At 35.8% G+C, this 490,812-nt stretch overlaps 12 protein-coding genes and 2 long non-coding RNA genes across 27 annotated transcripts; 8 read left to right on the top strand and 6 right to left on the bottom strand.

Annotated features, from left to right (window-relative positions):
* The first annotated feature begins 6,877 nt into the window (after window positions 1–6,877).
* Window positions 6,878–21,308, top strand: LOC148652634 (myosin heavy chain, fast skeletal muscle). Its single transcript, XM_088599583.1, has 41 exons — window positions 6,878–6,933; window positions 7,318–7,366; window positions 8,254–8,469; window positions 8,595–8,738; window positions 8,851–9,007; window positions 9,123–9,150; window positions 9,243–9,357; window positions 9,450–9,542; window positions 9,635–9,698; window positions 9,864–9,962; window positions 10,051–10,154; window positions 10,238–10,376; window positions 10,565–10,683; window positions 10,787–10,936; window positions 11,220–11,390; window positions 11,488–11,794; window positions 11,904–11,971; window positions 12,145–12,232; window positions 12,346–12,463; window positions 12,943–13,066; window positions 13,767–13,903; window positions 14,674–14,929; window positions 15,209–15,451; window positions 15,557–15,733; window positions 15,814–15,959; window positions 16,048–16,138; window positions 16,229–16,618; window positions 16,728–16,854; window positions 16,956–17,074; window positions 17,507–17,703; window positions 17,794–17,977; window positions 18,105–18,270; window positions 18,500–18,624; window positions 18,735–19,043; window positions 19,127–19,330; window positions 19,416–19,541; window positions 19,713–19,883; window positions 19,968–20,072; window positions 20,184–20,279; window positions 20,857–20,991; window positions 21,179–21,308. The coding sequence occupies exons 3-41, from the start codon at window positions 8,266–8,268 to the stop codon at window positions 21,197–21,199; spliced, it is 5,817 nt and encodes a 1,938-aa protein (XP_088455709.1). The 5' UTR covers window positions 6,878–6,933; window positions 7,318–7,366; window positions 8,254–8,265; the 3' UTR covers window positions 21,200–21,308.
* A 7,907-nt stretch (window positions 21,309–29,215) lies between these two features.
* LOC148652629 (uncharacterized) lies at window positions 29,216–112,639 on the bottom strand. Of its 2 annotated transcripts, none has more exons than XR_015925385.1 (6): window positions 112,479–112,639; window positions 112,309–112,356; window positions 79,210–79,257; window positions 48,917–48,975; window positions 48,402–48,506; window positions 29,216–29,257 (listed from the first exon to the last, which is right to left on the bottom strand). It is a non-coding gene; the product is annotated as an uncharacterized LOC148652629 (long non-coding RNA). The 2 variants fall into 2 exon arrangements; XR_015925384.1 differs by lacking the exon at window positions 29,216–29,257 and adding an exon at window positions 37,926–38,056.
* On the top strand, window positions 32,684–74,689 carry LOC148652632 (myosin heavy chain, fast skeletal muscle-like). 3 transcript variants are annotated; one of them, XM_088599584.1, is made up of 41 exons: window positions 57,789–57,830; window positions 58,180–58,223; window positions 59,021–59,236; window positions 59,326–59,469; window positions 59,561–59,717; window positions 59,829–59,856; window positions 59,940–60,051; window positions 60,137–60,229; window positions 60,326–60,389; window positions 60,489–60,587; window positions 60,693–60,796; window positions 60,895–61,033; window positions 61,523–61,641; window positions 61,745–61,894; window positions 62,215–62,385; window positions 62,510–62,816; window positions 62,935–63,005; window positions 63,276–63,363; window positions 63,481–63,598; window positions 63,728–63,851; window positions 64,608–64,744; window positions 65,222–65,477; window positions 65,621–65,863; window positions 65,951–66,127; window positions 66,208–66,353; window positions 66,445–66,535; window positions 66,651–67,040; window positions 67,136–67,262; window positions 67,350–67,468; window positions 68,361–68,557; window positions 68,639–68,822; window positions 68,950–69,115; window positions 69,235–69,359; window positions 69,819–70,127; window positions 70,220–70,423; window positions 70,512–70,637; window positions 71,516–71,686; window positions 71,768–71,872; window positions 71,961–72,056; window positions 72,151–72,285; window positions 74,576–74,689. In XM_088599584.1, the coding sequence occupies exons 3-41, from the start codon at window positions 59,033–59,035 to the stop codon at window positions 74,591–74,593; spliced, it is 5,814 nt and encodes a 1,937-aa protein (XP_088455710.1). In that variant the 5' UTR covers window positions 57,789–57,830; window positions 58,180–58,223; window positions 59,021–59,032; the 3' UTR covers window positions 74,594–74,689. The 3 variants fall into 3 exon arrangements, with proteins under 3 accessions (XP_088455711.1, XP_088455712.1, XP_088455710.1); XM_088599585.1 differs by lacking the exons at window positions 57,789–57,830; window positions 58,180–58,223; window positions 59,021–59,236 and adding an exon at window positions 32,684–32,901; XM_088599586.1 differs by lacking the exons at window positions 57,789–57,830; window positions 58,180–58,223; window positions 59,021–59,236; window positions 59,326–59,469; window positions 59,561–59,717 and adding exons at window positions 32,684–32,901; window positions 32,990–33,133; window positions 33,219–33,375.
* On the top strand, window positions 37,331–46,655 carry LOC148652633 (myosin heavy chain, fast skeletal muscle-like). Its single transcript, XM_088599589.1, has 22 exons — window positions 37,331–37,454; window positions 37,737–37,873; window positions 39,244–39,499; window positions 39,930–40,172; window positions 40,293–40,469; window positions 40,550–40,695; window positions 40,788–40,878; window positions 40,960–41,349; window positions 41,438–41,564; window positions 41,656–41,774; window positions 41,962–42,158; window positions 42,249–42,432; window positions 42,560–42,725; window positions 42,992–43,116; window positions 43,675–43,983; window positions 44,076–44,279; window positions 44,470–44,595; window positions 44,713–44,883; window positions 44,965–45,069; window positions 45,164–45,259; window positions 45,351–45,485; window positions 46,516–46,655. The coding sequence occupies exons 2-22, from the start codon at window positions 37,776–37,778 to the stop codon at window positions 46,534–46,536; spliced, it is 3,486 nt and encodes a 1,161-aa protein (XP_088455715.1). The 5' UTR covers window positions 37,331–37,454; window positions 37,737–37,775; the 3' UTR covers window positions 46,537–46,655.
* On the top strand, window positions 77,556–78,484 carry LOC148652631 (myosin heavy chain, skeletal muscle-like). Its single transcript, XM_088599590.1, has 4 exons — window positions 77,556–77,709; window positions 77,781–77,984; window positions 78,136–78,192; window positions 78,336–78,484. The coding sequence occupies exons 1-4, from the start codon at window positions 77,629–77,631 to the stop codon at window positions 78,354–78,356; spliced, it is 363 nt and encodes a 120-aa protein (XP_088455716.1). The 5' UTR covers window positions 77,556–77,628; the 3' UTR covers window positions 78,357–78,484.
* On the top strand, window positions 88,703–107,098 carry LOC148652630 (myosin heavy chain, fast skeletal muscle-like). Its single transcript, XM_088599587.1, has 41 exons — window positions 88,703–88,757; window positions 89,104–89,147; window positions 90,507–90,730; window positions 90,819–90,962; window positions 91,064–91,220; window positions 91,326–91,353; window positions 91,440–91,548; window positions 91,634–91,726; window positions 91,822–91,885; window positions 91,985–92,083; window positions 92,191–92,294; window positions 92,383–92,521; window positions 93,094–93,212; window positions 93,316–93,465; window positions 94,047–94,217; window positions 94,342–94,648; window positions 94,768–94,838; window positions 95,116–95,203; window positions 95,321–95,438; window positions 95,568–95,691; window positions 96,461–96,597; window positions 97,113–97,368; window positions 97,512–97,754; window positions 97,842–98,018; window positions 98,099–98,244; window positions 98,336–98,426; window positions 98,533–98,922; window positions 99,018–99,144; window positions 99,232–99,350; window positions 100,225–100,421; window positions 100,503–100,686; window positions 100,814–100,979; window positions 101,099–101,223; window positions 101,686–101,994; window positions 102,087–102,290; window positions 102,379–102,504; window positions 103,832–104,002; window positions 104,084–104,188; window positions 104,281–104,376; window positions 104,467–104,601; window positions 106,985–107,098. The coding sequence occupies exons 3-41, from the start codon at window positions 90,527–90,529 to the stop codon at window positions 107,000–107,002; spliced, it is 5,811 nt and encodes a 1,936-aa protein (XP_088455713.1). The 5' UTR covers window positions 88,703–88,757; window positions 89,104–89,147; window positions 90,507–90,526; the 3' UTR covers window positions 107,003–107,098.
* A 3,977-nt stretch (window positions 112,640–116,616) lies between the features above and the next one.
* LOC148652628 (myosin heavy chain, fast skeletal muscle-like) lies at window positions 116,617–132,291 on the top strand. The gene is made up of 41 exons (XM_088599581.1): window positions 116,617–116,690; window positions 116,996–117,039; window positions 117,748–117,963; window positions 118,052–118,195; window positions 118,297–118,453; window positions 118,559–118,586; window positions 118,670–118,778; window positions 118,863–118,955; window positions 119,051–119,114; window positions 119,214–119,312; window positions 119,401–119,504; window positions 119,591–119,729; window positions 120,307–120,425; window positions 120,529–120,678; window positions 121,260–121,430; window positions 121,555–121,861; window positions 121,981–122,051; window positions 122,329–122,416; window positions 122,534–122,651; window positions 122,781–122,904; window positions 123,655–123,791; window positions 124,308–124,563; window positions 124,733–124,975; window positions 125,060–125,236; window positions 125,317–125,462; window positions 125,554–125,644; window positions 125,762–126,151; window positions 126,247–126,373; window positions 126,461–126,579; window positions 127,417–127,613; window positions 127,695–127,878; window positions 128,006–128,171; window positions 128,291–128,415; window positions 128,836–129,144; window positions 129,237–129,440; window positions 129,529–129,654; window positions 130,497–130,667; window positions 130,749–130,853; window positions 130,953–131,048; window positions 131,157–131,291; window positions 132,177–132,291. The coding sequence occupies exons 3-41, from the start codon at window positions 117,760–117,762 to the stop codon at window positions 132,192–132,194; spliced, it is 5,811 nt and encodes a 1,936-aa protein (XP_088455707.1). The 5' UTR covers window positions 116,617–116,690; window positions 116,996–117,039; window positions 117,748–117,759; the 3' UTR covers window positions 132,195–132,291.
* A 16,771-nt stretch (window positions 132,292–149,062) lies between these two features.
* LOC148652627 (myosin-4-like) lies at window positions 149,063–166,744 on the bottom strand. The gene is made up of 40 exons (XM_088599579.1): window positions 166,598–166,744; window positions 165,414–165,632; window positions 165,168–165,311; window positions 164,898–165,054; window positions 164,693–164,720; window positions 164,491–164,602; window positions 164,305–164,397; window positions 163,623–163,686; window positions 163,439–163,537; window positions 163,222–163,325; window positions 162,987–163,125; window positions 161,873–161,991; window positions 161,573–161,722; window positions 161,300–161,470; window positions 160,318–160,621; window positions 160,147–160,214; window positions 159,976–160,063; window positions 159,764–159,881; window positions 158,360–158,483; window positions 158,135–158,271; window positions 157,628–157,883; window positions 157,271–157,513; window positions 157,011–157,187; window positions 156,659–156,804; window positions 156,388–156,478; window positions 155,915–156,304; window positions 155,696–155,822; window positions 155,448–155,566; window positions 155,166–155,362; window positions 154,890–155,073; window positions 154,582–154,747; window positions 154,118–154,242; window positions 153,534–153,842; window positions 151,981–152,184; window positions 151,273–151,398; window positions 151,015–151,185; window positions 150,775–150,879; window positions 150,589–150,684; window positions 150,326–150,460; window positions 149,063–149,185 (listed from the first exon to the last, which is right to left on the bottom strand). Exons 2-40 carry the CDS (start codon window positions 165,615–165,617, stop codon window positions 149,171–149,173), a joined length of 5,805 nt encoding a protein of 1,934 aa, XP_088455705.1. The 5' UTR covers window positions 165,618–165,632; window positions 166,598–166,744; the 3' UTR covers window positions 149,063–149,170.
* Window positions 166,745–173,354: 6,610 nt separating this feature from the next.
* gas7b (growth arrest-specific 7b) lies at window positions 173,355–295,261 on the top strand. 3 transcript variants are annotated; one of them, XM_088599576.1, is made up of 14 exons: window positions 173,355–173,992; window positions 226,559–226,679; window positions 245,330–245,407; window positions 248,882–248,967; window positions 250,623–250,676; window positions 266,009–266,098; window positions 267,129–267,244; window positions 268,700–268,774; window positions 273,326–273,404; window positions 274,901–275,029; window positions 278,571–278,694; window positions 286,340–286,419; window positions 289,223–289,321; window positions 291,164–295,261. In XM_088599576.1, exons 1-14 carry the CDS (start codon window positions 173,813–173,815, stop codon window positions 291,275–291,277), a joined length of 1,425 nt encoding a protein of 474 aa, XP_088455702.1. In that variant the 5' UTR covers window positions 173,355–173,812; the 3' UTR covers window positions 291,278–295,261. The 3 variants fall into 3 exon arrangements, with proteins under 3 accessions (XP_088455702.1, XP_088455704.1, XP_088455703.1); XM_088599578.1 differs by lacking the exon at window positions 173,355–173,992 and adding an exon at window positions 174,365–174,433; XM_088599577.1 differs by lacking the exon at window positions 173,355–173,992 and adding an exon at window positions 199,223–199,359.
* Window positions 295,262–296,405: 1,144 nt separating this feature from the next.
* On the bottom strand, window positions 296,406–382,482 carry LOC148652625 (putative uncharacterized protein MYH16). Of its 7 annotated transcripts, XM_088599567.1 has the most exons (25): window positions 382,293–382,482; window positions 371,943–372,107; window positions 360,134–360,361; window positions 349,270–349,374; window positions 347,531–347,584; window positions 344,122–344,208; window positions 339,776–339,921; window positions 337,613–337,703; window positions 330,718–330,774; window positions 323,038–323,124; window positions 322,143–322,388; window positions 320,719–320,836; window positions 318,430–318,557; window positions 316,745–316,941; window positions 316,241–316,373; window positions 314,017–314,233; window positions 313,223–313,359; window positions 311,437–311,540; window positions 308,233–308,425; window positions 306,231–306,434; window positions 305,355–305,480; window positions 304,203–304,373; window positions 302,319–302,519; window positions 299,701–299,847; window positions 296,406–299,026 (listed from the first exon to the last, which is right to left on the bottom strand). In XM_088599567.1, exons 1-25 carry the CDS (start codon window positions 382,374–382,376, stop codon window positions 298,880–298,882), a joined length of 3,573 nt encoding a protein of 1,190 aa, XP_088455693.1. In that variant the 5' UTR covers window positions 382,377–382,482; the 3' UTR covers window positions 296,406–298,879. The 7 variants fall into 7 exon arrangements, with proteins under 7 accessions (XP_088455693.1, XP_088455694.1, XP_088455699.1 ...); XM_088599568.1 differs by lacking the exon at window positions 347,531–347,584; XM_088599573.1 differs by lacking the exon at window positions 371,943–372,107 and having other exon boundaries at window positions 382,293–382,481.
* LOC148652624 (uncharacterized) lies at window positions 296,406–398,850 on the bottom strand. Its single transcript, XR_015925383.1, has 2 exons — window positions 396,867–398,850; window positions 296,406–297,009 (listed from the first exon to the last, which is right to left on the bottom strand). It is a non-coding gene; the product is annotated as an uncharacterized LOC148652624 (long non-coding RNA).
* Window positions 398,851–399,630: 780 nt separating this feature from the next.
* On the bottom strand, window positions 399,631–407,805 carry pts (6-pyruvoyltetrahydropterin synthase). Its single transcript, XM_088599575.1, has 6 exons — window positions 407,413–407,805; window positions 404,202–404,281; window positions 402,679–402,701; window positions 401,912–401,968; window positions 400,678–400,748; window positions 399,631–400,580 (listed from the first exon to the last, which is right to left on the bottom strand). Exons 1-6 carry the CDS (start codon window positions 407,505–407,507, stop codon window positions 400,457–400,459), a joined length of 450 nt encoding a protein of 149 aa, XP_088455701.1. The 5' UTR covers window positions 407,508–407,805; the 3' UTR covers window positions 399,631–400,456.
* A 3,793-nt stretch (window positions 407,806–411,598) lies between these two features.
* Window positions 411,599–414,946, top strand: LOC148652622 (recoverin-like). The gene is made up of 3 exons (XM_088599565.1): window positions 411,599–412,071; window positions 412,937–413,048; window positions 413,762–414,946. Exons 1-3 carry the CDS (start codon window positions 411,691–411,693, stop codon window positions 413,875–413,877), a joined length of 609 nt encoding a protein of 202 aa, XP_088455691.1. The 5' UTR covers window positions 411,599–411,690; the 3' UTR covers window positions 413,878–414,946.
* Window positions 414,947–416,602: 1,656 nt separating this feature from the next.
* On the bottom strand, window positions 416,603–433,555 carry glp2r (glucagon-like peptide 2 receptor). 3 transcript variants are annotated; one of them, XM_088599564.1, is made up of 14 exons: window positions 433,177–433,548; window positions 428,217–428,316; window positions 427,743–427,847; window positions 426,243–426,367; window positions 423,960–424,066; window positions 422,862–423,018; window positions 422,459–422,618; window positions 421,279–421,339; window positions 420,745–420,814; window positions 420,116–420,204; window positions 419,005–419,137; window positions 418,403–418,444; window positions 417,470–417,608; window positions 416,604–416,720 (listed from the first exon to the last, which is right to left on the bottom strand). In XM_088599564.1, exons 1-14 carry the CDS (start codon window positions 433,276–433,278, stop codon window positions 416,656–416,658), a joined length of 1,455 nt encoding a protein of 484 aa, XP_088455690.1. In that variant the 5' UTR covers window positions 433,279–433,548; the 3' UTR covers window positions 416,604–416,655. The 3 variants fall into 3 exon arrangements, with proteins under 3 accessions (XP_088455689.1, XP_088455687.1, XP_088455690.1); XM_088599563.1 differs by having other exon boundaries at window positions 416,603–417,608; window positions 433,419–433,555; XM_088599561.1 differs by having other exon boundaries at window positions 416,603–417,608.
* Window positions 433,556–490,812: the final 57,257 nt, after the last annotated feature.

Below are 490,812 nucleotides of genomic sequence, written 5' to 3'. Positions count from 1 at the left end.
TGAGAATAAAATATAACATTAATTATGTGTATGACACGAACAGAAACAACTCTAACAGTTAAACACTAAAACTAACATAAAAATATACTACCATGTTAAATCCAAATTACTACATTTCTGACAAATCATGCACTAAGTGAACTGTGTGGAAAACACTGCAACTTACTGTAACTGCAGAAAGCCATTACAAGTGCTCTGGTGTTGAATATAAATATGAAGGCTCTTCCTGCCAACACAGCAAATTCCTTAGTTATGTCTGGAATTACCACTGCAGCATAAGGCACCACTCAAAATTTTCTTTTTTGGTATGTGTTACACTCGTGATACCTGTTGCTAAAAATTGTAAGGAATTTGTCACCTTAAACAATTCCAGTTGGTTCAAACAACACATCTGGTTTGGTCATTTTCATTTGATACTGTAAAACCAGCAGAGAAATGGTGCAGTTCCACTGGTACATTCTGCTATAGAACATGCATTTGTAGACCGGACAACTACTGTACAGTATTTACTGTAATTTTCACAGATGTAAAGGGCTGTTACCATTAATAATAATCATATTCAAAACTGATGAAGGCTCCACAGCCGAAACGTTGTTTCCTTTCTTTTCTTTTCAGCATGGAATAAACCCGCTGCCTGTTCCATATTCAACAGATGGCAACAGAAAAAATGGCCTTGTAAAGCCCTCATATACCTCCAAAAAGGGAAACACTTATTAATTATTAATTATTGGCAAGATTCAAGATATAAATAGAAAAAAATATATGATTTAGTACTTAAGTGACAAACTTCTTTATTCCTTCAATTTACTGTTGGGTTTCCCGAAATACCGCTGCACATCATAAAACAGGGCAAAACATGTTCAAATATACTACACCTAGTTACCACAATAATTCATAGACATTTCACATATCTTTTTGTAATACCTGCATAGTAATGTTTTCAGAAAGATCATTTTTAAACTTGTCTATGTTGAGAATTATCACTTAGCCCCGTCAATGTTTTTGCAGCCTTGATTATTGTAACACTGAATGTAGCCTGGTGTCTTATTTCTTAAACAGGAAAGTTGCTCCAGTGTCATAAGTGCACTGACATATATATTCTATACAATTCCTTACATTGGAGAAAGTATTGCATAAACTCAGCAGATCCACTTACTGGTTTCATATAGCACAGAATTCTTCCTTTCCTTTTTTGACAGTCTGAGCCCTCTGAAATTTTTCCTGTTGCATCTGTTTGACACTACATTCGTGCATGGATATAAGACATGGGATACCGATGCTACATGAGTCTTTCACTTAGAGAAAACATGACACAGACTCAGCAGAACTGTTACCAGCTTTCATATAGCACAGTGCTCTTCTTTTCCTTTTCAACTCAATCATTCCTTCATTTGTTTCTGATGCACCCTTTCTTTTTTCCTGTCTTGTCCAACTTTCACAATTTTCTTATTCACATACTGTAGGTCAGATCTATCAATATGTGGATTCAATAGCTGTGAGCAGAAATATGTTTTCTTCATACTGTATATGTCAAAGCGATCTCTGGGATCATTTTAAGGGCAAAAAGTATTCCATATCTGGAAAGTAAAATTAAATACACATTAAAGAGTGCAAATAAGATTCTATACTGTATATGTTATAAGATATCTATTTTGTATATTGTGAAAGAAATCAAATTATGTTAATTTAATTTTTCAAATAGACAGACACTGAACTGTCATACTTTCTGCTCCTGGTTTGCAGTGAAGACAGTAAGAGATGCACTGTTAATCCACTTCCACAGTTGGTTCAATTCCTTCTGTTAGGCATCTTAAATCAAGTCATGAACAACTAAGACAGGTGAGATGAGTTCAAAGTTTACAGTGACAGCATTCCAACATATTCTTTATGTAGTCTTATGTCTGTGCCATAGCTGGTTGAAGAAAGATTTCAAAATATAAACTTTAATTTTCACCTTTCAAAACATTGGCTTCTAAACAGATTCTGCCCTGAGGCCTTAGTTTGATAAAATAAACATTAACTTCCCTGACTGTGGTAGTGCAAACATTTGGAGAGTAGGTATATTTGGAGAGTTTAACTGATTCAATCCATCTGAAATACACAAATGATACCAATGCGTGTAACCGTTATATATAGTAATAAATGGTGATGTTACCATAAAGCACTGTTATATAATCACAAAAATGTTGTTTGTATTATTAGCTATATCATCATACAGTACTTATTACAGTTTCCCTGAAGCCTCTAATAAGTTTACTAACAACACATTTTAATGTGTCCTTGGGTTTAGAATATTTGTAATTTTAAAGACAACAGATTATGATTCTTCAGAATTCCTTCTGAAACGATTTTGGGGATTGACAGCACTCTGTCCCCTTATAGTTTTTGTACATATTTCAGACATACAACTTTAGCAATTACAGCAACACACAGTGATTTATTATTGTTGTAATCTCATTCGTTGCTCTTTAAATTGTCCAGTTTTATCTAGAGATCTCACATGTATTTTTGTCTTACGAATTGTGCCTAACGGCTGATAGGCAGAGTTACCCTATTTAAAGTTAATATTTATAGTAATGATATTAAGCAAATACTAAGTTATTATGAGATTATGCTCAGCAACCTCTGTCCACAAATAAAATACTTGTCCACATTTAAATCTTTATTCTAAGACACAAGCTTTTAGAATCAAGGGTGTTGCATTTGTCTAAACAATCCCTTTGATAGTTTAACCTGATGTAGTGTGGTAAGAAATATGTAAATCCTTAAAATCTTACCATAATTTAACTTGCACATGCACAGGTCCACAATTTTGTGCACTGTGTCAAAGGCAAGAGAATTATTAACTTAGAAAAATATGACAAATACTCAGCAGATGTGCTGACAGGGATCATATAGCACCACCATCCTTCCTTTCCTTTTTTGACAGTTAGGGGCTCCCAGTCCCTCCTTCCTGTATTTTTATCATACACTTTTCTAGGCCTTGCATTTGAGACTCGTGCTCATTCTCTGTCCCTTCATTTGCATATTATTTAACATACAGTAACTTTACATTAGATTTACGTTAAATAAATTAATGCCTGGTCCTAAAAGGCTGCCAATCACTAAAAGCAAGAATGAAAAAAATATCTGGAAATATTTTTCAAATTTAATTGTAGATTAATTCTAAAATGTAAGATTAAATTCTACCATATGATGGGTATTGTAAGCATACCTACTTGCTAGACCAGTGTAAATCCTGGTCTGTGTGACTAACTGTACTGCATGAAAAGATAAAGTATTGCAATTGGGTTAAAGAAGGGTATTACTGTGGGACAAATGAATAATTAACCCCATATCATCACAAATGTAAATGTAATGATTTTTAGTGAATAGAAATTAAACACTTTAATTTTAAAATCTAAAATCATGGGCAAGATAAATGGCTGCTGCAATACTTAAATTAATAATCATAATCAATTTCTTACTAATAATGGATTATGGTATATGTTGCAATATGTATCATTTTAGGGCAACTACATGGTAATTATATAATGTTTTATGAAGTAGTATAACTAAAAGTACAATGTGTCTGCATACAGTACAACTGATATACAGTACAGTTTATATCTTAAGAGTGTGAGTGCCGCAAAAATCACCTCATTAAGTCATTAAGTGAGAGTGTTGATTTGGCATGGGAGATGAGAAAATGTGAAGATCTGAAGTACTGAAAATAAAGAAAGAAAAGCACACTGCTTATTCTACTGCATGGGAAATTTCAGGACAGACAATCACTAGGAGTCCAATGTTCATTGACAAGATGCGATTAGGTGAACATGCTAGTAAAGGAGTCAAGTTCTCTGTAGTCGTGAACCAAGGTCTGAATGGTGTCAGAGTGGTCTAGGTTTGACAGATTCTTCAGCAGTGCCTAGTTGCTACAAAATTTCAGTTGTAGTGACTGATGGTAACATTGATGGTAACATGACTGCACAGTGTTGACAAACAAAAGAATGGATGTTCTAGATAGACAGAAAAGTGGTTGTCCAAACAACGCCACGATGGATGAGATAGTGTTAGGGCCTGATGGTATGATTAGGGAAAACAACAACAACGTGCTTAATTGTAACTGAATTGTAAAATCAATTCCCTGGTTGCCATACACAAACTTGTCTGTGGGCAGTTGCTGCCCGGGTTCTAAATCAGTTCACTCATCAGTTCTGACTGGATGGGACCATCTTATCAGTATTTACCAGTGCCTTGTAAAAGGGGTGCACACTCCCAACCATACCTGTACCATAAGTGTATGCAGTTTTACATGTGGAAAGTGTTGGTCCTTGCACCTTACAACCCCTTGAACTTGACACTGCTTGATCTCTACCATGTTGGGTTTGCTTCCATAGCTTTGGTATTAGTCACACTTGCAACCATTTAAAAATACATTCCTGTGCGATCTATACAGAAGTAGTGTGGAACAGTAAGTTAAGGTTCTGGGCTGGAAAGTTCTGGATTTAATGCCTGGGCGTAAGGCTGCTCTTGTACCCTTACAAAAAACAGATTCAAATTGCTCAAGTAAATGATGTATGATGTAATCAGATAATTTTCTGGTCATTGTACATGCATGTCATTCATTTATTCCAAAATCAAATTGTAATGGTGAATTTATTCTTAATTGATTTCCTTGACAACTATATATTAGTTGACAATTATACTGAAATTGGTACATATAAAATAATGCGACTTTTTAAGAACTCTTGTATATTAATAAAATTCATTCCTTTATACACAATCCATTTTCTAACCACTTCATCTAATTCAGGCTAACAGGGCAGCAGAAGCCTATCCCAGGATGCATCTATCCATTGAAGGGTACACACAGACCCAAAGCCAGCTAACCTTCCAGTATATCTTTGTGGAAGGAAACTGGAGCACCCAGCAATAAAAACCACAAACACAGGAAGAACATTCTGTGCAAACTCCACACAGATAGCACCCCAGGTCCAGAATTAAAACCCAGAGCCCCAATGCTGCAAGACAGAAAAGCTAAACACTGTGCACCATGTTGCCCATGTGATAAGGCTTCTGATTTTACTTTTTTATGCTTTAGTTTTCCGTTTAATACAACATTATTAAATAAAGACAGAGATACTGTGTGTTTATTTACTTTAAATAATGTATGTGTCAAGTAATATAATCAGCACAAAAAGTGAAATACTGATAAGTGAAATATAGTTCTTAGTGTCTCCAATAAATGCATTAATCTATTTCACTTTTACTTTTGTGGATTCCCTATTTGTTTCAGCAAAAGCCATGAGACTAATTTTTCCAGGTCTAAATTCTATATTAATCGTACATTAATTCACATAATGTGTATATTATTCTCCAATGCACTGTGCATTCACTAATGTAGGAGAAAACATGAAGCACAGTCTTGGGGGATCAGCTGACAGGTTCAAGAGTGCTCAGCAGTTCCTCGTGTCCTTTTCTGACAGAGCTGACCAGATGACTGTCTCCCAGCCCCCTTACTCGTATTTTTTACCACATACCTTACTGTACATTACACTGAGACTGAATTCTATTTGTGGTTTCCAGTCAGAAATTATTTCAGCAATATATTTTGCACATTTACAAACTGAAATAGTAAATTAGAGGGCTGTTGAATTCAATTTCAGCAAGGACATTTTTTTCTTCACCACTGTAAAACACATTTTCAGTACATTTTAAATAAAATACCTTAATTATAGTTTTTTCATAAAGCACAAATAATGACCTCCTTCTCCACCAGGAGAGGAATAAAACAAGTTAAGTTTAGAAAAAGAAGAAAAGTTCCCTATCCATCACTGCAGGCACTTTGTCCCTATTAAATATATATATATAACATAAAAGAAAGTTACATGCATTAGAATTTTATCAGTCATAAAATCATTTATAAATCAATTATAATTAATATCGACTTATACTAAAAATATTTTAGGACTAGTGTTTCCAATAATGTTTTTACCAGTTTTGGTAGTCAACAATATCATTAAATCTAAATTATGTATCATATAAAATTATAATTAGTAATAAGAACTTTTAATTTCTAAAATCAGTGATTTATTTTGCAGCAAAACTAGGTATACTCAAAATGTGTATGTTTCCATACAATGGCAGATACTAATAATACCAATCTTAAGGTAGTCTAATAGCTCATTTAAATAATAATAATAATAATAATAATAATAATAATAATAATAATAATAATTATTATTATCATTATTATAACAGCCCTTAAAAACAGTTCTTCTAGGCTGTCCTCCAGTGATGGATCAAGGGTTACAATTTACAATAATATTAATTAGATTTAAGTCTACATGGTTCCAAGCTACATTTTTCAAATCTACGGTAACAAACTTTTGGTCACATCTGTTATTATATATATATATTATACAGAAATTGTGTAGAGAACAAATTATATTTTTCTTCAAAATAAAGTGTGCACAATTTTCAGTGTACAACTATACTGTTTTCCTTTTCCTTTCCTTGCATAATGTTAGTAACTTCTAATTAAAGTTTAATTAAATACATGGAATTATTGTAGTCTGAATGTAGTAATTTATTAATTTGATTTTGATAGTTTTTCATTTCTCATTTTCTGGGCAATTAAATATCTAAAGAAATTCTGACTACATTTTGTGACTACAAGTTGCTTCAGTATTTTAAGCACAAAATCGCACATGGAATGCTTGCTTTACCTGAACTATAAAAGAGGAGATTTCAATATTACCACATGAAAAACTAACACCACTATTTACATGCTGAATAGAAAATGATAATGTGGCTGTATTGGGAACTGATCAGCACTACATGACCAAATATAGCAGGGCCCCTTTTGCTGGGCTGGCAAAACGATCTCAATAAAAGCAGCTCCAAGACACCTCCCTCAGCACTGAGAAGCCTGCCAAGTTCCAACTAGTGGTAAGCTGCTACTTAAGTTTTTTTTTTATTTTGTTATTGGATCAGTTAATTTAGAACTGATTGTTCAATATTAACCATACCCAGAAAACTCACATTTAAATTTTTAAACTAGTACAAACAAAAGTTCAGTTCCTATAAATAAATGGACACTTCTCCCTACAAACCACAACACATCAAAATAAGTTTTAAATTATTAAGGTTTCCACAAAACAAATCACCTGATAATTGCTTCATAATGGGTTGTAATATTTTATGTCAAAATGACCACATTTCTTGAGATTTAATGCTATCAATATAAATATTGAATGAAGAATAGTCCAACTATAGGCCAACAGTCCAGAAATATTCAGTTTAAAAAAAAAACAATATATGTTTGCTTTGCAGTGCTGCGGAGTATTCAATATTCAGCTTCCTGGGGTTGGTGTTAAAAAAGGTAAGAAATCAGCAGTAAGTATGTGAATGAATAAGAAAGTGCTATAAGAGCACACACAAGTCAAATTTTGACGTGTAAAATATTAGTCAAAAGTAACATCTGAGCTCCCAGATGTCCAGTAACACTGGGATCATTCTTTAGTCTTTTAGTTTTGTTCTGATGAGAAAGAATAAATGTATTCAGTTGTCCAGGTTCTATTGTGCTACTTACTGTTACAACATCTTGTATAGTTAAGCTCTGCCTCTGTTAATTATTATATTGAATTTGCACATTACAGTTTGTCAGACTGTTTCCAAAAGAAGTTAATCACTTTTCTTGCAGAACCAAGGGGTTTGTACACCCACTTTTCAGAATTTAAGAAAATTAGATTTCTGAAATTGCAGTAAACTGTGTGAATAATGTACCAAAACAACTTTATGGAAAATGTATTACCTTTGTAGGTAGTAAGCAAGCTGAATCTGATACTAAGAATGTAATAACAGAAGACTGTTAAAGAAGGTCTTCTGAGGAATATTTCTTTTTTCTACAGTTTATAATTTTCAAAGACACTCATACACTTAGTGTTCATTTGAACTGGGAGATTGAAAGGCATCAATAGCTTATTTAAAAATGTATTTTGTAACTTTGGAAATCTGGTTAAAAAGTAAAAGCAGCAAAGATATTGGTAGTGCTCTTATGAAGCTTTATCCTTTTTTAGAAGATTAAAGTAACAATGGTCATAGGAAACTACTGGCCATTCTTTAAAAGTGTGCAGGAATAAATACTTATGTTGTTTTCAAAAGGTTATAAAGCAGAATCTTGTCACTCGGAAGTAAACAAGACAGTTTTAGTCATGGAGTACTTGACAAAGAGAAGAATGTTGTATGAATCAATCTGTATCATTACAGTAAGCCGCCACCATGAGTACCGACGCGGAGATGGCTGTATTTGGCCCAGCTGCCATTTACCTAAGGAAGCCTGAGAAGGAGAGAATTGAGGCCCAAAACAAACCTTTTGATGCCAAAACTGCTTGCTTCGTTGTCGATACCAAGGACCTGTACGTCAAAGGTGTTATCCAGAGCAAGGAAGGGGGCAAAGCCACCGTCAAAAATGAGGCTGGGCAAGTAAGTACTGTAGCATCCTGCAAAAGCAAACAGTTATTTTTATAATTATTATATATATGCATTTTATTATAAATATATGTATTTTGTTTTACCTAGAGTGGTCTATTTGTTATTTAATTTTTCAGACTGTAACAGTGAAGGAAGATGAAGTGTTCCCCATGAATCCTCCCAAGTTCGATAAAATTGAGGACATGGCGATGATGACCCACCTGAACGAGCCCTCTGTGCTGTATAACCTCAAAGAGCGTTACGCAGCCTGGATGATTTACGTAAGTGATTCATTGAAGCCTAGAAAGTTGTACTTTTAAGGAAAGAACAAGTAACAACAATTACAATGTGACCCTTCTATTAGTAAACCGTTTTTACTCATTTCAATTTCAGACCTACTCTGGGCTGTTTTGTGCGACTGTGAACCCCTACAAGTGGCTCCCAGTGTACAATGCAGAGGTTGTGGCAGCCTACAGAGGCAAAAAGCGTATGGAGGCTCCGCCACACATCTTCTCTGTCTCTGATAACGCCTATCAGAACATGCTCACTGGTGAGTGAATCTATGCCAAATACAAAGTAAAAATGTGTAATTTAGACAGCAATACCATGAAATATATCTAATTAAAAGCTACATATTTACTAATACTCTCATATCATATCAACAGATCGTGAGAACCAGTCTGTACTGATTACGTGAGTATGAATCCTGTGTTTGACTTTGATTTTCACAATCTTAAAAAATATCAAACACAAAGTTTCAAACTTATTTCTTATTTTACCCTTAGTGGAGAATCCGGTGCTGGAAAGACTGTGAACACGAAACGTGTCATCCAGTACTTTGCTACAATTGCAGCAATTGGGGACAAGAAGAAAGAGGCTCCAGCCGCTGGCAAAATGCAGGTTAGAAAATATTGTATTTTTTACAAGCTCCATATGAATCAGTTTGAATCATTCTGAATCAGTTTCATTGATGATTTACATGTCTCCTATAGGGAACCCTGGAAGATCAAATCATTTCAGCCAACCCTCTGCTGGAGGCTTTTGGAAATGCCAAGACAGTGAGGAATGACAACTCCTCTCGCTTTGTGAGTTCAAAACTCAATTTTCTCCCAAGCAGAACACATTTTTAAAAATGTTGTCATTTGAGTGTAATTCTGAATATGTTGATTCTTAACAGGGTAAATTCATCAGAATTCACTTTGGAACTTCAGGAAAACTGTCTTCAGCTGATATTGAGACTTGTGAGTGGTTTTTCATGTTTACACACTTCTGGAGTTTTCCCTCACATGCGGTTATTGTGACCTGTAGTTATATTCTATTTTTGCACCTCTTTAATTTTGCATGCTTTTTAATTTTTGTGGATAATATAATGAAAGTTGACCTGCAATAAAAAAACCTTTTCACAGATTTGCTGGAGAAGTCCAGAGTAACATTCCAGTTGTCAGATGAAAGGAGCTACCATATCTTTTACCAGATCATGACCAACCACAAACCAGAGCTTATTGGTAAGACAGCAATTGTATTTCATTAATTTAAAAGGCTCATGTATGTGTGCACATTGGGTTATTAAATCCTTCATTTGTTTCATTCCAGAAATGCTCCTTATCACCACCAACCCCTACGACTTCCCCATGATCAGCCAGGGTCAGATCACTGTGGCCAGCATCGATGACAAGGAGGAGCTGGTTGCCACAGATGTACGTTCTCTTAATTAACTGAATTATCTTAAGTATGTATTTATTTTCCTTGTGACTAATAAGACCTATCTCTAATCACACAGACAGCCATTGATGTCCTGGGCTTCACTCCTGAGGAGAAAGCTGGCATCTACAAGCTGACTGGTGCTGTGATGCACTATGGTAACATGAAGTTCAAGCAGAAGCAACGTGAGGAGCAGGCCGAGCCTGATGGCACTGAGGGTAAATTTAATTTTTAATTTTCTTCCTTGCCTTATGCACAAATCCATAGGTAAGATATAATCCTTTAAAATGTTGACAAGTCACATGTTTAAAGGATTACCACCAGTTATTTGTATTCCTCAAGTAACATACCAAATATCTATTATTCATTTTATGAATATTACTTAAATTGCCCTTCTTTTTATCAGTGGCTGACAAGGTGGCTTACCTTTTGGGCTTGAACTCAGCTGACCTGCTCAAAGCCCTCTGCTATCCCAGAGTGAAAGTCGGGAATGAATTTGTCACCAAGGGGCAGACTGTTCCACAGGTAATACATTTAGCCATCTTCTGCCAAAGATAAATATTATGAATCATGTTTTTTATTATATATTCATAACATATTGATTTTTTACAACTGATTCCTTTACCAGGTCAACAATTCAGTTGGTGCTCTGGCTAAGTCTGTCTATGAGAAGATGTTCTTGTGGATGGTTATCCGCATTAACCAGATGTTGGACACTAAGCAGCCAAGACAGTTCTTCATTGGTGTCCTGGATATTGCAGGATTTGAGATCTTTGACGTGAGTAATACTTCCTAATGCATATTGTTGTACTTAAAAAAACAATCATATATTTATGTGAATGCTTCCATCTACACTTTATTGTAGCTTTTCTTTACAGATTTTTTAAGAACAGTTATCTAAATCTTGCAAATTCATGTTTAGCACCATTTAGCTACAAAAGATGAAATTGCAAATCTATATATGATATATACTAATAATTGATCAATACTTCTTGGATACAGTACTTACCATGTATGTATGACACCTGATGTTTTAAGCACTGTTGTATTTATCCGCACAGTTTAACAGCTTGGAACAGCTGTGCATCAACTTCACCAATGAGAAGCTGCAACAGTTCTTCAACCACCACATGTTTGTACTGGAACAAGAAGAGTACAAGAAAGAGGGAATTGACTGGGAGTTCATTGACTTCGGCATGGACTTGGCTGCCTGCATTGAGCTCATTGAGAAGGTTGGTAAACTACCTGGTCTTTTGAAGAAATGCAAGGTTAGTTCTACACCAAATTCTCAATTCAGGGCCCTCAAACTCTTCACTTTTTATCTAACAGCCAATGGGCATCTTCTCCATCCTTGAAGAGGAGTGCATGTTCCCCAAGGCCTCAGACACCTCCTTCAAGAACAAGCTCTACGACCAGCATCTTGGCAAGACCAACTGCTTCCAGAAGCCCAAACCTGCCAAAGGCAAGGCTGAGGCCCACTTCTCCCTGGTGCACTACGCAGGCACAGTGGACTACAACGTCAGTGGCTGGCTGGACAAGAACAAGGACCCCCTGAATGAGTCTGTTGTGCAGCTGTACCAGAAATCCTCCGTCAAACTGCTGGCTTTGCTCTATGCCAGCTTTTCCTCTGCAGAAGGTGGTATGATTTTATTTTAAAAACATTATTTTTCTTAAAAACAACTTTTAAAGGGGCAGAATTGTATTTCTATGAAATCTAATCTTTTTAACATGTACTTTTTCTAAAGAGTCTGGTGGAAAGAAGGGAGGCAAGAAGAAGGGTGGTTCCTTCCAGACAGTGTCTGCTCTCTTCAGGGTAAGGTATTTTTAAGGAAACATATACTTTAAGTATTTGATGATGCATGAATATGATACATGATATGATACAGTTAAAACAGGAGTTTCCCTTAAATTTTGGAAAATGTCTATTTTTAATTCTTCTTAAAAGATATTGCACTCCTTTAAATTCTACTAATTATCACTGTGCAGGAGAACTTGGGCAAGCTGATGACCAACTTAAGAAGCACCCATCCTCACTTTGTGCGTTGCCTGATTCCAAATGAATCTAAGACACCAGGTACTGTGAATGTATACTTTCAAATAAATACCAGTATTTGAGTAACTTGATGTTTTTCAATCTATCTTTTAAACTAAGAGTTAGTTGCAGTTACTAATTCATTTTCATTTTAGGTCTTATGGAGAACTTCCTGGTTATCCACCAGCTGAGGTGTAACGGTGTGCTGGAAGGTATCAGAATTTGCAGAAAGGGATTCCCAAGCAGAATCCTGTATGGAGACTTCAAGCAAAGGTATCTTAAATCAAATCTCAGAGGTTCAAACATAGGAACAATAATGCTGCAATGTACCAATGAACTCCAGTCAAGTGCATTTCTGTGTAACTAAGTCTACTCTTATTTCAAGTTCTCTTTGCATAATTTTACCTTTCGTGCAGCACAATGGAAACAACACTGAAAGAATCACTATCATGAAAAATGCACCAGTAGCAACAAAGTGCTCCCTGCCAATGTGAAGTTCAAATTACCTTTTATTCCTTAATTAAAAAAAATAAATAAAAATTGACCTTCTGACAAGTGAAATTAAAATGCAATCCCTATCAAAGCACATGCCTAAAATTTAGATTTATCTAAATATATAAAACTTATGTTTTAAGAAGGTACATACATGTAACTTCCAGTTAAGACAGCTGAACAGAATTTTGCTGAAAATATATACATCTCTGTCTAGTATATACACATTCACAATAATTCAAATATTTGTTTTCTTTCAGATACAAAGTATTGAATGCCAGTGCAATCCCAGAGGGGCAATTCATTGACAGCAAGAAAGCCTGTGAAAAGCTCTTAGGATCAATTGACATCGACCATACCCAATATAAATTTGGGCATACCAAGGTAGGCTTTCAACAATGCAAATAACACAAGGAGAAGGAACCAAAGAAGGTACCTACAGTAGACAGTGAAATCAGAGCCTCAAAGCTACATATGTGATTCATGTAAGAAATATAAAACGAGGAGACAGAACATATATTTACTGTACATGTATTTTCAATAGATGCTAAGTTCAATATAGGTTTACAAATAGCAGGAACCTAGTCTGACACAAGGCAGGACATTAGTCCCTACATGGGACACTAGTACATCACAGTTTACACAGAAACACATGCCCACACATGCATACTGGGACTCCAATTAACCCAAGAAACTAGAGCACTCACAGCCAGAACCAAACCCAGGAACTCAGATCTGTGAAACAACAAAGACATCACCTTGCAACCTTCATATACCTATATAAGTAACTAATAATTTTATATAGTATTGGTATCCTTCTCACACAGATGTAACCAAATATCTCATATACTGTACACTAGCTCCAAAGCCAAATCATTGGGTACTGTCATACTGTATTAAAATAAGTGGCTTTGTTACTGAGCATAATTGCATTTGTGTTGAAAGTTAGAATTCATAAAACAGACAATGTGTTTCAATATAGTGGGTCTCCTTGGGATTATATCTTTGAGAAACATATTACAATACATATTGTGTTTATTTTATTGATGTCCTACCCACCACACAATTTCCTCTTCAACTACAGGTATTCTTCAAAGCCGGTCTGCTGGGTACCCTTGAGGAGATGAGAGATGAAAAACTGGCTACCCTCATCACATGTACTCAGGCTCTCTGCCGTGGCTACCTCATGAGAAAAGAATTTGTGAAGATGATGGAAAGGAGGTAATAATTAGCCACATAAAAGGCATTAATGGGTTCAAAATTGAGAAATCTATATTGAAAAATAATAATCATAGTTAACAGACTTATTTAATATAAGGAACAAGTAATAGGTTTATTCCATGCTGAAAAGAGAAGAAAGAAAACACAACGTTTCAGCCATGGATCCTTCTTCAGGTGTGAAGCAGCTACCCACTTTATTTAATATAATCTGTGATAGGAGCTTTACCAAATTCTAGCCTGCTCATTAGATTCAGAAGCTGAGAAAAGTATGGTGACTGAGGACACAGCTGAAAGACATGCCATTCTTTGGATGAGATGTTTGTAGGTATAGGAGTATTAGCCCTTGAATCTTGGCCAAATTATATTCTGAATTTTCACAATCTGCACTTCCTATAAATTCAACTGACAAAATACTTCTTACTTACTTCTCCACTGATATGGTGTGTGGTGAGGAAGCATATCAGCAGCTGCACTACACTTCAGTGATGGATGAAATGGACTATTTTCAACAGTATCATAATGCTGGATCGAAATTTGGCCTATCAAATTTGATCTATAGGAAAATATGAAATTCCAGAGCAAATGTGAAATATGAAATTCCAGAGAGGTATGGAATGTACTTCAGAGAAGAATAATTAGTAGTTGTTTCGCAATGCACTACACTTAATGAGATAGTACAAATCATCCATACTCTTCATCTTTTTCTGACATATCTGGCAGATGTAAAAAACCATTGTGGGTTTTATGAAATTCTCTTTTCTTTTGTACAGAGAGTCCATTTACAGCATCCAATACAACATCCGCTCATTCATGAATGTGAAACACTGGCCATGGATGAAGCTGTACTTCAAGATCAAGCCTCTTCTGAAGAGTGCAGAGGCTGAGAAGGAGATGGCCAACATGAAGGAAGAGTTTGCCAAGTGCAAGGAAGACCTGGCAAAGGCAGAAGCCAAGAAAAAGGAGCTTGAGGAGAAAATGGTTTCTCTGATGCAGGAGAAGAATGACCTGCAGTTACAAGTGCAGTCTGTAAGCACTACCTTTCCATTTTATAATATTAAATCTTATTGTGCAGCTATTCCTAAAAAAAAACACTTATTTTATATTTTACATGTACATCTTGTGAATATAATTTGAGATTTTGTAACTAAATTCAATTCATTATAAACAGGAAATTGAGAGTCTCTCAGATGGTGAAGAAAGGTGTGAGGGGCTGATCAAAATTAATTGATCATATAAAATAATAATAATTTTCCTATCCTGATTCTCTCCAGCTCAGTTGTTACCAACTATACAATCTCTTTCCAGGAATCTGAAAGTCTCTCTGATGCTGAAGAAAGGTGTGAAGGACTCATCAAAAATAAAATACAACTTGAGGCCAAAGTGAAAGAGATATCAGAGAGACTGGAGGATGAAGAGGAAATGAATGCTGAACTGACAGCCAAGAAGAGGAAACTGGAGGATGAGTGCTCTGAGCTCAAGAAAGACATTGATGACTTAGAACTCACCTTGGCCAAAGTGGAGAAGGAGAAACATGCCACAGAAAATAAGGTTTGCTTTCAAACTGTCTAGAATATCTTACTACTCATAAAAAAGTCAGCATAATGGTATGCTAAAACATTTAACTCCCCCCCACTGTTTTACACCTAAAACTAGGTTAAAAACCTGACAGAAGAGATGGCCAGTCAGGATGAAAGCGTTGCTAAGCTAACCAAGGAGAAGAAAGCTCTCCAAGAGGCTCATCAACAGACCCTTGATGATCTGCAAGCAGAGGAAGACAAAGTCAACACTCTGTCTAAAGCCAAGACAAAGCTTGAACAGCAAGTGGATGATGTAAGTGACACATCCCAATAAAAACTATCCATATATTCAGACAGCTTGAGCTAAATTTAATAGTTTGTCAAATATTCTAGCTTGAAGGTTCACTGGAACAAGAAAAGAAACTCCGGATGGACCTGGAGAGAGCCAAGAGGAAGCTGGAGGGTGATCTGAAACTCTCTCAAGAAACTGTCATGGATCTGGAGAATGACAAGCAGCAATCAGAGGAGAAGATCAAGAAGTAAGACTTTGTCAAAGTATATTAAATTTTAAATTTGAAGATGCTTTTAATATACAAACTTACTGGAAATATCCTTTGTACTTCACAGGAAGGACTTTGAAATAAGCCAGTTCCTCAGCAAGATTGAGGATGAACAAGCTCTGGGTGCCCAACTGCAGAAGAAGATTAAGGAGCTCCAGGTACTACAAAATATGATTAATTTGAGATAATCTGATCTGTTTAATCTCAATTTCAATCTGGACTTGTTCATATTATTCCATATTCCATAGGCTCGTATTGAAGAGCTTGAAGAGGAAATTGAAGCTGAACGTGCTGCTCGGGCCAAGGTTGAGAAGCAGAGGTCTGACCTCTCCAGGGAACTTGAGGAGATCAGTGAAAGACTTGAAGAAGCTGGAGGAGCAACTTCTGCCCAGATTGAGATGAACAAGAAACGTGAAGCTGAGTTCCAAAAGCTCCGCCGTGACCTTGAAGAGGCCACTCTGCAGCATGAAGCCACTGCAGCAGCTCTCCGCAAGAAGCAGGCTGACAGTGTGGCAGAATTAGGGGAGCAGATTGACAACCTGCAGAGAGTCAAACAGAAGCTGGAGAAGGAGAAGAGCGAGTACAAAATGGAAATTGATGACCTCTCCAGCAACATGGAGTCTGTTGCTAAGGCTAAGGTAAATATTGTTGCCAAATAAATATGGCAATATGGCAATAACAAAAATTGTAAATAAACAATTTTGTTTATTTCTTTAATATGAGATGTAATCTTCTTCTCCTTGAAAGGCTAATCTGGAGAAGATGTGCCGTACTCTTGAGGACCAACTCAGTGAATTGAAGAGCAAGACTGATGAGAACCTGCGCCAAATTAATGACCTCTCTGCTCAGAAGGCACGTCTGCAGACTGAGAATGGTATGGGTTTGTATTTTACTTCAATCAAGAGGAGAACTATGATGAAACTAAAGCTTATCAAAAGCAGTGATTAACTTCAAACACAACTCTTTAAAATACAGGTGAATTTGGTCGCCAGCTGGAAGAGAAAGAGTCTTTGATCTCCCAGCTCACAAGAGGCAAGCAGGCTTTCACTCAGCAAATCGAAGAGCTGAAGAGGCAGTTGGAGGAAGAAATTAAAGTAATTTCATTGATATTTTTCAGAATTGTACTTCTTCTCATACAGAATACATTTAAAATGAAATGGTTAATGATTTTAAATATTTACAGTTAAAAACCTATTCCATTTTTTTTCCATTTATAAAACTATATCATGATCCTTCAATTAAAGTTTTAAATATTTGTCTAAACTGCAGTGGTGGCATACAGAAAAGTATGATCAACATAACATAAATTTGAGCTTTGTGCTGTTAAAATAATCTATGAGGAAATACTCTCTATAGCATTTATTTTGCTCACAAGAAATTACGCTAAATTTAATTCAGTTAATAGCTGTGCTAAAATCACATTTGAAATAAAACTGGACTGTTAGAAGTATCAGACATATATAACAGAATAAAATAAAACAAATGGTTGAGGACTATTTCTTTTCTCTTTACAATACCCTTTAAAGGCCAAGAACGCCCTGGCTCATGGTCTCCAGTCCGCCCGCCATGACTGCGACCTGCTCCGGGAGCAATTTGAGGAGGAGCAGGAGGCCAAGGCTGAGCTGCAGCGCTCAATGTCCAAGGCCAACAGTGAAGTGGCTCAGTGGAGGACAAAATACGAGACTGACGCCATCCAGCGCACTGAGGAGCTTGAGGAGGCCAAGTAACTGCATTATTTCTACTGTTAAACTGAGTGCTTTCCTGTGAGATCTAAAATGATTGAACTAATTCTACCAATCATCACTTTCCATAGGAAAAAGCTTGCCCAGCGGCTCCAAGATGCTGAGGAACAAATTGAGGCTGTGAACTCCAAGTGTGGCTCTCTGGAAAAGACCAAGCAGAGACTTCAGGGTGAAGTGGAGGACCTCATGATTGATGTGGAGAGAGCAAATGCTCAGGCTGCTAACCTTGACAAGAAGCAGAGAAACTTTGACAAGGTGAAGAAGCAATTCATGTAGAAGTGCAAAAAACAGTTCAATAAGTTTAAAATAAGACACCTCAATCCTCATGAGTAAGTGTCTGATATACTACTCTAGTTCATATTTCCGCAATTCTTTTATTCAGGTACTGGCAGAATGGAAGCAGAAGTTTGAGGAAGGCCAGGCTGAGCTGGAAGCTGCTCAGAAAGAGGCTCGCTCTCTCAGCACTGAGGTCTTCAAGATGAAGAACTCCTATGAAGAGGCTCTGGACCATCTTGAGACCCTCAAACGAGAAAACAAGAACTTGCAGCGTAAGTACCAGCAACCAGCTTTATTTGTGGCAAATAAAATTTTGAAGATTTCATTTGTGAGATTTGATCTGGACTACAGTTATGATGTTTCAAATATAGGATCTTCACAAGAGCTACATCTTCATGATATATTACAGAAATAACAGTCAGCATACTTGTCAAAAATTATATTCGAAAGACATTGTCTACATATGCACAGAATGGAACAAGGTTATTGTCTTTATTATAGAGGAGATCTCAGACCTCACTGAACAGATTGGTGAGAGTGGGAAGAGCATTCATGAGCTGGAGAAGGCAAAGAAACAGGTGGAGACAGAGAAGACTGAAATTCAAACTGCACTGGAGGAAGCCGAGGTAGAGAATATTTTCTTTTTGGAAAATCTCTTTGATAGTAATTTTGCAAACATTTTACACATCATATTTATGAATTAGAGCTGATTTCTAATTAAAATTTTAATCTGCAGGCCTCCCTGGAACATGAGGAGTCCAAGATCCTTCGTGTCCAGTTGGAACTGAGCCAAATTAAGTCTGAAGTGGACAGAAAGATTGCTGAGAAGGACGAGGAAATTGATCAACTAAAGAGAAATAACCAGAGAATTGTGGACACCATGCAGAGCACTCTTGATTCAGAGGTTAGGAGCAGAAATGATGCCTTGAGAATTAAGAAGAAGATGGAGGGAGATCTCAATGAGATGGAAATTCAGCTGAGCCACGCCAACCGCCAGGCTGCTGAAGCCCAGAAACAACTGAGGAATGTCCAAGGACAACTCAAGGTATGGAGTTGCTATCAAGTAGCAGTGTCAATTACAAAGGTGATATTCAAGGTACACCATATTAAAATACATATTTTAATCAGGATGCCCAGCTGCACCTGGATGATGCCATTAGAGGACACGAGGACATGAAGGAACAGGTTGCCATTGTAGAACGCAGGAGCAACCTGATGCAGGCTGAGCTGGAGGAAATGAGGGCTGCCCTGGAACAGACTGAGAGAGGCCGCAAAGTGGCAGAGCAGGAACTGGTTGATGCCAGTGAGCGTGTCCAACTCCTGCACTCCCAGGTTGACAGAACATTCTTAAACTTGATCAACTCTCTAAAGTGAGATTTCTTTCAAATTTGAACTAAAACCCTTTAAAATTTTCCAGAACACCAGCTTGATCAACACCAAGAAGAAGCTGGAGAGTGATATCGCTCAGCTGCAAAGTGAAGTTGATGACACCATCCAGGAAGCAAGAAATGCTGAAGAGAAGGCCAAGAAAGCTATCACCGATGTAAGCAATGCTGCATCACATTATTTTTATGTGCTTTTAAATTTGGAAAAATTCACTGTATTTTGATTTATCATAAAAATTTAGGCTGAAAGAAGATAAAGGTGATTTCTAAATGTTTCTTAACACTACTAATTTGATCAATTAAATCAGCATATTCCTCTATAATTCTAGGCTGCCATGATGGCAGAGGAGCTGAAGAAGGAGCAGGACACCAGCGCTCACCTGGAGAGAATGAAGAAGAACCTGGAGGTCACAGTGAAGGACCTGCAGCACCGTCTGGATGAGGCTGAGCAGCTAGCAATGAAGGGTGGGAAGAAACAGCTCCAGAAGTTGGAAACCAGGGTAAGTGCACAAACATAGCAACCCCAGTCAAACAACTGAAAACTGAATACTAAGAATTATTGTATAACTTCCAATATTTTCTAGGTCCGCGATCTGGAGAATGAGCTGGAGGCAGAACAAAGACGTGGAGTCGAAGCCATTAAAGGTGTCCGCAAATATGAGAGACGAGTAAAGGAGCTCACTTACCAGGTACTGTTTGTAATTTTATTAATTCATATAATTTAAGCTACCAGGTCATTAATTTTAAGAAATACTTTATATTAATGTATGATTTATATTATTATTTATCACCCTTGCTAGGCTGAGGAGGACAAGAAGAATGTGAACAGACTCCAGGATCTGGTGGACAAACTTCAACTGAAAGTGAAGGCTTACAAGAGGCAGGCTGAGGAAGCTGTAAGTTAATCATTAATTCTGAAATAGTCATAGCATTTACCACTAAGTACAATTGGGGTTGCGATAAGTTAAATATCAGTATATTAAAATTATAACATGTTGCACTTGCTTTCACTTACAGTAGCACTTAGACTTAGCTTGGTTTACTCAAACAGATTTCTTTTCTTTGTCCAGAATTCTAAAGAATAACATAGTCCTTGTTAGCAATATTTTTACCAAACAATAACTACAATCTTGGCCTTTCAAACCAGTAAAAACTGATCTAGTTGGCTGTTTTTGCTAAGTTGCTATGTCCAAAATCCCTCATTGGATCCTGTCCTGTTTTGACATTATTCAACTGAGGCCTTCTACTGCTCAGAATTATGGTGCCTAGATGGGGATTGCGAATATAACAATCCCCTTAGTGCTCTAGGAAATACAGTACCTTAGTGCATGGTACTTCCATCTAAAGATTACTAGTTTCATATGGTGGTAGTACTGACGGTGAGGGGAGTGGAACAAAACATTTTGGATCTGGTTCCCAAAAAGCACTGGAATAATATCAGATGTCAATTTGCCAATTTGCTTTTTCTTACAGGAGGAACAGGCTAATTCTCACCTTGCCAAGTTCAGGAAGGTGCAGCATGAACTGGAAGAATCTGAGGAGCGTGCTGACATCGCTGAATCCCAGGTCAACAAGCTGAGAGCCAAGAGCCGTGATATGGGCTCTAAGGTACTGTATACTGAATCTTAATATTTTCAGATTGCTTTCAATTATCAGCTTTGTAGCACAGACTCAATTAAATTTGATGCATGATTCTTTGGCTGCATTTTTATTGAAACAGAATTTAAACCTACTGTATGTCTTTATCTTTACTGTAATTAACCACTACTATTTTGTTTTGTCTTTATAACAATAGGGCAAAGATTCCGAGGAGTAGAACCATCACAGCGATTTCTTCCTCGTCTGAAACTCATAAAATATGAATTTCAGTTTGTAACAACTCTTTTGTGTCTGTTTTTGTGAATAAATATGCAGATTATCTAGTACTTCTTATCTGTGCTTTTCTTCTCAATCACACTCTTCTTCTCTTTTCAATCACACACTGAGAGTGACCAAAATCTTACATGCAAAATGATTTTCTCTTAAAAACTACTAGTGTTTAAAAAGTTGTTTTATTATAAAACAAGAAACACACAACACTAGACTTTATGGTCACTAATATGTAGTGGCATGTACTTACAGTACCTATAGTACTGTATCTACTAACTCTGGGGCCAATGCACAACATAACATTGTGTTGCTGAGGGATACAAAATATGAGGGTACTCTTCAGTTAGTACTCTCATTTTAATCACATCTAAATCTTTCCAGCTCCCCGAAAATCATATAAATAAAACATGCATAAGCTCTGCTGTACTGTAAATAAGTTACAAAATAAAAACTGACAGCACACATGCTGTGATTGACATCCCATCATGTTCCATTTCAAATTTACTTCCACACTCCACTCTACAGGTCTTAGATCTCTACTTACTGTATCTGTGATCCTGCAAAACCACTGGGCCTTTTTGTCTTTTTGAATCTGGAAAGTTACTCAATGTAACAAAATTAGTACTCTTTTCAGGTCAGGTAAATACACTATTTAAAGCAATCAATAAGTCCATCAGCAATCTGAACATTGGATCAATGTTAAGTTGTTTAGAATGCACTCCTTAGTTTTCATCTAAGGCAATAGCTTACTAATGGAAACAGAGTTCAATATTTAATATCCATACACCTAACTGTTAAGTTGTGTCATGCAACTAGCCACTGACTTGAAATAAATAAATTCTTGCAGATTACTTGTTCCTAAATGTTTCTGTTTAAAACTACATTGCCAAAGCAGTGAAGTACTGCACCTCAGAAAATCTTTAATATGTATGAGAGTATTAAGAAAATACAAAGCCCTTGTCTGAATGCAAAGGACAACAAAAACTTGAGATGGGCGTGCATCACCAGATGCACCACATTAGATTGCTTACATATTAACTAGAAAGTCACAATGGTAAATACAACTTTCTACTAATCATTGAAAAGGCTTTGAAATGTAGTTTTTGTCAAGATTTAAGCAGCAAATATCATATATCAGGCAACGCACACCTTACCGAGTTGTACATATTACTTAGAAAATGAAGCATCTGGTTACCACCACCAGTTAGCAAACTCTGAATCAGAGGAACTGCCACCAATGGTGTCTCCTCTCCGTTTATTTGTTTCTTTACATTTACAACATTTAGAAGAAGAAAATATAAACAGTTAATCAAACATATTTCAGTTGGAAATACTATAAATTTATAGAACAGACAACACACACACCCTCATACACTGTACACTTTTCCTAGTAAAACAGTCATACTTTGTAGCCAGCAAACACCTTCATCGCTAAAAGGAATGCTCAAATCTACAGTATTGTTGAAAATCCACAGATCTTTTTTGTTCCTTTCTTTCTTAGTAAAGGAAACTGATACTCAGATTTCATATCATTGCTTATTTGGCATAGGGCAATTATTGGCAGTCCAGAAAGCATGCTCAGAGTCTGCGAGCGGCAGGGATGGTATCTCGGCAGAGGCAGAGAGAGCAGCACACATTACACATAGAAAAAAGGGAAGGGATCCTGTGAGGGACACACCATGTTCTGCAAAGCAGAGGGTTAACATGGTGGCTCATGGTATTCACATCCTATCCATCTATATAATTGTTTTCAGACTCTATTGGCTACAGCACAAGAAATTCGATTTAAGAAATAAGCTATCCACCAGGAGAAGGACTGTAGCTTGGTGTCTGCAAAATGAGCTGCATGTTGACAGACAGATAACAGGTGAAATTCTGTGAGCCTGAGCCATGGGCTGTTTTATTTACTGTTTAATGCCATTTTTCCCTTGACACACCTGACAAAAGTGATGTCAAAAACAAAAGGCGACATGTGTGGAAATATCATGGAGAATGCTTTGGAGACCTTTATATTGTTCAAGCCAACCTATGATGAAAATAGGATAATGGAAGGAGTAATTTTCTATAATGGTTTTGGACGGAAAGGAAAAATGATTTAGGTACAGGTTGAGAGCAACCTCACTGCTCAGCAACGCATTGGTGAAGTCCTTGATTAACAAAATTTTCATTTGTCTTTTATAAATCTTTATTTTCCAAAAATTCAAAACAAGCTTGTACAGTATAAAGACTCGGACTCTAAATTTCAGAATTAAATCAATTTCTTGCACACTCGTTGAAACCATATTTATGTTATTATAAAAAATGTATTGCTCTTTCAGGTGTCAGCAGATAATTCACTAATGTTGCAAGCATCTTATCATCATCTCATTTTTTTTCCTTCAATACATAATTTAAGAAAGGATTTTCTATATTGCTATATTAAAATGTTGTATTGTTGGTACTGATACTTAATCATTCATACAGTAAAAAAAAAAACTTACAAAAGCTTTTGTAAAACAGAACTGAGAATCCATAAATCTACATACAGTATTATATCTAGGTGTATCAGGCAAAACATGCTCACAATTCCCTTTTAATAATTCAAAATTATGTTTCTCTGTAAGCCTGAGTTCTTCAAACATGCAACAGCACCAATGTAATAAAAACAGGGTATAATACATGGTTTATTTTTTTTTAGAATTTAAACTGTCAGAATGCTTTTGATAAAGATCCTTATCAATGAATTCTCAAATTTAGGCATTCTAGACTATGCACATTTGTTAACTGAGACCTGGTTTACAGACAGAAAATAGAATAAACGCAGATAAAGGGTTAATGCTCATATTGGTATGATGTATTTTGTGGTTAAAAGAGGGACCAAATTCATTCCCGAATGCAAAAGAAAGACATTGAGAGATTAAAAGAACATTACAAGACACTGGATTTCAACAACGAAATCTAAACCAGGGGACAGAAGTGGTTAAATTGCATTTAATACTAAGAACTAAAGGCCGTTTTTTATAAGAAGAATTGTATCAACCCATATTGATGAAGCTGATAACCTGGCTTGTGTCAAGAAATGGCTGGGTAAGATCCTCAATCCTAGCAACCAATCAGTATAGGCTGAATATCCTGCTCTCAATTACGCCTTCTTATGTTCTTTTCTGCAGTTTCACACATGCCCTTAAATTAATATCTGCTGTATCACACAAGTTCATTTCTTAATTGAATGTGCTACCATTTTTTGCATTGTTATACATTGAAAAGTCATGGGAAATCATGCGCCCTCACCTCAGCACTGCCTCACAGCCACACAAAACGCCATCACAAAAGATAACAGTATGTTGGCAAATCAAAAGTATCACATAAAAATAATAAATTAAATATAAATTTAAATACCGCTTTAAAACACTAAAACACTTGTACAAAACGATAGTCATTGCTATCGTTAACCTAGATATCAATCATTTGTATGTCAAATTTCCTAAATTGCTAGCATTAGAGATCACGTAACGCTCATCCCTGTTTAACTTTACGTTGCTTTATAATGTAAAAAGAGTCCCTCTTTGAGGGGTGCTTCGTGTTACTCTAACAGCCATGCGTGTTGACACAAACATTTTCTGAAGATAACATTATATTTCAAAGCGAACTCACGTCCGCTCATGAGACGGAGGAAGTGGTAGTTTTCTCCGCTCGAATCGTTACTCTTCTATAAAAATCTGACTCGGGTACTCAAAATCAAACTGCATTACAAATCCACACTTTACCGGTAATCCAACAGCAATTCAGCTCTCCACGCGATCCGATTAATAGCACCAGGAAAATAAGTAGTATTTTAAACTCATTTGCAGAACTATATGACTATTTTAAGTTTATAATTTTAAGGTATAAGTTTTAAGTTATACCATCATAAAAAAATCCTTCGTAGGATTTACTGCACATTATTTTCGTTTATGTTCCTACAGATAATTTAAACCTACAGTGCGAGAAAACGGAAATCCATATCTTGCCAGCAGAGGGCAGCGTTCACAAACAACTGATTATACAGTGAGTTTCTGGAGATCTTGCCTTTTTAGAATGTCTTAGCAACGTTGGGTAAATGAGAATTATTCACCCAGATATCGCAATTTTAATGTAATCACTACGGAAGAACTTAAGTGTCATGGCTCAAAGCATGTTGTTAATCTAAAAAAATAACACGCTATCACCTTGAGGTACGCGAACTGGTAATAATAAAAAGAACAACCTAATAAAATAATTATTAATATTACCTGAAGATATTCGAACGTCTCCGACACTTGAATTTTGAATACATCCTGGTATGCATCTTCCATCCAATGAACTGTATACTTTTACCTTTTAGTCGAAACGAAGGCAAAGAAAGAACTATTTCAATAAACTGATCATATCTCATTTATAGCTTTTTGTTAATTAAAATCTATTAGTTTGTTAAATATTACGCAGTACATAACATAATGCGGTACGAAGAGCAGCTTACGAGGGAAATGGAGTGCATTTGTGAACATCCGAGTACTAGTTCCATAAAATCGAAATGTGTCGTGCGCAACATTGGCAGAATATTTGGCTATATTTGGGATAATCGCAAATGTGATAAAAGGTATCACTTGTCGTATTTTATGCGGTTTAAAGTATTATTTATGGATGTCCTTACATATTCTTAAGATTTTGTCACCACTCCAGAACTAGGCTGTTATCCAATGAATACTGCATACAGTATGTACGATATTTGCTGAATGACAAACGTATATTGGTATCCCACGGTCAGTTCCAAGTCATTAAAAGCATGCGGCAGCAATTAATAGGCTTAAAAGTTTTCACTTGATACTATTAAACTTCTGTAACTGGGTGAAGGCTCTGAAGGCAGTATCTAATCTTAACATAAAACGTATTTGCCTTCCGAATGAACAGGTTACCAATTCTTAAACAAGATTTACAATCGTTATTATTGCAATTTTGAAGAGCAATATGATACCTGACCCATCAAATTTACAAATCAAATCTCATCAATTAGTTTCAATAAACACAGACTGTTCACATTTAATCAAAGTTAAAGTTAGAATCAACTGATAGTTTAAAATATTAGGGTAAACTTCTGGGAAAAGATCTTTTCCAGATAAAGAAGAAAAAAACTGTGAAAAGAACAGAATAATAATAAGAATCCAAGACTTTTTCACAAAATTGTTTACAACTTAAAAGTAATATTATGAGATACAGTAGTATTGATTATGCTCCAAGTCTTATGATTAGGCAGCCTTTCTCTCAGAACAAAACGGAAAAAAAATCATTAAAAATAAATATCATAGAATTACAAGAAAACAGAAAAAAAGACAGCAGATGAAATATAAAACAAATGAAGTCCCAGAAATTGAGCAGTTTTTTTTTTCCTTGGCTAGGAGCTAACCAGCTTGTGCATCAAATGAATGGGACAATTTGGCCAATGAACTGGTGACAAATTGCAGCAGGGTATTAATTTGCTCTTGGTTTCCAGTGTTCTGCACATCATAAAAAAGACCTAAGATAAGACTTTACAAATATTCTGACACAGTACACATTGTTACTGTAGGTGTTCCTAGCAGAGAAATTCTATGCTTCATGGATGTTCTGCAACAAGCGTGAGAGTAAAAGTGTTCGAAACAACAGGTTGTAGTCATTCAAATTTTGTTTGTGGCATAAAAAATCATTTTATTTTCAGACTTAAGCTCTTGCTACTATAAAACCTACAAAAAGATATAAACACTATTTTAGTAGTAATCACTGAAATTGCAATCGCTCCTACAACACATCAAATTATCTTTAAATATTAGAGTTTACTAATATTTAAAATACTAATGGTGTATGGAATTCAGTTGCAATCTGAGGTTTGTTGTGGGAATGAAAAGTGCTGGGATTCTTCTTTGTGTGCCTCAAATTAACATGCATTGTCTGTCACTCAGTGTATTCCTGGGAGTTCCGTCAATATATTTTTCTTTCTTAAGCATCATGTAAAAAGTACTTTTCTTTGAGTTACATGCTTACTGGCTAATGTAATCTAAGTATGGTAATAAAAGTTATCATGAATCTGTCAGAAATCCAATATAAGTTTAGTGCCAGACTGTGTGCCAGCTGCTCTGGGTGACAGTTTTATATTATTACCATTTGGTCAGTTAGAAGTCATAAAAGCATGTCAGGAGACATGGCTGGCTCAGGATGATTTATTTCAGCTTATGACAGCAAATATCTGCGGATTACTTGATCTGACACCCATAAAATACACACTTGCCTTTATTCTGAGGTACAGACAAAACAAAGGACAGAACTTACAGTTTGCCATACAAAGTTACTATGCATAATTAACATTTTTCTACGTCATGAATACAGTAGATCTGGACATATATTAATTGACACCATTGGTACTGTATATAATGCTCAATTTCATCATTAAGTTTCAGTTCAGTTTATTGTTATAGTGCAATGAAATGCTTATTTGTGTCTATGTTCCAATACAAAGACATTAAGGAAACACCAAAAACATGAACACGGAACAGCAGCAGCGACGAGTTAAATAACATACAACTTAAAGAAATAAAAATAAGTGTGGGCCAGTGGTGCATGTAGAGTTCAGTAATCTGACAGCTTGTGGGGAGAAACTATCTCTGAATATGGAAGTTTGTACCTTTTTGCTCCTATAACGCTTACCAGAGGGAAGGGAAGAGAAAAATGAGAAACCAGGATTACGGGTATCCTGAGTGATACTTCCAGCCTTCCTAAAACAGCGAGTTGTAAAAATGTCTGAAATAGAGGGGAGCTGTACTCCAGTGACCTGATCACCCTCTGTAACACCTTTCAGTCACACAACGAGCTGTTGCCACGCTGTAATACCACATGTGAGCACACCCTCAATACTGTATCTGTAGAATGCGGTCAGTACAGTTGAAGTTATTATGACATCAACTGTCAAATGAACTGAAGGACAGTTTATTATTATCTATTTCAAAATATTGTGGGACAAATACATTACATCAATCAATGAGAAATTAATGTGAATTTAGTCTGTTTCTAGTAATCTCTATTTTTTCAATAATGTGACACCCATGAATCAACACAGAATAGGTGCTAGTATCTATGACTGTACACCTAAAGAAAGTATTGATTAGGTGCCAGATCTGGAGAATGCCAAGAATGATCATTGACACTGAACAATGTAATTGTGCATAACTGCAACCATTCTTTCTGTTAATGAAAGATCTTACTGTTGGGAAAGGGTTCCCATAATACAAACTTCAGTGCTGCAGATAGACGTATTGCGTTTTACACAGCACTATGTGTAAAAGGTGTAGTATGATGTAGTACAATAGCTGTAAACTATTTTCAAGTCTGTAAAGCCTTCAGTGGTAAACTGTTGCAAGTTATACCTAGTAAAGTTGGCTGATTGATTGAAAAACTCCCATTATTCCAATTACCCTCTGAAAAATGGGTTTTGCCAAGGAGTAAATTATAGGGTGGTAATATTGTAACCACCTGATTACATGGTCATGCATCAGGGCTGTCATACTGTACCTCACAAAATAATCATTACTAACCTTGAGAATATTAAAAAATGCAGGAGCACAGGACTATAGGGCTTCCAAACAAAACCTTTCACACCTAAGTTATTTTCCTGAGAGTTCTGGTATTTGTATAGAATCACAAATAAAAACAGTCACACAGAGAGCTGTGTGATTATGCACTACATTCCTTTCCTCTGTTCACGTATATCCTTGCTGCCTTTCAGTTTTTGTGAATCAACATCAGTCCTATCCCCAGGCAGTATGCTTCTTAAAGTGTTTAGATGCAATACAATGAATTTAGGAAACAGGGCATTGTATACAGTATGTACAGTATATTGCATATATGAAGAAAAGCAGGATTGTATACACTTTTTAAATTGTAAAATACTGTTTTCGAAATAGGAAAATATTATTTAGCAGCTCAAAAAAAAAAACTCACCTTCCAGAAGAAAATCACAGACAGGAAAATGAGCCAGGTCCTGTGAATTAGAAAAAAGAAGACTGAAAATGGGGAAAGATAATAATTAAGATAAAAATCATTATCACAGATGAAAAAAACATGTAAGTCCATTTAACATAGATTAACATTATTTTTTAAATTTATTTTAAAAAGATTACTTAAAATTCAGCTTAATGCAAAATGCCAGATACTTGCTGATAACAGGAAATCGTACCACTACTGCACTGCTAAACATGAAAGGACGCTTAAGCTTTGCTGAAAGAAACTTGCAGCACAGAGTGGAAAGGATGGACAAGCTCACTGACACAGTTTTAGAAAAGGAGGAAGAAAGCCTAGTCTATCATCGCAGTAGAACACTTTGCTATATTTGGCTTTGTCATTTGCTATAGCATTTTTATAAGATATCAATTAACATTTTCTTTCTGGTCTAGTCAGTGCAATTTGTGCATGTGGTCAAATATTGTGAAGACTTTGTCATGCATCCAGGATTACATCAGTGACATGCAATGTCTCCACTTGACTTTAAAGTAAATGCCACGCTCATATTGGTCACCCCTTGTCATTCCAGTTGCAAAAACAAGCTGGTGCATAATTAATCTGGCACATACTTTTAATATGATACCAGCAAATAAGCTGTTGGTACAGCAGAGCTGAACCACAGCTCTTTATATAAAAATGATTTGTTCACTAAGTGTTAACTGAAAAACATTTATGAAAGAATCAGGGCAATGTAAAGCATTAATTGTACAGTATATCTGAATTGTATATCTGAATATTTGCAATTGTAATATCTGAATTCAAAAGTAAGAGACCAAGTAGTGTTAAGGAGCAATACGTGAATAAACTTAAATAGCCCACATTCCTTTTGTTAAATATGTTTTTGAGAAATAGGATAATTAGCAGGTCTCAGCCTCAGCCAAAAAGCAAGACATCAGCCTGGCTCTTTCCCAGAAGCAAACTGCATCTCAGACATTGTCAAAATAAAATTTACAAATTTCTTTGCATTTTTTCAAATAGTGATGATTCAGTTCTAAGTCTGTTAATTATGTACTTCAATTGCTACTTTTATTTGCTAAATTGGAAATGGAAACCACCATGTCAGCTAAATTGATCCCATGCTTCATGGCTGGCAAGGTTTATGATAATGCATATCATTGACATTTATGGGCTCCCCCACAGCAGCCAAAACAGGATCCATCTCCAATGTCAGCACATCACATACTATGCATGCTGTGCACTGATCTTAAATGCTGGCTGTGGATTAAAGCTTATTTGAAAGAGGAAAGGAAACTGATATTAAACATCACATAACAAATTAAAATACTACATCTAATTCTTTTTTCAGTACAAAGAGAAATATTGTGCTCAGAATATTATCATTATTTGCATTCAATATATGCAATATTTGAATATTCTTAACCTATTGCTCCACATTATTTTCTTTTTAACTAATAATAAAACACAGTTTTATTTATTTAAAACATAAATGTTTTTAACACATGTATAGTCAATTTTCATACTATTCATGAGTCCTTTGTATGAATAAATCCATATCCATTATTAATGAGGTATTAAAATTAATTCTAGATAAAATTAACAAATCAGCTTTTCTTCTCTCTTTACTCTCCGTAATGAGATGTGACTTTTGGAATTTAAAATCTGACACCATTTTCTAATACCTTGTAAAGTCTCTCTGTAGGTATTTTGGGTTTACAAGCAGTTGTAAATTAGCTTGACAGGACTGTCTGTTCTGATGCAGTTCAAAGGATGATGATACTAACTTTGCTTATTCCTGCATTTTAGCAATATGACTATTAAGACAAATAAATTCATTAGAAGCTCACATTGGGGCTGTTACTTATTTTCTTTTCCAAATTGAAAATGTGAGATGTATTTAATATACTTAGTGTACGTTTTTATTTTCAAACAAAAACTTGTTTTAAAGCACAAATTCACTCTTGTAAAATGTACAGGCAGGACTATCCAAGTGAAAGATATTCATTATGTTAAAACAATGTAAAGCTTTGAAACTGTCATCAGATATTTCAGTCCCAAGCATTTATTTATGAACTATAGGGGACACCTACAGACAAACCTCTTTAATACATGTGATGCAGCACCATAGTTTAGTGTCCATATTTTACACTGTCCCTGGAAAGTTTTACAAGAAACGATTATCACAAAATTCAAATAAACAAGAGCTCTTCTGAGATGATGAGTAAATTTTTAATCTAAATTCAAAGTATAAGCATCTAGATGTGCTGTGAGAAAATTGAAAGAATAAAAAGTTTATTTCATGTAACCCAGCAATATTATAAATGGAATATATTATACAAGTCTCTTGAAAAATCTGATCCAAATTTACAGTACATGCTAGATAGAAATGGACAATGCATATCTGACAAGAGTACAGAATTTCATGACCAAATACAGTGAGCACGCTTGCTTGAGTGACAGAATGAGCTCAATAAAAGGAGAGTCAGTGAGGCTCTCCCATCAGTGGGAAGCCTGTCACAATCCAACTAGTGGTAAGCTACTGTGGTTGTTTTTGTATTTACACATGGAATACATTTACAGTAATAGAAACAAAGAAAGAAAAATGAAAGCAGTTCTATCCACAACTGTGAACAAAGGTTCACACACCTTTCAGATTGGTTTTATACAGTAGCTTTCGAATGACACTGTTTTCCACAATTCATTCAACCACACAAAGGGGGTTTTCGATCAAATTTATTTTCTCTTACTTCTGACAGTTTAGCATTATTAGTGCTTGTCGTCCATACAGAGATTGACATTTAAAAATGAATTAAAAGAAGGGATAATTCAAAAGTTTTCTTTTTTCCAGTGCTGCGGAGTATTAAACCTTTTCCCTGTGCTGACTAGAAAGAGAGGTAAGGAATCTGTGTTTTTGTTTTTGTTTAGCAGAAAGCTAACTTTAGCACAGACAGCAGGAAATTAAGTAGACCAACATACAAAACAATCATTTAAAAAAAATGTAATTGTAAGAGGGATGTCCAGTCCTGATCCTAGCTTGAAGTGCTAAGTGAAACTGTTGAACTGGTTAAATCAGGCCAATAATGAGCTGATTTACTGTAAGTAGTTAAGAGCTTAGCTGGAATTAAAATGTACACAATTATGATTGGACAATATTACATTGCAGCTCTGATATCTTCACACAGTTCACACTGTCCACTAAAGAGTTTGCATACAGTATTATGAAATATTTTATAGGACTTTTTTAGTAGAGCAAAAAACAAAATGTAGGCAAATACTATCTTAACGTTATCACATAGGATGCAAGAACTCTAGATAATTTTAATAATCCTAAATCCATTGTTTTCTCCATTTGAAACGGACGAAAGACTGAATTTCAAGAAAATATTGCAACTGATAATTAAGAAATGACTTGCTGCATCAACATGCTAATTGTGCTTTTTTAACACAGAATAAACTGCCACCATGAGTACCGATGCAGAGATGGCGGTATTTGGCCCAGCTGCCATATACCTCCGGAAGCCAGAGAAGGAGAGAATTGAGGCACAAAACAAACCCTTTGATGCCAAAACCGCAGTTTTTGTGTCTGAACCCAAGGAGCTGTACCTCAAAGGCATCCTCCAGAGTAAGGAAGGGGGCAAAGCTACCGTCAAAACTGAGGGTGGGCAAGTAAGTAACACCTAGCAAGAGTAATGGAAATCTCAAGGTTTTTACTTAATCTACTGTATTAATTATGAATGAACATCTGACTTTTCAGACATTAACAGTTAAGGAGGATGAAGTCTTCCCAATGAACCCTCCCAAGTTCGATAAAATTGAGGACATGGCCATGATGACTCACCTCAATGAAGCCTCTGTGCTGTATAACCTCAAAGAGCGTTATGCAGCATGGATGATTTACGTAAGTGTTTGAATAAGACTCAAAGCATTCTACATTAATTAATAATGATTTATATGTGGTTTAATGTTGACTCCCACTATTTCAGACCTACTCTGGGCTGTTCTGTGTGACTGTGAACCCCTACAAGTGGCTCCCAGTGTACAACCCTGAGGTGGTGGCAGCCTACAGAGGCAAAAAGCGCATGGAGGCTCCGCCACACATCTTCTCTGTCTCTGATAACGCCTATCAGAACATGCTCACAGGTACATAAGTACTTAAATCTTGCAGTTATTAAAATACAGTAGGTTTACTTGTTAAACAGTTTTTTCAAACTTTATAACAAATTTAAATAATACTTTTTTACAGATAGGGAAAACCAGTCTATCCTCATCACGTAAGTAATGCATTCTATCACATTTTAGAAAAATATTGCATCTTCTTATTTTCTTTTCTTTTAAATAAACCTCTATTTATCCTCAGTGGAGAATCTGGTGCTGGAAAGACTGTGAACACGAAACGTGTCATCCAGTACTTTGCCACAATCGCAGCAATTGGGGAAAAGAAGAAAGAGCAAACCTCTGGCAAAATGCAGGTTAGACAACACTGCTAATGGATCAGGAACAGCTAAAGAGATCTTAACTGTAACCCACTGAGTGATGATGCCATGTCCTTTGCAGGGAACTCTGGAGGATCAAATCATTTCAGCCAACCCTCTGCTGGAGGCTTTTGGAAATGCCAAGACAGTGAGGAATGACAACTCCTCTCGCTTTGTGAGTTAGTCTTCTATTAGTCTCACACAGTACCAGTTCATTTGTCAAATATTTTAGTTTTCTAATATGTATTATTTGCATAATCAATAGGGTAAATTCATCAGAATTCATTTTGGAACCTCAGGAAAACTGGCTTCTGCTGACATTGAGACTTGTGAGTTATTTTAATTCTCAGTAGTTCACAAACATTTAGCTTACTCCCATATCTCTTCAGAATTGTAAAATATATATTTTTACTTCTATTATTTCACAGATTTGCTGGAGAAGTCCAGAGTAACATTCCAGTTGTCAGATGAAAGGAGCTACCACATCTTTTACCAGATAATGACCAACCACAAACCAGAGCTCATAGGTGGGTGAAAACTGACTTTTCCAGTGATCACTTCAATATAACATTAGTTAGTGCACTGTATTTAGACTGTTTTTGTTTCTTTTTTCTCTTACAGAAATGCTCCTTATCACCACCAACCCCTATGACTTCCCTATGATCAGCATGGGTCAGATCAGTGTGGCCAGCATTGATGACAAGGAGGAGCTGGTTGCTACAGATGTAAGTTGCATTGATTAAGTAATAATGTGTTCACTGTTATATATGTGTTGAGAAATATATATTTTCTAACGTGGAACATGTGCAATTATTCAGACTGCTATTGATATCCTGGGGTTCACTCCAGAAGAAAAAAATGGTATCTACAAGCTGACAGGAGCTGTGATGCACCATGGCAATTTGAAGTTTAAGCAGAAACAGCGAGAGGAGCAGGCCGAGCCTGATGGCACTGAGGGTAAGCTGTGCATGCTTTTTAAATGCTGTATATCTCTCTCAATACACTGAAAAATACACACATATACTGTTAATAAAATATTTCCTTTAAAGTTTGAATAAAGTTACCAATTATCTTATTATGTAAAAAGTAATCTCACATATAAGAAATGGTAAATATTAATAAAAATATTTTTTGCATTTCTTTAACCAATTTGAAGCCGGTACTAAACCTCAGTTCTACAGCAGCCACTATTAACTACATGTCTCAGAGAATGAGCTGGGTAGTCCTTGTGCTTGTCTTTGTTGTTAATCACGGACAAAAGAAAACTTAATGAACATAGCTTTCCTTGATTACTCCTAGGACAAATGTCCTACCTAAAACAATGCATGAAGCATCTGACACCATGCATGAATTATTTTGTATTTTACTAGATTATATTATCAAATTTCATTCTGAAGTACTATTTTTGCATTTTACTGTGGATTCTTAAACACATTCTTCAACAGAACTTTCACACTTCTGTCTTCATTCTCTGACAAGGACTTGATGTGCATGGTAGATAAGGTTTTGTGGAAAACATGTGGTTGTGCTTCTACCAAAAGAACCCATTACAAATACCAGTTACCTTGTTTTTTTATTTCAGTGGCAGACAAAATTGCTTATCTCATGGGCCTGAACTCAGCAGACCTGCTCAAAGCCCTGTGCTACCCAAGAGTAAAAGTGGGGAATGAGTTTGTGACCAAGGGGCAGACTGTTCAGCAGGTATTGTATTTAGACTTTTACTTATTGAAATATTGGTGTTTTGAAATATTAATTTCAATTTGTTTTTAAATGCATATTTAGTACAATTTATTTTTCAATATTTCAATTATTTATCATATGATTTTTTTACAATTAATTCCTTTACTAGGTCAACAATGCAGTTGGTGCTCTGGCTAAGTCTGTGTATGAGAAGATGTTCTTGTGGATGGTTATCCGCATTAACCAGATGTTGGACACTAAACAGCCAAGACAGTTCTTCATTGGTGTCCTGGATATTGCAGGATTTGAGATCTTTGATGTAAGTAATATTTTCTAATGCATACTGTTTTACTTAAAAAATAGCATTTGAAATGTTGAAATCTAATATTCAGCACCATTACTGACAACAAAAGATGGAATTGCAGATCTTAACTCATTAAACATTATATAAATTTACATACTATTAACTTATCAATACTTCTTGGATACAGTACATACAGTACCATGTATGTATGACACCTGATGTTTTAAGCACTGTTGTATTTATCTGCACAGTTTAACAGCTTGGAACAGCTGTGCATCAACTTCACCAATGAGAAGCTGCAACAGTTCTTCAATCACCACATGTTTGTACTGGAACAAGAAGAGTACAAGAAAGAGGGAATTGAGTGGGAGTTCATTGACTTTGGTATGGACTTGGCTGCCTGCATTGAGCTCATTGAGAAGGTTTGTATGATTATTGATGCAATTCAAGATGATACTGAGTTTTGCCATCTATATTATCCATATTTGATCATATGGACTAAGTTTTGTTATCCATATCATCTGATATAATTTGTCTGAACAGCCAATGGGAATCTTCTCCATCCTTGAAGAGGAGTGCATGTTCCCCAAGGCCTCAGACACAACCTTCAAGAACAAGCTCTATGACCAGCATCTTGGCAAGACCAACTGCTTCCAGAAGCCCAAACCTGCCAAAGGCAAGGCTGAGGCCCACTTCTCCCTAGTGCACTACGCAGGCACAGTGGACTACAACGTCAGTGGCTGGCTGGACAAGAACAAGGACCCCCTGAATGAGTCTGTTGTGCAGCTGTACCAGAAATCCTCCGTCAAACTGCTGGCTTTACTCTATGCCAGCTTTTCCTCCACAGAAGCTGGTATGATTTTATTTTAAAATTTGTTTTTCTTAAAAACATTTACAACTTTTAAAGGGGCAGAATTGTATTTCAAGAACTTTCTATGAAATCTAATCTTTTAAACATGTACTTTCTAAAGAGTCTGGTGGAAAGAAGGGAGGCAAGAAGAAGGGTGGTTCTTTCCAGACTGTGTCTGCTCTCTTCAGGGTAAGGTATTTTTAAGCAAACATTCTTGAATGAATTTTAAAACAGCAGTTCCCTTCAATAAAAATACACATTCTTTTTAATTCAGAGGTAATGTCTTTAAACATACTGCACTTCTTATGATATCTACAATCAAACAATTTATGTGTTATTGCAAGTATCTTTCTATTACTCTACAGGAGAACTTGGGCAAGCTGATGACCAACCTACGAAGCACCCATCCTCACTTTGTGCGATGCCTGATTCCAAATGAATCTAAGACACCAGGTACTGTGAATGTGCTTTCAAATGAATACCACTAGAGTATTTAAGTAACATGTTGCTTTTCAACACGTTTTTTAAACTAAGGGTCAGTTAATATTTCATTTTTTTAGGTCTTATGGAGAACTTCCTGGTTATCCACCAGCTGAGGTGTAATGGTGTACTGGAAGGTATCAGAATTTGTAGGAAAGGATTCCCAAGTAGAATCCTGTATGGAGACTTCAAGCAAAGGTACCATAAAGTTTTAAACTCATGTCATACAGTATGTGGATATATGCATGTAAACATTCAAGCATGTTAGTAAATGTCATGTTATTTTAATTTTGTCTAACTTTCTGAAAGATACAAAGTTCTGAATGCCAGTGCCATCCCAGAGGGTCAGTTCATTGACAGCAAGAAGGCTTCGGAGAAGCTCTTGGGATAAATTGATGTCGACCACACTCAATATAAATTTGGGCACACTAAGGTAGGGTTAAAACAGCACAAATAGAAGGAAATTAGTCCATAGTACCTATTCACTTGTTCATCATGCCACAGCTAATACTACAACAAAAAAATGAGATGTACAGAGAATGAAGAAAAAAGAGATGGAAAATTACTTATTAATTTGAACATTGACAGTACATAATTGAGAAATGAGAAATATGACAAAAAATTATTCAGTTTCAGTAATTTTTGAATTTTGTAATGGTGGAATTTGTTATTTAGTCTGATCACCAATTGGATCTTTTGTTTCCCTTGTCTCCAGGTATTCTTCAAAGCTGGTCTGCTGGGTACTCTTGAGGAGATGAGAGATGAGAAACTAGCTGCCCTCATCACTTGTACTCAGGCTCTGTGCCGTGGGTACCTCATGAGAAAGGAATTTGTGAAGATGATGGAAAGGAGGTAAGATTTCAATAACAATTACCACCATAAAAACCTTAATTAACTGCTTACACTTACATAGCACTTTTCTGGACACTCCACTCAAAGCACTTTACAGGTCCCCTCCACCACCAGCAATGTGCAGCATCCACCTGGATGATGTGACGGCAGCCAGATTGCACCAGAACGCTCACCACACATCAGCTATTAGAGGGGAGGAGAACAGTGTAATGAAGCCAATTCATAGATGGGGATTATTAGGAGGTCATGATTGGTAAGGGCCAATGGGAAACTTGCCCAGGATGCTGGGATTACACCCCTACTCTTTTTGAGAAACGCCCTGGGATTTTTAATGACCACAGAGAGTCAGGACCTCGTTTTATATCTCATCCAAAGGACAGCGCCTTTTTTACAGTATATTTTCCCCATCACTATACTGGGCCATTAGGTCCCACACAGGCTGCAGGGTGAGCACCCCCTGTTGGCCCCACTAACACCCTTTCCCGCAGGAGCTTTAGGTTTTTTCTAGGAGGTCTCCCATCCAGGTCCTGACACCTGCTTAGCTTCAATGTGTTGCCAGTTGTGAGTTGCAGGGTGATATGGCTGCTGGCCATAAAATATAATTAAGAGATTATAAATATCCAAAACTATACAGAAAAATTGTAAATAGCAGGCTCATTTTTATATAAAGATTGATGGCACTACTTTAAACTTTGAACTATTTCCTAGCCTTGTCTAGTCAAATCTCAAAAGCTAAGGAAGCTTTGTGATCAGAGATCTATAAAAAAGTTGTGCTTCTGCTGAAAGTTGTGTTGATTGATGACAAATTGGTACTAAATCCTAGGAACACAATTTCCAAATCAATACACTATTGTGCTCATTGAGCAGAATATTGTAGGATGTACCAATCATTAGATGAGACGGAGGTCCGGAATAATTGGTCTATAAAGAACTCCTGTTTTTTTTAGGTTTAGAAGTATGAACACCAGTGTCTTCACCTAATTCTCCTCTGGTTTTGTACAATGTAAACTTAATAAAACTGGCGAAGTAATTTGGACTTCTTCACCTGCTGTGTGGTGGGAAGGCTGTTGCACAACAGCAGCTGCAGTACATTTCAGTAGTGGATGAAAAGTGTTCTCAAATCAAATCAAATCAAATGTTACTTTTGGCTTATAAACTTTTATCTGTAGAACAAAATGAAATTCCAGAGCAAATTCCAGACAGCAGCATCAGTAACTAAGCAATACGCAATGTTAAAAGATTATTTCAAATTTAATAATTTCAAACGAATCCAGTTCAGATTGCACTACTACAATGTCACCCACCTCCTCTGACAACTTAGATCTGAAGAACCATTGTGGATTTTATTAAATGTAATTTTATTCATACAGAGAGTCAATTTACACCATCCAGTACAACATCCGCTCATTCATGAATGTGAAACACTGGCCATGGATGAAGCTGTACTTCAAGATCAAGCCTCTTCTGAAGAGTGCAGAGGCTGAGAAGGAGATGGCCAACATGAAGGAAGAGTTTGCCAAGTGCAAGGAAGACCTGGCAAAGGCAGAAGCCAAGAGAAAGGAGCTTGAGGAGAAAATGGTTTCTCTGCTGCAGGAGAAGAATGACCTGCAGTTACAAGTGCAGTCTGTAAGCACTACCTTTCCATTCTGAAATACTAAATAATAGTACTGTATTTAGCTATTGCTGAAAAATATGTAATTTTATTTAACAAGTATATTTATAAACTTTGATTTTTACCTTCTTAATGAAATAAGGAGGAATTTACACATGAACAAGTAATAGGTTTATTCCATGCTGAAAAGAGAAGGAAGAAAACACAAAGCCTTCTTCAGGTGTGAGAAAGACAGGGCACTAAGCAAAGGTAATGTAGCATTGGAGAACAAAAGATGGGAGAGAGGAGGGGCAGCAGGCGGGAGCAGGGTACCGACAGAGTGGCCAATCAGGTAGTGTGAAGTCAGTATAGGTGAAGAGAGGTGTGAAATGAAACCTACAATGAATAGAGAGAATATACATATGTACTGAAAGTAAATATTAAGATTCAAATAAATATCAACAGGAAATGGAGGGTCTCTCAGATGCTGAAGAAAGGTGTGAGGGGCTGATCAAAAACAAAATCCAGCTTGAGGCCAAAGTGAAAGAGATATCAGAGAGACTGGAGGATGAAGAGGAAATGAATGCTGAACTGACAGCCAAGAAGAGGAAACTGGAGGATGAGTGCTCTGAGCTCAAGAAAGATATTGATGACTTAGAGCTCACCTTGGCCAAAGTGGAGAAGGAGAAACATGCCACTGAAAATAAGGTTTGCTTTCAAACTGTCTAAAATTTCTAACTACTAATAATGGTTAGATGGTATGGTATGGTAGCATAATGGTATGATAAAACATTTAACTCCTCTCTTCTGTTTTTCACCTAAAACTAGGTTAAAAACCTGACAGAAGAGATGGCCAGTCAGGATGAAAGCATTGCCAAGCTAACCAAGGAGAAGAAAGCCCTCCAAGAGGCTCATCAACAGACCCTTGATGATCTGCAAGCAGAGGAAGACAAAGTCAACACTCTGTCTAAAGCCAAGACAAAGCTTGAACAGCAAGTTGATGATGTAAGTGACACATCCTAATACAAACTGTCCATATATTCAGACAGCTTGAACTAAATTTAATAGTTTGTCAAATATTCTAGCTTGAAGGTTCACTGGAACAAGAAAAGAAACTCCGGATGGACCTGGAGAGAGCCAAGAGGAAGATGGAGGGTGATCTGAAACTCTCTCAAGAAACCGTCATGGATCTGGAAAATGACAAGCAGCAATCAGAGGAGAAGATTAAGAAGTAAGACTTTGTCAAAGTATATTAAAGATATTTTAAATTTGAAGATGCTTTTAATATACAAACGTACTGGAAATATCCTTTGTACTTCACAGGAAGGACTTTGAAATAAGCCAGTTCCTCAGCAAGATTGAGGATGAACAAGCTCTGGGTGCCCAACTGCAGAAGAAGATTAAGGAGCTCCAGGTACTAAGATAATCTGATCTGTTTGTACTGCTTAATGTCAACTTCACCCTGGACATTTTCATATTATTCCATATTCCATAGGCTCGTATTGAGGAGCTTGAAGAGGAAATTGAGGCTGAACGTGCTGCTCGGGCCAAGGTTGAGAAGCAGAGGTCTGATCTCTCCAGGGAACTTGAGGAGATCAGTGAAAGACTTGAAGAAGCTGGAGGAGCAACTTCTGCCCAGATTGAGATGAACAAGAAACGTGAAGCTGAGTTCCAGAAGCTCCGCCGTGACCTTGAAGAGGCCACTCTGCAGCATGAAGCCACCGCAGCAGCTCTCCGCAAGAAGCAGGCGGACAGTGTGGCAGAATTAGGGGAGCAGATTGACAACCTGCAGAGAGTCAAACAGAAGCTGGAGAAGGAGAAGAGCGAGTACAAAATGGAAATCGATGACCTTTCCAGCAACATGGAAGTAGTAGCCAAGGCTAAGGTAAATGTAAATTTCTACCACATATGCAAACTATATGTAAAGATTATTACTGTTTTAACTACAAGGAATGAATTTTATTTTACAACAGGCTAATCTGGAGAAGATGTGCCGTACCCTGGAGGACCAACTGAGTGAACTGAAGACAAAGAGTGATGAAAATCTACGTCAGATTAATGACATTAGCGCACAAAAAGCAAGACTTCAGACAGAAAATGGTATGCCTTATTCTGTATGTAATAATGATTCAATCTTTTTGTTTTTGCTACATGAATAATTAAAAGTTCAGTTTGTTTTGTTTTTCTAAAGGTGAGTTTGTTCGTCAGTTGGAAGAGAAAGAAGCTCTGGTTTCCCAGCTCACAAGAGGTAAACAGGCCTTCACTCAGCAAACTGAGGAGATGAAGAGGCAGCTGGAGGAAGAAATAAAAGTAAGTAGCCATATTTCAAATATAATGCAAAAATGAAAAGTCAGATGTATTTGTTCAGCTGTATTTATTACTAACTATTGTACATTAACAAGGACACAAACACAATGCAAGTTAGTGTCTGAAACGAACAAAAGTAATCGCCACATCATGAAAGCATATGATTTTAATTGTTCTACATCTTTTCAAGGCTAAGAATGCCCTGGCTCATGGTCTCCAGTCTGCCCGCCATGACTGCGACCTGCTCCGGGAGCAATTTGAGGAGGAGCAGGAGGCCAAGGCTGAGCTGCAGCGCTCAATGTCCAAGGCCAACAGTGAAGTGGCTCAGTGGAGGACAAAATACGAGACTGACGCCATCCAGCGCACTGAGGAGCTTGAGGAGGCCAAGTAACTGCATTATTTCTACTGTTAAACTGAGTGCTTTCCTGTGAGATCTAAAATAATTGAACAAATTCTAAAAATCATCACTTTCCACAGGAAAAAGCTTGCCCAGCGGCTCCAAGATGCTGAGGAACAAATTGAGGCTGTGAACTCCAAGTGTGGCTCTCTGGAAAAGACCAAGCAGAGACTTCAGGGTGAAGTGGAGGACCTCATGATTGATGTGGAGAGAGCAAATGCTCAGGCTGCTAACCTTGACAAGAAGCAGAGAAACTTTGACAAGGTGAAGAAGCAATTCATATAGAAGTGCAAAAAACAGTTCAATAAGTTTAAAATAAGACACCTCAATCCTCATGAGTAAGTGTCTGATATACTACTGTAGTTCATATTTCTGCAATTCTTTTTTTCAGGTTCTGGCAGAATGGAAGCAGAAGTTTGAGGAAGGCCAGGCTGAGCTGGAAGCTGCACAGAAAGAAGCTCGCTCTCTCAGCACTGAGGTCTTCAAGATGAAGAACTCCTATGAAGAGGCTCTGGACCATCTTGAGACCCTCAAACGGGAGAACAAGAACTTGCAGCGTAAGTACAAAAATGGAAGAACCTATTGGTATTAAACATATTTAAACATAACCTTTCAGTATATATTATTTTTAAGATATGAAACAATTAGTGTATTGTAAATGTGAATTTCAATGTATATTTTATAATTTGTGTCTTTCAGGTAAGTGACCACCTGTATTTAATCTGTTTTCTGTTACTTTTTACAACTATTTCTGACCATTCTTTTTTTTACAATTCAGTGTCGACATTTGTGTTATAGTGCTTTCCATTTGCCTTTATTACAGAGGAGATCTCAGACCTCACTGAACAGATTGGTGAGACTGGAAAGACCATTCATGAACTGGAAAAAGCAAAGAAACAGGTGGAAACAGAAAAGACTGAAATTCAAACTGCACTGGAAGAAGCTGAGGTAATACATCTAATGGATTTAATAGATTTAAGTATAAATGACATCTACAGGTGTTTCAGACGTCAATGTTTTTATATTGAAGTTTTAAAATGTGCACATCGCCTTAAAACTTGTCTTCCATTCTTTCAATAAAAAGGACTTTCCCAATGTCACAAAAAAAACAAATCAAGGTAATAGATTATTATGGCTAAAAATGAGAAACTTTTGTCAATTTATGTCAATTGATCAAAAGATGAAAAACAAAACAATTTTGAGCATAAAGCCAGAATTACTTTACAATCTACCATTTTTATTTACAGGGGTTTGGATTGTGTACACAAAAATGCATGTATTTTCATAAATTATATTTTGAAAAAAACTTCTTCATAAAAACTGTTTAACATTAATTACCCATAATGAAGCAGACCAAGTATACACATGTTTTACTGAACAGGCTTGTAACCAGAAACTTCTCAATTCTTTGTGTTTAGAGACATAGACTATTTGTGTTTTAAAACTGAATTGCCTTCCAAGATGTCTACATACAAATTCAAAAATTGTTAATTCTTTAAATAACAGGCATCACTGGAGCATGAGGAGTCAAAGATCCTTCGTGTCCAACTGGAATTGAACCAAATCAAGTCTGAAGTGGACAGAAAGATTGCTGAGAAGGATGAGGAAATTGAGCAAATGAAGAGAAACAACCAGAGGATTGTGGACACCATGCAGAGTTCTCTTGATGCAGAGATTAGGAGCAGAAATGATGCCCTAAGAATTAAGAAGAAAATGGAAGGAGATCTCAACGAGATGGAAATTCAGCTGAGCCATTCCAATCGCCAGGCTGCTGAAGCCCAGAAACAACTAAGGAATGTCCAAGGACAACTCAAGGTACTGAAGATTTAACCCTAAACCATAAACATTCATGCTCTTTTATTTTTAAGGATCATTTGATGGTTATGCTGGCGTTTTGCTTTTATCAGGATGCCCAGCTGCACCTGGATGATGCCCTTAGAGGACAGGAGGACATGAAGGAACAGGTTGCCATGGTGGAGCGCAGGAACAACCTGATGCAGGCTGAGATTGAGGAACTGAGGGTTGCCCTGGAACAGACTGAGAGAGGCCGCAAAGTGGCTGAGCAGGAACTGATTGATGCCAGTGAGCGTGTCCAACTCCTGCACTCCCAGGTGACAAAATTAAAAGTTCTTTATCAAACGTTAATCTTTAATTTCATAATAATGACTATTTTTTATAACAATTATTTTTAATTATTTAAATAAAGCTCTTAAACCAATACACAAAATAATATTTTAACTGACAGTGAAGGTGGTATTTGGACTATATTGACGCTTACTAGAAATAATCTAATTGTCTCAGAATACCAGCTTGATCAACACCAAGAAGAAGCTTGAGAGTGACATTGCTCAGCTCCAAGGTGAAGTTGATGATACCATCCAGGAAGCAAGAAATGCAGAAGAAAAGGCCAAGAAAGCTATCACCGATGTGAGTTATACAAAGTATTGCTATTTCCAGCTGAATTTTAATATTTTTTTCTTGCTTACAAAACTGGATAACCATAAGAGATTACATACTTAAAAGTACACTTCTGGTACATTTCAGGCTGCTATGATGGCAGAGGAGCTGAAGAAGGAGCAGGACACCAGCGCTCACCTGGAGAGAATGAAGAAGAACCTGGAGGTCACAGTGAAGGACCTGCAGCACCGTCTGGATGAAGCTGAGCAGCTGGCAATGAAGGGTGGAAAGAAACAGCTCCAGAAGCTGGAGGCCAGGGTAATCTGGGTGGGATGAACAGGGTCCATTTTATACAAACACAGAGAAAAGACTTGTTTTCACATTTGATTGGATTTGTAGGTGCGTGAGCTGGAAAATGAACTTGAAGCTGAACAAAGACGTGGAGCTGAGGCCATTAAAGGCGTCCGAAAATATGAGAGAAGAGTCAAGGAGCTCACCTACCAGGTAACATACTGATATACTGGATCTTCTTTAACATAAAGGTACATATCAGTACAGTAAGTCACTTTTGAAAATTATGATGTTTTCTTCTCTACAGTCTGAAGAGGACAAGAAGAATGTGAACCGACTCCAGGATCTGGTCGACAAGCTGCAATTGAAAGTGAAGGCTTATAAGAGACAGGCTGAGGAAGCTGTAAGCCATGGTTTTTACAATCTTTGATTACTTACTTTCCTACATCACTGATTACAACATTATATTTCAAATACATCTTTTTCAATTTCAGGAGGAACAGGCCAACTCCCATCTCTCCAAGTTCAGGAAGGTGCAGCATGAGCTGGAAGAAGCTGAGGAACGTGCTGATATTGCTGAGGGCCAGGTTAACAAGCTGAGAGCCAGGAGCCGTGACATGGGCTCCAAGGTAAATTGAAATTCTTGGTGTATCTGAAAGATCTGTTATTAAGAGTTGATTTAGGGTATGTCTGAATTTCATAGAACTTCAGAACAAGTTTTACATTAAAAGGTATTTATTGCTCGAGAGCCTGAATGCTTAAAAAGAAAACAAAGGATGTTTGTATCTTCTGAAGTCTTGATAGAGGGATGAATGACTTCAAAATCATATATATTATTTTGAAGTATACAGTTTAGATGTACTTTCCAGTATTTAGTGTGCATTTTGTGAAAATTCTAGAATGAGTGTAAAAAAGTGTGACCTCTATAAAAAGGGTGTGTTTTCTATAGAATTGTGAAAAATCAGCAGCTCAGCACACATTATACTGTATGGCCTCATTGACATTTGTTTCCCTCCCACACGTAGAGTTGTTTCCTATACTGAAGACACTGTTCTTCTTTTAACAACTGTGAAACACAAACCCTAAAATACTATCATCAGTTTTCATCCCTAATTCATTTTTTCCTCTAAAACCATCCACTCTTGTAGCAGCAAAGAAGAGCTTAAAGGTGTTTACTTTTTCATACTGAAAGCCAATTGGCCAAATAACAAAAAGTCAACACTTTTTTCGTCCTAACTGATAACTGATAAAACGATCAAATAAAGTCCACAGCCACCCAAGCATCTACAGGGTTTGGAGTTGGAGCCATAAATAACTTAAAAAAAACTGATCTTGGCAATGTTTAGCCATGCTCAACTCCTTTTCCACACACAATTGGTAGAGATTGCACCAATTGAAGACTTTAGACCTGTTCATATGGTGTGCAGTCTGAGCAGTGGTCTTTGTTAGTCAAAACACCATGATTTCTTTCAACCAATGACAACTGATCACACTGTTCTAAAGTTTGTCAAATGTGTTTTTAAGAAAACCATACATCCAATTGAGCTTCCATACCTTTTTTTGGAACTGTTTGTCATTAAAATGTATCTGATTTTCTAGCTCAGTGAAACATTTATTGTTAAACAAGTATTAACATTTAATTCTGTTTACTTTCAACAGGGTAAAGAAGCAGCTGAATGAAGATGAAAGAGCTCTTCTGATTCAGAAATTCATAAAATATGAATTTATATGTGTAGTACTGTATCTACTGTGTTAAACACATCTTTGAAATAAAATAGCTCAGCTGTATCTCTACCAAACCTTACGACTGTTGTGTTATTAACTTAAAAGAGAATTTCCACTATGTCTACTATGATGAATGTCACTGACTCAATGCTTTTAGTGTTCAGTTCTGACAATTAAGTCAAATCATAAGTGATATGGAAGTTGAATGTGAAGCAGACTTCACACAGTGATTGTTACAAGACTGAGATTCTGATTTTAACTGACTGCTTTCATAGAATAGGAAAGAGGTCTTTCTCAGTACCAACTGTTATGAAATAAAGCCTTGCAGTCTAGTGTTCCTGGTCCTTCTCAATCAGTTCACTGTGCTTTATTCAGTCTTTGCATATAAACATTAGTAATCTTGGTTCTAAATAGTTACAATAGTTGTTTGTAATGCCACTTGTCTATACCATAAATTCTAAACTGTTTCAGCAATGAATCCCCTATCTGATGGTGTGTCCAAGTACTCTTTTAGGGTTTTGTGTGCTAACAGAAATAGCAAACCTGAAGATGGAAAGAGGGGGGAAGAGAGAGAATATTCCTGTAAGGAATTCCCAATGAAGAGATACTGTATGTGGATCCTGTGCAGACGCAGGTGTAGGTAGGTGTCGAGGCAGGGAAACAATCCAGAACATCAGGCGAGACCGTGGTCAAAACGGAGGAAGGTGGTTCAAAAAAGAGAGTACAAAGAGAGGCAAACAACCCGAATCGAAAGGCAAGGTCCAAGATCGAGAGGCAAAAGGGGAGTCCAGTATCCAGAAAAAAAAATGCGAAGTACCGCATAAACGCATAAACGCATAAACGCATAAACGCATAAACGCATAAACGCATAAACGCATAAACGCATAAACGCATAAACGCATAAACGCCAGATAAAGCTCTCAAAGAGTAGACTCAATTCCTAGCAACAAGAAGCGGGTTTGAATGGCTTAAGTACTGCTGCCTGCCGCACGGAAGGGCGTCTGGTGCCGAGTTAACACGTGCGGCGGCGCTTGTAATTACCGCCCCGCTGCTGGCTCTGGTTAGCTCTCTAGTGGGCTGGTCTGGGCAGGTTAGCGGTCGTGACAATTCCTTGATGTACTGCTGCAGCGACACAGTCTTTTTCCAGAACTCTTTTTTCAGCCCACTCTGAGCCCACCTCACACCTACTCCCATCATCCAATCTGTATGGTTACTAGTAATAAAACGCACTCATGAAAATACAATTCAAATAAACTAAAGTGAACTAAAAATCCATAACTAAAATAATAATAATGCACAATATACTGTACAGTAAATTGTAATCTGATGCATACCAAGAAACAAAATTTGATTCCAAAATTTTTGTAACACTAGAGTCTCACGAGGTTGGTACAGTATTATTCTAATTATCAGTGCAAAAAATGCAGTATACACCTGATGTCTTTTATCAATGCCTATCTACAGTAAATACTATGGAAGGGTAAAGATTTGCTCAATCAGAGGAATTAAGCCCAACTCAGCACACTGACCAAGCAAATGGGGATAGCTTGGAACCCTTATACTATATTACTAGTGGAATAGTCTATCAAATAATCCACCACCATTTTCATTTTAATTCCCCCCCAAATTCAGCCTTAACTTGCTGAAACAAGCGGAATGTGAAAGATGCCCAACTCAGGAAGACCTGTAAGTGCTGAAAAAAAGCAATGAATTCTTACAACTGTGCCTGTAAGACAATGACACCTTTAAATACTCAAGTCCCACATTCCAGAAAATTACAATTATATTATTAGTGAAACATTTACACCGGGTGAACTTACAAAGTCTATCCTGGTCCTAGAAGAGTCCTAGGAGCCCCCTGCTGGCAGATTCAGTAACAGTGTGCACTTGAGTCCACTTCCACAGGAGTGATCCACCACTTAGACCTTTATATCAAACAAATAAGGGACAAATTCATACTCTGTGGACAAATTCATTGTACTTTTAGATTGGCATGAAAAAAACAAAACACATGTAACCAAAACATTTTGCCACTTACAAACATAACTTAGCTATGAACAGGGATAAACCAGATAAGGATATGACATCAAACAGAAGGACCAAATAAGTGACTAAGTTAATCCTGTCAATATGTGATTATCAAATAAATTTGCACTTTGCAGTTCATTTGAAATGAACCAAGTTAGGCTTTGTTTAACCAAATCATTTCACTGCAAATTAATTAAATGGTACTCTCCCATTTTAACTGTGAATAATATTGTGCATCTTTTTAGCACCATTTTACATCTTTGGCCATACAGTAAAATTCCACGTTGAAGTGTTTTTAAATCCTTACCTAACAAGATGTAAATGCACCAGAAAATGCCAAGAGAGTGGTACCAGACGTCGTATCACCTGGAAAAAAAAAGACGAGTTAATACACTTGTAGGGCTCCAAAGAATGTCCTATAACAGTGAAATACAGTAAAATAATCCATTTCATTTACTGCTTTCCTGCTTTTACAATAAAGTGTGTTGCTTAATATGAAGAAGATAGTATTAAGAATTCTTATGAAACATTTCAGTGCTAATGCAAAAAAAAAAAATGAAGTACAGACTCTCAGAAAGGTTGGTAAGAGTCCCTGTTACAGCTTTTATAGAGGACTATGGACACATCCTTGGTCATCCTGGCAGGATTATCTACTATTTTTGGAATCTTTGATTGCAATAGTAGATATTCCACAGTATCAAGTAACATTTACTTTCTAACATAGCAAATGATTTACACACATTGGGAAATTATATTGTCAGATGTCCAGAATCAGATACATTAACACATGTGAATGGCATACTTATTTTTTGCTTCCCATAAGAAGTTCCAAGTTCCAAACCATAAAAAACACTTCAGTAAAAGGTATCTACAGTACGACATGCACTTGATCCTGGCAAACTGTTGATGCTGCATAGTTGAACCATAGCCCTCGATATAAAAATGATTTGTTGACTATGTGTTAACTGAAACACATTACACAGCTATGAAAGGTATGGTAGCAAAGTAATTTTACTCCAAATCCAAAGGCAATACTCAGAATCCAAATGCTAGGGCTTAAAGAAATACTGTTCCAATTATTTTTAAGAGGAAACACTTACTTTAAACTGGAATATTCCATTTTCCTACATTAAAATTGATGAACTGTAAAAATAAAGTCCAAAAGGCAGCTCATATTTGTTTGAAGACTTCATAATTGTACATGAAGTCTTGCTATTAGGCTTTAACAATTAACAACTATAAACAGTAAATGTTAAGGTATTGTTACTTTTAAGTGGATCGTTAATCATTTAAACCTTGTTTTCAGCACACAGCTTTCTTTTTCACTTTTGTACACTGAGGTTCAAAACTCTATTTTCAGCTGCAACTAAAATAAAAAAAAACATATTTTTCCTTTGGAATGAACTTTTTTAAACCTGCGATTTCAAAACTCTCAGTCTTGTCAAATTCATCCTATATACATCTTTGTTACTGATGAATTGCTTTTGGACACACACAGAACCACATTCCACAGTGAAGAAGTTAATATTGCTCAATCAAAAATGGGCAAGACTGCAAAACGGTTTCCTAGAAGCAGACTGCATTATTATTAACATCAGTAAGTTACTAAGTTACATTAAGTTACTATTTAATAGCCTTCAGAAAGTGTCTTGCAGTCTGATAAATGGTTTGAAAGAAAATTTTAGAGATTATATTTTAGCGTGTTTTGGACAAAAATGAAATTATTTGAAATTATTATTTTGAGGAAGACATAACATTATGTTTCTGAAATGAGTATAAACTCTGTGTAACCATCAAAATATCCTCTTAAGCCAAAAATGAAAAGAAACTAAATTCTACATATGTACTGTAGTAATGGTAGATGGTGTTGGCAGTGTTCTAAGCTAAGATATTGGTTCCCAGTTACTGGCTCTCAAGTGCACTGTCTCTTCGCCAAAAGGCCTGTACCACCTGGCAAGGTGACAACACATTCCTTTCTATTAGTGCACGCAGGATTCCAGCAGCTGGTGATCTCACACCAATACTCAGTCTCCAATTCTCCTATGATCTGCTACTGTACATACAGTATATAGGATGTGTCCACACAGGTCTATGCATTATAATACATGTACTGCACACCCAGAAAAAATTAGACAACACCCTTAATACTTTATATATAATATAATTAAGGATCGGGGATCATTTATTTCATTACATAGACTTCCAATGGTGACTCCTGCTGAAACACATCACACTACTGATTCTCCTAGATGTTCAGAAATATACAGGACAATTCAGTCAACAACAGTTATTAAATATGAGATTTTGGTAGTGTAGAACAGCATCTGACATTACTGAAGCCAGAACTTCCAAGAAGTGCTCGATGGGTTGTATATCTTCAGTATCCGTTAACAGATATCAAACCCAAAAGCATCTGAATCCGAAAGCAGGCGTTTCAAATCCTGGTCCCAGAGGACCACACCCACCTGCTGGTTTTTATTCCAGATGAGTTTAATTGCTTAATTGAAAACTCAGGTTTTCAATATTCTAAACTAACAATTTAAAATATTCACAGGTTTATTTCCGATCAAATTTTAACTTTGCTGTTGAAAAGCAATACTTAAAAACTATTAACAAGTCAAATAAGGGTTCAATGGGGTATCTGAGTGCTCAGCTGGATCAAGAAACAGCAGTTGTATGGGTTACTAGGAAAAAGGATCCTCTATCCTAAAGCACTGATTATCACAGAATGATCTTATAACATCAGAAAATACACTGACCATGAGTCATCATAAAGAATATCCTGGATAGTTCATCAGCACATCACAGGCTTCCAGGATTCAATACTCAGTAAAACAAGCAGGATCTGATCCAGGGTCATTACACCTTGATTGTGATTGGCATTGCTCACGTGACAGTGCACAATTGGCTGAGTGCCACTGAGGATAAAGTACAGTACAATTAGCTGTTATGGATTCTCTTAGTTTAAGCAATACAGTGTTTCCTGCAACGTCCAGGCCACTTACACGTGCAATGCAATCAGTGAGGGATGCAGCTCACCTCCAATTAATGCTGAACCTCAATGACAGGGCTGTGTTGCTTGTGAAGAGTAAACAGAGGAGTGCCTCAAGGTTGGGCAGATTGGAGAAGCCTGCCTTCACTTCCTAATTCTCCCTGAGACAAGAAGTGACAAACATGCATTTGGCTATCCCTAAAATTGAATATAAAAATAATTCTAAATTTAAAAAGATACATTTAGAATGCCACATTTTTATGAACCAAAACATCTAGACAAATCATTTTACTTAATGTATTTAGAGATCATCATTAGTTAATCACACAGCAGCTACAGAATTCCCTATATTTACAGACACCAGTGAGATGATGAATTGTCTATTACTGTCCTTTTGCATTATACTGCTGCAAAATTCACTGGAACTAAATCTGTGTTTTATTTTGTTTATATGTGTTTTAATATCAAATGACTTTTTAACTTTAATGCACCAGTAATCTATATCAGAAATTTAGACTTAGCAGCTGACACATCTTAATTACACCAGGAACAATGGAATATTTATGAGTCACAATGAAGTTTCTAAACACTGTGTGATAAAGAATCAGTACACTGAACATTAAACCCAACAGGTGTAAACTTAGAAAACTGAAAATCTACAGAATCGAGAATAGAAGTCCATAATGTATTTTTATGAAGAAAAGACTGGATTCAACTCTGTTGAGTAGGAAGCATTATAATTTTAAAAAGGATTCTTCTGTACCTGAGACACACTATTCCCACTATCTTCTATATCCAAAAAGTGTTATGATATTCTTTGATTACCCAGTTAATCAGATATAAAAAAAACACTAAGAGCCTTGCAATAATTTCAAAAAGGTACTCAGATCACCAGAATGTTTTATACTTTTCTATCATGTAATGCACACTCTCAGATAATACTGTATATTTCAATAGTCCCATGCTGAAAATATATGTATTACAGTATTTGTTTTTGCTATATACTTCAGTGACAAATAAGTTACTTTATGCTGCATTGATTTATCATTTTATTTAGAATAAATTATAAACCACAGGCATCATCTGATTCTTTTGGGAAGAAAGATTTATGGCAATATGAGTGACATTAAGTACTTCCATTGCAACACCTAAAAGAGAATCCATCTCCATTTTCAGTCTGTCATATGCTTAACCTACAGTTTAAGAAGGGTTTTCTTTGAGACAATCTGTCTGTAACACAGTAAAATGAATGCCACAAAATTATAAGGAAAAAAAATATAATTTTAAGGACAAACTTTCTAAGATGTATAAGAAGAAGAGTCTGATACTCTTAATGTGTTTATTTGTGTGACCTTGATAAGAAAACGTTGAAATTTCTATAAATTATAACACCTTTTTAGTGCTTTGTAAGATTTTAATCAGTAATGAATCTTGTACAGTACGTGGTGTTTATTCATTTCTGTTAACCAAATAAATTAATATATTTCTTATGTACTATACTTTCAGATTGAATGACATAGTTTTTAAAAATAAATTCATTTGTTTGCCAGAAAGATACTATATAAGTGTAAGGATTTATTATTTTTAACAAAAAAGGTGCTGATTGAAAGCTAATCTTCGTTTGTTAGCTTTGTGCCCTGATCCCCTGCACAGCTGAGGGGCTGTAACAAACAAGTCAGCATTAGGAATTGAAAGCATTAGGATGTGAAATGCAAAGGTTAAAGAACTGAGCGGGAGGATATTCTGTATTCTTTGTACATTTTACTGTAAAATGACTTATATAGTAACTCTTTTTAATGTATTTCAAAATACTGTTGTGTTGTTTGAGGAGATTGGCAAAACATTTTGGACAATTAATAAATGCACCTTTACAGTACTACAGCAAAATTACATTAAATAGTTATCAAATTGTAAAGGGCTTACCTTTTATGATTAACATGAAGGAAAACGCAATGGCTAAATTCCCTTAATCTGTAACAAAAGACAAGAATAGCTCATAAACTGTTGGTATCTGAGTATTCTTATTAAACTGAAAAACTGCATGAAATCATTTAGTAATGAAGACTGTTGTTTGAATACAACATACTACAGTATTAAATTTCAAATCGGACATCTAAGGGCTGTTGAAAACAACCTGTTGCATCAACAGACAGGGTTGGACAAACTCCCTATCACAGCTTTTATATGGGCACAATAGACACATACTGTAATTGGTCATCATGGCACAATTTTCTATTTTTGGAAACTTCACTTGCACATGGCAAATTTAATTTGCACACATTACCAAATAAATTATACTGTCATCTACAGTATATGAATCAGATCCATCAACCCATGTGACTTTCACTATGAATGACATATGTATTTTTGAAACCCCTGATAAGTTCCAAGTACTAGCTCATGAAAAACGTCTTCTGTAAAATGTATCTACCAGATGGATTTGATTCTGGCAAACAAACTGTTGGCAAACAAACTGTTGATGCAGCAGAGCTGAACCAGAGCCCATGATATAAAAATGATCTCTTGAATATGTGTTAACCGACACACATTTTAGAAAGTATGAAAGATATGGTTACTTCTTGTTTTACTCATATCTGAGATGACATGGATGCCCTTAAAGAAATATTGTACCACTTAGGCTCAACAGAGAGCCCGTAAAATGAAAACTGTTGCAATACATCATTAAATATGCCAAAATATTTGAAAATGAAAATGAAATCCATTAGTGCTTTAAATTAGAATATATTGAAAAACTTTCTCTGTCCAATTGTTCATGAAGTTCTATCAAAACAACTTTAAACATTAAATATAAAACAACACTCTAGCTTTTTTGAAGAAATTATATACAAATGTTTTCCTGTGATTTTTCTCAGCTTTATTACGCACAGTCCACAAAAAGTGGAAAATATCTGTATACTGAATTGCTGTTCACATTCACAGATGCAAAATATTTTAAGCAATGAAGAAGTTAATTTTGTTCAGTCTAAGATGGGAAAGTCTACAAAACAGATTTACTGTACTTTCCCAGAGCTAGACTGTATCATCTTCACCATCCTTAAGTTACAGATGATTTATATCCTTAAAAAAGGATCTGATAGAAAGTTTAAAATAAGATGCAAGAATTTAAATGGCATGCTGATATTGCCTTGAACCAAAAGAACACTACAAAATTAAAATTGTCAGAAGTGTTATAACACCACATCCAGGAAGCTGTTTGTCAAATTACATTTTATTTCTCACTGACAAATTGATTAAAGCATGTATAAGAATATCTAAATATAAAGCATTGAGGATTAAATGGATTATTTTTTCAAAATTGTTGGAATAGAACCAATTAGAACCAATTAAAAGGCTCTCATTTTGAAATTGATCAATTCAATTATAGTAAGATAGATATTTCTATCTTCTCAGTCCTATAAAATATCCTTGGGTAATGTAAAAAATATGACACACATTGCAAAACATCAAGTGTACTCGTAAGAAAGACTCTACAAAAAGGAAATGAGAAAAATGATATCTTTACAGTTTCATCTCTAATTACTTATTAGACGTGATTTGGTGCAAGAAAGATGTAATGGAGACCTGCACATGAGATAAGTAGTACGGCGATTCTGACTTTTTGGAATAAGAAATTGACAGTGTTGCTCTTTAACACTCTAAATTAAAAATAAGTCTTACAACATGCATTACAACATGCAGCTTATTTCATTCTCAAAGAATAATAAATCATTGTCTACCTGTTTGTACAAGAAACATACCTACAGTAACTGCAGGTGAAAAATGGTGACACATTAATTTTTGCCCACTTTTGTGGTATTACTAAATGGCTTTTCTTAGCAATAGGTACAGTACCACATAAAATTAAAACAGAATATACATTACAACTGCTTTGTTTTTAGTGCAGGCTAAAGAAAGAATTCTGTAGCACCTCCAGATGCCCCTTACTGGCTATGTAGTTTGAACTCACATGAAGGGGCAGAGGAACCGGGACTGTATGTATCGGTTTGTTATCATCAAAGAACTGATTTGATGAACTGATTAAAACCAGTTCAACCAGTAATGGCATTAGTTTGAGCACAATTACAGCTCTATGGTCTATAGACGTCATTGTTTGGAACCTGGGCCATGTCACTAGCATTGCAACCACAGTACAGTGGGGAATATTCCAGGGTACATTTAGCTTTCCTGTAAACAGTGTCTGCCTTGACTTGAAAATAAAGTGAACAAAACTAACTCACCTATGAGACATTGTGGAGCTCACAATGTGTCACAACGTGATGATTCTGACAGTTACATGCATTGGAGCAAAAGAGAGCTGCCTGATTATGTACTGGAAAATGATGACATTAAACTTTATTAGATATAGTACCTTTAATAACATATTATTTGTAGGTACTTTGCACTAAAACAATCAAAACACTACATAAATACAATAAAATGAATTTAAAGAAATTCTTCAAAGAGATTAAAGCATATTAGGTCTGAACATATAAATTCTGGCACATTTAATATTATTGTTAATAATCTTTATTGTATACCACACTTTTAATAACTCAGTATTGAAATAACTAGAGCTTTCACAAATTATTAGCCTACAGAAATGATCATCAGTAGGTATTTTGCAATAAATCAAGAGTATACAAATACTGTACAGTAAACAGAATTAAATGCCAGAATACAAAGGTGAGTTCTAAAACTGTTAGGATAGGAATTTGGAGATTCTTGGATCCTTGTTCTGGGAAAATAAAGTAAGCCAATACGCAATTTATATGTACAGGTACAGTAGATGTATAGTTAACAGGTCACTGATGTAGTGAGGGGCCAACCCATTTCATCCCTTAAATATACTGTATGTAGCAGTATTTGATTTAATTGTGAAATCTACACGAAACATGGGCAAGATACATCAGGAAACAATGTTTTGCAATATTCATACTGGAAAAAGACACAGGCAAGGGGCAGGAATTTTGCATCAAATTAAGAGAGATGTGAATGGATACAAGCATCTCACAGAAAACAAACAAAAGACACTTTCACAGCCTTAGGAATATAAACTTCAAATGAAGATCAAAGTTGACATCAAGAATTCTGACGTGAGTGCTTTGATTGATTGCAGGATCATCAATGCTCAAACAAGTTTCGCACATTTGCGGTGTTGGTAAGTAATATTAATTCACACAGCTTCAGTCTTTTTAGAGTTCATATTTTCAAATGTTGCTTCAAATGTTGTTAAAATATTTTAAATCCAATTTGTAACATTATCAAACATCATGAGCTGCATAGTAATTAAAGCTGGTGTGTTACTGTACCTACTGTATGAAGACTCTTTTCCAATGGTTACAAAGATATTAAATATAAGAAGCAAAGAAATGAAGCTTGTGGGGTACCAGATGGGAAAGGGGAGAGGAACTTGAAAAGGAGGAAAAATGCTCTATTGGAAAAATATAATTTACACAAAATGTATATCAAAACAATGACATTGCAATAATACCAAAAGAAATAGTGAGGTGCAACAGGATAAGAATCATTAAAAGACTATCAACAATCTACCCCAATCTAGTGACCTTATTCCTACTACACTGAATTTTAAAATAGGTTTAACACCAAAACAAGACATGAAAGTTTATTAGAGAAAGATTTCTCGTTAACCATTAAAGACATTAAAATAACAGAATAAGTATTCATTTCATTTTCTTTAAAATGACAAATATAATCATTTTAAAACTGTCAATAAAAGCAATTAATGCAAAAATACATAAAAAGCAGGTCTTCTAACAAAACAAGAATACATCCATCCTAAAGAAGTCTTTTTAAGAAAAGCAGTAACAATTCAGTCTGCTTACACCAGAAAATGGAATAGGACACACCTTGCTGTAGAAAATAGGGTTTTATGTAAATAAATTCATGTGGCTATGCAGCAAAATGCACAACTTGTTGAATGCAGAGGAAAACCAAATGATATATAAAAGAACTCTTGGAATACACATTTTGCAAGGCCTGGGTGTGTTGCAACATTTATATACTGGACTATCATTATTACCACTTGAAAAACATGATCCAAATTTAAATGATGGGTACAAACGATAATGCATTCCTGATGAGAGGCTGGATCACAGTTACATGACCAAATACAGCAGAACCTTTTGCTGGTCTGGCAAAATGATCTCAATAAAAGCAGCTCCTGTGCACCACCCTGAGCACTGAGAAGCCTGTGACGTTCCAACCAGTGGTAAGCTGCTTTAGTTTCTACATTATTGGCAATGAATGAATAGTACATTACTGGATATGAAACTACTGTATATTTAAAAAAAAATACATAACCAGATGTTTTCAGAAAATACCTCTGAAAATCCCTTACAAATAATAAATGCTAATCATAAACACAAACATTTTAATCACTTTTATTACAGACATTTTCAAGTTCAAGACAACTTTCTCATACAGTACCTCTGTCCTTTACTATGATAAACATAAGGCCATGGATGGCAGACTCTAGATGAAGATAATTTTTATAGAAGATTCAAAAATAGTAATAAACACAAGGACAATGAAATGTTTATTTTGATTTTATTTTGCAGTGCGGAGTACTAAAACCATCTTCCTCTGCTTGCTGTCAAACAAGGTAAGAGAGCAGGTTAATAAAAAAAGATTGTTAAGGTCACTTTTCATTGCATTACAAGGTAACTACACTTACAGTATTACACTGTGTTACACTTACAGCATGTGTTAGTTTCTTTTTATCTTTAAATATCATATCAGTGTCACATAAAGTTATTCTCAGGCTAAATTTGAGTGCTTTCTAAAAATAAATGAATGCATTATTGTGAAGGGCCACATGTAGTTTCACTTACCTATGTTAGCAAAACTTTACAAAGTGCTCTTGCTTAGATTCTCAGTACGTGCTCCTCCAGATGTTCCACTCCAGAACTACCTCAGCAAATTGAAGGAAGACCAAGATTCATACTGATCTTTTTATAGTTGTTCTGCAGCAGCAGTGATGGTGAATGTGGCTCTTGAGCATACAGTATATTCAGAACAAACTGGTCATATACAACATTTGATGATAATCAAAAATGATGTATCATCTCCTTTTTACTTTAATTTTAGAAGTATAAAACATTTTATGTACACTGTAATTTATGTCTGCTGATTGTAAAACTTTATAGCAAATAATCAGGAACAAAAGTAATATATTCAAAAACTTCACATTTCTTGAGTAGTAAGATCAGTCAGCTCTTTCAAAAGGGAAAAATGAAAAAATGAACACTGGTAAAGAAACGGAAACTATTTTATTTAAAATGACAACAGTTCAGAAGTGAGCTTCAAAATGAGGTCAATCAGGAGCTATCCTATGAATCTTACAGCTCCTAAAAGGAATCTAAAAACGTAATTCCTGCACCTTCTTGTTTTGTACCACAGTAAGCCACCACCATGAGTTCCGACGCGGAGATGTCGGTATTTGGCCCAGCCGCCATATACCTCCGGAAGCCAGAGAAGGAGAGAATTGAGGCACAAAACAGACCCTTTGATGCCAAAACCGCAGTTTTTGTGTCTGAACCCAAGGAGCTGTACCTCAAAGGTGTCCTCCAGAGTAAGGAAGGGGGCAAAGCCACCGTCAAAACTGAGGGTGGGCAGGTAGGTAGCATTTACTAAGAGCAAAGGAAATTTCAAGGTTTTTGGCTTCATCTACTGCATTAGTTATGAATAAAATTCTGATTTTTCAGACTTTAACAGTTAAGGATGATGAAGTCTTCCCCATGAATCCTCCCAAATTCGATAAAATGGAGGACATGGCCATGATGACTCACCTCAATGAAGCCTCTGTGCTGTATAACCTCAAAGAGCGTTACGCAGCATGGATGATTTATGTAAGTGTTTCAATTTCTACTAACTAAAAAAAATAATTAAGATATATAAATATGAATTTCAATATATTATTATTCAATATTATTCTTCCAGACCTACTCTGGGCTGTTCTGTGTGACTGTGAACCCCTACAAGTGGCTCCCAGTGTACAACCCTGAAGTGGTGGCAGCCTACAGAGGCAAAAAGCGCATGGAGGCTCCGCCACACATCTTCTCTGTCTCTGATAACGCCTATCAGAACATGCTCACTGGTACATAAATACCTATGTCTTACAGTTATCTATATAGATTTACAGTACTTGTTAAAACACTTTATTCAAACATTATGATCCAATTAATCAATGAAAATATTTTCTTTCTAGATAGGGAAAACCAGTCCATCCTCATCACGTAAGTATTTCTATAATATTTTTAAAAATATGGCTTTACTTTTCCATTACTTCTATTTTAAATAAACCTCTATTTCTCCTCAGTGGAGAATCTGGTGCTGGAAAGACTGTGAACACGAAACGTGTCATCCAGTACTTTGCCACAATTGCAGCAATTGGGGAAAAGAAGAAAGAGCAAACCCCTGGCAAAATGCAGGTTAGACAGCACTGCTAATGGATCATGAACTGCTGAAGAGATCTTTGCTGTAACAAACTGAGTGATGATCCCATGTACTTTGCAGGGAACTCTGGAGGATCAAATCATTTCAGCCAACCCTCTGCTGGAGGCTTTTGGAAATGCCAAGACAGTGAGGAATGACAACTCCTCTCGCTTTGTGAGTTAGTCTTCTATTAGTCTCACACAGTACCAGTTCATTTTGTCAAATATTTTACTGTAGTTTTCTAATATGTATTATTTGTATAATCAATAGGGTAAATTCATCAGAATTCATTTTGGAACTACAGGAAAACTGGCCTCTGCTGACATTGAGACTTGTGAGTTATTTTAATTCTCAGCAGTTCACAAACATTTAGCTTACTCCCATATCTCTTCAGAATTGTAAAATATATATTTTTACTTCTATTATTTCACAGATTTGCTGGAGAAGTCCAGAGTTACATTCCAGTTGTCAGATGAAAGGAGCTACCACATCTTTTACCAGATAATGACCAACCACAAACCAGAGCTCATAGGTTGGTGAAAACTGACAATTGTAATACTTTTCCAGTGATCACTTCAATATAACATTAGTTAGTGCACTGTATTTAGACTGTTTTTGTTTCTTTTTTCTCTTACAGAAATGCTCCTTATCACCACCAACCCCTATGACTTCCCCATGATCAGCATGGGTCAGATCACTGTGGCCAGCATTGATGACAAGGAGGAGCTGGTTGCCACAGATGTAAGTTCAAAGTACAGTATATGAACAATAAGATTCTGGATGTACAGTAGCATTTATTTCTATTTCGAAATAGAAAATGTTTACACTTAAACATACAGACTGCCATTGATGTCCTGGGGTTCAGTCCTGAGGAGAAAGTTGGCATCTACAAGCTGACAGGGGCTGTGATGCACCATGGCAACATGAAGTTCAAGCAGAAGCAACGAGAGGAGCAGGCCGAGCCTGATGGCACTGAGGGTAAAATGTATACTTATTCTACCCCCTCCATTCTTAAAGCTCCAGTCAGACAAAATTAAATTATACTATAAAAGAAATGAATAAATATGCTCATTTAATAATTGAATCCTTTATTAATTAGTCAGAAGTACTGTATAGTCAAAAAGTCTTAGACTTTATATGATCTCTTATTTTTGTATTATATTAAAACAATATTAATCTCTTGGGTACAACTCTCATTATCTCATGTCATCTTAAGCAGCAGCCAGTACATAGTCAGTCCAGGTTTTTTGTGTCTCCTCTTTTGTCTGGTCACGTGGATTGAGTGTAACACCCTGGTCATTTTACATAGTCTCCACGCTATACAATTCATTGTGTATTCTACAACGAGGCATGTTCTGCTGTAAAATAGAGATAACAGAATAATAATGGATAACAGAAGTCTGTGATTTGAGTAGAACTATTTTTTTATATGCTGTGACTATAATGAATGCATTTTTTGGTTTTCAGTGGCTGACAAAGTTGCTTATCTTATGGGCTTGAACTCGGCAGACCTGCTCAAAGCCCTGTGCTACCCCAGAGTGAAAGTGGGAAATGAGTTTGTGACTAAGGGACAGACTGTACAGCAGGTATGATGTTTACTTCTAAACACATTGTCAGATTGATTTTCAAGAAATGAAAGTTGTTCTTTATCTAATAAGATAATGTGTTGATTTGTGAATCCTTTATTAGGTCAACAATTCAGTTGGTGCCCTGGCTAAGTCTATCTATGAGAAGATGTTCTTGTGGATGGTTGTCCGCATTAACCAGATGTTGGACACTAAGCAGGCGAGACAGTTCTTCATTGGTGTCCTGGATATTGCAGGATTTGAAATCTTTGATGTAAGTAATGATTTCAGTATTGTGTATAATACAGTATGGGTTTATGCATGCATATTTTCAAGACCCCAGTACTCTCAGTGTCTCTTATTTTCTAATTTGAGCTATACTGCAAATTTATTTTCCCTTTGCATCCTGGGATTATTTTGTCATTGTTGATCATTAAGACACTGCTCTTATAGAACAACTGACATGCTTAGTGGCTTTCATGATTTTAAATCTATATTAAACTGAATAAAATGTTGTGCATAACCCTTTCTGTTCCAGGCATTCACAATCCAGCTTACTTTATTTTACACACTTTGTATTTCCCTTTCCTACAGTTTAACAGCTTGGAACAGCTCTGCATCAACTTCACCAATGAGAAGCTGCAACAGTTCTTTAATCACCACATGTTCGTACTGGAACAAGAAGAGTACAAGAAAGAGGGAATTGACTGGGAGTTCATTGACTTTGGTATGGACTTGGCTGCCTGCATTGAGCTCATTGAGAAGGTTTGTATGATTATTGATGCAATTCATTCAGATGATACTGATTTTTGCAATCTATATTATCCATATTTGATCATACGGACTGAGTTTTGTTATCCATATCATCTGAAATAATTTGTCTGAACAGCCAATGGGAATCTTCTCCATCCTTGAAGAGGAGTGCATGTTCCCCAAGGCCTCAGACACAACCTTCAAGAACAAGCTCTACGACCAGCATCTGGGCAAGTGCAACTGCTTCCAGAAGCCCAAACCTGCCAAAGGCAAGGCTGAGGCCCACTTCTCCCTGGTGCACTACGCAGGCACAGTGGACTACAACATCAGTGGCTGGCTGGACAAGAACAAGGACCCCCTGAATGAGTCTGTTGTGCAGCTGTACCAGAAATCCTCCATGAAACTGCTGGCCTTGCTGTATGCCAGCTTTTCCTCTGGTGACGGTTGAGTATTAGTTTTTATTATTTTTACTAAATACTGTACTGATTTTGTAGTTTTGGTTCCTTAAAAATTAATTTATTTTTGGAGCCTGAACATTTTTCTTTTCTATTATTTTTACAGATTCTGGTGGTGGAAAGAAGGGAGGCAAGAAGAAGGGTGGTTCTTTCCAGACTGTGTCTGCTCTCTTCAGGGTAGGTTATAATTCTTCCAGTAAAAAAAAATTGAATCAAATAACATCGAATTAGGTTTCAACTTTAAAAATTGACTTTTTGAAAGCTTTCTCTTCTTTAAAAAATAAGTACATTTAATATCCTCTAGGGAATGCATGTTTTTATTTACATAAACATTACATTAAGATTAAATTATCAGCAGAGAGATTAAAACATCTTCATTTCTCCTTCAGAAGCTCTTTATACACAGTAAGTGCGATAATATATGATCAATCACTTTAAACTCTACAGGAGAACTTGGGCAAGCTGATGTCCAACTTGAGGAGCACCCATCCTCACTTTGTGCGCTGCCTTATTCCCAATGAATCAAAGACTCCAGGTAATGAGCACAGAATGTTTAGATCATTTTAAATTTACATCAAGATATGGTGGTATTTTCTTTATTCAAAAGATGTAGCATCTGTTTAAAAACAACTATATCTCATTCTTTCTTTAGGTCTTATGGAGAACTTCCTGGTTATCCACCAGCTGAGGTGTAATGGTGTGCTGGAAGGTATCAGAATTTGTAGAAAAGGATTCCCAAGCAGAATTCTGTATGGAGACTTCAAGCAAAGGTACCGTAAAAATTAAAGCATAATTAACTTAGAAATGTTTACATTTAATTCTTAGAGATTAATGGATACACAAATACCTAGGAAGGAAGAAGAATTTCAACACTATTCTTTTCTCTACGTTTCTGAAAGATACAAAGTTCTGAATGCCAGCGCCATCCCAGAGGGTCAGTTCATTGACAGCAAGAAAGCTTCAGAGAAGCTACTGGGATCAATTGATGTTGACCACACTCAGTATAAATTTGGGCACACCAAGGTAGGACTTCAGCAGTATAAATAATGAAAGGAAATAACACTAACGTGCATAATAAGCCTGAAATGTTTTGTCAAAGTTGACAAGTATTTTAATACAAAGCAAAAACGTTACAATTGTACATTTGGTATATATAGTACATATGGTAAGAACAATACTTGACTGTTTTCACTCTGTCACATAGCCCACATTTGCTACATGTTTATGCTTGAATACATAGATGTATAAAGTCTAAAGAAATAAAAATTGGAAATCAAAGTCAATAAGGCTAACACCAACACACACCTGGGCTATAACAGTTAGGGGGCTCCAACAATTCATGCAGGGCTTGTGATTTATGGGGGACTCACATCATGTAAAGAAATATATAATTAAAATTACTGTGTATATATTTAATTGAGATAAAACTTCTCAAACAAGTCTCTTACAGGTATTGAATAAAAGTCATTTACCTTCTGATATCAAGTTAAAATTTCTATTTAAATCTACCTGCAGTACAAGCACTGTTTGTGTTTATCACAGTTGCCTTTTCAGATTTGGGCTCCTACAAATTGTAGTCATACTGTATGTAAAGAGAACTAAAAATAATTATAGAATATCAGTAAGACTTCTACCCTACCAACACAAATCTTACCTATAATAATTAGGGAGTTCCAACAAATCATGCAGGGCTTGAGAAATATCCTAATAAAATGTATGCTGTATTTACAGCATATTTTATAGATTACAAAATGCTTAAATCTTTCCCCTCAATTTCAGGTATTCTTCAAAGCTGGCCTGCTGGGTACCCTGGAGGAGATGAGAGATGAAAAACTGGCTGCCCTCATCACCATCACTCAGGCTTTGTGCCGTGGCTTCGTCATGAGAGTGGAGTTCAAAAAGATGATGGAAAGAAGGTAAGAAACTTGGGCTGAGAAACATTAGAACAGTTTTCCATCCTGGACAGGCTTTAGGAGCAGCAGCCCTTGTAAGGAATAGTTTTCTGGCAATAGATGAAAGAATTCTTTAGGGTGCCACTTAATGGCAAATTAAGTTTAACAAGCTTTTAACTTCAATTAACGTAACTTCAATTAAAATAACCTATGAACAGAAAAAAACTTCTGATATAAATATTGAAGGTGGTGTGTAAGTGATGAGTTAATTTATCAAACATATTTCTTGCAGGTGTTAAATTATTATTTAACCACGGGAGATGTTTTAATTTCAACTGAAAAAGCCAAATCTGACATACATTCAAAGAAAAAAGCAATAGAAACAGTCAAAATTATTAGTTTATACTACCAATCTTCCAAAACAGTTGACATTCATCTGACTTCTTGGTATATTCTGTATTGAATCACAATACACAACAAATATTTATTTTTTTCATACAGAGAGTCGATTTACAGCATCCAATACAACATCCGCTCATTCATGAATGTGAAACACTGGCCATGGATGAAGCTGTACTTCAAGATCAAGCCTCTCCTGAAGAGTGCAGAGGCTGAGAAGGAGATGGCCAACATGAAGGAAGAGTTTATCAAGTGCAAGGAAGATCTGGCAAAGGCAGAAGCCAAGAGAAAGGAGCTTGAGGAGAAAATGGTTTCTCTGCTGCAGGAGAAGAATGACCTGCAGTTACAAGTGCAGTCTGTAAGCACTACCTGTCTATTCTGCAATATTAAATTATAACATACAGCTGCAGCATTGCTGAAAACATGATCTTTGTATCTAACAAGTACAACTCTGAAATGTAATTTTAGATTTAGTAACTAAAATCAATTATTTATCAACAGGAAATGGAGAGTCTCTCAGATGCTGAAGAAAGGTGTGAGGGGCTGATCAAAAACAAGATCCAGCTTGAGGCCAAAGTGAAAGAGATAACAGAGAGACTGGAGGATGAAGAGGAAAGTAATGCTGAGCTGACAGCCAAGAAGAGGAAACTGGAGGATGAGTGCTCTGAGCTGAAGAAAGACATTGATGACTTAGAGCTCACCTTGGCCAAAGTGGAGAAGGAGAAACACGCCACAGAAAATAAGGTTTGCTTCTAAAACGTCCAAAATAACTAACTAGTCATTAAAAAGCCAGTATAAAGATATGCTTAAAGATTTATTGAATACTTCCAGGTTAAAAACCTGACTGAAGAGATGGCCACTCAGGATGAAAGCATTGCCAAACTAACCAAGGAGAAGAAAGCCCTCCAAGAGGCTCATCAACAGACCCTTGATGATCTGCAGGCAGAGGAGGACAAAGTCAACACTCTGACTAAAGCCAAGACAAAGCTTGAACAGCAAGTGGATGATGTAAGTGACACATCCAAACACATACTTTTTGTATTTTCAGACAGCCTGAACTAAACATAATAATGTGTCAAATATTCTAGCTTGAAGGTTCACTGGAGCAAGAAAAGAAACTCCGAATGGACCTGGAGAGAGCCAAGAGAAAGCTGGAAGGTGATCTGAAACTCTCTCAAGAATCTGTCATGGATCTGGAAAATGACAAGCAACAGTCAGACGAGAAGATCAAGAAGTAAGATTGTATTAAATATATAAATATATATGTCATTTGAAAATGCTGTAACAATTACTATAATAATGTGAATATTTTTTCTCCTTCACAGGAAGGAGTTTGAAATAAGCCAGTTCCTCAGCAAGATTGAAGATGAACAAGCACTGGGGGCCCAGCTGCAGAAGAAGATTAAGGAGCTACAGGTATTTCAGGGACAAACCTAACTTAATTTGGGTTAACTGTATTTCTATTATTTTCTATAATCGCCTACATATTATATACTTTCATTTTCTACAAATCATTTCTACAATCATCTAGGCTCGTATTGAAGAGCTTGAAGAGGAAATTGAGGCTGAACGTGCTGCTCGGGCCAAGGTTGAGAAGCAGAGGGCTGACCTCTCCAGGGAACTTGAGGAGATCAGTGAAAGACTTGAAGAAGCTGGAGGAGCAACTTCTGCCCAGATTGAGATGAACAAGAAACGTGAAGCTGAGTTCCAGAAGCTCCGCCGTGACCTTGAAGAGGCCACTCTGCAGCATGAAGCCACAGCGGCAGCTCTCCGCAAGAAGCAGGCTGACAGTGTGGCAGAATTAGGGGAGCAGATTGACAACCTGCAGAGAGTCAAACAGAAGCTGGAGAAGGAGAAGAGCGAGTACAAAATGGAAATTGATGACCTCTCCAGCAACATGGAATCAGTTTCCAAGTCAAAGGTAAAATCAAATCTGACCCTTATTGATGTAATCATATTACATACATTTTTGTTTTTACTACAGTATACTGTAAGATGTTATTATCTGAATGACAGGCTAATCTGGAGAAGATGTGTCGTACCCTAGAGGACCAACTCAGTGAACTGAAGACTAAGAGTGATGAAAACGTCCGCCAGGTCAATGACATTAGCGCACAAAAAGCAAGGCTTCAGACAGAAAATGGTAAAATATAAATTAGTGTTACTTATTTTGGCTATTTTCATAAACAGAACAATGAAAGTTTCATTTACTATTGTTTTTTTCCCTAAGGTGAACTTGCTCGTCAGCTAGAAGAGAAAGAAGCTCTGGTTTCCCAGCTCACTAGAGGCAAACAGGCCTTCACTCAGCAAACTGAGGAGCTGAAGAGGCAGCTGGAGGAGGAAGTGAAAGTAAGTTGTGTTTATAATATACAGTATGTGAATCATACTCTACTGTGAGATTCGTTGCTCCTGTTAATTTCTATTTTAGAAAGGTATCACACTAGTCCTACTCCAGATATAAGAAAAATACATTGTTTGCTCAAGCTTGAAATAGTTGATGTAATGTGTTGCTGCTATAGGTAGTAATGCAGTCACACTTTTATATGAAGAGCAGGGAGATAACATGGGCAAGCAGTCAAGCAGCTGCATGAGCACATAGCAAACTGTTAACAGACAGCAGCATGGATAGCCTGGCACAGCAAGATGAGCACAGGCAAGTGTGGTAAAGAAAATGGTAAGAAAAATTCATGCTAATTTTGCTTTTTCATTAACAGAAGAATTATCGATATTTATTCAGAACAATGCTCATTCATTCAATGTATGTTTGTTAAGAACAAAGCCCTATGTAGAACAGATGCTGAAAAACTGCAACAATACACAAAATTTAACAGAACATTTATTATATTTTCCAATTAAACGGTTTAAAAATCAGCAAATGTAAAGACAGAAAGAATGAGATGGAAGTTAAAGAATGCAAAATATGAACAAGCATACTGCAGCTTAAAACTAGAGTATGGAGCAGCTCTGGATAAAAAGACTGAAAACAAAGACTTGTAACTTGACTTGACTTGACTTGAAAACAATGATTTGTATATTAGAATGAAGAATAAATTATGAATCCAAAAAATGTGATGAGGAAATACAGTGTCAGATTCTCCAGGTTTAATTATAATCATCATCTGAATCAAATAGGTATGTAGCTGAAACAATTACAGAGATTAAAATAAAGTGAAATTAAAGTAGCTGACAGTAATCCCTTTCTTTTGGAAGTATATTTTTAGCCAATATATTCCCTTTTTAGGCCAAGAACGCCCTGGCTCATGGTCTCCAGTCCGCCCGCCATGACTGTGACCTGCTCCGGGAGCAATATGAGGAGGAGCAGGAGGCCAAGGCAGAGCTGCAGCGCTCAATGTCCAAGGCCAACAGTGAAGTGGCTCAGTGGAGGACAAAATACGAGACTGACGCCATCCAGCGCACTGAGGAGCTTGAGGAGGCCAAGTAACTACATTATTTCTACTGTTAAATTGAAAGTTTTTCTTAAATGATTGAATCAATTCAAACAATCTGCACTTTTCTCAGGAAAAAGCTTGCCCAGCGCCTCCAAGATGCTGAGGAACAAATTGAGGCTGTGAACTCCAAGTGTGCCTCTCTGGAAAAGACCAAGCAGAGACTTCAGGGTGAAGTGGAGGACCTCATGATTGACGTGGAGAGAGCAAATGCTCAGGCTGCTAACCTTGACAAGAAGCAGAGAAACTTTGACAAGGTGAAGAAGCAATTCACATAGAAATGCAAAAAACAGTTCAATTACTTTAAAATAAGACACCTCAATCCTCATGTGTAAATGTCTGATATACTACTGTAGTTCATATTTCCGCAATTCTTTTTTTCAGGTTCTGGCAGAATGGAAGCAGAAGTTTGAGGAAGGCCAGGCTGAGCTGGAAGCTGCACAGAAAGAAGCTCGCTCTCTCAGCACTGAGCTCTTCAAGATGAAGAACTCCTATGAAGAGGCTCTGGATCATCTTGAGACCCTTAAACGGGAGAACAAGAACTTGCAGCGTAAGTACAAAAAGAGAAAAATGTTGAGTTTATAAGGCTATGGAACTATAAGATTAAAAGATTAAACATGTTACTCTCCTTAGAATATTTACATTCTGCGTAATATATCTTCCAAATAGAGGAGATCTCAGATCTCTCTGAACAGATTGGTGAGACTGGAAAGACCATTCATGAGTTGGAAAAAGCAAAGAAACAGGCCGAGACAGAGAAGTCTGAAATTCAAACCGCGCTGGAGGAAGCTGAGGTACTAAACACAAAACAAAAATTGGTGGATATTTTAAAAACTTTTCTTAAGTAAGGTTCTTAGATTGTCAGTGTATTTTTAGAATGTAAGAAATACATTATTTCACAAATGCTAATTTGATATTCCTGGTCTGTTTTTCCAAGTTCTATTTAAAAAAAAATACAATATAAAAGGTGTGCTATTTACTTCAATATGTATTACCTGATATTATTGTACTTCATTGTCTTTTGGGTAAACATCAACATTTTCTGTCTTCATTATGTAGCATTTAATTTCATATTTATTTCGTATAAGTGCTAAATTAATACATAGAAGAAAACATTTCATAGGTTGTCAAAGCACAGCAGACCAGGAAATCTGAGCTATAGCTCTTTGCTTCCTCCTACATTATCAGATTTAATTATTTCACTATTCTTTGTCCAGAAGAATAGGAATTTACAAATGTTATCTTTACATCAGGCATCACTGGAGCATGAAGAGTCAAAGATCCTTCGTGTGCAGCTGGAATTGACTCAAATCAAGTCTGAAGTGGACAGAAAGATTGCAGAAAAGGATGAGGAAATGGAGCAAATGAAGAGAAACAACCAGAGGATTGTGGACACTATGCAGAGTTCTCTTGATTCAGAGATTAGGAGCAGAAATGATGCCCTAAGAATTAAGAAAAAGATGGAAGGAGATCTCAATGAGATGGAAATTCAGCTGAGCCATTCCAACCGCCAGGCTGCTGAAGCCCAGAAACAACTGAGGAATGTCCAAGGACAACTCAAGGTACTGAAGATTTTACCCTAAACCATAAACATTCATGCTCTTTTATTTTTAAGGATCATTTGATGGTCATGATGGCGTTTTGCTTTTATCAGGATGCCCAGCTGCACCTGGATGATGCCCTTAGAGGACAGGAGGACATGAAGGAACAGGTTGCCATGGTGGAGCGCAGGAACAACCTGATGCAGGCTGAGATTGAGGAACTGAGGGCTGGCCTGGAACAGACTGAGAGAGGCCGCAAAGTGGCTGAGCAGGAACTGCTTGATGCCAGCGAGCGTGTGCAGCTGCTGCACTCCCAGGTTAACAAAAACCTCACATTTCTTACAAATTATTAAACTATCATCTTTCTTTTCATAATTCTGTAAGCTAAAAATGTTGTAATTTCAGAATACTAGCTTGATCAACACAAAGAAGAAGCTTGAGAGTGACATTGCTCAGCTCCAAGGTGAAGTTGATGACACCATCCAGGAAGCAAGAAATGCCGAAGAGAAGGCCAAGAAAGCTATCACTGATGTGAGTCACCCTGAGCATTTCAAGCTACCTTTGACTATATACTGTATACTGTATGTTTGGCTGGTGAACATGATAGCCCACAAAAAGTATCATGATTTATTTTTTTAAGATGCACCTTTAGTGAAAACACATGAAGTATGAGTAAAATGAAAATATTACATTATATGTACATTAAAATAATAAAACAACCACACCATTAGACTTTGTCTACTGATCTTTAAACAAGGGAACCGGCTTCCAAACAGGTGAAGCCAATAACCTCATGAAAATGAAATGCAAATAATTCCTTTTCTTTCTTGTTCTGGGCCACTGTGGGCCATCCCAGTTTTGACACTACCTCCTCTGTTACATGCTCCGTGATTAAAATTAGTATATTCTATTTCAATACATTTTTTTATTGCTGCAGTGAAATATTCATTATGATCATTTTCTTTCCATACCATGACATTTTTCACAGCTTTAACCTTTCCAACTAAAATATGTAACTTGTCATTTGTTTTCTACTTTGTGCTAAAAGAAGTTTATCATCATCAAGTTTAAATATGTTAGTTAATTTAGTGCATTGTGGGATCCATCTGGTATTGTTTCTTGATGTCTTTGCTATAAATGACACTGTTTGGAACCTTAGCGAAGTCTGCTAATTAATTCAGGACTTAAAAAGCTGAGGAAGAAATTTGTCCTCGTGTACATGAAATGGTAATTTTCAAGTTGCGTAAAAATCAATTAAATATTTTTTTCTTATCAGCAAAACCAGATTTGACCAGACTTTAAGCAGAAATGAAGTCAGAGCCCAACACCACTATTCACCCAAGAAAAGATGATTCTTGTAAAAAAATAACATATCTAAAGTCCTTGCTATTGATGTTAATAAATTTCAGGCTGCCATGATGGCAGAGGAGCTGAAGAAGGAGCAGGACACCAGCTCTCACCTGGAGAGAATGAAGAAGAACCTGGAGGTCACAGTGAAGGACCTGCAGCACCGTCTGGATGAGGCTGAGCAGCTGGCAATGAAGGGTGGAAAGAAACAGCTCCAGAAGCTGGAGGCCAGGGTAATCTGGGTGGGATGAACATGGTCCATTTTATACAATCACGGAGAAAAGACTTGTTTTCACATTTGATTGGATTTGTAGGTGCGTGAGCTGGAAAATGAACTTGAAGCTGAACAAAGACGTGGAGCTGAGGCCATTAAAGGCGTCCGAAAATATGAGAGAAGAGTCAAGGAGCTCACCTACCAGGTAACATACTGATATACTGGATCTTCTTTAACATAAAGGTACATATCAGTACAGTAATTCACTTTTGAAAATGTTTTTTTCTCTACAGTCAGAAGAGGACAAGAAGAATGTGAACCGACTCCAGGATCTGGTTGACAAGCTGCAATTGAAAGTGAAGGCTTACAAGAGACAGGCTGAAGAAGCTGTAAGCCATGGTTTTAACAAGCTTTGATTATTTACTTTCCTATGTCACAAATTAAAACATTACAGTATATATAAAAACATTTTTGCCATTTCAGGAGGAACAAGCCAATGCTCATCTCTCCAAGTTCAGGAAGGCTCAGCATGAGCTGGAGGAATCTGAGGAACGTGCTGATATTGCCGAGTCCCAGGTCAACAAGCTTAGAGCCAAGAGCCGTGATATGGGCTCTAAGGTAAGATGAAAATACAGGTGGTTTTTATTATTTAAATTTTAAAGATTTTTGCTATTCATTAAAATAGGAAGACAGCATGGTATCACAACGTTATAATTGGTTAGCTGCCTCACAGTGCTGGGGTACAGTGTTCCATTCCTGAAGTATTACCTGCATGGAGTTTGAATGTTCTCCCCATGTTTGCATGGGTTACCTCCAGGTGCTCTGGTATACTCCTACATTCCAAAGACATACTGATAGGTTAATTGGTTTCTGGGAAAACTGGCACTGGAGTGAGTGTGTGTGTGTGTGTTTGTTTCTGTGTGACTGCCCTGTGATGCAATGGCATCCTGTTCATCCTGCCTTGTGCCTGTTGCTTGCCAGGATAGGCTCCGGCTCCACCAAGACCTTGTATTGGATAAAGCGGTCAGAAAATAGATAAATAGATGGATAGACAAAATATGGATAGCTGCAGGTGCATAGCACTTTAAAATATGCTCTTCACATTTAAGAACTAATAAAAAAGCCACAATATTTTAAATGACAAATTAAATAAAACAGTCACAGTGAAGAACTTCAATGATTTGAGCACATTTAATGTGATGATTAATCCTCACATACAAAATAAACATCTAATTAAAGCTTCCCTTTTAAAATACAGTATTTAGTGCTCCAGGGTCTAAGCTGTAAAACAAAAATATCCTTTAAATCATATGTTACTTATTTCTGTAGACATTCTGAAATAGTTTCAAGAAAAGTGCATTCAAAATGTTAGATTTTAAGACTATATCCGTCTAAAAATGGGACAATGAAAAAAATATCTAAAATCTGAAAAAGGTACTGTATGTCCCATTTTTTGTGTGATTAATTGGTCTTACATACTGTATCCTCGAGTTTTAGTTCCAGTTTTAGGTCATTAATGGACTGATCAGATCACAGTGGATTTTAAACAAATTTATCTAGAAATCGATTGGTTATGATGTTTTTATTACTTTCCATGGCTGTGGCAGTTGCTACAGAACATAGTAAAATGCATAAGCTCAGCAACTGTGCTCTAATTTGTGTCCATGCAGCTGCATTCAATTTTGCTTTAAAGAGTTTCTAGTATAAAGCATTTTAAAATCTGTGCCTGTTTAGTAAAAGACAGTAGGAGACCTTTGTAAAAAAGTAATGTCTTGTAGTATTAAACCATATTTTGCTTATGATATCATTAATAATGCATGACAGTTTGAAACCTGCAGATACTTTTTTAAAGATTGTTTGTTGTTCAAGGGTTTAAAAATGACCATTTTAGAAGACAAAAGTCACACTGAAAATGAAATGAGATCTTTCTCTTAAGTCTGAGTGAGTTCTAAATGATTCTTCTCTGTACCAGATATTCTCAAGGGCATACAGTATCAGATAATAATAGAGCAAAACCATTTCAAAGGGACACTGACAACTGCATGAACTACAAATAATTAAAACTGTGTAAATAAAAATAATACAGTATATATATATATTCCTCTAATTTTAACAATAGGCTATATACTGTATAGAGACAGAAGAAGGCTCCACGGCCGAAACGTTGTGTTCTCTTTCTTCTTTTTTTCAGCATGGAATAAACCTATTACTTGTTCCTTATATACTGTATATGTGTTTGTACTTGGCTATTGGCTACTCAACACATTCTCATTTGTAAACAATATGCCCCAGGTGTGGTGGGAGCTTGGGAGCTACAAAAGTATGAGGCAGAAGGAGGTTTGTTCTGCAGAAGAATATGATTATGCACATATAGAAAAAGAAAACTGCACATTTCACACCTCTAAATCTAAGAGGTCATGGCTCTCTCTCACAGAAAAGTGGATTGCTCTATCCAGGTAATGGGAGAATAGCTGCCCCAGGTGAAGGAGTTTAAGTGCCACAAGGTCTTTTTCAAGCATAGGGGCAGAGAGGATTGTAAGAATGACCAGTCGATTGGTGCAGCTGCTGCAGTAATGCGGTTGCTGTATGAACCTTAGTGGTTAAGCGGGAGCTGGGTTTTCGAACGAAGCTCTCTGTTTTCTCTGTTTTTCAAATTAACATCCCTTTCCTCACCTATGGTCACGAGCTTTGGGTAGTGACAGAAAGAGTGAGTCTATGAGTCCAAATGAGGTTTCTCCGTATAGCTGCTGGGCTTAATCTCATGGTAAGGAGCCTGGCAATTTGGGAGGACTCTGGAGTATCCGCTGCTCCACCAGAGAGAGAGGAGCCTCTTGAACTTGTGTTTACTTTGTCTCTTTTTCAACCTTTACTATGAGTTAATTACTTTAATTCTGTTTGCTTTTAACAGAGTAAAGAAGCTGAATGAAGAAGAGGCCTTGTACTTAAGAAATTCATACAATATGAGTTTCAACATGAAATATTCTGGTAAAAGTGTTTTGTGAATAAAATATTTTAGCTTCAACTTCACGTTTTGTGTTTTCTAGAATACTTATACAAATATGTAAGAAAGCCTTTAACACCTTTGAAATAAAAATGAGTATGTTTCATATGGTTAAAAGAAATAAAATGCCCACTCTCTCTAAAATTATATTTCAAAGAAAGGTGTTTTCAGCACTGAAACATGGCACGCTTGAGAATAATCAGATAAATAATCAATTTGAATTGTTTTGGTCTGCAGATACTATCACAATCCTGCCACAGGCTCTTTAACCTGAGAATCTCAGGAAGGTTTTCCTTTGACACCACTTTTCCTAAATTGACATTTAAATAAAATGTGAACCACTACAGGACTATCTCTTTTTTCTGCTGGGATATTTCTATATCAGCAAACTGAAGAACTACTGTACTTCCAGTAAGATCAATTTATTATATTTACCAAATGCATAATTAATTTTAAGGTCTAAAATGAAGAAATGTTAGCAAACAAATTAACAGATCCAGCCATTCCAAATGTGCGAGGGATAATGCCTTAATTCGCAGTGCATGGGCTGCAGGGTACCACAACTAACTGCAGGTTTTTTAAAATATGGTGCAATAGTTTGTAAAGCCGCCTAGGTGGAGCAGTGAAAGCTTAACGTGGCATGTGAAGCATTTGAGCTGTTGCCAGAATATGTCTGGTTTAGAATCCCGGTCAATGCTGAGGGACAATCATTTTCATATTACAAAATGTAAGTTGTACTGTACTGTATACTGTTTACACTTTTAATAATTTTAAACTGTGTATTACAGCATGTATAAACTGATTAAAAAGTAGGTATATTTTGTAATACAAGATTGCACAGTTGGACAAAAGAATACAACAGAAATCCACCTTCTTCATAAATATTTTATGCATCAAAGTCTTTAACTTGGTAACTTACAATGGGCTATGGTTTTGATGTGCTTGTTCTAACATTATAAAGTTTATGTACTGTACTTAATACAAAGTTAGAACGTGTTATCCTTTTCTTAGAATAAGTAGTAAGAACACCACTTGCTGTTATTGTAAAAAAAGTAATATTGATTTAATACCACTTGATAGATATAGTAACATGGAATAGTGTTACTAAGCAGCTTAAATATCACAAGTGGATGTTTTCAAAACATTTAAAAAAACTTTGATTGTCCTTATAGTGGTAATGGGCAATGGACTGTAATGTAGCGCGCTGCACCCAGGCGGTTCAAAGCCCGATCAGAGAATTAGTTTCGGTTTGTTGCTTACATAGCTAAATACATAAAAATAGTCCACTATTACAGCTTATTGTGAACGCAATGTGTCTCTTTCAGGTTTACATCCGAATTGGGAAAATCTATATTTTGTCTTAATCCAAAATTTAGCAGCCAGTAATCAGCCAACAATTACAGTTTAAAGTTTTACATTTAATTTTGTACTGTACAGTACTGTAGTCTGGGAGACTGTTGCAAAACTGGCTCTGGTGTGAGTGTGTAAATCTGGATTAATTATTATACGCGATAGTTTCTTCATTAAGGATTTCTTCACGGAATACTTTAAGTTAAAGAAAGGAGGGAAGAATGGTTATTTTCACAATTGCCAGTAACCGGAAAACAGCTTAACAATATGCTGATACCGTACCATAACAGTGAAGACAAGACAGATAGGTCACACCTTTGAGATAGAGAGTGACTCTCTCTGTTGTTTACTAATGTACACGACACGAAATATTTTAGACCAAAGGCCTCACTTATTAAATTCCGAGATCCTGACAGATTTGACTTTGTATTCCCCTTGTTGAGCTGAAATGGAATAAGAAATAATACAGTAAATGTATTGGAATGTGCTCTGTTTTATTAATAGACACCCGACTCAAACCTGTGTCGTACAGTCCTGCTGTTTAGTGGTACCAGACATTTTTGGGACATCACAGTTCTGTACAGATTACAGAAAAGTGAATGCTGAAACTCCACCGGACATCATATGTACTGTTTAACCATAAGCAAGGACTGATGCGCTGTTCCCTTTTGGGAGGGTTATTCCCTGGAAATTAGACACAAGAAGGGCGATGTCGGATAATGTTGTGTGGCTCTAGGGGAATTTTTCTGTAAACTGAAGAGTTATAGAGATACAGTGTGTATCATCTCTTTTTACACTTGTACAGTAAGACCGTTCCAATGTTAATGCGATACAGAAGATATTAGTTATAATATTAATAATGAATGACCATGGACGGACTGTAAACTGCAGAGATACACAGAAGACAGGTCGAATCTTTTCTTCTCAGGTTGGAATTTAACCTATAGAGCGATCCTTTTGACTATATTTTCTTTGTAGCATGATGTGTAAAATAGTTGGTTATTATAGCTCGTTGCCAACACGATGTGCCTCACTCCGCATTTAGAACATTGACAGTATATTTTGTCTTTACACAAATTTCAGCAACGAGAAATTTAAGATCTTGAACAAGCCCCCAAATTTACTATATCCCCACTATAGGTACGACAAGGTGAAGTGGGAAGCTGATTTTTTCAACATTTTCTCAAGAAAATCAAAAATAAGAAACAATGGTAAGTCCCTGCCTAACTTAGACATTGCATGACTTTAAAAGCTTAAACCTGAACACAAATCCAAAACCTTTTAAAACAGAAGCTGTTAGCTGTACTTCACACCTGCATGCCAAGATCACAGCGTGTCCAGCTGTTTGGATTACACTATGAATCCCTGAGGTATACCATCCAAGGCATCACTGGAGCATAAGGAGTCAAAGATCCTTCGTGTCCAACCGGAATCGAACCAAATTAAGTCTGAAGTGGCAGAAAGATTGCTGAGAAGGATGAGGAAATTGAACAAATGAAGAGAAACAAAAAAGGATTGTGGATTCAATGTAGAGCACTCTTAATGCAGAGGTTAGGAGCAGAAATGATGCCCTGAGAATTAAGAAGAAGACGGAAGGAGATCTCAATGAGATGGAAATTCAGCTGAGCCATGCCAACCGCCAGGTTGCTGAAGCCCAGAAACCACAGAGGAACGTCCAAGGACAACTGAAGGTATAGAGTTGCTATCAGCCATCAGAGTCAATTGTGAATTAGCACAATATTCAAAAACACATTTTATTCAGGATGCTCACCTACACCTGGATGATGCCCTTAGAGGACAGGAGGACATGAAGGAACAGGTTGCCATGGTGGAGCGCAGGAACAACCTGATGCAGGCTGAGATTGAGGAACTGAGGGTTGCCCTGGAACAGACTGAGAGAGGCCGCAAAGTGGCTGAGCAGGAACTGCTTGATGCCAGCGAGTGTGTGCAGCTGCTGCACACCCAGGTGACAAAAGTTAAACATTCTAACAAACAGTAAAATCTGATCTTTAATTTCATATTACTAATTTTAATTTATAAATATAAATGTTAGACTGACAGAGAAGGTGGTATTTGGACTATATTGACGCTTACTACAAATATTCTCATCGTCTCAGAATACCAGCTTGATCAACACCAAGAAGAAGCTTGAAAGTGACATTACCAGCTCCAAGGTGAAGTTGATCACTGATTGAGTAATGGAAAATATTGTTGTTTCCTGATACATTTTAATCTTTTTTTCTTGCTTATATTAAAGAGCTGGATAACCAACTAAAAATTATGTACTTAAAAGTACTACATTTCTGTTACATTTCAGGCTGCCATGATGACAGGGTAGCTGAAGAAGGAGCAGGACACCAGCGCTCACCTGGAGAGAAAGAACCGTGAAGAAGGCTCCACGGCCAAAACACTGTATTTTCTTTCTTCTTTTTTTCAGCATGGAATAAAACTATTACTTGTTCCTATTGCCTGAAATGACTTTTATCCCTAACCAGAGCTTTTTATATTATGATAATACAGTATGCATGTGAACTTCAATTAGTAATTAATTTATTATTTGTGTTCAGGATTCTACTTGCTCCTCTCTTCTAATCCCCATGTAAAATAGCAGTAAAATAAGTTAATGAATATTCAAAACTATACTGTGAACATTAAAATTATATTTAAACACATAAATAAAAATATTCTCAGTAACAATGTCAGATGTTAATGAACAAAATCCAATGCAATAACAGAACAGAACTTGTTTATATTTGTTAGTGACAACACTGTTTTTCTTACTTTGGTTTCTCTTTTAAAATAAGAAAGTAAATAGTCAAGAAGGTAAACATGCTATATCTTTAACACTTTCTGCATATTAAACCACAAAATTCAAATTCACTCTAGGAGAATGAAAATATCCTCAGCCATTAAACTCGGTTTGCCACCCTTGCAAATATCACATAAAAATATACTTTTATTTCGAATTACAGCTTTTTCAATTCATTTACATTTCTTTTCTCATGTGGGATTCTTCTAATATTTTCCCTGCATATTCATTAAACCCACCTCAACTTCCATTCCCAGAGAACGTTTTCTCAGATATGTAGGTCAAAACTGATTGGTAAAACATTTTGGACAATTAATAAATGCACCTTTACAGTACTACAGCAAAATTACATGAAATAGTTATCAAATTGTAAAGGGCTTACCTTTTATGATTAACATGAAGGAAAACGCAACTGCCAAATTCCCTTCATCTGGAACAAAAGACAAGAATAGCTCATATAGGTATCTGAATATTCCTATTTAACTGAAATACTGCATGAAATCATTTAGTAATGAAGACTGTTGTTTGAATACAACATACTTACTACAGTACTACATTTCAAATCGGACATCTAAGGGCTGTTGAAAACAACTTGTTGCATCAACAGACTCTCAGAAGGGTTGGACAAACTCCCTATCACAGCTTTTATATGGCCACATTAGACACATAATTGGTCATCATGGCACAATTTTCTATTTTTGGAAACTTCACTTGCACATGGCAAATTTAATTTGCTCACATTACCAAATAAATTATACTGTCATCTACAGTATATGAATCAGATCCATCAACCCATGTGACTTTCATTATGAATGACACATGTATTTTTGAAACCCCCGATAAGTTCCAAGTTCTAGCTCATGAAAAAATTATTCTGGGAAATGTATCTACCAGATGGATTTGAGTGTGGCAAACAAACTGTTGGCAAACAAACTGTTGATGCAGCAGAGCTGAACCAGAGCACTTGATATAAAACTGATCTCTTGAATATGTGTTAACCGACACACATTTTAGAAAGTATGAAAGATATGGTTACTTCTTATTTTACTCATATCTGAGATGACATGGATGCCCTTAAAGAAATATTGTACCACTTAGGCTTAACAGAGAGCCCGTAAAATGAAAACATTTGCAATACATAATTAAATTTGCCAAAATATATTAAAATGAAAATGAAATCCATTAGTGCTTCAATTTAGAATATGTTGAAAAACTTTCTCTCTGTCCAATGGTTCATGAAGTTCTATCAAAACAACTTTAAACATTAAATATAAAACAACACTCTAGCTTTTTTGAAGAAATTATATACAAATGTCTTCCTGTGATTTTTCTCAGCTTTATTACACACAATCCACAAAAAGTGGAAAATATCTGTCTGCTGAATTGCTGTTCACATTCACAGATGCAAAAGACTTTAAGCAATGAAAAAGTTAATTTTGCTCAAAGATGGGAAAGCATACAAAACAGATATACTTTCCCAGAGCCAGACTGTATCATCTTCACCATCCTTAAGTTACAGATATGATTTATATCCTTAAAAGGGGATCTGATAAATAGTTAAAATAAAATGCAAGGATTTAAATGACATGCTGATATTGCCTTGAACCAAAAGAACACTACAAAATTAAAATGGACAGAAGTGTTACAACACCACATCCTGGAAGCTGTTTGACAAATTACATTTTATTTCTTACTGACAAATTGATTAAAGCATGTATAAGAATGTCTAAATATAAATAATTGTATTTAAATTGATTATTTAATAAAAAATGCTGGAATAGAACCAATTAAAAGGCTCTCATTTTGAAATTTATCAATTAAAGTATAGTAAGATAGATAATTCTGTCTTCTCAGTCCTATAAAATATTATTTGGTTATGTCAAAAATGCAACACACATTGCAAAACATCAAGTGTACTCATAAGAAAGAGTCTTCAAAAGAGGTGACTTGGGGCAAGAAAGATAAATGGAGACCTACACTTTCTTGATGAGATAAGTAGTACGAACATTCTGACTTTTTGGAATAAAGAATTGACAGTGTTGCTCTTTAACACTGTAAATTAAAAAAAAGTCTTAGAACATGCAGTTTCTTTCATTCTCAAAGACTAATAAATCAGTCTACCTATTTGTACAAGCAACATACCTACAGTAACTGCTGGTGAAAAACTGTGACACATGGTTTTTGTCGTATTACTAAATGGCTGTTCTTAGCAATTGGTACAGTACCACATAAAATTAAAACAGAATATACATTTCAACTGCTTTGTTTTTAGTGCAGGTTAAAGAAAGAATTCTGTAGCACCTCCAGATGCCCCTTGCTGGCTATGTATTTTGAACTCACACGAAGGGGCAGAGAAACTGGGACTGTATGTATCGGTTTGGTTATCATCAAAGAACTGATTAAAAATAGGGATGAGCAGGTTCTTGAGTGGTTCAACCAGTAATAGCATTCGTTTGAGCACAATTACAGCTCTATAGACGTCATTGTTTGGAACCTGGGCAATGTCACTAGCATTGCAACCACGGTACAGTGGGGAATATTCCAGGGTACATTTAGCTTTCCTGTAAACAGTAACTTCCTTGACTTGACTAAAGTGAACAAAACTAACTCACCTATGAGACATTGTGGAGCTCACAATGTGTCAAATGATAGATGATTCTGACAGTTACACGCATTGGAGGAAAACAGAGCTGCCTAATTATGTACTGTAAAATGATGACATTAAACTTATTAGATATAGTACCTTTAATAACATATTATTTGTAGGTACTTTGCACTAAAACAATCAAAACACTACATAAATACAATAAAGAGAATTAAAAGAGAATAAAAGTGAATTTAAAGAAATTCTTCAAAGAGAGCAAAGCATATTAGGTGTGAACATTTAAATTCCGGCACATTTAATTTTATTATTAATAATCTTTATTGTATACCACACTTTTAATAACTCAGTATTGAAGTAACTAGAGCTTTCACAAATTATTAGCCTACAGAAATGATCATCAGTAGGTATTTTGCAATATATCAAGAGTATACAAATACTGTACAGTAAACAGAATTAAATGCCAGAATACAAAAGTGAGTTTTAAAACTCTGTTAGGATAGGAATTGGGAGATTCTTCGATCCTTGTTCTGGGAACATAAAGTAGGCCAATGCGCAATTTATATTTACAGGTAGTATAATGAATAGTTAACAGGTCAACCCATGTGAGTGAGGAGCCAACCCATTTTATCCCTTAAATACATTGTATGTACAGTAGCAGTATTTTATTTAATTGTGAACTCAACATGAAACATGATGTGACTGTCGCAGTTCCGCGCCCTCTGCCACCACGTTCCGTCCCGCAGCACCTGGGGCACGAACCCGGGTCTCCGGCGTAACACAACAGTCACCGTATCCAAACTAGCTCCGCTACAATGGACAAGGATTGTAAAATAGGTATGTCTTTATATATATATTTTATATTATATATATATATGCTCTTAATTTCAGTTAGGATCTGAGCAGATTAGTTCTGAACATTGTAAGATGACCAGAGGAAGGGTCATCCAGGACAGGTATTTCAGGAACGATCTGCTCACTATACTTGACTTAGACCTGACCAAGATGGCCGCTAAGAGAAACCAGCTGACCCACAGATGGAAAGGGCTCAGTCCGAAAAACAACGAGACACAGGTGTGTCTCATCAGGAAACAAAATATATATGCCCTGGAAACAGTGAACCGGCACGGAAGCCAGTAGGTGAATGCGTTTTGGAGGAGATAGTGGAATTTGGTTGGTGTTGGTACAGATTTAAGGATAACCGATTTACGGAAGAAATAAAGGATTACGGTTTACGGTTTGTGATTTGGATACGGAGCGGATTTGTGGAACTTTACGGACTTTGGAATTCGGACTGAATAAGGATGGAGAAAATGGATTGCGGACTGGCTTGGAAGATGGACGAACTGGAGAAACGGAGAAAAACTCCACGAAAATAAAAGAAGAGAGTGTGGTGTGAGTACTTTTGTCTCTATTACATAAACCTTTCCTCTGGAGGCACCACAATTGGTAGAGGATGCAGGCAACCCGCTGATCGGGACTAAGAATTGTGGAAATAAAAGTTGATTTTTTTTTCTCTCCTTCTCTCTCGGTTTGTGTGTGAACTCTCGCTAAGGAAAATAGAACAATTGATACAACGATTATCCACAGCCACCCTAACCCAGTTCCAGGCTTTAAAAGGACAACAAGAAGCTATACAGGCACAGCAGGAGGCTAATAAAATTCAAACTGAGATGAATCAACGAATTATAGAAGAGCAGAATTTGGTGAGAGAGGAATTGCAAAGATTAGGAGAGGAAATTAGACAGTCCTCAGTAACAGGGAGAGAACCCAGTAAGATAGAAGAAATTGGGCTTCAAAAGATGACAGAGCTCGATGATGTGGAAGCATACTTAACAATTTTTGAAAGAACAGCTGCCAGGAATGCATGGCCCAGAGAGCAATGATTAGCACCTTATTTAATTGGGGAAGCCCAAAAGGCTTATTATGATTTAAAAAAAGAGGATGCTGAGAACTATGAAACTCTAAAAAAGGAGATCTTGGCGAGATTAGGGGTAACAACGGCGATACCAGGAGTCCGGTTTCAACTGGAAGTATCAAATGGACAAGCCCACTAGATCTCAGATGTTTGACCTGGTACATCTGGCGAAGAAATGGCTTCAGCCAGAAGAACTAAACTCGGGGCAAGTGGTAGAAAGAGTAGGATTGGATCACTTTGTGAGGAGTCTGCCTGTTCACTTGAAAAGAAAAGTAAGTGATGGGGATCCCCAGACCAGGCGGTTGATTTAGTGGACCGACAACATGCCACTGAAGCCTTGATTAAGGAAGAAAGAGGGGAATTTCGAAAAGAGGAGAGGAGAAACCCCCAGAGTTCGGGGAATGGAATGAAGTTTCAGTCACTAAAGTACAGGTACTATCGAGGTCCACCACAATTTAAGACATATTTTCAGGAAAGATCGATGGCCCCGACCATGGAAAGAGTCCCATAGATGCTTTAAGTGTCATGAAGAGGGACATCTGGCCAGTAATTGTCCAAACTTGTGTGAACCTATGCTAGTGGACACCAGAGAGGAAGCAAAGTGCCACTACCTCGCGGCAAGCGTCCGTCCTGTGAGGATCCCCACATTGCTAAAATCAGGATAGGGGAAAAGCCTGTCGAGGCCCTGTTAGACTCTGGAAGTATGGTGACCCTGGTGACCTCTACACCACTACCTGAAGGAACCAAGTTTAGGCAAGCGGAGGGGATACCTATTACGTGCATTCATGGGGAAACTAAGGTGTATCCATCTGTGAAAGTTTCCATTTCTACAGAACTGGGAATGTATAGTTTGACTGTAGGGGTGGTTGAACAATTGCCTTACCCTGTGGTGTTGGGACGTGACTGTCCCCACTTTCTCCAAATTTTGAATGCTGTCCAGTTGGCTAGGGAAAGTCCACTCCCCTGTCTGGGAGATTCGGACGATAACAGAGATTCCCCTGGAGAGGCGGACCAACCGGAAGAAGGCTTTGAACTTGGAGATGAGTTCCTAAATATGGATTTACTGGACTGGGAGCCCCCAGAACATCGAGGTAGGCTTGGGACGGCCCAGTTGGAAGATGGGAATTTAAGACATGCATAGGGACATGTGAGAAAAATTGAGGGAAAGTTGTGTAATAATAATAGTACCCTGAGTTACCCTTTTTTATGGTTAAAGACAATCTCCTCTATCAGGTGCAGAAGAGGGAATAAGAAGAAGTGGAGCAACTCCTCATTTCCTGAGCCTACCAGTCGAAACTCCTTAGCTTGGCCCATAGCCACCTCTTGGGAGGACACCTGGGCGTGAAGAAAACAGCTGAGAGACTACATTCTCAATTTTCCTGGCCCGGAATATACAAGGCCATAGAGAGATATTGTCGGGAATGCCCAGAGTGTCAGAAAACTCCCCCACAACCTCATTATACAATAAAAACCCTCTGATTCCCCTCCCAATTATAGACACTCCTTTTGAACGGATTGTGATGGACTGAGTGGGACCCCTGATTAAAACTACAAAGGGACATCAGTATATACTGGTAATAGTGGACCATGTCACGAGGTACCCCGAAGCCATTCCTCTGAGAGCAGCTACCGCCAAAAACATAGCTTCAAAGCTAGTGCAAATTTTCTCTAGAGTGGGAATCCCTAAGGAGATCTTAACCGATCAAAGGACTCCTTTTATGGCAAAAGTCATGCAAGACCTAAGTAAGCTTTTGGGTATTCATAAAATCAGAACCTCGGTATATCACCCTGCAAACAGATGGACTAGTGGAGCGCTTTAATAAGACCCTGAAAAGCATGCTGAGGCCATGCAAAAGGACGGCAAAAATTGGGATCAATTGCTCCCTTATCTAATGTTTGCTATTCGAAAAGTACCACAGGCCTTGACTGGGTTCTCTCCATTTGAGTAATTATACGCTCGGAGACCACGGGGCTTGTTAGACCTGGTCAAAGAGTCCTGGGAGCATCAACTTTCACCGTTACAGACTGTCATTGAACATGTGGAACAAATGAGGAAAAGGATAAACATTGTTGTTCCCATTGTGAAGGAAAATCTGGAGAAGGCCCAGGCGCAACAAAGGCAGATTTATAATAGGGGAGCTATTGTGCGAGAATTTCAGCCAGGGGACAAAGTATTGCTATTAGTCCCGAACCCGGAATGTAAATTCCTGGCCTCCTGGCAGGGGCCTTATGAGGTGGTGGAAAAAGTGGGTCAGGTCACTTATAAAGTTAAGCAACCTGACAAACGACGACAGCATCAGATCTACCATGTGAATTTACTAAAGAGATGGCATGGTGCAGAAGTTCTGCTCACCCACTTCTCCCCTGACCCTTTGGAAGAAGGAACTGGTGCCGTCGCCGTGGGGGACCTGGCTCTGGCGCAGAAGCAAGAATTACAAGAGTTCCTATCGCAAAACAAAGATGTTTTTTCCCGAAGACCTGGTCAAACTCACCTCATTCAACATAAGATTATCACGGAACCAGGAAAAAGGGTAAGACTGCCTCCCTTTCGAGTACCTGAAGCCAAAAGGAAATGAATTAAGGAAGAGGTAGAAAAAATGTTAAGAATGGGGATAATAGAAGAATCCCATAGCGTGTGGGCTAGTCCCATAGTACTGATACCCAAGCCAGATGGAACTATTAGGTTCTGTAATTTCAAAAGGTTAATTGAGATCTTGCTGTTTGATGCATACCCTATGCCTCGTATAGATGAGCTAATCGAGCGATTAGGTAATGCTCAATATATCAGTACACTAGACCTTACGAAGGGATATTGGCAAGTACTCCTAGCCGAAGAAGCTAAAGCCAAGACCGCGTTTGCCACCCCGGAGGGGCTATACCAGTATCGGGTCCTTCCATTTGGTTTACACTGAGCTCCTGCTATGTTTCAGAGATTAATGGACCGAATACTCAGACCTCATTGAGATTTTGCGGCTGCCTACTTAGATGATGTCGTAATTCATAGCACGACTTGGGAACAACACCTACAACACTTGGGAGCAGTAACGGGAGCTTTGTGAGAAGCAGGATTAACAGCTAATCAAAGCAAATGTTGTCTAGGGACCCAGGAAGCCAATTATCTCGGCTATACGATTGGGAGGGGAATGATCGTGCCACAAGAACAGAAGATGCAGTTAATTAGAAACTGGCCTAAACCTTCTACAAAGAAGCAAATACGAACGTTTTTGGGATTGGCAAATTACTATCGTCGCTTCATTTCAGGATTTGCCTCCATTGCCACCCCATTGCACGACTTAACAAAGTAGAGTTGCCCTGAAAAAATAAGATGGACAGAAAGGGAAGAGAGGGCCTTTCAAGAACTAAAAAAGACTTTATCATCTCAACCGGTCTTACAGGTACCTAATTTTAACAACACATTAATGGTACAAACTGATGCGTCTGACACTGGGATTGGAGCCATACTGCCATAAGAAGTTGAAGGATTGGAGCACCCCATTTTGTATATTAGCCGTAAATTAAGCCCTGCGGAAAAGCATTATTCCACAACAGAAAAAGAATGTCTTGCAATAAAGTGGGCCCTGGATTATTTAAAATATTATTTATTGGGAAGACGATTTATCTTGTATACTGACCATTTGCCACTTTACCTGGTTGTTAAGGAACATGTACCAAAATGATCGAATTACGCGATGGGACCTAAGTCTCCAGAGGTTTCAGTTCCAAACGGTTTATAGACCTGGAAAGAAACAAGGTAATGTCGATGCCCTCTCGTGAATGCATTGTTTTTTTTCCAGACAGCCCGGGGACGGGGCTGATCTCAGGGGGAGGGTATGTAAGATGACCAGAGGAAGGGTCATCCAGGACAGGTATTTCAGGAATGATCTGCTTACTATACTTGACTTAGACCTGACCAAGATGGCCGCTAAGAGAAATCAGCTGACCTGCAGATGGAAAGGGCTCAGTCCGAAAAACAATGAGACACAGGTGTGTCTCATCAGGAAACAAAATATATATGCCCTGGAAACAGTGAACCGGCGCGGAAGCCAGTAGGTGAATGCGTTTTGGAGGAGATAGTGGAATTCGGTTCAAGTTGGTACAGATTTAAGGATAACCGATTTACGGAAGAAATAAAGGATTACGGTTTACGGTTTGTGATTTGGATACGATACGATACAGATTTGTGGAACTTTACGGACTTTGGAACTCGGACTGAATAAGGATAGAGAGAATGGATTGCGGACTGGCTTGGAAAACGGACGAACTGGAGAAACGGAGAAAAACTCCACGAAAATAAAAGAGAGTGTGGTGTGAGTACTTTTGTCTCTATTACATAAACCTTTCCTCTGGAGGCACCACAATTGGTAGAGGATGCAGGCAACCCGCTGATCGGAACTAAGAATTGTGAAAATAAAAAGTTGATTTTTTTCTCTCCTTCTATCTCGGTTTGTGTGTGAACTCTCGTTAAGGAAAATGGTGTGTTAATTAAAGCTGGTGTGTCACTGTAGTCTATTCCAATGGTAACAAAGATATTAAATAGAAGAGGCAAAGAAATGAAGCTTGTGGGGTACCAGATGGGAAGGAGGGGAGGATCCTGGAAAGGTGGAAAAATGCTCAATTGGAAAAATATAATTTACACAAAATGTATATCACAACAATGACATAATACCAATGCAATAATACCAAAAGAAATAGTGAGGTGCAACAGGATAAGAATCATTAAAAGACTATCAGAAAAGTGTCAACAATCTACCCCAATCTAGTGACCTTCATACTAGGTTTAACACCACAACAAGACATGAAAGTTTTTCAGAGAAAGATTTCTTGTTAACCATTAAAGACATTAAAATAACAGAATAAGTAATTCATTTTTCTTAAAAATGACATTTCTTATTTTAAAACTGTCAATAAAAGCAATTAAAGCAAAAAATAAAAAGCAGGTCTTCTAACAAAACAAGAATACATCCATCCTAAAAAAGTATTTTTAAGAAAAGCAGTAACAATTCAGTCTGCTTACACCAGAAAATGGAATAGGACACACCTTGCTGTAGAAAATAGGGTTTAATGTAAATAAAAGTAAATAAATTCATTAGGCTATACAGCAAAATGCACAACTTGTTGAGTGCAGAGGACAACCAAATGCAATATAAAACAACCCTTGGAATAAACATTTTGCAAGGCCTGGGTGTGTTACAACATTTATATACTGGACTATCATTATTACCACTTGAAAAACATGATCCAAATTTAAATGATGGGTACAAACGATTATGGATACCTGATGAGAGGCTGGATCACAGTTACATGACCAAATACAGCAGAACCTTTTGCTGGTCTGGCAAAATGATCTCAATAAAAGCAGCTCCAGTGCACCACCCTGAGCACTGAGAAGCCTGTGACGTTCCAACGAGTGGTAAGCTGCTTCAGTTTCTACATTATTGGCAATGAATGAACAGTACATTAATGGATGAGAAACTACTGTATATTTTAAAAAAATACATAACCAGATGTTTTCAGAAAATATCTTTGAATATCCCTTACACTTAATAAATGTTAAATCATAAACACAAACATTTTAAACACCTTTATTATAGACATTTTAAAGGCCAAGACAACTTTCTCATACTTCTGTTCTTTACTATGATGAACATAAGGCCATGGATGGCAGAGTCTAGATGAAGAGAATTTTTATAAAAAATTCAAAAATAGTAACAAACACAAGGACAATAAAATGTTTATTTTGATTTATTTTTTTGCAGTGCAGAGTACTAAAGTCATTTTCCTGTGCTTGCTGTCAAACAAGGTAAGAGAGCAGGTTAATACAAAAAAGATTGTTAAGGTCACTTTTCATTGCATTACAAGGTAACTACACACATTACACTGTATTACACTTACAGCATGTGTTAATTTCTTTTTATCTTTATATATCATATCAGTGTCACATGAAGTTATTCTCAGGCTAAATTTGAGTGATTTCTAAAAATAAATGAATGCATTATTGTGAAGGGCCAAATGTAAAGTAGTACTTACCTATGTTATCAAAACTTTACAAAGTGCTCTGGCTTACACTCACAGTATGTCCTCCTCCAGATGTTCCACTCCAGAACTACCTCAGCAAATTCAAGGAAGACCGAGATTCATACTGATCTTTTTATAGTTGTTCTGCAGCAGCAGTGATGGTGAATGTGGCTCTTGAGCATATATTCAGAACAAACTGGTCATATACAACATTTGATGATAGTCAAACATGATGTATTATTTCCTTTTTACTTTAATTTTAAGAGTATAAAACATTTTATGTACACTGAAATTTATATACTGTATGCTGATTGTATTAATTTTTAGCAAATAATCAGGAACAAAAGTAATACATTCAAAACTTCACATTTATGGGGTAGTAAAATTAGTCAGCTCTTTCAAAAGGGAAAAATGAACAATGAGTTAAATGAAATGAATGAGCAAAGAAACAGAAGCTATTTTAATTAAAAATGACAACAGCTGAGAAGTGAGGGTGAAAAAGAATATTAATACTCAGATGGGTAGCTTGCCTTAGGCTTGTTTAGTGAGGGTCTTGAGCAATATAGTTCAGACAATGCTACTGTATGTAATCAGTTGTGACCAGCATTCACTTAACAGCATTACCAAGGTTAATTGAGATCGCAATCCCTGCATAACACATACAGTATACTTTATATGCTCATCTTATTGTGCAGCTGTGACCCAGTGGCTGGGTACTGTAGGTGGTTGTGAGTTTGACCAAAAAAGAAGCATCACTCCTTCAAGCAATAGCAGCTTGTCAGTTGGTGGAGAATAAGAAATGGGTGATAGATACAGTAGCTAAATATGTTTGGAGAAAGAAATTGTTTTTTTAAAAAGGGAAAATCAAAGAAGACTCTTGGTATATTCTTCACAATGTAAAAGACAATGAACATATTTACATGTTATAAAAATATTTTATCCTAATAACACAGTACTTTACAGAATATATAGAGAGATTCATTGAAATAAACCACAGCATCTATTGCAGTTTCAATACCTATCAGTATATAAATCACAATCCAGTCTGTGATTCTTCAAAATGAGGTCAATCAGATGCTATCCTATGAATCTTACAGCTCCTACAAGGAATCTAAAAACTTAATTCCTGCACCTTCTTGTTTTGTACCACAGTAAGCCGCCACCATGAGTACCGACGCGGAGATGGCTGTATTTGGCCCAGCCGCCATATACCTCCGGAAGCCAGAGAGGGAGAGAATTGAGGCACAAAACAGACCCTTTGATGCCAAAACAGCAGTTTTTGTGTCTGAACCCAAGGAGCTGTACCTCAAAGGTGTCCTCCAGAGTAAGGAAGGGGGCAAAGCCACCGTCAAAACTGAGAGTGGGCAGGTAGGTAGCATTTGCTAAGAGTAAAGGAAATTTCAAGGTTTTTACTTCATCTACTGCATTAATTATGAATAAACTTCTGATTTTTCAGACTTTAACAGTAAAGGAGGATGAAATCTTTCCCATGAATCCTCCCAAGTTTGATAAAATGGAGGACATGGCCATGATGACTCACCTCAATGAAGCCTCTGTGCTGTATAACCTCAAAGAGCGTTACGCAGCATGGATGATTTATGTAAGTGTTTCACTGAAGCCAAGACAAACCAATTCAATTTCAATTGACTAAAAAAAAATCATTAAGACTTAATTTCAAATACATGAATATCATTCTTCCAGACCTACTCTGGGCTGTTCTGTGCTACAGTGAACCCCTACAAGTGGCTCCCAGTGTACAACCCTGAGGTGGTGGCAGCCTATAGAGGCAAAAAGCGCATGGAGGCTCCGCCACACATCTTCTCTGTCTCTGATAATGCCTATCAGAACATGCTCACAGGTACGTAAATACCTATGTCTTACAGTTATCTATATAGATTTACTTGTTGAAACACTTTATTCAACTTAATGATCCAATTAATCAATGAAAATATTTTCTTTCCAGATAGGGAAAACCAGTCCATTCTCATCACGTAAGTATTTCTATAATATTTTTAAAAATATGGCATATGGCATTTTCCATTACTTCTGTTTTAAATAAACCTCTATTTATCCTCAGTGGAGAATCTGGTGCTGGAAAGACTGTGAACACGAAACGTGTCATCCAGTACTTTGCCACAATCGCAGCTATTGGGGACAAGAAGAAAGAGCAAACTGGCAAAATGCAGGTTAGACAGCACTGCTAATGGATCATGAACAGCTGAAGAGATCTTGTCTGTAACCTACTGAGTGATGATCCCATGTACTTTGCAGGGAACTCTGGAGGATCAAATCATTTCAGCCAACCCTCTGCTGGAGGCTTTTGGAAATGCCAAGACAGTGAGGAATGACAACTCCTCTCGCTTTGTGAGTTAGTCTTCTATTAGTCTCACACAGTACCAGTTAATTTGTCAAATATTTTACTGTAGTTTTCTAATATGTATTATTTGCATAATCAATAGGGTAAATTCATCAGAATTCATTTTGGAACCTCAGGAAAACTGGCTTCTGCTGACATTGAGACTTGTGAGTTATTTTAATTCTCAGTAGTTCACAAACATGTAGCTTACTCCCATATCTCTTCAGAATTGTAAAATATATATTTTTACTTCTATTATTTCACAGATTTGCTGGAGAAGTCCAGAGTAACATTCCAGTTGTCAGATGAAAGGAGCTACCACATCTTTTACCAGATAATGACCAACCACAAACCAGAGCTCATAGGTGGGTGAAAACTGACAATTGTAATACTTTTCCAGTGATCACTTCAATATAACATTAGTTAGTGCACTGTATTTAGACTATGTTTTTGTTTCTTTTTTCTCTTACAGAAATGCTCCTTATCACCACCAACCCCTATGACTTCCCCATGATCAGCATGGGTCAGATCACTGTGGCCAGCATTGATGACAAGGAGGAGCTGGTTGCCACAGATGTAAGTTCAAACTATATGAACAATAAGATTCTGGATGTAGCATTTATTTGTATTTCAAAATGGAACATGTTTACACTTAATCATACAGACTGCCATTGACATTCTGGGGTTCAGTCCTGAGGAGAAAGTTGGCATCTACAAGCTGACAGGAGCTGTAATGCACCATGGCAACATGAAGTTCAAGCAGAAGCAACGAGAGGAGCAGGCCGAGCCTGATGGCACTGAGGGTAAAATGTATACTATTCTACCCCCTCCATTCTTAATGCTCCAGTCAGACAAACTTAAATTATACTATAAAAGAAATGAATAAATATGCTCATTTAATAATTGAATCCTTAATTAATTAGATGTACTGTATAGTCAAATAGTCTTAGATTTTATATGATCTCTTATTCTTGTGTTATATTAAAGGTGTGTGGTGCAGTAAAGCAAATGATGTGAGGTGATAAACTGGTTGACATCAAACAATTTTAAACTCTTTGGTACACCTCTCGTTGCAATAAGTGCTAATACAAAGGGTAGAAGTCATCTTAAGCAGCAGCTAGTATACAGTAAATCCAGATTTAACTTAAACATTTTTTGTGTCCCCTGTGTTGCCTGGTCATGTGGATTGAGTGTAACACCCTGGTCATTTTACGTAGTTTCCATGCTATACAATTCATTGTGTATTCTAAAACGAGGCATGTACTGCTGTAAAATAGAGATAACAGAATAATAATGGATAACAGAAGTCTGTGTTTTGAGTATAACTATCTTTTTATATGCTGTGACTATAATGAATGCATTTTTTGATATTCAGTTGCTGACAAAGTTGGTTATCTTACGGGCTTGAACTCGGCAGACCTGCTCAAAGCCCTGTGCTACCCCAGAGTGAAAGTGGGAAATGAGTTTGTGACTAAGGGACAGACTGTTCAGCAGGTATGATGTTTACTTCTAAACACATTGTCAGATTGATTTTCAAGAAATGAAAGTTGTTCTTTATCTAATAAGATAATGTGTTGATTTGTGAATCCTTTATTAGGTCAACAATTCAGTTGGTGCCCTGGCTAAGTCTATCTATGAGAAGATGTTCTTGTGGATGGTTGTCCGCATTAACCAGATGTTGGACACTAAGCAGGCAAGACAGTTCTTCATTGGTGTCCTGGATATTGCAGGGTTCGAAATCTTTAATGTAAGTTATGATTTCAATATAGTGTATAATATGTGTTTATGCATGCATTTGTGCAAGCTGAAAGGGAAGACTAGAGATAAGAATACAAAGAGAGACAGAGGATTTAAAAGCAAGGAAATACATTTCTTTAAAGAAAATCCACACTGTCAGCTTCAACAATTTGTGTATGGTATTTTTTCAAGACCCCAGGTACTCTCTGTGTCTCTTATTTTCTTGTTTGTGTTTTACTGCAAATTTAATTTCCCTTTGCATTCTGAAATTATTTTGTCATTGTTGATCATTAAGACACTGCATATAGAACAACTGATATGCCTAGTGGCTTTCATGATTTTAAATATAAATTAAACTGAATAAAATGTTGTGCATAACCCTTTCTGTTCCAGGCATTCACAATCCAGCTTTCTTAATGGAACTTTGTAAGATATTCTTTTCAGACCAGAAATCTGTCTGGCTGCTCTCCTTTATACTGTTTCTGTATGGAAGAAATACATTTGAAATAAATGAAGATAAATACACTATTCCTATTGTAATACTTGTAATACTATATTTTAAACACTTTTTTGTATTTCCCTTTCCTACAGTTTAACAGCTTGGAACAGCTCTGCATCAACTTCACCAATGAGAAGCTGCAACAGTTCTTCAATCACCACATGTTTGTACTGGAACAAGAAGAGTACAAGAAAGAGGGAATTGACTGGGAGTTCATTGACTTCGGTATGGACTTGGCTGCCTGCATTGAGCTCATTGAGAAGGTTTGTATGATTATTGATGCAATTCATTCAGATGATACTGATTTTTGCAATCTATATTATCCATATTTGATCATACGGACTGAGTTTTGTTATCCATATCATCTGAAATAATTTGTCTGAACAGCCAATGGGAATCTTCTCCATCCTTGAAGAGGAGTGCATGTTCCCCAAGGCCTCAGACACAACCTTCAAGAACAAGCTCTATGACCAGCATCTGGGCAAGTCCAACTGCTTCCAGAAGCCCAAACCTGCCAAAGGCAAGGCTGAGGCCCACTTCTCCCTGGTGCACTACGCAGGCACAGTGGACTACAACATCAGTGGCTGGCTGGACAAGAACAAGGACCCCCTGAATGAGTCTGTTGTGCAGCTGTACCAGAAATCCTCCATGAAACTGCTGGCCTTGCTGTATGCCAGCTTTTCCGCTGGTGACGGTTGAGTATTAGTTTTTATTATTTTTGCTAAATACTGTACTGATTTTGTAGTTTTGGTTCCTTAAAAATAATTTTTTTTTTGGGAGCCTGATCATTTTTCTTTTCTATTATTTTTACAGACGCTGGTGGTGGAAAGAAGGGAGGCAAGAAGAAGGGTGGTTCTTTCCAGACTGTGTCTGCTCTCTTCAGGGTAGGTTATAATTGTTCCAGAAAAACAAATTTGGCTCAAATTACATATATTTAGGTTTCAACTTTAAAAATGGACTTTTTGAAAGCTTTCTCCTCTTTAAAAAATAACTACATTTAATATCCTCTAGGGAATGCATGTTTTTATTTACATAAACATTAAATTAAGATTAATTAAGATCAGCAGAGAGATTAAAACATCTTCATTTCTCCTTCAGAAGCTCTTAATATACAGTAAATGCTAAAGTATATAATCAAACAGTGCACTTTAAACTCCACAGGAGAACCTGGCCAAGCTCATGTCCACCTTGAGGAGCACCCATCCTCACTTTGTGCGCTGCCTTATTCCCAATGAATCAAAGACTCCAGGTAATGAGCACAGAATGTTTAGATCATTTTAAATTTACATCAAGATATGGTGGTATTTTCTTTATTCAAAAGATGTAGCATCTGTTTAAAAACAACTATATCTCATTCTTTCTTTAGGTCTTATGGAGAACTTCCTGGTTATCCACCAGCTGAGGTGTAATGGTGTGCTGGAAGGTATCAGAATTTGTAGAAAAGGATTCCCAAGCAGAATTCTGTATGGAGACTTCAAGCAAAGGTACCGTAAAAATTAAAGCATAATTAACTTAGAAATGTTTACATTTAATTCTTAGAGATTAATGGATACACAAATACCTAAGAAGGAAGAAGAATTTCAACACTATTCTTTTCTCTACGTTTCTGAAAGATACAAAGTTCTGAATGCCAGCGCCATCCCAGAGGGTCAGTTCATTGACAGCAAGAAAGCTTCAGAGAAGCTCTTGGGATCAATTGATATTGACCACACTCAGTATAAATTTGGGCACACCAAGGTAGGACTTCAGCAGTATAAATAATGAAAGGAAATAACACTAACGTGCAAAATAAGCCTGAAATGTTTTGTCAAAGTTGACAAATATTTTAATACGAAGCAATTGCACATTTGTTACATACAGTACATATGGTAAGAACAATACTTGACTGTTTTCACTCTGGCACATAGCCACATTTGCTACATGTTTATGCTTGAATAAATAGATGTATAAAGTTAAATAAATAAAAATGAGAAAATCAAAGTCAATAAGGCTAACACCAACACACACCTGGGCTATAACAGTTAGGGGGCTCCAACAACTCATGCAGCGATTGAGATTTATGGGTGACTCACATCATGTACAGAAATATTCTAATTAAAAGTACTGTGTATATATTTCATTGAGATAAAAGTTCTTAAACAAGTCTCATATGGGTATTGAATAAGAGTCATTTGCCCTCTGATATCAAGTTAAAATTTCTATTTAAATCTACCTGCAGTACAAGCACTGTTTGTGTTGATCACTGTTGCCTTTTCGGATTTGCGCTCCTACAAATTGTAATCTTACAATTACTCTTGCCATATGTAAAGAGAACTAAAAATCATTAAAGAATGTCAGTAAGACTTCTACCCTACCAACACTACCAGTACCAACACAAATCTTGCCTATAATTAGGGACTTCCAACAAATCATGTAGGGCTTGAGAAATATCCTAATAAAATGTATACTGTATTTACAGCATATTTTATAGATAACAAAATGCTTAAATCTTTCCCCTCAATTTCAGGTATTCTTCAAAGCTGGCCTGCTGGGTACCCTGGAGGAGATGAGAGATGAGAAACTGGCTGCCCTCATCACCATCACTCAGGCTTTGTGCCGTGGCTTCGTCATGAGAGTGGAGTTCAAAAAGATGATGGAAAGAAGGTAAGAACAAAAATGGAATGAGAATGAGAAACTTGGGCTGAGAAACATTAGAAGAGTTTTCCATCCTGGACAGCCTTCAAGAGCAGCAGCCCTTGTAAGGAACAGTTTTCTGACAATAGATGAAAGAATTCTGAAAAGTGCCACTTAATGGCAAATTAAGTTTAACAAGCTTTTAACTTCAATTAACGTAACTACTCATAAAGTACTGTAACTTATGACCTGATAAAAACATTAAAGGTGGTGTTTAAGCGATGAGTTAATTTATCAAACATGTTTCTTGCAGGTGTTAAATGATTATTTAATCACAGGAGATGTTTTAATTTCAACTGAAAAACCCATATCTGACATACATTCAAAGAAAAGGGCAATAGAAACAGTCAGAACTATTATCCGCCAAAACAGTTTAAATTCATCTGAGTTCTTGGTATATTCCGTATTGTATCACAAAACAAATACAACATTGAAAAAGAAGTTCAACATTGAAAAACATAACAAATATTCATTTTTTCATACAGAGAGTCCATTTACAGTATCCAGTACAACATCCGCTCATTCATGAATGTGAAACACTGGCCATGGATGAAGCTGTACTTCAAGATCAAGCCTCTTCTGAAGAGTGCCGAGGCTGAGAAGGAAATGGCCAATATAAAGGATGAGTTTATCAAGTGCAAGGAAGACCTGACAAAGGCAGAAGCCAAGAGAAAGGAGCTTGAGGAGAAAATGGTTTCTCTTCTGCAGGAGAAGAATGACCTTTTTTTACAAGTGCAGTCTGTAAGCACTACCAGTCTATTCTGCAATATTCAATTATAACATACAGCTGCAGCATTGCTGAAAACATGATTTTTGTATCTAACAAGTACAACTCTGAAATGTAATTTTAGATTTAGTAACTAAAATCAATTATTTATCAACAGGAAATGGAGAGTCTCTCAGATGCTGAAGAAAGGTGTGAGGGGCTGATCAAAAACAAGATCCAGCTTGAGGCCAAAGTGAAAGAGATAACAGAGAGACTGGAGGATGAAGAGGAAAGTAATGCTGAGCTGACAGCCAAGAAGAGGAAACTGGAGGATGAGTGCTCTGAGCTGAAGAAAGACATTGATGACTTAGAGCTCACCTTGGCCAAAGTGGAGAAGGAGAAACACGCCACAGAAAATAAGGTTTGCTTCTAAAACGTCCAAAATAACTAACTAGTCATTAAAAAGCCAGTATAAAGATATGCTTAAAGATTTATTGAATACTTCAAGGTTAAAAACCTGACTGAAGAGATGGCCACTCAGGATGAAAGCATTGCCAAGCTAACCAAGGAGAAGAAAGCCCTCCAAGAGGCTCATCAACAGACCCTTGATGATCTGCAGGCAGAGGAGGACAAAGTCAACACTCTGACTAAAGCCAAGACAAAGCTTGAACAGCAAGTGGATGATGTAAGTGACACATCCAAACACATACTTCTTGTATTTTCAGACAGCCTGAACTAAAAGTAATAATGTGTCAAATATTCTAGCTTGAAGGTTCACTGGAGCAAGAAAAGAAACTCCGAATGGACCTGGAGAGAGCCAAGAGAAAGCTGGAAGGTGATCTGAAACTCTCTCAAGAATCTGTCATGGATCTGGAAAATGAAAAGCAACAGTCAGACGAGAAGATCAAGAAGTAAGATTGTATTAAATATATAAATATATATGTCATTTGAAAATGCTGTAACAATTACTATAATAATGTGAATATTTTTTCTCCTTCACAGGAAGGACTTTGAAATAAGCCAGTTCCTCAGCAAGATTGAAGATGAACAAGCACTGGGGGCCCAGCTGCAGAAGAAGATTAAGGAGCTACAGGTATTTCAGGGACAAACCTAATACTTATTTTGGGTTAACTGTATTTCTATTATTTTCTATAATCGCCTACATATTATATACTTTCATAATTTCTACAATCATCTAGGCTCGTATTGAAGAGCTTGAAGAGGAAATTGAGGCTGAACGTGCTGCTCGGGCCAAGGTTGAGAAGCAGAGGGCTGACCTCTCCAGGGAACTTGAGGAGATCAGTGAAAGACTTGAAGAAGCTGGAGGAGCAACTTCTGCCCAGATTGAGATGAACAAGAAACGTGAAGCTGAGTTCCAGAAGCTCCGCCGTGACCTTGAAGAGGCCACTCTGCAGCATGAAGCCACAGCGGCAGCTCTCCGCAAGAAGCAGGCTGACAGTGTGGCAGAATTAGGGGAGCAGATTGACAACCTGCAGAGAGTCAAACAGAAGCTGGAGAAGGAGAAGAGCGAGTACAAAATGGAAATTGATGACCTCTCCAGCAACATGGAATCAGTTTCCAAGTCAAAGGTAAAATCAAATCTGACCCTTATTGATGTAATCATATTACACACATTTTTGTTTTTACTACAGTATACTGTAAGATGTTATTATCTGAATGACAGGCTAATCTGGAGAAGATGTGCCGTACCCTGGAGGACCAACTCAGTGAACTGAAGACTAAGAGTGATGAAAACGTCCGCCAGGTCAATGACATTAGCACACAAAAAGCAAGGCTTCAGACAGAAAATGGTAAAATATTATTTAGTGTTACTAATTTTGGCTATTTTCATAAACAGAACAATGAAAGTTTCATTTACTATTGTTTTGTTCCCTAAGGTGAACTTGCTCGTCAGCTAGACGAGAAAGAAGCTCTGGTTTCCCAGCTCACTAGAGGCAAACTGGCCTTCACTCAGCAAACTGAGGAGCTGAAGAGGCAGCTGGAGGAGGAAGTGAAAGTAAGTTGTGTTTATAATATACAGTATGAGATTCTTTGCTCCTGTTAATTTCTATTTTAGGAAGGTATCACAGTAGTCCTACTCCAGATATAAGAAAAATACATTGTTGGCTCCAGTTTGAAATAGTTGATGTAATGTGTTGCTGCTATAGGTAGTAATGCAGCCACACTTTTATATGAAGAGCAGGGAGATAACATGGGCAAGCAGTCAAGCAGCTGCATGAGCACATAGCAAACTGTTAACAGACAGCAGCAGGGACAGCCTGGCACAGCAAGACAAGCACGCCTGTGTAGTAAAGGAAGTGTAGTAAAGGAAATGATTAGAACAATTCTTACTAATTTTGCTTTTTCATTAACAGAAGAATTAACTATATTTATTCAGAACAATGCTCATTCATTCAATGTATGTTTGTTTAGAATGATGCCCTATGTAGAACAGGTGCTGAAAAACTGCAACAATACACAAAATGTAACAGAGCATTTATTATGTTTTCCAATGAAACGGTTTAAAAATCAATAAATGTAAAGATGGAAAGAATGAGAAGGATGTTAAAGGATGCAAAATATGAACAAGGATACTGCAGCTACAAACTACAGTATGGAGCAGCTCTGAATTAAAAGTCTGGAATCAAAGACAGCTTTTTTTCTAAAATAGGACAATGATTTGTATATTAGAATGAAGAATAAATTATGTATCCAAAAAATGTGATGAGGAAATACAGTATCAGATTCTCCAAGTTTAATTATAATCATCATCTGAATCAAGGTATGTAGATGAAACAATTACACATTTGTAAATACAGTGAAATTAAAGTAGCTGACAGTAATCCCTTTCTTTTGGAAGTATATTTTTAGCCAATATATTCCCTTTTTAGGCCAAGAATGCTCTGGCTCATGGTCTCCAGTCCGCTCGCCATGACTGCGACCTGCTCCGGGAGCAATTTGAGGAGGAGCAGGAGGCCAAGGCAGAGCTGCAGCGCTCAATGTCCAAGGCCAACAGTGAAGTGGCTCAGTGGAGGACAAAATACGAGACTGACGCCATCCAGCGCACTGAGGAGCTTGAGGAGGCCAAGTAACTACATTATTTCTACTGTTAAATTGAAAGTTTTTCTTAAATGATTGAATCAATTCAAACAATCTGCACTTTTCTCAGGAAAAAGCTTGCCCAGCGCCTCCAAGATGCTGAGGAACAAATTGAGGCTGTGAACTCCAAGTGTGCCTCTCTGGAAAAGACCAAGCAGAGACTTCAGGGTGAAGTGGAGGACCTCATGATTGACGTGGAGAGAGCAAATGCCCAGGCTGCTAACCTTGACAAGAAGCAGAGAAACTTTGACAAGGTGAAGAAGCAATTCATATAGAAATGCAAAAAACAGTTCAATTACTTTAAAATAAGACACCTCAATCCTCATGTGTAAATGTCTGATATACTACTGTAGTTCATATTTCTGCAATTCTTTTTTTCAGGTTCTGGCAGAATGGAAGCAGAAGTTTGAGGAAGGCCAGGCTGAGCTGGAAGCTGCACAGAAAGAAGCTCGCTCTCTCAGCACTGAGCTCTTCAAGATGAAGAACTCCTATGAAGAGGCTCTGGATCATCTTGAGACCCTTAAACGGGAGAACAAGAACTTGCAGCGTAAGTACAAAAAGAGAAAAATGTTGAGTTTATAAGGCTATGCAACTATAAGATTAAAAGATTAAACATGTTACTCTCCTTAGAATATTTACATTCTGCGTAATATATCTTCCAAATAGAGGAGATCTCAGATCTCTCTGAACAGATTGGTGAGACTGGAAAGACCATACATGAGTTGGAAAAAGCAAAGAAACAGGCCGAGACAGAGAAGTCTGAAATTCAAACCGCGCTGGAGGAAGCTGAGGTACTAAACACAAAACATTAAAAAAATTGGTGGATATTTAAAAAAACTTTTCTTAAGTAAGGTTCTTAGATTGTCAGTGTATTTTTAGAATGTAAGAAATACATTATTTAAAATGCTAATTTGATATTCCTGGTCTGTTTTTCCAAGTTCTATTTAAAAAAAATACAATATAAAAGGTGTGCTATTTACTTCAATATGTATTACCTGATATTATTGTACTTCATTGTCTTTTGGGTATACATCAACATTTTCTGTCTTCATTATGTAGCATTTAATTTCATATTTATTTCGTATAAGTGCTAAATTAATACATAGAAGAAAACATTTCATAGGTTGTCAAAGCACAGCAGACCAGGAAATCTGAGCTATAGCTCTTTGCTTCCTCCTACATTATCAGATTTAATTATTTCACTATTCTTTGTCCAGAAGAATAGGAATTTACAAATGTTATCTTTACATCAGGCATCACTGGAGCATGAAGAGTCAAAGATCCTTCGTGTGCAGCTGGAATTGACTCAAATCAAGTCTGAAGTGGACAGAAAGATTGCAGAAAAGGATGAGGAAATGGAGCAAATGAAGAGAAACAACCAGAGGATTGTGGACACCATGCAGAGTGCTCTTGATTCAGAGATTAGGAGCAGAAATGATGCCCTAAGAATTAAGAAAAAGATGGAAGGAGATCTCAATGAGATGGAAATTCAGCTGAGCCATTCCAATCGCCAGGCTGCTGAAGCCCAGAAACAACTAAGGAATGTCCAAGGACAACTCAAGGTACTGAAGATTTTACCCTAAACCATAAACATTCATGCTCTTTTATTTTTAAGGATCATTTGATGGTCATGATGGCGTTTTGCTTTTATCAGGATGCCCAGCTGCACCTGGATGATGCCCTTAGAGGACAGGAGGACATGAAGGAACAGGTTGCCATGGTGGAGCGCAGGAACAGCCTGATGCAGGCTGAGATTGAGGAACTGAGGGCTGGCCTGGAACAGACTGAGAGAGGCCGCAAAGTGGCTGAGCAGGAACTGCTTGATGTCAGCGAGCGTGTGCAGCTGCTGCACTCCCAGGTTAATAAAAACCTCATATTTCTTACAAGTTATTAAACTTTCATCTTTCTTTTCATATTTCTGTAAGTTAAAAATGTTGTCATTTCAGAATACTAGCTTGATCAACACAAAGAAGAAGCTTGAGAGTGACATTGTTCAGCTCCAAGGTGAAGTTGATGACACCATCCAGGAAGCAAGAAATGCCGAAGAGAAGGCCAAGAAAGCTATCACTGATGTGAGTCACCCTCAGCATTTCAAGCGTCATCTGACTATATACTGTATACTGTATACTGTATATTTGGCTGGTGGATATGATAGACCACAAAAAGTATAATGATCTATTTGTTTATAAGATGCACTTTAGTGAAAACACATAAAGTCTAAGTAAAAAGAAAATATTACATGTACATTAAAATAAAAGAACTGCAGATACTGAAAGAACTGCTTTTTTATAAACAGAGTGGATACAAATCAGTAATTAATACACTGTTGATTATGTACTTATGACAAATCCCACTTCTTTGGAAGTGCGTTTTTTTTTTTGTGTGCAGATTAGGTGAATGTCAGAAAAACCCTGATGTAAATATAACCTTCTCAGCTCAAATTTGACCCTCCCTTTGCATGCCTGTCTCCTTTGCCATCTTAAGTAAGTGGAAAGTACCTCACCCCAGTCATCCCTGTTTGGTCAGACCCACTCTTATACCTTCATTACTATACCGGTGGGCAAACACTACGACAACCGAGGCTGCAACTTCTTGCAAACCTTCCCCTGTACTCACTAACCTCTTATGAAAAGCTTGTCTTCCTCTTGAGGTCTCTTCATATTTCTAAACGAACTATTAAACCAGGAACCTTCTGCTAATAACAAAGCATTTCACCATTAGACCATCTATCTACTGACCTTTAAACAGGGGAACCGGCTTCCAAACAGGTGAAACCAATAACCTCATGAAAATGAAATGAAGATAATTCCTTTTATTTCTTGTCCTGGGGTATCTGTTCACTGCCCCCATGTGGACCATCCCAGTTTTGACACTGCCTGGGATACATGCTCCGTGATTAAAACTAGTATATTCTACTTCAATACATTTTTTTTATTCCAGCAGTGAAATATTCATTATGATGATTTTTTTACCATACAGTTGTGACATTTTTCACAGCTTTAAACTTTCCAACTAAAATATCTAACTTATCATTTGTTTTCTCGTTTGTGCTAAAATATCTTTATCATCATCAAGTTTAAATATATTAGCTAATTTAGTGCATTGTGGGATCCATCTGGTATTGTTTCTTGATGTCTTTGCTAAAAAATTACACTATTTGGAACCTTAGCGAGGTCTAATTAATTCAGGACTTAAAAGGGTCAGGTAGAAATCTTTCCTCATGTATAAGAAATAGTCATTTTCAAGTTGCGTAAAAATCAATTAAATATTTTTTGCTTTCAGCAAAACCAGACTTGACCAGACTTTAACCAGACTTGAAGTCAGAGCCCAACCCCACTATTCACTCAAGAAAAGAAGAACATATCTAAAGTCCTTGTCATTGATGTTAATACATTTCAGGCTGCCATGATGGCAGAGGAGCTGAAGAAGGAGCAGGACACCAGCTCTCACCTGGAGAGAATGAAGAAGAACATGGAGGTCACAGTGAAGGACCTGCAGCACCGTCTGGATGAGGCTGAGCAGTTGGCAATGAAGGGTGGAAAGAAACAGCTTCAGAAGCTGGAGGCCAGGGTAATCTGGGTGGGATGAACAGGGTCCATTTTATACAAATACAGAGAACAGACTTGTTTTCACATTTGATTGGATTTGTAGGTGCATGAGCTGGAAAATGAACTTGAAGCTGAACAAAGGCGTGGAGCTGAGGCCATTAAAGGCGTTCGAAAATATGAGAGAAGAGTCAAGGAGCTCACCTACCAGGTAACATACCGATATACTGGATCTTCTTTAACATAAAGGTACATATCAGTACAGTAATTCACTTTTGAAAATGATTGTTTTCATCTCTACAGTCAGAAGAGGACAGGAAGAATGTGAACCGACTCCAGGATCTGGTCGACAAGCTGCAACTGAAAGTGAAGGCTTACAAGAGACAGGCTGAGGAAGCTGTAAGACATGGTCTTAACAAGCTTTGATTAGTTGCTTTCCTATGTCACAAATTAGAACATTATATATAAAAACTTTTTTTGCCATTTCAGGAGGAGCAAGCCAATGCTCATCTCTCCAAGTTCAGGAAGGCTCAGCATGAGCTGGAAGAAGCTGATGAACGTGCCGATATTGCCGAGTCCCAGGTCAACAAGCTGAGAGCCAAGAGCCGTGATATGAGCTCCAAGGTAAACTGAAATTAATCGTGGATTTCATTCTTTACATTTTAAAGATTTCTGCTATTCCTTAAAATGTAAGACAGCATGGTATCACAATGGTTAGCATTGCTGCCTCACAGTGCTGGGGCACTGAGTTCAATTCCTGGAGTACTACCTGTGTGGAGTTTAAATGTTCTCCCCATGTTTGCATGGGTTACCTCCAGGTGCTCTGGTTTACTCCTACATTCCAAAGATATACTGATAGGTTAATTGGCTTCTGGGAAAACTAGATCTGGCTTGAGTGTGTGTGTGTTTGTGTCTGTGTGACTGCCCACTGATGCAATGGCATCTTGTCCATCCTGCCTTGTGCCTGTTGCTTGCCAAGATAGGCTCCGGCTCCCCCAAGACCCTGTATTGGATAAAGCGGTCAGAAAATAGATAAATAGATTGATGGACAAAATATGGATAGCTGCATAGAACTTTAAAATATGCTCTTCACATTTCAGAACTAATAACACAGCCACGATATTTTAAATTACAAATTAAATAAAACAGTAAAGAACTTAAATGATTTGATGTGATTAATCATCATCATTATTCATCATTAATCATTAATCAATTTAATGTGATGATTAATCCTCACACACAAAATAAACATCTAATAAAAGCTAAATTTTTTAAATATTTAGTGCTCCAGAGTCTAAACTGTAAATCAAAATATCCTTTAAATCATATTTAGCTTATTTCTTTAGACATTCTGAAATAGTTCCAAAAGGTGCTTTCAAAATGTTATATTTTACGACTAAATCTGTCTAAAAGTTTGACAAAGAAAATGTATGCTGTGACATACTGTATGTGGTAAAAAGATGTCCCTGAAAAGGTGGTGAATCTGAAAAAAAAAATGTTTTTTTTGCTCCGTTTTTTTGCTTTCACATGATTTACTGGTCCTACATACTGAACAGTATTCTCAAGTTTTAGTTCCAGTTTTAGGTCATTAATGGAATGATCAGATCACAGTGGATTTTAAACAAATTTATCCAGAAATCAATTGGTTATCATGTTTTTTTTTTACTTTCCATGTCTGTGGCAGCTGCTACACAACATAGTAAAACGTAAAAGCTCAGCAACTGTGCTCTAGTTTGTATCCATGCAGCTACATTAAATTTAGCTATTAAGAGTTTCTAGTATAAAACTTTTAAAAATCTGTGCCTGTTGAGTAAGAGACAGTAGGAGACCTTTGTAAAAAAGTAATGTATTTTAGTATTAATCCATATTTTGCTTATGATATCATTAATAATGCATGACAGTTTGAAACCTGCAGACACTTTAACTTTTTTTTAGGATTGATTGTTGTTCAGGGTTTTAAAATAACCTTTTTAGAAGACAAAAGTTTTAAATGATTCTTCTCTGTACCAAATATTTTCAAGGACATTCCAAGGACTTGCAGATTACTTTTTTTATGGATTGTTTGTTGTTCAAGGTTTTAAAAATAACCGTTTTAGAAGACAAAAGTCACACTGAAAATGAAATGAGATCTGAGTGAGTTCTAAATGATTCTTCTCTGTACCAAATATTTTCAAGAGCATACAGTATCAGATAATAATAGAGCAAAACCATTTCAAAGGAACACTGGTAAGTGAATGGACTACAAATAATTAAAACTCTGGCTAAATAAAATAATACAGTATATATATATTCCTCTAATTTTAACAATAGGCTATATACTGTATATGTGTTTGTACTTGGCTATTGGCTACTCAACACATTCTCATTTGTAAACAATATGCCTCAGGTGTGGTGGGAGCTGGGGAGCTACAAAAGTATGAGGCAGAAGGAGGTTTGTTCTGCAGAAGAATATGATTATGCACATATAGAAAAAGAAAACTGCACATTTTGCACCTCTAAATCTGAGAGGTCATGGCTCTCTCTCACAGAAGAGAGGATTGTTCTCTCCAGGTCATGGGAGAGTAGCTGCCCCAGGTGAAGGAGTGCCTGAAGGTCTTTTTCAAGCATAGGGGCAGAGAAGATTGTGAGAATGACCAGTCGATTGGTGCAGCTGCTGCAGTAATGCGGTTGCTGTATGAACCCTAGTGGTTAAGCGGGAGCTGAGTTTTCGGACAAAGCTCTCTGTTTTCTCTGTTTTCTGGATCTACGTCCCTATCCTCACCTACTGTATGGTCATGAGCTTTGGGTAGTGACAGAAAGAGTGAGTCTATGGGTCCAAGCAGAAATTAGGTTTCTCCGTATAGCTGCTGGGCTTAATCTCATGGTAAGGAGCCTGGCAATTTAAGAGGACTCTGGAGTATCCACTGCTCCACCAGAGAGAGAGGAGCCTCTTGAACTTGTGTTTACTTTGTCTCGTTTTTTACCTTTACTATGAGTTAATTACTATAATTCTGTTTGCTTTTAACAGAGTAAAGAAGCTGAATGAAGAAGAGGCCTTGTACTTAAGAAATTCATACAATATGAGTTTCAACATGAAATATTCTGGTAAAAGTGTTTTGTGAATAAAATACTTTTGCTTCAACTTCACGTTTTGTGTTTTCTAGAATACTTATACAAATATCTAAAAAAGCCTTTAACAACTTTGAAATAAAAATGAATATGTTTCATATGGTTAAAAGAAATAAAATGCCTACTCTCTAAATTTATATTTCAAAGAAAGGTGTTTTCAGCACTGAAACATGGTACGCTTGAGAATAAGCAGATAAATAATCACTTTAATCAATTTGGTCTGCAGATACTATCAGAATCCTGCCACATCCTCTTTAACCTGAGAATCTCAGGAAGGTTTTCCTTTGACACCACTTGTCCTAAATTGACATTTAAATAAAATGTGAACCATTACAGGAATATCCCTTATTTTCTGCTGGGATATTCCTATATTAGCAAACTGAAGAACTACTTTACTTCCAGTAAGATCAATTTATTATATTTCCCCAATGCATCATTAATTTTAAGGTCTAAAATGAAGAAAAGTTAGCAAACAAATTTACAGATCCAGCCATTAAAAATGAGCGAGCGGCATAGTACTGCAGGTTTTTTTTGATAGGGTGCAATAATTTGTATTATTGCACCAGGTGGAGCAGTGAAAGCTTAACGTGGCATGTGAAGTATTTGGGCTGTTTCCAGAAAATGCCTGGTTTAGAATCCCGGTCAATGCTGAGGGACAATCATTTTCCGATTACAGAATTTAAATTGTACTGTATACTGTTTACATTTTTAATAATTTTAAACTGTGTACAGCAATTCAAAAGTAGGTATATTTTGTAAAAGCAAGATTGCTCAGTTGGACAAAAGTACACAACAGTATTCCACCTTCTTCATAAATATTTTATGCATCAAAGTCTTTAACTTGGTAACTTACAGTGGGTTTTAGATTTAATGTGCTTGTTCTAACATTATAAAGTTGATGTACTGTACTTAATACAAAGTTATAACGTTTTATCCTTTTCTTAGAACACGTAGTAAGAACATCACTTGCTGTTATTGTAAAAAAAAGTTGTACTGATTTAATACCACTTGATAGTTATAGTAACATGGAATCATGTAACTAAGCAGCTTAAATATCACAAGTGGATGTTTGGAAACATTTTGACATTCGTTTTTTAAAAAATAAAATGTTATTGTCCTTATAGTGGTAATGGACAATGGACTATAATGTAGGCTGATCAGAGAATTACTTTCGGTTTGTTACTTACTGTACATAGCCGAATACATAAAAATAGTTCATTATCACAGCTTATTGTGAATGCAGTGTGTTCAGCAGCCAGTAATCAGCCAACAATTTAACTTAAAACTTTAAACCGTATCTTGTACTGTACAGTATTGCGCAGTCCAAACACTTACTGGGAGATTGGTTCTGACGAAACTGGCTCTGGTGTGAATGTGTGTATCTGGATGAATTATTATACGCGATGGTTTCATGATTAAGGATTTCTTAACAGAATTCTTTAAGTTAAAGAAAGGAGGGAAGAATGGTTATTTTTACAATTGCCAGTAACTGGAGAACAGCTTATCAATATGCTGATACTGTACCATAACAGTGAAGACAAGGCAGACAGGTTACACTTTAAGAGAGCTAGTGACTCTCTCTGTTATGTACACCGACGCCAAATATTTTAGACCAAAGCACTCGCTTATGAGATCCTGGGAGGTCACGGTTCTGTACAGATTACAGAAAAGTGAACGTTGAAACTCCACCGGACATCGTATGTACTGTTTAACCATAAGCAAGGACTGATGCAACAGTGCAGTTGTAAGAAGGTTATTCCCTGGAAAATAGACACAAGAAGGACAATGTTGGACAATGCTGTGTGGCTCTGGGGGAATTTTTCTGTAAACTGAAGAGTTACAGTACAGAGGAGACACATTGTGTATCACCTCTTTTTACACTTGTACAGTAAGAACATTCCAATGTCAATTCGATACGGAAGATATTATTAATAATATTAATAATGAATGACCATGGACAAACTGTAAACTGAAGAGTTACACAGAAGACATGTCGAGTCTTGTCTTCTCAGCTTGGAATTTAACCTTTAGAGCGATTCATTTGGCTATATTTTCTACATAGCGTGATGTGTAAAATAATTTGCTATTATAGTTTGTTTCGAATGCGATGTGCCTCACTCAGATTCACATCCACATTAATAACATCTATATTTTGTCTTTATACAAATTTCAGCAACGAGAAATTTAAGATCTTAAACAAGCCCCCAGATATACTATAGTTACGACAAGGTGAAGTGGGAAGCTGATTTTTTAAACATTTTTTCAAGAAAATCAAAAATAAGAAATAATGGTATGTCCCTACCTAACTTAGACATTAATGATTTTAAAAGCTTAAACTTGAACACAAATCCAAAACGTTTTAAAACAGAAGCTGTAACTCTACTTCACACCTACATGTCAAGATCACAGTGTGTCCAGCAGCTCGTTTGTTTGGATTACACTATGAATCCCTGAGGCATACCATCCAAGGTTTCGAAATAAAAAAAAAATCAAACCTTTGTGATGCGTCACGCACTGAATTCATTGTGCCAACTGGCCGCTAGGCAGCTTGAACTACAGCTGAAAAGGGCAGGCAAAATGTTTCTAAGTAATCACGAGTGAATGAGTCATAGTGATGCAGATGTTTACAAAGAAAGTGGATTACAGTAATACTTTGAGCTATATAAATATATTTAGGTCCTTAAATTAATATCATTATTACTGTATACTGTATATTTATTTAGATACGGGATTCCATATTATATTCCCTATTAAGAGGGAGTATGTTTTTTTACTGCGATTACAAGCGCAAATATTCTTAGAAAAGGTTAAAACATTATAGCTTTTTATAAAGTATATAAACTTAAAATAGTCAGAACGAGCACGTGAAAACTTTCCCAAAATAACCACAGTACAGTAAGTGACCGAGTAAGAGACTTTGATGCATAAAATGTTTATGAAGAAAGTGGAATACTGTTGTGTATTTTTTATTTAATCTATCACTACCAGCCATATAGTGTGTATAATATATTCATATTCCTAAATTATATAGTTTATGACATTCAGAGACATTATGCTCCCCTTATTTTTATCCTCAGCTGCCAAAATTTCCCTTTATTTGTAAAATTCCATATACATATTCCATATTAAGCAGATTTAAACATGCACAGTAAAGAGATTAAATTATGCAATTGTTTCACTAACAACTAATGTCGTAGATCATTTCCTGCGGTACATGGTTTTACTGCGCATTTTGAATGGCTACATCTGTAGCATATTTAGGAAAACATGCCAAGCTCACGCTCATTGGAAATTATCTCCATGAAATTTAATCCTTTCTGCATAATGATCAGCAATTCACAATTAATTATTAAATTAAGTAGCACATGATTTTCTTAGTGAATAAACATGAAGCTTATTTTGTTAATATAATTTGTGTTATTCAACATACTGTAAACATACCGAGAAAGAGCATATTTTTGAAAGTAAGACAACACTATGTATGCACCATGACATCTAATATACTGTATGACCAACCTAACTTCTAAATGTAAAATTATGGAAAGTCACCTCTGTTGTATATACAACATCTTGTTACTGTTTTTATTTTTTGGTTAGCATGACTTATTGAAACTTCATCATTTAAAAGTCTATCATAACTCTCTCTCTATATATACTGTAAGTCTATTCAACAAAGTAGCTTATTCGATCAACTAATTTTGATCCCTAATTGCTGATTTCAAAATAATGAGAATATTCATAGGGACTTTAATTAGTAATTAATTTATATCTGTGTTCAATCAAGATTATCCTCGCTTTCATCTGCACAGTAGTAAAATGGGTTAAGGAGAATTCCAAACTATATTGTGGAAAATAAAGCTGTCCTTAAAACACAATTAAAATAGTCTCAATAATAACATCAGATGTTATTGAGAAAAACACCATTGTAGTAACAGAGCAATATTTTCTTATATTTATTAATGTGAAAACAAGTCTTTTTTAATTTGGTATCTCATTTAACTTTAGAAGATTAAAATGTCAAGAAGGTAAACATGTGTTGTCCTTAACCTGTTCTGAGTGTTCAACCACATTCAAATTCACTACATACAGTATGGAAATAAGGACGTTTCCTCATCAGGGAAACTAGAGAAGCCACCCTTGCAAATTTCATATAAAAGTATGCCTTTTTATGGAATCATAACATTTTTCAATTCCTTTTCATTTTTCTTATTTGGGCTTCTTCCAATGTTTTCCCTATGGTTTCATTACATTTTGTTAAATTCAGTCCATTCTCTATTCCCAGAGAAGGTTTGCTCAGATACAGCACATGGGTTAAAAACATGGCTGCCCAAACGGGTAAGTGGCAAACCGACCTGCCACCCACCAACTAAGTGTGTAACAGCAGAAGGAATGTGAATCCTGTAGTGTTACTTTACCAGTGCAATGGTCTACCAAGTGACTCAATCTGTCACCACTTCATTCTAAATCTAATTTTCCCTGAAAATACAAAAGAATTTAAAACAGTAAGCTAACCTTCAGATAAAACAAGCAACATTCATAACAATTTATATATATATGTAAATATACATTTACATCTTCAAATCATAAATAGAAACCTCATTTCTTCACATAAAAGTCCCACATAAAAATAAATAGAAAACAGGGATGAACCAAATACAGCTGTGATTTTATACATAGAAAAGATTTATGTATGTCAGAAAGAACACATGAGCCTTATAAAGATTATTTAAAAGGGCTTAATCAAAATACACTTGGTAGTCTGTTTCCTTTAAAAATGCACACTAGGTAATTTTAATGGAGTTTCAAGAGATTCTGAAATTATTCAAGTAGGGAGCTATCAGCATGCGTAGACTGCAAAGGAATAGGTAAAGGTGTATTCCAGGCTGAAAGACACAGCGTTTTGGATATGGAGCCTTCTTCAGGTGTAAAGAAGCCTCCACAGCCCGAAGAAGCCAGAAGGAGGTTCTGCAGCCAAAATGTTGTGTCTCTTTGCTTTTACTTTCAGCATGAAATAAACATTTACCTTTGCATTCTGAAATTACATTTTGTACAACTAAAGCATTTTACTATAAATTCACTGCATAGTGATCTCTCTTTATGTTTTCCAAAATCCTGTTGTGTTGCTCGAGGAGATTGTCTAAATATATTCCAGACAATTAATTAATCTATGCAACTTTTGGTAATACAGTAAAATTACATTAAATAGTGTAATAAATGCCGTACCTTTTATGATGAACATGAAGGAAAACGCAACTGCCAAATTCCTGTCATCTGGAACAAAAGACAAGAATAGTTTATACTGTATAGGAATCTGAATATTCCTATTAAACTTAAAACTCATGCATTAAGTAGAATTATTTATTAACGAAGATTTTTGTTCGAATACAACATACTTTACTGATGCTACAGTACTAAGATTCTAATCGGAGATCCAAGGACTGTTTAAAAGAACCTGTTGCATCAACAGACTCCCAGAAGGGTTGGACAAACTCCCTGTCACAGCTTTTATATGGGCACATTAGACACATAATTGGTCATCATGGCAAAATTTCTATTTTTGTAAGCTTCACTTGCACATGGCAAATTTAATTTCCTTTTATTACCAAATAGATTATATTGTCAGAAGAGCAGAATCAGATCCATCAACCCATGTGACTTTCACCATGAATGTCATATTTATTTTTGAAACCCTTGATAAGTTCCAAGTTCTAGCTCATAAAACATTCTTCTGGAAAATTTATCTTCCAGATGGATTTGATACTGGCCAACAAATTGTTGATGCAGCAGAGTTGAACCACAGCCCTTGATATAAAAATGATCTCTTGACTATGTGTTAGCTGAAACACATTTACAAAAGTATGAAAGGTATGGTTACTTCTTATTTTACTCATACAGTATATCTGAGATGATATGGATGACCCTTAAAGAAATATTGTACCACTGAAGCTTAACATAGAGCACGTAAAATGAAAAACTGTGTTACAATACATAAATACATTTGCCAAACTATTTGAAAATGAAAATTAAATCCTTTACTGCTTCAAATTAGAATATGTTGAAAAACTTTCTCTCTGTCCAATGGTTCATGAAGTTCTATCAAAACAACTTTAAACTTGAAATATAAAACAACACTGTTTTTGAAGAAATTATACCTAATGTTTTCCCATTATTTTTAACAGGTTTATTACTGTATATGTAATCCATAAGAAATGGATTCTGAATTGTTGTGCACATTCACAGATGCAAAAGACTTTAGGCAGTGAAGACGTTAGCTTTGCTAAGTCTAAGAAAGCATACAAAACAGACAGACTTTCAGAAGGGTCGACTATATCATCTTCACCATCATTAACTTACAGATATGATTTATATCCTTAAAAAAGAGTGATAAATGGCTTAAAATAAGATGTGAGGATTTAAATGGCATTTTGATATTGCCTTAAACCAAAAGAGTTCTACAAAATTAAAATGGACAGAAGTGTTAAACTACCACATCTTAACTTCTATTTTATTTCTCACTGAAACATTGAATTAAACATGTAGAGGCAAATCTAAAACTAAAACATTATGGATTAAATTCATTTAAAACTGTTAAAAATTATTTAATGATTTAAATACATTACAAAATGCTGATATTTTGAGACAGATCAAATCAATAATACTAAAGTACACAATTTTGTAATCTCAAACCTTTAAAATATCTTTGGGTTATGTCAAGAACGCACCACACATTGCAAAATATCCAGTATACAAATAAGAAAAACTCTTAAAAAAGAAAAAAGGAAATCAGAAATTTGATATCTTTAAAGTTTCTCCTAATAACATAATGTATTACAGGTGCCAACATGATACAATGAAGATTTGAAGTAACAACATTGTAACTTTTTGGAATATTGACAGTATAATTACTCTGTAACACTCTCAATTATTAAAAGCCAGTACTATAATAATAATTAATAATAATAATTTCTTACACTTATATAACGCTTTTCTGGACACTCTACTCAAAGCACTTTACAGGTAATGGGGACTCTCCACCACCACCAATGTGTAGCATCCACCTGGATGATGTGACAGCAGCCATAGTGTGCCAGAACGCTCACCATTTACAGTACCAGATATCAGTGGGAAGGAGAGCAAAGTGATGAAGCCAATTTATAGATGGGGATTATTAGGAGGCCATGATTGGTAAAGGCCAATGGGAAATTTGGCCAGGGCGCCAGGGTTATACACCTACTCTTTTCTAGAAACGCCCTGGGATTTTTAATGACCACAGAGTCAGGACCTGGGTTTTACATCTCATCCGACGGACGGAAGGTAGGTTCTTGCATGCACAAAGACTAAGAGCTAATATCCACCTGTTTCTAAAGAAACATACCTAGCTACTGGTGACACAATCTTTTTTGTCCACATTTTTGTAAGCAAGATAAAACAGAATTAAAACAGTATATACAGTACAACCACTTTCTTTTTAGTGCATGTTAAAGAATTCTTAAGCACATTCAGATTCCCCTTGTTGACTGTGTATTTTGACCTCACATTGAGACACAGAGGAACCAGGACAAGTTCTATTTAATCAATTTGGTTATCATCAAATACCTGATTAAAAACAGGGATGATTAGGTTCTTGAGTGGTTCAATCAGTTAAAGAATTTGAGCACAAGTTGAAATCTGCAGTCTAGACTTCACTATTTGGAATCTGGGCAATGTCACTTACATGGAAAACAGGTTACAGTGGGGGAAACTCCAGGGTACTCTTGGCTTTCCTGCAAACAGTGAATTATTTGATGCAGAGGGCTGCTGCCCTTCCAAAGACTTAAGTGAAAAAAACTAACTCTCCTGTGAGGTGCAGTGGAGCTCACAATGTGTCAAATGATGGACAATATTATTATTAAACTTTTATAACACTTTTCATAACATATCATTTGTAGGCACTTTGCAATAAAACAGCCAACAAAAGACATTGTTTGTGCAAATACAGTAAACAGAATTAAAATAGAAAGGAAAAGAAAAAAGTGAATTTTAAGAAAGTCTAGAAGGAGACCAGAGCATATTAGGTCTGAACATTTCAATTTCTGCACATATAATTTTATTATAAATAAACCCTATTGTAAACCTTTAATAACTCCTTATTGAACTTACTAGAGCTTTCACACATTCTTAGCCTTTGAAAATGATCATCTTTAGGCACTTTGAAATAATGCAATCAACAAGAAAGCCAAGTGTATATATATATTATACAAGTAATAGGTTTATTCCATGCTGAAAAAAAGAAGAAAGAAAACACAACATTTTGGCCATGGAGCCTTCTTCAGGTGTGAGAAAGACAGGGCAGTAGGCAAAGGTAATGTAGCGGGAGAACAAAGGCTGGGAGAGAGGAGGAGTGAGAGGCGGGAGCAGGGGACAGAAAGAGAGGCCAAACAAGAGGTGTGAGGTCAGAATAGGTGTAGAGAGGTGTGAAATGAAACCTGAAATGGAGAAAATTTAGAAGAAAAGTAGTCTGTTGTTAAGAGAAGGAGGAAGGTGTGATCCTAGCTTTAGGATAATTTTGGTTTCTGATGTACAGTATGAGTTCGGAGAACACAGACGGAGAGATTAGAGTGGTCATGGCCATCAGAGGTGAAATGGGAATCTGTAACATCATCAAACACGATGATCTGCATAGAAATGAAAGCTGATGCGTTACCTATGAAGAATCTGTCCCAATAGTAACACAGATATTAGATAAAAGGAGCAAAGAAATGAGGCTTGTGGGGTACAAGGTGAGACCACATTTGGAAAGGAGGAAAAATGTTCAATTGGAAAACAAAAATATTTATAATTTACACAAAATATATATTTATAGCAGGACAAGAATTGTTAAAAGACTATCAAAAACTATTAACAATCTTTGGTAGATCATTATTAACCCCAATCTGTTGATATTATTCATATTATTTTTGATCTTTTCCATACTGATATTTAAAAAAGGTTTAACACCACCAGAAGAGTTTATTAGATATACTCTTCTTGTTAACCATTAAAACACTAAAATAACAGGAAAATAAGAATCTACTTTTTACAATTCTCAAATAGTTACAATGATAACAACAATAATTACAATTACAATTTGAATTCTGTCATAATTATAGCAATTAAAGCTACAGTAAATGAATATATATGCAGACAGGTCTTCTAACAAAACAAAAGTCTTTTTAAGAAATGTATTAAAAATCAGTCTGCTAACACAAGAAAATGGAATAGGAGACACCTTGTTGTATAAAATAAGGTTTATTGGAAATAAGGTGTTCATTAGACTGCTGCAGAACGCAAAACTTGTTGAACATTGAGGACTACCAAATGCAATAAAAAATAACCCTTGGATGACACATTTCGCAAGGCCTGGCAGTGTTACAACATTAATGTACTATCATTATTACCACTTGAAAAACATGATCCAAATTTAAATGATGGGTAAAAATGATGATCTATATCTGATGAGAGGCTTGATCACAGTTACATGACCAAATACAGCAGAACCTTTTGCTGGTCTGGCAAAATGATCTCAATAAAAGCAGCTCCAGTGCACCACCCTGAGCACTGAGAAGCCTGTGACGTTCCAACCAGTGGTAAGCTGCTTCAGTTTCTACATTATTGGCAATAAATGCACATTACTGGATGCAAAACATTTCAGAAAATACCCTTGAAAATCCCTCACATTTAATAAATGTTATTCATAACACAAACACATTTAAAATGTAACATTTAAAATAGACATTTCCAAGAAAAAAATAACTTTCTCTCACTTTGGTTCTTTACTACATTGTATGATCAACATGAGGCCATGAATGCTAGTATCCCAGATGAAGAGAACTTTTATGGAGATTCAAACATAGTAACTGATGTAAGGACAAGGAAATATTTTTTTTTGCAGTGCGGAGTACTAAATCCATCTTCCTGTGCTTGCTGTCGAACAAGGTAAAAGAGCATGCACGTTAATAAAAAACAGATTGTTAAGAACAGTTTTCACTGTATTGCAAGGAAATGTTATGACTTATGTGTTAGCTTGCGTTTTTTATCTTTATATTTCATGTCAGCATTGCATGCATTATTCTTAGGCTAAATTTTATTGATTTCTAAAAAAACTAATGCCTTTTTGTCAAGGAACAAATTTCAAGTTAATACTTAACTGTCATAAAGCTTAAAGTCTCTAGAAAGAAATCAAGTTTTTTTCTAAAGTGTTCTGGTCTGCACTCTCTCAAAGTCTGCTTCTCTAGAAGTTCCACTCCAGTACATTCAAAGCAGACCGAGATTCACAGTGATAATCATTTCACTGTTAGTTCACAGGAGGAGTGATGCTCTTACTCACATATTCAGAAAAATAAAATAGAAAAAATGATAGCCAAAAAGGACGTTAAATGCCTTCTTGCTTGTATTTAAATAGTATTAAACATTTATAAATACACTGTAATTTATGTTCTGAGTGGCTGCATCTGTATAGAGAAATGCATTAAAGTAAACTCCAGTATTTATTGCAGTTTTAAAGCCTTCTGGGATATAAATCACAATCCAATCTATTATTCTTCAAGATCTAAGTCAATTAATAAGCTATCCTGTAAATCTTAAAGCTTCTTAGATATAAGAAATATAAATATAATTAATGTACCTTCCTGTTCGGTTTGACAGTAAGCCGCCACCATGAGTACCGATGCGGAGATGGCTGCATTTGGCCCAGCCGCCATATACCTCCGGAAGCCAGAGAGGGAGAGAATTGAGGCACAAAACAGACCCTTTGATGCCAAAACAGCAGTTTTTGTGTCTGAACCCAAGGAGCTGTACCTCAAAGGTGTCCTCCAGAGTAAGGAAGGGGGCAAAGCCACCGTCAAAACTGAGAGTGGGCAGGTAGGTAGCATTTGCTAAGAGTAAAGGAAATTTCAAGGTTTTTACTTCATCTACTGCATTAATTATGAATAAACTTCTGATTTTTCAGACTTTAACAGTAAAGGAGGATGAAATCTTTCCCATGAATCCTCCCAAGTTTGATAAAATGGAGGACATGGCCATGATGACTCACCTCAATGAAGCCTCTGTGCTGTATAACCTCAAAGAGCGTTACGCAGCATGGATGATTTATGTAAGTGTTTCACTGAAGCCAAGACAAACCAATTCAATTTCAATTGACTAAAAAAAAATCATTAAGACTTAATTTCAAATACATGAATATCATTCTTCCAGACCTACTCTGGGCTGTTCTGTGCTACAGTGAACCCCTACAAGTGGCTCCCAGTGTACAACCCTGAGGTGGTGGCAGCCTATAGAGGCAAAAAGCGCATGGAGGCTCCGCCACACATCTTCTCTGTCTCTGATAATGCCTATCAGAACATGCTCACAGGTACGTAAATACTTATGTCTTACAGTTATCTATATAGATTTACTTGTTAAAACACTTTATTCAACTTTATGATCCAGTTAATCAATGAAAATATTTTCTTTCTAGATAGGGAAAACCAGTCCATCCTCATCACGTAAGTATTTCTATCATATTTTTTAAAATATGGCATTACTTTTTCATTATTTCTATTTTAAATAAACCTCTATTTATCCTCAGTGGAGAATCCGGTGCTGGAAAGACTGTGAACACGAAACGTGTCATCCAGTACTTTGCTACAATCGCAGCTATTGGGGACAAGAAGAAAGAGCAAACTAGCAAAATGCAGGTTAGACAGCACTGCTAATGGATCAAAACAGCTGAAGAGATCTTGGCTGTAACACATTGAGTGATGATCCCATGTACTTTGCAGGGAACTCTGGAGGATCAAATCATTTCAGCCAACCCTCTGCTGGAGGCTTTTGGAAATGCCAAGACAGTGAGGAATGACAACTCCTCTCGCTTTGTGAGTTAGTCTTCTATTAGTCTCACACAGTACCAGTTAATTTGTCAAATGTTTTACTGTAGTTTTCTAATATGTAATATTTGCATAATCAATAGGGTAAATTCATCAGAATTCATTTTGGAACCTCAGGAAAACTGGCTTCTGCTGACATTGAGACTTGTGAGTTATTTTAATTCTCAGTAGTTCACAAACATGTAGCTTACTCCCATATCTCTTCAGAATTTTAAAATATATATTTTTACTTCTATTATTTCACAGATTTGCTGGAGAAGTCCAGAGTAACATTCCAGTTGTCAGATGAAAGGAGCTACCACATCTTTTACCAGATCATGAGCAACCACAAACCAGAGCTTATTGGTGGGTGAAAGTTGATAATTCATATCACTTTGACTTTTCCTTAAAAACTATAGTTTGTGGCATATTTATTTCCTTTTTCCCCGCACAGAAATGCTCCTTATCACCACCAACCCCTATGACTTCCCCATGATCAGCATGGGCCAGATCACTGTGGCCAGCATTGATGACAAGGAGGAGCTGGTTGCCACAGATGTAAGTTCAAACTATATGAACAATAAGATTCTGGATGTAACATTTATTTGTATTTCAAAATGGAATGTTTACACTTAATCATACAGACTGCCATTGACATTCTGGGGTTCACTGCTGAGGAGAAAGTTGGCATCTACAAGCTGACAGGAGCTGTGATGCACCATGGCAACATGAAGTTCAAGCAGAAGCAACGAGAGGAGCAGGCCGAGCCTGATGGCACTGAGGGTAAAATGTATACTTATTTTACCCCCTCCATTCTTAATGCTCCAGTCAGACAAACTTAAATTATACTATAAAAGAAATGAATAAATATGCTCATTTAATAATTGAATCCTTAATTAATTAGTCAGATGTACTGTATAGTCAAATAGTCTTAGATTTTATATGATCTCTTATTCTTGTGTTATATTAAAGGTGTGTGGTGCAGTAAAGCAAATGATGTGAGGTGATAAACTGGTTGACATCAAACAATTTTAAACTCTTTGGTACACCTCTCGTTGCAAAAAGTGCTAATACAAAGGCTAGAAGTCATCTTAAGCAGCAGCTAGTATACAGTAAATCCAGATTTAACTTAAACATTTTTTGTGTCCCCTCTGTTGCCTGGTCATGTGGATTGAGTGTAACACCCTGGTCATTTTACGTAGTTTCCATGCTATACAATTCATTGTGTATTCTAAAACAAGGCATGTACTGCTGTAAAATAGAGATAACAGAATAATAATGGATAACAGAAGTCTGTGTTTTGAGTATAACTATATTTTTATATGCTGTGACTATAATGAATGCATTTTTTGATATTCAGTTGCTGACAAAGTTGGTTATCTTACGGGCTTGAACTCGGCAGACCTGCTCAAAGCCCTGTGCTACCCCAGAGTGAAAGTGGGAAATGAGTTTGTGACTAAGGGACAGACTGTTCAGCAGGTATGATGTTTACTTCTAAACACATTGTCAGATTGATTTTCAAGAAATGAAAGTTGTTCTTTATCTAATAAGATAATGTGTTGATTTGTGAATCCTTTATTAGGTCAACAATTCAGTTGGTGCCCTGGCTAAGTCTATCTATGAGAAGATGTTCTTGTGGATGGTTGTCCGCATTAACCAGATGTTGGACACTAAGCAGGCAAGACAGTTCTTCATTGGTGTCCTGGATATTGCAGGGTTCGAAATCTTTAATGTAAGTTATGATTTCAATATAGTGTATAATATGTGTTTATGCATGCATTTGTGCAAGCTGAAAGGGAAGACTAGAGATAAGAATACAAAGAGAGACAGAGGATTTAAAAGCAAGGAAATACATTTCTTTAAAGAAAATCCACACTGTCAGCTTCAACAATTTGTGTATGGTATTTTTTCAAGACCCCAGGTACTCTCTGTGTCTCTTATTTTCTTGTTTGTGTTTTACTGCAAATTTAATTTCCCTTTGCATTCTGAAATTATTTTGTCATTGTTGATCATTAAGACACTGCATATAGAACAACTGATATGCCTAGCGGCTTTCATGATTTTAAATATAAATTAAACTGAATAAAATGTTGTGCATAACCCTTTCTGTTCCAGGCATTCACAATCCAGCTTTCTTAATGGAACTTTGTAAGATATTCTTTTTAGACCAGAAATCTGTCTGGCTGCTCTCCTTTATACTGTTTCTGTATGGAAGAAATACATTTGAAATAAATGAAGATAAATACACTATTCCTATTGTAATACTTGTAATACTATATTTTAAACACTTTTTTGTATTTCCCTTTCCTACAGTTTAACAGCTTGGAACAGCTCTGCATCAACTTCACCAATGAGAAGCTGCAACAGTTCTTCAATCACCACATGTTTGTACTGGAACAAGAAGAGTACAAGAAAGAGGGAATTGAGTGGGAGTTCATTGACTTCGGTATGGACTTGGCTGCCTGCATTGAGCTCATTGAGAAGGTTTGTATGATTATTGATGCAATTCATTCAGATGATACTGATTTTTGCAATCTATATTATCCATATTTGATCATACGGACTGAGTTTTGTTATCCATATCATCTGAAATAATTTGTCTGAACAGCCAATGGGAATCTTCTCCATCCTTGAAGAGGAGTGCATGTTCCCCAAGGCCTCAGACACAACCTTCAAGAACAAGCTCTATGACCAGCATCTGGGCAAGTCCAACTGCTTCCAGAAGCCCAAACCTGCCAAAGGCAAGGCTGAGGCCCACTTCTCCCTGGTGCACTACGCAGGCACAGTGGACTACAACATCAGTGGCTGGCTGGACAAGAACAAGGACCCCCTGAATGAGTCTGTTGTGCAGCTGTACCAGAAATCCTCCATGAAACTGCTGGCCTTGCTGTATGCCAGCTTTTCCGCTGGTGACGGTTGAGTATTAGTTTTTATTATTTTTGCTAAATACTGTACTGATTTTGTAGTTTTGGTTCCTTAAAAATAATTTTTTTTTTGGGAGCCTGATCATTTTTCTTTTCTATTATTTTTACAGACGCTGGTGGTGGAAAGAAGGGAGGCAAGAAGAAGGGTGGTTCTTTCCAGACTGTGTCTGCTCTCTTCAGGGTAGGTTATAATTGTTCCAGAAAAACAAATTTGGCTCAAATTACATATAATTAGGTTTCAACTTTAAAAATGGACTTTTTGAAAGCTTTCTCCTCTTTAAAAAATAACTACATTTAATATCCTCTAGGGAATGCATGTTTTTATTTACATAAACATTAAATTAAGATTAATTAAGATCAGCAGAGAGATTAAAACATCTTCATTTCTCCTTCAGAAGCTCTTAATATACAGTAAATGCTAAAGTATATAATCAAACAGTGCACTTTAAACTCCACAGGAGAACCTGGCCAAGCTCATGTCCACCTTGAGGAGCACCCATCCTCACTTTGTGCGCTGCCTTATTCCCAATGAATCAAAGACTCCAGGTAATGAGCACAGAATGTTTAGATCATTTTAAATTTACATCAAGATATGGTGGTATTTTCTTTATTCAAAAGATGTAGCATCTGTTTAAAAACAACTATATCTCATTCTTTCTTTAGGTCTTATGGAGAACTTCCTGGTTATCCACCAGCTGAGGTGTAATGGTGTGCTTGAAGGTATCAGAATTTGTAGAAAAGGATTCCCAAGCAGAATTCTGTATGGAGACTTCAAGCAAAGGTACCGTAAAAATTAAAGCATAATTAACTTAGAAATGTTTACATTTAATTCTTAGAGATTAATGGATACACAAATACCTAGGAAGGAAGAAGAATTTCAACACTATTCTTTTCTCTACGTTTCTGAAAGATACAAAGTTCTGAATGCCAGCGCCATCCCAGAGGGTCAGTTCATTGACAGCAAGAAAGCTTCAGAGAAGCTACTGGGATCAATTGATGTTGACCACACTCAGTATAAATTTGGGCACACCAAGGTAGGACTTCAGCAGTATAAATAATGAAAGGAAATAACACTAACGTGCATAATAAGCCTGAAATGTTTTGTCAAAGTTGACAAGTATTTTAATACGAAGCAATTGCACATTTGTTACATACAGTACATATGGTAAGAACAATACTGTTTTCACTCTGGCACATAGCCACATTTGCTACATGTTTATGCTTGAATAAATAGATGTATAAAGTTTAAATAAATAAAAATGAGAAAATCAAAGTCAATAAGGCTAACACCAACACACACCTGGGCTATAACAGTAAGGGGGCTCCAACAACTCATGCAGCGATTGAGATTTATGGGTGACTCACATCAGGTACAGAAATATTCTAATTAAAAGTACTGTGTATATATTTCATTGAGATAAAAGTTCTTAAACAAGTCTCATATGGGTATTGAATAAAAGTCATTTGCCCTCTGATATCAAGTTAAAATTTCTATTTAAATCTACCTGCAGTACAAGCACTGTTTGTGTTGATCACTGTTGCCTTTTCGGATTTGGGCTCCTACAAATTGTAATCTTACAATTACTCTTGCCATATGTAAAGAGAACTAAAAATCATTAAAGAATGTCAGTAAGACTTCTACCCTACCAACACAAATCTTGCCTATAATTAGGGACTTCCAACAAATCATGTAGGGCTTGAGAAATATCCTAATAAAATGTATACTGTATTTACAGCATATTTTATAGATAACAAAATGCTTAAATCTTTCCCCTCAATTTCAGGTATTCTTCAAAGCTGGCCTGCTGGGTACCCTGGAGGAGATGAGAGATGAGAAACTGGCTGCCCTCATCACCATCACTCAGGCTTTGTGCCGTGGCTTCGTCATGAGAGTGGAGTTCAAAAAGATGATGGAAAGAAGGTAAGAACAAAAATGGAATGAGAATGAGAAACTTGGGCTGAGAAACATTAGAAGAGTTTTCCATCCTGGACAGCCTTCAAGAGCAGCAGCCCTTGTAAGGAACAGTTTTCTGACAATAGATGAAAGAATTCTGAAAAGTGCCACTTAATGGCAAATTAAGTTTAACAAGCTTTTAACTTCAATTAACGTAACTACTCATAAAGTACTGTAACTTATGACCTGATAAAAACATTAAAGGTGGTGTTTAAGCGATGAGTTAATTTATCAAACATGTTTCTTGCAGGTGTTAAATGATTATTTAATCACAGGAGATGTTTTAATTTCAACTGAAAAACCCATATCTGACATACATTCAAAGAAAAGGGCAATAGAAACAGTCAGAACTATTATCTGCCAAAACAGTTTACATTCATCTGAGTTCTTGGTATATTCCTTATTGTATCACAAAACAAATACAACATTGAAAGAGAAGTTCAACATTGAAAAACATAACAAATATTCATTTTTTTCATACAGAGAGTCCATTTATAGTATCCAGTACAACATCCGCTCATTCATGAATGTGAAACACTGGCCATGGATGAAGCTGTACTTCAAGATCAAGCCTCTTCTGAAGAGTGCCGAGGCTGAGAAGGAAATGGCCAATATAAAGGAAGAGTTTATCAAGTGCAAGGAAGACCTGACAAAGGCAGAAGCCAAGAGAAAGGAGCTTGAGGAGAAAATGGTTTCTCTTCTGCAGGAGAAGAATGACCTTTTTTTACAAGTGCAGTCTGTAAGCACTACCTGTCTATTCTGCAATATTAAATTATATATATTATATATATTCTGCAATATTAACATACAGCTGCAGCATTGCTGAAAACATGATTTTTGTATCTAACAAGTACAACTCTGAAATGTAATTTTAGATTTAGTAACTAAAATCAATTATTTATCAACAGGAAATGGAGAGTCTCTCAGATGCTGAAGAAAGGTGTGAGGGGCTGATCAAAAACAAGATCCAGCTTGAGGCCAAAGTGAAAGAGATAACAGAGAGACTGGAGGATGAAGAGGAAAGTAATGCTGAGCTGACAGCCAAGAAGAGGAAACTGGAGGATGAGTGCTCTGAGCTGAAGAAAGACATTGATGACTTAGAGCTCACCTTGGCCAAAGTGGAGAAGGAGAAACACGCCACAGAAAATAAGGTTTGCTTCTAAAATGTCCAAAATAACTAACTAGTCATTGAAAATGTATAATGATATGCTTAAAGATTTATTGAATACTTCCAGGTTAAAAACCTGACTGAAGAGATGGCCACTCAGGATGAAAGCATTGCCAAGCTAACCAAGGAGAAGAAAGCCCTCCAAGAGGCTCATCAACAGACCCTTGATGATCTACAGGCAGAGGAGGACAAAGTCAACACTCTGACTAAAGCCAAGACAAAGCTTGAACAGCAAGTGGATGATGTAAGTGACACATCCAAACACATACTTCTTGTATTTTCAGACAGCCTGAACTAAAAGTAATAATGTGTCAAATATTCTAGCTTGAAGGTTCACTGGAGCAAGAAAAGAAACTCCGAATGGACCTGGAGAGAGCCAAGAGAAAGCTGGAAGGTGATCTGAAACTCTCTCAAGAATCTGTCATGGATCTGGAAAATGAAAAGCAACAGTCAGACGAGAAGATCAAGAAGTAAGATTGTATTCAATATATAAATATATATGTCATTTGAAAATGCTGTAACAATTACTATAATACTGTGAATATTTTTTCTCCTTCACAGGAAGGACTTTGAAATAAGCCAGTTCCTCAGCAAGATTGAAGATGAACAAGCACTGGAGGCCCAGCTGCAGAAGAAGATTAAGGAACTACAGGTATTTCAGGGACAAACCTAATACTTATTTTGGGTTAACTGTATTTCTATTATTTTCTATAATCGCCTACATATTATATACTTTCATTTTCTACAAATCATTTCTACAATCATCTAGGCTCGTATTGAAGAGCTTGAAGAGGAAATTGAGGCTGAACGTGCTGCTCGGGCCAAGGTTGAGAAGCAGAGGGCTGACCTCTCCAGGGAACTTGAGGAGATCAGTGAAAGACTTGAAGAAGCTGGAGGAGCAACTTCTGCCCAGATTGAGATGAACAAGAAACGTGAAGCTGAGTTCCAGAAGCTCCGCCGTGACCTTGAAGAGGCCACTCTGCAGCATGAAGCCACAGCGGCAGCTCTCCGCAAGAAGCAGGCTGACAGTGTGGCAGAATTAGGGGAGCAGATTGACAACCTGCAGAGAGTCAAACAGAAGCTGGAGAAGGAGAAGAGCGAGTACAAAATGGAAATTGATGACCTCTCCAGCAACATGGAATCAGTTTCCAAGTCAAAGGTAAAATCAAATCTGACCCTTATTGATGTAATCATATTACACAAATTTTTGTTTATACTACAGTATACTGTAAGATGTTATTATCTGAATGACAGACTAATCTGGAGAAGATGTGCCGTACCCTGGAGGACCAACTCAGTGAACTGAAGACTAAGAGTGATGAAAACGTCCGCCAGGTCAATGACATTAGCACACAAAAAGCAAGGCTTCAGACAGAAAATGGTAAAATATTATTTAGTGTTACTAATTTTGGCTATTTTCATAAACAGAACAATGAAAGTTTCATTTACTATTGTTTTGTTCCCTAAGGTGAACTTGCTCGTCAGCTAGACGAAAAAGAAGCTCTGGTTTCCCAGCTCACTAGAAGCAAACTGGCCTTCACTCAGCAAACTGAGGAGCTGAAGAGGCAGCTGGAGGAGGAAGTGAAAGTAAGTTGTGTTTATAATATACAGTATGAGATTCTTTGCTCCTGTTAATTTCTATTTTAGGAAGGTATCACAGTAGTCCTACTCCAGATATAAGAAAAATACATTGTTGGCTCCAGTTTGAAATAGCTGATGTAATGTGTTGCTGCTATAGGTAGTAATGCAGCCACACTTTTATATGAAGAGCAGGGAGATAACATGGGCAAGCAGTCAAGCAGCTGCATGAGCACATAGCAAACTGTTGACAGACAGCAGCAGGGACAGCCTGGCACAGCAAGACAAGCACAGGCAAGTGTAGTAAAGGAAATGATTAGAACAATTCTTACTAATTTTGCTTTTTCATTAACAGAAGAATTAACTATAATGTATGTTTGTTTAGAATGATGCCCTATGTAGAACAGGTGCTGAAAAACTGCAACAATACACAAAATGTAACAGAGCATTTATTATTTTTTCCAATGAAACGGTTTAAAAATCAATAAATGTAAAGATGGAAAGAATGAGAAGGATGTTAAAGGATGCAAAATATGAACAAGCATACTGCAGCTACAAACTACAGTATGGAGCAGCTCTGGATTAAAAGTCTGGAATCAAAGACAGTTTTTTTTCTAAAATAGGACAATGATTTGTATATTAGAATGAAGAATAAATTATGAATCCAAAAAATGTGATGAGGAAATACAGTATCAGATTCTCCAAGTTTAATTATAATCATCATCTGAATCAAGTAGGTATGTAGATGAAACAATTACACATTTGTAAATACAGTGAAATTAAAGTAGCTGACAGTAATCCCTTTCTTTTGGAAGTATATTTTTAGCCAATATATTCCCTTTTTAGGCCAAGAATGCTCTGGCTCATGGTCTCCAGTCCGCTCGCCATGACTGCGACCTGCTCCGGGAGCAATATGAGGAGGAGCAGGAGGCCAAGGCAGAGCTGCAGCGCTCAATGTCCAAGGCCAACAGTGAAGTGGCTCAGTGGAGGACAAAATACGAGACTGACGCCATCCAGCGCACTGAGGAGCTTGAGGAGGCCAAGTAACTACATTATTTCTTCTGTTAAATTGAAAGTTTTTCTTAAATGATTGAATCAATTCAAACAATCTGCACTTTTCTCAGGAAAAAGCTTGCCCAGCGCCTCCAAGATGCTGAGGAACAAATTGAGGCTGTGAACTCCAAGTGTGCCTCTCTGGAAAAGACCAAGCAGAGACTTCAGGGTGAAGTGGAGGACCTCATGATTGACGTGGAGAGAGCAAATGCCCAGGCTGCTAACCTTGACAAGAAGCAGAGAAACTTTGACAAGGTGAAGAAGCAATTCACATAGAAATGCAAAAAACAGTTCAATTACTTTAAAATAAGACACCTCAATCCTCATGTGTAAATGTCTGATATACTACTGTAGTTCATATTTCCGCAATTCTTTTTTTCAGGTTCTGGCAGAATGGAAGCAGAAGTTTGAGGAAGGCCAGGCTGAGCTGGAAGCTGCACAGAAAGAAGCTCGCTCTCTCAGCACTGAGCTCTTCAAGATGAAGAACTCCTATGAAGAGGCTCTGGATCATCTTGAGACCCTTAAACGGGAGAACAAGAACTTGCAGCGTAAGTACAAAAAGAGAAAAATGTTGAGTTTATAAGGCTATGCAACTATAAGATTAAAAGATTAAACATGTTACTCTCCTTAGAATATTTACATTCTGCGTAATATATCTTCCAAATAGAGGAGATCTCAGATCTCTCTGAACAGATTGGTGAGACTGGAAAGACCATTCATGAGTTGGAAAAAGCAAAGAAACAGGCCGAGACAGAGAAGTCTGAAATTCAAACCGCGCTGGAGGAAGCTGAGGTACTAAACACAAAACAAAAACAGTTGGTGGATATTTTAAAAACTTTTCTTAAGTAAAGTTCTTAGATTGTCAGTGTATTTTTAGAATGTAAGAAATACATTATTTAAAATGCTAATTTGATATTCCTGGTCTGTTTTTCCACGTTCTATTTTAAAAAAATATTATTGTACTTCATTGTCTTTTGGGTATACATCAACATTTTCTGTCTACAATATGTAGTATTTAATTTCATATTCATTTTGTATAAGTGGTACATTAATACATGGAAGAAAACATTACATAGACTGTCAAAGCACAGCAGACAAGGAAAATAAATCTGAGCTATAGCTCTTTGCTTCTCCCCACATTATCAGATTTAATTTCATTCACTATTTTTTGTCCAAAAGAATAGGAATTTACAAATTTTATTATTACATCAGGCATCACTGGAGCATGAAGAGTCAAAGATCCTTCGTGTGCAGCTGGAATTGACTCAAATCAAGTCTGAAGTGGACAGAAAGATTGCAGAAAAGGATGAGGAAATGGAGCAAATGAAGAGAAACAACCAGAGGATTGTGGACACCATGCAGAGTGCTCTTGATTCAGAGATTAGGAGCAGAAATGATGCCCTAAGAATTAAGAAAAAGATGGAAGGAGATCTCAATGAGATGGAAATTCAGCTGAGCCATTCCAACCGCCAGGCTGCTGAAGCCCAGAAACAACTAAGGAATGTCCAAGGACAACTCAAGGTACTGAAAATTTTACCCTAAACCATAAATATTCATGCTTTTTTATTTTTAAGGATCATTTGATGGTCATGATGGCGTTTTGCTTTTATCAGGATGCCCAGCTGCACCTGGATGATGCCCTTAGAACACAGGAGGACATGAAGGAACAGGTTGCCATGGTGGAGCGCAGGAACAGCCTGATGCAGGCTGAGATTGAGGAACTGAGGGTTTCCCTGGAACAGACTGAGAGAGGCCGCAAAGTGGCTGAGCAGGAACTGCTTGATGTCAGCGAGCGTGTGCAGCTGCTGCACTCCCAGGTTAATAAAAACCTCATATTTCTTACAAGTTATTAAACTTTCATCTTTCTTTTCATATTTCTGTAAGTTAAAAATGTTGTCATTTCAGAATACTAGCTTGATCAACACAAAGAAGAAGCTTGAGAGTGACATTGTTCAGCTCCAAGGTGAAGTTGATGACACCATCCAGGAAGCAAGAAATGCAGAAGAGAAGGCCAAGAAAGCTATCACTGATGTGAGTTACCCTCATGATTTAAATTCCCATTTAATTATATTAGGCTTATACAGTATTTGGTTCAGGGAGTATAATAACCCTCAGAAAGTATGATATTTTTTTAGGAAATGCATCTACAAAGTGTTAGTTTACATAAAGTTCAGGTAGAAAGAAAGGTAAGATTACAAGCAAGTATAATAAAATCATAAAATTACAAAGAGACAGGCATACAAACAACATAAAGCACTTTTGTGGAACACAAATGGTTCAGAAAAACAAATTAAATTCTAAAATAATAGCAATTATTTATTAGAAGTGTAGACAAAAATTAATAATTCAGATACCCTGTTGGCATGCGCTATATGTTCAAGCGAGTACTGTATGTTTATTCCATTCAGCTGCAAGTTTTTAAATTCGTGCTATGAAATTCTTTAAGCTTATTCCATGTTATTATGAAGTTGCTCAGAGTTCCATTACAATCTAAACGAAACAACCTTCCCCATTAATAATTAATAATTACAATTTATTTGTTCTCTAGTCTGTGCTAAAATGTTTATGCTCAAGCCGAAATCTATAAACTAATTTAGCACATATGCTCAGTCTGTGTGATCCATCTGTTGTTTCTTGATGTCTTTGCTAAAAGTGATACCATTTTGGAAACTTAGCTCTGCTTATTTCTTCAGGACTTAAAAAGCCCAGGTAGAAATCTTTCCTCATGTACATTATTTTTGCTTAATAGATTTCTTTTTTAACCAGACATGAAGTCAGAGCCCAACACCACTATTCACCCCAAAAAAGAAGATTCTTGTAACAAAGAACATACAGTACATACAGTCCTTGTCTTTGATGTTAATAACTTCCAGGCTGCCATGATGGCGGAGGAGCTGAAGAAGGAGCAGGACACCAGCTCTCACCTGGAGAGAATGAAGAAGAACCTGGAGGTCACAGTGAAGGACCTGCAGCACCGTCTGGATGAGGCTGAGCAGCTGGCAATGAAGGGTGGAAAGAAACAGCTCCAGAAGCTGGAGGCCAGGGTAATCTGGGTGGGATGAACACGGTCCATTTTATACAAATACAGAGAAAAGACTTGTCTTCACATTTGATTGGATTTGTAGGTACGTGAGCTGGAAAACGAACTTGAAGCTGAACAAAGGCGTGGAACTGAGGCCATTAAAGGTGTCCGAAAGTATGAGAGAAGAGTCAAGGAGCTCACGTACCAGGTAAAATACTGATTGCTTACCATAATCTCCTCTAATGAAAAAAATATACATTTGTGCTGTAATTCAGTTTTGAAAATCATTGTGTTTTCTTCTCTACAGTCTGAAGAGGACAGGAAGAATGTGAACCGACTCCAGGATCTGGTCGACAAACTGCAACTGAAAGTGAAGGCTTACAAGAGACAGGCTGAGGAAGCTGTAAGCCATGGTTTTAACAAGCTTTTAGTAGTTACTTTCCTACGTCACAATTACACGTAAATTACGTAAATTACAACACTATATATAAAAACATTTTTGCCATTTCAGGAGGAACAAGCCAATGCTCATCTCTCCAAGTTCAGGAAGGCTCAGCACGAGCTGGAAGAAGCTGACGAACGTGCTGATATTGCCGAGTCCCAGGTCAACAAGCTGAGAGCCAAGAGTCGTGATTTGAGCTCCAAGGTAAGATTAAGAAATATATGATTAAGATAAAAGTGGAAACATATTATCAGTCTTCTTGTAGAGCCGTAGAGAAGAGAAACTTCAATATTTTAAGCAATTAACTACAGTAGTTATAAGTTATTAGTAGAATGTGAAAATTCAAACAATTCCTTTGGCATCTGGCAGAATCAAACAAAAATTATTTTTCTGGACTTCACACAAATGGCTTTGCCAAAGTTTTTTCAGTCTAAACTATAGTATTGTAGGCCCTCATCAGGCAGTGATGGGGCACTGAGCAATGAGGCTGGAGATGTCAGCCTAAGCAAAGTATGATGGGATAGATGGGAACCTGTCTGGGATAGTGGGGAGATATCAGGGTCATTAACTCCTGGGACTTGGGGTGAAGGACAGGGGTTTATGTACAGTACACATTGTGCATGTGTGACTATTCCATGTTTCCTGGCCTGAATTAGTCAGGACCCTGTACCTTCATTTTGTGTTATAGTAACTTTACTTTTATTGGCTAGGGAGAGCAGTACTTTTAAAGATAGCTGTCCTACAGTATATCTTTCTGATCAATAAAAGACCAATCCCATTACCACTTGTCTGCATGATTATTGCCCATGTTACACTGGTGTCACGAGTGGGCATTACAACCTTTCCTTCCCTCCCAAGCACCAGGAGTTAATGTCCCTGATATCTCCCTGCTATTCTGGATAGGTTCCCATCTAACCCATCATACACTGCTGAGGCTGACATCTCCAGCTTTATTGCTCAATGCCCCATCACTGCCTAAAGAGGGTGTTACAGTATACAATAGACTAATGTAAAAGTACAGGCAAAGTGAAAATGTTTAAATTATGCCAGGTTAATTTATGTTATTAAATCTAGGCTATTTATTTACAGGTTAAGGAGGCAGAGTAAAGAAGACAAGGTGATTTCTCAACAAAGAAATTCATACAATATGAATTTCACGATTTTCTGTTAGTAATATTTGATTAATAAAAATATTCTCCAGCAAGGATTCCAAGTGTTTCTTTTATACAATACAATACAATTCGATACAAAATAAAAATGTATACCACAAAAAATTATACATATCTACACAAAATAATACAAGATCAACACATTATCAGATACTTAAGAAAGAAATATAATACCTGTAATTTTAAGAGTTTAGTTTTACATCCATTTTATACATTAGGAGAAATTTGTACAATAGCAGATATTCCTGCAAAACATTCATGATTATAATTTAAGAGCTCAGTTTTGGGATAAATATGATTATTTCAGAGTATCACTATATTTTTAAAGTTATGTGCATTGACGTTTGCACATCCATAAAAAAAGACACAAATGTCAAAGCCCTACATAAGGTGAATAAAGGTATTTATAGACACAGAACTGCTCTTACAGGGTATAAAAAGCTGCTTACAGCTTTTCTGACTTTTCATGTCAAACTCTTAGTAAATGTGGTAAAAATGCTACATGTTACAGATGGTTACAGATGATAGTAGAAGAAAATAACACCTTATTTCTTGTACACTATTTGGTATCTAATTTCAGTTGTTGGCTTTTAAAAAAGAAAACAGCCATTTTGTAGACATATTCTAATTAGAACCTAACTGACATATTAGATGCCCAGCTGTCATGCTTTAAATTCAAAGTTAGAGCACTGCACTCAGTCACCCACATCTTGATTAAGTTCCTCTTAATGTAATGTAATGTAATGTAATGTAATGTAAGTCCATGTCCATGTTCAATTGTTTGCAGAACACAAACATTTACCTTTAAAGCTGAACTGTGCACTGAAAACCCCAAATTACTCACTAATTAAAATAATAGATTCAAAGGATTGTGGGAGTCTAGAACATGCCACCCAACCATAGTGTTGAAGTGGATACCCTGGCTTCTTTCAATAAACTGTTGGAGGAGATTGAGATCTTGGATCAATTAGATAACCAAACAGGTGAGACAGACTGAATACCTCCATTCACCTGTAACATTTACATTCTTGAATTTTAGTTCTACATTGAACCACTAAACTACCAAATGCAGACACATTCAAAATTCATTTTTTTATTTTTAGAAAACCTTCATCAAATAACCATTAGCAAATATTGTGCATAATTTATGAAGTGTTCAGCTGAAGATTTTGAGATTCTTACCAGGTAGGAGAATCCAACCTTTTTTTCATGCAAATAATGACTAATCAAAAGAAGTTGGGCTCACAGATGCTGATTACAAGACACAGATTACAAGAATGTCTTGTAAAACTCTTAATATGGATAAATGAAATGGAATCTAAAAATATTAAAGACATGAAGATTTTAATTATGTAATTTAGCAATGAAACAATAAAAATCCTTTTTTATTCAGTTTTTAATAAACAGTATTTCTGAAAGCTTTGTATAAACAAAGTCTTTTTTTGCATCATGAACCTCTGATTTTTTTTTGTACAATTGGGAATAAGACTTTTTTGTCCAAAGATGTCACTGAGACAAAATACCTAAATTGCAGCAATACTTGTTCAATACACAATGTGTACTATCATATTCCAGAGTGTTTCAAGGAAATTGTTATGGGAAGGACCTGGACAGACTCTGGGAACACTAGGTAGAATTTGAAGTTGTCTAGAAGGAGGTTGGAAGCACACCCGAAGAAGGCTCCACAGCCGAAATGTGTTTCTTTTCTTCACTTGTTCCCTTGCAGCCCACGCATGCTGATGCAGCTACCTACTTGAACTAGAAGCAGGTTGGTGGAGGAACAGGCAAACATACATGATCAAAAAGGATTTTGTGGTGCTTTACTCTGGTTAATTAACTTGTAGGTAAACCATTAAACCCTTCAAGAGCTATATAACACAACATAAAAGACAAAGACTGAAGAAGGAAAGAAACAGAAGGAAGAGAGAGAACCAGAGCCGACAGACAGTATGAACACCATCACTCTCCTCTTCCTCTAAGCTTGTACCATGCAAGAGGACATTGTTCTGATCAGTCTTGGAGACCAGATTCCGGCTAAGTAATTTAAACCTTGTTTTTGAGAGCTTCCTGTCCTGTTTATTTTAGGAAATTCTGATTTCCTTTATTGTAGAATCCTTAGACGATAAATGTGTTCTCTTTATTGTGGCGATGCATCTTTAGAATACGGAGAAGAAGTTGCATTCACTTTTGTACATTGTGGGAAGAGAGATTTAGTGCTGAGTCATATCCTTCCTTTTATATACTGTAGGTCACAGGGTTTTGATCTCTTTCTCTTTTTGGTCTGTTTACAGTAGGTGTTGCATAGGGTTTCAGGTTACAGGGTTAGCATTCTGTCTTTCTGGGTCTGTAAAACACAGATCTCCGAGATGCATAAACATACAGATGATTTATCATTTAACGTTATGTGTTACTGTATGTAGTTGTGTTAGTGTTTTGTTAATAAATATTTTTTTTTTCTGTCTATCAAGTTTTGACTCGGATCTTATTACTCTTTTACCAATGCTGTTCCAGAGAATATAAAGAACTCACATGCCATTTTTTACATGCCTCAAATTGTTACTTACTGCTTAGTATAAATTCATGAGGCTGTCGAGAAAGGCCGAGATGTAAGTAGTTGGACAGTTGCATGCTGATACGATGGGGCGTCCAGGGGTGTCCGGTTTGTGGATTTTGGGGAGGAGATAAAATTGAGATACCTGCGGATGTTCAATGATAAGCCGGTTCGCTTCCTGGGGTAGCTCCTTACTGCTGATAAGAAGGGAGATGGTGGATACCACTTCCTTTCGGTAGTCAGTGGTAGGGTCCTGTTGGAGAGGGAGGTAAGCAGAAGTGTCAGTTAGTTGTCTAGAGGCTTCAACGATATATAGGTCCTTATGCCACACCACAACAGCACCTCCTTTATCCACTGGTTTGATGACAATATCATCTCTGTTTTTGGAGAGACTGGAGCACCTGAAGTTCTCCTTGGGTGAGGTTGGATCTATGTTTACTGGGTATAGAGAGTGTTTTGGGAGCTTGATTTATGCATTGGTTAATGAAATAATCAACTGGTGGAAAACGGCCAGTGGGGGAGTCCAACAGCTCTGTTTAGGATTAATATTGTTAATGACATCAATAACCAAATTGTTGTCGGCTGCCTGTGAAGAGGAATCATCAGCAAAATTTGCTCTAAGATGGATCCTGCGGTAAAAGATGGTAAAGGTCAATGTTAGTCTGGGGGATGTCCAGCTTCCTGGGAACTGGTACAAAACTGAGGCCTTTGCTGAGGAGGGATCGCTCATCCTGTGAAAGGAAAAGGTCAGAAAGTATAGTGACAACAAGGTTAGGATTGGTGAAGGTGTTAGGGGTGTTGATGGTTTTCTTCTGTAGAAGATGACTGAGTTTTTTATCCTTCTCTGTTGTGAGAAACTGGTTGAGTTTGGAGTTGAGAGATCTAATGAGGTTAGTTATAAAAGGAAGATGATGTGGAGGTGTCAGCCTCTTTGATGTTGTTGTCAGAAAGTGGTAGAAAGCATTAGTTTCCTAGAAAATTGTTTTAGAAGTCTCTGAGTGTTACTCAGGGTCAAAAGAAAAGGTATTAAATTTCAGGTGAAATCCTTTAGGAATGATATTATGTTGATGACATCTGTAAAGGAATAAAAGGTGGTTAGAAAGCCTGGTCTTGGAACAGATAGCTGTGAAGAGACGGAATGCTGGTTTAGTAAGAGAAGGGGGCAAGTGGCCCAGGGAGGAAGAGAAGGTATGACGAAGAGATCTAGAAAAAGATTTGGAGGAAGGCAAAGTGAACCTATTACTTGTTCCAATATTAAGCATTGCTCAACAATATTAAAGTTTTAGTGTTTAGGGATTTGAAATCAGAGGTTTGGATTTTGACAAATAGTCTCAACTGGATTTTGCTCTCATAATTTAGTTCAATTTAAGCCATTTAATGGAGTTGTTAAGACAGGTGTCTAGGGGTAAAGGGGTGTAACATTTAGGATGGGTTTGGGTGCAGGTGGGTTTCTGGTGAGGGACTTAAAGAAGGCAGTGTGACAACAAGTTTGGTGCAAAAGTGATTTTAGAGAGACGAAGCTGAAGCAAAACGAAAGCAAAGCGAAACTGAAGCGGAGTCGAGCAGAACTGAAGTAGAGAGAAAGGCCCTTTCATTCTGATAGCCTACAACTTAAATACTGAAAAAGTTGAGTTCTGATTGGTCAAGAGTTGATTGAAAAAGATGTCACAATGGCAAAGATGGTGTAGTAGTGATGGACCAATGGGGGGTAGCTGAATAGGGGAAGTGAAAAAAACAAAAACACGGACACACACATTGATGTAACAGGAGTAAATTTTAATTTACTGTTGAGTTGATTATATGCCTTTAGAACTTACTCTGCTGAATTAATTAGATTAGTTTATTAGTATGTCTAAACTGTGAAAATAAGTCATCTATGAAGTTAAAAGTATGGTACTAGTGATTTCCACTCTAAACAAATTTTAAATTTACAGTAATACACAAATCTCCTTTTGGATGAACACCAATAGTACTGTATGTCACTGTATTTCTGTGGCAGTATCAGAATATAGTTAAACACTAGATCACCATAATAATTCAACATGCGGCATCTACAGTATATTTAAACATGTGATGTGAGTTAATTCAGGTTCTCAAATGATGTTGAAAGTAAACATTAAAATAATGATAATCTAAAATATTGATAATCTAAGATGCATTAGATCTCTTTAGACAAATAGGATGTTGGATATGTGTGTGCACATTTTTTAAAAGTAAATTGTTAATTGTTAAGTTCGGTCAAATTGTTTTGTTAACTTTGTAGACATTATTCTGATTTACAAAACTTTTTGTGTTTTGTAAACTATTTAGTGTAAAACATTTTAGAATAGAAATGTGGAAAAACAAAAACATTGTAAAGTTTAAAGAGCTAAATAACTATCACAAAGTGCTCTGACAACATTCAAAAAGTTTAGTCTTTGGTCGTTTGGATGTAAATACTTTGCTTCATTCAAAAATAAACTGTGATAAAATTATTAGAAAGATGCTTGTTTTTTTTCTCATCCTGAGTTTTTCAAAGCTTTATACTGTATCTCTGCCTTATCTTGCCTTACGTAAGCAAGAGCTCTCAGGTACAATACGTGAATCAAGCTTCGGATTCTGAGCACTGTCCCAAAGGCTAATTTTTTTACCACTATCTTTAGAGTTTCGATGAATAGGTTTTCCAATTTTAGTGCAGGTGTACAGAGTATTGCAGTACAAATGTACTGAAATGTCAGTATGTCATCACATGAACCATGCTATGAAAAATCAGCATAAGTTAAATGAAATAAAAAACTGCAACCAATAGTTTCATCACAGTGATATCCTGTAATAGTACTGAGGATGGTTATAAGATAATGTAGAATAAAACAGTATGATGCATGTAAAAGTCTGTTTTAGTTTTCATTGTACTATACAGTATATACATGTAATATGTTTAGCTTTCTGTTATGAATAAAAAATGTTTATTTAATTCTGTCCAGTTTATCCTGGAATAAAGGGTAAAATGAGTCAGCATAAGCTGTTATTTTTAATTCATTACTAATAACTTTGTTTAAACATCTTTGAAAATACAAAAATAGTTAAGACCACATAAAAAACCTCACCTTTCAATGACAAAAATCAGGAATGTCTGGCTGCCAAAGTCTTCATAAACTAGAAAAAAGAAGATAGAATGCTATGAGCATTTAAAAAGAACCTTCATTTTATAAGAAAATATTTTTAATAATGAATTCTCATGCTCTGAGACATTTTTAAAATAATAATCTTACTATTAAGGAAATTCTCTTAAAAATAATTTAAAAACTAGGACATTTTACCAAGAGAACAGTCTTAAGGCTTAGGGGGAACACTCTTGTGCTGCTAGGAGAAGCACAGAGTACCAGCAGGCACTCGGAAGGATGACAAACTCACCATCACAGATTTTAAAAGGCTTTGGAAACACCTTCCAGAAGAATCAATTCCTATATTAGGACTTGTAGCTTGCTACACTTGTTTGTATAATTCAAGATTCAAAAATTCAAGATTTCTTTATTTACCATATACAAGTGTATTGGAATGCTTACTCATTCAGCTGTACCCAGTAATATTAGAGAAAATAAATAGGCACAAATGACAAACAAACATTATAATACAGCCAAGACAGGACATAGTGTAGACAGTGCAGTACCTTAAAGTGCAGGTACTAATATGTACAGGTGCTAATTTGAGCTGTTTAAGATGCGGATTGCTTGGGGGAAGTAACTGTGTTTGAATCTATTTGTCAGTGTTCTGATACTGCGATACCTCCTACCAGAACCCAGGGGTGAAAACAGGTCGTGGCCAGGGTGAATTGGGTCTCGAAGTATAGCTCGAGCCCGGTTATGGCAGAGGTCGAGATATACTGTACAGTATCAGGTTGATGGAGGATAGCTCGGTCCCAGTGATTTTCTGCACGGACCTCACAACCCGCTGTATGGCTTTTCTGTCCTGTAATGTGGCTCCACCATAACACACCGTAATACCACCGGTCATGACACTCTCAATCGTATTATGGTAAAAATTGGTGAGTGTTGTTTTGCTCATCCCCCACTTCCTTAACTGTTCCTTAAAGTGAAGGCGCTGGTGGGCTTTAGTGAGGATGGCAGTAGTGTTCTCTGACCAGCTCAGCCTCTCAGTGATCTGGAGGCCGAGGAACCTGAAGATGCTGATACTTTCAACTGGAGCTCTGTGAATGATGGGTGTGGGATGTCCACCTCCGGAAGTCCACTATAATCTCTTTTGTTTTGCCGATGTTAAGTGTGAGGTTGGTGTTGTGGCACCACTCCACTAGCTCTACTACTTCGTTTCAGTAGGCAGTTTCATCATTGTTGTTAATTAGACCGATTACTGTGGTGTCATAAGCAAACTTGATGATGCGGTTGCTGTTTAATCTAGCCATACTGTCATGTTTAAATAGAGAATAAAGCCATGGGCTCAGGCAGCAGCCGTGGGGGGCCACTGTGTTGAGGATCAGAGGGGATGAGGCTTTGTTTCCAATCATCACCACTCGGGGTCTGCCTGTCAGGAAGTTCAGGACCCAGTTGCAGATGGAGTTGCTGAGGCCCAGACCCCTGAGTTTGACCACTAGCCTGCCTGGCACAATTGTGTTGAAAGCTAAGCTGAAGTCAATAAATAACATCCTGGCATACTGTAGGTGTTCCTCTTGTCCAGGTGCTCAAGAGTGGTGTGAAGGGCCAGTGAGACAGCATCGTCCACTGACCTATTATTCCTATAAGCAAACTGCAGGGGATCCAGGGAGTCTGGGAACAATACTGTTGAAGTGTCCCATCACCAGTTTCGCCATGCAGTTCATGACTACTGAGGTGAGTGCCACCAGGCGGTTGTCATTCAGACATGACACCCTGGTTGCTTTAGGCAGTGGCACAATAGTAGTCCTCTTGAAGCACAGTGGGACAGTAGAAAGGGATAGTGACATGTTAAATATTACAGTGAAGACAGGGGCCAGTTGTGCTCTGCATGCCTTTAAAACACAGGAGGGGATGCCATCAGGGCTATGGTGTCAATTAGTATGCACTGTCTTAGCAAATAAAATTTGTGCAGTTGTGAAATAAATATTATAATGATTTTGTCACTAATCCAGAGCAGGATCACTATCAAGCTATGAAACTTTTACCAAGAGTGCCAAATATATTAGATCATTTTCAACTAATAAAAAACAAGGTGCTGAAAAATAAATCCAGATCATACACTTGATACAGGTGAATAAAATGTTGATGCAGCATAGCTGAATACCAGCACTTCATGCATGCTCTCAGCATTATTTGAAGCAAATTTAAAAAAAGGAATGGTTTTGATGAATGAATGTTAATGAATGTTTTCACAGTTTCTCAGTATACTTGCATACTATTACACAGTACAATGTCTATAATTGTCTATAGCAGCGTTCTTAACCCTGGGGGTGTGAGACATGCCATAAAAAGTACATCGTTGACAAGATAGTTTAAGCGCAGGCAAAAAGTACAACTACTTTTTATTCACCTGACCTAGGTATTTTAAGGTAAACTAAGAAAGTGTGTATTTTTTCATGTATTCTTAGTTTCAAGGTAAAATTAAAATACAGTAAATAAATTATTCTCTCTCTTTCATTCTATGGTTATGACATACTGTATCTTAGGTTTAAAGTACTGCAACACTTCAAAGATTTTTGAGCAGGGGTGCGAGAACATATTTTGAGAACCAAAGGTGTGCAGACTGCAGTGAAGGTTAAGAACCATTGGTCTACAGAAATACATGTTACATGAAATATTCATTGCAATGCTTTAAACTTTGTGAGGACTGGACTTCATAGACATGAAGACAGCAAGGTAACATTTTGTCCGTGGCAAATCTCGGAGGTGTAGGCATGAAGTGATTTACAATGGAGGTGCACTATGCAAACTATACATGAGAATGTTCATGAGATAAGTTCCGTACAGGAGGTGCTTAGACTTGAGCTTAGTACATAAGAAAACAAAAGCAGTTATACAGAAAGAGGTGGCCATCCATATTATGCAATTTCTTTGATTTCTTAAAACTAATTTCGCTTTAGTTCACTTCCAGTAGCTTTCTGAATGTTTAATGACTAATCAGCAGTACTAAATTTCCCTTTTCTGTAGTAAGAGCATGGTTTTGTTGTGAGCCACGTATTTTATTCAAATTCATGATAATATAAACTGTCAAATTGTAAATAAATTGTAAAAGAATAAAACTTTATTTTTGACCTGTGTTATTTTTTGTGTTAATTGTATTTATAGATATTCATGGTAATAGCACTGTTAAGTGTTTTGTTGGCTCATCACAGCTGAGAGCTGTTGACCATGTTTTCCAAAGCATTTCTTTACATATTCAAATTTATCATTGATCTGTTACTTTCATACAATAAATGAATGCTTTTGTATAAATTAACATTGCTGCTTTAATTAATTAGGGATATACTGAAATGGCTTCTATTCTTGGTCAATTTGACATTTAAAACCCACATCAGCTAAATTATTGCCCTGTTTTGGCAAGGTATAAGAAAATTAATCACTGACATTTATGGGCTCCTCCACAGCAGCCAAAACAGGATCCATCTCCAGTGTCAGTGTATCACATGAATACCACATAGTGATCTTATTTTAAATGCTGGATCTGCAGTATCTACAGAGGCAAAAAGCATGTAGAGGCTCTGATAACGCCTATCAGAACATGCTCATTGGTACGTAAGTACTTAAATCTTGCAGCATACAGTAGGTATTCACATTTATGAATCCTATCGCATCACAATATTGTACTATTGATATTATACAATTTAGTCTGTCATGCATACATGTAATAATTGAGTTTTTTCCTCTTTTTTCCCCATTCCAAATCCCACTGAGTTAACATGGTTAAAAAAGCAGTAATCCAGTGATAATCACACTTAGGCTTTGCAATACACTAATATGAAAATAATCTAGGTTTTTTTATGTCTATGATGAGAATTTTACTGTCATAAAATTGGTCTCAATTGAAAGCAAACATTATTGGTACTTGTTGCATTGACACTGAGATAAAGGAGCTTCACAATTATTGATTCAATAGGCAAAGCTTCAATAGGGACTTGGTATTTTGTAATTTTTTTAATTTTGCATTGAGGGTCCTTATAGAAAAACTAGCATAGTACAATATGTATGCGAAGTCAAAACATTACTGCTGTGACATTTACATTTTCACCACCCGTATTGGATGAAAGGAGAAAATCCTTTAAGGCCTGCACTCAGGGAAAAGTCCAGTGTGAAAAAGGAGAACGTGTTAATGGCAAATCTTTAACAGGGTTTCCTTAAACGAAATAAATTATTTTATGCTTGTTTAAATTACAGTAGGTGCAACAGCGTTTACTTAAACATCAGCATACAGTTAGGTTTAATATTTATTTCATTATGTTTACATGGACAAAAGCTAGGAGGACAAAAGCCAGGAAGGTTCCGAGGAGGCAACGTACCAAAATGGGAGGCAAAGTTGTAGTCGAGGACGTGAGGGAAGAGTCGAAATACCGGGAGAGTAGTAATCTTTAGGTAAAAAGGCTGGGAACGTACAAGTACGGAGCTCAGGGAGGAAACCTCAATAGTGAGCGAGGAAAGGAAGACAAGTGAGGGTTTAAGTACTGATGAGTTAATTGGTGCGTTGACGTTTAGGAAGAGTAGAGTTCGTGGAAATGTGGGAGCACTTGCATGCCTGCGCGCAATTCGTGACAGTACAGCTACGCCGTAGCTAGAGGAGGAGAACGAAAGCGATGGAAGTCCACAATGAGGGCCTTGTCAAGGATGTCTTTTGCGGAGACCCAGGATCTCTCTTCAGGTCCATATCCCTCCCAACCGACCAGATATTGCCGTGAACCCCTATGCCAGCGAGAGTCTAGGAGCTTGTTGACAGTAAAGGTAGTGGATCCAACGATAGAGCTGGGTCGGGGTGGGCGAGGTTGTGGTCTGGAGAGGGGTGACCTGTGGTAGGGTTTGAGAAGAGAGACGTGAAATGTAGGGTGGATCCAAAGAGTGGGGGGGAGATCGAGGCAGTAAGTGACCGGAGTAATTTGAGAAATGACCCTGAAGTGAAATGGCCAATAAATCGGGGACCCAGCTTGCAAGAGTCTGGGAAAAGGTCTTCTGTGCCAATCCACAAAGGTCTTATAGCAGTAAGAAGCTTTCAGGAGGAGTGAAGGCTGGTAACCAATGGAGCAGAAGAAGGGAGACATTCCAGTGGCAGAGGAGTACAGGGAGTTTTGAGCATATTCAGCCCATGGGAGTAGTGAGGTCCAGTCATCCTGGGTGGCTGAGATGTATGCCTGTAAGTACATGAGAAGATCCTGGTTCAGCCTTTCGGTCTGGCCGTTGGCTTTGGGATGGTAGGCAGAGGTGAGTGAGACAGTAGTGCCCAGGGCTCGGCAAAAGGCCTTCCAGAAGCGGGACATGAATTGCGGGCCTCTGTTGAAAACGATGTCCTCAGGAATGCCGTGGAGCCGAAAGACCTGCTGGACAAACAGATTGGCCATTTCCTGAGCAAAAGGCAAGGAGAGACGGGGAACAAAATGGGCAGATTTAGAAAATCTGTCGACAATGACCATGATCACGGTGTTGCCCTGGCTCCTGGGAAGGTCTGTGAGAAAGTCCACAGAGATGTGAGACCATGGCTGTCTGGGTACCGGGAGGGGTTGGTGGGGGCCGACCTTCTGATGACGGGGTGTCTTGATCCGGGCGCAGGTGGGGCAAGCCCGAATGTACTCCGAGACATCCGCTCTGAGGGAGAGCCACCAGCAGTCACCAGAGATGAATTCCCATACGTCTGATGCCAGGATGGCCCGCGAAGTGGGAGTCATGTCCCCATAATAGGACAAAAGAGTGGACCCGATCAGTAACAAAGAGTTTGTCCATAGGGCACGTGGGGGGTACGGGGCGGTCCTTGAGTGCATGTCAGACGATGTGCTCAATGTCAGACCGGACAGCAGCGATGATCCAGTGAGAGGGAATGATGGGTTCAGGGGAATGCTCGAGCTCCTGTGGGTCATGGAGACGGGAGAGGGCGTCGGCCTTTACATTCTTTGAACCGGGGGTGTAGGTGATGAAGAAGCTAAAACGGGCAAAAAACAGAGACCTCCTGGCCTAGCATGGATTTAATCTCTGCCGAAAAGAGTCCCCTTGAGAAGAAGGCACAGGGGCGGAGGGTACTCCTGTCCCCATGACGCTGGGAAAGAACAGCCCCATTTTTCCAGCTTGGCATAGAGTCTATTACTGATGAGGCAAGTTAGAAACTCCCTGACATGTATGACGTGTTCCTGTGGGCTACTTGAATAAAATAAAATGTCATCCAAATAGATGAGTGCGTATTTGTGTATAACGTCCCGGAAAATGTCATTCATGTAATTCTGAAAGATAGCCGGGGTGTTAGCAAGACTAAAGGGCTTAACCTGATATTCATAATGGCCGTGAGTGCTGATAAAAGCCGTCTTCCATTCATCCCACTCGCGAATGGGGATGAGGTTGTAAGCGCCGTGAAGGTCGAGTTTGGAAAAAATTGTTGCGCACCGGAGGGACTCCAAAGCCGCAGGAATGAGCAGCAGAGGGGTAGTGATTTCATTGAGACCGCGGCAATCAAAGCACAGTCTTAAAGAGCCATCCTTCTTGGTTACAAAAAAAATTGGCGCAGGCAGGTGAGGACGAAGGACAAATGAAGCCAGATTTTAAGGGAGTCCTGGATGTACATTTCCAAAGCTTTGGATTCATCTAACAAGAGGGGATAAATACGTCCTCTAGGTGGCAAAACACCAGGGAGTAAATCAATGGCGCAATCGTAAGGACAATGAGAGGGGAGAGAAAGGGCTCTACATTTACTAAAAGCAATGTGAAGGTCGTCGTAAGGGAGGGGAATAGTGGAGGAGGTGACGTGAGAGATCTGAGCAAGAGAAGGTTTCATGGGGAGCTGACAACAGTGGGTTAGGCAGTGGGATCCCCAGGCTGTGAGTTCACTCTGGGTCCAGGAAATGTGGGGATTGTGTAACTGTAACCAGGGGAAACTGAGTATGAGTAGGAGTGACGGAGACTGGAGGAGGAAAGGCTCAATCACTTCCAGGTGAGTGGCTCCAATGTGAAGAGAGAGGAGGATCGTCTGCCATTCTACCAATCCTGGGGAGAGGGAGGAGTCGTCGATGGACTGGATGTGGATGGGAGGGGAGACAAGCAGCAAGGGAATCTTCAGAGAGGTGGCGAGTCCGGAGTCTAGAGGTTGAAGATAGAGGCTGTTGTGCCTTCTGTCATCAGCATATTTGTAGATGGAGTTGGAACTGTGCCTGTCCACAGAATCATGTGTAAACAAGAGAAAACAGTAGGGGGCTTAGCACACAGACCAAGGGGCACCCAAGATAGTTTATTTAATTTAATATCTGTGTTTAAGTCAATGATTCCTGATCCAATTTCCACAAGCATTTGTCGATCATAAATAATTGCTGAAAAGACAAGAGTGGATGCAAAATGCCCACAAAATGAAACAAAGATGTACAGATGAGGAGCAACATACAAACACGTCGCCACTCTCCGGTGGCATGTTAAAACTTAGTGCAGGTTTATTCAGTGAAGGTGATGAGTTAAGAGTAGAGACCCTTCCATGTTGTTAGCAACACTATAAACTGCCAGCTATTCTTTTTCCCAAAACATTTAATCACTTTTTTTCTGTGTTTGAAGAGCAAAAACTATTTAAAAACAATTTCCTTAAGGTATCTGGTATGATTAATCTGAGGTAGGTTTTGTTAACAAATGTTTAATACAATACTGCTCAAGTAGACTAGCATAACATGAAAAAACCACTGATGCTCATTATATCCAGAAGTTTACTTTACACACGAATCATTACGGAATGTATCCATCCATTATCTAAGAGCAACTTACTCCTGGTGACTGGTGAAGCACAAAATCAATCCTTGAAGCATAGGGCTACACCCTAGATGGGACACCAGTCTATACAGGGCATCCGCAAAAAAAATAGAATTTAGAGACACTAAGTAACCTATCAGCGAAGATGTCTTTGTCTTCAACTTTAACACCTGGGGAAAACCCACATGATAGGAGAATGTGCAAACTCCACACAGAAGGTGTTCTGCCCAGACCTGAGCCCTGGACCCGGGAACTGTGAGGCAGGAGTGAGGCTGTCATGATTGTAAGCCCCTCCTCTTAAGGACGCTCCATCCCATTCTTGTTTATCTCTGATTTTCTGCACCTGATCCCGGTTCCAGCCCCCTTCCTTCAAAAGCCAGACACTCCTACCAATCTAGGCTCAGCTTTGGAAGATGGACGCCCGGAAGCCCGCCTACCAGCGAGTCCAGGAGGGGCTCGACAGCAAAGGCTTTGCAACGGCATCCTGACCATCTGGGTCTGGGGCTAGGAGTGCCTGGCCCCATTACCCTTTTTTATTCCTCTGACCCTTCGTCGGATCCCGCTCCGGCTTTTAACTTTGTCTTGTCTCCATCATGGATGGACCACCCAGCTCTGGACATTTGCATTCCCATGGATTTTCTTATGGACTACCTTCGGACTTGTTTGCCTTGGCCATGCACCCCCCCCCCCCCCGAGCACCAGCGCACCTTGGACACGCCCCCCTGTTATTCTTCCAGCTGCAATCCTAGTCTTTTTCCCCGTGTTTGTCTCGCTCCCCTCAGGATTCTGCTGTCTGCATAGGGTCCTAAAAAACGCTTCATGACAGCAGACACACCACTGTACTACCCTTTCTCAACACAATTATTTAATTTTTTACACCTTAGTTTCAGTTAAGTTTCCATACATTTATTTTCTATTTTTGTCTTATAACATCTGTCCCATTCTATTTCTTCAGGTGGTGTAGCATTATTAATATGAAAAACAGCGTCCGATTTTGTTCTTAACACATGCATCTACTCCATTTAATAAATTCATATAAATGCAAAACATGATCTTTTGCTCAAATAGATTAGCATAATACATAAAAGTTAAATGTTTTACTTAACCAGGCCTGCAGGTATTATTAGTCATGAATTATTTTATAAGCTGAGTCTTTTGAAATAAGAGTACAGATTATTATTTTAAGGTAACAGTATATATATAAACAGGTATGCATACTTATATAATTACTAATTGTGAAATTGAAAATTAAATATTGTATTTTCAGCTTCTTTATCCATAATATTACACCTTTGTCATTTTAAACTTCAATCTGTACACTATTTGCTGTTCTTTTACTTTTTTTTCTTAAAAGATCATTCTATTTAATCTTTTTTGTATGTTCATACAACATTTCATGCCAATTCTAATCTTATCTTCATATACTTCTTAAAAAGAGAAAAACAGGAGAATAGTAAAGAGTAACATTTATGAGATAAAAATCACTTTTCTTATATACTTTGTTTTGCTGGTTGAGTTCATTGGAAAGAACGTAACCTGCATCACTTGTTTAGTTTCTCTTATATTAAAACATTTGTCTTGTGTGTGAGTTAAAGTGTTTGTAATTCGAAACTGAAAAATAATGTTTGTACAGCATGTGGTTGAACAGTGTCCTCCTATGGTCAAAGTAAGAACTGTTGTAGCATTTAGTATTTACAATAAATCTTGTTCTTTTCTTGATATTAGATACCATACTGATTTCTAATTGTAGGGTTTTATTTTGCCTGAGTAGTTTAGTGAAATAAATCCTTCATTCAACCAATAAATTGCATGGTTGGAGCCTTTGCAATATTTTTTTCTACTCAAAGTTTGGAGTAGGAAAGCAATAGTTAAAAGGCAAATGTAATTAAGGAGTTCAGAATAAACTTTTTGGGGTTCAATCACTCAATTGAGTGCTCAAGTGGAAGAAAATCAGGTGTTTATTTCTTGGGTAGTTAAATCACAAGATTTGTATTTTCATTAAATTATGGATCACCATTCCCTACAAAAATAATGGATAGTTTGGAATTTTCATCACATAATTTTTCTACAGCCAAGTTATACAGTATACAGTATGAACAATCAAGATGGCCCATGACTTAAAACTCAGTCAGTGTTTTTAACACATGTAAGACAGAGTTCCCATTACTTAATAATAATTTCTTATTATTGGGTAATTGTCTTTTCTACTTCTGACAAATGTCAAAGACCACATGTTACATCCCAGTGTGTGTTCTGTGTGTGTTTTTTCTATGTCCACACTGCTGACCCTTGATTGTTCTCCCTTCCCCATTGGCCCACCATTACACCACACTTTCAGTATGACATCATCATCAATTAGCTCTCAGCCAATCAGAACACATCTTATTCAGCATATAACATAGAGGTTTTCAGCAAGGAGAGGCTTTTTGTTTGACTTTGGTCCCGTTTGGTTTTGGTTATTGCTTTGCTTTGTTTCACTTCGCTTTTGGTTATTGCTTTGGCTTCGTTTTGTTTTGTTTTCTTTGTGTGTGTGTGTATTTTTGTATAGCTTCGGCTTTGTTGTTTTGTTGGTTTTCTGTTAGTTTCTTTGTACTTTTGTTGTTTGTGTGTTTATCCTTGTTTTGCCATTACCTTGCCCTAATGTGTTACATGTTCAACTGTTGTGTTCTTTTGTACCCTGCTCCTGTTGATTACTCTTGTTTTCCCTTATTTGTATTCCTGGTTCACTTGTGTTTTTGTGTGAGCTTTTGTATATAAGGTTAGTTTAGGTTGTTGGGTTGATTTTGATTTTGTATTAGAACACTAGTTTAGTACGGGTGAGTGCCATTTGTCTTGTATGGTTTTGGGTAGTCAGTGGAGGTTAGCTAGGGTGTTGAAGACACCGAAGACCATGTGTTTCGGGTTTTCTTTTGTAGTCAGATTAGCTTTCCCTCACTGTCCTAGCCAGCTCCATTTTGTTTATTTTCTTTTCTTTGGCACCACTCTAGTTCCTTACCCTTGTTATCACGCTTCCTAGTCCATCACCAAAACCCACCTGCTTCCAAAAGAATTCTTAAATGTTACACCCCTTCACCCCTAGACACTTGGGGTCGTAACACCACATGAAAATATTAGACTTCTATCCAGATCATACACAGTGTTATGTGAACTGCTGTTGGTTCCACAAACATCTGGAATTGTATTTGGGGACTTTTTTAATTTTATGGTAATGCAGTATATATAGACTGTAAATATATTTTTATGTATTACTGGTATCTACAGTATTACCATTGTTAGACATTCAAGAATTACAAGTTGGTCAGAATAGACTTAACTTTTCAATGTTTATAGTGATAATTATATATACATAAAAATAAATTACATAGCTCCCAAAAAGTCATTAAGAGTTCTTTATTTATTCCAATCAGTTTGTATATGAAAAAACAACACAAAGAAATTCACATTTTGTGGATTTCAGCAATAAATAGCAATAAATGCCACTTCTTAGTCTTCCTTTCCCTGTAAAAACAGAAAAAAAGAAAGATGTTTTAATTTTTTTTCATCTATGCATCAATGGGAAATCGAATCAATATTTAAGGTATAGGTCTTTACCTAACTAATGTACTGAATATGTGACCCACTCTTCCAATTCTGACTTTATATAGCCATCATTAGTTAAATGATTAAATATGACAAATGCTGGGTATAACTTATTTGAAGCTATTTCAGTACTTTAGAGCCAGTTACTAAAAGTGTCCTATTGTGAGTAACTACATAACTTACAAAAAGACACATAATAAAGGTCTAACAACAATACATATAATACAAATACTTGAGAGCATAAAGTGTCTCATGTTGAATAAAAGTAAGTGGACAGCACACTGAACAGAAATGGATACTAAATCTTTGTAAGAAAAGGGCTAAGAATCCACAGGAAGTAGATTTAAAAAATCCTAAAATTAAGATTTATTTTCCTAATTTTATTATCTTCATATTTTGTTGTTAAATTGTCTCCTTTACAGAGATATGCAGTTTATGAATTTAAGAATTATTTAAATATTAAGAATTATTACATATTTTTCCACATTCCCAAATCTCCTTTAAGCAGCAAAGATGGACAAAGGAAATGCATGCTTTCTTATTAAATGTGGACTCGTAGAGCCACATGTAATTTATTTTCACATAGACAGTTCCATGGTGCCGTACAGGAGAGATAGCACTGATCATAGGGGTGATGTGGCTGCCACTGATAGCACTGAATTCTGATTGGAAGAGTGATACAACTCTTGCTCACAGCACTGATATATTATAGGCTCACAGACAAGTCACAGAGGCTGCCATTGTGTGTCAAGCTAAAGATATCTTTAGTGACTCAATCCTACAACATCCCCATGGTTGGTCATCCAGCTATGTGCTGGTGTTTTGAGGAATCTCTTTTATACAGTATTCAACCTTTGGCAAACAATCACATGCAATCTGGACTATATAATGGAATTTTCATTCTAAACAATTGCTTTTCCTGGTTCAGTTACTCAGAAGCCCCCATCTGTGCATTTTTAATAGTCCTCTAATTAAGCAAACCATGGAAGAAATGTTTGCAGTTATGCACCAGTGAACAGCATATCTTCTGCGAGATGGTGTCTGTAATGCAGAATTTACCTTGGCACCAATATCTCGGCTCTTGGCTCTCAGCTTGTTGACCTGGGACTCGGCAATGTCAGCACGCTCCTCAGCTTCTTCCAGCTCATGCTGCACCTTTCTGAACTTGGAGAGATGGGAGTTCGCTTGTTCCTCCTACAAAGGACATTCATTCATTGAAAGAAATTCCAAGAAAGCAATGTTCAAAATCAAATATTTTCTCAAATTACCTATGTTTTTTTATTAGACCAGTTAAGTCAATATAAAATATAATTATTACTCACAGCCTCCTCAGCCTGCCTCTTATAAGCCTTGACCTTAAGCTGGAGCTTGTCAACAAGATCCTGCAGTCTTGCAACAGTCTTCTTATCTTCTTCACACTGTGTGGAAGATTAGCCAGTTATTAACAGCAGACCTGTTTTTTTGTTTTGTTTTGTTTTTGTGTTTTGTGATGTACTGATATGCTGTACCTGGTACGTCAGCTCCTTGACTCTTCGCTCGTACTTGCGCACACCCTTAATGGCATCTGCTCCATGTTTCTGTTCTGCTTCAAGCTCATTCTCCAGCTCTCGCACCTGAAGAACAAAGATGGATTTTGACGTTGCAGATTAGAAGACAACATTTTTACATTTTTGATTTTGTTCTTGATTTTTTTTAATTGTGATATTCTTTTTTACAGGGCACAAAATTCTATTTAATGTCAAACTCACCCTGGTTTCCAGCTTCTGGAGCTGTTTCTTTCCACCCTTCATTGCCAGCTGCTCAGCCTCATCCAGACGGTGCTGCAGGTCCTTCACTGTGACCTCCAGGTTCTTCTTCATTCTCTCCAGGTGAGCGCTGGTGTCCTGCTCCTTCTTCAGCTCCTCTGCCATCATGGCAGCCTGTAATGCAAACACATCAGTTCTTTATCTGTGAACGTCATTAGTGTAACGATTGTACAAAAGAAACATTATGCTTTTAGAACATACATCAGTTATGGCCTTCTTGGCTTTCTCCTCAGCATTTCTGGCCTCCTGGATTGCATCTTCAATCTCTCCCTGGCACTGTGTGAGATCACTCTCCAGCTTCTTTTTGCTGTTTATCAGACTAGTGTTCTGGAACAAGAAAATAAATAAGCTTTAATCATGATTAAGTAGTTAAAAATTATAGCCATAGCTGTAAAATGTTCATGTTTTTAAAATAAGTTTCATCCCGTTTCTTAACATTAATGTTGTTTTCTCAACCAAAAACATTGATTTGCTTTGTTAATTAGATGCTTTGAAAATGTGAACAGACAGAAATTATAATACAGAATAATAATTTATTTAATTCTCAAATGACACTTGTGAAAGGAGTGAAAATGGACCATTTAAATCCTGAATTCTTTTTTAATTGAATTCTTATTCTTACAGAAATTCTTACAGAAAATATATTATTTCATTATCAGTATGGTACATCCCATTGTGTCTTTTATGGCACAATGTGAATTCTCAAAAATTTCTTACACTAACAAAATATCTTTAAAAATTAGAGAGAGCATTTTCTGCTTCCCCAAAACGTTGCGTGTAGTATGTACAGTTGTAAGGATTTATGCAAAACCTTCTTTTGAATTAACTCATTTTGTGAATTTTGTCATATGTATTGTTTTATAATTTTTTTGCTTATGTTTCTTTCATGTTAAATCTCATTTATAGTACCTGAGAGTGCAGCAGCTGCACACGTTCACTGGAGTCTAGGAGTTCCTGCTCAGCCACTTTGCGGCCTCTCTCAGTCTGTTCCAGGGCAGCCCTCATTTCCTCAATCTCAGCCTGCATCAGGTTGTTCCTGCGCTCCACCATGGCAACCTGTTCCTTCATGTCCTCATGTCCTCTAAGGGCATCATCCAGGTGCAGCTGGGCATCCTATTGAATTAGAATACAAAGGTTGTTTCAATAGTGTAGACATTATTGAAGACTCCCTTAGTTAAAACAGCACTAACTGTCACGCCCAACATCCCTCCCTAGAGGGTGCTCCACTACTCCCGTTAATGTTCCTGTGATTGTTAAGCTCCCCAGGTGTACCTTCTTAGGTGTATTATTTAAAGACTAGCCCCTCCAGTCCTCGGGGCTCATCAGTAGGGTAAGGATGTCGCAAGGCCCGCCTGGCACCAGGAAACCATACGTCCGTCTCCTGAGGGCATAGGCCTCATCCCCGACACTTCCCGAGCCCCGGTTCTGGTGGATCTCGCCCGGTCACCCTTGGACCTCCATGTTTTGTCTGTTTCTGTGTTCCCCCTTCCCGGGGATTTTAACCTTGTCGCGTCCCACGATCGATTACTCGCTGATGGACTGTGCCCTGACCTGCCTTTGGACCTGTTTGGATTTGGATGCTCCCCCTCTCGCTGTCTCACGGACTGTCACTATTATTTTGTGCACTATTAAACCCCTGTATGTTTCCTTTTACCACGCCTCCTGTTTTCTCCAGCTCTTCCCGCATCGCATAGGGTCTACTACAAGACCTGACACGGATCCCAGCTTTAAAATGCTTGTACAGTATAGGACTTACCAACTGGGGCAGATCTAAAATTTTTATTATATGTCAGTTTATTTCAAGGTTTATGAACAGCAAGCCCCTAAACATTAATTTTTAAGGTACTAAATATGTACATTTATATACAAGCTTTCCCCCTCATGAATAATAATACATTAATAATGTTGCTACTGTAGTTACTGTTTTGGTTGTGCTACATACTTCCTTGTCCTGTGTAGATGCCAACTCTTTGATAGATACATTTCTACCTTCCAGTGCACAGTTCCACTCTATTGCTACATCTGAATTTTGAGATGCAGTGCAATCACATAAACTCCAAAAATATATATATTTTTATTTATGCTACTTTATTTTTAAAAGTTTGTAGAGGAGCCTCTATAGGTCTTTTAAATGGTTTATGAAAAAAATTCAAGTGGCCTCAGTTGTCCTAATTTGTAATCATTTTAATGTAACTTCCTCGTTTTATAAATACTATTCAGTACATATGCACCTTCTCTCCCTAGTATTAATCTTTTGAATCCCTTCTACACCCCTTCTCCACCTGTGCAGTTACTGCTTGGTCAGTTCTCATTCTGCATGATGTCCTAGCCTCTTTGTCCTTTTGGTCTTCAGCCAGGCAGGATAAGCCAAATTTACTATAGCTAAAACACTTAATAAACATTTTCAATTAACTTAATTATTGGGTGTTGCCATCCTAGTAAAATTGGTATTGTTTTCCAACCTTAAGCTGTGCTTGAATGTTCCTCAGTTGTTTCTGTGATTCGCTGGCCTGGCGGTTGGCATGGCTTAGCTGGATTTCCATTTCATTGAGATCTCCCTCCATCTTCTTCTTCATTCTCAAGGCATCATTCCGGCTCCTGACCTCAGCATCTAAAGTGCTTTGAAGAGTATCAATAACTCTCTGGTTGTTCCTCTTCAGCTGCTCAATCTCCTCATCTTTCTCTGCGATCTTCCTGTCAATTTCAGATTTCACCTGGTTGAGCTCTAACTGCACACGGAGGATTTTGCCTTCTTCATGTTCAAGAGATGCCTGGAATATAAATTGCAGATCTCCTTTAAACAAGTCACAGCCATAATTCATCTATTTTCACCCACTACATAAGCAGAGACTGGTTTAATAGTCATTTTGTGATTCTAAGATTTTATGATACTTTTACAAACTTTTTGTTTCCTGTAATAGCATTGTTTCAGTTTTTATTGCCTAAACTCAAGACCACATTTATTTTGTTCTTAGCTAAAGCCACATATTGTAAGGCTTCGTAAATACTATTCATATTATTAGAAATGAACAGTGATGAACAGTACCTCAGCTTCCTCCAGGGCACTCTGAATCTCTCCCCTTTCCTGTTCTGCTTGTTTCCTGGCCTTCTCTAGCTCATGGATGCTCTTACCATTCTCCCCAAGTTGCTCAGTCAGATCTGTAATCTCCTCTGAAAAAGAAATAAAGATATTGTGCATGCAAACATTTAATATCTTGTATTCCACCAAACAAGAAAATACTTTCATCACAAGATCAACTGCAATTGAGATATTTCAAGAAACATGCAATGGGACAAGGGTTAAAATATTCCGGAACATTTAAGAAGATACATCATGTTCTGTTCAAGCTGCTCCTTCTGCTCTAAGAGGCTCACAAAGAGGTTTGTTTGAAACTGATGAGTCATATATTAATATGTTAACATGTGACTGTAGAGGCATGAAAAAGTGAAAAAGAATCATAAAAGAAGGTCAAATATCAAAGCCTTTAATTGCACCCTTATCAAACTTACGTTGCAGGTTCTTGTTTTCACGTTTCAGAGTTTCAAGATGCTCCAGTGATTCTTCATAAGCATTCTTCATCTTGAAATTCTCAGTGCCCATGGAGCGAACCTCCTTCAAAGCAGATTCCAGTTCAGCTTGGGTTTCTTCATACTTCTGCTTCCATTCTGCCAAGATCTTAGAAAACAAGCAAAATTTGTTTTGTCATTTACATCTTAGTCTGTATCTTATAAACATCTAACAGTAATGTGAAAATTGTTATTAGTAATCTTTTGACACATCAATACTATATAATTAGCACAAATCATTCAACAGCTACCTTATCAAAGTTTCTCTGCTTCTTATCCAGTATTGCAGCAGCAGCATTTGCTTTCTCGACATCCATCATCAGATCCTCAACTTCACCCTGGAGCCTTTGCTTGGTCTTCTCAAGTGAAGAGCACTTGGAATTTGTAGCCTCAATAGCCTCCTCTGCTTCCTGTAAGCGTTGGGCCAGCTTTTTCCTAAAAAAAGCCAAGTGCACAGTTTTAAAGTACTGAAAGAATGTTTGTCTAGCTTCTTGTTGATGACAGGATAAGTGTTGGGGCTTGCTTACTTGGCCTCCTCAAGCTCCTCAGTGCGCTGGATGGCATCAGTCTCATATTTTGTCCTCCACTGAGCCACTTCACTGTTGGCCTTGGACATTGAGCGCTGCAGCTCAGCCTTGGCCTCCTGTTCCTCTTCAAACTGTTCTCTCAGGAGGTCACAGTCATGTCGAGATGACTGCAAAGCATGGGCTAAAGCATTTTTAGCCTGTTGTGAGACACAAAGAGAGTTTGTGTTTGTAAACTACTTTCTAAGTGAATTAGTCAAGCACTCACTTGGAAAGAACATATACCTTTGTATCCTCTTCGTTTTGCCGCTTAAGCTCTTCAATTTGCTGAGAGAAGGCTTGCTTCACTCTAGTCATCTGAGATACCAAAGATTCCCTTTCCTCCAACTGCCGATATAGTTCACCTGTTTTAATGATAAAGAGCAAATAAACTCTGAATACATCCTTTTTTGTATTTTACAGCAAAACTATAAAATTTGTTTTTGATAATTAATATAATTGATATGTATTAATGAAAAATGTGCCAGGTTTACCATTTTCTGTCTGGAGGCGTGATTTCTGAGCGGTAAGATCACTGATCAGTCTGTGGTTTTCATCTTCTTTGACCTTGACTTCCAGGAGCTGATCCTCCAAAGAGTGGCACAACTTTTCAAGATTGGCCTACACAACAGGTGGAAATGCAGAAGTAAATGACAAACTACAGTACAGAGAAGCATACAATTAAAAACAATTTGAAAGAAAATATGACCCACTTTGGATTTGGAAACTGCCTCCATGTTACTTGAAAGATCATCCACTTCCATTTTCAGCTCACTCTTCTCCTTTTCAAGCTTCTGTTTGACTCGCTGCAGGTTGTCAATCTGCTCCCCAAGATCTGCTACTGTGTCAGCATGTTTCTTGCGCAGAGCTGCTGCTGTGGCTTCATGCTGCAGAGTGGCCTCTTCAAGGTCACGGCGGAGCTTCTGGAGCTCAGCTTCACGTTTCTTGTTCATCTCAATCTGGGCAGAAGTTGCTCCTCCAGCTTCTTCAAGTCTTTCACTGATGTCCTCTAGTTCCCTGGAGAGATCAGCCCTCTGCTTCTCAACTTTGGCCCGAGCAGCACGTTCAGCCTCAATTTCTTCTTCAAGTTCTTCAATACGAGCCTAACAATATGAAATTAAAGGTAAGTCCCAGGTCACATCCCATTCATTAGAAAAAAAAATAAAACGTCAGAATTACAGCTTGCCTGTAACTCCTTAATTTTCTTCTGCAGTTGAGACCCAAGAACTTGTTCATCTTCAATTCTTCCTTGCAGCTGTGTAACTTCAAAGTCTTTCCTGTTATAGAAGGAATTAAAATAGAAGAATGTTTTGGAATATACCTTAAGCAATTGTCCTTTATGATTTGCAAACAGTGAGCATTTGTTAAGTTCCTAACACCACCAAAGATTAAATAAGTTTTCTTTATTAGATACAATATTGTTCAGCTATTATGTGCAATATCAAAAAACCACATACTTCTTCAGTTTCTCTTCCATCTGCTGCTTTTCATTTTCCAGGTCCATAATCGATTCTTGAGCCAGCTTCAGATCACCCTCCAACTTTCTCTTGGCTCTCTCAAGGTCAAGGCGAATTTTCTTCTCTTGTTCTAGTGAACCTTCGAGCTAAAATTAAACATTAATAGGTTGAATAAACTCAATTCTTTTCAAAACATTTTGCATGAGAGGACAAAATAGCTTTGGAAGACAACCAACAAATAAAATGGATAACAAACACATTTTGTTTAAACAGTTATTATTTTAATTTAAATATTTTAGATACTTGAGATCCAATACATCCTACTTAAAGAATCAAGTATATTTAAACTCACATCATCCACTTGCTGCTCCAGCTTTGTCTTCGCTTTATTCAAAGTATTGACTTTGTCTTCCTCCACTTGCAGATCATCAAGTGTCTGCTGGTGGGCCTCCTGAAGAGCCTTCTTCTCCTTGGATAGCTTAGAGATGTTCTCATCAAGTGAACCCATCTCTTCAGTGAGGTTTTTCACCTGTGTATTGAAATGGGTTTAATTGAAACAATCCTTCTTGTTACTAATAAGCAGGTAATTTACTTAAAAAGTATGATATTCACCTTGTTTTCAGTTGCATGCTTCTCCTTCTCCACTTTGGCCAAGGTGAGCTCTAAGTCATCAATGTCTTTCTTGAGCTCAGAGCACTCATCCTCCAGTTTCCTCTTCTTGGCTGTCATCTCAGCATTCATTTCCTCTTCATCCTCCAGTCTTTCCGTTATCTCTTTCAGTTTGGCCTCAAGCTGTATTTTGCTCTTAATGAGGCCTTCACACCTTTCTTCAGCATCTGTCAAGTTGTCTGCTTCCTTTAGGTAAAAGTAGAATTTAGATTAATATTGAATCTAATTGCATAAGAATTTGAAAAAAAAACAAAATAAATAACGAGTATTTTATTATACTAATATTATTTTATAACATACTGCTTGAACTTGAATAAACAAGTCATTCTTCTCTTGAATAATGGAAACCATTTTCTCTTCAAGCTCCTTTCTTCTGGCTTCTGATTTGGCCAGGTCTTCCTTGCACTTGGCAAACTCTTCCTTCATGTTGGCCATCTCCTTCTCAGCCTCTGCGCTCATCAGAAGAGGTTTGATCTTGAAGTACAACTTCATCCATGGCCAGTGTTTCACATTCATGAATGAGCGGATGTTATATTGGATGGTAAACAGAGACTCCCTGTTGTTTTAGAAGAATAGTAAAAGATAGTTACAGTACCAAATCAAGTGTTTCTAAACAGATAATGGTCCCTTATTAATATAACCTAAACTCTTCTCTATAAATGTCCCAACTGATAGTTATCAGTTTCTATAGAGAAATGAGTTAAACTATAGCACTAATCTACAGTTAATCTATAATCTATAGAGCACCGAGTTAGGTCATCTACATACTATTTTGGTAAGTGGTGATCTCTTTTTCAGACTTCTCACCTTCTCTCCATCATTTTCTTGAACTCATTTCTCATCAGATTTCCCCGGCAAACAGACTGAATGCAAGTTACAAGCTGAGCCAAACGTTCATCTCTCATTTCCTCAAGAATACCAAGAAGACCAGCTTTGAAGAACACCTGAAAAGCAAAAATATCCAAAATAATCCATGGATGAAGTGTTCAGATCTATTTTCTCTTGAAAGTGTATAAAGAACCAAGCACTTACTTTAGTATGTCCAAACTTGTACTGAGTGTGATCAATATCAATGGAACCCAGCAGCTTCTCAGATGCCTTCTTGTTGTCCATGAACTGACCTTCAGGCACAGCACTTGCATTTAGGACCCTGTATCTGAAACAGGATGTGGATAAGATGTTAAGTTTAGATTTTATTAATGCTCCACTTTGTTATTTATTTGGTAGAATATGTATATTTTAATTGTGTGATAAAATAAGAATGAAATTAAACTCACTGACTATATCATACAAGAGTAAAAATGGAAGGAGAGGTAATGCTTCCAAATTGTAACAAAAGCAATTAAAAACAACCCCCAGAAGAATGTTATTAATTTAATTCTGGTATAAGTCAATCATAATATTTCTAATATTATATATTATTTTAAAATTTCCAAATTCAGGACAAAAAGTTTAACACCTGAAGAAGGTTTTACTGCCAAAACACTGTCATTCTTTACTTATTCCTAAATCAATCATATTAGCCTTAAAAACTTCTGTTACATTAGCTGTTAAAAGTACAAAATATTAAAATCAACAACAACCAATAACTATTCAAAAATCAATTTGAATTTGATTCAAAACAATTTAATGATTTTAATATTCCTTGATGGCTTTTGAAGTTTTTTTAACATGATCTGTAGACTTTTAACTGTTTTACACATTTACACTCACAAATGTCACAAATGACACAAATGTCACTGGCAATGTTTTTTTCCTTGATCAAGGAGACTATTTGTGCTTGGAAAAGTGTGAGGCTTGCCCTAAATCAGTCTCTAAGTGTCTATGCAGACTATAATTAGTTAACAGGTGGACCTTCAGACCCTCAGGGCAGACCCTTACAAAGGTCAGTGACGTTCTGTTCCTTGGCATTTTATGCTCTATAAATGAGTTTTCTAAATTCAGGACAAAAAGTTAGTGAGCTGATTGGTCAATAAAAATATGTATTTCATTTTCATATAGTTAAATGTCTGCAGTAAATATGAATCAGAAGAGTAAAGTTTGTATCAATTTGCTACAATAACCTGAAATAAGCAAGGAAATAAATACACCAATAGGTCATCTGATGAATGAGGAGAATGCTCTACAGTAAAGATGGGGACCTCGAGTAATGAAAGATAACTATACAAGATATAGTATTAAATATACTTTTCTTCAGGCCCTGTAATTAATGTGATATTTTGTTTATCAACTTAAATGGAGCCATTTATATCTCTGAAAGAGACATAGCATGAAAGAAATGCAATGGTGTCTACTTTATACAGTATATGTATATTTCTTGAACCCTGCTTAGGCCTCCACTAAACTTAAAATATTGTTATTTAAACATTACTTATGTCAGCAAAGTGATTTCTGTTTAAGAACATTGAAGAAAATCAAATTTTGTTAAATATATACCTTTGTTTGAAGTCTCCATATTGGATTCTGCTTGGGAATCCCTTCCTGCAAATTCTGATTCCTTCCAGCACACCGTTACACCTCAACTGGTGTACTACAAGGTGGTTCTCCATAGCACCTGTATGTGGAGAGCTCAATATATGAGTAATTGTTCCAGTTTAGATGTTATCAATGAAATATATTATGCGTCTTTCTGCGATAAATATTTTCACCTGGTGTTTTAGTTTCATTAGGAATCAAACAGCGCACAAAGTGAGGATGAGTTGTTTTCAAGTTAGACATCAGCTTGTTAAGATTTTCCTGCAGCAAGAAGTGAAAAAGAATGAGTTTTAGGCACATTGAGTAATTTAATATCAAGAGTATGATTCTTGTCAGTATCTTACCCTGAAAAGTGCAGACACTGTCTGAAATGATGATCCCTTCTTCTTTCCTCCCTTTTTAGCACCAGCATCTAATAGACAGAAAGTTTAAGTACTTAAAGATTCTCAACACTGGTTAAATTTATTTATTTACAGGTTTTCAAAATAAATAAAATGAAGAGATAGTTTATTTACCATCACCAGCATAGCTGGAGTACAGGAAAGATAGGAGTTTCAAAGAGGATTTCTGGTACAGCTGCACAACAGACTCATTCAGGGGGTCCTTGTTCTTCTCAAGCCAGCCACTGATGTTGTAGTCCACTGTGCCTGCGTAATGCCCCAGGGAGAAGTGGGCCTCAGCCTTGCCTTTGACATGCTTGGGTTTCAGGAAAGAGGCAGATTTTCCAAGATGCTGGTCGTAGAGCTTGTTCTTGAAGGAGGTGTCTGTAGACTTGGGGAACATGCACTCCTCTTCAAGGATGGAGAAAATGCCCATTGGCTGGGTAAAATCAATGTAAATAAAGAAATTAATTGTAGAGAAACAAACTGAAAATGTGTATCAGTAAATGAGCCTACTGTAGGTCAGTTTGTCAAGAATTGTCTGCTTGCCTGAGTCATGTATGCATAACCATCTGTTTTATTTTTTTATTTGAAACACTTTCAATAGTCTGATTTAAGATGGCAGATAAATTGTAACGCTGTTACAATTTCATGCTAAGCATAAACTATCATTCATAACAAAAATAATTTCTCTAAGTAATACAAATCTGTTAAAAGCAATAACTTTCAGAAATGTCAAAAAGGTCTGTGTCTTTATGCACTAATATTAATATACCTTTGTAGTAAGCTAAAAGAGATAGTAAACTTTTCGTAACCCAGAAAGCACTCATGTACTAATAAAAATCTATAGTTTGACCACAAATTTTTAAACGAATACTCTGTGAACTTTTCATTATACATTTGTTTGCTAAAGCCATTCACATCATGTTCCTGCCCACAAAGACATGCACAGATCATAACTTGCACAGATGTATTAAATGTGTAAATTCTGGTTTATGCATAATTCCAATTTTAACTAAAGAATATTAAATGTTACAGTGCATAAGAGATCTAACATTTGCACATGTTCTGCATAAATATTGCATGTCCAAAAGACAAAAGACACAGTGTTGCATACCTTTTCAATGAGCTCAATGCAGGCAGCCAAGTCCATGCCAAAGTCAATGAACTCCCAATCAATTCCCTCTTTCTTGTACTCTTCTTGTTCCAGTACAAACATGTGATGGTTGAAAAACTGTTGCAACTTCTCATTGGTAAAGTTGATGCACAGCTGTTCCAATGTATTGAACTAGAAAAGAGAAAAGAATTGAAACATGAATAACCATATTATAAAACTAGACTATGGCCAACATTAACTTATAACATATATTAAAAAGACTTCTAAACCTACATCAAAGATCTCAAAGCCAGCAATATCCAGAACTCCAATGAACTGCTGCCTGGCCTGTTTAGTGTCCAGCTGCTGGTTTATACGGATCACCATCCACAAGAACATCTTCTCATAGACAGACTTGCCCAGAGCACCAACGGAGTTATACACCTGACATAGATATGGGTGAAACATTAGTTAGTTAAGAATAATAACACACTTCACAAAAACAGCAAGACTGGAAATTGTAATATACTGGTTAAGTTGATCATGTTCTCTACATCTCACCTATACTTTAAACAACAAAAAGACATAATTTACCTGTTGGACACTCTGTCCCTTAGTGACATACTCATTCCCAACCTTCACTCTGGGGTAGCACAAACACTTGAGAAATTCAGATGAGTTCAGGCCCATCAGGTAAGCTGCTTTATCAGCCACTGTAAACCAAAAAAGACAATACCTAATAATTAGTGAAAAAAATGTTTCAATCCTAACTATTTTTTCCACAAAAAGCATGAAACATATCATATAATCAGTCAGAAAAAAAGTGGCCATTGATTTTTACATTTAGATCTCAGCCTGTCTGAGTTACAGTTACCCATAACTACAGTACAGTATGTTCTAGCTCTGAATAATGACCCTGTGCTTAGCCTGTTTTATATTGATTAAATCATTTTTTATTTTATATTTGTTGTAATTACTGGTTTCATAGAACAAATCCTAAGTATCATAAAATGGAGGCAATAATGCTGTTAAAAGAGTTTAAAGCTTTTCTAGCTTACATAGAGTATACGTAGGTATTTATAGTTTTTAAACTTTTCCTTTCCAATTAATTTACATTTAAATTTAAAAACAAATTGTATTTGCTTTTACATTTGCATCTCTTATTTATTCTTTTGTTCAGCACTTTAAGGTGATTATTTTCGTAAAATGTGTTATACTGCATAAAGACAAAGATTTATATAGTGATTAGTAATGAAGGTACTGTACCTACACTATAGTTTCCATATATACTTGAAATATCAAATTAGTACAACACGTGAAGCTCATTTTTCTATTCTGTTTAGGATTTATTCCGAAATATATACTGTCCAATACCGTGGTCAGGAAACTCTCAGCTTCCCAACCCAATTCAACTGATTGCATTCAGTAATAAGCAGTCTTGTCTAGCAAATACAGGAGTCTAACACCAGTACACAACTGTAATATTCCTTTTAAAAGGAATATCCATAGTTAACTGCAGTGTACTTTATAAATCAAACAAAGTTCTTATTGCAGCATTAAAGTCAACAAATCAAAACAAAACAAAAAGAATTTGCTCTGAATTCAAAATTTGGGGAATAAAATTATTCAAACATTGATGTAAATGGTGTAAAAGCTTTAACTTTGTGGTCTTGTAACATGTTGGCATTTGTTTTAAGATGCTGTTTACCCTCAGTGCCATCAGGCTCAGCCTGCTCCTCACGCTGCTTCTGCTTGAACCTCAGGTTACCATAGTGCATCACAGCGCCAGTGAGCTTGTAGATACCATTTTTCTCATCAGCACTGAAACCAAGAATGTCAATGGCTTCCTGCATAGATACACAGAATAATATCATCGTAAGGGACTATTACCAAGAAACCAATACCTGAGACATGCTGTGATATCTGATTGCCATTCTACTTACATCGGTGGCCATCAGCTCTGCTGCATCATCAATACTCTTCACAGCAACTTCACCCTGGCTGATGTAGGTAAAGTCATAAGGGTTGGAACTGATAAGAAGCATTTCTGGGAAAGAAAGCAGAAATGCATTTTTTAAAGGCTGCCCTTTAAAATTGAATGCCCTTTGTTAAAATAATCTTACCAAAAGGCTAAATAAAATATTTAAGTTGGATACTCACCAATGAGTTCCGGTTTTTTGTTGCATGTCAGTTGGTAGAAAATGTGGTAGTTTCTTTCAGACGACAGTTGAAATGTAACTCTTGACTTTTCCAGCAAATCTGTAGTACATGAATTGTGTATTTAAAATTTACAGAGACAAGTCTGAGTCTAAATGCTTTCTTTGTCATAGGCTCCTGTACTTACATGTTTCAATATCAGCGGAAGACAGTTTGCCTGATGCTGCAAAGTGAATTCTGATGAATTTGCCCTGTTAGTCAAAATAAGATTAAAACACTTTAGTACCTGGCTATGCTTCTGTTAGAGCCCAAAGCAAACCTGACAACCACAAACTTTATTATTTGGCAGGTACTCTATGTGTAGTTGTCTTTTTAAACTCATCTATTTCAGTTCTAATTAAATATTTTACATGATTTAAAAAAAAACAATATTTTTCCTTGCTTCCAATGCCATTGGTGTAGCCCAGTAGGACACCCCTAGTAATAAATGAATGTATAAATAAGGGGAGTGGTGATACTCTTCACTTTATCATTGATGTTTTATTATTTATTACTTTTTATTAAACCAAATAGAAAATTGACAAGTATACTTGCCCATATTTATATATATATAAAGGAACAATACTTTAATATAGTACAATCTAAAATAAATACACATTTTCAGTGACAAAATGATTCCTTTAGTACACCTTGGTATTCTTATAGTCCAGTAAAGCACAGAGTGAGACATGTTGAGATATTAAAACACCACTGCAAAACTATGGTAAAAGCCATAGCAATCACAATGTAGTACTTTTTCAAGGAAAATGTTTATAAGGGACATTATAAGGGACCATATTAAATAAATTATGAGCTGGCACAAAACTTACGAAACGTGAGGAGTTGTCATTTCTCACTGTCTTGGCATTACCAAAGGCTTCTAACAGAGGGTTGGCCTGGATGATTTGATCTTCCAGAGTTCCCTGTAGGGGATAAAACCATTAATGAATGATTGAAGCACTACCAGCTGAAAATCATATTCGTAAAGCTAATAAAATGGTGTGTAAAAGTCTAACCTTCATCTTGCTAGTGTATTCGGCCTTCTTCTTGTCTCCAGATGTTGCAATGCTGGCAAAGTACTGGATGACACGTTTCGTGTTCACAGTCTTTCCAGCACCAGATTCTCCACTGGCAAAACAAGACAGTCCAAGTTAATTATAAGCACAATTTATTTATTGGCTTAAACAATACAGAAAAGTTTATTTAAAATATACTTACGTGATTAAAATAGACTGGTTTTCACGGTCTGCGTTTAGAAAAAAAAAACAGTTTAAACATGTTAAAAAGATAGTTTCCTACAATGACAACTAAAGGTATTTACAAGGTTCATTTTTTTATAAACACTGGGTTGTACATAGAACAATGTTTATTTCAGTCCAGTTGCGGGTTTAGAGTTCATGAGACTTCAAACTTCTGTTCTTACCAGTCAGCATAAACTGGTAGGCGTTGTCAGACAGGGCGAAAATGTGTGGAGGCACCTCCATGCGCTTCTTGCCTCTATACGCAGCAACAACCTCGGGATTGTACACAGGCAGCCACTTATACGGGTTGACAGTGACGCAGAAAAGACCAGAGTACGTCTGCAAAGAATGAACAGGTATCATTAATCAGCGTTTTAGGTTCTATATACTGTACTTATAATTGCTAAAACAATACTAACACATCTATTTAAATGTGATATGTAAAAACATACGTAAATCATCCAGGCTGCGTAACGCTCTTTGAGGTTATACAGCACACAAGGCTCGTTCAGGTGGGTCATCATTGCCATGTCCTCAATTTTATCGAATTTGGGAGGGTTCAGTGGGTAAACCTGGTTATCCTTCACGGTCACTGTCTGAATATTGAAATAAATAAGAGGATGAGAATGTGAATGACAAGAGATTTCAAATATAATTGACAGGGATTTATGACTGATCACATACTGCATTAAACTTACTCTGTTATCCTCAGTTTTGACAGTGACTTTGCCACCCTCCTTACTCTGGATGACGCCCTTAACGTAGAGCTCCTTGTCATCGTCCACAAAGCAGGCAGTTCTGGCGTCAAAGGCCCGACTCTGTGCTTCCAATCTTTCCTTCTCCGACTTGCGCAGGTACTTGGCAGCTTCGCCAAAAATAGACATCTCCGAGTCGCCACTCATGATGGTGATTTGCTGCTATTCGTAACATACAAATTAAGCTGGTTTTATTATTTTTCTCTATGACAATAATATGTGATACAAAATGTCCTATACAGGGACATTACCTCGACAGTTTTCAGCCTCTGTTCAATATGTTATACAGTACATGTACAAAGAAAACATACTGTAGATACCTGTACTGTAATAATTAACAATTACAAATAGTAAAGTAATCTTGAGCTCAAATAAAGATAATTTTTGTTGTATCACAGATCAAGTACACTAACTTCACCTTCACCACAGTCAAAGCATTTTATAGATATGCTGGACTTTTGAATGCTGTTTACAATCAAGCTACTGTACAGCGCAGTCACTGTTCCTGTAAAAACCTGCTAGACTGGGGTTCAGGAGACCACTGTGCTAAAGCTTGGAGGCAGTGCTTCAAGTCGACCACACTGATCATAATACTCTATACTAATAGACGTTAGAAAGCATGTACATCCTTCGATTTATGTCTAAAGAACTAAAATCATGTATCAAAATTCAGCTTTTAAAAAAAAACATTAAAATATGTGATACGCTATTGTTGAAGAGTAACATACTGTATGGCGAATAAACTAAAAGCCTTACTGTAACTGCGTGCTCGCATCAAAGCACAGTTTAAAAAGACAGCGAAAACGAACGTGTAAGAAAACCGTACTAGTAAGAGGAAGCCCACAGGATAAGACACTACTTGCTCTTAAAGCTAAAGCAATTAATGAAAATATTGGTTTCGCTTATTACGCACAGTTTCTGACTGATGTCTCTTCGCACCTGGATTGCAAAAGTGCGCATTTGTTCTTAAAGGAAGAAGGACTGACAGTACTTTCCTTCTAATTTCTGTATATTGCTCATCCCTCGCACAGCTCAACCCAAACGCCGAAAACGCCATTTGTTTTATCACCTAGCTTGCAGAGACTGCTATTAATGTCTCTTTCTATAAGAATTTGAAAACAACTTACCTTGTAATATTCCGAAGTAAAATGAAAAACTTATGCCTTCCAAGGCGATAACCTAGTGTAAGAACAAAAATAAAACAAACAAATGCTTTTTAGTTTTTCCTGACGTGCAATACAGTAACTTTAAAGCTAGATAGCTAGATGGACTTACCGAGAGTTGTAAGATGACAAGGAGAATTGCGACTCTGACCTCTTTTTATACAGGGCCCTTTCTGTTGCCATCTTTACGTTACCCTATATATGGTCATCTTTTAAGTTAGGAGGAACCTGTTTAAAGAAATCTTTTTCAACTCCAAGGAAAGATTATTTTTAGAAACACCAAGGACTGTTGTGGGTGTGAGACTTTTCACGTAATTAATGAAAGTGTTAGAGAATACCCAAGTAAACAGGCAAAATGAGATCAAAGTATACATTTTTATTTCTAACGCAAATACATTCAAATAACATTTTTAAATTGATCTTATTCGTAATATATATTCAATTGAAATATTTAGCAAATATTTTAGCCATTCTTTATTCAAATATTGTACCAATAAAGTATTTAAAGTTCTTGGTGTTGCTGTTTATTTTGCTACTGTATGTTGTTGTAATAATCATTATTCTTAGTAGTGTTATTATTATTGAATCGATATTTATATTTCAGGTCAAGTGTCCATTGAATGTGCTCTAAAAGCTGAAAAACTGGATTCATAACTAAATAGCTTTAATTGTATAAATAGTAACTGAAAATTGTTCTCCCTTATTGTTCAAAATGCTTTTAATGCGATTCAGGGGTCTGCTCATCTGATCTAACTGCAAAGTAAGAGACATATAATGTAATCATGGGTTATTTTCTAGCTTTTTCTGGATTATGCACATTGTTCTTCCATTCAGTACATGCTGGTCTCCTGATATTGTACTTATTAAAACAAAACAGGATATTTCCAAAAGCGCTACACAGGGTGCCAGCAGATGGAGACACTGATTGGATTGTAAAACATTGAAGATTTAAAAGGGTAGAGTGGCAATATGTGAGGCAGGGTTGGAGATAAAAACCTAGAGTGCTTATAAATGTTTTGTCAGATAATATTTAATTTGGCTGATGTCTTTATTCTAGTTGACTAATAAAAGACACTGAACTGTAAAAAAGGGGTATGAGGAGGTTTTGATTTTGAGTGAGTTCCTTCAATTTGGTTTATACTGTTTAGGGCAAAGTCAAAAGTTGACCATTTGCAGACTCTGAGTGGGAAAAGAATGGACAGGTGGCCTGAGAGGACTTCTGTATTGAGAAGGCGTTGTGGTAATATGATCACTGAATGGTTATTTTCAGCATTAGCTGTCTATACAAATGACAGTGAGTTAATTTTTTAAACACTCGGCCATGAGAAGAGGATGCAATCTTTCATGAAGAACGTTGGCAGTAATGGTATTGATTTAGAACATCATCACTGTTGTCTGACTAGAGGAAAATTGGTAGCAGAAATTACTTTCCTTGTGTTTACTGGAAGGGAAAGAAAATTATGTTTTGTAGCTATTTTGAAGTTCTCAGAAGTTGAAGGATAAAAAACATCAGTAACAAAGTGTAATAACAGGTGATTCAGACCTTTGTTTTATTATTATGGTCTCAGTTGTGAAACGCAGTTTGACTAATAACAACCAGGCATGTCATTATCGTTAGTTCTGCCCTCTTATAACCTGTCATACACTTTGGTGGTGGTGGAATTTAGTGATCCGAACAGCACTTGGCCCTTTCTTATTCTATTTATAATGTTCTTCGGCAGATTAGACTGAGCACTACAAAAACACTGGGATAAAGCTTCACTAGTATTTATTTGGTAGAATATGTATATTTTAATTGTGCGATAAAATAAGAAAAAAATTAAACTCACTGAGTACAGTATATCATACAAGATTAAAAACTGGAAAGAGAGGAAATGCTTTCAAACTGTAACATAAGCAATTAAAAACAACCCCCAGAGAATAGCATTAATTTAATTCTGATATAAATCAGTCATATTAGACTTAAAGACATCAGTTACATTAACCATTACATGTACAATATGTTAACCTAAGTATTTTTTGCAAAGAAGATAATGTAAATCAATTTCATGATTTTCATATTGTGTAATGGCATTTAATGTGATCTGTAGACTTTAAGTAGTTATCAGAAATAGATTTACACTCACAGATGTCACTGGCAATGTTTTTTTTTCTCGCTCAAGGAGATTACTTGTGCTTGGAAAAGTGTAAGGCGTGCCCTAAGTCAGTATGAAGACTATAATTAGTTAACAGGTGGACCTTCAGATTTTCAGGGCAGACCCTTTCAAAGGTCAGTGACCTTCTGTTCCTAGGCATTTTATGCACTATAAATGAGTTTTCTAAATTCAGGACAAAAAGTTAGTGAAGAAGAACTGCTCTGTCAATAAAAATAAATACTTTTGTATAGTTAAATGGCTGCTGAAAATATGAATCAAGCAGAGTAAAGTTTGTATTCATTTACTACATGAAACTGAAATAATCAAGGAAATAAATACACTAATGGGTGGTCTGAAGAATGAGGATTGAGGAAGATACTCTCTACAGGAAAGATGGGACCTCAAGTCATCATAGTACTAAATATACTTTATAGGCCCTGTAATTAAAGCAATATTTTGTTTATCAACTTAAGTGGAGCCATTTATATCTTTGAAGTAATAAACACAATAGTGCAATAGATTCAATAGACAGTATATCTCTTTTTCCTGAAGGTCTTAAAATATTGTTATTTAGGTATTAGTAATTTATTGGCCAAACTCTTTTCTGTTTTTTTTTTTTCAGTTAGCCTTGAATACTGTGTTATGCACTCAGGTTTGTTGCATTATTTTGTTGCAGTTTTAGTACAGTGCTGTGAAGGCAGGAAAGAAATATAAAAACAATAAAAGCACAACATTGTATTCCATTGGAGATGAAAGAAGACTTCATCTTGAGGCCTTTTTACTGAAGTTCACTGTGCCAACACTTAAGTTGGCAAAATAAATTAACGAGAGTCAGAGAGTAAGTACAGACAAGAGGTTCTTCCTTAGAGACAAGCACTGCTGTATGGTGGTGGCTGGAGAGGAGGATCTCAGTGAGAGAAAACAAGGAGGGGAGCCAGAAAAAGGAGTTATATTACTGTTTATCTGGCGGCTGGAGGAAGTCCCAAAGGGAAAATATTACATTGGCTGCCAGGGACATAGTATTTAATCTAGAGTGTAAAACCATGATAGTTTCTAAAGAAGGTGAGATCAACTCCAGAACGTCCTGCTGCCTCTCAGCTCTCAGTCCTGGGTTTGATTGCAGAATGGGGTGGAGCTCCCTCTGTGTTTGCATGGGCTCTGGTTTCCTCTCACCTTCTAAAGACATACTGGCTTTAAGTGGTGTTTCTATATTATCCTGCATGAGTCGTGTGTGTAGCCAGCGACTACTGTACTGTCCATGTACTGTCTGTGTAGTCCAGTCTTTCTACCTAAGCTTTGTGTTGCCATGATCCTCAACAGGATTGAACAGCTTTCTGATACAGGATTTATTCATCTAAGCTAGTACGTTGAGAAGCATACAGCTGCTGGTTCCAGTTTCCTTTGCTTTTGCAAACTTTGCATGAATTTATATATACTGTATGTTTTCATTATACATGAGTTCTGCAATATTTACATACATTTTGAAAGGGTTAATGGGAATTCTTGCTGTAGATTTCCTGTAACATATACTGTAGGATGGCACTAGTGTCAAAGGGAAATGTTTTATCTTTGTTTTTTTCTTTGTGCAAAACATCAGTTTTTCCTACAGGATACAGGAAATCTTTAATGAAGGGATGTTTCAACACAGCTGGAAAATAAGCTGGCATGTCATATATTTATTAGACTTGCCAGTGCAGTCTCAGACGTGTTTTACCTTATTTAAAAACAAAACAAAAATGAAACCTGGATTTTGAGACATTAAACTTCCATTAATTTTTCTTCAAATTACTTTTGTGAAGAAGTATAAATCCTGTTTTTCATGAATGTGGTTTCACAGATGTACAGCATTAAAAAAATTATCTGGCATTTTCTATATACACCACTAGGTGGCAACTGTGTTACAGAACACCAGCTTTTACTGTTGGCTCTAAATTTAAAGTGTTCAGTTTGTACAATATTTTTTTCTCATTGAAATTCTGAAGTTATTTTTTCCTTCAAAATACATAAAATATCTTACATAACACATTGAAACTTTAAGCAGCAGGAACTGTATTTTAAATACACTAGTGTACTTCTTAAATAGTCATATCTAATAAAATTCTTAAAAATCAGATTCATTAACACAATTAATTCTTTACATGGTCAAAAACCCTAGAATGTTACAATAATCACTATCATGTTTCCTCTAACGTGCATATTTTAACAGTAACATTTAAAATGAGCTCTGTAAATCTTACATCCCTTTGGTAAGCACATTAACAAACTCTCCAGCTGATTTATGACTAGTGCATATGACATGAAAATAGTTAAGTGTTTGATCCATTCAGTAAAACCTTCCATTCCCTAGTTTTAAACCATGCATTAAGTATCACACATTAATCATGACCCTGCTCAGTAATAGAAAGAGTTTTATTTAATTTTAAGAATGCTCCAACTTCTGTTCTTTATTACAAATATCTGTAATGAAGGTGGAGTACCCCTAGAAGGCTTGTTTAAATTTTGTCTCTAAAAATAAAATTCTGAAATTAGATTAATAAAAAGCCAAAACCTAAACGTTATTGAATCATCTAAAAAATGTCCTTGTATTCTTTTGATTTTCAACTAGATTTTTCAGAGGACCTGGGTTTGGGGAGTTGTTTTATATTTGTAAATAAACAACTAATGCAACAAAAATGTAACATGAATGGATCTGTCAATAATAAAAATATAAATAAAAATATTTGCGAAAACAATGGAAAAGCAGGAGCCCATTAAATTTGAAATTTTAATGTAAATGAATAATGTCTTAAAGCAGAATATTTCAGTGTCTTAATTGGTTCTATCAAATAATGTTGACTTTCCTACTTCAGTAAAACATATACCAATGTCTCTGATGTTTTAACATGGGTCATTAGGCCTTTCAAGAGATACGGGGAACACTTTTTCATCTGCTGTAGCAAACCAAAGAGCATCTCCAAAGAGAGGTCATAGTGTGATGCACTAACTGTCCACTTGTCACCCTCCATTTGGATCACATGTAACTTGAACCCTCTTAAATTGTCCCCGTTTAATTTTGTGAACCCTAAATTAACAAGAAATGAATTCACAGGTTGGTTACTGATGAGCTGAGTTACTGTAAACTGGAATGAGGCCAGCAGTGGCCAGCAAAACAGTACTGAAAGTGCTGTTCTTCCTGTTTTATACCAGTGCATTAGATTCTGGCCTACAACAGTCTGGAAGCATGTCAAATTTGTAGATGATAAACAAATATATGAAATTGTAAATACTGTTTCAGTTGCACAAACAATATAAAATAATCTGTATAGATCTAGAAGGACATTTACAAAAATAAATGTACAGTAATGCATTTAAGGTGGATTTGATTTATTAAAGCAGAATGCTAACCACTGTGCCATAACCATACCGCCCAGAACATGATTCAGGTATTAAAATTATTGGAGGATATTGACCAGATATTGGTCAGTCCAGGAGACATCTTCATGTGGTACAAGGGTTCTGCCTTTTCAAGATGGACACAGGAGAAGTTTCCTCCCCAGAGAGTTCTGGGAGTCTAGAATATGGTCCCTACCTACTTTGCTCAGTCTGATTACTTGGTATCATTTAAGAAACACCCAAAAGTTTTGGATCTTTAAGATGTGACCTGCCCCAAACACACTAACAAACTGGCCGGACATTGTCACTAATGCAACTTTCTTGTGTTCCTTCAAAATTATTTTGAATACAATACTCATAGTTTCCTTGCAAAAACACTGTTCTGGTTATATTATTTTTTTAAAAAAAATAAGTGTCTGAATGTTCTCATGGTAATGCGTATACTGTATATGCACAATTCAAAATAAAAAAACAATTATCTGTAGGCAAATGATAATCACCTGCAATTTGAAAGCTATAATGGATTCCTAATGGAAGAGTATAGATAAATTTGTATTTTATAGTGCATTGTTCACCACACTCTCAGCACAGATTAAAACGAGGGGAAGACTGTCACACCATGAATACCAGAGGAATTGACATTTCTCACCACTATGCTGTTAACAATCGGTGCACCGTACTTTAAATGCACTGTGAAATTTTCCTGCTGTGAAAACAGTTTTCCTTGCCTCCCACTGATCCACTCACCACCCCCACTATGAGCACAGCACACGTACACTGTGGGACAGACAGACGTGACAGACATGACTGTACATACTGTAGGTTCCATGACATTTTTATTTGGGAAAAAAAAAAAATTGTACCTGGAACACTTGAGAATGACTAGCACAGCTGAATCGTTTCACATTCTCTAGATGTTTTAATTAAAAAAATGCATTTAGGCATTAAAAGTCATGTTACTACAAATCTTGATTTTTCTTGTCTGACTCTAAAAGTATGGTACCAACTGTCCCATAATAATTGAAGTGATAACTAGGATCTAACCATTCTAGAATTTATTTCGTTTACCCTTAGCCAATTATAACTAAGAGTCAGTCATACTGATAGGCGCACGTACTTTACAGGCTAATGACAAGGTACGAAACGGTGGGTGGCATCAGTTTTGTATGTACTGTAGGTATACTACAGTATATTCTGTAGTTGAAAGAAACTACTACGTTAGACATGTTTCCTGTTATACATTAAAAACTAATTGAACAACGTACTGTACATGTCTTAATCTGGGACAAATGTATTTAAAAAACACGTCTCTGAGTTAAACTGCACAGCCCTTGAAGAGTGAGATCACGCTTCCTTCCTTCAGTGAAAACTGAAGTGTAATAACAGAGTAGCAACAGCAGCAGCAGGCAGCAAAACGCTGGAGAGACGAGTGAAGTGGCTGGAAGCACCGCTGTATTGGGTTCTGGGAACTGGAGGAATCTGCTCAGCAATCTTTGGTTTGAAACGGCTTTTTCCGGCGAATCCGATCACATTCCTGAATCGAGTCCACTAAACACAAAACTGAGAAAATGAAGAATGTAATCCTGTGAGCGTGTATAAAGGAGAGGAGGAAAGAAAGAGTTAAATACGCATAGATACAGTACAGAGTCTATTTGCATGTTTTCCCTTTGCAATGTCTGGATCTTTGTGTAAAAGTTTATATGCCTTCACCGGAGATCAACATCAACAGGGATTGAGGTTCGAGGCAGGGGAGATTATTAAAGTTTTACAAGCGCTGGACGGCGGCTGGTGGGAAGGGGAAAAGGATGGAGTGAGAGGATGGTTCCCAGCAAGTTACGTCCAGATTTTAGAGGTAAGTCCACAGAAAGGTTTGTCACGACATCTTAGACATCACAGATCACCGAGCAAACCCTGTCGCATATAGTGGCCGTGCTACGTGAATAGTTTTTAATAATGGTTTCGTTCCAGTCAAAAACTGCCGACGCGTTTTTAAAACAATAATTATGTTTTCTTCCATTTCCTGAAAAAACGCAAACAATTCTAATGCTGCTCTATGAAAGTGCTTTAACTTTTTTTTCTCATTACATCAGTACAGAGAATATTTTGAGAAGTGTTTTTGTAATAGTATTTCTCATTCCCACGAAGAACAGAAGGTGGCGGAACTGAGTACCGTGGGAACTATAGTAAATGTGCTAGGAAGGCATAATACAGTAATTGCTTATTTTCTTGTAGAGAAAGACCAATTTGGGTTTAAAACGTGTACTCCATCGAGACCAGACGTTATGCTGCTACAGTACGTACTGTATCTAATGCATTTTAAATTGAATTTTAATTGGCTATAACTATAAAACATACTACAATATGATTGAAAATAATAACAAGTAATTTCTTGCGCTGGGTTTTAGCAACAAATTAAACCTTTGACATAATAAAAGTAACACTGTGTTTATCAGATGGTGTAGACAATTATGCATTTAACCTTTTTATCATTCCTACAGAACTTCGGTACAGTATGTAAGCCTGCGAACACAATTTGTCAATTTTCATCAGTTTATTTGGTCAGAAACGTCAACACCATTATACGCATAGCGATCATAGATGTTATCTTTGATTACATGTTGTGCAATTTAATATATGACAGTATTTGACTTGTAATCAACAGCAAAAATGAGCATGCAAACATTTTAGAGGGGCTTTAAACGGTGAATTCTAGTACAGTGCCAGTCTGGTTTGCATTTTCCAATGAGCACTACAGTAGTAAGAGATTTCCCTTGATGTTGCATAATCTGCTTGAGGTCTTTGGAAACTACCCCTCTGGTGTAAGACATTTTTTATTTCAGGCAGGATGGTTCCGTTTTTGGCTTTGTTACAAGCATTGAAACATTTCTTTTCGATTCACTTCGATTTCCCAGCTTGCTTTTCAGACTCAAATGATTGATCCTGCTGTAATCTCTTGCCTTGCTGTAAATTAACCAATTATTAAAAAATAACACATTATTTACTGTATGTTTCCACTGTTACAGTACGTCTTAAATAGCCCTGACACGATCCGATGGATACTGCTGAATTGTTCCTTTTTTCATTTGCAATGTTATATAAAAATATTAAAATGGTTTATTATTTTCCAGAAGATATTTATAATTTAAAATACTGGTAAGGCTGTTCTTTAAAGCTTTCTAAGCAAGTTTCAAACAAATTTACCACTTTCAGTAGATTCTTTCTGGCCATTGATTTCTACTTCCTCATTCCCAAACACCATATGACAGTTCTCTTTCATTATTTACTGATTGTGGGGAAGAATATGAAAAATAATAATAATAATAATAATTGCTTACACTTATATAGCGCTTTTCTGGACACTCCACTCAAAGCGCTTTACAGGTAATGGGGACTCCTCTCCACCACCAATGTGCAGCATCCACCTGGATGATGCGACGGCAGCCATAGTGCGCCAGAACGCTCACCACACATCAGCTATCAGTGGGGAGGAGAGCAGAGTAATGAAACCAATTCATAGATGGGGATTGTTAGGAGGCCATGATTGGTAGGGGCCAATGGGAAATTTGGCCAGGACATCGGGGTTACACCCCTACTCTTTTCGAGAAACGCCCTGGGATTTTTAATGACCACGGGACCTCGGCTTTACGTCTCATCCGACGGACAGCACCTGTTTAAGTATAGTGTCCCCGTCACTATACTGGGGCATTAGGACCCACATGGACCGCAGGGTGAGCGCCCCCTGCTGGCCCCACTAACACTTCTTCCAGCAGCAACCTTAGTTTTTCCCAGGAGGTATCCCATCCAGGTACTGACCAGGCTCACACCCGCTTAGCTTCAGTGGGTTGCCAGTTGTGAGTTGCAGGGTGATATGGCTGTACAAGCAGAAGTGCTATGACTTTAGCAGTTGTCTGCAATGAGGATAAACTCACAGGTACTGTATTTACAAGTCAGGACTGTAAAGACTGTTATTAAATTGCCAATATTCGACAACGTTATTTGACAATAACCTCTTGAATGGCTATTGTACTGTAAGTAGGTGACATAGGAAATGTTTTATTATAAAATAAATATTGCTTATTTTACTGTTCTTAACAGATGTGACATGATTATGTTCGCCCTTCCATTATAATGTAAACTTTCCAGTTACTGAGTTACCAAAGGTATCACACAACATTTCACATTCCTCTGACTTTTAAATAAAAAGTAAATTACTACATGAGAATAGTGTGCACTCTTTTGTAATTTGCAGACATCATAACAAAAAGATGCACAGAATTCTTCAACCAGAAAGAGTTATGAGCTAGTATTTAAAGCAAGCATTCCAAAACCAGTGGTGGATATGATATTTTAATATACTGTATAAAAGTAGCATGTGTTCAATTTTAGAACTGAAAAATAAAGATTGAGAATGTAGCCAACCCTCAAGCCGCAAGCCTCTCTCTCTGAAGCATTACGTTTTTTAATAAAAAACTTTGGTTTTTAGTTTTAGTTATAAAGTGTTGTAACCTGGCTTATTATTCTTATTTGAACTTTAAAAGTGAATGAGAAAATACAGTTTCCTGCTAGGCACTAAGGCAGTTTCACTAATTTGTGCCTGTTCTCTGCTTTTCATGTCCAGTGATTTCATTTTGGTAATTTAAATGAAGTAATTAAGTAATTTAATTAATGTAAATTAAGTAAATGAACTGTGTGGCACTCCCGAATAGTGCAACTGATAAAGGTTTGGTTTTATGTTGCACTGGTTCTAAGTATGGATCATGTCAGTTGCTGGCTCTGATTCCACAAGTGGCAGCTCACAATGGGCACTGCACCACTGGGCATAGGGTTGGGATTAGTTAGCTAGCCTGTCACACAATGACATTGCTGAGGTAGATGCTTCTCCTCCAGTTGATGCTGAACATTTTGTATATCAAAGCATACCTTGTGGCATATCAAAAGTTCGACTTCAGAAGCACTGCCTCTTTCCCCTGTAAGGAATCTGTAGTGTGAGCCGAGACCTACAGTAAATGACACTCCTGGGGAGCCCAAACTATGTGATAAAAATAGTTGTAAGAAATATGTTAGATTTAAAATAATTGTGTCAGAAACTAATAAAGCACCAGAGTGCTAATTTCTAAAGATAGTTCAGGTGGGTTGCTGCGCCAGCATGCGTAGGCTGCAAAGGAACAAGTAATAGGTTTATTCCATGCTGAAAACAGAAGAAAGAGAACACAAACGTTTCGGCTGTGGAGCCTTCTTCAGATGTGAGCTCACACCCGAAGAAGGCTCCACTGCCGAAACATTTGTGTTTTCTTTCTTCTCTTTTCAGCATGGAATAAACCTATTACTAATTTCTAAAGATGTCTGGAAACACTGGTTGATTTAATGTGATCTTTGTTCTCTAGCTTAGTAAATGTGAAGCAGAAAGTCAATATTATACCAGTCAATGAATCCATCCAGCTGTATAGATTTGACTGCTTCATAATGATAATTCATTTGTTGTAAATTTGTTCAGTTGGAATAAAGACCCAGTTTAATAATTCTTTATTCTTTATGCTGCAAATAAACACTATCTGTATATTTCTTTGAATTATTTTTCAGTCAGGAGAGTATTAGTAATTACAATAATGCCATTGTCATTTGTGCCCTTGTAAGAATGCTCATGTGTAAAATCACAGCTCAGATTCAAATCAAATCAACGTTTATTTATCAAATGCACAACAATACAGCGTGCAGCAGTAGTTGCTGGCAATTAAATGTCTTTTCTGCGAGCTCACAAAAATCACAAAAATCACAGAAATCACAAGAATCACAAAAACACAAAAATAACAAAATTGAGGTTATGAAAAGAAGGTTACATACTGTAATAATAGATGTAATAGAAACGGAATAAAACTCAATATGAGTAGAGCTGCTATGTGTCCATGGTGTATGCAATATACTGTATACAAGTAGTGCGGTTATGCTGAATACAGTGAAAACTGTGTGTCCATGTAGCCAGTACAGGTGATTTGCTAAAGGAGTTGCAGGTTGGCTATTTAGCAGTCTTATTGCCTGGAGGTAGAAGCTGTTCCGTAGTCTGTTGGATTCACATAGTATTGATAGATCATTAGAAACAAAAAACATGCCTTCATGCCAGGGAACCCAATCCTCAGTCATTGAGAGTCACAGGGCCCTGAGGGTTTTAGCTACATCTCCGCTATTACATCAGTTTATGAGATTTTTTTTTTTAGTTGCCATAGAAAAAAAAACAACTGCACCTGCTTCAGATTAAGAAAACAAGTCAATCATGCACATTAATTAAAACAACCATGATGGGATCATGCATGCGATCTTGTCATTGCAAAGTCTGTTATACATTCTGTTTTATCAACATAGTTTAAAATAGTTTTAATACCATAAAAATAATTTTCACTAAAACTACCTACTGTACATACAGTACAAAAGCATTAAAAGAGTCAACAGCAACAGTGTTATCTGAACATGGATGAAAGCAGTTGGCGGTACAGACTCTGGAAAATATAATTCCAAAGATTCCATTAAGTTGTTTCATTAGTAATATACCCAAAGCATTAACGATGTCTCTAAATCATTAATGTATTCCATCCAGTTGCTAAATCATCTCTGCCAATAGGATAACACATGCATAAGAGAAGTGATGGTGTGTGACTGTTGACTTCACTGGTGTTGCTGCAGATGAAACAGAAACAGTTCTCTATTTTGGAAAACCGAAAAAAAAGGAGAAGTCATTTGTCACAACTACCAGCCAGCGAAAATCATCTCACAAAATACAGTAACTAACCGGTATCAGCAGCGGGTTAATAATAACAAGCACCGCCGCACGTGTTAATCCATCAGCACACGCTCTACCATGCGGCAAGCAGCACTATTTAAACCATCCTAACCCACTTCCCGCTGCTCGGTATTGAGTCTACTCCTTGAGAGCTCTACCTTGCGTTAATTCTGTACCTCGCATTCTTCTGAATTCTGGACTTCCCTTTCACCTTTCGACTTTGGACCTTGCCTCTCGTTTTGGATTGTTTGCCACTATTAGTAGTTCCTGAATTTCGAACCACCTTTCTCCTTTTTACCACTGACTTGCCTTACATACCGGATTGTTCGCCTGCTTCGTCACCTACCTACTCCTGCGTCTGCACAGGATCTGTATACCTTTTCATTGACGATTCCTGACAGAATACCGAGCCAGCAAGATGGATCCCGCTGACACTCAAGCCTTTCGTTCTCTTTTCTATCACCATTCCCAAGCTCTCACCCAGCTTCACTCACCTGGCTTTCGCCTTCCCCCGTTTCACCGGCTCCCGCACCGATTCCTGCTAAGCCTTTTGCACAAGCACCTGCTCCGACCCCCACGGCCCCACCCACCACTCCCTCAACCTTACCATTTGTTCTCACTGAAAAGTATGACGGCAACCCTGCATGATGCAGGGGCTTTATTGCTCAATGCTCCCTGGCTTTCTAGCTGCAGCCTGAGCGTTTTTTCTACTCCTCGGGAGCAGATCAGACTCACCCTTTCCTTGCTCACAGGCAAAGCATTGGATTGGGCAGTAGTGTTGCTTGCTAGGGGAGATCCGTAGTTCTCTGACTTTCAGTTTTTTGCAGACTGTCTTCAGATGCGTTTTTCTCAAAGCAACCCGGACTTGACTCGCCTTCAGCTGTCCTTGCTTCACCAGGGCGACAGACCACTGCAAGATTATGTGGCAAAATTCCAAACCCTCGCCACAGAGTCTGCCTGGAACCATGAAGCCTTGGTTTGTCTCTTCTCTAAGGGTCTCTCGGAGGAACTGAAAGACCACCTGGTGCTCATGCTACTACACACCTGGTCTATAGAGGCGGCGATCGCTCAGGTGGTTGAATTGGACATCTGCATTTGGCTTCGGAGAGCAGAGAGACACCCATGAAGAGGACCTGTGCGTCCCGTGGGCCCTCTCCCCTTGGTGCCCACCCTGCCACATCCACCCCTGTCCTTGGAGGAAAAGGAAAGGGACTGTGTCTGTACTGCGCTGCGTCAGATCACCTTCTCTCTGCTTGTCCTTCGAGACCCCCGTATTCGTATCAAACTCTCCCACAGCCTACTGTTAGAGTCGGTAGTGCTGTTTTTTCACAATCCTCTTCTGGGCCTTTATTCCCAGCTGAGATTTCATGGGTGAATACACACCTTCCCCTTTCGGTTTTGGTTGACTCAGGGGCAGTGGGGAACTTTGTAGATGCCACTTTTGTGAAGAAGTGGGATATTCCTCTCGCTCCGGTCTCGCCCCCTGTCTGCATGCAAGCTTTGGATGGATCACCGATTGCTCCTGGACAGATTACCTGGCAGACCATTCCTCTATCCCTTACGGTCAGTGCCACACATGCGGAGAACATGTGTTCTCTCCCTCCCGGCCTTTCATTGTTGAGGTTGATGCCTCTTCCTATGGGATTGGTGCAGTCCTCTCCCAGCGCCACAAAGAGGAACACATTCCACATACCTGTGCCTTCTTTTCTAAGAAGCTCTCTCCCACTGAGGTTAATTACGACGTGGGTAATTGTGAACTCCTTGCTATCAAGCTGGCCCTCAAGGAATGGAGACACTGGCTGGAGGGGGCTCACCACCCCTTTGTCATTATCACGGACCATACGAACCTGTCCTATATTCAATCTGCCAAGCGCCTCAACTCGTGTCAGGCCCGTTGGTCACTTTTCTTTTCTCGTTTCAATTTTGTCGTCACCTATACGGCTGGCTCCAAGACTGGGAGGGCTGATGCACTCTCTCGGCTCCATGACCCCGCGGACCTGGACTACATACCTGAACCAATCATCTCATACAACGGAATTGTGGCGGTGATTCACTGCTCTATTGAGGATCAGGTCAGACGTGCCCTCAACGGAATAAGATAAGCTTTTTGTGGCAGATCACTTGCGTTCTGCCGTCCTGCAGTGGGGTCATGACTCCCGGTTTGGGGGTCATCCTGGTAGCAGACGCACTCTGATCCTCCCGACCAGGGACTATTGGCGGCCTTCTATGAGAGCCGATGTTGCAGAGTATGTCTGGGCATGCCCCATCTGTGCCAGGACTAAGACTCCAGGGGCTAGGAAAGCCAGCCTTCTTCACCCCCTTCCGATCCCACACCGCCCTTGGTCCCATATAGCCGTCGATTTCATTATGGATCTTCCTAACAGTCAAGGCCATACCGTAATCATGGTGGTCTCAGATCGATTTTCCAAAGCAGCCCATTTTGTCCCCCTTCCCACACTGCCCACAGCCCAGGAAATAGCAACACTGTGTGCAGCAGGTTTTCAGGATACATGGTCTGCCCAGGGATGTGGTCTCCGACAGGGGACCTCAATTTGTCTCTGCCTTTTGGAAGGCTTTCTGTCAAGCACTTGGGACCCATGTATCTTTGACTTCTGGATATCACCCTGAGCCCAGTGGACAGGTGGAAAGGACTAACCAAAGCCTCTTTACCTTTCTAAGAACATTCACCTCCTCTTCACAAGATGACTGGTTGTCGCTGCTTCACTGGGCAGAGTATGCCCATAACTCCCTTACCTCCTCCTCCACAGGTCTCTCTCCCTTCCTCTGTTCATTAGGATATCAACCCACTCTCATCCCCGACACCCCCCCGGATATGGCCGTGCCTTCGGTGCAACAATTTATTTAAAAGCTGCAGAGGTCCTGGAGAATCGCTAGGACAGCTCTCACCAAGTTGTCCCAGCGCCAGGCCAGATTCGCTAACCGGCATCGCAGACCAGCACCCCATTTTCGGAGAGAACAGTTAGTCTGGTTATCCACGAGGAACCTACTTCTACGCCTGCCTTCCAAGAAGCTCGATCCTAGGTTTATCGGCCCCATCCAGATTCTCTCCCAGATCACAACAGTCAGCGGAGATCATCTCACAAAGAACTAACCAGTACCAGCAGCGGGTTAATAATAACAAGTGCCACCACAATCCATCAGCACACAGTCTACCGTGCGACAAGCAGCACTATTTAAACCATCCTAACCCACTTCCCGCTGCTCAGTATTGAGTCTACTCCTTGAGAGCTCTACCTGGCGTTTATTTTGTACCTCGCATTCCTCTGAATTCTTGACTTCCCTTTTGCCTTTCGACTTTGGACCTCGCCTCTCATTTCGGCTTGTTTGCCACTATTTGTACTTCTTGAAGTTGAACCACCTTTCTCCTTTTGACAACGGACTCACCTTGCATACCAGATTGTTTGCCTGCTTTGTCATCTACCTACTCCTGCGTCTGCACAGGATCTGTATACCTTTTCATTGATGATTTCTGACACATTTGTTTTAAGTTTTTGTCAGTATGAGACAATTTTATAAAAAGTTGAGTTTAGAAGTCATCTCTTTTGGATGTGGATCACCATTCTGTCTATCTGAATGGAGTATTGGCATGGTGGTTGCAAATAGCTGTGTATAAGTAAAGGGCTTGGTTTGTTTCATGTTTGAACATCATACCTTTCACTGTCTTTGTGATCACACCTCTTTTAATCTTGCAGTGCTTGCTCCCTGCTACATAAGTGACACTAACGGTTAGTTTCTGACACTACTGTATAAGTAATCTCTAGTTAAGTACTCAGCATCTTTAATATTATAGATAATGTCTTATTCCCAGTTCAACATGGTATCTGTGAAGCAATATGAGCCGAAGACCTATGGGTTAAATGCCAAGCATGCCAATATGCTCATTTACATCTGGGGTGTTCATTGCATAAATGTGCGTAAGTGGAGCTGAACACACAGCTTGTAATTCCAATGAGTTACAGGGATTTAAATACTGTATATTGTTAGAAACCAGGAGCCAAAATTGGCTTGAGCTTCTTAGGCTTCTCATACAGAAGTTTCCTTTTCTAAAATGAATATGGACTTCTCTTACAATGCAAAATAACGTATGTAACACATCAACCGACTGTTGTTTGAAGGTGCTTTTCTAAATTCAAAAAGAAATGTTAGCCTCTCTGAAGCAAGAATATTGACTGTTACACTGTAAAGGGGAATTAAGTCAATGCTATTCCCTAGATATTTAACATATTTTCCCTGAGCTAAAATCCATTAGAAAGTGTTTTAAAAAGTATCAGTATTCACAAAAAGGAATGATGACCCTATTTACTTTACACAATAAAAGCCTTAGCCTGTCCTTGTACTAGTAAACTGACGTAGATGATAAAAAAGTGTCAGTGTGATCTAGATAGCCAACTTTGCAAGAGCCTCTTACTGAATAATGTAAATGTTTTCAATATTTAAAGAAAGAGATGGCAGATAAATGTAAATACAGGATATGTATCTGAAAATGCCCACCTGGCTGTATTCCACAAGGGTGGTGAGATTTTAAAATTCTTGCTTCCTGTTGATGAAAACTCTTTCCACGTGCCTCATGGGCACTGAGCCAGAGTGTAAACAATATCTCGTGGGCAGGATATAAAACAAGCCCATACTTCATTTTTAATGAGCTTGCTGAAATGTCACCTACAGGATTTGTAAATATTTTTGTAGATGTGTAACAGACTTGCAGGGCTCTGTAAATAAATTGCACAGCTGTCATTTAGAGTCGTCCAATAATGGAGTCGGGGGTTTTTGAGTCAAGCCATTCACACTGTTTAGTTTTGATGAAAATATGTGTTCATGTTGTTTTCTAAATATATATAATATTGTTTTGTAAGAAATCTCCACTGCTAGGACCAACTGCACTGCTGCTTCTGTGTTCACGGTGTGGGAGGAAGTTAAAATGGTTACGTTGTCTAAGATTATAAGATAGGCCTTGTGGTTGTTATAGTGTCCAGTGGGAGGTAGATACGCACTCTGTCAATCAATTTTGCATAATTAAAATCAGTTCATTTTTTTTATTTCCTGAATCTGTTACTTTTACACCTATGGACATAGAGGCATCTCCCAGATGAGAGAAGTGTAAATTCACAATGGAAAGGTTAAGACACACACGCCTAATGCTCTTAATAATGCTCTTGACCTTCTTTACAACTTTCTGTTTGTAAAGGATATTTAAGTTGATTTAATTTGCCCCAATTAGTTTGCTACTTATAGTCAACCTATTGCAATGAACGGTACTGATGTGTTGCCAAACCAGAAAGTGAGACAGTATGTTGAGACACTTTCAATAAATACTCCCTCTACTGGTATGGGGGGGGTTGGATGAGGACAGTACAGTTATTCTTCCCAAAGGTCTGCTTCTGAGCCAATAGCCACTTTTGCATATTTTGATACTTGTAGTAACTTTGCATTGCCTGGAGGAGTGATGCTGCTGCCACTGACAGAACTGCAAGGTACACATGCCTTACAAATCTGTGGGGTCTCTTTTATGCACCAAATTGGGGGTTCCTTGTCTAACTCAATTACACTCCAGATCTGGCAGCTTTTGCCACAAATTGTAATAACACTACAAAGCTTAGGAACATTCCAGCATTGCCTGGAATAGCTCTGCACAACTGTCCAGTTCACCAGAAGCTTTAGTTAATGCTTAAAATGGTATTTTCTGTTTATTAGATGTGTTATGTATTACAAACTGGGGAAGAACTACAGTATGTTTCTGTGAATACTGGTGTAATTACAATGTGGAAGTACATGTAAATAACAGTGTAGTAACCACTGCTGTATACGTCTGTGTTTACATAGCAACCATGTACAGTATTTGGTTTAATGCTTCATTTACGAGAACATAATATAGTGTTATTTTTCATTTAATGAAACAAAACACTAAGGTCCATGTGAAATGTTGTAGTGTAAAATTGCAGCGATGTAAAATTTGGCATGGACCAATTCAGTTCCTTCATTTTATGACACAGTTTACACACGTTTCAGTTTTTAGAACATTATTATATGTACTGTATTGACTCTGAAAGATTTACCTAATATGTCCACACATAATAGTACAAATAGTACAAATATCAAAGTAACGTTGTTTAATAATTGAACAACAAAATAAAGGCTACATATGACAGGAAGCCACTTGGCCTATATGGTTTGTTTGCTAGTGGCTAAGTGGTTTGAGGATTTAATCTAGCAGTTCTTGAAAAGGACATGGTATTATAGCTTTGGCAACATAGCTGAATAGCTTCTTCCAGAACCCACAATACTTTTTACAAAATACCGTATGTTTACAGATCCGTATGTCTTCTGGTTTGTCTTTCTCTGTTCATTCTGAAGATGATCTATGGCCAGAAGAAGTTGCCTACTGTATGTCAGTGACATTTTTAATGTTTAAATCAGGTTCCCCCATAGTGCTGTCTGTGTAGGAAATTCTTTAAAAGCCATAGTTGCTCTTCACTAGACTGATACCAGAGCAGCAGTAACTCTTTTGCAGGATGGTAACTAAAATTGCATGTTGTATATTAAGGAGGTCTTACCAGTGTAATGAATGATTTGAACATAATATCCCTTGATTTCAGTTCTGTGCTTTTATTATACTTTCCTTTTTTTGCTTAACCACCTAGTTTAGAAGATGTACTGTACAGTAGATTACTGTATGTGCCAGCATAAACGCTTACAGTAGTTCTTTTTCATAAGTAGCTTTTCAGGCTCAGTGTTTCGATTATATATTTTTAACTGCTGCATTGTATGCTAATCCTCATATTTTGGTGTCTTTTGCAAATTTGAAAAGTTGGCTAACTTTACTATCAACAATTATACTAGATACCATTGAATCTAATTCACTGAAATAAATTTGGAAGAACAGTGGTCCTTATGCAGATCTTTGTGGTTCACCATTATTTGCCTCACCCTAATTTCAGCATTCATTCTTTAGAATATGTAATGTAGAAACTTTAATTATTTGAAAACAGTGGTCTGACTAACATGAATAGTACGAGCTAGTGACACATACTGTACTTTTCATTTTTCCAAGAGTACAAAAAAACCTACTATTTAATGTCACTCATAAATTATATTACACAAAAAAATTACAATAAAAACACCATGAGAAAACATTTTAACTGTAGTTGAACTGCCTAGCATATGATTTTCTGTTATTTTAGAAGTGATAGCTACTTAAACTAATGCTAGTATTGTGTATTTTAATTGTATATTCCCTTATTTTCTTTGCATTAAATATTTCTCAATACAGTGGGAAAGCAACACTCTTACATCTGTTTCTGCCTGTTTGTAATTTGGTAAATTTGATTACTTCTAATCATAATCATCATCATAATAATAAAACTAAACAGGAAAAATTGCAAAGTTCTTTCAAAAGTCACATCCTTACAGTGGAGCAATATTTTGTAGTACCTACTCTGTATCTATGGAAACTATCAGATGACAGTGTCTACGTTAAGCTTTCACTGAAAACAGTTTGGGCTTGTGTTTTTTTAATGTTTGAGATGCAGTCTATGGCTTTTAAAACAAATAACTTAAAACCTCTCTTTACTTAAAAAGTGTGATTTCTCCATTACTAGGATTATTGTTAGGAGATGTGCAATTAATTACACAAAACATGTGAATTAGAGATTTTTCAGATATTTCTATTAATATGTCTATTATCTCATAATATAAATTGTAATTATCATAACATTTATGACAGAGGGTAACATTGAGATTTAATATATACAGTACAATAGGTTATGAATTGAAATATTTTAAAGACATTAGCACTCCTGAGTGCTATAGCAATCTGCTCTGAAAGCACTACAGAAATGTTGATCTGACAGATGGCACAAATGGAAACCCACCTCTTGCCCCTGGTTCCTTATTTTAATTCTTTTTTTTTGGTGTGAATCATACACATTTATAACTGTTAAAGAAAAATGAATTGAATATTTTCAAAGACAATTTACCAGAATTTGCTTGACAGCTTCTTCATGTGGAAACCTAATGTTTATAGTAAATTTATTTCACCACTCATTGCTATCCCTTATCTAAGACGTACTGCACAATGATCAGTGTTTACCAATTCATCATTCTCAAAACACACAACATTATTTTCTTTAATGAGCTTTTAGCTGTGATGGGCCACAACAATATCAAAAGGATAAACATCACATTTAGTTCCAATAGATTTAAAGTGACAGCACTAAGGAAAATTCTATTCAGTGTTCAACATTCAACATTTTCATTCCTTTCTTTCATAGTTACATTTCTTTTGTGCAGGATTTGCACTTTTTTATTCTTTCATAAAACAGGAACTGCGTTTTTTTCAATAACACAAGCCATAAGGATGTTAAGTTCTGAGAAGAGTACAGGACCATTTGTTATTTACTTTATTGTAATTTGTACTCTGTAATTTGTGCAAGGCCAGATTGCACCATACTTCACCGAATTTCATTAGCATTTTACAACACTGATGCTATTGTTTAAAATGAATCACACTGAAATGCAACAACCCAATAATCAGTTCTGCACTCACCTATTAAATATATTATATTATATTAAATATGCCAAATAGAGATTATGGAGGACCCAGGATAAGGTATATATGTGCAGATAAGGGGACTTGCAGGCTCAACACAGAAAATTATTGAGCCCAGAATCAAAGAGCTGTGTGCTAACTGCCATGCCACCAGGATATTCAAACTGGTGACTGATAATACTGTATATATATATTTAATAGAACAATCCCTGTAAGACGTACTACAAAACTGTAGTTAGCACTAATGTTATTGAGTATTAGAAGTTTACAATTATGACTGTATACAGCGTTTTAGTATTACACAACACAATTATTCACATATAACTAGTAACTTGGCTGTTTTTTCCCACCAACCAATTCTTCTGTCTTTCATGTTGTGCCTTTATAGTTTGCAGCTAGTAGCTCAAGAAAGGAAACAAAAAAGCATACACAAATACAAAAGGCCATTTACTGCAAGAACATTTTGTCTGCAAATTGAGATCCTTTCAAGAAAACTTAATCTTTCCTTTTATATTTGCAATCCAATTAGTGCAAACATTCATACAGTAGTTCACATTGGTGAGCATATACTGTACTGTAAAAAGACAGGGTATTTTTAAAATACTGTACATACAGTACTGTAGGTACACAAGTTTTACCATCCTGTGATGCATAATACAAAGATGAATCCAGATTGTATTCAGATTGGCTTTAAAACCCCTTTTATGGTTGGGCGGCTGTTAAGGAGGAAGTAAAAATGTGTATTATTGCTTTTATACACATCTCTTAGTATTATGAGTGCAGTCAACTAATAGATAATACTGTATATCACACACCTACAGTAGAAACACCTGTATCTTATGCTCATTTTTACTTTATGTGAAAGCACTACATACATATCTAATATAATATACATTATATATAATCTAATAATATAGAGATGCTGGAGGGAAGAACCCTAAATTGTGGGTCCCTATGTCTTGTTTTATTAAAAAGGTCTGAATTTCCAAGAAATGTTCTATAAAACATTCAAATTACAGTAATTTTCAGTTTCCATGACCCATGTCACTCATTCCATACCAAGTTTATAATGTTTTAAACTGGCCTAGCATCTGATATTAAGACATGTTGTTCATATGCTCATTCAGTTATTTTATGGGGGACCTACAGTATGAGTGCACTAAAACGTATGTGATAGGTTCAAATTGAAGCTACCAGAAAGTTGTTTGTATGGTGGGACAGAATAATCACCAGTGAATAGAAAACAAGTTATTAAAGTACCTATCAACAACTTCAGCAAGCATATAAAAGCATTTGCATTAATTGTTTCTTACTTGCAGATTAACTGTACAGATATTTGCTAGGAGAAAGCTAAAAGGCTGTGAAAAATCACACTTTTAATGCAAGGTGAAAAAGGAAGTGCGATATTGGAAAGGGACACTAGGCTTCATTTAAAACAGTAGAGTGAGGGCAAAGAGATTTTTCAGATCAATACATTAACATATTTTAGCTCTTTGGAGTCTTGGTTCTTAAATGTGGCTGTACCACCTTATATTTGTTCCAAATAAACTGTTCCAGTTATGCAATTGTTTCATTAAACTGTTCTAATATAGCCCTTGATAAAATTAAACATTGCTGTGTGCTAGTATTTGTTAGTGACCTAGAGATTTATGCAGCAACTTTGTATTGTTTTGCAATGAAAATGCATAATAATGCAGCTAAAGTTACAGTAAGTTGTAATTATCGTTTATGTTATGGGTTTCCATTCATGAAAATAAAATGGAAACAATTAAAAATGATTAAGGTTATCCTTCACAGCTGGGGAAAGAACAGTTTCAAATTCAGTATGTTTGGATTTTGATCTTATATTCAGACAACAAGCTAAACAAAGGCATAACGTGTCATTTTAAAATACTGCTTCTTTCAAGGACAAGAATGATTGAATATTTTAGTTACTTTTTCATGCACTACTTAACAGCTCTTATTTTCTTAAAAAGTTAATATGTTTGCATAATTTTCAGAGTACCATGAAGCAATTTTTAGGTTTCCATTGTCTGTTTATAAAAAAAAAACTTTCCTGCACAACTAACTCTTTCTTAAGAGTTGCTTTGCAGAAAAAGAGGAACTGAAAGCTGGTGTGAAAAAATATTGGAAAATCACAATGGCCGCTGTTTCTGATTACTGCACAATGTTTTATTTCACCTCTGCAAACACTTGGAATTTGCGAATAGCAGTTCTGTTCATGAAACCTAGCAAATCAGTATGTGCTGTATGCACTGATCAAATGTTCAGTCCTTCTTTTCCTCCAAGAAAGTTAAGATATGTGCAATGCCATGCTGATGAGGGAAAGATTTTGTTTTGTCCATTTTAATCCTTGTCTTCCCTTCTATATAGGCCATTGGGGATATAACTAATTGCAAATTGCAAGATTCTGGACTTTGAAAGATTCAGTCTTTTACTTGCTTATCTTATACTATGTTATTTTAGCTAGGCAGGTACATAACTGAATACAAAATTCTACATTTTCATGAGTTCTTGAACTTTCCACACAAACCACAACATGCTCATAAAGACCACTGGTCCACTTTCCCAGCTAGAATATCTTAATGAATTGAGTTATAGTCATCCTGAACAAGATTAACCAGAAACCTGATTATGCAGGTTACACTAAATACACACAGCCTTCTTTGCTGCAAGCTGCAGACAGAGCACACATGTCTAGAAATGTTTTTCTTAAGGAAAAAGATAAAACACGTTTTCTTTTAAACTTTCCTAAGAAATACAAATGTCTGCTTGTACTGACTTACTGTAGATGGCTTTGAGAAATGTGAAAATTAGCACTGGAAGTTCCAATAGAGGGTGTTTAGATGTGGTGCTGGTTTAGGCTTTTTAAGGATAACTGGAGAGAAGTGTGCTGTTTGATAATCAGTACAACATGTGCAAAAGAATGCATGTCAGTGGGTTAGCTAACCCAGTTATGGACATTTACTGTTTTTATAACCACTATACTCATGCATTGTTTCTCACTGTTAACCCATATTGTCATAATTCTTTGGTTGGAATTGTTTAATCAGATTGGATTATCCTTTTGTACTTTTGTTCTACTATGATGTGGTTTGTGGTCAAAATGCTGACAAGACAGGAGGAGCTGGTATAATATGCAAATATGTAAATATGAAAAGATGAATATGCAATCTTATGTCAGTTGCCAAACAAGCCCAACTCTTGCTAGATACTGTAGATCTGTTTTATTGCAAATGGGGTACCAGTCCTCAAACACTGATTGTAATGTGTGAAATTTGGTTTGTCACACATAAGAACATTGAATATTAACTGACAGCTGCATTGAGCCAGGACTGTTTGTTTTTTTTTCTTTGTATTTGTTTCTAAAGAGGATACAACCTGCCCTTGGAGAGTCAGTTATGCCACCCTCTTTACTTTTCACATCACATTCTGCTTTTTAGCCTTGTGGAGCTAAATCTAAAATTTAACGTATTCAATGAAGCCTGTAGCTTACTTTTGAATCATCAAACCTAAGCCCTAAATGCTGAAAAGAGAAGAAAAAGAAACACATTTTGGCTTTGGTGCCTTCTTTGGGCGTGAAAAAGGCTCCACAGCCAAAACATTGTGTTTCTTTTCTTCTCTTTTCAGCATGGAATAAACCTTTACCTGTTCCTTTGCAGTCTATGCATGCTGACGCAGCTAGTTACTTGAACTACTTAAGCTCTAAATGTATACTAAAGCACAGCACATTTTTAACAGTACTCCGATTTGATTTGAAATGTAGTCAGAAGTGCATGAGACTGCTTCTTTAAAGAAAGATACTGTAGAAAGATACAATTTACTGTGATGATTGTAATAAGAAGTCAAGAAATGATTTTTGTGGCATTCGAGTTTTAAGGGCATGACTGTACTTCTATTCCAAGAGGAGAGGAAGTGAGTGAAAGCAATTTTTTATGCACTTAGTCTTTCAAAGGAAACAAGTTGTACTAACCAGATGTTCATGGCCTTGCTCTAAAATTACTTTAATGGTGGCAGGGAGTATACAGAAATACACATTGAGGCTGATTGGAAACTGCTTGCCTAAAAGCAAAGGCAGTAACATGTAAGACGTGCACTTGTTCAACTTAGAGGTTATCATGAGAATAAGCTTGAAAGCAGTTCAGATCACTCTTCACGCAGCTGGAGGGCTTTGGAAACCACTGAGATACATAAAAGAGAAGCTAGGGAATCAAGGACTAGAAATAACTTGCAAAGATCTTTTTCCTTTTCTTTGTTGTAGTGTCATACGGAAAAGCAGTTTGTATGTTTTAAATACTGTACCTTTTTATATTTAGCACTTACTGATCTTAGTGCAATACTATTTATTTTCTTTCCCAATTTAAGTTAGTGCTACAGGTAAGAATGAGTAACGGGTCTTGGAAAAAAGAAACATTTTGTAACATGCGCTAAGACGTGCAGTCCATGTTGTGACTTCCACTAATACTCAGAGTGATCTAGCAAATTTCAGAACTGATATGATGATTAATAATAATACATCAATAATGGGTTTATTACAAGAGAAGACCATTATTGTACATGCTGCATACGGTGCAAAATTCCATTGTGTACTGAATATTTTAAAAGATAATGGTGGGTCACTACGATCTTTTAAGTTTTGGTTTAAAAAAAACGCATCATCTATAAAAAACAGTGAATAGAACTTATTACTATTAGACTAGGCTTTTTCAGCATGCAGAGAACAAATGTTTCCATCTGTAATGGCTATGGTATTGCAGAACACTATGGTCCCCAGGGCAGGCTTTGGGAAAACCAATGAAACTGAAAACTCACACAGCTGGAGTGAGAAAGCACAAGCCTTTGCATATGTAATACCGTATTACCATTTTGTCAGTTTCTGAGGGGGAATATAATAAAATAGATATATGCCCCAGTCTTTGTTCACACAGAACCCAGTTTTTCAATGTTGGTAACAGTAAACTTAATTTATTTTAAGAATGTGTCTTATACATTTCACAAACAGCTTGCATTTGTGAAGTGATTTCTCTCAATGGAATTACTCTTGAGATACTGTATTACTATTTTTCGGGTTGAGGTATATGAAAGACAATCAGTCCTGTTGTGGCTCAGTGGAGATCCCTTTAGAAACTGTTTTTGAATATGTTTATTGGAAACAAAAAGGTACTTGATGATTTTTAATCAGGTCGCTAATTTATATCGAAGACTTTGCCAGTTTCTACCATGCTCGCTTTAAAGAGAACTATCTGGTGGTACAGTAAATGTTATTGAAATTAATTATTCCCACATGAGTTTTCAGTGATGTGTCATCTCAATACACACTACCCTTTGGATGTGCATTATTGTCAGGCATAGTTACAGTATACCTACATGTACATACCACTAACATGGTATAAGCACTAAGCATGTATTTTTATGCATGGTATGTTCTAAACAACATATTCAGAGAAGATAACTATGACAGATTGAGGACATTCTTATTTGAGAATGCAGTCTTTAAAGCAAATTAATGAGAGCTATGCCTTCTGATGTTTCAGTAATATAATGTTTTATTAGCCACAATTTTTTTTTCCTTTCTAAAAATGAGAGCATCTGCATGGAGACTTCAGCTGAATGTTTTTTAGGCAAAACCTGAGAGAACTAGATTTTTTTCTGCGTACCGTAACCTGCAAAATGTGACTGCAGAAACAAGGAAGCAAAGCAGATTTACAGTAGTATAGCTCAGTCATGTTGTTTGACCTCTGACCCCCTTCAGACAGTGATGCTGACAGGAGAATAGTACCACAAACCTTTCCTGCCAATACACTTGAATATTAATGCCTGAAGTGGAGTTTTTTTTGTTCAAAACAAGGAGGGGAGATGAACTTCATGTATTATCCTGTCAGAGAAATTACACAATACTAGTAGTTATAAAATGACAGTGTGCTTGGCCATACAATGAATAATACTCTGCTGAGAACTATTAAAAAAAATATGAATTGATTAGCCTGACTTTCAAAAAACCACAAAACATATACTGTACTGTAGAGCAAGCAATTAAAATATGGGTGAATATAAGCAGATTTCTTGTACTGCAGTCACCTCAGGGGCATGTAATTGTTCAACCCTTTATTTTCAGGAGATGTTTTCACATACATGTAACTACTACAAGAGAGGACCTTCAAAACATAATTCTGGTGTCTACATTCCTGCAGTGGTCCCTTTAAGAGATTGCCAGTGCATGTGTAAAAGCTGAGTTTTGTGCTGATATACATTAGTGATGAACTGAAGGATTATATGCTTTTTATTGTTATTTCCTGCTCATACTGTAATTGATCTCATAACTAATTTCAAAGACATGATTTTTCACCTGGAGTAAAATTAGTTCTTAAGGTCTCTTTTGAAGCCTAATGCAGGTGTGTACATAATACTTCAGAAATGAATTTCTCATTTCACTCTTTATCAATTACTTGTCTTCTTATGAAGGCTGTGTTTAAATTCCGTTTGGCGTTAATAATCACTTTCCTTTGATTCTCAAGTTTTAGTATTTCCACTGCTAGTTTTATAAAAGTAAAAACAACCTGTGTCTTTTACAAGAGTTTACAAGGCTTCCTAAAATAATTCAGCAAACCCAAGAATATCAACATCTGCGTCTCCACAAGGATCTCACGTCTGAGGCCTTCTGGAGCCATGTGCTTAACTTGCTGTGTGGCAACTTCAACATTGATGACGTTTAGCATGCTGAATGGAAGTCAAAAGAAATCATAAATATTTTGTAAGTAAACAAAGCAGAAGGTCCTTGGCTTTGATCCTAAATGTATTGTAAATGTAGGCCATAGGCATTTCTGATCCACATCTGGACCAGTGATGACAGATGTGGACACTTATTTTACAAATGAAAATTTTCTTTACCATGTGACAGTTGTCACCCTCGACAGACTGTGCAATTCATAATGACTCAAACCTCATCTATAAACATGAAGGAGCCTACTTCACACATTAAAGTTAGGAGAAAACCAAGAGGTTGGAAAAATGAATCCAATTTTCATTCCTTAGTCACCTTCTAAAGTGCACTTTGGCAGGACTAAATATCAAGCATCCTGATGTACAGTATGTGCATAAATTATTTACATGTATGGTACTGTTAGCACAATTAGTATAAAACATCACTACTGCAGTAATGGAGTTGCACTGCTGTGGCAACTGAATAAGATCATAGTTTCTATTCCTTTTTCTTTGTTTTGGATGAATGTTGAAAACTTTATATACTACAAGTATCTGCGTATCCTGTTGGGTATAATAATATAAAATCACATGTATAAGAAAATTATTTTTTATTTTAAAGAATGTACAGTAGCAACAGCTCTTAAAAATGATTATGGTACTACACACTGTAAATCCCTCCACAGAGAAAATGATGTATAGTAGCAGTACTAGATACTGTATGTCAGTAAATACAGTACTAAAACAGTATAGTTTTGTTTCTTTGTTCACATTAATATCTGGACTAATAATTGACTTCATAGACCATTATTAGCTTATGTACTATATGGGAACAAGTAATAGGTTTATTCCATGCTGAAAAAAAAAGAAGAAAGAGAACACAACGTTTCGGCCGTGGAGCCTTCTTCAGGTGTGAGGTGTGTGATCACACCTGAAGAAGACTCCACGGCCGAAACGTTGTGTTTTCTTTCTTCTTTTTTTTTCAGCATGGAATAAACCTATTACTTGTTCCTTTGGAGCCTACGCATGCTGACGCAGCTACCCACCTGAACTACTTATGTACTATATAACAACGATGGTCAGAAGTAATGTATGTGCAGCATTGTGTACTGTAATGGTTTTTAGTTTCATCATTTGCATGATCATTTTCTTGAAATTTCAACCCTTTTGACTCAGTTTGGACATGTAACTGTCACGGACGTCCAAAGGGACTAACCGTGGGGAGCAGGAGAGCGGAAAAAGACCCATATGCGTAGCGGCGAGACGGGAAAAAGGCCCGGGCTCATTAGTGCAAAGAGTTCAGGAATGCCGTATAGAAACCCACCCCCTCAGGGAGCGGACGTGGGGCGCCCTGGTGCTAGGCGGGTCTCAGGACATCCGAAAGTCAATGCTGAGCGAGGACAGAGTGAAATATATCGCCCAAGGGAAAGAGAGGGACAGGAAGGACAGCAGACCGGAAACTAGGGACAGGACAGAGAAGGAGCGCCCTCTGGCTGCAGAGGGCGTGACAGTACCCCCCCCTTCATGGGCGGCTCCTGACGCCCATACAAATAAATGAGCTGCCCAGCACTGGGGGGAGGAAAAACCTCATTTAACTGAAAGGAAACCTCCGGGAGTCCACCTCCTCCGGGGTATTAACCTTTATTGGGTGGAGGAAGGGGGGGTTGAGTAGAGATCCGGAGACTAAAACAAAAAAGTACACAAGCACAAACACAACAGACAAAAACCTGGGAAAGACTAGGGAGACAAACCACAAAAACAGATAGGAACCAAAAACAGGTAGGAACCAAAAGTTCCAAGACACAGAGAGCAGGGGGGGCCAAAAAGGAGGGGAGAAACAATCAAAACAAAAGGCAAAAAACAAAGAAAAAAAACACAAAAACCCCGGGGAAAAATACTGCAGACTGGGCAATTGGCACGTACACATTCTAACGCTGATATCGGAGTGGACAACCTGAGGAAAGCCAGACCGAAGTCCGCTCACAGACACAGATGCCCGGAGTGATATCCAGCGAAAAGAATGGAGGAACGGCAAATGGGCACGTTCACATTCTAATGCTGATATCGGAGTGGACAACCTGAGAAAAGCCAGACCGAAATCTGCTCACAGACACAGATGCCCGGAGTGATATCCAGCAAAAAGAATGGAGGAACGGCAGAAAGCTTACCATTCTATCACTGATATCGGAGAGAGCAAGACCAGGAAGAGCCAGGCACGAAAACCCGCTCCAGACACAGAAGCTCGGAGTGATATCCAGTAATAAGAATAGGAAAGCCAGCTCAACATTCAATCATTGATATCGGAGTGATCTACCCGAGGAAAGCCAGGTGCAGGACCCGCTCACAGGCACGGAAGATCGGAGTGATATCCAGTGATTAGAATAGAGGAACTGAAAAAAAAAACAGCCCAGAGAACAAGAAAAAACTGCAGCAAGACAAAAAGCGCCGCTCGCGGGGTCAGTAAGTGGCTCAGCATTCTGTCACGGACGTCCAAAGGGACTAACCGTGGGGAGCAGGAGAGCGGAAAAAGACCCATATGCATAGCAGCGAGACGGGAAAAAGGCCTGGGCTCATTAGTGCAAAGAGTTCAGGAATGCCGTATAGAAACTGCAGAGGGCGTGACAGTAACTTCTTCAAAATCAGTTGTGGTTTGTCAAATAGTTAATTTTTACTTGGTTATTAAACTTAATTAATCAAACAAATAAACTAAACTACAGTACATGCAAACTTGAGGAGCAGTCATTCTCATGAAAAGGTTGTTGTTTTTTCATTCAAGGGAATGAATAGCATTTTGTAAATGGCACATTGATCATGAAACTGATTTGGTGAAATTGTTATAAGTAACAGCTAATGGAATATAAATGAATGTGCAAGGAGCAAAGTCTCTGATGAATGGCAGGGGAGTTGCAGTGGGTGATACTTAATGACACTGGATATAAAGAAAGGTCATTTCAGTCGGCACCCACTAATTGTTCAAGCCATTGTAAACAGAAACAAATGAGACTGTGTAATTTGTAAAAAAAAGTATGTATCTTTGTGTTATGCTAAAAAAATACTGTTTAAAAAATACCATTTAAGACAATGTATGCTTAAGGCAAATGTACCAACCTTTGGCGACATGACGGCAAGAGTAAGCAAATACTGTATAACAGCATTTTCAGGGGACCAGTCTTATAACTAAATGTCTTAATTTAAACATCTATTAAAAAGATGTCTTTAAGTATTTTAAAAAAAGCATTACATTTTTGATTGGCCTGAATACATCTTTCAGCTAGGCCTTTAGAATTATCCAGAGCTTTCAGAATTGCAAACCAAATGAGTTACTGTACATGCATTCTATGGATTAAATAAGATATTTTATTGGTATACACAAGACCTTTTTTGGGGTCTATGTAAGACTGTAAGCAATAATCTTTTGGAATAATTAAATAATAATTAACTGTAACAAGTAATGTTGAGGTACTCCTCACATTCTTCAAGTTCGTTTGCATGCTAAAAAGACATTTGACTTCCCTCTGAGCAGACTCCCTCTTGTGGTTTTATTTGTGTGTCAGGCTCCTGTTTGCCTGGATAGTGTTCGGTATATATGTTTTCAAGCACTGTCAAACCTTGTTTTGCTCCAAGCAAGTATTTATGTCCTCTCGAGCTGCCTGTTGGATCCTTTCAGTATGTCTGTGCATCTTCGTGTGTGCAATTTAGCGTGTGAGAGGGTCAGTGCTATACGTAATTTAAATCATCTATTAGCTTTAGGAGTTTATATTTTTTGCACTGAAGTGTTGCTTTTATTTACACTCTTAATTACACACACTTAACTGTGCATAGCATAAAAAGTGTGAGAACTAGATTATTGAGTCCCGATAATGTAGAAATACAACAATGGGATGTGTACTATATAAATGCAATATTTGTAAGTATTTTCACTTTCATATAAATTGCAATAAACATTGTTAAGCTTCATGTATTTGAATGTTACAGTATGTTTGCTATGGTAATTCAGCTGTTCCTTCAAATCAAGTGTGAGCTAAGACGAGTTAGGAGCTAGGATGCTCAAGGGCAAGGTGTTACAGTGGTCTGGCCCTCATTTTACAGAAATATGACATGATAGAAAACTTGTACATTTCAAGAACTGAACAGACAAGAATTCTCTTTCTATCACAATTAAGCTTTCAATCCTTATGTCATACACTGTAAACATTTGTTTTATGGCATTTGTTTCCCCAATGACTACAATCTGCTTCATTCTAACTACTGTATATTGTGTTATCAACACAAAATAACAAAATTATGAATTACTAAATGTTCTGTTCTTGGAAAATTTAACACAGATACATCTAAGCAGATTTTTCTGACCAAATCACAATGAATTAAAAAATAAAAAATAAAACAAGCAAACTAAAGCTATAGTACATTGGATCTACAGATTCTTTCCCAGGGAGTAATTATTTTTCAGATGAGCTGGAACCAAGCTAGAATAGCATTTCTGAAACAAGTGCAGTCTTTAGAACACTTAACAGCATGGTGCCTTGTTAAGAGAAGAACATTTGTGAAACAGTTATTTTGCCTTTTTTCCATATTCTACTGCTGGAATACACAAGCAGCCTAGATTCAGACTGGACAAAGTTCTAATTCCCCGAATTAATGAGAAAGACACGCAGCAGGGCTTGGAGACGCACAGGCTCAATGTGATTAAGAAGAGCTAAAGGGACAAGCAACACAAAACACACATTGTTGCTTTGAAAGCTTCTCTACTGACTTACAGTGTTGGTCATTGTGTGCAATATGATCTAAGAGAGCACCCTCATTCCATCTGGGAATGTGACTTCAGACCTACACATCTGTGGAAACAAAAACAGACATTTTAAAACTTCCAAATAAAGGGAGTTAGCTGCCGGAAAATGGGTTTCTTAGGGCATTTTGGAAAACAAGACCTCATCTAAAAGACCACTCTTTCATTCTTTTCATGGCCTTAGATTTGACCTTGGGTATAGGGCCTTTGGATGTAATTAGTTTCTAGAGATGTGACAAATGTTTCCTCCTTGCTGTACTTTTCACAAACCAATAGCTCTTGTCACTCCTTCAGTGCTCGCACTAGATTGCTAATGCTCTCCAACCATTCACACTTCCTCACTAAGGCATTTGGCTGCAGACAACTTCAGTTGGAATCTAGTGGTGTGACAGAATGGTAAGGAATTAATTTTAATCTAAAGGCAGCATGTTGCATTTGTTTTGTCTTTCACAATTTAAGCTCCAGATCTTTAGATAAGGGCTTTCAATACAATACTGCAGTAGTTTGTTCATTGACTAATAGTTGCCTAAAAGTATCATCCATACTGTACATGCATAGTTCTTAGTGGAACAAGCAACACAACACTTTTTGCAGAACAAGTGATACATTGAAACAATGCAATATATTGAAAGGAGTTCTTAAAATAAGATTAAGGTTTTGGAAGATAATTAAAAACTTCTGTGCAACAACTGTTGAACAAAGCTGCTGGGTTTCCTGAACCTGCATTTTTTTTAACTCAATTGTGTTTTCCTTCACACATCTTTGGAGAGACACTTATTCTACATCAGTCCTAACAAATACTGTATTGATTTGCTTGGAAGGCCAAATACTGTAGATAAAAACAGAGTATTACAGGTTTTTTAACTATTGATTTCAGCTATTGTTATTTATTGATCACTTCAGATTATTTTTTATTTTCTTATGTACTGTAAAAAGAATCCTGCTACTACTAAAATAATACACTGGCATTTCAGTTGTATTTTGGTAAAAAGGTTGTTTTATTTTATCTGTATTAGGGAGATTACTTTTGCTTAGGTCATGTAATTGCTGAGTTTCATCAGTAGATTTAATTGTAGAAGATATTTCAAATGGATATAGGCTTGAATTTAGCACAGATGGAATTTTAGTTAGGTTAGAGTAGGATAGTGGGGTAATTCATTAAACTGCAAGTCAGTCTTTCATGGCTAATTCACATTGCTTTCACATAACACAGCCAAGAGCAAGGAAGCAGGCTTACAGCCACCTCCCATTGAAAGGTCAAGGGAAGCAGAGAGTATGGGAAAAGTATGGCAACATCCAAAATCATTCTTCTGAAAACTATGCATTGTATAATTCTTCTGGTGCAATGTACTGTATATATAGTAATAATGTTCTGCTTCAGCTTAAGAATTACAAAATGGTTTTAAGGTATTTCAGCATAGAAATGAAAAGGTGATTTTTTTTTAAAGGCTGCTACATGTGAGTTGAGCAAAACACTAAATGACACATTTATTGATTATTTAAAAATATTCCTATTCTGCAATCTCCATACTTGCTACTGTATGTGGCTCTAGGCTGAGTATAAGGAGAGCTCCTATAGCACCTAAATACCTGTCCTGTGTCATACAGTTAGGCACATAGTTAATGTGAGCTTCAGTACACCTTCAAATTGAGCAGGGTTTGTATACCATAGAAAATAAATAAAAGTGGTACTGGTAGGATGAGGATTAAATGAGTACAGTACAGTAAATACGTGGAGAATGTTAGTTGTTAATGAAATTTCACTGTCTGAATCTTGGTTCTATACGGAGCTGGTGTATGTTTAACACTTGAAGCGATGCACGATAATTTTCTTGTATTTGTTCTGAATAAAACTGAAAAATGTCACTGCAACCTCAAATGACAGTGTGGTATAATAACATCAGTAAATAGTCATGAATCCTTAGACTTTAGATCTGCAGTGACCTTTGCCTGAGCCTGTGTTTGTATTTATATTTCAGGAATTAAGACAACCCTATTTAAGATGGAATGATAGAAGTGATTTTATTTGGTTTTGGCTTATCCTGTTTGGCTAAGGGAATGACAGCCTGACTGTAGTGATGAAGCCATCAGAGCTCCTCCCAATAAGTGATCTGAGCTATACTGTAAAGCTGCTGCAAGAGAGATAATGGAATGGAGTGAGCAATGCAAAGCTACTGATACTGGGACGGTGTATTAGGCACTCAAAACGTATCTTAAGTGTGAGGATGTGGGTACGAGTTTGGAGTGTCCCCACCCCTCCTGAGCTTTCACTTAAAAGCTCATTTTGAAGCCAGTTTCAGATAACAATGTCATCAGAGTAACTCTGATGCAGCATTCATGTGTTTCATTACACATGTTTACTAAAAAAAGATTACACTGTTACATACATTACAGTTACATCCATAATTTCCAGTTACATTTACATTCTAGGACATTTAAGCAAACAAAAGTTTAGTTTTCCTCAGGTCAATTACTTTTATAATGTACATTCCACAACAATGTAATGAGCAAAAAGGAATTTGAGTTTGATTTACCTTATTAATGAAAAGTAATTAGAATGGTTTGCTTTGATCTAAGAAAGAGGGAACTGAAATAAATGCTTTTGAAATAAATGCCAATGGTGGTGGCATTTATGTCGAATTAAGAATGCATAGACAACATCTGAGGATCCTTCAGGCAGCTGAAAAGTTCCTCTTTCAGTTCTTAATGATACTAAACTTCCTATAACTGTTTCGCACACTAAATGAAAACATAATTGTATAAGAATGGGGGCTTACTAAGTTTTTGTGATTGCAGCTATTATCTTTTTAGAATATGTTCTTACAAATAAATACAGTTGATGAGAGGGCCTTAGCTTTTACATTTTCTTATTCATAAACCAAGCTTTGTGAACAAAACCAAATGTTGGCAAAGAATGTGGTGGATGACTTTAATGTCAGTAAGCAATTTCATATTACAGAAACATTTTTATATACAAAGGCCTTGACCAAGGCAAAGTCTCTTTGATGATTTTCATTTCATTGTGGTCATCCTAAACAAGATAGATGTTAGGGATGTTAGATTGTACATACAATGCAAAATAACATATTTTATTTCAGTGTTTGTTATTCCTTTGAAATTGGCTGTAAACAGTTGTTAATTGAGTCTCAAAAGCAATTGCAAATGGCAAAGATCTCCTAAAAGCATTGCTTCAAAGCAAATATAAAACATAGAATTTGAATTCTTTTTTTTCCAAAGGTGTTTTGAGTACCACCAATTTCCTTCTGCTAGTCTGTTGCATTATTCATGATGGCACAAGGCTGGCTGATTTCATCAGAGTCCATAGCAATCACTAGTCTTCACATATACATGGCTCTCGTGTTGTTTGTAATGTGAATTGTGCAAAAAACCATTTGCTGAACAGTTGTTGTTTTTCTTTTACCACTGCAGTAGCCTGGATGCCTATTTTATCTCCTTTGGAAGGGTTGATGTTTCCCGACGAGTGACATATCAAAAGCCACCATTAATATCTTAGCCAATGTTTAAAATCATTCATTTTGTCTTTGAAGTGACTCTACAAAAAGATAGAAATGGGAAACCTTCCACTGAAATCGGAATAACAATGGACGGTTTTATTCTTTGTTTAAATCTGTTGATTATCAGTTATACATTTTCTGAAGGAACATTAGCTGTAGTCCTGTTCAACAAAGCTATAATTGTAGAGGAGATGATAAAAATGTACAGTATAAACCCAGTATGACAGACAAGAATATTAGATTAGATATGAGGCATTCTTGAATACAGTTTATTAATATCTCCAATACAATACAATATTTGTACTGTATACTACATTTTGTATTAAACTTGTAAAAAGGTGTTGAACAGTAATTAGTAAAGTACAATAATTTAACTGGATGTTGTTTGCTGAGTCTGACAAGATGTACTTGTTTCATTGTAGTGCTCAGCAAGGTTTAATCTATGAAATCCTGAGGAATTCCTTTCTTTTTTGATGTACAGTAGCTATAAAGTTATGAACTTAGATTTGGTAACAAACGTTGGCATGAACATACTGTATAATATGAAATACTTTCTGTTGACTGCAGCTCCAGAAATCAGTCATCCTTTTACCATTGGTATGCCACATACACTTGGGGAAACATGACTTGTTAGTTTGTAATTTTTCTTTTTTGTGCCGAGATAGTCGCATGCTAGCACACCTTTGAGTTTAGTAGATCAACATTGGCCATGATTTCTTTATTGATTATTGCTTTCTATGTCAAGTCCTCTATTATGCATTGGTCAACAGTATTTCCAGTTTACTTATTGTGCAGGCCTATTCTGTTACAGTATGGCCTATTGTTTTTTCTTATATTATTTTTTATTCTGTTACCATGTTTTTATTAATGTCACATAAAAGTATCTTTGCCTTTCTTGTGCAATTTTTTTATATCAGAAACATGCACATTTAAGCTTATTCAGGAAAGGTCTCATAAAAGTGAAGCTCTTTTTATTTATTCTTACAACTAATCATAAAGAGGACATCTAATTCTACCAGCTTCTGTAAGCTTTAAAATAATAAAATTCTGTCCTTTTATAATAAACCTGATCATGAATATCTATCTTTCTCTCAGTACAGTAGGTTCTAAATGCTACTGTATTTAGAACACAAGTACCCATTTCTGTTAATTTCTTATACTTGGTAAGAGTTTGTTCAGTTCTATCTTCCTTTTCATGTAGAAATTTCTCTTTCATTTGCATTTGCAAAAAAAGTTCAAAAACAGTTTTATGATGATAACATCACACATCACAAAACAATCACACTAATTGTGTTGTATTTCAATTCCAGACACTGCAGTGGTCATCTAACGTTTGGTTTATATAGTGTTTGTGGCACTAATATGTTTGAGGTCCTTCTACTGTTTTGTAGAGTTTATTTTTGTTAAACTAAGGTTGGGCGTAGTCTCAGCTACTCTATTTAACAATGTATAACAAAATATCCATATCTTAAAGTCTGATTTAAAAAAATAGAATTTCTCATTCAGTCAAGGGTGTACACTATTCCTTTGGAACTGTGGGTATTAAAACATGTTTTTGAAATTAATAAATTGAGCTGGGCAGCAAGGAAACTAGTCTCCTCAAAGTATTACCTGTTTGTGACAAATATAACAGATGGTCCAAAAGAAATTAAAATCAAGTGACACTGCAGACCCACTGATGATTTCAACTTCAGAGAAAATGAGAGATTTAATTCAAAATCTTTTCATAGTCAATCAACTGGATTTCATTTAGTTACATGGGAAAAGGAATACAAACGAAACTGAGTGTGAAGCCCTTAAAGCAAAACTTTATTCAAAGATTAGCTCATGTGATATTAGCTATATTTCTAATCACTATGACAAATATAAATTTTTCTGATTGTACGAAGCAGTTTGAAATGTTCTGCAGAGGAGCACAGCGAGGCCATGTCTTTCCATTTTTCTGTGTAACATGTTTGTGTTTTGGGCCCTATTGTTAACATTTACTCGTATTATTTATGAATTTATTATTCTTACCATGCAAAAAAATAGAAAAAAAATGTGCTACAAATAGAAAATTATATTGTGTTTTCTGTCAACCACAATCTGTCTCCATTGTTGATTATTAATGCTTTTTGTTGTCTTTTTTTAATAATTTAAAAATGATACAGTCAGACCAAATTTTATGCCACCAACTTTTCTGTCAGATACAGCAATTTCATTGTTTAAAACATTTTTTAAAATTGCTGTTTTTAATAGCAATTATGTTATATACGGTAAGGGACATGCAAGCAATTAGTGGTATTTACTGTTTTCTTCTGCTTTTATTATGTGAATGACATTTATTTCTTTCATCTATGGCTACAGTTTCAGTTGTGAATGTGTATTGTTTTCATTATTATGTCTTTCTATACACCAAGTTCTGTGAAGAATGCTGTTTAAGCCCCTTAAGGATGAATGCAGTAGAAAAGCTCTTTGAAGTCAGCTGTGAACAGACAGCATTTGAATGTTTTTGATGTTTGTATCTGTGTCAGATGGCTTGTGGAAAAATGCAGTGTACTACAGTATATTGCTCAGATTGAGACTGCATTCTTGACTGGTCTCGTGTAGTAAAACAGATTTAATTTTCATGGAACACTTTTTGGAAGAATTCACAAAAAACATGAACAACAGCAAAAATGGAAATGATTAAGCCATTTTTAGGCTAAACCAAAGTGACTTTGTTAGATTTAGGTATGATTAAGAGTTATAAGGATGCAATTATGTATCACAAAAAATGTCTTCATTCCTTGCATAATGTGCAATATAATTTGCTAACTCTTCTGAAACAGCTTCCAGTAGTTTTTGCAATTTCTGCTTTAGATACGTGTGTATTATATAATATTAGCATAAAAATATAAGCTTTCTTATAATTTAAATCTAAATGTTTAAAAATCATAATGTAAATTTTTATTATATTGGGTGTCTTTAGTTGCGTGAAATAGCGTGAAATATATCTATAAGAATATGCTTTGCCATTCATGTAGAACTATCATTTTAACCTACATAAGTGGACATTTAAGCCAAAAATATGCAAAGATAAATGAGTATGTTGTTCAGAACAATCTGTGGTATGTGAGACCTTTGCTTTATACAGAACATAAAATCTTGTTCTCATGCTTTCATAAAGCTTATCAGTGAGGAACTGTGAAATGTTCTTCTCAATAAATTTTGTAACACTTTTCACAGTTCATCCCAATTATTTCATCCAACTTCTGATGTACATATCAGGACATTTGTGAAGGCCACTGCATCTCTGAAAATGTTCCATCAGCCTCTTTATGTTCTAGTTGAGTTTCCAGTACTGTATGATTGGGGTTCTTGACTATATACTTAAGGTTATAGTTATGGAGAAAGTTGAATCCCTTCCTGTTGGCAGTCAGGCTATCCCTAGCCATAAAGGGTTTAGTGTTTTACCTCAGTCTGAATTGTACAGCTAGAAAAGAAATACAGGAGTTGGTTTTGTCACATTTTCCATTTTAAATTTTTATATAGGGTTTTTTTCTGTTCACGTCCTATTGTGTGTGTTCTGTATAACTGTGTTTTTGTTTCTACATGGAAATATTTTGTACTTAGCAGCTTATACCTGCACTGTGTAAGATTGTACAGGGAAGCTTACAATTTTGCAGTATAATATTTTAGTAATGGTCATAAAAGGGAAGATGTGATACTTAAAAGTTTCTCATCCACTTCTTGCTAACACATTTGGATAGGAATTTGGTAAACTGGCATTTGAGACATTTTTCACATATAGAGGGTTCTATAAACAAAGGTGTGAACATGAACTCTACCCTAAACATGAATTAATTGTGGAAGAATTTGGCGTATCTCTTTCCTCAGTATAGATTGGTAATCTACTCTATATCATGCATTGAAGTTTTAAGGAGAATGTGTGAAATGAAATAGCAGGAAATTACTGATAATGTTTTCTTGTCATTTGAACAACAGCGATGTTTCTCAACTACAAAACGAATGAAGATACTAATAAGTTACACCTTACTCACATGCCTGTATTACTGTTGAAATACACTATTTTACTAGAAAAAAATAATACATAATATGATAAATGGATGTTATATATAACAAAAGTTCAGGAGGGATGATAACAACCACGCTCAATGGTTCCCAGCCGTCAGTAATCAGCAATCACTCCCTTCATCCTTCCTCCACCAAACGCTATAAATACCAACACGATATCCCTCTCCCTCGTGTGCGACTTGCATCCCACCTCCACCCCAATTCCACCTCTGCAGCAGGTTACCCTCCATGGGGATTCTGGCCTCCTCGTCCTATGGCCAGGAGGCCGGCCCTCAGCCAAGCGGGTTAAGCCAAATATCAGCTCCATAACAGTTCATTACGCTTCGATCTTGGGCATTGTCATTCCTAGTGAAAGCCTTTATTACTTTTATTAAAGGTAGCAGTAGGGATAGTCCACAGTGTATTCTTATTTCTTATAGAGAAGCTTTAAAAAATGAATACCACTGAATTAGAAATTACTGTATAGTATAGAAAGAGTCAATGTTGTGCACACACGGCAGGGGTTAAGGTAATGAAATTTATGTTTCCAAAATAGGAAACAGACACTTCCTCAGAAAAACCTCTGCTGTGGTGATCTGAATATGCTGACAGTGTGCTTATTAATGAAAACATAGAAGCGCCTTACTTATTTTCTGTTCACAAAAATAAATGTTAACATTATGCCAAAAGTTTGAAAACAATCCCATTTAGTACATTTTACAGCCTCTTTTAGACATGCTCTTAGGTAAGGCTTGGTAGATATGTACTACAATAAAAAGGAACCTACTAAAAATGATGAAATGAGAGCTCTAGCCAACTCTTCAATCTTCAGTATGAGCAAAGTCTGTGCACATTTTACTAAGACTGTTTTTTCACTGATTTAAACTAGAGGCTTGCTTACACATTGTCAGAATAAATGTGTACAATAAATACATAGTTGAATCCATATCATACTGTTAAAAAAGGCAGACAAGCCCATCAAAGCCTGTGATAAAACATGCAAAACAATCGATTTCAAGTTGTCAAAATATGTTTTTTTCACTGTTATTAATTAAATTATGTATATTTTAAAGATGGTTATTTTATGTAGAACCTCTCATACTACATCATCTTGGAAAATTAAGATGCAGAATGCATGAACAAGATTTAACAGATGACTTTCCTTCTTAATGGATAGGTGAAATAAATCTACGGGGATTTTTAATAAAAATGTATATTTACATTCTGTCCCTCAGATGTTGGCAGTTTCAGACATATTGCTTGACCCAGGGACTCTAAGTCACAAGGTAGGCTTGGGGTTTGTGCAAGGCAGATTGGCTTCACACTTACACAGGAAACATCAGAAGTGATTCAGCAGTAGCACCAGCCAGCTGTGAAGAAAGTGATTCAGTCATGCGTGGAGATGTGTTCACAAAGGAATGTCAGAGCTAGAGGAACTTCCAGTAATCCTCCTTTCAAACTTAAGTCCTTTTGTCTACATACCATCTCCTTAATGAGCAGGGGAACAGCCCACTGAGGATGTACAGTACATTTAAATTATTCCTATAAAATCATAAAATGTAAAATACCCCTGTAATATCTTTTCACTTTAAATTTTGATCTGTTTTACATCTTAAAATGGTTAATGGTGTTTAGTACAAACCTGATCATCCACCCACATTACAGTTTGCTTCTTGTTCCCTACAATTTATTTCAAATATTTTTGAAGAAAAATAATTTCTATGTTAGATTGCAAACTCTCAAATTAAAATCTCCTTACAAGTTGTTATTGATATTACAGGTTTATTAAACATGAAGGACATTATTATCACAAATCTTATTGATAATAATATTTCCCTTTACCATGCATTTGTAAAAATATTTTATGTAAATACCTTTACTCATTAGAGAGGATCTTTTTCACCCACCACTGAAGTGCAGCACCCTCCTGGGTGCAACCGCCTGCTTGTTTTTTACACACTGTAAGAGGACAGAGGGTCACATACTGTAAGTGATTTTAGTCCACTTCATTTGTGTAAAAGAAGGATTAAAAAAAACACTGAAGGCAAGAACTAAAGAGTGAAATTAAATGTTCTGTTTGTGTTGCTCAATTGGCAGCAAGGGTGAATTTCACTGTAGAGACCCCTTAGTTTAGGCGGATGGCCTCTGACAAAGAATATTCTATATTTGAGCCATTAAGGGTGTGTGAAGTCACTGTGGTTTCAGGAGGAGGAAGCTCTCAGCAGTTTGGCAAAATCCTCTCTTATATTACTCATTCAGTGTTGAAAGTCTATAGGAAAGATTTGCTCAGTTTGAAAAAAAAACATTTGACATCATTTGCATGCACTGTGAGTCACATGTACAGCAGGTGTGAAAGTACAAGCTGTAGCAAATGACAGTAATGTCTTCAACTCCTAATGCTAATGCATCTAAGCTGCTTATAAATTCTGGTTAATATTTTCTTTTGCTGCATGCTAGATGACTGGTGCATGAGTTCGTTCTGCAAAGATTAAAAATTGAGTAAATATCCTGGTGATCTCAGGTCTGCGAAGTTGGCACTCCACCAAACATTACAGAGAATGAAACCCACCTCAATTGTTCGGGCTCTGTTTGTGCCGTTGAAAGAAGCATTTGGACTGCTTCTGTTCCTTCTATTTTGGGAGGTGTGATGTCGCTTAGCACCCCTACAGTGGCATAGGAAAATTGAACTGGTCTCATTTGTTAATGTTCTGTTAATGCTGGTTTGTACTGTTCAAAGTAGCATCAGAGCTGCTTTCATTCCAGAACTTAATGCCTGCCTTTTCAGGAAATTACATGATTATGTGTTGTTGGCCCCCTACAAATACACAAGTCATGACCCCTCCTAGATCATTCAATTGTAATCTTATAACCAATTGAAACCTAAGTGCTGGTGTTAAACATGTTTACTTTATTTCTGATGTATTACCTGGACCTCCGACTTACTGTAGACCTCTTCTTGCGAATTGTAAGTTGCTAACACAGTGAATGCTCTATTATTTTTATAACCAAAGACAGTATTGTATGGGGTTACAATTATAGGAATTATTCATACCTGATGTGGTTTATTCCTTATATACAGTAAATCCAAACTTCTATCTCATAGTAAACTGACCTAAGGAGTGTCTTGCTTTTCCCCTTTCTGTTTCTTCCATACCTTCATATTGTAACGCTATGGGGTTCACGTGGGCGCCCTCGCCGCTGCCGCATCAGGTCGGCCCCCCACTGTCGGGGACTCGAACCCAGGCCTCCGGCGTCACTCAACGGGGACCCAGTCTCTTGAGCCAAAGGGAAATCTCCCATCAGCCCAGCCGCTGCAGCCCCTGCTATTCACAAGGAAGGGCGGTGACGTCACCGCTCTGATAAGCCAACTCTCGCAAGCAATGGAGGCCGTATGCGTTACAATCTCCCAGGCTTAACTCACTGTCCTCCGCGAAGGGCTATCCCACCCCGCTACTGACACCAATGTAACGCTACGGGGTTCATGTTGGCGCCCTCGACGCTGCCATATCAGGTCAGCCCCCCACCGTCAGGGACTCAAACCCGGGCCTCCGGCGTCACTCAACAGGGACCCAGCCTCTTGAGCCAAAGGGAAATCTCCCCTTAGCCTGGTGGCTCCGGTCTCTGCTATCCACAGGGAAGGGTGGTGACGTCACCGCTCTGGTAAGCCAGCTCTCGCGAGCAATGGTGGCCGTACGCGTTACTATATGTATTATGATCTGAAATATCTCTTGGATTGACAGATTGTTCTATGATTGTTCCCTGACTAATGTACAGTAGCATGGGAGAGGTTTATAATTCAAGATGTCAGATATTTATAGACAAAATCATTTACTTGCCTTTGTTAGTTCTATACCTACAGTACATACTGTATATTCTGGAATTGTTTGGATTATATGTTTCATTATAGGACAAATAGGAGTTTGCAGTCATACAGCCAGTACAGTTTTGTGAACTGTACAGTGTAGGCTAATAAATACAGGATTCAGAAACACATTTCAAGCTTTTTTCTCAAATGGATTGTGTAGTATAATTTTATTAAAATACCTCAAGTTTGATGAGATATGTCCTCTTGTGTGTTAAAGGACTGTTTTGCAGTCAATCAATAGAGTCAGCTTTAGTCTCATTATCAACTTCAGTACCACAAATGCATCCCGTGCTTGTGTAAAACTGCACCATATGTAAAGAATATTGTATAGAGTGTATACTGTAGCACAATATTCTTAAATTCAGTCTGTGAACCTAATCTAAAAGGTACAAATATCAATACATGGTAGAACGCAGTATACAGTATAGCCCACTGAGGAGTTTTCACATTTAGTCACTCAGAGTTACCACTATGATAAAAGGTTACCTTTCTTTGTTGTATTTTTATTTTCTTAGTTATTGTAGGAGAGCTACATGCTAACGAGTCATTAAAAGCAAATGTGTTGTTCTGAAATAACTAGCCATCCCACCTCAATTAAGTCCCCACCTACTGTACGTAATACCTGCAGGAAGTTGCATATACTCTACAACAAACACCTGTTACCAGCAAGCATAATTGACATCAATGGTTTAGACAGCAATGGAAACAATTTTAGTTTCCCAGTTTATCTCCTCCACTCTGAAGCCCCGGTTATGGTGTTTGACCCCTGTCATTAGTGTAGAAACTTGGTGCAAAGCAGTGAGTATTGCATTAAACAGGAGTCATTAGCCAGGCCTTCTACATGAATATCGTGATTTGAATGTTGGCTGTCATACAGTAGTTTAAATGGGCTCCACTGTGTTCTGGAATGACCCTCAGAGAACATTAGCTTTCCAACATGCTGTTCAGTTTTTCCTTAGCTTTCCCAATCTAATGTCTCTCTGAGTAACATTTTAAAATCTGCATCCAAAAGGCTACAGTATGTGCCTAAAAATATCTCGATGCAGTAAAGAGCTATTTGCCCTGCTAAACTGCTGTCAGGTAACTGGAACTTATTTCTCTCAAGTATTATTTACATTTTAAGATAAAGCACTTTCAAACCTTAAGTGACTTGTTCAATCAGAGGAAAATGTTTAGACTGTATTACTTTCTAACAGACAGTTTCAGCTGTGGCAGACCTTCATTTTGTCTGAGGGAAAGCTCTTTTTGCCTTTTACCAATGCATAACTTCTTGTCACTGAATAAAATGTAAGTCGGGTCTACAAATTTCAAGGTTTTTAAGCAGTAGAGAAAGATTTAAGTACAGCATACTTTAAGATTTCCCCTGTCTATGGTACTCATTTTCCTCAGGCTGTTTTGTAAGACAGTAGCTGAAGGCAAGGATCTGCCATGATTCTCCCAAAATAAAGTTATTGAACCCGTAATTCTGTGAATGCTCTCTTTGGATTATGGGCATGCATACAATTTATTCAGAGAACCTGATGGTAGGCCTTCTTTTTGACAATAACACAATAAGAAATTGAAATATATTGACATGCAGTAATATGGGCTAAGCTACAGAATGCAGATGTGCATTAAACTATTATTGAACTATAAATTATTGTTCAACTGGATGTCTTGCTTGATTTTTCTTGTTAAACAGAAATTGAAGAGATTTGTATTTTAATATATACTTACATGTACAGTTTTTGTTATTGATTTATTAACACACACAAAGCCTTGGGCATAAAAAAAATCATTGGTAAACTCTTGACCTTGGTGATAGTGGCAATAACACATCTGGTTAGACTAATTATAGTCTAGCTACTATGTGTCAATGTTCTTGTCTCTTAAAAACACATATATGTGAATTGTTAGGTAGTGGTAGCTATAATGTGTTTGTACCATGCAGTAATGCTTTTTTATTTTATGGCGCAGCCCAACACGAATTAAAGACATTTGGTTTTTACATGGAGAACATACCATGTAGTTGTTATAGCATTAGTTTAAAGACTACTGGCATAGCAGTAGTGAACTCCTATGATAGGACAAACTAAGGTTTTCAGTTTGCTCATGCAATTCTTTTGAATGAAATTATCCAATGAATAGCCACTTGTTTGTCCCCTGCTGTAGAATTGACTTGAGTTGTTAGTAATGATTAGTTGTCATTTTCTGTCTTATATGCTATACTGTGCATTTTCAGATAAAGCAAACCCTAAAAAGAAAGTAAGATAGCTATTTAGCGATAGATACATAAATGTAATAATATTTTTCTGAAGACATAAGTTTAAATAACCTGTTTTTCACTATAGGCATACAGTACTTTATGGCTTGAATTTAAACCTTGATGACTGTTTAAAATGTAGAGAAGTTACATTCTATTTAAAGTTAATTGATAAATTAGCATGTGTACTTGTTATTTTGCAAATTAGACATCATACAAAAGTAATTCACTACGTAATGTACAGTAACTGTGAAAATCGAAACAATACAAAGCTATTAGTTAAGGACCCTAAGATAATCTTTGCAGAGTTCAATAACTTGATTGGCCTCTGGGAGATGAGATATTCCACTGTAGCTAGCATATACTGTACAGTATGCAGTTGTGTCCTATTGATTGCATTAATGATCTGATCCCTGTCAGGAGAAAAGGTTGTCCACTTTTTCTCAACCTAAGCATTATGTTCTTGAAGACGTGGCATTATATCTGAGCACTGTGTGGTCTTGCACGGTCCACTTCTAGGCTGAATAACACTAACAGAAAACAAATGTTACCACCAGTACTTAATCTAAAGTGTTATCCAATTTTAATTTTTAAAAATAATTTGGCAACTGCTTGCTCATTTTTGTTATAGACATTAAAGACAGATTAACATATTAAAAGAGATGTATTTGTTTTGTTTTGTGGTTTCCATCAATCTCATTCTGGAAAAATTACTCTTATGTTTTTTTTCCTTATGATTACTGATAATACCATAAGAAATTAATCATATGAGAATCTTGCCCATTTTAGCCACAGGGGCTGATTGGTTCTCAGCTAAACCTTGTACCTGGGAGATTGAATACTTTACAACTGTTTTGATGGCAAATTTAATAATGTACCATCATTTAAACCTATTTAGTGAGTTAGTGCATGAGCAATTGGACCCTGTATAGTGAGTTAGCGTGTGAGTAATTGAGACGCTTCTTTTATTTGAACTTTTTTAGCGCAGGGAACAATAGCCTGGTCATAAGGATGAGGGCATTCAGAAGCCCTGTGCTATGTGGAAAAAACATGGAGCTAATACAAGGGAAGTTATAGAACAGAAGAAATGGAGAATTATGAATGCTAGAAAAGTTTGTGTCTTCTTTATGTCCTCACTTCTTTCTGGAAGTGTATGATGGCTGAGAAGTCCTTAAAGACTGTAAAAGCAAAGTTATCCATTTTGCGTTATGTTACTGGTGTTTAGTGAAGAGGCTTTGATGAAGATGGCCAAATCCTCCACTTGCGCTGCAGAAATAACATTCCTTTTTTAGAAAGAAACATTTATTTTTTAGAAAGAACACAAAAAGATTTTTTTAACACAACGTTAACCCGTAGCTGGCATGGTTTGCATGGAGTCTTTGAACTGGTCATAGGAGCAGGGAAGTGGACACTTGCTGAAAGGCCCTTTCTAGCTGTGGAGTTGGAAGACATGATGCTTGTTTCATTTGAGCCTCATACAGTTATATACTATACTGAAGCTACAATCCTTTCTTTTCAATTAGGTGTAGTGCTTGCCATTTGAAATGATAAAAAGGTTTTCCTTTCAGAGAATTGCAAGACATTTAAGTGTTTGTGAAACTGTATTTGATCCAGTTTTCACAGTACGTATAAAGCCACTAATTTTCTAAATTTTCACCAAAAATTGTTCATGGTTCCTGAAAACATGGCTTTGTTATAATAGCCGAAAGAAACTGAAGCTCGTGTTAAAAATATTTTGAACGTATTTTGCAGACAGCTTAAACATAGATGGCAAATCAGCAGTATGTGCATCACTAGATGTGCTAGTACAGTATGCCTCAGGAGAGATAGCACAGCAGAGCTGATGGATTTGCCTGTGATTGTCTGCTCCACAGCCTGCTTCTGAAGCTGTAATGAAGGTCTATTCCTGCTGAGGAGGGAGGGGGAACATTCAGTGGAGCTTTTTATCTAGTCAGATCTTTTTATCTCGTCAGATAAAACAGAAAATACAAAGAATCCTTTTTTGTCACAGCTGAAATGAATCTGGAGTGTTTAACTTGCCCAAAGTGTAAAGCACTCATTGCTTTCAAAATGCCATTTAAGAGGACAGGTGCTTTGGACAAGAGGAGGGAAAGACCTCAAAACAAGTAGGAGAGGTCAAGGAGGAGGAAATGTAAGCATTGTGATCTTGCTAAATCAGGCTAAGCCATTACTTTAAGGATGTAGAGTCACCCCATTCACATCTCTATTCCATTTTCACTTATACTGGATTATAAGGTATACAGCAGGTGGTACACAAAGGTGTCATTTGCTTATTGGGTTCCTGTCCTGTAGAAGTATCTAATACAAAGAAGCTGAAAAAACTGAAAGGAAAGAGAGACTGAAGGTAATCACAAGCAGAAAAAAATAAATCAAAGGTCAAGATTTACCATAAAAGTTAGGAGGAGAGGAAATGTGAAGAGGTCTTTGGTGCTACTCAGGAAAAGTACACCCAGCACAAAATAACGTTTTGTAGAAGGTTGGACTAGGAAATTAAGTAAACAATGATACAATGCAATGAGGTAAAGAAAGGACAAGATACTACATTCAGGGTAGTTAAAGGGCTCACTCACTAGCTACATGCGTTTCATGATCCTGTTCTGTTGTGGCTAATCTGAACGTTATGCTTAACAATCATCGGCTCAGTTCATCCTGCTCTGCTCTTCATCCATCAAAGACCCTGTTTCCCAGATCAAATCATGAATAAGTGAATTTGCGAATGTTAAATTCACAGATGGTGAGATTTCTAAAACCCATGTTCTTTGGTTGCTCGTACCTAATTGATCTGAGGATCTCATCTAGCTTTATGTTGAAATGGGAAAAAAAAACTGAGTATCAGCTTTGCCAACATAGCTATCTTGACTTTTCATTGTATAAAAAAGTGCATTCTATTTTCAGATTTAATCGCACTTTCCTGTAATTTAAATAGTCTTGTATTAAGAGAATTTATTTAGAAGACGTACACTGACTTTTGTAATGATGAATGATGCGCTTCATACTGTAATTATCAGTATTACATACTGTTCAAGTGCAGTTCTGCTTTAGAAATATTGAAAACGTAGATAAGTAGTAACTTTTGTTGTGAAGAGGAAGTGTCATTGCAGAAATGACTTAAGAAAAGTCAAGAACAAAGCAAACATTTGGTGGACAGTGAGTCTCAGTCATTTGCTACTGTACTGTACTGTATATAGATGGCCTTTCAAAATGACATCACTAAAGGGAATATACTTTAGATGGACTTTAGAGTGTGTACCACTTCTTCAAAAACTCTTTTTTCAGTTAAAAAAGCACCACTTTGTTTACAACCTTATTTTGACAGAGTAATTTGACAGGTTATGCTTGATTTTCCGGGCAGATCGCCAGTTGTAGAGAAATGGAATGTTATTAAGGATTTTTCCACCATAAACACTCTTATTTTTTATATGTAGTAGGGGGAGGAGGGTTGGCAGGGTGTTGGATATACTGTATATTCAACTCCCATCAGTGTCAGCTATTGGGTTGAATTTTGCACTATATTTTTACAATATAATGTCTTCCACAAGAAATGTTCTAAATAAATCAACTACTGTTCAGATTTAAGCAGGCCCAAATCCTGTCAAGTTTTGTTGGAACCAATCACCTAATGTAACCCTTTTTTCAAACAGCATGATTTGTAGATTCTCTTTCCAGATTAATCACAACGAATGCAGAATGCTGTTGCAATGCCAAGCGACTATGAAGAGTGAAAACACAATGGATGTGCTGATTTTGCCTACCTTTGGCGCATCGATTAACTGATTTGTGATATGTGATGCTGTTTTGAGTTGAAGTGGACACTTACTGCTATGCTTGAAATCAGGATTAGACCATTTTAAGGAAGCTCCTCTTGCTTTTATTTTAGATGTTTTATTGTATATTTTCAAAACATAAAAACTCCTTTTGTGATTCATATTATATATCCAGAGACAGTGACTCCAAATTAAAATAAACCTTAAAACACTGGAGTGTCTCTGTATAAACAACTCAACATTTGGGCAAATTGGAAATATCTTAATGTTGAATTATTCCTATTACTGCTTCTGAACAAACATCTACAATCTAGCCACACACACAAGCACAACAACGTGTCTGTTTGTCTTAATAGATAAAGTGGAATAATCAATCAAAAAATTAAAATTAAAATTCTTCCTATTTATATCATTGTGAAAGTGAAATTCCATGCACTTTATAGTCAAATTGCAATATATTGAAAGATCCTAACTACACTGCTGTAGAATCTTCAATAGTATTTTTTACCTTAAGGTTTTAGAAATGTCTCGATCAAAGAGATGTCTGGAAGAAAGGAAAGGGAATCACAAACCATGCAATTGCCCCATTCGACCACTAGGTGCACCACAAAACGCAAGGTATTGATGACATCTGTTCTGTACTATTCCTTTATCATATACATGTATGTTGCCGTGACATAACAGGCTCAGATTACACTTTTAAATGAAATATTTTAGTAAATGATAGAGACTTTGCAGACAATTATCAAAAATCTTATTTATGCTAGTATTTGTATTATTGCTGCCTACATCTGCAGTGCTCTACAAATCAAAAGAAAAACCATAAACCAGAAATTAACTATGTACAAAAACAGCCTAACTGTAAACAAGAATCAATTAAATATAGATATCAGTAAGTAAAAGGCTGGAACCAACAAGTTAGTGATACAATGATATAGAACCAAAGAGATACCCAACATTACTCAATGTAATATTACAGTATTTGCATCCCCGAATGCATAACTTGCCAGAGTGCTTCATATTGTTTTGATCATTTTTAGTTTTTTTGCGCTGCAAGGAATACAATCCTGTTTTCTGTCCAAGTGCTGGGGTTTTACACTGTTGGGGTTTGTCTTGTAACCAGCTGTTTTAAAAGCACTCATACTTTATCCAAATGCTCAATTTCCCCCCATATTCCTTTCACATTTGTGAAGAATTAATAATGGAGTTTAGTATTATTATGGAGTTATTAAATTAAACTGTCGAAGGAATTAAAAAAATACAACCATCTGGCTATGTATATTATTAAAAAGTACATATGAGGACTTGCTGGCACAAAATGTTTAATGTTACAATTTTCATCACTTAAATATTGCACTGAAGCATGGTCTTTTCTTATAAAAACATCACAATATTTTGTAATATTGTGTAATCTACCAAATTACAAATAAATCACCGCTTGATGTACTGAACTTGAAACTGCTTTTTTTGACAATGACTATGTTCAATATGAAGGTCATTTTTTTGGTCTGTCTGTGACACTGAAATTGAAATTGTAAACTGATTTCTGAACATTTCCATATATAACATCGTTCCTTTTATCAAACCAACAAATAGTGACATTCTTATCCATTTTCTCCAAGACATTATATACTCTTAATCTTATAAAGAATGTAGAAGACCACAATATCATTGGTCAAAATATTACAGACTACCAGTCAAATAAATAGACCCTCAGTCAGAGATTATGCATAGCTGACTTGTTGAGGATAAGAAAGATGTCTGTCACTTTCCCTAACTGAAACAATCCTCAGATTGCAATCCTCTAGAAATCAAATGAAACAGTCTCTTGTACACCATTACCCTCATCAAAACCTTCAAGTGTGGTAATTTGCTGGATGAATCAGATGGAGTTGAGCTGTGTTTATTTTAAAATATTTTGTACTATGCCACGTCCTGTTCAAATGCCCTTTGTTGATGCCCCATAACAGGGGGTTCCTCTTATTTTGGCAATTAAGTAATCTTTTTGTAGCCTGCTAATCTAAGCTCTAAACCTGCTAAGCCTAGGCTCTTAAAATGCCATTCATAAGCTTGATTTCTGATTCAGCAAGATTTCTTCCTGAAAATATCCTAACAGAGGCCTAACTGACAGTTTATCTAAAAATATCTGGGAGATATGGTCAAGCTTGTATATGCAGTATATACTGTAAAGCAAGATCATTCTATTTCTTTGGGATTATAAAAAAAATACTTTTTGTTATCATATTTTATGTATTTTTCATTTATTAATCCAGAAAAAAAAGTATTTCTGTGTCATATCACATTATGGAAAAGGTCAGCTTTGCTCAATATAAATATATGAGCACCAATATGAATTGTCAAAACTTCACTTACACAATCTTTCCATTTCTACCAACTCCCATTCTCCACCCCCAGTGCGACATTAGAAAGAAAAGGTGCTATGCTCTGCTATTCTTTATAACATCTTTTCAAATTTCAGAGAATAGATGCTGAGTCTTTTAACAATGAGTCTTGCATCATAACCCGTAATTTAACAGTCTAGCATTGTTGTACAGTACACTCAGTGCAGATTAGAAATTTCCAGATGTACTTGTCATGGCTACATAAAGATACAAATGAATCAGAAAGAATTATATGAAATGAACTAAACTCTAGGGTTACTGGTCTTGAAATATTTTACCATACCATGGCTGCATTTAAGAAAATCAGTGCTTTGAATGTTCTAAAACTGATTTTATGATATATACTTTATGAAATTAATTTAGTTTGGCTAACAACATGTAAATATAAAATTAAATGGGGTTAGGTTATGTTATATTGACAGAGACTGTGAGTTCTTCCCATGTTTGCATGGGTTTACTCCAGAGTTCAAAGACATACCAGTAGGCTAACTGGCTTCTGGGAAAACTGTCCGTGGTGTGAATGTGAATGTGTGTGTGCCCTGCAATGGACTGGTGTATCTCACTGTCGTGCCCATTGCTTGCCAGGATAGGCTCCGGCTCCTCCATTCCACTGTATTGGATAAAGTGGTAAGAAAATGGATGGATGGATGTTAAGGTAAAATATACTGGGAAGCCTCATTTACAGTACTCCAAACAAGTTGGTTTCTGTTTTACAAAAATTGACTTTGTTGTTATGGAATGAGTTTGTGGAACAATGGCAATGTTAAATTCCTTTTTGAATTATGAAAGAAACTTTACTCCTTTTGTCTTGAATTGAGATGTCTATGAGGGGACTTGATGCAATTATTTAATCTCCTGGAATGTATTATACTGGCAGGTATACAAGACACAAGTAAAAAGACTTGGTTTAAGGACTGAAAATAAGGATTTTTTCCGTAGTGAATTGTGGGTGTCTGAAATAAGCTACTGTTGGTGATGCAGATCCTTGAGACCCTTCAAGAAAAGACGCACTAAATCTCAGAGAAATAAGAAATTAATAACTGGATTGTGAGGAGGGCGGCATAGCCTTTACTCATGTGCAATTCTCTTGTGTTCTTTCTTATGAAATATGTCTGTGATGTAAGAAAGCATGAACCTGAGGTGAAAATAGAGCCAAATGCTTTGATTCTGACTGCCACTAAGATCATGCTCCAAGAATCTATTATTAATTTAATTGTGCCACTATGGGTGTGAGTAATAAGTCAACAATGCATTTATAATTTTTTTTGTTTAAAATTAATTTTTTGCAAGCCATTATCTCCTTAAAATTATTTTGGAATATTTATAGTCTAGGTTCTTTAGTTATGGTATGTTAATTATTAGAAAAGTTATTTAAATAGGATATACATTTATTACAATTTTAAATATATATATACCTTTATAAAAATAAAAGTCATGTGTGACTATTAACAAGTAGTAGTTCAGGTGGGTAGCTGCATCAGCATGGGTAGGCTGCAAAGGAACAAGTAATAGGTTTATTCCATGCTGAAAAAAAGAAGAAAGAAAACACAACGTTTCGGCAGTGGAGCCTTCTTCAGGTGTCAGCACCTGAAGAAGGCTCCACAGCTGAAACGTTGTGTTTTCTTTCTTCTTTTTTTCAGCATGGAATAAACCTATTACTTGTATCTATTAACAATGTGTGTTTTCCACAGTTTCATTTCTTACAGCTCGAAAGAATTCAGGCACAATTTTCTCCAGAATTGTCAGCTCAGTTGACTCTTAAAATCCAACAGATAAGGGCAGCTGCTAAGCAAATACATAATCAAAATAATACAAACAGCATCATGGCCTGATGTTCAGTAGGTCATTTTCTCTTCCTTCACGCTATTAAAAAACCGTGATTTCCAGCAATGTTCAGACTTCAGTTCCCATAATTATATGTTATAGGATTAGTTCTGTAATTGCTTCAATCCCTGTGGCTTTTTTATTTTGGCTACATATTGTACAGTACAGTATATTGATACTAGACATTTGTAAAGGTACAAATCAAACAAACAAATCTGCAGTGGTTCTTAATCTTATTATAGATGATGTACTTAATAGTTTGTGTCAAAGAGTGGCTGTAATTCAGCTGTTTGAAATCATGGATGAGAGGGTTATTGCAGCATTCCACCTGAAAGCATTGTTTCTACTGTGGCTTTAAACCTTCCCACCTATTTGGTATGTCTGAAACATGTCTGCATAAGAACAAAAAGGTGGATGGAAAATGGAAAATGACTGTTCTGCCTCCATTGTGTGGTACGTGAGGACAGCAAAGGAAGTGGGATTGGAAACGATGCTCAAACTAATTACAGATGTTAAAAGCAAGTTGGAGTTTTTTCTTGTTTCTAGGCAATTTGTGGCTTATTCCTGCAAACAGTATGTGCTGGTCTCCTTCAGTAACACATTACAGCAATTAAAGGATTGAGAGTAATTATAACCTGAAGTCTTAACTACAATACCGTCTGTACTCAAGATAACTCATCAAATATGGGCCTTCTGAGCACAAATGAAAAGGAAGGAGGTGATGTCTGGTTTGGATTGTGTTATGGCAGATTCCTTTTTTAATCTGCCAGATAAAAGAGTTAGAGATAAGGAATTCTTCAGTCCAGTCTTTGCTCATTTTTGGGGTAGCTGTCTGCTCAGTGGCTTATGCTGTGTGTGGGTGTGTGATTAAAACCAACGAAGTATGCATTTGTTTGCTTGACACACGAGAATGTCAAAACATTTCTGACATATACTGTAGACAATTGGATGTTTCTGAACACAGTTTTTGCCTTTGTAAACTGGTATTTTTTAATCAGGTGCTTTTTTAACTTGAGCTAAGAATCAAGTATAAATGCGACTGAATTTTCATACAATGCATGGGACATGGCCTTTCTAAATATTTCACAAAAAGTTAAGATTTTCTTTTTTTCAGGACAATGGAAGTTATTTTCATAGTGCATTCTACAAACAAACACAAAACAAGTATAAACAGTTAAAGGCAAGCCTTTTATCTCAGGGGTTCCTGTTTAATTCTACTTAAGTGCACAGAGACTTTAAATGCTCCTTCATATGGATTAATCATTCTTTTCATGGCCTAATCATTAACAGTATTTCAGGATAATAATCTTTAATTCTTCTCAGATTAGAAATAAATTCACTGTCAGCTATCTTCTCTGTCTATGTAAAGAAGCATGGTACAGTATGTACAGTATAATGATACTCCTGTCATTTTCAAGTTTCTAAGGATGTGAACATGACAATATGATAAGGGTTTTGGAATGAAGTGGTGATGTTGTGGAGGTCCAGTGTGCTTGTGTGTAGCAGTCACATTCCAGGGTGTGGTCCCACCTTCAGTCCTGTCCTTCAGGGATGGGCTCTGGGTTGCTGTGACCCTTACCAGTATTAAGTGATTTTCTGTTAGTGAAAAGATGAATGTTCTAGTTATATTAACAGCAGAGAGCTGGTGAATCCTATGTTGAATTTGTCAATCTAACAGCCTCTTATTATTAAACGTTTAAGTAAAAATCTGAATGTTGAACTTCTGTACTGTTTTCTTTCTATTGATATTTGTGGTAACCTAAGCTTCTCTTGAGATAGCAGTATTCATCATTGGAGAACATTATCAGTTTTATTCATAGCATCTTCATTAACATAAATCAAATGTTAATTTCCAAAGAATAGATGTGCAAAGTGTGCACATGCATACAAAAAGTAAGGACACACGTTGTGACAAAGAAACATCAGCCTGATTGTTTTTGAGGAAGACATGATTATAAAATCAAGTGAACAAGTTCAGAAAAATACAAACTGAGTTCTATTGTCATATTTCCACATTGTTAGAGTAAGTACAAAAGTCTGTTACTATCTGACATGAGTCTTGAACTCTCTCACATTTCAAGTAAGAGAGTAAGCGATCCCTTTAATGTCATACAGTACACTAAACAAAAGGACCAGCCATTGCTCAGCTTTCACAGATATTTCCTGAAAAATAGAAAAAAAAGAAAAATATTTTGACATTCAATCTTGTAAATGTGGTTTTCTATTTACTGTTCAAACACGATTTACTATCCAGAAAAGGTCAGTAAATGTTTATGAGGTTTCTTACAGTATATCCTCTATTTTCAATCATATGTGTGATTAAGTAAGACGTACTGTACTATGTGACTATGTGATAGCTGTGATATGCAGTTTTGTAAGGGCAGTCATGGGGCTCCCAGGCCCTACAAACCAGTAAAAGCACTCACTTAGAGTGCCAGTAAGCCTCGTAGACTAGATGTCACTGGTTTGAGATGGGTCTATGTCATCAGCCAGCTATAACTAGGGTTTCCATACAGCTGTCCAAGTGCTGCCGGGTAGGGTGGCCTTACGATGTCTGGAATTTACTTGGCTTGCCTTGTAACAGCAACTCCTGGAACCTGCCAGGAACCTGTAGAAGCCTTTAGACTTGCAGAAGGTTATGTCTGTGTGAGAAACACCACTTCTCCAAACGGTAGTAACTCTCCTGTAATGCACTGAGGAGCTTGTAGTGTACAGTATGTCAGAGGAGTGCATGCACAGGTCAACATTCACCCCTTGTGGTTTGGGGGTACATTTACAAATGGAGGATTCACAAGGTGTGGGCATGAAATGAACATTATTGGCAATTCAGAATATAAGCAATTGCATATTCAGTTCAGTTGCCTACGGAGTAAACTACCCTTTAATAAGCCTGCCTGCCACCAAACACTGTATGCTCTCAATCTTATTGAAAGATCTACTTCTTTAGTTTTATGGTATATGCGCTGTAAGCTGAGACACTTGCATTAATGCAGTCATTGTTTCTTTCAAATTATAACACAATACTTCAGTTTAACACAATCTATGATAATACAACATCATAAATTGAATGGAAAACTTTGAGTAACCTATGAAAAAAAAATAAGATATCATTGTTATCATCAATTAGAGGACAGGGAAATACAATGATTTGGCTGAAAAAAATATGTAATTACCTGCAGTGGATATTTGTTCAACTTACATAAATAGTTCTGTAGACTAGCATTCTGACAATAGACGTGGATAAGAGAAGTTGCTCTGAAAATACAGTACCACACAGCTCATCAAAAAAAAATTCCCAGAACAATTCATTAAAGATCTAGGTTTTAATTATTAAACACACAAATACTGTAGTATTATGTACTTCACAAGGTATCTATTTCTTATTCTGTTTTTTATAATTATAAATGTGTTATGGTGCTGTTGGGGTGTAAATAATGACTGGTTTGTTTCCAGTGTTGAATTTTGAGATTCCTTGTGCTTTCCAGGGGATGTGGTGCATTACACAGTCTGACGTGGACAGGCGGCTATGTGGAGAGTGTTTAGTCGCAGGGAGAAAGGCAGACCTTGATCTTTCTCTGGTTCTCAATAATGCAGTGCAAGTCAGCTGCTGAAGCACTGAATTGACCTGACAGATGGGGGCTGGGAGGAGCAGGCAGCCGGGACACTGCCCTGTCTCCTCCAGCAGCAGCTGCACTTTTTCACTGATTCTGTGTGTGCAGCCGAGCCTTCGACTAAATGAGAACCGAATGTTCAGAAAAGTTAAAACTGGGCACTTCACATATCCTGACTGTACTCCGTCCCCACAATGATCCAGACTGAATCAAAAACCTTTGTGGAAGAAGAAAAACAACGAAGAAGCTAAGGCAGCATTCTGATCAAAGAGCATGTGGAAAGACCCCAAACTGCATGAGTACACTTGTCTCTTTTGGTGAATTATGAGAATGTTATTAAGTAATAACCTTAAACCACAGAGAGCATGTGAAGTTCCATACTTAAGGAAAGTGATCCCAGCTGGTAAATGCAATAAATTACATTGCGTATGAAATATCTGAAGCTGTCCTCTTAAAGAAAAATAGAAAACATTATGGGCTAGTGCCAAACGATATTTGATAAGTATAGAAATAATCATAGACATACAGTATTGGTCTTCCTCCTTCTGCTTAAACACAGATTTATAAATTAGGTTAAAAATCATAGAAACATAATTAGTGGCACAATGGTGTGGTTGTTCATGCTGCTACGTCACAGCTCTTGGGTTCAACTTCTATGAGGAATTTTCATGTTTTTTCATATGGGAGGCCTAGTTTTGCTCCAGTTTCTTTCGACTGGCAGGCTTTGTTAATTGGTGTCTCTAAATTACCCCTGTGTGCTTATTAATTAATTAATTTAATTGCTTACACTTATATTTCTGGACACTCCACTCAAAGTGCTTTACAGGTAATGGGGACTCCCCTGCTACACCACAAATGTGCAGCATCCACCTGGATGATGTAACAGCAGCCAGTAAACTCACCACACATCAGGAGAGCAGAGTAATGAAGCCAATTCATAGATGGGGATAATTAGGTAAGGGCCAATGGATAATTTGGCCAGGATGCGGGGGTTACATTCCTACTCTTTTAGAGAAGCGCCCTGGGATTTTTAATGGCCTCTGAGAGTCAGGACCTCGGTTTTACATCTCATCTGAAGGACGGTGCCTGTTTACAGTATAGTGTCCCGGTCACTATACTGGGGCATTAGGACCCACATGGACCAGAGGGTGAGCGCCCCCTGCTGGCCCCACTAACACCTCTTCCAGCAGCAACCTAAGCTTTTCCCAGGAGGTCTCCCATCCAGGTACTGACCAGGCTCACACCTGCTTAGCTTCAGTGGGTTGCCAGTTGTGAGTTGCAGAGTGATATGGCTGCTGGCATATGTGGCTTATGTGTGTATCCTACGATGGACTGGTGCACCCTACAGGGTGTAGTCCTACCTTGCACCCTAGGCTTCCAGCATAGGCTCCTAGTTAAAATTTACCTCTGTGTTTTTGGTGCATAAAATTACTGCTTTCATCTCATTTGTCAGTCTTGTGCTAACTTAATATAAAAATGTCAAACAAACATTTTCAGTTGGTGACCAATATTTACCAGATTAATAAAGTTCAAGACATTCTTTATTTAAAGAGACAGTGAAGAGGAAGATATGGTAACATGTGCAAAGCTGAAATTTACTGTACATTGAAATATCAGGACACTATCAGGAGTCAGAGCAGTTTGTGATGTACCGCTGTTCTTAAGAAATCAACATAGTTTTTAAGAAATTAACATAGAATGCTTTAATAAGAGCATTTAGTAGTGTGCTTAATAAATTAAGCTTCTTATCCTCAAGCAGCAAAGGGTACTCTTGCAATGGTTGCTTAAAAATACTGATGTTCAAAGTATCCTCTAAGATAAAGCTCAGTGGAACTTGTAATTAAATTGTAATTTAAACCTGATCACTACTGTATTGAAGTCAGCAATGGAACTCTTTCGAAACCCTGTAGTACAAAAGATTGAGCAAATGGAAACCTTAATAGTTTGATTATTCGTTTAAATTAGTTTAAATGACATCTTGAAAGTGTTTGTACACAAAGCTAACCGTTTTGGCATTTGTAACCTCTCAACACTAATTTTATTTTAGGATTTATATTTTATACTTTATATGCCCAGCTGCTCAGTAGATTTGCAGAAAAAGCTCAAATAAAACATGCCATTTCAAAAATTATTTTTCTTCTCCTCACCCAAGGTGGTAATTTCACAAACTGAGATTACCAATACTCTTAGATTTACATGCCTAGACAACCCTTAATAGTCCAGGATTAGTGATAATTAGTGTCTGTGAGATCACTGAAAGGCATACAAAGGCAAAATATTTGTCACTCTTACAACAGTATGTCTTCTTTTTTACAGAAGCCGGTGTCTGTAAATCCCATGTCTGGAGATGAGCTCAGCAGCGGCCCACTTCCTCAGGGGTGGAAGTGCTACATGTCGCCACAAGGCCGCAGGTACTATGTCAACACATTAACCAATGGTAAGTGGGTGTTACTGCAAGAGCTTCACCAACCCAACCTGTCAGTTTTGTGTTGGTGACAGAGGGAAAATGTTTACAATACTGTAAAGGCACCACTGATAAGGGCCTTGTTGATGTGTTCTGGGCCTTATCACTGCTTCTGACCTACTATATGGTGTTTTTTTCACTCTTCATATACTTATAAAGATGAAAATCACTTTCCATTGACAACAGAAGGAAGATAGCATGGCCTTTTATTATAATAATGAGCAAACACATTAACCAGGGCATTTTACCAGTGTTTAGGTCTATCTAAATAAAAGGTGGTGGAGTGTTCTATTTTTAGAGGGAAACTGCCCTAACACTGTCACTGCACAGAATATACAGAAAATTGTTCACGCTAAGAAGTAATTCTAGCAATAGGGAAGTAACCGATGTACTAAATGAATAAACTTACAGTACCATAGGTCTTTGTTAAGGTAGAAGTCAACAAAAGGCCTAAGCAGCAGAAGGACAAAGTTCTCTATTAAATAGTATTGGTGTGGAAGAAGAAATTTCGGGTAGTAGAAGCACTCAGAATTAATACATCTTCAGGGCCCGATAGTGCAGTATCTTAACAATTGCACTCAAGGAAACAAGATGATCCAGAAATCATTGACTTAATCACTCTTCCAACAGTTGTAAAAGACAGGTATATACCATTAGACTGGAGAATTGCTCATATAGTGCTCTGCCATTGAAAGGGAGACAAAACTGAACCAAGTAATTACAGACTGAAATACTGTATCTGACTATATCCATATAGAAATATATAGATACTGTATATTGTATGACTATATAATGTAATAAGTAATAAGTAATCTTATGGAGATAATAAGTAGAATGAAACTAGTATCTACATGGGAATCAGATACTAGGGATTAATCAGTATGAATTTAGAAAAAGAAAGAAGTTCTTGGATACATGCAGACCATGTGATATAGGCTGAAGAAGCAGAACCCTTTAAGTCTTGAACAGAGGTTTCTGAAGACACCTGATACAAGTAATCAAAATGCTCAAAGGCATTACCAAAGTCAACCCAGTGGACTTCTTTAGAATAAACAGTGAAATATAAACCAGAACACAAAAGTACAAGTGTATTTAAATATGAAGAGGAACTTGAAACATTGTAGGCATATGGAACAAGCTACCCAGCTGATATCCTGGTTTCTTTCAAATAACAGCAGGATGAGATCCTTGGATCAGTTAGTTACTAACTAACAGATGAGCTAGATGGCTTTGTTACACAGCTGTTAATGCAGGACACAATATTCTACTATCAGTAACAGACCCAGCTCTATGATATCACTGTCATGTGGTTGAAATAAAAAAAATATATATATCTCACATCCTGGAAACTGAAACAGATATACTGTACATAGTAATAATACATTTCCTGTACACCATATGTTTGATATATATAAATTATAAATAAGTGTATGGTATATAAATATTCACTATGTTCACAATGTATCATATGGTTTACAAAATATGGACTGCAGTGGATTTAAGAAGCTGGATTTGACTGAAGAAAGTGGATTTGACTGAAAGTATAATACTTTAATAGCCATTAAGGGGATCAAACTCCTGATCACATTAAAATACTTTTACAGGCTCAAACTATTTAGTAGCAGAAAGCATCATCAACATCCAAGATATTAAAAGCTATGAGCCAGGAATTCTGAGAGCTGGGTTTTGCATCTATTTCAACACATGACATTCCTTCTACAGTAATGGAAGGATTCACCTTAGAATAAAACCTTTCATACACAAAAAATAAATAAACACAGGAGTTGTCATACAGAGATTTTATAGGGATTTTCTGCATATTCCAGAGTATGACAGATGATTGTAATTTAATGTTATCTGTTCTATACGATTGTATGTTCTATCCAATGCAATGCATGTACAGTATGGAATATTATTGCTAAAGTAAAAAAGCACAACCATTATATGAATGATGTCATTTCATTTACATCATTTAGCATAAGCATTTTTTACTTTGAAAGCATCTGGAAATGATGATAAATGATACTTAAATAGGCACTTTTTCTTTTTAAAGCTATAAACGTTCCTTATAAGGTACTGTATTTAACAATTGTGATTGGTTGCTGAAATATTATTTACTTTTGTCATAAAGGCATTTGGTTATAACCCTCCTGATGCATTAAGTATGTTTTTCACAAAGGCATTTACTGTATCTTTTCACAACATAAGAAAAAAAACAAGTACGTTTTTCCAAATGTGAATAGTACAATGCTTTTAAAATTTATCATTTTGATTAAACACAATTTTCAGTTGATTTAATATAGAGTCTACGAGTGCCATGTGCCCTGTATAAAGATGCTTCATGTTATTTTAGCTGAATTAATTAAAAACAGATAAGGGTTTAATTTTTTTAATCTGCTTTCATTTCAAAGAGATAAGACAGCTATATACTTTTTTGTCATGTGAAGATAGGAAACATACTGATGCAGCATTTTTACAAGTTTTTACAAAAAACAGTATTTTTTATATTTTTCCCCTTCTTTCAGCCTTTTCCTAAACAATTTTTTTAATGATTAGGAATATATTTCTGGGTTCAAATTTGAACTATTCAAAGGGCTATTGTCTGTCTTGAAACAGTGAAGTGCAGATATATCACCCTGGTACTGTTGGCTCTCCACAGATTTGAAGCTCAGTACCACTATCTCCTCTTGTTCAGGCATGTGTTCAACCGTCTGTATTAGACAAATATGATTTTGTATACTTTCCATTCAATAAGCTGTCTGCTGTAATACACACTTGCAATCTGAACATGACAGATTGTGACTCTTGGATACTAGAGGCTTGTAATCTTTGTGGATTATGGAATCCAGGATAGACCAGAGATTTCTGTCCTCATAAAACAACTTTGACTTTCTCAGTATCTGATTTATTTTGGAAAAGACCATGCTAAAGGATGAATAGCATATTTTCAGCAGTTCTTCAAGTTCCAAGAGACCAGTGTAATGATATAAGACTGTATTGCTTGTAAACTGGATGACTGCAGAGGTTGAAGGGCATCAAAGGAGAGCAGACCTTTTTCATTATGCTAAGGGATTGCTTTAAAATTGCTATTTACACATAATATATAGGGCATCAAAAATGATTGAAAGTTAGGACATGAAAATGTCTACCAAGTTTTGAGTTACAATACAATAATAATGAAATATTCGAGTGATGGAGACAGATAAAGAAGAGTAGCATCTTATCATTCTACTGTAATTTAAACAGTACATGGTATCTTGGAGAATAAGTTGCACTTTGAACCTTAATTTCTCTATTCCACTATAACACAGTTTACTTTATGTAGAAAATATAAAATGAAAGAATCATCTTCTATGCTGATTATATATTTTAATTTCATTATAAATATATTTCATGAGTAGTTAATTTGTTTGTCTAGAACATTACAACTATAAACACTCAGATTAAAAAAATATAATGATACTGTAGCTTAAAAGCTAGCTCCGCAGCAAACTTTTCTAACCTTTCTGTAACCCACTGTACTTCTGGGGTCTTCTGCATAATGTGATCCATCAACCTTCCACTAAACCAATTAGTTTTTTGTCTGAGTAGGTGCTACAGCACAATCCCAATAAATCTGTATTACTAGTGTCAAAAGTAGTCCTTGCTTAATAAATGTGCAGGGAGAAAAAATATATTTTTAATAATGAGTTACACCTGTCAATGAGTCAGCTGGATTTGTCTGGTGATGGAATAGGTGCTACTGTAAAACACTTTATGTTGGCTGCTCATGTACAAAGTATTTAAATATCTTAAATAGAGCTGCTGTTAACATGTTTTTGAAGATTCTGGTCAATGTAAATTAAAGTGGGTAGCTGCGTCAGCATGCGTAGGCCGCAAAGGAACAAGTAATCAGTTTATTCCATGCTGAAAAAAAGAAAGAGAACACCCAAACTCTCACCCTTTCACCCAACCCAACTTTCTTCTCACCCAAACTAAGGTCTATTAATAGCAGTCAACACCGTTGTAATCACAGAAAGCATTAATGAGGCTTTGAGTACATTGTTGATACTCATAAAATATTGTAAAGTAACTTTAGATTGTGGTCGAGATGTCTTAAGACTTTTTGCACAGCAGTGTATATGGTTCCACTGTATTAGATGATGTAATAAAGGAATTTCCAAATGCAGACAGACACTCCACCTACATTCTAACTATATCATTGCTTTGTACTTTCTGCCATTCTTCTTTATTGGATTAAATTAAACTGTTTGCTCATAGTATGTAAAAGTAGTTATTATGAAGAGAAAAAAATACATCTTAACTCAATTTCATGAATTTCTGTCAGTCAATTTTTATTGTTTTTATCATTTAATTTATAATTTCTTATTCTCTAAAAATAAATTGTCTGGATCCTGGCTGTGTCCAATTACAGTATATTAAAGTAAGTCTGTAATGTAATGGCTCTTTTATTTATGATGAAAAACCCTGGTCTTAAATCCTCTTTTTTGCTACCCTGGTGGAAAACAAGATGCACGTGGAGTATCAATTTCTTTCTTGCATGATGTTCCTGTAGGGACACAATCAAGAACATAATAATTTAAATCTGATGCGCATATTTTATTAAGCCTGCTTCAGATTAACCTTAGTTTGCAACCTTTGATTTTTCAGACTAGTCCTCAGAGGAATTTTAACAGACCAATTGCATGTTACAAATTGATTCTCATGTATTCTTATTTATTCCAAAGTGTACTGTCACAGACTTGGTCATAGTATGACTATAGGAGAGTCACAGTGAAACAACTTTACTAAATATCATTGTTCCAGACCAAGCATACCATGAATTCAATCTGTTCTGGTAATAAAATACAGTCTACAGTACAGTGCAGAGTTTCTCATGTGCAAAGTGGAAATAAAGGCAATAGTTTTGATTGTATTTTATTTTTGGTATTATCTGGGCCTCTTGTTTGTTAGAACTGGTCTGTTGAGATTTCAAAACAAGAGCTTTTACATTAATGCTCTTTTTTGAATTTTTTGCTGATTTCAAAATTAGAAATCAAAAACTTTCTAAGTCAAAATACTCTTACTGACTTTATGCCATAGAGATGGTTCAGTTTAATAGAGATCTGTAAAAAGAAAACTTACTAATTCCAGCATCATTTTCATCCAGGAGCTGTCAATAATAACCAATATTTTAAAATATATTGCATTGTAATCCTGATATTAATGTACATGGTTGCCTGACAACCAATCTAAATGTTCCTATCTAGCACAAGGCTTGTATAAGTATAAGCAGTAATATGATTTGGGTGTGATTTTGAACTGTGGGGTGAACATGGTGAAATCACACACAAGAAACATATATAAAACAAAGTTTTAGTTAAAGAAGGCTAATCCTTTTGAATGATCTCAGACTTTGTTTCACATAGTGCTATTCACAAGACCCTGAAACTTTCACTGTTGACAAAAAATAGTCAAGAAATGAAACTCAAAGCCCAGAAGCGATGTTTATTGCAAAAGTAAGTGAAGTAGCATTTCATTATGAGCCTGTAATATATACCTTAGCACATATTGGTCACAATGGATACAGAACTATTTGGAAACATTTGCTGAGAGGTGACAATACACCAAAAAATAACTGTAATAGGTAACGGTATTGAAACGATGAGATGATCAAACCTGCAAAAAAGTGCATTTCCAGATTTGAGCTGCTTTACAATAATCGGCAGGGTTTTTTTGGAATGCAGACTGCAGAGTCATGTAGAGGTCAGTGCATGATACTGTAGCTCCAGTGATGCATGGGAGTGTCAGAATTTTAAAATAAACGTACCCTGACGGCCAGATATAAGCAGATTCTGATCGACCATTGCCTCCAAAACATGTATAGTATGGGAGGGATTCATCTTTCAACATGACAGGGACCTCTAGCATAAAACCACTGTAATGAGAACCTATTCAGAATGTAAAGAGACTGATGGAAAAATCACAAAGATGTCTTGGCCTTCACAAACTCCTGAAGTGAACTTCATCAAGACCTATTCTATTAGGTCAGTCTGTTGTTGGTCAGTCAATTACTATCAACGGGAGCTCTTACGTTCAAACCTTAATTTACATACTGTAAATCATTCAGACTTGGAAACTAATTTGCTATATAAATAATTTCCTGTTTATAAAAACTGCATTTTACCTTTCCATTTTAATTTGAAACAAATTTATTTATGTACAGTATATTGTGTAACATACAGTATATGATCAGAGACACTATAAACATGGTTATGTTTTGCACTCTTTAACTAATCTGACTCAGATGAATAACATTTTAAGCAGCTTTATTATTTGTTTCTCCTTAATAAAATAAAATAAAAGTTTTATGCTGAATAGAAGTGTTAGTATGGAGTACAGAATTGACCAATCTCATGTGGTGTCCACATTTAAGAAAAAAAGCTTTTAGAAAAGGTGGATTTTGGGGTTTGTACTTGCACCAGTATTTTAGATGAGTAATTTCTTCCAAATAGAGAAACCACTAATAGGCAGGTCAGATTGTTGTCAATGGTATCTAAATACAAACACTACAGTGTTTTAAAACTTCTGCCACGTTTCCAAAAACAAAGTCTGGCTTTTTTTACAAGTATTTCTATCCCTCAGCTAAAAAGATCTTCAAATGCTGTTGTTTTTATTTAGCACATATTTTATGTGTGTAAAAGGTCAGTTTGATAAGACTTTCTATTTATTCCGTTGCACTGTTTAATTGCCATGGTTACCAAATGTGCGTGGGTGTATACTGCCCATGTCTGGCAATATGTGAGTTTCTTTTCAGGGTTCCTGTTTATATTACACACATATGCCACTGCTATGTCTCAAACTTCCTGCTCGGGTATGACTGTGTACAGCAGTACCAGTTAAACACCTGGAGGTGCTGACAGAACAGATGCAGCAATCCCAAATGCCCAGGAAGATGAAATTTTCCTGTATCTGATACAGATGCAGATTTGAAAGTAGGAGAAATTGCTATAGCATGGACTAGTTTATTTTTCTCTTCTGTGCAAATCACTTTGTGCAGCCAGCAACCCCTTGTGGTCACCACTTTACTGCTGTGTAGTTAAAAATAAGAACAACTAAGAAATACTATTATAATACTGACACATTTTTGTAGGACTGCAAGGGGACTGAAAATGTCAAAAAAGACCTTGGCATCTGTGACTCAATATATATGTTTTTTTTGTTTTTATTGTATTGAAAAAGAGTTAAAATCCTTAGTGGATACTGTGAAATCACGTATGCTCACTTGCTTACAAAACTACAGAAATTAAGGGATTCCACATACTGTATTGTAGATTGGTTAGGCCTTTCATTTCCACTTTTGGGTTCAGAAAATGTGTGTGTAGCATGATAAAAAAGTAAAGTGACTCTTTGACAAGCCTTTTCAGAATGAATGTCAGAAATTGATTTAGGAATTATTAATTCTGAGTGCTGTTCAAGAATCCTTATGTAAAATGTATACTGTATACATCTTACCTTAAACACATGTAAAGGAAAACAAATCCGAACAATATGCAGATTTGAAAACAAGCAGCAATTGTGCTGACTTTGTTGCAGTGGTGACATGCCTTTGGAGAATAATGCAGGTCCTTATAAGCCTACTGTCTTGCTGTGTGACCAAGAAAACACTGTTGTGGCCTACAGATTCTTGATATGATGCCAAATCCTCTGGAGGAGTTTATAGCTTGTTTGAACACTGTGATCAGGCTGATGGGAATCTGTGAGTGAATGGCAACCATTTCTGATGAGGTTAATTGCTATTTGGAAATTAGTTTGTGTTTATCAACCCACAAAGGTCATGCCTCTGGAGAGTACTTGAGGTAGCATTACTTTGTGAGGAATTCATTATTACACATTGCTTTCACTCCAAGAACCTTTCAGCAAATATGAGGGAAAACTGAGGGATTCAGTGTTATGACATTGTATATATTGAAACATACATACATTATAGTACAGTATATATTTTTTTGCTGTGATTTAAATAAAATATTTGTCTTAATAGCTGTCCAGGACATGTTACAGATTAGGTGACACCTGAATCAGTTTTTATTTGGGAAAATAAATGAATGTGCCCCGCATTTATGGTAAGGGTTTACATAGCAACATAAAGCACAGTAGATTTGATTTTTTCTGTTTCACCAATCATTTTTTAACCCTACTTATAATATAGACTATGATCACATTTTGATTGCAAAAGCAAGCACATTTCTTAATTGCTGATAAAAATTATGAAATATCTAATACTCTTAAACAGAACCACAATATTTATTCCTAAAATTTAATTTAATTGTCTGTTTGTAGCTTCACAATATCTTTCTGCCTAGGAAAGTAGATTATGTTATTTAGGTAGATCTAATGCTAGCTAGAAAATCATAATTGTAAATAAATACAGTAAATATTGCTATGGTGTTTTGGTATTACAAAAACAGAAGTGAAGAACAAAACAGGGTGAAATTCAAAATCTATGTTCATATTAAAACATGCTCATTGTGATCTAGGATTGATCATTATAGTGATCATTATTTATTGCTGATTATTGTTGCTGTCATCATCTCCTTGAAAAGAAAAACTAGAAAATGTTAATACTTTCACTTTCAATATGTTTCTAATTAGGGCAAAAAAGACAAAACTGAAGCAATGATGTACTGTAGTTACCAGAATGTCTCATAAACGTAGGGTAACAACAACAACGGTAGCAGACCAAGTGGATGGAGACTAAAATCGCTACCAACCTTCCCCAGCAACGTTTAAACTTGCTCTTGTATTCTGTTCTGACCATAATTTGCGTGAAGCTTCTCTACTGGAAATGGGTTGTCTTATGTAGCAAGGCACTGAAATTTTAACTTTGAAAACTTTTACAAGCACATTATTGCCTGACTCACTGGCTTGTTTAAACTCTTAACAATGAGCAGATTGCATACTGTGTTGTCTTCATGCTGGTGTAGACAAACTCGTTAGACATAGGACTTTAACACCCTTTCTGCCTTGTGGTTTAACTTCTAAATGTGTTTATACAGTACCTCAGATAGTACAGAGATTATGCATTACTTAAGCTTTAATTTGGTAACTGTCTATCAGCATCTATTTGGAAATGGTACTGTACATCGACTACATTCTACCAAATGGTCGAAATGAGCCGAATTGCTCCCTCTTGTTTGCAAACTTTCTTATGTTCACTGAGACATAAAAACATTTTGTGCAATGTTATATCAGAAGGTATACAATTTTATCTGAATAGCACTGCATGTTTGTGTCACATCTCAGTTAGAACAACAGGCTGTAAGCAACATTTAAGCTCCTTTAATAGATAGTTGGCTAATTGGTACAAATGAGAACAGAAGGTGGTAAGCCATGGGCGAAACTGAATAAAGACAAATGCTTCATATGGTTGTTAATAAAACATGAGGTTTGTTAATCTTGAAAAGGACTTTATCCATTAATGCAGATGATATAAAGAGAACTAAATTGAAACATAGTTTTCTTTTTATGCGATGGCTACCATTTAACATGACTAAAAGCAGTTGTGTTGGACATATTAAAAAAGCACTGTCTACACACAGTTCCATAAAAGCTGCCATATTTTGCTCTATTAATGAGTTTTAAGGGGAAATTATACTTACTTCTCGTGTTGCTTAGTAACAGTCATTAATGCTTATTTGAGCTATTTAACTTGTTTCTATGCAGTCATTTGGGTATTCTGTACATCTCAATTGCGCTTACTACGATTCCAGGGAAACGTTTTTCCCAAAAGTAAATTAAAACAAAATGTATCCTAGAAAAATATAATTAAAGCAGCTTCCATTTTCTGGTTCTAGAGATCAGGGAAGCTGGTCATTATTGGGCGGGTGGCAATATCACTCAAGTTTTATAATGTTTTATAATGTTTAACCGTTAGATCAAGAACTTCTTTAAAAGCTTTTAAGTTTCAAGTGACCTTTGATGGATTTTGTATTAACCAGCGTAAGATTTTAGAGTCACCGTACAGTAGAACCCCAATATCATGCGGAACATACAGTACATATACGATATATGAGGAACAACTTTAACACTTACATGAACTGGCTTGTGTTAGAAGGGAAACTAATATTTACCTAATGCTGGAACTTTCATTTTTTATATGAATACACAAAGCTCTAAAGACACTATTTAAGTTGTATATTTCTCTTATGTTTTATTGATTCTATAAATTCACATTACTGTTTAAAAAAAATGCTATAGAATCTACAAATTAATGATTTTTTTCTTCTTTTTTCTTCCAATTGCCTGCCATTCCTTAGGTATTTCCATGCTTGCAGAAATATAATAGCTTTTGCTTCACCACTTTTAAATCTTTTTGTAATTGTCAGCTTTTCTTTGACTGCATAATATTTTCTTTTGGTGGTCATTACTGCAGTCCTTCTAACTTGATAATGAATGGTCAGATCTGAGTACACTGTAATAAAAATGCTGAAGGTATTCCTGTCCTCGCAACTTCCATTTTGTGCTGTACAGTGTCCACAGTAGTTAATAAACGTCACTTGTGCATTTCTGTTGTCTAGAAAGCTAAAACTGCTTCCACTGAACCACTGTTCAATAGAAATGTTAAAAAAACACTTAAAACTAGAGAACCCAGCAAACACATTTAGGCATTCATAACAATGGACTGTGAGACATTTTTAGGTTGTACTGTACATTGAGGACTTACTTTGGACATTATATAATTTGTTTAAAGTTTTCATTTTAGTTAAATTTAAAAAACAAGCAAAACAAGAAAATCTTTACATTTGTATCAAGCATAAAATATTTTTTTTTTACAATATGTTACCTTAGGGAATGTGGCTGCACTACAGATTGACCCTCTTTTACAGGCCTTGTCAGAGGAGGAGGCCAGGGGGTAGTGTTTAATCCCACAGAGGCCACTTTTAATCTTCCCCATCAGTACTTAAGTTTTCCCATGATCTGAAATGTCATCCCCTTGCTGCAATTAACTGCTAAAACCATTGCAATCAAATTTTTCAATCCACACAAAATACATTTCAAATGTGATGCTCTCCTGAGTTTTTTTCTTAAACTGATTTCCTGTATTTGTTTTCAGAGAACACACTTTAATCCCTAAAAAATGTATATTCTTAACTGTCCTTGAAATGTTTATCAAAATAGAAAAGTTAATTGTTTTTGCTTTAGAACATAAAGCACAGACTGTCATACAAACAGTGCAACACAAATATTTTTTTAAGTGAACACCAGTACAGTTATCTGAGGAAAGTGCAACCAGTGCGGTTCATTTAATGACAAATTTTAGAAAATGTACTGTTGGTTTTACTTGAATCAAGGTAGCTGTTTTGTTATCATTAAAACATAATGAGTTAACATAATGAACATAATTCATTATGTTATAATGATAACAAAACAGCTATTGAAAATTCAATCATATTTTATCATTATCATAAATCTTTTATCATATTTCCATAAACAGGTACTGTATATTCACTATAACTGAATAGAGAATACCCCTCTGTCTCTAGCTATTCGTGTCCTCAAGCCTGAAAGCAGAGCTGAGGAATGAGGGATCAAGCCCTAAAAGTGAAACTGACAGTCAAACCTATCCTAAATATTTGTGAGAGATTTGTGGAGACCAAAGTACCAGTTTAAAAACTCCCCTGTGAACAGACTAGCAAGGTCATAATTAAACACCATTATGTTTGTGAGGCAACAGAGCTAACTATGTCACCACTGTCCTACCTGCAGAACAACTTTGCACTCTTCAAAATGAAGCAAGATGTAATAAATTGTGTTCTCATTTCTTAAAATGGGGATCCTCGTAACATAAAGCCAGCACCAGATTAGGCGTGATCAGACCAGCCAAACAGATCTATTTCTGCTGCTATGAGATGTGAAGATTACAGTTATCCTTCAAGAACCACAAGTAAGATGCAGTTTTTAATTGTGAAAGACTTATGTCAGACCAACTCTTTATCTTTGCACAGATATGTGAGGGGGCATGGGAGTCTGCCATCCCTGTACACACATACTTTGTGGAATTGGAGAGGGCTTACGACTGTATCCCTTGGGGAATCTTGTGGGATGTGCTGCAGGAGTATGAGGTATCAGAGCTACTGATGCATGCCATCTGGTCACTGTATTTTGAGAGTGAGAGTTGTGCCCACAATCCTAGCATTAAGTTAAGCCCATTCAAGGTGGGAGTTGGACGTTGCCAAGGGAGCTTCTTGTCTCCCCTCCTGTATGTGATCGTGGTTTGCACTGTATCCAGGTTTGGGATTTGAGGGTTGCATCTCGGTTGTTTGTGGATGATGTTGTCCTCTTTGTCTCACCTGACTGTGGTCACCGGCATGCGCTGGAGAGGTTGCTGCTGGGTGTGACGCAGTCAGGATGAAATCAGCACGTCTGAATCTGAGGTCATGGTTCTCTCCCAGATAAGAGTGGACAGATTTCTTCAGGTGAGGGGGGAATAGCTGCCCCATGTAGAGGAGTTTTGTTCACAAGTGAGGGCAGAGGGGACAGTGATCTTAATGAGTAGATCGGTGCAGTAGCTGCAATAATGCTGACATTTTCTTGAACTGTAGTGGTGAAGCAGGAGCTGAGTTTTCAGATGAAGGTCTCATTTTTCCTGTGGATCTACGTCCCCATCCTTATCTATGGTCACAAGCTTTGGGTAATGACTGAAAGAATGACATTGTGGGTCGAAAGTGGAGAAAACAGTGTTTTTCCGTAGGGATGTTGGACTTACTTTCCATGACAGGGTGAGGAGCGCAACAGTCCAGGAGGACCTTGGACTGGAGTTGCTACTCCCATGGATTGAGGTGAATCTAGCACGTATTCCTCTAGTTGGCTCCTGCTTGAGGTTTACTAGGCACAACCAACTGGGAAGAGTCGGAGACCAGAGTAATTATAACTCTCGGTTGAACTGGGAACGTCTGGGTGTCCCTCAGGAGGAGCTGTAGACTGTTGCTGGGGAATCTGTTCTACTCTGCCCCACCTGTGACCACCACAAGCTTCACAAGGAGTAAAGGTTTAATTTACAGTTTTTTATTTATGTATACAGGTACATGTTTATTTCATTATATTTCACAGTGCTTTGAATGTTCTATGATGTTCTATGGAAGGTGCTGTATAAAATAAGGTTTCTGTTATAACCTATTTAATGTTGCCTAATGACAATAAACAGATCTCTGACAAAAGGCACATAGAGTAGTTTACTTTATCCATTTTCCCAAGACAATATTCCTAGGAAATTAATTATGAAGCCAGCTTTATACATAAATAAGTCTGCAAGTCCCATCTGGATCAAAACACAGTGATAGCAATGCTAAAATAAGATAGGCATTGCTAAAGCTTTAAGCTAAATCTCCAAAATCAGGAAGCCAAAAATACTTAGGGAGCCAGCCTTCCATTTTTAATTTATTATGCAAATGAAAAAAAAATCTCCAACTTAAACATTATCTAATATTTTCTGCCAATAGTGAGATTTCACACCTGCCAAGTTTTAAGAAATGAAATGCCTGTCTTAGATAAATTTAATCTTTGGAATCAGGATGAACATAATGATAAATCAGTTAAGGTAGTTTGAACTTAAACAATTCTAAGTACAAATGTCTGTTTGTTTGGTAAAGAAGACATTTATTACAATTTTTAAAATAAAGGAGTTATTGTCAGATTTCATTACGCAGTATTATCTCAAGAACATAAAATTGCATTATACTGTATGTTCTTTTTATTGCATTGTTTTATTACATATAGTACATACTGTAGACTGATATTGTTATGTATTATTAGAATCAGTGGTTGAAATCATGTCTTATACTGTAGAACTTATATAAAGGCCTTGTTATTCCATTTCACACTTTGAAACAAATACAAGGAGCTTTTTAGCTGAGAATCTCAGCTCTCCTTACATGACTCAGAAGATGGGAAACATAGGTAAATGATCCAGGGATAAAGAAAATGTGGAAAAGCCTGTAATAAAAGGATGATGATGAATTATCATTCTCGATGGGTGGCATTCACTCATTATATAGCTTGCCTTTTTATCTAAGCCTTGTGAAACATAGAAGAAATACCATTTGGAACTCTCCAGCTCGGTAAAGCAGGCTGTTCTTCAATTATACAATGCACTTGTAAAACCTCATTTAGAATTTTGTTCATAATTCTGGTTGACACATTACAAAAAATATTTCTGCTTTGTAACCAGCCCTGTAATTTCAGTTTAGAACTGAAATTTTCTGTAGAGTTCTGTAAAATTCTGTAGAATTCTACAGAATTTTACAGAACTCTGCTGAACTGTAAAGTTCTACAGTAGAACTGAAATTGCAAAGAACTGTAATTTCAGTTAAGAATTGACATTTTCCCCATCTTGAACAAAAAAGACTATGAGCAGAGTGGTACAGTATGGTCTTTTCTCTCATCTGATCAGTATAGTTTTGTGTCTGTGTAGAGTTCATGTGTACATATTGTTACAAATGGGGGGTTACAAAACTGGTGAAAATCAGGAATTGACGGAGCGGTTTTAGTCAATCAGTGAAATGATTATTCAAAACCCCAAACTTGTATGTGATTTCTAACGATATACTGAATTTTGCTTTTGTGAAATGATGGTTTAACAGTATGAAGTATTAAGGTTATCAGTTTATGCACCCAGTGTTTCTTATCCAGTTTCTGGAATGTAAAACATATATTTTTAAGAATTTCTGTAGTGTACACTAAGTTGCTATAGAATTAGACACTGATTTTTAATTCAGTATTGGATAAGCCTTCCATAATTATGTTGCATCCTTGTCACTTTTTTCTAATTCTAAATGCTTCAAAATATTTCCAAACATTTTAAACGTAATCCTTGGTGACTGAAATATAAATGTTATACAAATTGTCCTTTCATATACTGTACAGTAGATGGAACATTTTCTATTTTGCATCTACATGAAAGAACATTTTTTTACCACCACAGATATACAGTACTTACAGTCCTTCTTTCTGATTGTGCCCAATTTCTGCACTTGTTTGATTTGGTTCCAAGAATCTCTGACATTAAATACTGGAGTTTTTTTTTTACTTCAGAATGTGGCTTTTTATTGTTTAAATGGTTTCTCTGCATATTTGATAAAATTACACTCATTCTTTATATGAGCGTACCGCATTCATTGAGTCTATAGTACTACTTTTGTTTCTGAGCTGAACAAAAACTCAATGAGCAGTCTAATTTGCATATTTGCATGCTGTAAATATTTAAAAAATGGATATGTGCAGGTGCCAGTGTTTAGGATTTCATGCTGTGATTACTAGGCAGGAACAAAGATAGCCATTTGTCGGTTGCTGTTGTGAATTATTTTGTTGCATTTCAGTATAGGACAATTTATAGATCTCAGAAAACTGAGGACAAAGTATCTATGAGAAAGCCAGATGAAGATAAGGTCAAGTGAAATGCTTTGATTAAAAAAATCATATTTTCACTTGTGATAGATTGTACAGTATTTCACACCTCAGCCAAGCCCTTTTGACTTGGTACATCTTCAGTTCTTCGTTTTATCTTCATTTATGCTGAATAAAACCAAAGGGACTCTTGAGTGAGGATTAACATTGATAACAGTGACATTGAAAGTTGCTTCTGTGAAATGATAGTTTAACAGTATGAAATATTAAGGTTACCAGTTTATGCACCCAGTGTTATATTAATCCTGGAATTAATCCTGGAATGTAAAACGTATAGTCTCAGAATCTGGCAATGCTGATATTTCTAGTTACACTGACCCAGAGTACGTCAAAACCTTGAACCATTTGCCAGTGACTAATTGCAAATTCAAAAATTCATATCAACTTCGTCTTGGATAAGCCTGTGCCAATCAGGAATATGCTATCACATGGTGTATCTTAGAAAGGTTACAACTAAGGGGAGTCCTTAAGGGTCCCTCTTGAATGTATGGTTGGTAGTAACTTATTTATTTGAGAATCAATAACATAGGATTGATCCTCGCCAGGCTTTTCCCTGCTTCAAAAATATAGCTGAGTAACTCAGAATCCTTGGCCACAACATTTTGGAAGAGTGTTCCTGTTTTATTAATATACATTTTGCAGCTGTCTGATTTGAAACTCTGATCTATTGTAGGCCTTTATAAGCTTTGATATACTGTACTTTAGCTTCAGAAATCAGACTCAACAATGACTTTTCTTGCATGGATATGAGGTAAAAATTCCAAGGCAGTGGGTATTAAGGGAGTTGTGACATTAAGTTAAACTGCCACCTACACTGATCACAGGCTTTCTGTATTTCATGTGTCACAATATGTTTTGAAAACACTGTTTTTCCATGTAATTACAAATAAACAACTTTGCGCAAAACAAACATTTACTTGACCACTAATCTTGTAACTTTATATATATATAACATTACTTTATTAACCCTTTACAATTTCTTGCATTAGGAATTATCTTTTTGCATATTACCCATATTAAGTGTCATATTTGCAAAAAGCCTGGGAGACCATCATAAATTCAGAGCATTACTCTGTTACTCTGTTACATGTGAAATACTTTGCAATTTCTGAAACGTGCACTGAAAAGTATGTACAGCATAAAGAAGGTGCTATCTGAAATAGCTGAAATATAGATATACTGCTTACTTTGTGCAAATCCAGTATAGATGTACAATAGATCTTTTGAAAGTAAATGTAAATATTTCATCCTTTTATTAATGACTAAATGAGAACTCACATGAAGTGTTTATGATATGGTGAAGTGTTGAAGAAAGACGTATTAAAATAATAAAAAAAACTTGGAAAAGATTACAGCATAGCAGAAAACAAGGAACATCTGCTGCCTATTCCACTTCTCATCTGTTAGTAAAATCTCGCCAAGGATGTTCAGTCTGCTTCACTTTCATGGGAGATTCACTAGAAAAAATATGGTTATTATAGAAATAAATTCTTAATAGAAGGATGTGTTATTATTGGCATAAATATTTTAATATAAGTTTGTGTCACAAACATTTTAGTGGGAAACATTAGTCTTTAGTGAAGATTTTTTTTATCTTGCAGAAATGCCATCTTTTGTTCACAAATACAATTGGATAATTGCATTTCATTCCAGAAATCTATAAACAATGAATCAAGCTCTCTTTGGAATGTTATTTGGCATTCGGTTCCCAAGATTTTGTTCATCCATGTATAAGGAGAATGCTAAAAATGTAATAAAATATGCAAAATCGACATTTTGCATATTAATGATTTATAGGTGGTTTTCTAATTTAGAGGGCTGTTCCATGATTGACCTCATTCTAGAGTCTGTTAAAACACGAGTGTAAGCGTATTCACATTCACAAAGAAGCATGTTTTCTTGTTCTGCAAGAATTAACAATAAAGATTTATGATTTATTACACTTGAATAAAGTTTTTTAAATTCTGAAAATAATTCAAATGAATAATTCATAACAGTAGTTGATCCATCCAGCAAAACACAGTAAAAGGGATACTTGATAGAAGGAGATTTAAAACTGAAACAATTATAGCAATTTTTGTAGTAGTGTAATGAATATATGGAGTACAGTGTCCTCTAATTCACTGAGGTCTTTCAAGTAACCAATTAGATACTTTGTCAGGGTGACTTTAATTACTGTATGCAAGGTAGCTGTGATTGCCCAGTGTTATTGTTCTCAATTTAGACAGTTATTAAATACAGCTGTAAAAATAGTACAACTGTGTTATTACTATTATTATTGTTATTATGCCCCCTTTCATACCAAATGTTTTTTTTCCAGCTGCTGCTTAAGTCCTTGAATATGTTTTAAAATATCTAATTAATGTAATGATTTAAACAGCTTGCCTTTCACATCTGAATGCAATGTTCATTTCTGTCTACCATTGAAACCCCATTGTGAATAAAGGAAAGAAAAAAGAACTCAAGGGTAGCACACCAATTAACTGCCTTTCAAGGCCCTTTCCAGCTTCACAGAATACTTTCTATTCTTTTCAAAAATCAATGTCATGTAAGTGGGTGTTATACTTCTTGCAATTTAATGTAAAGGTTCAGAGCACTCCGCTTGTATGTGCATTATTTATCAGAAAAATAGTGCAAGAGACTAACCTTTCTCAGCTACTGCAGCATATTATAAAAAAAACAAGGAAAATAATAATCTCTTCATAGTAGTCTCTAAGCAAATATGCACCTTTTTGCATATTTTTTGCACTTAATATTAGACATACAATATTAAGTGCTTAGATGCTGTAAAAAATGAAACTTTAGTTTTTTCTACATTGGTCAAGCTTGGCTATCTTGGAATATTAATTGTATTGTGACAAGTTTACTCAGAGATACAGTATTGATAATGTTAATGAACAGCTTCCCCTGTACTTTATATTATCTATCTCAGACTTTGACTTTGACCTTAAAAACAAAACCAAGAGAGAGTTTTTCCTTGCAGGGCTGATTTTATTTGCTGTTTCTATATGTTTGACCTATTTTTCCTTTTTTCTTAAATCTTTTTCTGGGAGCCGGGTTCTGGTCTTCTGACAAGAGGACAGGAGCTTGGATTTAATCTTGTGTTCATCCTTCGTGCTGCTTTTCTATCATTCACATTTCAGTGGTGAGAACGTGTTTAATTGTTCTCTCTAATCTTGCAGAAACTACATGGGAACGACCATCCAGCACTCCTGGCACTCCAAAAAGCCCACTGTCACAGAAGAACTCTGTACCTGCAGGTATGACCAAGTATGGCTGTGTACTTAATCATTTTAGGCAGGTATGGCTGTGTACTTAATCATTTTATTTACTTGTTCCTCTGCTTTTTGAACTCAGAATATCTATGCCTATGGAAAAGGATTCAGTAAAAGAAAGATTCATTAAAAGAAGTTATGTTGTCAAATACCATCACTTCAACACAGCCCTCTTCCTCCGATTAACCTAGTGTGTAGATTTTTGTAAAGCAGTGGCCCCCACATTGGTACTGGAGTCCTTTCTCACTCAGAATATTTAAGCGTTATCAGGATTAATACAATTCAGTGTAATGAAATCCAGAAGATCCCTTTGCCGTTTTCCAAGGGCTTTCTTGACAGATTCTTGAGTTTATCTAAAACCATAAAAAGTACAATTCTGAGGAGGGCATTCCGTCTATCTAGCCTGTTTCATTGGTAGAGGTTTAGGAGTGCATTCAGCCATGTCTTGAAGGAAGTCAGTATCAGCAAATTAGTTGAGTATCATGTTCCTGACTCCTTAAGTAAAAATGTGGCTCCTGTTGGTTAGACTTAAATATATTTCCTTCTAGAGTTCCAGGGGAAAAAGTGTGTTGTTTTGATCATGTTTCCCTGTTACTATAACTTTTTTATTGAAGGAGAAGATTATTTTCATGTCCAGTCTCAAATCCTTGGAAACATTCCTTACTGAGGAAAAAAAGGCATTAGGAGTGTCCAAGGCATCAGCACATAGCCCATTGCAGGATAACCACTGTGACTTCACATATTCAGTGGTCTATGATGAGAATAGCTATTCTTCAGCAGTGTGACAGTGTCTCAGAGGGAGGAGATTCTTGGTGTGTCCTTCTTTGAAGGTCTCAGATGAGGGCAGATTGGTTGAACTGATAATGTTCCTGCTTCTGGGCTCTTTTCCCCCATGACAGCATAGCTGGGAATTCCACAGAGACAGTGGGATTTCCTGCTTCTAATTTTAGCCAGTTGAATACTGTTTAAAACATATATCTGTAAAGGGAGTATATTTTGTTCTGTCCTAAATCTATTTTTGTAGCTTTATAGTAGTATAAATGAAAAATCTGTGACCTCCAATGAACAAAAAATTTTAGTTTCCTGTATATGTTGGAGCTCTGTTTTGGAAGTTCTCTTTGAGATACATTTTCAGATCTTTATGAATTGATGTCCATGTAAAGACACAAAAGGTGACTCGTTGGAGTATAATGTACATTGCCATTTCTCCCTCCATGGCTACTGTGCCGTTCAGTGTACCATGATGGTAATAAATCACTGTTTCATTTTTTTCATTTCTTTGACAGTTTTTATAATCATGGACTTAACATAAAGTATATCCTTACACTGCAAACTACTGAATTTATATTTCTGCTGTTTATTTTTATCATGGAATACCTTTATGAAAAAAAGGTACCCCCACTTTTCCACTGAATTTGTCTACTTCTGACATAGAATGTCCACCAGCATTTCTTAGTATTCAAAACCAGTTATTCTCTCTTTTCAAATGAACTAGGGGTGAGATTTGGCTGGTAGACGAGAGTTATTATGATGGCTGCCAACTTGCTTTATTTGAAAAGATAATGGGATTTATCATTACCATGATATTGCTATGCATGCTACTCTCCATCCAGGATCTTGAAAAAGAAATTAGATGGTATCCCATGGGAATTCTGGCACGCAAAAAGAGGACTGCTGCAGAAATATGTTGAAGTTCTCTGTAAAGTCAGAGCAGATAGTGTTATTTATTCATTTTTACTTCATATGTCTCCAATAAAATAAAAACTGAAAATGTACTTTAGAGATCTCAGTTCTCATTTCAGCTCACAGAGAAGATGGAAGACGGTAAATATTCTTTACAGTGGGAAAAGATTAGCATCTGAAATATTTTTAATGATAAAATAATAAGGGAAGACACAGATAACACATTTTTAATAACAATAGGGGAGGAATTGCAACAGAACTAATCACTCTAGAAAATATGCAGTGTATATTATTAATATCCAAGTACTAAAACAGAAAATATTTTATTCCATTTTCCAGTGTCGTTTTGGTAAATTGGTGGTAAAGAAAACTAGTTTTCTCTAACTAAAGATTGACCAAACTGAATTTTGAAGATTTGATTTCATGTCTCCAAAAAATAACAATCAGAAAACTAATTTCTAAAGCAGAGTTCCAAACACACTGCCACTATTGTTGCTTCATTATCATCATCATTGTTAATTTTATTACTGTTAGAAGCATAGTCAGTGATGTTGGATATTTTGTAACTGTTTTAGAACAGAATGAAGCAATTCTTAAATGCACTTTCGGTAGGTTGTAGTTATAAAAAATGCGTCTTTACTGATTTCCTTGTGTTTAAATAATTGTGTTGTACATGCATTCATGAGGCAAAGGAACCTTTAAAGGTAAATTGGCAGACTCAGTGCTTCTCATTAATTTTGCTGATTTATTATGCGTCTAATTTACTAACGTATTTTTGTAATACACAATGAATACTGTATATGCAAAAATGAAAAACATTTTGGGAAGCGTTCATATGGAAATGCATACTGAATAGATGACCCTGATTACTTGGATGTTTTTAATCTTATGCTGAATATGATATAAATATTTATAACTTTTGAGATTGAAATGTGTGCCAGTGAAAACTCAACAGCTTTCATTTTCATTTTTGCCTAGGGATTTCTCCATAGGGAAATTCTTTTTAAAAGATTATAAGGCCTAAATTATCCAAATAAGCTAAGAGTTTACAGCGCTTACTTAATGCAATAATATGATGCTAAGCTTTCTAAGAGTGTGGCTATTTCGAACAGCTTTTTTCCAAGTCCAGTTCAAGAAAAATATCTTTTTCTTAACATTCCTTCAGGCCGTGTTTGAATGTAGGGCGGGGATTAGTATTGCTGCCTTGCAGTGCTGGGACTATTGGTTCAATTCTGGAACACATAAGAAATTATGCATGTAAGAAACAAAGTACTAGAAACTAGATTTAAATACTGTATATAAAGTATATGTAATAATGAGCAATAACACACTCAAGCATTAAAAATTTAGATGGCTGGAAATAACTTGTCAATGTTAGCACCACCCTCCCTAATTGAAAATGCCTTTCTCTAGTAACACATTTTTATGATGATTCTGTTGGTCTGCAACCTTTACTTATTATAACTGGTTGGTTAAGAGTTGGGATTATGGCAACACGTCTTATTCAGCCGTGCTTTAAGAATAAAAAAAACGTTTATCACATGGCACACTGGTACAGATACTAAGCATAATATTTAAGTTTTGTTTGCTCAAGCTGTGATGCCAAAGAGCATTGGTCATTACAGCAATACTACCTCTCTCTAGCTTCCCACTGAGGCTTATATGCCATTTTAGGTTTCCTATTTATACTTTTCAGCAGCTTCCATTACAGAGTGGCCATCCCAAGCCCCTGCCATTTATCTTTTCAGTGTTCTTTTCATTTTTTATCCTTTGCAGTTAATGGATACCACACAACGGGAAGTCCCATCCACCAGTTAGATCAGCCACATGTGTCATTAAGGAAAGGCAGCAGTGACCAACAGGTAGGATGATCAAAGTGCTTAATGAGGAACATTCTGCTACTATTCATGTGGCAGAGGGTTCTAGGTGCTTTGCTTCTATTTCAAAAGAGTAAACTACAATGTACTTTAATGCTGTCCTTAATACTATATACTGCTGCTTTCTGTCTACTGTATGTAATATTTTGTTGTACTTTTAGCTTCCTAAAAAACTACTGAAGTGTATTTACTGTAACTGCATCTATAAGCACAATTTGGTTCTTTCCATTTTGTTTTCTTTTTTTAAAGTTGTTTAAGTAGTTGTCTGCTATATATATATATAATGGCATGCATTCACGATAATTAATAACCTTATACAGTATATTTATACCTCATACCTTTTGTTAAGTCACTGAAATTGTCTAAAAAGTGGCAATAAAATGCAATAAAATGCAAATCTCATTTTGTTTCTCTTAAAAATCAAGCACACTATAGGAAAGATTAAAATCTGGCATCCTTTTTGTCTATCATAGTTAAAAGATATTTTAACATGATTCTGGATTATGTGGTATTAGCACTACTCTGTCATGATGGCAGTGTTTAGAAAGTTTTCATCACTGATGTTCCAATTTAAACTAAAGTGATCTCCACTGTATAAGGTCAGTTCTACTGATTATGTAGTTGACCTTTAAATAAAAAGGCATGTTGTTTTGTCTTTTTCTTCATTTCTACCATCTCTCATTTTCTCATCTACTGTTTAGTTCAGGGCCTTTACCAAGGAAAATTTCAGGGCTGTTTCTTCTTGTACTAGTATACTATGTTCCCTTGCAGAACTGCCTACCAATTACATTTAAAATGAAATGTGAGGAGCTCTGGCTTCCATTTATATAGAGAATTATATCAAAACAAGGTAAAAAGAATATTAAGTATAAGAGCAGTTTATTACAAGATTAGCATTACTGTATATTTATTTTCAAACCTTTTTCATCACTATAATTACAGTTAAATAAGTTAGTTAACTGATATAATGCTTGTAATTCAGGCAACATTTGATTCTGAATTACCATGGATCACATGCACAGCACTCCAAGCAGGCTCTAGAGTAATGTCACCATTAAAGGTGAAAGATAATAACATGCCTGGAGCTGTCCTTGGAGATAAACCCCCACCCGATTTGGGAAGCAAATCATATGATGTAACCGAGGAGCTGTTTTCAAGAGATTTGCTATCCTTTGCAAAAGCAGACAAATGCATTCTCTTCCAGTGCTCTATCTTGGTTTCAAATCATAATTAATGTAGGAGTAATCACAGGCAGTTACATACACAGAACCCTGCCTAGATTGCTTAGGTTTTCCTTTTTTTTTCCAGAGGGAAAGGAGGTGTGGTAAATGCCGTGGAGATAAATCCTTCTTGCCTAATACAGCCCATGTATTGCTTCAGTGGGCACAGTATGGATGCCTGGGGATGCAGAAGGCTTCTCTGCCACTGTCTTGCTTTTGATTACCTAAGGACATGGTGACAGCTTAACTGAAGTCAACCTTATCACACGACTACAACTGAACCTGACTGAGCTACAGAGACATTGCTGCTGAGAATAAACAACAGCAGCAGCAACAACAGCACCCATCACTCCCTACAACGTACTAAAAATGTCTGATACAGAGGGCAGCTTTGACGATGCCTCTTGTCTCTCTTCACAGAGCCCGGGGTCCATTTCGCCCACAAGGAAACAGAACAAGGAAACCACAATCACCGTGAGTACCGAAAACTAACACTCAAGCGAAAACTGCTGTGTCAAAGCATACAAGAAAACTATTAAAGTGACCAGCATGTTCTCCTGGACAAGACTGAGAATTTTTGTATCCATTTAGTTCTCATCAGGTTGATAAGATGAACATAAAACAGTAACCAGGTGAACAGGAATATGATAAATGAAGCATTGGCAGGTTGTACTGGCTTTTATACTGCTTTTATTTTTTTGTTTCACACCCTGCTTTTCAAATCAACAGTAACAGGACAGATAATTGTGAATTGTCAGTGTGTTTGGCTTTCACTTGTGCTTTTCAGCCTGCTTTGTTATGGTGCTTCTCTCCGATTCAGTAGTATGGTCTCTCAGTGAACAGATTGCAGGAAAAGACACTAGCTATTACATACTGTAACTGCATTAAATAATACAACAATGATTTTGTAATAATAATTACAAAAAATTATCAACAATGTTACAGTTTTTAACAGGGAATTAGTAAATTGTGAATATACCAATTGTTTATATGATTTAGAAACTGTGATATTAACATAACAATAAGGACCTTTGGCATGTGACATGATTTGCTTTCTTGAAATCTGTGTGCATGTTCTTGCTTCCAAGGCTCAGCTCTTAAAAGTAAGTCAGATTTTTCACTACTACTGTGAGATCAGAGACCTTGGCTAAGGTAATGAGGGAAGACATAGTATTCACAGTTTCCATGGTAACAAACCAATAGTATTGATTAATGGCTATTGAACAAAGACAAAAATCCAGAAGCTGTTCTTGGAAATTTTGTGCCAAACTGGAAAATATTATTGCAGTGATGAATATTTCAGAGAGAAAAATGAAGTTATCTCAGAGGAAAGAATATTACTAAACCAGTATTATTTCTTTGTTAGTAAAAATAGCTGCTTTAGAATGATATACAATCCAGTACAGATGATTTTAAATACCTGGGGTGCAGACATCAAAATGCAAAAGCCCTTATTTTTTCTGAATTCCTGATTTAAGCAATAGTCATATTTCATAGGTTACTAAAAGTAGGCTAAGAAGTTATGTTGTCAGTGTTTATTGGTATTGGTATTGGCTGTTTTTGCATTTTGCACTTTGTTAGATAGTCAAGGCAGGCAGTGATGTCTGATTATATTCTTTCAGTTATTTTATCTATCCCTCAATTTGGAATACTTAGTAATCAATTCATCCTTCACTTCAAAACCCATCTCCACTCTTTGTACCTTCGGGGATAAATATGCATGTATTGTATGTTTGAACCTGGACTCCAAGTATCGAGGCTTTGAGGCAACCTGAGAAGAGACACAGTACAAAATAACCAAACAGATGCCTGGCCAAAACTACAGTCACTTGTGTTTGGCAGTCCATCACATCCAACTCTGGAAGTTTACATTTGGTTTTGATCTCCTCACACCCATTTCCTGCTAGGAGTTAATCACAACTACTGTAGCACAGAGTCTTGAAAATCACTTGAAATCGCTTGAAATCGCTGGCTTCCAGGTTTAAAAACCTTATACAGTATATGCAAACCTCAAATCAAAACATAGGTGCTTTCTTAATTCACCATTCCTGATCCTCAGTTTTCTTTAACCTCCATTGTATATGTGGTGAAAGGAACACAAAGACAATTTTCAGTCAATAGAGGACATGACAGTGTTTGAATAAACTATTCTCTCATTAAAGGTAAATTGTGAACATAGATTAAATGAAGACAATGAATCAATCTTTTGAATCAGTAGAAAACTTGATACCTTTGATGATGATGTTTACAGATTCCAAAAGAGGAAGGGCATTCTCTCTTAAGAGTTTGTTAATGTTTCAGAAAAATCTGGTATCTATTCTTTTAAGAATTTCATAATTGGGCAATAGTTTATAGTACAATAAGTGGCTGTACATGTTTAATTAATGGGGATTAGGGTTGTTTATTTATATTCCACACAAAACAGTGTGACATAAAGTGCTTTTTATAATAACTCCTTATTTTCTTTTTACCTCATATGTAATCACTTTAAAAAGTGATATTTTAAAGTGTTACCAAAAATACTTATATTTGGCATATCTCTCATCTCAAATCAGGTACAGCTGAAAACATTTAATCAAGTTTGATCAGTGCCAAATTTAAAGTTAGATAAATTCGCAAATACAAAAGTACTTAAAATCTCCTTTTCAGATATGAAACCTAAGGTACACTTGTACAGGGATTCATAATTAATGAATGAATTATTATGTAGCTGGAAAGTCAACTATCTCATTCTTACTATAAACCATTACAACTCTGTTTTGCATATTCTAATAATCTTGACCAGTGAAAACATTAGGACATGCTGTCAATACTCATTTTTACAATGCTGCTCAGAACTGTGCCTTTGAGATTGCATGCAGCAAAGGTCTTATAAAGAATCTAGTGCAGTTAATAATAATGAGGCTTTTTTAATTTTTAAACAGACATCCTATTGTAAAACATTTTGGAGTGTTTGTCACCCTTGTATTTATTAGGTGCATTTTTACTTTTGATGGAAACAGCAATTACATTGCAAAACACAGAATGTTCACTATTCTTTGGAACAAATGAGCAAACAATGTGATTTATTTCTTTGTGACATAGATCATACAGTGTCTATATTCATCTCAAGTCCTCAGTCTGCAATCCAGCCTTTTAACATACATAAATTGCAATTTATAATTCATAAATGGTTTTATACCTTGAAGAAGGGCTGGTTTAATCCAATAAAGGCTTGAGGTGACCCAACTATCCTTTCTTCATAGTTCTTAATGATTATTTAAAACTACTGGATTCTAGCCAGAAGCTGATTAGCCCTGGTCTGCAGTGTTATTTATCAGAACACAGTCTAGTTAAAAGCTGTATCTTCGTCACTTTCTCTGTCTAAAGCCTAACTACTAGCAGGGAATGAGGTTAAAACACAATTATACAATATATATACTGTAAGTAAAACATAACTGGTTTTCACCTCAAAATATTTAATTTCAGTAACAGAAGTTGCCTCAGTTTTCTGTATATTGCATAAGGTTGTCTGACCTGTCAAGAATCTCTTAAAGGTAAACAGGGGTTTTCAAAGCTTTTTGCTCCAAAGCAGAATATAATTTTCTGAATTTGTGCAATTGCAAAGATGACAATCACATGTGAGATAAAAGAGGTGTGAAAAGCAAAATAGTATGTTGTTTTCTTATTGTGTGATACATATCACACCTTATTTTTATAGAGAAGAGAACAAAGTGCTTTGAGTGAGTTCCTATGTTTGAATAAATTACACTGCTCATGGAACCGGAATGTAACTAAATATAAAATAAGTAATATGACATAGTAATATAAGTAATAGAAGTAATTAGGTAGATGCATATTTTAGTAGTAATTATTAATTATAATGACTACATGTACTGTATATATATAACCCTATATATATATCCCTAACCCTAACCCTATCACTGTCATCAACAGCACATCAGTATTTTAAAGAGACAAACGATATCTTTGTTGTTAATGGTATTTGAATACTAATCTTGAATTTTTTTATTTCTCTTTTCATTTTTGTTTTAAACTTAATTGCAATATGCCCATCATATGAAAAATGTAAGACAGTTGAACTATATATCACTTAGTTGAATAAACTATAGGGATTTTTATATAGCTACTAGGAATTTATTCTGAGAAACTACAGTGTGGAGAATACTTCATTCAAGTATTCATTCATTCATAATACTGGTTATTCAATACACAATTGATGAGGCAGTGTTTTTTTTAAACAATTTTCTGATGATGATATATTCATATAAAATTATATTAATATAAAAAAGTAATATATTTTTGTACATGTATTACTATCTGTAATATTGAATTCATATACTGTATGAATCACTTCTGTAGAATTTAAATGCCAATAAATGCATTTAACATTTGACAAAACTATTCATCTTTTTAGCAAGTGTTTAGCAAAATATAAACACAATGATTGGTGTTGACTTTTTTTCAATTACAATTGTATTATATTGTATTATAACTGTCTCATTATTATCCTTTTGGTTTTGCAGTCTTTTATAAAAGAGGTACACACTCATCAGAAGGTTAAAATTTATTTTTACTGGGTTTTGTGATACAAAGAGTTGTGAAGAACATTTGGCATTGGTTATTTTACGTGAGAGTGAGCCTTGAATAAAATTCAGGTCCCTTTTCTATTCTCAAAAAATTAATTTATCAGTATGATTCGGCTATCCATATTGGTTTGTTTTTTAAGAATTAATAGAGTCTGCTAAGCTTGGAAAGAGCAAAGTATTGGTTACACTGCCTTTGTTAAGAACATAGATCATTTATCCTTCAGAAACATTTGGTAGAATTTAATATTTTGCTAGGCAAAAAATACCTCACAATAATATTTGTGTGTAAAAGTACGTACACATGAACATTTTGAAAGGAATGTGTCACATTACATGCTGGAAACCCAGCAAGCATATTTATCATACGGACAAGGTACAAATTAGATTTTGCAACAGATATAATTTGTTGCCTAGCAACCAGAGCTTGTTGCCCAATGCGTCTGCAGGTCTCCTAGCGTGACAGTCTATGGATATTACTGTAAGTGAAGAGGGCAGCACAGCACAGCTGTATTTTAGAAGAGGCAGTTTTCTAAACAAAAATAGTAGTTTCTCTCATTCATTTTCTTTTAAAAAAGTTATCAAAATTAATAATCAGAGAGATTAAATATATGAAGAGGGCATTATTTTTTTTTTAAAAGCTGAAGTTAAAGATATTGTTAAAGTAAACTGTTTATCTCTAAAGGTGAACAGAAAACATACTGTACCTGAACACAGAGATACTATGCAGTGGTAATGTTAAGGAAACAGATCACTGAATAACGCAATCCCTCTTTTCAAAGATGCAGACCTCTGTGTGACCACAACTTTGACAATGATTTTACAAAGCCTCTGTATACAAGATTATACTGTTGTTTTCCTTGTACAATAGTGAATCAGAGACCATCAAAGTAAAAGATGGACTTGTAAATTACCGTTGCATGTTTAGGGGATGAAGGTGACAATTGTACCAGTCTCTTGGCTTTAAAATCAAATGGAGTTGGTTGCACACTGACTATTGGGACACATAGGCTTCACTGACTTTGTATTGAGAGTGGTTTGCAATTGTCTAAAGATAATCTAGTGCATTGTCTCTTAAATATTTATTGTCAGGTTTGCCATATATCTTCCAGGATTAGCTCCTGAAGATTTATACCCAGCATCAATGTCTCTTTTGTGTAACCAGAGTTGACTAATGACACTCTTAAACGTCTCAGACTAGCTACAGCACATGTGTACTACAGTACTTTACACTCTTCAGTTTATCAGATTTACTACCCTTCTTCAGGGTAAGCTTAAGTGACCATTTCTTACGTTTTTATGATGATTTCCAGTGACAGAAGTGTGTTCTATTATAAATATTAGTTATATAATATTACACTGAGCAACAAAAGATAATACTTTCAGTTAAGTGTAGGTCTCTGAGCATGTTGTAAATACTGATGATTGTTTGCCATGTTCTGTACCTTCCATTAGTAATAATGCAATGAATTCAAGCATGCATTAATTATTGTGAACTGGAAATTGTGAAAGAATGTAGATTAAGTTGCCAGAATGGAGAAAACTAGAATCTAGAATTATAATTTAAAGAAGTTAACAGAGAAGTACACAAAAGTAGCTAGCCTCCACAGAGTTACTGGGTTACAGAGTTACTGCTTTTGAATGTACTGTAGCAATCAGTACTTCAATAAAACAAGACATAGTAGGACTTAAAAAGTACCATGATAATACTGAGCTGAATATTTGTTCCAATATTTTTAGGAAAAGGACCAACATTGAAATGCTGTCAGAATTACACCACATGATACAGTATCTCTAAGAAAGCAGGAATCACTTTCATTACGTCGGTCTTTTTGTTAAAAGTTACATAAACCACTGCTTTGCATGGCAGAATTGTTCCAATAATTCTGCACCTTTTTTTGTCTTCTTATTCCACAATGTTCTATAATGAGCTTCCTGTGGTTGATGTCATATCTACTGATGCTTTGCTTTCATCTTCATATACACACACAGAAAAATATTTTTTAACAATTTATACTTTAAATGTGGTTTGTGTAGCTGTTGCACTGTTTTGCCAGTTACTTATTAAGTGGTGCATAGCTCAGAAAAGGTCTCCTTCATAACCAATGTAAGAAGTACAGAACTGAATAAAAAAAATAAAATACTGTATACAGTAAATATTTCTGAATAATAAAATTAATAAAGTTAATAAAATAATTGCTAAAATATAACAAATTGACAATGAGTGTTGATCTGGTTTAATATAAAATAATTACTATAATTTTTCAAATTAAAAATGACATTTTTAAAGCACATTTATAAGGGAGAATGAAATGATAAAACATAGAGATAAAATTTCCAAGGGCCTCTAAAGTCAATACATACAGTATTCAGAAAAGCAGACAATGAATAAAGTGACTGGTTTCTTGTTTAGATATGAAAGGTTTAAATCTGCCAGCAGTAGTGAAATCTAATGACATTCCTGTACTGTACCACCTGTCTTTAGGTCTGATGTAGCATGGAACGATACTTTTGTGAAACAATCTTGCTGTTAGTGCTACCAAAATTTCCTGTCAGTTGAAAAAATTATTTCTAAAGACTATGCTTTGTGTTTTTCCGTTTTTCTGTTTTCATAAACAATCTTGCTCTTATACCTCAGTATAGTGTTTGATTTTGCTGCTGTTAGAGTTAGAAAAAATCAACTTCCAAAGAAACATCAGATGTTATCATTCTGCTAATATTCATGACGAAGAAACAACAAAGCTAAAAAATAAAATCCTATGTGACATTTTGCTGCAGTTCGTTTAGACTGTTAATCTGCAGCTCAAGGTTATACAACATCATGTTTTACGAAAACAAAAGGGAAACACGTTTGACCTAATATGCAAATTGAAAATAATTCCCAAGATCTCTTAAATCACAATTATGCTTCACACATTGTGCAAAGAAAAAAAATGAAAGCTGTATTAGTCAAAGAAGCAACATACATAAGAGAGAAGTTGGCATTGGGGTACAGTACGGTATAAGCAGATTTTTCACTCACACACAAATGAAATCTATTTCATAAAAAGGAGTTATGCCTCTGAAGAAACGCCCCCAAAATGGAAATCAACTGAGGTATCAGTGTCTGTATTGGCAGCTCAGAAAGCAATAAAACATGAGCTTTTTGTATTTCATTCATTACCTTCTGTGTATGAAGACCATTTACTATGGCTGTGAATTCTGCTATGGTCCCTACCACAAGATGTTAGGTCATAAAAGTGTACATTTCTTTGACTTAACTCATCTTTATATTTACTGTTTTTAATGGAGAACCCAATTCAGAAGATACAAACTTCAATAATGTGATCGTGATAAAGAAGGAATGTTCAACGGTAAATTTGGTTTGACAGATGACAGCTTAGTCATACCGATGAGGTAGCCAGAAGGCGCCTGAATAAACCCAATGATGTTTGCATTGACAGTGGCACTGGGGATGGTGGTGGAGTATTAGCATGACAAACGTAGAATGGTTAAAGGCTCCTAGTTGTCTAGTGATATGATGTGAGCTGATGATTTGATGGAATTGTGGTTTAATTATGAACTCTCAAAGTCAAATAAATTTCTACACTGATTGTAAGGAAGACAAATTTCTTGAAATCTTTTCTTCAGCTTAATCTAACAAAAGAAAAATCAGAATGTCCAGACCTAAATTGCATTAATGCTCTTGGTTATTTTCTTAGAACCACCTGAAACTAAGCCAAGAACCACTAATGATCCGGGGAGCACTGTCCGGAAACCTTTTACCAACAATCTAGTGCTGCAAGAATATAAATGTAATTTCCAAGCTTCCCCAAAGCATGGCATACAATTCCATGAAGCAAGCATGAATGAAGGGCAAATGATGTAACTCAAAAAGTAATAACTCTGTAATACCAAGCTTCCTTTAACCCTTCCTGCATCTAAGTGTTAAAGTACTGTACTTAATGTAAAATACAGTAAATAAAAATAAACCTAGTTACAAAATTATTTTTTTACTAATACAAATATACAGTATATTTGAAATTGGAATACAAGAAGCTCTCTATAGCATGTTGTATTCTGCTTAGTTTATTATTAAACCTTCATATACTTCATACAAGCAAGCATTACATAGAAAAACAAGTAGATAAATTTGCATTCCTGTGCATTGGCTCGATTTTTAGATGTAGTCCTGTTTGCCTTTATCAATTAGGCAGTAAATCTGTTGGCCAAATGGAAGCAGAACTATTTCCTCTCCAGCTGTGCAGGTTTTACAATATCTTACTATTTTCACAGCTTATATTTCAACTAGGCATTGGAGATTTCTTTGCATCTTTCATCTTTGTGAAATTCCATCCATCTCGGTTAGTGCTTCACACCTACTGTATATGGACTTTATGAAAGCCACATTTGGTATGCATTTTGCCAAGTGTTTTCTCTAGCCTAGCAGAGGGAGGAAACAATATTAATAATAATGACAGAAAGATTATGGTTCTCATTATTTTTTTTCTTTGTCCATTTTGCCCCCTGGAAATGAATGTCATAAGTATAAGAACTGGCACTCTCCATTATCAACAAATGGTTATTTTATAATGCATAATGTTAAACTATACAGTACTTGTTCGATGATATCTTTCTGGTTTTAGCATTGAATAATTGGTAGTTTAAAGGGAACTGCAGTAGCAGTTTCTCAGACCGAGTATTAAATCTCAGTAAAAAAATAAATGAATTGATGGTATCGCAAAATTTTACACATTAAAAATTAAGTGCAAAATCGTGAACTTTGTGAAAATGCTGTATGGTTGCCATGTTGTTGCGAGCGGATGAGAGACTGCTGGTCTCGCCATGGGCGAGAGCAAGAGTTTACGCGAATTGTGACGTAACCAGCACTTTCTGCTCTGTGCTCACTTGTCATTTCAGCTTGAATTTCAGCCATAAACCAGGCTTGTACTGAAGAAACTTCCAGAGATATTACAAAATGTCATCAATTTGTAATCATCCGGGTCATCATTCCGGGTGGAGATTGACTCTTTTTGTAGTGGGATGATAAGGATAAGCAAATAAGAAACATGGTCTCCTAACAACGTTAATTCTTTTTTGTCTTTTGGAACTCATGTAAATATTTTAAATATTTAAATAAATAATTCTCATTATAAGGCATTTGTCTGTTTAGAACATAGTGGTCATCCACAAAAAGGAGGATCAGATCAACAGAAATTCAAACTATTTCCTTTTCCATGGGATATTCAGTTAGCTATGAGATGATAATAAAAATGGGCACTGATGTTGGTCCCATCGACAAGTTTCTTGACAAGGTTCTGCTAAATGTTCAATTGAGTGAGTCCAGGTTATACAGCGGACATTTCACCCGAGAAATGTTGAATGTGATCTGCATGCTGAGTTAACAAGTAAGAAATATTTGTCAGCAAAAGTCTTAAAGGTGATATGTTTAATTCAATTCAACTGCACTCATTCTAATCAGCTGTTCAGACGACGCCATGGACAATGGAACAGCAAGTCCTCCAAAAATATAATTAAATTCCTGCTACCATTTTTCTTTTAGTTGTAATGTACCATAAAACAACCACTAAGGTGAATGATAGATTACTTTTGCAAAACTTAGAAATTAATATGAATGTATTTTAGTTGGTTGACATGTTGCTCTTTTTTTTGCAATACTTAAAGTCTCTAAAAAAAACTCACCTTGCTGTGTCAGTTTCATTAAAATATTTAAAATTAATATAGTAGCATTGCTTACAATGTAATTGGGCCGCTTTTGCGTCACTGTTTTGTTTTCGGTGCCTCATTTTGAAAGACAATGACGGCAATATTGCGCTATGCATACATTGAAACTTCGTCTGTTGTGTGACATAAATTGGACTATGTGAAGACGTTGTACACATTACTGTACGCTAGTTGGGTTCATTGTAGTTCCATCTGCACTTATCATTGCCAATTATAATTATAATCCTGCCCAAATAGTAGACTGCATTTATAATATTGTGCTGGTCACTTCATAAGGGAATGATATTATAATCATTCTAGGGCTGAAAGGAATAGCTTTTACTAGACCCAGCATTAGTCTACAGTAGGTTGTGTGTGGGGGATTCTCTGCTGTGCCCATGTTAGAGTTTTATAAAACATTGATAAAGTTCTCAAAATAATTCATTAAGTTTTTAATTTATAAGTCATGGGGGACCAGGATGACTTGACAGCTTTCTTGAATGTTACTTGTAATTTATTGAATATTCATACTGCATCATCCCTGTTCATATGCAGGCAATGGCAGATTTGTGCAATTTAAATAAAAGAGACATTTAGTTCTTCATAAAGGAGACTGATTCCAATAATACTTATATTGTTAATATCAGGATACTAAATACTTCCAGTAACTCATGTATTTGCTATCAGTAGTGCTGGGGCCTTGGTTTCAGTTCCAGACCTGGGGTAGTATCTGTGTGGAACCAAAAACACAGTTGTGAGTTGTTCTTGCCAGTGATGGACTGGTGTCATGTCCAGGGTATACCCTGCCTTGTGCCTTTTGCTTGCTGGGATAGGCTCTGGCTCCCCTGCAATCCTGAAATGGAAGAACTAGTTAAAAAAATGGATGGATGTCAGAGCTATTGTTAATACCATTTTTTTCATACAGATTTTGCCATGTATAAAATTTTTCAATTATATCAAATTAGCATTTTTAATGGGCTGGACAATTTCTTCCAGCAGGTATGTTTGTTTATAGTATGTGCAATGAAGATAATAAGATGAGGAAAACTGTAAATAGTTTTATTTACATTAAGGATTTTAAGGTACTATAAGGTAAGCAACAGCCTAGGAGTAACATTTGCAGGTCTTCCACTAAAGAATCAGAAAGGTTATTTTACTCTTGGGGTTTGAGTAATTTCCCTCACTATTTAAAAGCCATTTCCACTCTGTCCGCAAGTCTGGAAATGAAATGGCTCTGGGAGAAGCTCATAACTCACACTTGTCACTTTCAATTTGCTTCTCATCTTTGTTTCATGTCTTTTTCCCCAAACAATACTTTCCAATAGGTTTGACGATGCTTATTTTGGAAGTACTGCATCATTCTGAAGAGATAACTAGTGCTGTTAAAACAGAGGAATAAATCACCTACTGTAGGTGTCAGCCTCTGACACAAATAAAATCTAAGAAGTGTATGTTTTGGGGACTTTGCTAGGTTTCCAATCTCAGTGAAATTTAATTTTAATGTATAAAGTGTCCAAAACAGCAATTAGAAAATAAGCAATATCACCTCCTTTTTCAATTAACATGTGATGAGATATTAATTTAGAATTGAGACCTTTATTATACCATATATTTTAATGGCTAGCTATTTTGCTAGTGCGTATACAGTATCATCAGTAATGTATTTCTAAATCATAAGAAAAACAGCAAAGCCTTCTGAAGTCATTAAAACAAATTAACATGAAGTCAAATACACTCTATCTGTTATGTCTGCTTTCATATATTTTTCTGTTGATTACTAATTTGCTGATAAAAATCAATTTGCTTAATGGCTTTTGCTTTCACTATGGAATACCACCGTCTCAGTCACAATGTTTCACAAATACTTCCTCCACAGATTCTAAAACAACTGTTCTAATGATATTGATATCATTGAAATTATGGGGACAATTTATTAAAAAAAAAACTTAACTATCTGTTATATAAATGTTTGCTGGCATTTTGAACTGATTAACCTAAACCTTACCCAGTACAATGAGAACTATGTTAGAAAAGGATTGATACTGTATATAGTACTTTTGGGACTTCGAGAAACTTCTGTGGTACTCTCTAAGCAGCTTTGTGATGCATCAGATACTAAATCCGTATTTCAGTGCTTTTTCCCAGCAAACATTCCAAACTTCAGTTGCGTCATTTCCATTTAAAGTTTAAGAGGAAAGCAGACTCTAATGATTTTTTAATTGAAAGCAGATACAGTACACTTTGCAATGGCTTGTTATTATCGGGAGACAGTCTTGATGTTATTACTGAGATTTGTGTCTTCTAAAATGTCTTTAAATGCAGGAACACATGAATGAAGGATTTAGTTTTTGTGAGTGGTCATTGTCTTTTGTGATCTGGGTTGTCTCTTATTTGAGGTGACATTCTTGTTAACTATTTTCAGCAAATCTTATTCCAGAAAAGTACAAGGACAATTAAAATATAATTAAAAGATAATTACCATCATACAATCACACACCAAAGCACATTTACACTGAAGGCATATTGCAACAAGAATCCACTACCTGCCCCTCAAACATAAAATGAGGATGACGATGATAATAATCAGGCTGTTTCATAAAGCAATAAGAAATAATAAGAAATCTCTACACAATTCCTACAACATAAATGAATTTCATTGTTGGTACTGTAGGTTCTCACGTTTTAAAGGTTCTCACTCCATTCTAGATTTTGGACTTCTATTAAGTATTACATGTCTGCTCAAGAATTAAAGAGGGCAAAAGCAATAAACTCTGGTTCTTGATGGCTGTAGGATTTTCAGGTTTTCATTTCATCACCATTACATTACTGATTTAATAATCTGCTCTGTAGGGCAGATTGAATGTTTTTGTTAAATTTCTTACAGTTGATTTGAAAGAGATTCTACTGTATGTTAAAGGTAAAATATTTGAAGCACCAACACCAGAAAATGAAGATGTGTTCCAGTTAAAATCAGCCCATTAGTTAAACACATTATGCAATTAAGAGCACTGCTAGAATAAAAGACAAAATGGTATCACTACTCAAAGGAAATGTAGTTTAACACTCTTCAATTACAGTATTTGTCACACTTTGTACCTGATTTACACTGCAGCTTAAAAGCAGTATTCTTGTAGTTTTTTGTTGACAGTGTAAGAGAATTGCATATCTCTTGACTTTTGGGAAGACCACAGTTTTTCTTTGTTTGACATTTTTATGGATCCCAAAAGCTGTCTTTTAGAGTCTGGCATTTAGGAGTTGTTTTCTGAGTTCTTCTTTCTTGTGTTTGCGCAGCACAGCGCATGCACTAACAAGACACTATTGTTTCATTTTTGGTTACTCCATCCTGCAGTACAAGGGGTAATGTGACTTCTGATTTCTTGGTTGGTGTTTTTATTTTCTTTCCCCATATATACTTGCATTGGTTTTCCAATTACATATACCAATGTCTAAAAATTAAATTAGGGTACTACAAAAAAATGCATTAAAACATACAGATGGCAGTTTAACTGAGTCAACAAGACATTTCTATACAACTGGAAGCAGTTCCTCAGTCCTGTTATTTTCATAGTAGGAAAAACAAATCTCCATTAATATAATTCCAATAAAATGGGTTAACGTTTGCCTAAAATATGCAACTGCAACTAAATAAATTATAAAGATTTCAGTAATAGCACACACACTGGTGAAGAAGAGGGGAAACGGGGACATTTTTTAATTAATTTTTACATTCTCATGATAACTTCACATACCTGTTAGTTTCACTATTTCCAAGGTGGACACTACCATTGTTACTATTTCCCACTCTGCCCCATTCCCCTTCGTCAATGTGCTTTGTAAAATTCTGCTTATGTTTATTCTTTCCTGGGAAGGATATTTATTTAAGAGAAAATGTGCAATTAGTAAAAATATGAGAGGGCTCCAACATACACAAGTAAACTGGACTGTAGTGTACACCACTAGACACAAGTTGTGAAACAAATAGCATTAATGAAGAGACACACCTACCAGTGAATCAATTAGATTGTCTTCTCAGCAGGGATTAACAGTAATGTGCATGTAATAAACATGTAGTATATATATATAATAAATGTAAATAAATATAATAAACATGTACACACATAAAAGACACTAACATTTCCTAATTTTAATCACACTAAGGGGGAAGGGAGTAGGGTATTTCTCTCATTATGTTTGTTCCATGAATAGGGGATACTCCTCAATCATTTTTTCACTTTCCCTCAGATGAGGAGCATTTTTTAAAAGTCTTCTTTCATTGCTTCATCAAAAGTTTGGCAAGTGCGCAAAGAACCAAGCCAGTACCATCCATTTTATTATATTAGAAGAGTTTTATGCATTCATGCAGCATTTCAAGTCTGCTTGCACTTAAAAAACAGCAAAGTCTCCAGTCTTTTAGCCTTAACTCTGGCAAAGTTTACTTGACATTTTTCTAAGTTCTTCATTGCTCGGAAGAGAATAAAGACTTGCTGTTCTCTATACCCAATACTTTACAGGCTGTATTTTAATGTTGTGGTGGAGCACACACCACTAATGTTGTGGACAGCTTGGACGGTGATCCTATAATCTTTACATTACTGGCACTGAAGAAGATAAAAAGATGAGTAGATGACAACTGTCTATTAGCCTCATCTCTGCTCTTGTGCTTTGAGCTGGAGAGCTATGATATCTGTTTATAATTTAGTATAGTCAACATAATTTCTATAATAAGCTTGCCATAGCAATAACCTATTTGTTTTCTTTTTTAAAAACTAAAACTCTCCATTGATGGTCCTCTGAGATGCAAACTGTCATTCATGGGGGTGGTTTTTTTGGCACAAAGAGGTTGCAGATGGTGTTCATTACATAATTGCTACACATCAGCTGTAATTGAAGATGTGGAGCCCTGAGAGTTGATATTTTGTTAAGTGCTGGCTTTGAGTTGACTGTATGTGCTAGTTTAACTGTATTTGGGTGCATGAGAAAATAGAGGTTAACTGTATTTGGGTGCGTATGAAAAGCCAGCAGTCTGGCAAACAGATCTGTCTGAAAGACTCTTGGCATCATGCCTGGGTCAGCCTGAACCCTCTAGTTATGGTGGAGAGTAATTTCAAATTTGTCACAAGATGTTCAAAGTATTGTGCTTAGTTGACATGTCTTTGATTCATTCAATGCATACAGTAGTTTGTCAGTTCAATAAAGGATGTATAACCATTTTTTGCTGTAGAAGAGGATCTACTCTTGCCTGGACAAGGACAAGGTCTCCTGCAGGCCTTTACATTTCCCAGCTTCAGCTTTAAGCTGAGACTGTCAATCACACAAGCCTGTGCATTCCATCTAATGAGGAGAGTGGGCAGCACTGCTTCGCAAGTAACCTTACAGTTTAGATTCTTGCGGTCTAGGAACATAACAAGCCTCTGCCTCCATAAAAGTCAAAGATAAAACTGTTAAAGCCAAATATCCCCCATTTCCCTGTATTTCACTAAACCTTGAGTTCTTTCTCATTCTTGTGTTCCCTTGCAGATAAATTGTGTAACATTTCCACTCCCTATGACAATGCCTGAACAGCAACTGCTTAAACCGAATGAGTGGAGCTATTGCGATTACTTCTGGGTAAGAAAACACATAGGGAGACATACTGTATCTGTTTTGCTTCCATCCAGTTTGCCAGTATTGGCTTCTTAAAGATGTAAATGCCAATACTGAAAGCACATAGTCTCTGAAATTGATTGTCATGCTTCAAATTGATTATTAAAATGCTTACTATTTTCCTGAGAATTAAGGTTTTCATTATTATTTGTATTATTATTGATAATTTTGTAGTTGCTTTGGAAAGAGAAAAATTAGATATCTTAAATTACTATTTTTAATAAGATTTATTATTTTCTACCAATGGGAGAGCTTGTCATATTGAGCAACTGCCTTTAATCACCTAAAGTTTGATCGCCGGTAATGGGTTTTCTAATAAGTTTTTATATTGTTTTACAAAACATTTTCTCAGTTTCTTTTGAGCTAAAAAAACAGGCTGCCAAGGTGCTAGGACCACTTTAAACTAAAGGTCACTTTTTCTAAATACCTCAGGCCACCAATGGCTCTCCGTGTGCAGCTCTACTTTGTTCACTGTTGTTAGAAGGGCTCTGGGTGTTTTTTTTTAAATTGAGTTATCTTCTGAGAATAAGGGAATCCCTAGGAGTTATATGCCTTTAAAATAACACAACCACACTGCATAAACTTCTTTAATGAACCTACCTGGCTCCCAAAAGATAGAGACCCCACAGGGATTATGAATGCCAGGCTGTATGGGCCAACAACTTCAGCACATTATACTTTCACAATGGCAACAATAACAGACTGAGTATGGAGAACAAAACTGACAAAAAAGTCAAAAATGGTGCTTGAACTCTTCTGAATTCATTTTGTACAGCCAAATTACAGTACATGCAGCATAGAGAGCTGTATAAAAGAATCTAGTGCAATACAAATGACAGTACTGTGTAAGATGTCATTAATAAGTGAAATACTAGTGTAAAGAGCCATTTTTACAGTATTTAGAACTACCTCAACGTGGATATTTCATTAATAAATTACATTTATTGTGGTATTTTATGATATAATTCCCATATATTCTACTTTTACTCCTTAGGCTGATAAAAAGGATCCCCAGGGAAATGCATCTGTCTCTGGCTTTGAGGTTTTGCTTCAGAAACAACTAAAGGGCAAACAAATGCAGAAAGAAATGGCAGAATTCATCCGGGAAAGGTAAATGTGCAATTAGAAATGGATAATCGTGGATTTTGTACTGTGAGAAGAGAAGTGCCTGTAGCACTTAACAGATTAGAAAAAAATACAACTTACTACATCTTTCTATACTTTTCTTTCACACATGCATAGACGTTTTGCAATAAACTCTTACATCTTTGAGATATTTTTGTATTGAAAAGAACGGTTAGTCATATCCCGTGCACTTCCAGTTACTTAATGCATACATGTTGCAAAACCTAATTTACGCATTGTGTTAGTGACTGGCTATCTTAACGATTTCATTAAAATTAGTTTCCTAGTTGATTTCTCAATGCAAGCGGTCTGAACGTGCACAGGGGAAGCAGGCCGATATTGCGCAAAGCTGGAAAATAAAAATAGCCTTTCATAAAAACTCCTTAGTCAAAGAGCAACACATTTAACTCTGAAAAGTACAGTATATTACTGTTGTAACAAGCTGAATTCTGTTTTGCTTTTTGCTTTGGGTACAATTACTGAAGTTTGCTTCATACGAAGGCTTTTAGAAGCAGTTTTTACTGGAATGCTACTTACTGTAGCATGTCAGATGATTTTCTTGTAGAGAAAAATGACAATGCAAAAGAGGATTTTCAGTGCTTTATTTGCTTCATTCTCCAAATATATTTTTGTATCAAAAAGAGAAATTATATTTTTAACAAAAGTTAGAGAGGAGGTCAAATTGTAATCTCATGCTTCTGTTCTGATATAAATATATTTTTAAGTATAAATACTAGCTGGCTGCCCACAACTTTGCACACATCTTTCTAGCACCCCTCACTCCTGCCCCACTGCACCCTTGCAGCTGCCACCCTGGTTTATTACTTGTACATGAGGGGGTTTCTAACTGCAATGATCTTTGGTTAGCACTGTGATTTCCTCAGCTAGGCAAGTTAACACCAAAGTTTTGCTATCCCCTTGTATAGTGTATTTGTTGGCTTGATTTATCATTATTACAATTTGACTGAATTATTGAAAAGATGTACAGTAAGTGTATAAACTAAATACAGTAGCTAACATTACTTGTTGTTAAACTGGACTCAGTGTTATTTGTGCCTCTTGTGTATCTATTGAGCAAAACAATATTGTTAATTGTGTTTCTCTTGAGCAAACAATACCTGTATGGGTATATTTAAATAAAGATTTAAGCACATTATGGTTATTAAAATTAAATTAAATTAAATTAATTAAATTAATTAAATGAAGGTTTTTTTTTAAATTCCCATCAAAACAATAGGGTTTATGCACTGGATATAACTACACATTATTCAAATGCTGGTGGCCTTTTCATTGCATTGAAACCACATATAAGAAGTCTTAAATAAAATTGGTTCAAGCTACCTGAAAAATCCTTTATTTCTTTTTGGGTCCAAAGTCAAATTTTTATGCAACCCATTGATTGGGCTGCAGAGATTAAGTGGTATTTTCTTTTTATTACAGAATAAAAATTGAAGAGGAATATGCAAAGAATCTTTCAAAGCTTTCTCAGATTCCACTGGCTGCGCAAGAAGAGGGGTAGGTTTTTAAGAACTACATACTGTATCTAAACCTGCAAAATGAATACTTAAATCACTTTGCATTCTCAGCTTCCATGACTCTCACTTACAGGGACACTCATTATCACATAAGTGCTACAGTAGGTTTCTTGTAATTTAAAGTGTTAAAATGCTGGTTAAGAATGTATTCTTGAAATTTAAATTGAATGGCAAACTGTTGTTTGTATAAGGGTTGCAAGCAGCTAAATAACAAAAAAAAGTTCACAACTGTGTAAAAGGGTTGTCTTCTAACATTGTTCAGATGCTTACACTATAAAAAAACCTTTGTAGCTGACTTAGATACAGTAATAGATCAGAAATGTAATTAACTATTCTTAATATAGGAGATAATCATCAATGGGAATTTTTGATTCCATCTACAATTGCAATAATGATGTACTGTATGAGCTCAGTTTATATCTGGCCATGAAAACATTTGCAGCTCTGTGGGAGTAAAGTCAATTATTGTTTTATAATGCAGGCTATGATTTCATACCTAGCCTTTATGTAAGGTACCAGTTACCTGTAAAAGTGCCATACAGTATACCCATGAAAGTGCTTTGCATTGATACACATGCCTTATTAATATGCCAAAGTGAACTGGCAGTGTGTGGAAACAGGATTTTTAGAAGACCATTCCATAATGCAAAAAAAGTTGAAAAGTTATATAACTAAGTTCCGTATTAATGTTCACTTAAATACAGATTTATAATTTACAATGAAAAGTTGCCGTTTCTTCACAAACAACATGCATGGCTCAGTGCTGTTTGTGTCTGGTGAGTATCTTTCATAGATCATGCATTAGTCTTAGTTGAGTTACAGTAACTGTAAATATATACAGTATGTTGAGGACATAAAAGGTATACTGTATATTGTAAAATTTGCTGAACTTCTCTTAACACATTATCATATGTCTGTAAAAGCATTCTGTTCTCTAATTAACAATCCTCAATTGATGTAACCTTAATTCTTGTACATAAGAGAGTGGAAATATCTGTTTTGTAAATAATTTTACTTACAGTATGCAATGGGGTTCTTATATATTTGTGGTTCTCCCTTCAGTCTGTTTTTTTGGTGAGCATTATTATAGAGCTGGGCAAATAAGATGGAGACACTCTCTTCTGGGAAACTATATCCTGTGTAGTGGTTTAGTCATGTGTGCTCTATCTGTGTGTGGACTGTACTTGTTAAGGTCTGCAACTCAGCCAGCACTAAAAATGCTTGGATTGATTATTGCCTTGGAAGCCTCCTTCATGCAACACCATTGAAGCCCACAGCTACTTTTATATAAAAAAGCATAATAGTGACATAAGTCAGAACTCTTAAAACCTGGACAGAAATGTGTCTTCATTGCACTGTTCTATTTGATCTGTTATGGGAAATTTTGGTTTGATCACTGCACCTAGAGATTCTGCAAGTTTTGTTGGTTTCAGAGTTTGCTTGCTCTGCTGAATCAGAAAAGATGTATTGTTTCTTGCAGCCTCCAGATGATTCCACAAAGGTCCACCCACCCCTTCCAGAGGCATTTAAAAGAGTACAATACTTGTATTATGTAGTCATGTCAGTCCTTTTGTTACTGTATGCTGTTGATCCACCCCTGATGATTGTTTTGGTAGCTGGTACCTACTCTCATGTTCAGAATTTTGTGATTCTTCTGTATAAAAGTCATTTCTATCAAAGCTCATTTGGTACTATTTGTACCGCATAGAGTTTTTTTTTCTGCCAGTACATACGTTAGGGTACTTTTTCCTCAGAGGGGTATTTCATGTAAGTTATATTTTCCTTTTTCCTTAATTCTAGACTACTGTGCCTTGTGACATGTTTTATCTGCTATTTTATATCTTCATTATGTTTTGCAAAACAAACCCATCCTCTGATCAGATTCTTCAGGCAATATGCACAATGGCATGTATTATGTTTTTATTCCCTTGCAATCTAATAGGGTGTCAATCAGAAAAGGTTCTGATTGGGAAGCCTAGACCTGAAATTGTTTGTCTAGTGTGCCAGGGTGCCTTACCTTTTTTTCCAGGAAGGCTACAGTCCAGCAAGTTTTTTTAGTCCCTTTAAATCATTATCTGCTCCCAACCTCAAGAAAAAAATCAAGTATGAGAGTAGTTTGACATTGCAGTAAAAGGATAAAATATTTTTCAAGTTGCCGTTCCTCATACTCCATGTTTTTACAATAAATGTACATAATCCATCACATTGAGTTCAGGGAAGATTCAGAGCAACTGAATTTAGAGACAGTTTGCTTTCTGGGATCAACTTTGACCTTTTCCTGAATAACAATTACACCTACCAGTTTTTTGGTTTAATATGATGTCTACAGTACATCCCTGACCTGGTAACACTGCAGTACGGATTTAATATTTTGTGGCACAGAAAAGCCAACATCGTGTATTTAAAAAAATGGAGGGATCAATGAACAAGAGAGGAGAATATGATAACCCTTGTACTGAAAGCCCTTTAAATCCGATTTAAGAAAACAGTGGGTTCACTGACCTAATCAACAGCTGAGATGGAACAAAAACTAGAAGTTATCATTTCCAAGTCTGGAATGAGGACACTATATCAAAGCAGAGGTAACAATGAAATATCACAAACAACACGTGTAATAAATTGTTAATATGGGAGAACTCAAACCTTTTTTTTAAAACCTCGTTTTAAAACAAAATACCTACAGTACCTGTGCCATTTTTAAGAAATGCCTTTAAGGAATCTGGAGTGTGAAAACGATTTGAGGATGCTGCACATCTAAATACCTTAAAATACACGTGATAATTTGCACAAAGAAATTATATTATCAACCACATACCACTGTATTGTAATAAGAGGAGTAAAAAAACATGGTCTCTAGTGACATTTAGACTGCCAAGATGCAGAAATGTATCAGGATAGGTCATTTAAACCTCATCTCCATGGATACAGTACCAATTGCACACTCTAGCAGTTGGCCCAAATTGTTCTAGAGCTTAGGTTGATGAGAACACAGATTTATTAAAAACAAAATAAGCATTTCCATGATTCCCAGGGCTCACAGTGTTATTGTACAATGTGAGTTCCTTAATTGTAATGTGATGGGCGAGAAATACAACTTTGTTAAGCTAAAGTGCTAGTTGAGAGGAAAAAAAACACATGATATACTTGGGATGCATCTGGTGTTTTTTTAAATATTTTATGTACAATAATCAGAGATATGAATGTTATAATTTTAAGAACACAAAATTGTAGTTAATATTATTGTAATATAAATTTTGAGTATTTATATAACAAATTCAAATAACTAAAAAGATGTAAAAATAAAAAAGTGATGAATACAGATTGAGATTTGGACATCGAAGTCCAGTCATAGATTTAGCTTTTTGGGCACATACTTGAGTTTTATGGTTCCTGAAAACAAAATTTAAAGAAGAAAATTAATTTTACACTGTGCATCACTTATCTGATGAAGTTATTAATTGCTTTTAATTTGAATGCTTTGTAGTTCAATTTAGATTTTAAAATATGAAGTATCTCAATCTGAAAGATGAATATATTTAATTGAACATAAAAATCATTGCAAGACAGAATTTAACTAAATATGAGGTATGAGGGATTAATCACAGCAAGAAATTTTGAAAACATGATGAAGCTGAGTCATAAAATCAATATGTTGATATATACTGAATGCTCTGCATCAAGCCCAGGTGCTGGGATGAATTAGACTACAGAAGAATGTGTTTGATGTCTGAAAAACTACCCTTTTATTCGGAGCTCTGTCTTTTAGTTTAACCACTGTGAGCCACCCCAAAAAACTTTTCTTTATAACGCCAGGCAGGCTTTCAGATTAAATTAGTCAAATCATTGAGTTTAAATAAACATTCCACAAATACCTGCACAGATGTGTTTAAGGGATATTCCAATGTAAGACAAATGTCGCAGTTTGCCCAGACATTTGCTCTTGTGCAATACATTTTTAAAATTAAATCATAAAAAGTTAAAAGTATGCTAAAAAAACTGTGAGATTTAAATCACAAATGGGCCATCTTGTTTAGGGCATGACTTTATATAGCTTTACCCTCTCTCTACTTTCCAGAGCTCCGAATTCTTAATTTTGGAGCTCTGTCAATTTAGAAAAACAAAACCCAGTAAATTGTTCTTTTAAAAGGGAATGTAACAACAATTTTACTTGTAGTTTGTTCAAGTATAAACTGAATACAGCTTATTTGTTGAGATGACACTAATTTTACATAGATACTTCCTTAAGAAGACCATGCATAACATTCCATGTGCAGGGTTTAAACTCTTATAATGTGAATTAAAAGAAATAGCAGTCAAGTCTCTCTACTCGGTCAAATTATTATTACGTTCTTTTAACTTCCAGCTTCTCAGTTCTGACATTAATTGCATTGTCAGATTTCTTAATTTTTTGTTGAATGAAAAGAAGGTTATAATAATAATAATAATTGCTTACACTTATATAGCGCTTTTCTGGACACTGGACACTGTAATATATTTGTATTCACTGTGTAACCATTTTGTATTTCTTAAGCACCCTGGGAGAAGCATGGGCTCAGTTGAAGAAGAGCCTAGCAGATGAGGCTGAGGTCCATTTAAAGTTTTCATCTAAGGTAATCAAAAACATACTCTACTTCAAACCAGCAATGAATGTTTTTTTTTGTATTGCTATAATTTATCACATGGAAAATGAAGGAAGTGTTCAGTACATACAGTATATAGGAAATAAAGGTGGGGCAAATAGTCTCTTGACATTGCTAATTGTACTTGTTTTTATATGTAAAATAACCAATATGATTAACACAAAAAACGTGAGTAATAACTAAGATTACAAGAGACCACTTGCATATTAATATGGACAGGATGCAGCACAGTAGGTACTGTAGCACTGTAGCTTTTACAGGACCAGGGTCTTATACTGTATTGTTCACTTAAATTTTTCTGGCTGCTTTAGTTTTCTCCCAAAGACACACTGTCACCCAAATAAAACTAATGATTCTACATACAGTATAAACATCCTGATTGTTAGTATTTATATGCTCATTAAAAGAAAACTATTCAAATTCTCTTCAAGTACTTATATATTACATACATTTTAACTTCTTAACAAAAGAGTAAGCAATATACTCCAGTACTGCACTGTAATTATATACAGCAAAAAGGACAATGTCTACTATGGGAACTATTTTTCTAGCCCAAATGTCCAATTTCACCTAGATCAAATGAAAAGTTCAGTATCTTCTTCTGAGGTTTCTAAATAGTGCAGCTAATATTTAAGATATACAGGAGGCAATCCACTTTTAAGCGCATGTTACAGTAGATCAACTCTAGATTTAATTTCTTCCCTCATTCCTTGCCAACAATATTTAAAACAGAGATTACCAACAAATTCCAAAGCTGAGTATTTTACTAGTTCCTCCAATACATAAACACTCTGTTTTTCAGAAGCCTGAGATGAGGCCAAATATTTAACAGGAAATGAATTCTTCAGTTCCTTTGTTTACATAGAGGAAACAAAAAAAGGTGCTAAATCCTTGAACAGCTAGTCAGGAAACACTAGCCAGCCAATGCACAAAAGTATAGTTATTGATAGAATTACTTTTTTTACTTTGCAGCTTGTAATGCCTCTGCTGAGCCAGAAAGTCTGCCGCTAGAAATATATACTAAGGGTAAAGCACACTGGCAGTCTCACAGGACCAGACCAGAGAGCAGTGTAAAAGGCTTATATCCACAATCACCATAATGAACAGTAAATTAACTTGGCTCTTAAAAACATCTCCTAAATCTTCGCATTTCATTCAACATTTGTACTGCACAACCACCTATGTTTAGGGTGTTAATAATAATCAGGAAAATGATACTTCTGGAAAATGACATTTATGACATTATTAAAATGTGGCTTATCCCTTTTACCTTTTGTCGCTTAAATAGAACATTATGTACACTGGAAGACACTAGAGATTTGGTCTTTGCCTAACAGTGATATTACAGAAGTTAATCTAAAGCTGTCCTTTTCATTCATAATAGCTGAAGTAACTTGACAATCATTAACAGTAAAGCAAACGTTCACATTTTACAGGCTCTGATAAGTTCTATTTATGTTTTGTAGCTCCAAAGCGAAGTGGAGAAACCCCTACTTACTTTCCGAGATAACTTTAAAAAGGACATGAAGAAATTTGATCATCATATTTCTGACCTTCGAAAACAACTTGCCAACCGATATGCCGCAGTAGAAAAGGTATGTAGTTTCAAAAAGGCTCAATGAAAGCACGACAGGTTTTTTTTCCTCCACTGTGAAGGTATTCTTCTTTATTGGCACAACACTGCTATGATGAGCTACTTTGCATTATCTACACAGCCATATTATGCCTTATTCATTAGTACATACAATGCCCTCCTGAGTTGTGCTTAAAAAAATCTAAAAATGTTATTCAGTAATCTTAATTTCCTTGGAAAGAGCAAAGTCATATTTGTCATGAATAGTTAATTAAAGTATGGAAAATTCATTCACACTTAGCTGGTATTTTGTAAATCTTCCCCTGGCATTGATAATACAGTTTCCTGTAGTGTGCTATGAGATTGTGGCACTCCTGAGGGGGAATTCTCCAGGAAGAATTGCTCTAGATCCATCAGACCCTTTCAGTTCTATTCATGTACTGCCTTTCTAGAGGTCACACCACAAACGTTTGATGAGATTGAGCTCTGGAGTTTAGATGGCAAGTTGAGAACATTTGTTTTATATGCAGTTAAGCAGTTCTTTGTAAATTTGGGTGTATGCTTTGGATCTTTGTCATGCTGCAATGTCCATTTTTCATCCAAGCTTAAACTTCTTGGCAGGGGAAAGCATTCAAGCAGACAATGTCAAATTATAGTTTTGATACTTGTCTCACTATCTATGAAAGCAAGATACAATTGCATTCTCTTCAGGGCAAGGTTGTCATTATACAAAAGTAGTAGATTCAGCTTTTTGTGCATACTTTTTTATGCATTCCCCAACTTGTTGAGGTCAGTGACCTTCTACCTGCAGTCTTCAAGGTGCTCTCTGACCTAAAAATGTCTTCCATGTGGTGTCTCCTTTTATACACGAGGAAAACAGGAAACCTTGAAAGTCCTCTAAATAGTTCTGGAGACTCCATTGCATTTCCAAAGAGCAGAACATTATCATGGGTTTGTTTTTTTGTTAAATTTATTTTAATGGAATACTTAGGTGCGTATGAATGTGAAGTTGTCTGAAATTCAAATTTTTATATAATAAAAATGACCCGTCTCTGTATAGGAGCAGTATGGATACTGTGTAATACATATATATTTTTTTTTTAAAAGTAAGACAACATTTCCAAACCATAACTAATTGTGATGATGTATGTTGTTGTTCCCCATTTCAGTATTTGCAGATATTAATACATAAAGCATGGTAATGTATCTATAAAGTCATCTGTAAATGGGAAGGAAATCAAACTTATGCAGTAGTAGTAACTGTAGCAGGCAGCTGTTTTGTCTTGATTTAGTTTAACAAATAATTGTGCTGTACTATGATAAAATGAACAAGAAATCATTCACTGCATATCACAATCTTAAAACTGTGTTATGATTGGAGAGCTGTTCAAATAACTTGCCTGGCAAAGGGCTGAAATAAATGGGAAGTTGCCTGGGTTTCTTAAGAAATATGCTTAATATTCAAAAGACTATCAGTTGGAATTGCCAAAAATATATAGCTTTGTTATATATGTTTATAATAGGCAAAAATGTGCTTTTTCATAATCTCACTGATGCACTGTGAGGTTGTTACTGTTACACTTGAATGTTGCTGCTTGTTGAAATCATTATCTTGTGTCATGAGAACTCACAAATATGTTGTGAAGTGATACCATTGTTACGACCCAAGTGTCTAGGGGTAAAGGGGTGTAACATTTAGGATAATTTTTGGAAGCAGGTGGGTTCTGGTGAGCGACTAGGAAGCGTGATAACAAGGGTTGGTGCAAAAATTATGATTTTAAGTTGAATAAGTGACTGGTTCAAAACAGGACACAATAACGCACAGGGTAAGGGAACTAGAGTGGTGCCAAAGAAAAGAAAATAACAAACAAAATGGATCTGGCTAGGAAAGTGAGGGAAAGCTAACCTGACTACAAAAGAAAACCCAAAACACACGGTCTTCCGCGTCTTCAACACCCTAGCTAACCTCCACTGACTTCCCAACACCATACAAGACAAATGGCACTCACCCATACTAAACTAGTGTGACTAATACAAAATCAACTAAGTGTGTAGAATGTACCCAACAACCTAAACTAACCTTATACACAAAGGTTTACACAAAAACACAAGTGAACTAGGAATACAAATGAGAAAATGAGAGTAATAAACAGGAACAAGGTACAAAAGAACACAAAGGGTGAACATATAACACGTTAGGGCAAGGTAATGGCGAAACAAGGATAAACACAAACAAACGAACGTACAAAGAGACTAACAGAAACTAACAAACCAACAAAGCCGAAGCAAAATCTAAAGCGAAGCGATAACCAAAGCCAAGCGGGACCAAAGTCAAACGAAAGGCCTCTCCCTTCTGAAAGCCCCCATGTTTTATACTGAATAAGATGAGTTCTGATTGGCTGAGAGCTGATTGATGATGATGTCATACGGAAACAGTGGTGTAACGGTGGGCCAATGGGGGAGGGAGAACAATCAAAGTCAGCAGTTTGGAACATAACAACAAACACACATAGACCACACACTGGGACGTAACAACCATGAAAGAAATTTACTTTGTCTTACAAATATTTGCCATGAACTTGATAGTAAGCTGAATCAAGTTCAATAAGTTCTATTCCTTTTGGTGTTTCTAGAATTCCAACAATACACTACTACATTCCTGGGATTTTTTAAATATTTTCTTACCAGTAGAGTGTTGCCTAAATATTAATATTTTCTTGCCAATTGAACAGGTGCTACACATTAAAGATACTGTACATATCAACATACTGTACCTGACATTTGTCATGCCCTCTGCAGCCAGATGGCGCTCCCACTCTGTCTTGTCCCTAGTTTTCTGCCTGCTGTCCTTCCGGTCCCTCTCTTTCCCTTGGGCTATATATTTCCGGGTCTTGCACTCTGCCCTCACTCAGCATTGACGTTTGGATGTCCTGAGACCCGGCTTGCACCAGGTCGCCCCACGTCCGCTACCTGAGGGCATAAGTTTCTATACGGCACTCCTGAACTCTTTGCACTAACGAGCCCAAGCCTTTTTCTCATTCCGCCGCTACGCATATGGGTCTTTTTTCACTCTCCTGCTCTCCACAGTTAGTCCCTTTGGACGTCCGTGATAACATTTTTGTGTACTGTATAATAATTCTCAACATGATTCTGAAAAAACAGAAACCTTCTGTAATAAGGTTGCCACCAATAATTTGAAATCAAAAGAGCACTCTGAAAAACATTAACTGGTCTTTTATAGTGTCCTAAAACTGTTAACATGTTTTTTTTCTGAGAGAGACATCTCCAGTCCATTTTACAGAGAATGGGCTAGCAGTTTTAACTTAGAAAAGTACAATAACTGTATTCCTTTTGGTTTCAAAGTGTTTGAGCACTCACAAAATACTATTCTGTCTACTTGGAATACAAAAAAAAGACAAACAGATTATGGGCACAGCTAAACTTGCCAACAATACGTGAAAAGTGGATAGTTGTGAATACGGATCATGGTGCTTGATTTGGACAAAAGGGCATTCAGGCATTATATGAATTACACAACTGTTGCATTGTTGTTTTTCTGAAAGGCACGCAAAGCTCTGGCTGAGAGGCAGAAAGACCTAGAGATGAAAACACAACAGCTGGAAATAAAACTGAGCAACAAAACTGAAGAAGATATCAAGAAAGCCAGAAGGAAATCCACACAAGCAGGTACGACTTCAGGAGAAGCACATCACATGCAGTAGCACTACCCATGATGCCTCACCTTTACATCAGAGACATGTACAGTACCACTCTTTCCTCCCCTTTATATAGGAGGAAATGACTGTAAACTACCACTAGTTTCAGAAATGTGTAACTACTGTCAATTTATTTTTAAATAGACACTTGTTCCATACAAATGCCAGTATGATTATGACAAATAGAAAACAGTTCAATAGAATAGAGTAGCATATTCTATTACTTGACATATTGTAGCCCCTTTACAGTATATATGAAACAGATACAGTACCTGTGGACTAATAAACAGAATTGTGGCCATTTATCATTTCAAATAAGGAAGAACGCTTACTTTATGATCAGTAAGTACACCTTGGGTTGTCTTTTACAGCATTTTCAGAAAACATCAGACCAAAACATTTCCCCTAAATAAAAAAATATCAAGTTACAAACAGTTCATTGAAATAAGAGCTGATCTAAAGGTAAAATCAGGTTATGTTTCTAACAGCAGGTTAGTCCTTTACAGATGGGGTGGGTGAGTTATAAAAGACAGGTTTTTTAAGGTCAGTCCCTTTGAAATTTCTACAGGTATATTGAAACTTGACAGCATAAAGGTATATTAATGCTCTGTTGTAATTAGCTTTGTTGCCTTGATAAATACTGCACCCTCAAGGGTTAATCCCAGTTTTGAGTATTTTCGTAGGAGTTATGTTTTATTCTGATTTTACATCTTTTTACTTATTACAATATTTTAATTTTGTAGCACTACTATTAAATGGATGGGTAATAAATTGATTTTCTACCACTTCTAACTTGAGGTATTTCTTTTGGACCAATGCTAAACATGAAAGATTTAATAATTTAAAAAACTTTACACCAGCTGAAGTGAGATTTGAAGCTGTGATATAAAGGGACACTTAATACTTAGCTCTAACACATTGCGCAATAGTTTGGCAACAGTACTTATATGGTCTTACTAACTTATAACGGGGCCTTGTGTTGTAGTGAGGAACACAAAAAACATTAAACATTAAATATTAAATATTACCATAAGAACAAACTCAGATCAGATATTTCTGTACAAGATCTTTTTGTACATGCTAAAAAGTAAGTGAACGAAGATTTTTTTGTCATAATGTTCTTAAATTTTTAGAAAATAAGAACAGAGACTGTTCATCATTAAGAAGATCTGAGACAATGCCTCAGATCTGGACAAAAAACAGTCCTGTTTGTAACACAGGAATAGTATTCTAAATTTCAGGACTTCAGGCTGTGAGTCCACATTATTTTAACAGTCTTGAAGTTCATTGTAAGGTATGCCAGATAGATCTGAAAGAATGCTACGGAAAAGTTTTAAACAGCAAAAACAATAATGTTGGTACATTGACTTGTGAAAGAGTTAGGCAAACCAAGCTGGCTATGCATCAGTAAAAACAGTAGGTGTGTCAGCAGCATTGTGTCCAGACGATATTTCGTAACAAAATACACCTTGAGAACATATGTAATATGCTATTTTGATGCTGGAGTATTAGATTCAGTGGGTGTGGGCTACTAATATATTCCCTAGTGGATAATCTGTTGGCAGTAGTGGAGAACAGCATAATAGAAAGGCTTGTGTGATTGAGATCAGCCATTTCTTAACTCAGGAAAACTGGAAACACAAACACAAACACTATAAAAATGGGAGACTGTATTTGGGGAGTTCCAGACAGTTTATCTCATCCAGTCTGAAGACTATATGTTTTGAAAAGTATCGTTAAAGCAGTGATAAGCTAAAAATAAATTGTTGCAGGGGCAGATGTTGGTGGCATCTGTCTTAAGGATAAAACTTTCCAGACAGTTTTGCACAGCAGGGAATGATGGAGATGTTGACTGACTGAATCCTCCAAGATTCTTTTATTTTTTAGACCAAAAGGAAACACCGGTGATTTGAATAAGGGATTAAGACGGAGTTGAGAGCCAGTGTTTTGTAAGAATAATTTGAAATTATGCCAGACAGCATTAAGTTTTAATGAACCAAATCAAAGTTGTGAATGTTTTATGAGATTGTGGAGTCCAGAAAGAAGACTTAGGAAAATTGCAAATATTTAAGCAATTAATACACTTTTGACTACATGTATCGATTGTGTTTTTGTTACAGTACATACAGTACTACTCTGTATGATCATTGCAAACTGTTTTTTTATTGTAACTATGCTTCATAATTATCCTTTGTTTAAATTAAATAATAAAAAGAAAATTTAAAAGACTCCAGTCTCACAGCTCCTGGGTCATGGGTTCCTTAATAGTGCTGCCTCCTGTATGGAGTGTCCATTTTCTCCCTGTAACCACCTGAATTTTTGCCAGGTGCTCCAGTTTCCTCTTACTATCCAAGGACAGTTTATATTAATTAGTATATCTACATGTAAATAAGCCTTTGGTCTTGTGCGTCAAATATTCACTCATCATTGGCAAAGATGCAACGGAATAGGAATGATCTGCACTATCCCTGTACCCACCATTAGAGCAGGCCAGTCTTTTTTCTTCCTTTGTCACACATAATGTGAGCCAACGGGGGAATAATAAATGCTTCTCTTTTAGTCACCAGAGGTACCCTAGAGAGAATAACGTTTGTCTGTGGTAATTGAAGCCTTAAAATGCAATAGAAATGTCCACTAAATAAAAATACCTCTAAATGAGCACATATTTCACATACAGTAAGTAGGCAGTAACTAGGCTAATTATGCTATTCCAGTTTGTGGTTTGAGTTCCTAACTGTTTTTTGCACATTGATTAGTTCTCAGTCCAGTTATTTACAGTATATTGAAGGGGAATCTTCCAGCTTTCAATTTGAAAATTAATCATGTTTTGAAAAAGATGAGCATATCTAAATATACAATGCTTTTTCAATTAGATGAAAAAGTATTGCTATCAAATGTTGTTTAGTTTCCCATTTTAATAGTCCATATGCATTTTGAAGTAGAGGATTAGTTTAGGATATTGTTCAGACAACAATGAAGCTTTTAGTTATTTATGAAGTGATTTGTATCATATTTTTGGACAAAAAAAGTATATTTTCCAACTGTGTATCTTTGTGGATGAAGGCTTACTTTTCATGAAAAAGGCCAGGCAATGTGCTTGAACTCTTTTCTCCAGAGTAGATTCGTTTCTTAGCCAAATTCATTATTTAAAAGTGCAAGAGATATCTGGGAAATGAGATTCAAAGGAATTTTGGATAGCTTAACATCTTTCTCGACATCTGTTGCTAAGCAACATATTTCCATTACTCTAAACCCAATTTACATATTTACGCATATAAATTCCATATATTCTGTGTCCGATCCCCAAAACATGCCAATATTTCTTGAACTGTGTGATGGAAGACAGATGTTTATGGGTTTTAACAAAATGTGACATCAGGTAGTTCTGTCCAGTTCCACATTACACTTGCAAATCATGTGTATTCTGACATGTTATTTAAAACACATTACGGTGCTGAACATAAAAGATTTACATTCTGGAGGAGTGCATGTGCAGAATAAAAATAAGGTGCCACTACACTAGTGTACTGTGTACTAATAGAAACACAAGGACTGCATTGCCATCTGCTGGAACCTGTTAGCATTGCCCCATGTTGATGCTGTGCGTGCAGTACAGTATATTGTATATCTTAAAAAATGGTATCTGTTTCACTAGAATGATATTCAGCTACTATACAGTGCCTTGCGAAAGTATTCGGCCCCCTTGAACTTTTCAACCTTTTGCCACATTTCAGGCTTCAAACATAAAGATATAATTTTTTTATTTTATGTGAAGAATCACCAACAAGTGGGACACAATTGTGAAGTGGAACGAAATCTATTGGATTTTTGAAACTTTTTTAACTAATAAAAAAATGAAAAGTGGGGCGTGCAAAATTATTCGGCCCCTTTACTTTCAGTGCAGCAAACTCACTCCAGAAGTTCAGCGAGGATCTCTGAATGATCCAATGTTGTCCTAAATGACTGATGGTGATAAATAGAATCCACCTGTGTGTAATCAAGTCTCTGTATAAATGCACCTGCTCTGTGATAGTCTCAAGGTTCTGTTGAAAGCGCAGAGAGCATCATGAAGACCAAGGAACACACCAGGCAGGTCCGTAATACTGTTGTGGAGAAGTTTAAAGCCGGATTTGGATACAAAAAGATTTCCCAAGCTTCAAACATCCCAAGGAGCACTGTGCAAGCGATCATCTTGAAATGGAAGGAGTATCAGACCACTGCAAATCTACCAAGACCTGGCCGTCCCTCTAAACTTTCAGCTCAGACAAGGAGAAGACTGATCAGAGATGCAGCCAAGAGGCCCATGATCACTCTGGATGAACTGCAGAGAACTACAGCTGAGGTGGGAGAGTCTGTCCATAGGACAACAATCAGTCTTACACTGCACAAATCTGGCCTTTATGGAAGAGTGGCAAGAAGAAAGCCATTTCTCAAAGATATCCATAAAAAGTCTCGCCTAAAGTTTGCCACAAGCCACCTGGGAGACACCCCAAACATGTGGAAGAAGGTGCTCTGGTCAGATGAAACCAAAATCGAACTTTTTGGCCACAATGCAAAACGATATGTTTGGCGTAAAAGCAACACGGCTCATCACCCTCAACACACCATCCCCACTGTCAAACATGGTGGTGGCAGCATCATGGTTTGGGCCTGCTTTTCTTCAGCAGGGACAGGGAAGATGGTTAAAATTGAGGGGAAGATGGATGCAGCCAAATACAGGACCATTCTGGATGAAAACCTGTTGGAGTCTGCAAAAGACCTGAAACTGGGACGGAGATTTATCTTCCAACAAGACAATGATCCCAAACATACAGCAAAATCTACAAAGGAATGGTTCACAAATAAACGTATCCAGGTGTTTGAATGGCCAAGTCAAAGTCCAGACCTGAATCCAATCGAGAATCTGTGGAAAGAGCTGAAAACTGCTGTTCACAAACGCTCTCCATCCAACCTCACTGAGCTCGAGCTGTTTTGCAAGGAAGAATGGGCAAGAATTTCAGTCTCTCGATGTGCAAAACTGATAGAGACATACCCCAAGCGACTTGCAGCTGTAATCGCAGCAAAAGGTGGCTCTACAAAGTATTAACGCAAGGGGGCCGAATAATTTTGCACGCCCCACTTTTCATTTTTTTATTAGTTAAAAAAGTTTCAAAAATCCAATAGATTTCGTTCCACTTCACAATTGTGTCCCACTTGTTGGTGATTCTTCACATAAAATAAAAAATTTATATCTTTATGTTTGAAGCCTGAAATGTGGCAAAAGGTTGAAAAGTTCAAGGGGGCCGAATACTTTCCCAAGGCACTGTATGTTGTCTCTCTCAGCTCTGCCACCCTGTTGATCCAGATGATCAGTAGGGATGTCATTACAGTGTGCAGGGGGGAAACTCTGTCCTTCTTAAGGATGGCAATGTTAAGCAGCATAGCACATGTGACAACGATGTCACATGCCTTGTCTGGATTTACCCTCAGACATGTACATGAGTCATGTACATGTTGCTGATGTGACATCATGTATCATAGTTTATTTGATAAATTAGGAAAAATTTGATGATGGAAGCTACAGTATACATTATGAACACCACTAGGTAAAACCCATTGTAGCCTCATATGTTTAAAAACTTATTTTGATGGAAATGGTTGGTAACTTTATTTTGTTTTGTATAATCAATGTTCCTGTCTTTAGGCTAGAATTTTCATTTTTAAAACTTTAGATGATGTACTGATGCAGTAAATTTATTTTCTGTTAAAAAAAGCTTTGTTTGGCCTTTGGGGGTTTTAATGAGTATGTCCAGAGCACCTATTCAATTAGGAAATGCTGCAAGAAATGTTTAGATATTGGTTCATAGCTACAGGGAACAGAAGCTACAATTACAGGAAAGTGGATAGAATTATACTGTAGATGCGAATATTACCTATTTCACAAAATTCCTGTTTGGTGGTATTCACTAATGTTTGGCTGTCAAAGGTTGTAAAAGCATGCAAAAACTGTTTTAGTGCAATCACTACTTTCTATATTGCACAATACAGTCTCTTTACTGAAGCACTCTGAGTTACAGCACCAACGCAGTAAAAACTGCACTAATCACAGCAATCTCAGCCTTATGAAGGCTTAAGAGATCATGAATGTATGGTATATCCTGTCGGCTGAAACAGTATCTTTCAAACAAAAATGATCAGTGGTGATCTCTAAACATTTATTCGCTCAGCAGATACCTGAATAAAAGTAATGTCATTTTTTGCAGGGATCTGAAGGGTCTGTGAGTTGAACTCTTTACCACAAAGTCAGGCTAAGTTTAACTTAAACTGCCTGGATCAGGTTGAGAATAAAGGATATGTTGTTATAGTTACTTTACCACATACAGTACAATTCAATTTGTGAATTTGCTTTGTGAAACCCAAAATCCAGACTTTTGTCAATTTATGTTAAACGTATCCGGTTAATTCTGTAATCTTACTTTGTTAAGAAAGAATGCCACTTTTTTACATTTCATTGTATTGTCAAGTCAAGGCAAGTTCAAGTCAAGTTCAAGTTTATTGTCATTATACTCATATACAGGTATATGATATAACGAAATGCTATTTAGCTAGCTCTCGGACATAAGTAGTACAAAAAAAAACAACAACAGGCAATGTGCAAAACAGCAAAAAGGTAACAGGTTATGTGCAAAAACATGCATCAACAGAATGAAATAAAGAGGTAGAAATGATGGGGAGTGAGTTTTTGACATGTATGGTAGAGGTAGATTTTCATCGTGTGTTTGGGTTTTTGGTAAGAAAGAAAGAAGGCACTGTGAGGTTCAGATCAGATGTGAGAGGTGAGGTGAGAGTGAGATACCTGATACCTAAATAAAAGTCACATACTGTATGTCATCTTTCATGGATGGAGTTACAGTTCTTGCTCAAACAATGTGTAAATGGGGAGAGTTTGCAGTATGTGCCACCTATCAATGAAGTCTTGGCTGTTTAATTACCCATCTTTCATAACTGAACTTGATAGATGTCATTCTTGACATGTTGTTTGATGTTCTGTTTATTCCAAAATGGGCCAGTTAGTAACTTAATCTTCATCTTTATTTTTGCCTTATTACTTTAAAAAAAACACAAATTTGACCTCTTTGAGAAGAAGTTCTACATTAAAATGAGCCATGTGGGTTACAGGTAGGCACCTCTGATATAAGGAACATATAACTTCTGTTTTGTAATTATGGGAATACAAATAGTTTTGCAAACCTGAAGAGATTTCAGAGGCACCTATTCTGACCTGTTTACACTATAAATTTTTTTGGTCCATCCATTTTATTACTGCTTCTTGCAGTTCAGGGTCATGGGGGAGCCAGAGCCTATCCCAGCAGTCAATGGGCACAAGGCAGGGTACACATATACACTCATACCAGGGCCAATTTTGTCAGAAGTCGATTAGCCTACCAGTAGGTCTCTGGACTGCGGGAGGAAACCAGAGCACCTGGACGAGACCCAGCACTGGTCCCAAGATCAGGAATTGAACTCAAAGCCCCAACACTGTGAAGTTGCAATGCTAACCACTGTGCCACCGTGCTTCCTCATTTTCCTAATAATTTGAGAGTAAATTTAAATTTAACAGTATTTTTTTTTTGCAGGTGATGACCTCATGAGGTGTTTAGACCTGTATAACCAGGCCCAGTCCAAATGGTTTGAAGAGATGGTGACCTCAAGCTTGGTATGTTCTAATAAGATTGATTTTCATTTTGTTTTACTTTCTGAATTTGTAGTAAAAAAACATTCAGAGTATAATTCCAAGAATGATAAAAAAGTTATGAAGGCAAAGCAACAGCCACACCAAAGTAGTGCTTTGAATGGAATAATAAAAATCTCACATTAATTCTTAATGCAGGCCATTTAGATCCACTACAAAGTTATTACATCTGACTTCATTTTAAGTACAGTAAAGTACAAGTAAGTCTGTAAAGCACTCTGTGGTAAAATGTTGGCATTTACAGTATAGCAAATAAAAAATTGAATGAAACCGTTTATTTAGCAGGCAGATCATCCTTATTCAGATTAATCTGCAATATATTAAATGTTTATGACAAGACAATTATGTAAGTATTGTACATGTACTCCCCATGCCACAGGATAAATTCAAAATGTTACAATAAGGCTAGCACAAAATGGAAGTGAAATATAGGTGCTGCACTAGTCATAATTAGAAGTGTATAAAGTGTGGTTAGAGAACAGGGGGCTCTTTCACAAAGCAGTTAACTGAATAACTTTACTAAATGTTGACAAAAGTCTGGATTTTCGGTTTTGTGAAGCAAGATTAAGTTGTATCCGGTAAAGTAACTGTAGCAACATACTGTATGCTCTATTCTTAACCTGTTCTGGATGAAAATGGATGAAAAGAAATTGAAGAGAACATCAAATCCATTTACAGTTCACTGATCATTTTTATTTGAAAGATGCCGTTTTAACAGACATATTGAGGTTAAAAATCATCCCAAATGGTGTTTGCTGTCCACTGTACTGTACAACCCTGTTGTTACTTCTCATTTCTGTTTCAAATGTCTTAATGTATTATAATATTTGGTTGTTATTTGTAAGTATATACAACCATATTTTATAAATTTTCACTGAACACATTCTATAGAATGTAACAAGATACAGTAGATCAGGGGTGCCCAACCAGTCGATGGATCGCAAGAATGTTTGGCAAAAAATAAAAGGGCTATTTGATTATTTGCTTTTTTCGCTCGCCTAAACAATTATTCAGATCTGTGCATGCAATGTCATGCATTTTACTGTCCTGGTGTGTGTTTAACCATTGTCGAATGGGTTGTAAAATCTCTTCCCTGAGTGCTGGTTGATACTGAAAAAAAGGCTACAGGAACTCCATAAATGGAGTGCTGTGTGTGCTACCCAAGAACCTTCTCTTGGTTATTGCCGCACGAACCCCATTTTCGCTAGTGCATAGTAGTAGAGCGAAATAGACTGGTCGTGACAAATTCGCCTACAGTTTGATGAGTTTGATTGCCTATTTGATTGTTGTAGTGTTTGAGCGAAAATGATGACGCAAAGAGACCGAAAACTTACCGTTACCACGATAAGGAATGGGAGCATGATTATTTCTTAGTACTTTCGTATTAAAATCTGCAATGCTAGCGTCTACGCGAAAAAAGAGAAATACAGAACAACATTTCAAAACTGCACGCAAAACGTATGAAGTGAAATTTCCCGCTTAAAGTGAGTTACGGAAAAGAAAAGTGGACAAATTAAGATCTCAACTAGCAGCAGTCGGATTTCATGGGGCCTAATACAAGGGGGAAAGCGGTAATCATCGCATCGTTCCGCGTGAGCCACGTCATTCAGGGACCGAGAAGTAATAAAAGCGTTTGCTGAGGCTGCTGACTTGCTGTTTGGAGTTTTCAAAAACAAACGGCATGGTTCAGACAGCTGTTAATTGAAATCAAAGAGCTTCTAAAGTCGTCTAAACATGGTGAATATGCACAATTAGAGGATTTAGCATTCTTCACAGACTTGACTGAACTGCTGAATGAGCTGAATGTTGAGCTGCAGGGACTAAATTAAAATGTTACCGACATGATCAGCAGTGTCAACACGTAAAAAAAATGATAAATGTTCTCAAGTAAGCTTCTCAGTACTAATGCTCACATTAAGGTAGGATACTTTTTTCCTCAAATGTGGAACATTACTTTTTCACTGTAGCATGAGTCACTTGCTTTTATTTGCTGTCATTTAGTGATGGGTATAGTTATTATACTGATGTGCCCACAGCCTGTTCTTCCTATATCAGAGCTTCAGATTCACACTGGTAGATCGTGCTGGGCTGGCAAATGAAAAAGTAGATTACATTAAAAAAGGTTGGGCACCCCTGAGATAGATTATAGTAAAATCAAAGACTGCAAATTAATGTACTCTATAGTAGACTACTTTGTGAAGTCACAACAAATTCTCTGTAAAAGATTAAAGATTTTAACCTAATTTCACACCACTACTTTATAAAGATAACATCAGAATCAGTGAACAATTAATCTAGTATCTTGGAAATTTTGAGGAATGTATTGGACATTTTTTCTAAATAATACAATAAATTCACCAGGTTTTGGGAAAATGCAAGAGTTTGAAAGCATATTGGTATACAAATCTGAAATAAATGCATAGATAATGGATTAACTTAGATACAACCGATTCAATTTAAAATTTCACATTCACTAACACTCAGAAAAATATTTGTGGTCATTACTCACACCTTCAAAGTAATTTTACAAGCAATGGTAATGCATTTCAAATGTACTGTCAAAATTGTGCACCTTATACTTTTAAAGCTCAGTTCAAAACTCAATACACTGGTTTACTTTGAGATTGTCATTATTGTCAATTGCTAGGTTAACAATTTGTCCAGAATGAAAGAGTACAGTTTACAAAGCACAGTATGTATTAGCATACTACTATCAGTGATATCTAATTCCTTAGCCTAATAGCCTAATAATTTAATTTTTCTCTAGGAGCTGGAGAGACTGGAGGTGGAACGCATTGAGATGATACGGCAGCATCTCTGTCAATATACAACGCTACGGCATGAAACAGACATGTTCAACCAAAGCGTAAGACATCTCCTTCTATCCTTCACATTAGGCAAAAAAAAAATCCAGTCATGCAAAGTAGACATAGACCTTGTTTAGAATGCATGTTTGAGTTACTATAATTACTCTTCTTTTATGATATAATTCTTTAAAAAGAGTAAGAAGTTACTTTTCTTTTATAATATTAAATTTGGGTTTTTCCATTTTGTGAGAAAAGTTATGATTGGTGTAACATAAAATTTCACCCTGGTGGTGGAAACAAGAAAACAGCTGGAAACCTGTACAATGTCCTTTACACTTTTTAAAATGTATTACTAACAACCAAAGTTTTCAACCTGTAATTGGAAAAATCATTTATTTGGCTTATTTAAACTCTGAGAACAATAAACAATTTTTCCACACATTAACAAACATTTCTATATAATCAAACTCTTAGTAAAATTTCCATTACACTGATACAGAGTATTATTGATTTGATATTACCTTGCTTGGATTATTGTTTAGTGAAAGCACACTGTATGCCAAAGCAAATTGTTTTCAAAAATAAAAATAAGAAATTAAAGAAATACTACACATAATGAAATGGATAGAAATGTTTTCAAATTAAAACAGTGCTGTAAAGATAACATTACTGTATGCTATAAAACAAGGAAAATAACAGCCATCCAATCACAATCTACTGAAAATCTAAGCATAATAAATGTGTATACTCAGAAACCAGTATTATTCACCTGTATTTTGCTAAATTTCATGCTAAATGCTACAAATATTACAAACAGCATATCTCTTTGTTCTCAGTTACAGTATGTGACTCGTTTGAGAAAACACTCATAATCATACTAGTTCAAGTACAAGTGACACCCGAAGAAGGATCCACAGCCAAAACATTGTCTTTCTTTTCTTCTCTTTTCAGCATGGAATAAACCTTTGATAATCCCCTGTACTCCTTTATATCAGCGTTTGGTTTTTGCTCCAGCTGAGTACTTAATCACAAGCTAAATTATTTCAGATATTAATCACGTTGGTAAATTTGCTTTTAAAAGGTCAAATGAGATTTGTAATTAGTATCAACCCTCTGCCAGTTTCTGAGTGTCAGAACTGCTCTCCTTAATCAAGTGTGCTGCCTGAAATGTTACCAACTGGAGATCTGCATACTGAAAAAGGCTCATTGACTGATACTTTGTCACTGCCACCTGTGTCTGTCCATCATCAGTTGATCAACTAGTAAGAGCTGTTCAGTCCAAAGCAGTGGAAAGCAAGTTGAGGAAATGCTTTGTTCTGTATACTGATGTTGTTGGAAACAGTACCCTTGAAGCTGAGTATTGTTGATACTCATGATGAACTTAAGAAACAAATAAAAGTTTAAAAAAGCAAATGAATTAAATCAGCAGTTAACGCTAGTTAAATAGAATGAAAAGCAGAAAACAGTGTTCCTCTAGGACTAGGTTTGGGACCCACAGCTTTAGATCAAGATATCCCTGCATTTAGTTATACAATAACATGCATCCATATTTTTTTTCACAACTCGGCAGTTGAAACAGTAACAAAGACTTTCATGTAATAGCTTATTTTGAAAATAAATCCTAATAAATAACACCTTTGGTTCTCCAGTTCCTGATCAATTAAATCCATCTTTGTTCATATTTTACCTTCAATGAGTGCCTAAGTCTCTGCAAACATCCAAGAAATGTTCATACTGTATATGAAAAGGCTTATAGGGCAGCGACCCTAAAATAAATCTACTGAACTACACATTTATCTCCTTAAACCCTTCATGGGAAACATTAAGCTGAGTAAACTTTTTTCTTCACTTGCAATTTTCTAATATAGTACATCTTTGTTTTTTTTCATTGCCATTTCCAGACTGTGGAACCAGTAGACCAGCTGCTTCAGAAGGTTGACCCAGCAAAGGACAGAGAGCAGTGGGTGACAGAGCACAACACAGGCGAGATCAGACCTATTGACCTGGAGATATAGACAAGCCGCCAGAGATCACGTTATATGATGGTTTAATGACAGTTCAGTGATAGCAGGTTGAAAGATTTTGTATAAAAGTTGTGCATCGGATTGGTATAGTAATGGATACATTTATTTCCTCAAATATAATTGAAATACGGTAACCTTTTATTTAGAAAAAATACAGAATCTTTTTGTTGATCTGAACTGTTCTCTACAAAGGGGTTTTGACAGACTCACATATTCTAAATAGTTAAAATAATCATTGAAAACGCAACACAAATTCAAAACTGATTATTACTGAGTCGATAAAACAACACTTGTGGCTATAATGTAAGCATAGTGAAAATGACTAAAATTAGGGTTAAAATTATTTTATGTGATGGTATGATTCTACATGACAATGGAGTTTTATTTTAAATTTCAGGATCCATTCTAAAGGTTACAGCCTTACCAGTCTGATTTTTTTTGTATTGATGGTCAAAGAGCATTTTTTCTATAGTGCCTTTTTTAAAGAAAGAAGAACAAACAAAAGTCATTTATAAGTTAACATTACTCAGCTGCTGTTCATTTACTTTTCTTGCAGATTAATATCTGTGTGTTCACCAGTGCTGGTGAAGAAACCTTTCGCTTTGCATGCTGAGCATGTATAATATCAACATAACTTCACTGAAATGCTTTTGGCTTGGCAGATTCCAATTAGCATTCTTCATTCCAAGACTTATACGGGACTCCTGACTACACAATTCACAAGTATAGTAATTCGATTCACAGTCTGCTTTGGTGTAAACTCAATACTTTACCTAGCATTTTTGTGCACTAAAGATGTTGAACGACTTAAATTATTAATACGTAGTGCTGCTCTGAAAAGAATTGTACAAAGACGTAAGAAAAGCAACTTTATACATGTCCTAGTAATAATATTCAGTAAATGTATATATCCTTTTTGTCAACCTGTTGTTCATTAACCTATTTTGAGAATGACTCCAATAGTAAATTGTACTAATAATACCTTAACACATAAGGACAACAGAAGTAAATAATAATATGGGCTTTATTACTCTGAGAATACTTTTATTATTGTCAACATAAAGATTGCTGAGGTGTATTTGAAAATAAAGCAGAAAAGAATTTCCCAATTGCAGTAAAAAGTTGAACATGTCCTATCCTTTATGGACTTTCATTGTAAAATGGCAGTTATTTAATGTCTAGCCTCAAGCTACAAATATTGCATACTACACTAAATACAATACATTGTGAGTCATTAATACATTTCATAAAAAATACCTCTTATAGTTACAGGTCAAGACACAAGATGCATATATTTTGTGTTTTTCTGAGAGGTCTGATATATTTAATTAAACAGAGGCTTATGAGGCCTTATTGTATGCTTCAATATTCCTGGAATGAGTCTATTAGAGAAGGTTAATTATATTTTGTTAATTATCTTAAGAATATAATATGGGAATGACAAATGTTTCTCATGACATTCACAGATTCTTCCCTTAGATCTTTCAGTACTACAATAATTTTAAAACCAACTTATTTTCATTAGATACCTAACCAGAGATTACACATTAAAACTACAGTAAAACTACAATAGGTAATTTTCCAAGCTGGGTATGTTCTTGATTATAGGTCTGTATATTAGTGTGTTGGTGTTTAGTGTTTGAAATGTATGTGTTCGATAACCTAAGCAAATATTTGGTTCCTTAACAATTTGTATGAGTCTTGGTGCCTGGAAAATAAAGAAGTTAAATGGAAAACCTCAAATTGTAAAAGAGTCATCAGCCACCATGACAAAAAATGTATATATTGGAAAAGAGATTTTGTGAATGTTCTTGTTGTTTTGCAATACCTGCAGTTACCATTCTGAAATGTGTAACGTTGTGGAAAATGTGAGGTTTTAGTGGTCTTGAAAAACTAAAATATTTTTATATTGCTGTTCTGAAAGATTAACAATACATTTTAAATGTTTTAACTTGAATATTAAAATAGATATATAAACAAAATGCATAAGCAAGCCACGCAGAATTCCAATCTCTCTGTGACCTTTTTAATATCAGATACAGACATTAAGGTTAATTAGCTTAAAAAAAAGGAATCTTTTGTCTCATAAAACATGGTTATATGCACAATTTATTATTTTCCAAGCTTAGGTTTTGCTCAATTCATTTTACAATACTGGATTTTTTTTTTTAATGTTACAGTTGTATAGTATATTTTCATATGAATCATTCAGTTAAACAGTCATAGTTCTGAATGCTAGGGAGGATTTTATAATATCTAATATCTGCAATTTAACTATAGGATGAATTCAGAAAGGCATTAGGGAATCTGCAGATGGCTTTGCCAGCTTGTATGATCATTGCTACATGCTATTTTATTTACTTACAGCAGGTGTCAGTAATGTAACAAGAAAGACAGGAGCCCATTCTGGTGGAAATCATAAAAATAAAATTGCATTTTCATCTAGTACGTATACTACCTAGTAGAAAGAATAACTGGAAAATATTCATAGTGCCTGTTCTGAGACAGAAATGTAAGTTTGTATTATTTTTATTTATTGTTTTCTTACCCGAAGGTACCTTTTGAATAGTTTTATAGTTACTACATTTTGACTTTAATATGAGAAAGCCCTTGAACTTTCATTTAGTAAAAATTTGTATTTCTTGTACTTTTAGAGCTAATGATTTTAAGAGCCAAAGAAAACTATTTTACACTGTTTTAACAAAAGGTAATTTTTACACATTGCAAGACTTTTAACCATATCCAAAACTTGTACAATGAATGGATTTTGATTTTAGCAGTTTTTGTAATGGTAATTAATAATAATTAAGGCATTGACCTTGAAATGGAAACTGAACCTCCCTTTGGAATATGGGTTTTGATTATACAAGCTTTGGCTAATGTAAACCTTATTATCATTCATGTTAGCCAACTTTGGCATATTTATATATTTTTTGTATCAAACTAAAGCTCATAATAAAATATTATTTAGGTTCTAAAGGAACAAGTAATAGGTTTATTCCATGCTTAAAAGAGAAGAAAGAAAACACAACTTTTTCGCTGTGGAGCCTTCCAAAGAAGGCTCCATAGCCAAAACATTGTGTTTTCTTTCTTCTTTTTTCAGCATGGAATACATCTATTTCTTCTTCCTTTGGAGCCTATGCATGCTGACACAGCTACCCACCTGAACAACTTATTTAGGTTGTAGTGAAGAATTCGCCAGAATTCGTACAAACCTAATTTACATGCATATAAATTTCATTCCAAACAGTAATGTCGTCAGGATTCTTCACATGGTGATACTAGATTTTTCCCTTATTATGAAAGGTGTTCACATGACAAAATGTTTAGCAACCTAACTCGATTTTTAATGAATATCTTTATTAAAAAGCTTTCACTGTCTGTGAATACAATCACAATACAAGCTCCTATATGCCGTTTTAATTGTTTTTTTTTATTGTTAAAATAAATTTTAAAACAGGATTTAATTCAACATAATCTAGACATAACTGTAGGAACTGAACAATTAATTCAAAATTGTACTTGCTGAATAAGAACAGTGACCATGGCACATACTGTATACCATAACATCCATGAACATATATAATATTGAACCACAGTATCTATTTTTGTACAAAGAGTAACAGAAACTATAATTTTCTCTCAATTTTCTCTCAAGTGTCATTTTAACTGGATACCACCTCCATATTTCCTACATGTTATCATTCATTAACACTGGCACAATTTTATATGTTCACTTTTTTTTTCTCTTGGCTTGGAGAGACCCGAAATATTACAAATGTACTGTATATATGTTATTATTGTTTGATAAATTGTATTAATACTTCAATATTGTGCAAGCTGTAATATGGAAACTTGTTCTGTTTAAAGTATGTAACTAGATCATTGAAAGATTGTAAATGTTCATATAACTGCTATTAAGTGAATGTTTTTCATTAATATAAAATATATTGATTAAATACTATGTCAGAGTAATTGTGAATACATTTTTCTTTTTTATAATTTACATGAAATCTCTTTTTATATCCTTTACATGCAAAACAGATTATGTAGCAGGCACTTACTATTTTGAGGGGTGCACTTTTTTTGTTCTGCAAGGGGGCTGTTTTGTTAACCGTTCAGATCATGATAACAAAATGCAACTTGCACACAGATCTACCAAAACACATTAAATTAGAAAAGCACTGTCCCATGGCATTTTGTAATCACATTGGATCAATGAAACCTTATTTGTCAATGACTGTCCCTTGTGGTGAAGCATGATGGTCTTTTATGAACTCAAAGATGACAGATAAGCCTTGGGATCTGCACACTCTCCGGAAGGTTGAACAGGTATCTTCTCAGGAGAAATTTAATGATGTCTGAGATATAGAAAACAGAAAAAACCAAGGCAATGAGTAAGCCTCCTGAAAATATTGCCAGTAGCCATATCACCCTGCAACTCACAACTGGCAGCCTACTGAAGCTAAGCAGGTGTGAGCCTGGTCAGTACCTGGATGGGAGACCTCCTGGGAAAAACTAAAGTTGCTGCTGGAAGAGGTATTAGTGGGGCCAGCAGGGGGCACTCACCCTGCAGTCTATGGGTCCTAATGCCCCATAATAGTGACGGGGACACTATACTGTAAACAGGCGCTGTCCTTCTGATGAGATGTAAAACCGAGGTCCTGACTCTCTGTGGTCATTATAAATCCCAGGGTGTTTCCCATTGGCCCTTATCAATCATGGCCTCCTAATAATCCCTGACTTCATTACTTTGCTCTCCTCCCCACTAATAGCAGATGTGTGGTGAGTGTTCTGGCGCACTATGGCTGCCGTCGCGTCATAAAGGTGGATGCTGCACATTGGTGGTGGTGAGTCCCCATTACCTGTAAAACTCTTTGAGTGGAGTGTCCACATAGATAAGACTTTATTAATCCCGTAGGGAAATTGCATATTGTAAGAATGAACAAAAAGACTGATAGATGGAAAATAGAAAATGCAGAATGACTGTAAGATAAAAGGGGCGGTGGAGTGAGAGAGCCACCATACTAATCTATGATCATGGCAGGAAGGCTGTCAATTGCTACAGGTACAGTACCTGATAAATTCATGTAACTACAAGATATAAAAGAATATCACATTTATAATTATATAAAACAGTTTTATTAAAGAACTAAAAAAACATTTTCACAGTCCATACAATGACACATAGTATTGGATACAATTTTATGATGGTAGTGTTGGGGAAATAGTGGAGAATATATTAAATGCAGTAAACCATGAAGACACAACACAATGTGGAATGTCTCATTTCTTTAACATTTTTAAGATATGTTTTCATAAAGATTAAATATATTTCTGAAGGTTTTGAACTGATATCAGGAGTGCACTGAAAAGGGAACATACAGTACTGAGCAATGTGCAAATAATGACTATAGGGAACAGGGATAATAAAATATTATAACATTCTAAGGAACGTACCTCTAGCTAGAATTTCAAGGAAAATGCTAATATCTGACATTATGCAAGTCATTATTCAGGAAAGAAAGATAAATGCCAACCAACTTTTACTATTAAGTGTGATAATTCTGTGTATTTAAAATACGGCATTAGAATATTGAAAATATACTCAATTCTACAGTATATCCACATTTCTATTCTTGACAGAGGTTTATATTCTGAAGGACAAATATTAAACAGGGAGCTTCTTGTCTTAATTCTAAGATAAAACCCTGAAGCTGAAGCTTTTTCTAAAATCAGGGCGGGCTGAAATATAATATGTAATAATATGCAGTATTACATATTATATGTAATGTAATTTATTTTTACTCATTAAAATCTGTAGGTTTTCTAAATGTTAAGTAATATATATATATATCATTTTACTACTTGCCATACTGTCAAGACATATTCAACGATTTCTACTAAAGCCTATTTTTATACATTCAGTACCACATGGGAAACCAGAAACATAGCAAACAGTTCAGTGTGACAGTTCAATTTCACGGCACAATTGTGATTCAACAAATTATTCAATACTTGATTAAGAGGAAAATTAAATCAAGATTTCAATCTACTAGTCAATCTCAAATTCCAGAGTGCTTTCATATAGGTAAAAGCAGGAACTCTGTGTTAAAGTAAACCAAAGACTAGGCTTGCACATTGTGACTGGTACAGTAGGCACTTCAAAGTATTCATTTTTGCCTTATGTTTTAGGTTTGTACAGTATGTCAAACTTAAAGTTTTTTAATGGTAAATCTGGGCTACACTTATTTAACATACGGTAAACATATTCTATGGGTGCTATTTTTCTGTATTAAATATTCAGAATTAAATTTCGACAAAAGAAGATACTGATAATGCACTGGCTGTGGTTCATATAATTTCTGAATTTTCTCATATGTAGAATGTAGAATTTCATTTATAACTATAAATGTGTAAATTATGTTTTGACCTAACCTTATTAATACCTTTATTAAAAATAAAATTACAACTTTACAATATGCAAAAAATGCCAATGTTTCATTAAGTGTTCCATTCCATTAATTCTTATTTGCATTTTCAACATAGGGTCTGTAGCTTTAGCTGATGCCTTTGCTGTGGATCATAGTTAACACTCGATTAAGAACAATATCAGCACACAGTAGTAGCTAAACAACTAAAAAAAGTGTAAGACCCAATTTATGGCAAGAAAGTTTCTAACTTTGAGAGCTAGAACAGTGTCTCTGCAATGAATGACCAATCATAGACATTATCAATTGGCAACAGATCAGAAGAAGTATTAACAAAACAAGTTTCAAAATGTCAGTGCTAAATAAACTCAAAGATCACATGCCAAGCACAGATCCTTGGTAAACAAATTAATATCCATGTTACAGTATTTCTGTGTGGAACAGTACAATCATTACATTGTAAACTAAATAACGGTTAAGTGATGTGGTCATAATCTGTACAATCTTTTTTTAAAAGCTTCCTGCAGTACCTTTCATACAATCCATAATACATTTCTATTTGATATTTTATAGATATTTGTTGAAACTCAGTCAGGCAACTTTAAGTTTCATGTGATTAAAAATACTTGTTACCATAAAACCAAAACATATGAAACGGTTGATGTGTTTGTATTGTTACACCAAAAAACAGTGAACACGGGGAGACTAACAAAGGACAAAAAGAACAAAATAGTTGTTTAATAAAATATAAATGGAAATGTAAGGGTTTTTGGTTTCTAGTCAGATAGTTCTTATATCTTGCTACTTGGTTTGTAACAGGTTTCAGAAGACAAAGACAACACCCCACCTCTTAATTTTTCAGCACGGGGATGCAAGCAGATTAGAGCATTCTTTGGTGTGAATCTTCTGAGATGAGGGGCAACATCCTGGCTTTTAAAGTAACATTCAAAATCAAAACCCCCAAGCTGGAGGAAGGCTGGGGTATGGGAGGGAAAAGAATACAAAGCAACACATTCTGAAGTAAAAAGATTAATGTGTTTATACAGGGTCAGGAAATTAAGTTTACACTATTAATTGGGTGTTGTCTTCTCCCCTGAACTACTGCTTTTGAACTCCATTGATCATTTTAACATCCTACTGTACTTTAACAACATATCTGCCACTACTCAATCATGAGCTTTTTCAGGGAGTTGAGATAGGCAGGGATGAGTGATGCAGTGTCGTCATCATTTATGATCTTCTCTGCCCGACCCTCTGAGCCTGCTGAGCTTGGAGACCTGACAAGAGCTGTGAAAGGTGTGCTGTAACCCTATGAAGACAGATACCAAAAGGCACTTTACATTTGTAATATTGCTTAATGAAATACATTTGCTAGAAGTATCTACAGTGTTAGTACCTATTCAACTGCTGCACTTATTAAAACACATAGACCACCTTTTCTCCTCATTTTGACCTTAAGCACAAGAAACAAAAATGCTTTAGCAAATGGTTGAAGGAATGATCAGGACAGGGCAACATAGTTGAAGACATATTGATATCAGAATGCCATGGCAATATGGTCAGTGCTTCAATCATTGGAAAAATATACTGTATCTCTTTTTTATTTAATTAAGAACAGCCTCACAGCTTTTGGGTCATGTGTTTGATTCTGGGCTGGCCTTCTGTGTGTACTCACCATGGCTCTTCCTAAACTGTGGCTGCTAGGGGTATGGAATAGATTAATTTACTACAGTACCTGTCTTGTAGATCCTTAATAATGTACAGTAGAATATTAACCACAACACAAACACTGATGACTTTGTGCTGACAAAAAAGAGTGGTTACAAGATATTAAGAATTAGTAGACGTTTAATTTTTATGTATGGTTAAAAAGAAATGTCCTTGAACACATTGTGGTGTCTTTGTCTGTATTTGGTTTGGTATCATGTGAAGGTTTCTCATTCAAATTTAACTAACAAGAAAAAAAGGTAGAGATGCACATACTGAAGAGTATCCTTTGCCAAAGCTTGCCCGGTTTTTGGTCCTGATCTTTGTAAGGGCTGCCTCTGCAATATCTGCTCTCTCCTCAGCATCGTCTAGTTCGTGGACTGTCTTCCTGTACTTGGCCAAATTCATATTGGCTTGTTCCTCCTGAAAGGGGATAATAATAATAATGATGATGATGATGATGAAGAACAGGTAACTAGACCTCGCTATTAATCTGAAGAATGAATACCACCTTCATCAAACCTTATAGTATTATTGATCACAGTTTGGACCCTCATTGCAATGAAGCAAAAATCACTTGAAGTTCCCCAAATGTTCATCAGACAGCGTCAGATAAACAGCCTTTTAAGAACAGCCAGGATTTCCCTCAAGAATGCAGACTGCTAAAAATGTTATGTACCACAATAGTGGTGGTTGTTTTCTTAACAACCAACTTCTTTACTAAACCATAAAAAAACCCAAACAAAACACGTCAGAGTCTAAACAAAACAATCAAACCGGATTTATCTTTCTATATACAATGTTTTACTGTCTCCATTTCCATTTTTCGAAAGTACCATTGTTTTGAGGGCTATAAAGCTACAAGAAATGTTGGTTACTAACATTTGAATACATATTTTCAGTTTCTAAACAGAAGCTAACTAACCTTTGGTATTTTTTAAGTGAAAGATTATGCTTGCTGAAATAAAAACCAAATGTTATTCAATTCAAATGTTTAAAAATACGGTTTAATTTAAATTACTATTTTCAAAAGAATTGCAGAAAGTCCTGTGATTAAATGAGGAACTTAATGATTGACTATTCATTTTACAGCAAGCTTTGCTTTAATTTGTTATGATCAAGCAGTTAACACATGACAGGAAATAAATAATTGCATTACAAATTATATTGAAAGAGTGGCAGAGCAATCTTGAAAACATGCTAAATGTGAGTGTCTAATTATTTCCTATCCTATTTAAATAATCTAATTTGTATTTTTGTGTTTCCAATATAATTCTCTAAATACTGCAGGGAAAAAATAACATTGTGATCATTGCTGCAAGTGAAATGGATTAATATATACCAATAAAATGAAGCCTGTAGAATTTGTACAGATTCTTGTTTTTTTAATTAGGTTTTGAGTGAATGAAGTATTTACTTAGAGTAAAGGTTTATCTACACAACCTGCTGAGGTGATTTCCATTTCTTGAAACTTGACAGTACAGGTACTGTACTGTAATAACTCACTAAATGTATTTTGTTTGAAAGAGATAAGAGACTAAGTTTATTTGTAGCAAATGCATGAATTGAGAAGATTAAAATAATAGAATGGAATGATTTTTAATGCTTTCTCATTTGTTGGCTTAATGAAGGGGTTATATTATCATCCGAGGGCTAGAGGACTGAAATAAAATCTTAAATATAAGTTGTGCAAAACACAGTCCCCTTATGTTTATTGAGATTAAAGAGAATAAATCCACTGCATCGTTTGAACCATATCCTGAAAATAAACTGCAACCCTATTCAGCATTCAACAATTCAGGTGCACTGAAAATGAATTAAAAGGCTGGGAATCTCAATATTTCAATTGTATTGGGTTCATACCTATTTTAAGTGACATCAGAAACATGTTAAATGTTATTAAAACCCCTTGAACAACCATCACAACCTGTTTTACAAGTTGCCACTATTGTTAGGCTTTTCAAAATAAATAACAATAAACTTGAGAACCAAGGAGTAATTGTTCACTGTTTTGGTTCACAAAAGTACTTTCTTTGCTTGGTTTTATAGGTGTTCCATTAGAACAGCATTAATTTTATAATAAACTTAATAATTGATTAAGAGTAAATCTACTTTTTGGGATTTTATAGATATTTTAGAATATTTTAGCTTGCTTGTGAGGGAATAAACTAAAAGGTTTTTACTATACTGTACAGTAAGTGTGTATTATATCTTGTAAACTACAGTATATATCCTTTTACTTACATTTTACTAAATCCGTCTTAGGATATCTGGTCTCAAAAGATAACTTAGCCACATGATGTCATGACATAGTTCACAGGGAAATGACCGAATGACCTCTCCTGGAACAAAGGGTCAATTCAGCAGAAGGGGCTGCTTGTCACGCAAGCTGGCAGTAAAAGATATATATGTAATGGTCAGCTTTTGAGAATTACCATATATAGCCACAATGCAAGCAGAGAGTCGTGTGGGATTGTATATTGTATTGTTTGTTCCACTATATAAAGGAGCACTGTAAACGTTGATTTTTAAGTCTTGTGCCACACGATGCAAGACTTCCATATGCATATGAATAAAGACGACTTTCAACACACAAAAGATCAGCTGATGCTGTGTTTTCTGGCACTACACTTGTAATCTCCAGATTGTTTAGATACATTGTTTAAAGTATCTAAATATTAAATACATATTAAAGACAAATAGATGGGATAGAATGAAAAGTTACAATGGACAATACTACATATACTGTAATATGTCACTAAGCATACATGGGTCTCAAGATCCCCAAGATACCATAGGAGTCCATTAATTCATGGCAAAAGAGCTTGATTTTACCAAAAGTGCAAACACCATGGCAGCAAAACTCATTCTCATGCCAAAAATCAGTACAGTACCGCTTCCTCTACTTGTCTCTTGTAGGCCTTCATCTTGTTCTGGAGCCTCTCTACCAGCTCCTGCATCCTCTGCTGGTTCTTCTGGTCTTCCTCGGACTGAAACACCAGTTCCTTCAAGCGCCGCTCATTCTTGCGCAGCGTCTTCACAGTCTCAGCATGCCGCTTCTGCTCAGAGTCCAGCTCCATCTCTAACTCCTTCACCTGAAAAAGAGCAGAATGCAAGTGCCTGCACACACTGAGAAGAATACTTAAGTAGGATCCACCAGAGTGTCACATTCTTTGTGATGCACTGAAAATGGAGGGTGGAGTGGTGGTTCTGTGGCTAAAGATCGGTGCCTGTGGCTGGAAGGTTGTAGGTTCAAATCCTGAGGCCAGCAGAGGAATCCTATTCTGTTGGTCCCCTGAGCAAGGGCCTCCAGGGACACTGTATAAATAGCTGACCATGTGCTCTGACCCCAAGCTTCTCTCTCCCTGTCTCTGTGCCTGTATTTCTCATGGAGAGCAAGCTGGGGTATGTGAAAAGACTCTTATCTTAAAATTGTTTGTATTCAGATGAGTTTAATACTGAGACTGAGAAATACAAGTAAAAGTGCAGATATACAGTAGATATGTAGAGAACTAATGTACAGTGAGGCACTTTAAACTACTGCTCTCAGCTACATGTATGGCCACTTTACTAGAGATTGTGTGCAAATCAGAGAAAGTGGGTTAATCAATAAAAAAAGATTTTACCAAAGCTATGCCTAATAAAACTTAATTTCCTAACAACTATTTCCAATGTTTTCTTGGTGAAACTGGAATATCAATACACAGTACATTACACAGGAGACATAAATATTAATATTCATTTATTTGCTATTCTGCAGTATGATTTAATTAAAAGTTTGCCTTTTTATTTGTCATTGTTAGGGACAGAGATACAGTAGATGCTAACCTATCATGTGTGTACAGCACATCTTTAACTTTATGATAAAATAAATGTTAAATTTACTCATCTAAATTTTCAGAACTCATTACAGTTACAATCCACACTCTATCTTATACTTATTTTTCAAAATGTTTAATAATGTCACTACAATAAATCATTTACCTCTATGAATATATTTAACTCTGCTTTTCATGGTTTCTGATTTCAGAAATTGCTTGAGACAGTATGTAAAATGCAAAGTGACAATCATGAAATACTCCAAATACTGTTAATTAAAAATAGACATATAATTAAAACTCAATGAAAATATGAAAAATATTTTCTATTTTATCAACAACTCATTGAAAATCAATTAAACATGACTGACTTCTCACACAATATGACTATGCACCAGAGAAGGAGGTTTTTAATTTTAAAGGAATTCCATGACCATACTACTCATCCTTTTTCCTATTTATTATCATAAAACAGAACTCTATACACTGCTTCCAGTTTCTATTGAAATACTGTGGCACATACAGTAAAAGCTCAGTATCACCACAAATCCTTTCACAGTCACTGCCTTTTTCAAGGTTTGTTCAGTTATATCTTGAGCATGAACTGTGGTTATGACTTTTATCTAATACCCACAGCTGAAGAAAGTCAATGTGTTGTGGTTATCATAAAAAGCAATTCTCAGTTCATCTCACCAGTACAGGCATGAACAATAAGTATGAAACAGCACATCACCGCATTCATGTGAAGTGTTTCATAAGGGAACTGTGGTAAAAACAAGCATGCAAAATCACCACATAATGAAGTTAAGAATGCATCATGTGCTCTTCTCTTTTCACACAAGCATTCTTACTATTTAACATGATTCATATATGTTATCCTTAGCACATGATTTACAGTATGTGTGGTGAATAGAGTCTGCTATAGAAGAGTATTGCACATCAGCACATTAAAATACCTACTCTTGCTTCTAGTTTCTGTATGATTTTCTTGCCACCCTTCAGTGCCAGCTGCTCAGCCTCGTCGAGTCGGGCAGTCATGTCCTTGATCTGAGCCTCCAGGCCCTTCTTCACTCTCTCCAGGTGCAAAGTGTGTTCCTGCTCATGGCGCAACTCCTCTGCCACTCTGGCAGCCTACAATAAGAACCATTGCAATTAAAAGATTATTTTCTGCTGTTAATGGACCACAGCAAGTGATGTACTGTACAGGGCCAACTCTTTTACCCAAACTGAACTTTGGCCAGCAGAGACTAAGGTTAATTAACCTTTGACGACAATGACAAGAACACAATATGCAATTAATATATTTATAAGATGGCCATGGAAAAACATTAATTATACTAAGTAAAATCCTCCTGGACTATTCTGAGAATAATGGATGCAGGCTAAAAGGCACCTCTTTGGGGTTATCTATGTATACACAACACAATACACGCTCTTTATGCAAAGAGTTGTGTGAGTTCTACTCAGCTATATTTTTGAAGATGATACAGTACCTCGCTTCTTTCAAGAAACAGATGGATTAATAATCCTTGACCCTTGGATTAATAAAATACTGAATACCAAACAGGCTGGAAAGGCCAAATGGCTCCCTCTCATTTGCAACCATTTCTATGTTCTTAAATAATAAACAAATGATATTCATCATGATACAGTATGTTGATGAAAGTAATGATGTGTGAAACCACTCTAGGAAGGATATCACCAATCGTGAATGCTACTGTACATAACTTTCCATTTGCTTTTATTCCTAGATCATATGGGTTCTGAGATTCAAGTGTCCCTCCTTGCTTTTGAAATCTGTAAGGCTAAAAATGATCACACCTCCATAAAGAATTTGTGTTCTGATTACTTCTACAGAGGACATGCAAATATCTACCCAACAGTTTTTCAAAGGCAGAAGGAAACTCCCAAAGCATTTGAAAAGTGAACACGATAGAGTTTGTTACAGTCAAACCTATCTATTCTCTTGGATATGGAATTGATGAGATTACTTAATATTTTGCTATAGTCATCTAAACATGTCATGCTAGTTAGCTAACTGAAATCATTCATGGCCCAAACAAAAAGGCATTATGGAGGATTCATTATATTAAATCTGTAGACATACAGTACCTCACATGTGGCCTTTTTAGCTTTTTCATCTGCGGTTCTGATCTCACTGTGTAATTCTTCATGCTCTGTGGTAAACTGCTGCAGGTCAGCTTCCAGCTTTCGTTTCAGACAGGTCACTGACTGGAACTGTATTGTAGGCAAGACATACAGTATCACACATAATAGGTGTGTTTGCTTGAATAGTGTGCAGAATATTTTGCACTCTATAATATTTCACACTCTATTTAAGGATACATCTCTTCTTTAGTCTTAACAATGAGCTTTTGTGTAGTTAAGGGTCTGCCTTAACTTTTGTGTAGTTAAGGGTGTACATTATAAATAAAATGTATTCATATAAAATAACTAAAAATAGTTTACATAGGATATAGAAAAAATAAACAATAGACAGTAGATATTGTCATACTTTAACAACAGTTTTCTGCATACCTAATGCTCAGATTTTGTGTTAAATATATTCTGAACGTTTAGTTAATATGTGCTTAACAAAAACATCATCTGCAGTGTACTCATACGAAGATTAATCAAAAAGTTAAAAAAAACAAAGCTACTAAAACAAAGATGAAATTGTCTACATGCCCACCAGCTTCAGAGGGATACAAATCACACTAAAAAATGAAATTCAGCAGATTCTTGCATCTGTTAATAAAATTCATCTTCATATATCACACGTAGTATTCAGATCAGTGCTTCAGATGCTAATCTTATCAATCACTATCTTCTTTCTGCTTTGCTGACTGGAATGTGAGTTCTAATACCAAACAAAGCTGATGCTACTATAATATTTCAAAAGCACCTTTTCTTTCAACTACCTTAATGTACGTTTCATGCAGTAGATGAAGTAAGGACATTTTTTTTCCTACAGAAGCTTCCTCTCACCTGACTGTTAATTTCATTGTATTTCTCAGTCATTTCAATTAGTTCCTGCTCCAGGGTTTTGCGGGCTCGTTCTGTGGCATCCAGGCTGGTGCGGGATTCTTCAGCCTCAGTGGCAAGAAGGTTACAGCGGCGCTCCATCAGGTTGTGCTGCTCCCTAAGCTCCTCGTGATGCCTGGAGTCTTCCTCTATCTGTGCCTGCATGTCCTGAGGAGACAAAACACTTTTAAAAGTCAGTCGTGTACTATTAAAGGATGACACATTTCCAATTTTAATCCATCCATCCATTCAATTCAGGTTCTTAGGGGAACCAGAGCCTATCTTGGAAAGCAACAGGTGACACCTTGGATAGGACACCATTACATCACAGGACACACACAGAAACAAACACTCACACACTCACACCAGGGCCAGTTTTCCCAGAAGCCAATTAACCTGCCAAAATGTCTTTGGACCATGGGAGGAAACTGGAGCATCCAGAGGAAACCCATGCAAACACAATACACAATACAAACTTCACACAGACAGCAGCCCAGGTCTGGAACTGCATCCAGGTCCCCTGTGCTGCGGCAATCCTGTGAGGTAACCACTCTGCCTCGCTGCCACTGTGCCGCCCAATCATAATCAAATCTACAGTATGGAAAACCCTCCAGGGTCACTTGAAAAACCACAATGTCTTTGGTTGGAAAGATTTCATTTAGCTTTGAGGTAATATGTAGAGGTGTATGGATCAGCAACAACTGCTACTGACAATGCCAAAGAGTTCTGAAGTAGACTAATTCAGATTGTAGTCTCCATGCAAATGCCTCTTCTCCTATTGGAAACTAACAATTGATTGATTGTTTTTGTCAAATTAATACAATCAGGATTTGACAATAACCTAAGGGAACATTGAGTCCTAGTTCTGTTTCATTCTAAAATTGTACTTTATGGACTTTGAATTTAAAAAGGTTGGATTTTTTTAATAACATAAACATTTTTTTAAAATTATAACAGGATCACTAAAGATTTGATTAAATTATATTTTAGACACAGTATAGAGGACAGTTTGAATATACAGTACTGTAAGATGACCATGCTGAGCAGCACTGTCTTTACTGTACTTCACTTGAGTAATATCCCTATTAATCCAGCAGATGGCAGTCTAATGTTGTAAAAAATGTAAATAGTATAAATGCTGAAACTAAACTATGGTATGCAAAAGCCTGAGCTAGCAATTAAAATACCATGTGTTTATAGAATTCTTTACTAAATTGAATGTGGCAACCAGTGTAATGAACCACTACTGCTTCTTATTAATATATCAAAGTTGCTCCATTGTTTCTGCTTTGTCAGTGACAGATTGGTATTAAAATAAATATTTAATAACATTTACATTTAATAAGATATCTGTTATTACAAACTGTACAGCAGCTTCTGTAGCTAAAACATCTTCATTTCTAGATGCTTGATGTATGATTTTCTTCTCCAGAGCAATTGTGTTCATACCAAATTTCAGACACTAAAATTGTGTCACTTTGTGGGTGTTTCTTGATGAGCTGCCTGACAACCAATAACATAGCTAATAACATAAGCAGAATATCAGAATATTATTAACTCTGGACAGAGAAGTATTAAGTGTTTTGATGGGATGTGTTTTGGCAAACAAGAAACAAAGACCATGCTCACTTGAATGCTCCTATAATACAAATATGTTGTTAGATATGTCAGTTTTGTGTTCAATGTCCTAAACTGTGCAATAGGCTAATTAAAGACAAAGTAATCAGGACCTTGCATTAATGTCTTTTCTGAAGGATGGTACCACCTACAGAGCAGTGTCTACTATCATCATTAATGTGTAAATTCTAGTCCAGAGATCCAGCAACAAGTGAGCTCTGGCATGTGTGATAAATAAGAAAAAGTAAACAGGCAGATAGTGCTAATTAGTACACTTCGGTAATGACTTTCCTAGCAACATGCTGGGACACACCTGCTCACACATGCCCTGTACTGAATGTCAATTTACCTTTATCTGCTGCTGCATTTTCTTAGTGGTCTTCAGCAGCTCTGCATTGTTCTTGGTAACCAGGTCCAGTTGGATCTCCAGCTCATTGACATCCCCTTCCAGTTTCTTCTTCATGCGCACTGCCTCTGTGCGTCCTTTTAACTCGGTGTCTAAGCTAGCCTGCAGGGACTCCAATGCTCTTTGGTGGCTCTTTCTGAGCGGTAGAGAAGTACAACAAAGAGCCATTAGCTCCTCCAAACACTGATATACCTATTTTAGAGGGCATATTGGCGTCCATGAATGTCATGGCACGACAATGGCAGGGTAAAGACCATCAGTTACAGGAGATTATACTGTGGTTAAATAAAAGAAATGGTTGATTTATAACAATGTCTGGAATTCTTGTAAACTGTACTCAGCTCTAGACAAGGCAGCATAGGTATTGCAAAGTAATTTTCATATATTTTTTCCCAAAAGCTTCCAATGCTGAATGGGTATAGTCACAATGTGAAGTTGAAGACACACTGTAAATGTTAGGGGTACAGGATTTAAATAGTCAGGATACCTTATAATTTCCTGAACTGCTTATTACAATTTCATCATACTGCTTGGAGTAAAGCAGTACTCCAAGTAATCTATGAAATGTATTTTGGAATGAAACATCGTTTTATTTTTATATTTAAAACAACATGCAAACTTTATGTTCCCTGCTATTTTTAACCATCATAATTAGGTATTCCTTATCAATTGTAACACTGTACATACTGTAACAATGATTTGAGAAAGGGTAAGTACACAAAATAATGTACTATATGTAGTACAGTTGATTTAAAGAAAAACATGTATTTCTGATATAAAATAATTGTTTGACGTGCATTAATTCAGTTTTTTGTATATTTCAATTTTAAATATCTAAAAATCATGATAATTTAAAACAAGATAACTGCAGTCTATGATTTTTTAACACAATCATTATATTCATTTTTTATTCCACAACATTCATTCTATGTGGATTGTGTACAATTTATTTACAGAGAAAGAGAATTAAATGTTGATGATGTCGTTTTTTATATACTATATGATCGCCCTGAGCCCAAGTGCCAGTGAGTGACAGCGATCCACAAAAAAAAAACATTCCCAAATGCTATAGAATTATGAGCTCACCATAAAAGAGAACAATTTCCTTGCATTGGGAACAGCAGGCAAACAGGAAAAAAGAAGGAGCCAGTGTTAAACCAAAACTAAGCAGATAGTCAAAGACTGTGAAATGCTTTTAAAAGTATTGGCATAATTCTAATTAATAACTGAAATCAGAAGAAAGATTCAATAAATGCAACTACTTTGAATTCAGAATATTAAGCAACTTTGTTCTGAGTTCAGAACATATCAGGTCACTGTATGATAAACATACGCTCCATAACATATCTGTAATACCACAGAATTACTGTATATTCTTTAAAACCTAAATGTTACTTTTATCACTTAAGCCTTCTGAGCTAAGAATGATGCTTTCCATAAGTACCGAGATGCTTGTACTTTTTTTGCATCTGTAGATGCATACAGATCAATATGGAAAAACTGGCATTGGGCTATAATCAACATAGAGTAGAGCAAATTTGGTCTTATGTGGATTACTAGAAACAGCAAAATTCTGTATTCATTAATTTAATCCTAGATCCTGTATGCTAGGAAATTGCATGATATAATCTTAGCATGTTTTATCCCAAGGAACAATACTGCCTGAGCAATCCACAAACAACTCAAAATCCACATTTACTCACTTTTTAGAATAAATAACATGATGTACAGTACGTGCCCAATTAGTTACTTATGTAAAATGCAGATATTGCATTTTCATTGTACAGTAACTATCTATGTTTTCATTGATAACTCAGTAAACTAATGATGTGAGGGCCAGTTGTTGAGATAACCATTCTTGCCCAGCAAGGCCATGCTTTATAGATGAGTGGTGTTCTTTGGAGCAACAGGTCTCCTCTGCAGTTCCTTTTACATCCATAATTTAGCATTTCCAGCACTTAAGTAAAAGTTTATTGTGGTTTCATCTATCAATAAAATCATTCCAGAACTGTCCCAGCTCATCTTTTTACTAACAAATACATTTAAAAATATAATGGTGATAACGCCCCAGCATGGAAATACATGTTTGACTATGAAATTGGTTCACTCATTTTTATTGATGATCTATTAATGATGGATGATGATGTAGAAAATGCTTCCATACAAATGGAGCTTCTCCGTGTAGCATAACAATGAGCCAAAGCATACAGGCAATGCAATGAAGGAGTTTTTATGGGGGAAAAGTGGAAAATCTTAGATTGGCCAAGATTCCAAATTTATCCAGATGAGCAAGTATTATTCCTTCTGACACATAAAATGAAGTCAGAACTCCCCCCAAATAAGTAAGAATTCAAAGTGGCTGCAGCAGAGCGTCTCAAATGATTACACAGATTTTGGTCAGATGAATGGGTTGCTGTTATTGCCTCAAGGGGATATGCAATCAAATACTGACTTTTATGCACTGAAAATGACTTAATGTGAATGTGTGAATGTATACATGATACTGTATCACTGGGTTGAACATGCAGTATGTTTGTGTTTTATGATCAAACATATACGGTACTGTACAGTATGTGAATTTACCCCCCCAAAAAGTGCATGCTATACTGTTCTTACCATTTATATAAATCTCATGATCACAGACATAAATTGCTTCGTATGATCACAAATATAAACTGCATGATGGTTAAGCAAAGTGCCAATACTTTTGGAATGCACTGTACAGTATATGAAAATACTTTGGGCCATTCTACTGTATAAAATATTTTTTTCATCACGCTAAATTTACTATGCGTTCTTGGAAAAAACAAACTTGTATTAGTACCAAATCAACGCAATACATTTAATCTTCGTTTACAGACATTTAAATTGATATTAATAAGGATTTATGTAACAGTTTTCAACTCCACTATAAACCCATTAAAAACATATGTGAAGTACGTATGTGTTTTATATAACCTCTAATCCCTCTCCTCATCTGGAATATATATATATACAGTATATATTCTTTTAAAATGTTATGAAAGATAAATAGACAGCTACAATATAAATCTGTGGTAGATTATGCTCTTTGGCTGAACCCAGCTTTCAAACTGCATGTTTAGTTTTAGTATGTAAGTGCTATAATAAGTATAAGGAATTAACTACCTAGTTCCTTCAAACTCTTCCTCTTTTTCTTGGAGTCTCCGATCTACGTCTGCCTTTGCCTGTGTCAGTTCCAGCTGCAGACGCATTACCTTGGTTTCTTCAGCCTGAGAAATAGGATGAAGGTAAACAGTAATCCATTAGATAAATTCTGTTCATTGTCCCATTTCAGCTGCTCCTCATATAACATCTGACTGATGGTCACACGTCTAGGACAACAGTACACATCTGTCTTTAATGGTCTTGTGCTTTTCTGTAACTGACTGTAACTTTTCTGTACTTTTCTGTAACCATAAACAGCATTAGCTTAATGAAACAGCTTAATGAACAAGAGCTATTATCACATGTAAGACTTGAATATAGAACCTATAATGTGAATACTTAGATAATAAAGTGAGTTGGTGAAATAATGAATATAGATTCTGAAATGATGAGGCTGGCAGAATGGTCATAAAAATATGAATATGAGATGTAAAATGAGAAGAAATGGACTGTAACAGCCATAGTTTTACTCCAGTAGGATGTATACATACTGTAAATCCAACTGTATTTTTTAACACTAAAAATATTGTCAGTATTTAGGAAAGCCTTGTAAATGAACATGGACACAACTGCACAGACAGCAGCAACCAGCAGCTTTTCTCTGTGTTACAGTACATTGTAGTGAAAAAGTAAATGTTAAAAAATATTTCTACAGTCTTAGGTGCATGGAACTATGTCTAAGGAATTTCTGCTAGATGCTGTAGTTCTAGAAGATAGATGGTTAAAGATAGATGGTTAAAATACCTATAGAAGATAGATGGTTAACCATCTATAGAAGATAGATAAAATAGCATTCACTTGACACATTTTTTAGACAAAAAAATACTTTTGGCAATACAAGCATGCAGAACTAACACTGCCCTCCTTACAGGTTTTCTAAGATAATCAGCCTTGGGGGTACAAATAAAGTCAAGTGAAGTGAGCTCAGTATTTTTTTTTATTTAAACTGTTAGTGAAAATGCTTATCAGCATTTTCTATGCAACTGGGAAAACCTTGCATACTGTACTCTAAAAACAGATTTGAGAATCCAGTCTTAACTGCAATAAAACATCCAATTAAATGAAACTTGTAAAAAGCACTGAGCATTCAAAATCTGAAGAAAGTGAGTACAACAAGCAAAACATAAGATCAATAAATTCTTAAATGTTACCTTGAGTTTGCAGTGTTTCAAGAACAAGACAATGTGTAACAGAACTGAAAGAATATGCTAGTCCAAAACAAAGCTACCATTTACAATCTCACAATTAACACCAAAATGTGGAACTGTCCCATAGCACTTCTACTGATGTACTGTAACAGGGTTTATGTGGCATGAGTCTGCCATAGTGATGTAATTCTCTAGGACGCCCAAGAGGTTTGAATTCTCCAGCAGCAGGAGATGGGCATTTTGACATAGTGATGTTCACTGCTAATTGGAAAGGTTACCACAGTTCTTCCAAAACAAGACTAGAGAATGCTTGGGAGACAGGCGAATTAATCCCCTCTCTGGGATTTATACACACGAAGCCATACTGGTTGTATACTGTAAATGCCTTTTTCAGAACGCTTTTCCTGAATGTACTTGTGTGTGCTCTATTTTGTTATTATCTCCAAGTAAAGACTCTCATTTTAAAATTACAGGGCTCAGTATGTATTGGATAAACTTTCTAGATTCAAAGGGTTAAACTTAAACCTACTGGTACTATAGAAGGTCTCTGAATCTAAGACCCAATTGATTATTATGATATGAAATCAATGTTGCAGTACCTCCAGAGCAGCCTCAGACTCCTCCAGTGAAGCCTGCAATTCTTCTTTCTCCATTTCCAGCTTTTTTTTTGATTTTTGGAGCTCATGAACACTTTTTCCTCCCTCGCCGAGCTGATCTGTTAGATCAGCTATCTCTTCTAAAATGAACAAAACATGGTATTCAAATTTAATATATCAAAAAGTATGATGTTTTATGATTAAATTCGCAAAATAGTATGGGAGAGTTAAAAGATTATATGAAGCCACAAAACACAGATATCATTATATTGTTTTATGTTTAGATATCTGGGTGGCATGGTGGTGTAGTGGTTAGCTTTGCTATTAGAATGCTATACGCATGAAGTTTGTACTGTATGTTCTCCCTTTGTTCACATGGGTTTCCTCAGGGTGCTCTGGTTTCTTTCACACTCAGAAAGCTGTGGGATTACTGGTTTCTGGGGAAATTGGCCCTAGGTGTGTGTCTGTGTTTGTGTCTATATGGCTTGCGATGGACTAGTGTCCCATCCAGGATGTAGCCTTGCACCCGTCCCTTGTTGGCACAGGCTCCAGCTCCACTGCAGCCCTAAATTAGAAGAAATGGTCATCTACTGTATCTAATCCTGTTCCATCCAGTTTTATGAATTTTTAGGGATAGGATTATGGTACAGTATGTTTAAATAAATGAAGATAAATATCTTACCAGCATTTCCTAAAATCTACTACAAAACACGGTCTGTTGTGCGAGAATAGACCATCATGGCATGTGTTCAGTATACAACCACTTTTGGGATTCTTAGACATCTCATAAGACTCACCTTGAAAGGCTTTGTTTTCCCTTTTCAAAGCTTCTATTTGCTCAATGGCCTCCTCATGGGACGTCTTCAGTTTGAAGAGTTCTGTGGCATGTTGGCGACACTCCTTCTGACAGCTGTCCAGCTCTGCCAGGATATCCTCACATTTCTGACGCCAGTCTGACAACTGCTTCTCCAGCACACGCTGCTTCTTGTCCAGAGCTGCTGCAGTAGCATTAGCCTGAAAAGAAGAGCAAATAGATTTTTAGATATTTTTTCTATATAAAATATGAGCAACACACAAGTCTATAATAAATTTACAACTCCAGCTTTGAAACATTTAGTACTTTCGGACATGAGTTTACAATAAAAAAAAGATTAGTTCCATCAACGCCTCTGCATGTCAGGTAAGAAAAGGAAGAGACAAAAGGCATTAGTTGTAGCTTTTACAATATAGTCAGTAGTCAACAGTGCCAGAAATAACAGTCTGATAATAAAGTCTGCCGTGAAAAGTATTGTATAAAAACTTTAATCAGACCACAAGACCGTTTCATAGAATGTCTGCCTATCACAAGAATCAAAGCATTTGGTGTTTGTATTGCGTGCATAGAATATTGTTTTTTTCTGTTCAGTTTGGATATACTGTATGGTAAAAAATAAGGGGACTGGAACATTTTCTACTTTCTCACAAAGATGCAGTATTTGGCCTGTTAAACCGGATGACAGACACAGAAACTGAATATGTCCACTATCCATTATTTGTAGTAAAGTTTAATGACTATTTTTTGTAAATCAAGTCTTATTAATAACAGATCTTTTTCCGAAAAAAGAACAAATAAGAACAAAACATTTCAACACCCCACCATAAGTAATACCCTACACAGAGTCTCCCACCAAGTCCAAGCCCCCACCATCCTGTCCTCAGCACCTTGGATGCAAGCAGAGGGCTCCATGTAAAAAATATCAAGTTGGGATAGGATGAAATCATGCCAGGGAAGAGAAAGCAGGGGCTCCATACAGAGTGCCAATATCTTTTTCTTGCAGTTGGACCAGCCTACCTAGCTACCATTAGTGGAATCTTTCTCTATCATTTTTTAGAAAGAAAATGTTAGCTTTGCATTTTCTCTTGGATGTTCTGGGCACCAGAATGGATTAGTGGCGTAGTGTCATGTGACACGTAACGAAAAAAAAATCAAAACAAGTTGGTATTCATGCAGGCAACCTGCAAGAGTTACTTATTAAAGAAATTGAATTATGAGCATGTCAGAAGAACTTCAGCTTGTTATCATAGTCAGTAGAAAAATATATCCTGAGAAAAATCAAATTATCAGAGTCTGAATTATTCATGCGCTTAATGGAAGAGTCCCTCAGGGAAGTTTGTCAGTTGTGATACTGTACCTAGAGGCATGAAGGAAAAATTAAGTTTGTCTTTGTGCTATTCAAATGTGCACAAGCGATGCCTCCTAATGTTTTTTTTTTAAATATGTTAACTCCGCTCATTTTCTAATCAGTCACTGATTTCAAATATAGTGCCAATTAAAAAAACATGACAGATTGACGATATTTAGGTTTTTCTGTAAATTGATTAATCCTGTGTAATAATTTTAAAAAGCTGTGGGGAAAAAGCATATTATTGAGCAAATTGTAATTAACCCAATAGTCTCTTAAATTTTAATACACACATTCTTCTTTAATAATAATAAACAATATTTGTAATGCATCAATGCTCTAAAAAGTCCAAGTGGTGATAGAAAATTTAGAATGGGTTAGTGGGATGAAAGTAACACATGAAATATTTTATACTTCCTATAGCCAAAGTAAAAAATACAAAATATTTAATTTGATAGTTTTATAGCATTTGAATTATTTTTTATTTTGTAGACTATGATGGTGAATCTTGGTTAGGACTACCAAGTTGTGTTCTTCATTAAGGTTCTGTACATCCTGACTACATCAGTTCACCCAGCTGTATACATAGAAACCAGAATTGCTAGTAACTCTATGATGAACCATATTCTGTTGTGGGGTGTCATCTACTCTCAGCCTGTTTAACATTACAGTAATAAGGATATGATCCAGTCAGTTGAGGGACTTGGCTCAGAATGAGCTTTACTTACAGTACTCCTTTAGAAACAGTTTGCAATCAATTTTTAAAGCTAAGCATTTCTCTAGCTATTTTCAAAAGTAAAAAAAAAACATGAATCCTTAATTTTTCACTAGTTTTGTTTCCTAATGGAGCTTCTCCTACCTTTTCTAAGTCAATGCTAAGGTCCTCAACTTCCCCTTGTAATCTCTGTTTGGTCTTTTCCATGCTCGAGCATTTGGCCTGAGTGGCCTCCACTGCTTCTTCTGCCTCTTGTAACCTTGAGGATAGCTTTTTCCTGGGAAAATAAAAAAGAGAGAAATGAAAATGAAAATGGAACAAGTATTGACCTACAGTATAACACTGGAGAACAAAGTTCAGATTAACTTCATTTCACTTAAATGAGACAATGTGATCAAAAACTACATTTAATTTTGCAGGAAAATTCACTACACTTTAGTTTGGTAATTATGAATAGCAGCCACTCACATTTAATACATTGTTTCTCCATTTTCTGGTTCTTCTGATGCAATTTAGCTGGATTAGCATAAATTGAAGAAAATATATTTTTGATTTGTCAGATTTATTTTGTAATACAGTACACTACATGTTAAGTACAGTTGCATCACTTTTACTATAAAACATAGCTTTTGCTCAGCTACATCATACTTTGCATCCTCCAGTTCATCTGTGCGCTGGATGGCATCAGCTTCATAGCGTGTTCTCCAGTGGGTGACCTCACTGTTGAGCTTGGACACCAGTCTCTGGAGCTCCAGCTTGCTCTCCTGCTCTTCCTCCAGTTGCTCTTTCAGCATCTCAAAGTCATGCTTCAGGCTGGACAGACTGCTGCTGAGGGAATTTTTGGCCTGAAACAAAAATCCCATACTCGACTCCAGTTTGCACCCAAACAATGACCAGGTTTAGCCATGTTTGCACCAAAACAGATCATAATGGCTTAACCACTTTGCTACTGTTTATGTAGACAAAGAACTGCAATACTACAGATATATCTTGTAGTTAACAAAAATAAGCATTAAACAAACAATGAAGAGAAATTAAATAATCATAAATAGAAGTATGCCACAACAGAATGTATATGATGCAGAATGACTTATTAACATAGTATAAGCATGATAACAGATGCTTATACAAAGGGATGTATACAAGTATAGTTAGATTATGTCCCACAGCAATTTAGTAAACAGCATTGTATTTATGATGATATTTTCTGTTTTCTGTTTCATCAGGGATTAGGACTGATGATGAATCAGGAAAGGGAAATACATGTCTTATCTTGAACACTAACACTAACACTATCTTGAACACTAAATTGTGGTAAAGTATCAGTACATCATGTCACGGACGTCCAAAGGGACTAACCGTGGGGAGCAGGAGAGCGGAAAAAGACCCATATGCGTAGCGGCGAGACGGGAAAAAGGCCCGGGCTCATTAGTGCAAAGAGTTCAGGAATGCCATATAGAAACCTATGCCCTCAGGGAGCGGACATGGGGTGCCCTGGTGCTAGGCGGGTCTCAGGTCATCCGAACGTCAATGCTGAGCGAGGACAGAGTGCAAGACCCGGAAATATATAGCCCAAGGGAAAGAGAGGGACAGGAAGGACAGCAGACCGGAAACTAGGGACAGGACAGAGAAGGAGCGCCCTCTGGCTGCAGAGGGCGTGACAGATCATTCATTGAAATCAGAAAATCTAAAATTCAGTGAAAAGCATCTACTGTACACACATCACCCTTTTTGAATTTAAGGGAGAATCATGTCATTTATTAAGACCATCATTTTCTGCTACTTGTCAATTAAGATGAATCATTTCTAAATGATAAATTTAGATGTTTTGCTTTGTTTGAAAATAATGTTTTTAAAAAGAAACAAAATAGTGCTACCTCACCTCATGAACCCTGAGGGAGATGGACCACAGACTTAAGTAAACTAACATACTTAGACTTGTGTAGCTTGAGTACAAAAACATACTTAGACATGCACAGTAGTTGTCCCAGGTACTCTGCCAGACCCACATTTTTCCAATACATGGTGAAAAAGTATTGTTTTCAAACTGTGTTGTGAAGATTTATGAAAAGAAATATATGACCCTTAGTAAATTTCTTCCTCATTTGTGGTTTCTGCATCCACGATTTCTCATTCTTGCAGCTTGAAGGACATTATAAAAGCTTCTATCTCTGAGGCTTACTTCATAATTTGAACATTTTCCACAAGTGTTACCCTTCTCAGATCTTTTTTTTCCCAGTATTCACATTCTTCATTGTATGTCGACAGTTCAGGAAGACATCGGGAATAAGGAGAACTGAAAGTTTATACATTAGACACTGCATATACAGTACCTTGGACTCTTCTTCAAGTTGCTTCTTGAGATCTTCACACTGAGAAGCCAACAGCACCTTTGTCCTGTTGGTCTGACTCGCTCTGTTTTCTGTTTCTTCCAGCTGTCGGCTAAGATCATTGTTCTCAGCTTAAAAGAAGAATGGAGGTTTACTTAATGTGAGGTTACTACCAAATATGAATCGGAATGGTTCATCTGAAATCAAGTTATTTGCTTTAATCTAAGATATCAACCAGTATTTATGAATATTTGCCATAAACACTTATTTTTGTCAGTTTATACTGATAAAAGGATAACAGAGAGTGGTTGAAGGTCAGACATAAAATCCATCTAAAACTATGAAGCCATTTATTACTGGTTAAAGTTGTTGATACACAGAGACTATCCCAGACTCATATCCTGTCCTGGATTCATATCCCAGAATCAAACTTTCCCAAAACAAAGGGTACATAAATGAGTCAATAGCCATGATGGGATGCAATACTTATTCCATATTTCGCAATTGGTCTCTGTCAAACACGCAAGTCAACATGCAGGATGACATGTACTGTACAGTATATGGATGCCATCTTTAGTTAAGAAGGCCAAGGCAACAGGATCATACAGTACAGTATGTACAGTTCTGTATCACCAAGAGAAATTTAATACTGGATACCAATGTATCAAAAAGGATATTTTTCATAATCTGGTTCAGGTGGGTGGCTGCGTCAACATGCTTAGGCTGCAAAGGAACAAGTCATTGGTTTATTCCATGCTGAAAAGAGAAGAAAGGAAACACAACTTTTTTCCACACACCCGAAGAAGGCTCCACAGACAAAACGTATTTCCTTTCTTCTCTTTTCAGCATGGAATAAAACTATTACTTGTTCCTATTTTTCATAATGTTTTTTTCAAAGTGGTGCTAATGAAATCTGAAGAGATCTGGCACTAGTTACAGATAATTGGGCTCCAGCTGATGTCAAGAGAGCCTTTCTTATCACTCTTTAGAGGGCCTGGACAAAGGAGATTAGTTTTATAAGTGGCATGATGAGGCTGGTGAGAAGGTTAGAGTACACCATTTCTGAATTAGGAGCTAAATTGCACTTGAATGAAACACAACGGAGGACAAATGGCCAATAACCTTACATTCATCTTATGTTACTAAAAAACATAATCCTCTAAATTTTGGAAATAACTTTGCAGACATTAAAAACTTAAAACAATATGTGACTAATGTTACAGTACTTGACTCAACACTTCAAAGCAAATGCTCAGATTCTGACCATGTCTGGAAACCATTATTTAAACATCTGGACCAATGAATACTAAATGCTTTAATCTATCAATTGAAGTTCTAAACAGCATCAGCTGTAGCTACTATTACCTGCTTTTCAAAGTATGAATATGATTTCTGAATATACATTTTGTACATAACCTGGTCTATAAACATAATAAATGTAATATTAATTATAATATAAATATCTCATATTTTGTTTTTGTTATTTTTGCAATCGTTTATTTCAATGTATTTTCTTGATTATGAGGATTGTATTGCAGGGAAAGGATTTGGGACCTAGTTATAGGCCAATCCTTGTATGGAAAATAATAAGAAAAACATTTTCTTTTTATTTTTCAATTTTTCTCTTCACTGTAAGACACTGTAAATAAAGGTTTATTTATTTTAATGACTGAATCTCTTTTTATGATTTTGTTACCCCCTCAACAGTAAACCTGGTCTGTCTGTTGCTGGTAATCCTGTAAAAAACACGATACAGCTCTGGTGGCACAAAGCAACACAACATTTATGATGGCATTTCTCCAAAAGCTCAAACTTCAAATAAGAGAACTAACTGAAACAAAAAATAAGGAAGTACAGTGGCTTAACAAACTTCACAAAATGAAACGCTCAAACTCTCAGCAGTTTGTAATTTTTCCAACACATGTTCTTTAACACAAAAGGAGCTTAAACATCTTTCACCACCATCATGTGTCTTCCTCTAATAAAGCAAAGGAGCTTGTAAACATGGCTAGGGGTGAGTAATTGGGTTACTGAACATGCACGGACAACACAGCAATGGATCAGCATTCACATGCTGGTACTGTAAATCAGTCTCCCAGGAGTCTACACACATAGAACCAGCCCATCATATACATCAGACTGCTAAGGAGGTTAAAGCTTTCTGACAGTGGTATGGATTTATTATTAAATGGTCTGAAATGTCAGTGGTGTGGAATTGATACTCCATACAAAAGCATGTACTGTAGAACACCTAACAAAATATTTTTAAATGCATTTTTTTATTTTCTGTACCTATTATCCGGGATTTGGCTACATTCAGCTCTGTCAAAGCCTTCTGTAATTCCTCATTCCTAGAGCTTGCTTCTGAGAAATAATCTTCCAGTTTTCGTATTTGAATATCACACGAAGCCTAGTAAAGAAAGAAAACAGTAGTTTGATTAAATTTGCCTGATATGACTAATGCAGCATTTTATATGCCACAGTTCTCTGCTTCTCCCAGATCACTTGTTTGGAAATACAGTTTTTGTTTTTTACACAAATCCTCCATAACCTAATTTAAAGACATGCTTACTATTGACACATGCTCTATTAAAGTTCTCTGTTTTGTTAACCCAAGTGTCCTGGCAAAATTTCACTTTGGTGTTACAGAACCTGGTCAGCCTACTGTAAATCTCAGTTGTATTTCTAGTGAAAATGTACATACAGTACGTGAGAATTTAATGTAAGATATCTATAAGTATATGTACACAAGAATGTTTTAAGAATCTTTGTAACTTGTTTTTGTTAGTGGGCTTGCGAATGGAAAGGAAAAAATAATAAAAATGTAGGTGGATAGCTGCGTCAGCATGCATAGGCTGCAAAGGAACAAGTAATAGGTTTATTCCATGCTGAAAAAAAGAAGAGAGAAAACACAACATTTCTGCCGTGGAGCCTTCTTCAGGTGTGAATAAGACAAGGCAGTAAGCACAGGTAAAGTAGCAGGAGAACAAAAGCTGGGAGAGAGGAGGAGCGAGAGGCGGGAGAAGGGGGCAGAAAGAGAGGCCAATCAAGAGGTGTGAAGTCAGAATAGGTGTAGAGAGGTGTGAAATGAAACCTACAATGAATAGAGAGAATTTAGAAGAAAAGTAGTCTGTCATTAAGAGAAGGGGGAAGGTGTGATCCTAACTGCAGGATAATTTTCATTTCTGTAGTCTTTCTGATGTATGAATTTGGAAAACTGTCTTTGAGAACACAGACAGAGAGATTAGTGTGATCATGGCCGTCAGAGGTGAAATGAGAAACAATGGGCTTGGAGAGATCTTTAATCTTCAAAGCCCTAACATGTTCTCTGAAGCAGTCTCTGAGTCTCCTTCCTGTTTCTCCAATGTAGATGGCTGGGCATTGATTGCAAGAGATACAGTAAATGAGGTTGCTGGAGATACAAGATGCCATCTGGGTGATCCGGAATTGTCCTGAGGGGTCTTGAATGAGTGTGGTGTTAGATGTGTACTGTCAGGTGATACAACGAGCTCTGTTGCAAGGGAAAGTGCCTGGTGTGGATGGTTGCTGAGTTCTTCACCTTATCTGCTGCTTAGTGGGGCTTCTACCACACAATGTCTGCTAAGTGCAATTAAGGTGGGTGTTAAACTTCAAATGATTTGATTTAAAAAGAACAGAAGAAGAACAGGGCAGTCCAACACAAGAAGGACTGTAAATATCTTTAAAGAACACTTGACCTTGGCTTTCTGCATGTTTTCAACAGTGGCAGTCAGGTCTTCAATTTCCAACTTCATGTTCTGCTTGTCTTTCTCTAGCTTGGCACGGACTCTCTGCAGGCTCTCGTACTGCTCAGTCATGTCCACTACCATGTCTGCATGCTTCTTGCGCAGGGATGAGGCCATGGTTTCTGATTGCAGAGATGTCTCCTCCAGCTCCCTCCGGAGGCGCAGCAACTCAGCCTCTCGCTTCTTATTCATGTCCATCTGAAGAGGAAAGCAGTGCCCAGAAGAAGATACACTCTTACTCTTACACAGAGGACACACTCCTAGTTTACACAGTATAGAGGTTATAGATAGATAGATAAGACTTTATTGATCCCAAAGGGAAATTGAGGATGCAGTGCAGGGCAACAGCTTCTATTTCAAATTGGCTAAAAAGGGCTTTTTTAATTAACTACCCGCATAAATGTTCAGTTTCCTCAACAAATTTAACTTGTGGATACATCAAAACTAAATGGAACACAAAATGTAGGCCCTGTGGTTCTTGAGGACTGCAGATTAAGATAAAGTTCATAGTGTACCTTATTTTGACACCCGGAACCTGTTTCCTTTAGTTGTGATCTAAAATTAAGTTTATCCTTACATTACATTTTATTAATTTATATTAATTATTTTAATTGTTGTTTTAACACTTTTTATACATTGCTAATTTTGTGGAGTTCATTGATAATCAACAGAATGTCCATCACTTTGGATGAAAACATGAACTTAATAATGGTTTGAAAGGGAAGGGAGTTTCAAACAGAAACTTGCTCTTTGAAATAACACTTGTCATAGATTTTTTTCCTTCCTGCAAAAAAATTATTCACGTTTATTTGTCTGCAGTTGGTAAACGAAAGCAGCAGTACAGCACCTGGGAAGCAGTGGCTCCTCCAGCCTCCTCCAATCTGTCTGTCAGGTCATCAAGCTCCCTGGTCAGATCAGAGCGCTGTTTCTCCACCTGACAGATACATGACACTGTGACACCAAGCCCAGGAGCTGTCCCTCATCACAGACATAGAGAGTAGTGACCATAGGTTGAACTGCCAATAAATGAAAAACCTATGGCCAACATAAGAATATTCAACACATTTGTTTTGCACATGGAACTTTTTTCATGGCTTCATTAACATAGAAAAAACAATAAATACTAGGAACTTTCATGAGCAAGCCAAAAAACTGTACACTAAAAAAACATTTACAAGCAATAAAATAAAAAGCAGTAGAGTTAAGCTAGAAAGGACTGCACCTATTGAACAATATCTGAAAGAAAACAGAAACTGGTCTCTATGAATAAGCTATCATTTTTAAGCAATAAACCATCTGTAATACAGTGCTGAATCAATCATCTGTCTTCTGGGCAAATCTGTGTTTTGGGATACCAGATACCAGTAATGTCATAAACCATTGAATATTTAAGCGATTAATGCTGTAAGAAAAACAAACAAGTCATTGAACCTGTAATTACGTTGTAAAGTGAAATTGCAGTCACGTATGAAATTAAAATTCATCCAATTGCGCTCTAGCAATGTTTTGTGAATATCCTGACAAAGCATTTTACATCAAAAATAAAAATGCTTTACAAAAAACATTTATGTCAGTGGACCTGTAACAAGCCAAAGCAGTATGCAGCAGCAATCTATTGCTCTGTTGGATTTACATCAAAAGACTTGAATCTTATTTTGTTTATAACAATCAGACGCAAGCCTGACAGCATACTGAAAAGTTCTCCTAAACTGAAAAACAAAAGAAGAAAGTGAGTGTCTGGTTCTTATCAGATGTAAGCAGTGGTACATTCTCAAAGTTTCAAATACAATGTCTTACGAAAGTATTCAGACTCTTGGACTGTTTTCACATTCTGTTGCTTTAAAACTTGCGGTCATGACACATTGAAACAGCAATTAATATTCGTCATAGTATACACAACCTAATCCACACAATCAAAGCAAAAATCAAAAAGAAGAATAAATGGATAATAAATCCATCCATTCATTTTTTATCTGTTATATCCCATACAGGGCTGTAGAGAAGCTGGAGCCTATCCTGGTAAACAACAGGCACAAAGGCAGGATACACCCTGGAAAGGATGCCAGTCCATTGAAGGGCAAATCCTCACACCAGGGCCTATTTACCCAGATGTAAATTACCCTACTAGTTTGTCTTTGGATTTTGGGAGGAAACCAGAGCACCCAGAGGAAATTCAATGTACAGTAGATAATACCCCAGGAATCTTAATTAGAGCCACAGTACTACGAGGCAGCAATGTTAACCACTGCACCACTGGGTAGCCTTAATTAATACATGAGAAAAATGGAAAGGTCATGATTGGATTGCAAGCATTTAAACCTTTTGCTGTGGCAAAACTAAATTAATTTAGGTGTACAACATTAGCTTAAAGAACTATACAATTAGTTTATTGACCTCTATCTGTATGCAATAACAGTAGTTAATGTGATTTCAGAATAAACATGCCTATTTTTGTAACGTCTGTCAATAAGATAGTGGATTTCAAGCAATCTGTGGAAAGTGTCCACAAGTGCTACCCAAGCAACTTGATCGGGTTTGACCAAAAAAAGAATGGGCAAAAATTGCAGCACGGCAGTCTGCATTATTGGTGGAGACTTCCCCAAACATAGACTCAACTGCCAAAGGTGCTATCATGTAAACTTCAAATATTAAGATGAAAAATATGATGAAAAATTTGCATCATTTTGTATTATCAGAAAGACACTATAGGAAGAGTCTACAAATGTTTGTAAGGCACAAGAATACTGAATAGGTTTTCTGAAATGTGTAAAACAACTGGCAGAATACAGGTGGCAATTTTAGTTTCTCCCATGACAGGCTCAAGGATACAAAACATTTATGTACAAAGTTGTTCTTCAAGTCATGGTTTGTGTACCTGATGTTAAATATAATGTGATGCCTAGCACATTTCATCTAAACACCATTTGTATGGTGTTTATCATCATTATCTCTGAATATCAGTAACAACCCAGCAGTAATATTTAGCATTTATATCTTTTAGAAAAAAACAGTCACTTCATTAAGTCTTTATGTCTATTCCTTTTAAACATTTGCTTTTTGTGTGTCACAGAAATAGTGTGAATACCCTTCTCTAGAAAAAAAAATAGTATAAGAAAAACTTGCAAAGCACACTGCAATAACAAAAGATCTAGATCAGTCTGAAAAATTACCCTGCCCTGTGTTTTGAAGTATATCAAAAAATTATTCAAATGAAGGGTTTTAAAAACTGTGTACAAATTTTATCACTCAGAGCCAGATGTTCATTAAAAGCAGAACGGTCTATTGTTCCATGCTGGTTTAGATCCAATGCAGTTTTTGCTGTTCCCAATTCATTTTTATTGCATTTATTTCTTGTTGAGAAACAAAAAGATACTCCAAACATTGATTAATGACTAAAAACTGAACTACTATCAGTTAACAATATTAATAGAGAAATGATTAGCTCTGAACCAAAATTCACTATTGCCTTATATCTCCAAGACCATGGATGTCCCAAGTCTTCCTTTATACCAACACAAAAGTAAGTGAAGAAGACAAGCACATTTTACACAGCTAGCAAAGAGAGATAAGAGGAGCAATGTTCTAAAGAATGCAATGCCAGAGTCACTGACCTTTGTAAAAGCATGGCTTCAAGTGATAGTAGATACTGGTACAAATGCAAATAAGTGTTGACATCTGAGAATGTCCTGTGTTGTTTTTATTTGAAAGCCACTGGGGTCACCACTAAACCTTGAATTATTATCTGTGAAGCCTACAGTAGATCAGCAGTTCTCACTTAACTGTATTGCTTTTGAAATTTCAACACTAGTATTACATACTATTCCTCAGAGACAAAACACCTCTCAGATTGAAATGACAATTTCAATAATTTGTTTACACATTCAGGTAAAACATTCAAGCAAGCATTTAAAAAAAAATCAAGGTTATATTTTGGTAACATTCTGTTTTCCATCCATTCTATCCAACACACACATGAATGCACAGGCCAATTTTACAGAAGCCAAATAACCTAACACTATGTCTTTGGACTGTGGGAGGAAGCTGGAGCACCTGGGGGAAACCCACCATCATGCAGAAGTATTAATCACTGTACCATCATGCCATCCCATTCCATTTTCTTCACAATAAAAAAACACTCTGTCTGTAACATGGCAATTAGGTTATGAACAAAAATAAATAAACATTTAATGAATCAATGCTGACAGCAAGATCGTGAAAGCAATGAGAGGAAATTTGAAAACCTTTTAAAATGCTTTGGGAAGCTGATCTGGTCTTCTCAGAGTCTGAGGCTATTTGTATGAAGTACCAAACATCCTAAATAACTGTGGCTGCCTTTACTTTGAAGTTAAGATTAATCTAAGACAGTATATTCCTGATATACACCTTTCTGCTCCGCTACTCAATTCTTTATGCTTTCAGCAGATCACATATAAAAGCCAACTATCATAAGCACTTTTCCTTTAGAAAAGGATATTTTAAATTAAATGAAAAACTGTGTTTTTCTTTTTTAAAAGCTATATCTGAAATGGAAAATCTATGTTTTCTATTTTTAACAAAAGCTTCCAATTACTCTGCTTAACTAACAATAGAGGTAGAAATTATCTGGTTAGCGGCATCACTGCCTATGAATTAAATATATTATTCATATTTGATTTATAGAGTGTACTCTATAATAAGAAATTTAGTTTAACATTTCTTTAAAATAAATTTAGTTTGATCTCATGTGCAGACCTGATTTAATCAATACAAATTTGTGAGATGCTGTTAGAATGCCAGATAATTGCTGTATGTTTGTGATTATGATCAGTAAATCATGCAAAATCCTATACTTTGAAAACAACTTAAAAGGATAAGAATGGTGCTTTTTTATTATGTTCTTTGATGTTGTATGAATGAATACTAAATATGTTTTTAATTTACTGCACAAGATTGAACTCTTGTTCAGAATCCTTTAACTTATTAATAGAAAACACTAGGTGCTCTTCTTTCGTTATGACAGGTGCAGATGTTTTTGGTAAGTGGACAATTGAGATACAGTAATACTGCACTTAGGGGATGACCCCACTGATTGGCTATAACCCCAATCTCCTAGTCCATATCAATTTCCTTTTATAGACATTGAGGACATCTTTGCCAGCCCATAGTCAAGAAATATAGAAGTGACAGTTCATCTGCCCAAGGCTCATTCTCTTAAAAAATGGCTTCCAGGTTTAAACCTAACTTGTTCTACCAAGAGGATTACAATATTCCAGACCTGGTAGAATGATGAAGCAGTAGAACATTTTTTTTCCCCTTCTGTTATAAGAATGTAATCATGATGCCAACTGAGGCACTTCAGTTCTGGTGCTAACCACGGTCTAGCTCAAGTAGAGACCAGTGCAGTGAGTATGTTACACAAGTGTTGTGGCTTCCTTGAAACCTACAGCAGAGTATATAGTCTACTGCGGCAGAAGACCAAGTATTCTGGTGTAGTTGTGTTCACTGCTGTCTATAAAGTGACCCTATCTCTGCTCTGAGCAGAGCAACAGACTGTAATTCTAGCCACGTGGGTGGTGGTTTGTCAGAACCCAAGTGCAAGAGACTGGAGAGTGACAACTGAAAGGAGAAAATGAACTAATGAATTACTGGCCAGTGGGCCTTAATTAGCCCAGGCCAGTCAGTAATTGGGAAGAATGACAATTCTAGGAGAAGCTGGACCAATGACATCACTGGCAGAGAGAAAGGCTGATAAACACAGCCTGGAGGAAAAATTGAGTCTCAGGTACAGTAGGAACCCAAATAGCGAGACCCCTGAAAGAAACCAAACGGGCTTCGAAGGGCAGCCCTCGGGAGTGTCAAAGGTGCAAGTCAGCAAACTTGAGGGTCGACGCAGAGAGCAGTGAAAAGGATAAGTGTGAAAAGAAGTGCTGGCTAGAATCAGAGCCAGCTGTGTCAGGCAATGTGGAGAGCAGGCTAGGAGCTAAGGCTGGAGCACTGGGCAATGCCAAGAGCTGAGGTTGCTGTGCAGAGCGGAGGCTGGAAGCCAGGTTTCTGCCAAACATAATCCGCCGGTCACAAAACAGGGAGTCTTGAGTATGGGAGAAACCGAGTTGTGAGCTTCCCGAGAAAGGAGCTGGGCAGCTTAGAAGGGCAGACTTGAGGCCACTGAGATTTTTGGGCAGAGCGAAGGCTGGCTGTGCTTGCTGGTTGACACTAGAGCAGAGGCTGGTGCATCAGGCAATGCTGGAGCTGAAAACTGCTGTGCAGAGCAAGGGCTTGCTTGCTCTACCAGGCAATGCTAGAGCAGAGCCTGGTGCGCTGTGTGAGGCTAGAGCTGAGGGAAAAAAACTTCTGCACAGCCTATAGGTCAGAAAAAATACTAGGAGGCTTGGGTACAGAGAAACCGAATAATGAACATCCTGAAAAAAGAGAAAAAAATTATTAGGAGAAGCCAAACAACGAATGTGCTGAAATAAAGACCAAAAGGGTAGAGACAGAAGTACTGTACAAGTGAAAATCAGGGTGCCAAGAAAAAATGACGAAGTGGAATCAAAGCGGAACCTAGGGTTTATATAGAAAACCAGGAATTGAATAATAAGCTAATTAACATGGATCACGAAAAGGCGATCTAGTTAGAGTAGCAAAACCCTGGAAAACCGTGAGCTCTCGACATAATGTGATGGTTTCCCAGGTCACCTCTAGCTGGAGGACACCCTCATGACAAGCGTGTTACACATAAATGACAGAAAAGTACAACTTTCAGTATTTACAGTTTCTTACTCATAGACAGTGAATAAAATGACCACAAGATGTATTATGACATGATTTCAGAAATCTACTAAAACATTAAGTAGTGGGGTGAAGACTTCTATCTCTGTTTTCTATTTTGCCTGTAACAGTTAGTTTGGCAAATATTATGTTAGTCATTATATGACTGACTCAGTTTTCACAGCAGGACTTTGGTATAAACAGCACCTCATTTCCATAACTGAATCGACTAGAAATTAATTAAGAGTCTAATTGTACCAAATTCTTACTAAGAAATAAATTGAAAGTTCTGCTGTTTTACTACTGTACCTCTAGCTAAACAAACAAAACAGCCAAATAAAATACATTTAATTAGAATGATTAATACGTTGAGTTCAAGGAAACATAATATTAGCTACACATCAGTAATTGTGCATTATGGGATATTTATGGAAGTTTTAAAACCTAATGTTTTAAATGTATTATACCAATTAATCAATCACAGTCCCGCTTTGGGAAGTATACTGTAAGTAATATAAGTATTATCTCTTTAGACTATAATAACCACTCATCCGCAAACTAATCATTCTAAAACATTCATAATTAATTGCTTACATTAGGATACAGGGTACGGTATTTCTACAAAGGGTAGCACAGTTTTGCAGTGCTTATCAATGCTACCTCGCAGTGCTACGGCCCTGGGTTCAAATTCAGACCTGGAGAACCAGGTGGAGAACTAAAGTACATGTACAGTAGGTGGAGTTTGTATGTTCTCTCCATGTTCTTGTGGGTTTCCTCCAGGTGTTCCAGCTTCCTCTCACAGTCCAAAAACATACTGGTAGGTTAATTGGCTTCTGGGAAAATCGGCCCAAAAGTGTTAATGTGTACGTGTCTGTCTGTGTATCTGCCGTGCAATGGACTGGCGTTTTGTCCAAGGAACACTGCCCTGCGCCCATTGCTTATGGGGATAAGCTCCTGCTCCCCCGCGACACTGAATTAGAAGAGGTGGTTAGACAATGGATGGATGGCATTTCTACAACTGTGTGGGCGCATGGCAATTTTTGAGACCTTATATTAATTAATTTGCGCATCATTAGATAAATGAGTTTAAATAAATAAATTAAAGATAAATATCATCAACTAAACATAAGTTAATATACAGAAGATTATACTGAATACATCAGGAAAGTGCCAACACACTTTGTATGAATTAATTTGTATGAATTAATAACAAAATATTCCTTAATTCCTTAAAATATTAAGTGTCACTGTTATTTCATTTTTCATCAAAAGTACTGCAGGTACTAGAAAGGCAAAGAAATAAAAACCAATTCTTAAGAAATAGGAGAGAATCTAGTTGAAAACTAAAGTTAACTAGACTTAAAAAACATACATTTTTCATACACAATCTGTCATTAAAATTAACAACTATAGTAACAGAAACTGTTTTTTTTTATTTTGTAGCCCAGAAACAGAAAAGAGAAAAAAATCAGACTTTTTCAATTAAGCATGATTACACTGTCAAAAAATGAAAGAAGCCAGCTCTCTATAAAAAATGGCTTTTTATTTTTCGCTGCACTGACACAGCCTTGATTGCTGCACTACGTCTGCTTTTTTTTGCTTTGTCTCCCTTCTCTCTGAAAAAGAAGAATGTTTTTAAAAAGCGCTGGTTTCTTTCATTTTTTACTTTATGTGATCTTGAGTTTCAGAGCACACAATAAAAGGTATTTGTTTAAATTGAGGCGAACATGTTTTTCAGGAATTGTTTAAGCTGGATTATGTTGTCAATTCAATCACATACCTTTGCTCTTATGGCCTTTTCAGCGTCTAGCTCTTCCTCTAACTCCTCTATGCGCACCTAAAGAGAAAGAAAATAATTGTAGCTCAAGCTTTAGAGACTTAGCAATTTTCAGGCCCTGGACAGTGCACAATTATTTTCACAAGACCCTTTAATGTAATTTTTTACAGAATTACAGTATATGAAAACAATTTCACAGACCATTTTCCCAACATGTGCATACCTGAAGAATGTGTGCTTTACCCACCAATGGCAAATAACAAGGCCAAGTTTTGAGAAATTTAAAGATAAATGCATGACATTTATATTTCCATCTACTGTAGGGAAAAAAAAATCAGTTGACTGAAGATTTCAATGAGCTATAAACCGGCACTTGCATTTACTCTTTTTCCCCATTTGTGGGTTTGTTCACTTTTTATTCAAAAAGACAGCAATTTGGAAAAAGAATTGATCTGTATGCCATCATTAACATTTTAGCCTGAAGCTGTTTTTTTCTTCCCGACTTAAAATCTGCGGCAATCACAAAAAAGTTAACTTCAAGGAGTGGGTTGACAAATCTTCTTTATCTATTTGTGTGGTTTAATTCTGTACTTTGACATACTCTTAAATATAAAAAATATCAACAAAGAATTACACAGAGAAGAATCCCCCTTTAGCAACACCTTCAAAACACAATCAGTTGCTTCCTTGGACAATACATAATAACTATAGTATGAACGTCTTTTTACAGAGAGACAAACAGAGCACCTGTAATCTTCTTACGAATTTCATATAACAAATAATATGTTCCATATTTTTAATTAGGACCTCTATAATTAAAATGGCTACAAATACGTCTTTGCCCCTTACAACATTTATATCTGACAGCAGATATAAATTCAAAGTAATCTTTTTTACTAGGTTAGTTAACTATTCCCAAAACAGAATTTGCTGCTTGCTGATATTATTTTAGGAATATCTTCTATATCTGAATATGTGACACACTTCAATATATCTACACTGAATATGTAATTGGAATTGGTAGGTATTCTGTGCATATATATTTGATGTAGTCAATGTGATCAAAATTTGTTCCAGAAAGGTTCCTCTGTAATTACACAGCAGGCTTGGGAGCTGGATGAAGAATTAGCTGTACACTGGGAAAATATAGGGTCTTCTATAGAAGAAATGCAAAAAACAAAATATGCACTCTTACTTGAACTCACACTGTGCTTGCATTTAAAATGTAAAGTGTGAACAGAAAATGACACTCCACAATGAAGCTGACTATGGCTAAATGTTCCATTCAACAATATCCTACTGTATGTGCTAGTAACTTGGGAAATACATGTCTTAGTCTAAATGAGGAATTGGTAAAAGAGCCATGCCTTTTCCAATCTACATAAAAACATAAAAATCAAAAGAAAAAAAAAGAATTATAGAGAGTAATGATTTTAAGTATATTTAAGCCTCTGATTTCTAAAATGTGTTCTACAGTTCATCATCAAAAGCGAAATGAACTTTTTGTTGCATGTAAATGAGAAGGACAAAGTTTATGGCTTGAGGCTATCAAGTTACACTAAATACATGGTGACACTGACATTTCTAACTGTACATGCCTGGAGATGTTTGGAAATCTATTGAAAAAATATAGTTTCAAAGCTGAAACTGTGAAAAAAAATATTGTAGTGCAATAAATAGTGTTTTAACACTTTAGAGCCGATTCTACAAAAATCACTAAAAAAAACATTAGAATCTTTGAGGATGATCTCTATCTGAACCATGAAAAAACTAAAAGGTAAAGAATATGGAAGTAAAGTGTAGCAGAAACTATAGCAAACAAAGAACCTCTTCATTCAGGTAGGCAGATTTATTTCTGATCTAAGGTCTGAGGAAACAGAACAGAACCATAGGCGCTGCAAAATGAACAACAATATTGCTATCTATCGAATAAGACAGGTGCTAAGCTTTAAACATGCAGTTAATTGAAAACTAGTTTTAAAATTACTCACATGCCACTGTAAGACTTCTGCCGAAAGCACAGCCATTACTGTGCAGGAGAGCTCTGACAGCTCTTGGAACAGTCACCCCAATGAAACTGGATCTACCAGTATACAGATAGGCCAACGCCATTCTGTTCTGCTTTGAAGGGGCTTGCAAATCACAGAGAGCATCCCCACCCCCTCATACTCTCCAGCCCTGTTTCAATCTCACTAGTAAAGCAGCAGTGGTGTTTAACCAGCAATTTGTTTACCCAGCCGATAAAGTAAAACAGTATAAATGAAGTCCTTTGATTTAGGACTCCAGTTAGAATACGACAAGAAACAAGCAGCTTTCAGAATAGAACCATAGCCGTTTTTATGATGCAGAGAAAGAAACTGCAAGAGTACAGTATAAATGTGAGCTGGTAGACAATTCTATCCCTGCATATGTCATACTAACATCAATATGCCCAGTCACTACCAATGCAATCATCTTTTACTTTACCGAAAGGGGATTATAATCAGACAAGTTAAAGCTCAGTACTATCAATAAATGCTCTGTATTATTTACTGATGTAAAACATCAATATGATTTCTGAACATCAGGACAAAACCAGGGACACTGACTTTGTGCACCCTGGCACTAATGGCTATTAGAATACTTGACTGTTACAGTATATAAGATTATACAAACAATAACTGAATTGGTTGCATTAAATAAAATAACGTAATAAATACACCTTTTAGCTACACTAAAACACTCTATTAAAGAGCAATAAAGAGATGAATACAAAAACATATAACCTACAGAAGTTTTAAGTGCATATACAGTAGTACAGTCTCATAAGAATCTAAAAAAGGTTACAAAAGAAAGGAGTCATTCCACACACTGAATCTCCCTCATGTGGTTGCTAGTAGCTAATTGATCCGAGGATCTCATTCTGATGTTTCTTAAAAGAAGTCAGAATATCAGTTTTGTCAATATTGTTGGGTAACGTGTTCCAGACTCCCACAACCCTTTGTGTAATAAAGTGTCTCCTGTTCTCAGATTAAAATAAACTTCCACATAGTTTCCATATGTGTCTTCTGGGTTGAGTTGCACTGTTGTTTCTGAAGCAATCCTTAAGTTTACGCAGATCAGATCAGAACTTCTATCTGGCATGAAGACCTGGCAGAAGGATGCTGATACCATGTGACTTCCCCCAGCTACTGTTTTTGTACAGAGTTTTGTGAAGTCTTGTGTACAACTGTTACTTCTCAGCAGGGAAAGTTCAATGTCCTCTGTAATATTTAAGGTAGTGAAAAGAAAAGTCTGGTTTAAAAAGAAATGTCTGTACAAAATCTCCTTCAAATGAGGAGAGTTCTTGATATTTGAAGCAACTTGTTTATATCATGTACAGTACATGCTTTCTTTGTCTCACAGGTCATAATATTAGGAACTCTCACCAAATATGTGAAGCGTATGCAAGAATCATGATCTGTTTGAACAATAAAGACTTGATGAAGATAAAGGTATATTCAATTAGATTTTGGCCAGGCATGGTGATGGAAGGCTATTTCATGCTTCAGTTTCATGCTCAACAGGCAATCACACATGACTTGCCACTGACACTATATGGATTTCACTGGGGGTTACTTACAGTATGCTTTGGCCAGTAAGTGTAGTTTCTTTGTCTTTGTAATTCTTTGCCTAAAGAGAGTGCATTGGAGCTACTCCTCGTTTTTTGCTGTTTTATTATTTTGTACTACTGTATTTTTTGTATCTACAGAAAATCAGTTCTGTTAATGCTACAGAATATTTTCAAAATCACACTATACATGGAGGAAGTTTCACATGTAATTTAAAACCCAAGCAATGCAAATGAGCTTGGATTGTTTTGTCCCTGACAAAAACAAGATCAACCCAGCTCTTGTTATGTACTGCCCACCTGCATTTTTATCAGTGGGAGGATTACAGCCAAGTTCAAAATGGATCCAAAGAACGGGTTCATTGTGAGGCATGAAGAATGCTTTTGCTAAGCGGGAAAACTTGTACACTTTAACCAATACACATATCAGCTTTCAGTCCTCCAATCATGGTCAACTAACTAAAACAAAGAAAGGCTTTATTTCCCTAAAGAACTCCAAAATGAAGCATCTAAACTAAGATGGCATGTGCCAGACAACCCAGTACCTGATCTTTACTAAGCTATCTTCTCCTTACTCTGAAATGGTAAACAAAGATAAACCACAGGGATGAAGACTTTTTAAAATACTTTTTTAATTCTTTCACAATGTTTTTTTAATATAGTCAATAAGGAACTTAATGTGACAAACATTCTGATGATTCAAGTGATTTTATCCAGTTTTAATAGATGAAAACAATAATAACAACGATAACATCATCATCCTTAGATCATGACAACATTGTGCTTGATGTTTTTTTTACCTTTGTTTAAATGAAAGCACTTTAATTGTTTTATTTCTTCAGAAAATCCTATTGTCATGTTTCTAATTCCACCACAAATGCTCAATGCACTAATTAAAAGGTCTATTTTTTTACTATATTTTTTTATTTAACAAGATATACAGCATATTGTGTAAGTAGGAATTATTCCTACCTTTAATTTTTTTTTATTTCTCAAAATGAATGACAAATACCAGTAATATAACTAAAAATAAAAAAATAAGACTATAAAAATACATCATGTTTTCTTTATGAATAAGTGCTAAAAAAGTAATATTTAATAAAAAATCTTTACTGGAGTTTGTGTAACACCAGACAACTACTAATGTTCTGTAAGATAAATGTTTATTGCAGACTTGGAATCCATTAAGGAAGAATTTTCAATAGTCTAAGAATGTACTGGCTAGAGCTTTTCCACAAAATCAGTCAGAGAGCTTAGAGTTAAATAGGCCATGAAATTTATTTCCACCGTTATTTTTTTTAAGATGTTGCAACTTTTAAGATGAGGAAAAAAGGGGAATTGCAATTCAGCTGAAAAATGCCCTTGTTTGTTCTTAACACTTAAGCAGAAAACTGCCAATTAGAGAGAAATGCAATCATTAAATACTGTACTGAGGACTTGCCAATAGAGCACATATAATTTTAAATACTTGCACTCCAAATCAGGCTTAAATATATAATGAATATTTTCATCAAATAAGATCAATAAAAGACTGAAGTAGTTTAAACAATTGAAAACAGATACTGATTTGGACTTACTAACAGATCCAGTGCTGTAAATTTCTAAATGACCTTTTATTGTCCTGAAAACATCCCAACTCATATGACTGGGTCTGATATGGTACAGAATTTGATATGGTATTTGAGTTATGCAATTCCCCATATCAGCAAATAAACATTTTTACTTGCCCTACGCAAGCTAGGGTTTATGGCAAGATAAACATTAGGCAAAATTAGATTTTAAAATGAACATGTTGTATGTCCATTTAAGGGAGTTTATGTGCTAACATGAGTATTCAGTATCATGTCACTTTGCAGACCGACTGAACCTATTTCAATTGAAGTTTTAACTTTTTTCAACACTGCAATAATGGAAAGAATATACAGTATTTAAATATATTTTGGACACTAAGTCTATTCAGACATTATGATGCTGATTTCTGTTGGTTTATCAAATATATAAAAAACTATTATTATTTATATGACCTATTTTTTTTAACAGTTGAAAATGAGTTGCATTTTTATTTTACATTGTACTGTTTGTACATACAGTACTTGATTTCAAACAGTAAGCATGTATCTGGAAAACATACTTGCTTCACATTTTCACTATTACTAGGACTGCTTTATTAACAATGGGAATAATATTTGAACAACATTCAGGATGCTTAGACAATAGGCTTCTTAGAGAGATTGTGTTTACCCTCTATCTTTTTTCTTCTCCTACTCCTTAATATTTTTGGAGAGATCGCCTGTCATGAAAAACTGCTTAAGTAAAAGTTAGGGCTTACTAGTGATTTATGTACAGTATGTTGGCAGCTATAAATACATGTAGTTGATTTTATTGTAGTGGGCAGCAAAGGAACAAGTGAAAGGTTTATTTCATGCTGAAAAGAGAAGAAAGAAAACACAACGTTTCGGCCGTGGAGCCTTCTTCAGGTGTGAGGGTTTATTGTAGTGGTATGATTGAGATCTAATTACAGTATAATAATGATGAAAGCAAGCTCTAAAGCTTTTTATTTTTTAACTAAAGCTATAGCTTTATGTCACATTGACTGTTAAACTAGGGAACCATTTATCTATCTATCCATTTTCTAACTGCTTCTTCCAGTTCTGGAGAGTCGGGGAGCCAGTGCCAATCCCGAAAACGAACAAAGGTGCAATGCAGGGTACACCATGGGCAGGATGCCAGTCCATTACAGGGCAGACACACACAAACACAGACACACACACTTAAGGCCTAATTTTCTCAGAAGCTAATTAACCTACCAGTATATTTTTGGACTGTGAGAGGAAGCTGGAGCACCCACAAAAACATGGGGAGAGCACACAAACTCAGATACCCAGATAGCACCCCAGGTCTGGAATTGAATCCAGGACCCCAGTGGAGCGAGACATCAATTCTAACCTATGTATGCACTGTGCCAGCATGCCAACTGGGGAACCAACAAAGTAAAACTATTTGTGGGGTTCAATGATTTCATGTTGAAATATGGCTCTGTAGACACCAGACCATTTTTGTTTTATATATTCTGTGTGTTTTAGTACCATGGCACAGTGTGCAAGTGATCATCATTATTAAAACAAAAATAAAGCATGACATTTAAAAAAACAAAAGCTAAATTGTAGATGGTTTCTGTCATTTTTAACTAGCAGGAATTCTGTAATGTACAGTACACGTACAGAAGTCTGCATTACTATAGCCTGTGATGAAAGAAATATATTCAGTGTTTATTCCTTGCAGTCCACAGAAATATTCTTTCAGGCTCACCTGCAGCTCCTTATTTATCTTCTGTAGATTCACATTTAAGGCCTCCTCCTCCTCCAGCTTGTTGTTTGTGGCATTTATCTCCAAATCTTTCCTGCAGGAACACGAGAGGGAAAAGAACAAAGGTTTGTTTTTTTTCAGGCATACTTGCTTTATGAACCATGCCATTCTCTACACGGATGGTTTCTGGTGATGCAGACGGAGTCATTTTACAATCATTCAGTTTTACCATTAAAACCTTGGTTTTCTTAAAGGCAACAACAAGATATTTTAAAACCAAGATATCAGACAAACATGGGTTCCTGTAAATATGGGTATATTATAGTCAAGTATTTAATTGTGAAAAATTAAAATGTGTCATATGAAAATTCCCATGAAAAGAGGGTTTCAAACGGAAGTTACTGAATTAACTACTTACACAGTACCTTTCTCCAACCATGTAGCCTTTTTTTCAAATATTGCTTGGTTCACTGTGAAAGACTATCATATCAAACAGCTGTTTTTGCTTTGTTGTAATTGTGAGAAAAACTTAAATGATTCTCTGTCTCCCCAGTGCATACCAATAGATCTGAGCTCTTCCCCGGCTTTTTCCTATTTAAAAAGAAGTTGACATCTGCATGGCAATGATGTTCCAGATTGCCTTAGGGCTTGCTCTGATCAAAGTGAAGATAGCTCTCCACAGATATTCTTTTATTTGTCTGAACAAGAAAACTGTGAGAGCAAGCAACCTCCCCTCTCACCCTGTGTAAGGTTAATCTGTAACAGAAGTGTTTCCTTTTATTAAAGCCTGACTCCTGCCTCCACACAGCCTCACCCCCCACCCAAAAAAAAACTAATTCTTTGACTCAAATGATCTGTACATATTCTTACATGAATAGCTATTATTAAACATTCCTTGTGGAGTAATGAACCATAGAATGCCCAGTAACTGAACATCCCTCACAGCCTTAAAAAAATCTGTTAATGTGACAAGATCCAGAACACTTTGAGTGCAAGCACCTTCGCCCAGATTCTACTGAAAGAGTAACACTTTCTGGGGCCTGCTGTACACGCTTGTGAAGACTTACAGATGAACTCCAAACACAGTCAACTGTGCTACCCCTACACTTGAAGAAGTGTCAGAAAGTATTCTTACAAAGCACGCAATACTGCTCAAAGTGGAGTGCGGTGACACAGAGCATTCACACTGGTGAGATCACACTATTCACCAAATTCAATAAAGAAAAAGATGGGATAGATTAGGATTTCTTAAGCAAATAAATTAAGTTTAAATTTTAGGATTTGGGGTGGAAAATGTTAGAAAAGAGTACATCTATATTTCCATAGCTTTTGGAAATATTCTCCATATGTACTGTATTATTATTTTCAGCTTTTTTTCTTGAATGCATAGGCATGAGATATACTGTACAAAAGGTGTTGGCAACCTTGATTTGAGAATTAAGAAAATACAATTTCTGATAATCATTTTATAGTCAAGAATTTAATGTTAAATTATTGTGTCATGAAAATTCTAATGAGAATAGTTTTTAAACATACTATTGAAACAGATTTTTAATGAAAAATGTTGATCTTAGAAAGGTACTGTATAGAGTAACTTACAAATACACTACTATATAAATAAAATTTCAATATATTGTACCAACTTTATACTAATGATAAATCTTCAGTACTTCAGTATTTTGCCAACCATTCTATAATCATGGAAATGTTTTAATGAATTTAATTTTAAAACTAAAAATATTATTTTTCTAAGGGAATAAAGGGAATAGGGAATTAAAATATTCCTAAAGGACTAAAGCTTGATTTTACAGATTATGGTTTTTAAACAACCCAGTTCATGTACAGTAGATTTTGCATACAGTAGCTTCTGTATTCCTGCTTAAAGAAAATCATGAGGGACAATATACTGTACCAATTGCTCCATTACCTATACTGTAAAACACTGCCTGGAATTTAAAACTCATAAACATAACATAAAAAGAGAACAGAAGACAAGTGCAGTATGAGTCTAAGGCTGCAAAAAGCAATGTGTTTGCAAATACACAGTACATTTGTTAATGTTCTATATAGTTCAAGAAGATTATTTAAGAGTAACCAATTTAGGGTGTCAATATCAAACAGAAAATAAATTCTAAATTGGCTCATTAATGATCTTTCATGACTTACTTCTTGATTACCTCCTCCAGGTCTGTCTTAAGCTTCTCCATCTCATTCAGGTTTTCAATAGTCATCTTGCTGTCTCCTTCCAGTTTCCTTTTGGCTTTCTCCAGTTCAATTCTGTGCCTCCTTTCTTGCTCAAGGAGATACTCCAGCTTAAGGGGAGGATTTAGATGTGATTTCTTATCTGCTTCTAACAGTGAATAGCCTCTCCACTTTACTCATTGGACAAGATTGTTTATGTCTCTTATTCAAAGAGGTGGTCAGTTCTGCAATTTGCCTATACAGGATTCTGTTGAATCAGAAGATCCTACAATTTATGTCTATAACAATTCCCTTGTATCAAAATAATATAAGGTACTCTCACCAGTTTATGACCATGAATCAAGATACCCAATTTTAAAATAAGATTTTTACTAGTGATCAAGCATTGAGTCAACAGGTTTTCTGCTTCACACATTTTAACAGTGAATTTTCAGATCTGAAATTGTTAGTTTTGGCAAACATTATTTTAATTACCATGACCAGAAACATAACAATTCTCCAGCATTTCCATTGCATTTTAATTTGAGTTGGTTGACCATGATCATATAACCATTTTTGCCATTTAGACTAACTTTGTGCAATACAAAATGTATTTCAATTTTGTTTATGTAATTGGAAGAGTTTTTTTATATACTGTAATTGAAAAGAAGTCATTGCATATCTGTTCTAGCCTTGAAAGCTTCTACTGTAGCTTATAACTGACCACAGTTTGAAACAGTCTAAGACCTGTAAAAGAATGCTGCAGTAATGCATGGTCAATAATATTAAAAACATTTTTATTTAAAAAAATCTACGTTAGCTTTACGTGGGTTTAATATCAACACTGTGAAATGTACCAATTAAAATAACATTTTGGTTGAATAAATGCTTAAATTATATGACAAAATAACAAAAAAATATGGAAGCATATTTCAGTGAGTATAAATCTGTCAGAGAGCTATATCTTTTAGCAGTGCTGGAATGCAATGTATGCAATAACTGTCAGTAGTCAACATATTTAATGACTGAACATTAATGGGTACAATGTATATACAATCATCCTTGTGCAATTTATTATTGTAAGAAAATGCATTTGTAAAAAAACTTACTTTATTATACTACTGTATATACTGTACCAGAGTGGCCGTTATTTTTGAAAATCTCAAATCTCATGCTCTCACCCCCTCAATATGCAGTACAATATGACGAAATTATCCAAGTTACCAGAAAATATCATGCATGAAACTTCAAGGTAACTGAGATTTACTTACTGGTGTCTGCAACAGGGTTTGAAATGATAGTTTACTTTTTTAAATGGAAGCTGTGCCCTGAATCCTGATATACAACATGGAAAAAGAATTGCATCTGTTCCTTGTTGCAAGTTAGATGATTATTGAACTCTTGTATCATGGCCACACTGCGATTCTCAGTGTCTTTGACCCTTTAATCCCTTCTTATGGTTGATTATAAAATTGAAATCATAATAACAAAAACATTCTAAACTCACAGGCAATTAAATAAATTATTCTAGACTCAGTGACTGCCAATCACCATGTAAGGGATACAGCTAGGTAGAAAATAAATGCTGAAAATTAAAAGCTGTATTGATATCACTGTTAATGTCACTACATGGTAAAATATCAACTAGACACCTCTAAATACATTCAAAATTGATTATATTTATTTATTATTTTATTATCGAGAGCAATTCAACACAAATTAGAAAAAATGAGAGGGTGAACATTCAGACTTTCACGTTTTATTATATTTATAGGAACTACTCTATTATAAACAGTACACTGGATATTATTTATCCATTCTTCACTACTAGCAGTAAATCCTTTCTATACTACTATCTTATTGATCAACAAGAAAAATAATAAAAAATTATCCAAATATTTTTATGACCGTTTTCAAAGAAACTCAAAACACTGATTTGCATAATGGATCTCAAAAGGACCCCAAACCAGGTATGTTATGCTGTTAATAATGTTAAAGAACTAGAGCAAATATTTAGATCTCAAACTTGCTAGGCAAAATGCAACTGTTCACCCAGTCTGTGAAAGTCACTGGTCCCAGTTTTTGAAGGATCCTGTTAAGATTGCAGTATTCATAATGAATATATCAGAACAGGTATAATAAAGATAAAAATACGCATTCTGGTCTGTGACACCACAGACCACTCTCATTCCAAAAAATATACCTAATAATTACATCAGTATGGAAGACTGGAAGGTCATCTATGGCTTTTGCACAGGAGCTGTAAGAGTGATGAATAATGCTTTTGTGTCGTCTTCTGAGCAAAACAAGGTCCTAATTGGTTTCTGTAGGGTTGCAATACAGCAGAAATGTAGAATAAAGCCCTGATATGCAGAATGTTAACTATAGCCAAGGCAGATAACCAAATCCATGAAAATTAAGACAGGTCTGTTTAATTATTGGTCCTATAACACTAAAGGCATGATTCACATTAAACGGTTACTGCAGGCAGCCTCTATACCTTGTGCTCATGTCATCATATATTTTTTTTAATCTTATTAAACTCCACAGCTTTCAAAAGCCCCAGGATGCCCCTAGAAACAGTCTAATTTGTCAGTGTGATTATGACAAGCTGAAAAAAGAAAGAAGATATACTGTACTGTATATAAATGGTGAAAAGAGAAGAAAGAAAGCATAATGTTTTGGCTGTGGAGCCTTCTTCGGGTGCAAGTAGCTTCAGGTGTGAGGTGAACTACTCACACCTGAAGAAGGCTCCACAGTCGAAACGTTACGTTTTCTTTCTTCTCTTTTCAGCATGGAATAAATCTATTACAGTACTTGTGCCTTTGCAGCCTACACATGCTGACACAGCTACCCACCTGAACTATATATATGGTTGTGTGCCACAGAAGAAATAGCAACTAAATTAAATAATATGATACAATATGGACCTTTTTGTGCTTTGTAACGGTAAAGTAGTTTTTCATTGTGACCTAAAATGGACTACAGTATGTGGACCTTTCAGTTTATGTTGCTGTCATTTGTTGATTGAACCTTGCTCAGCTTTCTCATTTATTCACTTCCTTTCAACATGATGCACAACAAGTGCCTTGGAATTATTTAATCTAACCACATGAGGAAAACTTTATTTCATCTCTAATAAAATTAACAGTAGGATCTAAGACAAATACAAATATGTTTTCTGTTTCATTAGAAGCAAAAAGTGTAATTATGTAATAAAAATTCTCTGCTCAAATTCCTTTAATGGTCAAATAAAAATAAAACAGGAGAAATCTGCTTCTGTGTATAATACAATATTATTGTTAAAAAACCAATGAATTTTATACAGGCATAAAATAAGAGCTGAAGTATGCAAACTACTGTAACTAAGCAATAGCACAAAACTGTCTCATTACAGCACTTTGGAAGGACACAGTGTCACGCAAAGCCCAGCAAATGAATTTGACCTCATTGTTTATTTGCTCTAAACAGTTATGACAAAGCTTTCTTGAAAACCAAAGTTATTTTTTTAAATTTATGGAAAGTTAAATTAAAGGGATGATTTTGTAACAGAACAGAACAGAACAGAACAGATTACTACACTTACAAATCAAAAAAGTGCTTGAAATCCAAGACAACAAAAATGCATCTTTATTGTGGTAACCATGAAAAACTAGGGAAATTTTTGAATGATCATATCAAAAGTATTTTGAAGGGCTGTTGTTGTAGGACCAATAAGGTAGCCATCTCATTCTAAAGCAATATATAGACATTGCAGCTACAGTACTGCTGATGACTTCTATTCCTGCTTTATTTTTCATCATTTTATTGAGGTATTCAATCAATAAGCAGCCACATTTAACTTATTCACAAATTGATCAATACATTTTCTAACCATTTTATACAGTACATGGTCATGAGAGAGCTGAAGCCTCTCCCAGAGACCAGCAGACAAGCAAGGCAAGATACACCACGGATGGGACGCCGGTCCATCGCAGGACACACTCAGACACAAACACACACTCATGGAGAATATTCAGACTCCACACAGATAAAGCACCCCATGTCCAGAGCTGAACCAAGGGTCCCAGCGCTGTGAGGTAGCAATGCTAACCACTGTGCCAGTATGCCACCCAGCATGGTTTCAAAGAGTAGCAGTGCATACAGGAGAAAATGACAGACATGTCTTTGAGTAAATCTCATTACTGTCATGACATTATAACTTTTATTTTTTGCAATTAAATATCTCCATTCTACAGATGTCTACATTTGCCATTCTACATTCTAAAAAACAGCTGTCAAGCCAATACTGCATGACAGAAGCATACTGTAGAACACCAACTTTTACTCACATCCTCTGTTTGCACCTGCAGTTTAGCTTTTTCTTTGCTTAGCAGGTTGACTTTCTCTTCCTCTGATTGTAAGTCCTCAAAAGCCTGCTGTGAAAGCAAAGCAACACATAATTCTGTCATTAAAAAACAACAGTACAGTTATTTTGTATAGTATCATATTTTTATATGCACTTCGTGTTTGACTTACTATTATGCTTGTCCTCATTTCTGCTTCCAAAATAAAATAAAAGAAAACTTGACCCAATATATTTTGCTACTTTTGAAAAGCACTGTAAAAATCTTTTTAATGAGTCAGTAACCAGAAGGAATTAATTAAACTTTTTTACTCAATAGCATGTTCACTGACTTTCCTAATTAAGGAGTAAGATCTATCTGTATAAGAAAGATTTTTTTTGTATTTCAGAAGTTGACTCCTGGCTAAGGGGGAGCCTTGAAAGCAGTTTTCTCAAGAATAATTCCTTACAAGCACAGCTTTCTATAAAGGGTAATTACTGTGAAACAAGTAAGAAATATTTTAATCTGTTATAATACATAGTATACTGCACATATTTCCTGTGCCAAAATACAATGGGGTGAAACCCAAGAGTACATTTTATCCCTGCAGGTTATCTCTCCCACAGTCTTTTGTTTCAACAAAACCAACATTTCTGAAATGCAAGCACGTCAGTCATCCATTCAAGGAATCCAGTCCAATGACAAAATATATTAGTACAGCAGACATATCTATAACAAGACTGTATTAATTAAATGATATTAAATAGCCACACAATCTGAATTCTTTATAAAACCTGAAATAGAAATAGAATTCTTTAGAAAACCTGATTTTATATCCCACTGTTTCAGGTGTTGCTGTTATAGTCCATCATTTGGCAGATGTGTTTAAACAAGCAGATGGTGGTTTAATATCCATGACTTTAGGTGGAATTCTCCACCAAGTTAAAAGGACAGCCTTTTTAAATTGCTACTGTGAAACATCTGATCTGAATTAAGGTAGTAGGATTAAAATACTTAAGAAAAATCCATAACAGAAAGGGAAGAAATTGCTTTATTTTGTAGAACAAACATAACATCCTGTATCATAAAAGGGCACTGCTGGAATGGCCAAGGCTATTGTTGGATACGATTTATGACAAGCCTGGGGAATGCATAGCTATATGGTGAGGTTCTTTTCAAAAGTATTTTTTTTTTGTTACAGTTGTGTTGGTTATATATTGCATTGTTTTGTCATTTATAACACACAATGCTTTTAAAATCGAATGATCTTTTCAAAGGATCTAAGGGGTAATAAAAACTTTTCACTATTTTCCCTTGCTTGTCTTCTAATATTTTTACTAGCCCTTCTTCTCTAAAATCTAGAGGGAGAATACGCCTGCTGAGACAAGGTTGTAAAAATTATTCAGTTACTGTATATTAGATGGGTTTTTTAATCCTTAAGGATAAAGTATTGAAATTCAGCCTGTTTAACTCTTGTTTCCTGATTAATTTGTATAGCATTTCAAAAGGAATATCAAATCTGTTGCACCACAACATGGATCAATATATTTTTTTAAATGTTACTGATCCCATAAAACTTTAAAACTTGTCTATATTTAAAATATCACCCTCCCCAAGACATGGTTTTGGACTAGTTTCTTCATCCTTTTTTAAGAGTTAAGAGACACAATTTGATATTCTGCCAAGTAACAAACAACTCTAATGTCTTTCAGATCCCACCTTCCATCCAGATGGCTTCAATCTATAATATACTTATATCATCAAAAAGATTTACTATCCCCAAGGTGTGACCTTGACAAAGAGAAATTACCAGATATCTGAATTGAAATGTTTCACCATCTGTCACAGAGTGGTAGTGGAAGCCAACTGTATAATTACATTCAAAACTCCCAACAAAACAATAATTTCTTCTACAAATAATGCAGCAAAAAGTGCATTACGAAGGCACTTTGGAATTCCTACTATTATCACTACCAAGGGTTCAACTTGTAGTATCTTACTCAAACTAGCATATACATGTAGCCCAGTAAAAGCAGTCTGGTTATCGGAGTGGCTGTTTTTGCCAAAACTCCTGATCTCCAAGTCACATCACATACTTAGTACAGAAGATATTTTGAAATATCCACCCCGATGAACTAGAACACCAGCACCTAATGATGAAAATAATCATCTGTATACTGAACATGAGTTTACCAATCAATTGGCTGAGAAGAATACTCTATTATTGTACTTGTCTCATGACTAAAGTTTCCTGTTGTGCTGGGTAAAAGAAACCATACATTTGTTTTAGCACTTTTCAATGTGTTGTAAAAGCTCTTATTTAAATACATCCTACATACTGAAATTGAATATGTTAAAAACAGAATTGTTTCATTTGTGACTGCAAAGAATAATCTTCTGCCCAATCCTCAAGTTTGTTTCAAAGCATTTTATTACAATTCTATTCAGATACAGAATGTAAAGACACTCTACCATTACCACCCCGTTCAGAGATATCAATCATCACTCAGAACAGAGAATTAATTACTTTCCAATTGCAGAAGGAACAGTGAGCTTCTTCATGGGCTAACAGACCCTGATGCAAAATCAATCAATACCTGCAAGGGAAGTGTTTTGAGGAAGTTCTTGCCTAAAGGCATCAGGCTACCATTAAAACAGTCACAAGTAGATTATAGTCTCTTGCATACCTACTGTAAGTACAGTGTGATGAAGGATGAGAAATTGAAGAAATGACTAGTTAAATCCTATTTTCTGAACTGTACCATGTTTTTATAATCATTTATAGAATGTATTTCAACAATAAAATCCTGGTAATAATTATGCATTCTATATGGTACCAGTCGACATAGATCATTACATATAGTACACAATTCATTCAAGATTCTAAAACATTCCATCAGCTGTCTGTCCCATTGATAGAAAAAGAAAAGGCATTCCTCAGCAAGAAAAAAGAATCTATAGTATACAGTATATACAGTACTGTATATCATTTGAATTATTTTTTTTCTGCTAACTCGAAAGCTCTTGATTAAGTGAAGCATGTGGCATCTCTTGCAGGCAAAGCTACTTTAAATATCTTATCATATCTTTACAATTTAATAAAATTGTGTTGCACAAAGCAATCTGAAAGCATGTTACTTTGAGCTCAATGCTACCTTTTTCAATACAGGAAAATAGAGAATAATACGTCTACAGCACTGTGAACTGAAGCAAGACTGATATTGAAGATGTCCTTTCAACCTAGAAAATCCTCTAGGTTGAAAAGTGTATCCATATCATTCCCAGCAGCCAGCCAAGCCAATGGCATTAAAGTGCATTCATGTGTCTCAAGCACAATTTATGTGAATCACATGCGTGATTTAACTAAGCTTTTATGTGATATTTGTGAAACTCCGGTGGAGTTTAATGGTCTTACCTGAATGTTAACTTCACAATGAATTCTTTTATCAATTTCCAACATGGGACTTTCCTGATACATATATCCAGAGATATAAAGAGTACGTGTTGGTCTCCACCATTTCATAACACAACATCAGACGGAATTACAGAATTAAGAAGTACTGTAGCTAAAATAATGGATGCTTAAAAAAGTTTTGAACTTATATAATATAATAATATAACCATTTTATACATTGATTTTTTAATTATGAAAACCATTTCTGATTGCTTTTTTACTGCATTATTCTAAATAGTTTTTTTAAGTCATTGTGATGATTGGAACTTGAAAATGTGACTGTATGAATGAGATTTACATAATTTGTAATGAAGAATTACAGATGATTAAATATTAGATCAAATGTAACCCCTTAGTGAGAATTGAAAAACAAATCTGGCTTGATATTAAAGAAAATAATGCTTTTTGGAATCGATTCTACTAAACCAATATATAGTTTTTGAAGGCCAGAAAGTACTGCTGTATTAGAAAAGCAGTAGAGGATAAGCTTTGTGGCCTTTAACCAATGACATATGATACTGTATATCTAACTTCCACTTATATCATTTAAACACATTTTCAACTATTTTATTATTTTATCTTCTTTTTTATTGTAAAGTCAAAACATTTACAATAAAAAAGCTTGAGTTCATTATCATTATCAAGAAGCCTAACCGGAATCAAATGCTTCAGTTTTAATCATCCAATAAAATACTCTGGGAAACAGAAGGAGAAAACATCAAAAATATTTTTGTGAAAATTGGAATCTTATTTACAATAAGATTCTAAAGCTGGCCTCTTAAGTGCACATCAATGAAATATAGTGTATATGATTGTGGCTACATAAGTACTGTACTTTGATTAACTTTTAATAATTAGATTAAGGTACATGAAACAGATGCAAATGTAATATCAGTCAACAATAGCCTAGATTGCATTAAACATCCTGAAGCAATAATGGATTAATCTGTTGATGTGTTCTGCTAGCCTTATCATCACTGTTTGATTTATTTGTCTGAAAAAGCTAAAGTGGCACATATTCAATAAATTAAAATAAGAGGACTATAATATAAGGTTTTTTAAAGCAATAATTTAAAACAAGACAAGTGATCCAAGGAGTTGGACACTGAAAACACAATAATTCAAGTTAAGAAAACCAAAGCTTGCAAACTAGACTGCTGCCAAGATAAGTAAATAAGTGTTGTGACTACCTGCACCAACCAATTCTTTCAGGCTAAACATTGGTGATACAGGAGCAGAATACTGTACGTACAGTAGTATATCTTTTAACATACATACAGTTTCAGGCAGCCTTTATTGTCATGCAGGTTACGCAAGTATCACATACAGTATTACTGAACCAATGCTTTTGTTATGCTAATTAACACCACATTTTTTTCTGAAACAATCTTTATCACAAAATAAAATTCTAAAACACACAGTTTATAATTAGAGAAACCTATTCTCTGATTTCAATTAGACAATATGCCTTTTTAATAAAAATGTGGTTTAGCATTATTCTTTTTTGGATGGTTATTTTCTTGGGTCCGAAAACTGCACAAAGGTCTTAAGAAACAAATGGTACTCTATAATATGAAAAAACAAATTGGCCTGGAACTTTTTTGTAATGTGTGATTTGAGAGAGAATTTTGCATTTCAGACCACACACAGGTCTCTGTTCTTCCTGAACAATACATATGTTGCAAGTTGTTTTTACTAACCTGACTGAGCTCAACCAGGTGCTCTTTTTCTTTTTGCAGTTTTAGGACATTTTCATCACACTGAGACAGCTCTTCTGACAATGTCCGAACATTTATTTCTGAGGACTTGAAAGAAAAAAAAACTGTTATACTGTGTCTCAGCCTCAAACTTAAATAAACAGATCTTCATCAAAACAAACTTGCCAACAAGGGTATTTGAATAAATCTTCATTAAAGAGTACAATCTGCATTTTCCGTAGAAGCAGACATGATGTACAGTACATGATTGCCATCATGTCTACAGTACAACCTACAGGTACCTATTTTTTCATTCCTCTGGATTTCATCAAAGTTACCACAGACAAGCATGTAATTTATTTGGTAAGAATTTGTTTTATAAGCATCCATATTCAGAGCAATTTAAACATGTCTAAACACAAGAACATATTGCATCAGAATGAAAGTATTGCCTTTTCAAAAGTGCAGAGAATTTCTTGCTTAGGTTTTTGACTTGCAAATATGAAAGACAAAGTTTTATGGCATTCTTATCACTTCATTGTTTTGCATTCATGTAGCCAGGATTCCTATCAGTTTAAGAAAATAATTTCTGAGCTAAACATTTGATTACATAGCAGAATTTAATTAAGCCAAGAAATTACGGACATTCATTTCATTTTATTTCTCTGAAACGTTTGTTCAGTAGATTAGTATATTTGCTCTCTCACAGAGATATGCCATTCCACCCATTACTTGAAGATGTATTGATTCTTGTATTAATTTAATATAACTTTTTGTTTTCCTGCTTATCAGATGCTCTTATAACAATTTGTCTTTTGAAAAGAAATAATGTCATTGGCTTGTTAAAGTGTTCTTTCTACTGAAGTGCCAAACATTTTATTTTTTTTACATTTCATCACATACAATTGTATAGTTCCCTTTTTATGCTAAACATTTAAAAGACTAGGGAAGGGGGTTTAATTTGCCCCTTTTTCATTTCTAAGGTCTCTGACCTTTAAAATTCTGACTCTTTCTTTGTTCCCATAAATCCACAATACTTTTTGTTGGGGAAAAAAAAGAACATACCTAACCTAAAGGCCACACATCTAGCCTAATTACTACTAACAGTTTGACACTTCATCTGTATAGATTTATTACTCCTGCTTTGTTATGATAAAATCTCAATGTTGCCTAGAAGGTAAAAAGCTTTAAAGTAATATTACAACCTAAAGCATTTGTCTTACTAAAACATCATAAAATTCAGGTATCAAATTCAGCAATAACTTGCAATTTCTGAAGTCTAACTGAATGACCCTTTCACTATTAAACTCTATGGAACACAAATACAACTTTCCCTCTATGATCAATAATATGGTGATGAAAGTTCTTTCTGTAATGATAACTACGAAATAATTTTTGTTAATCATTAACAAAAAATTATCATTGTTAGAATTTAACAATGGAGGTAATGAGGTGGGCTGCATCTGTCTGTTTTTGATTTCACATACTGTACAACATTAAAGTTTGCTTTAGTTTATATACAGTACTGTACAGATCATAATTTGCTAGTCTAGAAGAATATATATTTCAAACAACTGAGAGAGAATAGAAGAGGAAAAAAATACAACAAACAATTACATTATGTAAAAAAGAACATAATTCAAAGCATATAGAACATAAGACAACCCTGAAAACATGATTTTGACTTATTGGGTTGGAGTGAGGACAGACGTGATGGGGAGCTGAAGAAATCTCTACATATTTGTTAGTTTATAAAAAAAATATTTATGTCACTTTAGCTTTGTTTTCTTTTTTCAAAAAGGAGTTTAAAAAGAATGGAACAAAAGAAGGCAAAAGTAGTGAATGTTCATCCTTTCAAAAAGAATATTAACCTTTGCTGTAAATGTAAAGTACTGTACAGGCTTAGACAATTAATTTGATGTCAGCAGAATACATTTAAGATTTTTAGGTGTCTGATTATAATAGTACCACACAGACAAATAAAATAAAAAAAAACATATATTAGTGTGCTTCGGGTCATATCTTTAAAAATAACTTTTTGTCAATAGGCTCATCTTTCTATTCACACTAAATATACAGTATCCTGTTATTTACAGTACGCATGGAACACTACTGTCCTATCGTTTCATTGTCTTTCATTAAGAGGGCCAACTATCATTAAATGCATTTGTAAAATACATTGTATTGACATTGTGACAGTTTATGTATGGGAATTCCTATTTACAGTTCTTTGTTTTTCTAAAGACTGGGAAAGCAGTGACAATTCAGGACAACTAAAAAATGAATCTACTAGTCATATGCTCAGCAGGATATCATGAGAACATTTAGCTCTCTAGGGGTGAAAATTACTGTTCTACAGTATTACACACAGCGTTAAACAGCAAACTACAAATGCTTTAGCCAACAAACTAGTCAAAAACGTCTTCATTCCAGTCATTTATTGTTGGGTTTTAAGGTTTCTTTGTATGTTGTATTTTTTTCTTTATTTTTTTTTCAATATAACAGTGGTTCACTAAATGAAAGAAACTGGAAAGTAAATATTTTAACTTCTATTGTCTACAGTATACCATTTTCAAAACAATTAAACAAAATATTTGAATTTTTGTAGCCTTCCAGATCCTTTAGTTTTGCCAAGGGTGGCATGACTAGTATGTTTGAAGTTACCAAATAGAACAAAAAAACTTAACAAAAGTCTAGCCAGTGTTGAAGTTATACAAATATTTGACTTATTTCTGTCACAATTAGATTGATGTTACTGTGAGAGGATGATAGATATTGACCAAAAGAACAGGTAAATACACAAATAACTAATTTCCCCTTCACTCAAAATTTGTTTTGTATTTAAAAATATGTTTCCTGTTTTTAAAAGGATTAGAGTTGAAAAACAAAAAAACTACAGAATTGCTTGAATGGAAAAAGAACTAGGATTTCACTACCTGTGCACATTTTTTCAATGTTCTTTGTGTATCCCAGGGTATTAAAGCATTTCTTTCTCAGAGCAGGTCTATACTTCATGCTAAATTCCAGCAACCTTCAATCTTAATTTCTTGTTTCAGACATCTTTTTAATTAATTTAATAATAGCTGCTACATTATGGTTGTAATTCTTTTTGTGAGCTCTGAAAGTAGTTAAACCCACCAATGTTATTATTTGAAATGAATGGTTAATGTGTAAGATGTTTGCATCAACGGATAAAGATTTTATTGTTATGCAGCATGTTACGACCCCAAGTGTCTAGGGGTATCAGGGTGTAACATTTAGGATAATTCTTTGGAAGCAGGTGGGTTTTGGTGAGGGACTAGGAAAAGTGATAACAAGGGTAAGGAACTAGAGTGGTGCCAAAGGAAAGAAAATAACAAACAAAATGGAGCTGGCTAGAAAAGTGAGGGAAAGCTAGCCTGACTGCAAAAGAAAACCCAAAACACACGGTCTTTGGCGTCTTCAACACCCTAACTAACCTCAACTGACTACCCAACACCATACTAGACAAATGGCACTCACCCGTACTAAACTAGTGTTACTAATACAAAGTCAACTAAGTGTGTAAAGTGTACCCTACAACCTAATCTAACCTTATACACAAAAGTTCACACAAAAACACAAGTGAACCAGGAATACAAATAAGGGAAAACAAGAGTAATCAACAAGAGCAGGGTAACCGGAACCGAAGCAAAGCGATAACCAAAACCAAACGGGACCGAAGTCAAATGAAAGGCCTCTCCTTGCTGAAACCCTCCATGTTATATGCTGAATAAGATGTGTTCTGATTGGCTGAGAGCTAATTGATGATGACATCAACTGAAACAGTGGTGTGATGGTGGGCCAATAGGGGAGGGAGAACAATCAAAGGTCAGCAGCGTGTACTGTACATAACAGAAAAAACACACACAGAACACACACTGGGACGTAACACAGCATCTTCAATGCAGAAATGTACAGTAGAATATCATACTTAAAAGTGATTGCTCTTGATATACATCTTTTTTTCAGGTTTTTTCAGGTCATTAAAAAGATTTAAAATGGAAAAGCTTTATCAAGTCTGCCATAAGTATCTAGTACTTCAAGACATTTTTCTTCATCATGTTGTAACAAGGCCAAGAACCTGAACAACATAAGTTAAATTGAAACAATGTGCCTTGATAACAAAGCCACGCGTTGATTATTCTTTCATTCAAGTTCTATTGATATTGATTGACTTTTACATACTGGGTGATGTAGTATTAAAATATACTGTACTGTAGGTATAAAAATCATACTTTTAAATGGTATTCCTCCTTATTCATCTTAAGTTATGAGCATAATATAAATAAACAACATATAAAGGATTTGAAAGAAGTTACACTCATATACAGCAGATCATCTAAACATTGTAAAAAGATCAAAGGACTTTATATAACTTACTGTAGAAGAATCTAAATGAGAACAACATCAGTAAAGATACAAAAATATTTATATCTCAAGATAATATGTGCCTTTTATCTTTTGTCCTTCAGTCCTACTTTCTACATAATCTATCTTGTGACATCTGCTACTGGTTTCTGCAGACACAACATAAATGGTGAAGATCACACATTTTCATGTTCACAAAGCGTTGAATCATTTCAGCTGAAGAGTACTATTTCACTAACCAATCCTCCACTTCCGTAAATTGGCATCTTCTGTTTTGTATTTCTTGGTAAATCACTTGTCACCCAGACTGCTTTCCAACTCAATCTCTCTGCATTCCCCAGGATAATTTTCTCTTCACATAACGCCCCATATGATGTGCATTGTATAATTTGCATTAAATGAATCAAAACACCCAGGGACCAGAAAAATAACCCCTATTTGAAACAAAAGGATCTCTTTGAACACCAGCTGTGCAACAGAGGTGGGAGGTTTAGGAAGTTTTATAATTATGAACTTTCTCGTTCCCAAAATATAATGGACAATGGAAGCCACAAGAGTAATTACCGCATACGAATAAGTAAGCCTATATAGTACCAAAAAACAATTTTTAACTATTAGTTTTATTGGCATTATTCTGCTCCACAATACAAACAAAACAATAATTTTTGAGCTTGCACTAGCATATGAAATGTGAATGTACAGTATACTGTATGTTGGTGAAAGGATGGTATTTGTTTCTTGTGTAGTGTACTTCAGAGACACATAATGCTTACTGTGAAACTGAAAAGCTGAACAACTGTTTCTTTCTTTGAACTTTCAGGTCCACTTCCCTGGAGACAATCAGTGTTTCCTGGAGCTGAGGCCTCTGGACAGTTACAACATGACTTTATGTTATTGGCTCTGACACAAACACTGAAACCCATGGCAACAGATGTAATTAGACAGTAAAAGCCCAATTTATTAAGACTATTGAGTTCTTTTAATAGTTAAAGTATATATCTATGTTATCAATTTGCAAACCAAATGAGTACTGTATATTTAAAGGCATTGTGACAGTAGTTAGCATTGCTGCCTTGCAGAACTGGGGCCCTAAGTTAAATTCTGGACTTGGGTTGTTATCTGCGTGGAGTTTGTAAATATATTCTCCCTACATTTGCAAGAGTTTTCTCAGGGTGTTCCTGTTTCCTCCTACAGTCCAAACACATACTGGTAGGTTAACTGGCTTCTGGGAAAATTGCCCTGGTGTGAGTATCTGTGTCTGTATGTTCCCTGCGATGGACTAGCGTCCTGTCTAGGGTATACCCTGCTTTGCACCTGTTGCTTGCTGAGATAGGATTCCCAGCAACCACGTATTGGATCAAGCAGTTAGAAAATTGATGGATTTATATTTCAAAGCAACAGTAAGCAACAGTAAGTTACAGATGAAAGTATTAATACAAAATATATTTTACAAAAACATCACAGACTCATAGTGAATAGGCCTGGAAGTTACTGTACTCTTATCTTTCATTTGACTCTGAGTGTCATGACATACATTATTTTTCCAGAAACTTCGTGATGACAGCTTGTTCTTACTTTTGAACGCTGTTGCATGGTGAAAACCGTCAAGCCTGTTCTTGACAAATGTAGATTCCGTTTATGGAAACCTTTATCAAGGTCGTACTTTCTGCAACTTTTTTTTTCAAAAAGTCTCTCTTCTTGTCATTAACGATGACCCACATGAAATCTGATATCCACTTTTGCTTTTGAAATGTCCCGCATTTCGTAGGTTTTGCTTCTGTGCTTCCTCACAAACATCAAGCTCAGATTTTAAAAGCTTTCTGTAACTATCAGAAGTTAATTTAGGTGCAGATACATGGGTCTGTGTCTTGTTTTATGGTAGGGATGTATTTCTTTGAGTCATAAATGCATCCATTTCTGATATATGTATATAACTTCTCTATAGCTTCTGCAAGGTTTGCTCATTACACACACATTTTCTGATCAAAAGTCAGTTGCTTAAGATTCACTGAATTTGTTAAACTGTTGCCTATGGACTACAGCACAGGACACATAATGTTAAGTATGTTTAATCATATCATAACTCTCAAACATAAAAAAATAAAAATGCATTCACCCCAGCTTTAACAATATGTTCAAAAATATTAGGGTGCTTGAGAACACAGCAATGATTGAGCTAGTGCCTATGGTTATCCTATAACACATTGGTGGCCCAGACACATGACACATATCTATCGTGAAGGGGACACTTTTTTCAACATACATTTTTCTTTTTTATAATACAAAAACCAGACCAGTAAGCTTCAATCCGATCATACGCCAAATGAGACTCTTGTTATCAACCTCATTTTCCTTCTCGCCGCAATACTCAAGATGATAAAAAACAATCAGAAATACACTCAACAGTAGTGAGGGAGCTGACAGAAAAAGGTGCAAAAGTAAAGACCTTGACCATTTCTCCCTTCTTTTTCCTTATTAGAAGGGGCATTCCATGTAATAAAACCAGGAGCATGTCAGAGAGCAGCCCGTGGGCTGCCAAGAACAGAGGCCTCCCTTCCCTTTCTGGCAGTATGTCAAGCAATAAACATCTTGGACTAGGTCAGATAGCAGCTAGCTGGCTGTTTTTTTTTCTTTAATAGTAGGCCAAGTAATATGCAACTTGGAGTATATCAGATAGTAGCCAGTGCTCACTTACGACCTCACCCCCACCCCCCACCCTTTATTCTTTTGCCTAAGTCCTTCAGGCAATAAAAAGGCAGCCTGGACTACATTAGACTGCAGCCAGAGAGCTATAAATAAGGAGCATGGAGGTGCATGGAAACACAATACACAAAAAGGTGCGCAGAGGCACAATATACAAAGAAGTGCAGGGAGGCACCAGCATGGACAAAATGGAGTGCACAAAAAGCAAAGAGTATTTGGAATGGGTTCACTGAGAAATGAGGTACACAAAGTCAGGGAGCTGACCATCAAAATAAATGTAAAGGTTGTGGTGGGAACTGCAGTATAATCTACCACACAACTCCCTTTATCTTTGTACTCTTAGTTATTCTCTTTCTAGGAAAAAGGGATGATGTGCACCAAGAGCATTAAAATCAACAGAGAAAAAGAAATCTCTTCAGAGGTAAAACAGAAAGAATAGGAACAAATGTATATTTTCTAACAGGGGAATAGGTCTAAAGCAACTAGACCTACAATATAATGAAACCACATTAAGGCAAGAGACAAGGACAGGAATAAAAAATGAGATGATCTTTGTTACTTAATGAATGTCAAGCAATTTCAAGAACAAGGGGAAATGGTCTTTGTAACTATAACAGAAAAACTAAAAATAAATTTAAACTAAATTTAATATGACTGGTACAGTATGTGTTGCAAACTTGCATGATGTACAGTACCATGTTAACCTATTGTTTGACTGTTATGGCTCTGCATAAAACAATGTCTCTCTCAGTAAATTGTGTATTTGGTCTATGAGAACGCCAAAACTCTTAAACTCCAAAACAAGGAATGTAGGTGGCATGGTGGTAGCTCTGTTACATCTGTCTCATCTTGCACCTAATTACCTTACTGAAACTTTTCAGTCAGACACAATGAAACAGCTCTTGTTGAGGTAGTTAATGATTTGTTGATAGCCCCCGGCTCTGGAATTCTTAATATCCGTCTTTTTTCGGATTGCAGGTCAGCTTTTGTGTGCAGGTACTTTCAAGTGCTAATACTGTGAATCATGGCATCCTGCTGAATCACGCTGAAATGATCTATGGATCACTGATGCTTTTCTTCATGGGATTGGCTCCTATTTGAATACCCAGAGCTATTGTGTGAATCTTAATGGTTTTAAAGCTTCTGTTCAGATCATTTGCCATCATGGACTTGTGTTTCACTGCTATTCTGACAGCACTCAGATTTATCTGCAGACCAAATCAGATACTATTAATGCAGTTTCTGAACAATATAGGTGTCTGACATTAAAATCTGGATAAAGACAGACTTTCTTAAGAGAAACTGTGACAAGGCACTGAAATTATGCTTGGTTGTTACAAAGCTGGTGATTTCAATATTGTTGTGACATTGCTGAAATCTAACCTTAAATGGAAGCTAAACAGTGTGGTGTTGCTTTTGATGCTGTGTTATTATTTGAAGTGAAAGTTGTGAATATAAGTAGGATATTTTTCTTTCACCTGCATAATGTTGCTTAGTAAAGGTCCTTTCTGTGCCTATCTAATGCTAAAAAAAATATTCATACCTTTATCTCATCACAGGCAGACTATGTAAAGTCTTACTGGGTAATATTCTTGGATACTAAAGAGGCTTTAGGAAGTACTGTACACAAATCTGTGGCACATTGCCAAATAAAACTACTTTCCATCACACAACTCCTGTCCTCTGTAAATTGAACTGGTTGTGAAACTCATTTACAAAGCAATGAATAGTCTAGTATAGTATAGTATAGTATAGTTCAGGTCCATATTTATCCAATTGTCCAGTTGTAGTAGTATCCATTGCTTTGAGTTAGTTGAGAAGCATTTCTAAATAAAATTGTATTATTAATACTACTATCCCATTGGCTGGAGGGTATACTGTGAAATGAAAAAGAGCCATGTTACTCCTGCAACCATGTTTAATCTGAAATAAAAGAATAACCAGCAAGCCCCTTGTATTGCTTATATTGCAGTGAAAGAGAGAGCATGGGGTGTGTCTGTCCTTTACCCTCTGAAAGCAAGGTGTGGAGACCAGTTGACCAGCTCTCTAGGGGCCTTTGGTGGCACTGGTACAACTGCTCAGACTTTTACCCATGAATGCAATAATTTCCCAATGGTAAGTGGTTACTCTTTACAGTGACATGAAACCATATTTTGACAAAACAGTATTAAGAAGTGACATAATTCAGGTAGATAACATATTGTGGATAGCAATTACACTTATAATGGTTGATTTTAGAATTCCTACTTATCATAGAGTACAAGAAATGTCCATGAATATTCCTTGTGACAACTGATGTATCTAAAGAAGAACATTCAAGAAAATCTCTAGAAGTTTGCTTTCTAATTCTAAATTTTAATATTTACTACAACTAATAAATGTACAAAGCAAAAAAAATAATTTGTTCGCATGAATGTGGCAAGTCTGGGCTTTAACTTCTGATCTTTTTGCAAGGCACCAAATATAGTTAATTGAATACAATTTTTTATATAGTATACCAGCAGTCTCAAAACAAGAGAAGAAAAACGGCAATTTTGTGTCTAAGAAATCCAGCACTGTATTTTTCATTCATTGTTTAATAAAATTGAAGTTCTGATTCCTGAGTAACCTTAGATTAGACTAGAATATATTTTATAGGAATGTCTAAACACATATCAGTTTCTCATCTCTGTGTAAAACTTTGTAGAAATTAACAGTATGTTATCTTGGTTGTTGTTAAGGTAAAATCTGTTTCCTGGATGATCTACAAAAATAAAAAATATAGGGTTCTATACAACAATAAGCAAAGGTTAGAATGTGATTTAACACCATGAACATAAAATATATGGTTACAGGCATTTAGCAATACCCTCATGATAAAAGAAGGTTAGGAAATTTACTAGAGCAATAATTCACTGGATGCATAAAATATGGTAAACTTAGCTCATTATGTTTGTGTCCTGTAACTATTTGGCAATGCATCATTTAGTCTGATACAAGTTCAAACATAACCTGGCCGTAAAGTTATTTCCTTTCATCAGGTTCCATTTACTGACTTTTGGAGATTCTCATGTTTTTTCTAGGCAATAACAATCTATTCTTACTTCACTTTGACCTGGATTCTTTATTTGTACTAAGATTGAAGTAGAAAAAATACTTTCAAACTTACCATATGAACTACTTTTTCATTGTCAGCCTTACCTTATAAATCATACACTGCAAAACCTTTTACAGCAAAATGTAAGGATGGTAGTAAATATCCTCACACTCCCTCATAATCTAATTTAGCTCACGGTTTCTCAAGGTACTATCCCCAAGAAAATCATGTATCATATCAATTATAATTCTTGTTAACATTAAAAAGCAGTTTGTAAAATGTGATTTCTTTGAAGAAATCATTGCAAGTATTACTTTCTAAACTACCTAAGGTTAAACTACCTAAACGGTGTTCTTTTCATATAATAGGTCTGATAAATTTTAAATTGCTGTTTATAATCATCTTTAAGAGCTTGATAGGAGATGCTTGTTAAGGTATTTGAACAGAAATCATAGAAACCAAATAAATCAGCAAACTAAGATTTATTAAATAAATAATTGAAAACTGTTCATAATGTCCAGTTACCTAACATCCCAGCAGTTGTTCATGGAGGCAGAGACACTTTCATGATTAATGCCACTCATTTCAAAACAAATAAAGTCACAAAATGTAACCTCAGGATATTCAAAGAGTGACAGGCAGCAGGAGTACAAAAGGGAAACAGTACTTTGAGATAATGGGGTTAAAAGATAATCTAACCTGCTTCTCTTTTTCCACGGCTATCAGAGTGGACTCCAGTTCCTCAATGTCCTTCTTCAGGCTACTGCATTCCGACTCCAGCCTTTGTTTGTGCACAGCCAGCTCAGCAGTGCAGCTCTCCTCCTCCTCCAGACGATCGTTCAGTGCAGCCACCTGGGACTCCAGCTCCCTCTTTACCTTCACCAGCTGTGTGCACCTCTGCTCCGTCTCTAGCAGGTTCTCTTGCTCCTGAGAAGATGGGGATTGGCTAGGTTGAAGGACAGAGTTGGACAACACCTCTGGATCCATCACACCTAACAGTCAAAGAGAATCTCTGTCCCAGCTCCCCACCACCCAGCTTCTAGAAACTTACTATTTTACACAAAAAACAAACAGACACACTCTTAACAGCAGAAGTTTCAAAATTGTGAACTCAGACTCGCTTGTGAAAATCAATTAAAAGCCTCAACCACAGATAGATAAAATCTTCACTTGACACTCTAATATAATAATAAATATTGCTATGCTCTCTGTTCTTTAACATAGAAATGAACTTTCTTTCTTTCTATAGAAAGGAACTAGTCTTTTGCAGGGTGTCTTAAACTTCTGCCCCTTGTCCTAACTCATTTACTGTAGATCCTGAAAGACTAACTAAATAGCATACCCAAATCGTTAAAGGGCATTCAGACGATTGTGATTATTTATTTGACAAAACTGCAGCGCATAGTTTTCCATAAATGTGCCTGTGTTGCTTTCACTAGTTTACGTTCCATTTGTCTTTCAAGTCTCTCTCTCCATCCCTCTCTTTCCATTTGCTTCTCTCACTCTCTCAATCTGGCAAACTGCCCAGAGAGAAAAAAGCCCCCCTCCCACACACACAGAATGCTTCCTCTGGTCTGTGGCAGGTACAGCCAAAAAGAAAAAGAAGTTGAATTTTAAAGCAGCAACTACAGTTGCATATTTCACAGTTGACTCAAAGCACAGAGTAAAAAAAGAATCATTCTTACATTGTCAGAAACACAATCATTTACTTGTTTTTGAAATAGAGTGAAATTGGGCTATTGAATCAGTGAACGTTTTTACCCTTTGGTAACAAAGAGAAAAATGTAGACTAATTATAGGCTACTAGTATAATCTTTTTCACCAAGGATGAAAAAGGCCCTTCACCCTGAATCTTCTCCTTTCTACATTCCTACATCTATTTTGTACCACCCTGTTTTAATCAGAAATCTGCTTACTTTGGGGGAATCAGAATATACAGTATGTTGATAATGATAATCAGGAAAATCCTAAATTATGTATATATCAGTGTGATCAGGAGAATATAAATAGATACAAAAAATTAAAAAGTTAAAATATAAATATTCATATCTAGAAAACTTCAAGGAATATGCAATACAATTTCCTTTCTAAGTGAACAATATAAAACAAGCATAAAATGCACTATTCTCTTACAACTTAATAAAATATATGATAAAGTTAGTGTTATAATGACTCATCTGACAGCCCCTTGCTCCAGGCTGTGTCCTAAAGGGTTAATCTCCTAGTTTTCCAGAAGGAGGGACCACAAATCTTTGTACAACTAGAAAGCATAGCTGGTGTTTTCAATTACAGAGTAGACCTCTCATACGTGCTTATCAAAAGTCGCTGAGGAGTTTTGCATTCCTACTTTTCTTTTTTTCCTTTTAGTGCATGTTGACAAGTGTCATGTCAAGTGAAAGAAATCACTGCATTCCAGGTGCGACTTGACAGAAAAACAAAACAAAAGAAAGGAGTGTGAGAGGCACACACATGAAAAAGAACAAAACAAACAAAATAAAAAACAGTACATACAGCTGCCAGTCGCTCCTCCAGGGTCATACTAAAGTTATCCCAATCCAGGTCTTCTGGCTCGGGATCTGCCTGGCGCCTGTCATCCTCCTCAGAACCATCTGAGAGAGACCTAGATCTTCGCAACCGCAGCAGCTGAGACATTCTCGGCATTAAGCACCTACTGTGTTTTCAAACCCAAGTGTGCAGGTCTGTGGTTGTCAGGCTGGTGAGAGTTAATTGCAGGGGGCAGGCTTGAGAGCTATTCATTCAAGCTCTGGCAGACAACGGAAGCTGTGTTGTTCGGGCGCACAAGAAGTAATTTAGAACTTTGTCCCCCGAGGCTACACCTGTCATGAAGTGTCTGTCTTTCTCTGCTTGTTCTTTACCTCTAACCTTGCTCTCTGCTTAACTCCACACCTTTTGTTCAGTTCGCTCCCCCCTCTTTCCTATCTCGGTTGGCAACAATCTTTCTCTTTCAGTCAGATCATTCAAAGCTGCAAAGAGCTTAAACAAATCAGAATGCTAAAGAGACTCAGCTCCTGCTTAAGCCTGACCTCTTACACTGCTGCAGGTCCTTGGTCTGTGCTGGTCTGTTGCCACTTCCCACAATAGTGGCTGGCGTTGAGTACAGGTATTTCTTGAACAACTGCAGATCTATCCTGTTTCCTAGTGGCTGAGTATAGGATGACTGATTATACAAAAGTTTTACTTATACATCACTGGTAACCAGAGACTCTTTTTGTATCCTACTTCTACTGTTCATACAACAATAATTTGACCCTTTTTGAATCCTACGATATGCATTCCCATAAGTTCAACTTTGTAACATTACCCCTTTGTAATTTAAAGTCTAGATCCTCATCTATAGCCACGCCTCTTTACACAGTCTAACAGCTGTTTCTCTACCACCAAAACAAATTCAAAACATTTTGCACAAAAATTCAGACTGCAACATGCAGACTTTTCTGAATGTATTACAATCAAGTATGCATTTAACTGTACATACACTTACTACATCATGGTTTTATGCTCTGTCTCCACAGCATTTAATAAACCATATTATGTACTTGTGAAGGAAAACAATCTTAATCAGTAATAAATTACACAAATCTGTATGCTAACCATTATGCCAATATAAAGCATGCCATGGGAATACATTTCAGTAATTCTACATTACATTTAAATTAATATAGCCTACTTTAGATACTTATCATGGAAATCTTTAAAAGGTAAACAGTTAAGACTGGTGTTAAAATCACATTCAGAAAGCAATTTACAATTACCTTGAGAACCAGCTCATCTGTAGGTCATAATGTTGTTGGTTTTATCACTTAAAATATAAATTAAAAAATAAGCTACCAAGGCTGCATTATTTCTAAAAAACACTGGCTATAAAATAACTTTGAAAAGCAAATAACCACAGTCCCTTCAGCTCCTTAATATTAGCAGATTCCAGAATTCCCGAAAAATTCCAGACTGAATGGCACTGAAGGACCTCTTTATTGGCTTACAAGAAAACAACACCCACATACAGTATCAGACAGATGCAAGTGGAATAATACCCTGCATTTGCAATTAAGCATTTTCAGCATGCACTTAGAATGACAGCAACTCTTGATGTAGTGCTGAGTCAACAAGTACTGCAGCATATTTTATTTTCCTCAAGATTCCTAATCTTGAAACTGAAGAAAAGGTACCCATCTTGCAAGTACAGACAGATTTGGTAGAAACTTAAGGCTCATCTTAACTGTATGAAAATCACATTGACAATCTCAACTGCTGTTTCTAAAATTTAATTTGGTTTCTTTTAAGAGATTAGCATTTAGGTTTTAATCTCAACATTTTCACATTCCACACAAGACCAACTACATGCTTTTTGTGCTGCATCTACAGTAAATGAACAGGGTTAGCTTGTTTTAAAAGAATACTCGAGAGGTCTTAGAAGGCTACAACACCACCAAAACAATCATAATACAAAGCAAATCCTAAAGGTTATGCCTACAATATACCTATTGAGGTTATTTTTATTATTATAAGCCAACAAGGTTTCAATAATGGAAAAATAATGACATTTCTGAAAGTTCCCAACCTAGGGAGTTGCTTAATACAGAAGCTGTAACATCACTTTAAATGAACAAGTTTAATTTCAGTTTAAGTCTTTGTGACTACAGCCTCACTATGCAGACTGTATAGAAACAAGATTTAACATTTACTGGCCATGGAGCTGGGCACTGCTCCCCCAAAACCAAGGCCAAGAGGACCAGGAACGCCAGGAAGCTGCTTCAAATGGGGCTCCAACGGCAGGCCTTTCCCGTGACGACTCACTGAGGCATGCATTACCTTGGCTGGCTGTCTGGCGCATAGTTTTGCTCACTGTGGGGCTTCTTTGTGGGCTGCCTCAGGTACTCAATGAAAACTAATCTCTATGCTAATGTTCTCTGTGCCACTCTGGGGACCACTTAATTTCAACTTCAGCAGCTGATGCTCCTCTCTCCCTTGCTAAAAGTAAGCAAGTGTACTGTACATTCTTCAGGTGGTGTACTGGCATTACCAAGGTAGCATCAGAGATTTGAAAAAGAAGGTATCTTTGTTAAAATCCTATTTTGTTCAATCTGAAGGACAGATTCTACTGATATACTGTAATATTTTTTCAGACTGCCAGAAGGGAGATGATTCTATTAGCTTTTAACAAATATTTCCTCCAAAATGACTACCCTTATTAGCTGCAAACAAACCCATTTAATTATTTCTGCTCCAGCACAGGGATGAACAGGCCATGTAGCTTCATCTTCATCACAGTAGGTTCACAGGATTCACAGAATGTGCACAGGATTATTCTGTTGTCACCATGCAGAACTGAATACTGTATATTTCACCTTAGTTAGCAGAGTTTTCTGCTTAATTTGGCCAGGTTGAAGATTACGTATGGCAGCCTATTTAGCCTGTCTAACAGCACATGAATAGGAAAAGGACTGATTTCAGAACTCTGGAGAAGTAATGTGAGATTATAAACTGGACTCATTGTTTTTTTTTTTATCACATACTCTCCCTGGATTTCTTTCCATAGCAGATGATCTGAACATGAAGATATTCTGGTATTCTTAAGTGTGTGTACAGTACAGTACAGTATGTACTGTAGACAGTGTTATTCTGTTCCACTTTCCTTTGTCTGTTTCCTGGGATATTCTTGCATTGTGCATTATGACACTACAGTATGGCTACAGAATAACTTGTAAAATGTTGGATTTGTGAATGTTTATTTCTTGGTGCACGACAACAGAAGCTGATGCCTTTACTTTTCAGTTTGGCAATGAAGAGTCTAGAATTGCAGGCTACTATGTCTCTCAGCTTGTTAGTTTTGAGATAATAATTGTTTTCTTAGATTTAATTTCTAACTCTAAATTTCACTGTTTTTTACATTTACGCTTACATTTCTGTCTTTTGTTTGTTACTCATATGTTTTGCATTCTGTTTGTCCATATCTTGGTCAGAGGAGGTATTCCTCTTCAATAATAAATTGAAATGACTGTACCTTACAAGAGTTTATAAAGTAACAAGCGCAAGGTTTGGACTCACTCAGCAAAGCAGGTAAAAGCTTATTTTTTACACTTTAAGAACATTCATATTTATTTACTTTAGGAGATTGTTCTGAAGTCTCCAGATATTCACAAATTTCAAAATGAACTATTTGATGTCATTGCTTATTCTTGAGCAATGAATTAAACAAAGAGGGTTGTTGTAGCTGATAGGAAGATACTGTAAATATTACTGTCAATGCTTTTAACAATGATAGTGAAGAACATTTCATTCAAGTGATGTAAATGCATAACAGTAATAATTTATGTTTGTCATCAGTTTCTACATCCCACATTTTTGATCCACAGACTTCTAGACTACATAACACTTAAACACTTAGAATACACTTAAACACTTAGAATTTCTGGATTAGGCATCAGTTCACTACACATATTCCGGGTCTTCCCTCTAACTCTAAATGCTTCCAAAACTTTGTTTAAGATTTAAATGAAAATAATCTGTAGTTAATGGGAAATATTTTCTATAAAGTATATTTTTGTTTCTCTCACTTTGCTGCAGCACATTACCTTCACAGAGGTATTTATTGCCTACAATAAATAATAGTTGTGTGCTCATTGGACTTGAGCTGAAAAAATACAAAAACAATATAGCATAGTTAAATGCTCTGATTAAAGCCTATTCTTACTATTAAACTCATAAATAAACCAGTTCGAGCTTTTTATCTTTTCCCCATGTTTGCATGGGTTTCTGACAGTTGCTCCGATTTCCTACCCCAGTCCAACAATATACTGTATTAGTAGGTTAACTGGCTTCTGGGAAAATTGGCCCAGAAAATTGGGGGTGAAAGTGTGTGTGTGTCTGTGTATGCATGTTCCCTGTAATAGACAGGCATCCTGTCCATGGAGTACTGCTGCTTTGTGCCAGTTGCTTACTGGCATAGGCTCCGGCTCCCCCATGACTCTTACTGGATAAAGCAGCTCGAGAATTGATGGATGGATAAATCTATTTGCAAAGGCTATTTCTAAGCAGAGAGAAACTGCTGTGTAATAGAACAATGCATTATGATTAGACAACTTTTTCAAAGGATTGATTTGCTTCTAATAATGTACAATGCCTCTTCCATTAACTACTGTACATCTAGTCTGTTGTCAGCAATGTTCTTGTGTGGTGCTTTCCTGCAGAGAAATAACTACCTATAAAAAATAGTACAGGCCTTTAGAAGCTTCAGTTTACAGGCAGCACAAAATTAGAATGATACATTGCTAGAAGCCAGATAGAAATCCCAAAAGCAATAGATAGTAAGATGTCAACTGCTCAGTGTGATCACCCATTTCAAGGGAAGTGAAAATCATCTGATGGCAACATATCCCACAGCTAGAAGAAATCATTTGGGGTTATAAGTATGAGTTTAGAATTTGAACCTTAACACTCACTACACTGTCTGTTTATGGGAACACTTCCTGTCACAGAATTCATGTGTAACACTTCGATAATGACAGCATTACGTTATGTACTGCAGTGTGACAAAAACTGAATGGAAGAGTATAATTCCAGAAACAAATTTTGTCTACCATATTGTAAATACATTTTTAAATGTTACATTCATTCTTTTTGTAAAACTGTTCTCAACATACTCAACAGTACCCAGAGAAGATTTATGCCAAACTTCATATTTTGTTTAAATACAAGCAACATGTCCAGTGTTTCACCACTTAAGGATAAGTGTGAAATACCACAAAGGCATTACTTCACATTCCATTTAAAAGGCTTTTGTCTTATTTGTCTTTCACAACTTCTGTCAAACACTTTTAATGAGGATTTGTCCTCTAGAAAGCCTATGCATTTTTTGTTATTTATTGATGTCTACAGTCTATGTCTACATGATAAAAAACAGACAGAATATTAATATTAATTTATTTTCAAATGAAATGGTTGTGCATGACATCTGTTCTTCACTTATTAATGCAGTCCCTGTTAAGCATGTGAAATAACATATTTGGATATTTATGAACCCAAGATTGATATGGTTGAGATATACGGTTATGTACTATATATAACTGGTTAATTAATCAAAGAACATTAAACTCTTCTTTATGCTTCTTTAACAGGGGAAGCTGCACTTAAACGTTATTACTGTAGAAACTACAATATTATCTTCTAAATAGGCAAACTAACGGATTCTTTAAAACTGTAAGGCAAGTATACCACTCTTGGAAATCTGGGTTTCTGACGGCATAATCTACACATAAATCTGTAACTCAAATCAAAACTTTGAAGGAACTAAAAAAGTGAAAAAATGTTACTGTGCATGTATTTTTCATTGTTTTCCAAATGTTGTTGGTAAAAGAATAAAACAAACACTTTTGACACAGCACTTTCAAGGTACAGTATACGTACTGTACATGTATATATACAATAAGCAGACTATTGCTCAAGGTTTATGCTAATAACATTAGTGTTAATTAACTGGGACTAAGTGTACAATATACTAATGATGTTGTTTTCTCACATTTCATTAAAACCAAATGCAAGTCTTAAATTAATTAACTAATATTTTCTACTGCTTCTCAAGCTAAATTGGTGTTTAATATATGTAGAAGATATATCACTCTTAATAACTTTTAGTTTCCAAAACAAAACTTTCATTCGTTACCATTAAGCTAGTTTTCCTGTTGCATAGGGTTAGGAAGCATTTGACTTCTCTTATCCCGGACTGCACACCAGTCCATCAAAGATACTGCAGAAACTGGAGCACCTGTTGAAATCCTGCATGAACATGGGAAGATCATTTATACTTCAAACAGACAACCCTGATCATTGGATCTATGAAGCACCGTTTAATACTTATGTCAGTCACGTACTGTTTTCTGCACAAGTGCAAACTGTTTTCATTGCACTTACATACAGTATGTGTTTACATTAATTTACTGTGGGTTTTATACAGTGCAAACAAAATATATAATCAAATACAAATAATCCAAATGATTTACCACTCTTATTCTTAACACGTCTTACGTTACTATTCAAATGAATGTTGCACACATAATTCCAAAATGTTATCATACAACATTATTTCTTTTCATATAAGGAACATTCACCTTGATTGAATGAGCATGGCTTAATTTAGGTCAGATGTTTCATTAACTGGCTAACATACAGTATAAAGAAAGCTCTTGGGTTGCTTTTATAGGAATGACATGACTCAGGAGAAAGGTTAAGTTAGGGTAAATGAAAGGTTAGCTTTTATTGAGAAGGGATCCATGAGAATATAAAATAGTGCACAGGGAGTCCTTTATATATTAGACCGTTTTGACAAAACAACACTGCTGTAATTTGTAGGCTTTTGAAAAGTCTTATTCACAGTACTCAAGAATATCTACACTGGCAGTTAATAATCTTACAGCCTTTGTGAATCACTGCCATTATTTGAAATCTGACCAAACCACTGTGAAGAAAAAATGAACCATACGTGTTACATACTGTATATGCTGACAATAACTGGACTGGATGCCAAAAATCAAAGATGTCAACATTTGTAAAAAAAGAAGTCTATTAAGACAAAAACATTCCATGACAACTGCCTTGGCTCATCTCAAAAAACATCAGGGGATACTTTTTTCCATTATTTTGAAAGCAGGCCAGCACAGAAATGAGCAGGAGTCTTGCCACAAATTCATTCTAATTAACATAAAGCACAGGTCGTATTAACAGATCCAAAAGGCTTGTTTGAATATGTTTAAATGTTTAGTAGGTGGAATAATTTTAAAAAAGTGCAGCTGAGTTTTGTTGAATACTGTATAAACTATGTAAAGAATGCATTGCTGAACAGTGAAAAAGGATAAATTATTTTCCAGCACTATGGAAAGAAATGAAAGAATGGAAAATATCACTCTCTGTAGTTGGTTTCTTTTATAATAGTGAATCAGTTTCCAAATTTATAATGCTTCATTCACTACCACAGTTTTAGAATAATAAATCAATTTTCCATTTGTCCTATTTATTCGTATAAGACAGAATAAAATCACTAAATTATGTGTGCTAAACTTAAACCCGTACTCTTAAAATGTAAACATTAATAATTGTTTTCAGAATTTAGGTCAGAATTTCTTTACCCTTACTCTTTGACTTACTGACACATCTCATATACAAATAAAGCCCTATGTGAAATGTTTATCTTTCCATAACATAACAAATTAATAGTTAACACTTGAATGTTTACAAACTATTTACAAAAGGTCTTTCTGAGTAGTCTCTAGAGGAAGGCCCAATATTATTTCAGCCCTTTTCTTCGGCTCAAAGGAGCAATCCAACACATAGTAAAGCATAAATACATGAACTCATAAGGTTGGGTACTTCACTTTTGTTTAGTTTTACTAATGCAGTGGACGGACAGACAGACAGATATGTCTTACTTATACCAGCCCTGACTGTTATACCTACAGTACTTCTAAAACATAAAACAACTGTGGTATGAGCAAGAATAAGTTGTAGAATAATAACATAATAAAAGAATAAAAGAATAACAGTAGGCAAGTCTGACAACATCAATTATATCAGGCAATACTGTACATAAGAATATTGGTCTTTCATTGAAATGTTGAATCACAATTCTAATGATTATAGTGTATATACAGTATATACTGTACATTTTCAGCCGTACTGTATAAAAAGTTTAATCGAAAGCATATAAAACACATTGCTATATACAGAAGCATCAATCTATCAATTTTCATAAAAAGTGTTCAATCTGGAACTGTCATGGTACAGTATAGAGAATTATTTCTTTTAACAGATGGCTAACCGCTTTAAGACTATAACATGAAGGTCACATTCCTTTCTGAAAGTACTATGACTTAAAAAGTAGATTTGAAGAGTGATGGTGGTGAGCATTTTACACCTGCTGACTTTAAATCTAATTTTAAATAGGGTGACCAATAATTCTTTTATTGCCAACTTTTACATCCCAAAGTAAAAATGTTGTATTGCGGTTAACTTTTGTGACCCATGGTTTGCCCTCCTTTATTCTTACTATGTGAAAGCATATAAATCAGAGTGATTTACAATAAAAAGTAATGTTTTGCTATTAATGGCTTATAACTTTGAGTGAGCAGGGTCAGAGCTCAAGAAAAAGTCACCTTTCAATTGTTTCCATTTTTGTTTGCTTCCCAATTTCTTTAAAGAAAATGTCAAAAAGATACAGTGGACTGAGTAAGATTCTGATATACTGAATAAGGATACAGTGCTGAAGCATTTGATAGTAAAGTTTAAAAAAGTATATATAGGGTAACCCATGCCACCTAAAGCAAACTGCTTTCCTGGGTCATGTTCTTAGTGTAAACATGCTGCTAATACTCAATTCACACAATAACTTTATCTAAAATTTTACTTATTTTTATTTTATTTATTTCAAAGGTTGTAACAATCCTAGGTTTATTTACATTATATACTGTAAGTAAGTAAGGTTTTGCAGACAATTAAAATGTAAATAAAGTGAAATCATTCTGAAAGAAAATGTTTCCCCTCCAAGGTTCTTAAACTGGTATTAAATTCAGCACGATATTCTTGAGTTAATTATAAATATAATTCTGCTTACAGGAGCTGGCAGCCTCAGAAGATGCCAATGACACTGAAAAACCCCAGCACTCCTCTCTTAATCAAACATCTTTTTCAGTCCCAGCCACAATATGTCAGTGCAGGTTTGCCTTATAAAGAAAACCTGTGGCCATATTTTCAAACATTTTTTAAAAGAAAAATATTTGAATTAGTTTATATTTCAGAATATAATTAAGTAGTTCTGGTATTCATGAAAATTGCTCTTAAGATTGAATATTAGTATTTTAGACTTTAAAGAATTTGGACCTGACATTTCACCAACACAGACTGAAGCTCAACATCATGACTGTTATGCTTCACATAAAACAATTCTAAGAATGTAACAACAGGGGGTGTTAAAGTTTCTGAGTAGGGATGTTGAAAGCAGAAGTCAGAAGAATTGACCTGACTTTTATGATCAATATTACTGATGTTGTATGACTCTACTTCAACTACAATGGCTACAGCTGCTACTATTATTTACTTTTATTGAAGATAAAGTTAATAATGACACAAAATACCCTTTTTTAATATTTAGATCATTACGTTTACCAATAACAATCTGCAAAGTCTGTCTTGAAATCAACCAAATCAATGTTTTTATCTTAATGCATCATGAAAAAAATGGTAATGCTAACATTTGGAGTTCTGCCTTACAGATACAATATACTGTATGGTGATTATTTCATTTCAAATGTTTTCAAAGTGGGAATATTCTAGGAATGTTTTTCAGAAAAGTAAGATATAGCACTTATTAAGAGCTATTAATTAAGTGCTTATTAATCTCTGTGAGACTATACTTCAGTTTTAAAAAAACTATGATTAAAAACAAAAAACCTGGAAGTAACCTGCAAATCTCTATTAAAAACAAATAAAATCTGGAACTTACTGCTCGCAATCTAATGAAAACCTCATTTTTTTCTTTGCTCAGTCCTGCATTCTTTTCCTCAAGCTCTTGGACCTTCGAAATGAGACGATCAGTTTGCTCGATGGCTTTCTTCAGCTCCTCTTTCTCTCTCATCTCAGCTTGCTGACACTGTGGCAGAGGTTTGACCTGGGTAGCAGAGAAATGAATTTCCTTCAGGCTTCACTTCTGCAGATCTCTCCCCCAAATCTGGGCCTCTCAGGGGTCTTTAAAACAATATAAAATTTCATGCAGGGATATACCTTCCCAATGAAGTGGATCCAAAAATTTAGAAAAATTTGAAAAGCCTGACACGTCAGCAAAACGTATTTATTAATTTTGTTTAAATTGAATATAAAAAAACAAAAATCACATCTACAGTATAACTCAACTGTGTTGCAAATGTACCATTGTTTTGCTCCCACTGTTTGTCAGCCTGCGGTAATGCATGGGCTTTTAGAATCTTTGTTTTAATCAGTGGAATTAAGACATCAAAATATTATTCTATTATTTTTACTATTCTATTTTGTTGTTTTTTTGTATAATTCATAATGGCTACATTCTGTGATCAATGGTTGTCTTTGCTGGTACCTTAGAGGAGAAATATAATCACAGACTAACAATGACTAAGTTGATGTATGAATATATTCTTATATGAGTTTAGAATACATACTGTACATAATGACAATTATTCTAGTAAGATGCATAATGATATGCAAGTTTTTCCACAAAGGAAATATTTTATTTTTCCTCTGTTGCTTTAATTCAAAAGAGCCCTCTTCCCATTATTAGTCTGCTTGACTTGAAAAAGAATTCCACTTCATAAGACATTCTAAAACATGTAAAATGAATACTGTAAATACACAAAAAGGCAATGCTGTTATTGAATTAATGAGAAGATTCAGTCAAATTCTGCACACTGGGTTTAAAAGGTCTTTCCTTCAGATACTGTATATGAAACAAGGTGCACTGTCAGAGGGACATACAGTATCTGAGTTTCTTAGAAGAAAAGTTGATACACTGATACATTATGTTTTTGACTCCACATTAGATAATCCTAATGTCTCTACTTATCCACACTTCCACAGAGAACACAAATGGAAACAGCCAGTTGAGTACCACAGACATTTCTCTTTGAGTTATATTTGTACCAGAGGCTAGTGCTATGTATATATGTATTGAGAAAGTACTGAAGAATAACTACTCAATAATGAACAGGATGAGTTACAACTAAGGCCACTTAGAAAAGCCAAAGCTCATATGAAAGGAATCTGCATCCTTTGGATATTTTTCTGTCACTATTAGTGTGGAAAAATCATAAGGATTCTAAATCCTTAAAAAACATGACCTATAAAAAATTCTGAAAGGGTTCTAACCATGTATAATTAAAATGGCTTTTTTAAGAAAAGGGAAATCTGTTGGCAATCAACATCATTTTAAATATCTGAAATTCTTTCCATATGACAAAAATCTCCTGCTGTACACATCTGAATCAGAGCCAGGACCTGAAATTTTTGTTTAGGGGGAATGAATGAATTTCTTGCAAATCTATTCAAGAGTAAATATCCCACTTACAGATTTCTGTTTTTTATACTTTTACAGGTGTACAGCTGCCAATAATAAGCCAACTAAATGATTTAGCTGCCTTCGAAATATATTTTTGCTTAAAGTCAAAACATTACTGTATGAAGTTATTATTCACATTGGTAATGTAAGAAATCTAATTTTATACTTTATTTAATGTGTTTTCTCCTATTAGATGTACATGATTTTGTACATTTTTAACAGCACTCCATAAATTACTTTTTACTTGCTTGGGTTCTAGGAATAAATTATACTGGGAAGTAATGGCATTGAAGAGGGCTGTACAGGAAAACAGTCTAATTTATTATTCCACTACCATGGAATGCTTTAGGCATACCAAGTTATAAATCTAGAAGACAAAAACAATGTCACAATTTGACTTGTACAAATATTTATAATGTATATTTAACAGTAAACAAATATAATTGTTGCACTCAAATATGGAAAATTAACTTTATATTGTGACTTATCTTAGATTACAATTATTAAATTAAATCATCTAGTGCAAAAAAATATGGCATTTGAACGTTTACAGTTGTTTTTGCACATTTACACATCTTAGTAAAGAATTATGGTAAAAGTACCTATTCTTCCACAGGGAAATGATCACTCATTTTTGAGAAAAGACTAGCACATAACCTGTTACCTTTGTGTTGTTTTTTGCACATTGCCTGTTGCTGTTTTTGCACGTCTGTTGTTGTGTTTTGCACACTGCCTGTTGTCTCTGTCTTTCTTTTGTTATACAATTGTATTGTTGTTGTTGTTGTTGTTTTATTTTCTTGTACTACTTATGTCCGAGAGCTAGCTAAATAGCATTTCGTTATACCATATACCTGTATATGAGTATAATGACAATAAACTTGAACTTGAACTTAAGATGCTTTCAAAGTTCAGCCTTTGCATTGACCCATGAACACCACTTCCTAGAGGAGCAAAACTTAATCAGCATCAGCTTCTGTCTAGCTATCCATTTTCTAATGGCTCATCCATGTCAAGGTTGTGGGGGAGCTGGCACCTTCTGCCTGTTGCTTGCAATGGGGGCAAGCTGGGTACACCCTGAATGGGACACTAGTCCATCACAGGACATACAGAGATACAAACAAACTCACATCAGGGCCACTTTTCCCAGGAGCCAATTAACGTACAGGTATTTGGAGTGAAGCACGTGGAGGCAACCTACACAAACAAGGGTGGACATACTGTTCAAACTTCACACAGATAGCATCCTAGGTCCAGAATTGAACCCTGAACCCCATTGCTGCAAGGAAGGAATGCTAACTACTGTGCCACCCATCAACATCAACAAATCTATCCATTTTCAAACCACTTCTAACAATTCAGGGTCGTGGGAGAGCCAGAACCTATCCCAGCGAGCAACAGGCACAAGGTAGGATACAGCTTCAATAGGATGCCAGACTATCGTGAGGGAGACAGACACAGATATTGTCCACTCTCACACCCAGGGCCAATTTTACCAGAAGCCAATTAACCTCCAAGTATGTTTTTGGACTATGAAAGTAAACTAGAGCACCAAGAGGAAATCCACGCAAACACAAGAAGAACATACAAACTCCACACAGATACTGTACCATCCCTAGCCAGGAATCGAACCCAGGACACCAGCACTGTGAGCAAGCAATGCTAACCACTGCGCCATCATGCCACCCTCCACATCAACACTTTAAAAATCTTTATAAATCTGTATACACAGACGTATATACCATGCAGAAGTTTATTAAAAACTGAGAACAGGAGGCACATGTTTAAGCAAAGTGCTATTAAAGTAGGAAAACAGCTACCCAATACCTTGGCTTCCTTCAAGAAACATTTGGATGAGATCTTAGGATCAGTAAGCTACTAATTACCAAAGTAATTAGTAAGAAGGCTGAAATTTAATTTTAAACCAAGAAAACCAATTTGAATTTCCACTCATCTATCCATCATCACAAAGATGTTCACATCTTGAAGTGTCATGGCAACATGAAGACAGTCCTGAAATCGTGGGGAACAAATTTGTAATACTCTCTTGATAGGACACCAGTCCATTACATTACTACAATTTCTCATATAAATAAATGTATAGTTGTCTTTCTCTCTCCTTTCTTTTGCTATCTGTGTATGTACTAAACTAACCAGAACTAGCATCTCTTGCCCAAATGTATAATGAAACATGCTGTAGTTAATTAATGTATTTGTTTAATTTCTGAAGTAACCAACTGGTAATCCCTACCTGGAAATGTGAATGCTGTTATTTGAAGTAACAAAAACTGTGATAAACATTGAACTACACTTACATTTTTTTTTCATTGTACAAGAATTTTCATTAATCTTTTACCCCTGGAGGAAAAGGATTTTACGCATATCTGGCCACAGGTTTGTTTGTTTTTTTCTTTCAGGCTTTTCCTTTTTCATGTAGTGGTAAAGTGTGTTGACAGGACATGTCAGGGGTTCTGGGTGATATGTGAAACATGGTAGAAACAATATAAAGATAGACAGCTCTTTCTCTGAATACTGCCGACCTCAATTTCATTTTTCTGCTTGGCATGAAAATGTCCTAAAGGAATGTTTGCAGATACAGATTCCGTTTTGCAATTTGTAATTTGTAAAGTAACACAAAATGTACAAATACGTTGCCCTGATTTTGCAAAAGACCTCCATGTTCAATTGTATACGCAGATATTACAGTACATTATAGTATACACAGAAATGTATAATACTACACAGATATTTTTACAACAGACACATTGATAAACTCTAATGCCAATGTTAATATTGAGTAGATCTCCTTTTAGCTCAGTTTTGTATCTGCAAACCTGAGAACAATAAAGTGAGTGTGCAACACAAAGTGGTTTATGTTCACAGGTCACTGAAATGTCATTCATTGACGGGTTTCTCTCACATTTCAACACCAATGTCCCAGCTGCAAAATGATTCATGTGAGCTTTGCTGTGTATAGTATTCGCTTGATCAATGATGGAAAACCGTCAGGTTAAATACCTCAAAGTCAAAGAGCTTAACGTTCGCATGAGAAATTCATGAACCTGAAAAGTGGTTGAGAAACTCTACAGGAGCATGAACTGCAAAACCCCAACATTTAAGAGAGCAAACACTGCTGACATTATACAGAAAAAAATGGTGTTTAAAATAAGAATGCAAAGACAAACTAAACTGTAATATTAACATTTTAGTGAAGGATGTGGACAAATGAGAAATTCCAAGTGAAGTTTAAATTTCTGATCACTACAAAGAATAAATGACAGGCATAAGGATATGATGAAAAATCTACTGAATAATGTGTGAAATACTCTATACTCTTCTGAATCTCAGGTTTAATTATATCTCAGTAATAATTTGTATAGCCACCAGTTGTGCCTTCTATTAGTTATGTGTACTCATTCTGCAACAAGATTGTACAAGCACTTCTGGCTCAGCAGCAATAATACAAAAATGCTTTATTATACTTTCTTAGAAAACAGATGTGAATCAATTTTCCACAGCTCAGTGAAATGTTCTTTGAATAGAAAGTGCTATTAGAAAAAAAAAACTTGTCACAGCTTGCTCAATGAAATTCAAGGTATCTATGCTTGTCACTGGAAAATGACTGTCATTAGTGGGAAACTGAGTTGGACATAAGCAGATCTCTGCTAGCTACATTTGTTCTTTAAGGTAATATTAGAAATAGAAAGGCAGACACTTGTTTTAAGTTACTACTTTAAAAAACACTTCTTCAAAATGATTTAAAACTCTAAAACAACATACACATATGGACACTCCCGGGGATGTCTCTTGAAGTCACGCTATCTTATCATTTAAACCTATTTTCTCACAAAAAGTTTATTATTGTGAAAATTACAGAAAAAAATTTAAACCTGCTCTGAGGTACAGTACCATGTTAATTAAATGGTACTATTCAAGGTACATCAATCTACTCATAGCATCTACCAGGCATCTTTTGACATCTTTGTTTTGTTACTGCTACAATAATGTCTATATGATCTTGACAGCTGGAGAGTGGATGAAGACTTTTGCCTCCTCTAAAACATACTGTACAGTACACTTTCCAGAGTCTTCTGCCATTACTCACACTGTAAGCGCTGATGTTTGGCTCATAGTCTTTGCCTTAAAATATCTACACACTATCCTGAGATTAATGACACTTAGAATTTGTGTTATTTTTCATTCCGTAAAGATGCAGTATCATAACAAATCTGTATCTCTACTCTATTTGGCAAGTATCCTTTTCTACAAGAGCCAGAAGCATTTGCTATTAAGAGCCTTTAAGTATTACGTTTATTCTCCATATAACCCACTTTGCCAAGAGGCCCCAGTAGTTTACTTCTTCCTATAGAAACATATGTATTAAAGCTTTATATAGGAATTTTATGTGTCCATTTTTTGTCCCCTGAACACTACCAGGTGTAAATACTATACAGTAACTATTATACAGTATGTATACAGTAGTTCACTTAGAAGCCACAGAAATGTAATTATTGAATTAAAATGTTCATACTGTATGTACTGAAATCATGAATCATTCATGAATTACAATAAACTTGTGTTTTCTTGAATTACAGTGAACTTACATTGATTAACAAATGGTAAATGAAAACTAGGGTGGAGAGGTTTAAACAGAGAATAACTGGAAATTCAATTTAAAAATGAAAACTAAAATGTACTAAAATAACATTGGCTGTACTTAAACAAGCAAATACTCCACTCAAGGTTAATAATAATAAGAAACAGATTATTCATGTGAAGCAGAAAAAAAAGTAGTTTACAAATTAATCTTTTTAAAGGTAAAAAATCATTTTAATCTACTGTAGTTGAGTTCACCACAAAAAGCATGACGTTTCTATATTGTATATCAACCTCAGCTGAACCCCATTGACCTTCCAAATAGAACTCCAGAAATGCAAAACGTCTACTCTATAAACTGGGGATGAAACCAAATTTTTAGTGACCTAAACGATGTTATTCTAGATTATTATTTTGGAACATAAATTGATTTTGAGTAAAGAAACTGCAAAATTTGCTATCATGGTCTAAGAATGTGTCATTCAATAAGACAAAATACATTTACAAATTCAATTAAAACATTTTTTTTAGGTTTCTGAAATGCTGTATCATCTAAAGCAGATAATCAATGTAAACTGAGTTTCATAAGAAATCCCAGCATTCTGACCTGTATTTTAAATGACTCATCAAATCTTGCATTCTCTTGACAGCTCCTTAAATATTAAATACCTAAATATGTTAAAAATTTTCTACTTTAAATGTTTAATTGAGTAGAGTAAATCAAAACAAGAAATTGGTTGGTTCAAAATCTTAAAGTAGAAAATGCCTTTAGAATTCATATGATTTACTTTGATTTCACAATACAGTTAAAAAGACAGTAGATTTATCTTCACTGGACTACACCTTTACTACAAGCTCCATGGTCTTATGTGGCAGACCTAGTTCGGATACGGTGACGTCATCGCCCTCCCTGAGCGTAGCAAGGACCTCAGCAGCCTGGGCTGAAGGAGGTCTCCTTTATGTGGCTCATGTGGCTTGTTCCCTGTTGCGTTACACTGGAGACCCTGGTTCACGCCCCAGGTGTTGCAGGACAAAACTTTGTATCCCACCTTTATTCCTGCATTTTAAGAGCCTCCTATGTGAGGGAATAGTATGTTCAGTATGTACACATGACTCCATCTGTTCAAACAGCACCTACTGTACATTGACTTGGCTCTCAACTATATCCTTCAATATTTTTCACACCATATTCCACTAATACTTTTAATTCTTAAACTGGAAATGTAACTTGCTAGTTTCATTCACTGTAGAGATGCTTGGTGCCTCCATACAACTGAGTAATGTTCTACTTCTTATTTACTTTTGTTTAGGTAGCACATGCATTTCTTCTCCACTTTGTGCTAGCCTTATTATCGTTTTAGCCATTTTTTTAGCTTATTGTACCTGCACAATTACTAATTGTACATTGTAAATGTTACATACAGTAAAAAAGAGGAAATTAAAAGAACTACCACAGTATAGGCAAGCAAACTCTTAGCAGCAGTACAGTAGTTTGCCACTTGATACTGTTGACTGGAGCATGTGGTTTTAGGACTATAGCTTTGACATGGCTCAAAGCCAAGGGGAAGACACTCCCAAATTTCAATTTTTTGTTCACAAATTCCTAGAGGCAATTCGCAGTGGCTTGAAATTGGAAACTCTATACAGGATCTGCAGGCAGCATTAATGTGTGACAGCAGCATAGATGAGGAACATATGGTTTCAGTTGAAATGCTTACTAACACCCTGACAAATCTTTTCTAACCAGCATTTCTAATGCCCTCACCATTCTTTCCAAATTACACTGGCTCTACAATGTTGATCACTCTATTACTGTATGACATTTTTACAGTATGTGTATCTACTGCACAGTGTTTCTGAGGTTACCGTCCTCCCTCCACCGTCCTAATGCCCCATTCTCTTGCCCCAGAGGAGAGTCAGGTCAATATACTTACTATTCCTGCAGTACAAGTCCTGTTCGATAACTATTCTTCCACCTCATTGGCCTGTGTGATAAACTCAAGTCTATAGTCTATGGCTACTCCCAGGCTCTGAGGGCTGAGAGTAAACTTCTGTAACATTGTAATCAGTGGGCTATGACTTCAGCCTACCCTCCACTCATCACAATCTCTGGCATCTGCTTGTTTAAACAAAACTGTGTATATAAAATGAGTTTTTCCTTCACGGCTTTGATTCTTATGAAACGGTGATCCAGTTCCTTAAAGAAAAAAGAGGTCTCTCTATTCTTATTATGAAAATGATGAAACACAAGCAGAAAAGCCAATTCTGCCATGCAGCTAGTGGATATTGACAGTGGAATATGACAGTAGATGGGACCTTTATTAAACATGATTTCATTAAAGCTTTATATGCCTTGTTTTTCACCTGCAACTGAGATGAGTGATTCAATATCACCATGTTGCATAAAGTGTCTTGATTTTGTTTTACCCATAAATAGGTTCAAAGTCCATCTGCTACAGGATGTGTTTAGACACCAAGGGGGTTGGAATAGTAAAAAAGAAAATACTTTCAAAGCATCCAAACTGAACTAGATTAGGAATTGTCATATACAGTATTTACGGCCCAGGTGTTAGTCTTAGTGGGCTGCACACAGCCCTCAGGTGTATGTATTTCATTCAACTGACTGTGTTTAAATACATGATAAAACGCAACAGCTCAAATAACAAATCCCTTGCACGCCTTTGCCACAAGCCTGGATATGAGCTATTAAAAAGGAACAGTTGTAGGCATGAGTCTGGAATTCCAGAAATCGTTATTGCTTTATCCTTTATATAAGTGTTTACATATGGAACTAAAAAGGGCATAAGATATGTGATTCTAATGGCCTAGTGCCATTAAATGTAATGGTATCTATTCCTGACATCTACAATGAGCAGACATTAAATGTATTGTTATGGAGCCAAGTTTATCTTTACTGCACTTTTGAGAATGTTTTAAATGCAAATGATAATACAAGCTCTAAACCCAGAACAACAAATTAAAATCTCCAGAACTCTTTAGAAATAATCTTTAGCTTTCATTTATCTCAGTTTTTGTGACCTGCAGTGTTTAAGAATCAGAAATCATTCATTGCAACTATTCACTTTATTCATAACACAGTCACAGACTGCAATACACCATATTAAGTTGGTATGCAGGAAATTCTGAATAGAGCTACAGCATGTTGAAACCCACGTGACATGAATAACAGCCTTGCACAAAATGCATAAAATATTATTACACCTGTCTGGATTCCTTATGGTGATGTAGTCCAGTACTGGTCAGATTATCATTTTTGATATGACCATATTTATTTATATATAGAAAGTTTATTCATTTTGTCAATTGGTTATGTAAATTAAGCCTAGCTCATTCAACACTTTATATTTTAAATTCGTATTTTGTATTTTATTTCCATTCTATTATTTTCCCAGACATTAATCTTCATGGTAAAATGCTGTTGCAATCTCATTTAAAATAAAACTTCTGTGCAGCAGTCTGAGAATTATGTTTATTGCAGCACCAGTGGAAAAAAACATTAGCAGCACGGGGTTGCATGAAGTTAGAAACTCCTCGGTGTGCACAGTGAAATATACCTGTATTACTGTAGGTTCATGGAACATATGGGGCAATACTGAAGCATGAACTGCTTTAGAATAATGGAGCCTCAGTTGCTATCACCGCTGAAGAACCATCATGCCACAGACTCTTCCTGCTAGATCACAATATAAAGGCTTTTAGCAAATCATAGTACAACTATGTTCATTCATGTACAGTATTTTCCATTGCACATATACTGCATGGAGTTCAAGACAGGATAAGCATGGCCAATAATTTTAAAATATTTAGATTTAAATGTGAATACAATACTGTCTAAAGAGACAGTTTCCCTTACATTTGTACTGCCTTTTGGAGAATAACTAACTGAAAAAAAAAAACTACTCTATATAAATTCATTAACTTGCAGATACATTCTCCAGCGCTTTCAGGATAAATTTGTGCATGTCACCTTTGTCACTGAAGCACCAACTACCATCCCAAAAGCCCCCTTTTTACAGTAAACAATTGAGAAGCCATATTATTCTTCAGAAGTGAAGACAGCATGTGAAAGGAATTCCTCCCTATAACCCATAAGAGTGAAAAAATGCCCACCCTTACGGAAGTGTCAACACCAAGTGGAAAGAAGAGGTGCCTTACGTGTGCCAGTGGCTTGGTTTGGATGGTAATGGTCGGACGGTATTGGTGGAAATCTGTCTGGATCACGCAGACTTTCTTCTCCATCCTCAGAGAGTGCGGCCCCTCATCTTGCCATGATTAGGCTAGCACAGGAAGCATGCGTTTGTCAGGAGCAGCCCTGTTACCTGACCCTTCAGAAATGCTGAGAGGCAGAGGGGGAGGGAACAAGTACTAAAAAATACAAACCAGCCTCATGCCCCCCCCTCCCACTGATGGCTGAACAGCAGAGCACACCAGCCTCTGAATGCCACTTGCATTAACCCCGTCCACACTGAGGGAATTCCCCGCTGAAAGATTGAGGCACGTTTTTTCCTGTGGGGCTCAATTTAGGGAAGATTCTTAAGATTGTATTTACAAAGCACTCAGGGTCTTCACTGTGAGATCTGCCAGTGGCAAAGAGAGATTTTAATGGGCAATTTTTAGTTCTAAGTAAAAGACCCAATTTTGTAACAGGATAATGTGATTGATTCATCTGTTTTGATTTAAATTGATTTTACATTGATTTATAATTTAAATTGATTTTTTAATTGATTTTATTAATGCATATATCACAAAAATGATTTGAAAAACAAGATTAGAGCTTTAAAAATAAAACTAAACTTGACAGGGCTCAAAGAAAACATCACAGCAAAATGGTTGTGCCCTCACTCTCTTTTTTGAATTTTTAAGTGATTAACAAACAAAAAACACAGCCTCAAAAACTTGTAATGTAGTATACAATATACCCATATTAAAAAAAAAAAACATTTTGGTGATGACAATTTCCCTGTTACATTTGAGGAAAGAGAATGTGTCAAATGTTACTTTAAAAAGAATTAGATGTAATTTGAAGACAAAATGGAAGAAACTACATTACAGCCAACTCCCTGAATTTTGAAATAACTGTCAATGTAAATGATCCCAGCCATGGGCAACTAGTAGTAGTTACTTAAACAGTACAGATATCTTTGCATTTAATTCACACCTCCTCTGGTCTGTGATAACTAGAAAAGTAAGAGTTAGAGAACCTGAAAACCAGAGCTGAAAATTGTTGTTGGTATTAGAGATGTTCAAATGAAAACTTAAAAACTGACAAAAATAAAAATGAAAGTGTTTTGTCCTCTGGGAAACCAAGACCATTTATAAATAATCTTGATTTTTTTTTCTTATGATGTTAAGAAATGTACTTTTCCCCTTCTCTGTACACAACTAGTACACAATGTATTTGGCATTTGAAAGATGGTGTTAATCAGTGCTTGAGCAACTGAAACCTTCAAAGTGAAATAATTCAAATTGTTTTCTTCCTTTGAAGTCTACAAATTATGAAGGGTTGCCCTTCAGTGTGTTTGTTCTTGACCTTTTAAAATGAGTGCGCTCCTTACAGGTAAAAACTAAATGGGCGCATCAGACCAACTTAGAAAATAATGGTAACCTTGAGAACTAAAAAAATATATAATTATGGCCTTATGACAAGTATGAAATGTATTTTATACAGTAAATATCAAAATCTTTCAATTTGACCCTAAAACAAAATGAAAATAAAATAAATCCTGGGAAGACTGTATTATATAGACACAGTTTAATCGAGACTGGTTTCACATTAGAGGAGACAATATGACGTGTACATGCAGAGAGCCACTATAGAGAGCAGCCAGTAATGACTTGATAAAAAATAATTGTCTGTACATACTGTATGTTCAGAGTGATCCCGGCGAAAAACATACATTGATGGAAAATCCATAAATTGTGAAATAGAGACAGTACAAGGAGCACATACCTGTACATGCTGTTTTTATCTATGACCCTGTGAAGAGATCTGTAATTCCCCATATCAGCACACTGATTAATAAAATAAAACTGGGATTTCAAACGGAGGGCTTGAAGCAGAACAGAATATGAGAGGTGAAGTGCATAGCAGATGTCTGTACTAACACATGCCTCTAATGTTAGAAAACTAAAAATGCATGATCTCTCAATGAAAAAAATCCACTAGTTTTGATGTTTCTGTATTCTGTGTGAAGACAAGCAAACATATTTTTTTAACAAACAACCTTTTTAACCAGCATTTACATTAAATCAGTCTTCATGACCAGAATTGAGATATTCATCCATGAAAATGTCGAAGTTATGTACTGTATATAAGGACAGCATAAGCCAACTGAAAAACAATACAGTAGATTTTAGGATCATACACAGTTCATTTTAGGATCAGATCAAAGGCTATAGGTCAAGTAAGTGGTTGACTCTTTAGAGAAAGAAAGAGATGGTGTTACAGTACTTTATGTCTTTCTTTGCCACTACAAATGATGTCATTACAACCTGGTTTTCCTGTGCAATGAGGAAAACTACAGGAAACTTAATAAATGACCAGACAGAATAATAGAAACATAATCCTTTTTTTCTCATTTATCAACCCAGTTAGATAAACTAAATTAAAGAATTAAAAAGAAGATACAAAGGTAAATATAAAGTGGATGGAACAATGAAATTAAGGTAACAAAACATAATAACATCAAATTTTGATGTTTTACCTTTTTTGGTTCAAGGGGGGCCATGAAATCAATATTTTTATGTAATATTTTAACCATCAATCATTTTGTACAATCACAACCAGGACAACTTAAAACAAATATGAACACATGCTTCATTCTTCTGTTTTATATTGTACATACTGTATACAAGTGTGCAAATGTATGATATTTAATTCTGTATATACACTGGCCTTAAATATTAAAGAATGGTATATTAAACTGTGACCAACACAGAAGGCATGGCCCAAAATATGACCTGGCTTAACCATCATCTCAGAGAGTCTAAAGAGTTAATAGGGTTGCACATACTATAAAAAAAGAACACCAACAGAAAACAAACACTGCAGGCTTTAAGAAATGTCACAAAGCAGATTTCAATTCTTGTGAGAAGAAAACCGAGTTCTACAGTATATCTATATTCTAATTTATATCTCTAAGGACATCTGTGAAGAACTTGTGGATGCTGCTGCATTGCAACAATAATCACTGCTGGATGTGGACTAAACCACATGAGGGGTATCAGGGTTCTTTCATTTTTTGGTAAGAAAATAGAATATATAGGAAATTACAAACTATGCAATGCCCTTTCAGTTTATTACATGGTACACACACAGGAATAGAATAATAAAGAAATGCCAAAGGATGCATATCCAATTCAAAACAGCCTTACAAAGTGCTCATTGATATTATAAAGATTACCACATACAGATATGCCACATACAGGCAAATATGACTAAAATTTGTATTTTTTATTCTAAACATGATCTAAAATTGGGCTTTTGCCTTAAGGTGTTGACATCAAGTTCTCAAGGCTAATGCTAAGATAGTTTTCTTCAATTATCTTATATTCATGAAAGATTTATATTAAACATTTTTTGGCTTCGTAAACAAGACCTTACAGATCTGTATCTTCATTAACAAAACTAAGGTGAATATTATGCTTTTTCTGTCCAGAGGTCTAATATTAAACTTACAATGACATTATAAGATGTTACAGATTAATGATGGAAATCCTCATACAAATTCAGTTAAGTATATTTAATTTTATTTTCTGTATCTATGCATTTCTGTGTCTTATAACTGTGATGTGTAATATTAGAGAAAAATATACTGTACCCTTGGTGCAAAAAAAGGCTAAAGGATTAAAAATAGGAGCTCTTGTAAGTACATTAACATATGAACCTAATGGTAACTCTAAAGGTCATATCATGACCTAGTGTAACCACAAGAACATAATCCCACAAGAGCATGACCCGTTGAAGACCCCAAAAAATCTCAAATCAATCCACCCATCTTCCAAACACTTTTTGCTGCAGGATTGCGGAGGAGCTGACCCATAACCTGGCAAGCAATGAGGCAGAATATACCCTAGGTGGACACACAGGTACACACAGACACAAACACACACACCAGGGACTATTTTCCCATGCCAATTAGCCTACTGTACCAGTATGTCTTCAGATTGTGAGGGGAAACTGGTGCATCCAGAGGAAACCCATGCAAACACAGGAAGAACATACAAACTCCGCACAGATAGCACCCCAGGAAATTAACCCTGGTCCCCATCCCTGCGAAGCCACAACACTTACTACTGCATTACTGTGCTGCCCGAAATCCCGGCTATACAAAAAGAAAGCAAATCTGATGTTGCACGTTTGCTTTTGTAATGGTAAAATCATTGTTTGTTTTACTAATTAATGTATCACCTATAAAAACCAAAATTGTTTTTCAATTCTGTTTTGCACCTCTGACAGCATTGGGTAAAGGTCCTTGCTAATAAAGTCTAATTTACTGTTTCTCAAATTTATTGCAATGCTGTAATACTCAATGACTTTCTATTGACATTTATGTTTATTTAAGATTTAAATTTGAACAACACATGAAGGGAAATTGAGCAGTAAATTAATATATAACTGTAATTTCAAAAACACATTTTTATATTATATACCCACCTTGTATGAAATTAAGACTTGGCTGTACAACAGCTCAGAGCCGGAAAAGAACCAACAAGAAAACAATCTTTATAGATTTATAGGTTTTGATTTTCTTCAGTACTAATGTGCAATGATTCTGTGTTAACCAGGTGGTCAGATGCATGCCTGTTACTAATACAATGCAGTCCAGTATGTAAGCAAAACAAAAAGGTAAAGCATTTTGGAAAACAAACATCCTTTAAATGCCTTGAGCAAGACAATACATGTTGATAAAATCAATTAAAAAGCAGCCATGAAAATTGCTACTTGGCAAGTCACAGTTGGCCGCAGAAAAGCAGATTTTGATTCCCATAAAACAAGATTTGCTCATCACACAAAAATGTAAATACAGCCTGGCACAAAATCATATGTACTGTATGTATTTAGAAAAGAAACATGCTTATGTATTAAAAGAATGATAAATAATGAAGCAGCAAAACACAGATGGATATGAATAGTATCCAAAGAAATCATACAGTATGTATTCTAAACATAAAAACTATGTTTTTTATCCAATTTCCTGAAATTTTCCTGAGAATTAGTGAAACACAGCATCTTAAATTTGAGGCTCCTTTAAGACAGTTCTAAAGCTTACCATAGTGAGATGAGTTTCTGGAATTCAGCCACTTCTCTATGAATGGGGCTTTTGTATTTGAGTACTGTACACTCTTAATGATAAGCAGCATGTCTCCCAATACTCTGCAAAGAACTGTCTTGCTGTTGTGTGCATAGCTTTGAAATTCAGAACATAAATCTTGGTGACTAAAATATCTTTCTATACAGACAAAGTGATTTTATCACTATGTCAAATTTACTTTTGAAAGATGCTAACACCTCTTACCCCACAATATGGCTTGGTAAACTGTTCTGTGCATTGTTAATTCTCTAAGTACAAAAAGTCAATGGGTGCAAAGCTTACGATTATCAAGTTCCCAGTTATATACATCACTGACACTGACAGCTACATTGGCAAAGATCCAGAAATAGGAATGTACCAGGGATGACCAGCAAAATGTGAAAGAACAGATAAAGGAACTTACAAATACTAAAACTAGATGCCAGACATCTCAAACTTTCAGCAAAACCTTTAATAAAAAAATGGATGTTAAAATCTCTGATGTTTTAAAATGTAGTACAGTAAAATACTATATATATTAAATTTTGGAACACAGAGAAACATCTATATTCTAAATTGAAAAGGATTTTGGCATGAAAATTACTGAGTTCTCTAATTTGAGTTTGAAAGTATCATTACCCAGAAGCCTTTGAATGTGTACAAACTGCCCCTTCCCAAAATCTCAATGACACCTTGCAGCACTAATAGTTCACCTTCATTTTTAAAAAACTCAGAAACACTAAATCAAATTTTTATAAATAATCACTCAATATAAAATCAACACTTATTTTGAGACTCCTCTCTCCTGCAGCAACTCCAACATCTGTTCAAAACAGAATTAAACAAACATGTCCAATATACACAGCTGCAGAGCACTTTGTGAAATGAACCTCAAGAATTTGACACATTTCAGGTCTTTACAACTGTATTCAATTATACCCCAAAATCTAGGTCTCTTCCTGTTTACATAGGTGTGTGATATCTATAAGCCATGATCAGAATATGGTATTTCTCACAAAAGTCCCTTCAATTATTCGAGAGCCAATAGCCAAAAGTGCATCTTGACAATGCCATTTTAGAGTATTTTCTAGAGTAGCCAGTAATTTTGAATGAATTGCACACAACAGTGCTCTAATGTAATGAGAGAATTGGTAAATGGTAGGGAAAAGGTAAATCCTAGATAGAAATCATTCAGAAAAATAGCAATGCAGACACACAGTAAATGTTGCTCATTTATAACATTCCTAATTAGTAATTAAATTATATGTTTGCTCTGCAGACATACTGTACGGTATTTGAACGGCTTTCCTCATATCTTACTACACAAACCACAATCATGTTCTCAGTTGCTTTGCTAAAATAAAGTTAACTGGAAGGCATTAGTTAATCCCCTGCCAAGTTCAGCTTTGTCTTTCCTTCTGACTTCTAGAACATTATGTTTTCAATAAGGCTTTTAATTAGGTGGATGAGTAAATTAAAGTTACATATGTTTGGTCCGGAGGCTCACATATACCTGTTAAAATTCTTACAAGAATAATCAGATGAGACAGAAACGATTTGACTCATTCAAGTCACGGAGCTTAATCACTGAAATTGTTATTCTTTTTATTGGACTCAAGGACTTTCTCTATCCTTTAACTGATCTGGAGAATATAACTGTATGAGTACTTCACATGTGGTCTAACTAGAGTGCACTGCAGTGTTCAAATATATCCTCCATTACATTTTTGTTCACTTTGGCATGTACACAAAAGACCTACAGTATATACAATTTTATTGATTCAATGCACTGCTTAAATGACTGCAAAACTTAAAAGCAATAGTAAATCTATGTGGCAGTAAGATTATACTTACTGTACACTGCCTTAAACCTGGAAGTGAAGAACCTATTACAAGAACGTACTGTAATTTGCCTGATTCCATTCTACGTTTGCTATATTCATACCTTATAATTTAATTCTATTTTTGCCACCTTGCAGACTGCTTTTCAGGAATTATGTTGTATTCTGTCTCCTTATCATTTTTAACAATGCTTTGCTATTAGATTCAGAACTTAACCTTGTTTCACAGCTTCCTTCTCAGCCTTCCAAACCAGCCAAGTATATGACAAGTCTGGCAGTTGGTCTATCTGCAGCTGAACTAAAATGAGCGATGTTTGGAAGACAGCACAATTTCTCAATTTCTAGATTAAGTGCATAACACAAAACATTGTCGTTTTGCCTTTTTTTAAAGGGGTACTGCAACGCTATTTTTATATTTCGGGGTTAGAAAGAATCACCACTGAAGAGTGCATTTCAAACCACAATAAAAGTAAAATGTACAAAGTAACTTGTAAAACCTCCAATTTACTTCAAAACATAGATTAAATGTCCAGGTATGCGCAGCGCCATATTCTGTGATTGAAAATGAGGCAACAAACTTCCAGTGAGGAGAAGCAGCCCTATTACATTGCAAACAAGCAGGCTTGAGAATCCCAACGAAGTATTTCTCGACTTCAAGACGGTTTTGCCGATAAATAAAACCTACTTTTTAACTCTACATGCACATCACGTTGGAAACTTTGGAAGGTAACGCGTCATGTTGCAATTTGTAGGAACTCTCACTCTCGCCTGTGGTAAGACCAGGGGTTTGTGACAACATGGCGACTTACAGTGCTGTCACAAAGTTTGCAATTTTGTGCTTGATTCACGTTTTGTAAAATGTTTCTATAATGGCAAAAAATTTACAAGATTTTGTTACTGAGATTTAATAAACTGGAATTGAGACTGCTGTTCCCTTTTAAGCATAGTCATGTATGTACTCCAAATCTATAACACATGAACAAGTGGAATTTGATTAATTTGTATCAGACTCACTTAATGTGTCATATAAACTTGACATAAATTATCCGTTTGAATAGCACCTGTTTGTTCATCTTCACACACAGAATTTTTCATTCTCACACAATGTATAAATTTCTCAAACTCTTACTTCTCTCAATAAAGAAATTAAATGTATTCAGTTTTTTTAGAAAAACTTAAATAGATTTAACTATTAAAACAAATAATTTTAAAGGTAAAAAACATGTACAGTACCACTGTATTTAAATAGTATACTATAATAAATTAATGTGGTAGTTAGGTTAAACTGGAGCAGATATTAGTAGTAAAGTTTAAATTTATTGTTGCAATATTTAAATGCTTCCATTTCACTATAAATATATACTGATGGAAAAAAGAAATGCAACACCTCCTCCACACTTCGACCCTCCCATCTGCGTGGCTGAAGAGTGATTTATCCGTGAAGAGGACCTGATGCCACTGATGATGAGTCCATCGCAGCCCCAGTCTGCCACAAGCCAGTCGGGTGTGACGTCTAGGAGGTGTGAGCAGAGGGCTTCTGACAGGTTGCCTTGGTCTAAGGCCAGCAGCATGGAGCCTTACTGTCCTGTCACTGATGCGGGCATTGTTTCAGCACCAGTATGAGTGGCAGATCTGAAATTATCTCTCAGATGGACCAGTCTGATGTCAGTCCTGGTCTGGTGTGGTCACCTGAGGGCGACTGGATCTTGGACAGTCATCTGTCCTGCCGGTCTGCTGAAACTGCAGTCAGGACACATTGGAGTGGCTTACTCCATGGTTTCTGGCCATAGTGTCTGGTGACATTCGAGGCATTATGGAATGTGGCCTTTTTCTTGCAGTGACCTAAGCTTTGAATTATGGCCTTTTTAAAGGACCTTGTTGGGTAAAGGTGCACCTAATGAGCTTTCAGGTGATTGGCGAGTTGCAATGTCTCACTGCATGAGCTGTATTGCTGGGCAAAGGGCTTAAAACAAATTGACAACTTTTTGTGAAAGTACATAAGCTATAACTATAGTATTCACATTCCAGAAAATGTTGCGTTTCTTTTTTCCATCAGTATATATCGTAGCAACTTATATTGAGCCAAGCCAAAGCAGCAATGGATGTTGCTAGTATTTGTCAATTTTCAACTCAGCTACTTGAAAGGGTTTTAAATTATGAAGGTGTGCTATCTTGGCTGACAAAAACTAAAATTTAGTCACACATTTTAGTTTATCCCAAGAAACCTGAAAAGTAGGAAAGTTGGAGTCACCTGCTAAATCTTCAAAAAAGGGGTCAGTCTAAAAGCTGAGAATAATAATAATAATAATAATAATAATAATAAACTTTATTTTATATTGTGCCTTTAAAGGTGGCTTCAAAGCACTTTACATAATTACAACAACAATAAATAAAAAGAATACACAAGATAAAACACAATTACAATATACAGAGGAGACCGGGGATGGTGGTACTAAGAAAAGCAAAGGGTGAAGAATGAAACCAGTTAAGTTAAAGCTCTTCTAACGAAGAAGGTTTTGAGTCTGAATTTGAAGGAGTTTAGAGAAGGTGACTCTCTGATATCCTTGGAGAGAGAGTTCCAGAGCTTGGGGGCATAACAGGAGAAGGCCCTGTCACCCACAGATTATAGACGGGCTTGGGGGACAGTTAGTAGACCAGAATTAGAAGAGCGAAGATTGGGAGGTGAGGAATAGAGCGATAATAGTTCAGACAGGTACTGAGGTGCCAAGCCATGCAGAGCCTTATAGGTGGGCATGAGGATTTTAAAGTCCACACAGAATTTGACAGGAAGCCAGTGCAAGGACTCCAGGATAGGAGTAATAATAATAATAATAATAACAATAATAATAATAATAATAATCATAATCATAATCATAATAATAAAATAATAATAATAATAATAATAATTGCTTACACTTATATAGTGCTTTTCTTGACACTCCACTCAAAGCACTGTTCAGGTAATGGGGACTCGCCTCCACCACCACCAATGTGCAGCATCCACCTGGATGATGCGACGGCAGCCATAGTGCGCCAGAACGCTCACCACACATCAGCTATTAGTGGGGAGGAGAGCAGAGTAATGAAGCCAATTCATAGATGGGGATTAATTAGGAGGCCATGATTGGTAAGGGCCAATGGGAAATTTGGCCAGGGGTTACACCCCTACTCTTTTCGAGAAGCACCCTGGGATTTTTAATGACCACAGAGAGTCAGGACCTCGGTTCTACGTCTCATCCAAAGGACGGCGCCTGTTTACAGTATAGTGTCCCCGTCACTATACTGGGGCATTAGGACCCACATGGACCACAGGGTGAGCGCCCCCTGCTGGCCCCACTAACACCTCTTCCAGCAGCAACCTTAGTAATGTTATCACTTGCACTAGACCTGGTCAGGATTCTGTCTGCCGAATTTTGGACATACTGCAGTTTGTTCAATGTAGATTTACAATTGAAACCCTAGCCAGTACAGCATTACAGTAGTCAATTCGGGAGAACACAAATGTGTTGATCAGCTTTTCAACCACAGTTAGTGGTAACATTTGGCGTAGCCTAGCAATATTTCTGAGGTGAAAAAATGTTTTGACAATATGCTGCACGTGTGGGTCGAATGTTAATCCGGAATCGGATATCACCCCAAGGTTTTTCAATTTAGACTGAAGCTCAAGTACAGAGCCATCTACAGATACAGTAGGGTTACAGGATTGGCTTTACAAAGTTGATGGGGGGTGCCAATAAGCACGACTTCAGTTTTGTCACAGTTAAGATGAAGGAAATTTTGAGTCATCCAAGTTTTTATGTCAGAGATGGAATTAGATAGAATAGAGACAGTCACATCAGTGTCAGGTTTGTGACGAATGTATATGTGAGTATCATCAGCATAGAAATGATAGCTGAGGCCATGTGATCTTAAAAGCTGACCAAGTGAGAAAATTTAAATGCTGAAAAGCAAGGGGCCCAGTATTGAGCCCTGAGGAACACCAGACTTAACAAGACCAATTTCAGACCTATACCCATTAAGAGAGACAATGTGATAGCGATCAGTGAGGTAAGACTTGAACCATTTGAGGGCAGTGTCAGAAACTCCAAACACAGTCTCAAAACGAGAAATTAAGATGTCATGGTCAAACATTGTCAAAAGCAGTACTGAGATAAAGAAGGATGGGTATAGAAAGAGAACCAGAATCAGAAGCTATTAGAAGATTGTTAGTGACTTTGACCAGGACAGATTCTGTGCTGTGAAGTTGACAGAAGCCAGATTGGAGGGGTTCGAAAAGGTTATTTGCCATGAGGTGGTTATGTACTGTAACTGAAATGTGACAGCACATTCTAGAGTTTCTGCAAGAAAGGGTAAGTTGGAGATGGGGTGAAAATTGTTTAGATTATCCAGAGCCATGTCAGGCTTTTCTGGCACGCGGGTAATGGCAGGAGTTTTTAGGACCGTTGGTATAACACCAGTGCTCAAGGATTCATTTATAATATTGAGGACAATGGGACAAAGAGAAGAGGGAATGGGAATGGGATCTGAATTAGATGTGGTGGGTTTCATCTGTGTAACTAGTTTATTGAGGGATGCTGAGTCAAGAAGAGAGAAGTTGGAGAGAAGGGAACCAGAAAAGTTGGATAAGGAGGGAGGAGGTATGGAAATGACATGGGTAGTGGAGAGAATGTGATGTTGGATGTTGTCGATCTCAGAGCTAAAGAAATCTAAGAATGTGTTGCAAAGTTGTGGTGGGGCAGTTTGGCTTTAGCAAACTGTTGACGGTGGAGAATAAAACAAAAAAATAACAATTTACATTAAGTATGGAGTTATCTAAAGGATTGAGGTGCTTGTGATGCTTGTTTTGGTTATGAACATGGAAAGCTGCTTCATACTCTTTAAACTAACATATCTGCTTTATTCTGTTTTGTTGCACAGCATTCCAGAATGCAAACCAATTGTCCTTCACTCATTTGTTTACTGGAATATAAAGGTCAGTGATATTTATATAACTTGGGGTTATTTATTCAGGAATCACACTATTATGATTATTATGCACTATTATTATAATTATGTATTGTTGATGGAACTGTATGCTGCATGCCAGTTAATCACACATGGGTTAACAGGCATGCTGTGGTAGTACTATACTGTATGTGCAAGCATATCTGTCTTTACTGTCATTTAAGATTAAACTAAACACACTCTCTAATGTATAACACAATAATTTACACTCAGATCTGGTACAGACATAATGGTCTCAGCTAATAGCATATTCTTCCAATTTTGTATACCTTATCCAAATAAAATGTACTGTACCTCAGAGATGTGATGCAAGCTGTAATTCTCTCACATTCCAATACATACCGTATAAATCAGCATGATCCACAACAACTGGTATCTGACATGAAAACTTGCAGTTACATGCTGATAAGACATCTTTTTGAAGAGCAGCAGACACCAGAACATAAACAATAATGTAAAAGATAAATGGTTTTCTAACACAGGCACATCTGACAGCAGTAAACAGAAACACCAATAAATTCAACCAGGCCATCCCAGGGGGTCACATAAACATATCTGTTAAGGGTTAAGGGCAAGTAAATATCGAGAGGAAGACTCTTAACCTTCCACAAACCTGTGAGTAAAATTGAGCCGACCCATTTCCCAGAGCCTACTCGTGAAGATTTTGTGCCAAGAAATGCCTTTAGTTAGAAACATAGCAATGCTCATGGTAATGTATGCACTACATAGTAAACCGTTTTCTTCCAACATAGAATTCTGCACGCACTGTCCTGAATGTCAGAAACTCCATTACAAATTGAATAGCTTTCTGAGGGACATGCAATATGTGGACAGAAAATATGTGCTCAAAAGGCAAAAAATGGTGGTTATTACTTTTTATAAGAAATTTAGATGTATAGCTGTATTACAGTACAATCCTCGTTGTTTAGTTTTTATTTACATATTTAACTGGTCTCACAATTTTGCCATATATAGAGCATTAAAGCAGTTTGTCAGTTATTTGTTGCTATTATCAGGTCAAGGAAACTGTTTTTCGTATATGAAGGTTTGGCTTAATTATGTAAGCCAGCAGCCATATCACCCTGCAACTCACAACTGGCAACCCACTGAAGCTAAGCAGGTGTGAGCCTGGTCAGTACCTGGATGTGAGACCTCCTGGGAAAAACTAAGGTTGCTGCTGGAAGAGGTGTTAGTGGGGCCAGCAGGGGGTGCTCACCCTGTGGTCCATGTGGGTCCTAATGCCCCAGTATAGTGATGGGGACACTATACTGTAAACAGGCGCCGTCCTTCGGATGAGACGTAAAACCGAGGTCCTGACTCTCTGTGGTCATTAAAAATCCCAGGGCGCTTCTCGAAAAGAGTAGGGGTGAAACCCCGGTGTCCTGGCCAAATTTCCAATTGGCCCTTACCAATCATGGCCTCCTAATAATCCCCTTCTATGAATTGGCTACATTACTCTGCTCTCCTCCCCACTGAGAGCTGATGTGTGGTGAGCGTTCTGGCGCACTATGGCTGCCGTCGCATCATCCAGGTGGATGCTGCACATTGGTGGTGGTGGAGGGGAGTCCCCATTACCTGTAAAGCGCTTTGAGTGGAGTGTCCAGAAAAGCGCTATATAAGTGTAAGCAATTATATTATTATTATTATTATGTGCATCGTCAAACAAGGACTATAAAACAATTGGGTGAAAAAGGTACATATGTCCCTAGAGGGCAGCAATACTCCACATAAGAGTTGGCTTGTTAAGCACACCATGCAGTTAAATTAGAATGAAATAAAGTTTATCAATCAAACATTAAAAACATAATGCATTAAGCTTAATTTAGGATCAATGTCAAACTCTATTTAGTTAAGTTTATAACAGAAAAAAAAACTATAAAGTTTATTAATAAATGACCCATGACAACATAAGTTTTTGTTAATTGCATTAAGTATATCTACTGTAGATGCAGCATGCCTTTCAAGAACCTCCCAGTCCAAAACCACACAGTTGCCTCTTCAGACATTTGCAGCTTTGTTTCCAGCAATAGAGAAGTCAAAGCCATTCAATTGTTTTGAATGGAATGTACTGTATATGTGTTTATATGCATATACACAGATCTGTCTCTCTTTACTTTTTCACATTGTTTCAAGTGAAACAATTTTTCACTTGAAAAGTGATCATTACTTACAGTATCACTGAATTTACTTTTGTACAAAAGGCTGCATTCAAGGCTCACATTATCATTTGCCATTTGGGACTTTAAATCATGTTCAACAATCTAGCTTTTGAGCATGGTATGCAGTATAATTTTTTGAAATAATATAAACTATTGTAGTCACTTAAGTATGAGAGTTCTTTCAGGCAATAATAAAAATGACTGTAAGACAAAAGTGAGGCAGGAAGTGATAGGAATGGCAACATATTGTGAGACATTCCCTCAAAGTGTGTTTTTTTATTTTATTTGTCTAATGGCCTATTCATATTTAAGGTGGGTAGCTGCATCAGCATGCTTAGGCTGCAAAGGGACAAGTAATAGGTTTATTCCATGCTGAAAAAAAGAAGAAAGAAAACACAACGTTTTGGCCACGGAGCCTACTTCAGGTGTGACACCTGAACACCTGAAGAAGGCTCCACGGCAGAAACGTTGTGTTTTCTTTATTTTTTTCAGCATGGAATAAACCTACTGTATTACTTGTTCATATTCATATTTAATGCCATTTGTTTTCCCAAGAAGGAGAGCAGACGAACCAACACCGAACCACAACAAAGATACTTTGATGTCACACTTCATTTATATCAGTTCTTCCCAAATGGCAACCTCACTTCGCAAAAGGGGAAGGAAAGTAAATATGTGCAAACCAGTATCCATGGAAACCAAGCAATAATATAAGGTGGCCTCCTGACGCCTTTCACCTTATCTTTAAAAGAATTCCCTTCCCAAAGAATTCTGGCACAGAGAGCAGGGAGCCCTTTGGTCCAGTGCAGCATAGGAATTTTGCAGTCAAACTGTTTTGTATATTTATCATCTTAATATGCTAATCTGCTCTGTAAAGAAAAGGCAAAATATACTGACTGTACAGTATACAGTATATATTATATGTATTAATTATGGTACTGTAGGCAAAACTACACAATTGTTATTTAAAGCTTATCCAACAGGGTCTTCATCAGGAAGGTTACAGATTCCCTAAAATACTAATAATCCCTTTAAACATACAAGTGTCTAATGTCTACTAGAAGCTGTTTAATTTCTAAAAGTGTCTCGTCTAACTTTATCTTTCATCTTCGCTGTTTTAAAACTTTCAATGCAGGTACCTGTAAGTAAAATATGAGACATAAATATATATAGATGGCAGAAAGTATACTGTATGATGGGAAAAACATTTACAGTATGTGTTGCAGTAGATTTATCACTTTGAGCATTTAGGCAATGCACAGAAGCAATAAAACGGAATGCTTGGATGAATAGCACAGAACACAGTACAAGTCAAGAAGGGTTATGCTGAAATCCTAATTAGATCACATTTGGAATATCACATAATCCAGTGTCAGTGTAGTCGGCACTGAATATCGGCACACAGACCTTTAGTCATGTAGCAATTTTTGAGACAAGGTAATGGAAAAGCCCCTCCCTTTTTTATCTACCACAAGGACTAGCCTTAATTGCAAATTGTCTTGGTTATAGCAAATATGTTTGTATGTTTATACTTTTTCATTCATTGGAGCCTCATTATTTCTTAATGAGGAAACGTCTTGTTTCAAGCTGAACTTTACTCTCAGTCCAAGCCATTATCCTCATGTGTCCTCTGTCACTGTAAACTATCGTTATGTTCAATGACCATGTTCCAAGATGCACAGATAATCTCCGCAGGAAATCCTAATGCAGATAAAGACAGCACAGGCCGCCAGCCAGAACTATAAAAAGGCTCTGGTATATATTTGTAGATACAGTACCTGAAAATTCAGAAATTGTACAGCTTCCATGTCCTGAACTGCAGACCAATATCCATTATGAAGAGCCTCTCAGTGCCAACACAGAACTTCTTAAGTGTATAAAATAACCAAATCACGTCAGTGTTGCCTACCTTTTTAATTCCAGAAAAAAAAAAGAAAATAAAACCTGAGCAAATAAAAACAATTAAAATAAATCAGTTACAGTATGTTCAGAGGATTCAGAAATTTTCAGTAATTTTATTTTTCCCCCATTACATAACTTGACATAAGGACGTGTTTCTTATGCATACAGTATAAACATGTCACTTTTTGCTTTGAAACATTAGTTTAACTTATGTCAAGCACAGTATTTGCACTATAAAATGGTTCAAGTTAACATACAGTAAACAATTATGTAATGCTCCTTCCTAATGCTTTTTAATCAACGTTATTTGCATTATCAAGAGCACATCTTCAATTATTTTTTGTGAGTATACTGTATATACTGTATATAGCACAAGAAAATTCACAAGTAAGAGAGTACTTGTCCAATCTACTGCAGCTGATTGATTTTGGTAGATAACTGATCGTCTCTACCAGCCATTTCTTGAAAGAAGTGATGTTACTGTCTTCAATAACATGGCATTTCGACAATAATTACTTTTCACAGAAGCCAAAACAGGATTATGGACATGAATCCTTTCAATTTGAAGTTTTACTGACAAGCAGGGGATAAGGGGAGTGCGTGAACTATGGCATTTCAAGAGAAAAGGTTATATAAGGCTATTAGTAGAAACACTTAAAAGGAATTACAGAGACAAATATAAACAGAATAGGTTTCCTACTGTTTGCTACTCTATGCCTTTATGTCAATATTTCACTGCTCCACCGGGGTCTCCAGAGAAAATATTATTCTGATATGGTCAGATTGAGCCATCATGCTCTCCCTACTGGCCTGATCTTTTATTTATAATGACACAAACTCATTCTGATCTCACTAAAGACATAATTCTTTGTATTTTATTTAACTTTTTTCCATTACACACAGGAAAAAATGCTTTGTAGCACCCTCTGTTGTTTAAACATAAAATCACATAATTACATTTGATGCTTCCACACAAGGACACCACCAATTACATACAGTATCTGGCATTATCTGATAAACGATTTCAATGAAATCTAAAGGTTTCTTCTTGGCTCTTCTAAATTGCTGCTTCATTGTCTTGTCAACATCTACAGTATATCAATTTTACATCTAAATGAAACATACTGTAAAACTATACATTTATTTGTGTATGTGCTATATAAAAAAGAATATGGATATCATTAGTATCTACCTTAACAAGAAAAATTACAATAATTTCCAAAAAAGATCAATTGGATTTTAAAGATTTTAAAATATATGATACATTCATGATGCCCCAATGAACAATCCAAACCATTTTATAATCTTTTAATTTAACTGAAGGTATAATGTCAGTGCATCTTCGAAAATTCCAAAAATAATGGGTATTTTACATTTCCTACAACTAAAATTAATCTGATCCCTAAGAACTCTCACTGAAGGTAAGGCTGGTATTAACTTAATTGCAAACAGCAAAACGAAATTCATAAGCTTCACAGTTCCAAAGATATTAAGTACTGCAAATGTTTCTAAAGATTCAACATTTATTCTTGGAATAATTACATTTAAAAAAGGTAGAAAACAATAAGGCGTTGTTCAATTTTCTATCATGTTCAATATTATCATTTAAATTCACATGCTGGCACAGGTAAGACTCTATAATCAATTTTGTTTTCTGATGTAACTGGCTACAACCTTACCTGTATATCATAAAAATTAAACACACACTTGATTCATGAAGAAGCAATAAAAGAAGAGGGGGTCAAATGTTTTTGTGTTTTCATTTAAGTGTCATCAGTGTTGATGAGAAAATGAGAAAGGCATGAAAAGACATTAAGAAAATGTTCAAGTTAATTTACCAGGAAAAAAACAGCCCTATTCCAGTTTGCAATTCTTTCACATGAAAACACATAATAATGGAGATTGCAAAGAGTGAAAAAAAAACTAAATAAAAAACACATTCATTTAAATCATTACTGTATATGGCTGTGTAAATTTAAACTTTTAAATGATTTGTCAGTGTTACAACATTCTGTAACAACACTGAAACATGTTTTTAAACATTGTTGTTAAAATGCACTTATTCTATTTGGTCCCCATAGCAAGCTACTCTCGATATTGATGTAAAGTCAAAGTAAATTCTATTCTCCACGGTAAACAACAATGTTCTTATCAGTTTCATGGATCTTCACTTCATAGAGTACATTTTGTGGTAGGAGCTTCACTAAGCTGTCCCAGATGAACACAGCTAAATTCTCTGTAGTGCTAAAAAACAAAAGAAACAAAATAAAAAACATAATTTTAAGACTTTTTAACTTTCACACTTTAAAATAATGTTACTACATAAAACCTTTATACATACCTAACTACATTTGCGAAGTATGGGACATCCTTATCCAGGTTTTTGTGGTCTAGAGGTTTCATGACTGCCTCCTTAAACAAAAAGAGGGAAGTAAGAAATGGCAGAAGCAATATGCTGGACGAGAAGATGACCCATGGAATTCTCTCAAAATTAAATTGCTTATGCCTAAAGAAGGCTCTAAAGAAAAGTGTGTACAATTTTCAGTGTGGAATTTACCTTTACTTGTACAATTATAAAATAAAAGGATATACAGTCATTTTTTTACATTGATAACATACTGATCTTAACACTACTGGACTGGTACTGTACTTGCCGATACGATAAACCCCCACTCAAAACACCATTTCAAAAGAAATTTGCAAGTTTGCCTGTAAAAATACAGTCAACTTATCACTTATTAGCATTATATACTGCCCTCTGAGAAAGAGTTACCTAATAGTGGGTCAATTCACATCCATTGGCAAATACAGTACATCCACATCACATTATGGTTTTGCTTCCATTAGATGTTCATAAGTGAGCGTAAGGGATATGGGACTCCTCAAACATGAGTTCTCCATAGCACATGGGTAGTAATTTAACGGCTTGTTGTGGCTTGAATGTGCCTACTTTTTAAACTTTTTTTTTCTGTAAACTCAACCATTGATGCTCTCTGAATTGAAACATAAGTCTGCTACTGCTTTCAGTGTCACACCTTCAATCACACTACTTGTAACGTCATTTGCATCAGATGTCTTTTTCCATAGAACATGGATGAAAATCAGAAATAACAAATGATTGTGCTGCATCTACTTAATGCCATCAGGAATCCGGGGTTATGAAATACAAAAAAAAGTGGAAGGTGGAAAGAATGAAAGTCAGCGATTCTGTCATCTAAGAAGTGTTTCATATAACAGGAATAACGGTGTTTTAGCATCTGTATGCTGGCAGCGATTACTCTGAAAAACGTCAATGTACAGTACAACGTATTGAATCTGTTTTTAACTTGTAGAAAGCAGCAGCAGTGATAATCCTGCAGACAAAGTGTTATACAGTTTATTGTGAATAAATCCTGAATCTACAAAATGTACACCTTAAATTAAGTTTTCACAAAATAAATACCCCCACTAATATCCACTGAAGTCCACTTCTTCTTGAAAGCAACCTTGATTTTGGAAAGCATGTCATCACAAAACCTTGGGAAAAACTATTTCTCCAGTTTCAGAACAGAGTGTGTGATAAAAGTCTGACCCACCTCAATGTAGTGTTTGAGGTCTGTGAGGTTCATCACCATACCAGTCTCAGGGTCAATCTGTAAAGACACACACAAATCAAGAACAGCACAACAGTGAGAAGTATTACATCTACAATATTTTCCTTGAAAAGGAAATAACATTAACTGGATAAAATTGTCGTTGCACAAATAGTGAATTTTAAAAAGGGGTACAGCCATATACAGTTATGTTGAAATGCTAAACATAACTTATTGATTATAATTACTAAAAGGTCTCGACATTTGCAAGGACTCAGTGCAGAACACCTTTGTGAATAGCCCAATTTACATACAGCCAAGTCCACCCCTCTGCCATTGCATAATGTACTACAGTTTATTATATATGGTTAAAAGACATAAGTTGTCTTTTATGTGATCACTTACAGTATATGATACTTAAAGTATTAATGCATTGGCTTTAAGTTAATTAAAATAACATTGATCAACTAAAACAATAAAACATTAATCACAAACTTACAGATGTCAAGACCTTACTTTACTTCTAACAAACTACAATAGGACATAAATCAGTAGCATAAATCAGTAGCATAAAAATTTTTTCACAAATTATAGGATCATCTTAATCAAGACACAATACTGTTATTAATTTCCCTTACACTGCTGTTTCAAAAACAAAATCTTAAGTAATAAAACCAGCATTTGCATCACAATGTTTAAGATTGTGATATAACACCATATAAACAATATAACACCATGTATTGGAATAAGAGTAACTGGTTGTTACCTACTTTTCCCCGTACAGTTATTTCCACTGCAAAAGAAGCAAACAGAGAATATTAATTTATATTGCTCAGATAATCTCTCGCAGTCAAGAAATTTTACCAAGTTAGCCAATTATAATACAGAGCATAATTTAGAATATTCCTACAGTATATTATGGCTAAAAACCCTTACTCAGAATATTTTATTGATGCAAATTATGTTAAACAGAAAAAGAAAATATAACTACAAATAAAAGACTATGTAAAGCATGCCTTATCTGACAGGATTACATGAATTATCATTACAAACACTTAATTGATTAAGCAATTATCCTCAAATGCAAACAAAGTATAGCAAAATTACAATTTCTTTACTGCAACTGTTATACACGGATTGTGTTATCTGTGTTTTTAAAACATATATTTTAACATTAAAACATATTTATATTTCAAATTCTATAATAGCAGTGTCCCAGGCTAACAACTGCATCTATTTTATGTCAATATGAGAGGACAGCAGACATTTTAATTATTACTGCTTACTTTTTATCATTCATTTTAAGGATTAATTTAAATTGTTTGCTTACTGTCTCACACTACATTTCTCCCTGGAATCAATAAAAGAAACAACACAACTTATAACTACAACTGAGCTAAAAGTAACAATTTTACAACCACCAAGGGGGTGGTACAATTTATTTATTCTGGCTTGTCCTTTTTTGTGTGTTTTTTTCAGCTCTGCTGAAATCAAACCCTGGTAGAAGGTTCTAATCTTGAAATGATTGGGTGACAGTAATTATTCAGTGAAGGTGGAATTCATATATCAGTCTATTCTTAAATAAAAACGCTGTCAATTTAAAATGCATTTACTAATACTATGTATACTGTGATGTAATTTAATCAAACTAAAATGGACTGTATACATACTGTACATGACTCCTAATAATAACAGAAGCCCTTCTACGTCCCCAATACTGAGCATTGTATAGAACTGCAATGTTGTGGAAAAACTAAATGTGTAATTACATTCATAAAACAATGCCATTGACATGTGCATGCAACACTACTTAAGAATCTATGCATTTGTTCCTACATTATGAGCTTTAGTTAGACTGAATGATAAGACAGCAAGGCTATCTGCTGCTAATGTTACAACAGCACAACGTTCTATAATAACTTAATAACAATTGTAATTATATAATATAAGATAATTTTGTTGTGACACCTTCCTGGAATTCACCCTCATCATGAGTTCGTCTGATGATACATTAAGCTGAAACTGTGAATTTTGTCACCACATTAAAGGCATCCCAAAGTTGAAGTGTTACCACATTGTACACATCCAAAGTTTATGTGACAGAGGTGATTTTCACTGACAATTGTTAAGAGTTAGTTTTCTGCACAATTTGTGAACATTTATAGCAGTGGATTGAATTTACATGATTTTTGCCCTGGAATGATGGATCGATTTACAGTATCAGTATTTGGACCACTAATCTGAAACAGTTACTGACATACTGGTTTGACTGTGAAGCATTTATACTTCTGACCTTTATAGTTGTGCCCATGTCCATTGGGGTTGTTACACTTGCCGAAGATTCTTTTGTTTTCTTCAGCACTTAGGGAGTTGCTAAAATAAGGAAGAAATTAGTACCATGGGTACAATGAAAATGCAGATTAAAAACATCAGAACTCTAAAAAAGTACCACAAACATGTTTTTCAAATCAGATTTTAAAGAACAAATATTCTCTCTGCCTATAGTGCCTACCTGGAAGAGATATCTTTTACAAAAGTGAAAAACAATGTAAGAATCACAGCCACAAAGTGAAAATAAGTGTAACTGAAAAAAGTGTTTTGATCAAAATATTGTAGCACAGTAAATGCTGCTGTCCTTGTGAATAAAACAATTTACTGTAAAACAGAAATGTACAGTATATAGTTTTTTTTTTCCAACTGGAGTAATGATGTAAGCAGGTGACCAGAAGCAGGACCTCTGACGTGAAGCTGACAGAAATAGATAAAGAGGTTAATGATCCAAAGAGATCATCATTAGGTCAGCCTCTAATCTGAGTAAGCTCCACGCAACAGAGAAATCTTACTTTCCAATACCATTTGAGTCCAAAAAAATTTGAATGACTTTTCCTTGTCATGTATTAGAAAATTAAGCATGGCATTATCACCTGTGTGCAGGTACTGCACCAAGTTACATTTCACTTAAACTAATCTGAAAACATTTAATAAATGACAACATAAACAATGAAATAACTCCAACAGACATTATTGCAATATCTTAAATACTGCATCCAGTAAAGGCAAGTTTTAAAACATACTGTATACAATATCTATTGCTATGACACTGCATTTTTTAAGATGAGTATCATACAGTACAGTAGTGGTAATTTACACTCAAGTAAACTACTAGAACACCAACAATTAAGTTCCAAATATACACAGCTCAAGAAAAACTATTAAATAAGAAAATGCCAAAACAAGAGTACCTGTATTCAAATTTTAATGGAGTCTCATTTATTGTATGTTTGTTTTTTTGCATGTTCTTGTTTTAGAGCACATTGAAAGGAAATCAATATACACAAAGGAGATCAGGGTTTTATATGCCTGCTGTGCAAAGGTAGATATTTTCTTTTTGGAACTTTAATTGAATACAAAAAGAAATAAAATGCTACAATAGGAGTCCTCAAAAACAGGAATGAACTACAAACCATATGAATATCAATAATTAAGAATCAAGCTGTAAAGTTTTCAAATAATTCAGTACGATGACAGTCCAATGTCTCAGCAAAGCTTTTCTACAAAAACTCTGCACCCTACTCTGTTTGTCTTGTAGTAAGCATGGCGAAAACAGTGACACTTTAGGTGGTCATTGCACTAATCACACAGTCCTTGAAAACATGGTTCATTGGAGGGAATTCCATGACGCTTACACTGTGAAGTGTAAAATTCCAAGCAGCTTAAAGTGTTACGGGGTCGCATACCTCCAAAGATGGAAAGAACCAATTAGGACATTAACAACTTCATGTCAGATGGGTGATGGGCCTTCAGATAAAGACGGGGTCTTAAGGATAATTTGGATATCTGTAGCTTACAGCAAGTAAACTGATGAAGCTGCACTGAAAAATTGTTTTAGACATGAAGGGTATTATTGATCTCAATCACCAGGGAGACCACCAGAGACTCTGAACTGAACTTTGTACACTTAATATCAAGCTTCAACCAATTTTATTTTAAACACGTGTAACCGGTTGTATAACAGAAATGCGGCAACACATTTAACGAAAACCACATCAACAACTAATGTCTCACAAATCGCAAGTTAACTTATTTTCTTTTTGGAAATGATTTTCAACTTTTCACTTACATTTGGAGATACTGTACAAACACTGTCATAACTCTTCTGTGTCAGTGTATCAAAAGTGGTACTGTATATATAGAATAAATCACAATGCTTGATCAGGACCTTATTTTTATTTTTAACACTCTTTCTAGAGCGTAGTCATTAAGTGTAATAAAACTACAGGATGACTAAAATTAAGTAAGCATCATAGTTCAAACTAATTATAATAAAAAGACTTCAGTCAGATATCAGATAAAAAAAAGCAAAAATAAAAGTATTAAACAGAGGAACCGCTTTATGTCATGACTGCAACACAATCTCGGTTATACAATACTAAAGAACATTTCTGGTCGCAAATCAGATCAATCATCCCCTGTCCTCACGCTGGAGTTGCTAACACACTGTTAACACTCGGACAGACTACAGCTCTGCTGTCGTACATTACGTGAGAACTTGTTCTAGCGCCATACAGTACCCTTTGAGCATTTGATCAGATTATTTTTCACCGTAAAAATCTAAAATTACGTATTTTGTTACATCTGACTTAAGAATCGCACAGTTCTTCTGATTACTTTTCAATGCTTATTACAATTTTATGTTTTGAATTATTAATTTGGTTAGTGTTCAGCATTTTAAGCGCATTCTCCTGTCTACTGCGTGCTTTACACAGTTCGAAAAGGCAGCAAGGAAAATATTGAATAAAATTAAATCAGTACCAATGCATCATTTTTTTCTTTAATTCTAAATCAAACGCAACAAAAAGCTATCATGCAATAAATCCGGTAAAATAATCAGATTAATACAAGCATGCAGCGGAAAATCTTATGTGCATAGACTTAAGAATTCATGAAGTAACGACTAATTTTAAATACTGTTCTTCATAATGTATGAATCTGTAGGACCAAATAATTCACGCGAACGATTAAGGTTTGATAACTACAAAAGTACACTGCAAAAAATTCAATTCCCATAAGCTCTTTCGGTTTGGGGAAAGGTCAACCAAGGGATGCACAGTAGTTATTGCTTTCAGTTTTATTAATGTTTATGCGTGGTGCTAAAATGTAAATTTAACAGTATGTTTGTATTTAAGCAACTTATATGAACTATTCTATTTTATTTTTTTAATTTACAATCCGCATCATCCACAACAGTTCGTTTTCAAATCAACTGATGGACCATGATTTATTAATTTCAGTGATACAGTAGCTCGTAACAAATCTACAGTATTTTGATTGGGTCCGTGTTCAATTTTAAAGTCAGGAACATTCATGTGTCAAATAACACCTTAAACAGTCTTTTGTTTGATGCGATGCAATAAAGTAGTTTTGCGTAGTTCTCCTGGACTTAAATAATAATATGCATTAGAAATCCCTGGCTACACAGTAATAATTTGATAGTTCCTTCTTACCTGTGAAGTCGATGACAAGCACTAAAACTTTCTACTCGGGTTATGTATGCAAACCGACCGATAGCATTGCTCTCCGAAGCTGTGTTTCCTTCCATTTTTGTTTTTCAAACGCTATGGCGTCTGTGGAAAATATTTAGAAATAAACAAGGGCTACCTTGTTTTTAGCGACTACATACACGTTCAATCTTAGTTTTATACTTTCTTAAAAATTCCAAGGTTCCCCTTTTAATCAGAACCCGAGTTTATGTGTGGATCTATTACACAACCAACACAAACAACCGTATTTAATTTAAATGTTACGCTGACACGTATTTCGTGTCACAGGTCACGTAAAACGTTTTAAGCATGGTGATGTAACATTGTCAATTTGCAATGGTGGCAGTTATTCAGAAAACTTAAACTTTGAATATGGAATAATTAATAAACGAGAAATCGATTTGAAGTTCCCCTTAACGTATTTATGAAATTGGTTCCCCCTTCTGGTCAAACTTGGTAATTTTCTTCAGTTATTCTACTGTATATACTGTATTATACCAGCAATTTGAAGCAACTAGCAAGCTACAGAATACAGAAAGAAATTGCAAAACCATGTTAAGTATACACACACATATAAAACATTTCGTGTATTCTCGGGTGGCATGGTGGTGCAGTTGTTAGCATTGCTGCTTTACAGTGTTGGGGCCCTGGGATCAATTTCAGAAACTCAGACATGTGGGTACACAGAAGCCAAAAAAAGTGTTGAAAACGCAGAGAACAGTACTAGATGTCAGAGGGAAAGCAAACACACATATTTGCACAAAACTAATGATGTATTAGGCGGGATGTTCAAGCTCCTTCTGTTGGGACTTTGATGAGACAAAAATAAAACATTTATTATATATAAAAGCAGCATTGCAAAAAACAAACAAACATATTACTAGGTGCCATGATTTAAAAATGCAATTCGACTGCAGCTTAGTCCATCTTCCCCTTGTAGTCATGCGCTTTGCTACTACTGTATATCTGGATAAAACTTGTATTGTATGTTCTCCCCATGTTTTACATGGTGTTTCTCTAGGCGCTCTGGTTTCCTGCAATAGTCTGAAAACATACTGTTAGGTTAACTGGCCCTGTCAGCCCTGTGATGGACTGGAGTCCAGGGTGTATCCTGCCTTGTACCTGTTGCTTGCTGAGATAGGGTCTGGCTCCTCCTGCACTCCTGAATTGGATGAAGAGGTTAGAGACAGGAGGAGTAGATGGATGTGCATTCTTGAAAAAGTCATTTATTATTATGGTAAACAATACTGTACATATATCTGTAAGACAAAGTAAACAAAATTCTGCTGTTCTGTTGCTCCTCTGTCCCATAGATTCAGAGTACCAGAGATTATTGGAATATGTTGCTATCAGTTATTGTTAACTTATTAAAATCAGCTTTTAACAACAATGACTAACCTGTTATGTTCATTTTTATGGTCCTAAATGGAAAGTCAGGAAAACAATTACCCCAGGAACAAATAAATCAGCACAACCAACAAGCTTAAAGAAATAAAACAGGTGGAGTGGTGGCTCTGTGGCTATGGATCTGCACCTGTGGCTGGAAGGTTGCCAGTTCGTATCCTGTGGCTAGCAGAGGAATCCTACTCCGTTGGGCCCCTGAGCAAGTCCCTTAACCCCAACTGCTCCAGGGGTGCCGTATACAGTTAATGGCTGACCCTGGGCTCTGACCCCAAGCTCCTCTCCCTGTCTGTGTGTCTCATGGAGAGCAAGTTGGGGTATGTGAAAAGACAAATTCCTAATACAAGAAAATTGTATATGGTCAATAAAGTGGTCTTGATCTATACATAACGTTTGCAGGTTGCTAAAACTGACACCAATTCCAAGACAGGATGGTTTCAGCACATTGCTGTCTACTTGCTTCATTCGTTAGACTTATATTGGCCATACATACCATTATTGTCTTATTTTGGAAAGGCACTTAACCTGTTTCATACACTTACTGTATTTCTTAGACTACTATCAATCAAAAAATTGTTTTTCATTTTTGTGGCCTAGTAATATGTAGCTCTCAGACAGTTACAAACAAACAACTGTAATTTCTGCTATTACTGTTTATGTTCAATGAGTTTTGAGAAACAAATGTCAAGGTATGCATCAAGAAAACATTTTTGTTGTTCTAGCACCATATTTTGGAAACAGGGAAAAAAAGTAAAGAATTCTAACAATCAGTGTCTTTTCTAAATATATTGAATAGGCACATTTTTAATATGGAAGTGGTGGGATGATTTTTTTTTTGTCAGCAATCATCACACTGTAGCTGCATAATGTAGTTTTTAATTCTGTTTTAAAGATACTGTTCAACAGAAGCAAGCATTTGACCTTGTCTTGAATCATGCAGATCCATCTGCCCATTAATTAGCCCTCAGTGGTTACTGAAGTAGTACCAGATGTAACCATGATTAAATATCCAGTTTTAAGTTAGTCCATTGTGCTCAAGTGCACGTTCTAAATATTCACTATCCTCAATTACATATAATTTTCTAAACCTTAGATAGAATGTCGTGAAGATAACTTCGCTTTACTTTGATTATCCTTGATAGATTGCCACCCTCTTTAATCCTAGATAGGCTCATTTTAATCCTCTCACACCCACTGAATAAGATTGTCTTACCTAAATTGTATTTGACTTCACATTATGTAAATCTGAATGTAGCTATTCAATTGAAATTTGCATTAGTTCTCATAATAGAATGTTTGAAAAATGTATTTTTCTTTCTCCATTAATTAACACCAACCCATGCAGATAAATGTTTAATTGAAAAGCCTGATTTTTTAAAAAATATATGGGATGAGTTTACTTACAGTATATCATCTTTGACAAAGAAGTATACTGTAGTACTGATGTCTGCAGTCACAAGTCATCTGAGTGTGGCTTGCACATCCATAAAAACACAGTGAAATTGCATATCAGTGACTTAAACCTGGATATTGAGCATGGCTGGCCATGCAAACTCTTTCAAGAAGAGACTACTACAAAAGATCTCTTTGTTTTCTCTGGAAGAAAATGTGTGAATACCCAAGCTGCTGCTTTGCTTAAGTTTCATACCCAGGCCAAGTCATGTGGCAGATAATCATGCCTTTTGGTAACTGAGACAAATCCAACCATATTTCCTCTCTATCAGGCATATCATAGTACAGGCACCAAACAGAAAATGTAGAGAGGACCTCTGTCCCATATAAATGCCTAACGCCTTTTGTTTGTATGTATTTTGATATATTGCTTAAGTTGGGTTCTGTACCAGGATTGCGTTTGGTATGTTCTCATATTCTAAAGAAATATATATGCTGAAACTAATTTTCTGTTTCATTTATTTATATGCCTTAATTTCCTTCAGTATATGTAGTGTTTTCTCCTTACCTCAATAGTTGCCTAGACATGCTTCAAGTCATTGTAACACCAGATGGCTTTTTAATCCTGCCTCTGCTACTGCTAAATTAGAATTAGTGCCTAATGAAATACGCACAGAAATAAACAAGCTCCTTATCTCACCTGCACTACTCTCGGGATCATAAATGGTTTGCATCAATAAAAAGCAAAATCATAAATACTGCCATCACTCTTGCGTCATAGCCTGTCTGCAGTGTTTGTTGTCTACAGAGGCTCAATAAAACATATCCTACAATGAATTATTTGCCCTGTATGGAATAAAATAATTGCTTCTATTTGCTAAAAGGAATAGATGATTTCCCATATCCCATAAAGATGTTTTGAGACCTATATCATAATAAAATGTTTCAAATAATTTACTCTGTTCAGAAAGTGAATAGTATAACTGCTATAAAAACTGGAGGCAGGACATTTTGGCATTATTGACAGCAACCAAGAAAATACTATTTCTACCAGTTATAGCACCTCAGTGAAAAACCTTATTTTTGTTTCCTTTAACACAATAACAAAACAATGAAAATCGAACAGCAGTAATCCAAATTAATAATCCAAAATAAAATCTCTGACCAGTTGAACACATGAGAAATGTTCCTGTGTAGACTGATTCACATATCAAAATCTTTGCTTTTTTATTAATATCATTGATTGACACATTCAGCATTGCATCCCAGCTTCCCCCCCAGAAAAACAAGACTTTGTGTGTGACGTGTTTATCCTCTTAATCCTAAAGAAGCCTGGCTGGATTTAAAAGGAGATATCATGTCCCATTCAGCAGTATGTGGGATTGTTGAGTGCAAAGAGATTTGAGTGCTCCTCAGCTAAGTCAGCATCACACAAAGGGGTTTTTTGAAATGGGAAACAGCAAAAGTGGGGCTCTCTCAAAGGAACTTCTGGAAGATCTCAAGCTGAATACAAAATACTCAGAGGAGGAGTTGACAGCCTGGTACCAATCCTTTCTAAAGGAGTGCCCAAGTGGAAGAATTACCAAGCAACAGTTTGAAGGTATTTATGCCAGTTTCTTCCCTGATGCCGACCCCAAAGCATATGCACAACATGTTTTCAGAAGCTTTGATGCCAACAGCGATGGCACACTGGACTTTAAGGAATACATCATTGCACTGCACCTGACCTCCTCTGGAAAAACTATGCAGAAATTGGAGTGGGCCTTTGGCTTGTACGACGTTGATGGCAATGGGACCATCAGTAAAACCGAGGTCCTGGAAATTGTCAAGGTATACTGTATCTTTTCATTGGTTACCTTAAGTGCCTTTACTGTAAGTTAGTTTGGGTGTCTGAGAACAATCTCTCTGTGTGAAAGCTTGTTAGCAGTGAGCCACTCACTTCTGTCTGTATAATCTATTCCACAAGGCTGTGGGTGCACAAATAAGGGTGTACAAATAGTTTAGGCTATTTTGCATTGGGCTATTTATTTAATTTTTAGGTGTCCTTTGAATAAATTATTACCTGGAAAGGAAATCTCTTAAATGAAATGTCAACATATACTGTATACACATGTACTGTAGCTAATACAAAACAAAAGGTTTACAGTGTAACAGTACAAATTATATAAAGCCATCATTTGTTGATTAGTATGGCAAACATAACGTATTTGATTCTTTAGAATAGGCCAAATCAATGAAGAGATGTGTGTCCCTTAAATCATGATTAAAAAACAGTTTAGATCCATGAATTATACAAAACATACTAAAATCAGAATAGAATATTTCTATGATATTAAGATCAAGATTTACTTTCATCCAAATAAGCATGAACTCTTTTTACCCAGTTATAATCAAGGCAGTGGAGGAAAATGTGTTTAATTGGAAAATTAACATTTCATCTCCTGCAGTGCCAATTTTCAAAAGGGGTGAATAAAGTCGTGATTCTATTCCATTGAGATTATATCTTCAAATCATTATTTTCATCATGGTAGTGGGATTAACATAAAGGTGGTTGAAAACCCCAACTGGAAAATGATTGTATGACCATATGGTTTTATGGTCATACTGTATGTAGTTAAAGTTTAGAGAACACTTTTTATATTGTTTGATGACTTTTAATCTTCTTTTTCAACAATGTCTTGACTTGTCTTTTCAGGCCATATTTAATATGATATGTGTAGAAGATCAAAAGACCCTTCCAGAAGATGAGAATACACCGGAAAAGAGAACAGATAAAATCTGGGATTACTTTGGAAAGAAAGAAAATGGTATGTCAGTTCATCTGCTCTGTTACGAGTTGCAGAAATAAACACCATTCAATAGATAATAGGGATGGAATTTCCAGATCTCTTTAAGTGTTTTGAAAAGTAAACACTGTTAGTTTAAAATATATAATTCTGTATCATGACCTGAGTCAGGTCCAATAAAATACCATAATTGTAGATCTGTTTCATTAGGTTTAAAATACAATTCATGATTTGCTTCTTTAAGAATGATGGAATGTTGTGAAAGGTCAGATTAAAAACTACTAGTAAAATGCCATTACTACAATATTTCTAGTACAAAAAAAAAGAGTAACTGCCCTTTTTAGTTTATCTAAGAACATTTAGCTGTGAATCTAGTCTTAACACATTTAAATCAAGTTTGGGTAGATAAACAGCAGCTTTTCTTATGAAGACGAAGTAGTGCTTTATCGCAAAGCTGTGACACCACTCCTCAAACACAGCGTTTTTTGTCTTTGAGAATTTGAGAATCATTAAAATCTCTCATAGGATTTCAAGGTTTAGAAACAAATACATTTATTCTTAGATAAATACTGATTTAATACCTCATTATTCTGCAGAACAATCATCAAAGATATTTCATTGTCTCAATAATTATTGGAAACAATCTGAAAATGGTAGTTTTAAACCTGCTTTTTCTGTATGCCCTGTTACACTGCCATTCTTAAAATATACATATCTCTTTGTTTATTTTTCAGATAAGCTGACAGAAGGAGAATTTATTCAAGGGATCATGAATAATAAGGAAATTCTCAGACTGATACAGTTTGAGCCACAAAAAGTCAAGGATAGGATAAAGGAAAAGAAACACTAGCTTTTAGGAACACCTGAGTTTTTTTTTAAACAAAGACTGTTTGAAGCATAACTGTTTACATATTTTATCATCTCTGCACCTCTTAAACCTGTGTACTAGATACTCATTACAACATTTCAGTTTGTGCATCCAAGACTTGTGCATTGTGAAACAAAATTGCTCTCAACATTGACTGTAGCGTCAAGTTAATAATCCCTTTGTAGCAATTAAATCCTCTTAAATTCTGAAGGTCAATTTAGACAAATCCCTGCTATGGACTCCAGGGCGGTAGCGTTAATCTAATAGGTTTCCTTTAAACGTCTTTTGGGCTTGGAACTATTTTAGTGCTTCTCTTTACTTGCAAAGCAAGGAATGATGTTTTTCAGTGACACGGCCCTACTTTCAATAGAAAATAAAGGTAGGAGAGAATAAAAGTAACACATCCTCATGTATTTTTTACCTAGTTTCTTCAGAGCCACACAAGAACTTACAATTTATCAATACCATTGTTATTTATGGTTTGCATGGGTGAGATTGTGTTTATAGTTTTAATTTTTCATTATTCTTAATTATGTTAATTATTTGGTAAAGTGCTTAGATTAAATTATCACACTAAAAAATGGGTTTGAAAATAGTCTAATATCAATACCACAAGGGGGTTTAATACATAAGTGATATGTAAGGAAAAGCATTCGTATTTTACATCTCTGATTAAAAATGCAAACTTAATTGTGATCTTTCTTCATGTTTATCTATATAATATATTATACTGGTATTATCAGTATAACAAACGCTTTGTATTATAGCCAGGAACTTTGCTTTCTATGAGAACATTGTCTTATTAGAGTCTAAATGGGGTAAAAATTTTAAATCCTTCATAAATGGGCATCTAAAAATAAAGTACTGTAGGATTTGTATTACATAAAAATGCATCATGCATTTCATTCCTAGATTTATACTTAGAATAAAAAGCATACAGGTACAGTTGATGACAATGGCAGCTTCAACTAGGAGAATGTACTGTAATACTATGTATCATTTCAGGTTCATTTTTGCTTGGTTTTGAATAAAGATTTATACTGTCACGGAAGCCGGGTTGGTCTCCAGTGGAGGTTGGTGTTAAGAGCCTATGTGAGGCGGCCATTCCGGAAAAAGGACCATAGACAGGGTTTAGGGAAGACACATAGGGTTTATTGGTGCTCACAGTGAAGGAGGGAAGTTCGTGCAGAAGTGCGGGGAAAATCAGAAGGCAAACATATCCAAGGAAGTTCAAGGAGAAGTCAGGAAGCATTCCATAGCCGAGAGATCTAGTAGGAAACGCAGACAAACGGCAACACTGACGAGACAGGTATACAGGGCTCTCTTCCAAGCCCCGGGCTCGGTAGGTCGGGGAGCGTAAACAGTCCTGTGCCCTCAGGCTTCCTTCTGAAGCCTGGTGGTAAGCAAGCCATCGAACTACCATATACCAAAGCTGAGCGCTGAAGGTAGGAAGGAGTAAACTTAAATAAGGATACTAAAACAAGGCACACCAGGAAATAATGCAGGTAATAATTAAAAGGACTAACACGAGGAGGTTTGAGCGCCCTCTGGAGGAGAGGATGGTGACCGTGACAATCACACATGATAAAATTTGTCAAGAAAACAAATGAATGCAGGCCATCGAAAGGTTATGCACCTTAACCATATACTGTAGGGCAACATTTTATCTGAATACATAAAGATTAAATTAAACATATAGTTCATATATGTTTTCTATTCATGTGATCTTCCTGACTTAATTTATTCTTTGCAATTCAGTTTATTGAGCAATTCTATGAAATCATTAAAGAGCTCATTCAAAGCCATGCACCATACGTTTATCCACAAAATATGAAATATAGCATAACATGGTTACTGAAATTAAAATTGAAAGTAATATCTAAAACTTTAAGCATTATATTTCACCAGCTACAGTCAAAGCAATTAAAAAAAACCCAAAAATATTCAGAAAGTTTTTATAGGAGCTGGTAGTTTTGGTGCTGTAACTAAAGATGTCTAATTCAGAACAATTTCATACTAGATTAACCTGTAAAAGTTTTCATTGAGTTTCATTCTGAAAGGAACATATATTGAATTGAATAAATTATCACTATGTTTCCAGCTGTCAATTAGATCAAATAATAACCTTTTAGACATGGGCTGTGTAGGGCTCTGTCTATTTTCATGTCTGTATGTACAATATACTTACCCCTTCTCTATCACAAAACGGTTTTCACAGGGGATAGTTTCTGTCAGATCAGTGCAGGATTTGGAGAAAGCTGAGAGATTTTGACCTATGATATTAGCAATACCATGGAAAAGAGGTAAATAAACAAGACCAGAAAGGAATTTTATTTCATATGAAAATGTTTATTAAGTGTGGATAAACTGAGTAAGAGACACTTTAAAATGAAATGTAAAAAGAACAGTAACACTTTTTACATTGGGCATCTTTAACAAAATGTTGATATGGACACTGCTGACCATTGCCTAGGCTCTCCTGTTCCAAAATTGTATTTGACATTATTTTGATTGACTTTTGATCACAAACATTTTGAGTACAGGGAGGTTAGCCATACTGGGTAGAGATGGGGTGAGGTGGTGGTGGGGGGTAGTGTTTATAACCTTGGGTGTTCCACTAGTATCATGGTTTGATATATTTTTTTAAATGCACTCTGTTTTGGGGTAATTTACAGTATTGAACAGTAAAATCACAAAAACTCTCAAAGGTTTTCATCTCAGCAAAGATATAATACTGAATTTACAAATTATTGTCTCAGTTTATTTTGTCTCAGTCTTCATATCCCAGCCTATTCTGGTTGTCCCAGTGAATACATATGGCTTTCCTAAAACATGAAACTAATCTCAGTTATTAAACTTTTTACATTTTAAATAAACTTTTAATAACAAACTAATTTAAAAGTTAAAATAATGGTACAGGTTTCATACCGGTTTGTTTAAATAGTCTAGGAAAACAAAACATTTAACACGAATATTAGTTGTTCCCAAATGACCTTTTTATCTCACAAAAAAGTTTTAGAAGCTAAGAAATGAGAATATTGCAGGATATGACTTCAATGATAGATTATCTAAAAGCAAAAAACATTTTATATTTGCTTTATATTAAATACTTTAAAAAATCTCACTCTGTGAGTATGTGCAGGTGTAAAGTAATAAAGTAATTGCTATGTCAGTTGTACAGTAATAAACTGTTTCTAAACTGTTTCTCATGCAATGAATTTTGCAGAATAATATAAAGGTCATTCTGAGGTTTTGTGCCAGAAATGTCACATATAAATATATATTAATATACTGTACTGTAATTTATATGTATATATTATATACTGTATGATATACTGTACAAAGATGTGACTGAATTTGTCTTTTTAGGAGAAGCATGCCATAATCTACCTTTCCTCAAGTATTTCCTCTAACGTTTCTCCAAGAGTGCCCTCCCCTTCACTGCTAGAAACACTTCCTCTTGTAAAGTGCTCCAAACCAACAGGTCTTTGAAGTTTCAAGTTACCACTGGATCTCATTGTCACTTGTAAAAGCTGCACATTTGATGATCTCTTTCTCTCTCCATGGGACTTACTCTGGTCAAAATAATGGGTAGGACGCCTTTTTGAATACTTTCCTAGGCATCGGAGATGCTGTCCTACAATGCATTCTCTGTAGTCAGAGTGGTTTGCAAAGAGATATAGTTGCCATCTTTTTTTGAGCTCCGTTTTAACCTGGAAACCAAAGAAAAAGTTTGCATCTTCACCTCACTCCAAAGTAAACACTGGGACACTAAAAGACCTCCTAAAAGACCTCTCTTCATTTTTAAAACTCAGTCTGTCATCAGAACATTCTAAACATTTATTAAAACATAAGTGCTCAAATAAATGGCACAATTTCTAAAGCTACAGCAACAATCTACAAACATTAGTTGATCCTTTCATGCAGTTAATTCTTAACACAACAGTTTCATGAACAATTTTATTTTTAGTGCTGCATTCTAGAAACTCTGTACTCAGTATTGTCCCATACTCTGTTTAAGTGAAAAGACTAAAGAACTTAATAATGAGTAATTATCTTATTGTAGTTTTAAGGATGGTCTGTTACAGAATAAGCACAGTTGTAGCAAGCTACAGTACAGAAATGAAGGTATGCCCTGTAGTAAGAAGGTTTCAGAATTGGTGTTAATAAACCAATTATCTTTGCAAAATCCAAACAAAACCAACCCTAGATGGGCCAAATGGCGTCAAGTAGTTCCTAACTAGAAACTTTATATTTTTAGTTTTAAGGAAATATCTTGACTTAATTGTACAGTTTAAATTATAATTAGTTTAATTATGCTTATCAGAAAAGTGAATTCATAGCGTATTTGTCATGCTTACAAATCCATCTGTGAATAAAACTGTAAGATTACACTATCCTTCTGTTCAATATTCTGACATCTGAAAATTGAGATTGAATTCAATGGGATTCAACTGTAATTACTTCTATCTTCCTGGTCAAGGTGAAGTAAAATGGAAAGACTTACCTCTCTATTGGCAAAACAATACAATACCGCAACCAGAAAGCCCTAAAGCAAAGAAAACACCATATGACCATTATTGTGAAGCACTAAGATCACTCAAGATTTTAAAAAGTAGTAACTTCTACAGAACTTAACTGGTTATTTATGAACACACATATTAACTTATTTTGTTATTAAGCTTATTAATTAATGAGCTTTTCTGCAATTTCTGCACAAATATTTTTTACTGATTAAAGAAACATCGTTGTGGTAGTCTTGATTATCAAGGTGCAAGATTACTTACATTAAAATGGATAAAATAAGGTTAATTCTGAAGGTTTTTAAACTGCTTAGATTAAGATGATCACTTACATCACCTCCCACACACATACTTCAAATTATACGCTTAGGACATGATACTGTACATGACACTACAAAATATACATAAAATAATGCCTTTAAATAGTCATAAGCTCTTAAAACATGCATTTTCTTAAATACAAACGTCACCCCCAATGTACTGTAAGCACAAATGACAATCTTCTTGTTTTTAGTTCTGAGAAGGGTACAGTCCAGAATACAAGACAAAAATGTTTAGTTCTTTCAGTTTGAAAGTCATATTTTACCTGGAAGGAGCTTAATGTCAGTTGGATGAAGTCTCTGGTATATCTTCCTTTTATCTGCTCATCTGGCATAAATGCAAACACAATTTCATGGATTCCCATCAAAGGAATTAACACCAGAGTGGCTCTGGCTAATCTGTTAATTCAAATGATAAATATTATTATGTGTTTAGCACATGCCTTTATTCAGGGCAACCTACTTAGTAAAATTACAATAAGACTAGTGCAAATCTGGATGAGCAATGCAGGTGAAGTGCAAACAAAATACAATAGTAAAAATTAAACAAGTATGCAGATAATGCAGAAGCAAAGCAATATTAACACCTGGATTTCATGTATTCTGTGCTGACAGTGAATAAACACCATTAGCAATGGTACTTTACCAGTATGACAATTTAAAACATTATTGCAATATAGAGTTAGAGTTTTGAAGGATTTATTTGAGAGCTGAAGCAGTACATGTACTGTCTATACAGATGTCCTAATTAGTAGCTGAAAGGAGGTCGGGCACTGAACAGTCTGATTTCTGTGGGAGGTGTATTCCACCACTATGGAAAAAAGGTGGAGAATAAGTGGGATCTTAAAGTGGGAGAACAGGAAGGGGTTGCATAAAGTGTGAAGGGAAAAGAGGAGCGGGGAGGGCAAGAGGAGGTGTGGGTAGAGATAAAACAGTGAACATGGAATCAGAATGCTGGGACAGCAGATGGTGACAACAAGGGTTAAGAATTATTTGTGTACAAAAACAGAGACCCAGTGGACAGACAGCAGTAATGAAGTAGTAACATGAGAACGAAAAGGAAGAAAAAAGGTATACATATTGACTATATACTAATACATATATTTAATAGTGTGTAGATACAGTATAATTTGTACTGCAACTGACAATAAAGCCTTAAAATAAAGGGAACAGATTTATCTAAAGCACAAACTCAATTTACATAATTTTAAAGGGGTGTTATGAGACATGGATACAGAGTTTTGTTTCAGCGGAAATATTCATTATCTTGTTAATTTCCTACTTCTTATTCATAACAGTTACTGTATTTATCACATACTCTCTTTATACTGTATATGGAAATCTTGACTTTCATTCATTAGTTGATAAAGTACTCACCTGAACTTGTAATCATTGAATGTCCTTTTTTCTGCTTTTAATTTCCAAAGAAGCAATTTCAGAATTTGGATAAATAAGTAGAAATTGACCTGAAATGAACACAAACAGCTTAAAGGAGCCTCTATTACAGTACTGAAATCTTTGATATTTCATGGGCAATTCTTGCTAAAAATCATGACAGTTTAACAAAAAATAACAGCATGCTATAAGAGTCACACATTTAACAACTCCTCAACCATTTTAATCCCAAATAAATGTTTTATGTTCTATGTTTGATTATGTCAGCTCTATCTGTACTGCTAAACCTGAGAGCAGCGTCAGATAAATCCCATCTTTTGTTTCTTCATTGCTATGATTTGTCTGGTCTAGCTACAATCAACCTCCTCAAAACTTGTTAGTTTCTCTGTTTTCTGGATGTAGTGAGGTACTGGGCCATATACTGTAATATTCAAAACTAAATATGCATATTCAGACTTTATCCAAGAAGATGTTTTGTTATTATTAAGATAAAATATTCAGATTGTGTGACAAGGCTTTCTAGATCATTGATGTGATTCAATCAAATTAGCACCAAAAATAACTTTTTATTAAATACAAACTTTTAATATGTCCTTATAAATATTACTTACTGCTATAGAAAAATGCATTGGCCCCCTGATTATCCACCAGATTCCCATGTTTGTATTCCGTCTCCAACACCTGAAAACAATATAACCACTAACTTTGTAAAATAGTAACTTTATCTGAATTATTTCTACAATATTTGCTATTTTAGAAAAATGTCTTGTTCACAATTCATGCTGAGAATAATTTAGAGGAAACTTTCTCTGCTTACATACTGTATTTAACAGCAAATAGTAACAAATGGTTATTATTATACAGTATGTACAGTATATATAAGACTGTATATACAGTATTCAGCTTGTTTCAATAGAACTGTAGATCATAAAAATCTTTCATTAATTGTATTCAGTATTTACCTTAAAAAGGTTAGAGTTACAGTTGTCATATGAATAAAGTTTAAGTAGGTCGCTTTAGGTTAAGATGAGGTTGTAGACTTAGAAATTATAGATATAATTCTACACTGACCTTAGTTTGAACCATTGTAACTACCATATACAGTACAGTTTATCTATATTTTGACAACACTAAGAAATACTTGCCCTTCATTTTCATACAAGGCTTTTGTTACTGCCCATGGCACGACAAACATAATGGGGGTTCCTTATAAGGAGAAAATATAAAACATTTTAAAAAATATTCACAAATGTGTTCAATCTTCAGATGATGAAGCAAAACATAAATGCTGGGGTTGGAAAATCTAATCACACATACAGTACAATATAATTACATAAAGGTGTAATACAATGTCTACCTACAGTATCATCCTTTGCTTTTGATATTGCAGTCAAATCTGTGTTAAAGTAAAACAAAAGAGGCTGATAAACCACTCTTACACAGCTTTTAGTTTAGTATTTTATTCTTAATCCCAAATTCATTTCCTTTTTAGCATTTTAAACTAAAGCCTTAAATCTGTATTTTGAATGTCATGCTTTGTCATAGTCATTGCTTTGCTTAGGTATTAAAGTCAAGCATTACAAAAAAACATGAAATATTTACAGCTTTGCAATACATCCATGTATTACAAATGAGACTTAATGTATAAGCTCATAGAGATAAATATATTCTAGATAGAGTTATATCACCCTATAAATCACAACTGGCAACACACTGAAGGTAAGCAGGTGTGATCTTGGCCAGCACCTGGATGGGAGATATCTTGGGAAAGCCAAGATTGCCGCTGGAAGAGGTGTTAGTGGGGCCAGTAGAGGGTGCTCACCTTGTGGTCTGTGTGGGTCCTAATGTCCCAGTATAGTGACAGGGACACAGTACTGTAAAAAGCCCCTATCCTTCAAATGAGACGTAAAACCGAGGTCCTGACTCTCTGTGATCATTAAAAATCCCAGGGCGTTTCTTGAAATAAGTAGAGGTGTTACTCCGGCATCCTAGGCAAATTTCCCATTGGATTTTACCAATGGGCTCTTAATAATCCCCATTATTAAAGAACTGGCTTCATCTCTCTGTTCTCCTCCCCACTGATAGCTGATGTGTGGTGAGCATGCTGGTGCTCTATGGTTGCCGTCGCATCATCCAGGTGGATGCTGCACATTGGCGGTGGAGGGGAGTCCCCATTACCTGTTAGTGGAGTGTCCAGAAAAGTGTTTTATAAGTCTATTAATAATAATTAATCCAAGGGTAGTAGTTCAAAAATTGTTTTAAATGTGTGAAAGACATTTATAGTGTACACTTGTAGAGCACAATGCATTTCTGTAAGAAACATACCCCATCCTATGACCATATATTTCTTCAATAATCTTTTCTCTGAAAGCACTGGTGTGACAAGCAATGTATGGAGAAATATCCCTTCCACCAAAAGCCAGAAGGCATTGGCACCAATAAAATAGTGCATGAAAACTTGCACAGCTCTGCAAGATGGAGAATTCTGTGGAAAAAAAAAAACAGGAAATAAAATTGCAGCACTAAGGCTAAGTTTAGTCTACAACTTCCAATAGAGAAGTGTTGTGTTTACTGTATGAAAAAAGTTGAAAAATGTTTTAAACATCTGGAAAGCCATAAAATATTATACAATAACAAGCGGTAAGTGAAAGTCTCAGACTCTTGACTTAGTCTTTCCAATTTATGTTGTGTTTTTATGTTAAAAATGTGTAAAGTTAAAACAAGTTACCTCTGAATTTAAAATATAAATCCATCCTGTTTCATCCTTGGGTCTCTTAGAATATGTTTCATGAAGGATGATCTCTTTAGCAAGGATGACTACAGCTCGTAATATAAAAGAAGTAAATAAGTTGATATGGATGAAGTTTCTTGTGCAATGAAGTTTCCTAAATAGACAAGACAAAATGTTTGACAAAATTAATTTGGGGGATTCCATCAAGATCAATATTGTTACAAGGACCCAAAGCCAAATGTGAAAATAATCTTCAGGAGTATTTGGGATAGAAAACATTACTTTTGCTTTCACAGAGAATTGAGGAGGAACAATCTTTGCCATGTTTTAACATACTGTATTAACATGCCCTTGCTCTATAGAATCCTCTATGAAATGGCGTAATAGAATTCTTGGATTGTCCAACTATTGGCAACAGACCAAGATTGACAGACTCTGTGGTCTCCTTTTATTTGTAATTTTTGATGTAGGGTATTTTAAATTTGAAATCCATAATTCCCATCCCCTGTAAACACTTCTAAAAAGGTCTGGCAGCACAAACCAGAAACAAACATTGTCTACTGTGAAACTCAATTCAATATATTAACCATAAGACCTTCTTAATAATGTTGCTTTTAATTTGTGATAACAATTTTCATGTCATGGCTTCTGTAACGAAGAAGTGGGTGACCATGAAAAAGGTAGTATTGTTTAATGAAAAATCATTTTATTCTATTCACATTCTACTGTCAAGTCTATAAAAGGCCTGTGTTTCGGCTGACATAAAGGTCCTCCTTTAAGTTTGCACTACACCTGTGAACACCAAAATATTACATAAAAATCTATTTTTTTAATACTGTGTCCTGAGCAATATAGATTAATTAATACTTACTGGTACAGAATATCAAAGAACATTGTTTAGTTTAATTAGAGACCCACGAGTCATAATAAATTACAGAGCTCTGATACTAAGCAAGGGCAACATTTTGTGAGAAATGCTTTTCAATTACATAAGCAATTATGGGAGTTGGTTGTATTTCAGTAGAACAACTCAGCCAGGAACTCCTTTCATATTTGACCTAAATGCTGAAAGTATGATTCTGCAATATTACTGACCTTAGCAAGAGAAGAATGATGACAGCCAATGACAGTGAGGATAATGACAGTGAGTACCCAATTGTGTATACAATACGCAGGACTAATTGCCAAGTTTTCTCTTCCTCCTAAACAAAATAAAATACAGCAAGGTAACACGTTAAATATTCATCCATCCATTTTCTTAACTTTATCTAATAAAGGGTAATGGGGGAGGCATGTACAATAAGTAAAGGTTAAATAATTCCCAAGGAAGAACAACACCCAAATAATTAAATGATATAGTACAGTGGGTATAGAAAGTCACTACCCCCTTTCAAAATGTTCACCTTTTCTTGCCTGAAAGCCGAAAAGGAAGACAAATAAAATCAGACTTTTTCCAGTTTTATTTACAAATTGTACCTTGCAACATCCAAGTGAAAAAAGAAAGCAAACTTTCTGAAAAAAAAAAGTAGAATAACTGGTTTGGATAAGAGAACACCCCCTGAGTTAATACTTGATGGAAGCACCTTTTGCTTGAATTACAGCCTTGATTCTGTTTGTATACATCTGTACCCATTCCTCCTTACAGAATTGTTCAAGCTCAGTCAAACTTCGTGGTGATCATTGACGGACTGCCCTCTTCAAGTCATTCCAAAGATTTTCGATGGGATTTAAGTCAGGGCTCTGACTAAGCCACTCAAGAATATTCACCTTCCTGTCCTTCAGCCATTGTACGGTTGCTTTGGGGGTGTGCTTTGAGTCATTGTCATGTTGAAAGGTGAACCATCTTCCCATTTTCATCTTCCTGGCTGAGGGCTGCATGTTTTTTTCAAGCATTTCCCTGTATTTTGCACCATCCATCTTCCCTTCTATCCTGACAAATGCACCAGTCCAGGCTGAAGAGAAACTCCCCCACAACAGGATGCTGCCACCACCATGCTTTACTGTAGGAATGGTGTTCTTTGGATGGTAAGATGTATTGGGTTTTCACCAGACGTACGATTTTGCATTCCAGCCAAAAAGTTCATCTGACCACAGCGCCTTTTGCCACTTGACCACAGAATCTTTAAGGTGCTTTTAAGCAAAACATAAATGAGACTTGATGCAGCTTTTTTTAAGGAGTGGCTTTTTTCTTGCCACCCTCCCATACAGGCCAGATTTGTGGAGTGCTTGTGATCTCATTGTCACATGCGCACAATGTCTTTGCCATAAAGGCCTGTGTCAGGAATATTTTAAAGTTTGGGCAGCTGAGGTGAAAGTCTTCCCTCACAAACTCATTATACTCATTATACACTCCATTGAGATATGTACAGTATATTGCAATTGTTTTAAATCAAGTAAAATAAAAACAACTTGCTAAAACATAACATCAATACTTAATACACAATTGTCAGAATCAATTTGAAGGAAGTGGATCGGTAATATATTATAGATTCAGTGATTCAGGTAAGGTTTAGGAGACATGATACAATAAAGATCAATATTGAGCCTTTTTACAAAAAATAGATATTTAAAAACAAATTCAAGTTATTTAACTATATTGAGCTGCATAAATGTTATAGATTGTTGGAGCTTTTTATACTGTACATAACAGGTTTTCTTTCTAACTGCTCTTAATGTAGCTGGTAAGCTTAAGCTGTGTGATGAGGAACCATTCTAACCAAAGAAACAGGCAAATACATATATACTGTATTACTATTGACAGTAACTGCTGAACAGTTTCAGGACTTTGGTCAAATTCTATTAAAATGATGAGGAAATGCAGTTTAAAGGGATTAAAAGGATAAAGTAAAATCAAGGTGTAAAGCTGACAAAACCTCTCATCATTTGCAAGGAATGAACCACTGAGGCCGCTGCTAGAGTGATAATAGGGTGGAGGGAAGATGCTAAAAGAGATGCATTCAAAGTACTCAGCAGGTGAAATACTAATAAAACTGCACATTTACAATTTGACCTCCCAAATTTCTGACCTCCCACTTTTCACACTCCCAAAGTGTGAATGTAGATAACCTACTGTACATTGCTATTTATAGGTAGTGGCTATGAGTTAAAAAAAAAAAAAACTACAACAGCAAGAGCTACTGTATGCAGGCCATAAGAAGTTATTTAACTTCTACCCATATCCAGCTGTATCAAATGGTGTAAGTGGAGGTGTCCCATATCTCCTGGGATTCTTTACTGTATGAATATACAGGAATATACTACAATGTGTTGCAGCTATAATCATAGTTTCAGAAAAGTGAACCAACCTGACATAATAGATACAGTACACTCTAGTATACTAGTATAAAAGCATGGAACACTGAAATGATTTTGCATTACTTGTGGTCTGAAATGATGGCTGAATTCTGCACATTCGGAGTGATTCCTCCAGATCTCACTGGAATTTTCAATGGTTAGCCAGGTCCCTCCCTCAGTGCAGTTTCTGTATAGGTAACCAGTTCTTCCTGTGAACATAGAGCAACAAAGTAACTGTTAAAAGCCCGGTATCAAAACTTAAGTAACACGTTTAAATCTAACTAAATTCTATGAAACAGCATCCTGCTTTCCACTGTCAACATCTCTATGGAGTCCACTTTAATACACCCTAGGAAATGAAGTTTGCTAAAATATCTCAACAAGCAAGCACCTGAACTTGCCTACAACTTCTGTCACTCCAGCTTTAGAAGTTTGTTTTTGTTTATAAGTTCATTTGGGAACCTAATCAGGTGTCTTTACCATTATTGTTAGTATACTGTATTTACTAATTATCTTATTTGTTTGAGGATAACTGTTAAAATGCCTGCTTGTTTATTTTCTGTTTGTTTTCTGCAATATTTCCACATATGGCCTGGAGAGCTGGTTGTTCTTCATTACTGTTTTAAGACCAATATAGTATGTATATCAATTTTCAACCTTACAGATGCTTCTGTCTGGTGAGGGGCACTAAAGACCATTAGGTTGCACTTATCTAGGACCAAGGATTTTTAATCTATATTCTTGATCTAGTTTCTTGAGTATTTTAATTTTAAACTTAAGTTTTGTAGTTGCACGTGTTATAGAACATTAATTTGATTTTAAACACAGCACTGGATACCTCTTGACAGGGCATGTTACTGTCCCTCTTCTTTGATTAAGATGCTCTTAGACTGCATTTAGTTGTATTAATTTGCAGAAGTAGTTCAAATAGGGAGCTGCGTCAGCATGCCTCGGCTGTAAAGGAACAAGTAAAAGGTTTATTCCATGCTGAAAAGAGAATAAAGGAATACACACCCGAAGAAGGCTCCACAGCCAAAACGTTGTGTTTCCTTTCTTCTCTTTTCAGCATGGAATAAACCTTTTACTTGTTCATTTGCAGAAGGTTTCTTATGGAAAAAACAATAATAGGTTATGTATTCCTAGAAACAAAAATCTTCTTGGTTTAATTCATTTTCTTTTTTCTTTTTAAGCCTCGATTTTTTGTATGTGATTTGTATATGTTTTTTTTTACTTCTTAAAAGAATGAATTTGTTAAAAATAGACCCAGATTTTGCAAATCTAACTTATTGTTGATGATACCTGTTACAGTACATGCCAACTACTCGATATCCCTGGATGTCATCTTGGGATGTCATTATCCATTATCCAATATTACTAGTACCACAGTATAGTTTATTCGATTCAGAAAACAAAAAGGGTTAACCTCTGTTTTTAGATTAAAGTGTCATACATATACATTTTTTTACTTTAACAATTGTTTTCCACATACTGTACAACATACCCAGATAAGACATACCAGACTATAAAACACACACTGGAGAGCAAAACTGTGGAAAACATGAACCAATAATCTTGGTACTTTACCTTCCATAAATATAGGTAGGTAGGAAGGACAGAGAATTGACACAATTCCAGGGGGAGAATGTGGCCAGCAGGCAAAATTGTCAAAACTTCCTTTGCAGTAGGCACCTAAAAAGACATTCAGTCATGTAAGCAGACTTCATCTGCAGGAACTATCATTTAAAATACAGGTCCAAAAATGGAATGTACATGAGAAAGTAGAACAGAACTGAGCGTGAGATTTAGAAGTCAGATTATGGCATAAATATGCTAATTCCAATTCTTATTAACTACAAAAATCTTCTTAAAAGGACTTAAAGTAATATTGAAGTAAAATATTATACAGAGTAAGGTTACATAGATTCTGTATGCTTTTCTAACAACATACATAGCATTCTTGTAACATCAATTCAAAAATAGGTAGTGCTCTTCTTAATTACAGAAACACAGTCATAGAAAATAAGGAATGAAAATATACCAAGTGTTTAGGATTCTCACCAGTTCCTTGCAAGGATTTGTTGGCTAACATATTTGTACAATTTGCCCTATATTCAGACCATTTCCTCATGGTTTCTTTAAGTCCTGAACCCATGACCATCTGGAGATAAAAGACAGGTGCATTTGTTTTTTAAAAGAACAATGGTATGAAAAAAAGGCTTTTATTGCTTGTTTCAGAATCTTACTTTTCAGAATTTGTCAGTGTACTCTTTACATAACAAACAAACCTGCTTTCTAGCCTTGACATTCATAATGGCTTTCCAAGCAGACTGAGCATTGGAAGTGTTGAAAGTAGAGAAAATAAAACAATCCACGTGGTGGCAGTATTTAGATAAATGAGAACACGTATATAAACACACCTTCTACCTAGAATGTTTCTAAATGACAAAATACCGGATATATTGCAGCCATGAAATCATGACAAAAGATAAATGTTCACCTAAGTCATTTACATAACATGAAAAAGTGGTCAAGACCCCAAGCATAAACATTCTGTATTGTGTAAAAAAAACAAAGTAAAAAACAAGGGCTAAAATTAATTTGTAATGATAGTCTGGAAAGATAAGTGTTACACTTTATTCTGCACCATGAGGTGCAGCAACCACGGTAGAGTTACTGTACAGTACAGATCACTCCCAGTGCCATTGCCAGGAGAAGAACACTGGGAAGAACATTTGTTGCCTAAAAACTCCATTGTTAAAGGTTTCCATAATAATTTAACCATATTAATAAAACCTGGACCCAAACCCATAGAGTATCTACAACCAACTATAAACATTCCCACTCAAGCCAGTCAAAAACTGATGTTGTTCAAAGAAAAAAGGACACAGGTCAATTGTTCTGTATTTAATTAAACATATATTTTCCGTGAACTCTTTACAGTCCACAGAAATTTAAAGTCAGTTATATGCTATACACAGTGACTTGCTTTTTTCATGGAATTGCTTCTGGACTTTGGTCTCCAAATATCCGAATCTTACCTACCAAAATCATAAGCAATATTATTATGCATTAATATCAACATGAAAATTTGACATTGGATTTTCCCAGCTACAGAAACTGTTTGAAATTGTGAAAATCATTGAAGATGTTGAAGCTTGCTTCTCACTCTGGTTTGGTAAGAAGGTATAAATCACATCCTTAATAGTAAGCAAAAGGCTCTGTGATCACAGACTCACAGTAATTTAAAGTCAAAGCAGCGATTCACAGAAAATGAGAAGCATCGCCTGCAAAAAAATCTACATTTGAAGCCATTCTGTAGGTCATTAGCTTTTTGGCTTGTTTTGTTGTAATAAGAATAGGCCATTAATCCCATCTATACTCATCATTTTATTATATAATAAATTATTCTATCACAGCAATAATACTAATTTGAAATATTCCAGTGTTTCTGTCTACTTAATGTGGTGGCAGTGTGTGGCAGTCCATCTAATTCATATTTATTACAGAAAATTGTGTAACTGGCTTAGAGCATACAGGTATTTCATGTTAGGTTGTGTATTTCAGTTTTAAGTAACTATTTGAATCAACCTTATTGATTGCTTTTTAACAATTTAGCCCTTGGTCAATTCTCCTCTTATACATTTTACTGAGATTGAAAAGATTATGTTCTTTCAGTTTGTCCTCACAACATATATCCTTATAAAATAATAAAGACTCATTACAGACAAGCAAAAAGGTTCCTTTGTGTAACTATTCATGAAACTATTTTTGTGTGTTTTATACTTTTGATTTCAATCTTTAAAAAAACGATTTCAGAGACAGTTAATCTGTCACACCAGAAGAAATTAGAAGTGGAAAGGAAATCCCCTGGTCAGAAGAAGAAGATTTATTTGAGTCATGTTTTATCCTAGTCTATTTCCATCAATTCTATAAACATTAAATTATTTCAAAACAGTTTTGTTACTTCTTTGATCAACCTCTCCAATGTTTTCATATTTGTATGAACAGATGTATATTATATACAGTATATTACAGGAAGGATTGCAGCAAGTTTTAATTCTAATATAAAAAGATGTAGAGCAATGTTCATTACATACCATACTGTATGATTAATTTTGTAGTAGTAAGCACAGAAACATACCAATTTACTCATTCTTCATTAATTGTAGCAGGCAACTAATTGCTGTATTTTCCTTCAGTAATTTCCAGTTCAGTAATTTCCTGCTTACAGTATGTATGGTTTGCCTTTGTTTTGCTAACAGTTTCTCAAGGATCTTACAGACAAAACATATAGTATCAATATGTAATAAGATGAACTTTGTCTTTTTCACACTAATTTATGGTAAACTACAGTATGTTCATGTACCCAAAGAGCTTCCAACAATTACAACACATTGGATACATTGACACAGCAATTACACTGTGATTGTACATTTACTGTACAATGCACATAGAAAAATTTGGGCTTACAAAACAAATGAAAATGATAAAACTGATCTGCAAAGCACACACTGTGCAGCACACCTGTGTATATGTTTCTATAACATTATAGATAATGTACTGTTTGACAAACAGCAGTGAAATGCATGGTTGTACAGGACTAACAGCATAATCCTTTCATAAACATGTTCTGAGCCGAAGTACTACAGCACTCGATCATGTGCTTATGGGTCATTCAGTGGATACCAAGAAAGGAAAACTTCAGGTACACATGCTTATCAGTTAGCATATGGCCCTGCCGAAATATAAATCAGAGGGCTTTTGTGTTTTAAAAAAAAATAATTTGGTCAATTATTCCACTCTGTTGAGCAAATTATTGGTTTCATCACCAAGCACCTGCAAAGAGGACATTCAATACCATTAAATGTCAGGGACAAAATGTCAACCAGTTCATTTTACAGACTCTTTTAGTAAAGGGAGTACAAAATATCATATTAATGGTGTTTACCCTCATGTCACAGCCAGAAGAGAATCACTGGAATGTTTTTATGTTTTTGTTTTCATCATTTGAATTATTGAATGTAATTTTCATCAAAACTAAGCTAATGTAGTGTACTGTGGTTGTCTTCAACCTGTCATGCTAGTATTGCCAAAACATAGTTACACGCTGTACTGTAGCTTCATGTTATAATTAGCATTTAAAACAAAAATGTCTATAGGGCTTTTAAAAGGAATATTCAAAGCATTATCCACAATCACAGCCAAATAATTTATAACAGCCACTGTTCCTTTTAGTAAAAATATTGTTGGTGCTTATCAGTTTTGTGGGTTTTAAAATAGCAGATTTTATTTCAAATGCTTCTATTTTAATTAGACTTTTGATGCATTTAGAGACAAAGCACGATATCTAGTTCTTTAATAAAGCATTTTAAAGTTATTTTCCATTCACTCTGGGAAGACAAACTAGAGCACAGAAGAAGCAAATATTAAAGTGACAAGGAAAACTATTTCCACTCCTTAATATCTTTGGATGTTACAGCATAATGCTCAAAACCTGACCTTCAGGTCATTAGGGAAGGTTATAATAATACATGAGTAAGAATAAATGTATCTAATATTTTTTTAACATTCCCCATTCAATAATGCAGTTAGTATTCTAAAAAAAACAGTTTAACATTTCAGACAATACCCAAATAATTGCATTGAACGTCAAGTTTCACAACCAATTACATATTTGAATGCAGAAGGACAGAAAAAACTGAAGGAATTTGTACATTAAATGTTTACATACTTCTAAAAACCACTGAAACATGCAGTTACTCTACATTACATATCACTAGAACTACCAGCTTTACAAAACATTCTAGGAGTTTGAGTGCAGCCATGCAGGCTTGCCAGTAAAACTATAGAATCGCCTGTTATTAGTATTTCATCTTTATGGCTATACTCACTGGTATGACAGCAAAAGACATAGAAGTACAATGGAGTGGGAACAAGAAATATTGTAAATAAAGTAAATATTGTGTCCAGATTTAGAATGAAGCGCTTGTTTTCCATTTGCTCATCTTGTGCAGCAAAAAGGTAAATTAGCAATTGCCTGAAGAGACTCAACTATGTAAACTTGATCCATGTTCTATTTTAAGTTGTGTAGATAAAACAGACAAGAGAATGAACAAGACTGTTTAATGGTTTTGTTCAGATGTACATTAGGTCTGCTTAATGTCCACATTACAATCACGTAAGAAACAAAGTGTAATATTACTGTAAAACATACAGAGTTAAAACAGTGTCTGTTTCAGAAATACAAAAACGTCTGTCAAATGTGTATGAATATTTTTATATTGTTTTTTGAGACAATTTTCAGATAATACTTTGGAGTAAAATTTCCTTTAAAATATAAACAGCACTTTTACCCTCATTATAATAAAGATTAAATATTTTTTTAAAGAAGCTTACAGTATTGAGAAAACAGTAAAGACCCCAGATTCTCCAAATACTTAAAATATACTCACAGAACCTTTAAAAAGAAAGCTAAGTACTGTGACAACTGACTGCGATGTTATAACAAGCTGTAAAACAAGTGGCTTGAAATCAGGATGTACTCAACTTTTTAAAATTAAAATTAAAGCAATAACTGCATTTACATAATGACCAAATTACTACATTCTTGAACATCATTCAGACAGTATTTGTTAAAAAGTGTTTGAGACACTGAGAAAGAAAATGAACAACCTGAGCTGTGCCCTTTACATTAGATTATACACCACTGAAATTCTCTTTCCAGATTCAAGATTTCAATAGAATATTCCCTGTTCTTGCCACAAAATATCATTCACAGTCAGCTTTGACTGTGAACACAGATTTTACAAACATATCAGTAAATTATTTTTTTTCCAAAAGCCTGCATACGATGGTAATAAGAGAGACATTTAACTGTCTTTTTAATTTTTTCTGACCACTAAGAACTCACACTATATTATATTATATTTACAGTATTCAGCCAGTTTGACAGCAGGTCTGGAATTCCAGATTTCTCCAGCAGTCTAGAAAGAGTATGTCCTTTGTCATTTTCTCCTACCTGTTTGTTGAGCAGTACCATCAACAGGAGCAGAACTGACTGTGTGATATGCCAATGTGACAGCCCTCTCCTGCTGAATGAGGGTATAGATGTAGTGACCATGGCACACTGTTTACACTAACTCAGCAAAGCACAGCTCCCCATTCACCATCCATAAGGCCTTTTAAAAGAGGTTTGTGATCTTTTGCTTCTTCACTTCAGGTGCTCTTTGATTAAAGTTCTTGTACATGTATAGTACAGACCTTTTTGTCGTTGCACAACACTGTGCGTAATGTTGCAAAGGTGTCTTCTGAAGTCCCAGTGAGTTGAAGAGGAAGAAAAACCTCTGTCATTCTGTGCTGTACAGGGACTGACACTGCAGTATCTGCCCAGTTTCACATACACAGTTTGTCTCCTGTTACTTCCTAGCCAATCAAGATAAAAGAAAACAAGTTAGATAGGGAGGATAGCAAAATCAGGATCCCTGTAAAAAGCAGTCAAGACCACAAGAATAAAAATGAAATTTCTCCATCTAAATTCAAGACGTTTTTCACTTAGTATATTATGTGTTCCTGTCTCAGAATATCAAAACGAGTATATTGTATAGTAAATACTGTAGATACACTTTATATGAGGCATTAATCAATATCGATCAAGTACACTGGAAGTAAACAGATTACAGTACAATAAATGATTAAATAATTTAAATACAATAAAATGATGGAAAATAAGAGTTTCTTAATCGAATACTTAAAAAAGGTAGCATTAGAACGCTTGAAAGACTATTATTAAATTTGTTGCAATTTGACTCTTTGTATCAGACAAATGCAGAAATCACATAAATCTATTTTTCTATTTTAAGGTCTGTCTTAATATTAGATGTCTTTGTTTGATGGATGAAACAAACACGACTGTATTAAGACTCATCAACAGAAATCAGATTTCAAAGTAAAAGCACACTGTTAATGGTCTTCAGGAAAATAATCATGTTATGTTAATCTGATTTCTGCCCATTATGAGTTTCATATGCCCTTAGCCAGCCATTTACTGTACCTTTGGTACTTCTGAAGAGAATGATGACTAACCTTAATGATTAAACCAAATTTAAGGTCACAACTCTCAGAAATGTATTAATTTACTAAAATGTTCAAAATAAAATGAACAGAAAATAGCTTCTGCTACAATTTTGTTGTTTTTGAGAGGGCTTTTAGATATCTACTATAAGAAATACATTTGTACAATGCATATATTTTAATACACTATTACCATATGTTTTTTACCTCTATGACCAGAATATGATATTTTGCAATGATTGTCTATGAAATTGTAACCAAGGGACATACAATTATAAATACAAATTAATTATATTAAAAATGAATATGTTTAAAAATGTTTTTTCATAAAGACACACATTTATTAGGTGGACTGTAGTACTGTTTTTTCACAGATTTCAAATATGTTTTTCCATCAATACAGTACATTGCATTAGCATGTACATAGTAAAACCCCAATGAAAGCAGTGATATAATAGGCATTGCTGGACAAGATTCAAAGAGCTTAATAATACACAATAACATAACAACCTTATGCATTAGTCAGAATTTTCACCCACAGTTTCTCCCAACATTAATATTGCTTGCATTTTGAAGAATGTGCTTGTTTATAAATTGAAGACTACAGTAGATAAGAATAGTTACAGCAGCTGTAAAAATATGTTTTTGAAGAACGCCAAGTGCAGTGGTGCCTTAAAAATAAGTATTTATCAGCTATTACATTTTAATTTTTAATCACAGTATTAAAAATCATGATTTTAAAGAACTTGAACTGATATACTGTGCAGCTATTGATTTACTATTTAAATACCTTTACTTTTCAGAATCTTTAACTTAATTCATTGGGTGAACCAATTGTAAAGGTAAAGCAAGGAGTTCTAATTAAAGCATATGGGGATCCTGATGAGTACGGGTACTTATATATTAATAGGTTTACATACACCCTTCGCCCCAGGTGCTCCAGTATCCTCCGGCATTCCACAGACACGTCAACCAGGTTAATTTGTGTCTCTGTTTGGTTTTGTGTGTTAATGTTAACACAAGTTGTGTGTTTTAAATATTTAAGGATGGACGGTGTCCTGTCCAGGGTGAAGTCCTGTTTTGCACCCTGTGCTTTGAGGACTGGGTATGGCTGTTGTAAACCTTACTACTGTAGGAATAAGTTTATTTTGATACATGATGGATGCCATCCATCCATCTTCTAAACTACTTTATTCAGTACTGGGTCACGGGGGAGCTGATGCCTATCCTGGTAAGCAACAGACGGAAGGCAAGATACAGTACACACTGGATGGAATGCTAGTCCACCACAGGGGACAAGGATGGATGTCATGTAAAAAAGAATAAAAAAATTAAAGTACAACTTGTAAGCCTGAAACAGGCTTTGCCATCATTATAAGATAAAATTCTAAGTACACATCTTGAGTGACTACTGCAGATAGCGTTGTGGCTTTTAAGGAGATACAGTAGGAAGTATATTTACACACCTCAGTTCAATCTTTATCTGAGTAATGTTTTCCCTTAACAGCTATTTTCTTTGCTAAAGGAGATAATAATGAAAACCAGGCAAGGTACAGAAGTTCAGTAATTACATTGAAAAATTCAGATAACATTTTTGTTTTTTTCTCCATTTCATAGTTATTTTTCCAGAGCAACACAAGTATGCTTAACCTTTTTTGTGAAGGGTGACAAAACACAGATTTCCAAAACAAGTAAAAGCTCAGGGGTATTACCTACTTTTGTTAAATTTGCATTTAACATTTAACATTTGGATTTGTTAACTGTAAAGTCAAGAGCATAATGAAACACAAATAAATGGAGATTTTTAAACCAGAGGAGTGGGCAAATAGATGTCTTTTTTCTTACTTCTGCAATTCTACTTCAGAATGCGTTTTAATTAAACTCTTCTTAGAATGTACAGTAGCTTTAACAGGAATTATAAACAAAAAAATAAATTACCAAAACATACTGTTCTACATTCTTTTCAAGATATCTTGTGAGACCAAAGAAAAAAACAACATACAAATGACCCAAATTTAAAAGAGAGAATCTGTCTCTGTTGCTCTGGGAAATTACAAGGATCATGGAAATATCAAGAGCCTATGGTACACTATATTACCATTTATCAGAATATGTGAAGAGTGAATGATTATATAAACAAATAGTAAGTAATCTGCCATGAAGAAAACTAATTATACATCACATAAGTTTTCTATAGTTCTACTACAGTTTAAACAGAATTCCCATGACCTTTTGATTGTGACTACATTGTAAATCACTGTCAAGGTCATCAGATACATGTAGCAGTGACCGTTGTTCAAAATAAATTGAAGTTACAAGTTAAACAATCCACTCCAGGCTTGAAAAAACCCATTACAACCCATTATACTATTTCATTGTAATATTATTCCATAATGAAAATATATATTTACACATTGGGTTAGTTCTAGACTCTGTTAAGAAAGCCTTTCAGTTAAGTTCTAAAGATACAGCCTGCAGTGTTTTTATTCATTTTGCATTCGTTTCTTTTTATCTCTACTTTTCACTTGACAATTTTTTGAAAAAGATTTGAAAGACATTCTAAGAATTTTGAATTCAGAAAGGTGGAGGAGAAATCAGAACAATAAAACTAAGCTTGAAAACTCCTATGGAAAAACAAGCAAAAATGGAAATAAGTGAACGGACTGGACACTATTTTTATTGACACCTTTGTGGTTACAATCTGAGAAGTATTTCTCCTCCAGTAGATGAAAAGCCTTATTACCACTATTAATAGTATTTATTCAAAGTCAGTAAGTGCCAGAATACATGTTGCTTTCAGTTAATATACAGCAGGGGATTTCAGCGACGTTTTCAAATTTTCCTGGAGATCTTTCAATGTACATTTAACAATCTCACACAGAGGATAATGAATCTAGTCACTTGTTGTTTTGTATTAAATATTAGATATCTAGGGTCCATAATTTCTTTCATTATATATTAATGATATGTGTCAGAATCGACATGGAATTCAGAATCATTTTCATGAAGATAACACTGTGCTTTATACACCTTAACATTCTGGTTTAAATGTTTTCAAATCATTTGCATTCTGTAGTGTAGAATAAAGGTTTTGGAATTTATAGTTCTTTTTAATACAATACCTACTCTAGTATACCACACCGGTTAATGAGTTTGTGGTACCATTTAAAGTAACTGACATAAGAATAATCCCTTTATTCAATAAACGGGAAACCTACTGAGGTGGCAAATGCATAATAATTAACTGTGTGAGATGCATATTATTATAATATTGCTTTTTAATGTTGTGAAACTGATGTTGTCTGCTTTAGAGCATCAGGACACTACAATATTGTAAAAGAGGATTAGCTCCCAATGGGTGTACAGGTGTAAACAATAATAATTATATTTTATAAATCACTTTCCTACTGTGTTCAAATCTGTTTAGGCATGTCTCACACCATGACACCAATGCATCAAATCCAGCATAGTAGGAATTTATGCCAAGCTCCTTGAACCAGGACTTAACTGACTTCCCTACTTTGCCATATTTTCTGCTCAACAGGTGTTTAAGGGACCAAAGAGTAAGAGATCAATAGGTGCAAACTGAGTGGTTCAACACCTTCCACACATGAAGCTGTTCCTTTATTTTTCAAAAATCAGATAACTGTGGGCCACATCAGGTTGTAGATTTTCATCATATTTGCATATTATTGTTTTACTTTTGCCAAAAATACTATAGGTGGGATGCTACCTTGGTTCATGATAATGCACACAATAATGTTAGGGCTCTACTCACACCTTCTGTGGTACCTTGTGAGAAGTGTTCTGACTTTGTTTTGATGCTTCCATTTATAAACATTTAGAAACCTTAAAGAGAAAATTTCACGAAAGGTGTGTAGGGCTACAAAAGTGAGTACAAGACAGAAATGTGTGTAAACCCCATTTTCATGGACGTCACATCTTTTTTATTGTTTTGTATTTCACTGACATTGAAAAGTTAAGAAAAAATTAAGATCCAAGATCTCCTAAGGAGAACCTCTGTAACATAGAAAATACAGTAATACAGCTAGTGATCTTAGCAGCAGTTTATAGTGTGAATTGCAATTTTTTCTCCTTATCTTAAAGACAATCAAAACCACACTCTGCACATCTAGAAGTTTAATTTGTCTCTGTAGAAAATGGTCACACCTGCGTTTTGTGATCTCTAAGCACTTCTTTATCACATGCAAACGAGACTGTCAATATGAACGTCAATGGATACTTTTGATGCCAGCTTGAGAAATTTAAGGGTGAAAACATACAGTACGCATACTTTAACAAAGCCACAGTATATGAGCTGTGTGACGGGAGCTAGTTCAGACTCCTGTGTCGTGCGTATTTACTGTAGGACCCTATGCAGATAAAATTCCGAAAAATCCAGAAAAGACTGGAGAAGGGCAACAGGGAAACACGACAGGATCAGAATGGGATGACTGACATGGGGGCATGGCGGCAGTGTTCCGGTGCTCGGGGGGCGTGGAGCAGGCGAACAATCTGAAAGGGGAAACCAGGAAGCAGTCCAAAAGTCCATAGCCGGGAGATCCATCCAAACCAAGACAGGAACGGGGAACATGAATTAGGAACTAGGAAGCTAAAACCATTACAGAGCCTGGTGCTCGGAGCCCAAGACCCAGATGGTCAGAACGCCGGGAAATAAGACCTGCCCTGGGGCTACTTGCGAGCCCGGGGGATAGGAAAGCTCTATAACATCCATCTTCCAATGCTGCACATGAAACAAAAGGGCAAATGTCAATTGTATATATAGTTATAAACATCATTAATAATTGTAAATGACTCAAACTTGGAAGAGTGATGCTGCTCTTTGTTAACTGGAGGTAACATGTAGGATGGGTGCTTACCACTTGTAAAACACACTACCTTTCTTTAGTGAGTGTAGCACTTAGTTGCTCATCTGGACCTACCAATATACATTAACCTGTAAGGGATATTTAGTAATAAAGCATATTATTGGATCATTTGTTTTACAAATGTAATCATATGTATATTTCATAAACAAAAGATGGTCTTCCTTGAAGGACCCAACAGTCATAAAATGTCATCTTGGCATCTTGGATTATAATCCATCTTGTTAAGTGTATTGACAAGAACGGTATGGTTGTTGCTCATTTTCTTTAGAATGAATTTGTTTTTTTTTCTAAATAAGTCTATGTTAGATTACTTGTGTCTGTGCTAAAGGTCGTTTTCCATGTTGTGGTCTGGCCTTTTGAGTTATATTGTACAGTATATGACCTCTTTAAGGTTTGGTAAAACTATCAATCTTGACAAACACTTTAGGACTGCTTTAAAGGCAGATTGGAGCCTTTGCCAAAATAAAATGACTTTAAACTCCCCTGGAGCAGATCTCCCAAGAGTAAAGCACACATTTTGTATGGTATTGTCTGCAAAGGGAATGATACGGTTTATGAGGACCAGGCTGTAGGCTGCTGCTGTAGATGGAGCCTGGAATCCCCGGGAATATTCTAGAAAAGCCTTCCTGGGATTCATAAATAATTAGGGTACTATCAACCAGATGAGCAATATTAAGTGAATGGCTTCCTCTCATCTGTAACCCTTTTATGTTCTGATTGAATAAATCAGGAAATGAAGAAATTAAAGTAAAAAAATTGGTTGTCCACTTCCCTTTGACAATGAATACAACAATTTTCAATTTAATTGAGGACAAAATCAAATGAAGAGAGTTGAGTTCAATATTTATAAATGCATTGGATGAGGATTTGCAAGCATTTAATAGAGATTAAACAAAGACCTTACGGATATTAAGAATACCCAACTGGCTCTTCCAGCCCATTTAGTAGTAAGTAGTTAATTGACCCCAGGAACGTCTGCAGTTTTGTCTTGCAGGTAGTGAGGGTTTTGTCTTCAACAACGTGGCTGGGAAGCCTATTCCATACATTTCCAAAGAAGTGCTTCTTTTTCCAGTTTTAAGTACACTTCCACATAGTTTCCACTTATGTATTCTGGTTCATGTTTCTCTATTTATTCTGAAGAAGGCCAATGCATTGTTGATGCCTTTGAATACTTATATCTCTGTTTAAGACTGAAAAGGTTCTGTTCCTTCAGGATCTTCAATAATGACTAATGTTTTGAACCACAATTTTATATGAGGCCATAGTACTATGTTATACAATTTTAACACATCATATTTTGATTTAAAATCAACAGTTTTGATTATCCATCCGTTTTCTGTTTTATCCAATACAGGGTCATAGGGGAGTCTGAGCCAATCCCGGCAAGAAATAAGTGCAACACCCTGGATGGGATGCCAGTCTATCACAGAGTTCTGACTTATATATCCTAAAATTTTGCTTGCCTTTTTATTGCGTCACAACATTGTCTAGAAAATAGCGCTGTTGTCTGCAGGTGAAGAGCACATGAGCTTTTCGTTGGAAAGTGTAAAGTGATGATAAAAACTAATAGTTCACCATAGTACAATATTTCAATTACAATAAAAGTAGCAGCAGATTTGAAAAGTTCTACTGCACTATTCTCATTTTTATAGTTTACCAATAACCACCACCTTTCAAAGCTTCCAGCACCTGTGTAATATGTAAGCTACTTTTCCCAACTTCACATTAATACAGAAATTTCCAAAATGTTCCATAAAATACAAAAATATTTTCCCTCTGAAATACTGAAAGCAGTATGAAACATTTGTGTTTGCTTGATGCATTTTACTTTCAGCTACAAATGCAGGGGATTTACATGCCAACACTGCATGTCTTTTGAAAATACAGTACTGGACAAGGTCATTTAAACTGTAAAGTAAAGCTGTCATGGTGTTTTATACCTTTTGTAAACAGCCAACATACTTTGGATAGTGGTCTCCCATATGAGACCATCTGCTGTGATATGTTTATTAGCAGCTGTAAATGGGTCAGAATATGTTTGTGGAAAATTGACTTGCAGTAGCTGGGAGACATTCATAAAACATGGAACCCTTGTGGATATATAAATAGTTTTCTTCATGCCAGAAAAAAATTAATCAAATCACTTTGGTTGTAATTTATCAATGTTTAAAATGTTATCTCCTAAGTCTATCTAGGATATATAGAACATTAAGTAGCTTAACGCTTCACTTAGAAATTCGAGATAAAAAAACATTTGACGAGACTTCACATTCTCAAGTCAAGTAACTAGAGCTTGTAGATTCATCCTTTTTAGGGCTCATCACTGTTCTTATGTACAGTATAATGTACCTTGCCTTTAACCAGTGATCAAGCCTTTCCTGTTGTCATGTCCTGTACACCTAGAGGGAGTGCTCTACTTCTGTCCTGTTCCTAGTTCCCTGTGATTATTCATGTCTTTCCGATTTGTCTTGTTGTGTAGCCTATTTACTTCCTGTGTCTGCTCTGCTCCTTGCTCAGCACTGAGTGTACGGATGTCGTGAGACCTGCCTAGCACCAGTTCGCCCCATGTCCGTGGCCTGAGGGCATAGGTTTCTATACTGACATCGTCTGACCCCCTGAGCCTGGGCTAACCACTGTGCTGCCCCTTTTACTGCTACGCATAGAGTCTTTATTGCTCTCCTTGTCATTTCACGGCTTGTCCTTCTGACATCTGTGATACCTGTACTATTTGTACAGGTAGTGCAGGTAGCTGCAAATTACAGTAGAATATACTGTATATATATTAATAAGGACTGACTAACTGAATGTTAGAAGGAAGAATTGGCCTGAAGAGACCAGAACAAGAAATCATGGGCAGCTGTTTCACCCAAATTATAAATTATTTAATACTGAATGATCTTTCTTACAAAATCCTTATTAAGCCATTTCACTGGTTAAAATATAACTATAGTACACTGATTGATCTTAATAATGGGGAAACAGCTACAGTATCCATGTTTTTTTCTCTTTATGTAAATGCACAGGCATACCTCCACAAATGTTGTAGATCTTTCTTAAGCAGGCTTGACACTCTACTCTTCAATGGAGGATATGCCCTTCACACAGAAGATCTACTGATAGTATTTGTACAGTACATACAATAAAAGATGGCACATTTATTGTTGGCACAATGTGAATCTGAAATAAAAAGGCCTCTCGGGTTAAGAATGTATTCAATCTATAGGCAAAGGTTCTGAGATTATGAATTTTATGTAGTAAGTAGATCATAAGCCTGACATGATACTAGGAGAAACTGAATTACAGTTATGATTCCAAAACTGCTCCTGTTCTTGCTTTTCCTAATGATTGTTAAATCAGTTACTTTGTAGATTGTTACTTGTGTCTGAAATACTTGTTTCTAGATATAGTATAGTCTCACAGTTTGTCATGGTTTCATTTATTTTTTAAACAAACACAATGTGTTCTTGCATTTTATGTGCTAAACCAAATTTCTGTTACATTGTAATGAGGGCTTGATTTTATTTGGAGAAAACTTATTTAGAGCACAAACAAGGGGCCATACTGTGGATATATAGACAAAATAAGAGCAATTGTGAAGCAGATCCTAATTGTGATTGCAATTCTTATTTAATCAAACCAAACTCTTGGTCTCTTGGTACACTCTTGTTCCTGTGCCAAAACCAGTTCTGAATCGGCCAACTTTAGGTACAAAAAATAGTGCCTATTGGGATATCTCATGAGGTATCTCATCAAATGTGATAGTCCAGGAGTTTTGTAAGAAGATCCTAACTCCATGTTAGTTTTTGTATACTTTCAACAGGAGAAATAATTATTGTCCATATCCTTTCCATAGTTATAGACTCCACTGTATAGTACAGTATATCAAGAAAGCATGTTAGACTAAATGACTTCTAATTTTTTTATTACCTTTTTATATACTGTATTGCATCATATAATCCAGTCATCTGGAAAGTTCCTACTTTTCAGATCTTGCCAAAAAAAAGGGCTGTTAATAACTTGTAAATGGTTCCCCTGATCTTTTTAAGGTCAAAAGAGTATACACTGTCAGACCCTGGTCACTTATTTATGTGCTTTTATTTTGTTAAAGTTAACAAGACTATTTTATTTATTTGCATTCTTTAAGGCTAAGTTTATTCACAAGGACCTCATGGAGCCTGCCAATCACAGCAATACAGCACGAAAATAAACAGTCTCCTCCTCTTGACCTTGAGTGGGAACATCCTGTTCCTAAACAAAGTGATAAACAATGCTGTTCCAGTGGTCACCAAGTCTTGAAACCAAATAACCTGAATATGGTGGGCAGTGTTGTCTCAGTTTCAAAAGTACTCAGCCAATGAGCGAATAATGGAATGACACTTCCAAACACATTTCAAGATGAGCAGCAGAGCTTATTACCCCCAATCCGCAGAGAGATTAGAGATTACTTTATTGGCCATATACAATTTCTTGCATTAGGAATTTGTCTTTTCATATTTCCCTACTTGTTCTCTATGAGACACACAGACGGGGAGAGAGAAGCTTGGGGTCAGAGCGCAGGGTCAGCCATTTATATGGCGCCCCTGGAGCAGTTGGGGTTAAGGGTATTACTCAGGGGCCCAACGGAGTAGGATTTTTCTGCCAACCACAGGATTTAAACTGGCAACCTTTCAGCCACAGGTGCAGATCCTTAACCACAGAGCCATCGCTCTGCCCCCAGGTGTCCAATATGTTATGTTTACATAACAGAGAACTTGCTTAAATAAAAGTTCTTGGATCCACCATTCAGAGTCAATTACAAACAACTGCCAATCAAATCACAAACCCTTCAGTATCAGAACAATAGAGAGAGATGCAAACTTGTGCCACAAGAAATGAGACCACTTCAAATATCTATACTACTTCCATTCTAAGTTATATTCATAAAACTAAATATACTGTATAACATATCCTAACAAGCAATAAGCTACAATTTAGCACACAGCAGGCACTGTGGAGACCGGGCTCAATTTCCTATTGTTGAATTTATTTTCTAAAGACATATTATGGTAAAAGTATGACAAAGGTTATTTCTTGAGTCATTTTTAATTTCTAATTTTTATTGCAGCTGTATCTCAGTGATAAATATAAGATGTAACTCACTATCCAGCCTGGTAATTTAAAACTACTGTATCTTAAGTATATGTACTGAAATTAAATTGTATTTAAACATTGGGGTTGAAGATACAAAGCAGCAACACATCAGGTAAATTTGAAGGACTGCACACTGATAAAGTAATGACAAAGGCAGGTCACTGACATACAGTATACAGACTGCTTACCAAACTAATGATTACATTAATGTTGATTATAAAGTAAATTTCCTAACAATGTTGTTTCAAAAATTACAAAACAATTTTGAATTGGTTTGAATGCATAATTAACTGCAGATTGCATAACTGATACACAGTGGAGTAATTTAAAAATGAAGATGAATAAAAAATGTATAAAGCCAGTCCTTTCTAGAAAACCACTATTCCCTGAATTGTGCATCCCTATTTAAAGTGTCGTTTTATGTGTTTATATATACAAAACATGTAGTTTATCAAGGACTTTCTTGTTAGTTTTTCACTTATTTGTTCACTCAGGATCTTCTACAAAATGTCAATTACTTGTCACAGTTCATCATCCTATACTCAAACCTGTACTCAGACCTCAGAATTGCATAATGAAATGAATTACGTCATTCAAAAGGATTACATGCAAAATATCCTTTTGTTTGGAAAGAGGAATATACATTGCTAAAATGAAAAAAGTGTATATCATGTTTCTTTTTTGCATTTATTGTAGACTCATCACTTATTGTGTCTTTCATTGTAACAGTTCATTCCCTTACAAAGTTAACATCAGTCCCTTACAGGAAATAAATAAAAACAAAACAAAAAACTTAATGTAGGTGGTATATATTGTATTAATGAGTGTACTGCTAATTGTCTGTGCTGCAAACTGTAAATGAAGTGTAAGAGACAAACATGAGACTTGAGATAATATTTTTAATTCAAAACAAAACTACCAGTGTTTACTGTAAGTAGAGATAAAAAGCTGCTAATGTTTCCTGAAATAAAACACTTAATCATATATCCCATACATGTTAAACATTCATTATAGTATTTTTAATTATATATTATATTCAGTATATTAAATACTAAATTGCAGTAACACTACAAAAATATAGATAATATTATATAATGTAATTTCTACAGTATATAAAATAAAAACATTACCTTAACCTCTTTACAAAACCCTCATGTGGTCTTAATAGTCTTCCTCCCCTTAGATGATTAACTATTCTGGATTGCATAGCATTCATTCTTTAGTTCCACCAACTCCCATTTTAACTTGAGTTCATGATATAGTGATGCATAGTATCCATTAGCTCTTAATAGAATTATTATGAAATTTCTAATTTCCTACTCATGGATAATGATCACTATAGAATGGATAATGATCACTATAGAGCAGGGGTTTCCAAACCTGATCCCGGAGAAACATTGTCTTTTCTGTTTGGTCAAGTTGAGTTCTTCATTGTGGGCTAATTGATTAAAAAATTCCTATCTGGCACAGATTTTTAGAGTTTGTTTCAGCTCTTAAATAAGATTTGTACCTGCTGTCTGTCTGGTGCCTATCTGAATTCCGGTGTGTTGCATAAAATGTAACACATTAGACCTCCGATTAACAGAAAAAATGGGCAAAGTGAGAATGACTGATGATCACCAATTAATCTCTGTCTTGTCAGGATTAAGGAATAGGAAGTTGAGGAATGACTGCTGTAAATTCTGAATTCTGAAGTCTCCAGAAGCAATGCTTCAAAATCTGAACCTTTTTAAAAGCTCTGGACTGAATAAGAAACTTGTTAACTAAAAGTCAAAACAATCAAATTGAAATTAAAACTTCCACTGAAATAAAAAGCTGCTGACACAGTGGTCCTCCAGGACCATAATTGGGAATCACTGCCTTGGAGTATATACAGTAAGTAATAAGTACAATGTAATAAAGTTAAATGTCTCAACTTCACTTGATAACTTTTTGCATAATGTACTTAACTGTGATTAACTTAATCTCCAGTTTTGTGAAGGACAAGGTATAGACAAACTTGGAATCAAGCTCAATAATTTTCTATACATTTTAAACACTCAAAATACATTTTAAAAAAGAGGACTTCCATTTACAATTAGTTCCATGTAGGTTAAATTTAACTGTACGGGGAAAGAATCTGGTGCAGAGCAGAGGACAGCTTTAGCAAAATTTACAATTATAAAGCAGGAGAGAACGTTTAAATCACGTGTTATTCACAGTGAATATCACAGTAATAGTTATTTAACTTTTAATACTGTTGCTATTGTATGCAACATGCATATTTCGAAATACTGCAATGCTTTAGCAGGAAAAAATATAAATTGTATGCTGTGAATGCCAGGTGTGCTTTATTACACAGAACTATTACTATAATACGAATAATTTATCATGCTGACCATCATTAACATTAGTGGTATATGGCAGTATATTAACTATTTATTTAACGGTATTGATTGAGCAAATAGATGTCAACAGTATATTTATAAATGTCCTGAAATTATCAAATTTTTCACAATATGCTATATCTTCCTCTGTTACGTGAGCATCAAATGTTTAATTGTTAATACTGCATCACATTAAAAACTAAATATACTGCACTACCTATGAAGCCTTTTAGGCACAAGTTTCTTTCATGCTGACTTGCAAAACCATGATGGATTTTATATTTATACTTTCTCACACACGCGCTAAGAAAAATAGTCTAAACATTAACTAAACTGGACTGTAAGACCGCACGCACGGGTCATTTGGCATTAAAGCCAGAATATTAGATTGAACATTTTCAGCTAAAAATGCAAACAGACAAGAACTAAATTACTGGTAGTTTATAAAAATAAATGTAAACTCTGAATTTCCGTTTTTTGAATATATTTTCAAAGAGGACTATTTCCAACATTCTACAAACCTATCTGCTGCTGTAAACTGTTAACTTAAAAACTGCAATTTCTTGAGTTCAGCACTGTAACTGATTAAATTTGATGATGCCTCAACAACATTACTAATCAATCAGATACACCATGTCTTCTAAATAAGTCAGATTCATACTATACTAATTGTACAGTTTACATTTAAAAAATAAGATGAATCAGTTGTGTTCTAATATAAACAGTAGAACAGTCTGTATTCTATGAATATAGTAATATATTTCTATAAAATATCTAACCTTTTATAAATTAAAAAATGTTAGAAATTAATAAATAGAATGGTTCCAAAACATTAATAAATGTATCTTGTTTTAATTAGATAAAAGAAATTGATTTACCCATGTAATTAATGTAAATGCACTGATTGTACACATGTTCATACAAGTGTGAAACTTTGCATACTTCTTAAACATTTCAATGCTAAACATTTCCTGATATAGGCCCAAATCACCATCCACTGACAGCCTTTACTATTTCCTGCTGGGCAAATCTAAGCAAGCAGTTTACCAGAAGCAGTGTTTTGATCATACTTTTGTTAATGGTTATTCAATTGAGGTTTAAAAAGTGCCTTTAAAAAATGGGCACAAATTGAAGAAATACTCTAGTGCAATAATGTTATGACCCTTGAGTTTGTAAGCAAAATAATTGCATAAATGACCAAAAAAGTGCTGCACAACATGCTCATTTTGGCTTCCAGTAGTCCAGAATTAACAACTTCAGGTTTTTGTAAAGACTTATTAAATGCTAGGATAACACAACAATGAGACCACTATGAAATACAAGGCTCTCATTTTAAAAGCTAATCTTTCAACCTACCATCTCCTTCATCAAGATAAAGTCAAAGATATTTTTAATAAATCTGGTTCTGCTTCAAGGTATCATCGGTGTTTCAGATTGAAGCTCAGTTCTGGAAGGATGATAAATGTGCAAATATTCCTCCAGCTAGAAGTCTAGCAATTGGTTGTCAACTTGAGACCCTTCCTTCTTGAATAATAATTTGTGTTTTGGATGCATTCTGCATTTCCACTGGCTGTTTGTTCAATTAAATATGAGCTGTTTGATTATTGTGGCTGAATGGAATAATAACTGTAACTATACACATACAGTATATACAGGAAATTAAAAACATTCATTATTAAAAACTATATTTTAAATATGATAGGAAATGGGTTTTATCAGCAACAAATCATTTGCAGATGCTGGATACCTAGAGATCACAGTCAGAGACAATACATACTGTACTGTACAGTGCCACTCTGCTGTGTATCTTGAAGAAATGACTGACGATGAATGTGTAATGAAAAATTAAAATGAAAAAAGTATCTGAAAAAGGTGCCAGCTCTCAAAATGAATTCTAGTTTAGAATTAAAATGTATATATAACTCAGTTAGGTAATCAGGGTGTGAAAAACAATTTAGCTTTTTTGTTTTTTGTTACCAGTATGTAAAGTATGTAAAAGACTATATCAATTTGACACGGCATATACAGTATTTGTTCACTGTAGTTTAGACTGCAGAAGTCTACCGATCATCAATCTTATATTGAGAACAGTCCTTAGAGAACCAATTGAACCTATTCTAAATATTTACACACACTAGGTGTTGTGTATATTTTATTGAACACATTTATAATTGATATGTTTTGCCAGATGATCATATAATACAAAACATTTCAACCATGACATTATACTCATGCTTTCTTTGCTATTGAAAACCTGCCAGCTTTCATATAAGATATTTATTGTATTTTTACTTGTAAGTTTAATTATGACTTTTTCTAAGATGGCAACCCTACACTTTGCTCACTTAAATGATTTGCAGAGAAAAAAGTTAAAGATTTTGCATTAGCCACATTTAAACAGACTGACAGCTTTGTGCAACTGTGCATGTGCCCTAAAATGCTTAAACCCTGCTTTTTGATGTGCATTCAAAGGGAAGATAGAGATCACAGGAAAATACATTATATTACAAATTTTAGTCCTCTCACAGTTGGAAACAGGATTTGAACAGGTGAAATGATGTAGTGTAAAGCAATCTGTCCATGATAAAGCCACATGAGAGTTAATCTAGCATAATAATTTGATTAATATGGTCAGTGTGTCACTGAATCGTGAAACTCCATGTGCTATTCCAATTAGAAGTAGCGCTTTATTCCTGACAGCAGGCAAAAACAAAAATTCTTTATCTGACAAAACCTTAAAGAAGGATTATAAAATCCCTAGTTAATGTTGTATCCAGCTACAAATTTACATTTACTTCACTTATTTAATCCTAATAGATTCCACTGAGGCATTCAATGTTATTCTTCCTTAAGACAAACCAGAACAAACAGTACAATACAAGCACTTACAGTAGCTTTGATGTTTTTTTAATCCCTGCAAGCTCAATGTCTCTCGGTGTTCCTGTACTTTATCAGTTTTGTAGAGGCTTTCTTCTATAGTATAGGCTTCAGCCTCCAATCTTACATTGGAGGATTCCATGTCACAATATCTTCTATGGTGTTTACAATTGCCACTACTCAGAAATGGAAACTGGAGCACCTTTAAAGTCTAATATTTAATGTTTAGTGTTTTTCATTATACAGAACTTTAAGTTATAAAAAATTATTACAGTGTATTCATAATAATAATAATAATGTTAATCATAATGTTAATAACAATAATATAATAATAATGTAATAATAATAATAATAATAATAATAATAATAATAATAATAATAATGTAATAATGTTTCTCATTACATACTGTCATGCAGTACAGTATGTAATGAAAAACTCAAATGTTATTCTTTCTGCACATCGTAATGTGACACAGACTTCAGCGAGGATTGGAGTTCATTTTTCCATTTTAGACAATGTGGAAAGTGTGAGTTTGTATTGTCAAGCCCCCTTACCCTTCCCAGGTGTGACATACTGTATTTATGTACTGTGATGACTAGTAAATCTAATCGATGTCCTTTTAAAACAACCCACACTTGCGGTTTCAGGCACACCCGTCTCCTCATATTATAATCTTTAACCTTGAAACTTTGGAGGAACAACAAATTTAATCAGAAATCTAATCAGAAATCCATCAAAATGACAACAAATCTAATCAGAAATCTAATCAGAAATCCTTCAAGATGAAAAGGTAAGGACAATGTTTGCATGAAGCAGTTTACCTTACCTCCTCATATTATGCAATTTGAGTCCATGGATCACATTTAAATACTGTATAACCAAGAATCTGGCAGAGAGAAAAGGTATTACCATACAGCACATCAAAAAAGAAAATGTGTGTCTGAACAATAAACAGCCTTCATTTAACAAGAAAAGAAGCACAATAGCACCTAATAAAATATTAGGTTTTATTGCTTTCCTTCTCTCTAACCCTACTTGACTTAATGACAGGCCATAAAGTCAAAATTAACAAAGTTTAAAGTGGCTTACAAAAGTGATTTTAAAAAAGCAGTTCAATTGTTACTTCAAATAAGGAGATAATTTGCTGGAGCAATCCAGAGCTTCTGTCTGACACACAAAAATCCAGATGATAGAAAGCAGATACCCTTTCTCACCATGAGATCATTGTAAGGCCAAAATTCCCCACAACCACATAATGCATACAATGTATCTATAATGTCCTGTCTGTTTTCAGTTTTACCATTCAACTTCGCCATATGGAACATTTCTCCACAAGGAGAACATACTGCATATTGTAAAAAGATTAAAAATGATAGGACCAATTTAAGATGATTGTACGGGGAATATAATTAACTAGAAACACTCTTAATAAAAGATATTAGTAAGAGGTATACTGGAATAAAAATCTAAAGTAGTTTCGACACGTAAGTCAGTAAAGCACTAAGCATAAAATGTCTGATAAAATTGGGGAACTATGGGAAAGTAAAAGGCTGATGCAACAAATGTCTCTCACGGTGTTCAAAAATAATTTATTTTTTAGGCTGAGGAAAGAAAGTTCCATGTTAAAAAACATTAGGCACTTAAGATAAACAAATCTCCACGACCTTCTGGTACACTACCATCAAACAAGATGATTCACAAGTCTTCAGCAAAACTCTTTCAAGTGTCACTCAACAAGACCAATAGGCATTGATTGGGATTTTGGATAATGTAATGCCAAACACTAAAACAAACCCAGCAATTAAAGACCAATAATTAATAGTACTGTTATATGTAAAATTATTGAAAAGATAATTAGATCCAAACTCTATGGTAATAGGATTCTAGAGGATAGTCAACATGGATTTAAGAAATTAAGTCTTGTTCAATTATTTTGAAAGTTCTTTATGCAAAAGCATTAATGGATACAGACAAAGCACTTGCCATAGTATATTTCGATTTTAAGAACTTTATCAAATGCTTTCTTAAGTCTCAAATTGCATGTGAAAGGCATACAAGTAAATGTACTATATGTATATTTGGATTAAGAATTGAAATGAATAATGTCTATTCAACCAGATAAGTGAATACTAACATTGGGATGATGAAATTAGAGTACCATAGTGATTACAGCTGCCTTCCTAATGTATATCAATTATCTAGTGTCAGATTTACATAGAAAAACAGGGTGGTTTACCAATAGCATAGAAGATTCAAAAGAGAAGGACAAAAACTAAAGATTAAACCATTTTAAACTGGACATTTAAGGCAAGAAAGTCAGAGAGATACAGTACATGCTGACAGCAAAACCAAACTATACTGAGCATAAAAAAAAACTTGTGATTTTGTTGCATCTGTAATAAATTATCCCACATTTTTTGTAGCAACATGAAATTGGTCAATTCATTATGTTCATCCATGCAGACTTGTGTGATTTTGTCCCATTCCTCTTGTAGAGCCTGGACAAACATTCACCTGTTCACTGACTTGAGCTCACACATTATCCCAACTCATCCCACAAATATTTAGTGTGGCTCATGTCTGAGGAGTATTATCATAATTTCAGGAGGAGCACGAGGACATGTGGTGTAAGAGCGCTCACCCTGCGGTCCATGTGGGTCCTAATGCCCCAGTAAAGTGATGGGAACACTATACTGTAAACATCCTTCAGATGAAATGTAAAACCGAGGTCCTGACTCTCTGTGGTCATAAAAAATCCCAGGGTGTTTCTCAAAAAGAGTAGGGGTGTAACCCCGGCGTCCTGGCCAAATTTCCCATTGGCCCTTACCAGTCATGGCCTCCTAATAATCCCCATCTATAAACTGGCTTCATTACCCTGCTCTCCTCCCCACTGATCGCTGATGTGTGGTGAGCGTTCTGGCGCACTATGGCTGCCGTTGCAACATCCAGGTGGATTCTACACATTGGTGGTGGTGGAGGCGAGGCCCCATTACCTGTACAGTGCTTTGAATGGAGTGTCAAGAAAAGCGACATATAAGTGTAAGGAATTATTATTATTATGTGTTGTTGTGCCAGAATGTTGGCATGTCTGAATGAGCCCATAGAAACAGTAGAAAGTGAGGCTCCAACATTTTATCACTGTGTCACCATTCAGTCAAGTTGTCATCAATCATTAATGGAATTCCACAGTGACTAGACACCCCTGCCCCAAAAAGAATACTTCCTCCCAATGATTTTGCTGAGGTGTCATGACTTGTCATCTCCTAGATTATTGCCTGTCATTGATGGACTTTGTTTGGCTGTAACATCTTGCCAGATTGCCATCTGTGAAATACCAGGTGTTGAGTGACAATGCACTAACTTAGACCAGCTCCCATCATACCACTTACAAAAAAGGCTGTCTCTTTAAAAGCAGGGTCTGAATTGTTCTGGTGGTATTATTCTGCATTTTTTTTCACAAGCTTGAATCTGTTGAATGTCAGTCACCTCACTGCCAGTGTTCTGTCAGCTCTGCCATTGATGTTATTTAGTGCACATACCACATATTCATTATTGCAGACTGTCCCAAATGGACATGCAAAATGGCATCAATAACATTAAATGAATACCCCAAATCCCATTTTTATTTTTTGTAAAAACTTATATGATATAACTAGAATGCTCATGCTTAGTGTAGAGATTTTAAATAGGATTCATTAAATTTTAAGAAACTGTAATACAGTAAGTAATTAATAAGGCAAGCAACATTAGGATGGTTGGAATGAAGAGATTATGTTAAAAATAAACAATGCCTTACTAAACTTTAATTTAGTATATTATTTTGGTCACCCGTTACTAAAAAGATATTACTGCTTTGGATTCTGTTTAAAGAAGTGTGACCAGATGCACCCTCTGGCTAAAAGGCATGTCCTGCTCTGACAGACTAAAAAAAAACATTAACTTAATTATTTTAGTCTTAGACAGGGGACCTAATTTAAATTCCTCACAGGGATTGACCCAGTGAACCCTATGCATTTCACAGTAAAACACAAACCAAAAGATAAAAGTGGAAACTAAAATGCATTTAAAATTGGGAACAGGAGTTACTTTACCCATAGTGCTGCGGGGAACTGTAAAAAGCTACCCAATCATTTTGTGTAATGTTTTATGTTGGCTTCATTCGGGAAACTACAGGATTGTTTTCAATTAACTACTACCCACTAAACAAGACAGACTGGATAAATGGCTAACTATCATCTTTTATCTACTATCTTTTCTTACATTCCTTTGTTTCTTGGCTTCTTGAGTATAGTAAGAAATCTCTTCACACACACACATCCAAAATTCTTAAGCTTCTCCCATTATTTCCTTAGATCAACATTTGTACACAGTTCTAAATTTTACACAAATTGCATCCCTTGCAAAAAAATAGAAAAGGCATTAATACAAGAAAACTCTAACCTGGATGAAATACTGATGATTTTTGTATTTGTAGCAACAGTGCTATTGGACATGAATTACCATTTGTGAAACACCAGGCATTGAGTGACAATGCACTAACTTTACCAGCTTCCATCAAATCAATGACAAAAAGAGGCTGTCTCCTTTAAAGCATTCAGTCAAAAAATCCAAAACATTTTTCAAAGGTTTTTTCCCTGCATACTTTATACAGTATGAAGTACAGTACATACACTATAGATGTGCCACTATAAATCATTAAACTACACATACAAAATTAAATGTTCACATAATGTTAAAAAACTTAACAGCTAAATAGGTAAAATAATTCAGAGTATAAAATTGTCTAAGCTGTTTTTCAAAATATTTACTAATAGATAAACATTAAGAACAGTAAATTTATAATTTTTCATCATGTGCATTGATATTCTCAATGTTAGCTTCAATGTTTATTAACGTAATGAAGAATACGTTTTTTTAGAAACTGTGTCCTGTATCATTTTATTTACTTGTTGATATTTACACTGTATATAATATACAGGAGTTCTTTAAAATTAACTTATTATTTTCACTTTTGTACCTTCTGCTATGTTACATGTTATGCACAAGAGTAAAGCTACTGTATAAGTCATTTAAAATGTTTAAATGTTCTGCACTTTTTCAAATTCTCTCTTCACATCTTCATAGCATATTCCACTTCATAAACATCATAAATTGGGTTTTAACTTTGGGACCAGTCCAAATATAGTGAATAGACGATGTTTACTTTTCCTCATCCTGAACAGATTTGGATACATATGGCGAATAAAAAGGCATTTTTATCCATGTTATGCCTCTGAATGCTTTTAAGTTGAGCATAAAGTTCAAATGTGTGAGATACAAGACTTTATATCTTATATCCAGAGAGATAATTCAGATTACCTGTGCAAGAATAGTCCAGGTTCAGTTAAGGGAAATAGTTATCCTTACCAAAAAGACTGTGACTAGAACAGTTCATTAAACTTTTGTGTGGGTTTATGTAAACAATATAAGATATAAACATTGTAATTGCCACTAATGTGTGTGGTCTTGAATCATAAAAAACATAGAATAACATTCAGTAAACAGTCCATTCCAGGCAAAATGTTTTTTTTTCTTCTTTAAAATAGATAATGCTCAAATTACAAAGGAATGGATACAGTACGTATTTTATATTTTATCCTACTTCCCCTCAGTTTGTGTCAGTTTGATTTCATTTGACTTTGTATTTGTAAATATATGGTGAAGTTAACATAATGTGCCAAGCAATCAAAAAATGATATAGAACAGGGAAGACCCATCGTATTAAATTAGTGGGAACAACCCAGGATATGGGTGGGACGGTGGCATAATGATTAGCATCAGTTCCTGGGGTGCAAACTGTGTAAAGTTGTTTTTCCCCCATCTTCACATGGATTTCCTCCTGCTGATCCTGTTTCTTCTCACAGTCCAAAGACATACTGATACGTTAATTGGCTTCTGGGAAAATTGGCCCTGGTGTAGGTCTGTGCTTGTTTGTGTCTATGTGTGCTCTGCGATGGACTGGTGTCCCATTCAGAGCGCTACCAGCCTAATACCTGTTGCTTTCTGGGATAGGCTCCAGCTCCCTCACTAGCCTGTATTGAATACAGCAGGAAGAAAATGGATGGATGGATGGATGGGTGGATGAATTGACCCAGGACATGATATATTCCACAATTCCCAAGTAATGTAAGACCAGACCTTTGTCCCATTCCCTAATGTTAGGAGAGAGAAGGCAAATGTACTGTAAATGACCTCACAGGAGGCACAGTAATGCCTGTAGGTGTGTTTGGCTTTGACACAGTGCTAAAGGAAACAGAACATCTAATGTGTCATTTCATTAAGCCAAGGGCTTCATTGAGCACACATACAGTAGGATGTTCCGTAACATTGTACCTAATGTTAAACATTATATTGCTGTTGTCCTATCTTACAGAGAAACATTAACTGCTGTTGGCTGAATGGTTCCTTATCTCCATAGACATCTGAGGACATCTAGTGGAACTGACGCAGTAATATATTGCAGATATGTTGAAGATCAACGTGGACCATGCTATTAGAGGTATTCTAAAACAAAATTAAATTAGTTTATAATTGTAAATTAATTTATAATGGTGATCAGCTGTTATAAATAAGTTGAATTTAATATATGTTCTTGTAGAAAGTCCTCCTTTTTTGCAATCCTCATTACCTATAAAGTAAAAATGTATTGTAAAAGTTTACTTAAATGAGGCTATAAAATACTATCATTATTCCTTTATAAATATAACACAGCATGCTCAAACATCCGGCAAAATGAGTTTAACATAGACATACAGTACAGTATAGTCACCACTGTTACAGAGATTCATCTCCAGAAAGTCATAGTCAGCTTTCAAGTCCTTAATTGTATCTTCAATCATTTTCACCTGACTCCTCTCTACCTGGAGTTGTGGCTGAAATGATCTAATGAACAATTATGAACATTTGCTTGCCTGTAATAGTATGTGTACTGTATTATACATCATGTTAAATTCTGGTTATCAAGCAGTTACAGTATGAAGGTTTTTTTTTTAATTATTCAAGCAAAGCATTATTAAGGTTTCTGAAAGAGTATGAATGAATCCCTGCTAAATAATTACTAAAGACTTACATAATGCTTTTGTGTTTGGTTGTACAAAAATATGTGAATATGTAAAGGGCACACAGGTTAATCTGCTTTAATCACAATTTAATTACAATAATGCCATGACACAGTATAAGACCAAATTCACTCTGGGAATGTTGCCTGCAGGAACTTTGAAATTAGTAATATTGATACCAGAGGTATGTGTCTTGCTACTGTATAACAGATTTGTAATCTGTTGTAATGTCTCTAGATAGAGCTGATGAATCGCTATATAGTTAATTAATTACACAGATATATTCTGTATTATATACAATCAACCTTATTAAAAATATCAATCAACCAACCAATGGTGTGCATTGGTTGAAATTGAGAATCTTTTTAAAAGAAAGAGTCTTTTTCTTTTAATAATGGCACAACTTATAGGGATGTCCACTTGCTTGTAATTGTAATTGTTAAACATAATAGAGATCTCTTTGCCTACTTTCTTTACCTAACATGCTTCTTTGTTAACTGAGGGCTGGGTCTCTGTATTTGCTTTCAGGAAGTTAGTGCATATTTGTGTGGGTTAAATGTACTAGCATGGTGGGTTTCTGTCTGACGTCAGTTGCAGATGCTGGGGAAATTTGGACTAAAGCTGTCCAGCATTGGAGAAGGGTGTTTATCTAGCAATATGGAGGGATGTCAGCTTTGTTCACAATGCAAGATGAAAGCTTGAAGGTAATTTCTGGTGTAGGAATACAGAATGTGAACAATAGAAAATAAGTTAATTAAATGAAATTAACTGTAGACAGGTTCGAAAGGAAGGACTAGCAAACACATAAGACACATACTGTAAGACTGATTTATCAAAGAGAATGTCAGTACTCATGTACTGAAATTTATTCATTTAGAAAGCCCTGCACATCTGAGACAGTGTAAGTCAGTTAAGTTGATTTCCTTGATTTACACAAACAAAAAAGTTCCTCATGTCTTATTTCTATACAGTACATGCACAGTAATAAAAGAAAAGCTAATATTCAGTAGTATTTAGACTATCTTGCACATCAAACATGAAAGGGTAAAATAAATCTGGTGTTCTTTGAAAGTGTTTAATGCTCATTAAGGCTCAGAGGAAATAAATGAGGGCACAAGGGGGCAGTAAATAGCTGATAAAACGTACTGTAGCTGGAAAGCAGTGTCACAAGACATTACTAGGGGCAACCAATCTCCATTTTAATATTAGCTTACCACAACACCTCAGGTTGAAGGCCCAAATGACCTAAACATTAGGATTCTTCACAAGTAAATGATTTAATTTAATTTCAGGGAAGACAGAAGAAGATCAACAAAGACTTTGTTGACTCAGTTGACTAAGACTTCAGGTGCCACTCAAAAACATTAATTAGGGTTTATATGCCATTAAAACTATATAACTCCACATCTTATTCAATTGCAACATTTAAAATAGCTTAATTTTCAAAAGAACAATCGGAAATGGGCTGATTTCATTTCCTTAAACATGTATCAGTTTGAGACCTACTGTAGGTTATAAATCTGTTTTTAGACGAGTAGACACGAGACTAGAACATACAGTATTACAATAATTTGGATTGTGCAGGTCAGACACCAGGAGGTTTGACAACAAATTGAAGCAGGATCCAACTACAAATACTGTGTTAATACTGAGTGTGGAGGAGTGTGGAAAATAGTAAACGGCTTTGGTTATGCATCTTTTAATTGAAATCATACATTTCTCATTCCACCAGTGTTGGTACAGTATCTATGCATCAATGTGATCTGCAATCTGAGAAAATTACCCCACAAAATAATATTCTCTATTTATCTGGGGATATTCCCACAATGTTAGCCATTATTACCTGCCTCATCACAACTTTGCAACACATTCTTAGATTTCTTTAGTTCTAAGATTGACAACATCCGGCATCACATTCTCTCCACTACGGATATAATTTCCACACCTCCTCCCTCCTCATCCAACTTCTCTGGTTCCCGTCTCTCCAGCTTCTCTCTTCTTGACTCAGCATCCCTAAACAAACTAGTTACGCGCATGAAACCCACCACATCTATTTTAGATCCCATTCCCACCACTTTATTCCAGTCCTGTTTCTCTTCTCTCTGTCCCATTGTCCTCAATATAATACATGAATCCTTGAGCACCGGCATTGTACCAACGGTCCTCAAAACTGCTGCTATTACCCCAGTGCCAAAGAAGCCTAACATGGCTCTCGACAATCTTAACAACTTTCGCCCCATCTCCAACTTACCCTTTCTCTCTAAAATTCTAGAACGTGCTGTCACACTTCAGTTACATAACCACCTCATGACAAACAACCTTTTCGAACCCCTCCAATCTGGCTTCCGTCAACTTCACAGCACAGAAACCGCCCTAGTCAAAGTCACCAACGATCTCCTAATAGCTTCTGATTCTGGTTCTCTTTCCATACTCATCCTTCTTGATCTCAGTGCTGCCTTTGACACTGTTGACCATAACATCTTGCTTTCTCGTCTCGAGACTGTGTTTGGAGTCTCTGACACTGCCCTCAAATGGTTTAAGTCTTACCTCACTGATCGCTGTCACTTTGTCTCTCTCAATGGGTACAGGTCTGAAATTGGTCTTGTCAAGTCTGGTGTCCCTCAGGGCTCAATACTGGGCCCCTTGCTCTTCAGCATTTACATGTTCCCACTTGGTCAGCTTTTAAGATCACATGGCCTCAGCTTTCATTTTTACGCTGACGATACTCAAATATACATCCATACCAAACCCGACACTGATGTGGCTGTCTCTATTCTATCTAATTGCATCTCTGACATAAAAATTTGGATGACTCGAAACTTCCTTCATCTTAACTGTGACAAGACTGAAGTCATGCTTATTGGTACCCCCCATCAACTTCGCAAAGCCAGTCCTGTAACCCTGTCTGTAGATGGCTCTGTACTTGAGCTCCAATCAAAATTGAAAAACCTTGGGGTTATATTCGATTCTGGCTTAACATTCGACCCACATGTACAGCATACTGTCAAAACATCTTTTTTTCACCTTAGAAATATCGCAAGACTACGCCCTATGCTATCATTAACTGTGGCTGAAAAGCTGATCAACATATTTGTATTCTCTCGAATTGACTACTGCAATGCTCTGCTCCCTGGGGTATCTAAATCTACTCTGAACAAGCTGCAGTATGTCCAAAATTCAGCAGCCAGAATCCTGACCAGATCTAGTGCAAGTGTTCACATTACTCCTATCCTGGAGTCCTTGCACTGGCTTCCGGTCAAATTCCGCGTAGACTTTAAAATCCTCATGCTCACCTACAAGGCTTTACATGGCTTGGCACCTCAATACCTGTCTGAACTTTTATCGCCCTACTCCCCACCTCGCAACCTCCGCTCTTCAAATTCTGCCCTCCTTACTGTCCCCCAAGCCCGTCTACATTGTATGGGCGACAGGGCCTTCTCCTGCTATGCCCCCAAGCTCTGGAACTCCTTGCCCAAGGATATTAGAGAGTCACCTTCTCTAAACTCCTTCAAATCCAGACTCAAAACCCTCCTTTTCAGAAAAGCCTTTACTTAACTGGTTCCATTCTTCACCCCTCTGCTCTTCTTAATACCATCTTCCACGGTCTCCTCTATTGTTATTGTTGTATTGCTGTAATTATAATTGTGTCCTGTCTTGTGAAATTTTTCTTATTTATTGTTGTAGTCTTCTTATTTATTGTTATTGTCATCCTGTAAAGCGCTTTGAGAAGCCACCTTTAAAGGCGCTATATAAAATAAAGTTTATTATTATTATTATTATTATACCTGTATGCCAGCAGCCCCACTACACAGGTGGAAAAGTGAGACATTGTCTCTTCAAGTAAATTAAGGTAGACCTCCATTAAGTAAAATCAGATTGTACAAGCCCTGAGTGGAGTTTAGCTGGTACACTAGCCAGGGTTACTTTACAATCTTTCAGTGGATGCATTTAAAATAATAGTTTCAAAATTGTTAAAATGTAAAGACACGAATAAATAATGTCTCAAGAAATTGTCTATTCTTTCTTCTTTCACCACAACATCACCTGGAGGAAAGCAACATATTAATTATCTTTAGTGTCAGTCATGTTTTTTCAAGGCTACAGACTTGTTTGGTTAAAAAGGAGTCATTAAACAATCTTTTTTAAAATTTTGATCTCCTGCTATTTCTCTAATCAACTGCTACTATTGGCATACTTATGATTGATACAAGTATTGGAAATGCATTATAGAACTTTAACTCAAGTCCTGGTTTAAAGGTTTTGAAATACAGAATCTATAGTTACAATACATCTGTACCTAATAATTATTTCTTAGCAGACGGGTCAATGCATTTGAAAGTGTAGGGTGTGTGCAGGCATGACTATACTGTAAATGTGAGGATCAAATCTGAAAGCCATTGCAAATTCACTCTTAAAAAACCAACACAATGAGGCTTTCCTGCATGCACATAGCATTATCTTTAATATTGAGAAGTGCCAAGTCTGTTTGTCTTGGGTCTATTTTCACCCCGTGCTGAATTTCATTTCAGTAAATTACAGAATAGTCAATAGGAGGTCTTCACAAATATAGAAATACAAATGTGTGGTTGAACAAGTACTATATATAAAGATTTCTGGTCAAATTTTTAATAAGTATTGTTTAAACACCTATCTGAAACATGGATGCTTTTTGCTAAATGAAAGTTTATCCAATAACACTTCTATTTTGATCTTCACTGCTTCATCCACTATGTTTAAGTTTAGTTAAAAATTGACATTTGACCCATCTTCTCTGTTTTTAGTTACTATCTTACGGACCTCATCCAGTCATTTTCTGGAAGAAGCTAGGATGTCAGCCTCAGCAGGAAGCTTGTGTAGCTTGTTCAATACTCTGCTCTGAAGTTTATATACACTTTCACAGTATTATTTTCCATGTACCACTTACTGTACATCCTCTAGTTTGGTTTCATTTTTAATTCTGAAGAAATCTGCTGAGTTGACTTTGTGAGTGTCTTGAGGATTTTGATTAGTTGTATTGAATCCTCGTGAAATCTTCTTTGATGATGACCGAAATGGTTCAGTTCCTTCAGTAGAACTTTCCCTTAAGCCCAGACAAGTATCAATATGCTTTTTTCTGGAATGATTAAAAAATAGCAATGTCTTCTCATAACACAATGACCAAAAATGTAACAATATACTTAATGAGGTCTTACCAGTGTATTATAGAATTTTAACATCTCCAGATTTTTTTTGCTTTTAATTATATATCATAGCATTGTTTACTTTTACTTGCTTCCTCACATTATGTTATAAATATGTTACACATCTAAGTGTACACAGTATACAAATACAGTGTCAATATTCCCATTGAGTTATAGAACTGATCATTTTGCAAGATCCAAGGTCCTGAGACAGAATTATTAACAGCAACACAACTGTGCTGCACATGTTGTATAAAAATGCATATATAATTAAATAGCAGTCCTCCCATTAAATAAAAGATGCTTTGTGTAAATACTGTATATAAATCTGAGTATTTTGTTTTCGAATGAGGAGGTCATCAATAAAATTTACAGGAAAGCTATGAACATAGGAGTAAATCTTTTGTAAGTATCACAATGAATTGTTCTCATTTTTTTCACCGTCACTTGCTATGCTTGCTCTTGCTCTCTTCAGACAAACTCTGAAACACTAATTGGGATCAATAGAATATTCTATTTACTCATAGCTATCTGGTGAGAATACTTTACCAGAGTGGCCAGCTGTGGTTCTGGCAGCCCAGAAAGCTTTCCAGCTCTTCTTGATCAATTTGTTAACAACTGTGAAATGTTTGTTTTTGATCAGCAAAGCAAATTTTCCTCTTTTAAACTTTTAAACCAGACTTCTATACAGTATTTGAAATGGTTTGTGCTTAACGCATGTATCAAACATATTGTTTTTACAAAAGACTGAACATTTACTGTACATTTTTTTCAGTAAGGCTCAGAAAATAGGCACATTACTCTCTGTACTGTTTGATTTAACTTTTCCTTCAAGACCATTTTAAAATTCCTTGATCTAGTAAAAACACAAGCTTCATACAGTATATACCTTGAATAATTGTAATAATCGAGGAAAAGTATGCAGAATGTCTAAAATATTAAATGAATGTCTATGAAGCCAAAGGAATTTTGAAGATCCATTTGTATGCACTTGCAGATAGTGTTGCTTATGGTAACTTGCTTATTCTGACTCAATCCACTGGTTTTCCATTTCATCCAGTTAAAGCAACAGAGGCGATGGGCCCTGAAATGAGACCAGAGTAATTATATAATATGTCATAAACAGAATATATATATATTAGAATTCAAAAGCACACTGACAAGGTACTGTAGAAAGCTCTAAATGAAAACAGTAAAAAATGTGAATGTTTTAAAACGGAATACAATCTGAGATCTACCTTGATGCCCCCAGACTTCCAGATTAATTTAAGATTGTCTTTATCTTCACCTCTGCAGAAGGCACCTGTCACTGGAAAATTTGAAACCTCCTGCCAGATGGAATGTGAAAATTAGAAGTCAGCTCTTGCCTTAGCTGATGTCTGAGACACTTCTTCCATAAGCTGTTTTTCAAGCTATGCTACCTGTATTACAATGAATCTATCAGTTTTAAGTAGTTTTTTATATGAAAGTGATTAATCTTGATCTTAATAAATAAGAAAAGGGAAGATTATCTGTAAAGGCTTTGGAGACAGAATATTCACACATAACTTAGGATCAGCAATTGAATATCATCATAACCTTGGTTCCCTGAAAAAGCAGTTATTGCTGAAAGGGGAAGTACCACCTCACCTCCCTTCTGCTGAGCAGTTATGCATTCACTTTCAATCTGAAAGGCAGTCATTACTAAATGTGATGCTAGAATACCCAAGCTGGCATGAAAAGTGAGATGTGCAGGTTATCAAGACAGCACATGAGGGTCAGAAAGGTGTCACATAATGCAATATTCTGGCTCACATGGAGGCCATATCACACTCATTACATTAAGACTATTAAAATAAATTATTTTGGAAGGTGAAGCCCTCAACTCCTCCTAGCATATTGTAGATCATAAATAGATGTGCCATCAGGTAGTCCAATAAGAGCCATTATTCTTAGCCCTGAAGAAAAGGCTAGCAGTGAATCTGAAATTAGTTAGATCCCTTTTTGGCTCATTATATTGTGGCAAAGAGCATGGATGCAGTTGATTTTCTGACGGCAGCTCTTTCACTCAGTAAGATGAGGAAGGAGTTTGAAGGGGGGTTGAACTTTGTTGGAACACCAACATAAACTCCTAGCAGGCAGCAGAAAAGAAAGGCTGGGACTTGCAACTGTGTGCATCTTCAAGGGCAGAAAGCCAACAGCACTGTTCTCTCTGAAAAAGTAGAAAAGAGTCAGTACCCTAAACTATCCAAAAAAGTCACGAGTTTTTGAGAAAATGAACATCTGGAAGGTTGTTTTGCACTCACATTATATGTCTGAATAAGTATAGAAGCCAGAGCTCCCTGCGACTCCCCTGCAGAAATAAGGTCTCAGACAGACTGTAAATGAGCTCTGTAAGTGCCCCGGCAATATTACTAATATGAGTCATATCAAAAAGCACCTTGAAAGTAAAAAGTAAACTTCTTTCACACTTTAGTGTGAAAAAAGGGAGAGTCAATTGGGATTGCATATTTTAACCTTTTCTCAAATAACCTTTTGAAGTGAAAATGTATTTTGAAAAGCTATATTTTGATTATGGCAAAAGGTATGCAAACCCTGAATTGGATGAATTGGTTAGAAAATAGATGGATGGAAGGCTCAACGTTGAAACTTGACAATCAGTTCAATGTTAAGTTCAATCCTGAATTTAGGGGCACCACAGGAGACAGGAGCTCTACCACTCTCGACTAGTTCTAATTTGCACAGATGGAAAAGCACACACAGGTGCATCACTATCCACAAATACACAACTGGAAACCAGAAAATGAGCAATCACAAATTCCCCAGAATGAAATTGAAAGCGGCATCATCAGGCTCAGGCATTCAAAGAGCCTGGATCTGGCAAAGAGAATCACCATAAAAGAAAGCTATGAAATCAGAACCTTGCAACCTAGCATCTGGAAGTTTGAAGAAAATCTGCAGCTGGTTTTGTCAAGGTTACAAATTGTCTGGAAAAATTTAGTGAACCAAGAAATGTACAGTAATGAGACAAATAAACGAGAATGGACTAATGGAACCATTTAAGGGCAGTAATGAGGTAAAGGACTAGGCTACTAAATTAGCTTGACTTCATAGGAAGAGAAGGACAGGTCAGGAAATATATCTGATTAAACTGCTTTGGTGTACTGTATATGATCATTTGAAGAGCAGTGACATAGCACTTCCCAACTCATTGATTATGACTGAATTCTGAATTGTCTAACCAGATAACCTTTTAGCTTCTAGAAAAGCAGTTCAACAAACATACTGTAGAAGCCAAAATACTACATTTCAAAATATAACACTTTTGTTTCTAAGGTATAAGGATACAGTAACTGTTGTCAGTAGAATCTATGCAGAAATACATAAATAGTGAGTGAAATTAAGATTTTAAAGCAAGTGTTTTATTTTAGCATTTTTTTCCTCAGTGTGACAATATTTTGATTTATCTTTTTAATTCTGCTGGTTATTTTGATCACATTTTATGAAAAAACAGAGTCTCTTTTTCATATGCGGTTAAGATGTTTCATATAATACAGTACATCTATCCCCCATTCTACCAAACTCATTTAAGTTTTCCAAGACAAACATCACATTGCTATTCCACCCACTTGTTTTCAATTTGCAAGTAGGTTGAAATGAATTTTTCATTCCTCTGTGATACTAATCTACCTCATGTCACTTCAAGATGTCAGCTTTAAATGTTACGTTCCTAATATACCAAAACCAACTTTGCATGCATTTGCAAATACATGACAGGGAATTAAGCAGAAAGAGTGAGAGGCCAAACCTATTGAACTACAATGGATAACAAAGACAAGAAAAGGAAATTAGTAAAAAGAAGAAAGCAATGTACTAATTTGTACACTCTTACAATAGTTACATACTGTATACAGTACATGGACCTCAGGAATACCCAGGAAACAGGAATTTCAGAGAAACTTTCTTGCAATTAGCTTCTAAATTTCAGTGTTTTAATATTTTCTCCCTTCTAAAGGCATTTTAAATCATTATAATATTCCCTCTAGTTTTCAATCTGAAAGCAACAATGACTTGAATATTAGATCCAAAATGTAATTCCTGAAACTCTCGAGAATGCCTCAGGACAGTGTTAGCATTTAATCAACATTGTCTACACTGGGAGTGATATCAGTTTGTCTCTAGTTGTACCTTGGAACTGGCTTAAAGCTGACATCTGGCTGACCTCCAGTAACAGAGTGTCATAAGGCTTTTGGCAAAGTGTAATACAAATGTCCTCTGTCCTTGTACAGTAGTTACATTAATGTCTTCTCATTAGCCAGCATGAATAAATCAGCAGGAAATTGTCTGGTCAACCATTAAAAATCAGAACATAAACTTGTACATAGAATGTACATAAAACTATACTGGTGTTTCTATGTTAGCACTGCCATCAACCCTCTGTCACAGATGCATTCAGGGTGTAGATAATAACTGTTTATGTTCCTGTGATAGAGGACTTTTGAGTAACCAATGTGCTTTCAGGTGCAACTATTCCTGTTAGGACTTTTCATAACTTGTGCTCAACGATGATTCTTAGTCTCTAATCTACAAGTCGTTAATCTTCTAAACAGCTGTTTTAATAAGAAATTATTGTTCTGGGACTATCTGCTAGTCTGCGAATATCAAAATCAGTCCACAACAGTAAAACAGAATGCTACTGTGTTACTTTGTCGCTAAAACATCTAGTAACATTAAATATATACTGCATATGTATACAGTATTTCAGTATAGGGGTGTATCCTGGAGGATTCTGCCTGATATCACTTGTGATGATATTTGCATTCTAGGGTGAGTGTAGTGGAACTGCTGGATCCTATTAACTCATTGCAACCCAATGACTTATGACAGTGTAGATAAGACATTTTTAGTCTTTTCACGAAGATGCAAAGCAGGGTTATTAACTGGTTTTTGCCGTCTACAGGGCTGGTAGCATTCAAAAACAGCTTTTGTCCCGTATTTATTTGTCATTCATTTTTATCTATGCGTTTTGCTTCTTCATCTTGAAATGTGGAGTACTTAATATGACAGAACTTAGTAGGGTCTGAAACCTACACACGTTTTGGATTTTCTATTAGTGCCTAGTATAATGAATTAACACTTTTCAGTACTCTCATAATACTCTTTGGAAAATGCTGCAACAATTGTTTTTTAATGTGATGCATTAGTCCAGCTGTAAAATTCATCCCCGTTTGCACGGTAAAGTGTGTTAAATGCCTTAAAGGTGAGCTTGCTATGTAATTTTCTATTACAGACTTTTAGATGGATGATAATCACTAGAAGTCATTTTGAGCTCTCTTGCACAGGATGTTCATGATTGCTCTAGATGTATGGTACAAAGAAAGGGTAATTTATACAAAGCCTGAGCAAGTGCAATTCAGTTAGACAAATCAGATTGTGTTGATTAGTCAATTTGTGAAGGGTGTCATGAAAGTCTGAGAAATTAAAGTTTGTGTTGAGAGCTGTGCTAGGTTTGGAGAGAAGCAGCAGATGAAAGGAACTCTTTGGTCTGTTGGTGTTTGCTCTCTTCAAAGGTGATAATTGTTCTGACTGATTTAACTAGGATTTTTAAGATAACAGTACTCCATAACAGAAACGCCCCAGGCAGCCTTTTCCTAACTACAGTAATTAATAATAATAATTAATAATTGCTTACACTTATATAGCGCTTTTTTGGACACTCTACTCAAAGCGCTTTACAGGTAATGGGGACTCCCCTCAACCACCACCAATGTGCAACATCCACCTGGATGATGCGACACCAGCCATAGTGTGCCAGAATGCTCACCACACATCAGCTACATGTATCAATGGTGAGGAGAGCAGAGTACATAACCTCAATTCAATTAACATGCAGCATTGCCCCTGATCATCTGTTCTGCTTGTTCCCAACCCGGTCCTGAGAGACCAGTGTGTCTTCTGCTTTTTGCTTCAGTTGGGTTTACAATCTCAGGCTTATTTAAGTTTTGGTTTCAGTTCTTAAAATATTGAAACTGATCTATGATTTAAATCAACTCTGTACCAATTTCTGAGTTTCAGAACTGCCCTCATTCAGTTTTTCTGCCTGAAAGGTAACCAGCTGGACCAGAGCAGTATGAAAAACAACTCAATGTGAGAATAAATGACATTAACATAACTATCCATGTCCGTTTAGAAATTGCTGGAAACTACTCTCTTCAATTCACGTATTTTTAAAACTCATAACTAAGTACAGAAACAAGTTAAAAGTTGTAAAAAGAAAATGCGATCAAGCCAGCTAAGGGACTCCATTAGCACTAGAGGGCAGTCAGTGGTCCCTGAAGACCGAGGCTGTGAAACACTTGCATAACCAAACCCTAAAGAACTGTACCTTAACTTTTTTCCCCATTATTATTGTTAATTACTTGAGCACTTGCCTGAAATACTGTAACTTGAAAGTGCAAATCAATTGAAAGAAAAAAACAGTGAAAGTGAAAGTGACTCCTTTCAGAAAGAAAACTGGGAATTATCTGTTCTTTGTACAACAAAACTCAGTTTAAACCTTAAATCTGAGTTATGCCCCAAACTGATTCGCTCAAATCATTTGCCAAACTTTGGATAGGAGCACTTGCTAATCCTAAAACCAAGGAAATAGATTTATTTCCCTTCAGTCTGTTAACCTTCTTATCAAATACTTTGCCAATTTCTTGAACAATATTCAAATTCCTTATCCTTCTGTCATGTAAAAGTCTAAAAATCCAGCTTTATCTTCTAAAATGTTTTTTAAAACGACTTATTATACTGCACATACAGTATATCTGTCTGCTGCTCTCTTAGGTGAACCTGACATCTTACCTTAAACACAGAAGATATCCCAGAAATGACCGACAGTTTCAGAGACCAGAAATTAAACAAAAATATCATCTTTCAAATGATGTACAGTTCAATAGGGTCTCAACATCTGCAAATTTATCATACCTGAATTTGCTTATTTGCTATTCGGTCTGGGGTCTTGTATGGGAGAAGAACAAGAGAGGGATGAAACCATGCTGAAGGCTGTAAACCACAACTTTCAAATTAATTGTGCAACAGACTAAGATTGCTAGATGAATCTAGCTAGGGAGTGAACCTTTCCCTGCACCCTGCCAAAGTACATATTACACAGCATCTGCATCTCAATGTGGTCTTGTTTTTATATTGTAATGAACACTCTGGATTCTATGTTGGTAGCATGGGGAATGACAGGCTGTAGACGACTATGGTGGGTTGTGCTAATCAGGGAGGCAGAGAGAGAAATTGCAGGCTGGATACAGAGGAGGGACTGATGTCGTTTATTTTGGCCAATTACTGTAGGTTTGTGATTACTGTTGTTTCTTTTAGTTTATCAAGGTTATTTAAAATAACCTAAAGCCAACGCATTAGTACTTTTAATTAATATACTGTATATGGGAGTGTTACTTATGTCTTTTCACCATACATACTATATACTATAGTACATTATGCAATGATATAGGGTTGGACTTGTGTGAATTTGAATGAGAATTTGGCTATTTACGACAGTTCTCTGCATTGAACCTTTGTGAATGTCAAGGTTCTACTGTATCTACTGGAATACAGCTCAGAAGACAAATTAAAGAAAGCAAGGTGGTAGGTCGATAATGGTTTATTTTAATAAAAAAAAAACATATTTAAGTTTAAGATTATCCATCATGAAAACAAAAAACGTTAATAGTTAAACCTCAAATGGGAAAATCCAGACATTTCTGAGCCTGTAGGCTACACAGATACATTTCAACCAGAAACTGATGAGCACCTAGAAAACAAATGATATAACTTCTTATGCAAATGTGTCCAATTAGGTAATTAAAACCAAACTGTTAAAATAGAAGTGTTAGAGATGCCAATCCCTGCTCTAAACTGTCAAAACAGTAAAGTGAAATACCAGAAACATCACACCAACAACGCACAAGCAAAGAAGCCAGTAAGCAGAAAAAACAACAGCAACATCTTGGAAAGGGTGGCACGTGGTCATTCAATACACTAAACACTACTTACTGACTATTAAAAAAAAAGTCTAGACTGTGGAAGGATTCTTGTTATCACGTACTCTCATTCACTAAGGCACTTACATCATATAACCTGTAAATTCCGTAAACGTATTTCTGATAGGTTCTCTATTTCTGTAGAAAAAATTGGGATTGTTCTGCTTCCACAAGGACATAACCTGATATTTTTAACCTCTGTATGTCAGCTTGCTGAACAGGTAGATGAGTGTCTTTGCTGCAGCAATCCTTACAATCTGTCATTAAAAAAATTTGAAGTTTGATAGTGAGGTTCCACGAAATTTAGTAAAAATGCCAATGTGAATAGTGAATTGAATTTATTCACTAAAATTAACTTGTCCTATTAGATATGTTAATAAGAGGTTGTATGTAAACTGTGAACTGCAAGCCAACTTGCTTACCGTTTATATACTGTGTACTCTACCATATATATATATTGTTAAAGATATACTTTAAGATTATGACATTAATAGTTAACACAGAAAAATTATACTCAAATTATTGAAAAATGTAAAGAAATAATACTTTTTACTTTAATATTGTAAACACAGACCTTTTTCAATAAATAAATATCTTCAAAACAAACATAAAATCAATATGCACAAATAGTCTGCATAAACGATCATACTTTGCGATGTACTGTACAAACTTTTCTTCACCATTAAATTTCCTAAACATACTGTAGTTACTGTAACAACAAAAACCCACACAAATTTCAACTTGGGTTTTCAAAATGTATACAGCAAGTACCTGTATCAGTGTATAGACATTTGCAGTAATTACAAAAGCATTTGATATACAGTATAATTAAAGAAAAATAAAATGCATAAAGTGATTTAATTCTTACTATATACTGTACATAGTATTTCACAGACTCATCTAGGTTTTCTGTCAACAATGTGAATGTGGTTTATCTAGTTTCTTAAACCAGGATAAAATATCCTCTAGACTTTTTGAATGGTAAATTAGATTTTCTGCCTACAGGATAATGTTTGGGACATTGTACAGTATATATTCATGCCTCTCCAACTCATATTCCTGAATCACCATAGCAACATTTCCCATGAGGGGGACTTTGAATGATAATTGCAGATGGAAATTAACAAAAAATCATACTTAATTAGTTAGTCCTCATGGGGTTGATCACAAACCTTTTCACCATTCAGTGTTTCATGAACCACGTTTGCTCAAAACCAAAAAACTAAAATATGACTAGGTGTGCAGTATCTTAAGTTCTTACTTTAAATTGATGCTTCTGTCTTTTGCTATAGCCATAGGATTAAAACAAGATAAACTGCTATAATAGTAATAGTATTTTCTATATTAAATATATACTAATGCAGAAATAAAAATCACAATTCATAACTGTAGCAGAAACCAATCTTGTCATTTAATTTTCATTAATCAGAATCTTCCAAAATGTGAGTACCTTATTTTAATATTAAGTGTTGTAGTTCATAATCATTGTTGGGTGTTCCTTATTATTAACAGATGTTACTCTCTATACAATAATATGGCTGAAAGATTTCTGCATTACAAAACACAGATCAGGTTCATTTTAAAAACAAAAATGTTCATATTTCTGTTTAAGTTTGGCAGACTTGTGATTATGCAGAAAGAAGAAAAGCTAAATGCCTATGACTTTTTATTTAAAATATTAAAACATAAAACAAAACTAAATTGTTTGTTAGGCATGAAAGCACATCTTTTCCTTCAAAAACATTTTACTCTTGTCATCGTGAGTTGTTAATGCAGAATAATATCATTAGACCAGTGTATTCAGTAGCTCTGAAGACTGTGCTTTAGCACTGGAGGAAAGAGTGATGGTGTTCCTTTTAAATAAAACGCTATAAACTGAAAGAATATACTTATGTCAACGTATGGCTATATAATTTAAATATGTACAGTACGTCATAATAAAGCATCACTGACTTCTAGATTTTACATTACTGGTTAAGCATAAATTCAAAGATCATCACTTTTTCTAATATTAGATCAAGATGAAGTTACTCAACATATCTTGCACATTTATTTGCCTGTCCCTCATTTTGAAGATGTCCAGGAATTAACACAGTCAACAACTATTAGGATTTTGATCTTTACAAATATGCAGAAGCTTACTATATATAGTATCATAGGAATTATATAGTATTATAGGAAGACATTTGAAATTAGAGGGTGTCTTTTTTTATTAAGAATTTATGGAAATAGTGATAATGAATTCTCTTTAATAAAGACACATTACTGCATGGTAGCATACTGTAAATTCTGGATTGAATGTTTGTTTTCAATATTCATCTGTCACTGTACAGCAGCTTTCAGCTCATATTTAACCCCATTGAAAATATCTGTTCTTGCTGAAAATTTTAAGTTGTGAATTTGGGTTTAGTCATACTGGTAAGATAAGGTAAGGGATATATGTAACTCATTCAGCAAAAATGAAATAAGTGTAATCACTTCCATCACAGGAGAAAAGACTGCAGTTTATCTTACTAAAGAACGAGTGGGTCACAGCTGTGTCCTTGAGATCTATCACAAATCTTCATTTAGGACTGGAAATACACAGTATCCAGCAATATCTATTAGCAAGCAGAACAGAACTCCAAAGATGACTAAAATAAACAGCACTGTAGGAATGTCATCCTAATCCTTCTGTAAGGGCTGTCATTTTTCAAATTAAATTCCCAAAAGAATCTCATTCACAATATTTTAGACTAATAATAATATTTGAATTACACCATGAAGAGTTTGAAATATTATATTGTCTCGGGAATGGTTAAGTAGAAATGTAGTTAGACTGGCAGTTTAGATTATTGAAAAGTGAATAATTTACTTTAAAAAGCCACTTAATCAAGTTCCAATCAAAATTCTGTTTTGGGTAAGGATCTACAGTACGTGATCTCAAATAAAATGTGTTATCTTGAATAAAAGACAGCAAACAGGTGTTTCTAGCTATATAACTAAATTTATCATATACTGTATACTATAGAGCTGTTTTTTTCAAAATACACATCAACCCAGTGTATTCGATATCTTTAATGGTTTTCACAGAGCCCTAGTATGAACCTCATAAAACATATGGAGGAATCAAGACAGGAAAACATCCATTGCCCACCGATATAGATCGACTAAAAATCAAGGTATGATTTAGAAACTGATCCCTAGCATGGTAAGCCATGTGCAATCACTATCCAATGCATGTGATAATGCAACTATAGTACATATAGTACAGTATTAGCATTTGGTTTCAATGATATGAAAATTGCACTGTCAGTAGTTCATATAGATGCTTATTTTGTTCTGCACCGTACTATATCTTTCTTTCTTATAGCACTCAAAATGAGGAATGGGTTTTATACATATGGAACAAAATATTTCATTACATTTAAATTAGAAGAACACACTGAGATAAATTACCTCTAATGTACATATTGTAGATAGAAAACATGTCAGATACATTGGCAGGTGAAGATAGTGGTTTAAAAAGTGATTAATCAAAGTCTGCATCTCATTAGTTTAACCTTCACCAGTGCAGTACCTACTGTAGGTGATAGGTACAGTACATCCTCTAAAAACTGCTTGTATTGTATATTTCTTTTGTATGGCTAACTAGATCTTACTGGTCATGATCAAGTCCAGGATAAGTCCTTCCTGTATATACTGTAGATGGTGATATTGAGAAGAATATTGTCCAAGTCCACTTGCATGTAAATGCATCCAAAAAACAGAGGGACAATATCAAGTATTGAATATTTCAGTACTCTAAGTATGCTTACGGATAGTCATTACGTTTTTTTAGTTTCTCATTTTGGTCAAGTGGCCAACAACTATCCATCACCACTATATACAGTATGACATAATTTAGCTCTCTGAGAAAATTGTTTTTGCCTAAGAAAAAAGCAAAAAGTTCTAAAAACTAAAGCTCAAATGAAACAAATGATACTGGTTAATAAACTCACAATGACTGTGGTTTTATTTTCTGTGTTTTCAGGATAAATCGAAGATATCATTTTCTGTAGCAAACAAAATACATATGCTTCATGGAAAACAATTTCACAGAGTGAAGCCAAATAAAGCTATGTACTGTAATCCTAGGCAAGATCCTATGGAATAATTAGATGTCTCAACCACTCAATAGGCTAACTATAGTGTAACTATTTTCATACAATATCAGTCCTAACTTGCTGAACTGCAACACTGCAGCAATAAAGCAGAATATGAAAACATGAATGTGTAAATCACCCTGAAATCAGAAAAATGAGCTAGTATACTGCAGCTCAGATTAACTGAGGTAAATGTTTTTTTATAGCTTGTGATGTTCTATAGATAGAGCATGTACAAAAATCAGAACTATATGAAATTTTGTCTGTGGCTCTTTTCAGCACCTTTCTTAAAGGTTTAAATCTTAGCTTACTCTTCTGAATCCATTGCAATCCTCATCCAAAACCATTTTTGATCTTCCAGATGTTGAATGAAAAAGCAAGACCACCTTGTTTCTTTTATTGTCTTATTTCTTTTGTTTTATAAAAATCCCAAAGGCTTCCACAGCACAGATCGGTACAGTTAATTGTGCTTCAAAATACAACACCTATAAATATATTCTTTAAGATGTACAACCCTGTCAACTTGCAATATGAATACAGCTTCCAATAATGGCTCTGGTGCTTATAAAAATTATTCCCATTACATTCCATTTCAGTGTACAGTTTAAAAATGAAGAGCAATATTGATTTTCCCATGGTTGGAATAGAACAAGGCGATACAAAGATAGGTGGAAGGTAATTTTAACTAATGACAATCCAAGCTTATCCCTACTTGGTTCAAGCACAGCTGTTATTGTAGATTACAAAAAAAAACAACAAATCAAAACCCTTTAAACCTCAGTCTATCGACTGAAAGCACAAAACAAGACTTGTACATGGTCAGCAGGAGCAGAACTGTTACTATAGTAACAAGACAGCAGTGTCATTTATAAATGATCTGATAGGCTTTACTTTTAAATCCTCAAATTATAAAACTTGGTTTTTAAATTAAAAGATGTTTTCAGCAAATTACAAAACTCAAAGTACTAAGAAAAAAAAACATACTTGTACAGTACAGTATGTTCTTGGCGGTGATAGGTATAAATTACGTTTTTGTTGGAAGTCTCAGAAAAGCCTAATTCCACATTTCTCCTTATGAATCAAGATTCACACAAAAAGAGACACACTAAAAGTAAATTTAGGATAACCATTTCTATGTATTGTACATCTTAGTCATTGAGAGTTGATCTCTTAAAAAAGGGGGAGAAGAATTTTCCACATACAATGTGAGTGGGTTGTTTACAGTACTCCACCTTTCCCATACACAACTTTCCTAAAGTCTGAACAGTTCAGGACCATCACTAATACATTTTATAGCCTAAAAACTGTAGTAAATAAGGCATGTACTGAAGTTCAAATTAATACCCTCAAATTGTTTTGAGACTGAATTTAGGAGGTTGACCAACACTCACTTATAGTCAACATATTTAACCCTGCATCAGTTATTCCTACTACGATGGACAGGCAGCCCATTCAGATTGTATCCTGCCTTGTGCACGTTCCTTGTTACAGTAGGTTAGGCTCCAGCTCCCCTGGAACCTTGAATTGAAAGAAGTGGTTAGAAAATGGAGTTACAGTTATCCCTTGTAAGTTTTGTACTTTGTGAGTTTGATTTTTTCTTATCAGGGTTAAATTACCACATTGTATGGTATATGTCTTGTATTCTTGAAGCACATCAAATTAGGATCAAAAATTCATATTCAACATGGTCCTGTTATGTTATTCTACAGGCTGTTTTTTACATAGGCTATACTTTAAAAAAAAATTAAATATAAGAATTTATTTTAATACTTTACATGTTCAAATTGAAAAGAAAAGATAAAATGTCTTATTCTTTATCATGATTACAGTATGCAGAATGATTTTCACCCAGATAATGGAAATAAATCCAACTGTGTGCAGCAGAAGTTAGACAATAATTAATAAGGAAACACTGGCATCAAATGACTTTCTCCATCAAAAATGGAATACTTTAAATTCATAAGATATATTGTGAGACAAAGTACATAGAGAGGATTGTCAGTATGTCTGCTGCCTTGCAATGTATGTACTGTATGATGCTTCTGCATTGTAATAAAAAATGCTTTTGCCATTGTTTTCTTGGTTCTGTGTCAGTGTGATATTTAATTACTGCTTCTGGCTGATCCTTTCTTTTGAAGTGTCACTGAAACCTGGTCTTGGAAGATACAGTATATTTGTATCATTAATGGAACACAGCAAACAACAATCAAGTGCTTATTAACTGTGTGGAAATTAAATTTCATTTCACTGCACTCTGCCACATAATCATGATTACTGAATGGCACAGGATGGGATTTTTTTAGCCTACTGTTGTAATTGACCTCTAAAGAAACCTGCAGAGGGCAGCAGTCCAGGTTAGGAGAAGGATCCTATTGTAAAGACCGAAAGACAGGGGTAGAATTAGCTAGAGCCGATGGCAAGCAGCAGCAGGCAGGCAAGACACGGCTGTGTAGCCAGAGCTCCAGGCATGCCACTGAGATGGAAGCATGAAGAAGCACAAGAGGAAAATGCAAGTGGGATGGTCAAGCAGATGAGAGGTCCACATGTTGAAGAAGCTTCACAAAGCCAGGCAATCCAGGTCAAATTCAAATCACAGGACAAACAGCGAATAACACAGGTACCAAGGTCACAGAAGCTAATGCTAAGACCAAGCACTGTAAAATAAACACCCTTCTGGGAACAGGGAAACTGCAGTTAATTATATGCCTGTGGTATTCACAACCTGCCCACGTCGCCACAGAAATGGTCAATTGGAAGATTGATGTGATGACTGACCACCGGCCTCTGTGGCACAGGAACTGGAAACATCGCTTACCCAGGCATGAGGATTACAACTATGTAATTACATTTCAGACAAATATCAATGTACTGTAAGATATATTTTCTCACAAAACAGAACAAAACATAAGAGAAAAAAAGTTACAGAAACATCAATTCCATTTTTAATAGGGACCGGCCTATAGCAGGGCACACACAGACACAAATAGACCAGGGACATTTTTACAGTTAAGTACATTAACCCACTTGTATGTCTTTGGAGTGTGGGAGGACACTGGAGCACCCTGAGGTACTGTAACCCACATGAACACAGGGAGAACATACTACATACTCCACACAAATAGCAACCCAGAAACTGAACCCAGCATAGTGAGGCAGCAATACTAACCACTGCACCACTGTGCCAGCATTTCTATTGAGACATTTTATAGAATATACATTTGCACATTGAGGTTATGTAACTTCACCAAGTTTAAATGCATTTACAAAATATCCTATAGATATATATTGTAGTTCAGAAGATACAGTACAAACAAACCTAAACCATGCAATTGTGACAAAGAATGATTTATAAATAAAATATTGAGATATTAGTTTGGTTTAGGGATGAAGGGTGGACTTATTAGTGATTACACTAATACAGAATATTTAATACCTATATTATAATTAACATAAGTTCAAAGCATTACAATAGCATTTGGTCAGAAGCATTCTGCAGTTACAGTCAAACCCAATAATGCAACTGCAAAGGTGAGAAAGCTTTGCAGAGCTTATTAATAAATTAGAGCATTAACATTAACAAGTATCTAAGAGAAGGAAGTAATATTCAGTTTTTCTAAACTGATTGTTGTTACATTGACACCAAGCATTAATTTATAGGTTTTCCTTATACTTTTTTGGTGAATGCCTGACTGTAGTGGAAGCTGGATACTCAGAGGAGTTAACCAAGCAATGTCCCCCCCACAAACTGAAAAGAAAAAGAGGAAAGAGGTGGAATGTGAAACTGTTGTGGAATTGAGTGAAGGGTAAGTAAAACAGCAGCTGAGAGAATAAGAATCTGGTCTGATTTTTAGCACACATCCTTAAGAACTTCTGATGGTCCCATGGAAGAATGGTATGGCTTTAAATTTGTTTTCTCAACAAAGACTCCTCACAGTAGTTCCATTAGTTTTTCTTCTCATCTGATGTCAGGACAGCATTTAATTACAGCAGCTATAAATTAAATTAAGTAATAATTGCTTACATCTATATAGCACTTTTCTGGAAACTCCACTCAAAGCACATTACAGGTGATGGGGACTCCCCTCCACCACCACCCATGTGCAGCATCCACCTGGATGATGTAACAGCAGCCATAGTGCGCCAATACACTCACCACACATCACCTGTCAGTGTTGAGGAGAACAGAGTGATGAAGCCAATTCATAGATAGGAATTACTAGGAGGCCATGACTGGTAAAGGCCAATGGGAAATTTGGCCAGGACGCTGGGGTAACATCCGTACTCTTTTCAGGAAACACCCTGGGATATGGAATGACCTCAGAAAGTCAGGACCTCGGTTTCACTGTAAAGTACATCTCATCCGAAAGACAGCACCCATTTTACAGTATAGTGTCCCCATCACTATACTGGGGCATTGAGACCCACACAGACTGCAGGGTGAACGCTCACCACTGGCCCCACTAACACCACTTCCAGCAGCAACTTTAGTTTTTCCCAGGACGACTCCCATCACATCGCTGCTGACAGTCTTCTACTCATGTTTTGATATCTGGCCCAACTTCCTTCTGTCTTTTCTACCGCCATTAGTAAAAGTTGTAATCACGGTCTAGTTGGTGCACTAATGGCTAGCACAGGTTCATTCTTCAATCAGTCTTTGCCTTATGTGAATTTCAAATCCTGAAGATTTGCACATTTTTGTCTAGGAATCTATATCCTGTCTTTACAGCATGATATTGAGTCAAAAGCAAACATGATTACTTGTCACATACAGTAGACACAAGCAGTTTTTGATGACTACCATGTGGCATACCATCCATGTGACTGTAAAAGTTACATCCTATGCCTCATTGTAGATAGTATTGCATGTAAAACAAATCATATCCATCCAGTACATCCTAATATGATTGGATGTGCAGTACAGATAATCCAGATGTGCAGATTAGTATTCAGATATTGAAAATAATAAATCTGACAGAAATGCATTTAGAGTCTAAAATAAAAATTAAGAAAGAAGACAGCAAACAAATGTTAGTTTTTAAAATCCAAACCAGTGTTTGATGTAAAATTACAGTCCTTTACAAAAAATAAATATGCTCTTGGCTTGATTAGGCTTGATTAGAAAAATAATCAAACTCCATATCTACTAAATATTGGATTAAGTATTTCAGTAAAGTTGTAACAAATACAGATAGAGACAAAATGTGTCATGGGGTGTTTGGTGAAACTTTTCTAGCTGAGTGAAGCATTAGATGAGATTGACCAAACCCTCTCCTTCACTTTACTGAAGAATGAGTTATTGAGCAAGACTGATGCAAAAATGAAGTTCCAGAGATTAGATATACAATACTGTATATACCGTATACAGTACATAGTATGCAGTATGCAGTATGAGTACAGTACATACTGTATGCAGGAGTGATTAGAATCTGACCTAGGTCACAAATTTGTTAAAACTGCCAGTCTCCTCTTACCAAGCTCTATCCAAGGATGCATGCTTATGATTTGTTGGACGGTAGTTTGTGATTATATATTGTAACCTGTTCTCATCAGTTTCCCCTCGGGATCAATAAAGTGTTATCTATTTTCATCTGAATTCACATTATTAAGAGATTAAGCAAATTTATAACTGGACTACTGTATGTGAAAATGATGCCTTAAACAGTTATCATCTAATCTAGCACTGATGTTACAGTTAGATGTTTGTGTGTATAACCTTTAGAACTACAATACCTCTAATTTCAGTTTCTGAAACTACCAAACGCACATACAGTAGCTCCATTTTAAAGATTGCAAATTCTTGCATGTTGGTAAAAGAAGTTGTTAATTACGCAGGCATGCAGGAGAGTAGTTTGCCACAGCCAGCCTCTCTTAGCCAGGCGCATCTTGCTATGCATTTCCTGCTGGCAGGCAAAGAATATGCAGCTTGATCTTTAGGATATAAGTTGTTAAAAGCATTTATTCTGGATTCCTCACCTGATTTGTACCTTAGTGAAGGAGGTATCCATTGTTTCTCCAGTTGGAAACAATATTGTAAACAAATGACTGATTGTTTTAGAATGTTTAGTTTGGAGCTAAATAAAGAGCAAAGTATGTCACAACTTGTCCCCTGTCATCTTAAGGTTTTACTTCTACTCAACAAAATTTCAAATGTAATACCTAATTTGCATGGTAAGCACAACTCCACTTAAACCTTTATTAAACTAAATTTAATGATCCATTTAATTTCATACTAAGTTGCATTTCTTCACATATCACAAAAACCCTTTAGTAGTTGCAGTCAGTAGCAAAAGATTGTAATATACAATCCAATATCACATTCTGGCTTTTCTTAGGTTATCAAAAAACTTCAGAAAGGGCAATAAACACTGCTTGCAGGACAATTAAAAGTAAAAGAACAATTTTTGGGGGGAATTGGATCAAACAGTATTGTTGAATTCAGGAAAAGAATTTAGGTGAATTGGAAGTACAAAAATTTAGTATTCCATACCCAGCTAAATAAAACTGAATGAATAAACCATAGAGGAAAGACATTCAATAAAAAAATGGCTGATACCTCTCCTTAGAGCAACACATTTTAATATTTTTAATATATGTTTTCTATTTTTTTTTAAGTTTTAGTCAAGTTCTCCTAAAGTAACCCATATATTGGGGCTGGACTATGCAGACCTACTGACAGTACTGTTGGTTTGATGAAGATAATGAGACAAATATAAAAATAAGTTTGATTAAGTTGATTCTTCATTTTGCTATAAACACCCTTTGATTCTTTCTCAGGTTATTCTTGTGCTAGGGGCAAACACCTTTCTGTGGCTCCTGAAATATTTATTCCATCAGGATGTAATTTTAATAAGCTTTCTGCAGTAGTTTAATGCTCGATGACCACAGGATTACATGGAAATTCATTATTTCTGCTGCAATAATGTTTGACACTTAAATGTCACTCATTGAAGCAGAGATCAAGAAACAAATATCTACACAACTTAATGGTCAAAACAAAAGTCATTTTGTAATATCTAAAAGATCCAAGTTAGAAATCCCAGCAATTCTTTGTAACAAAGAGTCTCTGGTTTTTGTTCCCAAGTCCTCACTGGATTAATTTAGTACATTTCAGGATGTTGAATACATGAATGAACTCCCCATGTATTTTTTCTGTTTCAGGCTAAATTTGGTTCTCTTAATATAAACATATTTTTTCCCCCAATCTGGCATAATGTGCGTCACACCTCGTACCTTCTCACATACAGTTAACACCCCGACATTCCCATGCGTACTAGATTTCACACACTAGTTATTCAACCACATCCCTCTCCTTCAATATTTAAACACTCTTCACTAGCTTACCTATGCTCACTTTTGAGAAGTCTTCCAAAGCTTTCTCTTGTGCCCACTATATTCTTCCTGGGCTGACTCCTTTTGCTCCCTGACCTGGATCTCCAGTTTTGACTTTGCTCCTGCCTAACGACTTGGATAAGGAATATTGGATTAACTCTTTACTCAAACTCCCTTCCTCACAGCTTTGCACAGGGGTTGTACAACTCACTGCTTTCAGACATCTGCCAGTGTGCTTGCACCTCCTTGCACCCCACCCCACCATAAATTTGTCAATCAGAACTAAAGAGAGCAATAGATTACCCTCAAACCATAGGGGAGTGAAGTACAATATGCAATAAGTGGTGGTTATATCATGGAAAGTGCACAGGTCCTCATTTTACTTACACAGTATCAGGGCTACCGTGGTTCCTGTAGCGTTTCCACCTTATGGAGGGTATAGACCATAAACTTTATCACTATTTTCATTGGTAATCTTTTCCCAGAGAGTCTAGTGTAGATTTACAAAAAAAAATTACTCCTTTATTCTACTTCTTAAGATTAGAGGTTAAAGCCACATGCTGCTGCTATGAGTGAACCAAAGATTAAAAGTAACTTTCACAATGTTTAGACCAACTCCAGTAATATTGTGGAAAAAGCCTTTTGATTCAATGGACTCAGGTTAAGTGTCAACTACTGGGCCACGTTCTCATAGTTTGTCAGACCAACCCCTTCCACCATTTGGACACCGAGTTGTGGGTGTCACAAGGATGAGTTCACATACTGAAAATAGTAGGAATTAAATAGTAGCATTGCAGCTCATATTTATACTCCAGAGCTAGTGAATGCAGCTTATCCTCCTCCCAAATAGAAGTGGCATTAAAATAAAGCACAAAACACAGCATACGTTCCATTGTATAATAAAATAAATTAAAATACATTTTGTAGTGAAGAACTTTCAATTGAGGTTGATGTAAAGGTCCACATAGTTTTGAAGGGGAGTTCCTCTCACAGCAATTATTCAGTGAGGATTAGTAGATATCGGAGGGAGAGAATATTAGTGTACACAGGAAGATTAGCCTGTTAAGTGCTTAATAATGAACCTTTTCAATTATACTAAAGCAATGAACTCTGACTTAAACCTGTATAATCCTCCCCCTCATTTGTTGTGGCTCCCAATGACTAAAAATTTGCTTCACACAAGGGTCATTTCTCTTTGGAAAAAGCCAGAATATTGTATGATATTCTCAGTTCCTTCTTCAATTGCCCTTTGCTTTCTTTTCCTTGCAGTGTTTTCTAAACATTCTGAATATTAGAAAAAGCTTACCAACCAAGTTACTTTGAAAGAAAGAACAGCTCTTCACAGATTTATAATGGGAGGGTGTTACAAACAGTAGTTCCATTCGTTTTTCTTCTCATCTGATGTCAGGACAGCATTTAATTACAGCAGCTCTAAATTAAATTAAATAATAATTGCTTACACTTATATAGCACTATTCTGGACACTCCACTCAAAGCACTTTACAGGTAATGGGAACTCCCCTCCACCACCACCAATGTGCAGCATCCACCCGGCTGATACAGCGGCAGCCATAGTGCACAGAGTAATGAAGCCAATTTATAGATGGGGATTATTAGGAGGCCATGATTGGTAAGGACCAATGAGAAATTTAGCCAGGATGCCAGGGTTACACACTTCCTCTTTTCAAGAAACTCCCTGTGATTTTTTTTTTAATGACCAGAGAGTCAGGACCTCAGTTTTACATCTCATCCGAAGGACGGTGCCTGTTCACAGTATAGAGTCCCCATCACTATACTGGGGCATTATGAACCACATGGACCACAGGATGAGCACCCCCTGCTGGCCCCACTAACACCTCTTCCAGCAGAAACCTTAGTTTTTCCCAGGAGGTCTCCCATCCAGATTCCTGACCAGGCTCATACCTGCTTAGCTTCAGTTGGCTGCCAGTTGTGAGTCACAGAGTTATATAGCTGCTGGTTATATAGTGTAGCAAGTTTGGAAAATGCCAACTGTTAAAATACAAAATGCTTCTTTTCTTCTGCCATACAAGTTAGGTTACAAGATTTTTACTTCAGATATTGCTCATTGATCAAGGAGATACAAGCAAAATAATTTCCACCCTCATTTTCTTTGCTACCTAATATTGCCTTTTAACCACATGTAACATGATTGATGCTATTCTCACAGCAGCCTCATTACAATACATCTTCCTGTTAATCAAGTTTCAGTTTGTTTCAAGTTAACATTGTACAGTAAATGTGTCCATCTAATTATACAAAGTTACTCAATTATGCCACCTTCTGGTTAAATAATGGACATAGGAGGTGAGTATTCACCTCTGACAACATTCTAAAAACAGCTTTGTTCCAAGTTTTGGAAGCCTTTCAATAGAAAGGAACAGACCTCACATCAGATTTAAAAAAAAAAAAAAAAAAAAAAGAGAGAGGTCAATGGTGGTAGAGTAAAAACCAAAATGTTGACAGCACAGGCAAAACATTTAAAACACCACTTAACATGATGAAAAAACAATTAGGTGGGATGAAAGATTCCAGTGATCCTGAAAAATCTCATATCACACTATACCAGCATCACCACTTGCTGTGGGAAGGACAAAATGCCAAATGCAGTCGATTTGAACTTTTCCCAATGAATTTTACAACTGTCAGGTGTCTCTGCTTGGGCCCACAAATGTTTCTTGGGATGTGAAACATGCTTCTACATCCAAATACCAAAAATACTGTATCTGTTAAAGCAGGTAAAGTGCCTGGATTTTGCAGCAGACATCAATTGTCAATGAACAAAACCAAAATTGACCCTAGGTAAGCACATTTTAAACAAAACCTTAATCCTTATAAAAAAAGACAAAAAAAAAAAGACTTGCACTGGAAGCAGAAAGATACCTGCACAACAATCACACCTTACCGGTTTAGTCACAGACAGTCCTATATGCCCATTTTAAACAACACATCCACAAAAAAAAAAAAAAAAAGACAAAAATAAAAAACCTCTTATTCCTACTTGATGATGAATACAATTCCTTTTTTATATGGTAAGCCAGTAAAGCAAGGCATTAGGAAACAGGTGATGTAAATCACACAATTACCTCCCTCACCTTCTTCAATAGGAAACAGGTTTGGGATTTTTAAAGGCGAATAGCAATATCCTGATTATTGGTAATATTCTTAAGTTTTATCATGATATCAGGCCATGTTGTTTTTTAGTTATTAGGTACACTATGCAGTTCTTTTGTGCTGCTCAGAGTTTCTACTGTTCATAAAATGATGACCAAAAGCATAGCAAATTGCAAGAAATCATACAAGAGACCATTTCAGTTAAGTCATTACATAATTGCTGCTAGATGTATTTTTTGGAAAATCTTGAATAATGTGTAATTTCTTCACACAGTTTTTAATATGTAAGAGAAATTATCTAAAGTTTCAGATTTTTTCCCAAGCATTAATGTAGATTGAAGGTTAAACTAATTAGTTTTGAGCTACTTTTCATTTAGACCACAGTGAGAAAGGAGTGGTGGGAACACAAGAAAAACATTATTCAACACTTAACACACAAATAGTGTTTATGTTTATTCATTAACAACTCCTTTGCTTGTGCAGATCATGGCTAATCCACCATGACAAATTAATTTTGGGGCAGGAGGCTCTGATAAGTAGGGTAAGCAATATGAAACAATTGAAACACATTGTGCTTGTGCAAATTTGTAGCCTGTGAGGAATGCTATTGTTTCATTAAAGCAGTTTCAGCTACATTGTAAAGAAAAACAGAAAATGAACTTGGCTATAATAGTACCAGAAGCCAATGATTTGTACACTACATACACCGTTATTGAAGCATTTGACATTTCTGAAGGTCCTTTTGATGATTTTAATCAACATATCATAACAAATGCAATCTAGTTACTGACAAAACTTACTGCTTTGATGGATGAAATTGTGCACTGTCAGAACACACAGAATACAGAACTTTTAACATGTTTTTAATGGTGGTAAATTTAATCAAAAATGACAATGGAGAATTGCACTAGAAAATAAAATGCCGGTTGCATTCATTTTTGAATTACTATATTTCATCAGCTCCATAGCACTTAAAAAATAAAATACAACATGTGTACTGTATTTATAGGGAAAAAAATCAGTCAACTTCGCATGCAAATGTCATAAATAAATTTAATACAAAAAATAAGATTCTCATAATACCCATTACCTCTTTTCTGAATGTCGTGTTTTTGTGTTTAAGCTTTGTAGTATGTTTCAGTAATATTCATATCTGTCTACAGTATATTTCTAAATATTATTATTATTATTATATAATATTATTCGATATTATTTTAATTAAATCCTAACATTTTCTCTTTAATATGCTTTTAAGATACATAACTGATCTACAGATATTATAGCCTGCTTTGTTTGACAGCACCTAATTAATTAAGCTGATAGATGAGGAGCTTGACATTTCACTTCTATCAACATGCTGGTAATACTATTGACTTCTGTGATAGTCAGTTACATGCTGTATATCAAACCCTTGGAACACAAAAAGTACAATGTTTTTTTTGCAAACATTTCTGTTTGGTTTTGCTCATTTCTTAGATTAAAAAAAGTACTAGAGTACATTTTACTCTGAAGTTAGCATGTATTGCAATACATTTCATGCATCTAGTCTTGCGAAAGCCCATAAAAAGAAATGATGTAAAAGAATCTGTTTTTCAAACTATTTCTTCACCCCAGAGATTTTTGCCAACTTTCCAGGACCATTCACTAGTAAAGTACTAATTATATGCACCACCTAATAAGATGCTGTATGGCTAATTGTAGATTAGCCCTTTATGATGGTTGTTAGTGTCACAATTGTAAAAATTTACAGGTACTATAGCTGACTATGCCACCTAGCAATTTAAAAAATCCTAGAATATGTCTCCCTGCACAGACTTCACATTTCCTAGAGTCACCAGTGCACCCACAGACTAGAACAAGACACATAGCTTTAATATTAGCAAAACAGCATAATCCAAATCTCATGCACAACAGAGCAAGCCCAAACTCCTATATTTCCTTTTTGCTAGCTACTCTGCAGGAGCTCAGTTCTGCATGAGCTGGAACACCTTCTGTTTCAGGTCCAGTCCTCACCCAACACAGCACCTCCATACACCACATGTGTGACCTCTGACTACGGGGTACTTGACAAGTGTCCATGAAGTGCACTACCTGCTGTGCTTCTTGATTGCCAAGAAGGTTTTAAAAAGAGAGAGAAACAGGCAAAAAGAAAAAAAAATCCACACACCAAACCCAAAAGAAGAACAGGCGATTATACGCACATATGAAGTAATCCTAACCACTATGTCACTGCCCTACTCCTATTTCTGTCACTCCACTGCAATAGAAGCAGTCCATTTTCACCAGTGGATCTGTGTTTCACAGCTATATCTCACATTTACATTCACTTAAGCTGTTAAGAAAGCTGTCAAGAAATTAAATAAAGAATTGTTAATATACACAATTTCCAATTGTTATATGTAAACGTTTATCATATCATATGATATTAAGCCATTAATGAAATAGATGTTCCTACAAAACCTGCAGGACCATACTGTAGGTTGGCTAACCCTACACTTCATAAAATGTAAATGAATTTACATGTACCAAAATCAAACAAGATGTCAAACATGATAAAAAATCCTTTCAAATTTCTTCCCCACACTGGTGCAAAAGCTACTGGAATTTTGATGATGATGATGTCAGAAACCATTCCATCAGTTAATCACATTTAAGATAAGTTTAAGCATTTATAAGTTTAACTGAATTAATAGGAAGCATTTGGTAAGTATGTTAATGAATAAATGTAAAATCCAATATTCCGAAATTTTGTCTCCCTCTGATGGGCATGGATGAGATAAGCACTGTGACGACACTTTCATAGTTGTGATTTCACAACAATCATAATGTCATGTTAGCACCTGACTTTAATTGGGTATCTTTAAGGATACTAAATTAAAAATATTAGAAATGTGAAACTGATTCAAATAACCATGTTTAAACAGCTCATCGAAATTCCTGAACAACTACAAATGAAAGTATTACACATTGCATTTTGTTTCATGCATCTAAATTTTTAACACAAATTAATTGTATGTTACAGTCACAGCATGAAGAAAATAAATATATTTTATAGTGTTAGATGTTTTGCAAGTGAGACTGTGGCTTTCATATTTAAGCCAGGGCTCTATTTGTATATACTGTAACAGTCAGGATCTAACCCAGTTCTCTTCCATTATGAATTGGCCAGCAACCACTCCAGTACTGCACAGATATAAACAGGCAAAAGGACCTTGACAAAACAAGTCCAGGGATGTTTAATGAAACATGCATATTAACCACATATATCACTGTGATTGTTGATTTCTGCCTTCGACTTCCGAAGATTGCTGCACACATACTCTGTTGATCTCTATACCTACATCCATTGAGTATCATGGAGTTTCACTTTTCGGTTTTCGTAAAAGCAAAAGATAAAAGGCAATCTCTCCCAAAGACTTAAAATGTTTCCCAAAGCCATTGCCTTCATATAACTCACAGGCTCATTAAAAAGTAAACCATGATTTCTTTTGTGTTTGAATTGTGACTTTTTCATCTTTCAACTGCCTAAATGAACAGGACTTTGAGATTTTTTTCAACAGTTCTCAGTTTTATCCAGTAGGATTCACTTAAAGTATAGCTTCCACTGTGAAAAAAGGAGAAATCAGATTTTATTTTTGTGAAGCCTAACAGCGATGACATTCAATGATAAAATAGATCAATAGAAACATCTATGATGATGTTTGTTTTCTTTGCAAAAGTTTTTCTCATTCCTCACATTATGAGAAATATGTCCCTTATATTATTTAATCTTTTTTTTATTTCCCATGAAGGTTACAAGAAATTTCCTTTTGAAGATGTTTTTTTGTCATGACTACATTCATGAAAATAAAATTATTCCAAAATGTTTTATATAGCTCTGGAGGAGGGATTCAAAAGATGAATACAGAGAGGAAAAATGTTACACATAGTATTTTTACTTTTTAATAATTTAGGAAATTGAATAAAGAATTACTTGGTCACTTGAGATGAAACTATACTTGGGTGTGGCTATCCCTCCCAAAAATTTGCTGTAAACTCCATGTTACATTACATTATATTACATGGATAGTCAGAAACAGTAGATTTAAACTCATAAAGATTTAGTTTTGTACCTTGGGTCCGCAGAATTTAAACACATACTGTACATACATAGTGTTTTAATAAACCTTACTGTATTAACAGTGTTATAAGTAAAAAATTAAAAGCTATTATCATTGCCTATGCTTTTTCCTGTTCATCAATATGAACAGGAATTACTGACATGGTACTGTAGTTGCATTTCCAAAGGGAACACAATATGGTTGAAATGCGCGTTTTCCCCTCTCCTGCATACACTAAAAAGAAATTCATAAAAAAAAAACTGGCAATGGAAAGAATTAAATACTTTATACCATGTGAGCCTGATTGATGGGTTTTTGTCTGATATGATCATTTTAGCAATGTTAATTTAATGTATACTGTATACAGTATGTTGTTGTGCCAGCGAATTACTGTAGTTAAATCTGGGAACAATTTTATTTTAGTAAGAAAAATGCAATTTGACTGAGAATGTTAAGGTTGTTATCAGAAAAAAAGATGCATACGATCTCTCAATTTGATAAACTACAAAATAACTTGTTTCTGGTCATAACACAAGATAAAGACTTCAGCTTACTAGACAAAACATTACAACTTTTTCAGGAAATGGTCAGAAGAACAAAAGCTAAACCTTATGAAATTTGGCAGTTCCTGAGTCTGAAAAGTGCCTCATAATTCCCTGCTGCTGGATCATCGCACAGATTTTTGGGATAACACTTGAGATGTTAACAATTGTCAATGTTAATATAAGACTTTTTAGTTCAGTTGAGTTCTGTGACTGAATTTGCTACCACAGTCCGCCCTCTATCATGCTATGTGCCCTTACTACTGTATCTTTCAGACCCTCTCCAATATTGTAGTACTGTACTCTCCTTGTTTCACTTTCATGGAAGACTGCACAGTCTTTTTTCTTTCACTAGTCTCCTCTATTTCTTTTACACTCCACTTATGACTCATTAGTTAATAGATCTTCTAACTAGCTCTTAACCATCTTCATTAATTGGCAAGAGCATTAGTATTTGATCTGTGACACCCCACTTCTCACACATACTGGTTGTTAATGATTTGGTGCATGAAGAGTAACTTTTGGTCAGTAGATTTCCTAGCTGATCCTGTTTGGCCAGGGTCTTCTCTCTGTAACATACAGTACTTGTATACCCCTCTACTCCTCAAGTCAGGTCCAATTCAGCTGACCAATATTGTTCCTCAGCAGCACACTTGAGTCTGGTGAACCAACCACCACACAGTCCAACTGTCCAGCACCTGTGAAGCCCAGTACTAATCTGTATTTTCCCACATTCCTTCTGTAAATCAGCCGAATCCAAACTTCTGAAGATCTTTTCCTCCTAGCTGTTCTTACAAACCTTGATTAGTCTAACCTGGCAGCTTCTTTCAATCATATGGAATTTAATTTTCTCTGAACACTATTCAACCATAACTGTTGTGCCTCATTCTGCAGGTTTTTTCCAGTTAACGTGCAGCTTTCTTGAAAAGCTACCTTTCACTGTCACTTTCACTATACCCTTTTAAAATAATCAAAATGAACAGTTTTGCAACTTATTACAAAGTTGTAACTTAATTAACAGCCTGTACTTGTAACTTGTCAATACCATTTTTATCTTTAATAGTGACTCTTAAGTGTTATACTTTTAAAAGTATTACTGGTTATTTTTGTAAGATATTACTTGTTTTGTTGTATCATTTCAGTTTACATCCAGGTGTGGTATTACATGACGATGAAAGGATTTTTAATTAAGAACATCTAAACATTGTTTTTTTTAATGAAAGCAAGGTAAGGCATTTACATATTTTCCATTCCTGTTCTGACAACTGTTGTCTGTTGTTTACACTAAAGGATTGTAGGAGTCTGGAACAAGCTGACAAACCATTTTGTTGAAGCTGATTCCCTGTCTTCCTTAAAAAAATGGTGCTGAACTTTGTATTTGTATCCTTACGAACAACATAGCACCAGTTAACTTACCATCATTCAGTAAAATTACTTAACAGAAGTTTGGAAGGGATTATGACAGTCAAGTCCTTTGTTTACACTAAAGGATTGTAGGAGTCTGGAACAAGCTGACAAACCATTTTGTTGAAGCTGATTCCCTGTCTTCCTTAAAAAAATGATCTATGAGATCCATGGATAGTATTGTGTTATAGCGTCCAAACAAGGTATATAGGCTGAATGACCTCCTCTTGGTTTTACTTTTTTCTTCTTGGTTTTACCTATTCAAGTAGATGTAAGTAATACTCAGGAAAAAAAAGTTTTGAGTTGAGTCTTGTTGAAACTAGCTCATTTCACACAAAACATTTTAAATGGTGTATGTCTTTCCAATATGGTGCCTTCATACAGTATCAATGGCCAGA

The sequence above is a fragment of the Lepisosteus platostomus genome, chromosome 11, assembly GCF_059453375.1.
Source record: "Lepisosteus platostomus isolate fLepPlt1 chromosome 11, fLepPlt1.hap1, whole genome shotgun sequence".
NCBI classification, from domain to species: domain Eukaryota; kingdom Metazoa; phylum Chordata; class Actinopteri; order Semionotiformes; family Lepisosteidae; genus Lepisosteus; species Lepisosteus platostomus.
This window is presented reverse-complemented; position numbering and strand designations above follow the sequence as displayed.

Excerpts from the sequence above, each read along its gene's own strand:
- LOC148652634 (XM_088599583.1), top strand. The coding sequence starts at position 8,266 with ATGAGTACCGACGCGGAGATGGCTGTATTTGGCCCAGCTGCCATTTAC. Across the intron at positions 9,008-9,122 it reads CTATCAGAACATGCTCACTG|ATCGTGAGAACCAGTCTGTA; the intron begins GTGAGTGAATCT and ends TCATATCAACAG. Across the intron at positions 12,233-12,345 it reads AAATGAATCTAAGACACCAG|GTCTTATGGAGAACTTCCTG; the intron begins GTACTGTGAATG and ends TTTTCATTTTAG.
- LOC148652632 (XM_088599585.1), top strand. The coding sequence starts at position 32,698 with ATGAGTACCGATGCAGAGATGGCGGTATTTGGCCCAGCTGCCATATAC. Across the intron at positions 59,470-59,560 it reads ACGCAGCATGGATGATTTAT|ACCTACTCTGGGCTGTTCTG; the intron begins GTAAGTGTTTCA and ends TTATTCTTCCAG. Across the intron at positions 67,469-68,360 it reads AGCTGGAGGAGGAAGTGAAA|GCCAAGAACGCCCTGGCTCA; the intron begins GTAAGTTGTGTT and ends TTCCCTTTTTAG.
- LOC148652633 (XM_088599589.1), top strand. The coding sequence starts at position 37,776 with ATGAGAGATGAGAAACTAGCTGCCCTCATCACTTGTACTCAGGCTCTG. Across the intron at positions 40,173-40,292 it reads AACATGCCACTGAAAATAAG|GTTAAAAACCTGACAGAAGA; the intron begins GTTTGCTTTCAA and ends ACCTAAAACTAG. Across the intron at positions 44,596-44,712 it reads CCAAGAAAGCTATCACCGAT|GCTGCTATGATGGCAGAGGA; the intron begins GTGAGTTATACA and ends GGTACATTTCAG.
- LOC148652631 (XM_088599590.1), top strand. The coding sequence starts at position 77,629 with ATGGAAATTCAGCTGAGCCATGCCAACCGCCAGGTTGCTGAAGCCCAG. Across the intron at positions 77,710-77,780 it reads ACGTCCAAGGACAACTGAAG|GATGCTCACCTACACCTGGA; the intron begins GTATAGAGTTGC and ends CATTTTATTCAG. Across the intron at positions 77,985-78,135 it reads TGCAGCTGCTGCACACCCAG|AATACCAGCTTGATCAACAC; the intron begins GTGACAAAAGTT and ends TCATCGTCTCAG.
- LOC148652630 (XM_088599587.1), top strand. The coding sequence starts at position 90,527 with ATGAGTACCGACGCGGAGATGGCTGTATTTGGCCCAGCCGCCATATAC. Across the intron at positions 97,369-97,511 it reads TTTTTTTACAAGTGCAGTCT|GAAATGGAGAGTCTCTCAGA; the intron begins GTAAGCACTACC and ends ATTTATCAACAG. Across the intron at positions 98,019-98,098 it reads TTGAACAGCAAGTGGATGAT|CTTGAAGGTTCACTGGAGCA; the intron begins GTAAGTGACACA and ends CAAATATTCTAG.
- LOC148652628 (XM_088599581.1), top strand. The coding sequence starts at position 117,760 with ATGAGTACCGATGCGGAGATGGCTGCATTTGGCCCAGCCGCCATATAC. Across the intron at positions 119,313-119,400 it reads CCACAAACCAGAGCTTATTG|AAATGCTCCTTATCACCACC; the intron begins GTGGGTGAAAGT and ends TTCCCCGCACAG. Across the intron at positions 128,172-128,290 it reads GGAGAACAAGAACTTGCAGC|AGGAGATCTCAGATCTCTCT; the intron begins GTAAGTACAAAA and ends TCTTCCAAATAG.
- LOC148652627 (XM_088599579.1), bottom strand. The coding sequence starts at position 165,617 with ATGAGTGGCGACTCGGAGATGTCTATTTTTGGCGAAGCTGCCAAGTAC. Across the intron at positions 154,243-154,581 it reads TGAAAACAAGAACCTGCAAC|AGGAGATTACAGATCTGACT; the intron begins GTAAGTTTGATA and ends TTTCTTTTTCAG. Across the intron at positions 152,185-153,533 it reads ACATTCAAGCACAGCTTAAG|GATGCCCAGCTGCACCTGGA; the intron begins GTTGGAAAACAA and ends CTAATTCAATAG.
- gas7b (XM_088599576.1), top strand. The coding sequence starts at position 173,813 with ATGTCTGGATCTTTGTGTAAAAGTTTATATGCCTTCACCGGAGATCAA. Across the intron at positions 226,680-245,329 it reads TGTCAACACATTAACCAATG|AAACTACATGGGAACGACCA; the intron begins GTAAGTGGGTGT and ends CTAATCTTGCAG. Across the intron at positions 267,245-268,699 it reads GCAGAATTCATCCGGGAAAG|AATAAAAATTGAAGAGGAAT; the intron begins GTAAATGTGCAA and ends TTTTTATTACAG.
- LOC148652625 (XM_088599567.1), bottom strand. The coding sequence starts at position 382,376 with ATGGAGAAGAAAGTCTGCGTGATCCAGACAGATTTCCACCAATACCGT. Across the intron at positions 339,922-344,121 it reads TGCAGGTGCAAACAGAGGAT|CTGGAGTATCTCCTTGAGCA; the intron begins GTGAGTAAAAGT and ends CCTCCCCTTAAG. Across the intron at positions 304,374-305,354 it reads CTAAAAAGGCCACATGTGAG|GCTGCCAGAGTGGCAGAGGA; the intron begins GTACTGTATGTC and ends TTCTTATTGTAG.
- pts (XM_088599575.1), bottom strand. The coding sequence starts at position 407,507 with ATGGAAGGAAACACAGCTTCGGAGAGCAATGCTATCGGTCGGTTTGCA. Across the intron at positions 402,702-404,201 it reads ACATGGGCACAACTATAAAG|TGGAAATAACTGTACGGGGA; the intron begins GTCAGAAGTATA and ends CTTCTTTTGCAG. Across the intron at positions 400,749-401,911 it reads ACCTCAAACACTACATTGAG|GAGGCAGTCATGAAACCTCT; the intron begins GTGGGTCAGACT and ends TTTTTGTTTAAG.
- LOC148652622 (XM_088599565.1), top strand. The coding sequence starts at position 411,691 with ATGGGAAACAGCAAAAGTGGGGCTCTCTCAAAGGAACTTCTGGAAGAT. Across the intron at positions 412,072-412,936 it reads AGGTCCTGGAAATTGTCAAG|GCCATATTTAATATGATATG; the intron begins GTATACTGTATC and ends TTGTCTTTTCAG. Across the intron at positions 413,049-413,761 it reads CTTTGGAAAGAAAGAAAATG|ATAAGCTGACAGAAGGAGAA; the intron begins GTATGTCAGTTC and ends TTTATTTTTCAG.
- glp2r (XM_088599561.1), bottom strand. The coding sequence starts at position 433,278 with ATGGTCACTACATCTATACCCTCATTCAGCAGGAGAGGGCTGTCACAT. Across the intron at positions 427,848-428,216 it reads CAAATCCTTGCAAGGAACTG|GTGCCTACTGCAAAGGAAGT; the intron begins GTGAGAATCCTA and ends ATGTCTTTTTAG. Across the intron at positions 420,205-420,744 it reads CAATGCATTTTTCTATAGCA|GTCAATTTCTACTTATTTAT; the intron begins GTAAGTAATATT and ends TGTTCATTTCAG.